General features: G+C 35.0%; 18 protein-coding genes, 7 long non-coding RNA genes and 1 other non-coding gene across 81 annotated transcripts; 15 read left to right on the top strand and 11 right to left on the bottom strand.

Annotated features, from left to right (window-relative positions):
- The first annotated feature begins 29459 nt into the window (after positions 1–29459).
- LOC100642537 (40S ribosomal protein S18) lies at positions 29460–30852 on the top strand. 2 transcript variants are annotated; one of them, XM_003400778.4, is made up of 4 exons: positions 29460–29597; positions 30000–30185; positions 30267–30368; positions 30644–30852. In XM_003400778.4, the coding sequence occupies exons 1-4, from the start codon at positions 29595–29597 to the stop codon at positions 30809–30811; spliced, it is 459 nt and encodes a 152-aa protein (XP_003400826.3). In that variant the 5' UTR covers positions 29460–29594; the 3' UTR covers positions 30812–30852. The 2 variants fall into 2 exon arrangements, with proteins under 2 accessions (XP_003400826.3, XP_048267609.1); XM_048411652.1 differs by lacking the exon at positions 29460–29597 and having other exon boundaries at positions 29976–30185.
- A 30-nt stretch (positions 30853–30882) lies between these two features.
- On the bottom strand, positions 30883–36185 carry LOC100642419 (endophilin-B1). Of its 7 annotated transcripts, none has more exons than XM_048411649.1 (9): positions 36028–36185; positions 35249–35390; positions 35044–35172; positions 34811–34973; positions 34681–34744; positions 34558–34593; positions 34004–34194; positions 32451–32586; positions 30883–31396 (listed from the first exon to the last, which is right to left on the bottom strand). In XM_048411649.1, exons 1-9 carry the CDS (start codon positions 36088–36090, stop codon positions 31268–31270), a joined length of 1053 nt encoding a protein of 350 aa, XP_048267606.1. In that variant the 5' UTR covers positions 36091–36185; the 3' UTR covers positions 30883–31267. The 7 variants fall into 7 exon arrangements, with proteins under 7 accessions (XP_048267606.1, XP_020722134.2, XP_020722137.1 ...); XM_048411650.1 differs by lacking the exon at positions 30883–31396 and adding an exon at positions 33906–33929 and having other exon boundaries at positions 32384–32586; XM_048411651.1 differs by lacking the exons at positions 30883–31396; positions 32451–32586 and adding exons at positions 33405–33579; positions 33906–33929.
- Positions 36186–36831: 646 nt separating this feature from the next.
- On the top strand, positions 36832–39961 carry LOC100642301 (CDP-diacylglycerol--glycerol-3-phosphate 3-phosphatidyltransferase, mitochondrial). Its single transcript, XM_003400776.4, has 8 exons — positions 36832–36979; positions 37399–37594; positions 37663–37785; positions 37854–38131; positions 38201–38472; positions 38555–38791; positions 38865–39074; positions 39134–39961. Exons 1-8 carry the CDS (start codon positions 36948–36950, stop codon positions 39334–39336), a joined length of 1551 nt encoding a protein of 516 aa, XP_003400824.1. The 5' UTR covers positions 36832–36947; the 3' UTR covers positions 39337–39961.
- LOC100652255 (eukaryotic translation initiation factor 3 subunit B) lies at positions 39612–43000 on the bottom strand. Its single transcript, XM_003400774.4, has 11 exons — positions 42815–43000; positions 42410–42605; positions 42012–42324; positions 41586–41942; positions 41361–41503; positions 41145–41280; positions 40877–41072; positions 40621–40801; positions 40287–40527; positions 40107–40215; positions 39612–40032 (listed from the first exon to the last, which is right to left on the bottom strand). The coding sequence occupies exons 1-11, from the start codon at positions 42948–42950 to the stop codon at positions 39932–39934; spliced, it is 2109 nt and encodes a 702-aa protein (XP_003400822.1). The 5' UTR covers positions 42951–43000; the 3' UTR covers positions 39612–39931.
- An 817-nt stretch (positions 43001–43817) lies between these two features.
- LOC100652017 (glutamyl-tRNA(Gln) amidotransferase subunit A, mitochondrial) lies at positions 43818–45974 on the top strand. 2 transcript variants are annotated; one of them, XM_048411637.1, is made up of 4 exons: positions 43818–44014; positions 44097–44631; positions 44684–45781; positions 45913–45974. In XM_048411637.1, exons 2-3 carry the CDS (start codon positions 44103–44105, stop codon positions 45712–45714), a joined length of 1560 nt encoding a protein of 519 aa, XP_048267594.1. In that variant the 5' UTR covers positions 43818–44014; positions 44097–44102; the 3' UTR covers positions 45715–45781; positions 45913–45974. The 2 variants fall into 2 exon arrangements, with proteins under 2 accessions (XP_048267594.1, XP_020722161.1); XM_020866502.2 differs by having other exon boundaries at positions 43819–43924.
- Positions 45975–48767: 2793 nt separating this feature from the next.
- Positions 48768–187424, top strand: LOC100651897 (kazrin). Of its 18 annotated transcripts, none has more exons than XM_012316477.3 (20): positions 48768–49176; positions 55732–55873; positions 126748–126896; positions 132934–133046; positions 153366–153786; positions 155263–155631; positions 156479–156867; positions 162047–162253; positions 163898–164258; positions 167380–167469; positions 169205–169421; positions 170103–170370; positions 170905–171252; positions 171747–171870; positions 172103–172247; positions 175824–176013; positions 178226–178252; positions 180493–180513; positions 182819–183034; positions 183134–187424. In XM_012316477.3, the coding sequence occupies exons 3-20, from the start codon at positions 126803–126805 to the stop codon at positions 183359–183361; spliced, it is 3828 nt and encodes a 1275-aa protein (XP_012171867.1). In that variant the 5' UTR covers positions 48768–49176; positions 55732–55873; positions 126748–126802; the 3' UTR covers positions 183362–187424. The 18 variants fall into 18 exon arrangements, with proteins under 18 accessions (XP_012171867.1, XP_048267886.1, XP_020722275.1 ...); XM_048411929.1 differs by lacking the exon at positions 126748–126896 and adding an exon at positions 99171–99259; XM_020866616.2 differs by lacking the exon at positions 126748–126896.
- On the bottom strand, positions 75146–77659 carry LOC125386299. 2 transcript variants are annotated; one of them, XR_007226319.1, is made up of 3 exons: positions 76497–77566; positions 76285–76375; positions 75146–76002 (listed from the first exon to the last, which is right to left on the bottom strand). It is a non-coding gene; the product is annotated as an uncharacterized LOC125386299 (long non-coding RNA). The 2 variants fall into 2 exon arrangements; XR_007226318.1 differs by having other exon boundaries at positions 76285–77659.
- LOC100651776 lies at positions 187422–191444 on the bottom strand. Of its 2 annotated transcripts, XM_048411934.1 has the most exons (4): positions 190569–191444; positions 189830–190018; positions 188997–189747; positions 187422–188898 (listed from the first exon to the last, which is right to left on the bottom strand). In XM_048411934.1, exons 2-4 carry the CDS (start codon positions 189851–189853, stop codon positions 187694–187696), a joined length of 1980 nt encoding a protein of 659 aa, XP_048267891.1. In that variant the 5' UTR covers positions 189854–190018; positions 190569–191444; the 3' UTR covers positions 187422–187693. The 2 variants fall into 2 exon arrangements, with proteins under 2 accessions (XP_048267891.1, XP_020722278.1); XM_020866619.2 differs by lacking the exon at positions 189830–190018.
- On the top strand, positions 191437–198365 carry LOC125386300. The gene is made up of 2 exons (XR_007226320.1): positions 191437–191599; positions 197971–198365. It is a non-coding gene; the product is annotated as an uncharacterized LOC125386300 (long non-coding RNA).
- On the bottom strand, positions 192130–306093 carry LOC100651344 (thyrotroph embryonic factor). 9 transcript variants are annotated; one of them, XM_048411941.1, is made up of 8 exons: positions 305904–306093; positions 305224–305301; positions 279385–279414; positions 201280–201425; positions 200110–200347; positions 198753–198901; positions 197989–198126; positions 192130–197297 (listed from the first exon to the last, which is right to left on the bottom strand). In XM_048411941.1, the coding sequence occupies exons 1-8, from the start codon at positions 306076–306078 to the stop codon at positions 197211–197213; spliced, it is 1041 nt and encodes a 346-aa protein (XP_048267898.1). In that variant the 5' UTR covers positions 306079–306093; the 3' UTR covers positions 192130–197210. The 9 variants fall into 9 exon arrangements, with proteins under 9 accessions (XP_048267898.1, XP_048267893.1, XP_048267892.1 ...); XM_048411936.1 differs by lacking the exons at positions 305224–305301; positions 305904–306093 and adding an exon at positions 291551–292186 and having other exon boundaries at positions 201292–201425; XM_048411935.1 differs by lacking the exons at positions 305224–305301; positions 305904–306093 and adding an exon at positions 291551–292181.
- Positions 306094–307537: 1444 nt separating this feature from the next.
- On the top strand, positions 307538–311284 carry LOC100649032. The gene is made up of 4 exons (XM_048411985.1): positions 307538–307578; positions 307825–308067; positions 308650–309094; positions 310348–311284. The coding sequence occupies exons 1-3, from the start codon at positions 307538–307540 to the stop codon at positions 309017–309019; spliced, it is 654 nt and encodes a 217-aa protein (XP_048267942.1). The 3' UTR covers positions 309020–309094; positions 310348–311284.
- A 9121-nt stretch (positions 311285–320405) lies between these two features.
- LOC125386298 lies at positions 320406–323935 on the bottom strand. 3 transcript variants are annotated; one of them, XR_007226317.1, is made up of 4 exons: positions 323625–323935; positions 323398–323537; positions 321842–322819; positions 320406–321680 (listed from the first exon to the last, which is right to left on the bottom strand). It is a non-coding gene; the product is annotated as an uncharacterized LOC125386298 (long non-coding RNA). The 3 variants fall into 3 exon arrangements; XR_007226316.1 differs by having other exon boundaries at positions 320406–322819; XR_007226315.1 differs by lacking the exons at positions 320406–321680; positions 321842–322819 and having other exon boundaries at positions 323362–323537.
- Positions 323936–325510: 1575 nt separating this feature from the next.
- LOC105666490 lies at positions 325511–330461 on the top strand. 2 transcript variants are annotated; one of them, XR_007226313.1, is made up of 4 exons: positions 325511–326566; positions 327993–329282; positions 329789–329906; positions 329987–330461. It is a non-coding gene; the product is annotated as an uncharacterized LOC105666490 (long non-coding RNA). The 2 variants fall into 2 exon arrangements; XR_007226314.1 differs by having other exon boundaries at positions 327990–329282.
- LOC100651463 lies at positions 327119–359651 on the bottom strand. Of its 2 annotated transcripts, XM_012316476.3 has the most exons (6): positions 358909–359651; positions 358519–358566; positions 329945–330079; positions 328979–329306; positions 328831–328897; positions 327119–328690 (listed from the first exon to the last, which is right to left on the bottom strand). In XM_012316476.3, exons 1-6 carry the CDS (start codon positions 359185–359187, stop codon positions 327904–327906), a joined length of 1644 nt encoding a protein of 547 aa, XP_012171866.1. In that variant the 5' UTR covers positions 359188–359651; the 3' UTR covers positions 327119–327903. The 2 variants fall into 2 exon arrangements, with proteins under 2 accessions (XP_012171866.1, XP_003400817.2); XM_003400769.4 differs by having other exon boundaries at positions 328831–329306; positions 358909–359650.
- A 498-nt stretch (positions 359652–360149) lies between these two features.
- Positions 360150–361479, top strand: LOC100651222 (probable 28S ribosomal protein S16, mitochondrial). Of its 3 annotated transcripts, none has more exons than XM_048411654.1 (3): positions 360150–360327; positions 360396–360642; positions 361005–361479. In XM_048411654.1, the coding sequence occupies exons 2-3, from the start codon at positions 360517–360519 to the stop codon at positions 361299–361301; spliced, it is 423 nt and encodes a 140-aa protein (XP_048267611.1). In that variant the 5' UTR covers positions 360150–360327; positions 360396–360516; the 3' UTR covers positions 361302–361479. The 3 variants fall into 3 exon arrangements, with proteins under 3 accessions (XP_048267611.1, XP_003400815.1, XP_048267612.1); XM_003400767.4 differs by having other exon boundaries at positions 360150–360337; XM_048411655.1 differs by lacking the exon at positions 360150–360327 and having other exon boundaries at positions 360359–360642.
- Positions 361480–361602: 123 nt separating this feature from the next.
- TRNAI-UAU lies at positions 361603–361696 on the bottom strand. Its single transcript has 2 exons — positions 361659–361696; positions 361603–361638 (listed from the first exon to the last, which is right to left on the bottom strand). It is a non-coding gene; the product is annotated as a tRNA-Ile (tRNA).
- A 196-nt stretch (positions 361697–361892) lies between these two features.
- Positions 361893–364120, bottom strand: LOC100651100. 2 transcript variants are annotated; one of them, XM_012316464.3, is made up of 5 exons: positions 363987–364120; positions 362989–363111; positions 362693–362903; positions 362487–362616; positions 361893–362412 (listed from the first exon to the last, which is right to left on the bottom strand). In XM_012316464.3, exons 2-5 carry the CDS (start codon positions 363108–363110, stop codon positions 361991–361993), a joined length of 885 nt encoding a protein of 294 aa, XP_012171854.1. In that variant the 5' UTR covers position 363111; positions 363987–364120; the 3' UTR covers positions 361893–361990. The 2 variants fall into 2 exon arrangements, with proteins under 2 accessions (XP_012171854.1, XP_003400814.1); XM_003400766.4 differs by lacking the exon at positions 363987–364120 and adding an exon at positions 363360–363501.
- LOC100650980 (protein POLR1D) lies at positions 363664–364656 on the top strand. Its single transcript, XM_003400765.4, has 2 exons — positions 363664–363805; positions 364047–364656. Exons 1-2 carry the CDS (start codon positions 363783–363785, stop codon positions 364252–364254), a joined length of 231 nt encoding a protein of 76 aa, XP_003400813.1. The 5' UTR covers positions 363664–363782; the 3' UTR covers positions 364255–364656.
- A 610-nt stretch (positions 364657–365266) lies between these two features.
- Positions 365267–367221, top strand: LOC100650861 (pentatricopeptide repeat-containing protein 2, mitochondrial). Its single transcript, XM_003400764.4, has 5 exons — positions 365267–365477; positions 365663–366186; positions 366262–366558; positions 366722–366826; positions 366888–367221. Exons 1-5 carry the CDS (start codon positions 365396–365398, stop codon positions 367005–367007), a joined length of 1128 nt encoding a protein of 375 aa, XP_003400812.1. The 5' UTR covers positions 365267–365395; the 3' UTR covers positions 367008–367221.
- Positions 367222–368011: 790 nt separating this feature from the next.
- LOC100650743 (glutamate-gated chloride channel) lies at positions 368012–409598 on the top strand. 14 transcript variants are annotated; one of them, XM_012316456.3, is made up of 12 exons: positions 368012–368210; positions 371453–371520; positions 372809–372930; positions 388930–388997; positions 399308–399377; positions 399458–399611; positions 399691–399773; positions 400323–400457; positions 400568–400720; positions 401516–401796; positions 402693–402728; positions 403965–409598. In XM_012316456.3, the coding sequence occupies exons 2-12, from the start codon at positions 371462–371464 to the stop codon at positions 404196–404198; spliced, it is 1395 nt and encodes a 464-aa protein (XP_012171846.1). In that variant the 5' UTR covers positions 368012–368210; positions 371453–371461; the 3' UTR covers positions 404199–409598. The 14 variants fall into 14 exon arrangements, with proteins under 14 accessions (XP_012171846.1, XP_012171845.1, XP_012171844.1 ...); XM_012316455.3 differs by lacking the exon at positions 388930–388997 and adding an exon at positions 383483–383550; XM_012316454.3 differs by lacking the exon at positions 388930–388997 and adding an exon at positions 378853–378920 and having other exon boundaries at positions 368013–368210.
- A 2177-nt stretch (positions 409599–411775) lies between these two features.
- On the top strand, positions 411776–414660 carry LOC100650619 (DNA-directed RNA polymerases I, II, and III subunit RPABC1). Its single transcript, XM_003400762.4, has 2 exons — positions 411776–412225; positions 412346–414660. Exons 1-2 carry the CDS (start codon positions 411924–411926, stop codon positions 412674–412676), a joined length of 633 nt encoding a protein of 210 aa, XP_003400810.1. The 5' UTR covers positions 411776–411923; the 3' UTR covers positions 412677–414660.
- On the bottom strand, positions 413088–418294 carry LOC100650501 (growth factor receptor-bound protein 2). Its single transcript, XM_012316453.3, has 6 exons — positions 417570–418294; positions 416487–416584; positions 416277–416396; positions 416029–416194; positions 415772–415945; positions 413088–415691 (listed from the first exon to the last, which is right to left on the bottom strand). The coding sequence occupies exons 1-5, from the start codon at positions 417645–417647 to the stop codon at positions 415772–415774; spliced, it is 636 nt and encodes a 211-aa protein (XP_012171843.1). The 5' UTR covers positions 417648–418294; the 3' UTR covers positions 413088–415691.
- Positions 418295–418355: 61 nt separating this feature from the next.
- Positions 418356–435629, top strand: LOC105666489. The gene is made up of 15 exons (XR_001099328.3): positions 418356–418484; positions 418555–418629; positions 418732–418790; positions 419353–423047; positions 423171–423287; positions 423355–424429; positions 424906–425125; positions 425533–425923; positions 426428–426633; positions 427753–427951; positions 428136–428412; positions 428478–431269; positions 431346–434304; positions 434745–435115; positions 435287–435629. It is a non-coding gene; the product is annotated as an uncharacterized LOC105666489 (long non-coding RNA).
- A 4318-nt stretch (positions 435630–439947) lies between these two features.
- Positions 439948–468848, top strand: LOC100648913. The gene is made up of 4 exons (XM_012316452.3): positions 439948–442073; positions 457194–457290; positions 458946–459261; positions 461088–468848. Exons 1-4 carry the CDS (start codon positions 441925–441927, stop codon positions 461525–461527), a joined length of 1002 nt encoding a protein of 333 aa, XP_012171842.1. The 5' UTR covers positions 439948–441924; the 3' UTR covers positions 461528–468848.
- On the top strand, positions 442093–449924 carry LOC125386285. Its single transcript, XR_007226296.1, has 4 exons — positions 442093–443887; positions 445588–445981; positions 447009–447098; positions 447186–449924. It is a non-coding gene; the product is annotated as an uncharacterized LOC125386285 (long non-coding RNA).
- A 4276-nt stretch (positions 468849–473124) lies between the features above and the next one.
- On the bottom strand, positions 473125–474510 carry LOC125386286. Its single transcript, XR_007226297.1, has 2 exons — positions 473350–474510; positions 473125–473256 (listed from the first exon to the last, which is right to left on the bottom strand). It is a non-coding gene; the product is annotated as an uncharacterized LOC125386286 (long non-coding RNA).
- Between the last annotated feature and the right edge of the window lie 2978 nt (positions 474511–477488).

Below are 477488 nucleotides of genomic sequence, written 5' to 3'. Positions count from 1 at the left end.
AGCACTATCGACTGATTTAACTCGCACACGATGGTCGTGAGCTCTAGCACTGTTATATCCAGCACTGATCCCACTTCTGATTCGGGTTTTCGGTAGAAATTTTAGGTTATAATTAATAAGTATAACAAAAGTTAATGACAATGTTCCTGGGCTCAATAACGAATCCACGGTTAACGGAAAAACTCTTTGTAGGTTAGAATATATTTGGTAGCACGCGGACACGTTAACTCAGACGCAGATTTACTTTCAGACTGACTGCCAAGACGATGACAGTAAACTCTCCAAGGTGATTGCAAAATAAAAGACAGATACAGTCACATTTGTCAATTACATATTGATCGGGAATATCAACAAATTTCCAAGCGCCGTAACTAGGCAGTCCCGCTTAAACCAACATTGCTCCTGATCGAGACTTGATTGTTTATACAGCGTGTCCCTCAACTTCGGTACTTCCTCTGTAAGACATTTCGTTCATCACGTGACCGTGGCTACGTTCAGCGACCAGTTATGTCACCTCGAGCCCAAGTTTTGGGGATCTTCCTAAAGAAAGGCCTGATATCCCTACATCTCCGATACGGCCATCCTGACTGTTACCCGTCCGCGGGTGCATCTAAAATATTCGGTTTTCTTAACATTAGACTCAATTTTGACATCTTTTACAATTTAACAAAGCATTCTAATAAACCAAGGGTCCACCACAACAACAAAGATTCTTATTAAATGTTCGTTAACAAAACCCAAACAACAACCTGTCATATTACGATGTTTTTCCAAAACGTTAGTTGCATCCTCTGATCCTCCAATCATTGGACTACTCAGCCTCTCACCAGAACATATCATAGTACTACACTTATATGTGGATACACCAAATTACAACACAACACCACCCTAGGCGTATGTGGAAACACTGAATCTCATCACATTACCACTCTGGGCGAATGTGGAAACACTATGCTAGATGTTATAGTCATAATACATTATTTATCTGAAATACTATGCTAGATGTTATAGTCATAGTACATTGCACCTGAGGAACCACTATTCTAGATGTTATGGTCATAGTGTTAACGTTCCTCCACAATCGCTGTACCTCAACCGTCACTGTCGTTGCCATTATCATCACTACACACATCCAACTCAGCAGGAATGCAACCATCTGGCATTTTCCTCAACTTGTCATGGCTATAATTGTACGACCGTTTACCTTCCATTGTTTTTAAAATATATCTGTCTCCTTCCAAAATCTCTGCCATTACAGATGGACCCCTGTACTTAGGATCTAATTTTGTTTGATTTCTCTCCTCACTTTTGCGTAATACAAAATCTCCAAGATTAAATCCAACTACTTTAGCCTTAGTTCTGTCAAACCTTTATCATATTTAGCGTTTGACTCTATGTTTTGAATAGCCTGCTGTGTTATATTGGAGATATCTACTTCCCTTTCTACAAAGTCGTCGGGAAGCAACAAACCATAGGGCCTTGCTGTTTTCCCGATTAATAATTCCAAAGGACTTGCTCGTACGGTGATGTTAGAATCAATTAATCGTATTTCTAATTGGCATGTATTTATGCGATTACATAGGAAACCCCTAATGAATGAATCTTTGAATTTGTCAAGAAGAGAGATTCATCGACTTTTATCATTACTATATTCATCAGTGTCAATTTCATTAACATCAATCTCGTTTTCAGCGGTTTTATTACAGTTATTAATTATTTTTGTTTTACACATAGCGAGGCTATTTTATATAATGTTACATCAAACCCCTTAATTAAAATTTCACGACTAATCGCGATATCATATTTTAAATAACTATCTGCATAGACATGAAAAATTATCTTTTATGTAAAATCATTAAAAACACAATGGACAAAATGGGAGGTGTACGTTTATTAGAGGTATTTCCTATTTCTCGCATTACTACTATGTCAGTCGTTCTTTGCCAGAAAATCTCGAGGCTACGTTTTCTTTAATTAGTCTATACTCTGCTCCAGAATCGGAGTAAAATGGAAACGATTTATCCAGATATCTTGATCTACCCGTTGACGCTTCCACTAGGTAGAAGTCGACTCGCTGCTCGTTATTGAAATTATAGTTTCTTTTCAGGGCACTGCTTTGTAAAGGATTTCCCTTCATAATCTGATTAACAGCTGCGCACCATGCAGCGAGATCAGAGCACGCCACTTTAGGGGTTGAAACGTGGCAACGAAAAATTGCTAGATTCCACACTCGATTTTAGCACTATCGACTGATTTAACTCGCACACGATGGTCGTGAGCTCTAGCATTGTTATATCCGGCACTGATGCCACTTCTGATGTCGGGTTTTCGTTAGAAATTTTAAGCTCGTAATAATTAATAAGTATAACAAAAGCTATTAACGATGTTCCTGGGCTCAATAACGAATCCACGGTCAACGGGTAAACTCTTTGTACAATGGAATACATTTTGTAGCACGCAGACACGTTAACTCAGACGCTGGGATTACTTTCAGACTGACTGACTGACAAGACGATAATAGTTAACTCTCCAAGGTAATTGCAAAATAAAAGACAGATACAGTCACATTTGTCAATTACATATTGATCGGGAATATCAACAAATTCCCAAGCGCCGTAACTAGGCAGTCCCGCTTAAACCAACATTGCTCCTGATCGAGACTTGATTGTTTAATACAGCGTGTTCCTCAACATCCGTACTTTCTCTGTTGGACATATCATTCTTCCCGTGACCGTGGCTACGTTCGGCGACCAGTTATGTCACCTCGAGCGCAAGTATTGGGGATCTTTCTAAAGAATGGCCCGATGTCCCTACATCTCCGACATATATGTATATAAATATATAATATATGTATATAAATATATAAATATAAATATATAAATATATATATTTATACATATATATTTATACATATATTTGTTCAAATAATGCTTAGAAAAAAATTGAGTTTGAAGAAGTGTTTGCAAGTTATAATCTGTTGAGGTTATTCGGTATATAAAGAGAGAAAAACGCGTGGATAAAGTGTAAGGTACAAAATATATTTGATTTAATAGTGAAATACAGAAATACAATTTGAGCTGGCCAGATCCGCACGCTAGCAGAGTTAGCTTATAATTGAAAACATCGAGGGCAACGTCGGCTGTCTACTGTTTATGGTCTGCCTCCCTGTTATTCTTTTGTCTATATGCTGTGGATAGCTTCAGTGCTTGAGAAAGCTAAAAAGACCAGATGTGGAATTTTCTTAGAAGTGGTGACCACTTCAACATAATCGATAGGAATTATCCTACACATGTCAGAATTTATATAATTAATTGTATATTAGAAGAAAGTCTAGATAGAAATTTTTTATAGGGCTGTTCACCCTCACATGGTCAAAGGTCTCTTATATAATGCTTACGAATTTTGAATTTGAAGATTCGTAAGTTTTAGTCGGCAGAAGATTATTCTACACGCGTTAGAAACAATATATAATATAATTATATAATTCACTGTATGATTTAGAAAATGTAGATAATTTTTTCATAGGTAGTTTCTTTTACAGAAACATAAGTTGAGCTAATTTTTAATTCACTTAAATGGAATAATTATCTGAATTTTTCACTCAATTTAGCGTGTAAAATAACAACCTCTTGCTGATTGTTTATTTCTATCTAGTCGGTATCGAATCATTCATACCAATAACGATTTCGTAACAACTTAGCAATTAAATGAATAAAATTTATTCAATATTTTCAAATTACTTTTACATATAAAATACTCTTTTATATTATTGATGTTGTGAAAGAAGAAATGAGTAAATATTGTGAATGTGTCAATGCTAAAATAACTCAATAACTCTGGCTTCAACTTTCACCAATACACGAATAGTAATTTAATGATTTTTCTTTTATTTAATATATATTTCTAATTTCTAATGATATCAAAGATATATATATATATATATATATTTGTATGTTTCCAAAAATTGTTACTAAACTAATTTACACAAGTTAATAGTAGGTTAAATGATAACCGACGAGTAGTCTATTATTTTATTATTATACATATAGCGTACTTTATTTATTAAGGAACAAAACTATCTGAAAATATAACCTATAGAACCTCGACAAATTTATATAATAACGTTAATTTCTATAACATTACATTTATCAATTAGATAAAGTAATCATTCTATTTATTTGTATCTTCTTATCAACTTGTTCGACTACAATCTCTATTTACCAAAGAATTTTACGAAGAATATGTTCTACACATATATGATATATATGTCGGAGATGTAGACAATTCGACATATAACATAAGAATATGTTCTACACATATGAATTCTAATCTAATATATTCCTATTTTACAGAATTCCATATTTGAGAATGTTCTATAGACAATATCTATGGATAAACTATATTATTACTTCATTTAAATGTATCATAACTATTGTAAGTCATTGTAAAAAGAAGTGATCTAAAATGATACATGAGTGATAATTGAATAATATGTGAATTTCCTCGACAAGTGAACATATATATTGTTTCAATGAATCGTACTATAGATTAATTACTTAAGTGATTAATGTAATAGTTGATATTCATAAGAAACAGATCTTAATGACTAGATAAGTTAGATATTGCCAAATTTCGGAAAAATTAAAGTTCTTATATATGATTATCATATTCTACATTGCCTAATAAAATAAACGCAAAGATAAGTATTTTAGATTAATTCCTTTGAAATTAAAGATTCGTATGGAAAGTTCTCTTTTTCCTTTTCACTCCTTAGGATCATTTCATTGCTTTTCTGCTTGTATCATCGCTTACATGAAACCTTGTAGTAATATGCGTATTAAATAAATTTAAATAAACTAAATTACAAATTAAACCAAGGTATCGTGTCCTTAAGAACGAATTGTCGGCGTAATTTATTACTTTTACTCTCTATAAGACCGTTATAAAGCCTGTCTAGAATTACAAAATCCAACTATGGGGAACAGCGAGTAATTCCAACATTGAAATACTCCAACGCTTTCAGTAAAAAACGCTAAGATCCCTAATAAATGCGGCCTGGTATGTTACCAACGAAACAATCCATTAGTCACCCAACTACTTAACACGACGGACCAGATCCGCAGACTAAAAAGAAAATACCCTTTAGATTAAATCTTTAGATCCAACTAGAATCAACAATGTAAACTATTATAAACCATGTCATTGTATCACGCCAAATGATGTTACTGAAAATTCTCAACGAGAATTGATTGTAAATATTCTAATAAATAAAACGAAAAATGTATTACTTTTATGATTTAAGAAAAAACTATTATAATACAAAAATTACATTAATTATATACACATACCATATAGATCCTATAGTACTTTATTTTTAAAAAAGTAGCGGTTACAAGGTACATTTTAAAAAATAATGTTTTAACGACGTTCCTCTACATTTTTTCAGCTTCGTATATCTTATTCTGTAAACCTCATTATGTATATTTACTGTTTTTTAAAAATATATAATTAGTAAGTGTCTTACAAAAGACTATAATTTTATCGATTTTAAAAATGTCCAATTCCGATTCAATAGCTAGTAATAAAAAAAATATTTCTCGGTTTAGTATTGCAGCTCAGTGGATTAAATTAAATTAACTGTGCAATTATGAAATTTATTAGGATTAGAACGGTTATAAGAATGTTTGTAGGAAGTATAATAAAAATGCTTTTAAAAATCTTTTTAACAGGCAATGTTCCGAGTTCGTAATTGCAAGGATGCAAGATCGAATACTGCATTGCCAGCTGCAACGAGAAGACGAGATACCTGTACTCGTAAAATCATAAAATTCTATATACCGTGGAGGATGGAGGGTAAAAAAATTCGCCACGCTGATCTAGCGTCATAAATATAAAACAAGCCGTTTTGTTGGTAGCCCATAAAAAGATCATTGAAAAAATTCGAGAAAAAAGCTATCAGTCGAGCCGAAATATAGAGGTTCGTTCAGAAAATATAAAATATTTCAGCGTTATATTATCTATCCGCCCCAAAAAACTTATGGTCCTAAAGCGTTTAACCATTTTCGACGGTCAAATAATGAGAGGTATAACTATTAACGCGTTAAATTTTCTCACCTAACTTCTCCCTTCGTAAGAACGATAATTTTTTTACTTTCAAAATATTTGTTTTGTTTTTTGCTCGAGAATCATTTTATAAATTATGACATCATACGGTACATATAATATGAAGCAAATTCATTAAAATAATACAATATAACAAGTACGTCACATTGAATATTTCATAGATTTTTGTGTCACTATGTACGTTTTGGATCAATGCAAAAAAAATAGATTTATGTCACCTAATATTAATTCATATTCTATATCTTACATAGTAAAATGCATCATTTATTACGCAAAATATCGAATAAAAATGAAAATCAAATAATTTATATCAAATATTATTTTGTTCAAATAAAATTCAATTTAAATTCCCCATAAGTGTATAAATAAATATTCGCAGTCTATATATCATTCAATCTCATAATTTTCAGAAACGATATCTAAAAAAAAAGGAAGATTGATAAGTAGAAATCAACCCCTAGCGTAGGATCGATTATTTTCTGCCTCTCTCAGGATCCAAGCGAGGAAGAGAGAGGGAAAGAGAGTTCATCAAATATTAATATCCAATTTATACCTTCGATACAAGGATCATCCCCTAATGTACAAGCTCGTCCCTTCGAAATTACGTCGGGAACCCTCGATTCAGTAGGTCGTCACTCCCTAACTTAGATAGTGGCCATCTCTTCAAGGAATCACGGTCAATGGCGAAATTGTATTATCTTATCTGACGACCCATTAGGTGACATTTAGACGACTGTTTCTTAACAATCTATTTGCAGTATTGTCGAGGGAAAGATTGCGAATAGTATTCTTGCGTCAAGATAATGAACATACGATTGCTGTGAGATTCACATAGCGATAATAACACGTTATTTATGAGGATGTACGTTTATTTAGCTTCTGGATATTTAATATAATTTATACAAAAGTATTTTATATATATATACATATAAAGGATATTAAAAACATTAATCGTAACACCTCGTTGGAACTGTTGGATTATAGATGATTTGCAAGAGTTTGGGTTAAATCGTTTTATTTTAGTTGGGACTTTGTATTTTACGTGAAAAAATTTATTGATAAAATAGGTTTCTATAAATTTTATAATTTTTAGAGTTCTTCCCAATTTAATTGGTAGTAAGTGAATTACAAATTTTCCTACTTTTCCCCATTTTCTAATTATTTTCATCTTTTTTCTCATTTTCCAAGCCTATATCTTGTCAATTTTTTCAATTTTTTCAATCTTATTAAAGAACGGTCATACTTTCAGAGAATAAATCTTCCCGAGTTATAGTTTCCTACAGATTTAAAAGATCATCAAACGTAAATGTTGAAGAAAAAATCTACACTTTTTCCGTATTGTAAGTGGGTTGGATGGGTCTTGTTTCGACCGCAGAATGCGCGTCACAGACCAGATCTTTTCTGTTCCGTGGAAAGAAAAGAAAAAGGCGAGATTTCTGAAGCGATTTTAAACCGTGATCGAGTTTATCTTGTCGGCGTAAAGAAATGTTGACAGCTTCTGGTCACGTCTCCATAGACCACCCATGGATCCGATCTACGAAGTTACATGTCGGCACGAACTATAACCGAAACATGGAAACCCCTCAGCTAAACGTATCCCTTGCAAATCGAATCTCGAATTTTACACCACCTAGACACAGTCGAACATACCAAAAAATGTCGAACAAAGTTTGGATGAAATGTTGTACTGAGATCTGCTTAACAAGCAGAGCGTGTTGGCAAAATATGTCCATGAGAAATCGAATTTTTCTGGGAACAAGATCAGAGATGCTTTTGTTAACAAGCCAAGGAAACTAAATATTGCTTTATTTCTGGGTTCATTTAAAGATTAATAAAAGTTTATAAATATAAGATGAAATAACGAATATGAAATAAGATAATAAATAACGAACAATGACTGACCTAAATAAATCTAACCGCAACCTAACCTCAACCTAACCTTCGGCTGAATATTTATGACATTCTTTCTTTTGTAGATTCCATGAAATTCGCAACATCTCTTACGCTTTTACTGTTACGAACGAGCGTTATGGATTCCAAACTTTAAAACTCGTTCGACTTGGGCGGAGAGTTTTCAGAAATTCATGGGGAGGTGCCGTGACGAAGGGACATTAGGCACAATATTTAGGTGAAGGCGAACCTGTGGCTAATTGAAAAGTCAAAACTGCTGGAAGAAGTTCCCGGTTAATCGTGAAAGCGTGGAGACATAACGTTCTACAGGACGTCCCGTGGAGTTTTGAACAAAAAGGGGAAGCGTTTGCGCTTCCTACTGTGATCGAACCATGACTAGTAGCTTAGCTTTTCCAGATCTATTTGTAAGATTTAGCACCAAAATTTATGAAATACTTCGTCTCCTAAATAAATACAAATTGGCATTTGTCACTTTAATTTATGAGGAGTTCGAATTTTAATATTTCGCTGTAAACATTTTCTCAATTTTATAAAATAAAAGCTATATATAAAAATACAAAATCCATGCTATGTACCAAAGAAAAAGCATAAAAATTGGCAGAGTGGTCTAAATGAAGATTCAATACCCATATAGAAGTCTGTTAGGCAACAGGAGCCATTTATAGCTGGTTATAGCCATAAATGGTACAAACCGAGCGATTTAGCTGCACCGTCGGCTTTTTCTGCAACGAACGAAGAAAAAATGGGCCGCTTTTACGAGGACCATGGAGCATCCAGTTAGCGTTCATTCGAAGAAGTTAACCCTTTCCGTCGTGAATTTTTTTTCACGTAGCCCAGTCACGGAAGCTTCAACTCTGTAAGGCTCAGTTTTTGCTCTGGTTTTTGTACCGTTTTTTGTCTAACAGTATCTTGACCTAGAAAAAATAGGTAGCATTGCTGCTGGTCGCGAGAATTTTGAAGAACGAAGCAACTTATTCTACCGTTCACACCGTTTTCGCAAGATTAGAAAAATACTCGCTCATTTTCACGATGTGTTTCGTTCGGGTTAAGCTTTCTCCTTGCAAAAAATTCGCTTCTTGTGAAAATGGTCTAGTTTTTGCGACTGTCGTTTCCAGTAAATATTGTAGCAAACAATTATAGAGAGGGAGAAACATGAGTTACTATGGTTTAGCGGAAAAATTCGTAAAAATGTGAAATATTTTACAAAAACGGAGGACTCTTTAGAAACGTTTCTATATAATCCATGTTAAGAAAAGGATTGTATTTTAGTATGTTCAAATATTCTGAATAATTCGTATAAGAATCGAATTCGGAGAAACTGATGAATAATGACAATTAAAAGGACTTTAGCAATTTTTGCAACTAATTTCGTAGAAAATTTCGCCGATTCTTATTGTTCGATTTTACGTTTACAAAATCTACAACGAATGGGAAAACCTTTCAATTATTTTATTATCGATGAATTGCAGGTAATAATTAGTAATGTACATTTAATTAGTATATTTTACTGACGGGAAATTTGCGAAAAATTCACGAAGAATTCAAATATTTTGTATTAGATATTACGTGTGATGTAAAACACATGTTTCTCCGATATCAGAAAATGGATCAAGCTGTTTCCAAAATTCAACGAGTTCTCGATCGTATCATCGCTATGAAAATTACGGAATCTGTATCGAATTGGTAGAAAGCGACAAATAATGATAGGACCCGATTCCCCCAATCAATTTCACGCGGAAGATCTGGATTCTAATCGGCAGTTCGATATCTCACAGCATAATATTTCCCTCATAAACGGCAAGCATATCGAATCCTAATGTTTGGCGGGTGCCAATAAATAACTACGCCATATTAGTTTCGAGCTGATCTTCGATACGAACCGTGACCAATCTTTTCAAGTTCCTCTCTGCCGATTCGGTTACGACTTTTCGATCAACTTTTGTCGATCGATTATCGACGCTGGTACACACGACTGTGGGAATTAATTCGAGAAACTAATTCATGTACACTTGGTGTACTGTGGGAAACTGAAGTTATCTCTTGAATTTATTCATGATTGCTAGAAAAGGGGGATAGTTCAAAATAAGAAAATACTGTGCCCAAATTCAATTATCCTATTGTAAATATTTACAATAAGTGGAGACAATAATGGGAAATGTCTACGATAACTGAAACTTTTGCACACTATCTTTGGAAAACGGATTGTTTATGAAATCAGCTAAGCCGTCAATTTGCTGGGTCTCGTAGAGATAGATATAGTACAAACAGATTTCAAAAATTAGAAAGCCTAGGAAAAGATAATTTTGTTAATAAATTCTTTAGATGAAATGATTAATTTACGATGCAAAACGGTTAAAATTAATGCTATGGTTTTTGAGATATTTCATTTCGAAGTTCAAAATCCGTCAAATTCGCGGGTCCCGTAAACCTAGTGTTAATATAACTGTTAAAAAATTTTACAAAATGTCCAAATTGGACAAATTGTGAATTCAAATAATAAACAAAAAAAAAAAATAATAAGTGATGTAAAACCGAATGTTCGTCCAAAGCCGAAAGGCACGGACTAAGAAATAATAAATAAAAAATAAATAATATATTTTCATCTCCTTTTCAAATTATATTAGACTGCGAATAAATTTTTCTGATACAAGTTTTCAACCAAGTTAAAACAGGCAAATGTTATAATTTAGAGAATTCACTGAAAAAACGATTCAAGCATTTCTTATAAATATCATCAGTATTTTTACACAAGGATTATTTCTCTTTTAAGTAAATTTGAACTTCTGTATTAATTAATTAAGTATGTTTTATATATAATATTTAATATAAATTAAATCTTCTTAAATATAATAAATTTACTTGTACAATAAATTTCTGAGTCTTTATTGCTACATATTTATAATAACAATATCTACATGCTACATGTACCGCTTTTTTTTCAGATTTTCAATTACTTCGTATTCGAAATGCAACACTTTCAAGAAGAAATCTTGAAGGACAAATCTTACTTTCAAGAAAATTTATGAAAAAGAATCATACAAAGGGGGTCATTAAATCATACATCACAAAACAATGAAATTGTACTAAAATATTGAAAATGGCTGCTGAATGAGAAGAGATGAGGTACCAATATAAACACATAAAGGGGAAGGATGGAGTTAAGGGTACAACTGTGATTTTTCCTCCCTTGTTTTCACTTATCTCTTATGAGCGAATATTACGGTGTTACTATTCTCAGGGAATCAGGGAAGTTATAATATAAGAAGAAGAGAATGAAAAAAGCGGAAAAGGTACTATAGATAATAAACAAAAATAAAATTATCGAAAGCTTTACTACGGCAAAGACTTTTCGTTATTCTACCATCATCGGCATCCATCATCCATCCTTAGTCAACTGCAAAGGTAGTTCTACCAAAATCTGCCCTTCCGAAGTCCATTGTCGTACACAGGGATTTTTTCGAATTCTTCGACGAAAATATTTATTTCCAAAAGTAATGTTTTACGCCGATTCACTCTAAACAAGTGAAAAAAATTAATTCGAAAGATTAAAAAAAGAATTAAGTATGATAATGATAATTTTCAGATTGATTTTGCATTGAGAACGAAGACGATGAAAGATAAGAATTCATCAATAGCCTGCTAAAAACTTTGTTGGAAATGCAGTAAAAATGAAAGAGCAAAAATGGTTGAAAGTCTTAGAAAATTTTGGAAAATCGAAAAAAGAAAAAATAAGTGAATACGCTAATGAAGACCGATTAGGTGATATAAAATTAAGAAGAACTGATTACAGTTATGTCTGTATACAACAACAAAGATAAGTTCATAAAGGCATAAACTCCTCATACAGATAACATTCTTTCAAAACATTTACGACCTCGATTGTACCTTTAGCTTGCAACTTCTGTGACCTCACGTGGAGGAACTACATTTTCTCTTAATTTCTGGTCAGAATCCGCAAAAACGTAAGGTCAAACAGGGTCTACCATCCTGGTCAGTGTGGTAGACCAAGCCGTCGAATTTTGTTTACTTTCCACCCATTTGAATCAATTTCTATCACATAATATGTCCACTCCATATTTTTTCAAGTAATAAAAATTCAAAGTAATATTTCTAAATTTTACGAATAAGAAATTCATTGACAGAAGAAATTGATGAAAAATAGAATTTCTTCTAAAGAATTGCAGGCGTTAATTAGAGAATAAGATTATAACTTCACTATAAAATTGGAACAACAATACTTGTAAGAATTGAAATAATTGATTAAATACAAATTCTCAAAATCTTGCCATATACATAGCTACCCCTGTGATTTTCAATATTACACTCATTAATTATTTTAATAATTCATTATTCATTATTTAATTAATTAGTTTAGTTAATTCGTTATTTTCTTGTACCCCTGCAAGTAACAGTTATAAACGTTTTCTAACTATTTTCAATCGTTACCTGACGTAAATAGAAAATATTCACCGATTAATCGTATCATTGATAATCTATGTCAATTATCACGTAACAAATAAGACTGGTAAGCGTCCTAATACTTTATGAACGAATGTGTACGTCGTTCCAGAGGTGTATAAAGAGGTAAAGTTACATAAAGCCGCAGATCTCATCAGGACATACATAGGTCGATCGTAAAAGGAGGCGAAGGGCTTGTCGCACGTTCATCCCGTGGTAACTAATAAAGGTTAGAAGAGAGAGAGAGCAACACCCAGGGCTATAGGTGAGTTAATTCCATCAAGGGAGACCTGATTCATTATCCAATATCGGACTTCGTAAATCCTGGCTAGGCCAAATAAATTATCGCCCTGAAACCGTCGTGCTGACCTCCCTCACTTTCCTGGATTTCCACGATGGACATCTGTGGATATACTTTCAAAGCCCTGTCTCCGTTGGATCTCCATAATTAACAGAAAAGAAAGATATATGTACATATGTCTTTAACGATTATCGAAGGTCTTAAGCCTTTCCTAGCATGAATTATAAATTTGACCCTAATACCGTTCAACAATCTTTTGTCATCTATTGAATAGTATCATTATACTAGCCAAATCAATTTATTAGATGAAATAATAATTCCATAAATTGTTAATATCTTTCATCAACTGTTATATCATTCATGGCTAGTTAATGACTATTAGCACACCTACTGATCATGCACAGAACGTAATTAAGTCAGTTCAAAAGGGGACAGATTGAGATAGATAATGATATAAAATACAGGCACAAAATTTAAAGGGACTATTTGAAGATTTCATGGCAAGAATGTTATTATTTTATATTTGAGAGGTAGGATCGTGTTAGTTATTATTATATTATCTGGATAATAAATCCACACTTCTCGGAGCAGAAAAACCTTTATTGCACACACTTGGAAGGAACACGAACGAATTTTTTTTTTTTATTTATTAGAATATTTACAATCAATTCTCGTTGAGAATTTTCAGTAACTTAATTTGGCGTGATAGAATGACATGGATTATAATAGTTTTATATTGTTGGTTCTAGTAGAAACTAAGGATTTAATCTAGAGGGTTTTCTTTTTAGTCTGCGGATCTAGTCCGTCGTGTCCAGTAGTTAGGCCGACTAATGGGTTGTGGTGGTTTTTTTTTTTTTTTTTTATTTTATTTAAATTACAATCAATTCTCGCGTTGAGAATTTTCAGCAATTTTTCTGGCGTGGCTCAGTAACATGGCTAGTATTTATAATAGTTGATACATATTATAGATAAGTATGATTTGTGAGTAAGTATTATAAATAAGTAAATATTAAATAACTAATTGAATCTGTCGTTTAGGTCTAGCGGGTAGGGTCTCTTCAGCCTGCGAATGTGGTCCGTCGTTTCAAGTAGTCCAGTGATTAGGGGGTTTCGGTGTTTGTTGACTCTTTTGCTATATCTATTGCTATATTTTGCTATTTCCTCTTTGACTGTGGGTATCTTGAGGTCGCGGTGTATTGTTTCGTTGGTAACGTACCAAGGTGCATCAATTAGAGATCTTAGGGTTTTCGATTGGAAGCGTTGGAGTATTTCAATGTTGGAATTACTTGCTGTTCCCCATAGTTGAATTCCGTAAGTCCAGATTGGTTTTATTACGGCCTTATAGAGCGTAATTTTGTTCTGCGTGCTTAGGTTGGAGCGACGGCCAATGAGCCAACAAAATTTTTTGAGTTTGTCCCTGAGTTTTTTAGATTTGTCTAGGATATGTTGCTTCCAAGTTAATCTCCTGTCCAGAGTCATGCCCAGGTATCTGACTGTATCCTTGTTAGGAACTGTTATATTGTTAATGGAGACCTGTGGGCAGGTTTGTTTTCGCAGCGTGAAGGTTACATGTGTGGATTTTTTTTCATTAATTTTGAAGCCCCATTTGTGGAACCACTTTTCCATTGAGTCGAGACCTCGCTGGAGAGTGGATGAGGCTGTTGTCGGGTTGACGTGGGACGCTAATAGTGCTGTGTCGTCGGCAAATGTTGCTCTGGTTATTCCTATTGATACTGGTAGGTCGGCGATGTAGATGGAGAACAGAAGGGGTCCGAGGACACTGCCTTGGGGTATGCCCGCTTCTATTGGGAAAGTTGTGGTAATGGCGTCTGCGTATTTAACCATGAATTGCCTATTGGTTAAGTAGGACTTTAGGATGGAGTAGTAAGTGTGTGGTAGGACTTTTTTAAGTTTGTAAAGAAGCCCTTCGTGCCATACTTTGTCGAATGCCTGTTGAATATCAAGGAATACCGCTGAGCAGTATTTTTTCTTTTCGAGGGTTTGGCTGATATTGTGTGTTATTCGGTGGATTTGCTCTATTGTGGAATGCTGCTTCCGAAAGCCGAATTGATGATCTGGCAGAGTTTTCAGATACTCTATTAGTGGAAGGAGTCGATTCGTTAGCAACTTTTCGAATAGTTTTGACAAAGTGGGTAGAAGACTAATTGGGCGATAGGAGCTAGTTTCGTGTATTGGTTTTCCGGGTTTAGGGATGAGCGTAATTTGTGACGTTTTCCAGGTTTTGGGATAGTATTCAAGGCGAAGAATTGCGTTGAAGATTAAAGAAATGAGTGCAATCCTTTTTATAGGTAGTTCCTTAATTGCTTTATTACTTATTTGATCATATCCCGGTGCTTTCCTGGGGTTCAGACGATGGATTAATTCAGTATCCTCTAGAGAAGTGAAAGGTTTAATGGGGAGAGACATTTGGAAGGGAGAATGCAGGTATTTTGTTATTTCCGGAGCGGTATTGGAGGAATGTGGTTTGAAAATGTTGGATAGGTAGTTGGCGAAGAGGTTGGCTTTTTCTATAGGGCTTCGTGCCCATCCGCCTTGCGGACAGCGAATTGGTGGGATTATTTGGGGGGGCGCGTGAGTTTCCTGGAAGCCTTCCATAGTGAGTAGTTGGAGTCGGCAGAGGGGGACAAATTGACGAGGTACTTTTGGAAACAGTCGTTTTTGAATTTTTTAATGATTTTGGTTAACTTCCTGGTTGCGTTGTTTAGCTTGCGTTTGTCGTCCGGTGTTCTATGGGTTTGCCATACTCTTCTTAGTCTTCGTTTTTCTGTAATTTTCTTTAACCCTTTGAGTGCTGTGGGCGCATATAGCCTTTTAAAGCCTTTTAAAAATAGACGAATAAATTCATGATATCTTGTAAAAAAAAACAAAGGAATAATATGACAAAACACATATTTATCCCGAGAATCAAACAGGAGTATAGTTTAGAGGTGGAATTAGTTAACAACATATCAAATTTTCAAATCGCTCTTCTATATAAAAGACAACAAATGTGATTCATCGTATAGCTCATCTGTCGTCTATATTTTAAAGAGTTCAGAGAAAATAATATAGTTGATAATTAAAGATAAAATACTATTTAATATATATGTCGGAGATGTAGGGACATCAGGCCTTTCTTTAGGAAGTTCCCCAATACTTGGGCTCGAGGTGACATAACTGGTCGCCGAACGTAGCCACGGTCACGGGATGAACGAAATGTCTTACAGAGGAGGTACCGATGTTGAGGGACACGCTGTATAAACAATCGAGTCTCGATCAGGAGCAATGTTGGTTTACGCGGGACTGCCTAGTTACGGCGCTTGGGAATTTGTTGATATTCCCGATCGATATGTATTTGACATATGTGACTGTATCTGTCTTTTATTTTGCAATCTCTTTGGAGAGTTTTCTGTCATCGACCTGGAGTCAGTCTGAAAGTAACCCAGCGTCTGAGTTAACGTGTCTGCGTGCTACAAAATGTATTCCATTGTACAAAGAGTTTACCCGTTGACCGTGGATTCGTAATTGAGCCCAGGAACATTGTCTATAGCTTTTGTTATACTTATTAATAATTTCACGCCCGAAATCCTAACGATAATCCGACATATATTTTAATTCAAATTTCGTAAAAGCAAAATTTCACATACACCAACCTAGTATGTACATTGTAGATAGACATAAAATTTTATTCGAATTTCATAGATAACAATAGATTTTAAAACAAACATATATCATCTACCCTCATTTACCATGAACCAATCATAAATCAACATTGAGATAGTGATTGAATATTATCAATGTAGATATTAATGACCATAAGTAGAAACAAATTGGGACATTAAGTTAATGATAGGAGAGGGTTTGTCGATTAGAATGCAAGATATTATATATTATAGAAAAATGGAAGGTTCGGTAATAACCACGAAGCTTTCGACTTGTCAAGGAATTAGTTCCAACCGTTATAAATAAAAAGAAGTCGTGAAGCTGTCATATTGGTCTTATCCAAGCTGAATGTACGATGCACATAACCGTAAGAGTATACTGCTTTTAATTGTTTCCGAAAGGCAACCGGCCTAATAGATGGTTTATTATTTTATGAAACTACCTTCTGCTTGGTGTCAAAGCTTCCGTAAATCATCGAAAAGTTAGACGCACGGTAGCTCTCGCAAACCAAGTCTTTGGGATACCGTCCTTCCTTAGCTTTTACCTTTCATCCTGCGCCTTGTCCGATTCTTTCAGTATTCTGCAAGTCAACCTTGAAGAAATTTCCGAAAGTTAACACGAAAAGATACGGGCACTCGGGGTCGATCGGAAGTGCAATATTATGCAACAAAATAAGCTACAGCTTAGGTGGACTCTTCCACTATTCATTTATCTGAAAGTCAGAAGAAACTTTGAGAAATATTCTGTGTAGTTTGAGGGTTTTGGCTAGTAAGAAATATCTGAGATTGAAAATTTGTAATATCACCTATATTTTTTTTTTATCTTTGTTTATTAATTCCAGGTTTTTTACATATTTTTTTTACATGATTTTTTTTTCCAAAATAAACGCTGAATTCTAATTGCAGGGTGGTACAGGCAAAAGTACCGATACGCGACGGTACGACGTAGCCATGCTTTATTACATTTTTTTTTTTTTTTTTTAAGATTATTGTTGTACCTTAAATTTAAGCCGCTGTTGCGCTGTGCTTATGTACGATATTTTAATTTATGTCCTAAAAGCCTGAATGTAAAAACAGGACAGTTCGCTAGCATTTTAGGGATGGACTGGGAGGAGAGGGAAGGGGAGGGGAGAGGGGAGAGGGGAGGGTGGGAAGGGTGGGAGGGGTGTGGTGAGGGGGTGGGGGAGATAATATCACCTATATTAGTATTCGTATTGTGATTACTAATTTAAACGACCGAGGGTTAGTATGACGTTTATTGTTTGGAAAATTAGGAAAGATCTTCGAGAAATTTTCAGTATAATTTAGTAGCACCGACAAGATCTTTCAAAGTTTTTGGTTTGTGAGAAATATTTGAGGATTGTTGATGTTTATCACAATGATATTTATTGATTTAAAAAACTAACCCGATTTGATATCTATTAATTTGTTAATCCGATAGTTTAAAAAGTTAATTTGAGACGTGTTGCCATTTGTAAATTTTAAAATAACCTTAGCCTTCTACTATGTGGTCTTACTACTGTGTGGTCTTGAATGATGGTCGCCGTTATTTTGCTTTCAAGTAACATAGGAGCTGTGTCTCACTAATCTTTAATTAAATTGAACCTTATAATTAGAACCTATAAGTTCAAATTGAGGTACTAAACATACACCTTAGGGTACCATTAAGAAGTTAACGTATTTCTATTTTAACATAACAGTTAAAGTTTAAATGATCGCAGCAGATAATTGCTATCTACCAAGAACAATTTATTTTTTGGGTAATTAATACAGAAAACAAATTTGGTGAACTGATTAGTAAGAACAGAAACGATATAGGAAAGTATTTATATGTCGACAATATTGAGGCATTTTACAAGCTATATGGTAAAATTGTATGATTTGGAATCCGAATGACCTATTGCCAACATTTTCAATAAGGATATACTAATTTTTGAAGAAAATTCAGTGGACAGCTCAAGAAAAGAGCTGCCCTTAATTAGCAATTACTATTATGAATTATGAAAATATGTAGTTTTATTTCTTGACAAAATTTCTAACAGTAATTTTTTATTAATAAAGAGAATAAAATAGAATAACGAAAATTCAATATCAGCATAGAAACTTCTTTTTATATTGAAAATATTTCATGAAAATGTGAAAGCCCTAATCTTCCATAAAAGAAACATATAATATAATTCGTATTATAACGTCAATATCTGTTTCCAAAAATTTATCGACATTGGTCAACAGTGAAAAATGAAAGTAGTAGAAATAGTAAGTAAATGAACTAGCAAAAGTGCAATTGGAAGATTTACGAGCTGATACTCCCGAAATCTGAACATGCTTTATAGCATCCGTCCTGTGAAAGTTATCCCTTACTTTTGCGAATTAATCTCCGAAATTCCAATTTTTTAAAACTCGCTGCCTTTCTCGTTACAGTCGAATTGATAATTCTATCCAGAATTAAGTCGATCCCTCTTTCTCGTTTGATTAAACTTTCTTACTGAAATAAAATGTCAATGTATGAGAAAAATGCAGATTTACTAAAACTTCACAGTACGAAATAGTACAATGAATCATAAAAATATCCAAATAAATTTCGTGTTTGAATCTGTCTGAGAAAAATGTCTATATTGAAGAAAATTTTTAACATTCGATAAGCGAATGATTATGATATAGTAGAGACCTTGATGAGTATTCCAGAACTTTCTTTGATAACTTAGAATAGCAAAAATCTTAGGACAGCAAGGAATGATTTTTTTGACAGAAAAAGTAAAGGAGAATTTTTTATTTTAAATGCGCTAGTTATCATCAAGAATGCCATTTAATACCATACAAATAAATTTAAGCTATTTGTTATGTAATTACTTACGAGGAAAAATTCGAAACTTTACCTACATTTAATCGCCTCAAGGTGATTCACCTTCTTAATTTTTAAGACATGAATCAATGCAATTTTAGTTAGTTAATTAACTATGCTATAATATATATAATATATATATAATTAACGTTGCTATAATTGACGATTATCAATCACTATAAAAAAAATGTACATTCTATAAAATCTAAATATTAATAAGAAAAGTCGTAAAAATTATGACTAACAACCAGAAGCTGTAAGACTATTAAAGATTCGGGAGCACGTTAAATAGGAAGCAGTTGCAAGATAAAAGAACGACATAAAGGTCATAAATGCTTTTTGGACTGGTCAATTTATACCCTAATAAAACTTTCTTCTTTCGTCAAGGATTTCACGATCTTTAGGTTAAGGACCAGTATTCGCTGTCGTCGCAAAAGAAACCTTTTAAGTCAAAAAATGTTCTCTGGAACATTGGAAAACGAGAAAAGAAAAAGAAGGGTACATGCTGAATCGAAAAGTAGCGCGTGCCAACACCACAGGAAGGCCGTTAAATATTTTGAAAATATTGACCGAGTCTTCTAGATCGGAAAGAAGATTTATGCTCTTGACACACCAACCCAGTTTCTTTCTCTATTTGACTTTTTCAGCATTCGAAAACTCAGATCATTCCAAGGACAACACTCTTTCTCTTTTTGCAATGACCATCCCGGTTCGAAAGTTAGCTTTGAATTCAAAATTCGTTGAAAGATTCTCTGAAAATTTTAGAAGAGATATGCAATCAAGATCGAAAATATGTTGATTATTCTATTTCACAGCTTTGTTTCAGGAAGCAATTTCGCTAAAGAAGCGTGAAAATAGAAAATGAGGAAGAGGATAAAAGTCAACAAGTTCGGAAGATTTAATCTAAAGTAAATTAAAGTGCTACTAGGCAAGCGGAGTTTAAATACTAACTAACTATAATAGAATAACATTACCCACCCTCTTCGAACATTTGAAATTTTGTCAGCTGTATCCCCTTTTTTTTAAAGCTCCTTGTACGTTCATTATTGTATATTATAATTATAGTTAAATTATTATATTATATTGTATATTATGATTATAGTTGCGATGAAAATAAATATTCCATCAAAATGCTCATTTAATAATTTTGTTAATCCCACTCAGCGATTAATAAATGGACGAAATAATGTTAACAATACGAGTTTTAAACACCAACAACTCCAAATATCGACGAGGTAAAAGGGTATGATACAATACCATAGTCCTATAATTATTCGTTTGTTAATTATTTGCTTAATGGGAATAATTTCTATGAAATTAGTGAAAAGTTTCTCCAACAGATTATTCTAAACGTGGGTGGATATTCGTTGACAAAACAGTGTCTCAAAGAGTCACAACAACCTCCCCAGGAGACGCGGAATAATCTGCAACATCGGAAAGAAGTCGAAGATGAATTCCTAGGAGAGTTTTCACAGATCCGATTGTCACGCAGTTTCTCCTTTCGAGAATTATCTATGGACCCACCTTCGGGCCGGGGGTACTCGTTATCCTTGTAAGGACGAAGCGTCAAAATATTGTGTCAAGGTTACATGCACCATTGTCCACTGAACGTTTTATACTCATACTGTGTTTTAACTCAAACACATTATGCACGAACATTATCCTCTGACAAAGAATTTCGATTACAAGCTTTCACAGTGCTGGAATTATTTTTATCTGACGATCTTCTATGAAGAATTTATTTATATTTATATTACTACCTTTTGTTAGATATTTATTAATATTTTCATAACAGGAATGTATTTTGTTATTGAATTCTTTTTTGTTGAAAATTATTCTGGACACTTGAAAGAATATATATATATATATATATATATCTTTTATTTGTTAAAATTTTGTTACTAACGATGCTCTACAATAATTTCAATTGAATAAATTCCGCAGAAAACAAACACGTAAAAAATATTTCGCGCACGAAATAGAAAAACAAAATGAAGCACAAATTGAATAAGAGCAAGATCCGAAGGAACTTGTCTTAAAACATCGTGCTTAATCGTAGTCGTCCAAACCGCTGAATGACAAGATTATTTTTCGCGTTGAAAGGAACGACAGAGGACAGAGCAATTGCCAGATATCAAGTGTTTGGTCCGGGGAAGAAAAGAAAACGTAGAAAACGATAAATTTACCGTCTACCGTCCACCCTGCTCCTCGTGATTCACGATTCCACTAGGATCGGCTTTATCGAGCCGCAATTGCTATGTGTCTTCGTTTATCTGGACCTTCCACATTTCACCGTGACGTAGAATTGCTCGGACCTTTAAAGTGTTTCAAAATTGAAAGAAACTTTCTTCGAAAATTCATGCGTTAACGAGATGAATCGATTCGACGATTCAAATTTTACAGTTTCTTAGACACATAGAAGCGAATAGTTATAGAGATGAAAAATAAATTCATTAATCAAGCATTCATTGACAGATTTAATTCCAAGGTATCCGAGATTTACAAAAATATCAGCAGCTAAGAATTTCCATTGAAAATAACTATCAGAGAGGAAATAATTGACTAAACCGAACGAAGATTTTGAACGTGTGAAGCGATTCGTAGGAGAAGGTCTGGGCTACAGGGGCAGTCGATTACGGCACTGCAGCTTCCTTATCTATCTGGTGAACCCCTCGTAGAGGGTGAAACGAAGGTTTGTATGTTGGGGCACATAATAGCCAACATGGCGGCACGCACTGTTATCACTCGTTCAGAGGGAGTATGCCAACCCAATTGGATTGGGTGGCAGCCAATACGGCGGCTCTCGTCAGCGATATCATCGCCCTTCGGCCTTTTCATTTTCTAAAAGAGCACCCCCGGAAAAGAATCTCGCAATCGATCTACTACAGCGATGGCTGAATCGTCTACCAGGCGCGTGAACATCGCTCGAACTTTATTTACTTCGTTTCATCAGGCATTTGGTCACAATTTCTAATCACCGACTATCTTAGATAGGGACCATGAAGAAACTGTATTCGTTTAACACGCGTGTTATCTTGGGAATATATCGTTCTTTTTATTTAAATACGACACGCTTAATGGAAGATGGGAAAATTGGATTGAAGAAAAATATATGTAAAAGTTTCCTATATCAGGTCATTGATATCAAAAGTCTTTGTTGACATCTCACAAACATTTTCGATTCAGAACAATACAAGTTTCATACAACAGCATAGTTTGTAATAGCGTTGAACATGTCGAATGTTGTGCCTGGAAACTACGATTTGCGGACAGCATTGATTTTCTGTTATCATTTGAAGAAAACTGCTGCAGAATCGCATCGAATAATTGTCAAAGCTTACGGCGAGCATGCTCTTGGTAAATCACAGTGCTTTGAGTGGTTTAAGAAATTTAGAAGTGGCAATTTTGACGTGAGGAACGAAGAACGTGGAACATGGAACGTGATCTATTATGAGCTGTCAAAACCTGGCGAAACCGTTAATAATGAGCGCTACCGACAACAAATGATCGATTTGAATCAAGCTTTGCGTGAAAAACGACCAGAATATCACAAAAGGCAACACAAAGTAATTTTGCTTCATGATAATGCACCATCACATACAAAACACACAGCATCACAACAAAACCGGTCAAGGAAACGATTAAAGCGTTCAGTTGGGAAATACTTCCGCACGCGGCTTACTCACAGGCTTGACTCCGTCCGACTACTATTTATTTACATCAATGGGACACACACTTTCTGATCAGCACTTCTTACTAAAATGTACGAAAATGGCTCGATGATTGGTTTGCCTCAAAAGAGCGACAGTTTCTTTGGCATGGCATCCACCAATTGCCAGATAGGTGGAAAAAATATATAGCTAGCGATAGGCAATACTTCGAATAAAATATTTTTTTAATTTTTATCTCTAAAATATAATTTTAGAGATATAAGTAAAATAGACTAGACTTTAAAGAACAAATAGAAAACAAAAGATGAAAGAGCGAAGGGTATCTTAAAGGATTAAAGGATGACCATCCCTGTTTGTTCTTCACAGGTAATATTTACAAATAATATAATCTTCAACTGATCCTTTTCTGTGCCAATTGAGGCTCATAATATATACCTCTATAAAGGGGTAAATGTTTACTTAGGTCTGAGGGAAATTAGTTTAATGAATATTTAAATTCTAGTGTCGCAAAATCGCCTGTACTTTGCCAAGTAACTTTAATTGCGACATTTGAGAAATCCTTTCAATTTTATCTAACGAAATGTTCTTCTATTTCCTATAATTTCGGATTTATGACATATACATACATAGGACATTTTCCACAGAATCAAACGCATAATAACTTTCCCTTAATTTATACAAATTTGCTGGAGTTTTGAATCGAGGGCATAATTCATTCTCTGGTGATCACGGTGAAACAATTCTTCGCTGGTTAGAGATGAAAGAGAAGTCTTCGTAGCGAGATGAGAGAGTAGCTTGTTCTTATTTATAGCAAAGCATGATAATGGCACGAATGATGGGATCCCCTTTCCTGAGTCAACTACACCCGATGTAACCATGACAACAGTGTTGTGGCCATATTGGTCCTTCGCCAACTATCGATAATAGGAAAGATAAGAGTCAACCCCGGGAAATTTTATGGCTCTAGAAATGGCGACCGTGAGTCTCTGGCCATCCCCAGTTCGCCCAAGATTTCATCTCGTTCCTATTTTTTTTCCTTTTTTTTTGGCATTCTAATGGTACCATATTCACAATCGAATTCTACTTCTCATTCATTGATAATTTCGTTTCTGCAATTTATCTTTGTAACATGATATGCAAGCAGTTTGATAGAATCATGTATGAAACACGTTTCCTGAATTGGTAGACATTTCGTTTGGAATAGAGAGAACAAATGGTTCGTAATCTGGAACTATAGGACAGGTTACAAAGAGATTCTTTTTTCGACTTTATAGTGTTACCATTATGCTCATAATATATTGATAATGGAAAAGTCAACGTTAATCTTACTAAAAGTACCTGTATGTTTTTTTATTATAACTGTAAAATTATCTGTAGCATTTAATAGCTCTAGTTTTAAAAGACGCTGGACAATGAAAGACTGAGAAATCAATCAGAAAGAAACGGACAATTTAAAAAATTCTATTCTAAACTGTGCAATCTATTACAACTACAAGAAACCGAATGGATCAAGAATATTTTATTGTACACAAAAATTATATCTACGAAAATTATAATAAAATTCCTTCTTAAAGACCAAAACAAGAAATCAACCTTATCCTACTAGAAAATCCTATTCTATATTAAACTCGATTCACTTTTCTCAAAGTTTCTTTGAAAAAATTTTAAACATAAGATATTACAGATATCGACTGATCCGTAAAAGATGTAAAATCTCGAAACGCGTTTCCATGGGCGTAGACTTCTTTCACGAAGCACTTCCGTTGAAAAGTTCGTGTTCGGCTGGCAAGCGGTCGCCATTACGTGAAATAAATGCGAGTTAATTAAAGGGCGGAAGCAATTACTTGCGAATAAATCGCGGCCGTTAATCCGTTATAGCGTAGACAAGTTAAACTTCTCTCCCACTCTCCCTGTCGCTCCCAGCTTTGGAGCTCTCCTCCCGCGGGTTTAAACGCGAGGATAGGGATTTGCGAGAACGACGCCGACGTCGGGGCGCGTTCGCATAATTGGCTTTGAACGCCGCCACCTGCGTCCCGACGCCACAGCCTTACGTGCTTCTATGTTCAGGGTATACGCATCAGTGTTATCACTGTGTGTGCGGAAACGTATCTATCCGAGAAGAAAGGATGAAGGAACCGAATGAAATCACGTGTAGACAGACGTGGTTCTCTCAGACAGTCGCTTTAAAAACTAAATAAAGAAAGCGAAAATATTTGCTATATAAAACTCTATGATTTTATACTTTGATTTAGATTAAACAGCATCTGTGTTTTAGAGCTCGAAGATTGAAAGAAGAAATTGCTAGAATTATATGATTTTGGATTTTAGTTTCAACCAAACAAGAGCTGCGTTTTACAATTTAAAAACTGAAAGGAGAAATAGCTGGAGTGATTTTGGATTCTGGCTTTGATCAAAAAAGATCTTGTTTATCCCGTGTTTGGAACTTGAAGATTGAAAAGAGAAGTTTCTAGAATTGTATGATTTTGGATTTTGATATAAATCAAACAAGATCTGTGTTTTAGAATTTGAAGGTTGAAATTATCGGAAATATAAAAGTATTTCCAGTTAAATAAGTGAATCGTTGATTTTAATTCTTGAATTGAAATTTGAACATTATAATATTCTAATATTTTTTATGAAGATTCGATAAGGGAAAGTAGCTCTTATGTTGGTCTCCCTATTCTTTCAGTCTGAAAGAACTGTTTAAACTAACTGAAATTCAGGGTGCGTGCCTAACACGTCGGTATCTCGTAGACAATGCGAAACGAGGGTCCTGCTAACATTGAGACGTTCCTATAGTTATTTACGAGTGCCTGTTTGCCGACAAAGATTGCGGGTGGCTCTTGCAAACCAGGTAAGGCTGAAAATGGTACCGTACCAGGTAATTGACTTTCGTCACGGTCACCATTTACACACGATAATCTACTGTACGAATGCATTATTGTCGATTATACCCCCCCAATTATACCCCATGAAGAGTAGAAAGTTGCTCCATGTGCGGAGCATCGTAAATTTACAGTTGCTTTCTCTCAACCTATTTATTTGGTAATTTATCATTGCCCCTAGAAAATAAAAGTACCTTTACGAAAACACGTTAATAAGATGTATAATTAATTTTTATTATAAAAATATTATTATTATATTATAATTAATTATTATATAATATTTTATATATATTATATATTATAATATATTATATAATAATTAATTATAATAATAATATATTTTATTATAAAAATAGATATTATAAAATCAAGAATGTTAATTACAAGACGCTTTGTCGAAGGAAAATAATTTTTTAAGAACCAAAAGAAAAAAAACATTTCATGAAATAAAGTAATTTTTGAAAATTCGGAAGAACATAAATTTCATACAATAAATTTTCGAAAATTCTATATAATTATTAATGTGAAGAAATTCTAAAAATCATATTTCATATGACTGCAAATTATATTCATTTTTGCATAGAAAATAAATAGGATACTAGAATGCACAAAAATAGTAAAATTTTTAAGTAGGAAGAGACAAATATGTTCCTATGATAAATCCTATGATAAATAATCGTCAAGACGAGCATGATTTATAGAATAACGTTGGGTAAAGGAGCGTTCAGTAGTCCATCGGAAAGAGGATTTTTAGGAAAAGGAAGTAACCTTGGTCACAGAATGTAGATAAACCATCAGAATAAAGATGATATATACACCTAACCCTCATCAGGAAAAATGACTTATTCCATTCGCCGTCATAAGACAGCGTTACAACGCATTTGACAAAATTTCGTAGATTTCCCTTTTTCTTACCGCGGAAGCAATCCTATTTTTACGGTCCTTACCGATAAAAATATAACTTCGGTTTCACTTTGTGTAATTGCGAACCGTGTTCATAAAATGATAATAGTTAACTCAAATCTCTAGTAATCATTTTCAGATATTAATCAAGTGGCTACTTCGGATTGTAATGAAATAAAATAATAATTATACCGATTTAGGATACTAGATGTTTCATCCCCTAGATATGAGACAAAGTAAAAATATAGCAATTTAGTATATTAGATATTTCACTCCTTAAATTTTAATAATTATATTAAATTATAATTCTTCTAATAGAATTATAATTCTAACTTTGGTGTAAAGATAAAAGACAGATGGAGTATTAATGGACATATTAATGAATATAATGAATTAATAAAATAATAAAATTAATAAAATAATGGACAGATTAGTCGAGAAGATACAATACGGATGATGGTGTGACATATAATATCGTATTTTCGAGTGACAATAGAAATCAATAGATTCTAGGAAATTGTAAACGTTACAATTTGAAACTCCATTGAACGAGATCGGTTCATGGAGTGCTAGTAGTCCAGGTGGCTCGAAAAGGCAATTAAACGTATAAACGGTGGAAATTAGCCGCAAGAATTGGTTTTGAGTCTTAGTAAAGATACGCCCTTGAATGGATTCGTGGGCATCAGGGCCATTTAACACGATGACATACCATTTACCACCCCCGCAAAGAGACCACTGGATACCGACAAAGCCCTAAAGCCCATATGTCAGCACGTGGCGATAACTATAGCTGGTCTGTATCATTCAATGTTCATCCTATTGGAATAGTGAACGGTTAGTTTCCCGTTTATTCGTCACAAACGTCACGATCTCACGTTTCACGGGAAAATTAACGCTTAACACTTTCGGACCTTTGTGGTCTTGACTTTCATTCTCGTGCTAGGATTAAAATTATGTTGTTTCTTGGATCAAAAAGAAATCAGTTCGGAGATATTCGAAAATATTACAGCCAATTAAGTGTTTAATATGAAATAATCTTTTCTAAATAACATTTCTATACATACATATACACATTCTGCACGTATGTATAGTAAAAGAAAGCATAATCTACCTTATGCTCTGACTCATATAATAGTCATATCATTTAAAATGAATTGTTCTCACCAGTTAACCATAAAATTACAGATAATTCTGTTTTAACAATTGCGCATTATTAAATTGTTCACATGAATTACTAACGTGTATTTATCATCTTACAGATAAAAAAGTTATAGATAGATGTTTATAATTATTACATAATCTGAAAATAAAAGAATAACAAAGAAGAATAAATTACTAGGGAGCAAATATACCTTATAAATAAAAAATTACATAACCTTAATTTAATTTGGTATCATCCATTTGTATTTTGATAACAAACAGTATACCAACTTCTCTTGTAAAATCTCTCTTCCGTTTCAGCAAATAGTCGTGCATTTACATACATGAACTTTTGCATATTTATATGATGTACGTGTATATCCGAAAGAACAGGATAAAAGAGGGGTTGGTCGAAATCAGCGGATTCACGAATTCTTTCTTATTCCGTCCTAATTCGAGGAAACGACCGTCGTAAAACGAATCAGAGGAGTATCATACCTCGGAATTTCTTCTCCCTATTACCCTCTGGACGCTCGTTTTTGTTCCACCCTCCTGGATCCGGGGATGAAAGGAGGCAAACGTTGGAAAACCAAGCAGGAAATCGTATCCCGTGGAAAACGACAATCCTCCTACATACACGATTACTTTTCAGTCCTTCGTTTTTTATTGAGTTATCGAAATTATACCCGCGAGGTCGATTTTATTGCACTATGCTCGAAAACTTTCCTAACAATATTCATTTTCAGTATATTCATTTAAATCCAATCAAAGTTCGCGCAGACGCAATGTGGATAGTATTCTAAGTAAGTATGTACTATATTTCTGATGGATTTTAATAACTTTTTGTGACTCAAAAACTCACTGCATAGTCTAATGTTTTGTATAACTTTTACTCCCCACTTTATTACTTATCCTCTCATTAGTACGTTTTATAATCTAGTATAACAGAAACTAAAGTGTTATAAAATTGGAGAATACATGCACTTATTTGCAATAATGACTCCATCTTATATTACATGTATTAGGCCATCCCATAAGTTCGTTCCGTTTTTCGAGCGGTTATATATGTTAAGATTGTTTACATATCTTTCAGTTTCATGAAAAAATGTAATCCCCCTCTCGTTGTACAACTTCTTCCCATTTTTCAAGTACATTGGTCCCTTATCGCCGTATGTTTATAAATCGACACATAAATTGATACACAAAAGTTGGCACGAACTTATGGGATGACCTAATATATATCCTTTACAAATATAGTGCTAAGAACGCCATCTGTTGCCACATAATGTCAACGTATAGTCTAATCGTATTAAATTAACAAGTACATAATTTTAATTTAAAAGAATTTGTTAATATTATGTATAACTATGTATTAAATAACAAAAATTATAAATTTTGAAAATTATAAATTTTTAACAATATTAATGCAGAACTGTCAATTTTATAAAATAACATTCTAATAAAAGTACAATATAGTACAAATAAAGTACAATATACAAGTCTATACTCGTTACATAAAAAGTCCTTATTTAATTTAATTATTTAAAATACTAAGTATATTAATTTACAATATTTTAAAATATATTTTCATTTTAATTATATTTTTCAATGCTAATAATGGATAAGCAATGCCCTCTTTAGGAAGGATTTGAATGCGATTCCGCTTTTAGTTCTTTCTGTGACAGACACTGCAGCAAGATGGTGAGTTTCGTGCATGAGAAGTTTAAATCTTTAATTGTAGAGAGAATCCTATACAAAATACACAAATTTTTAATAAAAAATTACAAAACGATTATTCGTGTAACCGGTTAAGAAAATATTTTTTATCCTTTCAAAGATAGTTAAATAATATTCTGTTATCTGTTGAATGTTTTGGTTATGACTTCTGTTTCCAAGAATTATAATATAAGATTCTTTAATTAATTGTTTTTTCTTTTATTATATTTTTCATGTTCTCATATTATTTTCTATCATATATCAAAATAAATTTCGGAACAATTAATTGATGACAGTATACGTTTATAGGTTATCTCGCATTGTAATCTTAATGCGTGCGACTTACATATGAAATTTTATTCTAATTACTTCAAATTTATGTTTCAGTCGCTTGTAATTCCAGAGAAGTTCCAACATATTCTTCGTGTCATGGGCACGAACATTGATGGTAATAGAAAAGTTATGTTTGCTATGACAGCAATTAAAGGTGTTGGTCGTCGTTACGCCAACATCGTTTTAAAAAAGGCTGATATTGATCTAGATAAGCGTGCTGGAGAATGTTCAGAGGAAGAAGTAAGAATTAATTTAACAGTAATGTCATACAAACAAGATTTATCGTATTTTTATAATATTTATTTGATTTTTTGTTATTAGGTTGAAAAAATTGTAACAATTATGGCTAATCCTAGGCAGTACAAAATCCCAGATTGGTTCTTGAATAGACAAAAAGATATCGTTGATGGCAAATATTCACAGGTGTGTATAACAAAAGAAAAAGAGATCCCTAACTATATAATGCACAGTTTCACGACTAACCATATGAACTTTATGTATGGATTAGATGGTAGCTTGTGCCAGAGAAACTGCATGATAGGTTGCTATTTAACATTGAAGTTAAATGGTCTGTCGAATAATTAATTAACGTGCAACATATAAAGTTCAATATTGTTACATTCCTTACATTGCTCTTTTCATTTCAATTTTTAAGGAAGTTACAAAATAGAAGTTACAAATTGTATTATATTTTATAGCTTACCAGTTCATATTTGGATTCAAAACTTCGTGAGGACTTGGAACGAATGAAGAAGATTCGTGCCCACCGAGGTTTACGTCATTACTGGGGCTTGCGTGTACGTGGTCAGCACACAAAGACTACGGGTCGTCGCGGTCGTACAGTGGGTGTATCAAAAAAGAAGTAATTTTGTATTTTCTTGATTATTAATAAATTAATAAAACAATATTAAGGGTTTCATTTTAAGAATAAGTGGCGCCTATTTTAAAGAATATATTTATTAAAGACAATATTAACGTTTATTAGTATATATCACGATTTTAATATTAATAGAATACAGTTTTCACTTTGAACAACAACTGATTTACAATTATGAAAACATTTTCTAACTAATCGTATTATATAATCGTGTTCTCGTATTTTAAAAATTGACTGCTCTTGTTTGATATGTATTATTTATGTAGATTTTAGGAGCAAGAAATATATAATCCGAGAAATGTAGTTTCTCAATTGATCACACTTTGATAATTTTTTTTTACATTAATTGCACGAAGTGGAAGAAATATTTTATAGTGCATAATGCAATTGCAGTTAAAATTGAAAGTAGAATGAAGCATTTAAATGCAAGGAATGTGCATTAAAGTTATTGACTGAATTTTCGTTGACCAACATCAATTAATTCTAGATATGCTGTGGGTATTTTTCCTCGTCTTATTCCACTTATACCAATTACGTACTCCTCATTGCCGGGTATCTCGATAACCGTAATTACCTACAAGATAGTTGAATTTTATAAAATTTTATAACATATTAATAAACTCTACAATTCTCTTTAAAATAATCTACCAAACTTCTAAAAAGCTAGACTTGAAAGGTCAAAATCTGCTGATGCATGTTTAAGGTTATGAAAAATAAAATACATTTAACAGAATAAATGAATTTATTTTTTATACATGCAGAATTTGAATAAATGTACATGTGTGTTCTTTTATATGTGCTTTACTATATGCGTACACGTAACAATACTTTATACGTAAACAAATATACAAATGAAATCAGAACAAACAGACATATTAAACACCAAAAACAAATTTAACAAAAGTAAGAAAATTATACATTTATGAAACTTATAACTAAAAAATATAGATATATATATCATGCATAATTTTTCTTAGAGATTTAATGTCAGGTATATAAAAGTGCTAATTTTTAAACAGAGAGACTTAAGATAACTGAGTATCATATGCAATCCCAATGTATATAAGTATATATCTTCTTATTTTGTAACACCTTGTATCATTTTTACGATACATAAAACTATAAAAATTTATTTACACTACTTCAAACGTTCTACTTTTATTTTATACATTATAGAAACAAAAAGATCTAAACTATAAAAACTATATAAAATAATTTTAAACTATATGACAATATATCATGGAAAATTCTTATATAAGTAACATTATGTGTTATCTACTATATCTTTCCTATTATATAGTATAATAAACAAAAAACGCATTTATATTGCACTAAATTTGACGATTTTAAAATGCACAATTTTTTATCTGTATTCATATACATACAATATAATTCTAAGAAATGCGCTAACTTTTATCATATGTTATTATACGTTTGAGTTTAAGGGAATAAAAAGTTCGTACAATTAATATAAGTAAATTATAAAATATTTCCAATTGATATCACGAAATTTTTATAAATATAATTGAACTAATATAAATGCAACTCACTTTTAATAACGTTTCATGCCATTTGTACGGCTATGCTGCAAACATGCTTCTTCTTAATTAAATCACAAATTTTGTTACCTCATTTTGCACGACGCTTAATTCTTCAGAATTTGTCGCAGAAAAATCACATAATACCCTTGCTAGTTGCTCATCGTCATTTCCTGATACATTGGATGTTGATTGGGTAGTCGGATGATAAGGACCCCCAGATAAGCTGGGTAGGATAAATTACAACTTGGTTGAGTTTGGTGAACATGCATTTTATAGTGAATCAGCTATTTGTGCAAACATGAGAAACTTTTTTTTTTAACATTTAAAATTTGGACTGTATTTGTAGACTATATAATTCAACATAAAAAACTTGATAATACTACAAATACTAAAATTTTCTTTATTTTGTAAGAAATATGCAGGAATTTTGATTACCATTAGGATTTTATATAATCTACATGCTACATACATATGAATAAAAATAATTAAAATTATTGATAAATTATATTGATACACATATGGAAGCATAAGCGGTTTGACAAATAGGAAAACATAGATAATAGTAAACGAAAGATAACGAAATTTTGAGAAAGAATATCCCAATACCTTTTAACAGATACATTGTTAATACTAAAGAAAATTTAGCAACATGCATTAGGAACAAACATTAATCAGCTGTACAGTGCATATTTGGATATTGACTCAAGTATGAAAATATTTAAAAAAAGAAAAAAATGTACATAATAAAATTCTTCTCCTGATTCCATTATTTTCATAGCTAAATTGCTATTGTTTCACTATACAAAATTCATTAGCGGTAAATAAACATTTCATAGAGATAATTTATTCACTCATTTCTGATAGTTACAAGTTTTAAAGTAGCATAATAGACTAACAATTATTTAACATACTTCTAAAATTGTATTTGTTAACATGTATATATATACTTATATATATATCAAAGAAAAAATGCAGTAAGCTACTGTTTATTATTTTAGATCACAATTATTACGAAGTAGTTATTGCCCTTTTTTTAAACGCGATTATAAATTTGTAAAGCTAAACATTCGAAGTATCCGTCTCAAAGGTAGCAGTAACGTAAGTAGAATCAGAAAGGGGTGGATTTATAGAGGAATTTTGGGATTGTGAAGGTGAGGGTGTTAGCTCGATCACATCTTCGCTGTTGACTCGCAGCAAAGGACTCGGCTGACGCGTCCTGCAATCCCAATCATGCAGGCAAAGATAAAGAATAGAAAGAATGCATCAGAGGAATGAATAAGTATAAGAAGCATAGGACTAGAGCAAAAACAAAGATACCATTTTTATTGTGAAGCATATAAATAAAATAAATTACAATTACTATTTAGAACAAACAAAAAAAACATTACATATATCGCGCTTATAAAAATGAGCAGAATTTTAAGCAATAGAATATTCTACATGATGATCTTTGCGAATGAGTAATGATTCTATAAGCTTATCCTAAATACTTTTACGTGTCATATATGACACAGCATCCAATAAGTATTAGACATTACTCACTCGGATCACCAAAGAGTGGGATAGCTGTACAAGGTCAGTGCAGGATAATTAAACAATGTTTGAAGAAAAAACTTTTAAAGAAAAATTCGTCATCTTACCCAGCAAGTTCACGTTGCAGATCTTGCATTGTTGCATGACATTGAGCATAATAACGTGCTTGTGCCTCGACAAATTCATGCAAACAACGTAAGTGCCCAGCCTGAGAACTTTGAACACCTTCCAGCAATAATTTCACTATCTCTGCTTGACGATCGAACTCCGATTGTGCTATTCTCAACTCCCTCTCTGCCTGAGTAGAGTAATAAAGAGTTTTATTCCTTGCATCTGATTAGCATAAAAAATTGTTTGTGCAACATAAAGTGACAGATAATGGAAATAACTTACAGCATAACTTTACAATAAAAGTTATGTATGGTTAGCATAAATATCATAATAACAAAAATGGTAAAATTTGCAATTACAAATGAAAGTTTCATAAAATGTTTTTTTATGAAACTTTTAAATTTATCCATTTGTAATTACAAATTTTACCACTTTTTACAAAAACTTTAAATAAAAAATATAAAATTATAAAAAAATTAAACGTGTATTTAGAAAAGTACACAGCTAGTCGCAAATTTTGAATCATTGAAGGTGTCAACTCCATTAATACCTGATCAAGTAATACTTCGGGTGATACCCCAGTCTCCTATGAGATGCAGCAATGTATAGGACAAAACACGTAGTAAATATGTACCGTATATAATTAAATAAAATGATAAATAGTAAAACTTACACTCTGCTGACCCAGCATACTTCTTGCTTTCCTTACTCGGTTTTTACATGAATCTAAGTCCAATCTGAAAATAAAAATTAGTAATATTAACAATATACATTTAAATGTACAGAAAAAATGAAATACATACCGTTTATTTTCCAATATTGACATTTCTTTGGTAACAGTTTTCATTTCACCTTCTAAAAACTTTCTTAAAGGTTGTATATAACAATTAGCAGAATCTTTAATGAAATTTCTCTGAATTTGTCCTAACTTTTGCTGGCATTGTCCAACCTTGTTTAATGCACTGCCTAAAGCAGAAGTTTTAAAACTTATATAAAATTATAGAGCAATGGTAATAAATAAATTAATTTTGTATACCATAAGCAATTCCTGGACCAAAATCATTTCCTGCCTCTATCATATCCATGCCTACATATTCTAAATTGCTCAATCTGTTAGGTTTCTTTTTATCAATCTTCTCATAAAAAAAATCTTCAATTCTATTGCCTGTAAAAAAAATACATTGCATAAATATGTGTAAAGCTTTATAATTTAAATGTATCATATAATATTCTTATAATACCTGGATTTGGAGTAAGTACTGCCTCCATATTCCTAAGGATCTTTTCAGTCCATGTTTTAGTTGCATTTGCTCTATCTGCAAGGTGCTCTAAATGAGCATCTAATTCAGTTTTCTCTGATGTTCCCAATGTTTCTTCTGTCAACTACAGCCAAATTTTAAACATTATAGTAAATTAAGGCAACTAAATTTTTAATTCTTTATCATTTTTTCTATTTTTCTTAACAATAAAATATATCTTTTTTCTAAATTTTTATGACATTAGCATAAATATTAAAAATGACAAGTGTTAGTCATCTCAATTTACTTGATATATTCTGAGTCATCAAATGATTAATTACTTAAACTCTTTAAAAACTCTTAAACAATTCTGGAGTTTTATACATTAAGGAATTTTATAAAGATAAGCAATATCACTCTAGAATGATATTGTTACAAACAAGAAAATTAACAAATAGCACAGTATTGAAACAATCATTCAAATGTGCTATATATTTACTAACCTTACATTTCAATAATAATTAAATGTAATCTCTAGAAAAAAAATTACAAATAAAAGCATACACATAACGTACCACATATAAAAATTATTACAAAATATATAATTTCATAGAGATTAAGTGAAATAGTAATTGCCAAGTAATGATTATTTCATCGAAATGTTTCTTCACTAAAAAAAGGTACAAAATGTCAGAAGTGACAGCGTTCAGCCACAAGTATCTTAACTGTACATTTTCTTATTAACATAAATTTGTTGAATTATTATATTAAACACTTCTTACCTGTACGACTCTACTAAGCGCAGCACCAGCGTCTTTCACTAATTTCTTAACGTTTAAATCCATTTTTGCGCCTGTTCTGATATGAATCCTCTACCTACATCAATCCTTTGATACTCTTTACATGTATTTTCCATCGACCATTGATTCCAAGTGACCCCGCGAAGAGGCGCTTCGTTTGCAATTTATATAAGTATTAGATTTTTATGCCTATTCTCCGTACATATATTCTACATTTTATGAGATTTAAACAAAATTATTATGAACTTTTCCAGAACACTGTTCAAATAAATGTTGTTTTCATTTGGAGATCAAATATATTAATTAAAGCGAAAAATTTAATACTAGTCAATAGAAAAAATATCACCTTTAACGAAAAATTTTCCTTATTCTTCGATTATTATTTATTCTGATTATTACAAAATGTTTCTTCTAATAAAAAACCGAATATTTCAAAGGTCTGAGAAAACTACAAAAGATTCATTGACAAAAAAAGCAATGTTTTCGAGGAAATGATCATAAATCCAATAAATTTCAACAAGTTATCTAAAGAAATGGTACATATGTATATTATTTAATAGAATGTTAGTTTAGTTTTACAAATACATTGCTTTAAAATCTTTCGTATATTTCTCTAAGAATTTATTAACCCAAACGTGATGACATCTTTTTATAAATATTTAATATATTAATAAAACTAGAGTAAAAGATAAACTGAGTATTTTTATTTTAATCTATCTTAAAATTGTTTGTATTTGAATACAACATAGATATATATGTAGTATATATATATGTAAATATGTTTATATAATGTATAAAGAGGCCAAAAGATTGCGTGCGCTGCAATTTGTACCCTGGAGGGAAGAGTTATTTATAATTTGAAGTCTGTTATTGTTAATGCCTTGTTATTTAAGAATTTACCTATGCATAACGTAATTTTGAAAGCTGTAAAGCGGTGAGTAGAATATAAAAAATCCAACCAATATCGATGTCCTATCAAATTTCATTCTTTTCAAAGCAAATAAAGGTAGATTAACCTATGTTTGCTGATTTGACACAAGGATATTCGTCACATGTAATTTGACATACGATGAATTTGATATTTACATATTTACAAAAAATAAAAATTCGAAATAAAAGTTGCATTGGGAAATTAATTTAATGATATTCATTTTTCGATACGTAAATCGTGTTATATGTACGTATAATGAAGAAATATCATGTGGGTTATTTGACTTTGGACTTGAATTTTAATGAATGAAACTAATGCAGTTTTCATAATTTTCCTACCAATATTTTATTGTTATATTTATTTCTACATTTATGATTATTAACATGTATTTATACATGATATTTTTTAATATAAAATTTCAGGTTTCATACAAGGAAACTATTTATTTCTGGTCAATCAGAATTAAAATTTTCTTCCTCACCTGTAGTAAATGATATTACATCAATTACTATGACTGCTGAAGAGAAAGATATAGAATTTGAAACAATTCAATCTGAATTTTATACATTAACATGGTTATATAAAAATGCTCCTTGCTTTGCCATAAATGGATCTAAGGTAGATGTAAAAAATATTTAGTTCAGAAAGAATTCAGAATGCACTTAACCATAGTTTTGTATTTTCAGATTAAAATAATTCATGAACCAAGTGTATTTTATTCCACTCTTGTACAAAAGTGTAAAAATGCAAGGAAGAGGATAACATTTGCATCATTATATTTAGGCACAGGAAAATTAGAATCTAATTTAGTAAGCATATTCTAAGATCTAAGCATTTAAAGCTTTAACATGATAAATAATAATATTTTTATTATTAGGTAAATGCTGTAAATGAAGCTTTAATTACAAGTAATGGTAATGTTGAAGTTAAAATTTTGATAGATTTTATGAGGGGATCTAGAGGTAAATTAAATTCTCGTAAAATGTTGGAACCATTACTTAATGGAAAACATGGTCATTGTTGTCAGATTTTCTTGTATCATACTCCAAAACTTCGTGGGTTCTTAAAAATGATTACACCAGATCGTTTTAATGAATTGATAGGATTACAACATATGAAATTGTACATGATAGACAATGACATAATAATTAGTGGGTAAATAGTTAAATATCTAATTTTATGTGGTTATTTAAGCAAATAGTTATAAATAAATATATTTTTTAGTGCTAACCTTAGCAATGACTATTTTACAAATAGACAAGATCGTTATTTTGTGATTGAAGATTGTGAAGAGCTTTGTGATTTTTATGATGAGCTAGTCCAAAGAGTGGGAGAATTTAGTTTTGTACTTAAACCTGATGGAAATACAGTATTAAATCCTGCTATGAAAGTCAATCCTCTTAAGGATCCTATTACATTCATTGAAAAAGCTGCACATAGTGTGAAAGCTTTGTTCCAGAGAGAATTAGAAGAATATTCTAATCCTGAAAAAATAGGTACATATGTACTCTTTATCAATATATATTTATAAAAACATAACTCAACAAGATTGAAGCATAAGTACGGTTGTTTTTATAGCGAAAGATTTAGATGTAGATACTTGGATTTTTCCTTCGGTACAGATGGGTCAATTAAACATTTATCATGATAGCCAGATAACATTGAAACTTTTACAGACAGCTCCGCCAGGTACAACACTCAAATTAGCAACTGGTTACTTTAACTTAACTTCAGAGTACAGTGAAGCATTGCTTAAACACTGTCAAGGAACATGTCATTTGTTGACAGCACATCCGACTGCTAATGGTTTCTTTAGTAAGTTTATGTTGTAAACACAACTGAGTGAAAATTATTTACTTTTTAAACTAATGTCACACATCATATTTAGCTGCAAAAGGCATTGCTGGTTGCATTCCGGCAGCATACACAAAAATAGAGGAAGCATTTGTTAAATACTGTAACAAGTTAGGACAACAGAATAGAGTAATTTTGTGGGAATTTATTAGGCCAGGATGGACGTATCATGCTAAAGGACTTTGGTATTCTTTACCAGAACAAGAAAAGCCTTGTCTCACGCTTATTGGATCCCCTAATTTTGGTAAGATCTAAAATTTAAAAAGAAATTAATTTTAAAATAATAGAAAAAATTAATCCTAGGTTACAGATCTGTCAACAAAGACTTGGAAACTCAAATTACTATTGTAACCAAGAATAGAAACTTACAAAATGAATTACAAAGAGAGCATGAACGTTTGTTTTCATGTGCAAAACGTGTAACAAATAAAACATTTTTTGAACGGGATAGAATTCCTCCGAGTTGGGTATGTGCTGTCGTTGTTCTGTTTCGATATTATTTTTAGTATTATGTCTGTTTAATGTTTACTATTTATAATCTAAGTCATAATTCGTAGACCGGTGGCGATCGTTTTCTAATACAAATAATCATATGAATTAAAACTATAAAACAGAATATTAAAATTTATGTTATTAATTTACAAAATTTTCTTCATTTATCATTTACATCGTGTCTAAATTATGAAAAATATATAAATTAATAGATCTCTTTCTATTTATAAATATATGAAACTGAATAAATCGAGCTATATGGGTTTGATAAATAAAAAAGTACGTCATATATGTTTATATTGATAATAATTATTTGTTGAATGACATACTATCCTGTATGGAACATGATAAAACTTTATGGTACTACGTTTACGACGTTTCATACGTAACGTCGGGAAAGTGGAAGAAATTCCAATTAAGGTGCAGAAATAGTATAAGAAAAACTGTTCATAACCACTTAAAATAGTCATTTCAGTCTACTATTGTGAGCCACAATTTATGTGGCTCTGGAAGATAATTACTTCGATGACACTTTTCACAAATGACTGAATTGGTTTTGCACTAGAGATTTCCAAAAATGGCAGAGATGAAAACTTCTTCCACACAGTTTTATTTCTCGTCGATGATGAATGTTTCTTCTTTGACGAAAAATTCTATTACTTCTTCTTCTACATTCTTTGAATCAGAATCTAATTCGTCGGTGTCGATAGCTGAAAAAGAGTTTAGCATTGTATAAGATACCTCACTTTTAAATTCCAAAAAAGAAATTTATTACAATACAAACCATTACGTAATTCTAAACGTCGTTTCTTTTGGTTATTCCATTCTTGTATACGTTTTGAACGATATTCTTCAAATGCTTTCATCGCTGCGCAGCGTTTTTCGATTAATTCCTAAAAAATAATTTTGTTAGTAAATGCATAGTTTATATTAAACATATATCGATGCAATATGATATAAGTACCTTCGAGGCGCGCGTCAGTCGCATACGATCTTTGCTTTCAAATTGTGCAGAATATTTCTTTAAATTTTTCTTAATTTCCTTAATTTGTTCTGGTGTTAATAACGTTGGTGGCCTCGGTCTCCATAATAATTGATTGAACTGATTAAGATTAACTCTTTTTAAGATACGTCCTTGGAATGTCCATATCCAGTATCCATTATCTACGCTAGTTTTCCAACTCGAAACTGCTGTTACTACATACCTATAATGAAATATATATTTATATAATTGTTATATTAAAAAATATATATTTATGAAATATTTTATATATAAATATATAAGAATAAATTCTTACCGTCCAGTAGGATCCCATTCGACATCTGAAGTTTGATAATGGTCAGTTGAATTCATGATAGTAAAATCGTTAGTATCAATGAATTCCAAAGCCCCTGCCATGGTTGTCAATCCAGCAAGAACAATAAATTGTCCAGATGGCGACCAAAATAGATGATTACAAGCCTTCTTCTCTAATTTTTCTGAGTACAATGAATATTTATGTACATAATACCATGGTAATATTGAAATTTATGGGGTAATTGTTACAAACTTACTAAGAAGGGCTGGTTGATGACCGTATCGTACTTCATAAAAGCTAACGTTTACGCTTGGAATCTCTCCGTGAATAATAGCAAATTTGCTTCCAACAGGTTCCCAAGCAAAAGCATGGATTGGTTCTTTTATTTCTACACTATCGACTGGAATTTGCTTTTCCCTCATATGAAAGATTTCAAAGTTATAAGACATACCCTGTTAATAAACATAAAGTTATATGCATGCTACATACATTTTAATGGATTCAATAACTAATTTAACAAATACCGTATATTTCTGTTCTGTTTTCTCTTTGCGTTTGGCAAAACGGTCGACTTTTACACAGAGATAATCTCCTGACTTTTGCCAAAAAATTTTACAATCAGCTACATTAAACAAGTTCTTGTTACGAATTTCATTTCGGCTAAAAATATGTATTACAACTTATAATTTAAATAATTTATGAAATATGAAATATAGTAAAAAATATTAAAAATGTATTACTTTGGAATTTCGAGAAGAGTGACTCTAGCTGGAACATCTTTATCTTCTGGTACCCAGTAAGCAAGAACGTTATCTGTGGGAGACCAACTAAAATCTCTGATACCGGGAATTTTTATACTTTTCTTATCCAATAATCCAAATGACTGCAACATTTATAATGAGGTTACTAAAACCCAAACATGCTGAAACATAATGCTATTTATAACATTAAAGAAAGGAACATACTGGTGTTTCATATACACTCAAAACATCTTCCCCCATACGAGCAAGATATTTATCATCATGCGACCAGCGGAAAATAGGCCATACTGAAGAACCATCTGCGAAAAACGCACGTTTTTCTTGTCCAGTAAGAATGTCCCAAATTACTAGTCGTTTCTGATCTGAACCAAGATCAGTTCGCGGAGTGTATGTTACTAAGTAACGTTCGCAAGGAGAGAAGTCAATACATTCAACACCCTTCTGACTGAATCTGGCTTGTTGTAAAAATTGAGGACCACCCCATAATGCAACACCCAATTTGTGAAATGTTGCTAAATATGTGCCCAATGGAGACCATTTAACATACGTCTCAGTCCAACGCTACAGAAAATATAAAAATTTAGTACTCAATAAGTGATCAATTAAAATGAATAAAATATAATAACTTACAGAACGTTCTTCAAGCAATGTTGGTTCAGGAGCAGAATTCTGCCAGACTTGAACAGTAACAGAAGGACCATTACCACAAAGTACACAAAATTGGTCATAAGCATCTGGTTCTAAAAGATAATAATGTAAATCTGCTGCAGCTTTAAATTCTTGTGGTTTTGGAGGTTCCCATTCATCTGCAATTTCTTCAAATTTCTTAAAATCGGTAAACAAATTTACTTTGAACGTATGTTGCTTGTCAATTTTGTAATTATTTACAGATTGGGCAGCTGCTAAAGCATTAAGAGGATTATTATATTCTAGAAATATGTACCTGAAATGAAAAATATATAGTTAATACAATAACATTTAAATAATTTCTTAAGCATAAGGATAATATATAGGTCATTAGTACACACCCTTTTGTATATCCATTTTCATTTTTGGGATAATATTGATTCACTATTGTGCCAAATTTTCCTAAGACTTTGCTAATGACGGATTGAAGTTTTTCTAATCTTTCTGGTTCAACCTGGGGAACTCCATCAACGACGATTACGGATTCCACTCCATCTGTCTCTGATGGTTTTTGCTTCAAGATATCACCAAGGAGTTCTGCAAATAAAAATATTAAACAGAAAAAAAGTTGAACAAAATTATATTCAATATAAGTTATGAAGTAATATTTAATACAAAGTATGAAACACTCGTGGCGTTTTAGGTTAGGTATGCATGCCACATTTGCGATTATACGTAGCCATGCTTTCAAACGTCCTGGCATAGCTTCTATTGATGAAAATTCATTGAGGATAAGTTTTGTTTACCTTCGTCGGTAATATCGTCCACAAATCCTTCAGGATCGCTGAAATTTGGCTCTTCATCGTCGTTAAATATATCATCATTATTTTTAACATTATCTTCGTTTTGAAGTGTTTTATCTGCTAACGTTTTCTTCGCCATCTTGGAAACCTCTGAACGTACAGAGAATCAAGTGGAAATGGCAGCGAGTTCAACGCAACATTTGAATGATGGAAGTGGTCAAACATGTGCACCCATTTCTTAGTGGATAAAATTGACCAATCCTTTTTTATTTTTATATCTATTTCATTTATTCGAAGTATTAATTTTATTTACACAAATTGCTCTACATACGTATTAGCAGAAATATGTTGATTAGACAATTGGATAAATCATTGAATAATGCAAAAAATTTATAATAAAAGGAAATAAGATATTTTAATTTAATTTAAAAAATAAAATATTTAGAGATACGTATATAGATATTTTGAAAGTGGAAGTTAGGAATATCATAAGGTTTCATAACTACAAGTTTTGATGCTATATGTTGTCCATTCTGACATGATTATGATTATAACTATCTTCATAAGCCATAATCATATACATAAAGGGATTTAGTATATCAAATCAATAAATAAATTTATCAATAAAAAAGTCATATTCTTTTACTTTTTGAAGATATTTAAAAACGTCCTATAATTTCTGTATTTTCGAATGTAGTAAATACAATTCATAAAATAATACCAGAATATAAATGAATCTATTTCACTTGATTTCACAATTTGATTTACATATTTGAATTATGTGCAGTATTTTCAAATGAGAAAATAGTGTAATAATAGTGTAATAATAAACCATCTTGTTTTAGTTGTTGACTTTTTTTCTCATTATTGCAAGAAAATTGTAATTATTATTGCGCAATTATTAAAAAAACCACTAAGAATTAATATAAACATAACAATAAATTTAAATTCAAAGTTATGTTATAAATTATTTATTGTATTGAATATATATATATATATATATATATATATATACATGTCACGTAACACACGTTCTAAACAGTTCATATGTTTACCATGTGACTTTTAATTAATATTATTGCATTACTAGCCTAATTCCGATGAATTTTTGAGGTAGTTCAAAATTTGATACTATTTTAACTAATTTCTTAAGCATCAATATCGTCTTTTCTATAGCAATTTATTTAAAATTATTTCTTACCGGTAAATGAATTGAGGTTATGTCATATGTATATATATATATATATATGTATATATATATATCATTGTTTGGTTACATTATTAGGAAAATATGAATAAATTACTGACTACATCAATAAGTGAAGTAAGTCAAAAGATAAATGCTGGTGATGTGGGACCTTCTGATGTTATAAAAGCAGCTATTAAAGTTGCATCGGCTATTAAACCTTTAAATGCTTATATTACTATTACCGATAAAATAGCAAAGAAACATGCCGAAAACTCAGATTTACGGCAAAAAGATCGTAGCTTATTGGGAAAACTCGATGGAATTCCCATTGCGATTAAAGATAATTATTGTACAAAAGGTCATCTAACAACTTGCGCATCAAAGATGCTGTCAAATTTTATTCCCACCTACGATGCCACTGTGTATCAACGTTTAAAAGATGCTGGAGCAGTGTTAATTGGTAAAACTAATCTCGATGAATTTGCTATGGGTTCTGGAACTATTGACTCATATTATGGAGCAACAAAAAACTTATGGAACTCAGATTTACTTCCAAAATTTTATTCTTGCAATAATCAAATGAAGGAACATACAGAACAGAATAAAAATGCAGATTCCTGGCATATAGCAGGTATATATGGTTAAAGTCTTTCATCAAATATTTTATAAGAATTTTATTTTAGGTGGTAGCAGTGGTGGTTCTGCAGTGGCTGTTATAACTGGAACTTGTTATGCTGCTATTGGTTCAGATACTGGAGGTTCAACTCGAAACCCAGCATCTTATTGTGGTTTAATTGGATTAAAACCTACTTATGGCTTGGTGTCACGCTATGGACTTATTCCTCTTGTAAATTCAATGGATGTACCTGGTATTCTTACAAGAAATGTTGATGATGCTGTGTTAGTTTTAAATACTATAGCTGGTCCAGATGAGTTTGATTCTACTTGTTTACGAAAAGAATATGTACCATTTGACATACCAGACACAATAAATATTAATAATATTAGAATTGGAATACCAAAAGAATATAAAGAGAAAAACCTAAGCCCAGAGGTACAAGAATGTTGGGATGAAATCTCTCAATACTTAAGTGAAGGTGGAGCATCGCTTTCCACAGTATCATTGCCACATACTAACTATTCTATAATGTGTTACACAATTTTAAATCGTTGTGATGTTGCTAGTAATCTTGCTTGTTATGATGGTATGGAGTATGGTTACAGATCAGATGAATGGAGTTCTGTGCATAATATGTATAAAAAGACAAGATCTGAAGGGTTTGGTAAAATAGTTAAAGAACGTATTTTAGTCGGGAATTATTTTTTATTAAATGAAAACTACGAAGAATATTATGTGAAAGCAATGAAAATAAGAAGATTAATCTCAGAAGATTTTGATGCAGTATGGAATAACAATATTGATCTCTTACTCACTCCTACCACTTTAACAGAAGCTCCCATCTATAATGATTTTATTTCAATGGATAACCAGGCACAGTGTTTAATTCAAGATTATTGTACTCAACCTGCTAATATGGCAGGTATACCAGCACTTAATGTGCCAATTAAACTATCTAAGAGTGGTTTACCATTATCTCTACAACTTATGGGACCTCCTTTGAAAGAGAAAGAACTTCTTACTGTAGCAAAATGGATTGAACAGAGAGTGCAGTTTCCTAAACTTGAATTGAAGGATCTATCTCTGTTACAATAAAGTGTTTCTGTACGGATCTTGTTTCATTTCCTACATCTCTTCTCTTTCTTACTACTTCTAATTGACTGTAAGTTATTAACAGCATTAAAATCAAGCATATCAAAATTTAAAATGCACTAATGCATTAATATTTCATATATTTCATATCTAAATGAAGGTATTTATATTTTATATAATATTTTTAATTATGGTTGACAGGTCTTTTAAACAAATATATGTCGGAGATGGAGAGACACCGGAGCCTTCCCTCGAAACCGGGGAAAAACCCCTAATATTGTAGTTTGGATTCCACCATAGCCGTAGTTAAACAATCATCGTCCTTCAGCCCGATTGTAATTGCCTGCAATCTATGAGAATGAGTTTGGGTTCGAGGTGAACGTCGCCGCGGTCAAGGGACGAACATTTTTTCAACAAAGTCATGAAAATGTCTATAGCCTTCCATAAAAAGAAATAGTTGTAACGGTACTCGACAGTAAGCATACTAACGGTTTCTGTCTCGTTGCTCGTCATAAGCAAACCCTATTCTATGGGTAGGTCGATTGCCGGTTGTCGAGACATATTCGCAAAACATCTGCAGCCAGCCTAATGACCCGTCATAAACCTTAAACCTTAATTAACGAAAATAGGCAAACTGTCTTTTCGGCGAATGACACTTCCGAAGACTGACCAATTAACAATAACGGCAATTTCCCTCACTCTCCAAACGAAGACTTGTCTCCACGAATATAAAAGACCTGGTGCCGCTAGAGAGTGGAGCAGTTTTCCTAAACAGCGTCACCGTGAGAGCTTCGAGTACGATTTCATCGACTAAGGTATCATTTCGGTAGAGTGCTTACTTCGCGTGCTAACTGAGAGTACCACCTAGGCTTTGCCGACGAGTAAAGAGTAAAAGAGTCCCGTTGACCGCAGATTCGTTATCGGACCTAAGACTATTGTCATTCGCATCGCGAGTACCTAACCGCCGCAGTTTATTTGTCAAACCTCACATCTCCATACTTGTGTCAATAAACTCTGGATCATACCTTGACAATGGCTACTACTGGTGAAGATTCGTTGCCTGCCCACACCTCCAATCCTACTGGCACTCCGACATATAATATATTCTCGAAAAATTATTGTGGCATAAGATACAATTTATTATACTCTTAAAGGTATACTTAAAAGGTATTGACCATATTTGAAATTTCATTCTTGGGTAATCATGTCGTATTTAATTCCTACGTCGGAGGACCTTTCTGTTATTGCATTGCAATGTACCGTGCTTTAGAAACGAATGCTAGGCATTATACGTTAAAGTTAAACTGCGGTAAGGTCGACCGTCGGTACGGCAGAGTATCGTGTCGACATAGGTATATGCGGCGGTTGGAAAAATATTTATACAAACTGTATTTGAATTATGAATTAAATTTTATCATTGACTATGTATATCCTTGTTTGTGATTTTAATATATGTTATATTATGAACAACAGTAATTCTTTCTCTTTTTTATTACTTTATTAATGATTTATTAGTAAACTGCGGATATTTGCGCATTTATGACAGATGTGAGTATGAAAAAATATACAGAAATGTTCACAAATACAAAATTATATAAAATATACAAAATAAGGAATATGTATTACTTTATATATATATATATTTTATATATATGTATTACCATTAGAAAATTTTCATTCAAGTTAAAATTTTATATCTGTACTTCTAAAAATATGGATTTGCATGTAGACTCGCAATCTATATTAGAATTAATTTCTAAAAGTGCTTAGAAATATAGATGATTTAATTCGATTCTTTAATCTTCATGTTATGTAGTTTAAATTATTACTTAACAATATTTCCTATGAATATTTCATTCCTAAAAGTTATCAAGAAAATTTTATACCATCGCAATATTATTTATAATCATTACAAATAATAACTTCTTTACTTTTCATCTAACATTATAACAATAAAATATTTAATTGCATTTGGTTGATTTTATTAATGGTTAATGTAAAATGATTTCCTTTCACGATAGTTTTCAAGAATTAGATGGATTTTAAAACGTTTCAGGGACATATAGAATAATTTGAATGCATAAATTATTTAATTAGGTTTACGGAATCTCGAAATAAAGAATCGAGTTCTCATTACTCGATATTGCTTCTCATGAATTAAATCGATCGTGACGCTATCCACGGACGATATGTGTCTTCGAGCGAAGCAACAACGTCACTAGAAATAAAACTATCGGAGAAATTATTTTTCTGTTACATAATATTCCACGATACTATAACAAACAATGGGAATTATTTTTTCTATTAATTAAAATCACCAATTACACAAAAGCAAATATTCTCATTTGCAGACAATATTACCGTATACATACATACACACGTGAGTACGAAACAAAAGATTAAATATTATTTAATGTTAATTTAATAAAATATGCTCAACATGGGTAATGGGAATGGCTATGGTCGATGCGAATAGTTGTAAAATATAATTAAAATGTCAAATAAGTCCATTTTGCTAAAATAAATATGCATCCTATTTAATATAATGTGTATCGAAATTTTGCATTTGTATAATAATTGTAGTCTTTAGGGAAGGACTAAGGCAGTGAGAAAAAAGGAAGGCCGGTATTCGAAAGAAGAGTTGTGGAGTAAGGGTCGTCATTGCAGTGTATACATGTATATGGAATACACATTTCATTTTATGTTGAAATATATTTTATATAATTAACAAAGATTTCTGTTGCGTACACGGGAGGATTAAAGGGATGAAAACATAGGGTGGTGAGTATGCGAAAGAAAATTCGTATCATGAGGATTGTCATTGGAATATAATATAGAATATACATTCCATTTTATATTGAAATATATTTTATATGAGGTTTAATATAAATCTTATTCTTGAATCCGGAAGGATTAAAGGAATGAAAAAATAGGAAAGCAGGTATTCGAAAGGAGATTCGTAGCGTAAGGGTGGTCCTTATAAAAACAGGGTTGGGCACAGGGTGTAAAGGGCGCATGCGTTGACCCGGCCGAGGGCTGTCGTGTCGCTCTCTGTCGACAATTCCGCCAGTCGTCGTGACGACCTCGAACCGACAGTGTCGTGAGTCGTGGTTTTTCGTGGGAAATCGGTTCATCTCGTTCATTTTCGTTTTCTTTCGTTTACTACTACTACTATCCCTTTTATTCTTGTTCCCTTTCAGCTGATTATTCGACTGGTGTTGAACGATGTCGAAGTGGCGCGATTTAAATCGCGGTCGAATTCGCGCCGCGATCGGCAGTGTCGTAGTTTGAAGATAAAAGCGGTATCGCTGTGTCGTTAGTGTCGAAGATCGAGATCTCGAAATTATTGCAATTCTCGCGAAGTAGTGTAGGCGCGTTTCTGTTACGCAGAACACGGACGATTGGGAATTTAAACAGGTGTGTGCCAGGGCAAGGCTACTTGAATCAAACGTGTAAAACACAAAGGTAGATATTTTGTGAATAAACAAAGTAATTTAGTTGTTTTGATTCGGTCCGAATAATGAAATAATTCGTAAAAGCTCTAACGCAATATCATTGAAAGTAAGTAAATAAAGTGACTTACATATCGTTTGATTGAGATTTCCGAAAGTCGTAGTAGAATAGTAGATATCTTATAGAAGCCTATTAAGAAAGGTTTCCATGGTTTAAAAAGAAAATGATTCATTGTAGTGCTATAAATCTGAGAAAAATTATGAATGAAATGTTACGTTGATGCAACGTAGGTCCTTAATGGATTAATATACATATATGTAACTATTGTTGGATGGCGTTGCTTTGAATAGTTTGGATTGCGATAACTGAAAAAAGTGAAAATAGCCATTTTAATACGTAATTTGCAAATTTGTAAAAAAAGGTGGTAATTCTCAGATGAATGTTACATATATAGTAATTTTCACAAGTTATGGATAATAAAATAACGTATGGAAAATCAAAAGTTTTGAATTTTATGATAATTCAATCCATAAATTTCTGGTATTAAGGTTTTCATATAATGTATTAAAGATTAATGGTGGACAAACTAAATAACATTGTTCATTTATATTCAATAATTATTTACTTATATTTATATGGAAATTTGTATCTATATTTCTATCTATATTTATATTTCGTTGTATTTGTTTATAATACTTATTAATACTAAAAATACCAGAATGCTTGAAATAAACGCTTTCATATATATATTATAAATTCGCAATGTATATTCATTTATCAATTATACATCAATTTTATCATCATTTATCAATCATTATACAATATGTGTTGTGTATAAATTTACATGCATCTTTTTGGAGATATAAATAATTTTTTGTAGAATATCTCGAAAAAGATTCGATTCTATATCTTTTCACGTAGTTGTTATTTTGATTTCTTTGATATAAATTCAATTTAATTATCAATTCATCTAGCGCTGAAAAATAAAATTGATACATAAAAGCAACACCAAACAATGGTGAAATGGAACAATAATTATTTCATTTGATTAATTTAATACAACGATTGAATAATCGGGATTTTGATAAACAATGATTTATTCTAGCATTATATAAATTTCATTTCGATTTTGTTTCTGTCTTTTATCTTTATTTAATTCAAATGTACCGAATGATGCATGAATAATAGATAATTCTGAAATACAAGTTTCGCGTTACAATTTTCCGAATTTATTCCACGGAATAATTAGTTTTACTGCGATATTTCTGATACAGAGGCGCCGAGTATTAGGATAAGCAGATAAGGTTGTTAATGCTAATGAACGAAATGAATAGTATGTGGGATATTAATGACCGTATAAACGATATATTTAGCGAAATTAATTAAAATACAATTCACATAGGTGGGCACGGATAAGTTTCTTATCAAAGTTATTTGTTTTTTAATTTATATGTATTGCTTTCTTAAATAAGATCATACCTTTTCTATTCATTTTGATAACAACTACATATTTGAATTTTATTAATATTTGTTATTAGTATACCAATGACTACATTAGTATACTTATATTATACATATATGTAGTACATGAAATGTCTTATCGCATTTATCATTCAAGAAAAATGTATTGGAATACAGTGTATAAATTAATTAATAAATTAATTAATAAATTAAATTATTATTATTATATTTTATTATATATATTATTATTATTATATGTTATTATTATAATTATTTAATAAATTAAATAATACACAAAGGTTAAATATATGAAATTTTTGAGCTCATATGAGAGTTACAGTACAAAATGATACAAATGAAATTTATCTTCACAAATGAATTAAATGTATCAGGTTGTCCCAAGGGTTTCTTTCGTTTTATAGGGAAGTAATAGATAGAGTAAATAGAATAAAATGGAATCATCAAAGGATGTATCATTGCTTCCTGAAAAAGGTTGGCACATTTCACTGTAAGTTAGAACATCTTCGAGCGATGTGTCGATAATTTCCCATGCGCCCCTTGTTTCCATTCATATATTCGTGACTGTCGTTGTTCATAATGGGACTCCGTCAATATTAGGGTGAACAGAGGTTCGGAAAATTTTGCTTTTCCCACTCCTTTTCTCATTCTCTCTCTCTCTCTCTTTCCGTTTGTGCGACATGAAGCGTGTACTCATTCGTTCTATTTTGAGGATATTGATCGGCTTTCATGCCATATGAGAATATAAGGTTTCGAGGGAAAGTTACATCGTTGCCTTACGCTCGACCTTAATATCTTTAACCATGATCACTATAAACTTTCCCAAGAATCTGCGTCCTCATCTCGCCTGCTCGTGCATCGCCGTGTCTACGATCATAGTCCTCTGTTCTATACCGATCGTTTGAGAAGTTTCCTTTGATGTATGAGAAAAATCATGTGTTACTTTTCCAGAGATGCTGGTTTCTTGATACTTCATAAAAATTTAAGTCTATTTTCCTTTAATTTCTTTTCTGGGCCATTCTTTGAAATATTATTCTATATTTCGTGTATTTTACGTATCTTACTTATATTTTATATTCTGTAGAACAGGAAATGTTGTATTATAAATTAAAACAAAAAGAGTTTAATTAGAGAAAAGGAGAGGATCAAATTCCTAATCATTTGAGCACGTTTGCAATATTAATGAATCGGTAGGTCACAAGTTGTAAGTTATACAATAGAATTTTGTTGTACAATGTTTTTATAATATTCTATGTTAGAACTGTTAGAATTGAAGTCATCGATATATTCATCAATTTTCAATTTTTAATATTCGTAGGTAAATTAGTAAATTATTGTGTAAGGGGGTCTAAATAATAAAAATTCTTGTTTTCCTAATTCCAAATAAATTTTAAATAAATTTCAAATTTTCTTTTTACTCTAAAGTCGCAATACAACACAATCAATTTTGTAGAACACGAAATATAGAATACAGAACATACAACATGCATACGTCATAGACCACAGAATGTAGAAAACAAAATATAAAACGTAGAATAGTGAAAATAGAAAGAAGATATACAATAGAAAATATGTAGAATCCTTGAAATTTTATTCTGAAACATCCAATACGCAGAATATTTGATGAAATCATTCCGTCATTATGTTCCGACCACGACTTTTGTTCATGCATGGACCTTGTTTCGAGCAAAGACAGAGGCTAAATCTAATCTCCGTCTATGTGCCGTGACAAAAAACATGCATTACGACTGTAAGGCTCGCGTTACGTGAGTCTATGCCATACCCTTGTACACGGCGAAGAAATAAAGGTAAAGAGTTAACGATAACAGGCCTCCAAACGGCTGGTAATTGACTAATTTCGTTATCACGGACCGATGGGTTCGATAGATTTTTATTTTCTGCAACATTGTAGCCTCCAACGACTAGGCTTCCAATTTTTTGTCCATTTTCTCAATCCTCTGTCTAATTTTCCTTTATACAGTTACATTTTTATTACAAAGTTATAGGACTATATATAGTTTTAATACTCACTGAAAACTGAACTCAATGAGATAAAAAAGGGATAGTTTATTTATATCTTGTATCTTCTTTGATTAAGCTGTTTCGAAAACTCTTCTGATTTTTCAGTTTATTTTCCATCTCGTTTCATTTCGATTTGTTATTTGAGAAAATATCATCGACACTTTCGGTTGATATCTTATGATTGGATTGGTTCGTGATACTTTGGAAGGTTCATGCATTTTTTGATATTCTCTTGAGAATCGCGAAGTGCTTCTGTATTTTATTCGACTCCAAGCTTTATACGGTTGGATTATATTATTGGTCGGGATTAATTTCGACCGACTTGAAATTCAGTTTTATCGATGAGAATTATATTTAGAGAGGTCAGAACGTGCGGCCTGAAAACGCACGATTTCGTATCATGTGTATTTTTATACGTTCTACCAGAGTAGACTCGTGTCTACTACGGCTGAGCATTAAGTTCCACTCAGGATTATAACTTTCATCGATACAGCTATCCTCTCATCTTTTTGAGAAATCAGAAATTGAGAGCAATTTTTTTCCAAACCACTTGGCCAGCAGATTCCTTTACGCTTTCGTTGCGTTGAGCATAAAGTCGAAATAAATGTGTCAGTAATATTAACATTTAATGTATCTTCTCTAATGTATTTTTCACATAATGTTATATCAATATGAGAAAAGTTTTTAATTTTTCAATAGCTGAAAGATGTCAATCATTCGTCCTATATTATTTATATGAGAGCAACAAAAAGAATGTTATTCAAATATTCTAAAAATTTGGATTCGAAATCTCAAATTTCAAGATTTAATCTGCTACAAAGAATATTTTCAACCGTGTTGCAATTTCGACAGCGTCATTTATTCATTCATCATTATTGGAAGATAGAAAGCAGAAAAAATTGTCCTATCATGTAGCATATTAAAACAGCTATGAAGAATATTTCTTATATTTCCAGTAATTTGTAAAATATCACTGACTCGTTTCATCTTTGAAATAAAAGAAACAAGAGTAACGTGCTTTCAAGTTGCATATTAAAGCGAAGAAAATCATAACAAACGGAATATTTTCAATTTTTCTACAATTCATCCCACGCTATTCGAAACGGAGGTTTGCATATTTAACCGAAGGAAGTGGAAAAAAGAGGAAAAGAGAAATTTAAGAACAAAGGCCAGCATCGTTGTTCTTTATCTGTATGTCTACAACGTGGTAGAAAGAGGACGGGGCAAAGGCATAACGTAAAAGTTGAGAATTTGCTTCCATTGGCGTATCCTCGGTTCTTCCTATTTGTCCTTATCGTCGTAAACAAAAGGAAGGCCCGGAATGCGTCGTACCTTTCCCGTGACGCAGATGATCCATTCGTGCTTCAATTGGAATACAAAAGGCACGTTTACGAACAATACGCATCGCTGTGGCACGGGATAGCTTCGCCCTTTTGATATCAACCTCGCGACTAAGTACCTAAACTCACTGTCACTGATATCTTTCTCCACTGACAATAGGTACCCTCCGCTCTTCAGCCTGAATTACGATGTTGCGAATGGATAGACCGAATAAATGCCACCCGATCTTTCGACCCCCTTTTCTCGCGTGCCTTACTGAAAAAGGTCGCGAATGCGGGAAAATGTGTAAGGTGATACCCATCTTCAGGTGCATTAGACCGTTATGTGTATCATCGCGTGTTGGATGGAACATATTTTCTGATAAATTCTGTGGAGTACGTGAAGCATTAAAGCGAAAAAAAAATGTTGATGAAAGTTACTCGGTAACTATGAACCGAGAGCCGAGTGGAATCTATACTGTGGATGCTGCGTGTAATGATCGTGGAAGGAAGAGGAAACAACGATTAAACTTAGGAAAATAAGAATAATATATATTGATAAATGTGCGGATTTAGTTTTGCATCACAATAGAAGAAAAAGAGCTCTAGCAATAAAATGAAACAATACAGAGACTAACTAAAAAAGGCTAAACTGAGCTAGAAAAAATTCTATTAATAGGAAAATATAAGGAAAGGGAACCAGAAAAGGAATTCTAATAATAAAACATACATACAAAAATACAAACTATTCTCAGAAGGAGAAAAGAATATACTAACGAATGAAACAATATATAGCAATTTACAGAAGATTCAAAACCTGAATCAGACTCCAATGGCTAACAAGAAACATACTTAAACCATCTCATACGACCCCTACGTAGGTATCAGTAAATCAATCATTGCTGTTAATTGACATTTGAATCCAAGACCTGGCTATATTTCTTCCACAAACCATAAACAGATGACTGTATAATTACCTCAAGGCGTATAAGTTGCACGATAATTTTCAATCTTTGGAAGCATCCGTATAGAGAATAAGTCATAGAGGATCCAGTAATAAGCCAAACGGTCAGGTTCCCAACCCCGAGGGTATTTTTGCTAGTTCTCTGGCAGCGCGGTAACGCTTATTATTTACATTAAGTTGGGGCCAACACTGATATCTCTGTTCGTTAACAATGGCAACCCTCGAAGCGGTTTGAATTACAGCATCGCCAACCGGTTCGAGTGGATAAATGGTACCTGATCCCACACGTCGTAGCACGTGATGCAAAGTAGGGTCAAGGAGCCGAGTATCTAGACAAAACTAAGACGTACTGAGTTAATAGTGCAACGACCCTACCCGGTCTGACCGGCAATTGTGCGACTAAAATCGTTTTACCTGGAAAAAAACACTCGACTGTTTTTCCGGCGGTCTTCCTGTTTTCTCGGTCTCTTTAATGGATTCACTGCGTGATGGATTCTTTTTAAATATGATCACTATGTGGTCATTAGTAGACCGCAGACAATGTCAAATCATTATTATTTTTGCTACCGGTAATAACTATTATTTCTATACGCTGGATCTTGTGACAAGTAGTTGTATAGAACGAAAAAGAAAAAATTGCAAAGTGACTGTTATTAGATATTGTTATATTTATTTGTAAAGGCAAAACATTTCCATTAGTTGGGTGGTCTAACATTTCTCTGTAGAATAGCTATTGAAGATGAATTCTGATATACTTTATACTAACGATGCATCTGTTTCCAGGAAGGAAGAAACCACTTCTGAAGTCGATGGGTCGTGTAGTTGTGTATCGCAGTGTCTTGTTTCGCGGTCGTGAACTCATCGCAACGTGCAGAAATCATCCGAAGTAATCACCTCGTTTTATACTCTGCAAAACCGTAACTAGGTAAGCATCTTAACGATACTATATCTCCGACATCATTTTAACGATGTCCGAATATCTTGATATTTCACTGTGATATTATGATAGCAACTGGAACCGGAAAGATGTCATAATAATGCCCGGTATTTTCAAATAATTTCAAAATGTTTGTTATGAAAATCAGAATCACAAAAGTATCAATTTTACAATTAAACTTTTATTATTGGAAAGTGTAAATAATAACTTACGTATCGTTTTGTTAGTATACAAAAAATTTATCAGAAGGAAATTTCACTAATATTAATTTGTCGGAAAATTCCTTTTTATAGAAAAACAGAGCGAGATAATTTCTAGAAATGGAATAAAAATTAGATGTAGGAAATATCTCATTTCATTGATAATATTAATTTAATTGTACAAGAGAGATTAATTATAGGAAGCTTTTATTAAAAGAGGAAATATGTTTTAATGAAAAGGATCGTTAAAGGAGCTGTTTGAATTTTTCGCTTGACGATAGGCGGCTCTAGATTGGTGAAAACCAAAGGATTAATTAATCTTTGGCTTAGAATTTTTCCAAAGATTCGCGGTGAGACCACAAGGCTAGTGTTACCTGTTCGATCTGGCATAAAATTCCTTCCGGCAATATCGCGTTTCAAACACCCATTGCCATCTAGTTATAATCTGTTAGTGTCCGCAATAACATTGAAACTATTATTAAAAAACAGTCTCGGTATTGATTTTCTCATGCAAGTTCAAGTGAAATTTACTAGACGTCGTTTCAACTAAATATCCCTTTCAAATAGCGGGTGAAAAATATCGTAAGTCAGATTTCCTGTCTCTCATGGTAAACATAATAATTGATAATCTCTTAAGAGTTTACTAAATGACAATTTAAATTTCTTTTAATTATAAAATTGTATCAAATATGATTCGTGGAAGAAATCTTTTTCTATTTTTATAGACGATATTTGTAATTTTATACACACCATAACATTTATTTTTGCAAGAAATCCTCAATAACAGTTTGAAAATTTTGAAACCCTTTCGGAAAAGTTTTGGAAAGCTTTAGAAATTTATCCGCTATTTAATATGCAATTTTTTTTTTAACCTAACAGGTTATTCCCCTTTTGAACGACATCCTATGGTACGTTCCCCTTTTTAACAATAACTTATTATACTTTTCCCCTACGGTTCGAATGGTGCACTTTCAATTATCGTAAACAGGCACGCGCACCATCAACCGTGAAGATAAAAATGACGATTCTTGTTATTGTATAATAAACATTTTTTCTCCGAACAATGTTAATCCCGAAGGAAATAAGGAGAGCGACCCATAAAGCTGAGAATATTTCTACAGCATGAGGATCTTTGTCTATCTGGAGCAAATAAAAACGATCGTAAGCGGGATAGGGTTGCTTTTTGTTTCTTCGAACGAATTTTTGCTGGTTCTGCTGAACGTGGAGGGGATTCTCGATGAGTCTATGAGCATTTTTTGCAAGACAGCTCTGTGGAGGTATTAAAACGATAATAGGTACGCTCTATAAAGTGCGTGCATCTAGAGCGAAATGGTAACTGCGACATGAACTTACAATGACAAGTCACGCGATGTTTGCTCTCTGTTCTCCTCGTTTTTTCCATTCGCGTGTTTCTTATGCCACTTCCTGTCGGCGTGGAACTTTTTACCTGCGCTACTAGTTTAACGTCAAAACTTGCCCGTTATAATTTTTGGAAAATTTGAGACGAAAGAAAATTCGTAGAGTCTGTTCGTAACATTTTCATTCGCTTCACGTACTTTTCCCATCGAAATCGTTTTACATAGATTTATTATTCTTTGCAATTAAGTAACGTTTCAAATCTGGTTGTCACTTTGTAACAATTTCACTCTATGACAATGTTATTATTCCTTTGTACAATTAATTGACCATCTAGTGAATTAATTTATAGTTTGGTTTAGTTTCACACGTAACATAATGTTAATTAACAAGGTGCGGAGAAGAATTTATCTGGAAATATGAAACCGTTAGACAGACAATTCGCGTATTTGAAATGATTGAATCACTTAATATAGTGTCGATCGATTCTCTTCACACAATAGTTCAAATATACTAATCACAATATAGATGTAATCAGCAGTAATTGACCAAAACAACAGTAGACAATTAATTTTGCACGGTAATAATCACAATAGTCAAAATATATTGCTTGGTAATGTATTAAATGGACACATCTATTTATACACTTGTAATATAAGATCATTAAAACGAACATTTCCTTCTCTTATCTTAAACTTCATTTTGTTTGTATCTTAAATTTCGACATCGCCTTCCCGTAAAAGACAAAAAATACGACTTATCATAGTCTTCCCCTATTGCAAGTATGAAAAACTGTCCCACTCTTTTACGCGAAATATCATCCTCCTCTTCCCTGTGCATAAGAATAACCCAAAAGACGTTAAGCATTCCAGTATTTCCCTAAGTCACGACAAACACTTGAGATTCGACACATCCGGATCTTGGTCGCAATTTAACGAATGGCGTCATTCATTCGTCCGCAAGTAGGGGAATCATACGGGCTCGTTCTTTCGATCTTCCATCCCTGTTCCTCCATTCCGATCATTACACACTCTTCCTCTTTTTCTCTTTGCCGCTCTCTCCCAGTGGTTCACATTATGCAGCGGTCAGGCCGATATGCCGCTGTTTAATATGTGGGCCATTTCAGTGCGTGGTTCCTCTATGCATGGATCACACGTCGATTCTTTAAGGTGGAGCCCGAGTTGTCGAATACAAAAGTTCCGCGTGCGCGAAATGGTGGCGATGTTGGTCGCGTTGAAACGCGCACGGCCAAGGGTTTTTCTCTGGTGTCGATGGCTATTGTATTACCTTTGCTACAATCTGCTCGGCTTCGGTGAGTGAACATTCGTTTGTTCCGTCTTTTACGACCATCCCGAGTACTTGCTACTTTATGGGTTATTTCCGCGTGTACTCAGGTTTTTGTTTGATGGAGAATGGAGGTCGAAAATCGTTAAGGCGAATGACGGCTAGTAATTGAAAAGCTTCAATGCCTGACGTTTCAATTACATTTAACATCGTTGTAATATTGAAATTATATTTATTCAAGGAGAAAGAAAAGTATAGCGCTCGTATATTCGAAAGCGCAAAGGTGAATATTACAATTATGAGTATTAGTGACTATGAATTCATAGCACGTTTCAGAAAGTGATTTGATTCTGATTGATCTTGAGTCGTTTAATCTTTGAGTCAAATGATTTGAGAAGTGGCACGGTCTCTTTATTGCAGCTGTTCTGTTGCACACACAAGAGGAATCTTGATGCTGATGATACGTGTTTAGACGTATATCATATTTGTTGTAACTTTGTTAATTTTAGAAAAGTGTTAAAGAGACAGGACAAATTTCTTGAAAGACTCGGTGACTCAAATTCATAGTTTTTGATTTCACCCCTTCATTTGACGCATTTAAAATATTCTGGAAGTAATCTTGTAAGATTCTTGAAATTGCAACGCAATTGCATTGCGGCATAATTTATTTAAAATGTAGGTTACAGTATGTTATAGCGAAGTTTCGTTGTAGAGCGGTACAGTAGATCGCGTAGCGTAAATTTTTGGGTCATCTAAATCGGAAGGCGAGCGTTATGTGACGCATGATAATATGAAAATTCAATTACGTCACCAAAGTGTAGATACGTTAACACCAGGAATTACAGGCGCTCGCTGCAAATCCGACCTGTCAGCGACGAATTGTCTGAATTGTCAGCAATGAAAGGTTTCCGGCACTGGCCACTGGCCACTCAGACGAATTTTTCACGGTTTTACGTTACACGTCTTGAAATCCACCATCTAACACCGCTTTCACTCTTCCGCGTAATTCCACCGGCAAGAATGGTAGTATTCTGTAATTCTAAACGTAAAATTTTCTGCTATAAAATTTTATAGATCCGTGTAGCTTGTTCCGAGTACTTTCTGTTACAATGTTTCAATGAAAATATTAAATCATTCACTGCTGTAAACTGTGGTCTCTTTCCTATGGAGTTCTGTAATATATTAGTTAATATTCTCCTGTAACCAAGCCGAGTCGTACGATGTCAATTCGAGACAAATATAAAATTTCTAATAAAGTATTACGAGCGAGACATTATTGAATTACAAAAGTTACTTATAGCTCGAAGAGCGGACCTATATTGAAAATCGATATATCGTATCAAAATTAGATCGCTGTCATGAATTATTATATTGCAATACGTGTTTATATGAAGGGAATACATTGGTTTTCAAGAATATATAATAAATAGATTTTATTTTAAATTTCTGTGAATAGATTATCTGTTTAAGATACGAAATTCATGTCCTTTCGTTTGCTACGATACAAAGCGCTGGTAAGTGATTTCGTTATCGTGCAGAGTTTAATGGGTTACCACAAAACGAGCGGTCATCTATTACCACGAAGCATGTGGTAACGAGCGTTAAGGTAGTTTCAGCGAAAACATCGTGCATGTTCATGTAACTAGATCAGAAAATAGGGCATTGGTCTTATACCATAAGAGAGATAACATTTTTAGTAAAATTCTCTGAATATTCCAATAAAATTTTGTCATGAAAACTTTACATACGACAACTTGTTCGATGAATTCTTTATTTAACATGAGTCACTCGGATTATAATAACTCCACTAATACTACAACAATTGTACGATAAAACCATAATGAAGGTTCCATAATGATTCTAATTCCATAATTACAGTAAAAATAAATGATCACATTTCGAATCTATGGAGAAAACGAGCGGAATTGGAAACAGGTGAATCAGGAATCCGTACGTAGCGCGAAGACTCGAAGATTGAATCCCCACAAATCCCATGATAGCAACGAACTGTAATCGAATGAGCTGCTCGTACACCTGAACCGAATTCTTGTTGCAAAACGAATTAGGCATTCCCTTGAACGAGGGGTTATCGAGCGATTTTATCGCGATACCGTCACACACGCAGAGATTCGCGAGCTACAAAGAGGTACACGGCCCCTGAAAACCAACGGACATGCCCACGCACGTGCACCCCGTCGTGTTCAAGTCGAAAATCACGGGTGTCATTGTGGTTTGTAGTTATACGATGGACCATGTAATCGACCAACCCCCCGAACTCTCGTCGAAGGCCGGCCAGGCCAATCAACCTCCATTGATTCACTTTCGTCCCGTAGTCTCTCTCAACTGTGCCAACAATCCTCCGAAAGTTACCCTCAAACTAGAAAGGGGTATAATCTTGGTCGGTACGAAGCGCCGTGTTTACAGACCGGCCAGAGAAAATATTTTCTCGTCACAGGGGTTTCAGTCGGAGGCTCGGGGGTGCTCTCCGTTTCACGGGTTCAGAAAGTTGGAATTTTTCCCTTCTTCAACCCCTTAATGAGGAACAGGATTGCGTAATAAGAGATTGAGGAGGAAAGTAGAAAAATAAAATGATAACGAGGGCTGGAATTTTTTAGTCTCGCGGAAGGGGGGGTGCAAATGGTTAATGACTCGAACGTTGAAAAAGATAGGAAATTAATTTTGCATCGTAGAAAAATAAAATGATAACGAGGTCTGGAATTTTTTAGTTTCGTGGAGAGGGGGATGCAAATGGTTAATGACGCGAACGTTAAAAAGGATGGGAAATTAGTTTCGCATCGTAGAAAAATAAGACGATAACGAGGGTTGGAATTTTTTAGTTTCGGGGAAAGGAGAGTTTAATCAACGTAAATATTAGAAAAGATAGGAAATTAGTATTGTATCATAGTATCTAAAGTAATATAGTGAAAGATATGTAAATTCTCTGTTGGACATATTAACGAACACTGTAGAATAGAACTAACTCGTACCAGACGAAGGATAAAAATTAACAAACACATGAATTTTTTCTTCTATTTGAAAATCTTCGCTTCTGGCACTTGTTATAAATCTATTCATCATTTTTCAATTAATATCTGATTCAGAATCTTACCATATTGACTTTCAGTATAAAAATTCCATAATTTCGACTATTATTCTTATCGATTTTGCTAATTGCAAATAAAAATCTATAGTTTTTTTTCACAATTCTTTAGAAATTTTCCGAGAGAAAGTGAATTGATCGATCCTATTTTATCGCGTTAGATATTTATCGTAGACAAATGTTTGATAATGTTCTTTGGACAGTCTTCGGCCTTGTTCCTTGCTCGATATCGGATCGTAAAGCCAGGCTGCTTTTTCCTGTCGAACGACCTCTCGAAAGTCGGATTGAGAGTCCTCTCGAGCCATTCCGGTCTATCCAATTAACGATTCGCGGACCGATCATTCCGGGAAACGCAGCTTTTCTCATTGAGCGTCGCGCCAGTGGCGCAGAATCCCTTTTAAACCTGGCCAGAGGTAAATTTACGAGATTGTTACTGAATTGGCTCGATGTCGTGGAAAAGTGAGCTGGTTTCTTGGCCATCGATTGGGAGATTCATTAGCGTGCTTGTATTCAGAAGCTAATTCTAAGTTTGTTTCCTGCATCTGAGTTAATTCTTGTGATTGTATATCTTCAGAAGAGTTGTAGTGGTATTTTTATTTGTTTCTATCGTTAGATTTTATTGTTTCGTTAATTTTAGGTCCTCTTTGTGATTTCCCAGATTTTTCGTTCACGGTAAAAGTCCAAAGTCATCACGATCCGAAACACTGTGAATTAAAATACAAATAAAAAAGAATTAGTTTGCTGTAATTTTTGTACATGGAAATACAACGATGTGCTTTTAATAAAAATGTAATAATGTATGAAAAATATAGCAACGAATAAGAAAAATGTAGGATGGCAAAATATATAGATCTTCAACTCTAATATATTGATAATTCAGATGATAAGTTAACAAATTATCGACGAACTATACATTGTCATGACATTTTCACTACGAAAGGAAAAAGTATAGAGAGCAAAATGGTATAAAGGTTGGTGACACGTGAGAGTAAAGTAAAGCTATAGGCTGCTATGAACCTAAGCCGAATGTGTGTCGAAGAGAAATTGAACAGAGTAATCAAACGTAGTCGATGCAATTGCAAGCAAACTCGCAATCAGTTCAAGTCACGAGGAGAAAGTCTTTTATATCAAATGTATAAAAAGTCTGTTACACAGTCTCGACGTGTGCACTGTATAAGAAAAGAATTTGCACACATATTTCCAGTAAATTTGCGATCACTAGTGTCCTTCTCTGTAAAGTAGGAATCTTTTCATCAACAGTCGCAACCAAGCAAAAATTAATTAGTTTCTTACAAAAATAGAACGCTGTCTTATAATGCCACGAAACAAATTTTTACTGCATAAAGAAAGATATTTATAATTAATTTTAATAACTTCCTACGACTAAGTATTTCAAATTCTTTTCTTTTAAACTTTCATCGATATTCTCAATCATCTCACGCCATGATACGTATTGATTAAAATTCACAGAAAAATTTGCTCCTCGACTTTAATATCAGCTTTTTTGCTCCTGCTATTGCAGTATATCGATACTATCTCACCCTTAAACGCAACAGAGAGAACCCTTAGACGGTTAGACGTTGCGATAATTACAGGGTTGCCGACAGATTGAACAGTTTCCTCGCCCCTTAAGCCGCGTTTACACGGATCGCGTTCATTTCGCCAATGAACCCCTGAAATCGAGTCTACACCACTGTGCGTCCAAAATAACCACCCTACGCTGTCGGTGACCTCGGTCGATCGGGCAACACGCTGTTGAACCCCCGATGCTCTTGACTAAGGGATTTTCGCGGCTTCTATTGACGAATGATCTCGATTCCACCCGCTCGAGTAGTCTTCGAATTGTGCCCAATTGTTTTCCTATCATTGTTAACGAGTATTCTCTCGGTGTTTCATGCTAGCCGCTAATCGTGCGTTAAGCGCCACTGTAAATCAGAAGCGCATCGGACCGTGCTGGTCCCATTTGTTCCTCGAATATCCTGCTCATTTGTAATGCCGAGTTTCGGGAGTGGGGTAATTGCGGTGTCGAGTGATTTGTTACAAATTAGGACACGGTGTGTTCGATAGTCTTATTATTGCGGTTGCTTCGTGAATTTTTCTTTAGGCAGTTGTCGCGATACTAAACTTATACAGAAAAAGAAAAATACTTATGTCAAGCGTTAGTTGATGCGATGAATTTTTACAAACTTAAACTCTGTGTTCGTCGTTTCTGGATTTTCTACTTGAACTTCTTTTACTTTGTATCAATTACAATGTCGAATATTTTATTGTAAATTTGGATATCGTTTGGAGTATGCAGCAGAAGAAAATTTAAGAGAAAGTTTAAAATTGTTCGATTGAATGACTCCTGTATTCCTAAGTACAATATGTTGGGTATTAATTGCAATGGATGTGATTTTATAAATTTAGATCAGTGGAATATTATTTTGGATTTCTTTCAGATAGAATATCCTACTTGTTTTATGAATTTTTCTTTACACAATACGCGTGTTTTCTTAATCACAATAAACAAGTTCGAACACGATGTTCGTTGGAACGAACGTGTTAGTTATCTTTTATTTGTGAAATTGTTCGTGAAATGGCGAACGGTATATAAAGTATTTTATTAAGATAAAGCATCGAAAAATTGGAAAATACTTTGAAGAAGGTAAGGTAAAAGGGATGACTGTGATATATGGAGTTGCAGATGTTTAAGAAGATTCGTTAAGGAGGTGTCAAGGCTTGAATTATCGATAGGAGTTGTCAGGGAGTTAACAGTTTACAAAATAATTGACAGTGACGGAGGAGCATTATCTTCTTATCAAGTTTTAGTTGGTTGATAAATCTGACGAAAGAAAAATCGATCTTCGGACGAAATCGAGACGAAACAGCTTGGCGGACCATTTTAAGGCAAACGGTCATAATAGTAAATTTTAAAGTCACTCGGAGTAAGACTAAGCAGGGATTCAATGATAAATCCAGCGAATTGCTAAAGTTTTCCGATAGAATTGCTCTGATAACGGAGTGGAAGAAAGTTTCGAGGGAATCTGAACGATGCTCGGTTGCTTTTAACATATTGCATCACTGATACATAGTTCTGAACTGGGTATCTACGTAAAACATAATTCATGAAGGAAATTCAAAGATATATTTTAATACCAAATTTGAAGAATATCGTGCCTTAATTTGCAGAAAAATTACGTTTAGTATTTTCAAATGTTTTTTTTTTTTTTTTTTTTATATACTACATTAAATTTTATTAAGTAATTATTGATTTTAGATTCTATAGCCATTAAACATCCTTCTACTCTTTTTATGAAATGTTGGAAAGTCTAAAAGCGTTTTTACATCCTTTGTTTATCGGCTGGCACATTTGGTGATTAAATATTTTTTTACCACTCTACATGATTACCAACGTCATGTTACAAATATAATATGAATTTACTCTTATTTAAAATGTACCGACGTACCTCAAAAGTGAACAAGTACTTCCAAATAAAATATTCCAAAGTAAACTGTAAAGTGATTAAAGAACGCAAAGAAATAAAAGAAGTAGGAAAGAGAAGGATTGTTGCACAGCACGATTTCAATAAAGTACGTGTTTCTTTTAAAATTTCCGATATCGTCGCTGTCTGGCAGATATCGTGAAAATTTATTTTGGCGGCATGCAGCTGCGTCAGCCAGCGTTAGACCGGAAGATTCCTCCACGTTAACCCCGCATTTCGTACCCAGCATCCCCCTGGTGATGCGAGGGTGAAACCGATATCCCGGCAATTTTCTCAATTGCATCCACTCTGGTCCTGTCGGTGACAGGAGCATTCCTGCCTGCTTTGCAATTTGTATATTAATCCTTGTATTATATCATCGTCTCCATTATAGGGGTTTACAATGGGAAATGAGATATAAATACGGCGAAAAACTCCTTCGTAGAAGAACGTTTCAAGATATTGTCGATATTTCATGGAACATCTTCAGGATGGATATTATGATAAGTAAATTGACTGAGATGATGAATAAACCACGTTTATGAAGATTTAAAAAAGTATTGAAATACAGTGGAATTTAAATAATCCGGCATACTCCAGACTCTCCTAATTTATTAGTATTAGAGTTATCAAACTGCTTTTTCTGATTTGTTTACCATAGTACATTTCGTACAAAGTTTAATTCAGAAGAAAAGGACAAAAGTTGAAAGATTTATGTGTTCCTTCGACGCTTCGTTGTATCTTTCAATTTCGCTTTATTTCACACATTCAACTTCAATTTAAGTATCGAAACCGTAAAATAATTATAGAATCGTGTGAATATGATTTAGGACTTTAGGCTATAATATTTCCCCTTTTTTTTCGAAGGAAGAATAAAAAGGCTACCTTGAACCGGCTTTCGTGAAGGGTGTAATTAAAGGGATGGTGAATCTAGATAGCGCTTTAGACTTGCTGCAGCATCATGCTTGTTCACCCGTTGAAGGTACTTGCACTCCTCTTGAGAAGGGAGTGTTTTACACCCTTGGGACATACGATCTATCAGCGTTGTTCCTGCCAGGCGTAATCACCGCCCTTAACCCTTCCGTTCTTAAAAGATAACGATTACGTCATACGCGAGACAATGGCATTTTGTATCTAAATTATGAGATACGGTAGCGTGAATCGGCAATTAGCCTCGATGCAGCTGATAAATTAATATCTAAATGACAGCCTTTGATCAAAGGGCATTGCTTGATGACAGCTATATTCAAATTGGTAGCTTTTTATATTCGACGTTTCCTTATTTCGATTCGTATGGAAATTTTTTAACAGTTTTCGTGTTTTAAGAATACTTCTTATTAAGTAAATTTCAAATTTTTCAAATTATATTTGTATATATCACGTTTAGTACATGCCATATCTTTTGTACTGCCTTTGATCCATTTTCTTCGTCTAAAATTTCTTTCAATGACCCAGATCTAGTCAACGATCTGAAACCCCTTAATTGTAAAGCTTTCAGAAATACTTTTAATGTATCCCACGAATAAAATTTCTACCACAATCTCCTAAAAAATAACAAAACTTTTTTTAATAGACAGAAAGCCAACAATCCAAAATACAAGTCTTCCAATTACAAATCAAAAACATTTCCAATGTACCTCATAAATAAAATTTCTATAAAAATTCCTCAGAAGTGACCAAAACAGAGCAAATTTTCCTTAATCGATAAGAACTGAACAATCTAAAAATTATTTCGTAAATCTCCCAATTACAAAATTTCCAAGAATATTTTTAACAGTATTACCGTCATTTAAATTACAAAATTCTCCCGCATTCTAGCAATTAGCCGAAATCGCCGTTAACGAAGTGCTAAGTTATTTCTAAGGTGGGAAACCTAGGTAAAAGTCGATGTTCAGTAGCAAACGGCTTAGTGTTCGCGTGACTGGTGGAATTTAGGTATTCATTTAAGTTTCGTTTACGTTCCGTGCGGGACGCAGTCATCCTGCACCCTCTTGGCTCCGTTATTCGCTTTCCCTATGTATATGTGCACCATGAACCGGTGATGCACGCGAGCCAAGATGATCACCGACCTTAGAGTTGGATAAATTGGTTCGCAGGATACTACCGGGCATCACGGCAGCTGTTTTTACCTAAGAAACGTTTTACTTTTACGTAAATCTTTCACCAAGCAGAGGTAATTTTGTACGAAACGAACAATTATTGCTTTTTCATGAAAAACTGCCTTTCCGGCTTTCTTTTGTTACGAAATGGAAACGTAATTAGTAGACTAGGAGAATGATTTGAATTCGAGTCGCTATCGGATATGTCCAATTAATGGAGGTTGGACTATCGCGATTTTACTATTGTAAATTTTGTACAAATTTTAATCCAAGAATTTAATATTATACCTTCGTCATACTTTAAGTTAATTTTCGTAGAGTAAGTTTGTATTTCACGTCTAAATCAATGCCATTCTAAATTCCAAATTAAAGGAACTTTAATTACAGCGTCGCAGAAAAGAATTTTACAAAACGAAATTACGATCGACAAGAGCAATAAATAAATAAAATACATATACCGAAAGAGATAATTGTTCGTTTTTTACTAACGCGGTAAAAAATTTTTATTACGGAAGTTACTAATATTGGTGTGTGTTCACGAATATAATTTTAAACTTCCTTTTATCCATGATTGTATATTTTATATGTAATTGACGTGACGCTAATACCCACGTATAAAAAAAGAGAAAAGTGTTTTACACAAAGCCAATAGAAAATTGACGTAAAACGTTGACACAAAATCGATTCTAGAAAATTACACGGATCGACCGTATTGATTAATCCTGGCAAAAGTTTCGGAATATTGTCCCGAGAAAAATCGTAAAATGGCTGTAAAACGGGCAGTGTATTGACGGGGGATAAAGTTTATTGGCAGTGTGTTCGACCGTCAAAATACATCAACCTAGAGGCTGACTTAATCGCGGTAAAAGATAGATACGTTGAATTTTTGTGCATGGATAGAATGGTACAGTGTAATTTCGAGCGTCCAAAGAGACGGACGTTATACGTGTTTTCTTTCGCTGGTTTTTGATCGTCGACTGTAAAATGACACGCGAGCGGATCTATGCTCGCCAGCAAAAAGTAATTAATTTCTTGCCCGTTCATCCGTTCTCGGACGGTGCATGCAAGATGTGTGGGTGCACATTTGCGTATGGATAATTTCTCGTCGAAACGCAACGAAATTTCAGCATTTGCTTTATTTATTCATGGTATTTGGTACACGAATAACTGGCGAAAGGGAATTCTGATTATTCGAAAAAGTGGGAAACTGAGAGAAATATTTTCTGCAGGAACGAGAATTTTAGTAATATCTTTCTGAAAATAAAAATTTAAAAAGCAGTATTGAAATACACGTATGAGAAATATATGGTTATAGTAAAATAATCATGGTGTGTCTAACACTTTGATTTTCCTTTATGTGTGTACATTGTTTAGAGTTGTCTAGTTATGAGAGGGAGAGGTATATGATCTGAAAAATAGAAGCTAATAATTAGAATAATTATCAACGCATATGATAATTACATAGTTGAGGTCAAATGGTCATACAGAGATGTGTTTCACTTTCTAAGTTTCTTTTGCGCGGTGAGAAAAAGTTTATAATCCAAGATTTATTTTCTGAGAACTGAAAGCTAATAATTGAAAAGTAGTACAAGTACTTTTCCAAAAATTGGGTCGATATAGACAAAGGTACATAAGACTTATATTTATGATGAATTTGTGTTACGACCGTTCGCGGAGAGACGCGTTCGCGAGGAAAACGCGTCAGCGAGAGGCGTAAATTCTCGCTACGATTCGTATAATCGACGCCGCGAATTAGTCGTTCCCCTGTTTCGGTTAAGATAACAGAGGTAAATTCAATGAATTTAACACTGTATTAACAGGTTAATATAACTTGTATATTTAATAACAATGAATATAATAACAAAGCGTCACAAATTATTTAGTGATAAATACAGTTAATATGTTACAGAAGTTCGACTCGATTTTGTGATATCTCCCGATATGTTCATTACACTTAGCGACTTTATTCATCAGACCTCTCGACGTATGCTGTTAGAATCTTCAAATGAGACTGATCGCCCTTCGATCATTTCTTTGTCTTCTCGGGGAGACGACCCCCACTACGCTCGGGTCACGCCACCGTTCGCGCCTACGATCACGTATGCCACCTTCTTTGTGTGGATGAAATAACGGACCGAAATCGACGTTTCTGGAACTCGCTGCTTGGTGACAACTATGCGCTTGTCGATACATCGTATATTTTCCGTCGGGCAGATAAGGCGATCTGCATGCGACACTGTAGGACCGCCAGCGACCGTTAGAAATACCACCTATACTAAGCCTCGTGGCGTAACAATTTGTATGAATAGTATGTTTTAATTTGTTCTTCTTATTAATAGTTTCTCTGGTCATTCGTGACCTGCAACGATATCGAGTTTATGAAACAATTGCAAACAAACGGTTTTGCATATCAGAGCATCGATTAATGATTAAGTACGAGCAAGATTTTACGCAGAAAATACTCAAAGGTTGCCAGTTATTTCCAGCCGACAACGATTGCGAATGTTGCTCGTTGCTCTCTCTCTGTCTTTCTTCCTCTCTCTATATATCTCTGTCTCTGTCTCTCTCTCGAGTGCACAGTTGCTGAAGCGTTAATGTTTCGGTGAAGTTGTAACGAAATTAAATGTAATTGGATCAACGAGGCGACCCAGTTCCGATCAGCCGTGGTTTAAGTTATTAATTACAAGTTTCAAACTAATTATTCGATATTAATTTATTGAAGGTTTCTGTCTTTGTCGTAATGGCTCCTTAACCTAATTTTATAATAGCTGCTCTTTTTGAAATTTGCTATGGATTTATATTCTTTCTCCAATACCTTCGATATTTATATTTCTTAGCGTCGAGATGTTTTCTTACAGTTTGAAATTGACATGGCACTTTATAGATTTTAATATTCGATTATTAGAGACTATACCAATAGCCTTCTTTGAGAAGAAAGATATTGGCTGTACGTAATAGACGTAGGGAAGATGATCTTCGTAAAAATGTAGGAATTAAATATTTATATAATAAATAGAAAAATTCTTCTCATAGAATGGTACATAAAAATAGACTAGAGAATGGTTTTAAAGAATTGATTAAAAATTTAATATAAGATACATCTTTGAAAAATATATAAAAATAACAACGTTCCTATAATTCTACATAAAAGGAACCTACCTAGTCTTTTCCGTAACGTAAAAAAGTCGCAGCAAACGAAATAGATACAAGAACAAGAATATTTTTGAGCGACCGAGGAACGAAAGGAGCTCTCGAAACGTTCATATTCGAAGGTGTGCAAATATTTAAGATCGTGGATAACTTGCGGAAATCTTGATCGGGAAAACGTGTCTCTAGCTGCGGGCGTTGGTTCATTCGGGGCGAGGAACCGAAAGATGTACTCAACAGCGCATTCACTCGCGATCTCTCTCTCTCTCTCTCTCTCTCTCTCTTTCTTTCTCCATGCACATATGCATATCCGTGATGTTATTCGAAGGCTTTCCGCAAGCATAAGCTTCGACTCACAGTGCTATGCATTGATGCTGGCTCTCAAAGGATATTATAAATTGCACGATAATTGACCCTGTCGGTTCTAAGATATCGAATACAGATATTTTATATTATGATCGTAATCAGAAAACTTCGAATTTCTATAGGGCACAGGTTGAATTAATAGACGTCAGTCATTACGGAATTTATGTGAAAAATAATTCTTAAAAGGATACACATGTATTTCCATTTAAATACAGATAGGCAACTAAATTAAAAACGAGGATTGTTACGTGTAGAAAATTGAGCACGAAAAATACAGTTCGTGGATTGAAACGTGACAAAAGAAGCAATACTGATGTATATATTTTCTGTAATAACAAATGAAAACTTTTACTGCTATCTCTATGTTGTCTGCATTCAAAAATTGGAAATGGCAAGTTCAGTTTTCGCGTCGCGATGTGTATGTACGCGAAATAGTGGTAATATTGACAAGTGAATTTTTTATTGCAGAGAAACAACAATTTTTTTTGGTTTAAATGCCTAGAAATCACAGACGAGAAGTCAAATTTTTGTGTACAGCGAGAAAACGTGAGAAATATCATTGGTCATACAATATGATGTTGTATTTTTTATTCTAAAGGATTAACATTTTTGCGTGTAAATGTCAAAGAATCGGAGATGGGAAATTCAATTCCGGAAGAGAGAAAATAGTAATACTGATGCAATTGTTTTTTGCTATACGTATGTCGAAGAATTCGGGGTGATAAATTTGGTTTTCGTATCGTGAAATGAAAAGACGTAAAAAAGCTGGAAATATTGGTAAATGTATCCTCTATCACAAAAGATGAAAATTTCTTACATGTCTATAAATTATAAATAAACAGTTAAATTCTCATGTAATTTTTGCGCAATGTGCAAATGCATAGAAATCCAACGATATTAAAAAACATGCTCCTTATCATGAAAGTTGAAGTAATTGATATCCTGCTATAATTTGATTTTTCATCTCTCATAACATAATAATAAAATCATGCTATCAATATTACAAACTACATGCAACGTGTTTCTTCCCATGTCGTAAAATATTTCGTCTTATTGTCGGTCTAATATTAAGTCTTCGATCGAACTTGTCCATAGCGAGATGTCGGATTTGCATGAAGAATGCAACTATGACATCGTTAAAACTTCATAAGTCGGGGAAGAAGAATAACGAACACATAACGCGGTGAAACTTCTTTCGTTCTTGTTACAGAAATTTATTAATATTAATAATTCGACCATGTTGGGAATTTTCGTTTTCTCCGTTGCTCTAAGATTCTTAATAAAAAAACATATTAATGACTTGGCTTCCCATTAACTTCGACTATCTTGTTATATATCGTAGTTGTTTTTCTACGTGAAAGTTTCCTATGGAGACGTTGAAACATACAAAGTGTAAAGAAATTTTATGAAATTGCCATTTCGTTTTTAAAGTTTACTTTCAGAGTATTTTTAAACGAACAAAAGGTAGATAAATATAATAATTTATATGATAAACTTACTTTCGAAAAAGCATAGATTTTTATTTTCTATAAACCGAAGGTATAAAATAAATAAATTAATAAATAAAATAAATTAATTAAGATGTAATAAAATAATAAAATTAATGAATTTTAATTTTATTTTATTTTCTCTTTTTGTGTTGTTATATTTTACAGTTAATGGTGAATTTGATTTAACGAACGAAATTGTAATATTGTAATAACATCTAATTTATTTATTATATTTTTAGCAGTACATTTAACAACAAAATTTCAATTTTGTTGTGGAGTAGTAGAAGCTTAAATAATTTTTCCTCCACGGATATTTGATAAAACAATCGTTAATTATAATGCTTCGTTCCTCGACGAAACACGATCTTAATGAAATTTTTATACAACTTTTCGTAACGATTCCCTCATGAAGAATCGCCAGATTGGCAAAAAACAGAATCTAGCCTGATTAAAACTTGGACATTCGACGTAAGACGACCTGATTGGAAACTGCCTCCATTTATGGCGATATCGGGGTCGTCGTTGCACTCGATACGCTTTTGTTCTTCTGAAATATTGAGTTCGATTTCGCTCCTATTGCTTCTCTATCTACGAAACTCATCTTTCATACTTTTCTTCCGTATCATTATTTTAAAACTAATCAAATCTACTCTTCTTTTATTTCACAAAATAAATTATACGCTAGAGAAAGTAGGAATTTGTAAAAATTCCGTCTGAAATATTTTAAGTTTCCAATAGCTGGTCCATATTAAAGCTGTCCTTGATTAAAACATCCATTCCATCAGTTTTATCAAGCTTTATCAGTTTTTTCGTGCTATCTTTGTTTCCGTTCATTCAATTTAAAGTATCCAATCATCATTTTGTAATAGCTCGTATAATATAACTTCAGTTCAAAGATAAAAAATCACAGGAAATTCGTAATATTCATATTTTGGAGAACGACGAGAATATTGAGATAATCAAGAGAAAATGATGAAATATCTTCTTTTTCTCTTTGATTAAAATTCTGAAAATTCCAAACACGAAAAACCAGGTACATCGAAGTCGATCTGTTAATGGAAATTGAAGTACATATTTGCGAAACGCGACTGGAATTTCGTGGTCGCGCCAGAAATTCGATCACTGTCCATTTTATCGCTCGTTAAGTGCGATTGACCAACTACTAGCCTTTGATTGCGTTACAAAACGGTGTTTTGCAAGCGATGCTTTGAGAAGCCTTCCTTTTGAAACGGTCAATACCAAGAAAAAAAATTAGGTTCCATTACAAAAAAGAACGCAGCTCTATTTTTGTGTTATTCGTAGGTGAATGTACGAATCACGCGGGCTTTGTACAAATTCTATAGCGTACACTGTCTATTATGTCGACCCTTCACAAGGAAGTAATGACTTCCTATTAGATACTTAAATCTTATATTAATTTCATATACAGTGGGTTACAAAAGTACTCGAACGCTTGCAGTCGTCTTAAATATAATATACCTGTTATATGAAATATTTTGAAATTTAAGTAAGAACTTAAAAGCAAGAAAATTTCCTGCACAATTTGTACAATTTTTAATCTCTTTAATAATTTATTCAAAAAAGAAACCAGGAAAAGTATTTTTATATTGTCTTAGAAAGTGAGGGTGAAAAATGCAGCAGAATGTTCATTCTATTAGCTAATTCAAGATGTTTTTAACAGCGTCGAAATTCGTAAGAAAAAAGCAAATTTCTGCATACTGATTCATCTTTTTGTCATATTGATATTTCGAGATACTCTGTGTCTTCGTCAAAAAAACTTCTCACTCCACCTACTCCAGGAAAAAGAATGAAATCACGCACAGTCAAAAGACCCCAAAAAGCTGTCACAAAAGAATTTGGACGCGTGTATGCGTAGTACACCGACGAAAACTCGTTATCAGTAGCCGAATCTGTGGTCGATATTCGCGATAATGCTCGCGTTGACTGGTATGACGCGGTGGAAAAGGTAAAAAGAATGCTGCGATAGAAAGGGTGAAATAGGAGAAAGCAAAAAAGAGAGAGAAAGGAAAAAGGGCGGACAAAGGGGAGAGAAGAAAAAAAGGCATCGTTGCGATAGTCGCGTGGAGCCACAGGTATCCGAGGACCGCGCGATCCCCATTCTGCCATCACCCTACAGGTCGTTTCAGAGCTCACCCTCCGCTTCTTTCTGTTCTCTTCTGTTCGTCGTGTTCCCCTTTTTTGCTTCCGCCGTTAGTGTCGAAACGTGCTCGTTCCTTGTTCCACGCACGCTGACTCCTTCCGTTCCTGTTCTTTCTTCGCCGTGCGGCCCGTAAAGCGGCTTAGGGCTAATACCCCGTGGATCAGCCGACGAGGTAGAAAGAAGCTGCAGCCGTAATCGTATGGCTACGATTTTATGGTCACCTGAACTGTGCTCGTGGTCTGCCTGACCGGACGCCCGCTTTAATATCTCCGCCTTCGTATTTGATTCTAAGGATGTGTAATATTTATTAAAAATATATTTATATTTTATCCTTATACTATTGTCTTCTCTGCTCTCGTTTATTCAACCGTTGTTTGCCTTTTAGGCGACGAATTGTCGATTAGTCGAGGGGTGATCTGTTATTTCAAGTCTTGCATAAAAATTTTAGGAAACGTGGAAAAAATGAAAGTTTAGGAAGAACTCTACTTGATTTTGGAAGATCGACAATTTTGAAAAATGTATTTATATTTTGTCTCCGCCATTTTTTCCTTCACTTATTTCGTTTGTTTAACGGGGGCTTTTTCGTGATCGAATTATCGATTGATTAAAAGATGGTCTGTTACTTAGTCAATAATGCTTAGTTTGCTTCTAATGATAATAATATATGATAGTTGGTAAGCAATTTCTATCGACATTGATTTCTAAAACAGCGAGGTGTATCCTTGTTAGGCTATATATTCAAAAGAACGTTCGTGTGTAATGAGACATGTGCCCTTTAGCCGTGCAGTGTATAGAAGTGCAGCACACCCCGTCAGTATCAATATACACGTTTTCCCTTTAACAGAGACACAGTGTTCCTCCTTTTACCTCAGTTTTCCTCTGCTCACTATATTGCCCTTTATAGAATTTTTATACAAACTTGAAAGGTCATAAACTTAAAAATTCTATTTTTCTATTATCCATTCTTCAAACAGAGTTTATAACGAAGTCTCTTACACGACATTCGTTGCTTGATAAGGAATAGTATAATAATGTTAAGGTTATAAACTTTAAATTTTATTTTCTTATTAGCACCTCTCCAGACAAAGTTCGGAATAAAATTTCGCAGACGCAATTCGTTGGTTAGCAAGGAATAACATATTATATACATAGAATATAGTGTAGTATCTCCCCGTTATTAGATTTAAATCTAGCGTGAATGAACTTGTTACAAGTGCAACTCTACGTAGTACAATGTCCCGAGGACAATAGGCATAGCGATGCAGACGTAATAACAAACCTGTGTATAGTCTAGCTTAACTTCATTTCAACTCCGAAGTACATTAAACAAATCGTAATAACAACTATTCGCCTGATGCTTATCGAGTCGTAATTGTACGTAATACGTAATACGTAATTGTACTGCAGCTCGTTCTGGAAATAGTCACTAATCTCAAAATCGATTCTGATTCTGAAACAGGCAGAAATTTCCATGGACTTAAGGAAATTGCCTCACAATAATTGTATATAGGAAGTTCGAAAATAATTTTAATAATTCTCCAGCATTCTCAGTCGATAAAAATACATAAATAAATGCTTATAATACATGTAGCGATTAATAAAAATATTTGCACATATCCTTAGTTCTATACGAAGCATTTTTCTATCAGATTCTATATTTTATTTTCGTAATATAAAATTTTTGTAGTAATAGGAAAATGCTACTAAAGGGTACAGAATTTAATATACTTACCTAATTAATTAGTATATAAATTCTATAATAAATACAATGGCGTGCAATCCCTCGCCATAGCCAAAGCGTCGTGAAAGCGTGCCTCAGATTTCTGCAAATAAAGATAGATATATTTCCAAACGAGGAATACAATGCATTCGAGAACCAAGATCCTTCTTCTAAAAAAATGGAAGAAATCCAGCACAGACAAAGTGTCACGAAAACGAGCATACGTCAGCACGATCGGAGCAAAGCCCTTCTAATCTGCTCTCGATAGCATTATGGCAGTGCCAGGCACTGGCGATTTTCGAAGTTGCTTCGACACGCGAGGATATCATCCCTCGGTGGGTTTGTTCGATCCTTAATAAACTAGCGAAATCGCTTTAAAACCGAACAGTATTTCAAACGCGAATCAACAGTTCCACTCTGGTTCGTATCTTCCATCCTCTTCTCTACTCTTCAGTCATATCTTCTCGTCTCTTTCTATAGAACGTGGCAACGGGGTTGATCGGTGTCCTTCTTCCTCCGGGGGGATAGCAGCGTATGCGCGTGCCACACCACGTAGCAACCCCCTGTATGCCCTGCAACCCGCCATGGTATTGATCCACGAGCGGAGGCAGCCCCCATCCCCTTAGGTCTATCGAGTTCCGCCCCTGCGGGAGTAGGATTGTGGCGATGGTAGGAACGGTGGTGTGCCGGTTGATACGGTGGTGGTGCAGCTGGAGGGACTCGAACCCAAACGCGGAGAGAGCCTCCCCAAACTAAACCGAACTACCCCTACCCAGGTTTCTCGTGAACCGGCCTACCAGTCCCCTTCGTCTCTGTATTCAACCACCACCGTTTCGCCTCATTCCTCCCGCCGCTGTTCTCCTCCACCGTTCATCCGTGCACACCCACGCGTACAGACGTAGAAAAACGTTTACGTGGGAGCCGCTTTATGGACACGCGTTTCTGCTCGATGTGAACGATGCGTGGCCGTTCCGTGTTTGCTTGTATGTAATATGCAGAAGTAGGTACGCGGAGGTAGTACGTGGTTGTAGTGGTTCTGGTCACTGGGTAGATGTGAATAGTTCTGTATGTGCTTTCTGCGTGTGTCCACGCGCTATCTGAAAGTATTAGAGTCCTCTTTGCTACACTGTCCCTAACTTTCGACTGTATGTAGTTCGTTGAAGGGTGAAATTGTGTTTGGAATGATAAACGGGGAATTGGATGTTTCGAGGAGCTTGGTAATTGATACGCAGTACGTGTTTGAGGAGGATTGTTTGTGAGTTTGATAAAGTATGGCGTTGTTTCGGGTGGTTGGTTCTTTTAGATAGGACAGGGAGGTTTTAATCGGTTTTTGGATAGATCCCTTACTCACTTTGAATTTAAATCCTTCCAGCTTTGGTTGGCGGCGTAATGTATTATGTATTTGATGATTTGATGTGATCACACAACATGTGATCTAGGAAGGTTTTGATAATATTTCAAGTACTTCCAACTACTTATGGTTGCTCTGATAATTTTGGGTGGTGATTTGATATACCATGTGCTTGAGCTAAGTCTATTTGCGAGTTTGATATAGTATGATATTGTTTGGAATGCTTGGTTCCTTTGAATAGAGTAGTTTTGATAGTTTTCCAAGTACACTTGGATGCTTATGGTTGCTTTGAATTTGCCTCTGCCTTTGGTTAGTAGTTTAACGTGTTACGTATTTGACGCAGCTAGTTTGCAGATTTGATAAAACACGATGCAGAGGTGTGTCGATAGTTCACTACATAGATTATTATAGTTTGGGTCAGGCTTGCCTCTATTACGTATTTCACGAAACTAGTTTGTAAATTTCGTTAGCAAACGATGTTGTTTAGGATGTTGGGTTCTTTCGGTCAGGAATGCTAGGGAGGTTTCGATAGTTCGCCAGACAGGTCCTTATGGTTGCTTCAACTCCGCTTTTAACTTTGCTTGGTGGTTTAACTCGAGCATTTGGCTTGGTCGCTTGTAGCTGTACCTGTAGCTTCTGATCATCGATGGATTGCAAATTCGTAACGTAAGGTGACGTAGAATTGGCATTTTCGATTTGATGCGCTGTCTGACTGCGTAATTTTCGATTTGTGTCTCCCAGGGGGAAAATTCTTGGACTGGAAATTTTTACATTTTATGTATATTGCCATTTATATTATTTTCATAGTATTCTATTATTCGTTGTGGCTAGGAGTATATTTTGAAATATCGTTGATATCTCGGAAAATATCTCTGTTCTTTTTATGACTTATCGTCAAAATGAAACTTAAATAACAAATTTGAAAAATTACGAGATTGTTCTACATTTATTTGAGTTTGCGTAATTATATGAACCCAAAGAAAGACAATTGAAGATTTTTTCGTGTTCAGGAAACAAAGTTACCATAAAAAATAGATTGAACTGTTTGGATCCAACACTTTTACGTTACCAATTTACAAAGAGCGAAAGAGGATACTGCATCGATAGATCGAATAGCAATCGATCTTCCGCTTAGATTCTGACCGTGTCGCCTACGGGTGAAACGGCTAAGAAACGCGAGAAACAGTCCAATACCGATTCTATCAACTTCTCTCATTTTCATTCGTTTATACGCCTTTCATTCGCGGAATGGAACGAGATGGGGGTAGAAGTCAGTCGGTGGCACTCGAGCAGGGCTTCCTTGTCATCCCTTTATCGTACGGTCGAATTCTCCGCGACTCTCCTTCTCTGTTCCTCTCTTCGGCACCACCCCACGTCAGAGTAAACAATACTCAAGCCTTTTGTACGTCCCTTTCCTCCCTTTTTCCTCGAGCGGAGTGCCGCGCGTTCCTCTAAAAGTGGATTCACGATGAATTTCTTCTTTTTTTTCGGAGGTTAAACGCATACCAAAGGATACTCGAGCCCTTTCCATCCTCTTTTCCAACGTTTTCTTCCTCTCGATTTTTCTCATCGTCCCTCATTTTTTCGCTCTTCTCGATGAACAACGATGTGACATAGTACTCATGTAGGATACATCGTAGTAACGTAGGGTTATTTGAGTCGCCTAAGCTTCAGCATCGAATAAGATGAGTAATCAAACTTGTTTTACGTATATGTAGGGGAACAACACGATAAATATATTTTTGTTGAATGTTTGATCTTAATGTCATTTTATGATCAAACATGAGTATTTTGATATGACGTACATAATCGAGAATGAAGATAACCTATTAGGTCTACATCATGACACGCTATTGAGAATATTAACAATATTTGAACTTTCGTTTTTTATTATATTCTCGTAGAGAATCGTAACGATTGAGCTGCCAATGTACACGATATATTTCGCTGTTTATCACATGACCAATAACGAATTAAATAATCTGTTTCCAAATTTAGATAGCTTAAAAATTGCCTGTAACCAAATTTGGCGAATTGGCGAGGAACAAGTTGCTTAGCTTGACTTGAATATCTAATAAATAGTGTTCCGATTTAAATAACTTTACCTTACCCTAGGAGACGCCATTGGACCGATAATGACAACGTGTGCTACCTACGTGTTGGAATTATGTGAGTAGGTTGCAACGAACGCGTTGCTGTAGCTGTGAAACCAATTATCTTCTCGATGTTCTGATACAGAGCTTGGAGACGTGGTTTACTGAAAAGTGGTCTCGAGAAATGGAACACGTTTGTTGTTCGTTGTTCGTTCCCAAGGTATCGCGGTTATTTCTTTCGCGTGACAGCTTAGGTGGTAATTTTTATCAGGCACTAAGGGCAACCGTTTAGCCATCCTAGAAAGCACCAGCTAGAGCTTCTAGACGTCCTGGTGGCTAGAGTTTGTACGTAAGAACAGTTGAAAACTTGTCAACCTCTTCTTCTTCTTTATCTTCTTTATCATTTTCTGTTCTTTATCTTTTTACTCTTCTTCATTTTATTTCTTTTCCTTTATTATCCGCTTTTTGTCACTTTATCTGTTCTTTATCGTTTCTCCTTTATTTTATTACTGTCTTTTCATCTCTTTATTACGTCACGCAAAATCGCTCTTATTGTTTATTACCAGTTAATAGGTCTCATTAACAGTAAAATATTTTGAGCAACACATTCTCCTGTAATATTTTCACCATTTATAATTGTTTAATATTATACAATTACTTGGAGTTCTTCCGTTTAACTTGGTGAATGATATTTTAAAAACCCCCAAATATTTTGAATTCCAAAAATAAAAGATTTCCAAGCACTTGGTTATACATATCTACATACATATCTACGTATCCCGTTCAATATTCGATACTCGCTACCAACCAATGAAAAACCAATTCTGTAATTCCATCAATTTGATAAAACTAAAATAGGAGGGATATCCAACTTCCAATTACATTCAACGCTCATTATCAATTTCATGAAAAACCAATTGGGAAATTCTAAAAAGTCACATCTTACCTAAAAGTAAAAAAACAGAAAATATACACGTGGAGATACTTTTTTTTTCCTTTTCGTAGTCGGTATAAGAAGATATCCAGCTTTTAATATTCATTACCAATGACCACGTATTATTCTGAATTTACACCATCGTGATTTTTAATCTGTTATATGTGTACGCAAGACTCTTTAAATTATTCTAACAGTCTTAGCTACGGCACGTGTACGAAAATATTTCCAGGTCGCGCGTGACAGTAGAACACGAAAATACTCGCGACAGGAAAGAGATCCTCTTGCATTTTTTAGCGAAAGAATACGGCAGGGTAATATTAGTTTAACACCTAGATTACCAAAGTGACCATTGGCGATGCACATTGTTAAATCTTTTAGAATGATTAAAATAAGATAAGAAAAACGCTAGAAAGTTTTGAACAATATGATCTCCATTGTCAATAACTTTTAAACAAAATAAGAGACCACAGTTTTTAGACCCCTCGATTGTATTTTTCATTACATTTTCACACGTTTCGAGAAGTATATTTGTTATCGCTGCTTTTAGCTGTCTAATTGTTTTTGATTTATTGACATACATTTTACCTTTGCAAAAACCCCATAACAAGAGATTCGGTGCAGACAGATCAAACGATCTAGATGGCCAGATGATATCGGCAACGTAACGTATTTACTTCTGGACTGTATAACGCTTCATGATTATCTCGTTATGTGTTCATAAAACAATTGCTGCAGCGGAACAAAAGACGATGCATCGTCCCAGAATGGCGGGACTTTGAAATACAGTCAGCTTAATATTGGCCACCTATATTTTGCAAAAATTCCATGTTACGATGCACTATGCTCTGAGCGTAAAATATATGAAATTGAGACGCATCATTTTTGCTGAAACATTGCGGAACCGACTTGGAGAATTTTCCTTTATACGCGTCGTTCACAGACCAAAGTGATCAACTATACTTTTTGAAATTTTAGTGTTATTTGATTGATGCTTATCGTATAATAATATCGCCGATGTTCCCTCCTTTTTCTTTTGTGGACTCGATCGATTTGACAAATAAACGGCTCGTATGTACATGGAGGGGTAGTTGGCAACGTGAGAAGCGTCGAAGACGAGAAAACGATTTATTAGCGACAGTACACCCGTTATTCCCTGTCTGCGGTGAAATCAGGCCGAACGTCCGTTATCCGTCGTTCCGATTTTACTCTCAGAAGCTATCGATCGAAACCGGACTACAGTTCGATCACCACGGCGGATTCGTTTTATCTCCGGCTAAACACTTAGCTTTTCCTTCGATCCACCGACATACTGGCGGAACTGGTTCAACTAGACGACGCGACGTCGATTACCTTCGTGACGAGCAATCGTGAACGCGATTAGTTTCGAATAATAAAGCTCGCTGACTTAACCTATAACGCGATGCATTGATGTATTTGCTCGTATATCGATTGATGGGTGTATTAGAAGTTTCATGTCTCTGTATATGTTTATTGTGGACTCTATGGTCTCCCTTACGATATAGATGTCAATCATAAGCAGAATGTCTTCCTTATTTTCAAGAATTTTTTCTGCTTTCGAAGTTTTGGTATTTCTGAATTAGTTTCTTGTAGATATCGATGAGCGTAGGTGTGTAGAGAATTATGTATGAGTTTCATGTTTATACACGTATTTATTGAAAAGACTGATATGAGGCCATTGATAACGAATATTGGAAATTGGATTCCATTTTTATTCTCGTGGGATTCGTGAATTTTTGCGATTTCAAAATCAGTTTCTCACAAGCAGGATTTCCTACTCGATAAGTGTTTATAATAACTGTCCAAATACTATCCATACAAAATTTTTTGACCGTATCGATTGATATTATGTCTTCGTAATTCGATATTAGTTCGGTATGAATGGAATTTTAAATAATCGTAAGATAATTACGTACAGACTTACTGAATATTCATTCCTTAAATTTTTATAATACTTTAATCATAAGAAAGAATATTGAATATTTTAGGTGGTTGCTATAATTTTTTTGGATGAGATATCTTAGCAAGAAACTATATTGCTAGCATCTATTGCTGTCGCAGGATCTCTTATTGGATTTCCACTTGGTTGAAGCCTCGCCTGTTTTCTCACCGTGAGCGATTAAAAGAGGGTTCCTTAAATGCGCCCTGACGAGTATCTAATCTGATACTGAAAGTACATTGGGCACGTGATAAACGTAGAATCGCATAATTTGGGGAGACAAGTAATCCGAAGAGATAAAACAGGCGAAGTCGAAGATAGTGAACGAAGATAAAAGCGTAATTCTTTGGATTTTCTTGTCTTATAAAATATGCACAGTGTTTGCCTGCATGTATTTTGAAAACGAGAACAATTATCGAAATGAAACGTAAAGAAAATAAAAGTGTAATTCATTAGGTGAAGAATATCGTATTTAATATAAGTATTTTTTAATATAATCGCCGTTAACAGAAAGTTAAATACAGTTTCGCCGACGCGTATCGAGTTTTTTTATTCTGCAAATGAAGAATTCTCCCCATTTACTTTCGATGGAGGATTTCATTGTTGTCTTCACTTCATCGTCTGACTTGAAATGAATAGCCTTCAAGGTTCTCCTCAATCCTGGCAAGAAATAGGATGGAGTCAGATCTGGACTATTTAAGGCGGTCTCGAAACAATTTCAAATTTCAAACTTGCAACATCATGTGCCGTGCATGCGGTGCGTGGCCGAGTGTTATCATGCTGTAACATTATCGTCTCGGTTGAATTCTAAACCCGACATTCACGTCTCCGCAAATGCTTCTTAATGTCATGGCATACATTACCAGTAAATGGCGATGAATTTCCATAGGCATAATGTTTTCCAGGGTTAAAAACCCGATCACTGTTGTTTGAACCTCGTTGACGTCGCATTCATATTCAAACTCGCTTTAAACGACACTGTTCGCGATTGCGTCAACCAAATGTATTAAAACTTGGTATGCTTATAAAGAAGGGATGTAGCTATAAAACGACTTCTCACGCAGAAATGTTTAACTCTTCTCATTCTCGAGATATGCGCATTACTTATCAGCTGGCCCTCGTAATCTTACATTAGAGAATTTTATAATAATAATTAAGAACTATATTCAAAGTTTTATAAAGTACGAATATGTACTCTGTACATAATTTTATTATATACATTTATTATATACACGATATAGAATATATATATTACATTATTGAGAATCATATTCTATATATTTCATGTATTTATGAATAAATGAGTTCAATGTAAATACGTGGATTCTAAGCACGAAGTCGAGGTTTTCTTCGAATTTTAATCCAATTGCGTCGTCTTTCATCCGAATCGATAGTTTAATTCTCAATTTCCTACGATTACCAAATCACGAGAGAATATTACCATTTAAACATTAGAATTAAACTTCAGATAGTAAGATTGAAATTTGCAGAAAGGGGAAAGGGAATAAAAATTTGGAACGTCTGGAGAATCGATTAATTAAATGCACTTTGGAAAATATTTAAAGAAACATAAACGATCGAAGCAGACTGTCATTAAAACGTTATGGAAAGTTGAATGAAGGATTCGCACCGGAGAGGTGGTAATCCGTCGATTAGGATTATCCAAGGATTACCTTCCTTTCCCCATCTGTTCCTGTTCTTTCTTCTCAAAGAATAAACGCGATTGCTATTCGAATCGTTTCGTCTTCTTCCACTTCACGACTGTAAATTCCGTTGTTCCACAGAGCTCGTAAATTCACGAGGATTTTCATCCTTATGCGAATCCGTTACGTATTTTCTTCTCTTTCTCCTATTTTCTTCGTCCTTTTCCTTTTCTTCCTCATTCTTCTTTGCGTGAGGTTGCAGCAAGGAAATTGACTTGCCTGTGCAACACCATCTCTTCCTTTACATCTAAATTAGTTCCATATGACGCTTCTGTGAAAATGTACTTTCTGTATTTCGGGAAATACGATAGAAAAGCGGAGAAATAAATCTGGATATTTGTTTGTACCTTGTTTCTGGATTTTATTGTCTAATGACGTTTTAAATCCTGTCACTGTGATTTGTTTAACATATTAACAACCTTTGGATACAAATTTAGATTTCTTCGGATTTGTTTGAAATTATTATATGGTAGCTATGGGAATTGAATTAGTAGGGGCTTTCAAAATTGTTAACTAGCTTTGAACGAAGACAGTAACTGATACTAATTTTAAAATAGCTTCTAAATATATAAACTTCAATTTTTTATGTCTTTTTTCTTGGAATAGTTCGTACTGCGAAAATCAGATATTTCGAATATAACTCTTCTTTCGTGTTGAACAAACAGTCCAATTACTTTCCCTGATAAAATGTGCACGAAAACAAATACATATTTTATTTGATTTTATTCAATATTTATAATGTCAGGATCCCAAAATTTTCTATATTAGTATTAATACTATGAAATGTTAATATCTTTTTAGACACATATAAATTCAGATTTTTTTCATACTCATCTCTTAAATTAACTACGGAAAGCTTTTAATGGCAACGAAAATTAAATTGGTACGAGCTCTTAAAATTATTAGCAGCTCTAAATGGTCCAAAAACAACGCCTGCGATTAATTTCATACCAGCTTTCACATCTAAATATTAAATCTCCTTGTTCTCAAAACAATGCGCTTTGCAGCCATGAGAATTTTAAATTTCAAAAATTCAGATTTACCGAATGTCAAACACTATACATATAGCTATATATCTGAAAATAATTTAATTGCTTTTCCTGATAGAAAATAAAAATGAAAAACTACATTTACGAAGTCATAGATCTATATTTTTTTTCTAGTCGATGAGAATCATCGGATACGAGGCAAAGATCGCCCAGGGAAATAACAGTGTTGAGTAAACAGTGGTATGATGAAATTCGCGGACACTATTACTAGCTGAAATGAAAATGCGTCCGTGCGCGGAAATCCATGTCGTAAAGCTCTCCGCGTTGAAAAAACCAAACAGAAAACGAGATATTTTTGCGATAAACCAGCAAAATACGGCCTCGAATACAAATTGGGTTTCTGAAATAGCATCTCGCCGTGACAGAACGTCGTTCCGACGTTCCACTTCAGTGTCCTGGTCCAATATCGCGATTAAAATTTTAAGTGATTTCGTGATAGAAAATAAGTAACATCGCGTAACCGTTTAATGATCAAATTTTTACAGATATCAATGAAAATTCACGAAGACGAATAATTCCGGGCTTTTAATATTCAATTATTAATTATCTTTGTGACCATCGAAAATATTGATAATTTTGTTGATTTTTTGACTTTGATGTCATTTAGTGGCTAAAGGGCTTTTTATTATATCTTTTTTAATATATTATTTTAATACAACTATTATAATATATGCATTATTACAATATATATAATTATTTTAAATAGTCTTTCAACTATAGATAACAAATTCATGAAGTTTCGTGAAAAAGCCGACGGCATAATATATTTAAATACGCGATTTACAATATTTTAATATTCGTTCTATTTAAGGTAGTAAGAAAAAATTCAGTTGGAAAGAAATTATTAAAATTGTTGCACTTTCGTACAATACTTTTTTATTCAATGTTTTAACCAGGTACACTTAGCCTAAAAAAAGAACAAAAAAAAAAAAGAATTAAAAATGTCAGAAGAAAGTTAGTTGCAGAGAAAATTGTTCTGCCACTGATTCGGATACAAGGATAAGTTTGACTCTCCTCTCCTTTCCCTCGACATACATTTTCTCTGGAGTAAGGGTAATCGTTCCGCTTCGTCAGGTGAAACCGTGCATCCCGAAGAGGATTGAAAATCCTCAAATTCCCCGTGTCCTGCACACACGGAATGTAACCGAGAAAAAACGGAGAGAATCTTTCCAATTTCGCATGCCTTTCTGCTACGTGGATTATCCTGATATTCCACGACCGATTCAGAAAAAGACGAAACGTTGTTCTTTCACGACAAACATCCCTGCATTTAGTCCGAGGTATGCAGACGAGAAAATAAAATCGATTCTTGTCTTTTTTTTAAATATCTACTATTCTTTCAATATTCGGTTTTCTTTTGTTCCGCAACCCTCACAACGGAGATTAACGGAATTGTTGAAATAATTAATTTATAATTTTTCTTTAAAAGGGTGAATTTTTAGGAATTTCAATGTTGTAAAAGTTTTTTCCCCTTCTTGCGTTACGTACATTTTCATATACTCCTTATTTTGGTTTCTTTGGCACAAATTGTATGTTTTTAGCAGTAAATTAGTGTTAAAGTAACAATGAAAACAGGGAAGCAGTGTTTTGAGCCAAATAGTAAATTATAAAGAACGTAGGTTAAATAAAAAAATGCGGAAAATCTTCGAGCAAGCAACAGCTGTTTTTTGGAGGCTCTAATTAATGGCAGTATAATTAGCTCTTTCATTTGGTTAATTAGGAAATTAAAAGGTCTCTTCACTTTCTGATTTTTCTTTCTACCTATTAATGTGACAGATATTTGAGAAAGTAAATGCGTTACATTATAAAGAACAGAGAATATCATTAAAATCTTAAGCGTAATTGAATAAAAAATTGATCTTGATGGTTCTTTGATAAATTGAATCTGCAGCATGATTGGGAAAGTTATCTTTTCCACGGTTTCCGCCGTGAACTCTCTTCTTGGTTTGCTTTTCGTTGCTTCGTGGTAAAAGTCCATCGTTTGAAAAAGGTGGAATCCGTTCACGATATGGTGCGAGCTGTCGTTTTCGTGACCGAACAGATACGTGACCATTGCCAGCAAGCTTCGCGTTGGCCGCACATTGTCGATTATTTTTATCGTTATTGCCACGTTCTTCCTTTGGATTACACGTATAACCCTGATTCTGCTGTGTAGCCGAATAGAAATTGAATTAAATTTTACGGTGCATTGAGGATCTCTTCCTCCAAGAGACTATAGTGTTATCGTAGTTCTATGGTAGACGAGGATGTGGTGCTAGTCAATTTTTTGCAATTTATCTAGTAATCGAGGGATATGCTTATTGAAACTTTATTGTGATTCTGCTAGATTGCACTAAAATTTATTCCATTTGGCAAAGCTCACGGTTTTATACTAGAATCGAATTAAATTTGCAGTATATTGAGAGCCTCCAGTTGTGTGTGTGGCTGTAAAATACAGAGAGAATTTAATTTTAGATAAATAAATAACAAAATATTGTCTATGAAATTTTTTAAACAATAGCAATGAACTAATAAATTGGTAATAAAATTGCCCAATTTTTACAATATAGCCTAGCATTATAGACGCCACAATTTTATTCGAGGACTTTTGTAAACAAAATTTATTTCAATTTTCGCCAAAGAGATGGCAATCACAGATTTTACAAAAATTACTTACAATTATTTACAAAAATTTTATAAAAGTCTAATTACACATTTCGGTATTTGAAAAATCCACTTTTTGATATGGTAACAGTTCTCATAAAAATTCCACTAAGGTAAAAAATAGTAAATCCATTCCCTTAACAATCGAGAGTTAAAATAAATATTTCATTAAAAATTGTTCGTGTATGCAACGACGTGGTAATATTTCTAAGGGTTTGAAACTTTTTAGGGAGACTAAACAGAAATCGTTCGAAACGTTACCATTAGAGATTCTAGAGGAATATTAAGCGAAGATGGAGGTAAAGTGAAAACCGGGGACAAAGTAAACGCAGACAAATCGTATGCACGGTGGATAGAGAAGGTGAAAGAGATAAAGAGAGTAGAGTAGAGGAAAGTGGTTACCCGGAAGTAAGCCTACAAACACGTGGCATTGTGATCGGTTCACGTTCTGTCGAATTCGTTTTCGAAAAAGCAGAGAACGCGCACGGTTGAATGGGAGAAACGGAACCGACAGAATGGCTCTGTTGTACACTGGAGGACTCTCTTTCTCTCTCTCGTAATACTAAATCAATATCTGGCGGTGGGGTAGCTTCGTCTATAGGGTGTTTCGAAAGCAAGCGACGTGTCACGTATCGAACAATTGACAACGTTCTATTACGAACAAAAAATCGAAGAGCAAAAATACTTGGTGTAATAACATAAACATATGTACATAACTAAAAATCGGAAGAGATATTATTAAAGGGCTAGATGTATTAAATATTGAGCGCATCGATGTATTATTTCTTTTGTTTATTGTGCAAAAAGTTCTTTATGGATAATCGTAACGCGAAAAATAAAGGGCTACGTAGTGTAAAAATGCTTTATAAATAATAAATGAAATAATAAAACAATAGGGAAGTAAAATAAAATTAAACGGAAATAAACCTAAAAATATGTAACTTGTCTGCTAAATGCCGGCATATGGTGTCAAAGTGCATGATTAATATTTAATCAAAAATCAAACAATCAACTTACATAAATTATATATATTAGGAAAATTGTAAGGCAAGATATTAATGAATCCTTGGAAATATTTTCGATATACAATACATGCATATGATACATGTAGAGGATTAATAATAAAATGAGCCGGTATACCTATAGTATGATTTGGAATATGAATTCAAATTTTAATTCGTTACCGTGTGTATACATTTGTATTGGTACATCTAATAACTTTGACACTGCCAGTGTTTTCGAAAGTCACATTTCTATGGGAAAAAGGGGGAGGATAGGGTGAGTCACGAAATTGTCCCTCGCGTCTCATTGTTAACGACACGTGGACTAGTTTCTGCAAAGTAATGCGAAGAATGAATTTCGTTCATCAGTTCTATCTAATAAATCAATTTTGCTCGTTTATATTACGCGTTTATTCACAAAGAACGAATGCAAATGACGCGTGGCAGATGATGAATCTTCCTGGATATTAATTGATAGCCAACATCTCTAAATACCTTTATTACTTTTTAATGAGAGAGGAACACATTAACACGTTAATCGAATGTATTCCATAATGTGGAATTATGAATTATTCGTTGTGTTGATTGGTAATTTCTCTTCCTTTCGTTGATATTAAATTTACTCGGAAATTGAAAATTATCGAATCTTTTACTAAATTGAAAAACATAATATTACAAATATTATGATATTTAACGTTCCGATTATCAAACCTTCGGCTATTTAAATATCATGCCATAATCGTGACATAAATTGTATTTATTCGATTCAACAAAAATAGATTGCGACTTGACAAAGAATATTATTGTCGATTCGACCTTCAGCTTCAATTCTTCCGATTGAAAATCGATCGATCTTTCAATAAAGCAATAGTTTCTCGAATGAAGATATTATGTTTCACCGTTTTTCATTAGCTGTGTAAAACGAAATGTTAACAAAAGGAATTTTGAGAGATAGTCTCGACACGCAGCTTATGACGTGTCACATACTTTCATTAGCGTTATTAAAGCATCGCATCGTCCATGTTAACGCAAACATAGCTTTATAACGCTAATAGAATAACAGAAAGATCCCCGGAACTTGAGAGGAAACTGATAAGTTCCTAAGCAAAGGGACGAACGAGTAGAGAATCATCGATAGAGGGAAAGAATGGTGGTGTAAGGGTCGTGTGTTCGTCACGTGTTGAGTGTTGCATGGCTCCATTCAACGCCTCTGATACATACGTCCCTGACGGATCGTGTCTGACAACCATATTGTCGGATCTAGATTCTTAAACAAGAAATAAATGTATTGTTGCCTTTTTAACATTTCAACGTTACTACTGTCTCTATGATTAACTATTTATAAGAGAATTTTATTTCCTTGTGAGAAGTAATTTTCTTACAATTGGAAAGTATTCGAAAGTTGAATAACATTAACTAATACAAAAATTAATATATATTAATCTTCCATAACCTGATTTTTCTCTGTTCATAAGATCGGAAATTATGATTGATTACAGTTTATTAATCTGATATTAGAAACAGATTCTAATGACTATTATTAATGAGTTGCCCGATGAGAAAGTAATGTTAAAATAACATGAAAAATACAGACTACTCAGTAATTATCAAGTCATTTGCTATTACAGAGGCTCGACTAAATGAAAAAAGGAGATCACAGTTTATCCCTCATTGCAATAAAGCAATGTTATGTCTAGAAATTAGGCTCTATAAATTTGAAGACGAATTTCCAGAAATGTCGACTGTGTCAAGTATAATTTATATGACAGTTCATTTCATCGAGGTTGTAAGGAAAGCCGAAACACAGGCTCATTAAAAACATAAGCGAAAAGGGGAAGGTTTGGCCAATAGTGGAGCTGTATGCCGCAAATATTTCGTGGGGACACCCTGTATTAGAGATACTTGGTATTCGCAGCAAGTACTCTTAGCCACCCTCCTCATGCTCGTGCAGTTAGTCACCCTGTTCCACCCTCGATTTTCCAACCACCCTCGCCATCGAATATAGGGTGACTCGAAAACACGAACGAAACGAATATCAAGTCGGAAAAGTAAACTGGCTCCGCCGGAAATTCGATGGTGATTGCAGCACGATTGGAAATGAGACGAAAAAAATCGCGAAAAACGATTCTGCCTGCTCGTAATTCACAAATCAATCGTCAACGCTCTTTTAACGCACGATAAATTCAGGGCGATCGTTTTGATAAAAGCTGATATCTCCGTTGGATTGCTTGAAACGTATCGAAATTCAGAAAAGATTTCAGGATATGGTGTCTGTATAGAATTAGCATATCATGTTTCCCAAAATAAGACGTAAAATCCTCTTCACCGAATGCTCGAGCGAAGTTTTTATTTTTCCCCCAAAAGAAATTCTAGAAACCTGATACACCCCTAGAATCGTCACTCTTTCTTTCTGGGGCAAATTTCTGTCTTTCCTTTTTTTATTCAGAAAACTCGTCGTTCGGAGACCGCCTTAGAAGGAGGTTAAACGAGTCTTAGGGAAATTTCAGGAAAGCACTGATCTCACCCCTCGCATGACCCACCCTCGGCGCACTTAGTCATTCTCCCCTAACCTCGTTTCTACTCCAAAGGTATAGGACCAAACGAAAGGGCGGCTATCCTGGTGAAACAGAGAGGGACCAGCGAGAAAGGAGAGAAAGTAGAGGAGAGTCGGTGTCTGGTGTAATGCATTGCGAGAAAATACGATATCCGGTGGATTCCCCGGTGTTTTCTCTCTTTCTCTTCCATTTTCCTTTCTTCCTGGGGCTGCTTTTCCTTCGTTTCATTTTGTTCAAGAGTTACGTCAGGCTTTCGCCAGCGTCTCGCTGGAGTTACGCAAAGTGATAGAACAGAGGATATTGCGTCTGACGAGAAAAGTAATAAACGTGACGAACGTACGAACTCAAATGCTTTTGTTGTTGTACAAATGTCGTACGTTTATTGCTTTCACTTCGAATTAATCGGTGATCGATGGACGATCTAATTGGCATCGACTGTTGAGTAGTTTTAATTATTCCACGATTGATGGGGTTTTGTAAATGAGCTTGGAATTTCTTCCTTTGGAAACGAATCGGTTACTACTGCCCCTTTACAGTTCGAGGAGCATTTGACATTTTCACGTAATTGATTTATGTTCGATATAAACTCGTTTCAAAATTTGAAAATGCATTATTTGAACGAATTTTTAGATTTTTCTGATTGTTAACTCAATCTACAGTGGTTTCAAAAAGCTATCGTTACATCGCTTTATAGTATTTGTCGTAACATTTACGTACTAATTAATTGAAATTATTCAGATATATTAAATCTCGTATGACTACAAACATTTCATGCCATACAAACGAAATGTAGAACCTGAATAAAGAAAACTAAAGTAATTTTTATAACCACTGTATGTTGCTATGTTTCTAAAAACTTAAAATATGGTTTATAGACTAGAACTGAGAAAAATTGAACAAAACAATGTGTAGGATGTAGTATGATATAACACCGTTGCAATCATGCAATATCTAAAATGTTATCTCTATAATATCTAGTAACTTAAATTACAGTAGAACAATAGTCTTCTCAGAGTGGAAATCAAGGATATGATCTGAAAGGTGTTTACTGCATCGATATTTTCGCAGGAACAGAAGCTCGTAATTGCAGGAATAAATCGCGCATAGACAATTAAAGCGCAGGGATTCGAATTGACGATAAGAGAGAAAAGACGATCACCGAACGATCGATATCTTCATTACGATCGAGCTTAGCTCGCTGCAAGGGCTTTATTTTGCTTCTGTCTCGCGATAAATTAATTCACTATCGAACGATTAAATTTGTCGTTAAGCCGTCGAAGCATTCGAAGCTGTTCAGTCTCGGCAATCTGAGCTTTTGCACAATTAAAAAGTTTTATTTCGTTTTATTGTATCTTTCTTTTTTTATTATTTTTTCTCGAGTAATTATTTACGATTCTTATAGAAATCGAGAACAATCGCAGATCCACTTGATTCTGCCTTATGTCCTTTATCCTATCTTCTTCCTGCGGAACGCATTATCTTCACAGAATATGAGAAAAGTACAAAATGCAAATAAAATACTTCTCTATAGAAAGTATGCTCTTATAAAGACTGTAATCCTTATTGAAAAAATTCCGAATCGGTAATGCCATTACAACTTCTTCGAAGTTGAACGTTTTAATTGAAAATAATTTCCATAATGTTCGCTATAACACGTTAATTTTACAGAAAATTTAAATTTTAAATAGAGATACCCAGAAGAAAAATGTTTTAGATATCACTTAGGCGTAGAAAGGAGAAATCGCATGTATCAATTTCTTATACATATATGATATATAACATGCGATATATATTTTATATATCGGTTGATATTACACCTTAAATATATAAAAATCTATATAGCACTAAAGTCGACTAAAAAATTATAACAATCAACAACAAAAATCCTGAAAACTTTCTGAAGAACTTGACATTTCCGCTAATTCAATATAATCAGCGATCATACAATCCACGGTAGAATCGTTTAGGTACCGAACCATAAAATGATTGATCGCATATTTCCTTATAAAAGATAAAATTCTTATAGAAGGTATCCCTCACAAGGAACGAAACGTTCCCTTTCGAGGACAGTTGCGATATTTGCCAAGTAATTTTCGACGTGCAGGTGTTCGACGCCCGAAACGAGGGTTCAGGGCAGTTTTTCACGAATCTTGGACAAGAGAGACCCACGTGGCTTACGTATCGGGATCATGGTGGCCCTGAAGGCAGCAGGTGGTGCCTCGTAGGTTCACCTGGACCTTTCAGATTTTAGGCGTTTCCGAGTTCATAAATAACCAATCTCTCCTCTCCCCTCCCCTCAATGGCTCACTTCTATACGAACAACCATTTCCACGAGATTCCCCATGTGAAACGTATCGGTATTAATCCATTTGCCATAGCTCCGTCCTGGAATTTATCGAACTAGTTAATCCCCGAAATGAGCGCAATGTGAATTAACGACACGCGAAGTTACTTTCGACCGTGCTAGGATATTTTTACTTTTCCGTTTGTTTCCCACGGGAAACCAGCACCGCTTTTTTTCCCTCGTTTCAAATTGAATCTCATGGTTCTTCGTTTAATCCGTTCTAGGAGGATTTAACGAAATAGGAATCGAACGTTTCTTATTTCTCGGTGTTTTGTTCGCAATATGGGACAATCTTCTGGACAAATAGCCAATTACCGGGAAAGAGAAATTTCTTTTTTTTTTACTTCTCTAACGATTTCCATTTACGTGTAGGATCCGCGGAGACTTTCGTTTACTTGTCTTTCGCTTTCCAAAGTGTCTTAATCATGGTGAAAATGTTGCTTTTTAGATTATGCGTAGGTATGCACTTTCTTCACGAAACTTTCTTTCGATCGTCAACGAGGATTTCTTTTCCGTTTGATGTGTTGCTTGGTTTCAATTTAGAATTATTGCACATTACCGCGTGCGGAGGAGAAACCATTTATTTAACTTCCACTTAATATGCAGAGTGTTTCTAAACTGATACTAAAACAAAAGAAACTTACGCGAAGAAATAACTCGAATGTATACGTACAATGACATGATAGTTGGCCTAACAGATATCAGTACAAAGTTTACGTATATTGCTATTCAGATTTGTTACATCGGACTTTTATCAGTACATTATGTCTGTAGTAAAAAATGAACAGTATAACATATAATTTTTGTACATTTGAGTACAAATTTGAACGGTAGTATTAATATTACTAATAGATTTTTGTTATAGTATATTCAAATATTAATTGCTGCAGCTCGTCAAATTTATTGATCAAATTTCGATTTTAGCAGGTTAAATATCATCAATATAAAATATCACCTTTGTTCGCTGTTAGAACAAAGTATCACGAGTAATGCAGCAAAATGTTGTCCCCATATTTCATTCCATCTTACTGTACATACATATAGCACCGATTTGGAAACTCTCCATAATACATTTCCTCGTACTTAGGCACGATTCACGAGCAACCAACCAGTATTTCTAAGACGTTCCATGCATACAGACTACAGACTGTTATCTCTGATGGTGACGAGGAAATCGAGCGTGGGTGGTTCGCAAGTGCGTGAAACGTGGCAGGCCTCGTAGTACACCTTGATGTTATTCATAGGTGGCAAAGTTGCTTTCATATACCTACCATCATGGCAATACGACGCGTGCATATCGTCCTCCGGATACAAGCTGTATCTCGGGACTATGCAGATGCTCGCGAGCACACGGACTTTCTCGTCTTGGCTGCCTCCTGGTTTTTACTGTGAAACGACAGCTGCTCCTCGAAGCCTTGTACCATTTGCTACGGGAGGCGAAGGGTCCTGGGCTTGTTTTCTGTGGGCAACGCTTAACAAGCCCATCTGGAGATCGTAGTCTCCTCCTAGTTTAAAGAGAAACAGAGAGGGAGGCAGCCACGTTCCACGGTACTGATAGCCTTTAAGGATACGCATCGATTCCTAGTTTCCTTCATTTTGGAGAAAAAGAGGCATGCCAGGATCTTGGAAGCTTCTGTTTTAGTGTCAATAAATTATAATTAATAATATAATTCTGAAATTTTAAAATATCATTTTAAAATATCGATGGCTTTTTAGGATATACATTCCTATGTACGGTATATCGGTTTATCGATTCCTGGTCTTTTCCTTTTTGGAGTAGAGTCTTAAAAGCTTCTATTTTACAGCTGATAAATGAAAATTCATCGCTGTGTTCGGTTGAGGTTACTTAGTTTCTAAATTCAGAAGTACCGTTTTAGTGTCTCATATCGATTCCTGATTTCTCCTTTTTGGAGAAAAGAATCTTGGAAGTTCCTGTTTCGGTTTCGGTAAGCTAGTTTTTTCAGCCTTGGATTTACTTTTCAAATTTAGTTTTTCTCTGGATGTCACGTTCTAAACTACTTATAATCCATAAGCAGACGCGTCTGTCCTCCCAGTTTTTTTTTTCGGAAAATAATCAATGTATTCGTTTTGATCTTATACCAAAGATTTCCCTCAAAATATTCAAAGCCCTTTTTGTTTATTGAAACGAGAGCAAGATTAGGAAAATAGGATTTATGATTAGGTATGGTTAGGAAAAGACCTTTAGTAGCAATTTTTTTTATTTAAGCAATATACATCCTCCGAATATCCTAGAAAACTGAATTTCAGTGAAATTAATGTTCTATTAGCATAATGAGATGGGTTAACTATGATTCTAGTGGTAAGATCAGTCGATAATGTATTTTGAATTTACAGCTTCTCTCGGGAGAACGAGCATATCGATTTATGTATGGGTGGTTTCGAACATTTCACAGTGTTCTGTATAATTTGTAGGTACATAAATACGAAAGCACTTAAATTTACAAAGCCATCGATACCGTGTTCTCTTCTCCTATGCCGATATTTACTGTCCCACTAAATGTTTCTCATAAACTTTATTGCCTTTTGTCTCGTGTCGGCCCACTATTACTGGTTAAAGATGCACGAAAATTCCTCGATAAATGTCAGAACAGACATTCCTATATTATTATCCTTTTAATTTGTTAACTTTATCATTTCTGAATCATTTATTCCGATTAATGCGAGATGAAGCATTCAGAAGGACTACTTGGTGTTAAATTGTTCTTAAAGTTATGAAGTTTCAAAATGACATTATATGAATTTTAGCAACTTTTGTACCAGATATATTTTACCATATTGGTAGCATTCATCTAGTTTACATATGGCATGTATCATGTTTATTTATTAATTTCATTAATTATGAAGACAATTTTTTAAATCATAGTGTATTTTTATACTTCTTATACTGTACATTGTCTTTTGTCCATCTATACAATCAGTATAAAAAATATTCGTACAGTACTTTAACAAAATTACTGTGGAATAACGTTCAGTAACAAAGTTTTAACAGATGAAAGATATATACACATTCTAACAAATCTCCAGAATAATTTTCAAGCAAAGTGCGATATCTATGCGATACCTGTTTTTGTTGTGAAAATATTAATGAATATCTAGCACGTGGTAAAATTATAGATGTAATAATATATTGCATAAAATATATTCTACAGCTATCGCTTCATGAAATAAAATGTACATAAATATTTTAAAAATAATCTGTATCAAAGAGCAGAAAAAAATGGTTTGAAAGACAATTTCATGCTGATGTAAGATAACGATCGAAAGCATTATGCTATTAATACGCGACCGTGGATCCTGTAAAATGTTCGGAAACACTTAAGAACACTTCCACAGTCTCCAGATATAAACATTATTGAAAATATATGGGAGCACCAATCCGAAACAAAATAAACGGAGTCATCATATTTCATCAAACAATGATTTAAAGAGCGCTCTTTTAAAAGAATGGACAAATATCGCAAGTAGAATATTCATCAAGTTGATAAATTCCATGCCACAACGGCTTCAAGCGATAATAAAATCAAAATAAAATTAAAATAAGATATTAGATAGGTCTTATTAGCTTTCTTTATTAAATTGTAATTGTGTGAATACGTATTACGTATATATGTTTGTCATTTTTTAGATATTTGTTAATACTTTCGCAAAGGATACATGTAGCTCATCTTTCTTTTTTATGAAAATTATTCTGCATCTTTTTTGCATACAATGCATTTTTATTTGTTAAAATGTTGTTAACAAAATGGAAATTAATTACTATACGAATATTTTTTACGCTGACTGCATATTTATATTCATGAAACTACATTGTGCACAAAAATTCGCAGTCTGATTCCAACACATTTATAGCGTTACACCGAAGCTAAACAAAAAGTAGAAATACATTTATACAGTATGTACGCAAATAATAAAAAGAAATGCAGGTACAACACGCAAGAAATTTCATTAAAGACCATGGCGGATCGATCGTCTGACAGCAGTCGACAGCCACGGGAGTTAGACCAGACACAAAGGGGATAAGAAATTCGCGAAAGCTGATTCCCGCTGTTGTCGAAAGTCCAAAGACACGAACAGTCGGATATACGCGCAGTGCATTATTCAAGTCCGAGCCACCCTTTTCTTTCTCTTCTATTTTTTTTTCTCCTACCACCCGTTAAAGTCTTGGTCCGATCCTTCTCTTGGCGAATTCTCCGTTTTTGAAGCTCTCTTTCGTACAGAATTTCAGCAGCTTATTGGAAAAGCATTGGCTCCGAGCTGGCATCGCGCCTCCTTGCTACTTTGCACTCGAGATAAGGGTTGGAGAGAAGGCCATGGAGGTCGAGAGGGCTCGAGCAGCTTGAGAATTAGCGGAGGGTCTTGCGGTACTGATAACGCAAATCGTATTGACGAAGGAATTAGTTGCACCATGGAACGTTTGATGCCTACCAATCTGTTTGCTACGAATTGTTATATTTTCAAGTGACCTTACGTTTTTCTTCAAATATTTTTTAACCTTACATTAATATCAGAGGGCCTTTTTTTATTCCTATATTAGTATTATATTAACATTATTGGATTTACGAGTCGTAATGAGTTGTTTTTAGGAGCTATAAATTAAGCTCAACTATATAAATTAAAGGATGCAGGAAAGTGATGATGTTAGAAATGCCGTTTTTTAAATTTACTTCAAAATTTATTATCATTTATGTCATCCTCTTAAGATAAATGAATTTATGAAAGTAACTCATTTGTGTCTCGAGAGGTGAATGTTAATTGCGTGGTACTCGCTAATAACCTCATAGTTGATGCGACTATAAATAACAAGAAAGAAGAAGAAGATTAATTGTGTAATTGTATAATGAAATTAAGTTTGGCTCCAGAGAAACTCATATACGAGTTATCGAGTTTGTAAGCAAATCTTTGAAATTCTCTTCACAAGCGTTGCAAAAAAAGTCTCTTCTCAAAACAGAGATTAATGGGAAAAATTGACAAATTGGGAGGGAAGTATGCCACAGAGAAACAACAGCATCAATTTTTGATAACGGTGAAACATGAGCGGATGCTATTTTTTATTCATCTTATCATGTCTCATATTTTACGTTTTTCTCGAGTTCCGACTCTTATTTCGATGAAAATATTTGTTCTCTGATAAAAAAAAGTGTCGCGTTGAAATGGTATGTGTCAAGCAATTTAGGATAAACAGATTACTAAACGTTTGAAAATAAAGTAACACAAAGCTAACTTCATTCTTTCTTTCTGTTTCAGGTACGTATTTGCAGTATCTCTTTAAAGAAAGCTATATGTACAGAGTTCAAGTTCCAAGAAGCTGACAGCACGCTCTAAATACGCACACGGTGAGTGTGATCTATTCACGAAGTTTCATTTCAATGAAAAAAAAAAAAAAATTCAGTTTTTCCTCCCATCCTTCAACATACGAGATCCAAAAGTATAATATACGTAGAACGAATCACAGCAAACTCTCTTCTAGAAGAAAAAATAGTCTAGTTAGGCAGATTAACCTATTTAGTAATTAAAAAAACAAGGTAACTCATAAAAGCACGTAACATCTATATTTTCGATAAAATAATTTATTTTCTCCAAAATCGTTCGCCTTCGTTAAAAACACGCCACATGATATCAGCATTTATTAAAATTAAAACCAGCATATCCGAAATGAATACGTTTTTATAAAATGTTAAGCTTATACGCTCGCTAAAATTAGAATTGACCTACGCGACGTGAATACGTTTTTACAAATTTTTTATCTGAATACATCTTTCATGACTCCAATGTTTAAAAGTGTTCTCGGCCAAGGAATGACCCAGTTAGCAGATTGAAGGAAGCAAAGGAAAATGAAATAAAAGAATCGTATGTATACATATGTACCTACATACTTGTACGTGAATTCTCGCGATGGCATAACACGCAAGTTGCAACGCGTAGAAACATAATGCATGTCGTATGAAGAGAATGATCAGGGGAAACAATGGCCGCCATTCGATCCGCGGTATCGTCGTTACATTAACACTAGAGAGAGAGAAAAAAAAAAAAAAAATGTATACCAGAGGCGCGAATGAAATGTTCCGTATGTACATTCGTGAATGCAAGCTGACACGGGTGTGCACCCACAATAATGTATTGTTTGGCGTCAGGTAGTGGATATCGTGAACCGGTCTCGGCTCAGGTGTTTGGTGTTCTGCAATGTTATTCCGCTCCTCTTCTCTTTTCTATCAATTTCTTTCTCTTTCGCTCACACCTATGTGTGCGTATCTATATACGCACATACTTTACTTTTCCCTTCTCCTTTTCCTCTACTTTTCTGTTTTGTTACGAGATATTCACCTTCGGTCGGTTTTTAAAACCGGAACATCTGCGCCTCAAAGAGGGAAACGAGTACGACTCAGTTTAATTAAAATCCGCGAGGATTCATCGTGGCTTTTATATTAAAGATACTTTCTAGCTTCCCTAATTGCACGCCAACGTCGTTAATCAAATACTGTGCTCGCTGGTACGGTCGTTAACGCGGCAGCTACTGTGTTCTATGTGAATAGTTTCTTGTTGTGTATTTTTTTAGTTACGATGGAAAAGTTACTTGGAGCTGCGAAAATATGTGCTTCCCAGAGTCATTATATGTAGAGCGACGATTTTGGATAATTGGTACGTTCTTGGGAAAATAGCGGGTTAATAGAGACGTTTTCTGTATTTACCAAGTCTTTTGTTCGTACTTCTTAGTGGAAAATGAAAATGCAATACCATATGAGTGACAGTCGCAGTGAAGTTACATTCTCAACTTGCATATTAAGTAATCTGTGTATCATCCTTTCACTTTTACTTTGATGCTGATCCCCAATATTTTATTGTCATCCTAACATTAATCCCACGATGCAATTAATCCCAACTTCTACCACCTCATCATCCCCAGGCTTTCATTTCTGCTGCAACAATAATTCCCAATTACCATAAATCCTAACTTCAATTCCCTAATAATTCCCCAATTACCATAAATGCTACCCTCAACAAATATTCATTGAAATCTTTCTAAAACCAAATGCATTCATTAATGTCTCCATCAGGCCGCTAAAACCCTTTGACAACCCGTTCATCCATTGACATGGTATTGATTATTTATGTGTATTGTAGTCATATTATACTTAGTTCTATCATTTTTTATATTTGAATATATTTGAATTAATATTTCATTAAAAGCAGAAGACAAGCGTATTCACATTTTAGCTTCACTTGGAAATCTGTCGTCAAGTGCAGTCGATTATTGTGTTTGAAAGCGTATAAAAGTTTCTGAGGAGCGAGTTAAATAATAAAAATTTCCAGTGGACAAGTTAAAAAATATTACTCTTATATGATTCATCATCAAACATGTTCGTGTTTGAATATCCAAAAGAAAATTTATCGTTACATTTATTTCTTCTTAGTATAATCATTATTTTTCTGACAAAATACCTATGTACCGAATACGTAACATGTTGAGTAACATAATATGGGACATGTCGGTGATACTGTTACTGATGTTGATGATACGGAACTACGCTTATTTTATGGCGGCAATTACGAAAGAGACAATAATTGTGAGAAATGAGTGCAATGTATTTGCTGTTTTCATTGGGATCACGAAGAATGTGTGTCAGGTGCGTTATTCGCGCGTTCAGCATGCAAAAGACAGAAACTTAACATAATATAATATCAGTTAGAAAAATGGAAGATATTTCCCTATCTGTCATTTTTATTTAAATAAATATTCCTATATACGTATTCCTAGGTGTTTCTGTCCATCGCTTTATTTAATTCTTTTTTATATTTGTCTACCATGACTTTAAGACATTTAAAACTTCTGTATAGCTAACTACTAACACACAAATATCTATTATTTTTGTCGTGTTTTAAGGTCAGTTTCACTGGAAAAAAGGCTGTTTCTCTATTTGGCAAGCTTTTAAAATCAAGTGTTGCGTATTAGTCGTAGTTACTCTATAGTAATCTTCTGATAATATATGCACTCGTATCATTCACCGAAATACATTCATTGAAATCCCTATACCCTTCTCTCGTACACGACTGGAATAAAAACCGGGGCGAATAATAACGATAATAACGGCTGTAATAATAGCTCGGTGCGGCGAAGTCGTTGCTTACTATCTGACAGCAGGCGGTGGTAACCCCGGCACGATCGAGTCGTAGCTCGGGGGCTCGTGAAACGAGGGGACTTCCCCCCACCACGTGAAGGCCCGACGCAGGGCCCAGCCAGGTCGACCGACACCGTTCGAGTCTCGCCTCCGCTATCCTCAGTTCTCGACGAACCGGTGTTCGAACCGCGTTATCGTGTGTTCCACACGTCGAAACGTTTCACACGCGTGCGAATGTGTATCTGTTGTTTCGATATATTTCGTTATCTTCTCGAAGATTTTTTTTCTTTTATCAGTGAGTTGGACGATTTATTGGTGTGTCTGCACGCTGTTTGCTAGTGGAATCGATTTACTTTTCCCGATTCGATCGTTTTTCGTATGAAAAAGGTATGTATGTACGCGCTGCGAAAATAGAAATAATACATATACGTATAGGAAGCGATGAAGGTTCGAGAGCTTTGAAAAAGGTCTCCGTGGCGTGATGTAAAGCGCGTATTTTAACAGAGAGAAAGAGAAGGGCATATAGAGGGGATTCCAATTAATCTTCCTAACGGAATTTGGCTCGGAGCAACGGCGTTGTATCGTTGCCCGGACAGGATTTTTCCATGGTTCGTTTGCTCGAATTCTTCGCCTGAAATTACCGTCCTACGCGTACGCTGCGCGCGTTACCGGATAATAAAATATTGCTCAAACCCAAGCGAGTGAATCTCTCACGATGCGTGAGAGCTTTCATAGAGTTTACATTTTCGTTCTCTGATTTTATTTCCTTTCTTCGCTCTTTTCTTCTTTTTTTCGGCTATCTTCAATTGGTGTCATTGGATTATGGGTGATCATAGCACGCGTACGTTGAGTGGATCGGCGTGTAATAAAATATTGCTCGAATTGAAGTGATTGAGTGAGAGTTTTGATAAAGTTTTGATTTGTGTCCTCTCTGTTTTTGTTCTCTCTCTCTCTCTCTCTCTCTCTCTCTCTGTTAATCGGTAACTGGTATCGAACTGGATTATAGGTGATCATAACATTGCGCGTAAGATTTATGTGACGTGTTTAATTTTAGTAGATTTATTGACACGATTTCATATTTCATTGATATCGTATTCGATTTTTCCTAGGAATTTTCATATAAACATCAGATACTCCTTCCTGAGATGTAATCTCTCCCTATTTGAAGCTCCATATAAAAAGCTGTCGTATTAGAATTACGAGCAGTGTCATCATTTTTCTCTCTTTTGTTAGAAGTAAATAATAGATGGTAGTAGAAAATACACAATTTTTGAAGCGAGTTTTTGAGAACCGAACTTTCAACGTTATTCACGCGCAAAACGCATTATTGGCAATATTGATAAACGTGGTTTATGCTTGATTGAGCTCAGTCAATATTGCAGAAAGCTTTTTATGTGTTTTCTATTAGCAAACAGTAGCAATTAAAGTTAATTTCATTGGAATATTCGTGTCATCAGTAAATTTAATAGGGTAAGGTGACGAGTGTTTGTATGTGAAGGAATTTTTGGAATCATTTTTTGTGAGAGGGATTTATCTTAAAGAATGTTTCGGGGAAAGTAAATCTATTTGCGAGGATAAAAGTCTTTTTTCTCTTCTCAAGTTAAGTGAAATATTTGACGTAGAAATGTTCTGCTTATCTTTGTTTTTACAAATGGCACAGTGGTATTTCAGGAAGGTGAAAATTTCGTGAATAAGCTGTGTCGTTGAGTTTCCCTTCTCTGTGTATACGTGTAATCCAAGTGCAAACGTAGGCGTTCTACTCGTATGTCTTAAACTCGTTTCGAATTGTATATCGTGAACGAGAATCTTCGGCGAAATGGTTCTTTAAAGTCAGCCTCTGGAATAACCTTAATCGAGAGCCTTTAAAGATAATGATGTGTAATCATTCTGTGTTTGTAAAATATGGGATGTTTTATTAGTAATTTGTTGCAAGTGAAGTAATTTTGTGAGTTTCGAAGTATAAATAATTGATGGATTCGGTGAAAAAGTGACGAAATCTTTAACTTGTCCAGGGACGAATTTTTTAAGAAAGAAAGACAGAACAAAATTTACAAATATTAACAAAATACCAAAAAATATTTTGCAACGCATTGGGAATTGCATCTTTTGGTGTAATGTTTGAATTAAACGGAATCTAAATATTCATATACTGTGTCTGTTAAATGACACAGATATTAATAAATATTTTGAAATACCTAGCGACAATAGTGTGCACATATGTAATCATTGGTATCTCTGTATCATTTGGAATCATATTTCAACTAAACAAAATTTAAATGTACACACATCGTCCCAGTATTATTCAAGAGTTTAATTTGAGAAATCGCTGTATAAAATTAAACCTATTTTAATTACTTATAGTTAACTCTTTCAATAATAATATTCATAAAAGTTTTAAAATATCCATCAATATCTAACATGTATTCAGTTACATACTATCGTTTTTAGAAAAAAATATACTCGTACGATTTTTTCTCTGAATTCTTAAATCAAATTTCTAACTATCGATTCAAATTTTCTAACTATGAGTTTATAGCACAAGATACATTTTTCGATCGTTTTGCTGTTGTACAATAAATCGATGCACCAAATACACAACCTTGCTTATCCACTCTAGTTACACAGAAGACGTATCGGAAATGCTGAGTTTTATATTTGCCCCGGGCAAATATTAGTCGAATATGAGAATGTTTGCAGTCTCATGCATTGGGACAAACTCAGACGGATTTGTTTGAGAGTTGGACGCGTTTTACGAGATGTCATGTAATTCCTGTTTAATTTCATAATATTTATCGTGATACGTCGAAACAAATCTCAGCTCGAATATTTGCGATCGTTCCATCCGATGCTAGTTTGAGGAAATTTACTGCACGGAAACAAGTACAAATTGATGTAGAAATTGCGGAATCTCGAAGCTATAGTAAGCTCATTCCGTAAACAATTTCGTCTCTTATATTGCATTTTGAATCTCTGAGATAAAATCAAATGATAACGAGGCTCACAGGTAGCAAATTTAAAGAAATAACGAATAGCATTGATAGAGAAATGATCGATACCAATAAATTGCTAAATTAGAATGAAAGAATAAATTGATAATTGAACAAATTTGCATTTACTTCGATCGTTACGCTAAAATTCTATAAAAAGAGAAACAAACAGAAAATTTCCAAGCAGTGACCAAATATTTTGCGCCATAATTTTATGAATTTTTCAAGAGGGAAATCAAACAACTTCAAATAATAAACTATTCATCGATGAATATAATATAATAATATAATATTTATCAATTTTTCAAAATTTCTACCTTTTAAACTTAAATATATAAATATTTATGGAATTACTTAATAAGTGAATTTATTTACCGATAAATACATATTGATATTTTCTTCTTTTCGAGCAGATGCACGGGATAGAGTTACTCGAGTGTTTACTTTATTTCGATCGATTTCAATCTTGTTACCAGGATTAACAATGAGATTTTTTTTAATCAATGAAAACCGAACGGTACCACTGCAATCTCGTCGAAACTGGCTCTCGAGGATTTGGTTACGCCCCGATACGTTTTAACACCATGACATGAATCGTGCTCGCTTGTGAAACGTTATTATTTACGGTCCACTTCAACCTAGAAATCTTCTTTTCGGAACAGCTGAGTCCCTGCGATGACAAAGGAAGAGATACCGGAATTTTTAGGTTAACTGGCGGTATTGTGCAATAGTAAGGAAACTCTCAGTCGGCATATTCCAATTATCGCGGATAATGGAAACATTAAGATGACAGAATCGTTTGAAATGATATAAAGGGATCTTCAGGTTAAAATGTTTTTATTATTCCACATAATAAAAGAAAGAAATTTATTCTGAAATATTGCACAATATTGAGAAATCTTTTCTAGTGAAGATATTCTTATTGTACTGGATGAGAGATATGAAGATGGCAAAATTGAAATTAATCTAGAATATTAGATATACAACAACATACAATTTTTATATTAAGATATTCTAATTAATTTAATAATTATTTAGTAAAAAAAAGAAGAGTAATGGAAGTGTTATTTTTCCAGTAGCGTAATATTAAGAAGTATACGCGATTATAAACAGAAGTTTGGTAATTCGAAACTTCCAGTTAATGCACATGTGAACGAAAAAATGTCATTCCTTCTTTCTGACTTATTTTTGCATGTAGAATCATCACCCGATCTATCATGTACCCCTTATATTTATGGAAAGATCAACTATGTTAATTCTGTTTGCGTGATAATCAAAGAATTTTATTCGTAATGTTCCATTTTGTAGATTATAGTTGTAAAAATATAAATTTGCATAAATATTCGTAGTCTAGTTGTCATTTACGGCTATCGCTTCGTGACAGGATTCGCGTCTCCCTCGATTCGTTTGACGAGAAATTCGCTGCAACACCGTAACCTACTCGATCCTCTCTCTCTCTTTCTGCGATGTATGTAATTCGCTCCAATGGGGGCACACAAGTGGATTCACGAAACGGAAGCGAGTTAATGGTAGTGGGACATTTTTTTCATTTAATATTCCCTGTGCGCAACGATATATCCGTAGCGAAATCCCTTCATTTTCCATGCAGATCTTCTTCGTAATTTTTAACTAGTTGAAAATTACACGCCGCGAGATTATTGGATTATATTCCTCGTATGACTGCGACAAAGTAAACTTCGTTTTATTTTAGCTGTATTTTTACTTCCTGAGAGGGAGGTGGGATTACCAGTGACTGTAGGTTAGGTCAGATAATCCTCGGAGGATTAGCGATGTTTCTTCTAGCGCGAGTTTTAGAGGAAATATTCATCGTTGGATTAAGTATACACATACGTCATACGTTATCAATGTTGTGCTCTATTAACTCTGTTTTAATAGTAGTAAAATTTATATAGGTACGTCGAATTCTAAAACCAAAAAGACGGAAAAACAGTAACAGCAGCAGAAAGGCAAAGAGAAAGTGAAAAAGAAACTTGGAATTTAAAAAATGTTATGTCTGTTTAAATTTTTCTGTCTTCATTCTCTTAATAATATTACAGCTTCCTTTATCAGATGGTACACCTTGTTCCAACAATATCGACGTTCGATCGGGGGCGAACAGAATTTTAATACACGTATTTCCCTGTGTGTTATTTGTCTCGATGCTATCGTTTTCTACTCGCAATCGATACCATGTACCTATCTATGCGGCATATCCGTAGGGAAAGATTTGGTTTAACTTGTGTCACTACATGCTACTCCGCTCTATCGGCGTTGTATCGTGGTTGTTTCAATGGGTTACAAGTGGGTTCGGGGAACGGAAGCGAACAAACAATATTACAGCGTCGAATCGAATTGAGGGAGTCAAGGAAAAAAAGAGAATGAAATTAAAGCAAAAGGGTTCGGAGAATATTCTGCGCAAAAATAAAAGCAGAATTAATGTAAAAGAGAAGAGAACTGAGAAAAGTATTTATGACATTGTACAACGTGTGAATTGCTCAAGAATGTAATTCGTAAAGGAAGAAGCTGATATAGAAGTTGAATACAGGAAATTGATTGGAGAGATGAAATAGAAGAAGGATAGAAATGGAAGTGAATAACGAAAGTAAATTAACGGAGCGATAAAAGTATTTAAAAACCTCGAAGAGAGAAAGTGAAGAAATGGGAAATCCTACTGATCCTATAGATCAAGGAAAGATCTAAATGATCATAGATAAAGAATCTACTGGAAGAATAAGATGAAATTAAAGGGGAATGGAAGATGGTGTAAAAGAATTAGAAACAACGAGAAAATGAAAGTTCAAAGGAAGCAAATTATATGCTGATTCAATAGTGAAGAAAATCTGTAGACACCAATTATCGAGGAAGGAAAGAATAACAAGAAGGGAGAAAAAATTAAATAACAATATTAGGATAGGAATCTATTTGTAGCGAAAAGATGAAAAGTAAAGAGGAAACACGAGAAAATAGCAAGACAAAGCCGACTAAGAAACAAGATTATAAGAGAGACAAATCTCTTGAAGAGATATTGCAAGAAATTATGAAATATACAGACATAAGAAATTACAAAACGGGACGATGAGAAGAAACAGACGAAGATACGAGAGATCTCGTTTTCGTAGAGGAGAAGCTTAAGGAAAACGACATAAATACAAAGTTTGTAGAAAGATTACGTCGAATATAGAAAGAACTAGAAAACTAAAAATGGAAGAATATGAAGGAAGCTAAAAGAAAGTATTAAAAATGTACAAAAAGTGAGCTGAGAATGGAATGGAATGAAATTGTGAGAGGATCAATAAAAAGGAAAAGGTGAAGACAGGAGAAAACGCGTGTAGGGGGAAACGAAACGTGTGAAAAGAGAAAAGGACAGATATAAGAATCGGCTGCACTTTATTTCTCGTCGATCGAGTATCAGCCACAGACTCTTGGGCATCGTAAATGCGACTCGACTGATAAATGTATTACGATTCGTTCGCCTACTTTTTTCACTTTCTATTTGTCCGGCATAGTGCATCTTTGTCCGTGGATTACGAGAAAGTGTGCCCTTAAATTGCATTCTCCTCGATGGAACTCGTAACTGCAATCGAAAACAATGGGATTATCGATAACACTTTGCCATTGCAATATAATGGTGTTGAATATAAAAACTGTATAAAAATTATTCGAAGAGTAACGATGTATTGTAATATTCCACTATTCAGGTTGTCTCATTTTAATCGGCAAATAACTTCTAAACTATACATTAATCGAAAAAGTGTTTCGAATAAAACTTCTTTTGTTTCGAAGAAGGCGTCTTGTGATAGCTACAAACCTTATCTAGATACACGTGTCTTCGAAATATTAAGGTGACCATTGTTTTTTAAATGGAATTATACGTTTCTTATGCACCATCAGATTCATTTTTCAATTATCTATAAAAGGGTGTATAGTCAATTGAGTCGAAAAATAACTAGTTTAGAAAATATGTTAACTTTATTCTTGTAAAACCCGCCGTATGAAAGATTCGGAAAGATAACGTGCTTCTATGTTCATGTTTTCCTGGTCTTTCATACACTCAGTTTGATGAAATTAACATTGAAATATCTTTGAATCTAAGCATTTTCAGATACAAATACCTTAATACTTTTTTGTAAAGAATTAAAAACTCTATCAAATGGTCTATAAAAAAATGTATAGTTCTATCGAAAAAGAAGTCATCTTGAGATCTCGAAGACGCCTGCACCTGAACAAATTTGATAGTCATCATAAGACGCTTATCCTGAAACAGAAGAAATTTTACTTAAAACATCTTTTACAACAATGGGTACTTTGGGAAATAATTGCGTGGGAAGATTAAAAGTGGAATGTATACACAGTATATTCTGATTTCATTATACTCTAATATTCTATTCCATTTGTGGAAATGGAAATGGATGGGAATGGAATGGAAATACGAAGATAATTAAAAATGTGAAATCTAATAGATTTTCAGATTAAAGGTCGCTTCACGTAGGAATTATTAATTTTTGCTACATCATACGAGAATCTACAATATGGAACGTGTAATTCAGATCTCTGGCCATATCAAGCACATATTCGCGAAACAAACGCGATTCGTGTTCGCCTAATTGAGATACTAGGCAGAACAACTTTATATCCCGATTGTTTCACTTATAATCATAATTTATTCTGTGTTGGTTCATTTCACCGAAGAAAAAGTAGTGTAATTTGTAGAGAGACGCATTCTCTGATGAAGATGAGTGAATAATGGTAAAAGCTTAACTACAGATTAATGGAACTTGTTGATACAAGATTTAGTTCTATCATCGGATACTGTGAGATCATCTTCACTGCAGTTCATTTTTATGGACTAAACATTTTTTCTTTTTTCTTCTTCTTTCTTTTTTTTTTGTAGAAAATGTTATTAAGTTGTGAGATAATCTTAGGTGCCATTAGCGAGATTTTCATTATGCAACGGAACGTACGAATTTTCATTATTTGAGTAAACTGAATTAGAAATGTGGGATCAGTTATGACAGATGATTTTCTATAAATGGATATGCTGATTCTCTGATTTTCTATTCTTGTATTCTCCGGAAGTAACCTGCCACGAAGACATTTTATTATACATTTCCGACCTAGATTTTCTAGATTTTATTTACTCGATTTATAGTATACAGTTGCCTTATTTTACTTAACTTTTAAATGCTGTACTTCCTATTCTTATTTCTTCCAAAATTAACTCCTATACTGAAGTTTTATTCTCGCCTTTTCATCTTAATTCATCTGGTTAATTACATCATCATTCGCAATAATTAAAATTTGCAATCGTAAGAATGTATAGAATGTATATAAATAAAAATATATATAAAATATAGCACAAATCACAATATATACTATGCCATTTAATACGTAAAACAAACTTCTATACGTAGATTGTCTATATGTGCTTATGAAACTATACTACAAAGCATGAACACCTTTGCATAAACATTTTACTGATCAATAGATTGCAGATTTGTATGCATTTATAGGGGAGATGCAAAATTGCACAGAATACACACAGTGTGAAAACATATTTTAAAATACATAAAACATCCAAAGTATAAAGCTTTCTGTAATACTTGGTAGGTAAAACAATTACTTCTTTCAGTCATGCTGTCGAAAATATGAATTTGCACATATATATATGTATAATTTGCAATAGAAATCTCAGCCGTCTGCCAATTATGCTTCACAAAATAATCCACGAAAGAATACGTCAATCACGGCTAATCCCGTAGTTACCATTAACAGAAATAGTGACACGTGAATTAATAAACAGCAATCACGTAGCAGACACAGTGTCTCCATTCATCGACTAAACGATTTACAACCTAATCCATTCTCCCTTGGTACCGAATCCCAGGGAGGAAAGTGTCGCGCTTTTAAATTGTGTTTCCGCATCGGCAGTCCTGTTTCAATGAATAATTACTAAGGAACGAACGAACGGAAGTGGAAACGCGATTGGAGGAGCGGCGCGATAGCTCGGTGTGTTTCAAGCGGATTCGCGCAGCGTGGGAACGATTCCGCTCTGGATGAGCCGAGCCTTCGTTGACTCCGGGAGCCGTGGAATGTTCACCGGCAACTTCTTCCTTCTTCACCCTCTCTTCCTCTCTCTCTCTCTCTCTCTGTCGCTCCTCCTTCTTTCGTACCAATGGGCCTCCTGGTTTTATCTCGTCGTCAAGTTTCAACTGATAAACGTCGCGAAACGTCCTCTTGTCGTACGTTTGTCTCGTTCAATGTTCTCTTGACATCTTTCTTGCTCTGTAGCGCAACACTTTGCGTCAATTTTCATGTCACTTTTTACTTGTTATCTTCCAGGTACGTTCTTATCTGTGGTTTCGATCTTCTCGATGTTCCTTCTATTTTAGTTTAGATATTTTAGTTTAAATTTAGTTAGCGAAATATCGTTGGTGTTGGTATCAGGTTTTTTCGCGATTTTGTGGGATCGGAGGTTAAGTGCTTTGAACATTCTGGTCGATTTGTGGTGGGATACGTCAGTATTAATGAAATAACGGCGGTTAATAGCGTTTATCGATAATCTGGTACGTCAATTTTGCATTAAATCAATGTTAAAAGCGATATTACTAGTAGTGAATGATGGAGTAATGACATCATATTAGAGTAACGCTTAGTACCCTCTTATAAAATCAGTAAATTTTAAATTTGTGTCATTTATCAAGAAAGCTACCGATGGTACATTAAGCTCAAATTTAATATCAGTAGTTTTTGATTAAGTTAATCTCAACATCTTCGTCATTTCAAGATAATCTTTTCTTGATTTCAAATATATCAGAACAAAAACTACAGTTCACCATCTTTTCTTTTTATCCTTTCTGTTGTTTGTATGCATGAATTGTACTCGTGTGTATTACCTGAAAGAGATTTGCATTTTGGTTATTTATGATTTCAATCCGATTTATTCCAAACAAATAACTTTATTTAACTTATTAATCATCACTTAATACATACCTTAATAAACACTTCATCTTCCTGGAACACGACCTAATCGAAACGAGAAAAGCGTTGGCAGGTCCAGCGAGACACGTTGTCGAATGTTCAGATAACCGGAAGTTAACACGCATTTCGATAATCGAGATTCCACCGCGTGTCCACGTATTTGCATGTCGCTTTACAGGGGCAATAAATATTTATTAGAATTTACGCTGCCTGGAATACGTATTCCCTGGAACGTGTCACGGAAAAATCGATATGTTCCAAAGTGGAATCTCAGTCGACATTTCCTGCGCAGTAAGATTCACTCATTGCTCGATTTTTCTTCTTCTTTTTTCACTTCCTTTTCGTCCCATTTATTCGTATCTCGATATTACTGGAAGAGGGACTATAACAATAACGGTAATAATAATAAAGAAATGACCGAAGCTACGCGGCTGTTGCAGAAGCTATCGCGACTGATTAATATTTATGAGAATCGGCTATCTGCATATCGATCCCTCGGGACATTCGGTTGCTACCCGTAGGGATTTCCCAATGTATATTTACATCCATTACTTATTCGACGATGTGTCTCGCGATCTTTCGAGAAATAGAGCTGTCTGAATTTTGTCATCGGTATAAATTAGAGCTGAGACGCCCCGCGACTCTTGCCAGGAAGTCAGCAACTTTGGATGATACGGCTAAGGTAACGGTTGTATATGGCAGCATAGATAAAGTGTAATTTTGATATGCCGTTGATTCGAAATACTATATTTTATGCGAAGAACACGATAAGTCGTATTATCCACTTTTTACAGGACAATTGGTTTTAAAATTCCATACGTTGCCAATTAGTCCTATGTTATCAAAATTTTCCCTTTATCTGATTTTCATATTGAACGTGTATTTCTCTATTCACTTTGTAATTTAAAAAATGTTGCTCAGTTCCAACATGGTCATAAGGCTCACAGTAAATGTATAACAATCCATAATCTAAAAATTATTTTATAATTTGGAAGAAATATAAATTCTAAAAATTTGAATCCTTAATATTATTAAATTCAGCCATTAACGAAATAACGATTATCTATGCACATCAGTTTTCTAAGTGAATCATTGTTCCACCGTTTTTAAAATCGCACAAATATTTAACGAAAATCGAGTGTTTTAGATGGAAAATATGCAAATGCAGAGAAGTAAGGCACATTGGTGAGAGCAGTGTAAAAGCCACATGGTGTTACAAGCTCCGTGGAAATTGAAGGATGCCAGGGGAATGGATAATACGGCCGGTTGCGTCACATTCTCGTCGCGGCATTGAAAACGAGCAAAAGTACCGCGGGCCATTTAAGGTACTTGTCTCGTCGCGTTCCCGTTTTACCGTAAAGGTTGCTCTCTCGCAACATTCCGGCTAGAAGGTTCTTCAGGTGAACAAACGCACGCGACATGATTGAACATGTTAAATTTTAAGATCTCCCAGGGAACTCGGCGAAATGCGGATTCTCTCTTTTTTCTTCCATATTTTCTTCATAAAAAAGCAAGACCACGAAGACAAGGCAGAAATTGCCTGCTTCCACTTAAATGTACGGAACAAGAAGACGAAACAGATAGTTGCTTAATTATATCGATATAGTTACCAACGTAGGAATAAATATGAAACATCTAAGGAGTGAAAGGAAAGGTTACCTTAAAGTTGGAAAATTTCAGTAAAATAATAATTATCTAACTAGATTCTTTTTCTTTAACTAGTATATATGGATAAAACTATGAATTTGTATAAATATCTACAGTCTAGTAATCATTTTCTATAGCACCATCGTTAGGCTCAAAATTTATTTTCTCTTAGGAAAAATGGTGACCATCATCGACGTAATTTAAATTTCTGAGAGTCAAACATGAATCTATTTAATTTCAATTGTTTAAAGAATATTGCTATACCGTATTAGCGAATACTTACAAGAAACGCTTATAACAATATTACTTAAAATAACACTTGACCTCAAACTCCGACCTCAAACGCTAACTTTATTTCTATATAAAAGACACGAAGCATAGGTTCTACAGTTTCCGAACAAGTCGAAGCTTCATGAACAAAGTATTAGGTCGTATATCTAAAACATCAAGAACTTTATAAGAGGGAGTCAAGAAGTTCTTTTTGACGCGGACAGGACACCACCGAGTCGCAAAAACAGATCGAAACGCGGAACGTTATAACAAAATTATGAACTCCCTACAACAGATTCATGCCATATTCACATTCAGCGAAGGTAGCGGCGTACAACGTGAACTATATCGCATAGTGCGTCACGTGCGTTGCTTCCTGCAATCATGCCGCACGTTTCTGCTGTTTAACATCCCCAGATGGACACTAATCTTCCGTTTTGGGTTTACGGGGACCGGAAATCGTTCGTGTCACATTGTACATTCACCGAACTACTGCCAACATTTAATGTCGTGTATAGATATCATATTTCGCGATATGACCATATTATAATATTGTAATCTGGGATGAAACCGGAAGGGGATAGTTCTGTGGTACAAAAGGAAGGATTTGTCGGTTGGATATGGCACATATCATTTTTCTCTATTTTTATGGAATTTGGAAATGGCTCCTTTGGGATAGGAATTAGGGATTTTATAAATGGACTGGAAGATTAATCGGGGTATAGAGATCCTTTTTTCTTTCACTAGTATAGAAATCGATCGATTATTAAAATGGAAGGAATTGAATGTTCGTTTAAATTTAAATGTACGTAGAAATTTTAAATTATTATATTATGATTGATGATCATATATGATGATATTATATATCATTATATTAGATAATATTCAAATCCTACAATGGTCAAAATGTTTTATACGTACGTGGCTCATCTTTAAGATAGAAGCACAGTGTAGGTACATTACCATTTTTGTTATAAAAATAATTTCAAGTATATAATATTGCGTACATATAACAATTAAGACAACCTTTTATCAGTGATAATTAAATCTGACGGAGTCAAACTTTTACATCGAGAATCGCTCCGATTGTCTCTACCCTATCGCTCTACTCTAATCAAGAACCATCGATTCTCAAAAATGTTTGATATCTAACACATGTTTGCACCGGAAGCGTCATAAACATTATCATCCTCTCTCCTATAAGGATAGTTTTAATACCAACATAGTTGGGCTTCCGGGTACACGGATGAGGCTTTATCGTGGTACACGATGTGTTGCGAAAGCTCGTTCACGAGGAGGTGCACTAAATTGCTTCTTAATTGCGCGCCACGAACTTGCTTTAACGTGTATACACGTGTTTGTTCCTCCTATGTGCATAGGCCACGTATGTGCGCGTCTATACTTACATAAGTGAATAAACGAGCAAGAGGGACACCGAGAAAGAAACAAAAGAAAAAAATAAGAGACAGAAAAAAGGAGAATCCGAGACAAGGACTGAATAGAAGGTTAGAAAGAGAAAGAAGAAACGCGTATGCAAATCTGCTGCATCCTTTGGCGCACAACGTGCGAGCATCGGCGTATACGAAGTTTGATTGTGCTTATGTGATCGTGATTGGTCGCTTCAAAGGCGTGGGAGACAAAGCAATTACGACGTCAGGGCTGGATCCAATCTGATACGCTGTTCTGATTATATTGTTCATTTCCCTGATGAAACTGGCGTTATCCTAGAAACCCGGTCTATGGACTAGATTTCGCTTAGTTAATACGGAGATTGATCGTTTGAGAATCAGGTTTCAGGAACAATCTTGCTTTCACAGTGTTTGATATTATTTATTCTGTGACATGTTAATTGACGTTTCAGTATTCGAAGCACGCGAATGGGCGTTTTGTGCGAGTTAATTACGTTGCAACGGATACGTATGGCACTTGAGTAACCTCAGGAGATTCGAATAGTATTAAATAAATGACGTAGAAATAACAATCAAAGCCATTTCAGTATATTTCTAGATTTCTTATATCTGTGGATTTATCGTGAATATATAGATTGCAGTCGTTAATTTGTGTTCCGTATAATTAGACTCATATGTTTATTAATGAAGCCACGAGCCGTACTTCCGCTGCGTATTATCGCGTATTAATGACTTTCTGACTTCCAGGATGCGATTTATCGTTATTCTTTACAAATTATATTACGATCGAATTGTCTACTGCCTATATATATAATTCGAATTTTCGATGAATATAATTATAACAAAGTAGCTGGCATAATCTCTTGAACTAAAAACTTATATTTCTTTTATATCAGTTCCTGTTATCCTATATGAAATAGTATTGCATTAGAGTAAAACGGTCGAAAAATAATCTGTAGGTATATACGTAGACTTCATCGTCACGTTGATCATTCACTTAGAAAAAAATTTCCGTCGTTAACATGACAACGACCTATTAATGGCGTGATTATAATCAGGTACTAATTCAATCGCAGCAACGGATTAACAAGCGCCAAAGCAACGATAACAAGTTCCAATAACTATCCTTAGTAACACACTACGTTAACGAGAGATAATAATCGGTACAATTACAGAGAGAGGTGATCGTACGATTCGCCTAATATATCCAGATGATAAATTAAGTTATATCGATTCAACTGCAATATTGCCTCTTTCCATCTTCATAAGCAAAATGGTACACGATTGCGTTACGTCTTCTTCTATTTCATTCGCGGTACGTAGTAGTTTCTGCGTTTGCGCTTCGTTCAATTCGTTCACGGCGCCGGCGTTCTCCCTTTTTCTCTTTTTTTTCAGCGCATGTTACTTCTACGATATAACCACGGTATAAATATTCATGAATTTCGTGGCTCTGCTCCCCCTCAGTCATCTCTGTTTCACGTCCATGTCATTTTCCTCTCACCCGTTAAACGCGAACCCGTTTCCCTCCGCCTTTCCATTTCTTTCTTTTTCTCCCTTTTTCCCGTCTTTCTACTCATCTCGTGTCACGCCAGCACCCTTTATACACAGCTGCCAAGGGTTCCCCGAGGAATGGTTTGTGGTAATTGGCTCACGGAATCAGTCATCGTACTCGTGTATTTTATTTCGGCTTTGCTGTATATTGTAATAGCTTCTTTTTTTTGGGGTAACTCTGCAGGACTAGATAAGGGGAATTCGGTCGAAAGCAACAAACGTTCTTTGCTTCTGGATATTTGGAATTCGTACATTTCAAATTTGCGAGGCTAATAACTGCAAGCAGAGAAACTTTGAATTCCCAGAAATTGCAGGAATTTTCTAATATCAACTATTATTAGTCGTAATATTAGAACGACAGTTCTTCCTTCTTAGGAATGATAGCGTTACATTGAGAGAAGATGGTCGTGAATTTTCTGTAAGGAAAAGGTTTAGATACCGTTTGCATTGTCGTGTCGGTGGTCACGGATCGTCGATCCTTCCGGTCCGGCTTTCACCGTTAAGGCTCATCCTGAATGCTCTTTCGAGCGAGACAGATTGTTCCAACGCTTATTGTTCTCGTGCGACATAAATCAAGCAGGTTGATCGAGAACACTACTTCTGATCGTGAATTCCTTCTTCGAACTTAAGTGCACTGGCTTCTTTGGACAGACATCGTTGTTTTTCTCTTGTTGTTTTATACCAATCTTAATTTCCTCACCAATTATTTCTTCCCTTGCAGCCAAAGATATCATCGCTTCGATAAAGTTACATTGTATTGGTATTATTAAACACTAAATCGAACAACATTTATCAAGCTTTAATTTACCTGTAGTTCAAAATGCCAAACAAGTGACGAATAGAGTGTGAAATGGAATTATTCCATAGGAAATTGGCATTCGTTGCAGTAGCAATACGTTCAATCTCGCAAAAGGAATTCGCGATCAAACGCTTGTTCCGTGCGCGGTTAAAGAGATTGATCTTTCATAAATCATTTATACAAACGTTTGAACATTTTCAATGTTTGATTTTTAACTATAAAGGATGTTAGAAAATTATTTGTATTCTGTGTTGAACGACCATAATCCGAAAAATCTCAAACCGAAAAGTCAGACGATCTAAACATCCTAATTTTGGAGATGTCGACATAAAAAATACCACAAATCTGATATTCTTATATTTGCAAATTTGTAAATCTAGAAATCACAAAGTCGAAGATCTAAAATTGTCCTTCCTGGTTTTACTATATGCGAATAAACTAAATAATCAATAAAATTGTATGAGTATTCTTCTATTGTAATAAAAAATCTGTATTCCTACTGTCGTCTTAACAACGTTTCGTCGGTATTTCTCGAAGCAAATATTTTTTCTTTTGCATACCAATTATGATGATTCAATAGCGTCGAGTTGTCAAAGAAACAGGTGTCGGATGCATCCGAATAGGCGTGGAAAGGACAAACGTAGGAAAAGTTGAGAAAATAAGCGAGAACGAAAGCGCCGTTTTAACCATCGCCGGTAAAACGAGAAGCTCTTTTATTTCTTCTGCTTTCTCCTTAATTAGCGAGCTACCCAGCCGCTAATTATTACGTTACGTTTGCATTAGGCGGCATCCACGACCTGACTCTCTTACACGTTTCACGTTTCATCCAAATTCGCCCTTTACTTCCTCTTCTTTCTTTTACCAAATTTTCTTCTCTTTTTCGTCGTGCTTCCGCTTTGACAGAAATAAAAGCGGAGGCACAAAGACGAAAAGTTGTTCAAAACGCAAAGAAAACCCTTTGAAAGGATCGCTGTAGTTTTTGTTTTTTACGACACATCGTCGGTATAAAGGGTTAGACAATATAAATTTGAAGTATAAAATTGAAGAAGTCGTAAAATATTTATTAGCTAAAAACGATTTGAGGACTTATTTAACATAATCGGTAAAGACAGAAAAATATTGGTCGAGAGTGGTGGAATATTGCAATTGCAATAAAAATTAATAATAGTTGTATTAAAATAATAATTACGTTCTCTGCAGAAAATGATTTACGGTGAATCTTTTATCAAGATTTATTGTTGAAAGATTATCAAAGTTCAAATAGAGAAAAAATTCAATTTTATCTCCATGGATTTATTAAAATTTCACAATGTATTAGTAGCGATGATGAAGAACCATTCAAAAACTCCGCGTTACCATTTATTATTAGATTTACGTATTCATACAATAAATATAAAAAATATTCTTCATTTTCCATTTTTATTAACAGTTCATTAATCTTGCGATTTATTGCGGAAGGAAAGTATCGCGTTGTCATGATTTTTAATTAAAACAGCTACTGCGTTTCGCTTTGTTCATCAAAGATATTTCATTTTTGTAATCAAATCGTCAAAAAGTACTACCGAAACCACATTTTTTTTTTATGTAATTCCTTTTTTATATAATAAGGGAATTTCAGAATACAATTTCTTTCTCTGCAAGACCTGCGATACTTAAATGCCTAATAAAATTACCATGATTCCTAGTATGGCGTTTAACTATTAAAGTAAGCAACTACACGTGAAACCGCGAAGAACGAGAAATGCGTTACGGGAGTAAGAAGCTTCTTTCTGTTTATTTAAATGAAACTTCACGCCCGCGAGATTACACGAACGGTCTACAGCTGTGATAATTAAGCAGAATCTCATGAATATTAAAGAGACAGCGTACGCATGTGCACTTACTATGTATGGAATAGGCGACGATATTCATTGAACAGAGACAAGGAGCAAAGTTTTCAATTAACCAACTTTTATCTCGAGTTATTGCTTACCAAACTTGCTGCTGTCTGTAAAACTCGTATTTTCCTTTGCATAAATTAACTGTGAAAATATTCCAAGAGTAACGATCACGCATCCCTCCATATTGTATATATTGCATTTCACCGCATTTTTTAAAACACGAGATATGAAAATTGTGTACCACATCGGAAGAGGGTCACGGAATCGAATGAATAAAATTTGCAAAACAAATAGTGAAACGTGCCATCACTTTTGTAGCAAAAAAATTCTCAGTTAAATTAGAAGTATCTTTTTTCTATAGTTTTTTAAAGTTTACTATTTTTAATTGGAAAATTTAACAGGAACTTTTATTTCATTACTAGTTCGTCTGTAGATTTATCGTTATTTATTACAAAGCCTGATATTGGAAGTCTTTTAAATTGAAGGATTTACTTTGATATTTGATATAATGTCGATGCAATTGAATTTTCAATAACCCTTTACGAGTATACGGACTTGTAATTCAGGCCAAACTCAAACCCATGTGTTGCGACAGGAATAAGTTGAATAATAGAAAGGGCTTCTCCGGAAAGCGTAGTAAAAAGATTGTACGGAGAGCTTTATTTGTAGAAGCACGACCTATTTCCAAGAACTTAGAAGAGAATATATAGGTCGTTAATTAATTGTTAATGGTGTGCTAGGATTAAATTTGAGAATTCGGGCATTTCCTAAGATCCGAAGAGTTTTATTTCTTTGCATTGAGTTTCTCTGTGGAACATTTTACAATTCTACAACAATTCTACAACATGAAAATAATTAACCTAGATGTTCAAAAGAGTTGAAAAATTTCATTCTTAGACCTCTAAATCAATGATCCTTCATTAATAATATTTCTATCTGCGAAGATACCACGAATGATGCAGTTTTTATAAGGGAAGAGGAAAATTTGCGCGATAAAATAGTTTGCAAGTCCTTAATTGCGTGTATTAATACCAATGAACAATTTATCTGAAGTATCAGAATTGGTAGAAGCGAGAACACGTGAAAATTTACACGATGCACGAGAGAAACACGATAGTCTGCAAGTTTTGAATCGTATCTATTAATTTCAATTTTTAATTCAACTCTGCTCGAGTGCTGTAAAAAACTAATTTGAAAAATGGAAAATCTGGATACTTCTGTACGCATAAAAGATCAGCTTTTCCGAGGCGTCATGAATAATAATTTTTAGCTTCCATATCTATCAATTACAATTTAACTTTCTCAAGTAGAGTAATTATTTTCGAAGAGAATAAAATTTACATGGCTTATAAAGAAACGTTGACAACTCCTTGATCGTATTAATTCTAATTTAACTTTCCTCAAGGTTTCACCGACCTAGATATCACCTTCGTCGCGAAACCTTAGTGTAAATTATGCTCTAGTCGATCTCTATTAGGAAAAAAGAACCTATTTCCATTAATGAGATTCGCGCGAATAAAAAACCCGAACGTATCGATAGGTTCAGTTAGAGAAGATATTTTTCTAGCTAGAAATCTTTCGTGTCACTAGAAATTCTGGAACGCTCTTTCCTTTAGCTTTATTCGCCGATCGATGCTTCTTTTCTAAGAGGATGTGTGCTCCATTGAGCAATGCCGTGCAATGGCTCTGCGGAGGCTCGTAAATACAAATTACATCGGCATTATCCACCCTATTCTAAGATAGCAGGAATCTGCACTGAGATATTGCCGCATAGATTTCGGAATTAATGTGCCAGTAACATCTGCAATCTGTCCTTATCCTAATACTTCAGAACCTTCGGGAAAATATTCGCGTTCCCTTAAGTACAGTGATAAATCTGCGTATGCAGAAATGATAATATAGTGAAGCTACGTTTTGCAGGAATTTTGGATGTAAAGCTGGATTTGGTTAGTTCAGAGTGTCGTTTGTGGAGCGTAGAATGTTATCTGAGAAAATTAGGAATGTGGCCAAAAAATTTCATTCTATATTTTTTATCTATATTTTTGTAAGAAAAGATACGCGTATAAAATATTGGGTACATAAAATATGTAAAAATATAGAATATGCAAATATGTGTACAATATGCAAAGTATAGGTACATGTAAAATATATCAAAGATAACATTTCTTGGCCAACTTTATCATAGATAGTGAAGAGATACTGAAAGAGAAATAAAATTCGATACTTGTCCGCGATTCGTAGCTTTTTATAGATATTAATTTAACTTTATTTATTTAATTTATTGATTTCTTTTAATTCTTTCCTTCAACGTTGATTTACTATTGATCGTTTGAAACTTACTTTCTTAAGCAACACTAATTTATAATTTACAAAGAATAATTAATCGTCAATTTTTCATCTTTACTGGCAACCAAATGTGAGATCAGAAACCTCGTTAATTTTCCTTGGATAATCTACTCTCCGCACGAATATCCCTGTAAATTGACAGTGTAGCAAGTTTACACTTGAAATCCCTTGGCAACGAGGTACACTCGGACTGGTGAAGCCAAACCACGAAATTTACGTTTCGCGAGGACGCGCCTCTGTTTCAAGAATTATCATCCATTCTGAAACTTCTGACAGAAGAAGGATCCACTATAGCAACTTGCATTCCAACGGTGAAAAAGGAAATGGTGGAAGAACAAGCTTGCCAGAATATACGCGTCAGCTTTCCGCTGTTCGCGCAAAAATGGAATTTCCTAATGAGATTTTTCTTCCTCCAGTTCTCAGCATCATTTATATCGTCCTCGCGAATCGAATCTACATTTACCTCCAACTTTGAATTAAACGAGTGCAGAAAATTTCGTCCGTTAATTTCTATTAGTCGAAACAGTCGTGGAAAATCCAGTTTAACAGTGAAATATGGAATGAATCATTAGGAGAAGCTTCTACAAATTTGAAAAACAGAGTGATTTTATGATTAATTTGTGAAAATGGTTTTAATTCGATTTCAACGGATTTCATTTTGTGGATCTAATTGGGAACTTACGAACTCCGGAAATTTATATAAACTAAATTAGTTGCGTTATTTAGAACTTTGTGTACTTTTAAAAAAAAGGAAAAAAAAAAAAGGAAACGGAGTTAAAAGAAAAAGAATTTAACTTGAAAACTTTCAATCTATACAGTAGCATTTCAAATTCATAACATTTATAGACTAATGTAGTTTCGTTTAAGGAATTTTGGATCTTCAAAATGTATTTAACAATGAAAATTTTAATTAGGAAGTTTTCGGCTTTTGAGATATATAAACTGGTGTCTCTTAAATTTTCGCTGATTTTTCAATGAAATTTTTTGAGCGCATTTTCTAAAACACAATTACTCTTTTATAAAATGAAATTGTTTGTTTTCTTTTATTGGCGAAAGTAAATGTTTATTTTATTTTATTGCTTGTATGCAATTTGGAAAGGAAAGAAAATCGCTATTTTGCCGCGGCTTCAGTTGCGATCCTGTAAATGAAACTGTCATCTGCCGAACGCTCCCTCCATTTGACAAAAGGGATCGGCAAACCAGTATATGTCCATTTCGGAATTGAACTCCAGGGGGTCGTGCATTAGAAATTGCCACGGCTCGGAATAAACGTGACAACTCCAGCTGTTTCTCTATAATAAACGAAATTACTCGCTCATTTTGCATCCAGTCTGTTTAATCTAATGTTTGTTCCTTAATTTATTCTAACTCTGGCTTATCTCTAGCTTCGCAGAATTGTTCTTAAACTCTTCTCATTTACGTCTTTTAATTTGTTTAATTGATTCATTTCGATCTTCCAACCTGTGCGTGTAATTATTCTCTTTTAATCACAATGTGATTGCAGCAGTTTCGTAGTACTAGAACTTCTTTCTGTACCATTATCTCATTCAATTGTTTTAACGTGTATCTAACAATAAGGAATTATTATGTTCGTAGTAATAAACAGTTATTTTCCAAATTTGATACTTTATAACTTGTGTGTAAATTTGAAATAATTTCAATTAAAAATTAATACTCACTTTTTTTATATTCTATTTGCAGTAAAATGTAAATTCACGGCTCTATTAGCATTGTAATAATGTCAGCCAAATCCACCGTAGTTAAAGAATTAATTGGCAAAGCCAAATTAACTTGTGTCACCTGGATTATAAATATTTTAAGCGATTAAATTATTGATATGTTTATTTCCAAACAAAAAATCAAACGGAATAGATTATTTCGAAGATTACAAAAATATATTCGTATCACTTGGATTATCAATATTTTGAACGACCAAATCATTAATTTATTTCTCTTCGAATAGAAAATCGAAGACGATCTATTGTTTCTATTGTTATGAAATTATAGATATCTTAATAATACACTTGACCATTGGCTCATGATTTCTTCCTCGATTTTCCACTTCATTTATTTTGTTTATTTATTATTTATTTATTTTCCATACTCCTTTGTATCACAGGCCCATAGTTACCGTGCCTCTCTTATGATCAAAAGCATTCATTTATTTATTTATTTTCCATTTTGCTTTGTATTGACAAGAAGCCACCATAGACCCATAGATACCGTGCCTCCCTTATGACTAAAGTCGCTAACAGTAAGGCGCGTAAATCAACGAGCAAACTTGGTTGAACGCAACGAGGATTTATCGAACGCGTCCTTTTCCCTGTGTAATGATAAATTATGACGATCGAATATCGAGTTCCATCGAGGGGGAACAATGTGTATGTACATACACAGTACCCTTAATAATACGAGGGACCGTAAGCCTCGAATTTTTAGGGGATGTTTATTCTGCCATCGCTATAGATATTCGTTGTCAAAGCTTGCGCTCTAAGGGTTGCGTCTGAACGATAAACTAGAGTTGTGAAGCTTAAAGCAAGAGTTTATCAACCTTTCAACGTAACTCTAAATATTAATAAGTCTTACGTGTTATTAATTCACATGGTTTCTGCATGATTCAAAATATATAATAGTAGAGAAGTTTATATGAATAATTACATATCAATAGAATAATAATTACAATATTAATGCAATACCAAAAGAGTGATATAATGTTTGCAAATTAGAGTGTACCATTTATAAAGTATTTTAAATGAAATCTATATATAATTTAACTCGTGTAGTCTTTGCGAAAGTAATTGCAGAAGTTTTTGCTTTCTAGGATCATTTCACGAATATATACCACTTGCAGACATTCTATAAATCTTTGTTCTCTCCGCGAGAAATATAACTACAGTTTTCACTTGTTTATTTTCCCATAGAAATGTTTTATATCACAGAGATTCACGCTCCATAAATCGTCTTTCATTTTCTTGAATCAGATTCACCTCGAAAGAGAAAATCAACTATTCTCAATAACAGGAGTGAGAATCATAGTGGTATAAGTCCACTCCTATTCTTCGTGAAATAGTGGTCTGTGTTTATCAAAAAATCCATTATATTTTTCAAATCATTTATCGAGGAAGCAAAGAAGAGGATAGAGTTTAATAGAGTGTAAATAAGAACAAAGGTTAAAGTTACACTGATGTATATTTAAGGAAATTTGCTAGTATAATATGGTTTAGGATTAGAGTAGAATTAAGGAAAAAGTATTGAAAGTGTAAAATAAATTTTAGGTAAATAACTATCGACATAGATCCCTAAGTTTAAACATAAACGTACAATAGACATTTAGTCTAACGTATGATAAATTTAACTTACAACTTAATTAATTATGAAACTAAAGGAGTAATACGTTGAAGATTAAAATGGGTAATTATAAATCCAGAACTTCAAAATCTCAACCTACATCACTACGATTTTCAGCCTGCCATTTTCTGCAACCTCCACTCATATTTTTATCGTAAAAAGAATTTAGTATCAAGATTTTTAGCACCGTTCTACCTTTTTCCTTTTTAAAATCGGTGCTCGCAATTTGATCATGTTTAAACAATCGTTAAAACAATTGTTAACGTCATCGTTAGATCTCGCAGAACAGCCTTCCATTGGATACAGCATTAAAATGCTCGTGAAGATTATAAAGATTTAGTAATTAAACAGAGTAGACTTAATGCTATGTTATCCAGGCCTCGTAAAGAGAGAACCTTGAATGCAATGTTGTACGGGATTTCACCCTTTGTTGCTTTTAATCTTTGACGTACCACCGGCAATTCTTCGTTGTAATCTCTACTCCGTAATCAGATAATCTACATTTAATTAAAGGGAAACTCTTGATTGAAGAATAGCAATTAACTAGGGACATTGTGCGAATATCTATAGTGATGTAATATGACGCATTGTTACGTAGCCAAGGTGATATATTCCGGGGCAATAGGAAAATTGCAAAACATTACTGCAGCGGAAATAATAGTGTACGTTGGAGAAAATGTGTGAAAACCAGATATGTAGATCGTCCAGAGTTTCCTTTTTTATTATCTGTTGGAATCTTGGTGATAAGTGTAAATGTTGAAATCGTAGGGAACATTGTATTCTCTTCGTTATGAAACGAATCAAGATGGTGAAATGGAGTACATGATGTAATATTTTTTGTAATAATAAGCAGTGACATAAATTCCGTTAATTTTCTGTAACACCATGTTACGGGACTTGCAGGTTTTACGTGCTTCTGTATCTATAGATACATTAAATTTTGTTTACCATTGTGGTACAATATTTCAATAGCGTAACATTAGACACATCAGTACCAATTGAATTGATGATTTATTCGTATCTATTATTATTTTTATATATGCATATTCTATTAAGTATAAATTTATAGCAACTATATAGCAAAATATATATGATAAATATATAAAAAGATAAAAATAAAATGAAACAAAGATAAGAAATATATAGCAAATATTCGATATAACAAATATTACAGTATAATAAATTTTTAATTACTAAACGTATAGCAAATTCTATTTTAAGCATAAGAAGTATTTCTAATATCTCAAAATCCAAGTTCATGAAGTATCTTCTATTTCCTTAAATCCAAATTTAATAACAGAAAAGAAGATCGTCTATACAATTGAAACCTAGTAATAAGGGAGAATTATTTTACGGTAGAAAATCGTTTCAATCGTTTAATTAGGGGGTGAGAAGTGATTGCAGAAACGTCAAACGGAGATTCGTATCAAAGCTCTCGCACCATGACCGCGGATTCTTTAAACAAAGATGTTGAGTGTCACGTGAATTTCAGATGGTCCCTTTATTCATCCTGGGAACACAAGCTCCGTGAAGGACCACTCAGAAAAATGAGCGCAGCCGTAGAAAACGGCGTGGAGACCTCGAAACCGCGCGGCGTTTTCTCGAGGGCATTCGCTAAACGGGCGCAGCCCTTCGAGGAAGGTGAGTCTTGCAGGAAAAAAAAAGTGGTATATGGATTACCATGGTGCACATGGGGCTTTCTTGGTGATTGGTCGTTGCTATTTCATAAAGCACAATATCGTAGAGGATGCAGCTGAAACTGACTTTGAAAGAAGTGTCTAATCTTCTAATAAATTGCTTTTAGAAAAGGAGTAGCTGGAGCGGGTGAAAGGTTTAAGGAAAATCGTAGAAAATAGCATTTTTAACAGAAAGATACTTTAATATACGATAATACTTTACAACTTGATCGGTATCTCCGATCTTTTTCAAACTTCAATATATTGAAAAGTGCTTCTTAAAGAGGTAAAATATCATTTTAAGAAGTATCGCAGAAAATGAGAAACACTTTTTAATTTGTATTAAAACTAAACCTTAACCTTATCTAAAACTAACTAATTTTGGTTAAAATGTTTAACAAAAATTCCTCTTGCTTATTCTTAGTCGGGCATAAAAATTTGAGTACTACAGCAAGGTTAATGGTAGATCTCACAGCTATAAATCGTAATTGAAGGTATTACAGCGAAGTTTCAGAGATCTTGAAACTCTGAAAATAAATTAAAGTTGTATAGGTATTTCCATGTAATCTATATTTAGTGCTTTTTTATCTATGTTTTTTACGGATAGTGCCACTTTTTATTCCTTAAACCTTGGCAAAAAGTTTTCGATGAGATGTAACAACGCTGATCTAGTCGGTAGTAATTATATATTGCCAATAAAAGTGCTATTTATAAAATTACCTTTAACTTTTTATCATATTCTTTCAGTGAAGTTTATTTTCGTTATACTAGCTCAGACAAGTTTATTTTTATTACAATAGACTAACTTTATTATTTTTTTTTTTTAATACGCGCTATGGTATTTTATATTTCGAAACATTCTTGATTTCTATACAAATAGAAGTATAAAATTATTACTAATTAAAAGCTACTCAATTATTACCAATTGAAGATTAGTGAAAATCTCAGCGAAATTATAACAATATTTATGATACCATTTATATTAGGTCGTCCGAAAAGTCTCTTTCGTTTTATAAGGAAATAATGGATGCACAACATTTTCCGTTTTATATTATTTTATCGAATTATGTATGATCCATTTTGTTCTATCAAAATAAAGATCACAACGTTCGACAGATTAGGTTTCATGTTTGTATAAAGATGAGTCGTTATAAAAGACGTGTCTGTAAAAGTTAGACACTTTCCGGACAACCTAATAGCAATAAAAGGGTTAATCTTCTGTCTGCAAAAATAGTACGAATATGCACGCGAATAAAAGCTGGCTATTTTGTCGAGTATATCTCGACGTATCGAATAGGTTTCATTTTCGAGGAAAGATCGTAAAGAATATTCCTCCGGTCTGTGCGGAGGCGCATAATATCAAGCTATCCCATATATCAGGCTAACCCCTTCGCGGTTCCCTGCTGGTCTCATAGCGACCTCGTGCTGGAAGCGCACTTAACGTGCTTGCGTGTTTGCACGTAGACCTATATACCAGCTGGGAGGGTCGCCTACGTCTACGTAAGCCCTTTATGTGCCTTAATGCACATACCTGACCGTAACCCGATGCGTGTACTTGCCTGTCTTAACTCTCTGCAAACGTAAAACCATCTCCTCCAAAGGAATACGAAAAGATATTAAGGCGGACAATCAAACGGATACCACGATTTTTAAACATCTTTCACTCTCTAACGAACGAAAGCGCAGGATTTAATGTGAATATCCGACGGAATCGAAGGGAAATGAGCGATTTATTACTAAAACAAATCGGAACGATTAATTGGTACTTTTCCAGAAATGTTTTAAATTTACAATTTTTCTTTCATACAGGTTTTATACCTTAATCATTGATAAATCCTGTGTTAACTATTCTATGATTATATGTAGTATTTTTGATCACGGTAATATTCGTTTTCATAGTATTCTTCAACGTATCTGTTTGATCACTCCCAATGAAAGTTCTTACTTATTAAAAAGTCTACTAAAATCTTATTTAAACTGGCCAATTAAACGTTCAAGATATTTTAGACATTTTTCTATCTGTCATTTTTACCTCAACTCTCAGAAACTTCACTTTTCTTCGATAGAACAATGCTTAAAAATACTGGAACTTTTGAACTGACCGCTTTTTTATTTTCAATAATATAACGTCGATCATATGTTAGCTTTATCTACAAAACTTCACTTCCGTAACGAACCGTCTACGTACTTCAAATTTTATCTCGATACTTTCTAATAAATGAGAATTTGATGGGATATAAATCGAGTATCGAATTGAACGAAGGATTGGAAAACAGAGAGAGAGAGAGAGAGAGGAGTTTCGAGAGCTCGCTACATTGACGTTTATGAGAGTTCGATAGGTGTACTAATGCATCGATATCCACCAAAACAGTACAGTGCTCCGAATTGTGGAAAATGTCATCGAATTTCGATGTTTTCCGTCAATTACACATTACCTCAATCGTTCCTGATAATCTCCCACTGTACTACGTAGTATAACGCGCAATGAACATTGTTGATAATAGTTGAATAATGTGAAGAAAATTTCATACAATATGACATTTTATTTCCCAATATCAGATCCATCGGATGATGATATTTTTAAAACGCAAACTAAAAAATTTCGTTGGATTTTAAACAATTTTCTATAAGAAATTTTATTCTTAAAAGTTTCTAACATAATAAATTTTATGTACAACTTATTGCACATTTTGAATTCCCTGTACGAAATTTGTTCCTATATATCCTTAAATCCGGATGACGTGACGACAATATTAATGTTTGAAATGTAGAATTTTCTACGAACATCTTGCTGCAAATTCTGAATTTTTCACGCGAGGTTTTCATCCCTAGCGCTTTTCCCTTAATATGTTCACGTTCAGGCGACGATAATATTTACAACATGAAATTTTCTAGAAATCTTTCTGCGAATCCTAGAATAATTCTCTGCGGTTCTTTATACGGGGAAATTCTCTATAGAATTCTCTACAAATCCTATTACAACGCTCAGTCCACTGTAACATTTGTCATCAAGTCAATGATCGAATAAATTACGATTAAATACTGAAATAAAAGATTCACGAGGAATTAATAAACGGTTGATTTTCATCTGTTAACTAGCCGGAGCAACTTATTTACACGGCAAAGATTGTTGGTAACTTCGTTAGTCGGGTAATTGCCGGTGTTCGCTTTCGGCCATGGTGTAATTGCTCGAATTTGAAAACTAATTAAGCGAGAATGTTTAAAGGTTCGTTACGTGGGGCGCAACGAAACGGATTTCTTATCTCGTCGCTTAATTACTCGCTGCGTACAACTTCTTGATGAAAGGATGTAACACTTGGTCGAAGGTGTGAGCAGAATAAACTTAACGCAATTACGCCATGAATTATTTGTATCGCCCGGATGAGGAATAAAATGAAATTACTGAGAATGTTCATCGACTCGGAATCCTCTCTAGAAGATAAAACTTTCAGAAATATTCGTAATATCGAGGTAATCGATAGGAAACTTTTTTATTATGAAACTTTTGGGCATGTTCATTAATATTTGCTGAAAATGTCTCATCATGTATCAATGATATTACGTTTGCTCGTGTTATTCATTTTAATAATATTATATTTGTAATATTATATTGGCTGTGAATATAATTGAAAGTCGCAAGAAAAAGACATGACATAATATTAATGGGTTTTTACGACTAAAAGGATATATTTTAATATACAGTAGTTAAGAGAACTTAATAAATTTAAAAATATAATCGATGAAGTTTAGTAGAACTCAAAGATAGAAACGTTAAGTGTATGTAAAGTTTAGAAAAAAAGTAATTTGGATGTTATTCGATATCATTGGAATTTTTAAATTTTAAAGTTCGACAATTTGAATTTAGTTCAATTTTTGAAGAACGATATTTTCAACCTTGTTCAAGTTTGCCAATCTACCATTGTTCCCAATTTTCAGAATTCTAACTTCCAATTAGTCTCGTTTTTCGACAGATCTACTTGGGTCAGTTTTCACAGTTCCAGTTTCACTATCAACCAATTTTCAAACGAATTTCCAAATCTGTAAATTCTTACTTGATCCCAATTTTCAAAGTTCAATGATTAATTGCAGTTTCAATTATCGATTGTCGGTCGATTTCTGCTTTCAAAATTCTCAACCTTCAGCTTATCTCAATGTCTAAGTTTCGAATACATTTAAATTACGTGTAAATACATCTAAAAAATTCGAAGATTCTAATTTTTCAACTCATTTCAGTGTGACCATATTTTCAAATTTCTTACCTTATTTTCTAAAATTCTAAATTTTCAACCTCTTCGTGACTCCCGAAATTCTATTCCGAAATCCTAAAACCACGTCTCTATAATGGCGGCTGTATGAATGGGAGCATTGTCTTCTTGAAAAATAGTCTTTTGATCTCCTATTTCAGTTATGAAAGGCAATAATTCGTCATGTAACATCTCCTGATATTCTCCAGCGTTCAACTTACCCTTTACAAAAACGAATTCACTTGACACATCCAGACACGAATAATGCTTTCTTGGAAATATTCTAGAAATAATGCAACAACCGCGTTTGAATCTATAATTATTCCAAACACCGTATACCCTGGCACTCTGAAGATCTTAAAATCATGTAAATCGAGAAAAAATCAAATTTATTTCGCTTACCATTCCATACATCGATCGTTTCAAAACTTTCGACCACGAACGTGTTGTGAATCGACAGAAAGCATCGATAGAAAATCGAAAACAGTCGATTGGTAACCCATCGAACATCGATTCGAATTCAGCGAATTGATGTCGAAACAATTCAAACGAAAGTTTCTCGTGCGAGTTGTACATCAAAGCGCACTCGAGAAAGTCGAACGCGATGTATCAGGAGGAGGAAGAAAAGGACGAGACATAGGGATGGCGTGGCTCATCGTCTCTGACCTATGATCGAAACGAGCTTGTCGATAACAGTTTGGCACCCCTCGGGCCTTTCCACCTTCGCGCCACGAGCACCAAGCTCTGAGAATTCAATTATCCCGTCGCAGCAACGACTTCGACGAAGGTAATGCGAGATGAACGAGTCAGGAAACGACGGCCATCTTGTCAGCACAAATTCCATGGTTCCTGGTCTTTTGTATTTAACCCTGCCTTTGAATTTTCACGTTATAATCTTGGCCTTTTTTTTTCGAGTCGAAGAAGTTCGTTTCAGGGAATTAAAATTCTACGTTAACGTTTTGTCGGTCGCATTGTGTCTGTTATAATTATGATATATCTTTTGAATAAATTACATAGAATCCATCATCATTATCAAATCTTTATCATATTATCTTCACTTATTTTCTACACGCATAAGTGTTATATGAATTTCGTTTATTTATTTTCTGATTGTCCCATACAGTTACAGAAATTGGGATTATAATCTTTTTCTGATCGTCCACTTTCGCTGGATCATTAGACTCACAAATTGCCGATCTTTTCAGCGCATTCGTAAATCGCTTTACTTTAGTAGAACACTTTCAAACACGGGAATCGTTTGTCTCGCGCTCAAGTGGCGAATAAATTAAAAGAAAGGCTGAAGTCACGTAAACGCGACGGCAGTCGACAACAGATGGCAGAACGAAGTCACGTCTACGCGACACCAGTTGTCAAAGTGTTTTAACAAAGATTTTTTCGTATTTTCCTCGAATTTATGGAATTTTTTTATGATAAAATGATTTAAAGAGTTAATCTTGGGATTTCTATTTTACCAAAAAATATTTCGAATGAAAGTTACTGTTCGACCATCGTAAGATTTAATGACACAGTTTTTATTTATTATTGTAATTATTACGATAAAATTAATTGAATTCATGATTTATAAAATTCTGGGTAACCCAACTAATTAAACTAAAAATGGTACAATCTGCAAACGAACTTTGGCTTGCTTGCTTTTTCTTCCTACTTTATTCTCATTTCTTCTATCTCCTTATTATTTCGCTGGTTTAGTTGATGTTACAAGATTCATATTACAAGGTTATTTATATTGTGTTGCAGCCCTCAATACCTTAAACCGCTTAAACAAAGAAGGTGAAGCACTTGCCCTCGAAGATGACCTCACAACGCACCCCACCTTGGCTTTGATGCGGCGCATCCTCGCAGATGCACAGGTGAGTCCGCCGATTACATTTCGTATTCCATAAAATTACACGCAGCGAGTGAGGCTTGCTCGATAGTAAAATTTTTATAATTACATTTATGAATATCTTTCCGCCTGGCAGAGGAGCAAACACACCTTTACGTCTAATTAAACGGTGCATATTAATTCGAATCTTTCCAATTCTCCAATAAATTACAAATATTAATAAATCGAGCCTCGAGTATGAACTGTGATTAACAAACATTAATGTACGGAGGCTCGTGCAAATGGTCGATATTTTTACCACGCTCTTAATAAACACCCGGGCAATCATCGAATCAACAATTCCGAAGCTGAAAGTTATATCATCAAAAATTTATATCGGGTTCACTGCAACGCCGTTTCCGTATAAATATCATCGACTCGTGTAACGAGTTTCATCGAACGAAAATCACGGGATGAAAACTCATCCATACGGAATCGCACAGTTTATTTATCCCTTTATTATTGATTTAATTAAACGGCTGCTACCACTCACCCTACCCGTCGATATATCCAATAAATTTTCCACGGAAATGAAACGAAGCAACGTCTCACGCACACCCTCGTGAATTTTCATTTTACTGTTTCTTTTTTTACTCCTCCTCCCTCTCTCGTCCTCTTTCTCTCTCTTACCCCTTCTTTCTCTATTTCCATATCTTCTTTTGTTGTTCTTTTGCCACTCTTTTCTTCATTCGTTTTTTCCCCTCACGTATCTCGCTACTCATAGGCATTCGCCGGGAATTGCAGCTATCTTTCTGGGAAAAAAATGATAAAATTTAAAGGAAATATAGGAAACAGGAGCGTGCAATTATCGAACATAGGGAATCACATACCGCGTAAACACGTTTGTCGAACGAGTCTCATGCCGATGATCATTGCGGTGTTCCTGAAATTAACGTAATTAAACGGCCAGAACGTAATTAATTGCACGACGATTGTGGATAGTGACTGTTGCTGCTAGATCGGGAAGGATAATCCACTGTGTTGCGTTCTTTGTTTGAGAATCGGCTTTCGCCTCTTCGTTCGGTCGTCGAGTGAGTTAATGGCATTGAATATTCCTGTTGAGTCGAGGAAACGGTTAATCCTGCTACACTCGGGTCTGTATAACTCGAAATGGATGCTATATGTTTTCAATAGACATTATCAAAATATACACTGGCTCGCGAGAATATTTGAACATTTATCATGGGAAGCTTTTATGCCCATAAAACACTTCGGAGTTTTCCCAAAAGGATAAATTAAACTCTACGTAAACGTACAGCAGCGAAATCAAGAAATAATTTCTTATATTAGTTGAAATTTTCCTGGAACGAAGATTTATTGTCTGATTTCCTATTATAACAAGCGAGAAGTAGTATTAGTCAGTAAGTAGTCAGACACGCCCAGCCACGCGCGGTCTTTAATCCAACGAAGACCAAACAGTAAAATAATGTAAAAATGTTGTATAAACACAACGAGTGTAAACAAAATGGATTATCTGCATCTTGCCATGAAGGTTTTTCTCATTTTCTAGTCACGATTCCTAGCAGAACTGACAGTCCTTTCGAAAATTAACAGAAAGAGGTCCTCCAGCCGAAAACGAGGACGCAGCGGAAATTGTCCGCGGCGCCGCGCCGGTACGAACAGACACGTTTTCAATCTCACACCTTGTCGACGAGAATGATCAATAGCACCGGTGAAAAATACCTGGCGAGGAAAGGGATGAGGGTGCACGCGAGAGAATTCTGTACGAGACATATCTCGAAGTTGAAATCGAGCGTGAAGCCAGTAATGTTCAGATTTCGATCGTTCCTTCGACGTATTTCTAACGAAATTATCGCTGAAAGTATCGAGGAAGCTAGAGAAATTGGTTCCTCTCCGTTTCAAGTAATTCCCGCCTCAGAGAACTGTACAACTTCTGTGATATCTAGAAGGTTCACGCTTCACCGACGTCGACGTACTTAGTTTTATTTTCATCCTTCCGGAACACGTTCAGAAAATAAGAAAAAATTCATCAATTTTTCTTCAAATTGTTGCATTTTGGCTTGAGATATTAGTATGAAAATTTACATCTATATTAAAGAGGCTTCTATTAGTATTCCTATATAATTTCTTCAATGTTTTTCAAGTAACGTATTATTTCAAATATTTATATTTTAGGTTTAAAAATTATCTGCCATGGTTAATGAAATTTTTAAGTAGACCGATAACTGGTATATTCTTTCGTTAAAGTGTTAATCGACCATCAGCTCCATTCGTCCATTTGGGAATTTAAACACAAATGAATACTTTGCTTTATTTTACTTTTTACAAGCAATAATACGCTTAAAGAAGATTCCAAAAGAATTTTATATTCCATCATATAAACGAACACAATTTCCATGGTCTATTCTAACATAAGTATTAATTCGAATATAAATTCCATAAGAAGAGGGCAACGAATTAAAATTCTCCTACTTACACTACGATGTTGAGAGACCTTGTAAAAGGCAAAGAAAGTGATTGATTGATCTGAAAATTTGCTGATTTGAAAATCAGCGTTTTTGAAGTCCTAGCAAGATGCAAAGCGGGCTCGATATGCAAATGGTGTATACAAAATTAAATATACGATGATGTCACGAACGAACAACCACACCAATGCTGTTTGCACTGTTATTCCGAATTGCTACTCGTCCATGGTAACCAGTGGTCCGTATGGGGTGCAGTATGATTCACGTGAGCACTCGCTAATGCATTTTATCCGAAGGGAACAGGGACTAAATGAAAAATGCAGATCAGGAGACGCTCTTCCGCATTTTTTCCACTCCTGTTCCACTCTTTTCCAGCCCTTTCCTCCGTGCGGTGTGTTTATCAAGCTACTGAATAGTACCCTGCTATGCTTTCCGGTGAATCGTCCCTTTTCTTTCTTTTCCTCGCGGCTTCCCCCTTTTCGTTCACATATATTCTCGATTTTTATGAAGTTCGTGGTATAAAGGTTGCTCTTCCGCATCGGGAAGTTCTTGGAAAATCCAGAGCATTGACTTTTACGGTTCATATCAGCGAGAATTTTATTAGCAATAATTTAAGGGGAAGGAGAAATCTACAGAAAACAGAAGATTTGATCTCTGATTGGGAAAATAATCTTGAAATATGAATATAAATAGAAGCTTTGGAATAAGGTTTCAAAGAATAAGAGAACTTAGCAATGGACCGCTATTTAAATTTTATATTTTGCGCCATTATTCATTCTCAGTAATTAATACATTCCTGTTACCGTAATATTGGCAAAAATTGTGGAATAAAATTTTAGAGGATCAAAGAAATTAACAATGGACCCGATTCTGTACTCGAATTTCAATTTTTTGACCATTATTCACCCACCGCGATTAATATTGCTGTAGCCAGAATATGAGCAAGAACTTTGGAATAAAATTTCAAAAGACGAAGAGATCTTTAGCAATGGACTACATTTACCATTTACATTTTATTCTTTGAGTTATTAGACTGAATTAATCCGAATTATTCATTTCCTAGAAGCTGAACATTATTTCGGTATCTATACAATGAAATTGAGATTTACAAAAAGTAGAGGCTAATTGATTTCCAACAGCTTGACTTCAATTCAAATGCCCACAATATAAAAAGAACCCTTTGGAATAAAATTTCAAGATACTAAAAGATTTATCAGTATTATAAGCTAACATAGAACTCACCGTAATTCAAATCTTATTTTTAAAACCCACGATTCTTCGTCCAACGTTAATACGATAAAATATTTCATTAAAATTAGCCGCTACTGAAGTTATTTGCACGTGTATAACAGACGTGCGCAGTGTGTTTCGTGCATGTTCTTAGTAGAATCGACTTGTCCGTTCAGTGACTGTCTAATACTACTTATCCCTAGCTTCGAACGGAGTACGTGTAAATTCTACGCTATACCAACTCACCTTTATTCCTTGCAACTGTAGATAGGTATATACATATACCTCAAAACGGATACAGACTCACCTTTTCCCTATCAAATCGGCTTATGTTGAACACATATCCGTCTGTTCGTCTGTCAAGCCTTTTTTCGAGCACACAGTTTCGAGACAGCCCGAGTGATGGATGACATTTCCTTCGGTGTGACAGTGAATCGCGCTGGGAATACGATTCTGTATGGAAGGCACAGTAAAAAGGGGATTAATCCATTACGGTTGGTGTTAAGGCACGCATAATGCTCGCGTGATGCGTGAGTTCACGCGCGTGAAAGCTCGCAACCCATTTGACTGATTTTTCTTTTTCATCCATTCGTGCGATTATTCGAACGTGAATAATAGCGATTTATGGCGATAAAAGATAGGATTTATCTTAATCACACATTGTTATTTTATATTGTGCAGTGTGCTTTAATCAGTCGATATGCATCGAAATATGGTTTAGTAATATCGTTCAGGTGATACTGTATCAAAGATATGAAAATCGGTGCTTAGTTCTATTAAATGGTACATTTGATGTCAGTACAATTTTAATTCTAGTTTGCTCTTTATGAAAAATATTTTCTATGATATATGACATACAGAATAAATATATATTCTCCATATATTATATTATTATATATTATAAATATATATGTATATAAAATAGAGAATACATAGATATTATCTATATGTATAAAGCATAGATTCTTTAAAAATACTTTTTACTACAATTTTATTCGAAAAAAATGGATTTTATGCGAAAAATTGAATAAAACGAATTCCATTTGAAAAATGAACGATTCAGAATGACAGTTTAATGGAGGCAGTGATGGACACCGTATCGACAGCACATGCCATGAGTCATTATATGCCGTACTACAAAATTTATCGCACAGAGGAATTATTAAAACATTATCTAATATTTTATACATTAATGAATACCGAAACATAGCTAAATAATGTAAAAAATTAGTCAAACATTATCGCACAATTTCTTGCTACTTTATTTAACAACGACATAATTCATTCAATTACGCATTACATATTAGCATTAGCTTTTGAATGGATGAATAATTAAATCGTTGTTCAGAGGGGCAGAAAAAAAAACTGCATAGTACTAAATGGAGATTATTTATCCACTTATGGTAGGGATCTGTCGTGTCAATTAACGCGAATGACATTGTCATTTTTGTTCGATTGTTATATCGCATGTAATAACGTTACACACGGGCCAACCGTTAGATATTTTGCAGAAGAAGAGAGAACGCGGGGAAATATGGTGACAAGATTAATTGGAACTAAAATTTTTGCGAAATGTCATGGGTCTGTGCTTGCGAAATGTATGTAGCTCCCCGCGGTTCGTCGACGTGCCGAGTACTCCGGTAATTAAATTTGCATTCCTTTATTTCTACCACCGCGAAGCGAGCTGAATCAGGCCACAGAGGAAAAAGACCACTCAAAACTCTTCTCTCTTCATATATATTTCTTCCTCTCTCTGGCTTTCTCCGTGACTCACGCGGATCGCTACGGGGAATCTGAAGCGAAGCAGCCCTGCGCTGTATATCCTCCAACTCGCTAATTGTATCTCGATTAGTCGGCTACGAGTCGTTCCTAATAAATCTGCAATTTTATAGAGCTGGGATCATTCGATATTAACGATAGAAAATTACCTCATGCATGAAATCATAAAAATAATGAAATTTCAACATGAGAAGTACCTTTTAAAAATGAATCCTTTAGCATAAGAAGATGTCATCATTCCATAACAATCGTGTTAATAAATTAGCAATTTAAGAATCAAGATTATCGAATAATAATTATGGAATTACTTTATGAATTAAATCATAAAAATGACGTAACAAAAATAGAATTTCAATATTAAAAGTATCTTTTAAAAGCTAATCTTTTAACATAACATGATGTTACTATTCCATGACGATCTTGTTAATAAATTAACAATTTAAGAATGAAGATTACCCAATAATAATTATAAAACACCACTTTACGAATTAAATTATAAGGATCACATAAAAATAGTAGAATTGCGATAGTTAAACTTGGATTAATATGTCAAAGATATAGTTAGAAACTGCAACTGCATCGATTGCGATTCTTGCGAACAGCATAGCAGAAGCTAGTCACGATTAAACGAATCGCCGAGAGGAGCAATATGAGTGGAGATATCATCTCAGGAGAGCGAACGAAAAAGAAATCGAGGAAAAAACATCGCCGGTAAACAACGTTCCGCACGAACAGGTTGGAAACTTCAATTTTCTCGCGGATCATGCACACCATTAAATGAGCAATTCTCTGGTTCGCTCTGGTCGAAGAACGAGAGGAACCCAGAAAAGAGGGCCCACGTTTCAAATGCAAATAGAAACACGCCTTGCTCGTGAGAGCAGTTTTCAGAGGTTCAGAGAGAAGTTTCGCGTTCGATAAAGAGTGGAAAAGCAATTTGGCGAGTCGCAACGGCGTTTCGCAAACAGAAAGGAATATAATGCGGACCTGGTTCTCGAAAGACAAGCTACAAATTATACGTGAAACCGAATTTCATACTTTACAAGTTCGCGGGAAATTGCGGTCGAACTTGTAAGCTTCGAATTAGCCTCGAGTCTCGTAAGCTTCGGTTAAGCCTGAATTTTCTAATTGTCTTGGGTAATTGCATTGATGAAAATTCTCCGTGCTTCCTTATTTTTTGTTTCTACTTTATTTCCTTTATTTTTCTTTTGGCAGTTTCAATGGGATCATTAAAGTGTCACAGATGGGCATACATTACATTCGAGTACTTGTAGAAACTTTTTACGAATATATTACGCGTGTTATACTTCCACGTTAAAATTTCATTAGCACTCTAATGAAACTCAACTATGATGATTCCGTTGGAAAAGTTCGAAACTAATGTAAAAACGTATTATACATGTGTATATACATAAGAATTTTCTATGATAAGTGTTGGAACGTTTCCATGAGCCTGTATGGATAGATAATACAATGGTGATAACAAAATTGCTAATGTACTATTAAAATTAATATATATACATAACATTTATCTTCTAACCTTAATATTCCTTCAAATTGCAAAGCTCTTAAAATTATTTCCAATGAAATATTCCCACATCAAGACTAACCACGACAAGAATAATCTCCAAAAATCTCCTTCTCCGAACGCAACTTTTCACTCCACCAAAAATTTATGCTCTATTTCCTCTTTATCTTATCTTGCCTCGTAGAACCCGAGGTAGAAATGGAGAAAATTTCTCGATTTGCCGGCTTATAAAATTCTTTCTTACATCTTTCGCGCGTTTGAATTCGAGGAGGCCACTTCCCAGGAGGATTTCTGGTAGCGAGAAGATCGTCGCTACTAATACATTAGAACGTACTCGCTTCGCCTTCTGAAATTACGATGGGAATAATATACTTGCAGCCCGATTAAAAAGGTAGTAGACATCGTGACCCAGTAGTCTTTTCCCCGATATGTTTACCGAGCACGGCACTTTGTGCGCGCGTTAACAATGCACCTTTAGCTTTCTCCTGTTCCCTCTCGAGCTTCGTTGAATATGCAACGGAATCGATCGTTCGGGTATAATGCATTTCATATGGCCCATATACACATCGTTCTAGATGTATGTTAGTACGTGCATCTTTCACCGAACCCGACAATTTTTTCTCTTTCTCTCCTTTTCACGCTGCCGCATTACCGATGCCTCATTGAAAGGAGAATCGAATGCAGGAGGAACTTGCGCAGCATGCACTCGGTGAAGCCGCCGGGCACTCGCATCGTTGGTCGTTGTGTGAGAGTGTGGAGGGAAGACGAGAAATCATTGTCTCTAGGTTTAGAGCGGCGATTGTCTTACTAAATGATAACGTTTTCCTCGACGTTTTCATGATATCTGTCTGTGTTTTTTTCCTGGTGTTCCTTGATGGTATAGTGGTGAAAGTTGCGTGATTAGGCAGTTATTTCTGTTGATGTTGGTGCTGTAAACGTGTTACACGATTATGTGAATTCATACTGTTGTAAACACGATCGCAAAATTGGAATAAATTATACTGTTATTGGAATAAAATATACTGTTTTATATTCTTTTGTATGTTATGATCGTTCTACGCATTTCAATTACTGTCGCTTTACTTATTACAGATGTAACTATATATCAGTCGTAGTTATTGTTGTTGCTACTGAATCAAATGTTTTTCGTGCAATTATATTAGTAAGTATCTAATATTTTATAATTATAGTATTTGAAGAAGATTTAAAGAAAGGAGTGCATTCGTAAATCGAAAAATTTAAAGTTTCTATAAAATTTCTTAAATTCTTATTACAATCTCCCAATGAGGACTATCTACATATTCGATTAAATTTCACATTCCAATTGGAAACACTACTACTGAAATATTAGATATAAATCTAAACGTATAAAATCATCCGTACATTATCAGTTATTAAATTTCGTTTGTAAAATGCATTTCCTGATCTTGTACACGATTAAATAATAGGGAAAATTTCAGCTATCCACGTTATTGTCGCAATAACTTGCCTGGCTAAAGGGTTAAGCGAGGAAGAGGAGATCAAAGCGAACGGGTGCCGGTTTCCGGGCAAAGGCGTAGTGGTAGCATAATTCTCTGGAAGCGAGGTTACAACGGGTGAAACATTTAATTTCGAATTCGCGAAGCGCGTCGTATCAGCCGGTGCCGCGGTGTAACCGGGTGCAGTGAACCTTTTCAGAGCGTGACAGATGAATATAAACTTAACGCGGCCAAAATTACGCGCTCCTATCTATAATTAACTCCTGGCTAACGACGACCGTCCGTTTCTCCTTCGAACATTTCGTTTCGGATCCGTTGCATTCCTTTAAAAGTAGCGCGTCCCTATTTACACAACTTCCAAGAACCGCTTGTGGGCCCTTCGAATTAGTACAGTTGCTAGATAAGCGGAGGATTGTTCGGAGAACGAGGTCAGCAAGGGTGTGAGATTTTATTTGTATAGTGTCCATCTTAGTTGGAATGTGTCATCTAATATTTATTCATTTTTTAAAATGTGTTGAAATATATGAAATTGCGTGTTATTTAACTTTTAAGTAAAATTGCATTACACAGATCATTAGGAAGTAATGACTAAAAATTGTTAACAACTCTAAACTGGTCATCTACGGCGATTTACGTTAATATATTTTTTAGAATGATGGAAGTAAGATAAATTTCATAGAGTAAAACATTCTTAACGATGTAAATGATTCAAAAAATATTATGAAGAATTAAATATTATGATTCACTATATTTCAACGTATTGCTTCCAGGACAAAATGTACGAAATTTGCAGTCAACGCGCTAATGATTTAATTTTCTCAAATTGTCTAGTATTTTCTCAATCCATTTAAAGCCAATTTACAATGAACCTCAATATTATTATAACAGAGTATCCAACAGCAAATATACCAACCTTCTTCTTTCACTTACTCTTTCTCAAACAAAACTGTAGGAGATTTAAAAAGTCCCGAAAATACAAAAAATTCAAGGTAGCTATTCAAGGTAGTCAAAGGATCGGAAGTACAGAGACGGAAAGTAACCGTCGTGATCAATCCAATTAATTCGTGCCGACTCAATCCTTCGCTTAGACCTTCGTCAAAGGTTTTTTCGACGTTCAGCGTTTCTTGTAATTCTAGAAATTACTTCTCCTTTGGTCTCCAGGTTGGATTTACGTTTTCCATGTAGGCTGACTAGCATCGTCGCGATTCGCCACCGGTGCAATTAGAAGACGGTCGCCAAATTAACGTGTATAACTGGCGCGCCTAGTGCTGAACGTGTTTAAGGTTGAATCGAGAGAAAAGCTCGACACGGCGAGAGTACGATGACATTCACGCTTCTCGAAAACAATTAAATCACTGGCTGCTGCTAATTGGAGTTTTAAGGGAAGCTTGGTTCTGCTGCATTTATTACCGGAACGTCGTAATCATTACGAAACGACGTTCTGTGTACACCCTCGTTCATAAGTAGGGTGAGGTTTCGTTATTTGGGTTAGCTAAGATTCAACACCTTAGAATTAAGCCTCAAGCGTTGCGCAGAATAATTACACTCGTAGACATATTACGAGACGCTATTAGTCTTTGATATACTAACGAAAGAATGAGAAAATTTCGTGTATTTTAGATGCGATGAGAAAAAATATCAAGAACCAGAAAATAAACTATCTATGACAGATTGGTTCGTCTCTATGGTTCAATCAGAATTTTGTATTTGTGGGATATTGCAATTTAGTGTAGCAAGAATTTGTTGAAACTAATTGCAAGTGTTGCAATAATATAATAAGTTATAGTATATGTTTGCTTATATAAATCCTGTTGAGAAAATCAGTGAATCAGATTAAAAAACTTCAAAAAGTCTGCGTAAAATCTAAATCTAAAATAGTTCGTGGCATGTATGGAACTAAATACCAATAAATGCAACGATAACCTGAATATTAAATTATGAGATTATAATATTGTACATGAATTTTTTATAACTGAACGCTTCAGATGAGATAATGATTCTTAAAAGTTCTAATTATTATTATCTTAAAAGTTCTAACTTGTGAACGAGGGTGTACTTTTGCTTTGGTTGTTTTCAGCTTTGGTTACTTCTCAACCCCTATTCACGCGTGCCTCTTTCCCGCTGCTTTCATCCTACTTCTGCCTTCTCTGTGTTAAATTATTCGCTTCTCTTCTGTGGTTTCAATGTGGTCTTTTTTGCGAAAGGTTGCATTAGGTTGAGAAATTGGGGGAGTAATGTGCGGTGCAAGTTCTTTATACGAAGGTCGATAAAACGTATTTAGGCTATTCGTGCCCTGCCAAGTATAAAAATCTAGACAAATAAATGGAGTGGTATAATATATTGACATAAATTAATTTTAAAAAATGTAAGGAAGTATTATAAAAATGTGTTTAGAAATATTATTTAGAAACAAAAGAATGTGAATGTCTGGAGAACTCTAAGATCACGCAACAAGTATAAAATTTAATAGAAAAATATAATTAATAGAATAATATAATTTTAATCTATCATAAAAATAAAATTTAATAAGTTTCAAACTTCTACCTTAAATAAATATGAATCTCACTAATCTATCCTGATTTAGATTAAACAGATTTGATATCGTTCTCCATATATACACATCTCATTTCTGGCAAGAATACCCTTGTACTACGTTTTCACTGAGCGCCTCTATAAAATCTTCACGCGTGTCTCTGAAGAATTCTCACCAACGACGTCGGGTTTTCTTGGAAATTGTGAAATTTTCTGACAGTATACCGAGATGCTGCGTAATGTTTGTAGAAAACATATCACGGAATACTTTGTCGTGAGTAATTTGAGTTTGACCTACATTAGAGGCTCGACAAGGGACGTATGATTTAAATAGCATGGCGGTCCACGTTTCCTGTTGTTTCGTGTCACGCAGCCTCGTTGCTGTTAATTCTGTAAGCTCTCGCGGTTATGAATGGCCATAATTCTTCCGTACTTTATACGTACACAGTGTTCCTCGTGTATTCTGCTCCGGAATTAAATGTGCCCCAAACCCCCCAGACCGGTGAAATGAATACTTATTACATAACCGGTGCGTGGAACACTGTTGGTTTGGCCATTGCGAACAACCGTAAGTGAAACTGAAATCATTTCCTAAATGGCATTTAGGTCGATCTCATCCCTATATTTCGTTAATTTCTTAATTTCGTAATTTCTTGCAGAAACTCTAAATTCAATATGCTAACATTTATTGAATAATCATCTGAAAATTATTATTAAAACTTTTCCTATTTCATATATCTCTTCCCGTGGAAGATTCAATTCATGAATTAAAAATAACAAGATTAGGGTAAAATTTAAAAATAGTAGATTATTATAAAATTTCCATATCTTCGCCCTTTCCCCAGCGTTAAATTTCTTCTTGTAGATATCCAGATTGTTTAATATATATTTTACATTATATATATATGAATGAATAAAAAAAATAAAAATATTTATATATATATCCATCTATACTTTCTTCTTCATTCCTTTTTTTTTCTTTGAGATACATTTACTAATTAAATTTCGTAGAGGACCCTTAAGATTGTCGGTGGAAAGGAAATCCGAGGGAATAAGGAAAAGGATTAGGTAGTTTCCTTGCTCTGGTAGCGAGATAAATTGCTCCGAGTGCGATGAAAGCCGTGGCTGAAATTGCAATTTCATAAATTCGAGTGGCTCCAGTAATGTTCATTCTCTGCGTTCTCCCTTCTCTTTCTTCGTTAACCTCTAGTTCCTCTTCGTTTTTGCTCGTTCGACCCTTATTTTCGTCGTGGCTGGTGTATGCAATGACAAACATGATAATTACTGCATCTTTTACTACGATGTATTATTATTATTATACTGTTGTTATACTATTGCTTTTTAAATATGAATTTTCCCTTTGCCAACAGCTGGCGTTAGCTAATTTCTCGATGCAAAAATTGATTTACGAAGGAAGGTCCTCTTAAAAAGCTTTGAAATAGGAAGTAATCGAGTTCATCAATTTTAAACGTTCCTTTTGACACCAAACATTTTTCTGTATTTCTTAATGTAGAAGCAAAATCTCTGGATGTTTTAAGAATACTGAGTGAGCAGAATTAAAAAATTTTTTTAAAAATACACATAAGAATACATTTAAATGCTTTATATAATTCATGAAAGAAAATAAAACTATACAATTTTCCATAAATCTCTCTCCCGCGCTTTTCCACAGTGACCTGTGATTTTTTGTGATTGTTTCTGATTAGTGGAGAACATAACTGTTCTTCGCGTGCATCGCATAACCTGTATATTTAATATTAACGATATCAAATGGATATCACGATTTTGAAATAGGAAGGAAGAATCAATATTTTGTTCTTTAAAATACCGATATAAAAGAAAGCAAGGAAAATTGAATTATTTTGTCTTTAATACCAAATGAAGTAAATCTTATACAAAGAAAATTTTATATCTTAAATTTTAATTTTACATTGCATGCAAATACTTTTATGTAAGCTATATCGGAGTATCTTATAAGAAGTAATTCAGTCAAAATCGAGAATTACGATCATAGTGAGCAAATTCACTCAAGATAGAAAAGTCACGGTCACGCGCGTGAATGAAGTTAGATCACGACCGTGATCGTGATTCTGTGATCACCGTAACAAACCACTGTTAAACGCCATCTCTAATCCTCATATACGACAAGCTTGATTATTGCGTGCAAAATTGAAGATCGAATTTGAAGCTATTGATTTTGAAGCTTAGTTAACTCAAGCAATTCTAGCTTTTTACAATACCAAAATTTTTCTGTGGACGTTAAAATCCTGTTTGTTGATTAGAACAAGAGTAACATGGCGAACATAAAAATTGGGAAAATCGAACGAAATTAATCAACTCATCTCACGGTTCGCTGCATTCGAGTCACAACGACAATCGTACCAGAAACGATAATTACGTCCGCGTATCTGGCGGATGGTTTATCGATAATCAACAGAAGGAAAGAACAGCGGAACGATATCCGTGGTTCGGCTCTGCGAAGCTCGATAACGTCGATACCATCGACCGCATATCGGTTTCCTTGCAGCAGTCCAACCAAGGTTTTATTCCTCATGAAAGATGTAATCTCTGAAACGTTGACCTATATATCGAAGCAGACTACTGATAATATAGCTGGCAACTCTATTGCACTTTACTCCGACATGCTACAACCTATACACAAGTTCTTTCAACACGTAAACTATCCTGAGGCATTGTGATGGAGCTGCGGTATAGCCGCGTTTACCTTGCCGTTTTCATCGTGTATCTATACGACATTGCTTGATACCCAAGGCTTATTTAGTTGGTGTTATTAGTAGACAGCGAATTTCTATGCAAATTCGTATTTTTGAGAATATAATTGGAAAAGTACAGACTTGGTGGAAAATTGTTTTACCTGCCAAGTATTATACTTGACGCGAAGCACTATATTTTTAATATTTTATGTATCTTTTCATATTATGTGCTTTCTATGCAATTTTACACTTTCGACTTTCTCGTGAATCGTGGTCTCACTTATTAAACGCTCCTTCAGCGTCTTTTCTAGTTGGTTTATTTCTTTTTTTTTTTTTTTTAGAGGACGCATCCTTTTGTTTTGAAGATTGATGTAAGATTTTTAAAAATTTATGTTTTATTCCTCCATTCGCTTTTTAGGTATTGTTCAAATTGTTGTTGTTGTTGCAAATTGTTCAATTGGTATGTAAGAAACTTTAGCAATTTGTCAACTTTGTAAACTTTGCCAGAGATCTCGGCCAAGAGTGTTTCCCAATCAGTGTACCTTTTTGACGCGTTTGTTTCCTTTTCCTTATACAGTGCGAATTGAAAAGTGTCAAATCGATGTATAAGGAACTTCGGTAATTGGAAAACTTCAATCGTTTTTAAACTTTGTTAGCTTGTTAGGAACCTTGATAGAAGTATCAAGCAATTTCTTTTTTCTTTTGTTACTTTGTGGTTCTTTAGGGTAAAGGTATCCCTTAATGGTTAATGCGTGCTTTCATTGTATCTTAAAAACTAGTTTACTAGGTACTAAAAAATTATTAAACGAAGAAGGAGAAGGAGAGAAGATATGGGTTACGCTAAAGGGATCCCGGAACGCTAAAAAGTCTAATGGAGGACTATACACGAAGATGCGATAAAATTAGAATATAGTAGTGAAGTGGGTTATAAACTACTTATGTGCACCTTTCCTACTGAGTTAATAACGATACTATCAAATCATATATTGTAAAGGAATAGCATAAACAATTGTGCAGTAAACAATATTAAAAATAAAATTAGTCGAAGGAAAATGGAATTAAAGTTCATAAATAGGCTTGATAAAAAGTTAGTCATCTACTTGAACGCTCGATACGTACGTCGTATAAATACGTGTTCGCATACATGATAAGGATATGCAGCAAAGTCAACACCAACGTAATTCAATACGAGCGAAAAATCGCTGATGCCTCCGATGTAATGCATATTTCATGCCGCGTTGCACCACAAGATGAGAATCTCTCGTAGAAGCCAGATTGAACTCTGTTGTCGTCCCAGACGTAACTCAGACCCTTCGATCATAATTATTACCCTAAGGGTGCATTGGACCTTCCATATTTTTACATAAAAATTGTACTTCATATTAAAGGGAAAATAGATAATCTAGACGAATGCTTGAAATTTCAAGAACAAAGTGGGAAACAATGGGTACTTCATTTAAACGTGAAATGAATTAATTTCCTCTATTTTTATTCTAATTATAAAAGCACATAATCAATCTCTGTAATGATACATTCTAATACAGTAGAGCTTCGATTATTCGAACTAATTGCGTTCAGGATGATGGGATATTCGAATTTTTCAGATAATCGGACGACTCGTATTTAACTAAATCCTACGGGGAAAATTACAATTGTTTTCGTATTACATGTATTACATATATGTACATGTAGTATCGTGAGGAAAAACCTGATTAGAAACTAACCAAAACAATGTCGTCTATCCTTCGGTTATTAGTTTACATACAAAAAAAAGCCTATATGACTAAAGTCACCTAGTTTTTGCGGAGCGTTAACAGGATGGAATTAGAGAGAGGAAAAAATAGCGTTAATGGAGGGGGACGATTTGAATTCAAAGAGTTGTTGATCGAGAAGCATTGAGCGGTTGATCGGGAGCGTTGAGCAGTTAGTTGAGAAGTGAGAGTGAGTCGAGAGGTCAGAGTTAATCGAGGAGTCGAAGAGTAGAGTGGTTAGCGTTGTCGAGTTGCGAGAGGTGTTAGCGTTGTTGAGAGTAGAGTTGTTAGCGTTGTGGAGTTGCGTGAGTTACTAGCGTAGCTGAGAGATTGGGTTGTTAGCGTTGTCCAGTTGCGCGAGTGGTCAAACTAGAGTAAGATTGTTACAATTAGTTCCATATTAAACAATCATCGTTTTCTATCTCATTAATATCTGTATAACTAATTTATTGTAAATAAATTACAAATAATAAATAGTATCAAAGAAATTGTATATCTAATATTTTCTCGATACTACAATATATATATGTTATAACTATCTTTGTTCTTCCAATCCTTCTGAACTGTTAACTTGTATATTTTCTGTAAAGTTACGTACTTTCCTTATTCGTTACGAGTACTTTCTTGCTGTGTTTCGTATCATCTGATGACTATCTCTGATACTGTGAATACTTCAGAATGCGTGGGATTATCATTAGTGGAGATATCATCTTCTTCAAAATATCATTCTTGCGTCGTTTAATGTCACAAATCGTTGATTTACCAATCCCGCAAGATACTGTGATTTCGATTATGATTTTACCATTGCCTAATCAAATCAATGGACAGTATGCACAAAGGCAAAAGCTTTTACAAAGGTAAAAGCTTTTACTAGTGATTTTTCAAGTAAATACTCGGTTCCACATGCATACAAATTTTACTAGAAATAGATTTCTTTGATTTCCCACCATTTACTTACCACCTAGTACTAGAAGATTATGCACAAGAGATTTAGTATTTGCTTTTAGTTGTACTCAACACTTGCAAGTATTTGCTTATTTTTATGTATATGGCGCAGGATTTCACGTCTCGCCTAAACTGATGAACCGATACGATTATATTTTAACATATTGGCATGCTACAGCATAAAAATCAGCTGAAAGTGGTAAAATGAATGTATTGATAATACAGGCAATATACTGTAATGTCTAACAGACGAATACATATCCACAATATTTATCGGAATAATCCATGTTCGGGTAATCGAGATTCTGCTGTAATACGTAAGTCTTGAACATGTTAAATTACTAAATTACAAAAAGAGTAATGGTGAGAACCTGTCGCAGATACACAATACGTTTTCTCCACAAGGCCAGGGCTATTGAACAGAAATTTATCGGCGATCCTACGATTCATGGGTGTGAAAAGGGCGTGAATACGGTAGCCGGGGTGACTTCGGTGCGACGAAAGGAAAACGGAAGGCGCCTCTGGGAACGCAACAAGTTCGCGATGCCTTTATCCTCCCTGGCTATCCTTTTGTGTCCCTGGAACTTGGCCAACGGTGCTGGTTCACCGCTGCCCATCAAATATCTCCTTCTCTTTCTCTCTTCTTCTCTTCTCTTTATCCCCTATCTTCCCTTCAGGTTCTTATCTGACTGAAAATGCAATCAAACATCTCGTTAACTGATCAGCCTGTTACGATGACTATGATCAAACGTCGTTGACCGTGTAACAAGATTGGATCTGTTATTTCTTCCCTTCTTTGGGGTTAATTATTTCTTCGTCAAGGATTGATGTGATTTTTTCCTGAATTTTCCTACATCTCGTAATCTTATTTGTTTTTTGATGTTAGTTAATGTCTTTAGTATTCATAAATATATTAACTGCATCTATTGTGGTAATTAATTTTAATTATCTTTTTCATTCTGATCCTTTTTGACATCGAAAATTTCTTTCTTTCTTTGTTTTTTTTTTATGTAAATGGAATCTGTTATAAAAATAATAAGTTTTTATCAATATTCTTAAGAACTTTAGATTTTTCGAATCATGTAATGATGTACTGTAATTCTTTTAGTAATTAAAATTTAAATTGAAAATTTTGTACCTTTTTCAATCTACTGATTAATATTTCCAATTTATTAGCTGCGTTTCGAAGTTCTAGATTTATCAGCAAGGTTAAATATTTGATAAAATGGTACAAGAATGTAAATGGTTGCACAGAAGAAAATAATCGATATTCGAAGGTCAAACGGTAACCTAGGCCTATTGATCTCGGTTAGCATGCCTTTTAGACAGGCCTGTTACAGACGTTTCGATATTCCCATCTAACCACAACAGCTACATTCCGTAGTCATTGACCTATCTCAATGGACTGGTTGCTGAGTTAGCCAGAACAAGAGAAACCCTATCTATTATTCCATTCGAGGGTTTCCACGATCATTCCTGAGAATTGGCTTCATCTAGAGAGGGCCACCATCTTCGTTCTACTATCCTTGATTATAATCGAATCTTCGTTCTTACCAATTATTTTAGTAATCAACGACCGCGCACCCTTTGGTTGGTTTGATTAATAAATCTTCAGTTAATCTAAAATTGGATTTTCAAATCTAGAAAATGGAAGATTGTAGAAAACAGTAGTGGAACAGAGCCAATTTTTGAGTTTATTACAAACGTAAAATGTTTGCTAATTGAAAATCTACAAAAATCCGAGAATTTCAAAAAGTGTGGGTGGTTTTGAAAAGCAACTGATAATTCTTAGAACTTTTGTTCCGATCGAAATCGACTCCGTATATCATTCTATTTATATGAGGTTAACGATTAACGATCACGTACGAGAACAGATAAATAATTATAAGTACCGCTTTCAAGATATAATAAAAATTTTTAGTTCTTAAATTTTTTAGACTAAAATCGACAGTTTGTCACACACTAAATCACTAAACACATTTACTGATTTACGTATATAAATCTTCCTCGTTCGCTTCATCAAAATAGCGTGGCAAACTACCGCTACTAAAGAATTAATCTTCGCAACTACCATGAGTCTACTTTAATCTTAACAACAATTTTAGTCGCCATAATCTCCGCAAAAAGAGATATATTATAGAAAATACAAAATCAATATTTCGACATTTTGTTTTTCTCTATCTTCCATTACACTTATCGACCATGTTTCATTGAATACGTTTGCTGTGTGCAACGCGCATTCGAGTCAATATATACTTTTAAATTATGTATGGCATCGATTTGAATGTGTCACGTGAACTACGTACGCAAAATTTCACGATATAGAGACAGGTAGTTAGTGGCTGTATGAAAATTATTTGGTAGCATACGGTAATATAGCGACTGAAAATCGGAAGCTCCGCAAATGTGTTACAGATGAGTACTGGTACTGCGAGCTGTAACCAATGTGCTAATAACAATGTTGTTTACCACTCCCCCAAAATCTCTACAAAATCTTCACATAACAAGATACAGTTTAGAAAATACAAAACCAATGTTTCAACATCCTGTTTCCCTCTATCTTCTATCTGCGTCTATTAACCTTGGTTTACAGACAGCACATGTTAAATATCCGAGCGTTCCTTTGTTCCGTGACTTGCTCGCTCGTGTCGAGGGAAACCAGGCACGAACTTCTGCCGAGCCATAGTCAATATAACCAAGCGTAAAGAGCTTTTGGAACGACCGGTACAATGAAGGGGCTTACAATGAGATTCGTGTTCCGCGGCCACCGCGGTAGGCTTATTAATATTGCACGGCTCGCACCGAAGCAAACTTTTATCTCCGGTCTCGGTGTTTGTTCGTTTTACTTTGGACCCGTATTAACGTTCGTAACTTGGCGAAACGTCGGTGCATAACGTAGTTCCTACCGAGGATCAAGACGCGTTATAGACCTCGTTGGAACTTCATGGAACTTTCAATACTTTCTCCTCTCTCGAATTCTCTCGCTTTCTTCTCCGTTTCTTCTCCTGTCTTCGCCGTTTCCTCCTACTCTTTCTCGCGACAAAACGGTAGGTAAGCAAATAAGAAATTTCGTCCATTATATCATTTCATCGGGATAAAAATTCGCGGGGAACTTTCGATTAACGAGCTGCGAAATTTACGCAGTAGTTTCGCTGATCGGTCTCCGAACCGATTCTTCGCGCTGCTCGACTGGAAGATGCTTATCGAGGGCTCGATCGATGAATATTCTCGGAACCTGGTGAGAATTTGTTTCTGAGGAGTGAAGAGTTCTCTCCTTGTCATCGATTTATAATCTGAACAGTATATTTTTAATGTTACGTATAATCGGTAAATGCCATCTTTATTTTGTAATATAATATTTTGTAATATAATCCAATATTTTGTAATACTTCATAATATAAAACTGTCCATATCTTAATTTGGATAAGTGTCCAGCGACTTATAGATAAACAATAAAAATAATTCAGAAAATCTTATCTACATTCCAATTATTTTTACTAAAATAGGCAAGCTTACAATAATAACGTACGCAAGCAACACATGTAATGACAGTATAGATGATACATTCAATATACTATCTACAGTATAACTTCCTTCACTCAATCACGCTAATTGCAAACAAAATTCATTCGGCAAACTCGAAAGCAAGCTAAGCAGATTCGCCGGGATTCACAACACTCTTCCACTCGTCTGTACAATAGAACTAAATTTCACGAATGTGGATAATCTTTCGCGGGGTAACAAGATCCTCTCGCATGTTGCTCATTACCGCAGGATTAACATTCTCCCTTTTCAGCAACCATTCACCTTCCCCTCCACCCTCTTTCTCTCCCTCCTGATCTTTCTCTCTCTCTCTCTCTCTCTCTCTCTCTCTCTCTCTCTTGAAATCTCTAACGTCCATATATCCATTGTCTCTGGTTTGCAGGCAAAATTTCGCGTGATGGTGGAGGAGAACGCAGCGACTGGCGCCCGGCTTGACGGGGAGCTGGAACGAGCCAGGGGCGAGTGTGCCACGCTTCGCGGAGAGCTGAGGGACGTTCGTGGCGCTTTGCCGGTGGTGTTGAACAATAACAACGGCGCTGGGAACAACAACGGGGTAGCTGGGAACACTGGCAACAACAACGGAACAACCAGTGCGGGGAATAATGGCGGTAGCCCTGGACAAGAGGGCGGCGAACCGCAGCAACAGCCGCAAGAGGACGGGAAAAGGCTCAGCGCCGCGAGTAGCCCTGTCGAGAAGAGGAGCTCCGCCAGCGACAAGTCAGCTAGTCCTATCGATAAGAGAACCAGTCCTGTAGACAGAAAGGAGAGAACCAGTCCTATCGATCGACGAACCAGTCCTATAGGTGCGTCTTGGAATTTCTATGGATTTCTATAGATTTTGGTTTGAGGCTTTGAAGGTTTGGAATGCGTTTGTGCGATTGTGGTTTGTTTAATCATTCTGGAAAGAGTTTGATAGAATGACTTATATTGTAGTTTATTAAGAACAACGTTAATAAGGTGATAGTTAAGTATAGTTAAGTGTATTCGTTATAATATTTACCACTACATAGGTAAGTTTCTACCTGGGTTCTATTTCTTTAGTTATCGTAAACGTACCAATTTATATAATTGGAAATTGAATTATATTTTGAAATCACTTAATTTTAATCTATGGTGGCTGGGAAGGTGGAAGGTTTGAAATATTTATGAATGGATACTTTGGAATTGTTTTCCCTTCCTGGAAGTGTAAATATCTAGGACAATTCGTGATAAATATTTTGAAATCATTATGATTCTTTAGATATTGATTTTGGAATATTTAATGATAAATATTTTGGAACCGTTAGTAAATTAATTCTTCATAAGTTGTGTCAACATTCTTGATTTTATTATAAATGTTTTCAGAGCCTTATCCCCTCTAAAAAATTTGTAGACTTCACCTAATGATAAATACGCTATATAATTTGTTCTGTAGAAAGTTTAAGGGGAAAATTATGTGCGTTGTGAGAAAGTTTGATTTTCCGTTAGTCACAAATGACAAGTGGTCCAGATAGGCTCTCCGAGTCTTTTATAAGCTGTAGGGAAAATGGTGACTCATGGACAGTCGTAAAAGTGACATCAAGTAACTATAAGATATACTACAAAGCACAACATGTTCCGGAAATCGAGATAAAGTTTTTAACTATAGACTGTGCATGGACGCTACTTTTGTTTTATACGTTCCAACTTTCAACGAAGAATTACCTACGTTACCAACATTTATAAAAGAACTTCGATATCGCATATGAATACCTTTTCGTTATATCACATTTTTCAGTAATGGAACGTAAAATTTTAAAAAATATATGAAAAGTATATTTTAGATACTATCGAAACTTTCATTATAATATAATCAAAAAGAATAATGTTCAGAATTTTGTATTTTTAATTAAATAATATATTTCAATAAGCTTCTGGAGAATATCATCTTTTGATAAATTGATAAGACAACTGGTTGAAGACACGAAATGACAATATCAATCGTTCCATATATCAGTTACTAGAAAATTCAAATAATAATTCTAAAAACTTAGAAACGTCCAGTTCCAAATAAGTTGAGTAAGTTCAAAACATCTTCTAAAAAATACCTATTTCCAACAACAAATAAATATCTTCAAAATTCTAAGCACTTTCAAAAAATTTCAAATACTCATTTATGCACTTCAGGTACTCAATACCAAAAAAAAAAAACAAATATTTCCAATAAAACCACTACCAATCGCCCGGAAAATCCACGTTCGACCAAACCACTCAATTCCAAGCCACAAATCACTAACGAAACCACAACCACAAATTTCCAGAAAAACGAAATGGCTCGCCAAGTCGCAGTCCAAGCGAAAAAGCACGTCGACCGTACGCTCCAGCGTTGGAGAAGACGCGACTTGGTGGTTCTGGCGGAAGCGTGGACTCTCGTTCCGGAAGCGCCAGTCCGGACCGAGGATCCAGCAATAGAACTTTCTTCCATCGTGGCGCTAGCGATCGATCGAGCGCCGAGAGACTTCGAATATCGGCCAGCAACCGCGACTCCTTGCGATCATCGAAGGAGATGAACGACCAGGAGAAAGATATAGACAAGGATCTGGTGGACGGTGATGTGAGGGCCGAAGAGGACAATGAACCACCTGGACCAGCCCCAGGCAGCAGACCCTCGTCGCCAGCTAATTCCCTGGGTGGGTAACCCAGCATTTAATTATGGAGGCCCTTCCCTTTCAGCCTTCGTCCCGTACATTCACTGTTCGTGATTGTTCCACCAACGGCTGCGCTACGTTTCCGACGATTCCCCGGAATTAAACGGAGCTGAACTTGAGATAAATGCTCAACCCTGAGTTTTCTTCAATGCGGAAGCGAGTGACGGCTGACCGAGAACAGAGAGAGAGAGAGGATGCTTTTCAGTCGTTGGATTCTTGCTGCATTGTTGACAATAATACGCTGTGGTTGGTTGATTGAGAAGCTTGATCGAGGAGTTCTTTGAACGTTCAAGGATGCTTGATAAAATTCTTGGTTTGTTTGGAATTTTTAACCTGTTTGAAATAATTGTGATAAGGTGTTTTTAATGGAAAGGGTTGGTTCTGTTTGAAGATAAATAGACTTCTGCTTCTTTTATTGGAAGCATGTGTTGGCTTTATCTTGGGTGTGTTGCAGATTCTTCTTCTTGGAAGTTTTTGGGAGTTTTAACATTCTTGCAGGTTAAGCAGCTTCCGTGCTTTCTGAGTATTTGCTTGCTTTCGTCCTCGCTCACTTCGCAAACACTTCTTCCCAGTTGGAAGTTCTGTTTTGAAATGTTGTCTTGGAGGAAGTGTTTGAATTATAAAATGATTTATGGCGGATGTTTATTATTTGTTATTATGCTCCATCTTCCCATTTAGTTTTCACATTTTTGAGTCAATTACTCGCCGCAAGAATTCATGTTAAATTTCTATTCCCAAGAGAGCTATCTCAAAAGTTCGCGAGTAGAGAAATTCGGATTTTTCACGAGTAGGAAAGTGTGTTTTTACATATAAATTGATGTTCCTGCAGGAATCGGTGATCCATTGGTAGCATCGAGGTTATCAAACATTCATGGCGGTGGTGGTAGCACCGGTTCGGTGGAACTAGCCAGCACGAGGCGACTTCGACTGGAGAATGAACGTCTGGTGGCTGAGGTAGCAAGATTGAGAAGATTGCTATTCAGTGGAGCGGCACGCGGCGAAGTTGGCTCCGAGGATGCGGCACTCGAGGAGGAAGCACGATTTGTTGCTCTTGAAATGGAACTGCAACACGCCAAAGAAGCTCTTCAGGCACTTAAGGCTGATCGCAAGAGGCTCAAGGCCGAAAAGTTCGATCTTCTTAATCAAATGAAGGCACTTTATGGCACCCTCGAGGACAAGGAACGAGAATTACGGGACTTCATCAGGAACTACGAACAGGTAATACTCTTCTTTATTAAATACCAATGCTGTTGCACGTATGATAGAAATTTTTGTTCCTTCGTGCTTAGAAAAATAATCGAGAATTTCAATGAAATAATAGAGAATTCTTCTTATTTCTTCTTGTGACGTGAGTGATTTCTAATGATATTTGCGTACCATATTATTTCACATTTTATTTATGAATAATTTTACAAATATTTATTCATACTGAAATATCAATACCAAACATTCGTAATCTAAAATATCTATTAGTAACAGGATACTTTTAAAAATGTTTGTAATAACAATATCATATATCAGTTTTATAGTTCAACAAAATCGATCGAATCACGCAAGCTAAAAAATATGTATTTTCTACAGTACCCATTCACTTACACTTTGAATGAAATGGCGTCTCTCCAAATTAAGAACGGGACCAAGCGGCCACCGTGCCTTAATTATGCCGAAAGAGTATAATTAAATGTATAACTAATAAGATATTTAACGGTCGAAGTAATTGTCGAAATGCCCTAACGTCAAGCTGTAACGTTATTAGTCGAGAAGGAAAAATATAACTGTAAAGACTGTAAAAAATGTATTTAACGAATACTCCGCAGAAAACGCATTTCAATTTTCTCGTGGCTCACGTCGGTTCTGGTTCGCAGGCCGGAAACACGATGTACGCGGGGCAGCAATTTTGCTTGTTAAATACTTTCATTAAACTTGCTGGAATTTCTCATTTTCCCCGACACCGTTATCGCTGCAACGGCGACGGTGCGACGACCCAACGCAACATCGGTCATTCCAATTCCGGCAAATGAACAACCCACGTCGATTTCCCGTCGTAAATAAACACGGATCGCCTGGAACGGAGCCATCGTTTCCGGTATTCATGTTTTTATCAATATTTGAAGAACGTGCTAGGTTATCATCGCCACGATTAAAGTTTGGGGCCATTGCGAGTTTTGCAAGATTTAGAGTGGAATATTTCTGTAACCTCTTACAAAATATTTGGCGCCGATGTCTATTCTCTAAAAAATATTTAGTGTCAATGAAACTCATTAATATCCGAGTTTAGATATTTTCATAGTTCTTTCTTTTTTTTAAGATTTGAGGTCGTTTACAAATTTTATGGAATCTGAAATAGAATATTTCATTTCTATATATAATCTCCTTCACAAATAACGTCACTGTTTTCGTGATGTTTTGAAGTGGAATATTTCTGCAATCCTCCTTTGACAAAGAAACAGCCAACGTTTTTTGGAATTTTTGTAACGTTCGGAATTAAATATTTCTATATCTCTGTTTCATAAAAATTCGGAATCGCTAAAAATTCAATGACATTCAATGAAAAATGTTTTTACAACGACCCTATCTGTAATTTCATATTATTTCACATACACACACATAGTTACAATCTTCTAGTTAAAAATTTGTTACTTAAAGACAGAAGCACAAAAAGCACAGACACATACTTCAAAACAGCCGTTAACTCTACCGATGTTTTCAAAGCCAAGATTCTACAGTCGGAAATTTAAGAAGTTGCCTAACTTTCATACTATATTATATCATACGACGTGCCTGAGTTAGGGAATGAACGATGAGGCAGCGAAAGAAAAAAATGAAAAACGCTACAGAAGACCGCTTAAAGTATTTGGTAGGAAAATTGAAAGCCTCGGGTCTTGCATCTTCTTCATTTTTTCTTCTGAACAAGCTCTTATGTACAAAAAGGAAGAGAGAAGATTAATAACAGCACGTTTCGCGAGGTCGACCTTTAATGTTTCCCGGAAAAAGCTCCAGAAAGCGTATCAATGCGCTCGAGCGAAAAACGACGCGTCTGCCCTGGATAGATGGAGAGAAAAAGGATTTTCATAAGGACATGACGATGCATCATTGCAGGATCCTTTGCAAGGAGAAAGGCAAACTTTAATATCCAGTAACAGCACGTTCTATATTAACGATCGTAAATATCCTTTAAGCTGAAAGAACATAGCAGCGCTGTTTCTGAAACAAACTGCGAAAGCCAACGATACACCGGTGAATTTGATAAATCTCCTCGGAGGAATTTCTTACGAAGATCGGAACTTTTCACAGTGTAAAGCTCTTAATCTTCTTATTTGTGTGAAGCTCTATGATTAATTTCTTGAATCGTAACTTTATTTTTTGTATTATGCGAGTTCAGTTTAGAGAAAAATGCATCGAAGTTTTGAAGTAAACTTCCACGTAATGCTACAGTAGACGATTTTTATACTAGGCTATAAAACGTTTAAAAGAATCATTTTCTTATAGAAAGATATTTCAATATTTTTATGAAGGAGTAAATAAAATGTGAAGTAAATTTCTATGAAAATTAAAAGACGGAGTACTTATATTATAAAAATATAACATTATTTCTGCTTCTTCTATTAAATATGTACAATCATATGTACAATCTATCATTTAGTGATAATGAATATTAATTATGGCGGTTTAGGTTGACCTGAATATGAGTACCTACAACCAACGGTGTACCACAGTGACATATCATTTAGCTGGTATTGCTAAATCTGAATGGTAGTTACAGAAAATGATATTTCTTCGATCCTTCACGTTCTTCTGAGGTGTCTAGTAGACTTGTGGTCTAACACTCTTTAACGCTCTTTAATTATTATTTGTTTGTTGCGGATGCACTTAGCTGCATTCATTATAGCGCTTAGTTTTTTATTTTGCTATCTCACAACATTTCTAACAATATTTTTACGACAAAATTAAACTACGTATCTCACTTTGAAAATGAAATCGAATCTATTTTTTTTTTTTTTTTTTTTTTTTTTAAGAAATTCAACTATATTAAAACACCGTATGCTATTATATTATCGCGTTCATTATTAAAATAAACAAAATTTTTTAAGGTTCGCAATTTTATATTCCATCCAAAAATTAATTCACGCCTCGTAAATATATTCTAATATATTCTAATATGAAAGTACAAGGGTTCGACGTTAATCACCATAGCTCGTAGCACTTTAAAATACGTATCTTGTTTACTATGCAAATTCCTGGATACTTATCACCGTTGCGAGCCCGCAATATCAATCTGTGTGTTTCACCTTTCTGGTTAAACAAGGGAGAGAACAAGCGGACGTTAAATCACTGCCGGATAAAAGAACAGAGAGACGCGAGGATTTCTCATGGAGAACCGTGTTACGTCGACACTCGTTGCTGATGAAGTGGATTATGCGCGATGTGACAAGACACGGAAGAGGGTAAAACAAGAGAAAATTGAAGAACCCGAAGGTGGGAATTTGTCCTAAGACCCTGGGGCAACGAACATTTTCTTTCATCTGTCATTATGCAGGAGCACGGACACACATTGGAAAACGTCTTACGGCTCTCGTCGATGATATTTAACCCGATTGCGAGGAAATACGATTAAGCTAGATGAAATCTCGTGTTCCCAAATAAAAAGTTTAAAACGTTAAATCTTTTTTCAATTACGCTTGGTTTCTTCAAAGATAATAATTTTTCCATGATTCAGTGCGAGTGCCTGTGAGCAGAACGATTGCTCTTTGTTCTTCAATGTTCTTTGAACATTCAAATGTGATAAGAATAGAAAATTCTTTAGGTGTAGGATGATGGTTTGATTTAAGTTAGGAATTCTTCTCGGTTTCTTCAGCGAACATAATACTCACATGATTCAGTGTGATTATTGGCTGAATTATTTTTCTTTGTTTTATGAATTCTCAAATGTAATAAAGTTAGAAAATTCTTTTTATGTAGAATGCTTTGATATAAATTGATGATTTCTTTTTGGAAATTTTGCGAATTATAGATTGATAAAGTAAAGTATAAAGTTTTCTCAAATGTTTTAAAATACTTCGAAAAGTAGCCATAAGAAAGAATTCGCATCTATTTATAACTCTCTTATTTAAAATATAGACTTCCCCTTGGAATTTTATTTTATTTTTGAGAGATACAGAATATATTTATTAAATATTTACATTATTAATTATCGAGAATAACAGGTATTCCATTTATCGTATAATCAGTATAACGTGGCAAAATACGAGATTTTGGACAGAAACGAAACACGATGAAACGCTCCATATCTTCACACATGCACGCGTCCGATTTTCCGCGTGACAGCCGGCAAAGCCGTATGGCCAGCGATATAACGATAGTTTTTAACTTTAAAATGTTGACCTGCCAACGGGCAACACCTGACCGACCCGTTGGAGTGTCAGTAATCGCGTTGTCCCAAAGTTTAGCCGATAAACCAGCCTGCAACACCTGTTATACGTACGTTGAAGTTCCTTACGCCCGAGGGAGAGATAAGTGGATTAAGTTCTCCGTAGCTGGTATCCTAGCGGCTAATAGGTGAAGGTACATGACACCTGTAAATAAGCGATAAGTTGCACCTGTATCGAGTTACGACATTGTCGATCGAATGACCACGGGATTCTTCAACAGAAGAGTAAAAAATAAGAGCTAATGGAAACGCCTGGGAAAAATCTCTGGTTGCAACCTATACCACATCCTTTATTAACCCCTTAACGAATTTTTCTCAAGTTTCTTCGTGAACGTGATTAAATTCTTTTTTAATAAAACTTGACCATCGATAAAAACAGCTGTGACATATCTTTTATAAATTTTTGTCAACTTGAAACGTTGTAACTTTAGAGTTATATTATATTATATTATACAGTTCTAGTAACCAATGTAAGTAACATTAGAGTTACAGTTTTGAGATCAAATAATAAAAAATCCAACAAAACTTTTCAGCTTCAAAAATCCCCAGCAAATTTTCTCCAATTAATCGCAACAACGCGAGCAATTTTAGAGTTATACATAGGATTAATTTTGACATTAAATAACTAAAAGACCAATCAATCACAACAATGCAAACAACTTTGTACAAAGGGTAAACTCCAAAATTAAATAATCGAACTCCTATCGTATCGGAAGCTCCACTCGAAATTTCGCCAATTAATTGAGACGCATTGCAGAACGATTCTCCTCATCGTAGGAGGCCTCGGTATAATTACGGTCGGTGGCTCAACTTTTAATCATACATCGCGTACCCACTGTTGTTTCATGGCCGGGGTGTTCAAAGGGGCTCTTTGACACTTTGTGCTTGTGCTGCATGCATTGTTAAACGGTGGTGGTTCTCGGGTGGAATTACTGCCCGGATATGGGTCTCTTTGACCGTTGATTACAGCGGATGCGAGAGAACGAAGCGACTTTAGGACGCCTTCAACAGCAAGGAGTCGGCATGCCTTCGGAGGAACGCGAACGCGAAAGGGAAAGGGAACGTTGGAGCCTGCTAAGGGCTGCAAGGGACGAGGCCGATCGAAGTCTCAGCCTTGCGGCTAGTTTGGCCGACAAAGAAGCCGCCCTTTCGCACGCACACGCGACTATAAAAGAGGTAAGCCCTTTTTTCTTCTCTCTCGTTTCTCTCCATTCTTTTTTTTCTTTCCTCTTCTTTTTTCACTACGTTCTTTCTTTCTTTCTCTGACCTGTTGTCCTCAACGCGTGCATTATTACGCACGACGGGGAGTCAGCTTGATGAATTTAATCTCTCTGCCAGGCTGTGGTTGAAGTGTTTTGCAAAGAGAGTACGCTCCGAAAAAATGCTGGTTACCTCGAGTCAGCAGCAACATTTTTCTCCTGTTTACGCTATGACTGTTGCTTAACTTTCTGGATTATTTGCTGGAAACGTTGACTCAGCTTTTGGGAGAACTCTCTGTAGTCTTTTAAGTTTGATTCCTGGGTTGCTTTCAGAATAATATGGTGTGGTGTGTCTGTGTGATTTTTTGGAAGTCGATATTTGTTTCCTTAATTATGGGAAAGTTAACATTTAAAGGTAATGAAATATCGGTGGTGTAGAAAAAATATATTTTTTAGATAATAATTCTCGATTCCTCAGAATCTTTACATTTCATAGATTTAAACAACGATGATTTCTTTCCAGACAAAGATATTCTTCTTATATATTCGTCTCTTTTATTGTGTCGTTATTTTATAACTTTAATAATTGTATCTTGTAAGACAATTTCACTGTACATATAAATGTTTATAATAATTTATTCTTTCCTACTTGTAGAATTTTCGCTCTTAATTAGAATTTTCTTTGTCTAAAATTCTAGTTAACGATTCTACTTTTACCGAAAATGCGCGAGAAACACGGATTTTTAGGGTCAACTCTGAGCTCTGCAAAAAATTGATCTATCGATCGACGTAATATTATTACGAGCAGTTAGGTAAGAAGCGGCACTTTGCGCGCACATGCAATTACGCGGAGGGTGATTCCGCTTTGAGCCCTAAAATTGTCCTCCACGCTGTGCATAAACGGGCCGGCGGCTAACGAGTTTAAAACTGATGGCTCGAGGGCTTCCTCGGTATACGTATGTCAGCCGAGAATCACGCACGTCCCAAAATTTTCGTTTCTAGTCTCTGTTTAACGATCTCCGAAAATTCAACCAGTGTTCCACAGAAGCCAAACCGATCGATTTTATCGAGATAAATCGTTCGTAAGATGCTTTATTTATCACTTTCTCATTTCTCAAGATATGTCGCAGTATATGAAGTTTCTCAGGGTTTTTATCCTTTAAATATTAAATGTTATAAAGTTTTATTAAAGTACGGGCTGTTACAAAATAATAACTAGACACTTTAAACTGAGAGAAGAAATTAGAAGTTTCCTTACATAAAAAATTGTCCAATAGTCTAATATCAAGTACTATCCCAACACTAAAACGTAAAGTTTCTAAGAGTTTATAATTTTCTTTGGCTTCTATGTGCCTTAATTGCCATTTTCTATAACAAAATAATTCTATCTTCATTCCGTTTAACAATTACACTAAAAGAATCAATAAATCTTGTATCATACGTAACACAATGTTTCTATAGAAATTCCTATTTGCTCGAGATTCTTCAAAATTTCCATCTCCTCAAAATTTTCCAAACTTTTCATAGATTTCATGCAAATTCCCAGTATACCCATAATATTTGCAGAACCCATTTCAAATTGAAATTCCTCGAATACAATGAGAAACGTTGGTATGTACAGCTACAGCGTCAATTGGCGGAAAGAGGTGGCAGCGGTGGTATCTGCTTGAGCGACCAGGAATCCTTGGTCTCGTTCCCGAGAGGCAGCGTGAATGGAGCCGCGACACCGGGCGCCGGAAGTAGCAGCGGTGGCGGTGGTTGTGGTATCATCCCTCATATGAATTCTCAACCGCCATTAGGCAGCACAGAGCTAGGAGTGACCGTTGGGAACGTCGGCAATGCGGCAGGTGCTGGCTCTTCCGGTGGACAGGCGGGCGATCGCGGAAGTTGCAGCGCGGACAGTGGTGTTCGAGGATCTAGCGACAGGGAAAGCGGTGGCGCAACCAGCGTGGGCGGAAATCTTTCAGATTCTACTACAGATGGTAAGAGATACGCGTATTTTAGATCTCTTATTATTATTGTTGTGTTATTTTATTATTACTATATTATCATTATTTTGTTATTATTGTTGCTTGTTGGCGTATGCACTTTGTCCGATTTTAATGTATAAATGCGAGTTACGGATAAACTATGTGTCGTGCGAAAAAGATGTTCAGATAGGGATTGAATGGTTTCGAGGGGGACATAACTAGGTGTAATTAGATTTTCTACAGATGGATGCGTAGAGGTCACATGGAGGTAGCATACGTTTTCTTAAATAAAATCATATAAGTTTCAATCCATTAACGATTGTCAATTCGTCTTGACATGCTATATAAAAAATTATTATCCTTATTCACGTTGAAAAATTATTACTTTGGTAGATATTTCAATCTTTACTTTGTAAAACTTATCATATAAAAGGACAAGAGAAACATATACAAAAGTTGTGACTTGCGTCTTCCTTGTGTTTCATATGATAGATTATACGAAATAAAAGTTAAATAGATATTTTTATCTGCTAAACTAATGACTTTTCAACGCGAATAGGTTAATAATTTTTTATAAAGAATGTCAAGACTAATCGGTTTTGTATTAAAAGTTATATGATCCCATTTGAAAAAACGTACGTTTCCTTTATATATTATAACATTTATCCGTCCACTGGAAAACTAATTGTACCATATTATGTCAGTCTTAAAACCATTAAATTCCTATCTGAAGATATCTTTTGTACAGCAGGTAGTCTATTTCGCATTTATAGATCAGAATTGAATACACCGTATACTGCTCATTTACTGCAACCATGACATAACTCAAAAATCACGATTCTAGTGGAAACGAGTTCGAATATTCTGAATAGTTTGATGATGATGCAGTAGCGACACAACTGTTTCCACGTGATGAACTTTTTAAATTCACTTATAGAACTCTACCAGTAGAAAGTACAAGAAACAACTATTTTTTCCTACCCCAATAACTCAAAAGCATAGAAACTTTTAGTTATATTGTTGTTGCAGCAAATAAGCGATATTTAGATGATTGCTTTCTTGGAAGTTAGAGAAGAAGGTTACTGGAAGAGTTATAGTATCTTTTAAATTGCGTGGATTCATTCGGAATTGAATCTTAATTGTGATGTAGAAATTCAGGAAATTGGAGGTTTTATGGTTGTGTTAAGGCATGGAAAGAGATCCTTTGTGAATTTATTAAGAAGCTTCAAAACATTGGAACATTCTCATTTATTACTTCTTGTTTTGTTCTTGTTAAAAGCTTATGAGTGAGGAATAGGTCTAGAAATACTTCCTAGTTTTATATGTCAACCTCACCATAATTTTATACGTCAACATATATGAAGGAGATAAATGATTACGCAAGAAATCTTACATAGCTTTGGAAAGTTACAATTTTAGTATTATGCAGCATTTCCTTTCTATTTAAACTTTGATTAAGAAATTGATTTAAGAACATCATCTGAAGTTTCATGGTAATTTAGCACCAAGACATGGAGAAGATAATTTAGAAAATCACTCTTTGTATAAAAATATGTTTCAATTTAGAAACGTTTCTCAAAATTTTGCAGAATTTGTTCATTAAATTCCAAAGTATAACAAGTCCATCGAAAAACAAAAATGCTCGTAAATTAATCATCAAAATCTGTGTCTCTTAATTCGCATATTTCGTTAAAATCATAAGTATGTAACATACTCGACAATACCAGAAATATAATTTTTGTACCAAAAGTAACTTTTGGTACTTTCTGCATTATTCATTGCGATTGTGGAAGACTCTCTGCATTGTGATCTACCTCCTCGGTAATGAAGTAGCTTTCCAGTCGCGAAGCTATCTCGCGTATAATACAATCGCCATTATTATTCATCAGAGTGTCGAGTGGTTGGAACGCGATGATTCTTACGCTTAGGTACAACGAGCGGCGAGATTAATCGTCTAGTTAAGGTGCATTACGGTGCATCCGTCGGATCGTCGGTGAGAAAAGAAAAAGAAAAGGAAAATAAAGAAAAATGAAAGGAAGAATAAACGTACGATAAGCTTCATCAACCGCGAATGCTAATCGAAGGTGGCAGGCTAATCGAGCGAATTTCCTTCGTATATTATTCAGCCAATCCTCGTGGCTGCGCATTAAAGCCGATTGATCGATTTGGTTTAGAACAAACACCACGTACGTGCTGTGATCACGATGCATGTGCACGAATTCTGAATTAAACGTTACACGAAATATCCAAGCGCGTTCAATCCTTAGCAAATCTTTGTTCATAGGTAAATTAGAGTAAAATAGTATTTTCTAATTCGTCGGAATAAAATGATTCTATTATACGAAGAGTAAAGTCCACTTAGGATGACTAAGAATTTTTAATTTTTAATTTTGTACTATAAAATGTCGTCAACCAATCTCCTATCATATATTAAATTATAATTAAATATATAATTATATACAACTATATAATTATGTCTTCGGTCTTTTTATGAAATTGAATTGAATTGAACGTGCTAGGGTGAACAATCAATTTTCATGTAATATAATACGTTTACCAAAATCTTTAACTTCAGGTCTGCTAAAACAACACCCTGGCCAATGTAAGTATGAAATGCAGTTGACATGTGCAACATAAAGAACAAACAGACAGCGAAGAGACTGCTATGATTCCTAAAATCCTATAGTAAACTTACATAACTCTAAACGTGTACGAATATTCGTAACCTGTTTCCCGAATCAATAGACTGAACATAGAATTGGTAAATCGAATTTACCAGTGTCAAAAACGAGCAGACTTCCCTGTTTATCCAAACTATTTCCAGCCATACAAATTCTGACTCCCGCTGTCAGTACAATGAGCCTTAACGAAACTCATTATAGAAGGAATTTCAATTTCGGTTGACAAATCGATCTCCATCCTGACTCCAAAAAAAAAGAAAGAAAAAGAGAGAGAAGAACGAAGGAAACTATGAAAATAAATTGAAAGTCTAAATCCAATCGTACAACGTCCCTGTCTATTTTTCTCGTTGATTTTATTCCGGGAGAATAAATACATACGGAGAAGTGACGTCGATTTCGGTGTATCAAACGCAACGAAGAATTTTTTTTTTACTTTATATATTTCCGCGCAGGCACACCGACAATTACGGTCGAGGGAAGCGGTCTCGACATGGACAGCATCTCCGTGGTTTCCTCCATTGCACCATCCCACATGTACCAGTGTAAGTGTCCAAACATAAATCGTTGATCGTCGTCTCCCGTATCTTCAACGTCATCCTTCGTTTTATTTTTTTTCTTCTCTCTTTTTATTTATTTATTTTTTTTATTTATTTTATTTTCGACTGGAGGATTCCTGTGCTTCTCTTCTTCTGTGTGTTTCTTTGACTTTCTCTCTTTCTCTGTCTACTATTTCTACTATTACTACTCTGCCAACTGTGTTTCTTTCTATTTTCGATTATTTATTCGGCTCTGTTTTACGATTGAATGCCTGCTTCTCGTTGGTCCTTCGAAATCGATCGTTGCTTGTCGTTTGCGAAGTTTTCTTGAGTGTGAGAGATAGGCGAAGTTCGTGTTAGGGGATGGAACTACGTAATTTAGGTGGAAATAGAAATTAATGGAAATTAGTGAATTTGTTTACTAAAATTGGTAATATCATAGTAAGGAAATTTAAAGTAAATAAAACTTGTGACGAGGTATAGAATGAGATAATATAACGATGAGTATTGTTATTAAGGGAAATGGTTTAATTTCTTTATTAATATTAGTAATATTGCAGTAAATGATTCTGGATATATATAATAGGGACAAAATTAAATTGTTTACAGGATGAATGAAGACGTCACGAGAATCTAATTAATTCGTAATTTAAAGTTTGTAATATCATAATAAAAAACTTCCCTTTTGAAAAGTTCTGACAATAAATAAACTTTGTATCAAAGGACGGAATGGAATAATTTCTACAACAAGTAAAAATGTTAAAAATGTTTCACTCACAAAGACTACAGAATCAAATCGTTTATAATTAAAAGCAATTATTCAATTTCTTTTTATAGACCTTGTACTACCAAACTTCTACAAAAGTAACCCCATGTACAACAATATTCTTTTATCCAATTATTCATAATAATTTCGCAGTACGTGGTATGTATATTTGTGTGCATAATCCCTTATTCAGGTGGCTGCTTTTGAGAATAATCGGTCGTCATTGATCGTAGAAATTGCATCTCTGTCGCGGTTTATTCGTTTATTTATCCATTCATCCGAGCACAAACGGTAATTAATATTAAAGGTCCATTATGTCGTGGTTTTGCCCTAACAATCGGCTATTTGTATGTTGTATGGCCGATGCATGCGCATGCACATGTTGGAGCAGTCAGAATCTATTTCATAGTATCCAGATTAGAGTACCCTACGTACACGAATAAGAATTTTTAATTATTACATTACCAAATATACTATCAACAGTATACGTGTTCTTTATTTATGTACAATATTACTTTTCATTAATTCGATTATAGTTTAGTCTCATTTCTCAACTTCGTTCTATAAACTTCATTCTATAAATTTCTCGTGACACGAAGTTCGTTGTAATCTTGTCAGACCTTCGTCCTGCTTCGACGAATATCTAAGCTCTGAAACACTCTGCATCTCTACCTCGACGATATAAATCGAAACCAAGCAAGTGCCTACGAAACTTTGACTCTGTTTACGTGCAGAAAATTGTAAGCTGTGTGTTCTTTATGTTGCATCGATTGTTGTGAAGCACATGCTTCTATCGAAAGAGATCTGTCGAAGGGAAACGATAAATTTGCTTATCAAAGCGAAAGATACGATATGTTCTATATTTATCTAAGTATGTCAGAAAAATTTAAGAAAGGAAAATTGATGGATAAAAAGTTTGTATGAATCATAGCTTTTAAGTTTGTCTTATGTTCTCATTGATATTATGCTTTTCAGCAGCGACCACACCGAAAGATTGCAGCCCGACATTGTCGCCTCTGAACGCGTTCTCCAGGTCCATGGACAATTCCTCGTTATCGCGATCAGTCGAACAGTTGTCGAGTCCGTTAGAATCAGAACCAAGAAGAAACAAGCAAAGCACACCTGTCGCGGCACCTGCCGCGCATTCACGCTCCTCTGCGACTCGTGGAGGCACTTGGGGTTCTATTTCTAGGTGAGAACTGAATTTATTATACGTAATCCATTCGACAGGATTAACATTACGACGGCTACGTTAACCTTATTTGGGTCACTCCTGCATTTCCATAAAATAATAATAACTTGCAGAAGATGGCAATTTCTGTTGATTAATGCTACCATTATATTTAATATGTAAATTATTCTGTCAAATATAATACAATCAGGTGTGTTAGAACAAACGAATATTACAAAGATTCCTATTGTAAAATAAGATATAATAAGATATAGTAAGACACATATAACGATATAACGACTGTAAAGAAATATTACTAATCAATGCAATTAGGGAAAAATTGCTTACCATTCACAGATATACGTGCCAGATCGTCTATGCTTTTAATCATTATACGATAAAGGAAGATTTTCCGTAATTCTCGAATTTAGGAGTACACAGAATAATTGTTTTGATAATTGGAAAATACACAAAATAATTATTTTGATAATTTACAAATACATTTACAAATTTTTATAGTTAAATAAATTAATGTTGCTCTTATGTTTTTCATTGCTTTATGTTCTTCCTTTCTTTAATTGTGTGCCATTTTCGATTCGCCAAGAAATGAACGATAAAGTGTTAATTTGGAATCTTAGTACCTCCACAGAAGTGTATAGCATCTTCTTAGCTCAAAAACAGTTTCTTCGTCTCGATTTTCAGAGTGTTTGCCCGTACACGACATCGAAAGGCAGCGAACAACTCGAGCGGTGGAAGCGGAAGTAACGAGGGTTCCGACAGTTTCGATCCTTATAGATCATGGTCGCCTCTCACGGAGGAAGGCTATGCTGAAAAGCTTCGTTTACTCAGAGAAGCCGCATCCGTACCTATGGAAAGATGGAGGGCACCTACAGTCTTAGCGTGGTTAGAAGTTGCTCTTGGTATGCCACAATATGGTCCACGATGCGCTGAAAACGTTAAATCAGGAAAGGTACATCATTTCAAACTACTTAATGATGGTATATTAGCTGATAATTTATATCAAAATTCATAAAATCGTAATATTATAAATATTAATATTTGCTGTTATTAAATCGTCGTATGATTTCATACAGATTTTTATTGAATCATCTGAAATAGGATATTTTATACAGCACTTTATAAAATTCAGAAAATAGTTTTGCATAATTTTGTATTAATCGTTCAATACGGAGGAACTAACTCTAAATCATTGGATTATTTCCTTGGATATCATTGTACATCTTTTAAATTAGTGACTATAGTTCATACAATTTCTTTTTAATCTTTCTGTAAAAAAATATGCAAAATAATATATTAATGGTATTTTGTATTCGGTACTAAAAATGATACTTAATCCAGCTATGAAACATTCTTTGTTGAAACTGAAAATTAATATAATGACACTTAGAAATTAATTATATGTTGACCGCCTCTTAATTATTTATATTTGTCTCCCAAAGTATAACAAATGATGAGATCTTATTTGATCGTAATACTTGTCCAGGTTTTACTGGAACTAAGTGACGCAGAATTGGAAGCAGGGTTAGGAGTGACCCATCCTCTTCATAGAAAGAAGCTCCGTTTAGCTATCGAAGAGCATCGACACCCGAGTCTCGTTCGATATCCATGTATTGCTCAATTAGGTCACACGTGGGTCAGTTCAGAATGGTTGCCTGACCTTGGACTCGCTCAGTATTCTGAAAGTTTCGCAACCAACATGGTGGACGCACGGATGCTCGATCATCTGAGCAAAAAGGAACTCGAGAAGCTGCTTGGAGTAACCAGGAAGTTTCATCAGGCCAGCATCGTGCACGGAATTCATCTACTCCGCATGTTGAACTACGATCGTCAGGTAATGACATAAAAAGAATATATGATATTTTATGAAATGTTCTATACTTGGTGGCTTATGAAAAATTGTATACTTTATAAAATACTTCAGGTACTCGTTTTTTCCTTTTTAAATTTTATGAAAAATTGGTGTATTCTTGGTTTAATAATAAATAGAGTTTAATAATAAAGAGTTTAATAATAAATTTGGACCTTTGAAAATATCATTTATTTAATTTCATAGTTAATTATATTATAATTTGACATTAAAAAATATATAGAATGCAATTTTCTGTAATAATTTATAATAATAAGCAAAATCTTATGAAAAATAGTAGTAGGCTGGTCCAAACCACTGTGATTCTCAGCAAACCATTTCATTAATTTTAGAAATAAAATCGAGTTAGAAATAGTATTAAGTTAGGATTATTGATTTGTTATTGTTAATTTAAAAGTGTTCACTTAAATAAACACTATAAGGAGGACACTGTACCCTTAATTGTATCCTTACAATAGGCACTCGCAGTTAGAAGACATCAATGCGAACAAATGGACACAGATCCTCTAGTTTGGACAAACCAGAGGTTCATTCGGTGGGCGAGGAATATCGATCTGACTGAATATGCTGAGAATTTAAAGGGTAACTGGAAAATTTAGTTCTCTAAGCAAACATTGAAAAGAATCATCAATTTCCAATATTTTTCTCGAATTTGTATTTTTGTCCCAAACCATACAAACTCTCCATTTAAAACTAAAAAATCCTTCTTAAAAACACAGTAATATTCAATTTGTGATGTAAATTTAAGTACTTGTAATAATCATTCATCTCAATCAAACGATAGTGAGATACAATGTTATCATTTGTAATGCAGATTCAGGTGTGCATGGCGCTCTGGTCGTGCTAGAACCATCCTTCACCGGCGACACCATGGCTACAGCTTTGGGTATACCACCAGCTAAACAGATGATCAGACGACACCTCACCGCCGAGCTCGAAGCCCTCGTCGTTCCAGCAAGGTACTCAGTCTACTATCATCCAGAGGCCACATTGGACAACGCTCACTAATCGACATAAACGTCGTTCCTCGTTCGACAAACGAGATCGACGTTGCTAACACGATTCATTCTCGTTCTTCGAGCTTTCATTTTTACTAACTCTTTCCTCGACGGGGGTATTCTAGAATTAGTATCACGCTAACAATAAAAAAAGATTACACCACGTCGTCACCCACACCATTCAAATAATCTAACGATTTTGCCAGTGAATGAATATTAATCAAGTAATTTCAAAAAGCAAGAAAAATAAGATGTAAGATTTTAGAAATTCTTGAGATGCTGCTGCGGTGCTCTTTTATACTCTCTTTCGAAATCGAGCTAACGTTTCGAGCAGACAGCTTCGACAATTTAATATCAAAGCTTGTCGGTATATTTTAGGAGAAAAGTCGCTTCGTAGCGATAATTACAACGCATCAATTAAACAAAATTTCGCTTGTGGTAAAAATGAACGATAGAGTAGAGAATTTTGTGGATCGTTTTCTACCCTGACCTAATTAAAAAAAAAAAAAAAAGAACAAAAAAAATATCGTACTTTAGGAATTATCGCTGAAATATTGTCAATTATCTACACGAAATCGTACACATTTATATGCATAGAGACGATCAAAACGCGAGTATGTTATTTCTCTAGTCTTGACAAATTTTACAATGGTTGAGAGAACACGTTCGTTGATCATTGAAATTCGCGCGATAGATGTGTTTTGCAAAGTAACGTTAGCTTTAAAGAAACGTTGTTATTATATACGAAAGTCGAACTCGATAGGCCTCACATTTTTCAGGGTTTCTACCAATTTAGTCTATTTGTTGATCACGTTCGGACGGATATTGTAGTTTAGCCAATACGATATTCCCGATCTCGAGGATTGTACATAATAATGGCCGAGCTTAATGGAGTAACTTGCATTGATATTATTAAAATCGGTATCAAGGTTTCCGCTTCCATCGAAGCATTTTTTAATAGAACGGAATACTATTATGGGGATATTGTAAATAGTCGAGTGTTTGTGCAAAGAATTATTTACAAATCAATAGTAGTAACGCAGCGGTGTGCACAAGAAAATTAGGATTAAGATAAGACTTTATTAATTTGGACTTTATTAATTTGGAATATTTATAGAGCAAAATTCAATTTCTTAAAAAAAATATACAGAGATATTCTAAAAATTAGGTCAAGTTACAAATCTTATATAGCTTTCACAACTCAATGATGATAATAATTATTACTATTTCAATTTAAAAAGAAGTTAAAAATTCAGCATTATATCTTATATTCTTAGAAATAAATCACGGCTTGTTCCAATTTTTAGAATCACCCTGTACAACCTAGAATAAGATAATTGTTCATTCCGACAGACTTGACATATTTGGACGCCATACATATCATAAATACCTTAGGAAATTCAAATAGGAGACGATGCACTGACATTACGATGCTAAGAACACACGATAAGATAAAAGAGAGAGAGAGAGAGAGAGAGAGGGAGAGAGAGAGAGAGAGAGAAAGAAAAGAGCTATATAAAGAGGTAAATGTGCATGCTAGTCTGGGCAATCTCGACCCATCGGCAGAATGGTCCCATTGAAATGGACAGAGTCGAGATCGCTTACGACTAGTGCCTAGTATGTAAGTACTCATCCGTAATACACACGCCATACTTGGATATATCGGGAATACACACACGTATATACAGTACAATACAATCTCGACATAATGTACATATACAAACATATGCAGTATACTCGATGGAATTTCTTCTTATTGATATAACATTGTACTCGGCACCGCAGCGATTCGCTGGGTCTGCAGTCCACTCGATCGCGGATCCATCGGTAATGTCTCTCATAGCTGAGCCGTAGCCCACAGCTGCTGCCTGCACTGCACTGCGCTATGTACAGCACACGTTAATATTAGTAATTCTGGTGTAATCCCTGGCCAAAGGATTCTATCACAAAATTAGAAAACTCCTTCTAAAGGCATCGAGTTTTCCTCGAGCTTTTTTTAATCTTCTATCAATATATACATTTTCTCTATTTAATTGTCACATTTAATTGAATATTAATTTTACAAATTCTTGAAGTATATTCGATAAATATATTTTCATGAAAGAACCAATTTAGTTTGTAACTTTTTTAGGAAGGGATTTAAAAGGATGAAAAGATCGAAATTGTCACGGATTACATCAGTATGCATTATGGTTCCTTTCATCTTTTTCTAATTTGCCAACTTTCATATTTACATTTTTGACTGTTCGGTGTTTAATCCAATTGACTGACCAGCAACGCTCGATGCGCCTCGGTCGATCCTACGTGAACGACCCTGCGTATTCTGGCGTCCATTTAAACATATATACATTCTTCTATATCGATGGTGCACAAAATGCTTGTGTATGTATATTTATGTTGTAACTAGATATTCATTATGATACATATCTCGTTCTCTATTGTCGAGCACTTGCAGCGAGCCACTGTTCAATTGCCAAGTATCTACCACGTTGATCACGATATATTTTGTGTGCCAAGACCAGTTTTTCAGTAACTTCATCTGTACCCTGAATAAAACTCCTTTCTCGTATTCCATCGCACCGTTCACACACAGTAAAATTCTCACTTTGAAAGGAACCACCTTGGACCTGGTAAACTTTAACTCGATCGCAACTTTCTTCAATACCAAGTTCCCCTTTCACAATCAGATGTATTTTCACAGACGTAAACATTTTCTACGAATTTTTCACACGTATCAAAACTTGTTATTTTTCCTTCATTGAATCTTCAAAACGATGCTCCACGTTGTTTAAAATACTCACATTGATTAATATCTACTATTAGATTTTAGATGATGGTAATACCTTTATAACTAGATTAGCACTATTAACACGTTCCACGTGGCGAAAAACTTAGGATTTGAATTGCAAAAATTGCGTCTGAATCCCTTAAAAAATCAAATTCTATTATCAAATTTTTCAAAAACGTGATGTTCCTATTTTTTAAATATTATAATGCTTTCTCACTACTAACGCGTTTTACATCTCGAAGATGACCTCAAAGCAGAACTTTGAAATTGAATGAATAATCGTATCTCAATCCGTCATTACTAGATATCTAATATTAAATTCCACAAAAATAAAATAAGATTGTTTGGAATTACCATAGATTTCTATTATCTACAAAGACGATTTTCTAATAAAAAAATATTTCTACCCTTTACTAACAAAACTCTGTATCTTTTTACATTTACAACATCAAAGATCACAAACAATCCACGTCGCGGAACGTGTTAAACCACCACATAAACACATCCGTTCCCATAGAAAACCTAAAATTTGCTTCACACCCTTTTCTCGCATGATCAAACTAAAAGAAAAAAAGAATAAGAAAGAGATACAGATATAAAGATAAAGTTAAAAAATAAGGAGAGAGGTTCGCTGCAAAACGTGCTGAACGTGTGTGTGTCCGCGGTGTCGCCAAAGGTGTGTGCATATAAGCGATCAGGATGCGTGTACGCAGAAAGGCGTGCATGTAGCGTGGTGTGCGTGTGTGTAGAAGTCAGCTGGAGGTGGTCCCGAGGAACAGCACCAGCGGGGGTCGTCCGATGAGCACAGTGAGCGCGGGCGGTAGCCTCGGTCGTGGAAGCAGGGCGCTACATCTTCAGCATCATCAGAGCTCCCTGTCCGCCCTGCACATGACGACCAATCACTCGGGCACGGTCGATAGACGCAGATCCAGCCTCAGGGTAACGTACCGTATAGATTCAAAAAGACACACCTGGTCCATTCACTACTGCACCGGGAACTCGGTGGTATTTCTAATTTCTTTACCCTTATATTCTTCCTCGAGCTGGTGCAGAACACGATTCGTTCTTTGCAGATCGCTTGTCGCGATATTTTATTACATATCACTCTTGACTATTGAAAGTTAGTGAATTCCTTCGGGTTTATGTCCTTGGATGAGCAAAGGAGAAATATTTAACGCATCGTGGCAGAAAAAGTTGTCTTATAAATTTTCATACGATATGGAACTATGATAGAGTTCATTTTGTTCATTTCACTCATCAGTTTCATAGTTTATACTAATGTAATTAAATAACTTCTCTTCTGTTTATCATTGATAATCCACTTTTCTCTTTCGTAATTTTAACTCTTCATAAATAATCATAGGAGAGCTTCAGGGTAAATTCGAAAGATAGAATTTGTATTTTGAAAGAATTTCTAATCTTAGAAGAGAGCCGATATTTCAGATAATTTTGAGATATGATTTATGATTTTCGTATTTTCAGAAATATATTTTCATGATAGATTATGTTATAAATAAAGAAGAGTTTTCTAAAGTGTAATTTGTACTAAATATAAGTTTTATGAATCTATTGGAACTATTAAATCAATTAGAACACAGGTAGAAATGTACTCTTTGTAGCAAATATTGTTTCCAGTCAATAATTCAACATATTCTCAAGGTAAATAATTTTAAAAGACAGATTGAAAACATAAAAACTGACGAATGGCACAGTGACCTATACTTTCTCCTAGAAATACTTACGTCTAGTAGTAATAGTAGAAACCGCTGACTCGGCGTTGTCTATCACTGACCATCACGTTCTATTGAAACTTGGGATATTCAATGTCATATGTAAGAGAGAAATCCGATTGCGTGATTGAGATAGCGATAGCGAACCAACAAAAAATGCAGTTCTCTTCGCACAACGTTATCTCAGAAATAGAAAGCCTAAGCAGAATGAAACAGAAAGTACTCATATTTTAAAAGCGAAAATTTTTAGTTCCTTACTCTATTGATTTTATTTAACAAGCGCAAAGTAATTTTAGTATTTAACGTCCAAATTCTTTGGAATTTCAATACGCGTTGGTGTTTTTAAAGATGTTTTTAGATAAATGCTAAATGTTTTTGGTTATGTTTTAGAGTAATATTATTATTGACGATGTTGTTAACTGTTATGAATGTTTGACAGAGATAATAGATACTACTAATTGCAAAAATCTTTATCTCGAAGCTCCAAAGAACCGCGATCAATGACAAAATTTAATTAACAGCGATCTGCTTTGAAAGATTTCGTAATCACAAACATTAGTCATGGATGACTTTCCTCTACATTCAATCCTATTAACAAGAAGACTACAATACCTAAATAATAAATTATTTTAAAACGGTATATATATAGAAAGCCATCACTGACTAACATCGTATTACATAGTTACGCATTTAATGATCATTTGCAGCGGTTGTTCGAATTAACTTTATCAACCACATCTATCATTTAAAACAAAAGTTTACTCTTCATTTATTATCGAATATAATTCGAGCCACTGCTGGTTAAAAATTTTCACTCAAATTTCTAAAATCACGTTAATTTCTCATCGTTTCATTTGTATATACATATATATATCGAGTTCTTTATTCATTTAATTTCTCATTGGCACGATTGCATGGCATCGCTTAGGTAAGGACGCTCGCGCAGTATTTCCACCAGATAATAAGCCCCTTATACCTTAAGTCTTGATATACCCTCTTTAATAAGTTTAATCCTTATCGAAAGTAGTGTACACTTTGTAGATATAGACACAAAGAAATATCTCAAATTAATTACATCAAAGAAGCTACGCAACAACGTTTGAACATCATCGTTAACGGCTAAACATCACGCAAACATCAAGCTTTAGTCATTTTATCGGCTATTGTCGAAACATCACGAAACTCGTAACATCAGTAAATTTCAAGGAAAAGAAACATCGTTGTATAATGTTAAATTTCTAGTCGTTCTTCCACGTGAACCAAGGATTAACGATTTCGAAATGAAGGAAGCAGAAAGTAGAGACTTCTATTCTATAGCTACAAGTGTGACTGAACTTTTCACGCGATAAGGGTTAAAAGCTGTGAGCTATGTGCTTAACCTAACGTTAATCATTCTCCCTGCATCCTGTGGATCGTCGCAGACCTGCAGTCTTCTTTACTTGAAAAAGGTTCGGTATATATGTATATATTTATTATATACGTATATGTATCTAGATCTGTATTAAATTCATCGTTTCTTTCGCTACGTCTGTATACATCGATCTATCGTCATAGGGATCTCCAATGATGAGCTTTCAAATCTGATCGAGAGGTTGTGTTTATTACAGAGTAAACTCCTTCCAAGTTTCCTCTATAGATCGCTTATGAGTTATGATAAATTGGGAAGATAGGAATTCTAGAAAACTCTGGACAAATTCTTTTTTAATTCTAATTCTAACTTTTTTCGTCTCCTTTTTTTTTGAAGGAGATATCAAGTTCGCGACTCTAAAGTATTCTCGAGGAAACTTCGAAAGAATAGATCTATGAAGGAATGCGTAAAGGAAACGATGATTGCTCTGTTAGTTTAATTTAAAAGATCAACTCCAATTTTCCATACAAAACCAAATAGTTCGTTCGTTTTTAATATCTCGTTGCATTTACACATCGAACGACCTTCTGTGATAAGAATTAGAAACTATTTCCATCTAAGATTTGTCACGGAAACGGTAACGAACCAACGCAATCAATCGCAACCTTGCACGGTTCCAAATTTTCTAGAAAACGTAGTAGATATTTCATTATTATCTTAGAGCATCCTCCAGAACGACGAGGCATCCTTCGCGGTACTCAGACTTTCCCCGAGATGTCTCTTCGTGAATTATTTATTTCAAATGTCTAGATTTTAGCGAAGTGCCTCACAAACGTTTTTTATAATTTGCCAAGTTAAAGAATCTATTTCACTAGTAACTATCGAATACTCCGCTAAAATGTAGACGATTCTCATGGATCTCGACCTCGACCGCACGGACTTCGAAAATACGGGTAAATGAGTACGAACAGATCATTGATACGATAATCAGAGAATCATTGGTACAATAATTTTCTCATACGATAAATTAATTTTAAATGAAATTCATGGAAAATTTTCGTCGTCGGTCCGACGAGCCCGAGAAACAGAAATTCGTTTCTTCTTTCCGATTCAATACGATATTATTATTCGTCTGGAATTTATCATTGTCTTAGGGGAAAAAAAACCTGAAAAAAGAAAGAAAAAGACTGAGATTCAGGGTACGAACGCAAATCGTATCGCCTGTAACTGTAGGAATTACGCAAACAGTCCTCTCCCTGTACTTAGTTATTTACTTGTAAAACTTGTAAACCCTCGTTGACGATTCTCTCCGTATGATCGCAGCGAATTATTTATTATCACGTTTCATGAGGATCGTGAAAATTCGCGACCTTCGCAAACGATGAGCTTAACATAATCAAATTTAGCTGATTGCCCAATCAAATATATTTTACCATCGTAATTCATCGAACTGTGAGTATATTGCGTGTTTTTACTGTTTTATTAGTGGAACGTTTTTTTCCAATTCTCTTTGACTTCTCGTTTCTCTATGTTAGATCACTTATTTCTTAGAAAATTAGTAGTACAATTTTAGTGATTTATCATAAGTTTCGATTAGTATTATTGGACCGCAGGTTACTTATATGGTTATTGAATTCTATTTTATATTCTATGTTTCGTCGAAGGGATTTATCACATGTAACTTGAAATTGCAAGTAATTTAACTTAAAAACCTACATTTTTTATCACTTAAGATCCAACGATATCATGATTATGATTATGATTTAAAATTCTAAAATATACTTTAGAAAATATCCCATAGAAATCTTCAATTTCTATTAATCTAAGTATTGAAAATATCAAAGTGTTAATTAAAACAATGTTTTTCTGAATTTTAATCTCTAATCTCTTTTTTCGTTTCGAGGTAATAACTTTTGTTCCTCTTTTTTTTTATAAAGAGCTCGATGACTTACGATATAAAACATCGTGATTCCTAATTATTCTCAAATACTAGAAAATTTCCTTTAAAAGGCTGATTGTATCGCCGTCACCCTGTAAACACTGTACATAAAGAAGCAACGATCGATTATCACGTTCTCCTTTTTCATGTATGTTAACCAGAGTGTCCTGTTTTTAAGAATACGATAATTGTAGTGAATAATCGCATAAAAAAGAGAGAAAAGAATAAAAAAAAAAAAAAAAAAACAGGATACGAAAGGCAGAAAGTGCGGACGTTCGATTTTTAGCTATCTAAAACACTGATTATAACAATGACGAGCCATTGTGTAAATATAAACTGATGATTTCAATGTGGAATTCACAATGTGGGTTCTTAATCCGCCTTGTTTCGTCCTTTACTAGTTGTCGTGGAAGAGCTCACAGGTATGCGGCCATAACTTACTTGCGTATATCATGATAGATAATCATTTTTCTTTTGATATTCATTTTTCTTACAATACCTTATGAACTATCTCGTAGTTATCATTACTAATTTTATGTTGGGCCCCTTTCATAGATTAGATGAAGAATGTAATTACGTCGAAATTGGCTAATCAGGATTTGACAAATACGATACAAGTCATCAAAATCCTATTGACCCTTTCGCTATTATGGATAACTGTAATTATATATGTTAAATTTTTTTACTGTGTGCTATGGATATAGCAATTTAAATGCGAATTTTTGTAATATAAGTTACATACAGTTGTTTTTACACGGTGGATGAATTTTACCATGTAAAAAGACCCTTTAAAAAAATCGTGATATAATTGATCTACAATAAGGTACGAAACTTGTGTTAGCGAAAATCAAAATAATATTTCCTTCAAAAATTGACATTTTATTCATCGTTATTCTTTGTTACATAACGAAACATTTTCTTATTATTGTGAATAAATCATTTTCGTCGCTGGAAATATCCTTTGTCTGACCGTTCTGTATCAGTTGAGATGACGTATGTTTTGTTTTTTCTTTTAACAATTCTTTACAAGCCATACAAGATCTCAAATCCCTTTTAAATCGTGTAAAGCTTTCGAGATTGGTATCATTTACAGTGGAATAATGAAACGTATTAAAAAATCGCTTAACTGTAACCAATGCGCGTTAAAAAAAAGTACCGTGTAAAACGAGTATCAGATGTACTTAATTGTAACGAAGGAAGTTAAATCCTCGTTTCATTCAGTTTTTTTCAGTATGCATATATATGTGTAAAAATCTCAGATTATTTACCATAGAAAAATGTTTTATTTGCATGAATAAATAAAAGGATACTTATGTCTTAGGAGATATTATTTAATAAATTTAATAAATGTTTATAAATATAAATTTCCAAATAATTACATTTCCTTATTAGCCAATCTTCGATTGATTCTCAACTTGACCGTAAAACATTTTAATTTCTATAGCTTCAAACATTCTCTTCTTTTCTTTTCCCCTGTTTCTTAGAAGATAAACCATTTCTTCAGTTCTCTTGACTGTGCCAATGACTAACCAATCGTCGAGGTGCATCTCTAGTGCGATGAATTATTAGTCTTCCAATCCTGCAAGATCATATCTCATATTATTCAGAAACGACTTGGGTAATTTCATGAAATCTAGATCGTAGAAATCTTTTTTCCCTTATGTCGCTGCACGTGCATCCCCAGCTTGTAGTATCCAATTATCCCTCACCTTCTTCCTTTTATGTTGTTTCAACGAAACTGTTTCGAAATTCGTTTAACAAGTATTCGAATGCCTTCTCAAAGGAAGAGAAACGTTATCAAAGAAGTCTCGGTTTCGAAACATTTCGATACTGCAGACTCAACCAATTCAGCCACAGAGAACCATTTCTCTTCGAACATTTTGAAACGCAATTTTACAAGACCCGTCATCTTAGACACCCCGATAGCTCGTTTGCTCGTAGCATCGTCCCCTCGAGGAAGTCGAGATCCACAGATCCTTCGAAATATTGTAGGTCTCCGTATTGACGTTTTTAACAAATTTTATTAATATCCAATTAATAGAACGACAGGGCAGATATATCTTTTAATACAAGGAAATGAAAACGAATTTTTTTGCGGTTGGTATACGTTCTATATTGTGTGAACCATTGGTAGTGCATTGTAATTGCGAAACAGAAATATTTTTTGCTACATTTTCTATGTTTTAATTAAATATTCTAATTTAACTTTTGCTACTTTGCAAATTGCTACTTTTTCAGCTCTGAGATCATTGTAGCGTTATATTAATAATAGTATAGTAACAATAAAAAATAAATTTTTTTATTTACAATAATTAAAACCTCGTACTTCTCAAACGAAATTAAAAAATAGTAAATGAATAAGCATACAGAATTCGTTTATACGATACCAACCGTAGAAAAATTTGCGCGCAAATAGAACCTCCCTTCTCTTTAAAATACTTGTTACCGCCGTTACACCATAACTGCAGTCAATTTCGCGATATTTCAAAGGAAAATATTCCAATATCCCTGCAATATTGAGCTAGAAAAGGTATTCCAATATTTTTTCAGTAATATCGGGAGAAACGAATATTTTCTCCGCGATGTTACACCATGGAAAATATTTCAATATTTGGCACACGCGAAACGTTAAAAACGAGACCTACCGTATTTCTCATATTACAAATGGGTCTCAAAACTATCTCAACCAAATTTCCAATTAATTCAATATTACACCTTTTTCAACAGGGATCGTTAAGCAGAGCCTTTGGACTCCGACCCAGAAGCGAGAAGGCCTCTCCATCTTCTTCGTCGGATACCGGAAGCCTGGCTAGCCAATATATGAGCAGCGCTCGCAGCAATTCTCCTCCACCTCCGCAACTGCCACCTAGACCCATCACAGGCAACAAGAGACATCGCCGAGTGAAGAGTATAGGTGACATCGATTATATAACAAGCGCAGCAGTAAGCACGCCCGTTTGACAGGAGGGTAGGCCCCAACATCCGGGGCCTTATCGAAGCTTGAGCGAGCGAGGATACTCTTCATCGTACTCTTCTTCGCAGTATGGCTCGTATTCCGGCTACAGCAACGTTCTGCACGGCGATCAGTACCAGTACCAACAGACTAGTAATTATTATCAACTGAAGGGCGGTTATTACTCACCACAGAGCACCGGGCCGCCATTTCCAGGGGTTCAGAGATACGGAAGCTTAGCGGAGGAGGCCTGGTCGTGCACCACGAAAGACGACTCTGGCAATCCCAAAACGAACCCCAGGACTTACCTAGCTTAGCTGGTCTCGAAAATATCAACGGTGATATCACGGTGACGATTCGTGACGAATCGAATCACCTCGTTTGGTTATGGCTATTTTAATTAGGCTTAGTAACCAAAGTGACGCCAAAGGGGACAGAGCTGTGATTTAACGTGGAAGAGCTGGGCTTGCCGGAGTTGGATTAATGATTATTAACCCTTTCACTGATGAATTGGCGCTTTGCAGTAGAGATAAGGAATTATGGTTTGGGTCGGATTTGAAGTATCCTCTGGGAGGAATGCTTGAAATGGTGTATCTCGGAGAGTTTTTTGGAACGCAGGATTATTATGAAGTTACAGAATTGTTTATTTATGGAATTTGATATTGGTAGGGTATGTTAATTTATTTACTTTATGAACTATTTCATGGGTATATGATATACATTATTGTCCGTAAATTCCCTCTATCATTTAATTACTGTTACTGCACGCAACTTAATAACATATTAAAACCTTACCAAGCATTCCGTTTATCTAAAATATTTATCCAGATCATCTATACTCAGCTATACTGCACGACTATTTAATAAGGTAATATCTGTTGAATAGCCAGTTTCTAACAAACTGACATAAACTTTTAAAACTCGCTACGTTTATTACATTTTGTCTGAAGACATTAAATTTATTATTTATCTTTCTAGTACACTATTATACTTTAGTACGATCTTCCACTAAATGAAGATATAGAATGATCACTATTATTGAAAGATATCAGAATAGGAAGATACGAAGAAGCTTGTTTTTATACTTCTTTCCATAATTGGGCAGTACTTATGAAATGATATGCAGCTGCTATAACCCGTTAGTATAATCAAAATTAAGAAAAATAAGAGTGAAAGGGTTAAAAAATTTCAGTGGTATCGAAGATTATATGGTCGAAATAATACCGTAGCGATCGACAAACTTGGATGAGAGAACCTGATGTGCCTATATGGGGACATAAGAATGAAAAACACCTATTTCAGCGTTCGCAAGTGTGATATAATCGGAAAGAAGCTTGATCTATCGTACGAAAGAGACTCTAGCAACAAGTCCTGGACTTAGTCTGGTCGTATTAGTATTGAAACCCTCGAGGGATTTGAAAGATTACTACAACGATTGATCAGTTTTAATTCCACGAAGACGAGCCATTCTGTACAGTAATCGAATGCATCTCCGAAGTGCAACAATGCCGCAGTCAGATACATCCAGGACCAGTTTTATAGCGCGTAACCTGTTAACCGGGAAAGACGAGTTAACTCGTCCTTCAATTTGCAAATATCATAAATTTAGTAATTTATTTATTCGAAGATTCCTATTTCTAATATAATATTGCATTTTTATATCAAAATTAAAATTAATACGAGATCTTCAATTTTTAATTCTGTGCCAAAAAAGCTTCTGGTTAAGGAACTGCCCAGTTAACAGGTTAATGGACATTATGGATATAATAATAATAAGACATCGGTGCAATTTACATCAGTAGTATGAGCAGCAGAAGGAAATGATAATGAAATTTATCAAAATAATTTACGAATCACTGTGCAATTTTAATTTTTTACAGATCGAGCCCAGGCATATTTATAGATATTTTAATAAAAAAGAAAATAGTACTTGCTCCGAATACTTAGTACATTAATTTTGAATACCATTTTTCTTCGCATAATGAATATTTTATTTTCGTCAACCGTGTAATTATGTGTGGGCATGGGATGTGTTAAATTGTATTATCCGTAAATTAAATTACGACTAATACTAACGCGATTGACTTTGCTGAGCATACTACTGAATTGAAGCAAATCGGCCCAAGTTAACGAAAGAAAACGACGAACAGTATTTAAATATGGGCGTTTAAAGTTACCTAGATGGAAACTTGTAGCGATTATCCGTGCAGTGGATAATTAATCGTTCGAATGTACAGACTAGAAATTGGATCCTGTTACCAATTTATATAAATCGTCATAATTAGACTGCGAATGTTTATGCAAATTAATATTTTTTTTTTGGAAACAACTAAATAGGAACTTGTTTGTTTTGGATATTTGTCTATCTTTACATATAACATATATTTTACACATTTAAATATCACATAAGTGCATAAATATCAGCAGTCTAGCAATAATTAGCCGCAGTACGCTGCCAAACACGAGGTTTCGAAACGACTCATCTTCGCTCTATCGTATCCAGGAATCGCAACGAAAGAATACGACCAATTAGGAAAAGGAATACGTATTTTGGACATCGATCGTGCGATTTTTCGAGTCCGAGTTATTCGTCGTTGCCCGAAATTTTCATTTGTACGTATAATCAGCAGCCGCGTTCATGCACACAATATCGGTCATCGTTTCACGTAATTTTAAGAATTTACTTAGCCGACGTTTAAATCTGGAATTAATTATAAGACTGTTCGAATTTGGAAGCTCAAGATCTTCTGGGAAAAAAGGAAGGAATCTTATCCTTCAAACTTGCGTGGAGAGAAGAGAATATTATGAAGAGTTCTTTAAGTAATGGATACTAAGTGTATCGTAGTTAATAATTTTATTATCGATATTATCAATGTTATTGATATTACTAATATAAATAATTATAGAATATATTTACATTAATATAAAATTAATATAAAATATTTATATTGATATTATTTAATATTGATAATATTGATAATAATAATTTGAGAATAATTACAAGCAGAATGTATTATCTTCTGCCTGTATCTACTTAAAGATACCGAATCGAAGAAGCAGAAGCAGAAGCGTACAGGGGCTTCCATCGAATTCTACATAAATATTCGAACACATTCAATAAACGTTCAGTAAAACTATACACACATATACACATTCCAGTGGCTGTTTCTCAACAAAAATCACAAAACAGGATAGGTAAAAACCTATTTTATTTATCGAAGAACGGATGTAGAATAGTTAGCTGAAAAAGAAGAAATCGACGACCAAACTACAGTCAGTTTTAAAATTAAAGAAAAGAGAAAGGGAGAAAGATAAAAAGAAAGATGGAAATGGACAGAACGATATTATATATTCTGCATTTTTGCATATCGTGCGTAATCTTGCTCGATATTCAGGAAACCTATTTTTTCTGCACTTTCGTTATCGTTTTCTACGTTAGTGATAATTGTATATAAATACATACATAAAACGATACGAAGTCGAAAAGTGGTGCAGATATGTGAGAAATAAAATATCCTTTTTCCTTTTTTTGTTTCTTCCAACGCACATAAGGTAAACGATGTTTGCAAATGATTAAATAAGCGAATTAAATAATATCATTTAGGGAAATGTTTAAAACACCAGAGTTCGAATGGTGGTCATCGTTTAAAAAGTACGTGTTATGATGTAATTAATTGTATAACTGTTAAACAAAAAAAAAAAAAAAAATGAAAACGCGTGCATGTACCGAATATAGTCCACGATGTATTTATACAGTCGTCTGTATACGATATTAATTATTATAACACGCTTTATAATAATTAATATTAAAGAAGAAAACGTCGGATATTCTGGATCATGTTCCAAAGAACCGCCAGAATCGAATCGAATCGCACGTTAAAATCCATTATTCTTAATTACGCTTGCGTAACAAGACGATATATTTTGTAGATAAAGAAATTTCAATAATTAATATTTATTCGTAGCATTTCTCATTGTATTTATGCTCGGTGTTAAGTTATACGATTAAATTGGAAAATTTTATATCCGTAAATTCGTTTAATACGTGGACGAGTATTAACATCGTTTAGTGATCGATAAACGATGGGTCAATACTAATCCACGAGTGATCTATTCACTCGTCTGTCCTATACCTAAGTAATTTATTCGAATAAATTATAGCTTAGGTTTTTAATTTATTATGCGCGCACCCATACGATAATCACGATCGATCGAGATCGACGACAATTGTAACATTTGCTTTATAAATGTCTCTTAAACGATAACGCGACCAATGATCAGTTGAAACAATTGTAAATGTGCTCAGTATCGTCTGTATATATTTGTGTGAGTTGTATCTAAATATTTGGGAGAAACGAAATAAACGAATGCCTTCACTTCTGTGCAAGAAGTAAGATTTCCTTACGATCCTTCTCGTTTATTTATCCACTTTCAAGTTGTTACATCGAGTTCTTATAAATGTATAAATATTAACAATATAATAAATAACACTTAAATTCCTTCACAATAAATAACAATTAAACTCTATCAATCAGATTCTTCCCTCTAACATAAAATAATACCATCAATAAAGCAATATAAAGTAATAATTGAATATTCCGTTATTCTAAATAATGAAACAGAAATAAGATATTTTACTAAAGGCAGCACTACAGCGATGAGCAATACTGATTGTCAACAGCTAGTTTTGTATTCATCATGTACGCGTAAAAAGCTGAGAATAATTCATTCCCTATTGCCTCGATGCATTCGTATAAAAATGTAACAATCTTCGCTAATGCATGGAATATGCTATTTTTCGGAGCGGAGCTAAGATTTGTAACATATTCTTTTAAATTTGCTTTACAATACGTCCAGGAGAAATAAATAGCTTCGCATAAAAACTGTTTGGGATCATTGCAATGTTCTACTATAACCATAGTAATTTTAAAACACTTAGTCAGTACATCCATCGCGTTATCCAAGTATTTCATTTCTTGCAAAATATTATTAAAGTAATTAATATCAGGCATCTGTTCATCGTTCGATTCTACGTAAAAATCTTTTAATAATTGTCTAAGTAAAAGTTTTAGCTTAATTATCACATCGTTTTTTTCTTTGGACGCTATTGGCGAATCTGAATTTATTAAATTAAATGCGACTGTGCCAATTGTCAGTAAATGTCCTGTGAACTGAACAGGATCTATGAATATTCTATTATTTATCACAATGTTATTATTTTGATATTTTATTGGAAATTTCTCTCTCCAGCTTAATTTATTCAAACCATATAAGAAATCTTCTTTGTTGGTAAATTGCTTTATTTTGTATACAATGCCTTCAGATTTACTTTGTGTATCTTTACCAGTGTATGCATTCATTTTATCAAACTCTTCCTTTAGACGACTGATTCTCAAAGCAGCCTTAAATTTTTCAAAAATGGTACCTTTAGATGATTCTATGAGTTCACCAGCCAGTCTGGTGTTTAATAGGGCATTACTAAAGAACAGAACATGCGAAGTGAATATAACTATATCCAAAAAATCAACGTCCCTTTCTGTTTTGTATTTGTCAATTAAACAATATCCTTGATAAACTATACCAATGCCATTCATTGATAAATTACTTAATATCAGAGAATTGTAAGCTGCTTTAGCTGCAACACCTACGGAGCTGCTTTTTTCAAAAGCTTTAGAGAGGAGCATAGTTCCTCCATTTGCTCCTAACGATAAGGCTGTACTACCTATTCCAAGCCAGGCAGGAAATGCTTTCTTATTTGTAGGAATAATGGATTGTTTGTGCTTGGCAAAATCTACTAATTTATGAGAATTTCTTGCAATAATCCATGTTCCACATATGCCACTTTGAATAAGACCTAATGATAATAATTTTGCTCAATTAATTGAGATAAAAGGGAAATAGAAATTGAATCACTTTTGTATCCCTACAAATAAAACAATTATACAATCATACCTGCAGCAAAAACAGTTGGTGCAATAGGTGTTAACATGCTAGCAACTCCAAATCCTATAGTAGTAGCTACAGACAATGTATTTGCAGTTATATCAATACCCTTAAGAACTTTAGTTTTAACAGTACAAGCAGGTGAGTCTAATATATGAATCCATGCAGTTGAAATATATTCTGTAACTTTATAATTTGGATCATACTGATACAAACCATTTTTTGGTAAAATCATAGTACACTGAGGCAATGTATTATTTGTTACATAATCATTCCAAGTTTTATACATTCTAGCTTCATGGTCAATATAAGATATACCATATGTTTTTGTTTTTAGCTTAAATATTGGTACGCTACTTATGTTATTGGATTCATTGTTTGATTTATCATTTTTTTTATTGGATTGCTTTATATCTGCTTGTAAAAGTATTACGTTAAATATAATTCCAATATAAATAGTACTATCCACTTTATCTCTTCCAAACTTCATTATCTGTTGATATATTGTATCTATAACTTCACACATTCTCTTATCGTACACTATTTTACTAAATATATCATTCTCCTGATTATTGCCCAATGTTTCACTTTCGCAGGTGGCTGATATTTCTATGCCTTTATCAACTTTAGGAAGACCAAACAAAGCATATCCGATCTTATATCTTATAAGTTCATAATTTTCAGAATCATATAAAAACCAATCAGGAAGCAGTTCATAATAATGTTGCTGATATTCTTTGGCAAGTTTTATTGCTTCTGCCTAAAATACATCAAATTATAATATTAAATAAATAACTGAAAATTCATGATATATAAATATGATAAATGACATATAAATTTACTTTTTCATCGTTCAAACAAGCCATATTGGTTTTTAAATATAATAAGAATTTTTTAAATACTTTTTGAGCTTTCTTAAAATACAGCAATTCGAATAATTACATCAAAAAGAGTATTTATAACTGAATATAAGATAATATGATTAACACATATGGTTTCCCACTATTACCAACAATCGTAATTGTGTTTAACTGCAAACAAATCTAATTTTAGTTATTGCTCGTATAAGCGATGGTTAAATATCACTTTGAAACAGCTTATTGTAGAAGTATGACACAATATATAACATAATAGATCTTAAGCGTGTATGCAAATTTCTATTCGTATAAACGTTAATATTCAAACAGATATTCTCAGGACATTGTGTACACCAAGGAATCCCCTTTCTAGTAACATATGTTTCACCTCCCTACATAACACTACATTTTACGATTATTTCGTTATATAGCAAAATATTACAAATATTCTTTTTGGATTGAAAATAAAATGTAATTATTAAAGATGAATAATGGAACATAACCGCAGAAATAGTTAAAACCAGATGACCAACATATATTTGTATGTAAGTATATCAGGGTGAATAGGGAGATCATCGATGTAATATTAATAAAGTCAGCAAAATGATGTGCGATATGAACAAGGGCTTCTAACGGCTAACGGCAGAACTATGCGCACGTTTCTTCCTTTGAAGTAATTAGTGGAAGGAACATGCGCATCCACGGCGATTTTTTTAATATTTACCAATTTTCTCGAACCGTTTTGTCACTTTTTATAATTTATTCCTTTAACTAATAGGAATTAGATATATTTCGCCTATATTACGTATATGTATAATAAATAATTTTGGCGCCTCAGTAATAATTTTAATTATTTTTTTCCACTTAACAATATTAATATTTTATGTTATTCTTCTTGGGAAGTAAATAAAAAAACTAATTTGAAAATATACATTTAAAAATAGCCGCTTTGCACACTGACACTTATCCCCTAACATTCTTCATATCATTTACTTTTCTCGCATATTATCGCTCTCTTCGTCTAGCACAAAATATATATATCTGTCCTTATTACGATTGTATCGCTTTCTTTGTTTGACACCGTCCGTGTCGTTTGTCCTCGTCGCATAGTAACGCCATCTCTTTCTACCACTTCTCGTATCATCTATCTTTGTCGCACAGTATCGCCGTCTCTTTCTATTGGCACGCGATTGTCTGTCCTTGTCGCACAATATTGCGGTTCTACTCTATGGACGAATCATGTTCTGCCATCTGTCCTTAAGTATTCTAACCTGCTGTTCCTTCCATGTTTGACAGATGGCAGGACATGACTTATCCGAGTAATAAAATTTCCGTCTATGGATAAGTCATGTACTGCCCTCTGTTCATAAATGCCTTAACCTGCTGTTCTTTCCATGTTCGACAGATGGCAGCACATGACTTATCCAAATATTAAGGATAAATATTGTTCATAAAGGAGCGACATGAGCAATGGTAGAAAGAGATGGCGACACTGTGCGACAAGGATAGAGTATACGAATGCCAGTGGAAAGAGAGGGCGATAGTGTGTGACAAGGATATAGAGTGTACGAATGCCAGTAGGAGAAAGCGATATTGTGCGACACACAAGGACAGACGATTCGATAGTGAATTCAGGGTATTTAACGGAGACAGAGATGCACATACAAAACTGTGCACATTTGTTAGTGAACTGTTCCTTACGCTGAACTGATATTGTTAAAAGAATCGCAAGAGAAATAAATCAACATTCTTTCGGTGCGTTTGTGCGCACTCTTCTTACAATTATTTTGTTCACTCAAACATTATTTTGAATGTAAAGAAACGTTCGTATCGTTTTCATTCAAGAATCATCGTACAACTGGTACTAGCCAGTCCACCTCGTGGTTATGAAATCCATTATATCAGCGTGATTAATTTTCAGAAACCCACCATGAAATACACTTTATATTTGTGCTATATCTTCTATAGCCATTATAGTTTCGCAAGCAAGTAATGAATCATTGTTCGTTTCTTTTGTCAGCTATTTTAAAATTAATATCGCTATATATTCTTTCAATTAAATATAGATACAGCACACATGAAATAATATACTAATGTCCTTTAAATAACCACGGATTATTCCTACTACTTTTTGCAACTGATCATCGTTATGTACAATCTGATCATATCAATAGTAACAGAATTATTAAATATTCCAGGCTATTTAAAGCATTTTAGCGTATATTACCAGCGTAGTAATATGTTTAAACGAACAAATGAATGCGGGATTAGGTATAACAATATAATTCAATGAAAACAATAACAAATACATATATTTCTCGAAATGTGATACACTTTGACGTTGGTGGTCGTATTTTAATTCTCGCGTGTACTGTTTTCTCATCTTTTTTCGTTTCAAATGGATCGGATGGCGTGTCATTAAAATGGACGCGGCGACGTCACCTAAAACTCTTCCCATTGTGTTGCATTTATTTCTGCTCTTTTCTTTTCTGCTTTTTTTTTGCTTTTTCACTTTTTCTTCCGTTCTGTCATCGTCATTAAATTCTAATTGGAGCAAAGCTGTCAGTTGCATCTACCGTGTTTTTCTCTAATTATTTCTTTTCTACGATTTCTCCTTTACGACATTTTTTCTCTTTATAGATTTTTTTTCTTTTTGCTTCGCTATCCTCAGACTGCAGTATTCAGCGCGCGCGCATACGCCATGTGCGTACGCACGTGGTCACATTGTTTACCTTTTCTATTTCCTTTGTTTTCATTTTACATAACCAACAAACACTATTGCGCTTCATCGTTTTGTCATTGTTTGAAAACTGTGCCGAGATCCAAGACCGGTCACTTAGAAAGCTACGAAGTAGTTTAATTAATTAGCAACTTGTACTAGAAGGTACTTATACAAATATCGATCTTCGAGAAACGTGAACGAGCGTCTCTTTTTCATTCTTGACTTTCTTTGCTTTCTTTTTTTTCCTTTTTTTTTTTTACATCTTCAGGGCGACTGTCGACGCAGGGATTATTTATAATTAGACCGCGGATATACATGGAAATTCATATTTTTATGAATATAATTTACAGAGTCCACAGTCTATTTATAACAATCGGAAAAGAAACAAAAAATGCCTGGCATTGTTGTAATTTGTCGCTAGACGCTACTAATCGCAGTTACAAGATACAAAAAGTACGTTTTGTTAGGCATTGTGTGACAATTTTTCTCCATTATTCATATTTAAATAGCTTTCGATGCATCGGATGTTACAATCTAATGAGTTCTGTTTATCTTTCAGGTAATCAGGCTGCATGCCAAAAAAGCGACGTGTTTTATGTGTGATCTGATTGAACAATGAGTGCGGAGATGCTCCTTGCATTGTATGTTCTTAATCTAATCTGTATCTGTATTACCTCATTCTATCACGTTCCTTACGCATGGACTTCGCAATGCATTTATAAATGTTAAATGTCACATTCGTAAATCGCTTTTTTGTTGTCTAACTTTTGCCTTTCATTTTTTCTTCGCAATCAAGTAAGGGGATACGTCTAAACGAATTTCTTCAATCGTATTTTACTAGGAGCTGAAACACGAGTCTAAACTGAAAAAGCAATTCGCGTGTAATTTCGTTTTTGCAGTTACTAGATTTACCCGCGTATATACTATAAACTACACAAAAATTTCATACTATACAACGTGCATAAAATCTCGGCGAAAAAAAGAAAATATATATATATATATATATATATGATAACAAGACGTAAAACAATTTTCCATATCGTCGACACGATTAATTATACATGGACTCTGTATGCAACTAAAATTTACAATTATAAAATAGAGTCGATTCTATGAAGTTTTAATGCGTGATCGCAAAAGTAAAGAAATAAATGTACAGAGTACGTATACTTTAATTAACTAGAAAATGTAATTGCCGTATAAAAGACTGGCGGTTTCGAAGCGAATCTGTCATTGGCAAAGCCTTCTATAAAATTAATTCATCTTGTATATGTCTACAAATATACACATATATATGATAGTATCTATGATGTATCATATATATATATCATTATACGTTATAAGCTCTTTGAGAATTCGTGTAGTGTAGGGTCAAAAGGAACAAATAAAAAATGATAAAATAACAAATCAATAATGTAACAAATGAATAACAGGCGCAATATAAAAAAAGTTCCACCGGGAACATGCTCTTAATGCCGATTTCACGTCGCAGAAGGTGCTAAAAAACATGTGTATATAATAATTATACTCGATTATTGTCACTGAGCGTTGCAACGAGCAGAATCCCTTATCATTTAGCGCATCAACAGTACATAAAATATTAGTCACATGTGTATTATTTGTGAAAGGCGCATGAGTGGGCTTAGCTCATGATTACTCTTCTTTTTCGCATTTGAATTTCTTTGCTTTTCTTTGTCAGACAAGAGGAAGCAACTACGAACAGAGATATACGTTATTTATTCTTGTCCGAAGGGTAGCCCTTTTAATACACGATTTATTCCTATGATCATGTGTATAACTCTTGCCGTGGCGTCATTAACAATGGAACATGCAATTGCTTTTTCTTTCAATAAAAAAGTACTCTTCATCTCCTTTTTAAGAATGATCATTATACGATTCTCTAGAATTTTGATTTATGCAATTATATCTTGCCATAAGAAAGAACTAATAGTACGGTGGTACTTAGTAAAAAATATTTACACATAACAATAAACATTTAAAAAAGATCCAAGTCGTATGGTGCTTGTGTGGGAACATATTGAAACAATGAGCAAATGAAATATAAAGAAGATGGATATCAAGAGATAAATAGATAGATAACAGTAATATATTATTAGCAACAGACAGATAAGTATAGAAAGAAAAGAATAACAATAAAATAGTGCGATGTCAATGAGAAACTGAGAGGAGAAGAAATAGGAATGAAGAAATGAAGAGCTAGATTTAATAGAAGAAATAACAGAACAGATCAAACGAATAAAAGAGTAGTAGAATTGATAAAAAAAAGACTAGAAGGAAGAAATTATTTGCCAATAATATATCCATTGCATAAGAAAGGAAAGATGGAAGGAGTTCCAAATTCCTAGACCACTGCTTCCTTAAACTGCGTATATTGCGTATATAGAAATATATACTGAATATAAATTGAAGGATGAAGTAGAAAAGCAAAAGATAAAAAGGAGGAGCACCATAGACAATATCTAATGAGAATCCATTGTCGGACAGCCATCGACTACGTCGAAGCATGATAAAACGATAATAAAAGATGCGTCGCGACGCTTTCCCCGCACTCGAGAGAGTGTATGTTGCTCTTCGAGCGACTCATCCAACTGGCATACAACCGAGCGCCGAAAAAACGAAACGCTACAGAGAGAAGAGAGATTAAAACGTTATGTATGAAAAAAAGAAGCACTTGATCTCTATCTTACGATAAAAACAACTAGAATCACTTGTGTGTGTACCATCACCACTTGTGGGATACGCTACTGTAATTAACGTTTCTTAGAGAACTAGGACCTAGTCCGTGCGCAGAAAAGCGTCGTTCTCCCAAGTATCCTTCGTTCGTAATTAACTCTTTTTCCTTTCTTTGTTTCTCATTTTTTCCTTTTTCTTAACAAATCACCAATTACGGATATTCTTTCGCTTCTCGTTCTTCTCTAATATTAAAAGTTCCATTAGAAAATGTTACAACCAATATAAAATTCACTGGATAGTGTTTTAAAATATAATGCAGATAGGTTACAAAAACACGTCGAAATACAATAATGTTAGTTATTGTATTTGGTCAATTTAGACGTCATTCAAGAACCTTAAAATCGCTGCTTCATGGCTCGTTTGAAATTAGACTACCGAGAAAAACGTTAGATCAAGAATGTATCCGCAATAATCAGATTTGAGGGCTGCATTGTATAAGAACCAAACAGAAGCTCGAGAGTCAGCGCGTGATTAAATAGACGCTTAAGGACCGCATGCGGCCGTATTTTCCAACTATCGATCATTTCTACGCGCGCCTATCTGTGTTTAACACATTCGTACATCTTTCACTTATTACTCTAATCAGCTCCAGCCCTGTTTATGTGGCGATTACCGTGTGCGTGTCAGATGTTTAGTAAATACAGTTAAGATAATTCTTCCAATAGATCGCTTTTCCTTTAATTTTACTCCAGTAAATTCAAATTTTCCAACTATATCATTAATAGGAACTTTCTAATCAAGTAATTAATGAAAAAGTATCTTAGATCAGAATTAATTTCAGATGGATCAGTTTCTTTAGTTTTTATAAACGTAAATCTTATTTAAAAACAATTGTAAAATTATTTTGATTAAAATTAAAATATTACTGTGCATTGAAATGGAAGAGATATCCAAGTATACAAATTATTATGTTTAAAAAATTAAGGATTCTTCAAAAAATACTACGAGCCTTCTACTTAACGAATTAATTAAGATTAAATTCTATTGAATCTTCCTACAACACATTCAATAGAAAGCGTTTAATTGATTGATCAACGTGCCCGACGTAAAAGGAAAAGTTTCAAAGTGTCCTGCCGTTTATGCATCATTCGCATCTGGCACGCACACTAACGATTCCGCGGTCTGCGGTTCCGCGTGTATACGTGTATGCGTATGTTTCTTTATGTATATAGATATATACGTACGCGTTCTTTGTATATATGTGTATACATATAATGCTCGATAATGCGCTGCAGCGAATTGATATACCCGACTGGTTAATACACCTGCATGGTATATACATGTACGCGTATAAATACATACACGTGTGCATGCGGTTGCGCGTGTACACGCGCGCACAGAGTCACGCTTACAGACAAACATACACACGGCCGTGTATGTATGCATGTATACATATATAATCTAACTATACATATAACTATGTACACTTTTTTTTGAGAGGGTGGCTTTCAGGGGCTGGGTAAGGGAGAAAGGAGTTCAGGAAATCCCAAAGGGGAATGGGTTAAAAGAAATTACATGTGTATGTGTGTATGTGTACACATTTTGTGTATGTATATGAGCATGTGAAGAGCGAAGGAAAGAGGAGAAGAAAGATGAATTAGCAGAAATTCTCATCGAAGGATATCTTCGGGATCCTCTAGGGACTATGGGTGGGCTGGTTCGAATTTATCGAAGATGGTCTTGCGATTCGGCGCGCTTCTTCCTTTTCCTTCTTCATCTTCTTCTTTTTTTTCGTTTTTTTTTTCTTTTTTTCTATTATTCTTCTTTCATCCGAACTGGCGAAAAACCTAAGTGCTGCGACTATAGTGTGTGGGAGGAGCTGGCACAACAAACGCTCGTGTCTGTATCTTTTTTAATACCACGACGAGCTGTTGCTTGCCCGGCGTACTGTTAGACGTCCGTGTATTTGCTCAGCTTGTCACGCAGCAGCATGTTCTCATTCTTTAACCGGTCCAGTTCCTGCCGCAGGCCCATGTTCTGAAATTTTGCATTTTTGTTTCATGAAATTATTCTTCCAATTAAAAATAGAACGTAAGTTATCGACTATGATAATACAAATATTATTCCAAGGGACAAAACATTTCATATAAATGATGTTTTAACTCAGAACAGGATGATTCTTCCATTGGAGACTGATACAGTATAGTAGGTTTTATTTGTACAGAAAAATTCATCTTGGTTTTTAAGATAAGCGAATGTTAATCTATATTTATCATTGAAAAATGTACTTATACTTCAAGATTTTTTTGATAGGGATTTTTTTTTATAGAAGCAAAGATTTTTTGTAGAATATGTAAGTGACTGCGCATTGTACACATTCCTTTTCGTTGAGATAGAATCATACTGTTCCATGCTTGATATTAGAAAAGATTTTGTTTGACATAAAACATGATTTTAGTGTATTTGTACAGCAAAGTAAAGGGCTCTCTTTTACAGAAACAAAGATAAATTTGTAAAACAATTAAATGACTTTCATTCTATGATACATATTTCTGCATGTTTGAAAAGGAATGATGCTGTTCCCATATGTGTCCCATAACAAAAACGATTCTGTTTTACATAGGACATGACTTCCACTACATTGGCGCAATTCCATCAATACGACGCAAAGATTTAGAGCCTGGTTTAAATGTGTATTCTTTAATTTTAGAGGCGTGGGAAGATTTACTTCTTTCTCGAGGAAGCCGGCCCTGAGAGCGATCTGGTTCTCCTTCATGCGACGTGCATCCCGCGATCGTTTCGCTGCCATATTATTCTTCCTACGACGCGCCCAGTATTTGTCATCCTTCAGGTCATCCGGAACGAACTGTAGCCGGTAGCGGAGCATGGAAAAGAGCAGGAAATTAGAACGAACGTAGAAATTGACGTATTTTAAAACTATAATGAGGAATTGTAAAGAAAAACCAAAACCCACTCTGATTTCTTAATGGATATTGAAAATCCTATTAAAGATCATAGAGTGGTTGTTAAATCTTACAAATTGAATTTCAATAAATTATTTATATAGCTCTAAGAGATAAAAATAAAAGAATTAGTTGTACAGTAGAATCTCTGTTTATTTTATATTTTAGGAATATTATAATAACCATACTTAATCAAATACTTTCTTTCTCTGTTTTCTAAGTTCCATTACTTTGACTTTAAAGTAAGAAATATTTCAAATAATAATTATATGTCCCAAATAATAATTCAATTAAATATGAGAAGTTCAGCATCGAATAAGGACATATTTGATAGGAAAAAAAAATAATAATTAAAGGACAGAAAACGAGATAGAAAATACAATGAAAAAACAAAGAGTAGTGGTAAAAAAAAATAAAACAAAAAAATGTTATAAAGGATCACTATTCCTATTGATTCAATGCTTCGAACAAGGAGATTTATTGAATGATGAATGAAAAATATTCAATTCGAATATGACAAACAACTGACCTGCTTCCGTGATTTCTTGATCATCGGCTGCGGTTTGAGCTCCTCGTCGGAGAAGGCCCGGGTACGTGGATCGAAGTCTCGCCCCGATGAGGCCATCGAGAGCGCTACAAGAGACAAGCCATATTGTATTCGTGATGAGTCCTCGGAATCTGTCGCGCGGAGAAGGAATAATCGACAATGTCGACGTTAGTCTAGTTTCATACGCTGTCCGGAAACTCGGATATATCGTCGCTGTTGCAAGAGTCGATCCTGAGACTTCGTCAAAATATTATCCTGTAGTAATTTTATCGTTGCCTTACTTTCCATAAATCGTACAAGAACAATTACGTGTCAGCTTTTACAAACTTCCCTGAATCCTCAAATTCTATTGATCTTGGATATTGCTGTATTAATTCAAATAGGCGTATCTGGCCAAAAGGTGGTTCTGAGGCAAAAATGACTTTTAGAACTTAAGGTGCCACCTGACAGCAAAGATTTGATTCAAACGAAAACTAGAAATGAGTCTTAATATCTTGACTTAATTCGACAGAATATTAGGGACAGGACAGAGAGTTTTATTACTCATGAACATGTTTCATTCTATCTTGTGATTTCATTGATTTCCAATTCTGCAAGTATCTATACGGTTCGAACAATTGTACAGTATTATCAAACATATAAGAGTATAATTATAAGACGTTTGATAGGATCAGATTTTGTAAAAGCAGCACTCGAATAAAAAGAGACGGACAATATTATGTATAGCAAACGCTATGTTGTATGATATTAATAATTTAAAGCATCGAGCAATTAATTCTGGGAAAGGAATATAGAAACTTTAGGACGAGTAACGAGTGATTTGATATCACACTGTGTTAAAAATCACGTTACAGTGACCTGCAATACATATCCCCCCCCCCCAAAGTCGCTAGTTTTCTGTATTGAAAGGTATAAAATTCCAACAAATATTGAAACTCATGAACTAAATTAAGTTTCCAACATTGTATACAAAAGGCAGATACAAATAATTCTATGTTAACAAAATATAATTGAGAATACAATTCTATACCATAAAAGACATTTCTAGAAATAATGAAGCTAAAAAAACTGAATTAAATGTTAAGGACCAAGTTCCTGGCATTCTACGTTGACAAAATTCTATATTAATGCTTTCTACGAAAAAGTAAGAAATTTCTAAAAATAATGAAATCAGAAACTAAAATAATGGATCGTTATACTTCATCCGCTTCTATCAAACGACAGCTCTCCGTAAGTCACATAAAATCTATAAAACCCTAATATTGCTCAGGATCGACACCGAGATCGACGTGTGAAGTGTGTCGCAAAAGATAGGAATTAGGGGATGAAATTCACTCACTGGAGTCCGCGGGTGAGGGTGGGTTCATGGTGTCAGGGGAGCAACACTCGCTCGGCGAGGGTGATCTCTCGCGTTTGGTGACCGGTTCTAAGTGAAGACCGGCCGGTCCTTGGTGTCCTGGCGTTTCGGTGTTGTTGATCTTATGCAGTTGCCCGCTCTGCATCGTGCCCTGTCCGCCGCCGGCCACGCCGTCCACAGGAATGCCGTTCTCGGAGAGAAACTCGTCAAGATCGACGTACTGTAACACGAAGTAAAGACCATCATCTTTTTGGTTCCGTTTCGGTTACAAAAATAGTGCCCGTACATCGGTTGTCGGGACGAGCAATCGTTCTTACTTAATACGAGCATTCCATGGGTATCAAGATGAATCGCGAAAAAGAAAGAAAGAAAAAACAAATAAACGAGCTATTGCAAACCTTTTTTATTGAATTGTTAAGAAGCAAGATTTTAGTGAACAGTTCTTTAACTCGGTGGATTTTTTGACTTTGGCCTTACATTCTTTGGAAGATCCTTGGTTAACACGTCGATTATTACGTGAAATAAAATTAATCCATTAAGGACCAACGTTGCATTTCTTGTTCTTCGATTAATTCATATTACTGGGATCTGTTAAATTGTCGTTAGAATATGAACATGTTTAATTGAACAATAATCCTTAATGGGTTAATTAAGATATTTTTAGTTAATTGGCTTTTGTGTTAAAGAAAGAATAAGACAAGATTGATTTTGTATCGTGGTGTACCTCTATATCGATGTGTTATTTATCATAAATGGTAGCCTATAAAACACAAGGCGAATTTATAATGTTCTTAATTATCAGTAAGGGGAAATAGGAATTAAGTCGTATACGTTTTTTAAGGAACCATGCATTATGGAATTTCATCCAAACTCCTACCACTAATCTATCGCTATTGTAATGCTACATATATTAGCAACAATTGTGTAGAACTCCATAAAACGATACTACAAAGGATAATTTTTCCTACTGCTGGGAAAGAATGAGATCCAATTAATTGCCATTCACAATTAGTACGAAGAAGGAAGATGTAATAAAAAAGGAAAAAGAAGAAATGCAAAAATCCAGATTGTTTAAAATAATTCCAGATCCAAGCATTGAGGACCCGTATTCAGCCGAGTTGTGAGCTTACCGTATCGCGTTTTTGTACATACATGGTTCAATACCTTCAGGTCGGCATCATAGGGCAGAGTTTTGTCCCAGAGGTTTGGGCCGAGGAAGGCGGCCTGCGCTTCCACGTTGCCCCATAGTTCTCCATCGGCGTCCTTCTTCTCTTCCGGTCCATCTTTGCCTTGTTTTCCTACAGGACACCAATTTCATTTCGTTATTCACTACAAACTCTGTCACTTCATCAAAGACAATTAAATTTTACTTATACGTATTTTCCATAATATCTCGTATCTTGTATCATCTGAACTTAGTTTCTTTTGCTTTCTCCAATAAAAGATTGAAAAGTAAGAAATAAGCTTTTCTTCCATTCCTTTCCATTTGTTCACATAGATGGCATAGACAGAAACCAAGAAACAATTAACTAATGTTTATTCGCAGTTATTTTTTTTCTCTATAAAGGCAACGTTATGACGCCAGATTCTTGCATTATTGATAACTATTTAGAAAGGGAAATTACACCGAAATTCTATCTATTCTTATTGATATATGGAATATTTTCCAATAATGAAATACAAATTTTTTAATTTTGGCACTTAATAGTGTTTTTTACAAGAACTCTTGAATTATCATACAGAGGAGAGATGCTATGAAAAGGACAGGTTTTGAATGATTTAGGAAATAATTAGCATTTAATAAAATTTCTTGCATTACTAGCGGCAGATACAAAAAAATACATACATTTAACTTTTCGTAAGAAATAGGCATTAATAATTGTATTATATACGATGACATCTAAGATGTGAATGTTATGGCTGAGACTACATCGTAGAATGGATGAAAAAGACGATGGAATAAAAGTCCACGTGAAGAAAGGAAGAGTTTATGACAAAGGATTTCCTCAATGATCGGATAAAGATAGATCATTCTATTCCTCTATCAAACACGACATCCACAAAGTGTCCAACTCTCAAGCTATTAAGAAGTTCCATTATTCAGTTGATATTTCTTAAAAAAGAATTCTCGTTTCCGTCCATTCAGGTAGCTCTTTCACCTTCGTTTTTTCGAGTATGATAGAGAAGCTAGGCCTTTTAGAATAAGCGATGGCATACATCCTCCCCGTTCCACCGGTCCTCTTTGCACCTTTTTTTCCCGGCAACAGCACGGTGTCGGAAGCCGCGGCCATCAGAAATTATTTCGTGGAAGAAAAGAAAAAGAGGAGCATGCGAATCAGTCGGCGGCCTTGGAGATGCTCCTCCAAAAATAGTGAGCCGGCCTAACAGCTTCTCTCGTCTGTTTCTTCTTCTCGGTTCGCCGTGTTTCTTCCGCGTTTCTTCTTATCCCCTTCGAAGATTGTGTTAATTGTTTCTCATATGCCACGTTCTTCACGTTTCTTTTCGTCTTTGTCATATTTTTATATCTTTTATCAAAGACGTAAATCGTCGAATTCGAAAATTTGAATTTCCAGTTGTTTTCCAATTATTCGCTGAGTTTAATTTTCAGATTAATTTTAAATTATCCACGATGCAAATTAAACTTAAAATTGATCTTTAAGGAATTTTTGTCATATGCATGGTTGAAAATTTAATTTATATGATATTAGTTTCGCAGAAGCTTGTACAAAATAAATCGAAATATGCGAGTTCCATGTGTAAGTGTGTCGATGAAATACGATAAACACACAGTGATAAACAAATGAATTAAAGTTTAAGAGGAGATTTCCAAATTCCACGGCTTTATAAAGGGTTAAAAGATTATTTTTACGCAATTATGAATGTAGCCTTGGATCGGCGAGGTTGGAGTAACAATGGTCGATCAGTGGCATGCCAGAAATTCCACAAGAAGTCAACGTTTCTTTCAGAAGAGAACAACCTGGCATAAAATAAAGAATTTTATCTCGATTCTACATTTCTGATCTAAATTTGTAGATCAAATACTGCACTTCTTCCTTCGATATTCCAAATATGAAAACATAAAAAATATAAAATAATCAAATTCTTAATTTTTCTAGTAGAAACAATTTTCATATTTTTTTCCAAAAGCGAAATATACATGGTAACGATAAAAATGAATGCCAGATTCGTCGTAGATCGTTAATATTTGTATCGACATGGTTAGAGGTCCCATGCAGGCAAAACCAACGAACAGAACGGTTTTTCTATTTTTCTTCTCTTTTTTCCAATGGCTGAGCGTGCGGTTCAAACGCGACAAAACCGCATTCAATGATTATTATCATGATACACCGACTGTCGACGAGGTCGTGCCTCCACCACAGTCTGATAGATTTCAACGAACGAAGATTTTAATATTCATATTCAGCTGTCGTTCCCTCCCGCCAGTATCAACGATCGTTGAATTATGCCCGTGATTGTCGCAGATTGTAATTCCAATGACTGTGAATTATCCGGCGATTATCTATAAAGTATAATCGCAGCGTTCCAACGAATTCGCGAAGTGGAAAAATATCGAAGGATTTTTGAAAACACAGAAAGATTGCTTCGTCAGTGTCGCTTTAAGATTTTTAAGATTTAAAATGATCCTTTTAGATGCAATAATATTCGAATGAGAAATCATCCACTGACACTATGATCTGATTATAGAATTTTGGAAAATTGTACAAGATAGAGTAGATCAAAGTTTTCTAAGTTTAAGTCAAAGTTGGTTAAAGCTTCTAGTGGATCAATTGTTAGGAGGAAATTCGAACTTCTATATTGTTTATCATTTGCGTAAGATAGATTAAGGTTACAAGTGTAGAATCATTGTATATCCCTAAGGAAGCTTAGAATAGAGACAGATAAGCAACCTTATATAATGCCTCGTTTTTCCCAATTCTTTTTTGCATTGACGATCTCCTACAACTTTAAACTCAACTTATACCAGACAATGCATGAGCATAAGTTTCGGTCTTGGAAAATAAGCTCATATGTACGAACGACAGAAGATTATTGCTACCTGTAATAAAAATTTGCATCGGTGACATTGACCATAGTTATTTTCAATATTTAACATAAAAATATCTTTATTTAAATTAAGCCTATGCTTATGTTTTCTTTAAAATCTACTTTATATTTTCCATTTTACGATATTCTTTGCACTGTCGCTATAGTCAGTGGATTATAGTGAGAGTGAACTATAATCGTTATAGTTTACCAAAAGTCTACCAAATTTTCAAAATTTGTAGCATTACACATCTATAAAGTTACTATGAAAAATGATCGGCTGGTCATTTCGATGATTCTAATGCTCCAGCATTAAACGCCTAATAACAGTACGAAGTGCACCGAGTTTCTCCGTGCACGCGTGCTAAACAACTAAACAACGACAGCTCGCAATTTGGTTCAAGGCTGTCGGTCGTCGCCAGTTCTGCGGAACTAATCTCGCGTTGCGTGGCGGCTAGAACACGAGCAACAGCCGGCTAAACGGGAAGAAGAGAGGGAGAATCGTGACGAACGAAGGTGAAGAAGAGCAACGAGACGGTGAAACACGAGAAGAAACCAAATGGAAGAATGGCAGAGAGCGATGGCTACGAGGAAAGCTGAGAGATCCAAGAGAATCTAATCATCCTGATGAAAACGAGGTTAAAAACATTTAAAGAAGATAGAAGAACAAGTTGTATTGGATTTGGCTATTAATTATTCATTTAGGAAACATCAAAAAAGAAATTTTGTATGGAATATCGAATGCTTCAAACAGAAACAGCAATTAAATATTACCATAATATTTCCACTAATACGAATGTAAATATCGCGCATACTTATGATCAAACAATAGCTTGATAGCCTAATATTGTATAAGCTAATGAGATATTATAATCGTATACAACTGTAGTCGACAATAATCCTAGGAGAAGGATGCGATTCGAAATAAATGAAGTAGTAAATTAATAAAATAAATATTGCTATAAATCTTTCGACGATAAAATACTACATAATAATTCCTGCTGACCTACGATACGTAAAAGTTTTCGAATTTAGAATTAAGAATAAGAAATTTACAATTAAAATGTTTACTTTTGAAAAAGTACAAGGTATCGAGATTCTTTTTCGAACACAATTTAAAAATCAATAATCGATTATAGCTATAAATTCTTCAACAACAAAGTACCATAATTCGTATAGATCTATAAGAAATAAATTCCAATGGTCTTCGAATCTCGAGTCAAAAATAAGAAATTTCGAATTTCAAATTCACAGATTGTAGAGAAGTCCGAGATATCAAAAAACCCTCTCCGAAGGCAGTTCGAAGATCAATAACCAGATAGCAAAATATTCAACGATTAATTAACGATAGCGTTAGAGCTTGATCAGTCAGAGCTGAATCCAGATTTAGAATGAACTAAACATTGATGTAGAAACTGGGGACGTTTACGCTGATCCTGAAAGGGAATTCGCGAACGGGAATGCAAAATGAACGCGTTTGTCGAATCGAGTTGACCGAGTTCCTGTTCGGGGCGGCTACGTAACAAAAGCGGAAATACCGTAAAGGCCAATTGTCGCGGAGACAGAGAAAGAAGCTGGCTCTGAATCTAACCAGAAACGATTTCTGTTAACGGTAGAACCAGTTCTCTGCTCTACTCCTTCGTTATACCGAGAGCGTGCCTCTAATTACTATGTTCCCTGTCTTCTCTCCTCTCGTCTCCTCTCCTCCACGGTTCTCCGTCATCCCGATTCCCCTGCAAGATACTCCTTTACGTAATCGACAACACGCGAGCGTTTTACCTGACTCAAGTACGGAATGAGTCATGTGTATACGCCCCAGGAGGCGGTAAAAAAATGAAGAAGAAAAAAAGGAGAGGAGATTGAAACGATTCGTCGTTGTCTTCGAAGTAATAAAGATCGGTAGAAACGTGGTGACGCGTAGAATGAAGTCAGGCCATGTTAAAAAAAGAATGCTTTCTTTATTAATTCGTTGGTTAGTAGTAATAATAAATGACTGACACTTTTGTTATCGGATTTAAAGGTCTCGGGAGGTGGCAAAAAATAAAAAAAAAGAAGAAGAAGAGATTGAAACGATTCTCCGTTGTCTTTGAGGTAATAAAGATCGGTAGAAACGTGGTGACACGTAGAATAAAGTCAGACCATGTTAAAAAAAAGAATGCTTTCTTTATTAATTCGTTGGTTAGTAGTAATAATAAATAACTGACAATTTTGTTATTGGATTTAAAGGTCTTGGAAGGCGGTAAAAAATAAAAAAAAAAAAAGAAGAAGAGGAAATTGAAACGATTCTTCGTTATCTTTGAGATAATAAAGATCGGTAGGAACGTCGTGACACGTAGAATGAAGTCTGACCATGTTAAAAGAAAGGTTTCTTTATGAATTAATCGATTAATAGTAATAATAAACGATCGAAAATTTATTAATGGATTTAGAGGTTGGTTACTTTATTTTAGGATATTTAATTTCATTTTTTAAATCTATTTTTTATATAATAAAGATTATTAATAGAATATTAATACAGAAGACAGAACATACAAGAAAACTAAATGTGTTAAGCGTAGAAGAATTTTTGTATGTATATTAATTTTTGTATATAAAACTTACCGTTACATGGATGTAAAATTTACGTGAATTGTTATGAATATTCTTTTTCAGAATTTCGCGACATTTACTCTTATTTAATAAAAATACAATACAAACGTCAAATTCGAAACGTAAATACTCAACGGGTTGTGCACCAAGATTAATGATTCCTTCTCGCGCACAAAAAGAAAAAATTAGTCTTGTAACCGAAAATTCTAAAAATTTTCCCTCTACATTAATCAGTGTCATTTTAATCTTGAAACTGCAAAAACAACTCGCGTCATTTCTTTCTATTTTCGCAATAACATTTTACAGAAATTTGCGTGAAATCGCGAGCACCGTTTCTAATTGAACGCGGTAGCAGGCGGTGAAATTAACTTGATAGGCAATAACTCGCGAAACCGAATAAAATATCCATTAAGTCTCACGCAGTTGCGTTCGCGTATAGCCAACTATTGTCCGTCCATGGAAAATCCAGCGAGATTCCAGATAAACGCCGGTGAAAGGGAATTGAAAACACTTTTATTAACGAACAACGATGATTTCCGCTCTTTTAGCGGCTTATCTTTGTTACATATCAATTAACCGCCACGGTTTCTTGTTATAACTTAATTGCATTCACGGCATAGACGGCCCAACAACGTTACACTTTCATAATCTTGATACTTTGATTCAATTTGCCGTGTCACTCGCGTGTTTCAATGAAAATTACACTTTTCAGCCACGAGACCATAGAACATAATTTACGTACATATAGTTAAGTTAAGATCTTACATTTTATATAAAATATAAATTAAGATACTAGAAATTATAGAATAAATAACATTGGAATAAATAGAAGGATAATAATTACAATTTACAGTATTTTATATAGTTTTTATATCTTTATAGCGTACAAAATAATTGTAACTTGTTGTCTATATATATTATACATGTATGACGTGCATATAATAGAGAACCAGAATGGAGAGGATAAGGGAAAATGGACAGTATGTTGTCAGACATATTCCGAAGTATTCTAACATAATCCTATTACTAAGTTCCTTTGTTCGGGTCGTCTAAGGAATTTTTCTAATAAAAGTAATTTAATTTGTATATCTATTAATATCGTAAAATTATTCAAATATGTATGCATATAATAGTAATCGTATTTCTGCTAATCTAATTGTAATATTACTTTTTATAAAAATATGTTGAAAAAAATATGGAATAGGAATAATTGACAACAATGATGGCGTGCCACTGTTGGCAAGTGAATAAACAACCGTATTTGTTTGGAAATGATTTCCTGTGGCCTTGGTACACCGATACTCGGCTATTTCGGACGATAGATCGAATACGAAGTGAAACTAAAATCCGTGATCAAGGCCTAGCTCGTGATCAAGTTTATAAATTCAACCCCGAGCCGCTTGTAGAACAACTGAATCCTAGTTCGATTCTAGATGGCTATGATATGCTATGTATATTAAATTCTATCAACTTAGTATAAGATCTAAAGCAACTAGAGCAACAGAAATGATTGATTTTATATCGGCTTAGAAGATCTAAACTATACTAGACCTAAACGATTTAAAATATGGTACGAAGAAACAAATATGATTGTTTAATGTATGTATAATAATGTAGAATAATTTCGATATAAAGAATATTCACAGACTAAATTTATAGCAAAATTCTATACATTTTATAGGATAATACCTTATAACTTGATCGGTATCTACCATTTTTTGTTAATTTCAATATATCGAAAAGGGCTTTTTGAAAAAGTAACATATCATTCTAAAAAGTGTCACAAAAAATTCAAAGTATTTTTAATTTTATATCAAAACTAAAGTTAAACCTAACGTAAAACTAACTATATAAATGCAAATTACGTGGCAGAAAGTAAATAGTTAGAAGAGAACCATCATTTAATGTTCATTAATAAAATGGTGAGATATCATAAAGAAATAAAACACGTATAACAAATAACAATAAAAAGATTCAATATGTGGTTTGGTTTAGGGTTAGATTTAGTTTTAATGGACGAATTGCAAGAATTTAAACGCGCTTTGTGTCAAATTGAAGTTAGTTTTAGATAGTTTTAAAGTAGAATTATTAAATATATAATTATTTTCCACACTTTTTTTGATGATATCATATTTATTTAAATAGCCCTTTTCATATTGAAGTTTGAAAAAGTCTGGAAATATTGACCAAATTGTAATGTATTCATTTTTACAGTAACATTCTGTGCAAATTTTCCACTATAAGAAAGTTTCTAATTCTCACAGACCAGAATTTTCATACAATTATTTTTTCTAAATCATCCTGTGATGAATTTATGTTTTTTCCAAAATGTTATCGTATGTTGTTGATAATGGAAATATTCTCAGGTACCAATATCAATACAAAATCTACAGTCAGATGACTACTACCTTTTTTGTTCGACTGTATGTAAAATTGAAGACCAAGAAGGAAATCGACTGAATTTGAGCGAAGAAAGAATCTCTGACTTATGATCTGTAAATCTCGCGCAGTTGTCCGTGTGCCGATAATTTATGTTTGCGGTAAGCCGCTGTCTTCTTCCTTGACAAACTATCTGCAAACCACGTTATCTTAAAAATCTATTAACCTCGCCGCTCGATAATTGCATTTGCACTGACTGCTCGGCGAGTGGATACAGTTTTACAATCGAAATTCTACAAATACCTATTTCCATTAAATATATTAGACACTTGCGGTCAGCCGTTCAACGTTTACGTAATACATTACCATAAATACGGGACTTCCATTCAATTTAAACATTTGTGGGATAAATTTATTTTCTACAACGTTTTGTTGTATCCTGTATCGTTGTTTATCTCTGAGATTTCCTTATTTAAAATTTTTCTTTATTTAAATTGTGACTACTAAACCTCAAAATTCAAGGATTCAAAAACATGACAGATTCAAACTTCGGAAATTCAAAGGTTCAAAGGTGCGGAGACTCGAAGAATCAGAGATACAAAGGTTTAAAAATTTGATGTTTCAAAGATTCAATGCTTCACAGATTCAGTGCTTCAAATCAATGGTTCAAAACCTCAGAGCTTTAAAGATTCTGCGCTTCAAAGATTCAGTTCTTCAAAGCTTCGAAGATTCAAAAATTCAGATATTTGAAATTCAGAAAATTCGGAAAAGTCAGAAAAATTTTTATATTCCGCTAGCACTCAAATTCTGCCTCAAACCTTCAACAACTCACTAAAACGCAGCGCGGTATTTCACGCTAACTTTATTACTTACGCTCTTAATTAAGAGTTTAATTTAATCTTAATTAAAAGGATTTAAGATTAGCATACGTTACTGAACATAAATTTGTGGAAAGTAGGAAAGCAACTAAAACAGAAAAACCACAGCTATAATCAAGAAAAGAAAAAAATAAGAAAAGATGAAAATGAAAAAACCTTTGATTGGTTGTGCGCTTAATGGTCGAAAAATAGAAAAATCGTCGTAAAAAAATTTTACTATTCGGAAATTCGCGGGATATAGTATACGACAATGACTTACGTAATATCGATGAAAAAGCTCGCGAAGACGAGGAGGGAAAAATAAGGATCTTTCATGATCCTCGAAGTGCCGGAAGTAGGCGCACGACTGCGTGTGTGTTCTTTAAAATGCTTTCTCTTTTCGAGTACGCTCTAATTAGTGCAGTCTTCTCTAATTACTGACACTGCTTACTGCTCGAAGTGATTGCACACGGGAAAGAGGAAACCGATTACCAAGTCGAGACCGTCTGTTTGGAGTTATATTTACGCGTCGATGTTACGTGTGTTAAGAGGAAACCACGTGGAAATTCGATGAAAGCTACAAGAAACGAAAAGTAGAATTGTATATAGAAATGAATGAGAACTTTCGAAATAATAAATGTTAAATTAATACTGAAACACGATTGCACGTGAAATTATCGAATTATTAACGAGATTTTCGATGTTCAAGATTTTATCGAAAATGATATCTATTAAGAGGAAATGATTTATTAAGTGAAAATTCAACGAAAAATTTAATGGAGACATAAAATAAGAAATTTCGAAAATAAATGATGGAATTATTTTATCGAGAATAATAGTTATTAATCTATATTTTTAATGTTGGTTCAGTTTGACGATTTAAATGGATATTTGAGATATTACCGGATCATAGAATTTCTTAATCTTTCTTGTATTACTGGAAGTTAAATTAGAATGTCTCTCAATAACGAAGAATCTGATAAGCTTCGACTTATTCAATACTTGAATAACTGAAATGAGGAAGATAGTTTACAAATATTTTTTGTGCTAAATTAAAAAATTGCACAAGGAGAATTAGTCAAAGTTTTATTGGTAATAATGTCGCCTCGCATATTTTCAGCAAGATACACGTACATATTTATCGTGAAACTATGTCAGCGAGAAACAAGAAACAATTCTAGCATGTTATATATTTCAACGAGTTTTCGACGCGAATGCTATCTCTGCTTTTTAGTGACCTTATTGCTAATATCGTTTAGATTAGGCTAGGTTTGAGTTCAGTTTAGTTTAGGTATATCGCGAACGTGTATTAGTTAATACAATAATGTTGGGTGACTAGAAAAGATAAAAACTTTTTTCTTTCCTAATTTCTGCTTATTGCTACTATTTTTATTTCTATTTAGATTTAAAACATCTCTAAATCTACGATATATAACAGCAGACAAATAGAAATCGAAAATGAAATACTAGATTTTACGTTCTATTTAACCATTAATTTTAATTGGAATATACACTATAATTTATAATTTAAAAATAATAGAAGAAAAAGACAAGTCGACTTCTCTTGGATTCATTTCAATTACGCTAAATGTAACTAGGATGTAATTTACTTTTGATAGAAGGGAGCATTAAAAAGCAGAATATTCTTAGACAAGTAATAACGAATAACATAGAACAGAACATAATTAATAATCGGGAATAAGATAGTGTTTAACAACGGGACCACAAATGCTCTATTATACAAACCGTACAATTCTTTGATATGCATCTATCCATGGTGAAACCTCGCGAAAGACTATTTTTCTTGATCAATCAATGTTTCCGGTTTAGAAGAATCGCTACCTTTTTTGTCTTCCAATGAAAACTGCTCAGCGAAATCTACTCCCTATTTACAACGAAAATAAATAAATACTTCACGTTACAAAACTATAACATTACTTTCTTATAAATCTTTTAATAATAGTTTTTCTTTTACTTTCTACGCTAATGAACGACAATCGTTAATTTTACGATAAACTAATGTTAGTAAGCGAAACCGTGAGGGTCGACATTAAAAGAAATAGGGTAAAGCGAGAACAATAAACATAGGGAAATCCGTGTCTGCCTTGTCTGGAATACAGCGATTGTAAGTTACGAGCTCGTGCATAACGGGTTGAAACGCAACGAGCCACGAAGACGTCCTTGGCCGCTCCTCTGATAGCCTCCAGACCTCCTGGGAATCGTTTCCTATCGCCTCGATGCACACGACTATGCAGCGAACCACATAGAAACGTTTCCGAGACCCTATCCCGCGGGAACCATAGAGTCACTTTGAAACTTCAGGGATAGAAAGTGAAGAGCATCGGTTTCTCTTTTTAACATCTTATAATTGGAATTTTGTTCAAGACTGTGATTAATTGTCGTTTCCTCTAGTGCAATTCGAAAGCTAGAAACTGACAACTGTTATAGATTGATTGATATCAGAATCCTATTGCGCAGGAACTATAGTTACATTGAAAATTTAGGGATAGGAAGTAAAAAACAGCGTTTTTTTTTTCCTTTAAAGTTCTATAATCGGAATTTTTTCGAAGACCATGATTGATCGTACCTTCTTTTAATGTAATTTGGAAACTAAGATTGATAAATGCTATAGATTGGTTGATCCTGAGACTCTATTCGATGGAAGCATAGAGTTACTTTGGAAAATTACGAATTGAAAGGCATAACTACGACCGTTTCCTTTTCCGTGTTTAACAATTGCAGTTTCGTTTAACATTATGATTGATTGAAGTCCCTATTAGTGCAATTTGAAAGCTAGAATGATTGTTGATAAATGTTGATTGCTTGATGTCGAAATTTTGGTTCGTTCAGGTTAAGAATAAATGTAATGTTAGGATTTCAAACGTAGTTTTATTTCATTACTTTTGTACTTTGATACCACCTCTAAGAATAAATAATCAGTATTTAGATCACTGACAGCAGTGCAACTTTGTATCATTTTTACGATCTTTCTCATACAAACGTAATTGCAAACGCTATCAAAAAATATAACAAGAAGTACGGTAAGTACATATAGACGTTATATACCAAAGGAAATGGATATTTTTTAAAAAGAAAGACCGCCAGAAAGGTGTCAATATAAAATGGTGATCTTTGCAAATGAAAAATGCCAGAAGAAATACTTCTATGCTTTTTAGAAATTAATCCCATGCAAAATTTACTACAAGTCGTTCACTAGGAAATACGCCAGAAGAAACAAATATTCTTCATCCGGAAACCATTAAAAGTTCAAACAAGATTACCAGTTTTGAACACAGCAAGAACCGCCGTCTTTTTCCTTTAACATCTTACTTGATTAGAAGGAAACGTAGAAAGTATTTGGAATTACTGATAAATACTAAATAATTTGTGATTAGTGGAACACGAGTGCTTTCTAAACCACAAATAAAATCGGTTCAAGATCGTCAAAGGTACTAACAGGTTGAATGCAGAAAAGTGACTCGGTAGCTCGTCAATCACTTGCGGAAGGAGACTGTCAAGGAGAAGCGGCCTGTTCCTCGAGGATGGTTTTTTTTTAGCTGAGTCTCTCGCACCGTAAACCTGTCTACGTGAAATAATTCACGCCTGGTCGCGCCTGTCCACGGTTATCTTTCCCTTTCGTTATCTTGTACAGCGCTCGCTCGCGGTCGACTAGAAATTATTCGCGAAGAAACGACCGCAGCCAATGCACTCTCATATAGTATACACATAGTATACATCGTATACTCGACATTTCATAAAAGATGATAAAAAAGAAATAAGATTCGAAATTGTTAATTAGATAGGATTCTCATCGTGGTTTTGTAATTTGTGAACATTTTTTCGATACTTGGCATCTCGTCACGTTGCATTAGTGATCTTTCGAGGAATATTCGTGTGACAAGTGATAATGTTCGTAGAACGTTTTGGTTATTTATGGTGATTATTTATTCAAATATATAAAACATCTATTTTCTATAATATTACGTATTCCATACTTAAATATTTAAGTATTCAGAGATTGAAAAATCTGAAAGTTCTAAGAACAGAACATTCAAAGATTGAAAGATCCAAAGACTCGCAAATTTAAAAATGTTAAAGACTACGAGATTACAAAATTCAGAAAGTTCCAAGGATCTAAAGATCAAAATTTATCTGAAAATCGTATCTAGCAACTGGATGTACAATACGTGAGCTACACACATGCGAAACTGATCAACTCGACTTTTAACACAAACTCAACAGTAATCGTCCATCGTAGTACTAAAATTGCGAATTCTTTAAAAAGTGGAATAGGTCAGTTTGAGCATTCAATATCTCGGATCAAAATAACTCTCTCTCTCTCTAAAATCTTTTCAATTTTCTATAGAATGATCATACTCGATTCGCTGAATTATCGTCTCCGGTTCTTCGGAATTTTAATTTCCGTTTCTTTTCGAAAACCACCCGGTTAGACAGAAATAATAAACGCGCTATAAAACCGGGCGATTCGAGTTTCTCTCAGTGTCTCGAATATGGGAAGGGATAAAAACAAGAAGGGGAACAGGACAGAGGAGGAGAAAGAATTTGGTAAGAACGAAAACTTTCCCTTGCGAGCACGGAGAAGGGGACACGCATTTCCTGATACACCGAAAGAGTACACGTTCACGATCCACGCGGAAACGAGAACAAATAGCGGTACGAATGAAACAGAACCGAGTTGTTCAAGTACGATCGAGAATACGTGTATTATTCGTGACTGAGAACGAGCAAAATGCTCGTGACTTTCCCATAATCGATCGGTTACTTATTACTGGTATCAATACTGGGAAACTACAAATTATGAATGATATTAATATCACATTATTGATATTTTATTATTAGTGTAATCAGAATTGCTAACATTTTATTTTTCATAGAAATTTTAATTTAGAAAGATGTTTTTACTGCGGTGTATATTTTATTATGTAATTGTTTGTGAATGTTATATTGATAAAGGCCTGTTTATCCTGTATTACATACTTTCTCATATAGTGTTCATTTTCATCTTTTTTCATTCCTTCTTCATTTAAATCTACAATGTGCACGGTATTTTGAATATTCAAATGTAATTTAGATGTAATCTATTACTAATGGTAACTTAATAGTTTAATAAAGATATGTTTTTTTACTAGATCTGCGTAGGAGATACATATCTTTTCATTATATATTTATTTACATTTTAATTTGATTCCATATTAGAGACATTTTTTTCTTTTCAATTTACGTCAAAATACCAGGCAGCAGTATAAACAATTAACAGATAAAAGCGAGTAGTGGATGTCAACATGGAGTTAATTTAGCGAAGGAATCAACCGGTCCGACCAAAGCATACGAAGGCAAGATTTTTTATTTTTGCACGAAGTTTCTTAACCACTGTACGAAACGAAATTTCCTCAATAAATTTTGAAACGACAGGAGGAGAAGAAAGCGTGTTTTGCTGAATATTTAAATAGAAAGCGATAAAACTCGATTGCCGGCAAGCCAAAAGTTGGGATAACGAAAGCGAGAACGAAACGATATTTCCAGAATTTCTAACGCCGATGAAAAATCGACTTTCTTGAAATAAAAACACGATTAATTTCCTCGATAATTAGTCTGCAATATACTCGCTTTCCCCGTCTGCTCCCTTATCGATAACAATTTCTCTTTGATAAAGATAATCGAAAGAAACAAGATACGTTTCTCTTTGGACACACAGCGAGTTTTAAGAAACGGTTCAGAAGATACTTTTATATTTGTTTCTACGATAAATACCAGATCGTTGCTTTCTGAAACAACACTATTAGTTATACTGTTTACTACCTTCCAATCTCTCTTCATTTTCTTTGCTCTCATTTCATAAATGCTATGTGTAAGTTACACTAGGTTTTAGTAAATTAAATTGGTTTCTTCATTTTGTTCTAACTTCGGATTCTTTTAAAATAGAAAGCAGAATAGGCAAAATAAAATAATTTAGAACAGGATAGAATGGGAAGTATATTTAGTAGTACAGTACAATATTTTCTGTAGCTATGATTCGACGAAAAATTATGTTTCACTTTTGTCTTACTGTTTCACAGAGATTCTTCTAAAAATACAGCAAGTAAGATAAGTAGTAAAAGTTAGTATGGAATGATGTAGAGTTGAAAAAAATACATAATAAAGTGCCGACATTTCTTCACAAGTCGAGATACGTGTAGAAGAGATCAATCAATTTTTACTTTCCTCTTCGAATAAGTATGAAGTAAATCTGTTGCAAATATATCATAGTACTTTTACAATCAGAATTTAGTATTCACCATTCTAAAGTCTAGATATATGTAGAACGATAAACCGCGTCTTTTTTTAATCCCTCGTACGCAAACGCTTGATCACATTTCAACGCTTATAACAACTTCTATGGAAATGAGTTGGTGACAAAACTGGTGGTATTGACAAAATGAAATTACCAAAGGTATTTCAAATTTCGAAATTTAAATGGAATTAAACTGGTAACATTAACAACATGAAATTAACAAATGGATTCCAAGTTCCGAAATTTTAATGAAATTAAATTGGTGATATTAACGAAATGGAAATAACGTAAGTACTTATCAAAATTGATTCAACGAAATTACTTCAAATATTGGAATTTAAATGGAATTAAACTGCCGACAAAACTGCTGGCATTAACAAAATGGAATTTGTAGCACACCCTGTATACACATATACCGGCAGAGAAATTTCATTCTTTTGGGCTTTTTATTGGGTGTCGACTGGTCGGCGGTCGCTTTCCACGCTTCCTGATAAGCTGGAACAAGCATTTTACGCGTTACGCGCATAGGTTCCAGGCACGCAATAACGAAGTCATTTCCGTGAGAAGAGGAAGGAGGGAAAGGGGTTGCACGGAGTGGGGATGGAAGAAACGAAGGCGGAGGAAAGTGGAAAAAGAGGAAAGAAGAAAGGTCGCCGCCGCGTTTCTTCTCTTCCTGCCACGGACCTCCGCTTCCTTCTTTCTTTCTTTTTCTCCCCCTTCCCCCGCTTTTACCCCCTGTTTCGATTATAACGGAGCATGTGCACGAGTCCCCACCACGTTCCAGACACGGATTTCTCTTTCATTCGCAATCTGATTTCTTGGCGAACTGCGTCGAGTTAATTTGCACTCTCGGTTGATCGACCGAGTCGCGGTTCTTCCTGTATTTGAATTGCGCTCGTTTGTTACTTCGACACGATGACGAGGATGATGAGAATGTTGGATTACGTTGGAGGATATTGGTAGCGATGTTTGGTGTAAGTAGAATTTAGATTTAGTTTGGACGGACGGAGTTGGAACACGTAGACTGGTTAAAGGATGATTTGATTAATCGATTAGGCTGCGGATATTTATGTCATATACAGGATGGTTTAAAGATCAGTCCTAATGATTTTTCAGGCACCTCCGGTAGTCGGACAATAGAAAGTTTCAATCAGTTTTAACCCATTGAAGAACAATGATTCGTCATAATATTATAAATAATGATAGTTTCTATAAATTTCATAGTATTAAGCGAATTCTTGGGATTCCCTCCCACGATGTTAAATAACAGAATTCGATGATGTGAATTAATCGAAACATGCAAATGGAGTATTACGTTAGCGCAACGTTGTTGCTTAATGAGTTAACGGGGCTTTAATGAGTTAACTAGACTTCTAATCGCTTACAAATTGCGATAAATATTAAGAACTTGAGAAAAGATTTTATCTTGATGAAAAGTCAAGGCCACTGTTACTTTTCAAATGGAAGAGTGCATTTTTTTGTGCACCATTCGATGCGTTTCTTTTTCAAGGTATTTAGATCGAAGAGCGATTCGTTCGAAAGACATTTAAAACATTTATTTTATTATATAATTTATAAAATTTGATATTGTAAAATTTATCGTACGAAGGGCAAGGAAATATAGCGTAATAATTCCGTGTTTTCGCATTTTCTTTGACTCCCATACTAATTCTGTGCATCTCTGCACATTTAAATTTTTAGTAACTATAAAATCGATTATTTATCGAATAAAATTGCTAACGTTAAGTTTCTTGTAGGATATTTAAAGCTGTAAAAATACATAAAACGCGCGTAGCAGGTGAAATAACTCATGTAAATACTTGATCTCTTTCTACCACTGTAGAATTATTTTTTCATCATAAAAAATGATTTAATCGCTTGAACATTTGAAAGTTTCTATAAATATGATAATATAAATTCTCTCTGCTATAAATCTGGTATCATATCTAATTTTCAAAGACAACTTCATAGAGGATGAAAAAAAGGAGTGGATAATAATTATAATTAATATTAATATATTATCCAGATACTTCTAGACGAATAAATTAAGCAGAGATCGACACGGATTAGGCAATACAGAGGATTTACGTTGAATATCGAGATAATCCGAATAGTTTATCGATTTTTTAAGTTAATTTTACCTTTCGACGATAGATTAATGACAATGATAGCATAATGTTTAACGACACTGTGTATTAAATCAGAAAGATGACTATTAAATAAATATAGTAAAGCTAGAAAGTCATAAAATAGTCGTTTAAAATAAGTGATTACCAACAGCGATTAGAAAGCGACTGATTAATACACGGGATGATTAACGAATCAATCTAATTACTGGCGAACAAGAAATCCTGCTAGGTCAATTATTATTCGAATTGCTTGTCCAACTCAATGTAACATTTGCAATCTCACGTACGAAAAATACAAATAATGAATAACTCCTTTCTTGTAATACTTATTGCAAAACGCGAAGAAAGTGATACTAACACAATAAATTAATGTGCAGCTATCAATTTCCACGTAAAAGCAAAGATGTCGAGTTTCTTTTACGCTATTCCAATACTAATGTTGCTAAAATAATTTCTTCTTCGAAAATGATCGAAAATTAATAAACCATTGTAAAATCCAGAACTTTCTTATAACCTCCTAGAACGTTTCTAAAAATAATACATTTTCTTCGAGAAAAGTAAAGGAAGAAATTTGTAAATCGTGAGAGCACAACTTCGAGCAATTCTCTTCTTATAACATTCAAGATATAAAATAATATATTTTTAAGATGCAAGATAATACGTTTTTCTTGGTAAACAAAGAAGTAACGATTATCAAACCATGGTAAAATTGCGAAGTTTATGTGCAAAAAAGAATAATCCTTTCTTCTAAGATTGTTCACGTGTCAAATAAGAAATTAAGAGGATATAATAACGATAACGGTGTTTCCTCGAAGAAACAAGGCACAATACACCATCGAGGCCTCGAGTAGGACTCGAGGAGAAGAGGACGTGGCTTGGCCTGGCAGCAAGTGAAAGTTGCTCAAACCACTTTCCCCTCGGGCGAACGAGCGAACGCTCCGCCGACTTCCGGGCTCCGATCCAGCTACAAATGCCAGAGATCCACCGCCCCGAATCAATCGATCTACTCGAAAAATCTTCGTTCCGCGAAACCTTGCCCCCGTACCAATAAATTCTACGCGCATGTTCGCTCGACAGATCGCACTTTCTCGAGCCATTACACATATATCGCGTGTCCCAATATACGTGTATTTTCTTCTTCCTTTTCCAAATTCCTTTTTAATGGAAAAATGTTTAGAAATTTTCGGGCTACCGGATCTTTCACTTTCGAAAATTACTGAACATTTATTTCCGACCAACTCTTTCCATTATCGATCGGACACAGGAAATTCCAGATTTTACTGTAGATAGTCAGCTACGTATTTTTAATTAGGATAGGAGGTTTTTTTAATTTTATATGGTGAAATTAAATTATGAATGATAAAATTTATGAAGTTCTAGATAAGTAAATCTGTTTGGTAAGTAAATTATTAAATTACGGAGAAATGAAACTTAATTAAAAGACAGTGGAATTGTTAGCATTGTATTAGATTATGGATCAAATTATTTTACTATCGCTAATCTAATTACTACCAGATTATAAAGTAAAATTGACAAGTTTGTAACCTCGTAGGAAACTTTCATGAAAAATAAGAAAAACAATGATCTCGGAAATATAAGTGATCTCAGACACCCGGGGACTCGATAGTTTAATACTTCCTGGAAAGTAGAACTTAATTGCTAAAACTACGAGTAATTATCATAGCTATGAATTAGCAAGGAATCGAATTAAGTCTGACCGAATGTATAGTTCGTAATTACGATGTGCATTCGCGAAATTTGCACACGGAAATCAAAACTAGAAATCTCTGACGAGGAATTCGAGCGTGATCTTAGAGGAGGCCCGCTGAACCGGAAGGGATTTCAACGTCTGTACACGCGATGCGCCACCGGAAAAGTTCGACGCGACCAAGACTTTGTAATCATCAGGGAAATTGCGCGTGCGTATATGAAACGACCTATGTAAATCGTGAACATTGTTGCTCTTTCCATGGGTCGCCCTTTTAACTTATTAAAAATTAATGATGTATCCTAATGCATCTTATACCGTGCATATTTCTAATGTAACCAACATCACACGCTTTTATATTATTTATTTAATGTATCTGAAGTGATATACCTTTTTGTATTAGTTATTTAGTGTAACTGATGTGGTGTAGCCTTTTGTGTGATTTATTTAATGTAACTGACGTACTGCACTTTTTCGTATGATTTATCTAATGTAATTTCTATAATATATTCTTTTATATTATTTATTTAATGTAACTGATTTGGTGTACTTGGTGTATTGTAGATAAAAATATGTGTGTGTAGATTGAATATTATTTATCTAATGCAACAAATACTGTTGCACTCTCACATATTATTTATTCATTATAACTATGGAAGTATTTTTTTAATTTCCTTCTAGACGTATAACACAATTAATTATGCATTCGCGTCCTTTATATTATTCATATATCAAATATAACAATACATATATTCCATCTTATCTGCATATATTAGATGTAGAAATGACTTTTTTCCGATATATTTCGTACTGATTATAAAGTCATGTATTCTATGTCTAATATAATACAAATAATTCTACGACACGAAGGATTATTTACCCTTTCAACTCTTTACACACCTAAACACCATTTGTAATTTGCTCTTATATTTTTCAAACTTTAGAATTTAGAATCGAAAATTGTAATTAATTACAATCTTTTTCCGAGATTAATGATCTTATAACAATATCCTAGGTACGAAAGAGTTAACCGAGCCGCGTGTGGTGGTCGCGATTAGATTCCTTTTTGATTGACTTACGCGACTTCCTGTGCACTTTCTCTTTCGCGTATCGATTTGCGTAATTGCTTCGACAAACACGATAAACTGCGAATTATCGTTGGCGGAACAACTGTTCCGTGGGTAACTTCCGTTGTTGCTAACGTGTTATTACGAAGCTCGTAGACGAATTATTTTAGCAGGAAATACTTTTAAAATATTCTCATACTAATTTTCATATTTCTTTACACTCTACTAACCTTCGCAAAAATTTGATAAAAATTGTTGGACTGTTTTATGTGAAATATTTATGAAATACCTTTACTTCACTTTGTTATACTTCCTTGCATCCTAGTTATTTTGTAGATATATTTTAAAAAATTTCCTGTTGTTCCAGGTAAAATATTTCTTCCTGTTTCAATTTTCGAGAGATACAAAACAACTCAAAAGAACGTTTGATTGTTGTACTACTGAAATTCACGAATTAAGTTTGTTTTCAGAAAAATTGTAAAATTGTTCCTAAATGGTACGTTTCAAAAGCTAATTTTAATAATCGTAAAGAAGAAATGCCAATCATAGCTTGAATGGCTAAAAATTCGCGATAGAATAGCCCGCGAGGTAAAATAATAACCGAAAAATTTAAGAAGTCAATAATATCTAGTTGCTAAGAAATACCAAGAATAGTTATAAATAGCATTCGCCGGATTATTAATATTTATCGAAAGTAGTACGACTTCGAGAGTTAAAAATTAATTCGTAAATATTACCCACAAGAAGTTATACAAGTACTGGTGTAGCTTCTACTGTCGTTCATGGTCACTTACCTGAAACAGAAAGGAAATTGCTATTACCTTAACTTGCTGTGCGGTCGATGTACGAACACTTTCATACTAAACATACAAGTTAAAAATAGTGTACGTTAAAATAGAATCTAAAGTGGCTCCGCTGTTTTCACATATGCGATTGGCCACAAGTCTTTATCATATTTCACAATGATCTTTTCCTTAATTTCGATAGTTTCAATGAAGTATTCATCGAGAATCTGGTATTTTTATGTCAATTCTGCAATTTCCTAATCTTTTGTACCACTCTGAACATCTTACAAAGCATCTGCAAACAACATTTCATTCCCGAATCTCTTTAAACGGAATTCTTCTTTTTATCGGAAAGAAGTTTCCAATTCAAACTTCGATTTAATGAACAATCGCACACTAAAGAAATTTTAACAACTGTTTCGGAATCTTGCCAAGTTTAAAGCAGTAAAATCTAGAGCATTAAAAAAGTTAAGTCTCAAACCTAAACGACGCAGTTTGCCTAAAAGCAGTGAGAAAGAAATCTTCTCCTACGAAGAATTGATAGTTAAAAAAAAAAAGTCAGGAACGTTGCGTCATCATCCAGAAAATTGTATACTGAACTGAATACTGTAAACTGAAATTTCGCAACCGAGATCAAAATCCTGCGACCATGCAAGAGTTGACTGAGACTCAAGAAAAGCCTGTTCTAACCACAATAAATACTCCGTTTTGCAACAAGGAAGCGTCTAGTTCGTGAGCAATTTGGCCAATTTGATCGGTATGCCATTGGATCTAGGATTTCAAGGACGAAGACGGAGCAACGAAGAAGATGGGTTACCATGCAAATGTTGCACGGTGTTGTTACGTAAAGGGCTGAATGTCGGGAAATAATTGCGCGAATGATCGAAGTCGCATAGAATGTAACGATTAAGGATTTAAAACTAAAAGGACTGCCGTGATTACGTAGATCCGACGTAGCTCGTCTACGTTCCATTGCCAAGGACGAGACGGGAATATCGAAGGACACACGTGCCTTTCGAAACCTGTTACTACCGACCAATCGCGATGTTATAGCAAACTCTATCCGTGCTTTTGTTGTTTCCAGTGGAATGTGATGTTTACAGCGTGCCTAAGTAACTGAACCAATGATCACATGTTTCGTATAAACCACTTTCTATTACAACCGATGGATGTCTATGGAAAACACTGTAAATGCCAAGAGGCAAGTTTTTCAGGAGGAAAGCAAACTTTGTGCATTTATATAGTCCAAATTCATAAAAAAGAGGAATGTATCTGTAGGAAACTCTGCGTGTGGCAGCTCTTGGTTGTAGATAAAACTCAACGTTCTATTCATTTAGATATATGGCATAGACAAAAGCCAAGAAACAATTAACTATTATTTATTCGTGTTTATATTTTTCTCTATAGAGGCGACGCTGTGATGTCATCTTTTAGCATTATTAATAACTGTTTAGAAAGGGAAATTCTACTTCAATTCTGTGCTATGATATTCTCATTGGTACGTAGAATATTTTCTAATAAAAAGCCAACATTTTTTAATTTTCGCGCTTACAGTATTTTCTACAAGTGATCTTTGGTTAGTACTTTTCGAAAACAAAGAAAAAGGAATGAAAAGGGAAGAGAGAAAGGAAGAAATATGACACGAAGGTAAAGTTTGCGAAAAACCCACTTGCAATTTGAAAACGAAATCGGGATGGCGGCGATGTCAAAGGAAACGATGCGAAAGCAGTCAGGGAACTTTCTCGGCGAAACCGATCGACGGCGACGCAAAAGTGAACCAATGACGTAAGACGCGATACGGGAAGAACGAGTTGGTTGGCCACACGAGTGGAAAAGATCGGTCACGCGAATGGGAAACGCCTAAGATCGCCATAGATCGCGGAAGTGTCGACGACGATTCCAAGCCTTTTCCCCGGGCCTTTTCTCCTCGCCTTTCTCTCTATCTCTCTCATGCTTTTTATCGTCTTCCTATACTCTTCTCTCTCCCGCTTTTCACTATGTACAATCGTCACCGTTATCGTGGCGGCGACAACCTGTGGCTTCTTTACTGCTAGTTCCTATTCAGTAACCTGCACGCGAAGTCCGTGTAAAAATGCAGTAAAATACTTTTGGATTGTTTAGTAGGAAATGTCTGAGAAATATCTTTGACATTCCTTCGAATCTTAATTATCTTTTAAAAATATACTGACTGCCTCTTTGACAGTTTTCTGAGAAATATTCGCGAAATATGTTTGCCTTATACTTGATATTTCTGGGCGTTTTCATTGGATAAAGTATATATGAAATCCTAGTAAAAATATAGTACGTACATACAATTTTTGAATTATTATATAGAAAATATTTGAGAAATATTTGCAAATATTTCTTCGTGTTCTAGGATAGTGAAATTATTTGCATCGTTCTATAGGAGATACCCGTATATATTTTTGTTTTATCATTGGTATTTCTTTACGTTTTAATCGTCGTGTAAAAATACAGTGAAAACATTGGTTTGTTCTGCAGGAAATATTTGTGAAATATATTTGTCCTATTTTTAACATTTTCATGTTTCTATTGAGTAACGTGGATGCAAGATATACTCTCTATGCCTTCTGTTCTGTCGTTATTATTAACATGGAACTCAGCTTCTTATTCTGGTATTTTTTAAAGAATGGCCAGTTTATAATTGCTCATTGCTATTTGCTCAATTGCTAATTGACAGTTTATTATAAAAAGATATTATACTAGCATTCTTAGCGAATACTAAATCGAACTTTATTTCATGTCCAATTATCTTAGAAAAAGATCTGGTATTTCTGTAATGTTGCTTGCAACTTTGCAATCAACAAGTCATTCATTGTGTTGTTTATTGTGTAATTCGGTGGAGTGCCGTAAACAGGCGTGGTATTGGTAGCAGAGTATTACATTATGTTAACGTTGAATGGTACACTAATCTGCTCCCGAGAAAACTGCACGCGTCATTGAGCTGTTACATCATCAAGAGCGCAACCGATAAGTAATAACAATAATAACGTCAACATTAAAGAAGATACTACACATAAATTACTTTTATCAGAAAACTAATAATTTATATTAATTCATTATATATTAATTCATTGGGTACGGATACATCGAGGAACAGCGTTAAGTAGAACGAGTAGTTCATTATCAGACACGCTGTGAAGGCGATACCATAGAAGTACTTTCATATTCCAAAATTTTCGTAGAGTGACTAGAAAAAGTACCATTATTTTTTTAATAAAGCTTCTGTTTATCAGCTTCTACGTTCCATTTTCATGGTATCACATTTTTATAGTTATATGAAAGTACTACTATAAATTACTTAATATACTTGAAGCTATTTAATTAATATGTAAAACGCTACAATAAATACAATGGTGTGTAAATACCTTATGGCGTCAGTGTATCCAAAGAGATCTCACTTTTAATCTCTAAATTTCTATGTACACGTATCGCAAATCTTCAATTGTGCTAAATAAAAAAAATTGTGTTAAATCAAAAAAATTCCACACTTTAATGTCTACACAACTCTTTAAGTTCTCTTCGAGCAGAAAAAATCTTCAATGTGTTCCGACAATAGAAAGAATAGCAAAAGACCTATAGACTTAAATTTTTCCACGCCTACATCCCAGTTTGTAAGTGTAACTTTAGTATAAACTTACATATTTGCGAATTTCGCATAATTACCTCACTTCAATTTCTTTTAGTGATTTATTATGTTCTCCCCGATCTTGATGTTACTTTTGAATAATATCAATTAACAATAACATTATTAATTAATATTTATAATACAATACTATAATACATAGATAAATAATTCAATATTAGTTACCAATATTTATTAACAAATAATGTTGATAAAGTTATATAAATAGATTACATAAAGATAGGTAAGTGAAAACGTGCGTAGACAGAAAATCATCAAAAATCATTTGAACACCTGCATTGCTCTTCTCTCGTGTTTATCAATCTGAAATGGTTGGTGCCTAAACTTTACAAGAAATAAACATACAAAATAGATTGCACAATTAAAAAAAAGAGGCCTTTATAACAATTTTATCAATATCATTTGTTAATAAATATCGCCTAATATTGTCCAAAAATAATATCCAGATTATATAATAAATTCATAAAACAAACTGAAGGAAGATAATTATCGAAACAATGATCGAATAAACGAAATCTGTAAATATCTACTGTCCGGATATCAATAGATGGGAGTGTAAGTAAATTTCCATGTACGTATTGCTATCTCAAAGTTTCCACATAGTACATAAATCCAAAAACTTTCTATACTACTTTTCGAAATCCTTCGGAGAAGAAACATTTGCGATCGATCTAAGAACTCTGCGGTAAAATATAAAAAAAAATCTATGTAAAAAAGACTACCACGCTATCGTCGATAACTAACATAATCACGGCGTCGATAGCATCGATTAACACCTGGTCCAAGACTGGCTTCCTCCTTTCGCTTACTTTCGCGATCCTTTCGAGACACATCGTCTCTCCCACAAGCCGCATCACGACAATACGATTCCTCTGAAAGTTCAAATGAAACTGGAATGCGGCCTTGACACGACATAAGAATAATAAAAGACAGGGAGAAGAAGAAGCGTGTGGACGAAGCGGCGGCGAGCGTGTCGCCTAACGGGCTGCAGCTGTTAGGAATTAATTTTAGATTAAACAACCAGTGGGTGCCTCACTAGGTCAACTTCATTCGAGTCAATGAGCGCCGCGATGGCCGCCGTCATTTTCTGCCAGTTCCGACGATTAGGGACCGGTTCGTTTTTCTTCTCGCCCTTTCATCCATCTTAGACGTACACTAGCGTTTATAAATATTTGGATATTTGCAAATTATGGCAAATGTGTGAAATATACTTGAAACAAAGTCCTTGAATCTAATTTTCGCCACTGATATTATTTCAGGCAATCATATACAGGGTCCAAACGAGTAAGACATATAAAAGAGAGATGTGATTGATTGCTCAAAAATAAGAAAAAGGTATGCAAAGAAATTGTTTCGTTTTCGGCTGAGTTTTCGAGAAAATCGAGTTTGAAAATTTATTAAGTATATTTGAACGTAGCTAATTCCGGACTGGACTAATAATCGATTGAAGATTGCTCTACGCGTGAAAATAAATCGCAAGTATAGAATTAAATGTTTCCACTAGAACTACCCTTTGACCATGTAATTGGACAAAAAGTTGGAAAATTTTAAATTTCAGCGATTCGTAATACTGATCTAACAGATAAACTTGTAGATTAAATTTTATTTGTTTTGGATTCTTATTTCTTGGATTCTTTTTAAATTCTACTTCTCTTATCAACTACCAAAGGTCCTTCAAATTTTTTAGCAATCGTGTAAATTAGGAGAAGTTTATACGTGTAATTTGTTGAATAATGTTTATGCACTCGTAGGAAAGTGGAATATATAGAAGCGCACATAATGCAAATAATATGCTAAATTATACATTATATACATTATACATGAATAGATAATGTATATAATATTATACATTATAATTAAAATACGGTTCAAAGTATAATATTCACTGTATATAGTTAGACCGTGGTTCAAAGTATAGTATTCATTATATATAGTTAGACTGCGTTTCAAAGTATGGTATTCGTGATAATTAGACTGGGATTGTTTATGAAAGATTGAAATATAGAAAAATTAATGAAACGCATCGTAATAGACGAAAATACATAAAACATCAAAAATAGATACTATACATAGTATTTGTTGTAATATTTAACAACTGAAATAAATCTTTACCGAGATTTTACTCTTTTTAATTATTTACAAGAAGATATGAATTTGTATAAATATATATATCTTAATTATAAATTTGTGAAAAAATGAGTGAAACTATATTACAGTGGTGTAACTAATTACAGATTCAAGCATATTTTTTGCATTATTTGCTGAATATTTTCATGAAATCACTGGTCATGTCTAGAGATTATGGAACATTAGGTGAAATTGTTTTCGTAAAGATTAAATTGAACGCTACAGGATATCAGAAGATGTTACATGGCAAATTATTGCCTTTCACAACTGAAAGAGGAGACGAGAAAACAATTTTTCAACAAGACAATGCTCCTATTCATGCAGCCGACATTACAAAGGTTCCAAGATTTCGGAATAGAATTATTGCCATGGATTATTACGCTACCATGTATTACCATTATTAGCATTCATTCCTGATTTGAACTTGATCGAGAATCTACGGGGAATTGTAGCAAAAAAGGTTTACGATCAGGAGAAATCAGAGGAAAATATTATTAAATTACAAAAAAAAAAAGAAAAAAGAAAGAAGCAACAAAATCTGCGTGGGCGAATATTCCAAACGAAACTTTAAATAAATTAGTGGGTAGTGTGGCTAACGGATTAACAAAAGTAATCAAAAATAAATGAAAATCTACTAAATATTGAATGGAAAGATAACAATTTTTTCCCAGTCAAAAACACAATTTTAAGATAAAATTTAACTTCTTCACGCTTCAGAAGAAGAAAACCTCTGTTTGTTGTGTCTCCCATTTTGTTCTATATTACTTTAATTATATAAAGGATTTTGTCAATTTCAGCTTTTTAACATTCACATGAAAAATAAGAAAACGGAGTTGAATTTACAATTACTCACGTCACTGTATATCTATTTACTTTGGTTCTATTTCTCTATGAAGATATGAAATTGCGAAACATTCTAACCCAAGGCATCGGTATTAAAAAGGAAAAGCAGAGTTCAGAAGGAGGTCTACGACAGATCTAACATCGCTTCCCGCTTTTCCTTTTTATCTCAATTTCAAAACAAATTTCAAAGCAAGACGACGACGACGCTTGAGTGGGAGAAACCCGTTTCACTTAACTTAAATAAAGTCTGGCCAGCGTTTAAATGGTGCAAGCGGTTTCGCTGCTTCAGGATCACCCTGTATATCTAACAACTTTCTCGTTGCACGCCGAAAAGTCTGTGCCCACGTGCCACGCGGAGAAAGGAGGCCATCCAAATGTCAGTTCTGCATGGCGATGTTCTGACACATCTCGCCTAACCACATGTACGCTCCAGCTACAGGAGTAGAACTCCATTTATATGAACTTGTAAGAGGACAAATCATTTGTATAATTAAAATTCATATAATAAAAGCCTTCGATCATGTCCAATAAATCTTCGCGTTCAGATACACGTGTAGATTCAAAGTTCATTTAATTCACCACTAATTACAATGTTGTCAAAATAAGCGAAATTGATATACGTAAACAGAGACCGTACTGTATAATGCGCAGAATTCGCTGTTTATCGGTACATTAAATACCAGGCAGTTTCGAGGATATTAAAACGATTAATAGCCACGATAAGCTTGATATTTTATGGACTTGAAAAACAAGTATTGGAGTAATATGAGTCAAAGTAATAAGTTAGGATAATGAGAGTCAACAATCACAAGAATCTGCCCAGCTTCTGTGTAGTTTATGTAAGACGATAGAAAGTAAATTTTGTAGCCAATTTTTAGAGTTATTAGAGTTTTCTAGTGGTTATTTACGGTTCTGTAATTTCCCTAGTGATGAACTCTCTGAGTGGTTCTCGAAAATTTCGGATCGCAATAAATTTAAGATTGCCAAAGGACTTTCTGAAATCACAGATTTTTAAGTTTATTTATTTTGCATTTCTGACTCCCAAAAGACGTATACCGAATTTCTAATTTTTGACCAACAGAGTGAGTATTAATTTTTAATTAATAAGTAATTTTTAATTAACAGGAGCGTTCTAATTCTAACTTATAAATTCACCTGTTTAATTTTTTGTTAAGAATCTTCACGAAAAAATGATTAACAATCGAAACGCGGCCAAGTGGATAAAAGAAATTATTGCACTTGTAATTTGATCTAAAAAAAAAAAAAAAAAAAAAAAAAATTGGAAAACATCGAGCTGAAGAAAAAAATATTGTTGAAGGAAAAGAAAAGAGAGGCAAGTCGAATGACGTGACTACACTGAGAAATAATAGGCATATCTTCGTTATCGTTCCTAAGACGTGTCCAATTAAAAGTGTCCCGTGAAGAGTGAAGCGTATCAATTAAAATCGCTTGCTGTTCGGAAGCTGGTCCGGCGAACGTAGAAAGGAAGCGTCGGTAATTGTCAATTATCGTCCAAGTAAATTATATACCCGATTGAACTCGAGGCCAGATAAGAGTCGAATCGTCGCTGAAAGATAATTATCGGTAGCAGCTTCTCGCACGATACGCCGTCGGCCATTCACGAAAATACTTCGATATCGTTCAGTAACGTTTACATTCTGCATACTTTATCAATTATTTAAGAGAAAAGAGGGCGAAAATTTACGCTAAATAGAGCGTATAAACTTTAAGAGGAAAAAGGGAATCTTTTCAGGAAAAATCTCTTTACATTAGGTTAACAAGGTTTTATGAATAAAAACTGAGAAAGAAGTATTGTAAATAGTATATTTGAAAATTAATTAAAAATAACGGGAGTAGAAGAGTATTCTGAAACAAAGAGAGCAATTTTTTAGTTCTTGATGAATTCGTAGCTCTATGAATTTATCCTGGAAAAATAATACTCGTTTATTGAATAATTCATACAAGAGCTATAAGTTTACAAAAGCTATAAGTGTTAAATATTCTTTCACGAGATTTATTTTTATAGAATTAAGAAGATTTTACAAATAGAAATTGAGAACGAAAGTTTAAAAACTGACAGTTCCAAAAATAATCGGATATACTCTTTCATAGAAAGATATAGCATATTTTATATTTTATAATTAAACATCGTAAGAAAAATTCCGAAGCAATTCACACTCGAAACTCGAAACGAGATGATCAGAAATGAAATAAAACAGAATTAAATACCTCGAAAACTGTTTATAGCTACATATGTATATAAATCGACGTCAAGAAAGTATCGAGAGACAGCAAGTGTGCGAAAACCAAAAGAAAAAGAAAAAGAAATGAAAAAGAATCGTAATAAAAAAATAGAAACTCGATCTTGATATTATGCAGGAAGTCCAATTGCGTTAAGGAAGTCGGTGTTCGTTTTATTCCGCCGCTGCCAGGTAATAAATCAAACCTGGTTTTGTTTCGCGGAACGCGAGACCGGGTTTTCGTTTCTTCTCTTTTCGTCACCTTTATTCGAGGACTCTGCTTTCCTGTGCCCTGTTGATCGACTTTTTACGAGCTATCATGTCCGGTGATTGAGTGCATTTAATCGAGATAGCACGAGCGTTAAATCCTCGTTAAATATAGCGCTCGACAAATGACTACAATGAATCGTTTTCTGGTCGAAACGTAGAATTTAGCTACGTAAGACGAGCGTTCTTCTATCCGCAGAATAGATAAAACCTTGGCTACTTTTTAGACAAACAAATTTTTAAGCTTCGATAAACATTTCTATTGTTTCCTTTAAGAATTTTGTTCTTTCTAAATATTTGGATAAAACAGTTTCGAAGAATTTTTTCTGAAACGACTCCTTTTTATTTTTAACATACACACTGCCACACGAATTTTGTGCATTTCGCCGTGAATAGCGAAATAAATTAAAATATACTACGCTAGAATATTTAATTTTTCCAAAATATTATATCGTATTTATGGAGCTTTTTATTTCATTCTAATCGTTCCAAGGAGATTACGTGAGTCACCGATGACCACTGTGTCAGTAAACGCTTTAATTATCTACTTTATTAAATGTTATGAAATATTTGATTTGTTATTTATCTACTTGGACAGTAGACTACATAAAATACTGTTCTTTTTAAATTTTTGGACAAACGAAATCAAAGGTTCATTTCCTAAATAGACTTTTAAGCTCATCATCGACTTGTTCACGTTATTTTTTATTATTTCAAATATTATTTTAAATATTATGAAACTTTCTTACAATACGATAATAAAAATATCTAAGAAAAAATTTGACATTGTAATGGAATCGCTGCGTATCATTTTGTTCGTAACAATTTGCAATATAAACAATGTCCGAACGATCCATTTTCACTTACGTTAATTGCGAGATTCGATCGTAATTATTACTGTGTGTTATCATATTTATAGCAATAAAAATAATAAAATTGAAAAAATTGTGAATTCATCTGGAGGGCCGGAAAATAAATTCGAAGAAGCTTTTAACGGAATTATTCGTGGACTTTGTACATGTGTACGTTTCCCTTTCGACAAAGATACACGATCATACTGGGAAGTTGCACGCCACGCAACTTTCACTTTCACCGAAATAACGAGGACGCACATACGACGATTCCTTAGGTACGTGTTCGTTTATACGCCTTTACACGGGGATAAATATAAAAATGATCCTTCCCAAGCTTGTATATGTTCGTCGGTGTGCGCGAACACGTTTCCCTTGGACCCCCTTTCTTTTTTCGGGGCCCTTTTTCTTTCTTCTCCTCTCACCATTCTTCCTTTTCTTTTTTCTTACTTTTTTTCGGCGAGAGAAATTCGTCTGCGACCCGAATTATTCGAGCAGCTCACGAAACCTTAAAACACTCTGGATGTACATAAGAATGGCGTGATATTCATTCATTAATAAATTCTTTATGGGTACGCAGATAAAATACAAGGTTTGAAAATTAGCCGAATTTACAGCGCTACGCTCTCTAAAATTTGTCTGTGACTTTTGCAGAATGTTAATATAAAATAGCATATAATATACAGTAAAATATACGACAGCCGATATAATGAAAAAATAACAGAGTTTATGCTTATTTTGAAATTTTTGCATAATTGTATAATATAATATTTGTAATTTTGTATAATATAATTTTTTATATTTTTATATAACATTCTGTATTTCGTTCGATTATAGGAATTTAGTATGAAACCAATGACGTTCCAACTGTCGAGAGAAAATATGATATGTTGAAAAAATTCGGAATTGACGTACGTGCAACAGAATTAGCAAAAGTAAGTGTTGGAAAAGCCGGGAACTGCAGACATTAGAAGATAAAAACATGATATCGAAATAATTTTCAATGAATTTAGATAATCTAAAGCACGTAGATTGCTAGGATGCTGGCAACGGCAGGCGAGCCTTAAATATACTGATGCAACGAAGTGTGATAATGTTTCATTGCGATGAAGACGATAGTACAAGTACAAGTGACGATTTTGTACAAATGAAAACAACAAAAGGAAGTGGTGATGAGGTGGCTTCTCATGCCAAAGTATTCGTAGCATTCGAAAAAGGGCTTCGATGGCTCGAAGCACGAAAAGAATGTAACTCTATGCGGTCACTTACGTCGAAAAAATTCTGTTACTTGCCAGCCAGAAATGTATAGCACCCTTAAATATTTGACGAAACTACTAATCTTAATCTGTATTTGAACAAATGAAATTTCATATGAGAAAAGTGATTTCATTATCCGAACGCGCATGTATTTTATTGCAATGAAACCATTTCCCTATTTGTTGGGATAAGGGAGACCCTGCCGCACTCGTATTTCATGAATATTAAACAAATACGTATACGTACATACATATTATTATACTTATATATTTATATATTATATACATATAACATATAAATACATATATATGAATTTTTTAGCATCATGATAATCATTAGACATTTTTCACCATTTTCATGAGTTTTCCTTCTTAGTCGTCTTTTACGACACGCGGGGATTACGTTGAGCCTATTCTACCTCCGAGACCACAGGAGATTATTGTTATTTATTACTATGATTATTATCAGCATCGTATCCTTCGTAATAAAAATGTAATTTAAAGCATACACAATATCTACCATGAATGAAGTAGTACAATATAGTACAACGAGATAATACAATCACAAAAAAGATATCTAACGTATGAACATAGTACAATCACGTTAAGTTTTCGAAAAGTCGATCAATCTGATGTAGAAAAGAAAAAACTCAAGGAGTCGATAAAAACGATCTGACGCTTTACAGACAATATGAGTCGTTGAGATCCAGACGAAATTTTTCAATGTTTCATTTCTTCGAAACTAAGGTATCAGACCGTGATTCTCGCATCTAAAAGAACTTAGAAATCTTAGAAACCTACAAAACTTTGACTCTGCAAATACTATTTACTTCGTTGAATTAAGTTCCGAATACCACGAGGGTGAAACGAGCACTGTGCTTTCAACGACTCATATTGCCGTCTACGTTTGTCTTTTGCTAAGTAAATGAGTTTTTTTACATAATTATATTTATGTTACATACATAATTATTTTCATTTGAAAAAAATAAATAAAAAATGTAAAATAAAATCTTTCCGCGTAAGGCCGCATTTTCAGACAAGTAACGCTTCAGCGTGTTTAATTAGAAACGGGTTGCTTACGGATGTGCGCACGATACATTTTTAAATTTATTTTTCTCGAAAATGAAGTATCTTAGGAAAAATATTTATTCTACATTTTCGACTTGTTTTCAAATGTAGTTTATATCACTGTTGATTAATTCGTCTTGTTCAGTCAGGGATTCGCCAAATTTAACTGTACTTGTCAAATCTTCAAAGTCGATTTTCTCGAAAACGATGAAAAAAATGTCCTGCTACAATTTTTTCTTATTTTGTCACATAGGATCATCCCCTGCCCGATTGTACTACGATTACCACTCCACCTTGTATTTTTTCGAAAAATCATAGTCTTATGGATCAAACCCCATAATAATTCTTTTGAATATTTGTTTCATACAAAAGTGTGTACCTTCAAACAAATCTTTTCGTAACTTTCCGTCAAATTTCTATTTTTATTGCAAAGAGGTTTAAACATTCGGCTAAAGTATCGCTTGTGTAATAAATTAGGGACTCTAATTAGTAGCTCGGAATTTTTCAGACATTTTTTAAGCCCAAAACAATAACAAAATCAGGTCAAGGACTGAAATACTCGTACCGCTGACCACGTTAATGTAAAACCATATCGTCGGCGGAAGACTAATGATTTGCAATAAGAATCAACATGAATAACACCGAATAATTTTCATTCTCTTCTTGTCCCAGAAAATTTTTTTGTTTCCTATATCACGGATAAAATATTAAGTTCCGAATGTAAATGCACAAGATGGCAGTTTTCGACGACAATGACAATGAAAATTGTTGGTTTCGATGATGAACGACGTATGTGCGTCTCATTAAACCTGGCGTGCGAATATTACTAGCTGCGTCGAGAATATGTATCGTTGATTTATGGCCCGACTCGTGGAAACTAGTTTCTGATTAGGCGACTCGAATACCTGGATTTTTATTTACGATAGCGATACCGATCGAGATGAGACATGGCTCTTGCATGATTAAATGTCATGATACAGGTTCGTCATTGCCATTAAAAGTAACGTTATTGCTTTAATAACTAACGAGTTTTCCTGACAAAAAGTCTCGTAATAATCTGGATGAATCTTTCTTCCAGCCAGGAAATTAATATTTTAATCCAAAAATTAACAAAGTTATTATTCCCTCTAGGAAGTATAATTACTCGCAAGTTTTCTTCTTAACTTTTGAAGGGCGAAATAACGAGCTGGGTGTATTGTCTAAAATAATAGCAGATTTTTGTTAGAGTATAATAAAAGCATTGTTAAAGGAATACGCAATATGAAAGCGTTATTTTTAAACGATTTTTAGAATAGCAAGTTTATAAACATTTATAGACTGCAGGTCTAAGAATTATCGTACATATCGCAAGAAAATATAGCGTAATTTCTACAATTTTCTAAAACAGTTTTTGTCATTTCTTTTCTTCGCATGAATATTTCCAAGCGTTTAATATGTAGGTATATACGTATAATTATGAAATCTCGAATGTAGACATATCATAAGATAGTTCGCATTACATTTAAATATGAATAATTCAATAAATAAGTTCTATCAAATCGACCGACCATCATAAATGAATATTTTTAAGCATTTAAAATATATAATCATAAAGTCTCGAATCTGGAAAATTCATAAGCTGCTTCACTTTACATTTAAATATGAATGATTCAATCAATAATTTCTATTAAAACAATCGATCATCATAAAATGAATATCTAAACATTTCTAACATTTGAAACATGTAATCGTGAAATCTCGAATCTGGACAATTCATAAGATTCTTTGCTTTACATTTACCATGAGATTATTCGACGAATAATTCTTAATAAAACGATCGGCCATCATAAATGAATATTTCTAAACACTTAAAGCATATAATAATAAAATATGTAATCTGGCCAATTGGTCAGATATTTCCCATGCAACATTAAATTATCCAATGAATAATCTCTATCGAGAGAACTACTTTTTTATCGCCATACGAACCGTGTAACGTTACAAATTACGATGTTCGATGGCTTGTGCATCGCTTATGTAAGAGAGTGTCGCGAGAAAGTTCGGATTGACGGGCATTTTTGCCGCACGATCGTGCGCTTCGCTTTCCAGAAAACGACGCAGATCCTGGCGGAACGAATAACGGCAAAGCGCGGGGCGAAATAGATCGGGCAAAAAAGAAATCGGACAAAAAAGAAAGAATGAAGGAAGAAGTGGAGGGAGGCAGCGAGAGAGGGAGAAAAAAAGGAGAAGAAACAGGGCATCGGAAAAATTGCGCCAGGCAAAACTTCCTGTAACGTAAGAAACAGTAACCGGTTTTACCGTGGCAGACACGTTGAGGCGTGTGTGTATACGTAAGTGATTATAACGACGACGAAGAGGAGAAAAAAGATTGTACAGAAGCTGAAGCCTCCTGGAATCGGAGATCGCGATCGAACTGGTACACGTTGCAATCGAGAAGAAACTCAGAAAGCATCGATTGCTTCTCAGTTTGATATTGTTCGAGTTAAAGCTTGAAATTTCATCAGTTTGCATTTTTTAATTAATCACATCTGAACCTGAGATTTATTAAGTTTGAACGTGTGTGTTTGCCTTTGATTGTAAGACTGAGATTACTGATTTTGAGTTTGGAATCGACTGATTCTGAATTCAAAATCTACTATAGTTTTGAATGGTGTGAACGAGTTTGATTCTAAGTCTAAAATTTATGATTTTAGTTTGGAATTTGAAATCGATTGATTTCAAGTTTGAACCAGTTGCTCTAACGTTTAAAATAAATAGAAATTGGGTCAGTGGAGGACGGTCTTCCAAGCGATGGCCTTGTTGACCCAACTAGCGTGCAATATGCAACCTTGATACAGCAATAATTACCGTTATTTACGTTAATTACATCCTATCCATATTTTAATCCAAATACGATATTAATATAGACAACGCAGTTTGTGTACTTATTACTCTAATACGCGTCTTAATCCTTTCATTAGATTTCAACAGACTAAGTATATTTATTATTAATACCTAAGGTTAATATTAACACTACGATTAACATTATTATCAATCATTACATTCATTCAAACATAGGTTTAGAATTACTCTTCAAAAATCCACGTCTTAACAAAAGAAACTTTACATTCAGAAACCTAACAAAAAGAAATTCTTCTCACTTGTAGATTCTTCATTCTGATTAATAATCCGTGTTGGAGAAAATTAATTCAAATTATAAAAATGTCTAAATGATATGATTATAAAAATGTCTAAAATGATAAAAAAATGTCTATGAAGGAAGAAATTTCATTATTCTTCTGACCTGACGCTGAAAAATATGTATTCGTTGAAAAATATGAACGCGAAATTTCGATAGTCACCGTGAGATAAAACAAAAGCAGCCGATGTAGGCTAATTGTCCAGAAGTAAAAATGCACGCGACGGATACACGCAATTATCGCAAAAGGAATCTTTAATTATCGAACAATCTGCTGCTAACGATCATAATAATGCTAGGATTTAGATCATGAAACGTGAATGCGTGGCATTGCGATGAGAGAACTTCTACTTATTGTCGCGATCGGCAACGTGAATTCTTTATACAGGGTGTTAGAAGAAAAAGAATCCGATGCAAGAAAAATTCCAAGATATTACACTAAGATTCTCGTAAACGGTCGCACACTTACAAAGCTCGAGGAAAACATAAGCTAACGTGACACGCAATCTTACTTTAGGTTCAGGATGGAAAAAAATGTCTTATCCGTTATTTTTCATTGAATTTTTAGCAACTTGGTTGATCATTAATTGGCAAAAACAAGACATTCTTTGCTCTTCTTAACGCTGGAACGTTTAACGTATTTCTAAAAGAAGAGACAGATATCTGACTGCTTTCGTAAAAAATTTGATTTCGAGGTCTTTGATAATTATTAATCGAGAAACGTTTGCCACCTCTCAACACTCTTAAAAAGACAGTGTAATAAGTAACACGTATGTAACACCCTGTATACGTATACAAAAAGGATGAAAACGTCATGTAATGTCGCGGTCGAACCGGTAATTAGATATTCCTCGAAAACGATCGTATTTTTCCTTACGTCGATGCCACGTTAATGAGGTATCTTTGTTCCTTAATAACAACGTTCGTAATATCCTCCTGCGTATCGAAACGCCATCGAGAGACGCGTGTGGTTTTATATGAAAGTCGCGTAGCGCGCAGCTTTTATACCGATGAATCATGAAACGATTTCCCGATCTCTTTCGCGTACCTATGATAATCGAACGTTACGATTATAGATTCAATTCAAGTGAACCGAAGTTAGCTCTTGAACTACTCATATTACGATACGATCCGAGGTATTTCGCTAATTTCCAGTTTTCATAGAACATTGAAATACGAAGGAAATATCATGGAATGTCGTGCGAATATGTTAGAAATTGCATAACATTATAAGTTCAGGACATGATTTATATTCGCGTCTTTCACGGCATTATAACGATAAATCTAAACAAGCAAAAAACAAGATAGCTTTCTCCCCCTCCCCCAAAAGGAGTCGTTGAAAATAATTAAAAGTGAACAGAAGCCGAGTTTCTGCGTTAATAGATGAGAAATTTATATATACTAAAACAGCCACTTAACTTGTCGTTAGAATGTATTAGCACTTATAAGCAATCAATTTGCTTATATTATAGATAAAAGGTGGTTGTAGGTGTATACGAGCGGTTAAACATAAGGGAATCGATAAGTGAATCGAGCATCAATTATTGTATAATAACAAAGATAAGGAAACGTTACTGGACAGCTCTGGAAATTACGTTGCCAGAGATGAGTAATTGTCGAGAGAAAGTTTCTGAAGGTATGCCAAGGAAATTGACCAATAGGGGAATTTTCCTACATGAAGAAATTTTCCGCAAAGTAAACTAATTAAAGTAAACGAGGTCAGATAAAAAGTGACAAAAAATATACAAATCGTGATAACCATATTCGCTATGATCTTGCTATAAAATATTATTAATGAAGGAAGAACCTGACCTAAACCTAATCTAATTCAAACTTAATTTATGCTTTGTTTACTGCGATCTCTCCGTAGAAATATTACTAGCAAAGAAGAAAGAAAGGAAGCAGAAATTATGAAAAAATTGAGGATCATTCTTTTTAACAAGAAAAGATATGATCGAGCTTCCACTTTATGAAATATGTTCATTCGAAATGAACAGTTTCCTGAACTAAATATGAAGCAATATTTTCATTGAAGCAATGTTTACGATAGTTAAAACAATCCAAAATGAACTTCACACAATCTTCCTATAATCGCTTCGTGAAATATCTCAAATAAGAAACAGGAAAGAGGCAAATATATTGTGAAAAAATTGAGAATCATTCTTCAGCGAGAAGAAGATAAGATCGAACTTTCTTCCAGTGGATAAAAATTTCCTTACACGTACGTGGTTGGTCGTAATGCCGATGAAATATCGTCGGGTAACGTATGTAAATCACGGTGCAACGTTAAAAATGCAAAATAATAGCGTCTATTGCGAATGCAGAACGGCGCACGCATTAGTTGCGCTCAGGTTTTTTACGATCAGCCAACTGGGACTGCGGTTCGTGCGAGAGAGCGCATGAGAAGTACAGTTTCTTTCCTTTCGTCCCGTGGAAAGTGAAATTGTCCGAGGACATTGCACTCGGAATTTACTTTTACACGTAACTCGCGTTACGGTATCCCCGGGAAAACCGCTATCGAAAGCTAGCCTCGTTCGTGAACATTTCTGCCATTCATTCATTTGCCCATTCTTTATGAATTATTTCTAAAAAAAACGTCCTAATAATTTTTTTATAATGATTATTATTGGATATTATCGCAGATGTTTGTATCTCTGCAAATTTCTATTTTTATGAACTCCGCTAAAGAAATTGAAATAAGTATCATGTTTATTAATGAAATAATGAAATAATGAAATAAATATCATATTGGTTTTAATTTCTTTACACGTGTTCGCAAAAATAGCAACTTACGCAAATATTAACATTTGCAATAATATCTAATAACGATCACTGAAGAGATATTTTTAGAACGTTTTTAAGAAACAATTGCAAAGAATAAGGGATAAGTATATTACAGCATTATATTTCGAAAATCTCATATTCTTTTATTTATTGCATTTAAAGAATTTTTAAAACCTCGATGAAGGTTTGTTTGATCACATACGGGTGTATGTGAGTATGTTTGGTTGTATAGAAACGTATGAAAATTACGTTTAGCGAACAAACAAAACGTCACGAGTATGTTTTTTTAATTTATAACATGTATGTTTCAAGATTTTATATGTTTTCGCTATTACATGCGTTGTGTGCATTTTTACATGTTTAAAATTCACATGTACATAAACATCTGTAGTCTAATTATTCTTATAAAGATGATATTATATGCATAATATGGGAATTTGTCAGATGAACATTTTGACATTCGGCGTTTCAATATTTTTTATGATAATTCCAGGGCATTTGACCTTCGTTCTATTCATCATATTATAGAAGAAAAAGAACGTCGTGTAACATACATACGTAACAAGTTTTTCAAAATATAAAATATTTCAATCTCTTACGTAAATGTAAACTCGGGAAAAGTGTGACAAAAAGTTGCTGAAAATTGCAATTTAGCGTCGTGAAGCAGCTTACGTAAACGTGTATTATCGGTTTGTGAAATACATTGGTCGGTTCTGGTAATTTTACATTAGAAAAGAAATCAAAAGAAAGACCTGGAAATGCCATCGATAATAATGTTTTAAGAAATATTACTGAAGCCAATCCATGACAAACAGCTGGAGAAACAGCGTTTCGAATGAAAGTAAGTTATTCTATTTGCTAACAGGAAAAGTAAAGAAAATGAGCAAATGAGTTCCGTGTGTGTTAAACGATTTATACAATCCTCTTAACGAACATGGAAAATAACGAGTACCGAGAAATAGGAAAACTATACAAATATCGTTCGAAGAAATTCTCTAATTCTAAGATCCATGATTTTCATAAATTTGAGACAATGAAGTAAGTAAATAATAATCGTTAAGATCGTCTATCGAGAAATAGAAAGACTGTAAAAATATCGTTCGAAGAATTCTCTAATTCTAAGGTCCATGATTTTCATAAATTTGAGACAATGAAATAAGTAAATAACAATCATTAAGATCGAGCACAACTATTTTTCAAACGAATAAATTGTCGCAAAACAAGACAACTTAGAAGAGTGGATTTTCGATCGTAGAGTTTCTGTGGATAATTTTTCTAAATTATTTATCTCGTAATCCAATTTATTTTAAACTATCTAAGCATCTAACTATCGAAGTTTAATCTAGCATCAATCTACTAGTTTTTACACCACTTGTACTGGTGTCACATTTCTTACAAGTCACTGCAGTGTTAGTGAAACTCTATAATTTAAAATATTCTGTGTAATACATTTAATATATTTGTAAAAAGTTTTCTCAGCAAATGTTGAAATATTTTCGTGACGTATATGATGTTTCGTTCATGGTCAGTCAGGCTATTTTTTTAATAATGTTATTGAAATGGGTTCGTTGTTGAAGTGAGCCAATTGTCTTCGATAAACTTTCCTTTTTGCTTTGATAAGCTTAAACGTTGCAAAAACGCTTGCGCTACGCTGCTTCTTTCCTCGAATTTTGTCCAAACGTTCGATCAACTGACAAATTTTGTTTCCAATTCTAATAGATATAAAAAAATGAAATATTTATATATTAGCTTTAATGATCGACTTAATCATTTGAAGAAATATGAGATTAGAAGTTATTAGAGATAATCCCGGAAAAAGAACGCCCTTATCATCGACGTTACAGGGTTCAAGGGGTTACACGATTATGTAATAAGCGGGACCTTGACATTAATTTAATCTAAACTTTCGTGACAAGGTCACGACATAGAGTAATCACCGTTAGACCAACCTCAAAGAAATGATTATTCCCAATTTTATTAATAAATAGAGAAGATTTTTGAATAATCCAAAGAACTTTCCCATGACGAGAAGTATATAGTAGATTAAACCAAAAATATCTGGACGTATTAATATAAATATATTACTTGTTATATAAAAATAACATACATATAAATATATAATTATAAAGAAATTATATTATAATAAATTTTCATTGAAATCTCTATTGATAAAATTTTTGAAATTCTTCAGATAAATATTTTTACAAAATTTCTCCACTAAATACAGTCTATCAAAGGAAGACATAACGAGTTAATATTAATTAACCGGCTCCTTCTCCATACCGATTTAACTCAAACAAGATTTAACAGATTCTCCATCAGTATTTTACTTTTTTTTGGTAGATAATTAACCTCTATCAGATGAATTTTATCATGAACAATAGATAAAAACCAAAGATATTTAAGAGAGTCTTTTCCTTGATATCCCTCCCTGGAGAAAAATAACAAAGAACGCAAAAACCATCCTCAATAATGAAAGCCATAATCTCGTTCGACGATCGATAAGTCAATGAAACGAAACGAGATGGTTTCTCGGATCAGAAAATTCACCTCGACACGATCCCCAACACGAATCCTCGACTCGAAAATCTTTTCTGATTTGACGATAGTGATGTACGTTTTCATTCATCGAATTTCATTGAAAGAACGAACGAGGAACGTAGGAATAATAAAAGTTGGACACGACCACGAAACCGTCTGTTTCCAACGTGTAACTTTAATTAGCTTCGAGTAAAAGTGATCGCATCCATCATTGGTGAACGAAAGAAAAGTTTATCGTCGAGGTTCACGAGAAGGCCGACGTTATCGTGCAAGCCGGGTCTCGTTCGATAACACTGACTGCCTATTTATGTGGTCGCGGTATGTCTATCAGCACTAACCCTCCAACACGTTCAATTCCACGTGCATCGTCGCCCATTTTCTTTGCAATGCCAAATATGTGTATGTGTGCGTGTGTCAAACAATTTTAAGTATCGTAGGTTGCGAATACGAAGGAATCGAAATTTTTGGTTTACTTAAGTAATTTTGCCTCAGTAAGTAAATTTAACTAGTTACTTTACTAAGCTTGCTTAATTAACTTCGCTTTAGTAAGTAAGTTTAGTAAGTTAGTTACTTTAGTAAGTCTGCCTAAGTAACTTCACTTTAGTAAGTAAGTTTGGTAAGTTAGTTACTTTACTAAGTCTACTTAAGTAACTTTATTTTAGTAAGTAAGTTTAGTAAGTTAGTTACTTTACAAAGCTTGCTTTAGAAAATTTAAAAAGTTTGCTTAGGTTTACGATATCGGGAGGATATTTGTTTTATATTGTACGAGATAGTTGACACGATAAATTCTGCCGGATAAATTCGCAATACTTTTATGAGTTCTTAATAGACTTTATATCGCTCGAATCGCTAAGGTATACTCTCCCTCTAGCTCTTTTATTTGAGGATATAGCGATCATATCTTTTCATCGTTACACATTTCATTAATGCTGATGATCAAATTATTAGCATTGAAGGTGTCTCGCGTCAAGTTGAATCGAACAATTACGCAAAGGCTATTACTATAAATTCCTTGACTTTTATATGAATAACATGATTAAAAATGTTCGAAAATTCGAGTGAGATTATTTCGATTAAATTCGATTATTGTTTCACATCTAGATTATGTGGATCTACCTATCTATCCATAGTTCTTCTAAAATAAATAAAATAATTAATCTTAAGAAACGAATATTGGCGGTGTGGAGAGACATGGACCCAAATTTCCACAAGAGTAAAGTATCAATTAACAAAGGTTACAGACTTCTCATAGGAAATGCAAAAACACCGAGTAAGATTCAAAATGAAGTTTTGCCATTCTTAGACTCTAAAATTTGCACAACTATTTTCGGCTCTCTTAAGGCAGAATTATAAACATCACAGGACAACAACAAATGTCGAAGCGAATAAAAAAGGTAAATTCGAAGAAAGTCTGGATAAAAATTCAACGCGAAATAGAGAATAAGATATGGAAGAGAATAGAATGTTGGAAAATCCGCGACCGAAAAGAATGCAAAGATCTACTTACATACGCACACCAGAAGGATTCTACATGTAAGTAAGACTGGGGTTATTTCATTATGTGTGCAGCTTACCTGAAAAAGAAACAGATAAAAAAATAGCACGTGAATAATTCATGGAGAGGAAAGGTGTACGAAGAAGAAAAAGATTTATTAGTGGAAGAAATACGTTCCTATAATGGGGTTATTGAAAATGCATAGCTGAGAATTCACAAGTGAAATGAATTTTTTTTATCGATTAATTAACATATGCGACACAGTGTAAGTCAATAAGAAATACTATCTAAAATAACACGTTACCTATTGGTTCTATCAAAACACGCCTTAGAATGAATAAAATTGCACTTCAAGCTACTCATCAAGCGCAATTTTATTTCCTAATATCTTGCTTTTTCTGAGATATCAAGGTAACCCTGAGATTTTTAAATGGCACCGTATATTTTTTATAACATTAATCGATCCAACTGAATATTCTGAATATTCTATTTGTACCGAGAAACCAATAGTTTGGCAGATATTTTAACATTATTTTTGTCAAAGAAAGACGCCAGGCGGAGTTCTTATGATTACGTTGTTTTTATCTTTTGTACGTTAAATTTAACAAATATAAGTTAAAATATCCGCCAGACGAATGATTCTTCGGTAAAAATAAGATAATACTTTCTTGTAGAGAATGCCCAACTGGATCGACTAATGTTATAATGAATATACAATGCCATTTAAGAAATTCAAGATCACCTCGATATATAGGAAAATATAAAATATCAGAAAATAAAATTGCATCCAGTTGTCGAATGCCTTGAAATGCAACGTAAATAATTTAAGACGTTTTTCGGTAAAACCAATATGTAGCTAGTTATTTTAAATAGTACCGCCTATTGGCTCATCCTGTGTATGCATCAGAACGATTGTTTAACTTTTATTTATCCGTCTATCTTCGCGAAACGTTATTTTCCGTTGTTTTTACATTCGATCAATACGCATTCTCTTTTTTCTTATTTTCCTCCTGCTCAAGCAGTTAATAACAGCTTGTTAACAGTAATTCCATCGTATGATGTTAACCGACAGAAGCTTTTCTTCTACGTCGATCGTGCTCGTGTACAGTTTATTTTATTCTTTCTAAGGTACCTTATCGAATTAAAAATCGTACGTTGCTTCATTAATATCGCAGAAAACCGACTGGTTGTAAGACAGAAATGGACAATGATAATTACGGTTTGATATTAGAATCACTTTTACGTAGAAGATTTGTTAATTACAATACCACGCAGATGATTGATAAAATTTTGACCTAAATAACTCTGCCATTTGATGTTTCCTGTATCCTTTGATCATTCATATTCATCTATCTATTGTATATTGCAGATATTTAAACAAGCTATACGAGATTATTAACACGTCCACTGCTGACCTAATTTCTACTGTACGTATTACCGCAGAATCTATCCGTATGTTGTAGAACTTTATGTACGTAAAGTTCATTGCTGTGTAAACATTATAAAGTATTATTATAAAAACTAATATCGCGCGCGTATCGTGATGTCTTGAGAGCATGAACTATGCTCTGATTACTAGAAAAATCTACCAAGTAAAAATATAATATCTCAGGGAAAATATAAATTTAACTAAATCGCTGTTAAGCAAATCAAAATACAGCGAACGATATTAAGTAGCAAAAAATATCCATGAAAAAGGAAAGAGATATAACGTCCAGAGAGATAAAATCTCGAAAGGAAAATCATTTCATTAATTTCTAAATAAATCGAAATATTCCGACGAATAAATTTCCGTATCGAAAAGCATAATAATTTTAAGAAGATAATATCGAGAATTTCCTAAAAATAAGATCTAACGCTAAATCGTTTAACAACATTTTATTCGTATAACGCTCAATTCCGTTTTAATTTCGATAGAATGTAATTATCCACTAGTTTGAAAACGATCGAATGGCGGGATTAGGACAGCGTCCATGAAAGAAGCGAGAAGCGCGAAAAAAAGCGCAAAATCTCCTGAGTAATCATTTTCTAGCGATCGATGCTCTCAAGCAAAATCCAATTTCGCGGATCAGATTCCGTGGACGGGCGAGCACGTGGATGCACGCGTGCTGCACGTTGTTTATGTGTATATACAGAGTTCTCTCCTGTCTCTTTCTTCGCCTCTCTCTCTATCTCTCTTTCTTCGAACGTCAACTCGAGGAATAACACATTGTTAATCAAAAGTTCTGCTAATACCGTGTCTAACGACTTTTCTATGAATAGATATGAAAGGAAGATTCGTGATTCTTCGTAATCCTAGCCATAAGCCATTTCTGAGTTTTGCAAGTAATCCTGTAATTCCTTCTTTGCTTGAGAAAATCCGAATTTTTCAGAGGATTTTAGAAATTTTCTCGTAGTTATACATTCTTTTCTTCCTGCTCTTATTTTTTTTTATAAACTAAGAGCGCAATTGGTTTGAGAAGTTTGCCATTTATACGTTTGGAAATTTAGAATTTTTAATTTTATAAACGTAGCAGTGCAAGATCTTTCACTTTTCTTCGTTTGGAGACGTTAAAGGCAATAAAGTTCCAAAAAACGTTTTGTATTTTCTCCTAGAACCGTTCGAGCTTTGGAAAAATTAAAAATTGCACTGAAAGAAGACAAATTTCTAATAATATCCAACAATTCTGTTTCCTGTTATATTCTCCATGAAAATTCCGTTTCTCCTACTCAAATGCAAATAAGAAAGAAGAACCATAGCAATTTTAACAATTCCGTTACCAACCACCTAAACTAAACGAAAATAATCAACTTGCATAAGATCTTAAAATATTGCAACATAGAAAAGGAAACTATATGAAATCCCTCTCGTTCGCTAATAACCTTGCAGTTGATGCGATGTTGAATCTATATATATATTTTTTTAAAAAAAGTAACGAATATATTAGACTGCAAATAGCAGGTCGTTAATGAAGTTCATCGCATCCGAGCTTCTAAAAAACCGCATACGGATGTTTATATGAAACCGGGAGAATAAATCGCTGTGTGTTTGTTTCCTGATCTCTCTCCTTCCCCTGCCTTTCTACAATAATTGTTGGTTTATGTTACACGTGTCCAGACACATACGCACAGCTATATGATTGTCATTGGCTCTACTCGTACGTTCATGACTTTGTTATGCAGCAAAACTCGATAATCCGACGTAATGAACGTAAGAGGAAACACAGATAATAATCGAAATGCACGGACTGCGAACAGTTCTCGTTCCACCGCCTTTTATGGATCTAATCGTGTTAATATGTATGTAGCATTGTTAATCGTAGATCAAACGATTCGTACTTAATACTCAGTAATTCGTACTTAACGAGACATTTCAACGATAATGATTTCACGAAAATTAATATTTATTAAGACGTATGGGAATTTCAATTGCACTTTAAAGGAATGCCATTCTTTATAATGATTTCCTTTTATAAGAATTTTCAGTATCTACATGTATATAATATAATTTTACGTATATATACAATAATATATATTTATATATGGTATATACAGATACTAGAAATTATTATAAAGGAAAATCATTATAAAGAACATTTCATTAGAAAATGCAATTTATAAATATATATATATATATTTTTTTTTTTTCTTTCAATATAATACTCTTATTTTGTATCGAAATGTCTCAATAATAATTTTAATTAAATGATTTATTAGACAATGGACTTGAATTAAATTTCATCGTTGATTGAAGTAAAATTCCATACACTTCGACTATAAAATAAAATTATCTACACTTTTATTTAGAAGAAAAAGACACTGTGCGAAGTTACATACGAGAAAGCTTTTTCAAAGCAATTTTTGCTACGATTTCGATTTATAAACTTTTCCAAACATATGCTAGCGTCATAATCTCCTACTCTTATCATCACGAGTTGCATGCTATGCATAAAATGGATCTTGAGTCCGTATCACAAGACGCGTCCAAATCTCTAGTCGTCATAGCTTCTGTTATCTTTCGTAAACTTTGAAGTAATATATATGTAGTATTATAGTACTATCAGACTCAATTAAGATCTTTGCTTGATTATTATTATCAATATGTTCTCACAATCTCCAAATTTGTCTCGAAGAACATTCATTGGTATTAGGCGGAAAATTGAACAGCTTTTCAAAATGTTTGCTGGTTTCAGAAATTTAATAGACTATTCAATAAACAGCAGAGTCAGCGCGACGACGTAAATTCTAATCGCACTTCTCGGGTGTCTCCTTAAACGTTGCATTTTTCTGAAGTAACTAGATATTTCAAAGCCAATTTTATCGAAAAGAAGGAATTTAATAATCTCAAATTCAATATGTTGTATCGATCGTTATCCTAAAGGATGGCTTTTTGAATATTGTATCACTAAATTATCGAACACCAATACTTATTAATTTAACAATTATCAAAATTATACCAATTTACCAAACAATATTTTCCAGCAAATTATCAAATACCGAAAGCAATATCAAATACAATCAATTATTAACATCAAAATTTATCAATACATAGAGCGCCAAATAATAAATTTTACCAATTCAACAATTACCAAAACTATACCAATTTATCAAAAAATAGCATTTTCAAATCCTTCCTTCTTTCCACATCAAATTAGTAAGTTATAGTAAAAAAATTCATACATAAAGAATAAAAATTGTATAAAATATGCTAATTTTAATTAAAAATTGTGAAGATCCTAAAACATGAAATTGAGACACTCAGTGTGTAAAGTTTAAAGCAACGCGTGCACACGAGTAACACGTGCATGAAAATGAACGCACGTAACGCGAGTGGACGTGCTCGAGAGAGATACGAAGCGATTTCTTACGGCTTCGTTTAGGCCGAGGATTAAAGCGCGGCCTTCGGGAAGGTCAGGTGACGGCCAATGTGCCACGGTCTTCAGGAAAAAGCTAACTCGTTGTGACATACTCGTTGCGGGACACACTTGCTCTAGAAAAGCAGGCCCTTCGCCGATCGATCGCGCTCGTTTAATGCTATACACCTACGATAATAGTCAAAATCACCATTTCGTCATTTCTCACAAACACACTTTTCGTATTTGAATAATTTTTCATATGGAAGCATTTTTGATATTTGAACGATTTTTTTTTTTAGAATGTATGGAATATCCTCTATTACATTCAGAAGCTACTTTTGACATTTCTATTTTATGCTTCGAGTCATAGAGTAGTTGTAGTGTCTGGCGCGAACGACCGAATCTACTGTCGGAAAGTAGTAAGGAATAAAACGTAATTAATAAGCACACATATCTGTTTTTTCTTCGTATTCTTCAATCAGTGACATATTATTTATTTTCTTCACAAGGGATAATTCATTTTATAAATAAATATATAATTATTTTTGCTTTTAAGTTTACAGAACATGAAATATGTTCGAACGAATAATATGAAAAATCAAATGGAGATTTAATTAAATACTTTTATGCGACTTGTACCGAGTTTTCATATTTAAAACCAATCACCAATATTTTTCATATACATTATGCACCTTTTACGCGGTTTCTTAGGAATCGTATCAATCATACGAGAACAGAATTGAACTTTAGAACGTCTGTAAAGCATAATTTTCGTTTCGCAAAGACTCGTCAACGGGGCTTTAATTTAAGACACGATTTTAGGAAAACTCGTCGTCGAATCAGCGACGTAAACGGCTACATAAATCGAGGTCGCAGGTCGGCCTACACTTTACGTCAGAGAAACTGCCTACGTTCCCGATATTAATTTCTATCGACTTGCACTATCGATTATATTAGAGTCTTGTCTCGTGTGTTTACTGGCCGTTTCATTTGCCGGCAGAATTTTATAGTCGTTTTAATTAGTCAAGGATTATGACGCGGAGACACTTATATTACGTTGTACTCTTATACTTAGATCGTTTTTTCCCAAGCAAGCCGATAATATCGTAAACGAAGCGAAGTTTTGTTATTCTGAATTCTACGATGATCACAGCAGAAACTAAAGAGAAATATGAAATTCTAATTTATTATAAATAAAATAGAGTTCGTGATCCTGAATTTCAAAAAACACGTTGGAAAAAAATTGAAACGCAGTACAGAATTCCACTTTACTACGGAAAGAAAAGATGGTTCAATGCCAGCATATGAGCAGACAAGGAAATCTAAGTAAACAAGTGAGACTGCTATACTATTCCATCGGTAAAGAAGCCAGAGCGAACGTTTCCTTAAAAACTCATCGCTGCGAGACTTATTGTTAGTATGCTATGCTTCTTGAGCGTTACTTTACTTGCAATATGATGCAATCGAATTTGTAATAGTCACACCAGACTGGAATACCAAGTCTCTCTATTTAATATCAATTGGTTCTTCGTAGAGATAGTGCTAATGTTTAAAAAAAGGAACGTATTTCTCAGAAATGAAATCTCCTTTTTCTTAAATTGCCCCTCAGCCTGGAAAATTTGTATATAAGTAATTCTATGGATTTTGATGTTGATGAAGTTCTCGCACGTTGATAATAGAAAGACTGGGACATGGGTAAAAAATTATTTTACCTACTATATATTGTAACAGATACTATAGTTTGCATATTTTATATATTGTTGTATAATTAATCCGCATCTTCAAATTTTTCACAAATAAGTGACAATTACTTCAATTAATTTTTAGCATTAGTTTAAATCTATACTTTCGGGTTGCTTCTAATCAGTTTTTCAATGGATTAAACAAAAGAAAAAAGACGAACAGAAATTCGTATTTAGAAATCCTAGTTTATGCTATGGAGTTCATCTAAATTCCTCGTTAATCTGCCGAAAAAGTATCGTTCAAAATAAATCGTGGAAGCTGAAAACATAAAAAATCCAAAGACACAAAATATACAAAGATGATACACAACGATAACTCGCTGCTAACTGGCAAATTTTCACATAAACCAATATATTCCCTTACTTTCTCTTATGGACGTTTCTCATCTATTGGTCGTTAGACCACAAAACCATTTCTAATTAAACGTAACGTAGAACAAGCATTACGTAAGGACAGTTTAATGTTGTAATAGATTAAAAAGTGCGTATTTCGAGGAATGACACGATCCCCGGATTCGTCATTGTCATGTTGGAACGAACGTCAAAGTGCAGGACGGGCTGGTCCGCCCATCCCTAGGCATTGTGCCCCTGAAAGCAGTCCCATTCGGGATCCATTGTGTCCGGCGACAATTCGACGCGCACACACCCGACAACAACGCCGGCACACTGCCGTTGCAATGAGCTCACGAGGTCGTTTAATGTTTAGAAGAGCGTGTTGCACACACGCCATGGACGCAACTATGTACTGTCTAAATGAGCGGTTAAACGACGTCGAATGACGATCGATCAACGCGTCCGTCTACCAAAGTTTCCTTTTTCTGCCGCTTCACATTCAAATCCAGATTGCTTTCCTTTTTCTTTCCTTTACTTTCGATCGATTTACCAACAAGTTATTAGATATAGATCATGTCCAGATTGGTTCTGTCTCAGAGATTTAAAATTTTAAATCAGACAGGGTAACGGGGGTGATTTTTGATTTTTAAGAGGATCGCAGGTCTAATTGTAATCTTTCTTTGTTTTTATACTTTATCTCGGACGATGGATCAAGATTGAAGATTATTAAGATCGATGAAGTCAAATGCCACAGATCGTGTGTTTGATCATAGCTCTGAGAGCCTTTTTAATTTGAAGTTTAACAGGGTAACGCGGTGATTCGTAATCTTTAACAAGGAATTTGAGATTTTTATTTGCCAAGAGTATCGCGGTTACGATTGTTATCTCTTGTTGCTTTTGGATGTTAATTTATTGATTATTAAGACTAGCGAATCAACGAGTTATTGGTTAGAGATCGTGCGTTTGATTTTCATCGTGAGAGTTTCAGAATTTTTTATCGGATAAGGTAATGCAATGATTTGTGATCTTTAAGAACTAGAGGTGAAAAGAATTGCAGTTTGTAATCTTTATCTGCTTTTAGATGGAGATAAGGATATTTACCATTCCAGCGATGGAGATTAATATTAATTAGGGAAATTAGTGGGAAATATATTAATTTAGAAATTATCGAGATTGGTAAATTAACAGGTTATTAATTATGGATTATGCCGTTAATTCTCCCCGAAATTTTTAGAATTTTAAGTCAAGCAAGCTAATAAAGCGATTTGAAGTTATTTCGAAGAGGTGGTGCTTGCGAAGAGAATTGCAATTACAATTATAATTTCTGTCTGTTTTTAGATGGAGGCATGAATATTTTGCTACTCAAACGATGTATTCCCTATGATTAGGTATGTCTGATAAAAGATATCAAAATTATTATCATTTACAACACCACATATGATTTCCAAGTAACATCCATATTTTATTTTACATTTTACTTATAATGTCAGCAAATAGTTTCTTTATGACTTTGTATTCGGTAATTCGGAATTTTCGATCTACGAGAAGCTGTTTCATATAAATTACAATATTTTCTTAAGTCATAATAATATGATTAGAAAATTTCAATGTATTTTGAAAATTGTAATACAAAGTTCAAAAAGATGTATCACATTATAATATAAATTCGTTCTGTTCTTACGTTGATTATTAAACGAAGTATATAAACATATGTTGCATCGTAATAATAAGTTATTACGAGCAAAAAGAAAAATTGTGATCATTTGTGTAATATTTTTCGATAGAGGAAAATAGCAAAAGGAAGATCGTATTGAACTTGCCAGCATGCGATAATACGACATATTTCGAGGCCTATTAAACGCGGCCAAGCGAGATGCGCACGTTAGCTTCTTGAAGCAGTTAACGTGTTAAAAATAACAGAGGTCTAAAAGTTCTTCCAGCCTGTTGCTGCCAATTGCACGATTGCCATTTCACAGCGTCCATCGCCTTTCACGCGGTTGGATTTTCCGACTCATTTCCCGGATTCTCGCGAAGCTTCCAACCTTAGTCGCTGAATCTACTTCGAATCCAAGAAAAACAGCCAGTTGCTCGTCATAATTGCAATTTTCTTTATAGACGATCGGATAAAATTTCAAAGTTGTCACGGTGGTATTCGGGAAATAAGAAAAAATTGTGAAAAGAAACACACGTCGTTCAACGAAATGCTAATTCCTGCAGATTTTTCTGTGTCCTATAATCTATAATTCTTCCCGAATAATCCAATATGGTCATAAGATTATTTATAAAATTATTCATAAAACTTATCTGATATTTAAAACGTAAATTTAAATAAATCCTTTTTAGCGAATAGTTTTGATTTTGAGAATAATTCTCTAATTTTTACGAAGGAACAGTTTTTAATATTCCGATATATTCGATATTTTTACCGCTTTTAAAAGCAAGCTTCAGAAGCTTTTAAGTTTCCAAGGTACATGAAAGGATCTTTAATTCCCAGCGTGTTTCTACATGCTTGTACGAGCAAGCGAACGCCAAGAGGAAACAGACGAGCGCAGAAAACAGAGAGGCTCAAGTGGGAAACGTGGGAGGATGCAAATGTTAATAGCCTTGAGTCGATTCCGTCGCAAGTAGGATAGGTGCATAGGTGAATTCACACGTTCGCATGTGGACACGTATGATTCATTCACGCTCCATCTTCGAACCCGTTAACTCGGACCTCCGCTTGGTTAATAACTAACTTTCGCAGTACTAATAGATTCATCGCAAACTCAAAGTGCAAACTACAAATACGAGAATACCATGTATGAGAAAAAAATAAAAGGCCGAGATCAAACTCCTACCTGCAACATGACAAATCATTATTATTGTCGCGAGAATTTCATGAAGCAAAAAGTTTTGAAAGAGAATGCTACGAGTGCATCTTCTCTTTTTAAAATGAATCCAACAAAGATTCATTTATGCAATATTACGTATGAAGATCACGGACAAACACACAGCAAGCAATTAAAATTCCAATAGTCAATATCGAGATTGTTCTTTTAATCCTTTGTACAAATAAATATATATTCTTCTTCTATATTTCTAGATCCTTCAATTCTAGATTCAACAAGTTGTCCGAAATTACGCTCTTTATCGCCTTCTCGAGTTCTTTACGTACGTGACTTGACTTTGTGTTTTTAATCTCGAATACAGAAATAGCTCTCACCCGGAAATACATTTTGATATAATTTTATAAATATCTGTGTGATAAAATAAAGAATCTTCTGATTTCCTCAATTTTTATGGAATTATGAAAATGAGCCTTGTGATCGCGTTTCCTTCCAGCCTTTCAACGCTAAAAAAACGTTCGTGACACAATTTAAAAAAAACGTCAGTTTTATAGGAGAGGCTTTTTAAAATGTACGAAGAAATCTTCGTGAGTCATTTGAACGACATAATAAGGCTGAGTTGACACGAGATACGCCACTTGCAGCGTCACAAAACAACTGAAAACGAGCCAGTGTTGTTGCAAAGCTAAGGCCAGGCTGATTGCGGCACAAGTAATAATTTTGCCTTCTGACGCAAAACTGATGGAATTATGAATATACCGTTTCACATGATAAATATAGAAACATAATGTAAGACCCTCTATTCGATAAAAGCAAATTTGAAGTTTTATGAGTTGCGCCGCTATCAATGCCAAACGCCGATATAACTCAACCGAATTTCGAAACTCAAAATGAAATAAATTCCAAGATTTTAAACATCGCATATCACGCTATCAATCTCGATCGGTACGAAACGCAGTTTTTCGGACGAGAAGTCGATAAAAATATCAGCCGAGGAGAAAACATCGGAATTATCTATATTACGAGATCGTGATTCGCGATATGAAGAAGTTGAGGAAAAAGAGTAAAGGAGAAAGTTTCTGCAGGAATGATCTAAGCTAAATAAGCTGATAGATCACGTCGTGATAATTGTGGATAAAATGTAGGCAACCTGGTGTAAGCAACAGGTGGGCGTTTCTATTCCGCGATTACTCTCTCCTTTTATCACGGACTCGCGTTATCCTTCTCCGACTTTCTAATCAACTTCATGTTTTCGAATTAACCAAATGGTCCACTCTGCCTCCTCTAGGCGAATCTATCGTTGTGTATCGATCTTTCCTTCCAACTTTTATTACGATATCGAAACCAGTTGTAAAACAAGCTGAACAATTTTAACACGTGTACGAATCGATTATACGTTTACGCGTACTCCTGGTGAATCAACGAATGGAGTATGAATATGGATTTGTTTTGTCTACTAAAATAAGAAGGTAGGCAGGTAGTCTTTTAATGATAATGTTTTAGGGATATTAACAAAATTAAACTTTATTTTGGACTTTATTATTCACCATTATCTTTGATCACATTAAATGATCAATGGCTTGTGAATTGAAGATACTCTGAAAATACTCTATGATCTTTCACGTTCTAATTTAACGAAAGATTCTAAAAAAAAGCAGGAAGAAACTGTGATGTGAATAAAAGGTTGAGAAATCAAGTCCTTTCTAGTTTCAAAAAACCTTGCCTTTTTTTCCTTTTTTTTATAGAACGTCGTCAATCCTTGTCTGTGATTTATAGCAGTTTTTCTTTTTTCTTCTTTTTTTTTTTTTTTAGACAAGTTGCCAACTGTTGTACGTGAACAAGGCGACCGTGACTTTTTAATATTCATACCTTATTAAGTTACATGTTTACTGGCGAGATAACGCGAATACAGACACACGATGCAGTAATTTTTTCTACAAAAGGTAAATCGACAGGCTCGACTCTTCCTGCAACAGAGTTGGCCGAGAAAAACGACGAAAACCTGTTCCACGTTTGTCACGTGTCGAAACCTACGTGACCCTCTCTATTTCTACATCTTTAAGTCTGTTTTTTTTTTTCTTTTCTTTTTTATTGCTTTTCTTTAGGCTGGTGTTCAGAGCATCGCCATTTTCAGCGCACACGTACAGCGACAATGCGATCTGCAGCCGCACATGTCAGTGCCAGACAGTCTACATCTAATCAACTTGCTATTATCGATATAAATAAAGTTATTTCCATCGTAAACGTGCACCAGAATGAAAAACAAAGGAATGTGCCTTTAATCGAGAATAAGAATCGATATCGTGGGTTTGTTAAAAATGCGATGCATCACGGAAATTGCCTAAAATCGTGCTATCGTTTCGTGGAATAATTTCACGGTTTAAAAAGGACTATTTTAACCCCGTTTTTAATATTAAACGTATGAACGATATTTTACGAGAGGATCCAAAAACTATCAGTTAAAACGTAAGAACAGAAAGATTGTTCTCGTTGCCGGATAATTTCGTATTTCGAAGTTTCTTCTGAATTGGAAATCAGACTGATTCGATATATCGATGATGTGATACTCTTAACGATAGAAAATACGACTGGTTGGAAAGCAGTAGAATCAGCACGTTGCAGCGGAGTATTTTTTAAGATATGGATTTACGACTTGTTACAGGAGTTTATAGAGAGATTTATGAAGATTCCTGATCTTATATACTGCTTAACGGGATTTTAACTAGGAACTACTGCGCGAGAAGATAGATAAATGCACGAGGTGGAAAATTGAGATTTTGCGACTCTAAGAACCGCTACACTGGCGATTCTATAAATGAAAATATCGCGAATCTATGATTCTGCTAAGATTAATTAACCAAGATTACTAAAATACCGAGAATTGAAAGACCTACAACCCTATAAGTCAAAATTTAAGATCCTGGAACATTAAAAACATTTAAAAGATCGACGGTTTTACAATTACAACAACTAACAAACTAAGATTGCACGATATTAAAAATAGAACGCTAAAAATATTTACAATTTGAAAGCTTAAATACACAAATTTCGAAATTGTATCACCCTGTTAACAATCTTGTAATTCCGATGTAGTAAGAGAAGCTAACCAGAAGGAATTAGCAGGAACTACTCTCGAATGTGTTGGCTGCAGATGTATTCGATGGTTTAGATTAATGGCAAAACAGCCCTAAAATGATTTAAGTGCATGACTTTGAGAAACTAATAAAATTTTCTTGTATCTTCTTATACACTTTGTTATCTTGTTACTATATATTTTTTGAAATTTTTGTAATTTATTTTGAAAAATTCTCGATTATTTTTATTTATTATATATATTTATATTTCGTATATTTTTCAATTTTGTGTCTGGCAATCGCAATAAGAGCATTTAAAATATACGAAATTGCCGTACCGGAGACACAATTCGTCGATTAATTTCTGGAGAACAAAAGTCACGCGCTCAAATTCATTTCAGGTTGTTCTATCAACTTCAATATAGAGCATCGAATGTGCAGAAACGGCTGACTCGTTCGATGTTACGCAGTTCTCGTTGTCTCCTCGTAAGACTCAACGATCTTAAAGATCAACTTTCGAGGATATCTAATCTGAAAGCTAACGATACTAACATCATGTAATCTAGAAACCTGTATCCTAAGATTTTACAATCCTGGAAATCAAAATTTACAAATCCGGAAAGTCCATAAACCAAGAAATTCGCGTCATGTAACCATAAAAGTGCCATTCAAATGCTGAAACTGGAAACCTCGTAATCCTAACAATTGTAGCAAACGTCCTTCTACCAAACCTGAAACCTGACAAAACCTGTTCAAATCCCTCGAAACACAGAATCCTCGTACCATTTACGTATACATGATGCTGCCTCCATAAATGCTGGTACTGGCTCCAACGCGAGCTGGTGCTGTCCTCGTGGATGGGCGGAAGTGGCGCGTGCACCTGATGGCCGTGCGAAGTGGGCGGTAACGGTGGCGGTGGTGGTTGTTGGGGTTGCTGTTGGTGCGCAGGCGCGACCACGATGTGAGGATGGGGCGGTTGCACCGGTTGTTGCTGATGCTGCTGATGATGCGCTTGGTGCAGCACGCCTGGTACCGGCGGTGGCGGCAATTGCTGGTACTCCATAACGCAGCTCATTCGGTTGCTTTCACGCGAGCATTTAAATCACCCCTTACTTTGTCTCCCTTGTCACTCAGTTAGTCTTTTCCTCTTACTATACGACAACCGAATTCACTCACGGAGTTTGATTCCCTCGGTCGATCTGACGATCGAAGCAGAAAGTTTGACAATTTGATTTTCTCGCCTCTATCGACTAGCTATATTCGATTTAGAGTGATATTCGTTTAAAATAAGCAGAGAGCACTTATCAGATCTGACAAGGATCGTCTTAGGGATACACTACCGAGGCTTCGCGGTTGCCACTGTCTCTGTTTGTCTCAGCATCTGCGCGTAATTTTATCCGCTCGCTGCCATCCGCGCAGTCTTTTTGCGCTGCCACTGGACGGACACTTGTCACCAGGCCGAGAATCGTCTACAAGAGAGGGAGAGAATTGGAGAGAGGACGAACCGAGGAGAACTACGAGGAAAATCGCAACTCCGATGATGTCAAAGGGCCAGAACGGTCTTTCGCTATCAAAAATCTTGCAACTTCCCAGGGATCTTCGTATCTCAACTTCGGCCACGTGATCTCTATTCGACCACACTTTTCCTTCTTCCTATCTCTCCCCTCTTGCAACGGTGTCCTCGACCGTTCACCGAATTCATATGCGGAAGATCATCGTCCAAAATCAACATCAACAGTTCGTTGGTTCAAAATCAACACACCGATGGAAGGATTTCTGTCGCTCGCCGATGAACCGGTATTCGAGACGCAGAGCGCGCGAGTCCCGAGGTACGCGCCTCGAACACACTGAACCTCGTCGGAAAACTGAAACGTACCGCTGATCCGTTGGGCCGCGGAAGGACCTCCCGGAGGAAGAGCAGATTCGGTTCTCGGCCGGGAAGGAGAGAAGGCAGCGGCCAGCCACGGGCACGGTGTACTACTATCGTCGTCGTGTGTCGACTGTCAAAATCAGCGATCGTCAGCGTCTATCCGTGGCCGGTGTTCGCCCATTGGGCCGTCACCGTAGCCGGAAGCGTAGCTCCGATTGGCTCGCTGGCCGCGTTCCTAACGGTGGGGGAGAGACGATCACGCGCCTCGACGTCGTCCTGAGAAGCGAAGTTCCGACCGGGAGAGACAGCACGAGGAAGGGCAGAGTGGAGCCGCCAAGGGAAATCAGAGAGAGCAAGACAGACTAACTGAGACCGTGAAGAGGGATGGACAGAGTTTCTTAGGAAGAAGGGAGAGGGTAACGTTAACCAAGAGGGAGAAAGAGGATACGCGCATGTATGTATACAAAAGGGGATGGAGAGGGGGTAAAATGTTGAACGGGGCAGGGAGGGACAGATAGGTGGATAGATAGACGGACAGGTAGACAGGAACGAATAAAAAAAAGAGAGAGAGAGAGAAAAAGAGAAAAAGAGAGGGAGAAAGAGAGGGAGAAACCGTGCGTGCGTGACTCGAAGCTGCGGCGTCCGGAAAGACACTGCCACTCGCCAACGTTCCTATGTTCCACCGCGCTATCTGTATTCCTTTCTCTCTCTATCTCTCTCTTTCTCTCCCTTCTCTCCGTGTCACTCCCTCTCTCGATACATCCAAGCTTCCCTACCAAGAGACCACGCGACGTTTCTCTCTCGCGAGCACACACGCGCGTACGTCTGTACCCTCCTCCACAACCCGTCCGTACCCGTCGTCTTCTTCGCGTTCACCAAACATCCGCTTTTACCCGCCCTCACCTCCCACCACACACCCTCTCCACGCTCTCTCTCTCTCTCTCTCTCTCTCCCTACTCGAGTGTTACGCGCAAGATTCTGCCACTTCCTACTCTATCCATCTTTGTCCCTCTTTGTTGTTGTTCTTTCTTATACGTGCAAAGTTTGCTAGGTTATAGGAGAATTGTTTTGTGAAGCGAATAAGAAAGTCGGCAAGGGTAGTTTCTCGCACAGTGTAGGTTAGGTCGCGGTCTTTCGAGGGAGGTTCCACGACTGGTTGTTTCTTTGCGCGTTCTCCGCCAGTGGTTTTCTCAGTTTTCCTCGCAGAATAACGACAGCCAATGGGCTTCCAAGCAAACGGGGCTTCCGTGTTCCGAGGCGAAACCCCGGGCCGCGGTGGTCTCTCTGGGTGTTTTAGAATGGCAAGCACAGCGACGTTGAGTTGGTTCGGAGTTTCTAAGTCTTCCAGCAGAGTTCCGTTATGACGTTGATGAAGTCTTTTGTGTTTCCTACTTTTCAGTTTCTGACGTTGCGGGAATGGTAGGTTAAAGATGGGTTTGTTTATTTTTCGAGGTCCCATTATTTTCGGATATTTCTTCGCGAAAATTATTCGATTAAATCGTGTACATTTCATTATATTATCAAGCAATGTCGCTGGGCAGTCGTGGATATTACTAAACCTAGAAATCTTCAACGTTGAAATCAAAGTATATAAATAATTGTAAAAGTGGATAAAGTTAAATTTATGAAACAAAAATAGCAACAATGAGAAATCTCAGACTCGTCGTTCTGCTAATTCTAGCGCAAAAACCATTACAATCGAAGAAAAATGGCAGATTGATTCCTCTAGCTTCTTACCGAAGGTGTCTGACCACAGTTCGGAACTTTCTACTGGTAAGAACTGGCGGCGGTACGATCAAACAAGATCCGTGCTCGAAAATCAGGATTACAACACGTAATAAGTCAAGAAAGTATTCGAGCACCTGTACAAACCTTTCATGAACCTACTATACGCGTATTATAGCTCCAGATTTTGAAATTCATTTGCCATCGTTACATTGGTGAAGTTTGAAACAAATCTAAAAATGTACATAGAAGCTGCAATTAATAAGCCTCGATATTTAGGCCAAATATCGTATTTAGCGCTGATTATATGTTTAATAATTCTTAAGTCTTTAATTCTTTACCAAATACACTTTTGTGTATACATTTTTTTACATTTTTAAGACGCTTTCAAATTTCACCAATATAATCATGACACGGCGCTAATGAAATTTCAAAATATTTTAAATATAATACATACACGATATATACATCAAAGAATTTTTTGATAAACGTTCAAATACTTTCTTCAGCTATTGTAAATACTTTTTTCAAAATTCGTGGCTCATAGAATTATCGAAAGGCCACTACAGATGACTTTCCGTTTCGATGGCGTGACGAGTTAGAAAAAAGGGAAAACTAGAACAAACGACGTTTCGGACGAAGAGGATAGTTGATGCTGTCCCCGTTTTCTATGTCGGGCCCGACCCACTTCCTGGTGCGTGGTTTCGATCGTGACCGATCCATGAAATTAACAGTAACGGAGCGGCCGTACTTGCCGTGTAAAATCGAAAGTGGCGAAATACCGCGACGCCGTGGCGTTCGAGAGGGGACAGGCCCGTTTCATGGTGGTTCCAAGGTGGGGAACAGAGAGAGTTTCCTCGCCGAAGAAAGATTCTAATGGCCACGCACCACACTGTCGCCTCCTTCTATTCGCTTGTTCCTTAGATCGTCTCAAGTATCGGCGACTATTTTCGATTTCTAATTTCAATTTTTAATTTCAATTTCTAGTCTCAATTTCTAATTCCGATATTTAGTTTCGATTCCTAATTTCGATTTCCAATTTCAATTCTTAATTTATGATCGATAAAAAAGATTTATATCCGATTCGGAAACTTTCAAAATTGCGTTTTCCTGTCTATGAATTTTCCAACTGAACATTATAATAATATATATATATTATAATTCAATGCAATTAACGTATTTAATGTGGAACTAATTCTGTAATTTATCACGTCACTTGGGAATTTCCCCTTATCTTAGCAAATCGCATCTTTTCATTCATCCTCGTAATGTAGAATTCCCTCACATTGATTAGAAGAATTTACATGTATCTACAAATGCATCTTCCACGAACATGTGAGAATTCTTTAAAATATCACTTCCGTCCAAGTGATACGATCACGAATCAGAATCACGAATTAGAATCACGAATCAGGTATATTTAAAAGTCCTCGTAATTCCGATGGTGCTCAGTGTTTTAATATTACTAAGTATTACTACCCCTTCTTACCTTTTGTACGTGCAATTATGCTGCACTGATTATACAAAATATTTATGCGCAACACACGTTTTACTCCTGTGTTTTGTCATTCCTAATGAATACACCATTTACCACCTCAACGGCGGGTGTTCTCGAAGTATTTAAGTATTAAGTAATCTTCAAGTATTTAAAACAAATATAGAGCATGAATGACTAAAAGATCTTTCAATTATTCAACACCTGCAATACTTTACAATTTAGTCAGTATCTTCGATTTTTTTCAAACAATGATAAATACTTTCATTTCAATTTAGAAATTAACCGAACCTCAATCTGGCATTAACCGTATTAAATTTCGTCACTTTTATTTCCTGATTCGTCTACTACAGTTTAATATAACGCAAACCCAAATCACAAGTTGAACTTTTTTAACTTTACCAATTTCCTTATTTGAATATCTTATTAATAGACATTGAATTAAACTTCTTTTTCAACTGTTTACCATTTACTTTCTGTCGCTTCATTAGCTGTGGATTAGCCTCAAGTTTAGTTTTACCGTAGATATTAAAAATACTTCGAATTTTTCGCAATACTTTTTAAAACGATATTTTACCTACCTAAATAACCCTTTTCGGTATATCCAAGTTTGAAAAAAGAACGTAGATACCGACTAAATCGTAAACTATTCCTAAAGCAAGCTGTTACCACACCTACACTCCATTAAACGATTCATCATCGCGATAGAAAAACGAGAAAATCGAAGAAAACGAGCAATATCTTGGTGTTGTCGAATACGGCTGGAAGAAAACGATGGCTCTTACTTCACCGGACAACTTGGAAGAGTTCCCATTTCGTTTTCGTTCGCATCGACGACCTTTCTCTTCGTCGCTCCCTCGCTGGAGAAAGGGAAAAAAAGCAACGGTGGAGGGAAGATGCCGACGTTAATTCTGCTGGAACCGGCATAAAGCTCTGAATCACCGGTGAACCGGTCCCGTACCCGTAAAACGCGATGCCTGTTGTGCGAACGCGGAAACCACGAGGAGCCAGCAGTCCTCGCGCGGGTCACGGAAGGATTCCTTTCTCCTCCTCCGTTTCGTTGTCGTCTTTTCCTCCTTATATTCGCCCATTCTTCCTTCTTTCATCCTCTCTACTCATCCTTCTCCTTCCCCCTTTTTTATTTTCATCGCCGTCGCCTTCGTGTTCTCCGACTAACAAAAGTACATCCTCCCTTTTGTCAGCCAACAGATGATATACCTTTTTTGGTTGGATTGCTTGTTTTGCCACGATGAATCAACTTCTGCTGTGTCATCGACCTAATTGGATTACGATAATGGGAGAACGTGTCGAGGTGAGGTAACGTGTTTCACAATGAATGGATCCCGAAAATATTAGTCTTCTTTCCTTGTTTACTCGTGGAGGTCGAAGATAAGTAGGGAAATTTGCGAAGATATTCGCAAATATTTTTCAATATTGTTTGTGGAAATTTTTAGTGGAAATTATCAAGTTTAAAGTACTAGCCCCAGGCCGAAATCTGTCTACCAGATCTAACTACTTACATTTTGCCTATTATATACATACATTATATGTACATGTGTATGTATGTATACTACAATAGCTATATACTATGATAATAGTCTAGTCTAATAGACATCTAAGTTGCCTTTGCGTCGCTAATTAACGTTAACAAGCCTACTTAGAATTCTCAATAGAGAATTGATAGCGAAGAGCTTTAAAAGAGAGAGAAAGAAAAATGCAGTGTAGGTCAAGTCTAAATATTATTTGTGTAAACTGTAGATTTTTATGCATTCGTCAGAAATTTAAAGTTGCAAAAAATGCAAGTAACATGCAAAAATATATAAAATACCGAAAGCATAGTATTTTCTATAATATTTAGTAGGTAAAACAATTTTCTACTTAGATTCCAGTATGTTGATTATATTTATAAAAATATAAATTTGCATAAGAATCTGCAATCTAATCATTAATTTAGGATTGACGAACTGTATACCACAGTTTTGGTATTTTGTTTAGGCTATATTATAAAATATTAAATTATAAAATTGCATCGCATAAATTAATATCACTGCCATACTTTATTTTAAAATTCTATCCCTATCAAAGTACATATATCGAATCTCAGTACTTTACCATTACTATAATGAATCTTAATATTTCACTATTACTATATCAAATTTATATCAAGCACATTGAATCTTAACACTTTAGCCAGAAATCTCCCTACATTTTTTTTATTAATTATAAAAATCAACTATGATCTCTATCTCTATCTGATACTAAGTATATTGAATTTATGTCAAATATATTGAATCTTAATACATTTTTACTATTACTATGTTAAATCTGTATCAAGTTATATTGGCTCACAACAGTTTACTCAAAACATCTCTCTATATTTCTCCCGTCAATCATGAACTCAATTATGATTCTATTCTTATCAAAAGAAATATATAAACGTATCTACATGAATGTTTTAAGTATTATTGTATCAATTCGTACTCTACTTTGTGCCAATACTACGACGTCCGAAACGATGAAAACTAGTATAACAAGATGTCTGGTTTTTTCGAACGGGGCCGGAGATCTCGATGCGGGCAAAGACGCTTTCGTTTCCCGGCTAAAGGTTAAACTGTTGCTACAGTCTAACGATGCTACACGAAATGGGAATCGAGACAACCTGTTGATCCTGCCGCTTCCTTTCACTCCTGGTGTATCACGAACGAAGGAGAAAAGAGGCGAGACGTTCCGACTGATTTACCGCAACACGTTCTTCATATTTCGTAAGCAACCCGGGAATCAGGGATGCTTCGTGAATTAGGCCAGCTTTTTTTCAATTCCACGATAATAGAACGATTTATACCGATGGTTCAAACACTTGTTGCGATTGTAAATCATGGATAGAGAAATCGTGTTGTTAGAATTTTTGGTTACGCTCTGTGATTTTAGAGATATTTCTCGGTTTCCGATGGAATTTCGTTGTTATGATCTTTACTTACTATAATTCTTTGAAACTACGTATTAAACACTTTGCTCGATCTTTGTTGGAGAGTTCAGAGTATATTTAAAGCAAATGGAGATGTTTTATGTTAGTATGTATTAGATATTATATTTAATTTGTAGATTATGTAATTTAAATCTTTTGTAGCAAAGTGTCGAAATTAATATAATAAGCTGCATAAAAATCAGATTAATCGGAGTAAATATTTTACAATCGATTTCTAAAAATTATCTTTTAATAATAAACCAAGCAATTTCTAAAAATTTTTCAGCTAATCACCTTGATCATCGATAAATTTCTAAAAAAAATTCTAAAACAAAATTTTTTAAAACTATGTTACTGCATCCTACGAAAAATCCTTTATTAATTAAAAGCTCCCAACGTCTTGTCCAATCCTCTACAATTCCAAAATTCGAAATCTGATCGACACATGTTTTTCAAACAAGCACGGCCTTAAAAGTTTCTTACAGAAATCAAAGAGGAGAAAGAATCCGAAAAAGAGGATTAAAATAATAGGGAAGAAAGTATGCGAGCAGATTTATTCAATCGAGATTTGCTCACCGGGAGTGGCTAACGTGAGCGCGAAAAAAAAAAAAAAGATAAGGATGTGGAACTCGTCTAACGGGTGTTCGGAAGAAAGCGGTCCCATTTTGGCCAAGCGTGCTGCTTTTCGTGGCCGAGTTACTGACAAAATTTTGGGAACGGCCCTTCCCAAGCGAGAAAAACAAGAAAGAGGGCGAATGGAGGTGGCGAACCGATTCCGGAGCCGCGGTAGGAGAAACGACCAAGGCACATTTCACTAGGAGGAGAAAGTCCATTGCCGAAAGTTCTCGTTTTCACATGTCTGGCCCCTGGATCTTCCAAGGCTAACTCTACTCTGACAAATGTGAAATTCTACTCCCGTGAAATCGTGGACAATTATGGTAAAGATCTTTGATTCTGATTCCTTTTTTTGTTTCTTCTCCTTTTTTCTTTTTTTCTTTTTTTTGTTTTGTTTTAGTGAAATATGTTGAATATAATCGAATCAATGGTAAAAATAACTGAATAGCTTTAGGTTTCATACGAATCACTGTTTATTGCTGTTAATATTAAAAAATGATTCATATAGCTGAAATTGATCTATATAATTTTTGTTGAAAGTTGTTCATGCATTCTCTATTCGTTTGTAACAGTCTATGGATTTAATTTTGGCGTTTATTAAATGTGTTATTAAATAATGTTTATTACTATTGATATTAAAAAATGATTCATACAACTGAAGTTAATTTAACTAACTTTTCAAAGTTGTGAATGTCTTTTTTTTATTCGTTTGTAACATTTGGATTAATTATGGATCTAACGTTGCTATTAATATTGAATAACATTTGTCGCTATTAATATTAAAAAATTATTTATATAATGAAAGTTGATCTAACTAATATTTCAAAGATACGAATGTTTCTTTTGTTCATTTGTTATATACCACGGATTTAAGAATTAAAAGTGGAAACTTTGGTAGCTTACAAATATGGGACTGCGTATAGAGAATTAAAATACTCGAAATTGTACGTTAGAAGCAGAGAATTATAATACGAGTCATGTAGAAACAAGAACGTTAAATATTCGTGTCTTAGATACGGACAATTGCTATTACAATAATTATATTAACGTAACGTAATGATAAATAGTAAAGTCCTGATAAAGTAGAAATATAAAATCCAAACGCTGATGACTTAATAAGAAGAGAAATTATCAACTCGTAAAATCCTTATCATCTGCAATCTTTATACGAACAATGATCGATCATAAATAATTTTTATAATCGAGCCATACACAGGAAGTAAGGGAAAGAACGAAGAATAGAATCGAGCAATTATATTTCGTTTTGAAAAGTGACGTTTCGCGACTTATTTAATCGACAAAACCCACGATTACATTGACGATATCCAAAAATATCGTGGCGGACAAAAGAGAAAGCAATTTATTATGTGCTCGTCCGAAAGTGGAACATTCGATATACGCTTAAAAATAGTATCACAATGCTCATGACCAAACGATATTCGTAACGTCCAACGATATTTCCCCTTGTTTGTTTCTATTCTTCTTCTAAAATACATTAACGCCACTTTACTGACCTTGTCTAAACTTGCTGATCAACGAAATCTATTAAGAACGACGCTTCGTATATGAAGATCGCATAATAAGAACATGACGAGCACATTCTTATCGATTTTTTTATTCTAATACCACTCTGTGATCGAATAGAAATAACTGAAAATGAAAACGAGCTGTTGGGTTCGGAGACGTAGATTTTCTAAGAACGCGTGATGCTGATAAATTGAACAAGTTTTGTAGAAACCAAAAATATAATTATTAAGCAATATTTTAAAGCAATGAGAAAATATTATCAGTTTTATGGAAATTATGTGTATAGCTATTAATACAGAGCAATAGAAAGCTATTTTACATAATTATCAGTATTAAATTAAAATTCAAATTAAATAAAACGTATAAATTGTTAGGATATGCTGACAATTTAGAATGGAATAGAAAAATACATACAGTGTAAAAATACGTATACTGCTGTAAAAGTCAAATGTATAATTTAAGGCAAGCAACGTAAAAACTAAACAGCAAAATTGTGAACACATTGAAAGTTTAAAAAATACATACATATTTATGTCTAAAATTAAAGAACAATTTTGGTAACATTTTTATTACCGACTGACAGCAAACTGAATGTCAAAGGTGTTTCTGCGGAAAAAAGACAGCAAATGTGACTTATCGTGTTCCTTCCTTATAGTCGTTATATCCTATGGACAAAGGGGTTACGACTTTTCTTCACCATAGAGACTCGAGAATTGATAACTTCACAGCTGACGAGCAGATGTTGCTACCGTCATAAAGCGTTTATGTTATAAATTGCGCGGAGGAGCCTGTATGTTTTACCGACACCTGACAATTAAAGAAACGACGTGTACAGAGCATATGTTGTGATCACGGAATGCACGTTAACGAGGCAGCGAGCTGAGATCGCGTCCAAGGATCGAACCAGGATGAAAATGTATTTCACTGTGCGTGAAGCCTCGGTTTTCGAGGATTGAGAAAATAAATTTCGAAGAAAATTACGAAATTTCAATATTATTATATACATCTCAAGGCGAGAAACTTGAAATGATTTCAATTTGCGTCATTGCTTTATATATTAATTATCTATGTTAATCAATTACGTAACATTAGAAATACCAGAGTTCCTTTTCTTTATTATCTCTATTAAGGATGGTCTATTTAAATCTAGCCTTAAAAACGGTCGGTAAAGACACAAATTATGCTACTGTTTTAAATATAACATGGAAGAAGAACAGATGATCTCCCCTTGTTTAGCCTCTTACTAGTCAGAAGCTTGGCGATAATTACAAGTTAATATTGAAAGATATCGCAAGTTTTCTCAGAAAGCAGCAAACTTCTTTCCTCGGTCCAATTAGTTTCTAAAAGTGACACGTTTTTCTTTTTGTTGGCAAAGTTCGTGCCTCTTATTTCGCCAACGCAAAGTCAACCAATTAAATGCGAACGTTGAGCGTAATTACTCTTTCCTCGTCTCCGATAATTACACACGTTTCTGATGTAAAAAGCGGTAGAAATCGCGGAGCTTCGGAATTACTTTGTATCCTTGAAAACGAATCATCTACTTGTACGCACGATCTTTCAAATAAATTTTTCTTCCATTTAAATGATCAGCCAGAGCAAGCTTTTTCCATTTGCTACGAGTTTTGTTGAAATCTATAGAATTTCTGATATAAATTATACAGGCTGTTTCAGACTATGCGGATCGAAGGTACGGGGTAAGCGAAGAAGAAAAACTTGCATAAGCGTACAGCAAATACGACTTGGTTTTCGAGTTGCAGCTTCTTTCGCGTTGTTTCTTCGAAACATTTCCCTCTCGGGCAAATGGCATTTCAGAAACCGTTCACTGTATATTATACAAATACCTAGTTCTTACGGCAATACGCTCAGCAAATCCATACGTAAGACGCGTGTCAGTCGTTTCGCAATTTCTGTGAATAACTCATTTTCACGACGCCACTACCATAAATTCGGAATAATCTTGCTGCACCGGACGTGCGAGTCTTTTACGCGGGAACTCGACAGGCGATGTTTTACCGTGCGATATTGCTGTGATATGTATGTCTGTTTTTGTTTCTTCTTGATAGGAAAAGAAAGAAAGAAAGACGGTCGCCTGTGTGCACGCAGCCTTACACTGACTGCTCCATTCATAACGCGGCGCTTGCACGACACTCAAACCACGTAGCAAAAGCAGTATACATCAACATTCCAATTCTTGGTCTTATCTACACGAAAGATTGCTGCAACACAAAATAAGCTATAACTCGAAAATAAGGTCATATTGCCTATACAGGGTGTCCCACGTAACGCGACTCGCTAGTTCTCTGCCGTTTGCGGTCATGTGACAAAGAACGTTTCGAATAACCGTATTTTAATCGTGTGAAATTTACAAAAAATGTGCTAGAGGTAGGAAAAGGAGTTCGAAAATACACTGTCTTTATAGGGAAATCACTTTGAATAATATGTAATAAATGGGACCATACGTTGTCTCGGGCATTTTTCTCTCGAAGACTATGGTCTAGCGGATAACAAAGTTTAATATCTTGCATTTGAGATGGAGGAATGAAGGTAGTATATGAAACATGTGCTTAGTATGGAACGTGATCGTATGTTTGCAAAGAAGTGCCGTAATGCTGCGGTGAAGTTTAAAACTATTAATTACAACGTCGTCCGCGAGCAATTATCATTTACGTGAATACGATCGTTTCAGTAATGTGCCGTTAAGCATGTTCTTTTCTCGCCGTGACTTTTTATATTCATTTACAAAGAAGGTTTGCGTGACATTAAAAGTAAATTATTCGGTCAGTTTCTTTATTAGTTTGGAGTCTTAGCATTATCGACTAATTCTATTATCGTCCATTATCATCAATAAATTGTTCTTCGATTAATTCAACTTCGATCAATTCAACGATACTTGATCAAAGACAGAGACAGCTTACGAATATTCGCAAGAGAAGCGAACTGACAAGGAAGGCAGTTGTGAGTCGAAATTGGATGACAACGCAGAATGTTTATTTGGTCCGCGTGTGTAGGTATTTTAATTCTCAGTCACTCATTTTCGCAACTGTGTCTCTCGCGCATCGAATTGACACAATGAGAAGATCGATATGAAAAATGAAGAGATAAATAATTCATTTTCCTCTTCGTCGTTCACACGCATTCGCGTTAGTTCTCCTTCACGGATTTCATTCACACGTTTTCGACCTCGCATTGCTTCCATCTTGATGATCTCAGCTTTGTCTTGCAGCGAGAAGAAGCACGAAGAGAAGGCACAAACGTCTCTTCCTCCCTTCTTCATATTCACACCAAATGTTGATACTCGAAGCTATACACGTCTAGCTGCATTCTCAAGAAGTTGTACAATGAATGTATAATTATCGTGCAGGCGTAATTACAAAGCGATATACTAGCTATCAATAGACTCGATAAGAATAATGTTAAATTGATAAACAGGGTCCTTTATGTAACAAACATTGTCACACCTTTCTGTCGCATGTTTTGCCATTAAACTATACTAAATGTATATGTTCCATATCAGAAAAGATAAAAGTCACAAAGTCCCGGATCGATCTTTCTACAAATGACAGAATGACATCATCTCTTGCAGTTACACTTTTTTTTTTTAATGGAAACCTTCCTTTGCTTTCCCATGCATCGAATCCTCTCGTCATTCTACGAAAAAGGATACCAGAGTATTAAAGTAACATGGTCGAAAAGTGATTAGTTTAACATTAATTTATTATTTTGCAAAATTCAAGTAACAATATCTTTGAAATTAGTAATCAGTTTTCGACCCTGTTATCCTAATACGTTTTTTCTCGTAGAACAACGAGAGAATTCGATGTATGCAAAAAAGAAAGGAAGGTTTCCATTAAAAAAAAATCACTCTGAATCATTTGTCTTCTTCCTCTTTAATTTTCTCCTTATAATTATAGTTTACGGGAAGAACGCTATAATAATAAGTAATAGCGTGAACACCCTCAGGTGTTACATCAAATTGACGAGGCTCGTGCGAGTAATTAGCGAAAAAAGATCCTCGTGCAGCGCGTTAATAATCTCCATGAGTTTTCTTCTATGCTATTATCCCATATAGATTCTACAACTACGGAAAATCTTAACTATACCGTGATTAAAAATCTATTCCTATGAAAATAAATTATAGTTAGTAATACCTCGCCTGACTTAAATCTTCCAAGCAATCAATTTGAAAAATCGAAACTATGTCACACACCAGGACCCGATTAATTCCATCTTCTTGTCAATCCTCGATCAGATCTTCGTCGTCCAGCATCCCTCGTCCCTTATCCATTCTTAAAATTTCCATCTATCCATCCGTCCATCGAATTCTCTCCGATTCATCTGCATAACGAAGAGCCACAAGGAAGAATCGTCCATTAGTGGTATAATTGGCATACTTGTCGTCCTATATATTTAACCTAATCAGAGCTAACGAACGGAAAGACAGAAGAAGGAGAGCCGTTGAAGGCGAGAAACGTGATTTTTCTGTTCTGGTCAAAGGTCGAGAAAACGAGAACGGTTCGTTAGACGAAACACACACGTTCGGGATAATCGATGAATTTTTCCGAGTAAATCGCGATAATGGCGATGGGACTGGCTCGTTATGCACTCCCGAGGTAAGCTCGTTAGCTCGTTCGAGTACATAGACAGAGGCTTATAATTATAATCAATCACCGTTCAACGAATGGGGGAAAAAAAGAAAAGGAGAAACAAATGCAAAGAATGGAAAAATCGTGTGAACGACAAAGATGAATAGTAATTTTATTATATAAGCGTTTCAACCCCGGTTGTCGTGAAAATAGTTTTGTTCTCCTCGATCGATTATATAATCGGTTAGAGTAGCGAGAAATGGTAATTGCTAGAGATATCGAGAAAAGTGGGGGAGGGATTTGTTAGAAGGGAACGCGATTCGAGCAGATGATAACGCGGTTTTCCTTTGTACGATCGTGATTATTCAGATGGATCGAGGGGATCAATTATCGAAAGTCGGTCGTGTCCATTGCGACGCGTCGTAATCTCCGATGTTACGTAAAGTTGTGCGTTCCAACCCTTTCTGCTCGTTTCGCTTTTTTCATTTTTTTTTTTTTTTTTTTTTTTTTTTTTTTTTTTTTTTTTTTTTTTTTTTTTTTAATTGGAATGCATACTTATTGGAAGCGAAAAGCTTGGAAAACTTAGATTTCGGTAATTGGCGTTGTTTCTCGTTGATCACTTTGATGAAGTTTGCTGAGAAATCTTTGAAATTCCACGGTTTGTCGTGCTAAGAAATTTGTTAGGTCATCCCATAAGTTCGTGCCGACCTTTGTGTATACATTTCATATTTTAAAGAAAAACAAGAGAACTTTTATCGAGACGGAATAATGAAACATGGGAAGAAGTTGTACAACGAGAGGGGGATTACATTTTTTCGTGAAACTGAAAGGTATGTGAACAATCTTAACATATATAACCGCTCGAAAAACGGCACGAACTTATGGGATGACCTAATAGATGCTTCGGGTTGGAATGTTGTAAGGGGAAAGTTCGGGAAAGTTAAGAATAAAAATTGGGGCGCTTGTGAGATAATTTGAAAATCCAACCCTTCGAATTTTGTAACGTGGCGATATCTATGTCGAGGTTAACAGATGTTTCCCATTAATTTTATTAATGGATTTTCAAAAGTCGCGGATCCTGAAAAATTGTTATTATAAAACGAATGCTTGAGAATTGACCTAAAAATTGATCATCAAGGTTTGTAATAGCGGTTCGTAGTTTGTACAAACCTTAAACTTTCCAAATCTAATAGAGTTCATGAAAGGATCTTCAATAGTCGGAAAGAAATTTTGTCCTTAACATGCCTCTTCGCTTTACCAAACTATTCAAGATCAAGATTAATTTCGATATCTTGTCCAAACACTGCCAAGAGTAAATCACATTATCCGAATTGGCTGTTAGAAAGAGAAATAAATTCATTTCTCAGGGACGAACACTTGGCAACCGATGTGACGTCTTTCGTTTAATGAATGAAATTAAGATAGTACCAGTCGCCCGTTTGAATTAAAGCCAAACCAAATGTTTCGTTAATCCTACTATTCTATTCACATTCGCACCTCCTACAAAAGTATGATGTTTTAGGTGCGTTGTAAGATTTATACGACGAGCTTTCCAATAAGAACTTTGCACTAAATCGAACATTAACGTGACGATATAAAAGAAATCACGAACTCATGTGAAAATATTAAGGTCACAATGTAATTGCATCCTTCAGAAAAATCAAAATTTATGCTGAACTACAGAAGCGAGATAGAAGAAAAGTGTTCGAACGATCTTCAAAAGAGAATAACTTTTTTGAAACTTATGACTTTCAGTGTGTGACTGTATATATGTATGTATTATATTATATTTATTTATTATGTGTAATTTCATTATAAGTACCACGCAAAATCAGACAGGTAAACAAATTTTCCAATCTGCATGTACTACAACGAAGATAAATATAATTGTGCCAAGTCGTCCATGACTTTAATAGTCAACACGACCATAAATCTGAATTTAAAATAGAAGGATATTAATATAGAAAATTCAACAAATATGCCATAAAATTCGATTCGTTATTCTTATCTAATATACCCAGAAGTCAAACTAATTAATGTTAACTTTAATCATCCTCACAGTCTAGTTTTTCGTAAACTATGCACAATACGCTTGTCGTATCCTTAAGCCGAATAATCATATTTCTAGTACGTGAAACGGTTTCAAGCTCGTAGATGTCGTACGATACAAAAGCTGAAGAACCATGAAAGACTATGTTGCTGAACTTTTTCCTATATATTCTGTACGTCGATAAATTTCTATTATCTTGGAATACCGAGGGTCGGTGTAAATTCGAAGTCAGCTCTTTCTTGAATTTCTCCGGAGATCAACCTTTGACTTCTGGCTGACAAAGGAGATTTAAACTCGTGTATATAGCTGTATAAAGGATTCTGTCAGTTCTTGTGCCTCTCGCTTTCCGAAGCACTCTGCTTTTCCCTTTTTGTCTGATTCCTCTATCTTCGAAATCATATTTCCAACATCGATACGCCACGTCTTTACTCTCGAGGAATTCTTCTAGTTCTCGTTTATTAGACTCTTATTAAATACGAAACTTACTCTTACGAAACAAACTCTTATCGAAGATAATAGAAGAGGAAAATTGGAAAATTTTCTATCGACGTTAACGAATATTTAAAAATCTCTAAGCGATACGATGGAAATAATTTTCCTCGAAATTAGAAAATTCTTAAACCGTTTTATATCTTGCGATACTCTGATAAGTCACGATATGGATGAGAAGAAAAATTTTCTCTCAACAAACCGAGAAAAAAGTAGATCAAAGTTGCGATTTTCTCGTTATCTTCCTGTAACCACATGCATCGAGTCATCCCACAATGCGCTTTTTTTAAGGGACCAATTTAAAACAACAAGAGTTGTTACTATCGGAGTGACAGAAAATTGGAGGAACTTCCAAAACTTAATAGGAAAAGTAATGAATTACAAAAATCGATTGTCGACGAATAACTTTTTATTTCCATCTGTATATGAAAGTATATGAAAATCAACGACTGCGTCACTCATAGGATGACCTAATATTTTACCACAGACTTTCTGACTCTCTTTTAATGTCAATCATAATTCTACCTTGACGATATCGAGTCCTGATTTATTTAGTCCTGATTTTCGATTCTAATTTTAACCTAACCATATGGAACCTAACGAAGGAACCTAAATTGTCTACGTTTAAAAAACACGAACGCGATGGAAGATCGAAGAAAGACAAATTTTTAATGGAAACTTCACGCAACTATTATCAAAGATTTTCCATCGAAATGTCTAGAAGTCAATGCGTCGATCACGCGGGGAAAGAAGATTTAACAGTATAATAAATAATGGGAAAAACCAACCAGCTTGACACGCTTGTATCCTTGGGCGCGTATTAACGTAACGATAAACAGGATTGATGAAACGATCAGGCGCAATACGAAACGAGAATACGCACGACGTATCAATACGCTGTTATTATTACCGAGTGTAATTATACATGTCCATAACGAGCCGCCCTATGGTAATGATGGAAAACTATTTGAATAACAGGGTGAAGCGAGATGAATAAAGCGATGTCAGCGTGAAGAGACGTGTTTTCAGCGACTAAACTGCTCGTTAAATTCCAATAAACGCATCGTATCGTCTATTTCTTACATATGTATGTAGAATACATATGCGTCTTCGTTTAAAAGCTGCTGTTCTTCCAAAGTGAAAATTATGTCCAATGGCTACAAAAAAGCATTTGCCGTTTTTATCAGCTTCTGCGTTTCATTCGCACATCATTAAATTTTTGTAGTCATGTGAAACGTGATTACTAAATCACTAAAATTAAACGAGCCTATGAAGTTTCATACAGTGTCCGGCCGAATAAAACGTGTAAGAGCAGTCGCGGTGTGATTCCTTGTGGAAAAGTAAGAAAACAAATATAGAATAACACGTTTTCATTCGCGTCTTGGAGACTGGATAGGGCTAGATAATCGGCAGCAGGTCTACGCGTGAAAATGAGTCAAAGTTGCGGAATAAAATTTCTTCGCAAGACGCTTTGCTTCCGAGGGAAATAAATTTGAACATTTACCACACGCGTACACTAGCGGCTAAACTCTAGGAAAATGAAGCCCTAGACGGAAAAATTTGATTCTACACTCTCCTTTGGTTTTTACACGTAGGATAACCTTCTGTTTATTATTCAGTCCTATCTAGTCCGGAATTATCCATGTTCAAGCGTACTTGATAAATTTTCAACCTCGATAATTCTCGAAAACTAGGCTGAGAATGACAAAAATGGTATTACATTTTCATATTTTATTAGAAGAAATCTAGTCGTGCTCGCTTTTACGCGTCCTATTCGGCCAGATTCCGTATCTAATTAATTAGTATAAATGCCATAATAAATACAATAACGTGCAAGTATATGCCGTAAGTTCTCTGATTTATTGCTGCGATTCGTTTTCTTTTCCTTTACTCGCTCCTCTTTATTATTAGAACTCTCCGTGTTACTCTTCTTGCACTATCTCCGCACTATCGCCATAATAAATCTCCTTCGAAAGATTGATTCTCTGTCTCACTTCGCACTACAATTCCCTCTTCGAACCCTTTTATAGCGAGATCTACCTAGCAGAATACGTAGGTTCTCGCTGGCCGCGATTTCATCATTGTAGGTAGATCGAAGGGCAAATCTTACGAGAACACGGCGGGTTATTTTGCGCGCCGTATTTTACTCGATACAGTAACAATGACCAACCTATTAACCACGTTAAACCTAATCTACGGCTAAGCCAAAGCAAAACGAGGAACATCTCTCGCTATAATAAGATACGTTAACGCGGGGTCGGCTTAATTTCTGACGTGTTATACGATTTTTTTTGTGGAAGCAACCGAGTTTACACGGGGTGAGCCGGTTGGCGTCCAGGTTTCCTCCCGTTTCCCCTGCACACCAGATTATGGTCTCAGCGCGAAATCTGAGACCCAAGCGTCGACCGCATGGGATTATCCTTCCATAACGTCAGCCGTGGCTAGGCCATAACACGGCATTGCCACATCTTGCGAGATAAAATGTAAGAGTACGGCGATGTTGTGCTGTCGGTGAAACAAGAATATCTGTTCGTCGAATGTCGACAGACATGCTGCATAGATCGACAGCCGAGAAACACGTAAAACGATCGTTCCACGTGACGATCTGCGAGGACGTTTTTAACGCGTAATCCACGCTATTCGAGCCGAGCTAACTCCGACGAGCATTAGTTGCCTCATTCTCATAATATGTTTATGCTACTTAATTTCAGCATATAATTTTCGGATGCTCTTCAAATCCTTCGCTACGTACGATATATCGGATTTGCTTTTCGATAGATTAACACGGCGATTTGTTTGATCTTTTTCGTCTTATGGCATGCGTAAGTTAGTTACTAAAATTAAAATTGAAAATTATACAAAATTATTAAACGACAGGATATTCATAGGCGGATGGATAATATTATTTTCATTTGACAAACTAAAACCAGTGAAAAAGACTCAATATTCCTGAATAGATAGTCGGGTATTGCACAATTTAAAAATTCCTGCGGCACGCCGATTGAAAATCGCCGGATCAACACGTCGACTGCCGCGTAAATTTTACAAATTTTCCCCGCGATAAATTCGAACACACTGCAACGTGATATTCTTGCAAAATATTATATTAGCCCGCTCTTAACCAATGTTTATCCAAGCCTTTCGTGTCGTCGAAAATATTTCAGTCTCTAATATCGTCTTAATCATTCTGAAAAATGGGATAAATGTGGGTCACTGACGACCACCGCGGCGATCAATGTATTAATAATGCGTTAATAAGATAAACAACGACAAGTATAGTTATCGTGATTTACATAATGAAAATAATTGAAAATCGCCGATAGCTAATATGTATGAAGAAAAGAGAAAAGAGGTCCATGCAGATCCCTGCTGCTATAATGGCACGCAACCAATCGCCACGGCTTCTCCGCATACTTGTGCGTACGTTTGAGATGCGTAATTAATAGCTTCGCGACTTATAAATTATTGACGATGATACACGTTGAATTAATGTACATATTAAACAGCTTTTGTCCACGAGCCAATCCCATTTATATCCGACTGTACAACTTGAAACTTTAGTCTTATTCAAACTGAAAATTATTTTCTTACTAATTTAGTTATTATATTTTCTTATTAATTTTCCTCTTGCTTTTTCCTTATTTATTTATTTCCTTTTTTAGTTCATGGCTGTATCGTTTCTCAAGTTCTAGATTTTTTCGTGATTTGTCACACCTCTTACAACACGCAGGTTAATTCATTCAAACAGCTGTTACTTTTTATAATTATAGTTTTTCTATGAATTAATCGTCAAGAGATCATTTTTTCAATTTTTGATTGGAGAAATCCTTATAGCAAAAAATTTTTAGTAAAAAGGTGTTAAGTAAAATGAAATGATTTCTTGTCTTGTCATTTTCTGAATTTGTAGTAGAGTAGAATGTTTCGTGTTTCGTGTTTAGAGAAATTACTCGTCGTGTTCACTACACTACATTTGTCTCTTCTCTACAGCTAATCGGTTCACTATCGTAAAATAAACGGATGCTTAAGCTGCTTCTACCTACATTTCCTAATCGCTTGCAAGTGCATCGATATCGTTCTGAGAACCGTATTTCAGAAATTAAAAGTTTGGACTCGAAGGACAACTATCATTACACTTGAAAACTTTCAAATTTTGTGATATTCAGAGCTCCAAATTTTCAAATATTCGCGGTATCAAAGCTCAAAATCTTTCAAATATTTAAATAGCAGATCTTTCAATGTGACGAATATTTCAATTAGAAATTCTGAAACATTCCATGCCTCCAATGTTTTGTCCCGAATTACATGTTTCTCAATATTCCGTCACAGATTCTTCAATATCTCAAATCATATAAATAAAATTATAAATAGATAAATTGCAAATTTTTAACGTTTCAAATTTTTCACTTAGAAACTTTTAACACTCCACGTTTTTGAATATCCAATGTTCCGAAGCTCCGAATTTCCAAACTTTTAAATTCTTCTAGCATCAGATTAAATATGAAAAATTTCGTAGTTGCAGATTTTCAAACTTGGAGATTTTCAAATATCAGAATTTCGAAACAGCGTCCAAGCAACGAAAGATCCTGGACATCTCATTATTACGTCACGTGAAAAAAATCTGCACGCGGATCATTGCGCGTTCTTACGAACGTCGCGTCAAGTTCTCGATACCCTTCGATGCACGTTTCTAATGCCTACGTGTGTGAAAGAGAGTAAAAGCGTGAATGGAAAACTGAGGAAAGAAAGAAAACTCATGCAAATGAGAGAACACGTCCCACTATTGTCCTCGTTCCAGAAAAGTTAGGAGAGAAGATTTATGGTGGTAAACGACGATCATTGCGTGGATCGTTCGTCCGGGGTTGTGGATGCAAAAACGCGTAAGAAAATAAAAAGAATATAAAGAAAAGAAAGAAAGAAAGAGAAAAAAAAGAAGAAGTGTATGAGCTGTCGTTTGTCACTTACCCTTCAGAGAGGATGTTATCATGGGGTCACCTGAAAATGATACAAGTACAGTATTTGCGTGAACGTCAATGTATGATAATGAGAAAGATAAATAGACAGATTATAAAAAGAGCGACAGGATGAAAAAAAGAGGAGAAAAGAGATCTTTGATATAAATTTCGATACGAGTTATATCGAGAACAGAGACAATGAAAGATCAAAGAAATAGAGAAGATGAAGACGTGTTTTTTGGCTAATCTGTTTCTTGTTTAGCTTACTATATACATCTAATCGTTAACAGAACGTTGAAATTTCTCGCGTCTACGGTGATCGCGATTGCGGCGAGATCCATGTTTTTATTATGGTTTGCTGAAAAAGATAATTTTGTAAAATACACGTGTCGCACCTTCTACCAATGTATCTAACGATCGGTGCCACATATATAGAATATAAAAACCGTGAACAAATGTATCGTATAGAGACTACAAAATAGTATATGCACACTATAGTATTTAGATATTGCATTTATTTACATACAAAGTTGGCTATGTAGAACCAAAGTATATTAAATTTCGTATCGTTCAATAGTATTCAATATATAGTAATATAATAATGTCATAACATATTGGTAACGTGGTAATATATATATACAGTAATAGACTTTCATTATTCGATCTTCATACGACCAGAAATATCTGATAGTCTAAGGGTGAAATGTGTGCAACGCTTGGACCAAAAGCTTCGTTAGAGAATACAGTTGCATGCAAATACTCTCCAGTAGCACCACTGTACGCGCGCTAAATGAAATGTCTCGGCTGTATATACCTGAAACTAAAGAAGCAGCGAAGATGATCTTTCCGTATCTGTTGGACATCTCCGTATCTTGCATTTACGTCTATCGTTCGTGACGGAATATCATTTCAGCTGGCGAAAAGATGAAAGAGAGCGAGAGTAGTCGCACAGGATCGTGTCGTGAGACGCGTGGGCCCAGCACAACGAAGCAGGGAGGGTCTCTGGGCCGAGATCTCGGAGGACTCGGGGTCAGAGATCAGCGTTCGCCGCAGAAAAGAACGGGAAAATGTTCCTTTCGCGAGAGATACCCTATCTCTGTTCTCGCATAATACGCAAGTGGGAGTATTCGTATACGGACGCGCTTAGCAAACTGTCTTCGCGACGGCAACCTTCGCAAAGCAGACCCCTCTTCTTCTTCTCTCTCTTTGTTCAGCCTCATTCTTCGCGTTTCACTCTCTACGTACGTCCTCATTCCCTTTATTAGGCTTTGTCTCGTCTCGTCCCCTTTCGCCGGAAAAAAAATATCGTCATCCGTTGCGACGTATCGTGACACGAGAAGGAAATGACGATGTGTCCCTTTCGCTGCTGCAGTTGATGGTTTTTTCATTCGGAGTATCGTAGCAGTTGCACACAGATTTCTTTTAGCTTAGTTTTGGAATTCCCGAGGTTAAGAGAAAGTTGGCCAAAGTTAGGGGAAATTTCGGAGAGAAAGGAATTTTGATAATTTGCAAATTCGAAGATAACGTAGTGTGTGGAAGGCTAGGTGAGATCGATCAGGATTGCGACAAGGGTATTGGTAAAGTAAATTGTTAGGAGGAGCGTTTGGACTCGAAGATTCAAACGTTTGGAGAAATTGAAAAGTTTGAAAGATTCGCAAATTAAAAATACAATTCGCTCTATGAATAAGAGCTCGCACGGTCCGTAAGTAATGATTCATAATGGAAAATAATCTGCAGCGATCCTGACGCCTGTTATAAACCGAGTTAAATAAACCTCCAAAAACGTGCGCTTGTCATCACTCTCGCCAACCGATCATTACCAGGTGCAAATTATACCTTCCTCTCGTTCCAACCGAAAGCCTCAATTTGCCTGAAAATAATGTTAAATATTCAGCGCGTTAAAAACCTCTCATCTTCTAACTACGAAAATTATTATTTATCGGGAAAGTCGGCGTATTAGCCATGATAAGAATAATAAACGAGAAGAAAACAGCTACCGGTGAGCAGACATCAGCCACCATGAATGAATAACGTATGCAAACGCTTGATTAGAGAGAATGATATTGGCAGAAGCTGGAAGCCGCGAGTAGAAGTGTAAATCTATTCACTGTCAGGATGCAATTACACCGGTGCCTAGCAACGCTAACTAGCCGAGGTTTCGCTTTAATCGCGAATATGAGTTATCGTATGTTTTCCCCCTTGGAACCCAGGTTCCAATAAACGACCGTGCTTGTTCCTTTCAATGCTTGGATACGCGAGAAATATACAGTAAATGTAGTCAACGCACGAGATTTCACAATTACCTTAACAATTATCTACTTCTTGTTCCTTCGTTTTCGAGAATAATCGGCGCGTTTCCATTGGAAATAAAATAACGAATTGTGAAATAAAATCTTTCGCGCTGTCTACTCGCCGTTGTAATTTGGTAAATGAAACACATTTCAGGATGCACGATGCCACGTGCGAGCTTGGCCGCACGTGGCAAAAACGTGTGCTACGCGCATGATATCTTTGAGAAGGTGATATAATTGAGTAAATTATCCGACCAACTAAATTTACTCCGTACGATGAGTAAATATATCACTCTCAACGTAACAAAACACAAAACATAAATAAACAAGAGATTCCTGAGCGAAGAGTCGAGAAAGAGTCGCAGTTTGGAGAATAGGATCGTATCCGATGAAATCCAGTTTAAAGTTCAATTACTATACATTTGTGGATAATTAACGCTTTATATTAATGAGTGGAAACCTGAACTCAACCGAAAGTTCCTACAATATGATTGAAATTCCTGAGTGAATCCTTGAAGATTCGGGAAAGGATCAAAGTTCAAGGAATAAAATCATATCCGATAAGATTCGTTTCAAAATTAAATTATTATCCTTTTGTAAATAGTTAATATTTTATATTAATGAGTGAGAACGTGAAATCAATTGAATTGTTGCTACAATGTGATTGAGGTTCCTGCGTGATTCCTCAAGGACACGAAAATCAGCTCGTATTCAATCAAATTCACTTTACGCTCAAGTTAAAAATTCTTTTATTTCTATTTTGTTGTTAAATATATTACTAATATGCGAAAATTTGGAATCGACCCAACATCCCTACGATATGACATAATTTGTGATTTACGATTGTGATCGATCGAAGGTTCCCTTTGACTTTCTCGATATTTCATAGAGTGTCGCACGATTCAAGGAACGAGTCGCGGGCTGAGTCATCGCGCGAAATCCACCGGAAGATCAGATCGGCCCACACGCGCTGCTCATGGCTCGCATGTGCAAGCAGATGCACGCACTGATGCAGCTTCATGGGCCACAGCCTGGCCAGGGGATCACAGCCACGATTTTCCATGAACGACGACCCATGATTCGAATCTAGTGTCCTAAAAATCTATCTTCTCTAGTTGCGATCATTCCTCCAGAACTTGTATTTTTCTAGATACCGACGAAATACTTGTTAACTATGACTTCTAGTGTGGCTAACTAAGTCAGTTCCATTATATCCAAGTTTGTATTAATATTATTCACATCATTTTACTTTTTATATTTGTTATTGATAATACTTCAAGAAATTACCTACATAGAAAGATCCCAATTGATCCTGACACACGGTGAACAACTGGAACAGGAGGAAGTTTGTAAAATAAGAGGTTGAAGAAGGCAGCATAATTTCAAAGAGTGCATTTATATTTAATAGGAGCAACGAATGAATATAATATGTACCACAGGATAAACGACTGTTGCCGGTATAGTAAGAAATGTTTGCTATAAAACATCTGCCATCCTGTGAGGTTCTATGAAGCCAAATTGATCAACTCCACTTCTTGTCGACTTCTCAATTTCTCAATTTCACTATACAAGTACAGTGGAACTTGGTTTATATGAGTGAAATTTTAGCAGTGGCTAATTAACTGAACTTTAGCGGAGCTTCTATTACTTCAACTATCACCGAGCGTCGATCCATTCATATATGAACATCTAACAATGTACGCAGTAGACATTATGTGACACATTCTTGTGCTTCGCGGCCGATACAAATTTGCAACATTATTATATATATATAATTTAATAGCAAATGTTTCGTGGAATCCTCTCATCGGAACACGAACTTCTATTAATTGAACCAAGAATCACAAATGGCGGGGAGAAACAGATGGACTTCTATTATATGAACGACCTGGTTACATGAATCAGCTTATCCCCCAACAAGTTCGTATAAACCGAGTTCTACTGTACAATTAATGTGCCTGTTACATAAGCGCGATTAACGTTCAATCGTGTTCGATGCGAAGAGACAAAAGTCTGAAACCCAAAGAAGAAGACAGAAGAGCCGTGCGTCGCGTAAGTATCGAAGCCTTGAGCAACCCGAAGGAAGGGAAAAAACATGGAAAATCCCCATGAACAGCGGAAGTCATTTGCTCCTCGGGGACTTTGCAAGCAACAGGACAAATCCGCACGTGTAGGTATGTAGAAATTACCGAATGTCAACACGATTACAGAGAACGTCGCGACAATTAGTTCCACCTTGGTTATTCAATGGACAAGAAGATCCAGTGAACAATCTTTCGTAGATCTTTCGTAGATCCTTTGCAGATCTTTTACTTCGGTGTGCATCGTGTGTAATCGAATGGATCCTGGTCTGTGTTCGCAACGTATCTCAAGGACGCGCGCGTTCCGTCTCGTTGCCGAGGATAATGCAACGTTCCAGGATAACTCCGCGGTCTCGATGATGTTGATTTCTAAGCGGGAAATCGCAGGATACGCGAATAATCGATTTCCACCTCCTGTTTCTCCCACTTTGTCAATCGTGAATCTCTCCCGCCGTCGGATTAACACGAGGTAAACCGAGTGAGTATCTTTCTGTCCCGATTCGATTCGTTCCGCGATTCGTTTCCACCTCTTTTCTAAGCTACGACGCGATTTTTTTCCCCCTCATGTAACGCCTACTTGGCGATCAAGGATTCGCTGGAAAGCGAGCTTCGTATTCACTTTCGAACAGTTGCAAGCAGGGACGGTATCCAGTTTGATATTTACACTCGGATATCTTGATTGATCTTAGCCCTGTCTAACCCTTCCAGCCAGAAATACTTTTGTGCAAATGCACGTATCTATCGATACGTATATCGCGAATTGGAAACTTGATTAATTCTTCTGTGAGGTATTAGGTTGTCCCAAAGTTCCTTTCGTTTTATAAGGAAATAATAGATGTACGATATTTTCTGTTTTATATTATTTTATTGAATTATGTATAGTCCATTCTGTTCTATTGGAACGAATAATATTAATAATGTAATAATGTGTAATTATATTATAATAATGTAAGTAAATAATATAAAACAAAAAATATTGTGCATCTATTGTTTCCTTATGAAGTGACAGAAACTTTTGGGACAACCTAATATAATAAGAGTAGAGTCTTGTTTTTCTCTTTGATTTTTGTAATTTTGATCCTTTCACTATTTTATTCTCCTTCGAGTATTATGCTTTAGTCATTGCTGGCTTTAGTGATAATAACCATATATCGGTATATACATATTGATATATAAACATATATCGGTCATAAATGTTAGGATATTTAGACACTCTTGCGCAATTGAATTAATGTTATTGATAACAATTTTACGAGTAACGAAACCAAATTACCAGTGATAATAAATGTTGTTCCACGGCATTAAATAATACAAATTACAAATTGTCTTATTATTCTATTCAGTCTTCGACAATTATTAAAATGTATTCTGTAACCTACAATCTGTAACTCGTTAATTCTTTAATATCATTAGTTGATGAATTATTATGCAACAGAGCTCTGCTGATATTTATCGCAGTACAAAATGAATAAATTAACAATCAAGTGAATAGCAACTTATAATCTGTAACTCGTCAATTCTTATGAGATTTATATTGATATTTATTCCAGCGCAAAGTGAATAATTAAATAACGATTAAGTAAATGGTAATTTTACGACACGCAGGAATTGTGGACCTATTCCACCCCCGAACCCACAGGAGATTAATTATTGTTGATTACTGTATTATTACTGTTACTTATTATAATCGCTACAATTATTATTATCATTATCACATCTTTCAGATTTCATATTTTCATTATAACTTTTTAATTATGAATCGTATTAATTATTCTATACTAATTGAGAATTATATTTCTGATATTTAGCGAAACAAATTGTTTTCGTTTACTACTTATTTTGCATTTTCTATTGTATTATATAAGAAATATAGTATATATCATCACGAAAACTAAAAAAGGATATACAGTGAAGTCTTTGATTATTCGAGTTCGGTTTAACCAAAATTCCGTATTATTCGAAGCACTTTGAACTTTACCATGATACATTTCACTTCTTTCGCAAATTTAAAACGAATACGATAAAAGAATACGAATATGTAAACAGTCAATGTAGCCTTAAAACACTTGATCAAATTTCCAATCAATTAAATATAACCAATTCGACCAATGAGTAATATATATAATATGAATAATAAATAATGGAATCTAAATACATGTACAATATCGTTCTTTTTATAACCTTATTGCACGATTTAGTAACAACCATGCACCCTTCCGTATTATTCCTAGGTTCGTGTTCACATTACGATCGAATAATTGAGATTCTACCGTGTTTATTATCGAACACAAGAAAATAGATATCAGATCCAAGATGCTATTATATAATTAAGAAACGAGAAAAGTTCAAGAAAAGTTCCAAGAAAAATTCCTGGATCGTGGAAAGAGGTAAAAGAAAAAGATCGATGGACTTTCGCGCACACTTAGCGGATACTGGCCACACGATTTGAATAAAAGAATAGCATAAAAGTACAGGACAGGCCAGTAGAAGACAGTACAGCTGATGGAAATGGCGAACGATTAGATACGGTTTTCATGTACCGCCACTCCGGATGATGGACGTTGCTGTTTATTTCACCGACGGGATTATCGTGAATTTCCATGGGAGAAAAATAACCGCGTGCATGCATTGCCACGTTATTCGTAACGGTCTCCTACTATGAAAACACTCGTTCTTTCGGTTTATTTCGACGACGCTGTCGAAAAATGTACACAGATCTGAATAATTCCAGAATGTGGAACGAGAAGATGCAGAAAAATAGGGATAGCTTTATGTGTGGACTGGCAGACGAGTCTATCCGGCTTTACAACGACCCATTTCTTGGAAACTTGATTAACTTTTTGTAAACTACATATGAAGGCAGGACCTCCTCTCTCTCTCTCTCTCTCTCTCTCTCTTTGCGTTATATAATTTTGTATGTACATTTCTTTTTTTTCCAAGTTTCATTTTTCTTCAAGATTCATGCTTTAACCATAGATAGTATTAGTATAATGAAATTTTTACATCACATTAATTATCTTGATACTTAGTTGGACCTTCGGTATATTTTTATATGTCGCTTATGTAAGCATAAATATGTTTACAATGAGTATTCGTATTTTTATACTAACATTTTATAAAGCACCTAACGTTTAAGCGTCTTGTCACTTCTATATGCATTTTTTAATTGGTTTCGAATTTTACCAATATAACCGTGATAGAGGTGTCTCGTTACACTTATTACGCATATGGTTGTTCATTTAAATGTCAAAAAGTTCGTACGATGATAGTGGAAGAACGAGCAAAAGGTAAGATTTGGAAGTTACCAGGTTGCTGAAATTATTAATTAAAAACGTTAAAACGTAGCTAGTGGTTGTTCATTTAATTTCATCCTTTGTGTCTCGCGAAGCGAAAGCATCGCCATACAACCTTCTCAATGTCTTCATTTCTTATTACACCAACATCTGAACCTTCGTTCCTCTTTGTGTTTCAATTTCACACTATTTTTCGATAAAAGATTATATTAATCGGCCTTTTGTAGAACAATTTCTCTGCAACTTGTCGAGTTTGACGTGCCAAGCAGATTCGATACTTCTGAAGAAGAATTAACGTGAATGCACAGGAACGACAAAGAGCAAAATTAATTGTTTATCTTCACATTTCATTAATATTTTATCATGGCTTCAATTTGACACACGAGGGTTAAATAAATTTATTAAACAAACAAACGAAAAATTCGACAGTATTATAGTAAATAATAATAAATAAATCACCTTTGATATTTGCAATATCCAATGGAAACAATAAAATCTAGCAAAGAATCGACAACGAATTAGCAGCTCTATTGCATTAAATCGATATAAGATCAAAGAATCGAGCCCACCGGCGGCCACGCGATAATCATTATGATCGAAGGCAATCTTGCAGAAAATGACCATCGTAACCTGTAATGAGCCACTTCCTTCGGTCGTAGTAGCCAAGTTAAGCAAGCGGGTTACACAGCTTAACCCTACCACGATCCTCGAATTTTTATAGTTCAACCTTGTTCTTCTTATTTTAGCAAATAGAAAAGATTTCTAACATTTTAGAAAGATGTTTAATTTTGAAGGATTAAAATGCGAAATTATGCATATCGATAAGGCTTTTTTCACCTTTTGTCCAACCTGAAAATACTCTTTAACCCTTCGGTCGCGTATGTTTTGTGACGTTTAATGACGATTACCTGGCGATTACGATCAACTGCAATTTTTCCAACATTATTTTACACATCATCTAGTAAATTAATTCTTCTAACTTGTCGAAAGAATTCACATTGATTGGCCCAATATTAAAGAAGTCATTCTGCTTTAAAAAGCGCGCCAATACTTACGTTCCTAACTGTGTATATGTACTTATTAACAGAATAAATGCGATTTAGAGCGATAAGCGTGATTATTTCGATCTTTGTATTTCCTACACTTTTTAGAATATCCTCAAATTATCAATATATCGTATATTGTCGATATTTCAAAGTTCTAAACTAGAAGGATCAATGTGTATTATCAATACAATATTGTCAATAAATACTTATAATAAATATTTATACCAAATTTTATCAATATCGTTAACAAGTATTTGCAATAAATATTTATAACAGATTCTATCGATAATATTGCATCTATAATATACATCGATCCTTTTAGTTAATAAGCTTGAAACATTGACGATATACATATATCGATAATCTATGAATACCCTTAGAGCAGTACCCAATAACACATGTGCGTTATTTAACCTAAAGTAGTCGGTAATAATCTTGCAGTTGATGCCACTCTAAATAACAATTTATTCTAAAGAACACCGACATTTAAAACCAAGAAAAAAAGAGAGAAGAGAAAAGAAAAGAAAGAAAGAAAAGGAAGCGAAGGAACAATTTTGACAGAGCTAGACACTTGGGGGCGTCAGCATGACGGAGATGCGACACGAAAGACGCGGGTTTTCTGAGAGGAACGTTTGCGTAACCGAGAGCCACCGACGCACATACACATAATCTATGGAAGTTACAGGCTCTTACGTATCCAACGGGCCGAGAAACAAAAATGTCGACGAAAACGACTCGATCGACTCGAGTAAATCCACCCTGTCTGGTAGACTGTCACGAAGGGATGAACACGAGGAACGAAGAAGAAGAAGAAGAAGTTTCGACGCAACCGTCGCTGAAAACGAACGCTGAATTATTCATGGGGAATCTGTTGCTTTTATTCGACACCCCTGCGTTGTCGTTTGTACTTTGAATTTATTTAGGAAAAACCGATAGAAACGGTTTGCATCGATGAAAATCGTGCGTGTAACGTTGATTAGAGGGTTGGCGATGGAATTTTATTACACATACGTAGACACTATTATGCAGAGTCGACTGGAAAATTTGATAAGTTTCACTGGAGTTATTAGGGGGAAATTCTGAAAGATTCGTGCGGTAGACTTTGAACTTTGCAGAACTCGAGGGACTATCGTTGTTGTTAAAAATAAATAATAGTATATTTTGATAAGCAGCTTTTAGGAAAATATTCTGTTGAGAATTTCTTTGGCGCGAACTTTAAACTTCGACCTATTAATATTACAAGTAAATGATAAGTAATAAAATTTGATAAACGATTGGAATGTTTTAAAGGGAAGCTTTGTCGACAGCTTCTTGGGGGACTTTGGAGAACTCGAAAAATTACTTTTAATATACCAATAGACAAAATATAATATTTATTATATGTAAGAATAACTGATGTTAGTATTTAATGATATTATTCTTTATTTGTACATTTTATCCTGAAATATGCGTCGCTAAAAGTAGCTAAATCCGACGTAACGTTAACAAGAAAAATTACATTATGAGCAAAGAAGAGTTCAATAATGAGAACTCAAAAAGACATTTCGTTATAAATTTACCAATGTAGATATAACGTTTAAATTTAATGTGGTAGTAACGTTTCGACCTTTGGAAGAATGAAAATAGAAAAAAGAAAGAAAATTCGATTTAATCTGTATAACAAGACGACTCGCCAATTATGCGATATAATTCACTCCATGTTTATTAGGAACATATTAGATATCGATTATTGTAATCGATGATCTGTTCGGTTTTTTGACCGCATTCATTCGACGCTACCAAGAGATTTAGCCTGCAAGAAACGCAATCCTCCAGGGTATAACCAGGCCAAAATGTACAAGAACAGAGAATGGGATTTTAATCAGGACGATATACACGAAAGAGAAGGTAAACTGCCCGACGTTATTAATTCCTTGAGAAAGATCGAGCCATTTGGTGATTGACGTCGCGTGACGTTCGACCACGCCGTCGCTTATGTAATTTTGCGGCGAATCCTCCAGGGTTGCGAGCAGGATAATAACTATACGGAAGCCAAGGACAAGATTCGGTAGAATCCGAACAATCGCGAAAAGAATTCGCCGAATTTTTCTTTCGAATATTTCTTGATAATTTTCAGGATAAAATAAATCTTTCAGTAATAATTCTTAACAATCGGTAGGTTTTCATGGAAAATATCAGTTGCAGAGACTCATTTACCGTTTGAATCAAGAATATCGATCAGGAAACGTAAAGAAAATTTGCGATAAAACCACACGATTAGAAGATTTCGATGTTCAAATCTTTCGGCTAGAAATAAAAATGTAAATTAATATAAGAAACTGAAAAGGTATTAGCATTAAGATTACACAAAAAACAATTCTACATGCAAGTTTCTGCAAGCGTATAGTTTACATCGATACACCGTATATTTCTCACATACTTATTCCTGGCTTCCCATTATTATTTAAAACAATCACACGTTTGGCAAATCAACGACGTGAAATTTTTGCGAAAAATAGAATCTTTGTGGAAAAATAACGTTATGGAAATTATTTGCACGTATGCACCTCTATTTAAATAATTAGATGCTTCCCGGGTAAAAATCAGCGCATTACGCAGCCATTTCACGGACCACGTCGTGTGTCCGCTACTCTGCGTACAACCTTACGACCGTGCATTGAGAATCGCCTGTTCGTACACACCCTTATTTCCAAATACACACGTCTATTACCTTCGTTGAAACAATTATTCGAAAATTACTCAAATCTACCTACCGTGCGTTGCTGGAAAGCAGACTTTCTTTCGGTATCGTTTCTTTGCGCGTTTCGTTCGACCAATACGCCTCCTTACGTTTACGACTGTGTCGAGTCTATACGAAATAACCAATCATATAAAATATACACTTGTCGCTCAAATTTGCGCGCCACTATTTTTACGCGAGTCTCTCTTTTACGTGCTAAATTACAACACAATTTACGCGGTGGTCTTTACGCGCGGTTTTTAGTTCACGCGGCCAGAAAATACATTTTGCTAGAAGTTTTCAAAGTAACAAGTGCATACAATAGCTATTCGGCGATGTTAGAACGCGTCGGTGCTGTATGAGATAAAGATAAGAGCACATTACGTTGCGGCAGTCATCGTATGTGTACATATTTTTCTCTTTCCTACTGACAGCCTTTATTCTCGAGGTTTTTATTCAAATTTTCATTCAAAACGAGTCCACGTGGAACGGTTAGTCCGCGTAAATTGAGGAACGGGTACACGTTGAAACTACGCGTAGTTTTCTTTCCAACAACTCACACCTTCACACTCATACCTGTACTCACCGGCTCACGAAAATACTTCAGGCGACGTAACAGGTGTTGAAATACTTTCATGAGTACCTGTACCTCTAGAAATATCCCTTGTCATACGCAAGTAACTACGCAAATACCTAACAATGCACGGTCCGTAACGAGAAGCCATAAAGAAATTAGTATTGGATACCTGTTCGGTCGTAAGGAGCGGCTCTCCTCGGCGCGGTTTGTCCCTTAACAGGGTGGAACTGGTGCTGTTGGTGTAAGGGTGGCGTCTGGGCGGGTTGTAACTGCATATGATACTGCTGAGAAGTGGAATAGTGGGCGGATGCGTTCGCCGTGGATGCCGCCAACGATTGTTGTTGATACTGGCCTGGCGTCTGATACTGATTAAGATGATTCGGATGATGATAGTGGGGATGGGAATGAGTGTGTGGCTGACCCGTAGCTGGACTGTGAGGGTGTGAATGAGAATGCGGGTGAGAGTACGGGCCACACCAGGTATAATATTGCTGCCAGGAAGCGGCGGCATCCACGCTCGCCATCCCATCGCCTTCTTCGCTTCCCATTCGGACCACGGCCAACGATCTCTCCTCGATGCCAGTTTAAAACACTCCGATCATCTATCTCTCTTTCCACTCGCACGATTCACTAAATACACGCGTTCCCCCTTTCCTCTGTTGCTTTTTTGTTTACGCGTTTCAACAAACTCTCAATTCCTCGTTGGATTCTTCAGAACTGTCTATCGATAGTTCGTAGACTGTTCGTCCTCGAGGGAATGTCTTCTCTGATTTATGTTCACACTTGCAGACACACTATGAAATTTTTATGCGTTCGGTATTTGCAACTTGAGCAGGACACTGAAATTTGTTGAGGATACCGAGGCGATGGTATTCCTGTGTTTTATGCGAGAATTATTAACCGTGTAACGGAGCACAAGGGTTCAATGTATGGGGAAAGGTGCACAGTATCAAAAGCTAGTTCTCGTTCCTACCAGTACGCGAGTGATTAATACCAACGAATAACACGGTTCTGCGTAACATATTTAGAAATCATGTTGTTTGCTTAATTTTCGCCGACGTTCTGAGACATTAATGCTCGTCGACGTTCAGTGCGCAGACAGTTATTTTTCAGAGCTGACTTGTTGTTTCTCAGTTTCTCTAATTCAAATAATATACTATCTCTTCTTACTGATGTATCGGGCAACGATATTCCTTGCGCTACGAATCACAATATTTTTATTCTTGCGAATTATCAGCCAGTGTTACTATACTACTATAGAAAAGACTTCCCTATTCATCATCGTTGCATTGATTCTATTTACACTGTAAATCTCTTCCTGTTCATTTGAATTTAATCAAATTTCGTTTAAAATTCAATAAAAAATATAAAACAAACTTATTGCCGGAGCGGTACCGCACAGTCCTTCTATTTTCCCTACTAGAAATGTTTGTTAAATCCGCGAAGGAGACGCCGAATCTAACGACGAATTTTCACGAAAATTACACAGCTCGACCGCAGGATATTACGTCGATTTTAATCGAAGGAACGACGCACGAGACGCAATGTCGAGAAACGAGCACGGCATGCGAGTCGCCAAGGACCCGCACATAAACCTTCGGCAAAGGATCGAGAAACAATACCTCTTAGCCAATGTTAATACATCGTGATATCCCCTGCCCACGCCAGTTTCACCAGACTATAAATTTTTCATGCCGACCGGGCGTCCTGATCTCATCAAAATTCAACGCAAATCTCGTTAAACCTTCCACGATCAAACGAAACAAAAAAAAAAAAGGAAATTAATCTCGAATTAAACTGGAATTACTCTATTTATTCAACGACAAACTAAATGTCACTGAAAAAAGAATGATTGTCCGAAGTCGACACACTTTTCTATTTAAGAAATTCCATTCTTTGTCCGCATAAATTTCATGATTAGAATTCACGATCCAGAACGACGATTATCTCGTTAAATTTTTGGGGAAAAAGAAACGGACCTCGAACACCGATCTCGGATCACAGTATCTCGCGAAAACGTCTAAAGCAAGATAGTCGCACGAGGAATCAGAGGTAAATCGCGCAAGTCCAAGGTAACAACGAAACCAGCTCGATTTAAGAAACCAAATTGGCTCTTGTCTCACACCACGCGTCCGCACATATATCTGCGAGGTACACATATGCGTATAGTATACGAACGTATCGAGTACATAACCTCGCGTATATAACGTAGATTTATACGGCTATAAGTATACGAACGCGTACACTGCTCATAATTATTCAAACATCAATAGAACTATTTCTTGAACGATTTGAGATTCGAAGTACGTACAGTTTCTAGAACGGTCAATACAATCGAAACTAAAATTTATATTTAATAACAAATTGTAGTGTTAAATACAGAAAATAAAGAATAAAGAATCGTATAATTACGATTATTACAACTGTACAATGACAAATGTTACAGTAATAACGGCGTTATTAATCAAGAAAGATCCTTACTATACTCTTATAGCAGAAACGAATTAAAAATAGCATAAAAGTTATATAGCGTAGTTCGAATAATTATAACCAACAGTAATACACTCGAATGTAACGTATATATAACCATGTAATACACACGGACAATAGTGTGTATATATATATGTATATATATATATGTATACATTCACGTGTATATATATATGTGTGTATATATATGTATATATATATGTATACATATATACACATATATATATATATATATTATATTCAACGTCCCCTTTCTTACGTTCCTTATAGCAACGAACGTACGAAAACGAAAACGAGAAGAAAGAACTAAAAGAAAGAACGGCAATGTAGGACTAGCTTTCGTGTTGATAGAAGTTTCACCAAAAATTGACGCGAATAATAATCGACGAGGAAGGATGGACGCGCGCGTAGAGCCCGAAGAGGCTCGAGGATGACTGAGAGGAACAGGTTCCTCTCCTCCGCCTCGAGCAAAAGAGGGTTGAAAGCACGAGGCACGGCGAGTGAGCGGAGCTCGACGCCAGGGGGATGTACTCCGGTCCACGTGCACCAGGAGGCACGTTCCACGGTCACGTGTATGCTTTACGCACCACCCCACTTCGTCCCTCCTAGCCGGAGTTACCAGTGTCTCTGTGTTCCACTTATTTATTATTTCTGCCACCGTATGAAATTCGAACGTACGGAACGATGATACTCGAAGATTAAACGGACAACGAGTTTGTTAACGTAAGACCAGATGACAGTGTACGATAATTAGACTGGGGATTTTTCAACTGTGGCTAGATCGTGTCGGAATATTCAAGTTCTACGTAGGGAACACGTCATATTATGTAAGATGTACGTGTCAAATAATGTAAAATATACAGTATGCGATATAAATATGATGTATATGTATAAATATAAATATAAAACTAACGTAAGATATAAAATACACAATTATATTTATGTTTGCGAAATATGAATCACGTTTCCACGTACCTACATTTAGTTATTGCAATTTCAGTTGTAATAAATAACAATAGCTTTTTCAAGGTTTTCCATAGTAAATTCGAATCGTTTCTCTGGGAAAAGTAATTTATACGTTGGAAACGATCACTTTACGTTAGAAAATTGGAATGTACATTAAATTAAAACACAAATCAGAGAATCTGGCAAGAAACGGCGACCAAAAAAATATTAAACGAATTCTTGAAATTCTTGAGATTATTTCGCAGATATTTTTACTCGTCATAGTGACGTTCTCTTTTTGTGTACAAAGAAATACTGTAGATTGTGCGCTAATAATTAACACTTACGTGGCGTTAAGCTAGCGTCACCGTTCACCACAGTGTTAACGTGTCCGCAACTATCGTTTCGTACGCAAACTCATTTCGTAGTTGCGACACTAAAAATCGGATTCGCATTCTCAAAGAAACACGCGTACGAAACGAATTTCCTCAGCTTCTTCCCTCTATTCTATTTCCATACAAAGACGCAATAACGACACACGAGCCATGCAAAAGTCATATCGATCAACTCCGACAAAAACACATACATGGGAAAGCACAGGAAAGGCGATCGCGTCACAAACATTGTTTTTCAAAAGGCAAGTCGAACGGTTTAGCTTCCGAAAGGTTACGTAACGAACGAAATAGAATTTCTATAGAATGGAGAACACGTAGGAATTTCGAGGAAACAAACCGCACAGTTTGGTTGATCAATGTGTCGAATCACCGCGTTATTCGACTATTCCTCGCGGAGGCAAACGCGAAACTGTAGAGCGATTAAAAGGAAGATCGGATGGAAAGCTCGTTTTCTATTACGGTGGCTGTATCAACGAGGGGAAAAGGAAATTTGGAAGTCAATATTTTTGGTTGCTTGTTAAGGATACATGAGTTGATTCAGGTTTCTGGGGATTTAATTAGCGGGTCACGCGGAGAACTCTCGGCGGATGAATAATGCGATTCGGGATAGTAATCATCGACTAATTGATACTACAGGTGGAGGAGGTAACGACGATACGTTCGTAATGGGGTTCGATCCGATTGTTGTAGAGCAGATGGCGGATACTTGTGACTTGCACGATCAAACCCAATTTGGGAGAAAATGGAAGAAGACGAAAGGAAATAGACGATTGGTTGTCCGAGGAGTTGATGGAGAGTGGTGTTTAAAGAGATGGAGAAGGATCGTAGATTTGGGATAGGATTGGGTCAAGTGAGGTTGAGCACTGAGAATGTTAATTACGTTACTTGTGATGGCATGTTGTCTTCCGAATGTCACGTCTGTCCACGTTAATGCAAACAGAGAATTATCAATAATTAGCAAAAGTAGTGTAAAATAATCTGCGCTGTAACTCCGAATATAAACCAAAGATTCGTAGTGTCAGATTATAATTACTTTAATTTCTCACCCCTCGAGTTGTCTCTTTTCAAAACAATCGATAGTTATAATTTTGTAGGAAGGAAACGACGCTTCGTAATGATCTCGCGTTAAATTTTATATATTTCAATATTAACAAATAAATTAGCAAACGTGTCAGTCTGCTTTCTAAATCTAGCTCGATCATGCTGGGCCAATTAATATAAAACGTTGAAATGTTTCCCGCGTTTTTGGAGTCTAGAAAATTTCTAAAACAGTCGAAACGAGACTCGTCCGAAGGTTTCTCACGCAGCTTCGCACGGCTGATGCAAATTATTGTGCCACGTATCAATTTAGTGCGTCATAGCGGCAATTACGCGTAGGTCGCAAGTCAGTGGTGCTGATCGTAATCTCTTTTCGCTATACATTGTACGTATGCCGGATTGTTTATTCTTCGTAAATATCACTGAAACGAGCGGCGTTTTGTTATTTACTTTCCAGTCGCTTACATGGAAACGGCATACCAAGGCGTGCATCCACCGTCCATCTCCTTTCTCTTTTTGTAAAACCATAAATCACATACATATGTGAAAAAAAAATGTTTCAGCAACCTACCATTACGTAAACAACGTTGTCTATCTTTTCTAGCAAAGAATGAATTTCTACAACTTTTACATTTCCTACAAAATTGTGGTTAGTGGTGATATAAAATGATATAGAACGGATTTCTTCAACTTTTACATTTCCTGTAATATCGTGATTAAATGCGATACGAAATGATAAAAAATGAGAACTGAATCTTTTCAATTTCCAAATTTCCTATACAAACGTGACTATGTATGATTTAAATGGTGTAGAATGAAATAAAATGAAGAATGAATTTTTTTCAACTTTTAAATTTCATATAAGATTCTGATACAAGAACGATACAAACATTTGTTCTTTATCATTCTTCTTCCTGTAATTACTCTACAAATCTGTAACTAAGAATTTCCGCAGTATCCAAAGACAAGAACAAGTCCAAATTCCTCAATATGCAAATCAGCAAATGTTCCTAATTTCCCAGCACAGAACCCAGTTCTTTAAAGCCAGTTCGCAGTAAAACCTCCAGCACTTGTGTCAAATCTATCAAAGTCGATTACATTAATTAATACAAAGTATGCTATTCATTTACAATAAATCGAAAGGTATAACCGATTCTAACCATCGAAAACAATATATACCATAAACTTACAGACCTTATAAATTTCCTATCTCAAAAGGTGAGAATCTACAAGTGACAAAGTATAGTACGTACGATGAAAGAAAAAAAAATCAAGGGAACTTGAGAAACAAAAACAGTAGAGAGAAGCAAGAAAAATGAGGAGAAAAGTGGGAAGAGGAAAGTTTCGAAGACGGGAAGTGAGGACGTACGCAGACAGGATAAGGAGTACGTTGACCTGAATTGACCTGACCTGCGACAACCCAACGTGTTCGACGGCTAAACTGTCGTATATCAAAGTAATCTCATGCGCGGATCATTGAGGAGAGACTCGGTCCCCGATGTGTATGTATGCGGCCACAAAAGAACACTCTGACGGGACACGTTACGAGGCGATCGCTGCCTTTTTCTACACTAATGCCCACACTTAATGTACCACCTCGTTTGCCCTTATTAATCTTACATGGAGCATTAATAAAACATCGTTGCCTCGCAGCACAGTTATTTCGCCATAAATCATTGCTCTATGCGCTACAGATGCTTCTTCGAGTTATCTTCTTCTTATTATGTTTTGATATATTTGCCGACTTTTGGGACAAATTGCGTTTAAGATGCTGCGGGATTTGAATGAAACGTTACGTAAATAAAAGTTATTAATATTTTTTTACTTGGGCCGTAAATCACGTAAGCAGGTGAAGAAAGAAACGTTTCAGCAACCTGTCATTGTGTAACAACATTGTCTATCTTTTCTAGCGAATAATGGATTATTCCTTGATCTTCTAATTTCCTATAAAATTCTACTTGAGCTTTTTCACACAGTATTATATCGTTAATACGAAATTTAGGAAATATTGTGTAAATATAAATTTGTTCTAAATATTCTTGTAATATTTCCAAAATAGAGAGAGTTTAGAAAATATGATTTAAAACATATACTTTTATGCTTCTTGTCTGAGAGAAGTTTATTTCAGTTGGAAAATGAATTATATCTGTGTGGCTTGGTGCAACAAGTGCCGATTTCATATTCTTGCGAAGATGAGTTAAGCACGGTATTGACTTCGTAAACAACTGTATATTCTATATTTAAAAAATGACTTTCTCAAGTTCTATACAGAAACGACTGTAATGTCATTTTATTGTTATATAATACAAATAAATAAATAAATTTTCCGCAAGAAATACCAAAGTCAACGTGAAAGACACAAATAGCATAAGCTTTAACTCTGCCTCTTTATATCAGAAAAGAAATTCGAAACGGCAGACACTTCTGTAACAGAAATTACTTCTTGCATCAAGTCACAGATATGTATTTCTCCATTGGAGGTTCAAAAAATATTCCAATAAAGTCGTACATCTGATTACTGATCGGTGATAAATGTCGATTCGTCCAAACAGATCTTAACAGGCCTAATAAAATACGAGGAAGAGAAGAAAAGAAAATCCGCGAATCCCGATAAACGGCATATTTCCTTAAAAAAAAAGAATTCTTGCGGCCGATTTAGGCGAAAGTAGCGGTCTATCGGTGAAAGGTTGCAGCAGCTAACGCAATTTATATTTCAATCGACCTATAGAGAAGCTTTTATCTGTCCAACGCCAGACTAGGAATACGCTTCAGCCATCTACCCCATCTACTCGCATCTCGACTTGGAAAGGAAACGACAGACAGAGACGGAGATCGAAAGAGAGACAGAAAGAGAGAGACAAACAAACAAGGGTCGAAACAAAAAAGAAATATAGAGAAAGAAAGAAACAAAACGAAAGCCAGCTCTCTTCGTACGTGGATGAACGTGGCCCACAGAGAAACGATCTCACTGAACCGGGCTAGACATTGCTTTCGGTTTAAATATGGTGGCTGGTCGAGCGGAAAATACACGGGGGATGCACGGGACGTTCATCAGTGTCTCTGACTTGCCTGCGATTGACTGGCCAAATCGTACGAGGATGTTCAACGATAATAATCCTTCGGCTGATCGTGCTACGCAGTTTATGCACGGGACGATGATCAACTTCGACAACCTTTCTCCGCCTTGTCGGAACAATTACGTCCATGACCGGTGTGATTTAAGAGGAGAGGGCCGATTAATTAGCCAGACGCCCTTTCATTTTCTTCACAATGCGAAACAGGAGAGTCAGTCGGTATTGAGTGTGGGCAGACACGGGCTGGATTGTGGCAATTTATATGTTTTGCCATTTTTATCGCGTATGTTGGACTCTTGTTTAAATACGTTGTTTTGTGGCGCGGTTTTGTTAAGGAATACGATAATCCTGCAGACCCGAAAGGATAGCGCGAATTTAACATTTTTTCTCGTCTATAAGTATTTGGTAAAGGACATAGATTTTTATAGCGATCCCTTAACTCTATGCGCATGTTTCTTTTATTTATATTCTACTTTAGAAGTGTCGCAAAGAATTGCTTTAGAATTACTAATAATTAGAAGAATTGTATTTATTATTTTCTCAGAAACATGACATACAACATATATTTCTATCATTTTGCCCAATCACTGCATCAGCTTCGTTCTTACTGTACCTTCTATCGAATAGCGAACAATCCTATTCGTCCAATGAATCACAACTGTTATATACAGAAACATCATGTTTCAAATTTCCAGTAGAATTAAAATGTAAGATGTAGATGTACACGGTCGCTAAATTTTCATGTATCATGTATCTTGAATGTTTTTGAAGGAAAATGTAGATTTTAAATCTCGAGTAGCTATAGCAGATAACATATCATAAAACCGGAAGCTCGTCGAAACGCAAAAGGAAAGAACGAGACGTAACGATAAATAAATAAAATACATAGCAAAGAATATTGTGAAGATACGATAATTTAACCGGACAACTAGCCTGTGTACATCGTTTTGTATTTAATAGGAACGGTTCTTTTTCTCACCGGTGAAAGACACGGTAACTCAACATAGAGTCTCGACCTTATTCGCCACCCTGGCGCTGGTTACGTAACACAGCACTCACTTCGAAGTCGACTAATAAGCAAGGTAGGCTCCGTTTGTACACGCTTTGCATTTAATACTTCCTCCACCCCGTGAAGCCACCACCCTTCGACACGATTTCCATCGAGCGAAGCCGTTCACGTGGCGAGACACGTGAGTCCGACACGTGGGAGTCCCCAGTCAACGATATCGAACCATCCTCTACTCGAGATATTTCCGAGTAGCTGGAGTATAAAGGGCCAGCTTTATTTTACACGCGTAACTACTACATCTTTCATATTTTCACCCGATTAATGGAGATACACCATCCATTCTTCTTCGGCTTTATCTATTTCTGTTTATCTTATTTATATCTATTGTATTTTATTTCTCGTCCGCCTTTTCGATTGACGAGCATTCACAAATCTACGTAATTTTATTAAAACTAGCGATTATGTGTATGTTTTTGAATTAAGGTTTTTTTTCGTTTCAGTTATATCGTAACCCTTTCATTGTGGAGCGAAGCGTACCTCAATCGTTGAGATTCATAATCGTTACGACGATACGCGAATCATTATGTATCTTCTATTTTTAAGTTTACCACGAGGGGAGTACGCATTAGCCTGCTAAATAATCGTATTGTACCATACAGATTTAGCGACATAAGTTAAATAATGTCACAGCGATACACTATCGCACGTACTCACATTCGTGTCAATTTAAATCATCACACTCTGTGTAATCATCGTCCTATCTATACATGTATCGCATGTAGATCGCACATACGCAGATTACAATAATAAAAAAAGTATTATATACCAAAATGAAACAAGAAGTTTTATTTTTTTTAATTTTCCAACGTAGTTATCGTAGCATACTATCGTTTTAATCTACAGCGAAAGGATTAATAGCGTCCTTTTTAAGGAAAATTTAATCGCGTTGTATTTAATCAAGCAAGGAAATTTAGACTGCGGAAACTACGGATTTTATGCGCATTTTTCTCTTCACGAATATACTACGTTCTATTTTATTTGGTGAATACGTTGCACCATATTCCCACGTTACCTATACGTCGATAAAACGGTACCAAAGATCAAAAGCCAAAGAACGTACTAAAAGTTCACTGGGCACCCAGTTGCCTCGTAATTTTCTCATTTTTCTGAATCTACGTAGAAAGACTCGGTGTGCCGGACGTGCCGGCAACGAAGGTCGGTCTCCGGACGTGACATCACTGGCAATCAGTTTTTCAGACACGTGAGAAAACAATTGTTCCTTACAATGCCGTAATAAAATGGTACACTACCGAGATCAATTTAATTGAGCTTCTTCGTGCGTGCCAGACTCGCGATTACTCTGATACCGCACACAACGCTCTATATTAGAAAAAATATTACCATCCAATCCCTTACACACTTTCGTCGTCAAACGACAAGATTCGTGCTTCTTCTTCTTCTTCTTCTCGTTCTTACATTTATAATTGACTTCTCTGGCTTAGTTCGCTCGTTTCATTAACTGGCATAGATTCTATAAATGCTGCGCGTTCATCCCGTGCACCATGGTATTTAACAGGAATGGAAAAATGCCTTGTGAATGCCGCAAGGACGTCGGATGCGTGTTACAATGCTACCTAATGCACGTGATACTTTCCCACGTGATTAGTCACGGTCCTACCGTGAACAAAAAAAAAAGAAAAAACGACAGGATAAGGTAAAAATATGTTGCGAAATTTTGCGAAATCTTTGTGACTACGAAGTTTAGGGCAACGTCGAAGTTCAGGGTAATGGATACCACGTGATTTGCTTCGAGAAATGATTTTTCACTAACGTCTCTCTATCATTTTTTATCGGTAAGGGCGACCCAAGTTTCTTATAATAAATATTATGACATGATTAAGATGATTGCCTATCGAATGTTGCCTATATAAATGTTGGATATTAGAAAGAAAATATCTTCAAAATATTAGATATACAGATTAGATATGTGAGATACTAATCATTAGTATATTGTAATTTGAATTCGTGAAGCTCAGTAGCTAAGCTAAAAGCCACATAGTGGTAGTATCTGTGTGTAAATATGTCACAAACTCTTGCAAGCTTGTTTAAAGTTTGCAAGTTCATCTTGCAATTAGCGATAAAGGAACTTTAGGCCTCTTAGACTCCCTTGAACATTCAGACCTAACACGGAAACCTTCAAAGTTAACATTACTACATAGGAATTTTGAAATTCAAGCCTGAAGAAAGAACTGAAAAATGAAACGAAATAAAGGATCAAGCGAAGTGGAAAACAGATACATCGACAATTTCCTGCTTCCCTTTTCAGTAACCACTATGTTCAGTGATATTGTCGGTGATATAACATTTGATAAGACCGTGAAGATGCCACAACTCTTACGCAATCTGTGTGTATTCCATTCAATTCTACTTCATAAACACGGAACTCCACAACCTCTATGGAATCGTTACAAAACTTGGCAAAGATAAAAGTCCTTTAAAAAGTTCCACGTTCTAGAAAAAGCTTCGATCTATGATGTAATTTTATATTTATAGTTTCCATCGTAAGGATTGAAATGTACAATAAAAATTGCAACATTAACAAACAAAGGCGAACGATCCTTAAAATTTAAACAATCTCTGATGATTCGATCTGTGAATTTTATCCTTGATTATATTTATCTTTGATTCAGTCGCATCACAATTAAGATATAAAGTACAGATTTCTGAACGTTGAAAGTTAAGATGCAAATCAAAGATTAGAAAACGAGTCTAATATGCCTAAAAACTCATGTAGTATCGTTAACACCTGAGAAACATATTCGCACAGAAACGTTTCGCTGTTTATCTGTTGTATATATCTGACAGTGGATGATTCAACGTGTTTAGAGAACCTTTTATCAAGGAGTGAATACCGTAACGAAAAATTCTGGAGACCACGGCCTTGCGAATCACAAACGTGGCCGCTGCAACGCGTTATGGCGACGCCGTTAATATTGCGTAAACGTTAGGCATCTCATTCAATCGAGTTTTCTAAGTGTTATATCTGAGTCAGCCTTTCGCGGTGATTTATTGCCGACAAGCTTTTGCAAATATCACAGAATACTCGGCTTATCAGCTTGCTCTTATGACGTATAATAAAACACGACTTAAAATCTATTTTTCTCTATCCAGCTATCTTCTTCAAACATAGCAGCAATTGGTAAATTTGCAGTTCAGTATCTTTAGAAAAGTTCCTACATTACTTCAGGTACTCCATAAGAACTAACGAGCGAACAACTCTTGGAACATGTTTTTTTCAGTACAGATTCTTGAACTCATTGTAGAATTAGATACTGTACTATACTATAAAAGCTAATATTTATCTGGAACTTTGATTCGGATAAAAACAAAGATATGAAGAAATATTAAATAGATTTGGAAGGATTCATATTCGAAAAGAACAGTCATCAATGATATTGATGTAACAATATGAAGAAATAATTTTAAAAAACAATCAACGAGCACAAGCGATGAATTAGTCCCATCTGGGATTGGAACAGCCTGTGTTAGATAATTAAATACAAGATAAAACTTCTTAAGAAATAAATAGAAATATCCAGACCAGACGTGTTTTTCTATTGAAAGACGATAGCTAATATCGCTAATATAATACGTACTTTTGCTGCCACACGAACATGAAACTTCCGCATCAATCACCTTTTAAGATGATAATTGATATTCCTAGTCTAATACCTTTAAGCTACTTTATGTTTTAACAATTTCAAACTGTTTAATCAAAGGAAAGTAAAATCGTGCAAAACAAAGAAAGAGTATTAAGGAGATTTCTCGTTTCGTGATGCTTAAAGGCCAGCAGGCGGACGATCTTACGCGTATACCTCCAACCAAACGAATCGTGAAGCTGCGCGCCTTTCGCTTCCGGTTCACCGATCTCTCCACATTCGTTAGGCCGCGTTCTCTGTTCTCGACATTTATGTGACCACTTTCGCTCGGTCCGGTGTGTGTTTCGACTCGCTACGCGCTGCCGTGTTGCACCGTTTCGAATTCATCTCTACGATTAATAACAACCGTACTCTACATATTCCTTTTACTCCTGATCCCGTAACTGATAAAAAGATTATATGATTCTAGAACGAAAGAAGAAGGTCACATATCAATTACTTCAGCTTCGTTTGAAGAAACGTTCATCTTCATGTAATAATTTCTTCATTTTTATCGTATTATTTTATTAGAAAGGCAGAGTAGGAAATGGAAAGAAAAAAGAATGGAGAATTGATTGAAAGAAGATTACACTCGTTATACTACTTTGTGAAGTATCATCGTATTAGATTTTGCTTTACCTGTTTGTTTCTAATGTCTGAAGTCTAATGTCAAAAAATTCCATAAACAATTTGAAGAAGTATATTCTAAGTATTTGCTATTAGATATTTTATTATTGGTTGTTTCGTGACGTCATTCAATATGGCAACCATATTACGAAAATCCTACGAATTGGTCCCAGTACTGAAGATATCTTAAATATATATAATATTCATTAAAGCTAATGCAGCAATTCCTGTAATCAAGTCTGGACAATTTAGAATCATTTGGACAATCAGTTTATGCAGGAACTCGCGTTAGCCAGCTAACAATAAACAACTCGTATGCGGATCTCGCACGGATGAATGCATCGTGTCCGGTATATGTCCTTGTACATTCACGAAGCTCTTCGTTTCGCGATATTTCACGAAAATGTCCATATACGAGAGAGAAATCATTCGTTTGTCAATCGACTTCGTATTTTGTGGCATATACGCTCGACTACTATTTATGATATCGCAAATTCGCTTTGAATGACTATTTTAGTAGACGCCATTAAAATGTAAAGAAGATAAAATTTGAAGATTTCACTTACAGAAGATGTTTCCGGAGAAAGTTTCGCGTCCCGTCATCCCTGATGTCATCTCGGCTTCATATTCAGCTTCTAAACTCACTTTTCATAATAATAACCACATATTACATTATAAAATTACGCAACTGTAACGCGGTCACTGACCAATTTGAAAATTCCAGTCCAACATGGCTGCTCGATTGTTCGACTTTTTAGTATATATATAGAGCGCGCTACGTATGATCGATAGATATGATTCGTATCGATAATTCAGTTTTCGAGATATGAATAGAAATAGACTGTAAATATTCGTACGTCTAAAATATGAAAACAAGATGTGTAAAATATAAAAATATTATATATATAAACATATGTAAACATATGCAAACATATACTATCAGACAATACTGAACTATGCATAAGTATATTGATTTCATTGGTGTATATATAATATATATTTACTATAATGGCGTCGTTTAACAGATTTGCTTCTTAAAATTTCATCAATTTGTGATGTAATCTTGAAATTGCATTATCGGACGAAACAAAACTCTCTCCAAATCTCATTTCGTTACCAATTATATATATAAACAAACAAAGTCAGATTTATGTACAAATCTACAATTTCTAATCGAAGAAAGGTTTAGAAGAAAACAGAAAAACACCGAAGATTAAAAAAAATATAAGATTTCCTTTTTAATTACCTATGAACGTCGTTCTAAAGGTTGATGGAAGGCAATAAATATTTATACACGCCTGTCCTTTGAACAGAGAGCGAATTACAGAATAATTTACTAACAAAGTAAGTCTTGATTTTTTTTCTTGATTGCCGTGTGTACCGATGCATGGCAGGTTCCGGATGGCGCCACTAAATTCCATAAACCCGAGCCAGATGCCAGTAGAGTCTAACTCTGTGCGTGCTGCTCTCTACAGGAGATCCGACCAACGTTGTAAGAAGATTCTTCTTATCACTATTTATTACATTTCATGCACGGCACTTCTTTTTAAATGTTGCGTATTAGATTTAACAGATAATTCTAATGTCAACCGATATATCGCAGTCGAGAAGACAAAATACACCAAAGGTCTTTACAACTTAAAATATACATTCATCTATCCATTACCAATGATTTAATAGCGAATAGATATTGAATTATTTATCTAAACACTATATTATTTTTTAAAAAAAGGAATGTAGCAACACTATACTCCTAAATTACTAGGAAGTGTTGAATAAAGATAAAGTTAATTTAAATTCTACTTCCAGGATTCGAATAAAAATCATTTAAGCAAATTCCAGACGATTCCACATGTTTCATAGGATACAACAGGTGTGTATACCGCAGAGGATGGCGTAACTAAGAATTTCCAACTACATATACGTCAATCACAGTGATCTATGAAAATCAGACCAGTTTGCACATCTATAAAGGACTTGTTCCTCTGAAATCGAAATTTCTATCATTTTCTAACAAAGCTGCCATTCAAGTTTCGCAGAATTATACAAAATCCCGGATCTACTAACAAAATAATTAAACAATTCTAGTAAAATTGCAATTTCTTATTACAGACGAATTCTATTTATTTAACGCGACGGGTAGCGTCGAAGGATAGGACTTTTGTCATTTTTTTAGTAAAAGTATCATTCCAGTCCCGCATAAATACACAAAATCCCGAATCTACTAACAAAATAATTAAACAATTCTAGCAGAAGGAAAAATTGCAATTTTCTATTACAGACGAATTTTATTTATTTAACGCGACGGGTAGCATTGAAAAATGGGATTTTTTTGCCTTTTTCCTTTTTTAGTAAAGTTGCCATCTTAAAAATGGAATTTCACGTGGATACTACTAGATACTATTTCGTTCGGTTCTTCGCCAAGTCTCGGCGATAATTCGAACGGCAATTTTTTTAAGCACTCCTCTAATTGTACTCTCAATTTGCAAGTCAAACAGCCGGAAGAGTACTATATTTACGAAGGCATGAGAAAACAGCTTCGATGACGTCACTGTTTAAAGGTCTATCGTACTCTTCTGGCGCTATTCGGTACTGTTTTATTTCTGCTTAGGTAGATCAGGAGAGAAAGAAAGAAAAAGAGACGGAGGACCACCGGTCCGAGAGGAGAGCCGGCAAATATGCAAACATCGAAAAGAAATAGATCGAGATCGCATCATTTTTCTCGCTGGATCGCCGCCAATTATAAAAGCACGCGTATACGCATGTTCGATTCGTTGGATATCGAGTGGAAAATATGGAGAAGGCGCGATTGTCTCTTGGAAACGCGGTTGTTTAATATTCAACCGAGTGAAATTTGTGATCAATGGATTGTCAAACAAAATGTCAGCGCTGAAAAATTATGTACAATCGTATCTTTTATCGTAAATTATGCTTTTTCGAGAGTATCGTAAATGTTGCTTGGTAGCCTGATTAGAACCATTCTCGTCCAATGTTGAAGAGAAAAAGACATTCAATGAGAAATTATTAGTTATAATCTATCGATTATTAATAGTCAAGGGAAATAATTATAGGTATTAGTTGCAGGAAATTTGTCAGTAAATATTAATACAAAGGTAGCTTTTATTTTCTGTGAATATCTAAATTGAATGTCAAAGTATTTTGTCCAGATTAAATCGTCTTCGCCGATCCATAGCAGCAAATGCTAGAATGGCAGCGCAAAAATCTCCAAAAATCGAGGCCCAGGTCGTAGAAGCAATTCGTAGGCTGCAGGCCATTCAAGGATCAACTTCACAGGAAATCAGTAATTACATTGCTCAAGAATATAATATTCCTGGCTCTGAGATTAGGCGTCACGTTCAACTTGCCCTCAGGCGTGGCGTGACTTATGGTATTCTTCAGCGTTTGAAGGGGTAAATGCAAGAAAATAGGATTAATTTCTACAAGCTGCCTTCCTGCATCAATTAACGATTCACAAACTAGAATCTATTATCTTAATCTAGAATTTTACAAAAAATTCAATTGTAGTAAATGATAGCAGTTTGAAAAGGAACGCAATCATTTTACCAAAAAGATCAGTTCTAAAAGCAGCCCGGATGTAACTATATAATATAATAAAAAAAAAAAAAAAAGAAAAGAATTCAAATAGCGTTACAAAATTAAAAAAAAAACTCAAGGCTACATTACATTAATATTACTATGAATTACTATAGAATATTACTTCAAAGTTCGAAGGAAATCGAATTGCAAAGAACCAGGTCAGAAAACGTACGTATCAAAGTTTTCAGATAAAATCTGCTCGAGCTTCGATTCAATAAACCACACGAACAAAATATTCTAAAACTCGAAACCTTAAGAATGTTACAAATTAGAAATGGAAAATTCTATTTCCTGAAACTTCCAGAATAACGTACCCCGTTAGAAATAAATTTCTCGTGTGACAGATCAGATGCTACGTGTATCTAAATACATTACAACAGTCTCCTTGTTTTCAGCGGATGCTACACGTACAATCAAGACTACATGTACAATCAATGCATGAACAGCGGCGACGCCACTGCTGTCGACATTCGTTGCTGGCGAAAAAGACGACCTAGCCGGAGAAGAAGCTCGAGAAGACGCGGTAGAAGGAGGTACAAGAGCCGTGGATCTCGACGTAGATCCCGTAGAAGGAGATCGCGAGGAAGACGAAGAAAATCGTCGAGGAGACGAAGGCGGAGGGAAGAATTTCCAAAGGAAATCGACGCGCTAAAGATGACCACCGTGACCAAACAATCGTCGAAAAGCAGCAACCTCTTACCGAAGGATGGTCCACGAAGCAATCATTCTACCATCTCTGCAAACTCCGAAGAGAAGCAAGAGTAACCATCCAAACGGATATCCTTCGCTTTTACGATCGACTCGAGAAGCAAAGATTGATTCAGGAGCAAGAATACAGATGCAAGTGAAATATACACGATATTTGCCTGAATCCATTCGAATGCATTTCCCTTTTTAAACACTTTTTTTATTCGAGTATTTTTCTTGCTTTATGGATAGATAGATACATACGCGTAGGATATGCCGCGATAAACAAAAGTATCGGCACAGATCAGCCTTTCTTGGAAAATCTTGTGTAAATTTGTAAAGAGCACGATTTTTCGCCTGGCCTGTTTCGTAAAATGTAAGTTGCAAGAATCGGAAACAATCGAACAAAACTTGCCTATAGATGACGCTGTAAATGCCAAAGTTGAAAAAAATTTTGTTTTTTTTTTTGATTGGAAAATGTTCTACATAGCAGAGTACCATAGTAGTAGAATTGCAGTGTGATTTCCCTCTCTAAATAGTTATTAATAATGCTAGAAAATGATGTCACAATGTCACTTCTACAGAAAAAAATATAGGTGCGAATAAACATTAGTTAGTTGTCTCTTGGCTTTTGTCTATGCCATCAATCTAAGTAAATGGAACATTGAATTTTCTTTATGACTAGCAGCTGGCACAAACAGGCTTTCCTATAGATACATTTTCCTTCTTTGTGAATTTAAACTAGATCTGCGTAATGCTTCTTTCCCTCTTGAAAAACTTGTTTCTGTTTTTCTTTTTTTGGCACTTACAGTGTTTTCTACAAGCACTCTTCAAATATGAGACACCGATTTTAGTTCTCAGCAAATGATTTATGCCAGTCCGAGTGATTGAATCCGACGAATATCGTGTATTATTCATAAAATCAACGAACCGAATTTAATTTAAACAAGATATATAGAAGTAATATTCTATTTAAGTACCCAGATTTAATAAAAGCTTCCTTTGAATTGGTATTTACCGAGAAATCTCTTGTAAGTAATAACTTATCTTCTTATGAGAAATCGAAACATCTGCCCGTATCCATTCCAAAACGATTCTACCAATGATCGATTTTACAATAATAGAAATCTTATGTTTTACTACAGACAGTCCCAAATATATCTTTTATTATCCATTTTTTTATTATACATCTGCTTAATGGCAATAAATGATGATATATTTAAATTTCACATTTGAAAACAACGATTTACAAGGAATCGTGCGTTTTACAGTCTGGTATAGCATTTTGTACGAATCTCGTTTATCATCATTATAATCACGTTTATAATTCTCTTAGAAAATTTCCATAATGCTCATAATGTAACCTTTGAATGTAACCGTTGCTAACGTCAGATTTTCTTTTGCAGTTTCCTCGACGCACTCGGAATTTACATATTAAGGAAAAACAAAGAGGACGAGATTGAAAGAAATTCTAAGAAGACCGACCATCAGTCATGGATATACATACGTTTTGATAAATGTTTTATTTTATCGTTATTCTACCTTTCCTCTTTTCTAATCTGTTGTATTTGTATCTGTGCTTTTACTGTTTTAGAATAATTCTTTTTCTAAAAATCTATTTCTGCCGCGAGTAACATGTAACACATTCTGAACATTTTGGAAATCACAATACATTGAAAATATTTGAAAGATCGTGCACTGTTGCGGAAATACCGAATCACAGGCGAATATTCAATTTCCAAAAATCACTTTATGTCACCTAAATACACGATATGCCGGCTAAAAATAAATGTTCGAAATACTCACACGAGAAGAACGTTATAAGAACGTCATTGGAAAGAATAAAACATTATCAGGGCCTTCTCGCACAATAATTTTCCAACCAGTAACATCGATATTAATCTTAATGAATGGACAATTTTTTACGTCGATTTCTATGTCAAATAGAACAATTACGTAAATAAATTGTCATCCTTAAAATTTACTTCCAAAACTTTCTGTTAACAAAGTAACGCAAGATACTGATCATTTATTTATACTAATTATTTGTGACTCCAATTTCCCTGATATTATCAATTCGATCGTACAAGAGGGTCCAGGTAATAATTTCATTCTTTTCTTCGTAAGTTCTCGTTATTGAAATGTATGAATTTTAGTATTGAAAATGCCGGAAAAACGAGCTACGTTAAAAGCAGTGGCCGTTTCTCAGCAATGACGGCCCTGTCGACGGCCTTGTTGGCTAATGATAGTCTTGCTAATGATGCGTTCGCACACGCGTAGTCGTGACGCGTGACTATTTCACCCAGCAGCTCTATGGCTAGGCATAGTTCAGCCCAGAAACACTTTGACAATAAATCTATACACAATATCCTGTATGACGATTAAATAATGCCGGCCAAACTGCAAACATCAGGCACAACCTTATTTACGTTGGAGAGAGTTCAAACGCGCGAGTCGTTCGCTTCAACGTTAAACGTTTTCTGCTATTTAACATTATATTTATTACAATGTTTTATGCTAATGGTATTAACAGCGAAAAGTTATTTGAATTGCAGATCCTTGTATCCTGTGCGAACAGTTAAAGGTAGAAAGTGAAAATTGCAGTGTTCTATAACACGCGAATTTCCTACGTTCGAACGGAACGAACACGAGAAACGTTGCTCATTCATTCGTTGGGAAATTAAATCGAGCGCGTGGATCCGCTGGCCAAGAAGTTAAGTACCTTTTGTTCTATGCAGGATCTCGTGAAGCGTTCACGGTATGAAATTTAATTGCCAGTAAATCACGAACCAGTTGATAGTCATTTCTACCGAGTAACAGTTTTAAACTTTCGGTTACGTTATACCCACGAGCAAGAATGTATGTGTCTGGTTCGAAACGAACGACGGTGTTCTTTAACTCCTTTGTTTATTTAGAAACTATTTAGAACATGCTATTGCACTGAGTAATTTGCAAAGATCATAAAAAATTCTACTGAAACTGATCGCACGACGGATAAACAAAGGAAGGCCAATTAAGCCTTAATTAATTTCTACAGCCAAGAAATAGGGCATCTTTCGTTCGACGTAAGGTCACTTACAGAGTTACCAGAGTCTTGTGAGATATTTAGACGGCTTATTATTTCCTAATCTTCCTCCAACTATCTCTTAATTATCCGAAACTGGCTACCACTCTGCCAAATGAAAAAGTTACTTCAGTCTCCATAAAATTCCAATTATGTTGTACTTACTGATTGCGAAATATTTGTTATCTCAAACGAACGAGAATATTCCGCGGATTCTTATGTGATCGCTACGAGCAACTTTCAAGTAACCGTGAGAATGAAAAAAAGAAGCAGGCAGAGATAGATTTACTTGGATTTTTTGCCAAGTGATCGAACGACGGATGAACATAAATTTTACTATCTGCTAGAGGTCTGTCGCGAGCAACAAAAAACGAATAATCATACATACACCGATAACAATATCTCGAATGAAATCGTCAGTCGCATAATTACTCGAGAAGGCAGCCGAGATAAGGCAGCTTGTTAAGAAACGTAACGAGCAGGTAACGCTAGACCAGCACACGCTATTGTGAGACGAACCGTGATTTACGATCGTGTTAGAGCATTTGGATAACTCGCAGGGAAACACGATGCTATCTCCTTCGTAGTCGATCCCTTTGTTTCGATATACAACGATATGCAACGATATACAGAATGGTTCCGTACGTGGATCGGTATTTTATTTAACCCCTTCAATTCTAAATATCTTCATATGTACAGCACTGCGGATAATTAGAACTGGATTTATACCGCAGGTCATAAAAATTAGGCGTTCGTTACGTTTACTGAAAAACTCTAATAAAATCATCTTTGTTGGGTATTTTATATTGCAAGGTAACGCGATACAAGCGAAATAAAAACTTTACGAGAAAATAATTGGGAAATGAAAGCAGCGAGAAGCAATCAAGCTTCGTTAAACATCATCGGTAGCCAGCGAGTGTTTACGTATTTATGAGAAATTTAAAAACACTGCAATCCATAAAATGCATATAACATACGGAAATATAGAAAATATCCAGTATATCCAGTACACGTCGTAATTTTTAATAGACCAAACGAATTACTACGTACGTTTCGTTGCTTTAGCTTTCGTTATAAAAATATGAAATTGCGTAAGAATCCATAGTCTAATTATCAGGTGTCTCTAATACAATTAGTATCTATTCGTGACGGGCAATATATCTGAACTCAGTCGGAGCGTAAATATTTTACGTGATTATAACAAGCTCGTATAGCAATAACAATTCATCGAGTTTCACCATTACTTATGGTTTTTCATTCATATAACAGATGTATCAATTTCATTCACATCGAGACAAGTAGAATGAATGGGCAACGGTTCATTGAATGGACGCTAAACAAAATTTCGTTTCTAATTCCTAAATAAACAGAGTTCGAGTAAATGGTGCTCTATCGCGCTTCGTTTCTACAGTAACAGGTAAGTAAGAGGGACAAATAGACCATGCAACTACATAGAATTCGTATAGTAATAGGAACCCATTGATTTCCCTCATTACCTACAGTTTTTCATTCATATAACAGGCGTTCAGGTAGAGATAAACAGAGTGAATGTGCAGGTAACGATTTTCATCCGTATAATAGGCGTTCACATTGAGATAACCGGTGTGAATAGGTAACAGGTAACGATTTTCACCCATATAATAGGTGTTCGCATTGAGATAGAGTGAATGGACAGCGGTTCATTTAGTAGACACCGAACGATATTTCGTTCTAATAAACAGAGTTTAGGTAAATGGTTTTCCACTTGTTGAAGTAATTACTTCAAGAAAAGCTCTACACTTTTTCTTTTGTACATCCGTGACCTGCAGGCCGCTGTTACGAAGAGAATAGAATTTAGTGACACAACAAAATTCAAAATAAGGAGAGATCCATATTATTGTGCCCTTTAATATAAATTACGTTTTGGATTACAAAGTCTAGAAACAAAAGAGCTATAAGTAGATTTCTATTGCTGTTTCTTGTAGCCTTCAGTTAGAGCTACACACCAAGGTTAACTTTTTGGTAATGCTCTTTGCTATAAATATATGAACGTGCTACCTATCATAGCTTTTCTTCTATTGTATTGTAACACTGTAAGAGTGAGGATCTGGATCAACATATACTATACCTGTACTTATACTTATACCTATATTTATTTCAATATATTTTTCTATTAAAAATTCATCCACTCGTTCCTCTATCAGTCAACCTCAACACTACCGCTCTTCGCTTCTGCTATAAAAGATAAGTGAAAAGGTAAGTAAAACATGTATCAGATAAGGTTACATTGGCAACGTTAACGTGTGAGATTTTTCAGTGAAACATTATTATATATAGAAGTTGTAAGGGTAGAAATTCCAGGTGTGTTAAATTTAAATTATTCAAGAAATAGTCTGCAGACTACTGGTGTTTGAATAATTATAAGTAAATAATGATTGATGAAAGTGATTAAATAATAATTATAAATATCGCAGATGAAATAATTTCTGTGTTAGAATACAAGAAATATCACAAATGAAATAATTTCTGTGTTAGAATACAAGAAATTTTCTTTCAACAATAAACATGATTATTCTCGTGTGATAATGACAATATATACTATGTATATCATACGTCACGCGACAATGACGATAGTCATGTTTATTGTTAAATTAGTACAGATTTTTCTAAATTAGTAATTACATGAAATAGTGTAAATTACGATACACTCAAGTTTGAAGAAGTTACAATTTCTAAAATGGAATGTCTTCCTTTACGATAAGATCCTATGTATCGGTTGATAGTGTTAAAAGGATCGTAACGATTCAATCGAGGATGCCAGAAAAATCGTAACAACGTAATCAAAGTAACATACGTATAATGCATGCAGTATGAGAACAAGAAAATAAATATCAGCAATGAGAACAGCAGTTAAAAAATTGCAGCCGAGATATATAGCCTGCATTGAAACTTCAGATCTTTATCTCTTCAGCTTCCTATCAATTCCTCCAACACGTTAACTTTTATGCTTGACCGATTTTACGACCTCTCTACATAGAAGCCGCTATACCGTCTCATTCAAGAACCGCCTGTAACCTTTCACACCTCTCAAGTGATTACTGACATAATAGCTGCTGCGATTGACTAAGTACAGGCCCGGCACATTGGTTTATTTTCACCCGAAATCTTGTTATCAGATTACAAGAAGAAAAATAGACTTCCAAAGAAGTACAAAATCAAAAGAGAAATTCACCAGCTAAACGGAAATAGACGCGATTTATTTAATCTGAAACCGATGGAGAATCGCTGAAACGTTCAAGCAAGAAGCTATTAATACCGATTTGTTCAATTTCACTAATAATATTACCTCGGTTATATACGGAGAGAGCCAAATCTACAAAAATATAAAGTAAAAAAAGAAAGAAAAAAGGGGAGCTAGGTTTGCTTGGTTAGAAAAAAAAAAAAAAAATGAAAAAAGAAATATAGAAAAATGTTGAAAAACCGTGCAAACGTTGCAGATGGTTTATTCGCGATTGTTCCCGCGAAAAATGTGGAGTACGATGACTTCGAATAGAAAACAAACCGAGTCGCAGCTTTTGGTCCTCGGTTGTGTGCAACTTGGCGGGAATAATATTCTATTTGGAGGCGGGCCAACGTCAAAATGCAGATTTCTGGTATGTGCATCGGCACCTACTATTTCACCTGCATATTCGCCTTACCACACGAAATACGCGAGAGAGAAGGCACGTGGTGTGCTTCTGTTTGCCTGTCACGTGTCTATGCGTAGCTCAACGTACATTTCTATTTCGCACGTTATCTTAAGGCGCAGAGAAATCGGCGAATACATAGATCCGCGAATCCTCGTTTGTCTATCTATAGTTTCGAACGTATTCTGTCGCGTGATGCAACTTTGTAAGCACGAGGTCCTTCGAAATAGTTCGAATAGCAACTTCGTCAAACAGCTTTGATCTTCTCATTTCCGTCGCTCATACTGCGACGAAATATGGAGAATTTCGCGAATCTATTTCACTGTTGATATAAAACGAGAAATTATGAGTTTGCCTTGAACTACAGGTGAAATATTATCTTTTATTATTTTCATTACAAACCACAAATTTTTCCCTCGTGTTTCGTTGTTTTATCGAAGAGCAAGCAAGCTTTACTTCATGCTAGCAGAACGAACGAAATAATAGAAAATTGCGACACATACGTACACGTGTAATTAGAGTATATGAAAATTCAATGAAAAAATTAAAGATTAAAATACAGCAATAGCGATATAAATTGGCTAACATAAGGCGAATATAGACTTGGAGCAATTTTAGAAAAATCTAACGGTAGGAAGAGACGATTGCGTTGAAAATATAGGTATAAAGAAGAACAATTTGCTAGGGAAAAAGAAAAAATAAGATTCTGAATTAATAGATTATTGTATAAGGCACTTTCTGAGAAAATCCGGCTAAAATTTTGACGAATATACTTAAACTTGGCTAATTTCGAACTGGGAAAAAGTAAATGATCGAAAGAAGTTAAACTACATGAGAAAATAATCCAAAAATATAGAGTGACACTTTTTCACAAAATGCTTTGTTTTCGAGAACAATAAATTTGAAAATGTATCCTGCGTATCAAAACAGTTCTTAAGCAAACATATTCAAACGTATTATTTATTTGCTTCAAAATCGGAACTTAAACGGAAAAATGTTATTTTACATTTCTTACTTATTTTCGCGTGTATAACAACCTCCTACTGATTGTTTACCCATATCTAATCGGAACTCGGCCAAGTTTAAGTATACTTGATATTTAAAATTTTCAAACTCGATTTTCTCAGAAACAAATCGTCCAACGAACAAACCTTATTGAATATTTTCGACATATTTTTTCACGTAGAATCAGCCTGTACCCAATAGTACCACCAGTTACGAACGTGTATATATAAAATATCACGAGTCACTGGTCTATCACTGTTTACAATAAGAGCGAGACGCTGAGTCGGCTGAGAAAGAGGCTTAATCGGAACAAATCGATAACAACTTGAATTAGTACGGTTACGTACGCTCCTTGAACTTGGTGCAATCTCAATCCATCTTGCAGCTGACAAATCGATGAGCGCGAGGATGCAAGTAACAAGTAGGGAAACAGAATCGCAGGTTCAAAAAATTCTGTACGACTTTGTGCCGCATTCGCAACAACCTTGTCGCGGAAGCCGTATTTTACATCGAGACACATAACATAAAGGCTTCGTGTCACCGTACACTTGTACGATTCGTTCAATTACATTAACTCTCTGTGTTTAAACTGTGACACAGAAAAAGGAGAGGACACGAAAATGGGAAATTGAGGCTGGGAAACAGGGGAAAGTGATCGAATGGAAAATTTTCTATGAATAGAGACGGTTGCTCAACCACTTTTTTCTTCTCGCTGTATTGCTATTATTAGTTTTCTAAGAATAAGAGAAGGACCTATCGAAAACCTATTATCTTCTTCAAGAATCAGAATATCGCTGAAAAGTAACTTATCCGAGAGAGAAAAATGTGAAAAACAAAAATCTATCAAATTCAACCGAAGCAAAATATTCAATGAGATTTATTTCGTTGCGTTCGAATCTATAGTTTCCTGGTCTTCGCTATCCTATTCCTAGCTTTCTGAGAATCTATCTAAAATTTTCCTATTTAAAATTCCTAATTTTTCGAAAAATTGTCCCACAATGTTTTAAAGCTAAAATCTCGCTAAACTAACGTGTTTGAAAAAGAGAGGAAGAGAGAGATCGTCCGATCTATAGATCTTCGAATGGCCTCGCTTTTACTTGCGATCATCCGAACGACTCTAAATTACCATCACCACTATCTTATCGTGCAGTCTCTTCTACAGGATCATAAATACGAGAGATGTACAAAGCTCGGGAGAAACGGCCACGTGCCTGCTCTTGTCGTTGCTGTAAATTACTCAAAACCAACATAATAATGAGTAGGCAAGTTGGAAGCAGATAAGCTTTGTCTTGCAACATATTACCATAACTTGAGGATGTTAACAAGTAGCAAGAAAATCTTCCTTCGACTAACATCGTTTTTCGCCTTCTTCTGTAACACCGCTATTTTACACCTACCATACTTTAATTCCCTTGGTTCCAGGTGTCTAAATTTTATTTGTACGTATTTTACATTCGAACACCATGACTGGATTTTCTCTTTTAAAACTGCGTTGCAACAGTGATTAAATTTCATTTTTATATCTGCAGCATGGTTTAAGATACATCAAACGTCATATGTTTACTAAAAAGGACTAAACCCGGTATTAAGTTTAAGCAAACAACCATATGTTCAATATGAAAAGAAGGCAATTTCAAATTTTATCTGGAAACGATTATAACGGCATTTATATATGACAATGTCGAAATTTTGGATAAAATAAACTTTTTGCAAAATATACCAAAGCCAACATGAAAAACACGAACAACATAAACTTTAAAGTGGAGGATTTCTTGTAATAACAACGAAAAGAGCAGGTCATTTTTATGGATTCATTTTTAGATCAGTTATATTGCGATACTAGAACTTTTTGGGATGTAAATAGATAATCTTGAAGTATATATAATTTTGTGTATTTCAGTTCTTTTTATTGTTTATCGTATATTATACGAGTCTCGTGATTAAATTTGGCAATGGAACCATTGTTTATGCACGCGATAATAGTATTTGTCACGGTCGTCACAATGCAAAAGTAAAGGAATGTTCTTAAAGTTAGATACTTTGCGCTGAAATTGAACCTATGCTTGAAAGAAAAACATGAAAATTTGGAGAGTCGTAGCGTTTAGAAGAAAAATGTACTTCCTTCACAGGGTAAATTGAGTTTGTATCGTTTCAAAAGATATTATAAAGAAACAATGGAATAAAAATTTCAGGTCCATTCCCTGGAGAAATTTGTAAAAAGTGAGTAAACCTTGTTCGAAATTGATAAATCAACTAGTCTTTCGTGCACGACAGTTGGAGAAGCATTGAAAGTGGCAGTTTAAAAAACTAATAAACAACAAGGAGAATTGAAATAAAAAATTACATTTGTACTTCAAGGCTGCATTTACATCCTAAAAGGGTTTAGATACAATGTAATTAGTATCTAGCCTAAAAAAATTTATAAAAATCACTTGCTTTTATTGTTTTTACACGAGAATCCTTCTGTACTAGAAAATTCTCTCCTTTTGTATCAGAAAAAAATTTCCAAACAGCAGAAACTTCTGTATCAGAGATTATTTGAACGTGAATTCTTTAACGTATCCTTAAGTCCTAACATCTCAACTTTATAAATGCTGACATTGGTACTTCTTGCATCAAGCCGCAGATACATTTTACGCAGATACACATATTTAAGTGTATATCATATTCAGTTTCTTTAAATTCCAAGCAGATTACTGTCCAACAAAATTTTCATTGTTACATATGTACGCAATTTAAATACACTATTCTCTATCGTCTTTCTTTTTCACTTCGCGTGAAATAATGTCTGAATTTTACTTTTATACGTATATCGTGCGTATTTTACAGAACAATTTTCTCAAACTTTTAAAGAAACAGTTAGCTCCTGAATTTCGTTTCTGTATATCTGACCAAGCACTGTCTCCTCAAATTCTTTATAATGTGTTCTTCCCCAAACTGAAATGACGATGTCTAGCCTACCATATCATAAAATTCCCCATAAATGCAGAAATATCCGCAATACAGCCACTAAGAACCAACCAATTCCCCTTACCAAAGATAATCCAATAAACTTGCCAATAAATTACCAATATATTTCGCTTTCGAGCCATCTCCTATACAACGACAATGATCTCATACTCTAACCATCATCGCATGACCAAACCAGCCCTGAAAAACATTCTATCTTGAAGCCTATTAAAAAATCGGCTGATTACGGTTCATAGGCGAAATATATAAAATTTGGTGCAGCAATTAACGCGTTAATGGATCAGAAAAGTTCCGCGTGATTCAACGCACAAGGGGGCAGACCTTGGCGTTCGGCTGGCACGCTCTGATCGATAAAACGGAAGCAGGCATCGTTCATGGGACGGTTCGACGTTGATATCTGGCGAAAGGGGTGCAGGGGCTGGAGTCAATCGGAAGATCAGGATGGGGACGAGACATCAGGGATGGTGTTTCACGACGCGACGAGGTCATCGAAGCAAAGAAAGAGAAGGCAGAGCTTGTCGTTTCACCGCAAACCCGAAAATATCCATGTCGACCGGTATGTTGAAACCTGGCATAAGCTCTGGCCGGTTGCCAAAAGAGCGGTACTCGTTTGGAGGCCACGCCAGGCCAGAGGCGAGCGGCCTCGTCGATCCCAACGTCCGTTAGGCCTCACGGAAAAAAAAAGAAAAAAACAGACAAGTAAAAAGAAACCAGCCAGGAGACCATAGACCATGTCCGTCAATAACGTGCAAGAAGACTGCGAAGCACATAATTATTTATTTGCAAAAGAATATCGAAACGGATATAGAGGATATAACGTTCCAAACGTCTTGTAAAAAGTTAGCTGTTGCGATCTCTTTGCAAAGTGTGTACCTAAAATGTGTGGCAAAAGGTAAGCGATGACGAGTATACTCGTCAAACACGGAGTATGAGTAGCTGTCATAATAGAGAATTAAGTTGTAACGAGATGATTGTTTTATTTTTTAATTTTGTTACTGAAAAGGCTCGTGATAACGCAAAATACTGTTGTTTCTTCCTAACGAATATACTCGTCAGAGACAGGTAACTGGTTAAATCGAGCGTAAATGAGAAGGAAGTTAATTTGCGGATTTCGATTAACTTTAAACTTTAACGATAATTGGCGATAAAGATGTTTCGCTACTTCTGTTTTGTCACGGATTTTGAATTTTCAGGAGACAACCGTGTGGTAAGCTGCACTTTCACGCCAACGTTCGCAAAACATTCAGGTCTGTCGTCGAGAAGTAAACTGCAATGTTCATCGGACGTTGACGCAAAAGTGCAGCTCATCACACGGTTGTCTCCCGAAAAAGCAGCAGCATGACAAGATGAGAGCGGTGAAACATCTCTAGAAATTCCTAAGCGACGTAATCCTTGTCCAACTAACGTAGCTGCAGTGAAACAACAACAGCATACACCGTAATTGACATCTGTTATACATAATATGCCCATCATACAATGTAAATATTGTATAATGGACATAACATTTGTTATAACATGCAATGTTGGTAATTACTTAATAACAGACTGATCTAATATAGTATTGTACAAGCCTATGTAATATATCTGTATACTATAATACTCGCCCAAAGGTGAATGCGAGTTTAGATAAATAAAATAATAAGAACGTAAGAGTGACGTTGCTCGAGGAAGAAATCGAATCACCACTGGGTGATATCAGTCTCTTAAGATTATCACTGAATTACCCTTCGGGAATTTTAATCATCCGTTGACCTTTCAACCGGCTAACACCAGTTAACTCATTTTCTTCTTCGTCGTCCTGATAACTTTGTATGCGAAGACACTGTTATATTATACCAACATTATGCAGCATTCTCCTCCTGGATTTTTTATTTTTTTCACAGAAGACAGGAAAAATAAAAACGTCCTGGAAATTTTTTTGTGATTGCAGAGGAATCGTTTAATAATGTCCGGCGTTAGTATTCCATCGATGTCTTCATAATATGAACGTTTTTAGGACAGAAACGTGCCTGTTATAATGTGAGAGTCTCTTTTCCTATAGAAAAAAACTTCATAAACTTTTTTTAAAAGATTCTGGGACACTTACCGATGCTTTTACAATGCGTTATAAGATCTATCGTTAAGTCGAGCTTCTTAAAACTTGTTCGATAAAACTACAGATTCGAAAAACAAATTTCGCTTGAAAGATTAACTTACTTAAAATATATCGAACACATATATCGCAGGAGTACTTCAAGATTTATCCTCGACAATGCCATCGACTGTTGAAGTATTTAATATTCTACATGCGAAGATTGTGCATCTAACAGATAATTATAATAAGTACTGATTAATCGGCGTAACGGATAATCTAGGCAAATATCGAAAACTTATCGTAAACACTTCAAATAAAAATTAGAATATCGAATTGTACCACGATTAATAAAGTTCCATTATTTAATATTTACAGACATCAAAATATTAAAATCTGGCTATTTTAAATACATTGCCAATTAGTTGCTGAAACGAGTGGGATGGATTGTTAGAGCAAAACACGTGGTGTGTTCGTTTCCACCCACGGCTACTTTTTTCAGATACCCGTAAATTCGCAATTTACTTCTATTTCTGCAATGACAAACGTCGGTCCTTGAGCGAAGTCATGACGTAACGTGTTATCTCAGTGTCAATCTTGAAATTAATGTCCAACTACATCGCGTGAAAGTGTCGTACACGATAATTACGAACAGTAAACTGCCTGGTCATTGAATATGCACCAAAAAATGCCTCTTTGTGCTATTTAATCGCCACCATAAATCTGCCTCGCTTACACATCTAACACTAAGTAAGAGAATTTAAATATAAATTCTCTTACCAAGTCCACGTGTTATTTTAATATTCGATAAAACGACTGTTATCCCTGTCGTCTCTTAATTTGTGAAAATACCATTGGTTTTGCTGAATCCTCATTTCCGAGATATTTGCAAAAATAAACATGAATTTAAATAAAAAAATAATCATCATCTACTAAGATGGGAATTAATTAACTGATAACTATCCATAACATTATGATACAGAAATAATAGCAGTAATAACAACAATATTACCTTTGTTTTTATTAGAAATTTAACTTATGCCTTTTTTAGTAGTAAAGAAAAAAATACTTCCGTTGCGAAATAGTAGTGAACTTACTGTTTCCTGAAAAATTTACTTTTCTTATTACTATTACTTTTTTAAGAAACTAATGATATATATATATATATATATATATATATATATATATATACATATAATGAAATGTAATTGAATAAAGAACGCCATCTTATCAAAGCTATAAACCGTGGATCAAAGATAAGTTAGACACGATAACTATACCAAGATCGTCGGGACAATAGTCTAATGATATTTAATCAAAATCGATTTAAAAATTAAACGTCTGTAGCGTAAAAACTCAAGTGTGAAAATATAGATAACGATAGTAGATGTTGATTTTCTGTATGGTTAACTTAAAAATTTGTCCGACTCACACGGCGCAATATCGACAACCAAAATAATACCACTAAAAAAATAGATACAGATTAATCGTCTCAAATGCGTAGAAAGGTATATAAATATGTAAAATATTGATTTTTGTAAAAATGATAAGCATTTTTTTTATTAAAAAAAAATTATTTTTCTGCAGATATGTACGCTTATGCCAAACAGATTTTCAATTTACTTCATAATTTTTCCTTTAAAAGCTACCCATGATTCCCACGTGCTCAGGGTAAACTAACCTCTTAAAAGTAAATAAAAATTTTTCAGAAGAACTCGTGAACCTTCTTTGGTTGAAAACCTTATTCGTCAAATACCAACCTAACCAGCGAACTTTTATCCACATTATAACTACTTAAAACCTGAAACAAATAGCTAGTACCTAAAACAAATACAGATCGGCTATATTACTAAATAGCAACAACATAATGATTTTCAAATATTTCTAATGATTTTTATGATTACTCACTCTAATCGCCACATGTCACCTTACAATGAAACCTATTTCATCGCGAATAGCATATGAAACTGGTTGCAAAGCCGAATGGGAAGTAAGCCATTACGTTGAATCAGGGAACTGTCCTTAATTTACTGGCTCTATGTTTCGAATTATTGGTACAACGCCGTTAAGATAATTAACTTCCACTGGATTACGACGGTTTCACTCTTTTTTTTCTCTATGTAACGTACAACGCATTTTACTTTTTGCTTCACTTTCTTTATTTCTTTGTTGTTACCGATAGACAAAAGTTGAACGAATGCCGCGATTGCGCAAAACACAATTACCTGAGGTGGACTCGAACCTTGTTCCATAGATAATGCAGCTCTCATGAAAGTCGGATTATTGCCTCTCGATATACATATGTAACTTGAGAGACGCACTTTGGATCGTTACTTACATTTTACGCGTCACACCATGTAAAGTGCTATGTAAATTAAACTAGCGAGAAAGCATGTCTTCAGAGAAAAAGCAATGACACGTTTGAAATGGAGCCTCAGTCGATTATTACACCAGAGCTCTTTTACACAATAATTTATTAACTGCTATTAGTGTACATTAACAAGTGACAAATCATAAATCATACATATAGACTTGTATTGTACAAATGATTCTTATAATCTCACAGTCTTATATCGAACAGGACAATCCTTAATTTGTAAAATTCACTTATAGAATTGTATAAGAAGAGATATTGGTAACTTGTAATTTCTAACTTATACAATTTTGCTAATAATATTAGAACAAACGTGTTAAAAAGCCTAGCATATAAAAGCTAAATAATTTCTAAACTCTATACAAATATAATTCCATTTGTGAAGCTGATGTAGAACTATGAACGTCAGTTAAGATAGATATGGTCGAATAGCAAGCTAAGTAAACACATACGCAACCAACATTTTATTTCATTCTCCCTTCTTTATTACTCCCCCACTCTGTTTCTTTTAACACATTCCATGTACACCAATTTTATACGATTTGTACAAACCGCGTGGAACATCGATGATCCATGTGCCCACGTGTGTTCATTATACTTGTTAAATAAATTATATTTCGTAATTACACAATTATTATCGAAAATGACCTAATTTATAAAATATTGATATACTCAAGTGTTCAGGAATTATTTCATGATTTTGTATGTCTAATACGGAATGTGTCAATAAACTTGAAAGAACACGCATTTTTTAAATTCAAAGCAATCAAAAATTGAATACCAAAGAATAACAAAGCATTGTTGTAAATAGTGATCCAGAAAAAAATATGATTCTATAGACAATTGACATTCAATAAATATGAGTCGATAGTTTTACCATGAAATTGTCACTTTGCATTGAAATCTATCACATGGCATTAAAAGCATTCCTCCCATGATCAAATCGGGAAGGTTAGTTAAAATCGCTTAATAAAACAGTCGTATTGAGCCGAACTGAATCGAGCATATAGGTTGAGCAAGTGAAAGTGAGGTTAGGTTGGTAACATCACGTGGTGCACCACGGGGTCCAAACGAGGTTAATCGAGAGACCAAGAAGCGAGCGCCGGCGCAACCAATGAACATAAAATGCGTGCTTACTATTCTCTATTCCTTTTTTCCTATCTTACTTCAACGAAATCTCTCAAATAACCTCGTCTTTTTTTCATTTCCTTCATACGTTACTGCTCGATACCAATGAACAAGAGGAAGGAAAAGCAAACGATTAGCATAAAAATTTAAACGTCACAGAACCCCTCCATGTTCAAAGAAAAATATCGACGACGCGACACAGCGATTCGTCAATGAAAACACGAGAGAAAAACGTGTTTGGTATTCGTCGAATCGCCGCCAGTCCGCGCTGAAGTAGTATTGTGCGCGAATTTCGAAGAAAAGGAAAAATGCGCGTTCTAACAAGGCAGAGAACGAGCTAGCGATAGGAGGGGAGATTATCGAGCTCGTACAGAAAAGATACGCTAAAAAGATATATCGTTATATTTATCTGAAATTAAATAGTATTACAGCGGATACTTACCAATCAATGGAAAAATACTAGGTTGATCGAGCAGCGACTTAAGACTGTTTTCAACAAGAGTGGGAGAGGAACGATCCTTGTCACTCATTTCACGCACTGCGCCACGAAGCCGCACGTTCTGAGGGTTACACACGCACACCACAATCCGTTCAGTACACGGAACACCGCACGAAAGAACGAACGGCAGATATAGATAGACTTTCTATGTGTGTACACACGGGACTATACAAACTGCAAGTGTGTACGTGTAGGAGAAACAGCACACACAGACACACGAACGTAACGGTGTGTAGTAATAACAACGAGCACGCAGGCCAACGAGAAACGAATGTGCCTCCCGTGGGACACGATTAAACGACGTTCTTCCAGACCGGCAGAGAGAAAAGGCGCCCGCACCCGAACCTCTCACCTCGTCACGATGTTTCTACTATCACCCGAGACGGTCGCGGCCCGTTCGAACACTCTGGCCACGTTAAAATAAACGCGGAGCGCTATACCCAGTGCACGGTGCTCTTGAAAATCAATCTAAAAGTGGATCGGCTGGTGGCGCAATCTCCTGGCTAACCTCTGGACCGACTCGCGAACAAGTGAACGACGCCTGCCGTACTGATAACGAATAGTGTCTCTACTTTTGCCTTATCGCGATGCGCGCGCATCCGTCCCCCGACCTCCCACACCGCCCATCTACGAACGTTTCTTAGCCATGATCAGCAGTTTTCGTTTCGTTAAATCTTTGCTCACGATATCTCTTTCCTTTTTCTTTATTTCACGTTATTTTTCCTCATTTAATGATCAAGTGTTTTCCTCGCTTAAATCTTTTTAAATTTCTAGCCTGCGTTCGTTAAGTTCGGTGCTCTGTGTGCGTTTCGAAGTTAAAAGCGCTGACGTTCGCTACTTTCTACAAATGTATAGACATTTTTGTTATTTATAATGTTATGTATAATATTTTCGGTATTTCCTATATGCTATAGTTATTTATAATGGATGTTATAATGTTAATTTTCAATAGTTTATAACCAGATTGCAAATGCTTATTATATAAATCCAAGTGTACAAAAATGTACAAAATATCTATATTTATAATATTTAAGAGATCCTATTTTTGTTAGTTATATTTCATAAAAATGTAGATTTGTATAAACATGTTCAGTCTACTTACAACTGCACAATCTAAAACAGTGAATCAATGAAAAAAAATACGTAAAAGCTAAAAGTATAAAGAAGTAAAGTTATTAGACTAATAAAAGTATCGTATATCACATAATCAATCATTGGTCTAATGATTACATGCATAAAAATTAATTAAGATGCATATATTCATATAAGTCTAAAAAGGACAAAATGTTATAATATAAACAAATGTTATCAAAGTATTTTATATGTTAGTATATAGGAAATCTTATAATTAATTATATTGTTAGAAGTAATTATATTTAAGGTGAAGAAACTTCTACTATATTAAATACTCAAATACTTTATATATAATTATTTATGTACAAATTCATGAAAGATAAAGCTGAGTACAGCCTTAATGACTTATGCTGCATAGTAATACTTCTAAGTACAAATTGAACACTGTTTCAAAGTGGAAGTTGAGACTGTTTAAAATATTTTAAAGTACCAGTAAAAAGGCAAAATGCTCAATTACAATATCGGTACACATCTAAGAGATGTATATGATTGCTGATTGCTTTTGTCAATACAAATGCTGGAGACAACTTTTACAAAATCTTTTGCATATAACCATCAAGAATTATGTTTTCTTAATACATGTAAAAGTACTAACTATGCTTGTATACATATTAACCTTCTAATAAAACTCTGGACAAATTTATATTCTATAGTAATGCATCAAGTCATTCATAAAACTAAAATCAAATGAGTGAGAAACAAAAAGAAATTTTAAATTAACTAATTAATTAATTTTTTGTATTTTTTTAATTTTAACTAATTAATTAATTTTTTTTAATTAACTGGTTAATTAATTAATCAGCATTATTATTAGCATTATGTTTGTCTCTAAACTGTTTTAAACGTTTCTTAAAGAATAAAACTTTCCTGAACAAGAACACATAAAATGTAAAACTGATCTGGAAATATTCAGACAGGAGCAAAAATTACTGTATCAATAATCGACTGTGCCTTCTATGTTCAGTCATTTGTTTACATTTGAATATATCAAGTGCATTCATCAGAGTCATTTCGTTTAGAAAGTAGTTTATGTATATTGCTAGCAAAATCATTCAAACCCAGACACTTAAAGATTCAGTGGTAGTTTGAGAGGCGGTGAAGTTACTACGATGTTTATTAAAGAAAGCTCGAATTTCAGCAGGAGTGGAAGACCACCTACGATGCCTAGCTTTTTCCAATGGTACCGCCGGTAAACCCACCTCTTGATGACAACCTCTTATAGGAGAAATTGACAGAACGTTAGGTAAACCAATTTCTTGAAAAGAACTCATAGAAGAAAATCCACTTTCGTCCTCGACGCTGCTCACACTGGCAGTTGGCTTTGATTTCGAAGATTTATCCTTTTTCTCCACTTTTCTAACACGTCTATTTGGCGTAGATGTCGGCGTACATACGTAAATATGTTTGTGATTCGATATGGATACGTTGAAACAGTTATTATTTGGAAGTAGATCCTCTTCTTCGGTAGTTTTGCTGCTTCCTGAGTTGAGTGAGGTGGTGTCAACGGATCTTCTTATATCAGGAAGAAGATCGTGGAAACCTTGACTGATCTCAACAATGTTTGACGATGATTTTACGAAACACCTACTGTCGTTATCGGTACTACTTGATTCGTTCCCATGGTCATAACTAGAACATCTATTGTACCCGATAGCTTCCTGCAAGCACGTTGCATTTACGTAACTACCATCCTGCAAGGTCACTGATACCTCGTTGTGATGATTATTGTAACGATGACGCTCTGTGGGCGATGGGGAGGATTCGTTATTTTCTATCGACGAGATTCTGACCAGATCCGGTTCTCTCATTGAGAGCAACGACTGAACTGTTCTCATTAATCTGAAACAATTAATTTACAATTAGTTAAAAATAGTTTACTATCTTCAAATATTTTAAATAAAGAGATATTTAAAGTTACTTATTAATAACTAAACACTACAAAATAATTATTTTAATCACTTACGTATCTGGTTACGTACCTAAATGCTTCTTGGGATAGTTTCTGGGGCGGTACATCATTCGGGTCCAACTTGGGTTGCGTAGGGGCTTTATAAACAACAGCGTCATGAGTTTTATTGAGACTCTGAGATTTATTACGTGAAGAATTGAGACCCTGAGATTTATTACGTGGAGAAGTAGAATGCGCTGGATCGTTTCTACGAAGCATCGACCAAGTGAATTCGCGGTAGTTGGTAGTGCACGGTGACATCTGTGTGACCGATTTCGACTTCGTGAAACGAGAGGAAGTCGAAGACGATGGCGCTGAGGAAACATGATTCGACGAGGAATCTGCGTGCTCAGTGTGAACGCTATGGCTACGTGGAAACCGTCCCGTTGACTTCTTATCCTTAGGATTACTCTTCTCGTGAAGAATATCCAAGCTTTTGCGGGCTCGGTCCAGGAAGCGCAGCACTTGCTCCATCAGGGCACGGTACATCTGTCTATTTGCTTCTATCTGTAAAATTTTTTATAAATAAATATTCGTGCAATTTACACTGTTTTATTTCTATAATAGATTTATATTATGTTTCAATCATATTGTATTATTAACATATTATATTTTCATATAAAAATTTGTGCACAGATTTGGAGTATTAAAAGCTTCAAACGTACACACACACACACTTACTGGATGTTCACAGCATTTATGTTGCATACAGAATAGTTATTTATACATGACATCGTATGTAACTGTTGCGTGGGCAATAATAATGCTGTGGTTATTCATTAAGTGCACAAGTACAATAAATTTGAAACTTTAATATTTAAGGAGTGGGGATTCAAAGCGATTTTGTGGTATTTTTATTAAACTATAAAAAACTTTGTTAAAAGAGATGTAGAAATAGTTGCCTCTGTCTAAAGTTGAAGCTGTACTGTTTTAAAATTGCCAAAATGTTTCACTTCTTTGCATATTTTTAATTCTTGATATTTGTACAGGTACTAAAGTATTAAAAATGGCAGTGGAATATTTTTCGGGGACAGACGGTGAAGTATTCAAGGAATGGGGATAAGGTAATCTGGTCGAGGACATCAACAATTTCCTCTTGTAAATCAGGTATGTTAAACGATCGTGGTTTATGGTTAAATAGAGACCTGTTTCAATTGCCATTGCAATGTTTCAACTTGTGTTTGCAGGAAAACATTGTCGACTACTTGTACGTGAGGTGTTTCATTGGTCGCTAAAATTTCTTGAAGTCTTCGGTTCTCTTCTATCAATGATCGGTATTGCTGAAACAAAAAACAGAAATGACAAAATCAGTTAACGATAATTATTGGTGTTTTCTTCCTAAATTCAATTTCTTACTTTTATCACACTTTAAGTTTAACGAGGAAAGTGTCCAGCTCTCGAACGACTTTCCTGAACGTAATAATCGTTTCAAAAGAAGAAAGAAGCGACATGGTACGGCGTATATACACGCGTTAATACAAGGTTTCACCTTGCGTAGGAGATTTTCACACGGTGGAGTGAACACGATTCGACGTTAGCAGAGCGTACGCCTGTTTATTGTACAGACATTGCTTTACCAATAGCGGTATATTTTATTTAAAATAATATATTGCTCTAATCACCGTTAAAAGTAAAAGAAACTTTAAATATTTGCGTCATTAATTACCTTAAACTTTTTGTCGATTTTCTAATTAATATTCTAACGCCTTCATTTTATAAAATAATATTCCAGGTATAATATTGCACAAGTCTATGAAATACAAATGTATACAACCGTATAATAAAATAATAAGATTTAAAGTTGGACTCTAGATAAATAAATTAATGAAGAACTATTCCGGAATTTGTATTAAATTTATTATATGCTTATTGATATTACTACCAGGTTTCTAATTGATATTCTAGAGCTATTATTTTATAAAATAATATTCTACAGAATTTCCAGCAAATTCATTATCACGATATTCCAAAATTTCCTTTAGACTTAATCAACCTTCTAAAATATCTGCCAGATTTCTCACTATTATCCTAAAGAACTTATTTACATCCTGAAACAACATTTTAGGAATTTCGCTAGAATTACAGCCAATATCAACAAATATTTAACATATCCGTGATAAATATTTAAAAAATCTCCTGCTAAACTCGTATCATCAAGAAACATCCAATAACGGATCAATAACAAATTTCCCCCCAAGAATAGAAATCTTTACCACACTGAAAATAATTAAACGACCCAACATTACTGATCCTATTCGGCCAACATCCTCGGAAGTATTTTAAAACGCCATCTAATACGCCGCAACAGAATTCTAATACAAGTCGAATAGAAAACGCACAAAGGGGAGTGGAGTTTTCCGCGAGTCCAGTCACGAAGTCCTCATTGAGCAAACAATTAGACACCAGCGAACAGTTACTTCGGACAACTTGAAAAGGTTCGAGCATCGATGATGCACCGCCATTCGAACGGATAGGCCCTTTAACATTTGCATATTTCTTTCTTTTCGGTGGCCGAGTCGCGGACACCGGGAATAAAAGAAGTTCGAAGAAACACGAGGTTTCTGACATTTCCATACAATGACGGGAAAAATACGGTACGAGTTGCGAGATATCCGGCGATGGGCCATGCCTGATAACGAAGCCAGGACGCGCGAGATGTTGAAAGAATCATGCGTTCATCGTTCGGTCGCCACGCGTTCAACTATCACTGTTATTAGAATCATCAGCGAAGATTTGCTCTCAGCCAGTCGCAGAAAAATACACGATATTTCGAAAACCTTGAATCTTTGCTCTTTTCAACGCCCCGACTCTCTTGGTCCGCCTCATGCAATTCAAATGATACATAAATGACGATTTATGACAATCCTTTTACGTAAATCCTCTGCTATAATAGTAACAAGTTTCTATAATAATATTAAGTAATATTTCATATAATAGATTCTTAATAATTAAATTAATAAATCTGTGCAAAGTCAAATTGTAAGAACTGTTTGTACGATAGAAGTCTGTATTTTTCTTCGTTCGTTCGAAAGGATGGAAAGACAATTTTTTGAGGAATATTTCCAAACTGTAACTTGTATTATTTAAGCATAAACTTGGTAATTATCGATTATTATATTATTGACTAAGAAAGAACCACGTTGACTCGGTCGGCTGGCACTTGGGACCTTGATTATCGAAACTCAATATTTCCTATATCCTAATAGTCGAATTTTCAGCCAGCACCTCTGAAACTTGGATTTATTCCTAGTTGCATGTGTTTATTTCATCGTGGTCTCTAGTTGTCACAGTGGAAGCCATATAAAGCTGTAGGTCCACCAAGGATGGATAGAATGAGAAATGAGAAAAGCAATGAAAAGATAAAAGGAATAGAAGAAGCAATGAGAAGATGACAACAAGAGTTGTTCCTTTTCTATCTAAAGTGTTTTCATCTGCTGTTGCGTGTATTATTGATTAAGAAATCATTGAAGAATACAACAAGGGTCAAGAATCGCTACTACCTCTACCTCTTCCTCTTCCTGCTGATCTTTCCTTGGAAGTATCCTTTTCGTGTATTTAAATGATATATCTGTTTAAATTTAAAGTGGAAAACCACTTACTTCAGTAAAATGTGGATTCTCTCTGGACGATCTTACATATTAAATAAACCTTCTTAATTGGTTTTATGTAATATACATTTTATTTATCGTATTTAAATATGAAGTTTAGCCAACAGAAAACGAGACGTGTTATCAAACCAAGCGGCTCGAAACGTCGTAAAATAGAAAACCAGACGAAACTGCAACTGGGATAATTAATTGCACTCGAATAAATAAAAAATTAGCAATTACAAATTCTTGACACTCGCTTTCACAGCCACGAACTCCGATGATATTCCTTATTTCTCTAATAAAACATCCATCTCTCATCACCAATAAATGTAGAACAAATGTATCATAAATTACATGTATGTTACATATCATAAATTATTAAAAAGTTCGTAACACACGGTGAAAGAATACAAAGTCCCAGGTTGGTTTCACCGATGGTTTCACCGTATCACAAGGAGCGCGAAGAAAAGTCGGTATCGCTTTTACGCGCGTAAAACGGCACTATGATGGAAGGATAAGACGACGTGTTTTGCCTATGGTTTCTTTGACGATGAGCCGGCAAGGGTTTCTTTCAGTGTCCCGTTCACATAAGGGAATTTGTACGGAAAGCTGAAATTTTTCAGCGGGGACCTAAGCGGATGGGGTTCCGCATGGTCGCTCAGCTTGAACCGTCCACCGGCGGAATACTATCATGACGTCACTCGCTACGGTCACTGCCTGAATTATTCAGTATTTCTTCGTTTCTACTTGTACACACTGACTATACCTCTTTATATCTAATAGTCGTCACGACTCAAACAAGATAACGTGCATAGTGTCACGTAACTGATAATGCAAATTCTATATTTTAAATTTGTACGACATTTATTCGATTATTCGATGACATATATTCATATTTATATTGGTATATCTCGCCTTCGATACCGTCTCTTATAGCAATTAATAGTTACACTTTGTTCCTACGTTTCCTCAACATTCCAGTTCACTTTTTAAGGGCACGTCTGAAACCGAACGAGTGCAATCAACAAAGAGGCTGATTTCTTTTTTGATTTTGGTAGATATAAAGATGCACTTATCAAGGTAGAAACAACCGTAGGACATTTTTACCATGTCATGTTGTTATTTCAAAAATTCTATGTTTATTTTCCTCGATGAGCAAGGGGGATGATTTTTTAAAATTCTGACAGGTATAAAGATAAATTTATCAAAGTAGGAAGAATCATAGGAAACTTTTACCAAATCATGTTGTCATTTAAAGAATTCCATGTTTATTTTCCTCGATAAAATTGATCTTATTAGCAAGGGGGGTGATTTTTTAAAATTCTGACAGGTATAAAGATAAATTTATCAAAGTAGGAAGAATCATAGGAAACTTTTACCAAATCATGTTGTCATTTAAAGAATTCCATGTTTATTTTCCTAGATAAAATTGATCTTATTAGCAAAGGGGTGGTTTTTTAAAATTCTGTCTGATATAAAGATGAATTTATCAAAGTAGGAAGAATCATAGGAAACTTTTACCAAATCATGTTGTAATTTAAAGAATTCCATGTTTATTTTCCTCGATAAAATTGATCTTATTAGCAAGGGGGTGGTTTTTTAAAATTCTGACAGATATAAAGGATCTATCAGGGTAGAAAGAAACATAGGAAATTTTTACCAAATCGTGTTGCTATTTAAAAAATTCTACGTTCGCTTCGCTCAATAAAATTGTCGATCTTATTAATAGTATTATATACAAGGTGTCACGTAATCGACAATGCAAACAGCAAAGGGTATGATTTCTCAAAATTCTAATTAAGAGTCAATCTGTCCGTAGAAAAAACTTTAGGAAATTAAAAAGATAGCGCTAAACAATTCTATGTAAATTTTCTTTAATTTTATTATTATTGTATATAGGTTGCCTGCATATTCGAATATACAGGATTATGAAAAAATCATTCGAAATAACAGAGTTGTCTCGTCCGAGATTGCCCATCCTAAATATATCCATTACTTCAAGCAACAAGCGAAAATATTGCGTAGAAAATTCGTACGATCGTTAGAAGACATAACACGGTGACGATAATCTCTTCAAATGGGAGAATCAACTTTTTGCGACCTAATTCAGTTGAACAGCGAGTAATTACCAAAAGACTCGCGTTATTCGAAGAATATTTCTTACAGTATAAATCATAAAAGTTTTTCGTTTCGAACCAGTATTAGTGTGACTAATGGATTTGTGCAGAGAGTACGGGTACCATTCGAACGTGCATGACACAGCACAGAAACGATCAACATAATAAAACACGGAAATATGATAGAAAATAAAATTCTAGGACGCGAATCAAGTCTGAATATCTCAGATTTAATACCGTAAGATTTTTGTGCGATAGCCTACTTTACACTCTGAAGCAGAAACGCGTGTATTCATCGGATATTTAAAGAAACGATTTAAATAAAAAATGACGAAAGAAGTGCTTTAACCATTTAAAAGAATTTCGAACTTTTTCGTGCCCATAGGAAATAGCTGTGATATTAAAATATACGGAATGCTACGAAAAGAAAAAGCTAATTATACTTTCTAAGGAGTCGTTCATTCAAAATTCATAATAACAAAAATCAGCACGCATCGAGCGTATCTGGGTAAACTTTTATTCGATACGATTTATGAACGCGTCAAAGGAAACATACACAGGCGTGCGAAAGTAGACGTCTTCTATGAACATATATCATCTGCGTAGTATGAAACATTTTGAAATTTCAATAGCATTGCGAGACTCGATTATCATGATTACTACATCGGTAAAATTTGAAACAGATATGAAAATGTATATAGAAATTGCAAGCTATTTAGTATAAGTACTTTCTTTTTATTTATAAAAATATCTCAAGATACATAGAATGCACATAACGCGCAAAGACACTTCAAATATTCAGAATAACTGAAACAGATTTTCTTATTTACATTTCGTCTTTTTACAAAACTATATATTTGTATAAATATCCGCAATACTTTCGTGAGTCAGCGTATTATCCTTTGAAGCAGCTGATAACTCCGAAAAAAACTGACTAACTGTACATACATCGGGACAAAGGAATCCCTGTCCTTCGAGTAATTGCAAAATCTGGCTTTACAGACTATTGAGCATCGCCTTAATCGAAACTATCATCCTTCTAATCAGCCTTGAATGCGTCCGCTCGATTTCACGTTTAACACTAAACCTACCGACACTTCGTATTTACCTATTCCTACCGTGTGCGGTCAAAATGACCGGTGATTAAAGAAGTAAGAATTTTTACGATTTAACTTAGATAATGGTTAACTTATAACTAAATGTATATAAAATGATGAACTTTCATAAAATTTCGTCCAAATTTAATTTTTTTTAATTTCAATTATAGACTTAAATAGAATTACACTTTTATTTATATAGAAATATATCCTATTCAACTTTGCTGCATTTTTTACAAATTATCTTATTATCGAGTATACATTTGCCGCATAAATATTTTCCGCGTCTTAAACAAATTTTCCTAATTTTGTAGCCTTTACAACTTTTTACTTGACAAGTTTTTGTAGTAACGAAACTGAACTTGTTGATAGTTTTATTGCATGGCTTTTTTCCCGCGATTCTTTATATAAAAGTAATGTATGCACCAAGCTTATAACAATTTTGTGAATTCTCTGTAAATTGGCCCCATACTGTAGATACCATTGCAAATTTATTGGTTCGTAAACGTTAGCTTCTTTCGCTCTTCTTATCAAATCCTATAAACCTCATAATTTCAGCAAAGTCATTCTTGCTCATTGTTTTCGAAAAAAATGCAGGTCTCCAAATTTTATTCCACAAATATGAGACATCTAAATTTTTTATATAACATATAGCATATGGCAGAGCAATAAATGCATCTAGTTTTGTTGCATCTAGCTCCCTCTTAGTCCCCAATACTCTAAATTCTTCTTCTTCTGTACGTTTTATTATATGATCCCTTGTACAGTGATCAATGATAAGATAAAATGCCGTCTTTACTTGTCCTTTCATAATATGCCGTTTAGCATATCCCTAAAAATATTATGAACTGATGTCCTGCCAGGTTTGGGACTTGCATCTATTTCTCTCCAAACTGTCCCATCAGGTCCAGCTTCGATACGTTGGTTCTCTACATCAGTCTTTGTTGTCAACGATAATTTCTTTCCTTCTTGTCCTGGACTTATTTATAATATTCAACTCTGATTCGGTTGTAAATAGCTTTTCATGTGTTTCCACGCCGTTTTCTGAATAGCCTTCTTCTATGTCCGTAATTTTTTTTTTTTATAACTTTTTTTTTAAAGTCTTGACAGTTCTAGGGTAAATATTTATCATAGAATAATACCATGTATGGAATACAAAATTATTATCAAATTTGATATACTTTATCTTCCCTTTTATAATAACTTTACGCAAAACGCTATGAGATGCTTTCTGCCTGAGTTTTAGAGATAACAAGTTAGATGTCAACTAATTGACTGACAAACTGAGATGTATTCTAGTCGAAAGGACAATAGCAAATAAGAATATGGCCTGTGACGGCGATATTTATAGAAAAAAAAATTTTTTTTTTTATTTATTAGAATATTTACAATCAATTCTCGTTGAGAATTTTCAGTAACTTAATTTGGCGTGATACAATGACATGGATTATAATAGTTTTATATTGTTGGTTCTAGTAGAAACTAAGGATTTAATCTAGAGGGTATTTTCTTTTTAGTCTGCGGATCTGGTCCGTCGTGTCCAGTAGTTGGGTGACTAGTGGGTTATGGTGGTTGTTGACTCTTGTGTTATATCTGCTTCTGGACTTGTGTATTTCATCTTTGACTGTAGGTATCTTGAGGTCACGGTGGATTGTTTCGTTGGTAACATACCAGGGTGCATTTAATAGGGATCTTAGTGTTTTCGATTGGAAGCGTTGGAGTATTTCAATGTTGGAATTACTTGCTGTTCCCCATAGTTGGATTCCGTAGTTCCAGACAGGTTTTATTACGACCTTGTAGAGGGTTATTTTGTTCTGTATGTTTAGTTTGGAGCGTCGGTCCGTGAGCCAATAGAATTTTCTTAGTTTATAAAAAAATATTGATGAATATTGCCGTTCTCCACCAACGGTTACTCGAGGGTGGAGTTGGGAAAGCTTTTCCCGTGTTTTATCGCAATGAGCAATAACCCGAAGAAACTTCTCGACTTTTAAAATATTTGTAACAATGGACTGTAAAAGATGCTAAATTTTATGGCGGTTCCTTAGGTTTATTATGGGCCTGAGTTGATATGTTTTAACAACTGGTGTCCATCTTGATCGAGGGATAAATTATGTTTTTATGACAAGATTACAGGTGTAACAGCTATTATTATTTGTTATTACTGATTTTGTTTGTCATTTGACCTTGAGATAGCCTTTTATTTGTACTGACTGTATTTATTTTAAGAATAACGTTAATATTTTTTCGGACGGTCAAAATGACCGCTCACGGTAGTCAAAGCAGAGTAGAAATTTTTCTCAGAAAATAAAAAAGCAAACTAAAAGTAAATACCGAAAAATATATTTTATGCGTGTTTTAGGAAAAGTCAGAATTTATGAAGCGATATGATAAAGTTTAAATATGGTTAAACTTGTGTAGAAGAAATTTGACCGCCGCTGGTAGATTTAGTGTTAAAAATTTGTCCTTCTGCGGCCACCAGATACGAAGTAAGTAATACATTAGCCGCGTCGATAACAAAGGACTTTTCAGGCTTAACCTTGCCAATGATCATGGTTTTACTGTCTTAGATAAGCTGTAATCTCTTAGGTACTGTTGAATTTTGTGAGGGGCTGTTTCGCTGTACGGCAGAGTTTGACGCGAATTACGCGTAAACGATACAACACTGCAACGTGTGACGGATAATGATGTTCTCTAGGCAAGCACATTGGAATGAAGTTTTTGATAATTAAATTATAATTTTTCTTAAAGATATGATGCATATACTTGAACTTAAATAATTTACTTTAATAACTGATAGTACAATTGAGTATGATATATTTTAAAACACGGTACGACACATAAAACCACGTCACAATTTTCACATTCATAACGTGATAGTGTTTTCCAATTGCTGTTCGTTTTCTATTTTCGAGCGACATTTTCAGCTCGAAGATTCTAAAAAATTATAAGGATACAGGATAAGATAAGGATAAGGATACAATGGGATCGCGCTGCTTGGGACTCAAACGATTAACAATGTACAATAACATAACGATAGAACGGTTTACCAGCGGAAAAATATCTATTCCTTGGAATCACGTGAGCCACGATTGGACGATATTTAACGCGATTAGGATAATCGACATGTAGTTGAAATTTGTTATTACGAAACAAACATAAATACTTTACGTGTTGGAATTAACATGAAAGAAAAGGAACGTTACAGCAAATTCTTCCCTTGCTATGGTTCTCTTGCACGCAAGAATATTCAGTGATATTTTTTGTCTTCGATCGTACAATTCCTTTTACGCGATAATTCCTTTTATGATCCACCATCCATGAAATAAGAAGCATCGTGAAACGAAACACAGAAAAGAAACGTTTGTTCTTCTGCAAGAAGACTATACCTACACTTATATTAGTCGAAATTTCCAAATTTCCCTTCCTGTTAAATATCAGGTACAGTGCTGTGAATAATCATAGAGCCAAACGCAGTTTCTGCATTATTTCTTCAACATTTCTAAGAAACCATCGACCGCGCCTGGATATGTTAAGCGAAGTTGTGTTTCTAGAGGATAAATTGTACGATAGAATATCAGGAGATTTTGCACGGTGAATTATTTCCTTTCGCGACTGAAATAAAAGACAGAAAGACAATTTTTTCAACGAGTCGACGCTCCTCTTTGTACAGTTGCCATTACAGAAACGTGGTTCCAAGATTTCGGAATAAAATTATTAGCATAGCCAGCATTGGGTCCTCGTTTGAAACTGATCGAGAACCTGTGGCGAGTTTTAACAAGAAAAGTTTACGATCGGAAGACTACTTCTAAAGATTATATTCCTGTGCATTACAGTAGCGATCAAAATATAGCCAGGTAATAAATTGGATGAAGAGCATTTAACGAGGACTGAATTATTCTCGCTTAGGGTTACACGTAAGATCCTATTCGAGGATTGCTGGCAATAAAATACGTCAAATAAGAAATGCTACGTTCATTTACAACTAACTAACTAACTAACTAACTAACGGTATTTCATTTACGAGTCAAACATCGATGAATATTAATTACAAATTAGAAAAGATAATGATAAGAATAAATTAAAAAAGATGAAATACGCGATGAAGAAGTGTGATAATTTTTAACTATAATAATTTTAACGATTGGTTATAATTATATGAATTTTTAACTATACGTATGTCCATGTTTCTACCATTATCATAAACGTACAATCTTTAACGTCGCACGATTAATTCTCTTTATCGAATCACCGCGTTTTACGCTAATTAATATAATAATTATATATAGTATATATAGTAAAAATTAATATAGTAAAAGTAGACTGCGGATTTCTATGCATTTACAGGAACTTTGAAAGTGCAACATTGCACAAAATGTGCATCATACGAAAATATATACAAGACATCCAAAGCATGTGTATGCCGTGCTTTCTATTGTACTTAGCGGGCAAAACAATATTCTACCGAGGTTCTACATTTTTAATTACATTCTCGAAAATGTGTAGAAATTCGTAATCTAAATAGATATCTAATTAAGTATCGTTTAATAGTATACAGGCTGTTTTATTCTTATCCTGTCAAACGGTGTGAGTATATTCTATGATTGAAAATAGTTAAGAAATGTTACAGAAACAACAATTCAAATGCTCAGAAATCGTCATTTACGCTGGTCGATCGTATCAATAAAAATGATTGGTCGGTAAACGTAGAATGAAACATCAATTGTCCTATATTCGCACATCTTTCTCCTATTTTCAATCACAGAATATACCGCCACCGTTTGGCGGAGTGAAAATGAAACACCCTGTATACCCCTGATTATTTCTCGAATTTAACCAAAAATCAAAATTTCCTGTCGAAATCTATCGAAAGCCGGAAATATTCGATGTTTCTCAAAGCTCGCCACAGCAAAGTTCACGCTGGCCAAGAGACTGTAACTAAGAATCAAACAAAATGAAACACTCTGTATACCCCTGATTATTTGTCGCATTTAACCAGAAATCACAATTTCCTGTCGAAATCTATCGAAAGCCGGAAATATTCGATGTTTCTCAAAGCTCGCCAGAGTAAAGTTCACGCTGGCCAAGATACTGTAACTAAGAATCAAACAAAATGAAACACTCTGTATACCCCTGATTATTTGTCGCATTTAACCAGAAATCAAAATTTCCTGTCGAAATCTATCGAAAGCCGGAAATATTCGATGTTTCTCAAAGCTCGCCACAGCAAAGTTCACGCTGGCCAAGAGACTGTAACTAAGAATCAAAGTCGATGCAACAGGCGCAAACGCGCGATTAGGGGGATCAGAAACGCGATACGATCTAGAAAATATGTGACAGAACGAGTTCGGAGATGCGAGAATAAGAAAAGAGCGAGAAGGGGGAAAGACAAATGCATTAAGGGGTGTGATCTCGAAAATGGCGGTGGTCTCCGTCGGCTGAATTTATTTTTGGTGCATTCCAGTCAAACGAACCGGGAGAGAAAGAGAAAAAGAGAAAGAGAGAAAGAAAGAAAGAGAGAGAGAGAACGAGTACCCCGCGCCAACACGCAGACGATGTTTCGCTAGGAAGATCCGCTCTGTTCCTCTTGTTGGAATACTCGAATTATTTTTTTCTCCTCTCTCTTTTTCTCGTCCCTCGCCATGCTCTCTTTCCATTTCCGCTGCAGCGGTTACCGCTGCATACTCCAACGCCGCGAATCCATCGCTCGAACGTTCCTTTTTTCCGTCGACGTGGCTGCAACGGAACGACGGCCAGCCGTGTGTCCGTTTTCTCGGCTTTTATCGTCGCTTAATTATTAAAACAAATAACACCGGCTGGTAACGTTCGTTCCTTCCGACGCGAACATTTTTCACGATAAAACAACACAACCACCGATGGAAACAACGGGTACGACGATTAATTTTACCGTTACGCGGAAAAATTTGTATTTCAATGAGAACGACGGTTAATTAGATGGTAATCTTACGTCGTGGATATGTGTTAGCGTGTTTGTAGGAAGTTCGAGAGTCTTCACGGGGTTGTTAACATAGGCTTCTTGGTAAATCGAAGGGAGTTTCGGTTCGGCAACGTTATATCAATATCGGTTCTCGATGATTTTGTAATTTTAGAGGACATTCAGCTGCGTACTGCAGTGCTCCAGGATTTTCAAGTCGATTCTACGATTGTTCATTTTATGAGATTTCTGAGAAATTTGTACAAATTCTGTACGAGGAGATTAAAATCTTTACGTTTACGACACCGTAGCCACAACAGGATTGAAAAGGAAAAAGAAACATTTCGTACGGAAGGTTGTAACATAAATTCGTACAGTCTTCGTACATACCTATAGCTATATCGTAATAAATAGTTTTATGTAACATATGATGTAATAAATTACAAATATTTCGCCTTGGATATTTGCCTGTTGGAACAAACCCGGGATTTTCCATCAAGGAACAAGCTACGATGTTCGAATTGAAACGTGTAATTGTAACATTAGTTGTAACTAAAATCGTATACAAATGAAATTATAACAAAGTTATAAATGTAAATGTAGCAAAATTGTAACGTAAATTCGTCTTGTCTTTTTATATATCCATAGGTACATCGTAACAAATAGTTTTCTATTATATATGACGTAATAAATTACATGTATTTTATCTTGAATTATCCCGTTAGAATAATCTTTGGATTTCCTATGCAAGGACAAAGTACGATGTTGGAATTAAAACGTCGGATTCTACGTAAGAAGATCATAAGGCAAGTTCGTCCTGTTTTTAATGCATATCTATAATTATATCGTAACAAGTAGTTTCGTATAATATATGACGTAATAAGTTACAAGTATTTTATCTTGGATATCCTGTTAGAATAATTCTTGGATTTCCGATGAAGGAACAAAGTACGATGTTCGAATTAAAGCGTGTAATTACGGGTTTTGCATACGGAACGAGCTCGTATTCATCGAGCATCAAATCGTCGAATTTGCACATCGGTATGATACTCGCGTAAAATGTAATTTCCGCGGACAATAAGATGTAGCGACAACGCGAACGTTGAATACAAATTAAGAGGACGATGAATCAGAAAATCGCTGCTTTCCTCTGGCCACGATCGATGAATTCTACACCTTGACACTTGCCATTGAAATTTTCTTTTCTTTCTCTTTCTTTTTTCTTCTCTTTAAAGAGCGAAACGAGAGTGAAACAAGACGAAAATAGTTGTCTCGGCATATTCATTATGGTCGTAGACTTGGAAGATCGGAAGTTGGAAAATTAGAAGATTTGCGAAATTGGAAATATAGAATTTTGGAACTTTGAAAACTTGGAAATTTGACGTTTCGAAGGACTTGAATTTTGAAAATCCGAACGGTCGGCAAATTTATAAATTCGCCAGTTTAATAACCGAAACATTTTTTAAATCGCTTAATCGTTTAATAGTTGCGAGCTCTAAAATTTGTATTCTAAATTATTCTAAAATATTTAGAAATTTTGCGGCTGTGAAATTTGGGAATTTAGAAATTACGGGATCTTGGAATTTGTAAGTTAAATGACTGAAAGATTTACAAATTTGGAAGCTCTCGGATTTAAGACTTAGAAATTTCAAGGCTTTTCGAGACGTGAAAATTCACAAATTTGAAAGCTTTAAAATTTAGCAGTCTAAATGTTTGAAAATTTAAGAATATGCAAGTTTGCAAATTCGAATATCTTGAAGATCTAAGATCTAAGACTAAAGTGTTCCACAATTTCTAAGATTAAAATATTCAATGTGAGGAGTACTACTGTCACAAATTCCACTGCCAGGTGAAAGTTATCGTAGGAATATGATAAGAGAGTAAAAATGTATATCAAATCGAAAGATAAAACCGTGAAAACGAGAGAAAAAAATGGACGGAAGTAATAGTGCGAAAATCGAGCAACAGAAAATTATTAAAAGTATACTAGCTAAGAAGATCGCGGAATGTAAACCGTGAGAATGATTTTCAGTGACACTGTAGTATCTTATCTGGCTGGCGCGTAAATAGAATCCCGTCACTTGCGGGTAATTAAGGTGCAATTTATTCGTTACTCGCTGATTAGTTAATTAGCGGTGAAGAAATCGATCGGAACAGCTTCTGAATTGTTAAAAGAAAGCGGATAGGAACTGTTTCGAAAAAGTGAATAAAGCATGGATGAATATATTCGCAATAAATGTACACAATTTTTTAGCAATAATTTCAGGTAAATTGGAGGCATACACAGGTGAAAAGTATTCGATTAATTAACAAGTTGCCTCAGGCATGAGTTTTATGCAATCAAAATTGATTAGATTAAAAATTTCAGGCGAGCTCAGCGGAGTGTAGCAACGCGATCTATTTACTGGGTATATGCGAGGATTAAAAAAATTGAAAACTTGAAGAGCCGAAAAGTTGCATATTTGAAGATTCGAATATTTGGATATTCCAACCTTTCGATACTAGCAGATTTGAAAGTTTAAAATGTTGAGAATTCGAAAGTTTCGATATTAAAAAAATCTGAAAGTTTCAAGTAAAACTTTCGACCTACAAACATTTGAATATTTGAACATTCCAAATATCCAAAAATTCTTCGATCCGAGAAAAAAACTCGAGCAAATTCGAAGCTTCGTAGATTTCAAATTTGGCTAACGAAAAGAGACGAGATTTTCCATACTTCGACCACAAAGTATCCGCACTCTGTTAAAACTTGTCGAAAGTTTAATTCTGAAACCGAGTAGATTAAAGACGAATAGCTGAGGATCTCCGGTGACTTTGAATGAACCTGTTCCCTTGAATGGCGCGTTCCGTCTTTGGAACGCGATCAGACGACTCGACTCTGCCGTCTCGCACTTTTCGCTCCATAGAAATTCGATACGGATAGCCTTTTTTCCTGGCGGACGCTGAAAACGCGGCTTTACAGGCTACCAAACGTTTTCTTCTATCGCGAACGGAAGGATCGTGAAACGTGGAATTGGCCGCGGAACGAGAGAACGAGGAATTCAGTGGTGCGGAAAATACGTTCGTCTGCCAAGGAAATTGCAGTCGGTGAACTTTCCTCCATGCATCGACCACCGCTTCTAACGTAAAAAAAGAAAACCTTCTTTCAGCTGAGTCTTATATGTACTATGCACGATTTCCATCGATGCACTCTTCCCGATAAAACCCTCAACGATCGTATCAGTTTTGTCTTTTCCATGGCAGTGAAACGTCCTTTCGAACATGATCCATGAATCCTCGAAAAGAAACATTCGAATGGTTCAATGTTGCGAGTTGTCGCATCTGCATGAGTTAGCGAGTTGTTGGAAGCGAAAAATTGAACAAAATTTATAGGGAGAAATAGCCAAATAGCGTGTCGTATAGTGTACCTAATATGAAATAATATTTTGAAAATTCTGATGGATTGTCTCGTAAACGATTATAGATTATGTTACTCGTTCACTTTGGTATTGTACATGTTGTACGTGATTAATCGAGTTTTGCTTGCTGTTTGTTTTTTGTTGTAAATAATAGATATGCTATTCATATAGTAAATCTAATTCTAAAGAGGATTGAGAAGGATTAATCGTTGGAATTATAAATAGTTCCAAACTTTTGCTTTTTCATCGTCGAATTTTTAAAGCTGTTTCTCTCAAAAACGCTAAGAATGAACGTACGATATTAGAACAGTAAGCCACTGATTTATTAAAATCAAACAGAATCGAAAGAAACGAAATGTCAAATCCAGTTTTACATCGGATTGAAAAGATTAAATCGCTGAAACTATAAATAGCTGCGAACTTTTACTTTTTCACCACCGTATTATTAAAGCTGCTCTTTTTTCCTCTTTTTTTCAAAAACGCTAAAAGCGAACGTACGATATTAGAGCAATAAAGCCATTGATTTATTAAAACTAAAAAGAATCCAAACAAACAAAATGTCAAATCCAGTTCTAAACTCGATTGAAAAGATTAGATCGTTGAAACTATAAATAGCTGCAAACGTTTACCTTTTCACCACCGAATTTTTCAAGCTGTTTTTCTCGACAACGCTAAAAAATGGACAATATCGATGCAGTACCTAAGTCACCGATTAATTAGAATCAAAAGTAGAATGGAAGCAATGTGTGGAATTCAATTCCAAATAGAACACTGAGTAGGATAAATCGTAAATAAGCTATAAACAGTTGCAAACTTTTGCTTCTACAACACTGAAAACTCCTAAAGCTGTTTTTCGTGAAAAACGCCGAAAGATGGACAATATAGATGCAGTACCTAAATCACTAATTTATTATACTAATTTCATGATTTTGTACTATAAACAGTTGCAAACTTCTGCTTTTACAACACCGAACTTTTCAAGCTGTTTCTCCTCGACGAACTTCTCTAAATAGGACTTTGAAAAGGACAAATCGTTAAAACTATACCACAGCACCAAAGTTTTCCACGCTGGTGTACTCATTTGCGAAATTTACTCGAGATTCACGAGCGTTCAGTTGACTATCGAACGTTCTCTCTGTGTCTGTTAACAGCAAGGATCTGACCGATCCTTGTGCCCGATTCCACGAGATATTCTTGCCAGTCGAACACGTACTTTACTATCTGATATTTAATATTAATATCATTGGACCGTGGAGGTTCTTGCAGTGTGATATTACATACAGTTGTGCTCGTATATCTGCGTGACTTCGAGTATGTGCTAACTGCTGAGCGATCTCATCCTCGTGAGATCGGAAAACATCGAACGACTTCGAACTTTACAGTTATGCCGTATCATTCAACACCCGTTCGCACGTTCTACAATTTCCTCGATGACTTTACCGATTCCGTTTATGCCCTCGTGCAACGTTTCCTGTTATCACGGGCCATTAACTATACCGCATCGGGGAAAAAGTGCCCGAGCCAGGCTCTTTATTCCGGATCCAAGTTTTTCTGCAAATTTTCGTCGACAATTCGATAATACAGCGAATTGGAAAACGATGTGCCTGAGAATCACATTCGTAGAATTCGTAAAACGTTACGTTCGAAACTAAGTTAATATCTGTTTTTACAAACGCGATTATACGATCTTGTTGTTGGCGTACCAATTGTCGACACACTGACCGTCGATTACGAGAATTCGGGAAAACTATGGAATATAAATTTGAGAAATGGAAGCAGACTGGAAGCGATTTTCATGTAGAAATTTGTCAGGTCGATCACAATCGAGTACGAGCATTTGGTATATTCGTATGTACGTCTTTCGTTTTTGAATTCGAAGATTTGCTTGCTTCCTAAATTAAATCATTATTATCATTATTACATTATTATCTATGAGATCGATCGTACCTGTTTTCAGATGATCAATATCCTACAAAGAAAATTCAGGCCAACGTTCGAACGTTCACGTTCAATCGTCAATTATAATCTGAGAGAATTGCTGTCGATATTCATTCCCAAGCCCGATGTGTTTTTACGTAAAATTCCCTTTAAAGAACAAATAACATGGAAATCACGCTACTCCCCGTGTACTCTTTTCAATCGCTCCAGAAATGACGTTAGATTCCTTCTAAACTCGGTGATGTACCGTCTAAACTTAGACATCAACGACTTCACGAAGTTCGAATTAGAATGGTCGACAACGAGTCTAAGCTGCACTCGAAGTGTTCCAACATCAAAGAAGACTTTTTTTTCAGAAATCTTTCAAACACCGAATGGATCATCTTATTGGCCGATTTCGGTTGATAGGTTTGGCCAGGGACGAATCAACAAACTGACAAAGAAGATAGAGAGAAACACGGCTGTGGAATCTAATTCTGTCTCTAGCTGCTCGGCCTTGAGCATCTTCCTCTCCATCCCTAACATTCCACGTTCCTTTGCTTCGAAAGCCTTAAACGCGCCACTCCTCTCCGCTTTTATACTTCCTTCACCCAGAGCTAGAATCGCTATTTTCTGTCTTTCAATTTCATTCCGTCATTCTGCACAGCCCGATTAACCAGTTTCTTTCCATTTCGACGAATATCCCGTCGAACAAAATTCCGCGAGTGCAACAACTTTTCTATCGACTCAAGTGCAACAACGTTTTTTCTCTTTTATCTCTTTTCTTGCTTTCCTCTTCTCGTTTGCGCTCTCTCTCTCTCTCTCTCTCTTGTACCTTCGCGATTTAACAGGCAATTTGGTGTCACGCTGATTTCGCATGGCATTCCGCTCGCAGCACGTGGGTCGCCTCGCGATGACCCACGCGCGTTAAACCGTTCAGAAGAAGATTAGAACGCAACACGCTTCCAACAGTTTCTTCTTCCGTCTCTTCTAAACAGCTTGCGTAATTTTTAGATTAATTTTGGGTCGCCAGGGATCGAAACACGACAGCTGTTGTCTCAAAGAATAGAGGAACGACCGGATCGATAGTCCAGACACTTGGATTTACCCTCCGTAAGCAAACTGGGTCATCGATGATCCGACTGAACGAGAATTCATCCTTGAATTTCTTTCCCGGCATTTTTTTATTTTTATAGAAAATGTCAAACGTTCCTTGTTGTCTCTTTTATCGCGTTTCTTCGGGTCGATTATAACGTTTACTTGAACTCTTTCTCTGTAATTCGAACGTTTTTCCAAACCACAATAGCGAGAAAAATAAAAATAAAAGCTAGTATTGCTATAAAGCAGTTGTTAAATTTATTGTACGCTTATTATTTGTTAACGTGTCCTCTCTGCATTTCTTTTATTTCTAACGCAATTGAAAATTTAATTCGATAGAAATATGTATATGAAAGATTTGTGATGGTTTGAAGTGCAAACGTAATTTTCTTACTTCAATAACCACTTATCGTTTATTAACTTTTCAAGCTACCACGTTTAATAACGTTTTAAATAACTAATTAAATAACTAAGTAGTTCGAAAGAAAATAGAGAATAGTGTATTTAAATTGCGTACACATGTAACGATGAAAATTCTGCTGGACAATACTCTGCTTGGAATTTAAAGAAACTAAATATGGTATACACTTAAATATGTGTATCTGCGTAAAATGTATCTGTGGCTTGATGCAAGAAGATCCAATGTCAGCATTTATAAAGTTGAGTTAGGACTTAAGGATACGTTAAAGAATTCACGTTCAAATAATCTCTGATACAGAAGTTTCTGCTGTTTGGAAATTTTTTTTTAATATGAAAGGAGAGAATTTTCTAGTACAGAAGGATTCTCGTGTAAAAACAATAAAAGCAAGTGATTTTTATAAATCTTTTTAAGCTAGATACTAATTACACTGTATCTAAACCTTTTTAGGATGTAAATGCAGCCTTGAAGTGCAAATGTAATTTTTTATTTCAATTCTCCTTGTTGTTTATTAGCTTATTAAACTGCCACTTTCGATGCTTTTCGAATTGTGGTGCACGAAAGACTAGTTGATTTATCAATTTCGAACAAGGTTTACTCACTTTTTACAAATTTCTCCAGGGAATGGACCTGAAATTTTTATTCCATTGTTTCTTCATAATATCTTTTGAAACGATACAAACTCAATTTACCCTGTGAAGGAAGTACATTTTTCTTCTAAACGCTACGACTCTCCAAATTTTCATGTTTTTCTTTCAAGCATAGATTCAATTTCAGCGCAAAGTATCTAACTTTAAGAACATTCCTTTACTTTTGCATTGTGACGACCGTGACAAATACTATTATCGCGTGCATAAACAATGGTTCCATTGCCAAATTTAATCACGAGACTCGTATAATACACGATAAACAATAAAAAGAACTGAAATAAACAGAATTTAATTAAATAATTAAATTAATTAATTAACAAACGTGTCTAGTTCCATATAACCAATATTTAGTCTACAAAATATTCATAGAAATGACTTGCTTTTATTGCTATATTACACAAGAATCCCTGCTAAGAGATTGGTTTACGAAACAGCTTGAAGGAATACGAAAATACGAGGAACTGTGGCCCAAAGCTCTGAGCCGAAAGCCAAGCTTTCTGAACTATACCAACGATAAAAATAATAATATTAGTAATAACAACAACAATAATAACAACTACAAAGTAGTTGTTGTTCAACCATGACCATGAACAGTCTTCGAACGTAATCTACTGACGACTATGAAGCGAATAACGATAGAACGTTAAATATAGGTTGGAGCGTTAAATTTCGAAAATCTCGCTGCAAATTTTCCTAACATAATATGACAGAAAGAGCCACCGTGTATAAAGAACGTGAAAGGAGTACGCGTGGGCCGTGTTGGAAGCCGGGGTATCATAATGGCGCGATGGCGAAAGGTATATAGACGGGCGAAGAATTAGAATCACGGGCGGCGCGAAATTCCAGTCACCTTTTTACAGCCGACAGATGGAAATGGAGAGAGAAAGAAAGAGAGAGAAATTGCGGGAGGAAAAGGGACAGAAGCTAAGCAGATCGGCAGCCAAGCTTCGACGAAGAGCGTGAGAAAACGACCTCCGCGAGTTCACCTCGCTCCACAGCCGTATAAGTAGTCTGAAAAAGCCAGCCAAGCTCAACAACTTCGTTCAACCCTTTCGTTAACACGGTTGAATATACTCGCCAGCAACGTTAAACTCATATTTCTACAAATATCTCTACAAATGCGCGCACTTTTTTTTACCACTTTTAACGACGCTCGACTTTTTCGTATTATTTTTAGCCAGCTACGAGCGATACGAAATTGGACATAAAATCTTAGGAAAGAAATTGCAGGTTTGTTTAGGAAATGTGCTCTTTAAAGCGCACAGCATTTCTGAGCGATAATTTGCCGGTTATCATTCTACCATAAGCTTTATTCCAGTAGGATAAAATCGAGAAATTATTAGAAACGAGGAAGATAATTTGCGATTCGAACAATGAAAATAATAATAAGCGAAACACCTGCGAAACTAGGATTACGAAATGATAAGGACGCTTCTTTTGAGAACACCAGCCTGTTTGAACAGGGTCTAATCCCTCACCGTGCCGAGAGGCGATTATCACCGCTCTCCTTAATTAAAGTAACACGTTTGACATTTTTTTCATTTTTCGAGATACTTATCCTATGTCGAAACGTTCGAAGTGCTCCGCGCGTTTCACATTTTAAGTAATGTTATATTATACAAGCCGTTACGAAATAATGACTGTTGCGAAACAATGTTTTAAATTGAGTGAAGAAAAACAAAGATGGCACAGATGATAAGACTTCAATTTTCTTCGTTTTTGAAATGATAGTTAGGAGTTTTACGTTTTCGTTTTAATTGCGGAACACGGCCACCCAACCGTTCAGTGTTCGCCGATAATTCATCGTTCCTAATGCTCGTCTCTGGCTTTTCTTATTTCTCCGCGAATATTAATGCTCCTTCAGCTTCCTGAAATACAGGAAAATGGAAAATGGACGCACGGGAGGGTGTTTCGAAATTCCGAAAGTGCAATTCTAAAAGATGATTTCCGCGTTATGAAGTGATCGCGTTTCAGGCTTCTCTGTATGATACGGTTCTCCTTATTCGCCACAGCATTGCAGGCTGAGTGATTAGAGAACAATTTGCTGACTACGATTGTCAGCCGAACAATTCTATTCAGCGCGATCCATCGAGAACGCAGAGGCGGTTTCAGGAGCTTGAACTCGAATACTTGTACTGGAAGAACAACTTCCTCTCTCAGCGAATCGAACAAATCAAAGTCTATACTTGCGTTAAATTATTTGGTAAAATACATCGTCCTTTAGTAACGATTTATAAGTGTCAAAGATTTGAAAAATGAAAGGTAAGAAACTAATTTGCTAACCAGATCTCTTAATAGGAATTTCTGTAATCACAGAAGCAATTAATTAAACATCAACTTCGGTTCGATTGATCTGAATCCATGCAAATGTAAATATAATATATTTTTAATAGCAATGAAAAGCAACAGGTTAAAAATAGAAGATGTTTAAATAGAGCAGTTAATGTAACTTGAAGACATTATTGCATTACGTTATTCTAATTTCAAGACATTACCGTAATTTCATATTCGAACATTGTAAACTGATTAGAAGCGTAGTGCTCGTTTTTTAAAAGCTTCACTCTGTTTTCATATGGAGGAAGTTGCCTAGTCTACGTATAATAATACGATGTCTAATAATCGTTTCGAATAAAATACGAGCAACAAGATCGTAACTGGATCGAGAAGATTATATAGAATTATACATAAAACATAAAAGCCTTTTTTCACTTGGCCTATCCTACGCCAAGCAAATAAACGATAGGTCGAAAGAGAAGCAAGATGTTCGCCAATTATTTCAAAGACAGTTTTGCTAATTTTGATACTGTTTCCATTACCTTACGATATTGGCTGTTCTAAACTTTCATCATATCCCTTTCACTTTGGTTACTCTGTTAGCAGGTAGAATATACGTCTTATCTTCTAAAAAATATGCCGAATACCAGGCGTACGAGGCGGCATGCTCGGAAGTAAATTCTAATTACTGGAGCATAGTAATTAAATCTGCGCTAAAGAGATTGATCATAGATTAGAACCACCTCCTGTTAGGAATTCTAATCGCTTCCTTCGCATCCTCAGAGCATCGTACACATTTGTAAAGATGAAATAAAAATGAGAAATAAGAAATAAAAATACGAAACATGAAACAGCTAATTAACAGGCCCGAGGAAGCTAACGTTAAGACTATCAAACTCCTCCAATGTGTGTACCTAAACATGTATATCAAAACAGGTACCAAAATACCTGTTCAAATACCTGTACTATCAAAAATACCTGCACATTTTTAACCGATCGCAAAAACAACGAAATACGAAACTTAATGTTTCAACAAGTTTAACACGGTTCTAACATAGAAGACGACATATTTACATTTCCACGATAAATCACAGTACCTGGTAACTGTTCAACGTAACGTTCAAGCATAAATACTTAAGTAAACATAAATATTAAGTAATAAACGAAATAGCCTAAACCCTGTAAAACTGCTTCCGGAATTTCAGGATCATCGTAACTTATACTTAATTATCATAGTCCCCCAGTAACTTCCTTTGACATTACCAGTCAATCCTGGAAGAGGCGATTAACCGAACCCTATCCTTAAACTTTTGCACAAAGCTGTACCGTTTGAACGAAGAATCGTCTATTGGCAAACGCTTGGACACGACCTAATCCCCACTCAATCCATAGAAAGGATCAAAGAACAACGGTCGAAGCCTCTGCAATTCATCGACCGTGCAAATGGTTCGTAAACGAGACTCTACGTTATTTCAGACCAGCTTCATTCGGGTGCAGCTATCTCAATGTGACAGTGACAGGACAATAAGTGTGTACAGGTATAATATAGTTGGGATATTCAAACGTTTCGAGTATTGCAATAAAGATAAGCCGAGGATTATCGAAATTGAGATAGTGGATATTCAACTCTCCGACAAAGAGATGAAATTGAATGGATTTTTCAATTTGGACGAAATACATTACTCATCGGTGTGACTGATAGCTGAATAATATGATTCCTAATAACTTCTGATACTAACAATAAATATACTAAGAAATCATTCTAATGGATTCAATTCCAATTAAATTTACACAATGAACTTAATTGTCTTAATTCCATTCGAACGTCAAAATTAGGAAGCTAAAAAGCTACCTCTCTACTACCTTCTACTAGAACCAAAACAAACTATGACAAACCACGTACTATTCAAACTTCGACAAACCAAAAACTTTCTATCCTTCCGATCATCACGATACTCTAAAGCCACTCGCTCGACAAATATGTAGCCATCGAAATATCTCTACTACCGTCTGCTCAGGCCAAAACAAATTTCGTGAAACCATGCGTTATCCAATCCACAAACTTCCACTTTCTTAACCTTCCCGTGCATCCATAGTACCCGAATCTCGAACCACTAATCAATAAATCCAAACTGTTCTGCCTAGAAGCGTAACAAAATGCAGTAACAGAGAACGAACGGCAAAGATTGTAAATTGCAGGCAAAAAGAGAGAAAAATCAGTGGCAAATAGATGTCGCTTGGAATCATCAGCCGGCAACGACCGGAAGAGTTTGATTAATGGTTTGTTCATTAACGAGCGGCGCAGATAGAAGAGGTAGCGGGAAAGGCTACCTAGTTGTCCACGGCTCTGGAATAATGATCATCCTGGAAAGACGGCGAGTCGGGACAAATTATCGTGTACGCGACAACGATACCTAACTCGTGCCCTGTGCACGGCTACTTCATTAGAAAATGCGTGCATACGGACTATCCATTATAGAACGATACTACTCCCCGTTCCTTTCTCGTCGACCAACTCTATCAGCCAACCAACAGAGCCACGCTTTCGCTTCGTCTACAATCCACAGTGTTCCTGCTGAGAAAATTCCCGTAATCCGCTTGGCTCCAGGTCTGCCTTCCTATCTTGCGTTACGTACCAATGCTCCAATATTAAACTGATACGCAAGAAATCTTGTTTTCCAAAGGTCCAGTTTGCCAGCTGCGTGTAATCTTGGAAATTTTCGTTCACTGTTATATCATTATACCTAGCAGCATACCGTGTTCATACGGATTTTTTAATAGCGAGACCGTTGGATGCGGAATGAAATTCAAGTTTTTGAAGCATCGTTCGGTGCTTTCGAGGCAAACGTATCATTTTACATTCCGTAAGTTCAGCTGTTTATGCGCAGAACTCACTTTTTACAGTCCTAGACTTCTAGCCTCGGATAGGTAGATTATACAACAGATTTGTTGAAGCAAATTATTACGTATTTATACGGATCTTCTTAATAGTATAGAGTGCAAAATGAAGTGGACATTTTTTAGATGTTACCAGATATTCTCCAAGGGAACGTATTTCTCCGCTTTTAGTAAGTTGAATCGCTTATGCACGAAATTAATTCTTCTACAGTCCTGGGCTTTTAGTCTCTCATAGATTATACAACAAAGATAGATAGCTGTACGATAGAGTCGTTGAATCAAACGTTTAATTCATCTTCCGATAAAATAGAACGTTTCTCGGTGTTATATCGTGACGTGCAAAATCACACCGATTTTTTGCACATTTATTCAAGCTCTTTGACATTGGCGAATACAAAATGACAAACGCGAAGAACACGCGTCAAGGAGATATCTGTGTCGGAAAGAAAAATTACACGCGTTGCACTTTGAACCGTCGGGAATATCGCTTGGGAAATGTGAACTTTCTACGAGTGCTCTGACATCGAATAACGAGATCCTTGGAACTTTCACAGTCCAGATCTTTGTGCTTAAAGTTCCCATTAGAAAATCGTCGAACATTTCCGCCAGCTTCTTGCCACGAACGTTACCGACTTACATCGTCAAAGATTTCATTACTCCTGAAATCTTAATAGCCTACCCTTAGCAATCGCAGTCACATTCGACGTTACATCTTGCTCGTCTTAATCATGGACTCATGGCCCATATTAGGCAAATATTTGGTACCGTTTTCTGCAAAATTTCGTCTGTCATTTGCATATTACTTAATCAGCCGTAGAACACGATAGAACAATTCACGAGGTTGTTCTTTCTCGAAGCGAAGATACGTTTACGTTTTTAAAAAGATACGAGAAAGAGAGAGAGAAAGGAAAAAGAAACAAACGAACCGGCTTTGTACAGCTGTTAAAAAAGAGGATTTCACGGGAAAGGAAATGAACGGGTAATTTTGGTAGACGTGTGTACGTACGTGCACCTACATCCTGGTGGTCACGGCATCGAAAAAGAGCAGGATGGTGACGTCACAGAAAAGGAAGCAACGCGTGTACGGGTCATCGTTGTCTGAATACGTATATACACGTGCAACGAAAACCACGATTTCACGGGCGTACACTTGTGGACAAACGTACAAAGCTACCAATGAGTGGTGTATATCTCGACTGATAATTACGGAAGGGGCTCGAGCGAACTTCCGCTCAATAAAAGCTACCCGATCTCGACAACGCAAACGCCTCGACCGATGTACTTGCGTATAAGAGCTTCTACCTGAACAAAAGCATAAAGTTTTCCTCAAACCCGGTACGGATTATCATGTACCGAGCATTAAAATCATCGATCATCCATGTAGCTATACAACCACAACTGTCAAGTTGTACATACAGAATACACATTACGGTGTTATTTCTGCAGGTTACTACTGTAACTATAGCTGCTTACTGCTGATGCTTCCTACTTTATAGCTACAATGAATATAACTTTTAATATTATACCGACAATATACGAGAAACGAGATATTTACTATTACGACCCTGCAGATGTTTCTACGACTGCAACAGGTATAATTTCCTAAACCTGTGCATATCCTCGAGAATATAACAGCCTGAGTATAACAATATAAGAGCCTGTGTATAACAATATAACAACCATATTTCTACTAGGAAAAGTAGGACCTCTTAGGTTCTTGTGACAATCATGCTCGAGGATTATACGACGATTCTGTAACTATAAACCGTACACGACTGGGACAGCTTTCTAGTAAATCTGATAACCATATCTCTGATAAAAACATTCGTATACCATCAATGAACAATACAACCCGTTGTTACCTGAAAACGTTTCTTACGACAATAGAAATTACTACTCAAGCAATTTTCTATGTTGTGAGAGATGACTCGTTGCGACTAATTAAATCTACCTGAGTGGTTAATACTTCAGAGAAGATGAAAAAATACGGCGTGTCGTTCTGAAAGAACGAGCATGACCTTGAAATCTCCTGCACCTTCGCTGTATGTATATTCGTAAGTTACGTTCTCCGGAACGATAGCCTACTTTTTCAGACTAAATCCAACAAAGATTGGCCAAAAATCCGCATGCCCGCGACAAATAGAATTCCTATCTCCTACGAGCCGTAGGAAAGTGGAAGACGCGAAATAGAATTACTACAATTAAAATTCGAGCAATAAATAATAATAGCATAATGTGTTGCGCCGATACTGAAAGTTATATCTTCGAAGATGAAACTTGCGCTAGAAAAGGCAGGATTCGTGATTCCTTACTTTTTCCGATAATAAATCTACTTTTTTAATTACGTTAGAAATGTTATTAATTACATTAGATATAGTAGAAAATGATTGGAACACGGAATCGACGGGCCGCGTTACGATGAACATGAATGGCGCATGAATCACCGGAAGTCCATGATATTTAACAGTAGTAGAACTTTCATTAACCGGGAAAACATGCATCGCGATTTTATACTTAAAGCGCAGGCAAAATGAGATAATTAATCCGATCGTTCTTTTCCTATAATTGAATTGTACCGGAAGTTTTACATTCTGCGCGACATTGACCGTGTGAAACTAGCTCAGACCATTTTCATCGATCAAACTGGTCTAACTAGGTTTGCTACTTGCATTATTCAAGCGTTTAATTAAATCTTGCAACGAGACCAAATATTATAATCGTTGGCAAAATTACAATCAAAAGGGCAGCACTACAAGGATATTATAAAAATATAATAAATATTCTAACTGTTTCTTTTTTCATAATTCCTAGCCAATTTCTATAGTCTTAGGTTTTAATCACTCCCTATAAACAATTTGCAAGCGGATTAAGAATTTGAAATTGTAGCATGAGACGGAAAATGGCAAAAATTTCACTGGGAAAAATGAAGATTATCGGGTGAAAAACGCGAAAACAATTTAAAAATTCAACGGGTTATTTAATAAGCCAATGCTGGCTTACTAATGTAACGAATAACTAACTGGTGGAATATTTTGATGATTTTTGCGAAGTCTATGCGATGAATATCTTGTAATTTCTACATTTTCAGATTGATTTCAAATTTTGCCAATATAATCATGATAGTCGTATCCCAATACAGTGCTAACGAGATTCCAAAATTTTTCCTATTACGCACATAACATATATTCACCAAAAATGTCTATCAATGTTCAAATACTTTCGTGAGTCACTAGATCTGTGGATACCTTCCAATCGGAAAATAAACACGAAATGAAACATAAATAAATTAGAACGGTGAAAAGACGCGAGAACAAGAATGGATGATATGTATTATACATATTTCCATTAACTGGATAAAAATATAAAAGATATAGTATACTCTCCTATAAATGTACTATAAATCTAAATGTCGGTCTTTAATCTTCTAACAATAATTTTCTATAACTGCTCGCATCTTTTCGTGAGTCACTATATCTACTTCCGAATCGACTTCGAACAGTCAATGGCTGTTAGGACAAAATCTAAAATATTATAAGCTCTTATATAAGCTGAAAAGACGATAATAACCGGGAACGCGAAAGCGACAATTCTCGGAAGATGCGGACAACGGTACAAAACAGAAATGTCAAAATAACTGAACTGACCTGACTACCGGTTAGTCGCGAAACATTCAGGCAGCGAGCCGGTTTATTTTCAGTATTGCCACGGTATCGTTTTCAGTTGGGCAACCCTCTATTTTCGAGCCGGCAAAACGATTCACGCTTTTCGAATTGTTTCGCAGAAACAATCGAAACGGAACGACATCGGTCGAACCGGGCAAAAAGTTGCTCTTTCAGGTTAGAAAAACCCGGTCACAGTGCTGCCAAATTGCAAAGCTAATACCAAAGTAATTTGATGCGCATGCGCAATACGAGACTCTCTGTTTCTTAAGTATTTCTATGCAATTTTTATGCTAATATATTACAAATGAATAGATGTTTCAGGCCTAATATGTACTTATTGGCGTATAAATTTGTATAGAGATAATCGTAAAACACCAATTATTATAATCTGCTTATTATCATCATGATAAAGTATATGTATTTAGTAGAAGATAGAGAACCGACGCGCGAAACAATCTTTATTGCTAAGTTACTTTCGTAAAGTATTGATATTATTGGTAGTCACAATCTATGAAGAGTATTATTTTTTAAATAAGATGCGATAAAGTGAAAATCATAACTTTAGAAGAAATACAGTAGTATCGAAACTTTTTCTCTGTAAAACATATTTTTTATAACACAACGCATAAAGTTATGCTATAAAAATAGAAGTAATGAAATAAACTTACAGCTTTCAGCGTCTCCAGTTCACTGATATCCGCCGAGGATTGAACAGGCTATAAAACAGGAAACGTAACGTTAAACCCAAACATAGATAAAAAAACACAATTACTAAATTAATTCATAAGTAATTTTAGTGAATTTATCTCTGGTGTAATATGCACAACGGGCTTCCAATAATCGATACTAGGGAAGATTTATGTAACTAATAAAAGACAATAACTCTATACTACAACTCGATAACCCCTTATTGTACATAACAAGTAATCTATATTTAACGCAATCCATACTCCATTTCCGTTCAAGAAAATATACCTACTTATGGCGAAAATACATGATACAAACGATTTGGTTGATGAGAGGTTTAATAAAAATGAAAAAAAAAAAAGAATATTTACCTCATTCGTTTTCCAAAGGTTTGGAGAGCCCTTCTTAAAGGCGTTATTATCCACGACGGTCGTTATGTCACTTCCGAAATTGACGAGGGATAGGAAATTATTGTTGTTGCCATTGGTTTGTGTATCATCTTCCTCGGTCGTGTTGTTAGGGAGTTCGTAATCCAGCGATTTAGATTCACGGCAATTGGTCACGAAAGAACGCGCAAAGTTACTTTTGAAGTGGTTCAACGACACTTCACTTCCAAGTGCGAACTCCACTTTCGGCGTATTGGAATTCATGATTCCGGATTTTAATAAATCTCGCGATCGTTAACAATAAAAAAGATCAACCTGCTCTCCCTGAAATCGAGGTTATTCCCTTTCGAGATATAACCTGGATGCAGAATGACTACAAGAAAAGACGGTCTCGTAGCGCATCCCGCGAATATTCACGAACACCATTAACCGTTGATTATAATTAATAATTCTAGACTCCTAATTATCTTGCCGGTTTTCACTTGTTTTCCACGGCCACGTCGTTTTATATATAAACATCAATAATTTGATACTTTGTTACATGAAAATTGAAAATTATATTGACAGGAATACTAAATGTGAATTCATTGATTAATTCAAGATTATTGTACGTAAGGAAGGATATATGATTATAGAGAAACTTGCAACACCTCACACTACCGATGCACACAGAACGCCTGTGCATGTCAAACTGACAACGAAACCATTCGGTTGAACGGATTCAAGTTCTAACCTCACCCCTCTATACCAAACATTGGAAGCATCTGTAGGGATTCACGTGTTGCACATGCGCTGACCCAAAAACTATACACTATTCGATTCATCGTATAAATTATCCTTCTACCTAAATTTCATACGGAAATTTTATAAACAAAGTCTCCTCAATATATAATTAAATACAAGTTGTAAATATGAATAACAGCATTATGATTTTTATAATGATTAAGATTCATTCGTAAATTCGTTTATAGTAAATTCTATTTATGAAATATGTTGAAATCTCTTTTGAATTATTTTAATAATAGCTAGAAATTCATGCAAATTTTTTGAAATATGAAATATAATATAATATTTACTATATCAATTGTTTTAGTTAATACAAATACCTTAGCGCCAGGTAGCGCTAAGACACTAATCTTCGTTAAGACTCCCCGCTCTACATTGAATATTTTTTATGATTATTAATTAATTTAATTGTAAAAAAATATTAATATTTTTTTATTTCTGTATAGGGATACTAATCATTAAAATATTGTACTTAAAATAAATACTTATTTATTAATTTCCATTAAATACTTTTGTAAATAGATGAATATTTATTAAAATTAACTTAAATAACTCTCGTTTTGAATATGAATTTCTTTTACTTGAATTAATATTGACTATCGTAATGATTAATTAAATGTAATATCAGGTAATATTCTAATATATATAGATTCCAAATTGTTGATGCCAAATTCATATCTCAATAGGTTGTCCAACTAATCGCACCTAACATAACCTCCAATGATGAGCTGAAAATTGAAGTCTTCTACGTGACAGAGTTGTAATTTTGTGTTGTAATATAAATCAAACTGATAAATATTTAACAAAATGCCACGTTTACCATTGCATCCCTCATCTGGGATTGGTATTTCGAATGCTTTCTATCCTAGATCAATACGATTTGTTCGTTATGGATGTGCTAACAGACCTTTTTATCACATTGTTGTTATGCCTGTAAGTTTTCACAAATGATTTTTAATTAAAACTACAACCATACTACTTTTTAATAAAAAAAAAACATTATTTTATGTCCGTTTACTCACCTATATAAACATATAACTTTTCAATATGTTTTAATTTTTCTATTTGTTAGTTGCATTTTTTTTTTGCTATAATTGATTTTATTATGATTTCTTTTTTAATGCATACAAGTAAATAACATAGTTATTTATATTGTATATAATGTTGTTTCTAATATAATAAATTACACAGACTTGGTTGTTTACATTTCTATAAATAAAATTCTTATAATGAAACTTCCTGATAAATTCACTAATATAAATCTATAAGTATGGTGTGAACTAATTTCATTTCAGACTAAAAGTGGACAACACAAACCCCCGATAGAACAACTAGGTACCTATGACCCTATGCCAAACAAATATGATGAAAAATTAATTGCTTTAAATTTCGAACGGATACAATATTGGTTGGGACAAAACGTAACAGTATCAAAACCAGTAGCAATATTGTTAGGACTTTGTGGTTTCTTTCCAATACATCCAAGAACATATATGAAAGCATGGAGAAATCGAAAAAAAGCTGCAGAAGAAATTGAAAGAAATAACAGTGGAGAATCAGAATCGAAAACAGAAACAGAGGCTATAGGCTAACATATTTTAGTTATTTTATTTATATTATATATTTAGTATGTAAACAATGTATGCATTTGAATAAAATTGTTACTAAAAATAAAATGTTAAATTGATTTAATAGTACATTAATAAGAGCTTAATAAAGAACAAAGTATGCAATAAAATATGAACAGTACAAATAAATATACTTATTAGATTTCTGTCTTAACACATGTTTAATATGATAATTAGTGGTATGTAATAATCAAACATAAAAGATGTAAGATGTGCTTTACATGTTTTAAATTCAAATATTATAAACTTAAACATAAAAAAAAACTTCCCCAGGTGAGGCTCGAACTCACAACCCCGGCATTGCTCACAAATTTACTGTCATATAAGTACCGTGCGCTAACCGATTGCGCCACTGGGGAGTTGTAGTTTGCAATTTCTTATTCATATATAGAAAGACATTAATCAAAAATATTGATCAAAATAGACAATAATTGTTAAATACATCTTAATACGAGTATTAAAAAGATATTATGTTACGAAAAAGAACAATTTCACTAATTACATACTTCTTAACATAACCTGTATATGAATATATGAAAATTATAATGCACCAAATATATTTGAAATAAATATTTATTGATTCTTTATTATCATACATTATATGACGATAGTTTATTCAGTAACGTTTATAATAGCTTAAGTTTAAAAAAATATTACTCCATATCATCATTAATTTCCGATTGATTACTATCTTCGTACATGTCAATAACAGAACATAGATCATCCCATAAGTCAATGACATTTTCTTTTGTAAGGTTTGGTTTGCAAAAATTTTGCAGCAAAGATTGATTTTCTTGGGCAAACTTTGCAGTAAGAGGAAAGTGCTGATTACATATATTATCAGTTTTTTCAGGATTTATGACAAAATGATGCTCCATTTTCCAATACTGCTCCGAAAACAATACTGACCATTGAAGTATTAAATACACCTGCTTTACGTTTTCAGTTAAATGTATATATACTAAAATTCCACCATTTTCTTCTTTACATTGTTTACAACTTACATACTTCCCATCATTCAACTTATCAAGTATCCTTTTTCTTACCACGTTTTCCTCACTGTATTGTGAAATTGCTAGAAGAACAAATTTTAATGTTTAAGTACTGCTTTCTCGTGTTACACAAAAAATTATATAACTTGTGAATTACCAGATGTAAGAAGTGAAAAGTTTTTCATTCTAGTCATATTTTGTACCCAAGATTCAATCTCCAACATATAACATTTATCGATATTTATAAAATGACATGTTATATCACAAATTTCAAATTCTTTTTCATCCTAAAATAAAGCAGAAAAATAATACATCAAAACAATGTATTTTATTATAGAAGTAGTATTATTTTGTGTTATATACCTCCAATTTTACTGTTAACTCTACATATAAATTTAAAGCTTTCGTTTTTAAACAAGTTGTATATTTATAGACATTATCATGTAACCATTTCTTATCTATATCTTTAAATGTTATACCAGAGACTCCACAAGAAACATTACATAATATATGTGTATATTGTCCTTGTAATTTTTCTTTTGTGTTATTACCAGATTCTGTAGTCCTTGGCAAACTGATTTAGAAATAATAAAAATTAATATCAAGGATATAATAGATTTGATACAAAAGGATAAATTTAAGGATAAATATAATACAACTTTAACATAACAACTTCTTGCTGATTTTCCTGTTCTTTTAATTTTTCAATTAAGTTCTTTGCTTTTGCAACAAGGTCATTTTTTAATTTATTTAATGCAATCAATTCAGGATCTTCCATCATCCTAAAATAGAATTAGATTTAAATTATTAAATAACTGAATATTTGAATTTGTATGATAAATAGATAATTTTATTTGATAAATTTTTAAAATAATGTGCATTTAAAACAATTACATGCAATATTCTCTGATACAAATACATACTTATAATTTATCAAATTCATGTATTTTTATTTTCAACTATTAAAATTACTTAGATGTAAAATTTAAGAAATGCATTAAAAATATGCTAGAATATAATTTATGATTACCAAATGATATCTTGCAGATTGTAGATAGTATCAATCTAATATTTTTGTATTCAGGTTATTAAAATATTATAAATTAAATATCACGAATGAAAGTATAATATAGGAGGTATTCGTAAGCGCACATAACTTAATTTGTAACGTAAACATAACCTTAATTTATACGAACATCTGTTGTTTATGTCAATACGGGAATAATGTACATAAACGTAGTATAATTTTATTTTTATTATAAATTTACGTGATAACTATTTGTTTATGTAGTATGTAACAAGAATATTGAAAATTTTTCTACTGTCTGTAACGAACAATAAAATTCATTGTTTGTTAAGGAACAATTTCGTTCGTCTGTGAAAGATATAAATTAACGAGAAAATTCTCATGTTTTGCGTGCAAGGGTTAAGAAAATTATAAAATATTGAGAAAATGGATGATGAAACATTAAACAGGTGAGTTTAGGCTTCGCTTTGTTCATGCCTGAATACAAAGGTTAACTTGTATTATTTGCATATGTATTTCATTAGAGATAATACGACGCTTTCAAGGTTATAAAATAATGACAATAATGTAAAACCTGACATAACCAGTTTGTTAAGAATTAATAAAATTATTATACTTTAAAATACTTGCTATAGTCTGTTTGTTGAACTAATTTAGGATATAATATAAAATATATAATTTGATTCTTAGACTTGCAGTTGAGGCATTATTAGAAGAAGCTAAGATTGGAGCAAAAAGAGCAGAAATAATGGGACCCAGTGGATGGATAAAACCAAAGGAATCTATTAATAAAAGATTTCTTCATTCAACATTACGTAATGTTGTTCTTTCAAACAAATATCAATTAAAAAGAAGAAGTGAGAAACAGTTGCATATATCTGAGAATACGTTAAAGTAATTTTTATTTTTTGCTCTTAGTATAAGTATTAGTTCCTTGCAACATTCTTTACTGTCCTTCTATTAATTTAGGATTAAATCATTCAATATCATGAAAATCTATGTCATTTAGTACCTATTAAGTAATTGTAAGTTTCATTTTAAGCTAAATAAATGTAATATAAAAGGCATTCACTTAAATATAATGAAAAAAAAATTAGTCACCAATGATAGTTAAAATGATGGAATAAATTGATATGGATTTAAAGATGCTGAAAATTGTAATTAATATAAAATTTGATAAATACAAGTAATCGAAAGAGAATTTTAAGCATGAAAATATTACATAATATAGCAAAATGTGATGTAATGTAATGTACAATGTAAAGTAGTGATAAGGGTTGAATAAATATATTACAATATATTCCTTGCATTAACTTTATAAAAACATACGTAGATTAATAAGATAGAATGAATGTTAAGAAAGAAGAATGAAATAAAAAACAATGCTAGAAAATGTAATTTCTTATTTCAGAAAATTATAAAGTTTTAACTATTGATTAATTAATTAATTTAACTGTCTCGTTTAAAAATGTTTAAAAATGCTAAGTTAGTGGGCAAAAGTTATTTTTATGAAAATTAAGGTAATTTTCATGTGTTATATGTATCGCATTGCATAAAAAGTATTGATTCGAATTGAATATAACATGAAGTAAATGATCGACTAATTAAGACCAATTTATTTTAGAAATAGAGAATTATTTTATATTTTACGAAAATATAACATATTTTAAGACAAATTATAATCCAAGCAAGATATAAGTTCATCCGGTAAAAATATTTTATTTATTTATGAATTTGACTTTACTTTTCAGAAACTACTTAAAACAGCTAAAATAATCGTTTTATTACATTAAAAAGTGATATAATTGTGATAACAGAACATCAATTATACCTCAATTATACTATTGATCATAGTAGTCCATAAAATCGGAAACCACGTGATTTTCTCTACTATCATTTCCGTTATAATAAGAGAATATAGGTCTTTTACGTGTTTGAAGCGTGAGGAATAGCCGGTAGTTTATTCGTCTGGTCTTATTGCTATACTAATATAACTTATATAAAATATAAATTATAAAATATTATTTGTTCGTTAAACCATGGCGACCAGTCTCCGAGGACTTCGTAGATTAAATATTTCTCTGGCAAATAGTGCATTTTTTAAATATAATTTTATAAATGGTACGTAATATTCTTAACCTAAACCTGTACTACATGGACTTAAATTAGAATAACGAGTTCAAAAAAGGCCATGACGCAAATAATATAAGAGGAGAATGGTTTCAAATATTAATATTAATATTAATTCTAAAATAAATGGAAGATTTCCGAAGTTGATTTTTAACAATACTTTTTATTGTTTGTAGTTGGGGTTCGGTCTATGTATACGGAACGAGACTTAGGCGTATCACTGTATGAGAATACGAGATACGTATTTCGCAATCAGTTTATGACGATAGAAAATGTATTTCGTGAAAAAATGCAGGAAATATGTCAGCATGAGGATGGAGTGATATATACAGAAGATTTAAAAGCAATGATACATTTAGCACAACCTAATGAAAATGATATGCAACTGTTAAATGTTATGTTAGAGAAGTATATTCAGAATCAAGAAGAAAAGAAGTTTGGTAAATACATATTTGGACCAGTCGTAATGAGAATGTATTATCATTTGAATCAACCAGAATATGCCTTAGGGGCATTTAATAATGATGCAATAAAAGATAGCTTTAATTACCGCACATCTTTCCGCATTTTAATGTGTTTGTTATATAAAAATAATATGTATAAAGAAATGAGAGAGATATACCAGAAAGTTTTGGATGCGGAAGGTATGGAATACATTGGGAGCTCTGTCGTCTTAATATATGCAGCATGTCTGAAGGAGGTACTTTTTAATTAGTAATTCTATATTATTTTAATTAATATTTTAGGTTTTTAATTAATCACATTTTTTATTTAGAATACTCCAGAGGCAGTAGAATTTGCATTAGATCATTGGAAACATCAGCAAAATACAATGAAGCCTTCCATAAGAAGTTCTGCATTATTATCATATTTACTGATTAAAAATAATAAACCTGAACTGGCTATGGAAATATTAAGCGCAATACCATTAGAGAGAGTTATATCTATTAAGAATCTTAAAATGTTGGCATATATTCATTTGGGAAAATATATACAAATAATTCCTATCTTGAAATATGGAACAGATCGAGATACTAATCGCAATAAACAGTACTATTTTTTCTCTGAAGTGGTATGTAAAACTAAAGTTTATTACTGTAAAGTTAATTCAATATCCATATTTACGTGCATTGTTTAATTTGTCCTGTTAATTATTAGTTTCGATTAAAGCAGATCTTACATAATAATTATAGTATTCTACATTCTTCCTTAATTGTTTTATAATCGCCTTATAGATAGATAAACTGGAAGAAAAATTGAAGACAGAAGAAGTAGAAGAAAGCAAGCAACTATCTTCTTTAATAGAAATAGCGAGACAGCATGATTATATTCAAAGCAATGTAAGTTACAGTAATTTGTAATTATACTTTGTAATTAATGTATAATTTTTATTTTTTTAAGTGTACTTTAGAAGAATTTATACTAAAGCCAATGACGTTTTCAAGAAGATACAAAGAAAGCTCAGGCGAACAGAGAAGATACTACCCAGATAAGAGAAGTGAATCTAAAAGTTATATGTAATGCACTTTTTTAATTCCTTCATCAATAATTAATTACATATGATTTTATCAATTTTGTTAATGAGGAATATTTTCCATCAACGGACTGTGCAGTCAAGTTGTATCGTTGCCTGATAAGTAAAATGTTTTATCTATACTTTTTAGATATAGTTACTGTATAGAATGTAATTTTATGAAGTAAATAAAATAAGTTCAGAAAAATGTAAAAGATTGAAGTACGTGTTGTTTCTTTATGCATGTGTTCATGAAATTGCTAGCAAACTTTTTTGTAGGTCATAATAAAGTATATTTTGCTTTTAAAATTGCATTTTATGATGTTTATGACGCTGATGTTCTACGTGATAATACGTTTACATAAGATGAATTTATATACACATACGTAGTTTCTATGATCTACTATTCAATTTGTCCTACTAGAATCTGCGATAATCGAAAAATTATTTTTAACGATTCAAGATGCATTTCCCCCGAAAAATCATTAGAATAATCGATAATTAATCAATGCGTTCTATATAAGATACATCGGTGCGATCAATCGATATAAACGATCGAATTCGACTTAGCTTTCGAAAATTTCGATATGGTTCCGATATTGATCGAACGAAAGTATTCTTTTCATGAAATTCTGCCGAATGGGTCTGATTGTCAATAACGTGCACTTTGGAAATGATCAGAAAACATTCGGGAAAAGAATATGGAAACCCTTGTTTGCGGTAATATATATGATTCTACCGGTACGTGTGAACATGTCAATTGATGCGGTCATGTTGAAAATCATGATATTTGAAGGTAGAAGAGGTACGAGTGTCAGACGGACGATAGGTGGGACATGTTAGGCGAGAATTAGTAGCGCTCGTGATGGTAACCGTACGAAATGAAGGAAGAAAAGGACGATGCATCATACTAGCTCCGATGCGGTACGGGGTTTGGGAAGTGGAATGACGTCATGTTGCTAAAGCGACGCGGCAACGCTAAGCGTCTGCGTGGGTCGACGGGTGTCTGGGCCAGGATCAATAGCGTGCCAGCAACCAGGTAGTAGGTGTGAGTGTATGTAGGTTTCTGAACGGTGGCAGTCCAGGAGACGAACCTTCCGAGGTAGGACACTTCACGAGTCGAGTACAGTTCCAGTGTCGTACCAGAAAGCGCCATGCCAGTATCACTACGTCACGGAGCCCTCATTGCCTAGGATTATCAGCTTCTCCAGGTAACTACGACTTTTTTCTTTTCTCATATCGTATCGCTTCGTTTAGACCCTAAATTAATACCGGGTAATGACAACTTGCAAACGTATCCAGAGTGTTGTGTGCAGCAACGATTCGGGGCCACCACCCACGGCCAAACATTCCAAACGTCTCCCTCAAATGCATTTCAACCGATTATCCTCGTTAATCACCATGTACTACCGTATTAATTTATTTTACGATTGGTCGTAGCTGGACCGATGTGAACGTTGAAACCTTTTTTGTGAAAGCGATCGAATCGAAGCCAGAACAAACGAAATTGATAGAAAAATCGGCGAGCAGAGTTCAATCTGGTCTGGTGGTCAATCGAGGTCGTAGTATAGGTCAACAGAAAGATTGACAAGGAAGACGGGGGAATATAGACAGTCTTAGATAGAATAGCGAAAGGCTTAGATAGAGCTCGTGGTGGGGATTGTGCGTAACACAGATATGGATCCCTCGACTTCTGCATGAATGTTGGTTGTCCAGTCGCTAGGAAAAACATAGGCTTGCTTTGTTATCGTGAACTAATGACTAGCTCGTTACCGTACACCCTCTCTCGGTGGCGTCACTGGGGATGCCTCGTTACACGTTTCATCTCTGGCTATTACGCGCAACTTGAAAAGACGCATAACCGAGAAACAAGAAAAAGAAGAAATAGGAGATCAACTACTTTCTATATGAAATATTTCACGTATGAAATGGGATAACATTTTTTTCACTACTCTTTTACACGACGGTTTCGTAAAGCTCGTAAAGCGAGATGAAATGTGTCGAGCGGAACAAGTCGAGCGTATTTTACTTGATTAAAATTAACGCCAGATGGAGGTGTTTAGCAACGGGGGGAAAGCAATTACTTAAAAACACGTCCATGTATCCAGGATTTGTTTGATAAAGAAATTTATTCACGCTCTTGCTTAAGCGCTCTCGAGAAGCAGCAATACAAACACGTTCCGCGCATACGTGTACACACATGCACATAAGTATATATGTATGTACATACACGCGCGCGCGTATGTGTGTGTGTGTATATATATATATATACACACAAACGCTTACGTATATGTTATGTATATATACACAACTCACATATACTATATACACATCCGATGCTGACCTAATTCGTATGGAGTACCGTTCGCAGCAATCATTTGCCTTTCGTGTATCCTGTTGTCGCTTTCAACTTTCAGCTTCTCGCGCGATTTGCGTAATTAAATGGAACGCGCGATGCATCGCATTATTCAATCGACCCGTTCCATTTACTCTTTTCCCAAGAACAAGAGAGCTCGACGATATATAATAAATTACATGGAGTTCACGAATTCATCCAATTTCCAAGATAACATTAATTACAAGCCGGATAATTCATAGTTTCGTCGATTCTCTTAATGAAAATCCATTTTTCGTGCTCGGTCGAACTCACCTTTGTCACTTTCTCTCTTCCGACGTTTACTGCAAAGACTAATTACTAATTAACCGATTTTCAGTTAATAAAATCCCCTGCTCTCCCTCTCACTTTATTTACCGTCGGAGGTAATTATTAATTAAGCGATTTTTATGGAATGGAATTTCAAAGCGAATTCGACGATCGAGAAGGAGGCTTTTCACTTCATGAAAAATCCATAGGCATATACGTTTTTTTTTTTTTTTTTTTTTTTTAGGCTGTTTACTGATTAACGATACGTGCCTATTTTCGAAAGTTCGTCGTTGTTTTCTTCTCGAGTTATCGAACCGTTTACATTTGACGGTGATCAACACCGTTGCGATTTTATGCGTGTTTGAGCGGCGAGGAAAACATCGATCAAGGAAAACAGCGTATACGCAGGCAGGGTGGCATGGTTGAAAAACAAAGCTGCCTTAACTGTATGGTCACTTACGGTGTCCGGTATATGGTCACTGCAGTGTAGTAGGTCAGTGTGCGGCCAGACGCTCGCCCAGTAGAATCGGTGCGCGCAAAGTCAGGCAATGTCCAGTTCTTCAAATATATACGAGTTTCTGTTCTCTTCCCCGATTTTCAAATAATCTCCACTCTTTTTGGAGAAAACATCCCTATAAATTGCTAATCCTATTAAATTGCTGTGAAATACAGTCTCAGGATTTTTAAGTGTTTAAACAAAGTTAGAGCGTCTTATGTGTATTGTGTGATTTCAAGACAATGCCTGATTTGTTCGGTCAATCGTTTTATGGTGTTCTAAAAAAATACTCAAAGTCCTGATTAATTGAACATTGAAACTTCAATAGTGTGATAATTTCGGGAAATAAAAATTGATTCTCAAGCGTTGAGCAACAGTCAGACGTTGGATAGTTAATCGGTTGCAATACACATTTTCTGAGATTTTCTGATCCAATCTCTGTTAAAACATAGTATCTTCATAACTAAAACATAGTATCTATAACTTCCAACATAGTATCGTAATTCCTGTTCGACGGTCGTTTATACTCGTTTACAGCTACACGTACATATGTCTCTATAACTTGGCTTCGCTTCAAATAGGCAAAATTCATCGCGTCTATTTTCTGGAAATTATTCGATTTTTACTTGCTCCACCGGGATATAATACATTTTAGCTTGCTCATAGAGCTAAATTACGGATATTTATAAATATAATAATATATTCATGACTCTGCGTATTTGTGGGATAAAACTGATAACCCGTTGATGTATACTTTTATTGCGCGTGAACCGTGTTCGAACCGATGCATATATTAAATTTTGTTGAATATTCTAAGATGAAGTTAATTTAAAATTCTCGTTAAAACCGAGCTAAAAACATTCGCGATTAAGTTTATACGAGGTAATTAGAAACCAAACTAGACAGTCGCATTTACAGAAAATTTCCTATTTCCGGTATTAGAATAGACATAGGTATGTTTAATTTTCCAGAAAGTAAATGATTAACTTCGATAGAGTCAGTCGGTTTGACTTCTACGTGGCTCGTATAAATTCCTAATAAAAGTTAGAAATCGAAATATTTATATTTTCCGATCGAATTGAAGATAATATAAAACTTTCTCTTCGTTTTAATAAGTTTTTTCTAAGGGAATCCAAAAGTAGAGAACATGCATAGGAATTATTTTATCGATTCAAATATTTCTTTTGACAGAATTATTGCTATTTAACCTATTAGATCATACTTTAATCACGAATAAAAACGTAAATATCGACTTTCATTAACGAATTAAATTCTCTTGTAGCATTAAACAATGATTTATTTCTGCATTACAGGCTACCGCAATGTGGCCTGGAGTATTGAAGTTATTGGTGTTACTAACATTCTTGCTACATCTATCAAGGTACGTTTCTCATCCATTCTTCATCATTCAAGCTTCTAATCGCAGGAATCAATATCTTACACTTAATAAATAAACTAAATACTTTGGAAAAATAACTGTAATCCGTTAATTTAATAATATTATTGGTTAATAAATTATCGTGCAGGAAGCTCCAACGTTTAAGCTATTCGCGATCAGAATTAAATTTTCAACTTTTAATGACAAATTCCAGCTGCTCGAATTTAAATTTTATTATCAATTCGAGGTCCAGAAAAACAACAGAAGTCTGAACGAAGATAAGATTATGCAATCAATTAAATCTATTACTTCCAAGGGTTGAAATATAAATTTTGCATCAATTTGGTGTCTAGAGAAATGAACAAAATTCTGAATAGATCAATACTATAATTTATAATTATGAATTTCAAGTTTTTATATATAAATAGATTGTAGAGTTTTAAGCACTTGTGGGAAATTTGAAGGTATAAGAATGCACACAATGCATATAATATGCAAAAATATATAAGATAAATATGTAGTGGCACATGAGCCAATGAAAAATTCGAATCTGGAGAGACTCATATTATTCTATCAAAGTTGTACCAAGGTCTAAAGGCAAACGAGCTCCGGACAGATTGTTATTAAAATTACGGGTAATCTTCAATTGGAGTTACATGACAAATATAACTTTGAACTTCTTGTAATAAGTCCGTCAATACATGTATATGAACGTGTTCCCTAGAACATAGTTGAATTGTTATCCTTTCTGCGATCTCTACTTGTACTTTGTACTTGTACTTCCACTGATTTTAATATAACCAACTATTACAATTTCATCCACTCGTTGCATTATTAAATACACCTACACGTTTAATCCACCTCAGATATATTATATTATATAAAATATACAAGATAATCAAAGTAGAGTATTTATTATAGTATTTAATACACGAAGAAAATTTCTATTTACATTCCGCTTCTTTAATTATGTTCATAGAAGTATAAAAGACGCATCAAAACGCGCATTCTACGTACAAGTTATAAATTAACTCCTTAACCTGTAACTACGGGCATAGCCCGTAGTACGATGATCGGACCAAACGTAAATATTATGGGTATAGCCCTTAGTACGATGATCGGGCTAAACATAAATATTACGGGTATAGCCCGTAGTAGATGATCGGATCAGTAGGTAAATTCTCGAACGTAAATCGTACGTTAAGGGGTTAATTTGATGTCTAGAAGAACAAAAGAATTCAAAACAAGTGCAGAAAGGATGTTATTTATATATTTCTTGTTATGATTGCAGATGTGCGCAGCTGCAGAAAAAGGTGGTGAATTTCCGGGAAAAGGAGAAGGAGGTATTAGACGACATTCTAGGACCAGGACGGTACGACGCGCGTATCCGACCCAGTGGAGAAAATGGAACAGGTGAATATATGAATGTTCTTTTTTTACGTCCATTATTCCTTCCAGTCTTCCTTATCAAAAGAAAAAAAGAAAAAAATCGACCAATTATACCAACATTGTCATAAAGAAGTCGGATACGATTAAGAAGACAATGAGGCCTAAAAATTTAGCTTGAATAAGCCTCGGATAAAAGGGTAATTCGTTTTGTCAGCTGTACCGCTTACAACAGCTCTAAATGAAATTTTATGATACTCTAATCTGATCAAGAGTCCTGCAACTGGTTATCTAGCTGATATTTTTTCAACGAAATCACGGATTAATTAATGCGCTATTCTAGTCGTCATTAAATAGTCCACGTTTTTGTAGTGCAACTTGCAAATGATTTGAAAAGTTAGAACAAGTGTTTGAAACATTCTTACGTATATTCCAACGCGTATATTACTTTAATAGATACTGTGTTACTTTAATAGGACTAGCTAACAGAGAGTTTCGAATTATAATGTATATGAATCTTATTATTTTTGTGAAACATTTTTTTTTTATCGAGACGCCTATCAAAATTCTGCATATTCTAAATTTGTGCAATCTGAATGTTAATTTTTTTCCTCAAGCTAGAGTTTCATTTATTTCTCGTTTCCTATGTATATATATATGTTGCTATGTGTATATATATATATACACACATATATAGAGAGAGAGAATTTTTCAAACTAATCAATACTTGAGTTGCACTGTGAGGTAGTTGTTAGCAATTCTGAATAATCTAAAATCATGTTGTCGGTTTGCTAGTAGAGCGACGCATTTGAGATTCCTATCCGTGAGAATTAATTGTGAAATTGAACTATTTACTAGAATGGGAGTGCCACAATTATCCGATCAATATACCATTTAACAAGGATATCATATTTCATAAAATAAGCTTTTAATCCTTTTTTCAGCGAGCGATATAGATAGATAATACTTTACCGGAGGCTGATAAATGTTTTCATTGCAAAGTAATTGGCCTTTCTTGTAAATTAATCATTTTCTACTTAAAACTTTTCATTTCAACCGTTTAAAAATTTATTTTTCTCCCAATTAGCTGTGTCACTTGTCTAGCAAACCAACGATGTGCCTCGGACAGAGCTCGATTCCGCAAAATTTCGTCTTTAACTACAACTTGCCGTTGATTTGCACAATTCTTACTAACAGGCATAGTTGTCACTACTCAAAGAAAAAAAAATAGAAAATATATATATATATACAACGATATGAAAAAGAGGGAAAGATCGAATGAAAGATCGAATGAAAACGTATCCGCAGTCGAGGACACGTATTCATGGGGGTCGTTATAGGCTTTACACCCGGCGAAGCACGTAAAACGTTTTAAGAAGTAAACGTGTCAAAGAGGAACAAGCTACTGTATTCGAGGTAACATCCCTGTTGGCAGTGTGCCGACAAATTGCAGGCGTGACGAGTTTTGCAGCGGATCGGGGAAACAAAATGCGTCCACGAACACGACTTTTGTTGGAATCGATACCGGTAGCAATGGTCAACGACGAGCTGGCACACGATCCGCTGTCATTCCGTGACAGCGAGTACCAGATCACGTAAACGAATCGTGTTCATACACATACGGACACTGGCTTCTATGTAGTAGAGAATGTACATGTGGAAATTCTATCAAGCTTCTAGGAACGTCTTCTTGTAATAGAGCGATGAAATTCCTCGAATAATTGGCATAAGTGATCTATTTTATTCTTGATAAGTTAACAAGCTCGTTAATTTAATATCTAAATTACTTCAAATAATAGGGGAACATGCCACGTTTCAAAGTTATATGATCAAACAAAATACATGATATCAGTGGCAATTGGCCTTTCCTTTTTTATAAATTCGAAGGTCAATTTTCTTTCTTAAAATAAATTTTATGTGACTTCTGGGACGAATGTTGCGTAGGATGAATGCTTTCAGAATTTTCAAATAATGAGACGAACGAAAATACTGGAGTTGTTAGCAATCTTCTTTTGAGAGTTTGCTTTTTAAAATCTGTCGCATTCTCTATGGGAACACACACACGTGATACTGTTACTATTGTATTTAAAAAATCAAGATTGTTCTCCGGATCCGCTTTACGTCATCTGTAAAGAAACGATTGCCGTCAGCATGTTTCTTCTTCAATCTTATAACTCTCACAAGTAATATGTTCACGTATTATTTGAAATAAGGAAAATGTTTTAGGTAAACATAGCTGGTAGGACACCCACGTATGTCAGAAAATAAGAAGGAAAATTTAGATTTCTGTTGGTAACATTCGAGATACTTTCATGTAACTTTATCCCTTTGGAAGATCGTTTTGATAATCGTTGTAAGTAATTTCATGAAGAGTATATTTTCAGACACTGATACTCGTATTCTCAATACAGAGTGTTTGAAAATCACAGATTAGAAAAGTACAGAAGAATAGAAGATACATTTTTGATCTAATGGATTTACATTCGTTTCTATTTCACTTTTTATGTAACAACGTCTAATAATTACTATTACATGTTTGTTACAATTTCTTACTGGAAAATTCCTGAAATCTGAAACCGGAGGACTCAGGCTTTGTTCCTTAAAAGTAAAAGGGAAACGACGATACGTTTATTAGACTAAAATGTATACTTTCCTAACTAATAATATTAAAACGCTATGTTTATGGCGCTGACATTGTCTCAGTATATTTCTGAAAAATAAGAATACTTGCAACTCGTCAAAATTTCAACACAATATTTCAAAAGCGGTAATTTAAAATGCTGAAACTTTTGATAACGATAAAATAAAATATCTATCGTGCTGCACCAGGATTTATTGAAAATGTACAAGTCACGTTAAAGAAACAACGTGAGGAGAACACAGGGATCAATTTTGCTTCTGTGTAAGATGGCAGTCGCAGCATGACGTATTTCACGTAGCCTTTCGCTTATCTGACAGAACAAGACAGGAAATCAATATGTTTATATATTCATTTGTTTTTTTTCCAAAGAAATTTGAATGCAAAGTAGTGTACGGTGGTAACCTGCCAAATTTCCATATCGTGAAGATATTAAAAATGGAGATGATGATGGAGTGGAGGAGGAGAGGAGAGATAGGCAGGGGGATGATTCTGCCTTGCTAGGAAAAAAGGGATGATGACACTTGAGCAAGCGAAGGTTTATTATTTACATATTTTTTTCTGTTTATATTTTGTCTTTCTTATACGAATGAAGTGGATGAAAATGTAGACAAGATACCTCTATTCATACGTATACACGACATGCATACATGATAGTATCTGAAAAAGGGTCGCTTGTTGTATCTTTATCATTAGTTTCCATTTTAGTTTCCTTTATATCTTTTTAATACCTCTACAATTTCTACTATGAGTTTCCTGCTAAAGAAATTTGTCTTTTCAGTTGCAGTGAAGCTTTTAACCATTTTAATACTGGCACAAACGTTGACTACGCCAAACTAATGAAAGTTGTCCTACTCTCTTTGAACATAATTTTTTTTTTTAAGATTAGTTGAAATTTTTGACCGATTCGTTAAAATCTACGTTTATTGAATAGCATCCTGCGTGATTCTTTTGTTTTATTTGTAGCAAATCTTTGCAAATTTATTTAATTTAATTGAAGCAGATACTTGTCAACCCTTTCATTTCCAAATTACGTAACAGCCTAAGAACGTATCTCTGCAATATTTCTATCCAGAGAAACAAGCGATTTGCACAAATATTTGGCATAAAGCTTATTTGGAATTCTATCATTACAGTCCGACGAGAACAACACTCTATTTCATACGATTACTTTGTAAGGATGAAATTATGATCCTACGAAGACATACGAATTTTTGTCTCTCGTCTCAGCAAAATAAAAGAATACAAATTTTAAACGTTTCGAAACCGAAACGAGAAGCACAACGACGATTCTTTCATATTTTCCTTCAAATTAAATAGTCGTTCGACGATAGAAAATTACAATTGGACAAAAATTGATGTAATAGGGTTAACAGGTATCGGTATCCAGGTTGTGGGAAATTTTTCGATTACTCTTCACAGTCTCTCTATTAGCCGCAATTCTCTTCCTCGCTGGAATTTCCAACGTTCTAAATTCCTATCAGCGAATCACGTTGCGAGCTAAGTTCGATTAGTCCTAATTATGCGCCCGGAACATATTCCATCTCGCGTAACTGTCTGCTCTGTACAAAACACCGTGTAGAATTTCAGACAATGGCATTGAACGCCTCGGAAAATTGGACCGCGAATTCCTATTGTTCGATAGGTCAGAGAAAGTATAGTATATCGTCGATAATTACAGTCGACTTCGTACCGCCTCGAGGTTCATGTTGTGTCACGAGGGTTTCTTTTTTTTTCTTCTTTCTCTACCATTTCCAGATATACTCGTTGCCCTTTCTTTTCTCTTTACCATCAGACAGCATATTTAGAGAGCAGCGGTTTTCCCTTTTTTTCCTGTTTCTCTTTCTTTTTTCTCTTTTCTTTTTTTTCTTTTTGCGGCCATACCAATTTACAGCCACAGACGAGTCTCTAATTAGAAACAGGGAAAGATTTCGTTTCAGCTGGTAGCTATGACTGAGAAACACAACCGTCTGCTTGTTAATCATTGTTACACGATTGCTTCTTGTACCGTACTCGAGCAAAGGAAAACAGAACGAAATGGGAACAGTTTATCGGGTTTACTCAAATGGCAAGCAAAGGTAAGAGCAATTCTATCTATATTCTTACGATGGATCGAATAACTTACGACGAAACAATTAACGTAATGCAAAAGAATAAGCGAAATGTTTTAACAGCGGAGTTCGTTCCGTCTATATGCTGATACAGTTATGTAATTAAACACGAGGGATAGATAAAACAGTTAATGCGTCTAAGTAGATAAAAGGTTCGAAGTAAATTGGGGCAGATAATTACACGTTTATAATTTATCGTAGTTACATGTACCGGCAGGGTGTTTCATGTAGCGCGAATAAAAATTTAATTAAAAAAAAAAATAATAAAAACATATAATAAAATACCTTCAAACGTATGGAATTTTTAAGGAAAATTCATAATTTTTCTCAATTATAAATCATCGAGAATACACAGTGGACGTTAAACAAGCGTACTTTTATTACACTCAATGTAAGAGCGATGGACTTTTATTTTGACAATCAGCCTTCGTTATGTTAATAATGTAGTAGTTTTACGATATTGCCATTGATATTGCAAGAACTTTAGATAATATTTCTCTAAGTAAATACCATTGAAATTTCTTTGGAAATCTCATGAAACAGCCTGTATATATGAAGATCTATTCTTAATGTGAGAGTCCGATTACCAAATCTGTTTCGGTGTCTGTGTCACAGCACTTTGCCCGTAGCTTCCGAACGTTCTAGACATTTAATCCCCTAATCCGTAGTAGAGACCTACACACCGTGTACTTTTTCTACTTGTTACACGAGCACATCCGAATTCTCGATAAAAATGAAACAAGCCTACTTTGGTACAAACGTTCCCGTATATGTGTGTATCTAGCCACAATGTATGGCACATACGAAATGACTACAATCCCAGGATTAAAGAAATCTTTAATCTGTCCGATATCTAGACGATTATCGACAGCGATTAGGACAACTTACACGAAGACCACACGAGGAGATGGTTCGAAAAAACGATTGAGGATTTTCGTCTAATTTTCCCCTTACTCTGTCCCCTTTACCTCGACAACCCTTACGAAAGAAAGTAACACGGCCATTCGTAGGAAATTTGGAAAAAAAGAGAAACGAAAAGAACACTCAAGGAAATGAACAAATTTTTGGTAAACGAAAGTAAATCACAAAAAAAAAAAAAAACGAAACAAATAAAAAGACAAAACTATTCCAGTAGAGTATTGTAAGACACGAAAAAAAAATTGACTGACTAAAAGGGGGCTCTATTGTTTTTGCCCTTAGATGGGCCGGCCATTGTCCGGGTAAACCTGTTTGTGCGAAGCATTGCGACAATTAGTGACATCAAGATGGTAAGTATACATTAAACCAATCCAAAAATCTTTACAACGCGGTGCAATGCCATTTCTCTCTTGGCGGGTACTGTTTCCTTATTTTTCTGTTGCTTGCAATGATTAAAAGTAGGCGCAATGTAGGTCTTAGAGTCTCGATAATCAATTTCAGAAGCAAAACGAGAACCAAAAAAAAAAAGAAGAAAAGAAAAGAAAAGAAAAAAGTAAAGAACGTATAAAAGAAAAGAAGAAAAGATTGTTGAACAAGGCCTCAGCATTTACGCGAACGGCGACCATAACAATGGCAGCAAGCCAGCATCTTGTCCCTTCTCCGTTACCATTCATTATTGTGTCAACACTATCCGTTCCTTGCCAGTGATGCCAGATTTTATAAGAATTTTTCTGGGAATTGCGTGTTAATTCGACAGAGAAAATCCGATAAGGAGTTCTAATTGTTGATCTTGCGTGCGATTTCTTACGACTCCAATAGAATATCTTAATTCGAATAGAAGGTTTTTCTTTTTTTAATTCGAACAGAATCTTTTAATTTCACAGAGAATTATGCGAAAATTGCGTTTAATACGTTTCGATCGAAACAAATGAATTTCGAAACGGAGAATCATCATCCGATAAGTTTTTCATGCGACTCATTACAATTCGAATAGAGGAAATCTTTTTAATTTCACAGAGAATGATGTGAAAATTCTATCATACGACCTATTCGAATTGAAATGGTAAATTCGCTCGATAAAATTTCGATTGGAATCGAATTCTACGGTCGTGTGGAAATCTTCCATTTATATACGTCAATGAATAAGATTGCAGTACGATATACGAATTGCTAATGGTACGAAGGAACAGTCGTTAGAAATTCGCACGAGACCTCTGTCGAGTTTACCCTCCTGCTAGAATCGCATTACGTCTAATCGATCGCAAAAGGAAGTTTGCATTAATCGGAACATTAGGAAAGATTTTTCTTTCTCTTTCTGTAATAATTGGGAAAGCAATCTTTCCTGATGCTCTGTGGTTACAGTCATACGTACGAACATCGTCCGAAAATTCATTTTAAATATTTGAAGAATCGTCTGGCCTTGATGTAATTTATCTTACCGTGTGTACACGAATAGGCATTCCCGCCACAGAATTATTCGATCTTTAACGAAACGTTGTTGGCCGAGCTTACGTCTTGTATCGCCGTACGTAAATGTTGATAATTGTTGGCGACCAGGTTTTGGCTAGACTTTTCAATAAACGAAATTAAGCGAGCGAAGCCAAAACCAATAAAATATCTCTTACCAGTACCAGCGCGACGGTACAAGACATTATCTCCATCAACGATATTTCATTTTCGATCGAATAATTCTATTCAAAAATAGTTTTTCACAAGTATTCGGCAAATGGCCACGAAGGAATTTTCACGATTATCAATCATACAAATATACGATTCTAGGCACGGAGGGTGTCCTTCCCGAAATAAATCCTTCGATCTGGGAACACTGTCGCGCGACGCTCGCCATAGATCCCTTCGTAGATTCTGATTAAAAGTTCTGTCTGCTCCCATCGATCTCGTCTATCACTTTGTTGATTACTACCTGTCGCCTCCCCCTCACACCCGTTCTCTCACACAGCCAGATATACATATTAATCAATATCTGTTGCCTTTATTTTTCATCTGTGTACAATATTGATTCTCCCCTTTAATTTAGAATGACTAATCACACACAAAACCAATTAGCATCTCTAGCATAGATACAGGCATGTGGCATTCTAGCTTCGATGTTCACGTATGTACATACACAGTTTATACGCTATACATAGGAGCACAGGCGTTGTTACAGAGGGAGAGACGAAGAGAGAAAAATGAAAGATGAAGGGAGAAAAAGAGACGAAACTGAAAGATAAAGGAGGAGAGGGATAGGAAAGCGAGAAAAGAGAAACGAGAGGAGAGAAAGAGAGAGAGAGAGAGAGAGAGAGAGACAGAGAGAGATGGAGAGAGAGAGGGAAAGATAAGAGAAAAGAAATGGAAAGGGATTATATTGGCAGAGTGTTTGGTCTCATAGGTTCCCTCCAAGTTTTTCATCCCCGTTTTTCGTAGTTCCTCATAGTGCTTGATGACTTAGTAATTACGTTTTGCTACGTTTAATTGCGTTCACGAACGATCAGATACGTCCGGTTTTACTTGTTCTACCTTTTCAACGTGTCACACGATGTGAGTACACACAGAGGATCGATACAATTGTGCGTGGTTCGTAAATTATTTTCCGATCAGAGGCGGTCCTGACAAGTAGTTCTACGATAGGCGAAATCACACGTTTCACGTAGCTTCGTGACGAATCGTAGACGCGTCCGGATATACTTGAGACGAGGTTGCGACGTTCTGCGAATTTTCTGCATGCATTTCGCGCGATTTGCAACCTGCGTCAGGATATTGAGAAATCGGAAAAGGATTGGAATTTGAAATTTATCATAGTCTGTCTGGACTATGATCGAGATTCAACGATAGAAAAATTAATTAATAGAATGTACACGTGTAAAGACACAGGACAATAACGCGTCCAACCAAAGTATTGAAATTTAATGAAAGTAAACAGTACGTGGAAAGTGAGTCAAAAAGATTTATTCGAAGAGCGTCGAGCAACGAGGATGTTTTTGATTCACTGTGTCGACGATCTCTGTTTTACAAAATGCATTCGATAGAGACAACGATTCAGAAGAGAAAGCTATCCAGAAGTAATGTACAGAGTTTGTTTCAAATTTTCGATACCGGAACACGAGAGTCTTTTATGCTCACGTAAACCTCCTATCGAATTTCCATATTGCTAAATACAAGGCTAAGCCGCTTCTTACACGCGCGCTATAGAATGATTTTCAAAATTCGAAAGTAACATTCGAAGATTTGAAGAATCATTTTAGTAGCTCTGCGTTTCGCTTTAAAATGCAAGATCGAGTAAGATGCATTTATTTGTTTCATCCTTTCTTTTTCTTAATGCTTTCTTAATCTGAGAATAGTAGCATTGACGCAAATTATGTAAATTAAGGATTAGTGAATGCTCGACACTGACTACAGAAACAACGTGTCCGACGTCTTGTCCTGGTTCATGTAGGGCGGAATGTTACGCAAACACTCTGTATGGCTCAGGACGATACGCCTGGCTCGTCCAACCAACAAATTAACTCTTAAACAACTTGTTGAGATTGCCCATGATATAACAACGCAGAGAACAGTTATATCAGAAGCATCCAACGTAATTCAGTTTTTCAAATTGTCTTACAAAAATATCCACGTATTACACGAAACAATACAAATAAGAATTTATGGAAATTTCTATGAATTACATGACACACAAGACGATTCGATTTTTACTTGTATCTATACTCGCTTGAATATTTCAAAAGTCCTAATATTTCCTAGATATTTATTGAGAATGTTCGTCAATTACGCGAAATAATTGAGATTTTCTGTGAATTCAGATTTCATTTACAAGCTGTAGTCGTTCAAATATTTGTCAAAGAATATTTGTCAAGAATATTTGCGAATAGAAGCGAAAAACTAGTCGGTCTCTTCTTCATTTAACGCTTGTACGCGCGAGAAGTTACTTTATCTTGTTACCAAGAATTATGTACACGAAATTAATAAGACGGCAATATTACACGTATATTTGTTCAATATATACGAAGATCAAAACCAGGAGGAAACTATAATTTCCTGCAGCTATTCTCGATCCACTGAACTCGAAAATTAAGTACAGTAATTCTGCTACTGCTTCGTTTTTTAAATGGTAAAACCACGTTCTTAAGGATCCGTAAAATAATATACAAGATGTTCACGTTATTAATTGCCAGCATTTCTTTGTGAGAAACACATACAATGACAAGTCTTCTTTTATTTATTTATAAGTCAATGATTGTCTTCTTTTATTTTTCTCACAAAAAAAAAAAAAATAACGCTCGGAGCTAATAACTTGAACACTGTGTATACACGAATGAAAAGTTCTTATAAACGCTTGTAAAATTCTTAGACTCTCGATATACTTATATGTTATATTCATCAAATAAATTGTTCCTTAACTCATTCTTTCCACTTCTTTTTTTTTTTAGTGTCTATCTTCTTTTCTTCTCTTTGATGCTTTTCGTTAAGAATCTGTATTTTCACTAGTTTGCTTTACGATTGATTAGTTCGATCTGTTACTCCCCCTAAAGTTATCGTTCATTTTTTACTACGATATGTATACGTATAACGACCCATAAGAAACTCAAAGATAGTTTGATGATTTTCAAAAATCAAATGATACGAATCACTCGAATCAACGATTCACCACTACTTTTTCGAAGAAATCAATTCTCTTAAAGCGAAGAAAAAGAAATATTCGTAATAATATTAAATAAAGTACAGAGAAATACAAATAATAAATTAACGACGAAAAGAATATAGAATTTCGAAAAGTTTGCCCGTTTGATTGCAGGAAGCGCAGAAAGCGTAGAAAGCTCGAGAAGCGTTTCTTTCTATTTTCATTACATCCCTTCGATGCGACTGATATTACTCAACGATTGATTAATTTTATTTATTCTGTTTGCTATGTTAGATGGGCCCGCGGTTGTCCGCGTCAACATATTTGTTCGAAGTATCTCAAAAATAGATGACGTTACGATGGTAAGTTAAATAAAAAAGAAAAAAAAAAAATATCAAATGCCCTAAAAAATCACAAACACACGCCTACACGTACCTCTATTATATTATATATACATACTACTAAGTGTTGTACTACTAAATGTTGACTGTACAATCTGTATGTATTATAAATACAGAGATCGATATATATATTATGCTATTATACACATAGAAGTCGTTCTCTGATTAGTTAGATTATCCCAGCAACTATGGAGTTGTTATATAATTGTTCGTCGTTCTTTTTTTCCAAATATTCGCACGATTTCCGATTAGTAAACTCACTTTTCTTCCAATTGTAAGAACGAACTTGACGTACATCGGTTCCTTTTTCCGAAGAAGCACTCGTACGAAGAAACAGAGAAAACTTTGTCTCGTGCCCCGCGTGTTTATCAAAGTCGATGGCAAATCTACGAGATTCCTAGTATACTTAGTCGATCGACCATAACAAAAAAAAAGTTCTTTCTACGATCGAAGCGTAACTTATGATAGACAAAATTTTTTGATCCTTCTAGTATACCATAGCACGGTCTGGCACTGATGTTTCCGCAGTCTTATAGTTGAAAACCCCTTGAAAGTCGTTCTCTCGAGGAATGTGAATAGACATTTGAACGTTTAGAACGTCTAGAAGACGAGAAGATTTCGATTATAGTTGGCCAGAGAATAGTGGCTAGACGTGCAATGAATATCATTTACTATGTGTTTGTATGATAATACATACATATTAACCAACGTATTATACATACGCACACGTATTTCACTGCTAATTCTCTACGTAGTATTCTTATAATATATAAAGCTGCTCTTTGTCTCGCAATATATATATATATATAAAAATCTAGAAAGAGAAAGAAAAACGAAGAAGAAGAAACACACGTACACGTTACACGTTTCCTCTTTACCTCTTTGTGTTGTCTTTCCCTTTTATACCAGGCTCTCTCGTGCGTATTTAAGGCCCACTATCATAAACTTTTTTAATTCCACTATTATATTATCTCGTATGTTATATTAAGCAAGCATATGTTTTGTATGCATAAGAGAAACTCGAACTGTTACGAATAGCACGACCGGAAATTTTTCTCCACTCGCGAGGCAAAAGTACGAATTCTAAAAATACGGTATCTCTCGTCTTTCTAATATTTTTAATATTTTTAGATAACGATAAAAAATATTAAAGATATTAACAATTTTCGGCGAAGTATCAGAATCTCATTCCAGATAATTCGTTAAAATAGCGTCGTGCTGCGCGTAATTAAAAAAAAAAAAAAAAGAATACACCATATATACTGTCGCTCACACGCTATTGTGTCGTAGATGATTTAATGGAGTTTGTTGTTTTTTTAACATACGCATTCTCTGTTTTGGTTTTTCTATTCTTTCTTTTTTTTTTTTTTTTGTTCTTCCTATCAAGTATTGTATCACGTGTGAATCGTTGAGATGCTGACAAAATTGCCGTTCGCCTAATGGCGCGATATACACGCAGTATCAAGAATATATACACTCTGTTCGAATTTCTTGTTCGTTTCTTTACCCGTTTTATTATATTATTATCCTCCTTTGTTGTTTTATATCGCACATACGATTATATTTCAAGTAACATCCGCTAACGATTTTTCTATTTAATCCCTTATTGCATAATGTCAACTAGACTCGTGTGTTTCGTGCTGCTATAGTTTTTTTTTATTCATAGTACCGCTAAAAAGAAAACTTCGTTTTCCCGCACACTAACGCGGCTTTGTATTTGTTGCAAACTGCAAAAGTAAAAAAAAAAAAAAAAGAGAAGAAAGTGGGTGCTATCTATAATATGGGGTATTTTCTTTCAACAAAAACGTTAATGGTGGCGTTCACATTAACGCCACCCTATTTCCAAAAAATATCCTTTAATATCGTTTCTATCTCTTCTGTCTTAGATCTGCCTTAAAAGAAAGTTCAAAGAATATTCCCAATATTTAGATATTTTTAAACGTTTCGCTTCTGTTTGGTGATTCGTTAACTCTTTTAGGGGCAGAAAGAAAATTGTCGTATCTTTAGGATTGTTTGAAAAAATCAGCCCTTAAAGGTGTTAATCGATAAACTGGCGAAATTAGCGTGCACAGAATGGGACTTTGAGGAATTTTCGTAGAATTTTGTAAGACATTTCGCTCCTCGCCAGGTGTTTGTCGAATGTTAAACGAAATACTTTTCAGCTGGCTTACGATTAGATCGGACAATTTTTAGCTACATTTTACTTTTTTTAAAATAATCGTAATTGTTTCGACAGATATTTTGTAGTATTTGCTCTGAATTTCGTCTTCTACGTGCTATAGCAGTAGAGCTGAATACTTTTCCTTCAAACTGCGAGATCCGTTCAACTGGTGAGTCATTCCCTTTTTTTATTTCTCGCATGTGTTCTTTCTCTCGATTTGTCTGCGTAGAAAGACTAGCTCTTTTTATTTATTCTCTTTCTTTCGTATTTTATTCTACCTATTTAACGAACGCAGTAATTCTTTGTCCTTCTTTTTTTTATCCGTAAAATAGCACAGGTAAACAATTTTTCCATCCGTCTTACGAATTTTGTAGCATTTACGAAGCTTCGTTTGTTATTTTCAGTCGATTAATATATCTGTGTCTCGTTCAACGCACGTGGAAGAAATTATTTAATCGCCAATCGATACTGTAAATATGTTTAATACCGAAGTCGTAATTATCAAATGTTTCATATTCCGTGGCTTCGCGTATTTCTCATCAACTTTCAACGCAATTTTCTCGTAATTCCACTTTTGTTTAATATTACAGAGATAGAAGATAATAATTATTAAACCTCGATTCACTCGAGACATATTCGATTTCCTCGTTCGAGGTAGTAGCGACGTAGCAGCAAGGAACGTGTGTGTTCATCGGCCGATCTGTCCTTCAATCAATGTAAATTAGAGTTTAACGAAAATATTTAAAATATTTTGCAAAAAGAAAGAAAATACGAAAAGAATAAAGACAGATAAAAGAGAAGAAGAAAGTAGAGTGCAGTAAGGGATTAAACGATGGCGGGGCATGCACAGCATGTTGTACAGATGTGTGCAATTTTCAATCATTTGGAAAACGAGAAATCGTCGAAAATCACCGGTCCGCTCGGTAATATTCTAATTAAAACTATCGATTTCTGCGTGATGGCGTCTATAAAGTTTCAAAGTTGTTCGATGCAAAAACGACGACGACTACGAGAAATTATATGAAATTGTAGTTAATAAAACGAGATCGTAACAGAGATCTCGTTTTGTCAATAACGAGTTCATCATCGTGAACAAGCAGATCTTTGGAAGTTTGATGTAACTTCAACGTTAGCCTATCGAATAATTTTCGAATATTTTTCAAGATACTTTGTCTTATTATATTTTCCTATCTCTTTTTCTGTATGTTTTCCGTGTTTCCTTTGTTCTTCAATTTGTACGACGCTTAACAAACATTCTATGTATATATACACATGTATGCGAGCTTTTCTATTTATCCTTCTTCGTAGATCATTTTCCTCAAAGGATGCATTCGATCGAGATTTTTCTAAGGGAAAAAGGAATAACAGGTTTCGAGAAACGCGGTATCTCCGACGATTCCAATGGTTCTCCTTCGTTTCTCTGTGTAACATGCAAACAGAAACGAGGCAAGAATCGTTCGCTATCACCGTCTGGAAGCTGCTTAAAAAATGAAACGATATCATCGTTCATCTCATTCCTCACGAGTTACACGTTCGAATACCTTCACGAGACGTTCAGTCCATCATCCATTGTCAAGAGATCTTTTCCCCCTTTTGTTTCGACTTCGACTCTCGTTTAATCCTCTTTCGAACAAGTTGCGTATCGTCGCTGAGAGAAGTTGAGACGCTTACAAGCTCCAACGTAATTTTTGTTTCTTCGCTGTCATAGAAAATAGTGTAGCTTCAACGATATTATTTTTATAGAGGTTGTCTTGTCAAATTTTGGGACGCCTCACTCGCTACCTATTTGATTATCGTTGCATCTAATCAAGCATCTCCCCGTCTTAAAATATGTGACTGTAATCTTACCATAATTTTCATCCTTCATCGTGATTCAGCTTTAAACTGAACACGTTTTTTACGAAATGTTCAAAGTGCTCCTTTCAATCGCTACGTAAATAGTAAAAATAAATTGTACAACACTTGATCTAATTAAATATCGTAGATCAAGAAAACCGTTCTAACTCGTAGCGTAAGACTCGATAGCTGTAAAAGAAAAAAGAAATCGTCATTTTAATCGTTGCTATTTCTATTACAGGATAAAGAAATATGTTCGAAAGATTTAAACGATATACTAACTCGACCAATTCACATATTGTAGTCTAAAGTGGGACCACCTTTTCAAGAAGGATCCACATCATTGACGTGACTACGTTAAACGAGTCAACTTTCTTTCGCACAGAAGCGTGAACGATTTAAAAAAAGGGATCGAACTAAAACAAAGTGCACTCGATCATACCATTGAAACCATTAGCATTCATATAGAGTGGACACTAGTGGCTTGCGAATTTTTTATCATTTTTCCAAACTCTTCAGCCTCTCTTTATCTATTAATAAGTTTCTTGAGATTCGAGCGTCGAACGACTATTATATGAAACAAATAGAAAAATTGCCGAAAGGAAAAAAGGAAAAAGAAGAAGAAGCTTGGGAAGATGTTAAAAATTCGCAACATTCGTCGAGCTGTGATATCTCGAGGATCGAACACACGGAAGCCACCATAATTCGTAGCAAGTGGCGCGAAACGGCGCCGAATCGTTGCATAAACTAATCCGACCGCTCGTTTACTTTGCAATTCAATTGCCGAGGCTCGCATCGTGAAACATTTCATCGTGCAACATTAGCTAGCTTGGATGTTCTCATGCGTACAAATCATACCTCCATGACATCTCATAGTCATCCGCTTGTCCTATATTACCGGAGGAACGACGATTTACAGGCAAGCAAGTATCGCGTTGAAAAGTACCTGAGAAAAAAAAAGAAAAAATAAAGAAAGAAATGCTCTATCTTTTTTTTTTAGCGAGATCGATCAAAATTTCGAGAACCGCGAACCATTTCAGAATTTCCTTTGAAAACGAAAGAAAACGACGTGAAACGAAAAGTTCCTCCTATTCATGATCCAAAAGACAACCATTTCCTTCTTCATTCATATATACAGCTGTTTCGAAGGTGAAACAAAAAGGAAGGAAAATTATGCCGGATAGAAGCGGCCGAGTAACGAGCGAAAAGAGCTAAAGCCAAAGAATTAAAGAAAAGAATAACAAATAAATAAATAAATAAAAAATCCATGTAAATCTCGGTGCCACGGCAACTGATTTTTTAATTAATCGATTTGTTTTGTTCTGTTCCGGTCGACGTATTAGATGGGCCGACAAATGTGAAGGTCAACATCTTTCTCCGCTCTATCAGCAAAATAGATGATTATAACATGGTGAGTGCAATCTAAGTCAATCATCTCAAACAAAAGGCCTATATATACCAATCTGTATATCCACACATTGTGTATAACTATTAATATTTAAACGTCACGTGTATATGATGCCGTAAGACTTGCACTTGTCTGTACTTGTATTTGTATTACATGTGGTGTGTATATATTTATACGTATGTGAGGGGCAGCTTCGCAAACGAGAATACATACATATATAAATATATACATGGTGGATAAGCCGCGCTAACAGTTGGATGTGTGCTATCAGTCGCACCTCGTTGATTTTTCTCGATGTCGTTGACTGTCATGTTGATATACATATCTATAGATATATATATATGAATATATATATATTTACTATTTCATACATATGTATACATGTATGAATATACGTGTATATCCGTATAACGAACGTTATATGGTTCAGTTATCTACACGATATATACGTACATTCATATATATATATATGTGTGTATATATACATATATATTTGATTGTCGGAACGTTCGATTTTTTGATTGTGCTGGTCGTTGCAACCAAGTCTGTGCCTTGTTGGAATCTTTTTGCTAGAGAACTCAAGAAAAAAGAGGCGCGACGGATAATGAGAAATATACGAGACGATGCATAAAACATATAGACTCGACCCGTGGATTGCTTTCTTGTTCCACGTTTTTTCTTTATTATTCCTTTCGATCATGCGTGCGAGCGATCGTGTCAATCCTGACCCATCCCCTATTCTCCTATCATATTTTTCTATATGAGTTCTTTCTTTCCTTTCCTCCCTCTCTCTTTTTCTCTTTTTTCTTTTCGCTTAACTCCCTCCTTCCGTGAGAATTTTAGTTTTATTCTTTATATAAGTTGGTCAATTAAATTTTCCTATCCAAAATGCAATTCGGTCGAGATAATATTGGCCCAGAAAGGACGATATATTTGGTCTTGCAGATGAATGTCTGTTGAGGATTGTCTGGTGTCTTCGAATCGGTGATTGACGTGAGTCCCCTTGCTAAACGTGTCCTGAGTGAATTTGTTTCAGTAACAGGAGTGTTATCATTCGGCTCGACTAATATGCAAGTTAAGCGTGCGTATGCGGAGTTTCATTTCAAGGTTCACCAGCATTGCGTCAACCCAGCCACTTCCATGTAAAACACACCCTTATCGATTACGTGGAAAACCACGTTTTCTTTCGAAACGTTACCACAGAAATATATCACGTAAAAGACACTTTTATCACAATACGTTGGAAAAATCGACTTGCACTTGAAGCTACGTATTGTTCAATGGGCTGTATTATCTTAAAGACGAATTCTATCAATCAAAGATCCATCTTCCTAAACCTTTCATTCTATTCTTTTCATCCTTCATCTCTAAAAACATCGACTCTATGAAATCTCGAAAGTTACATTTACGAAAATGGTTGGTCCACTTCTCACCGAAAAAAAAAAAGAAAAGAAAAATACGATCCTTCGTACGCAGGCAGTCGAAGTCGAAAGTCAAAAGTCGAGGCTCCTTTAATCACTCCTCTTTTACGCGCCATATTCTCTTCTTTTTCTTTTTCTCTTCTCAGTCTTAATTTCTTCTTTTGCTGCGTGACTACTAGAGCCTGGACGGAGCAATCGTTGCGGAACACTTGGAATCGTCATGATCTGCACCTGTCATTTTATCCATCCGATTTCTCAACCCTAGCGTCGATCTTGTATCTCGTCGGTAACAAGTTCGAAATATCGAAAAGCGTATTTGCATTTGGCTATCGCGCTCAATTAGACGACGAAGACGACAGTGGCGATGGTTTCGAACGATCGTCTTTATTCCAGCTCTAGTGATGTTCGCGATGTACATGTTACCGTAAATATGTCCGAACACCGGCGAGTGTTAGGTTTCCCGGGTAAATCCTAATATCTTCCCGTATTCCGACTTTTACGATAACATATACGTATTGTACACTGTTCTGCCGTGTGTTGCTTCTGCATTTGCGGGTTACATCGACGTTTTACGGCCGACGGAATTAAGATAAGCAACGTAAGAGATTTTAAGGGATTTTAAGAAATAGTTTAACCTTGCTGCAATCCTTGGATTCTTGTTTTTATCCTATTTTTATTTCATTCTGGTTCTTATTTGAACGAGCAAAAACAGATTTGTCATGTTCCAAGAGAAACTCCACGACGGATAAAGCCGAAGAGAAATTTATTAAGAATAAAGAGCACGATCGGGTGTAAAATGATCCGAAGAACGCAGCACGGTTAAGAGGGAAAGAAAGAAAAATTAAGAAAACTTAAATTGATAACCAATGGTCACGCGATAACTTTGTCTATCGTTAGCATATTCGTTATTGCGTCTCTAACTATTATCTTATCTCTATACTTGCATCGTTGCTAGAAGAAAATATATGAAAGCATATTGCGGGTTGAAATTGGACGATGCAGAGAAAGGTCGGATGACTTTTGATTTTCAACATACCGCGCTTTACAAATATTTGGGAGTTTTACTTACGCTCGTATTTTGTAAGTATCTCTTTCAAACGAAATTTGCATATTTCATCACGAGTCGCTTGTTCGCCAATATTATTCTCACGAATATCGTTCACGAATATTAAACTCGCGAATATTATACATATCATTCTCATAAATACTCTTCGCGAATATTATTCTCACGAACGCTTGCAGATTCGCTTCGCCGACACTTCTCAAGGACATATGCAAATGTTGTCCGTTCCACGAATTGATTGCACGCAAATTTCGTTTACCTCGCCGATATTCTTCTCGAAATTTTTATTCCACCCATTCGCTCGACGATCATTCGCAAATGCCCTGCGCATATTTCATCGTCGATACTCGTACTATCTACGTTCGTCAGATTTGTACAACGTCGGATTCTTCCATTTTGCTCCGACGTCGATCGCAGACAAATAACACAGTCGTGTTATTTAATCCGTTTTAACGCCTTGTAAATACGAAAAACGACCGTTCCGTACGTAGGGCCGGGCGTGAGGCGTGCAAAGATTTAATGACTTTCGACTCCGAAGAGGAAGCTTTCGATAACATCTGTCAGCCTGCAAACTGCTCCTTAAACATCGCAAACACGCGCGGTTGAGTCTAAGGGTGACGATGAAACGAAACGATAAAAATCGACTTCATCATGCAAGTCCTAGAGTGGTCTTTTTTCTTTTTTTTTTTCAAAAGCTGATTCAATCTTCCGGCCTCCAGCTTCTCTAATCGTCGCTGAGCATGATAGAACGGTGATATTTCAGTGGCCACGGCCGTCATTGTCGGTACATATTTATTGAAATGGGAACGAGTTATTGTGATTGGTTACGTCACGAATCGTGCATACTTGTCTCTATCATTTCTTTTTTTTCCCCTCTTTTTTTAATTCTAAGATTGCATGTTCTATTGTACACTGTCGATACAAAGTTTGGAAGTATCGTCGTATGAGATTTTTTAAATATAACGTGTTTTCTTTTTGTTTAAGACAAATAACGTTTTCTATAGATGTTAGAAACCCTCGACATTTCTTCGACGTGATTTTCTAAATAATCGAATGACGGCGAGCTCGAAGTAATTCGTACATGACTGCATAACTTTTCTTTGCTTCTGTAAGTAAGTCGTTCTCGTGCGAATAAATCTGACGTTTTATTAGAAATTGAATTGAATTCAAGGAATTTGTACAGCTTTGAGAACGATTCTCTGCTTCCAAACTTTCTGTCGGTGATGTATGTATATGTACATCCCAGCTCATAAATATTAGAACACCTGCTGGTCTCGTTCCAAACCTCATGATCGATTCAAATTAGCACGACGATTATTATGCAGTCAGACTCAGGCACAAGTACATGCGGTAACTTCTTCGAAATTATCATTGAATGTTTGAACAAATTTGCTCTTCTAGGTACTGACGACGAATAGGTTAAGAATTTTTGAATATTTAAATTGCTTGGCGTTAGAAATTTGCCTTCCAAAATAAAGATTTACGTATGTACTTCTCTAGTCTCGAAGATTGACCTAGATAGTCTAACCTACTTCTTGAAAATTTCAATAATATCGCCCTATCTTTATTTTTGGAATCCAAATTAGATATAGGGTGTACTACTTCAATCTTCTTATTCCATACGTTTAACTAGTTTTTAAAGGAGCGGTCAACCCACCAGCCAAAATAGGCATTAAAAGAAGATTTCTTAAATTCAGAATCAACAGGCATTTTTATTACAATACGATATTATACATATATTACGTTATTTATACGAAGTGTCTCCGAAATCATAATGCAAGCAGTACACGAGCAAAAAGAAACGTCGAATACCTCGAAACTTGCAATTAACGCACGCCTACCCAACGAATCTTCAAACTCATTTTTCTCGAAAATGAAGCATTAAACGAAAAAATGTTATTCCTCTTCTTCGACTTATTTTTTCACGTAGAATCATCACTCGACTTATTGTACTATGATTTCGAAGACGTCATAGTACACGTATGTACACACGTAATTTTCTTATAACTGTGACTGTATTAATTATTTATAACGCAAGATTTTAAATTACTAGAAGTTTTCATGACTCCCTGATAATTTTATAAATTTATGCCTCATTTTCCATGAGTGTCCTAATATTAATGAACAGGGTTGCGTACTCCAAGAGTCTAGCCCATCCTTATCCTAGTCCATTCGTCTCTCTTCACGTCCGACTCATCTATCTTTTCTTAGCTATCTTTTTTCTCTGTCTGTCTGTATCGTTGTCGTCCATTCATCACTGGAACATAAGATATTTCGCGAAAAACGTCGCTGGAAAAAACCCGGCCGAGTCGAACTTCATCGAGCCATCGATCAGTTCAACAGCCATCCATATGTCAACCTTCATATCCGTTCGAAAATCACGAGCTTGTCGCTTGAGAATCGTCGAAGTGGCGCATCTGCGCGATAATCGACGCGAAATATTGTGGGATCTCGAGGAAAGATAACGTTGAACAAAGGAGGAAAGACTCGATGCAAAGGCCACCGTGAAGAAGATTAACACGTTCACTGCTGATCAATCTTCTATCGCTTATGACATGCACTATGCTTCAACGAGTCATTCTTATCAGACATCGTAACACATTTTATGGCACAATACATCTTTTACAACATCCGAGAAACATAATTTGGATCATTCGATCGATAACGAATAATGTTGAAAGTGGAAAGTCTATTCTTATTTTCCCATTTTCTCAAAATGTTCGCTTGGAGAAGTACACGGTGAATGTGAAAATGTTAAAGAATCGATGTTTTGAAATTCAGTTACGCCCATTTTGCAGAATATTCTCCTTTTCTAATACACTTTGATATATTTGTTACGTTCTATCTTTATGTGGAACATGTATTTCAAAGGTTTTTCGCGCAGCTGTTATGTCCCGTGAAGGGTTCCCGAAGGAGAATTAACATCGTCCAGAGAATAATCTGCGAAATACGTTTCCTGGGGAATAATAATATTCTCAAGATTAGTTTGGCGCGATGTCGATAATCCTCGAGAAATATTCTTCGCACGTATATCCCGCAATATCATCAACGGTATAGTAATGGAAGCTGCGAATATAATTTCACTGACTTCGTACTTAACCGAAAACATAATCGGCAAAAATAAGAATCGATCGTCGATAATAATTGATATCGTTCATCGGAACCATTTTCTATAAAGAAAAAACTGGAACTAGGAACAGACCTCGAAGATATTCGGTCTACATTAAATTCCTATCCCGAATCAAAGAACACGATGTGATGAAGCATACGATGATAAAATCTTTTAATCGACGCGCTTAAGCGAATTTTCTCCACCAAGCTATATCGTTGTTTCTCTTAAAGAAAGAAGGGTTAAAAAGGGCATTCGAAGGAAAATCGTGGAAATATGCTTTTAGCTCGTCGCTCTAGAAGGCTTGACTGTGATTATGTATAGAAAAAAAAATCACTTTTTCCATGCAGCAACATCTCCTATGGTTTTCCTTAAAGGGAAACGTTTAAAAGGACGACATGGTATGTACCGTTCGTTTCAATGGAACGATCTTCTCTCTTCTATTCTTTCACCTTCGTTTCATCTATTTTTTTCGTATTATTTTTTGTCTTCTTTTATTCGTTCTTTCCTTTCCCTTTCTTTAATCTTTCTCTGAGTTTAATATTTTCTCTGTCACGCATACGATCATTTAATTCAGCTACAAAAAAAAAAAACGTCTTCCAGCCTATGATAGCGAAATCACGATATAGAAAGGTATTGGGTTCGAAGATAGCACGTTGTGTATTGGGTTAAATTGGCGTTTGCGAGTTGCATTCGCTACTTGCTTGAACCGAGCATTGAAAAATGCGATTTTCTACCTGCGAACTTTCTTCTTTTGTATTTCGCTGATATTTGTTAACAAATATTAATTTCTCGCGTCTGTTGTCGTACAATACGCTTGTCGAACGAACTTTAATTTCGATTCAAAGATACGGTTCGTTCGTAATAAAAGTTTCATTTCAACTCCGATGTCGATATCAGTTTTTCGAACTGAGGATTAACGAGTATAGGGTTTATATAATGTCGCAAAATTTTTCGTCCGATACATTGTTACGACAGTGATGCGATAGAAAAGCTTCTGAAATGCAGTTACGTTAAGAGATCGATATCGAGTGAATGGCAGTTTCGCGGCGTCAGGTATTCGTCTTTATTAAAGTGAATATAATTTGCTATAAAGTAACGATTAATTATGGTTAAAATCATGGTCTAATATCAAAAAGAAATTGAGAAGCAGGACGTCTTTAGGAGAATTAGGAATCTTTAGAAGAATAAGAAATTATTGGCTGATAATTGAATTTTATATAATTTTTAATCGGTTCGGAAAGAACGAGCTGTTCTTAGATTTTCATACCGAAAGGTAAGAGGATAATAAAATACCGACGAAAGTGCTACTTTTGACACGCTGAAATTTGCCATCCGTACGACAGAGTCGAATTATTAGCTGACTCGTACTACTTGCGTGTAATATATTCATGAGAGTGAAAGTGAATGGGCTGAATGAACCGTTGAGATGTATCGCTTTTGCAACGTCAGACCGATAGAAAGTATGTTGAATAATTAAATATCGCCTGTGAAGAAAGAATTGTATCGTTTACCTTTCACACGAATATATGCTACAATGATATACTTATCGTTTACTAACGATAAAAAAGAAAAAACATAACGAGCCATATCTGAATTAAAATTTTGTTAAATACACAAATTCTTCGCTTGACTATTGGTTATCAATATTCCTCTTTAATCATCGTCTATTCAATGAGCTAAGGAAATTTGATTTTTGTGGGCAAGTTCAGGTGGATTATTTTAATAGCGTATACGATATAGTATGAATATTTAAACAACAGGAGTTCCATAAGTAAAATCGCGGCTTTTTTTCATTTTTCGACGATTACTTCCTTATGCAGCGCTCTGTGTAAACGGATTTTTCCACCGAAATAAAACGATTCTAAACTGTCTTTAAAAGTAACTTACAAAGGAGATTATTTTTCAACCGCGCACAGCGCTCAATACTTTTTGTCGCGGAGTTTCAGCGAGCTCGCGCGTGTTTTACGCTCAATTTTGAACGGTTTTTCCCAACACACCGACACGTATATAAAAAAAAAAAAAAAAGAAATAAGAGAACCATGCGACTCCCTATAACGAGGTTCGAGCAAACGCGCTGAAGTAATCACGCCACGAGCGATCAAATAAGAGAGAAATACGAGGCGAAAATACAAACGTCGGGAGGCTGTATAGATCCTCCTTTGCGACATGTTGCTCAATTTTCAGAAACTAGCGGAATAATGGTAAGTGTTCGCAACCAGGAATTAACCAGCGAGAAAGGTAAAAGAAATTGCCAGATACTAAACGAACGAGCAAAACGAACAAGCGAAACCAACACGAAAACAAAGAAAAAGAGAAAAAGAAACAAATGAAAAGAGATAGAAAGGAATTAAGAGAAAGATCGAACGAAACAGGATCGTAAACGAGAAAGGATCACGTCTAGGTTTTAATTTGTATTCGACTTGCCAACAATCGAGGGAAACAAAGTAAAAGCCAAAGAAAAGAAGAATGACCAAAATAATTGCACAGAATATTTTGGACGTTTTCTGTAACTCCCTTTCCAAACAAAAAAAAAAGTCAAAATTAAGAAAAAAAAAAAAAAATAGAAAAGAGAGACAGGACGCCGTCGACGTGGACAGGTCCAGCCGGGAAAAAGTTAAACTGTGAGCCAAGATGCATGCGTTGTTCACTTGCAATGTACATATAATACAAACACGTACATATACGTCTATATATATACATACATATATATTCCTCTATTCTATCAATAATTTCAAGACAGAGACATATATATATACACATATATATACGTATATGTATTACATAGCATATGTAGTTATTCTGTTTCTAGCTGGAACCACTGGTAGTTACGTAGTTAGTTTCGATGTTGCTTCGTTGCATGCCTCTTACATTTGCTTCAACGCGATGTATACAACTATACTTGAACATCATTGTTTGTTCGTCCACCACCGCCTTTCGCCCAACCCCCTCTTTACCCCATTTTTCTCGGCGACGAGATTTTTCATTCCAGCAAGATATCCACACAGCCTTGATTCTTTAACGCTCCGTGGCCAAAAAAAGAAGAAGAAGTGTAGCAGAGAGGAAGAGAGGGCGGAGAAAGAGGAAAATTTACCACGACCTTTCGTCGTCGGAGCAGAAGTGCTCTTTGCCGTTGAAACGACCTCTAAAACCGTACAGGGTTAATCTTTTTTCTTATTCCGCCCCTTTTTTCGCTTCCTCTTCTTCTTCGCCCTGTTCTTTCTCCACGAGAGAACGCCTTTCGTGGGCCCTTACGCTTCCGGCCTGGAAAAAAAAGACGAACAGTTTTAAAGTTGGACGTGTCGTTGAAAAGACACGCGAGGAGACATAGTGACACAGTGGTAACGAAAAATCGAATTTCCATTTGACTGTTTTGTTCTTCTTTTTCACGGAGCGTTAGGAGAGTCGAACGAAATATTTTAGAACACGATACTTTCGTTCGATTGGGCTGATATACGAGATACAAAGTAGGCAGGATGTTCGAAACGTCGTTGATGAAATTATTCGAGATACAAGGGTGTCTCTAGTTCCTTTGTTCTATATATATATAGTGACATTTTATCACCATTTTTTTCGTATCTTGTTCCTTTCTCCCTTATGAGTTTGTAATTTGTATATTTATTCGTTGCCGCAGTCGATCGGATTTGTCGCTGATCGAATCTGCAAGGATATTTGAACCTTTTAGTATCCAGCAGATTATTAGTATCATTTGTACGTGTTTCGTTAAGTTTCAACGATGGCTACTTTGAAAATGTCATTTTTAGAAGATCTGTCGGTGACTTTAAGGTGCTGATGTTACGCAATTACTGACCTCGTTCACGTTTATTGATGCAGCTTACTGTCCTCTCGTTTCTTCTTTGAAGTCTCAGACCGTTCCTATCCGTCTTCAATGTAACAATGCCATATGTGTTAACATTATTCACACGTCAGACAAATTTCATATTTAGAAAGATTTAGCTTATTTCTTTTCTCTTAAATGATCTGCCCAAAAAAAATTAGAAATAATCCACCAGTTACAAGTACTTTGTCTAAAAACGGATCGAAGACGACTTCGAATAGATGTGATACGATAATTGTGGAATTAAAAATGGAAAGTATCTCAGTTTGGCTCGCCACTGTATTACCATAGTATTTCACTTGTTTTTTTCACAACGTCAACCAGGTCAGTAAAACAATTGTCAACCATTCGAAGCAATTGCTAATGGATTCGGCGATATTGCACGACGAAAAGATAAAAATTATTTTCCTGTCGAATTATGACAATTCTACGTTACATATGTGTTTGTTCTTCCAATTAATTAATTGTGTACAAAAATTTGTTTCTTTATCGCTGTATCGATTTCATTGATTTCTCCCTGTTTGTTTTCCGTAGATTGATTTCACGATTAGGGAGGAGCGTAGAAGTTTCGAAGCTGACGTCCCAAGGAATAATTCGAAATATATAACAAAGTACTAATCGAATAAAATTAATTCACAATATTAGTCCAACATTTTCAATTAACTTTTAACATACAAAGCATCTTCCTTCTGACGACTGCTTTGAAATTTCTGCAGCTGCTCCGTTTGTCACTTCGATTTACAAACGAACTTTTCATATGTCCGTTTCGTCATTATAGAAATTCCAAACGATCATTTCGAGCATAAATTACATATTTGCTATTGATTTTGGTGCGAGCAGGAGTTCACTCGATTAAATCATTCCCATTTCTTTTCTCTGCAGGAGTACTCTGTACAGTTAACATTCCGGGAACAATGGCTGGATGAACGATTAAGATTTAGTGATTTTAAAGGTATGAAGAATCATTGACTTTATTGTCCGGTATATTTTATAGTTGAATCTCATCATATGTGTTGCGTCGTCAAATTGCAGGTCGTCTAAAATATTTGACATTGACGGATGCAAGTCGCGTTTGGATGCCAGATCTGTTCTTTTCGAACGAGAAAGAAGGACATTTTCACAACATTATTATGCCGAATGTGTACATTCGTATTTTTCCCAATGGTTTCGTTCTATACAGTATACGGTAAATTAGAATTAATATATTTAAAGAATGAATTTCTCTTTGCTGTTTCCTATAATCTGAGAATATTCTTATGTTTCAGGATATCCCTAACATTATCATGCCCGATGAATTTAAAATTATACCCCTTGGATCGACAAGTTTGCTCGTTGCGTATGGCAAGTTGTGAGTACCAGACTTTGAGCAATTAAAATTAATATTACCAGTTACAGTGACATGCAAAAATTTCCAGCCAGAATGAAGCTTTAACATTATTACAACGCTAGCAAAACACCATCAGATATCTACTTTGCTACTGCACCAGATTTTAAAGATAAAAAACGCAGCTTAAAAATATCTAACACTATGCAATCACTCCAATATTGAATATTGAATATTGAATATTGAATATAAGTATATAAGTATAAGTAAAAGAAGATAGTACGATATACACAAACACTGTTATATGCTTGAGTAATATATACATATATATTATTTAAAATTCTATAAAATACAAAAATAATAACATTTTATAAGTATCAATTTATAATATTATTATAGATAATATTCCATAAAATTTTGAAATATAAAGTGAAAAATCTTCCTGCCCAGAAACGTTTACATGCTACTGTAAATCACTGAATTTCTCTTTCTTCCCTTTTACAAATTTGTTTAAAAATTTATAGTTAGTTATCAATTTCATTGAAAGTTGACTAATCGATATTTGTTTTCCAGATGGTTGGACAACCGATGATTTGGTTTTCCTGTGGAAAGAAGGAGATCCTGTCCAAGTTGTTAAAAACTTACACCTGCCTCGGTTCACGTTGGAGAAATTTTATACCGATTATTGTAATAGCAAGACGAATACTGGTCAGTAAATTACCTTCCTTCTTCCCATTCTTATTTCATCTCCGTTATTCAAGAAATGGCTTGCTAAAATATACGTATAAAGTCTAATTAGATATTCGATCGACTTGCAGGAGAATACAGTTGCCTGAAAGTTGACTTGCTGTTCAAGAGAGAATTCAGTTACTATCTTATTCAAATCTACATCCCCTGCTGTATGCTTGTAATTGTATCCTGGGTATCGTTCTGGCTCGATCAAAGTGCTGTACCAGCTCGAGTTTCACTTGGTAACGTTTCAATTGAAATCAGCAATTCATTTTATCCATCCACCACTACATTCATCTACTTTATTTATGCCATATCAATAGATTTCAAGATATCCTTACATTTTTTTTCATTCTACTATTCTTCCATATTTTATTCGTGCTAGTGAATGCTATAAGCTCACAAACTTTTAGACTTTTCTTTTATGATACTCTGTATAGTGGAGAACTCATAAATAAAAGTAGTTCATGTACGGTGAAATATAGTGACTTGTACTTAGCAAAAAGTATTGGCAATATCCTTATTTCATCAACTTCTATACTTTACTTCCATAGTATCGATATGAAACTTGATACACTTGGACCTAATTAATTACCATGTAAGTGTTATAATAAATACAACGGTGTACCAATACTTTTTGTATCCGCTGTACTTCACTTGCAATAAAAATAGTATAGTATAAATGGCATCAGAGTAAGAGAAATGTATCTTTGGAAAAAAGTATGAATGAAACTTTCCAAGGTGCAATTAATTCCATTTAGCAGTGAAAATATTCCTTGTTTATAGCTCGTAACTATACAGAGTCGTTAATTAATTCATTAAGGACCAACCAATGATTTGTCATAATGTTACAATTACATTTAATTTCTTCATATTTCACAAAATCGGAAAGTCCAAATGAAAGAGATGATCAGAAATCGCAAATGATGTGTTGCGTTGACACGATGTTGGCCCTTAATGGCTTAAATTAGAGTCGTTGATTTAATATCAATTCGCTTTATTATAAATAAACCTTCGTTAATTATCGTTAAAACCAGGTGTTACTACCTTGTTGACGATGGCTACGCAGACGTCAGGAATAAATGCCTCACTGCCACCGGTTTCTTATACAAAGGCTATCGATATTTGGACAGGCGTATGCTTGACTTTCGTATTCGGCGCTCTCCTTGAATTTGCCCTAGTAAATTACGCATCGCGGAGCGATATGCACAGCGATAACATAGAGAAAAAGTATCCACCGTCTGAAACCGAACAATCTACGTCGATGGACTTACCCTCTGATCAAGTCGAACCAGATAATTCGTCAAATTTCGCTATGGTCAGTATGCAACGATATTAAAAGCTGTTTAATGTTCGATTAAATCTTAAGCGCTTCTCTGTGCCATATCTTTCTTTACCTTCCTTTTCCTTTCTCGTTTATTCAATCGAGGCATAATGTTGTTTATTGTATCTTCAGTGTTTTGTGTCTTCCTTTTTCCTTCTTTATGATATGTAGATGTATGATATGTAGAATCCTACATTACTGACACACCTTGATTCGTTCGTAATATAATTGTAATTTCGATCTTAAACCAGATGAGAATAATTGGTAATTTATAATTGAGTCCTACATTGTGTCATTGTCTTTGCCATAGCTTCTTTTTTTTTTATTGTTTAAAGACGAGCTTCTCAACTAGAGTATTTTTTCCTCTGTCTTTGTATAATTGTACGTGCTGTTGTGGATTGGAATTTCGTTGGGTCTCCTTTCTTTTTACTCTTTCTTATTTCCATCCAGTTCGCTGTAACACCACCTCTAACCCTAATTATGATTTTCTATAGCATAGCGCGATCATAAAATAAGAGAAAATAAAGATCTCCTGACAACATTCATCTTTGGTCAGTGATAAAAAAAAAACTGAGTTTTCGGTTATTTCGATGATATGAAAATCATCGAGAAACGTTAGACGAACCGAGAAACTCTTCAGTTTCAAGCTTCTTTTCGTTCCTTTAGTAATTATTCTAGACTTTATTAGCTATTCGCAAGATATTTTATAAAGCATAGAGCGTTAATCGTAAGATATCGATATCTTTCTTTTTGTCTTTTCTTTTTTTTTTTCTTTTTAACAATATAGTTGCCTGAAGCGTATAACATTGAAAAAAAAAAAAAATTCTGAATCTAGCTATCATAACGTACATTCATTCTATTATTTTACTTTTATTATTATAAACCGCTAGACCGGATATGATGGACCACTTCAACATTCTCTACAGGTAAATAATCCCTTTAAAGTCTAGTACTTTATATTGTAACTTGACTTTTACATTCAGTAATACGACTTTCGACATTTGGTAAATAATTGATCATTCTAGAGATAATAACAATGTGTTATAGTTTACTGGTAATGAACTGGTTATATTTTTATAACGAATGCCTGCCTATTATAGATAGTAAAAATATCCTACATACATAGTAAATTTCTTATCCATTCTACAAGACAGATACTTTTCTACACTCGTAAAAATGAAAGAGGATGTAAACCTGACGTTTGTCCTATGGTAGTTTATTTAACAAACGAGAATGAATATGCATAAAGTTATTACGATTTTACACGTATCCAACATTTCTATACAAATGAACTTTTTCAATTATCGTTGATCAAAGCTGGATGTGTGTGTAGACCATTTTTGGCACCACCAGAATTATCATACTGCATGATACTTATACAATCTTAGATCGTTCGATGAGAAAACGAATCCATAAAGGAAATATTTTCTGCTCGTTAAGTTACGTCGTTCTCCTGATCTCTTTTACCGATGTTTCGTCGCGAGATATTCCATGAAATTCGAAAATTTCATTTGCATGTACGTGTAAGTTGAGAGGAAAGTACAGAAGAAAATCACCAACACTTTTACCAAAAACTCGCATTGCAGTTAGCTTTTCGTGTTAAATGTTCCATCCATTACCGTGTTTGCGAACGAATCTCCTCGATAATCAAATACGATGTTCTGCTATTCTTACACAAATACAGCGACTCGTTAGCACGATGAAAAATATCATACAATATTAATATATCATAATTGATATAACAAATAATTCTAATTAATATATTTTGTTATATAATATAAAATATTATATAATAGATACTATCCGTGCAGAAGAACATTTACATATGTAAATCTTAAAAAGGAGAAATCAAATTTTCAGATATAATGATACATTTACAAACATAAAAGATTCTATGGAAAATGAAAGATTTTTAAAATAGATGGAAGAAAATTGTATGTTACCTAATGTAATATCTATTAAGAATTGCCGACTTAATGTATCAACGAATCGCTGTAAACCGCACGAACAACTAGTAGATTGTCTCTGTCTATTTACAGTACATATACATACACTGAAAATGATCGCTTACCATAAGCAAGATAGAAAAAGAAAAGAAATGAAATTAGATATGAAAGAAGTAACGCACGACTAATGCCTGGACGTGGTGGTAATTTTTCCAGAAACCTCTGGTCCGACAACCGGAGGACACTATGTCGATGGATAGGATGCAGCACTGCGAATTACATATGCAACCACGAAAAAAAAACTGCTGCAGGTCGTGGCTGTCCAAGTTCCCGACGAGGTCCAAGCGCATCGACGTCATCTCACGGATCTTCTTCCCAATCGTATTCGCTTTCTTCAATCTCACGTACTGGTCCACGTACCTGTTTCGGGAGGAAGAGCAAGACGAGTAAATGTCGACGAGGAAGCGCTCGGATCAAGGGACGTGGCTCGCGGCCATTCCCAGTATACTTGCACCAAAGCCACCACCACCGGTAAACCTTATCATCGTTCGCGTTCTCGTCGACTACATTCAGACCATCAGCAACCTCGTCAACCGCCCCATGACTGTCGCCTGCATCGGCATTATCCCCAACGCAGTAACATCCAGCAACAACAGCCGCAACAACATCTGCAGCAGCATCATTATCGTCATCAGCAGCAGCCGCCACCTCCGGCTCCACCGACACAATATCAAACGTTACCCTCGAACCATAGACACAAACACCATCCACGTTATTATCTTTATCAATCGCATCAGCCGAGATCCGCGTCGTTCTCGTCGTTACACAACGTGGTCGAAGGTAGCAGTAGATGTTCGTCGTTACCGAGGGGTTCGCGGTATTCGTTGAAAAGCCCTGCGAGATCCTCGCCTTCGCCCTCGCCCTCCCCCTCGCCCACGCCCACGCCCTCTCCGTCGCCCACTACGTCTCGCAGAGTGACACCGTCACCGCCCGCGGCGACTGTTCGAACAATCCCACCCCAAGACATCCGCCGTTTCCAACGACATCCGCTTCCCCGTACCGAGCGGTGCTGTTGGGGTCTTCTACCGCGACGTTGGTTCACCTGTCGAGCGAAAGGTACTGCAGGGATTGACTTTGTCTCGCGTATCGCTTTCCCTCTCATGTTCATTCTGTTTAATCTTGGCTACTGGTCCACCTATCTGTTCCAAGGTGACGAAGGCGATTACATGCATAAGTAAATTCGATTCTGACATCTATTTCACGCCTGTCGTCAACGGATCGGACGAACGAGAGGAAAGGGTGAATGTGCGAGCGACGTCAAGATCACGTCGTATGCTGTGCTTCAAAGTCTGTCTGTAACTGCTGCCTCCAAGAATCCTGTTCCCTGTATCGCGGCGAATTTTCCTACGATGTGCGTCATCCAATGTGTCAATGTTCTTATCGAGAGCGAGAGGGTGTGAAAGAGCGTGTAACGTTACATCAGACGTTCTAGTAATATTATCTTCGATACACTAAGACGATGCAGGGAACGAAGATTCGCTCGATGCTCGTTTCAACGAGGAAAGGATAACCGTAGAGAGAGAGAGCGGAAAAATCGGGAGGCAGAGCGTATTTCAACAGAAGACTTTTTAATAATCCGTGCCTGAAGTTCGATGACCATACTTTAAAGACCAAGGTAAGCGCAACGAAATACGCAACGTTTGGTACGGTAGGGAGTAGTCGATGAGATATTATATTATATATAAATGATAATATATATATATATAATTATATATATTATATGTTATATAATACGTAATATATATGTATATTATATATGTATATATTACATAACAAGACGCGAAAACGGGAAACGAACATGGTGTAAGAATTATAAGCTCTTATGAGACCGTATACATGTTAATTATACACATATAAACACTCCTCTGTAACATATTTGGAAGACCGCGTGCCACAGGATGATTAATCAATGTAGTGGGCCCTGTATAGCCACGGCCTGTTAACGAACTACGTGCGAATAAATTTATAAATAATATAACGTAATTATAATTGACAAGCAAAAAAGAAAAAAAGTCATTAAATGCAACAATGATTCCTGTGTATAAAAAGAAAATCCTCAGTCTAAACGGAATTAACGAGTCAATGTTAAGCATATTATTTAAATAACCCGATGATTAACATTGATTCGAAAGTGAACCAAAAGAGAAGACAAAGACGTGAAAGGGAAAACGATTAAAGAAGGGAAAAAGATAAAAGAAAAAAAAAAGTGAAAAAAAAAAGTAAAAGAGAAAAGTAACGTTCTCGAGAGGACAATTAGCTGATATTGCGAGAAAAAAATCGCATTATCAGGAAGGATTATATTATACATTTAGATATTAATTATCGATCGAGGCGGTAGTATTACACACGGACACGCGACAGACGACTCTTCTCTCTCTCTCTCTCTCTCTCTCTCTCTCTCTTTCTCTCTCTCTCCCTTCCTCTTCTTTTCTCTCTCTTTTTCACACCCACATACACGTCACGCACACAGACACACACAAAACAAAACGTTGCTCTCCTTTGGACTTTTTCGAGATCTCGGGATCTCTAAAGTATTGCTCATTGACCAGTCGAGACTGAGGATATTGTTCAATGTGAAAAATATATAGGTGGAAAGAAAAAACCGTAAAAAAAAAAAAAATTAAAAAAAAAATCGAAAAAAAGGTATATATAAGTATATATATATATACATATATGAAAAAATGGACTGAAATCGAATGAATCGAGCGAGACACGATTCATCGTCGGATAAGGAGCGTAGAGAACTTTATTTCCGAGCAAACGTACTGCAAAGAACGTTTGTCGATATCCGTAGAGGGGAAAGAATTTAAAAAAAAAAAAAAAAAAAAAAAAAGAAAAAGAGAAAAAGCCAAGCAAAAAAAAAGAAGACGAAAAAAGATCTAGATAAGATTGTGTTGCAAAGTAATACGGAAGGAAAGGAGAATAAGAAGGGGTGGAAAAAAGCGGGGATGAGATTAAAGCGAATTTAATTTACTCTGCGCGTGCTTCGTTTTAATTGTCGATTCGAATGGACCGCCGTTTCGAGACACGTCGAACAAATTTCCTGCATCGAAGCGGGTCCCTATAGTAATATACGCGTATATTTTATAGTAGATCTAACAAGTGTTCTGTCCGTTCGTATTCCTTTCGATCATTGCATGCGACGAAAATTCGTTTCTCGCCAACTAATCTCTAAGGCACATTAGATTTCCTTTCGACAGGAGACTCATAGAGGAAAGTTTTTCGAACGAATCCTTTGGCGTCTCAGTTTTCCTTATCGTTGTTCGTTTGTCTGGCCGTCGCCATATCGATTCGTCGTTGAAATAGTTCGATGCTTCGATCGTAAAGGGAAGCTTTTAGATCAGAGGAATGACATAGACGAGGGTAAATAACACCGATATTTAAAATGAAAAAAAAAAAAAAAAAAATGAAGAAAATAACAAAGCTTAAGGAAGAACAGTAAACAGAAGAAAGAAGAGAGCGAAAGAAACGACCGAAAGGATGAGTATAATATCGTGCGCAAGCGAGGAGGAAGAAGAAGAAGAAGAAGAAGAAGAGCGTTGTGCTGATTTTATCGTCGTTTCACGCTGTCCTTCCGTTTTGCTCATTCTCGTTGATTTGTCCGTTTATCATAGCACAATGTCGGATCAGTATAACGTCCTGCTCAATAACGACTGACATAAAAACCAATTATGATGATTAATTGTATATACGTATTCTTATCGTGACTAACGAGGTGTAACGCTAATGGATGAATTCCCGAATTTTAAACTGAAATTTCGATTTTATCGAACGCGCCGTGCGACTCGTGGCCGCAAATTAACGAATAATTGAGCGAGAGATGGCGAGAGAAAGAAACTGGAAGCGAAAATAAGGATAAGAACAGCGTATGGTAAATCGTTTAATCGTCGAAAGTTCTCTCCGAACAGTATTATAATTATTATAAGAGAGAAAAAAGAAGAAAGAAAAGAGATTGAAAGAAGACGTAAGAAGAAGAAAAGGAATAAAGAGAAAAGCGGAAAGAAGAAATGACGAGCGTAGAGAAACTGACTCCGAAATCATCGTTGGTCACTGTCTACATTCTACATGATTACGCTGGATGGGTGAACGAATCGCCGGATATAAAATAAATATGGTAAATCGCAATTGCGCGACTAACGCGTATCACATTCATTCTTCGTAATTCAAAACCCGGCAATCACGTTCATGTTTTATATTATCGGTACGATACGAGTATGCCATTTTGTCAGACTGCATCGTTCCAGGCGTGTTTCAAAATCATAAAAGAACAAAAGAAAAACGTTAAAAAAGAAAAGAAAAAAAAAGAAGACAACTCGTGCGAACGATCGAGAAAGCGACAGCCACGCGAGATTACGAAGAAGAGCGAAAGATACGATAGGATACGATCTTTCTTTTCTTCGTGAGGTCGCGTCGAGTCGCGTTTCTCGTTCGTTTATTTCGTAAAAAATAAAGAAACAAATAGATAAAAAAAAAAAAAGAAGAATCACACGCTGAGAAACGGCTGGTACGGTGTTAATCTTATCGTTGTCGCCTTTCAAAATTAGTAGCCAAACGAGAAAAATGAAAAAAAAAAAAAAAATAGAAAGAAGAAAATATACGAGAGAAATCGATAAATCGAAGATGAGGTTTTTTCATTTCGATTCGGGATTTTGTTTGGAAAAGCGAAAAAGAAAAAAAGAAAGACGAAGAAGAGAGAAAAGCGAGCGATCATCTTGCGGAACGCGACGTATTTATTTTTCACGATATTATCGAGAAAAAAGAGAAGAACAAATCGAACGGCGATTTTGAAGTGTAAGATATAACAAATGAATGGGCAGAAGGGAATGTTTCGTTCTTCAGCTAGTCTTTAAGTTTCTGTGTTGTTTGCCAGTGGCCAATAGTTGAAGGCAGGAGAAAAAGTACAATGAAAATGAAGATAATTTAGATTTAGTTGATACGAGATCATAAGAGGATAATTTAAAGAGTATAAATACTTCGATATGAATATTCAAATTAGCCCAACAGCTATTGGCGGTAATTTTACACAGCGTAACTCGCCCCCATATACATCAAATTTCATCAGGGTAATTAATCGAGCTAACAAAATCTACATCTATAATTGCTGTTACTAATACAGATGCGATTAAGTTTGTTCCAATTATAATCTTAATCGAGAAACTTTGATTTGTTACGACGCGATTGAAAGAGAATCTCTATTTTATCGATTTGTTTTTCTACTCCTGAACAGCAGATTTATCGTATAAGTATCGTAGGAGTCTTTAATAAGTATCTAACGTTAAGTGAAAATGTCTTAAAATGTAAATGGGATTGTTAATTTTTATCTCTTTCAGAATTCCAAGTCGTTAATGATAAATACCGTTTTATATTTACAAGCAAGTTTCATCAACTTTCTGTTTATTCCGTGTGTTTGACTATACTTATCTATAGAAAAATCGTATATAGCGAATCGTACAAACTACGTATGCGAACACTATGGGGGAATTTTGATAAGGTAAGTTAAATTAAACTCGAAACGATTTTATTTGAGGAATAAAATAAAATATGTATACGTATATATGAGAATAATATAGATAAGAAAAGTCTGCCCTGTAACTTCAAAATCGCAACATTGTCAGGAGAAAAAGATAAGGTACCTATTTTAAATTTCAAAATACACACCTAAGGATCTAATTTTTATTGTTTTAGTGCGTTTACTATGTAATATTATTATAAGTACAAAAAAACGTTTCTCTATGTAGTTTAAGATATGTAATAAGTTGAAACAAGAAAGGAATATATCTATCAGAGAATCACGAGTGTTGATTATTTTAAAAACAAAAAAGAAAAAAAAGAGCAAGTGCAGTATAAAGCGAAATCGAATGAATAGTTGATTTATGTTATTACTCAGCGACTCCCTAATGCATAATGCACCATTTGATGTATATTTGATGAATAAGAAATTCTTGAATCAAAAAAGAAAATGATAATTTTCCAAGTTTTCTATTTCATCCCCTGTATATATGTTTTGGCCCAATTGTTTATCGATACATCGTCCCATCAGTAATTTAATTAACTACAAATTTGACTTTACGCAGACATAACTGTCATCTTGATATTCTTGCACAGTTGAATTATTACTGTACATGAAATTATACACGTATTATAATTTATAAAATCAACGATATTAAGATTGGTAGTAAATCAAACCAAGTTTTGTAATCACATTTTACAAAATTACAAGTCATCCCATTCGATGCAAAATTATAAAATTGTAAAAGAGAAATTTATAATTTATAGTACGTAAATAGTCAGTTTAGAAATATTATTAATTAGTCAATTATTGTGCAGAAAGGTGCAGATGTGCCATTACGTCCTAGTTTATCTATTGCGTTCCAAACTACTCTAAATAAAATTTTAGTAACTTATTCTTACGTTCAATTTAATCTTTCAATTACTATATAAAAACGTATTCGCGATCGCAGCTAATTAGCTCATATTATTCGTTATATAATTAATAACTATGTCACGCATACGTGACTCTAATGATAGCTCTGATGAATGATGTAATTAGTAATTATATATCGAAAAATACAATGTCAGGTCTTACCACATGAAGGTGCTGTGAGAGGGAACCTCACTATCCACGTTCCCATCCATCCTCCTTTTACGCAAAAATATACTAATTTTATACTTAAAAGACTGAACAAATTCTGCTTCTGATATAAGTTTACAAAACCTTCCGCTCATTTCGTAAAACAAGCAACAAAAACAGATTTTAGGAGATCCGACGTAAGAAACTAAGTATAAAGGTAAAAGTTAGATTAAATCCTAAATTATATGCAAAACTATATTATAGCTCTATATGAAACGATATTTCGTACTTACATCAATATTTTACGCTATCATTAGTAGGAAAAAGTAGAATAATTAATAGTTAAAGGATATATAAAGAACATATCTAAACATGTGAAACGCGTTTCACTAAGAATTATATTATTTATCCACATTACGCTACTATCCACTAAATATCATCCATAATAATGCATGCACTTAATTACTACTTCTTATATTTGGATACTAAAGCATAGATTAACACTCCTGAAAAGCATACATACATTATACATTACACATATATATGTTTAGCAGTATTAACTAACGTTCTCCTATAAAGATAGTTAACCTAATTATAAATCTAAGTTAGATGCGTCCTACTTATTAATTTTTAGAGAAGATCTAATTCGAAATTTATAATTTAACCTATTTTGTAAAACTCTGAAGGTTCTCATGAGTCCTATTTATATACAAATATCTGCAATGATTTTTTCAAAACCTTGAATATCTTCTATGTACTTACGTATCTTGAAATACTTTGTATATCCCTTTTCATCAATATTGTTGAGATGTCTGAAACAAACTTAAATTTAAATTAATTCAAACGAGATTAAAAATATTTTCATTGGGCCCACCTACCAGAAGTTTATTATCCAACATCTTATAATCCTATCTATCATAAATCTAAATGTTTCTTTTAAACCTTCCCATAGATACCTCTCCCTATGTGTTTCCTAGAAAGAGTATAATAGATATATGTAAATTGTATTAATTGATATATGTATATTATCTCAAACATATATATTTTATTACGTTTCATTATTATACATATAAATTGTAATTGTATGCATATGCATATGTTTTAATAGATATTTAGATATTAATTAATGAATCAAATACAATATATTTCGTGTATTAAAGGTGAGATTAGGAATTTAGAAAGTAATGAATTTGTAGGAAATTTGTGATTGAGTTAGAATTTATTTAATTTAAATCATTTAAGAAAAATAGAAAGATGCAGAATAAATATAATTTCAAAAATATCAGCATAAAGAAAATATAAAATAATATGTACTTACATAAACTGCGTTTTGAAATGTAAAGCTTGCATTTTATTAATACGCATGCGTACTATTAATACGCATGCGTACGTTGTTCACGTGGTATCAATAAGTGAGGTTATTTGTATCAACAGAAATACAATCGTCTGCAAAGATTTTCGATTGTTAAATAGCAACGAACGAAAGAAAAGTTTGGAGTATTTAAACAATTTTTGTTTAAAGTTAGTTCTAATTTTTTCGAAAAATGGATGACGAAGCTGAAACATACAAATTATGGCGTATAAGAAAAACAGTAATGCAATTGTGTCACGATCGAGGTTATCTAGTCACTCAAGATGAATTGGATCAAACTTTGGAACAATTTAAAGAACAATTCGGAGACAAACCAAGTGAAAAAAGACCAGCACGCAGCGATCTTATAGTTTTGGTTGCTCATAATGATGATCCGACAGATCAACTTTTTGTATTTTTCCCAGATGAACCAAAAATTGGTATCAAAACTATTAAAACTTACTGTCAACGTATGCAGGAAGAGAAAATTCACAGGTAACTTGATAATTGTGTAATAATTTATAGAATTGGGATATAATAATTTTATATAGATATAGATATATTATATAGATATAATAGATATAATAATTTTGAGTTTGTCTTGCTTTTCCACAGGGCTATTATTGTTGTGCAACAAGGAATGACACCATCGGCAAAACAATCGTTGGTGGATATGGCACCAAAATATATATTAGAACAATTTTTAGAATCTGAATTGCTTATTAATATCACAGAACATGAATTGGTACCTGAACATATTGTACTTACACCAGATGAAAAAGAAGAATTACTTACCAGGTACAAACTAAAAGAAAATCAATTAATGCGTATACAAGCTGGTGACCCAGTGGCACGTTACTTTGGTTTAAAACGTGGTCAAGTAGTGAAAATTATTAGGCCTTCGGAAACTGCTGGGAGATATATTTCTTACAGACTTGTATGTTGATTCAATATTTCTATATCAATTTTTTCTGTATTTTCTGAAAATTGTATATTGTATATTATTTTAAGAATAAACTAGACTATATAATTTTTATAATTACTATGTAAGATAAAGAAAAAATAAGATCCTGTTAAAGTATACTTCATTAAATTTTAAAAGAAGATAAAAGTCCATATCTGTCACATGATACTTTATTATACTTTAATTGCATTTCATAATTACATAATTGGTAGTTATCTACTAACTATACATCAGGCAGTTAATAATGCTTGGCATTAATTTTGCAACAATACGTTTTCTTCATAATATAAATTTATCTTAATTGGCTTATTAGCTGTAAAAAAAAAGGTATAAGCAGTGTAATTTTATACATCTTTAACAGTAACGAATAAAATCAAGATCAACAAAATAAACTTTGTTCAAACATATCTTTTATTACATTTCATTATTATACATTTCTTGGTCCAAATGTGTCATGGTATACCGTTGTCATAAGACAACTTAATTCCAAATTCATTTAAGCAATTGTACACATATAGTTTCAAAGCAATATTTATAACAACTATATTTGTATATTGCTTTATTTGTTGCTGTCTTAAAGACTTTGTTTTAACATTTAATATATGGTAATTAAAAGAACAAATATAGATCACACATGTCAATAAAGTAATTGCAATAAAAAACTGAAACAGTAAGAATAATAAATTGTGCACAACGAATATTTGTAACAATAAATTCCTCTTAAGTACAGAAGGCAAGTGAATCTAATGTTATATGCTTATAATCTAAGCTACTAATTTTAAGAAGCCCTTGACAAGATTCAACTATACTATATTTATACTCTCAGTAACATTAACCATAAAGTTAGAATAAAGTACATAAATTTGCGTTTTAAACATTTCAAACTTAAATAATATAATTAATCGCTATGTTTCTCCAAATTTAAACTTTATAAAAAGTGAACATTAGTATATTATTTGTATCCTGTTACAAATTTCCAATTTCATTAATATAAGAGTCACTTTTTTCCAGGAACTATATAAAATATAGTAACTAATTTAAAAAACTATTAATAATAAAAAAATGTCTCGATATATTAGTGGAACACAATTTAACAACAAACAGGTTTTTTCTTTTCATTTTCCATAGTAAGAAAAGAAAACTTATTCCTTTTAATATTTGCTTTCTTTTTTCACTTATTTTGAATATAGTGCATGCATAAGCATATAAGATTACTTATTTATATGATATTTTGCAAAGCAGTTAGATGAGCTAAAATATCACTTTAGTCATATAAAGTTGTAATTTTAAAAAATAATTATGGTAGATGGGCATAAGTAAATAATGCATGCAAGAGTAATTAATATAATATATTGTTATCAATAAAATGTAAACATAACGAATAATAATAATTACACAATAAGACTACAGATCTTTATTGTTTACACGGAAATAAGAAAGCAAGATTGTCGAAATAATTAGATAAAAAGAAGTATTTAAAAAATATACACGAACTTTCACTCTTTTAAAATTGATAGATTTTGAAACAAAAACGTTATACATACCATTCGCTCAAAAGTCAAGTCTATCTCGCACGGCCGATTTTATATTAATCGTATATACGTATATCGCTTTTTGGCATGTCAGTGAAATGCATTACGGAACATAATTTTTCGTTGCGAAGACAGTAAATAATGTGAAATCAAATGAATTTCTCATGCAAAAATTTATACATTTATTCTAATTTTCTACGTTCTTTCCATTACTAATATTTCTTAAATTACAAAGGATAAATCAGTCGTTGTGTTTGAGTCTCAATATGAATACGTATGTATGACGTTTGTGTAAAAAAACTTGTGTTCTCGTTCCCTTTTCTTCATCATAAAATCTCCAAAAGAGAAAACACTATGAAGAAACTATGACCCAAGAAACTATGTTTCATAGCATAGTTGACAATGGTAAAAATCAAATTTTCCAATCATTTGCATTCGATTGGAAAAAATTAAAAAGCAAAACAGCTACTTTTAGCTGCTGCTATTCTTTTGCTAATACTTCAGAAAATTTACTTCGAGAGATGCAAGAATGATTATTCCACATACAGTCTGAATAATACAAGTCTATATATGATACACAGCAAGTATATCTGATGTCATAATATCAGATGTATCTTAACCGCTGGAAGAATACTCTCTTCCCCAAACATTTGTAAAAATATTCACAACATAGAGGCAAAATGGTGTGCATTTTATGCCAAATGGCGACGCGTTTTAATGCTATATCTATATAAAGTTCTCGTATCTCGTATATGGATAGCTTACTTAGGCTCTTTATCACCAAGGTCCCCGTTTCTCGAACAACAAATTCGTATTAAAAAATACAATGTTTATACCAGCCCGCTTATAAACCTGTCTTTCGAAACAATAGGCATTTTCCTCTTTAATACGACCGATATTTGTCATCACTGATGTATATAGTTAATGTTATATATTTTCATACACATACTCCATCAATGGACTACCAAGATATACGAAACACCATTTAAAATTTCATTTGTCATATATAAATACTGTAAATTTACTTCCACATCTATTTTCTACCAGAGTATTCACAAAAATGAAATTTAAGGTAACCAAACTAGGTGCCTATTGTATAACACAATTGTCTATCGGAAACGTTGGCTAGTAGTATCAGTCCCAATGAAAAATTTTCTTTATAGACCCAATAACAAAAAAGACATGCTACCCTGTTATATGCTATATCAGGAACTCTACGTTTGTTTATATAAATTACTAAACACTGAGAATGTTTTTCAGTGAGACCAATAAAAAGTATTAGCGATAATATCGAGTCCATTTAAACAACTCTACGTCTAGACCACCAATACATCCTGGTAGCCCATTCGATAGGCGGAGTTTGCAAAATGTTGTTGATTAGTTCTGCAGTAAGTCTGATCCTGTACGTGATAGTGGTGGGATAATGCGGCCGATGCCTTTGGCCTCTGTGTGCACAACATGAGGCCTAGAATAAATTATTCCTTTTTAACAAAATTTACAAAAGAACAATAAAAATAAATAATCAGAAATCCAAATAATATTTACCTAGGAGTGATATGGAGTAACATATGTAGAAGGAAACAGGCCTCGTCTGTTACCAATTTCTCCATGCCACCAGTGTTGGTCTGTACGATCAGTAACAGTTATTACATCACCTCGTTTGAATTCAAGTTCACCAGGTTCTTGAGGTTGAAAGTCATATAATGCTTGGACTAAACACTGAAACAATGTGCATTCTTATATTGCAAAATCAACATCTCTATGTTACTTAATAGTTTAATTGTTATATAAGAGATAATTACTTCTTCTGGCACCATATCCCTTAATTTAACATCTTGTGAACGAGATACAGATGCTGTACGATGATATTCTACTAATTCATTAAGACTGTTAAACTTGACCACCCAGAGGAAGAATTTACCTTGAGCATCTCTTAATACTTTGAAATGTTGAACACCATCTGAACATCTACAAAAAATTATTAAGTAGTTATTCAAGTAATTAATTTACATCACCATATCAACATTTTTCTTAAGAACATTTTACTAACTTTACAGACAAGGAGAAATCACCAGGAGAACTTTCACTGATTCTAATAAGAAAGGCGCCTTCATGTTTGTTCATTAGTAATCTCTCTGCATCTGCTCTGGTTATCCTTCCATAGTACCAGCTGAATAAAGCAAATAAGATATAAGATACAGTTAGATTTCTCCAAAGAATGCATGAATATTTAATAAAAGAAATTTGTAAGGACACTCACTCATGATTTTTCATCTCTATATAATTACTTGGAATGAGTCCTTCTCTGGAGTCTAATTCAGCTCTGTACCAATTCATGTCATCCTCCATGTTTAAGATCTGTAAAAAGATCATTACAGGTATACCCGATTTGTTACAAATACCATTTCTTAATAAAATATGTCCACATGCAAGAAATATTAAAAGATCTAATTATGACATACATTTATTTTTTTACTTCAATTATAATCTCTAATTTCAATAAAAAGTATAAGAATCAAAATTATTACAATTAATTTCATGAAATCTTGGACATAAATTAATGAATACTTAATAATCTAAAAATCATTCTATCTATACAGCAAATATATTCTAACAATTAAATTGTAGATAACATGAACAAATAATTTATACATGTAATGTTCAAATGACAGCTTTTGGTGTGAATCATCAGATAAATAAGAAGAAAGGAATTTATTATCAGAGGAATATAAACTTGTAAATTGTCTGTCACATATTTTGAAATAAGCATATAAAAGAAGACTTTATATTAAATATCTCATCAAACATGCTAAGTAGTTAATAACAAAGGTAAAATAGTTTTTTTAAAACTAATAATAAAAGAAAGTGAGACACCAGACTACCAAAGTAGTTTTAAAACAGTGCATTTTTTATAAAAGGTTGAGTACATGGGCAAAAGTTTCTTTTTTTCTTTATATTATATTTTCATTTTAATTTCTTTGATACAAGCTCTTATATTTTAATCGTCGGTAATCCTAGTATTAGCATATAAAATACATGCATTATCGTAAATATCCTTATGGAGATAAAACATCCTATAATCAAGATAAAATATAAACAGATTTCTTTTTAGAGCCAATAAAAAATGAAAGTAAGGCAATAGCAGTTATTAATATATAAAATGCATGGATTATCGCAAATATCCTTAAGCGGTGCACTATATCCAATCGGAACGAAAGCAGTTCGGAAAGTTCGGGATCGGTAAGCTCTCTCTAATAAAAACCAGCAATACAAAGTTATCTCCCAGAATTTTCATCGTTTCCATATATGTAATTGTTAGATAATCTGATTAACGGATACGAACCTTTAGGATTTGGCTTCTACGAAAACTAAGCTCATCCTCAGCCGTCGCCGTGAAATCGTGCTTTGCTATCGCCTCCATTCTTCTTCCTCGTCCCTCGAGAATAAGATTGAAAGAGAGGGAAAAAGAGAGGCAGTGCTATATCTAGTCCTCAAAGGCAATACCAAAATCAGCCTTTGTCTGTTAATGGGGAAAAACAGAACTGAAGATAGATATTTAGCGTTTTGTGTGAATTTTATTCTTTTCTTTTCAATGAAAGACAAACTCGTTCGTTATGGTTGGGTGTCTATCCGTCGAAAGACACGTAATGCCCACGATACAACGCGCACACACACCGACCACTTGTGCTTTTTTTCTGTCCGTGCGATTTTTTGAATTAGTCCTTCGTTAGACCACCCCGATTAATGCCACGTTGAACCATACATATTACACGCGATTACGATGGTTTTCATGTATACCGGTTTATTTTCAGTCACTTGTACGTAGAACTGTCAAAACTGAAAATACGATCATCCACTCTCACGGCTGTCCATCGCTCGTCTTATCAGACATTACACTCGACTCTCCCACTGATCCGCTCACTGTGTTTCGGTTCAACAATGCGCACTGACCACTGCGCACCCTGACGTCTGAATTCTCTCGTCCAAATATACAAATGTCAGGTCAATCTATCCGGATACCGATCGAATAATTACGAGTTGGAGATTCGAGTTAAACGACCCGTCCACGATCGTCGCGAGATTTTGTATGCCATAGAAAGACGTGTACGATTCTTCGAAACGAAAAGCCTAGCGTACTACTTTTCTGTGGCGCAGGCGCGCGCATGCGCGCTTCCATAATGCTGCGTCGACTGCTCCACCACCATTTTATACTTTATGAGATCGTCAGAATACATACCCATGTTATGACTTTGCAAAGGTGTTTTACATTTTACGTACCATTTTTGTCCTTTTACCAATATATTCTTATCCTTTCATTTTTCAATTAGAACTAGGTTAGATGTTGTTCGTATAATCTTGTCCCACGATAGGAATACGAATGAATAGTTACAATCTGAAAAAGGGTAATATGCGATATATCAACATGACGTGTTTTTAAATAATGATATATGTGTATGTACGTTTGAAAATAATTTCCGTTTTTAATATTGTTGGAGATTTTTCAGGAACAATATGACTTTTCACGGATATTATCATAGGAACAGAGACGACGACGAGTATTGAGGTATTGCGCATTTTCCATTTTCCGTCATTTCCTGCTCTATACAGCAAATTGCGATTGAATAATGGACATCGAGCATCTAATAATTGCTGAATAAAACCTGTATTTTTCGCACAATTACTGTACCTATTATACCGGTGCTCGTATCACGTATGCAGTTTCAAAGATAGAAAAGAGAAGTAAAAATCGATTCTACTATTCAAATGACTGTCAGTAATCGAATACTAAAAACGTGCAGTAAAATTCTTTTAATAAGGATTCATTCGTATGTCCAAAGTGAAGTCCACAATAGATTAAATGTTCATAACATATATATATAATATATATATACTAAGAAAAAAAGAAGAGGAGTAAAAATGTCGTAATTGTAATGCCTTTGTTAACACAGTTCAAACGTTTGCATACAAACTGATATTTGTTAGAAACAGAGCATCGGCCGTGCAATGAATAAACATTTCGCGGCGTGATCGTTATTGTCGAACGATCACGTGAATTATAAACAATCGTACAGTGAAAGCAGGCTAGATCAGTTTGGCCAATGTTAAAAATTTCTTTACTGTTGTAGATGAAGCGTATTGGTAGAGAAATGATAACCCAGTGATCGGATTACGTTGTACGGGAGAGTAATTTGGTATTTTTGACGGAGAATCAACACATCGAAAGTTAGCATTTGGCTTATAGAGCATATATGTACCTCTAGCTACATTTTCACTCTATCTACAATCAATCGTTTCAAGCAACGGATCAATGCATCCAACTATTGTTAGCTTCGCAGACTCGTTCGTTTTGAAAGTATGTAAACACCATATTCTCCAAGACTACTCGATCAGTTCGATTGCTTATTAGAGTAGAAGTGATTAATGTGAGGAACAATTTGTTTAAATTAACTATATTGATCAATAATTTCTTACTATATATAGATGTTATTAAGTGGTTTAATAAAGCGTACGTTATTAACGTTATAAAAGAACTGTTATGAAGGTCTCTATCGCAAAGCGTTCTCGTTGCCTTGGTTTCTTTTTTAGCAAGACCACAAAAGAAATTATTTAAAAAAGAATAATAAATCATGTCAAAGATTATGAACATTTAAAATTATGAAATCATCAGAAAAATTTCACAACGGTTTATAAAATCTTTGAACGACGTTTGTAAATAAAAGGTAAGCAAGTAATAAAGCTTTTATTGTCGAAATGAAGCTGGTCAGTGTAACCGGGTTAAAAATTCCTGTGAATCCTTGTCATCGTGTTTAAGAGCGGCTCGTCACGCGAACGATGTCGGCTCGCCACTGTATACCAAACTCTTATGTAAGGCTCGTCATGCGAATACATTTGTTTATTTGGGTTATTGCTTAGTTGTTTGTAGGGGCCGATGTTTTTAGGAAAGCAACACGAGATCCATGCGCAACGATACACACGATTGTGCGCGTTAGCGCGGAAATTGAATTACCTTTGTGCGACTGCAGCGATGAAAGCGAGGCCGGATTGTACCATCTTGCAAACGGTCTTCCAATTAAACGTAGCTACGAAGTACAATTTACACGTCAAAGGATCTCGATGATAACGCTCCCATTGGTTTTGTTCCAAATGGGATGCCTCATTGATCATATATTGTTCATTAAAAAAATTGGAAGCATCTGATGATTGTCAATAATTAATCAGGGATTAACGGCTGATACATATTATCAATGAGATATTAATAATTTAAGAAGTAATTGAGAAGCACGATGTAACTCGTGTACCGAAGGGGTTAATCTTTATTTCTTCCTTTTTTCTTCATTTTAGTACAGTAAAGAGAGAATATTCGCTTTCAATTACAAATACATTGATCAAGATTAATTTGGAGGGATTAGTTCGTTAACTAACGGAGCGACGAGATGATGGGAGTTTAAGAGTCCCATTAGGATGTTCTCTGAAAACTTGTTTGCAATTTAAAGTAAGTCAGCGTTTGGTCGGACGAAAGAATCGTGGGTGGAAAGAAAAACTTTGTGCCCAGGGGATGAAAAGACGGCTGGCATAAAATTATATTTGTTCAGTCGAATCTTGGACGAAACGGGCTGTAGGACCGTGATCAGAATTTTTATGGAAAGGCAGTGCCGAATTCATGAATACGCGCGCGTTCGCTTCCTGTTCAAGATTTACGGGCATCACAAATGCACGCTTCCGCCCACATTCAATGAAAGTTTCCAAGACATTCGCACGCCATTTAATGAAGCTCTAACCCTAGCCTTCATTTCCAATAACAAACGTGATTCCGTGTTGCTCGTTTCTTTGATAATGCGCTCTCCTGCAAAGTAAAGTAAGAAAGTTCAAAAGATCAAATGTCGAACGGCGTATTAAAGAGAATTTATGTAAATTCAAAGTAAGAAACATAATGTAGTTAACTACATTATATTATCGGCATAGTAATTATTTGGATTTAAAGTAGCGATTTTTGTGATATAAAATGTCACGTCGAATTAAAATCCCGCACAGGAAAGGTTTCGATTGCGGGAAATATAAACTGCAGACGCGTTAAAATCCAGTTAATCGAATTTAAATGATATTCAGCCTTTATTAAGGTTTCCCGTGACTTCGCACATACCTTTAACACTGCCGTTTTCATTATCATAAGCGTTACGTTATTGCAATCTTACCAATACCGACACTGTTACACAGGTGAGACAGTCATTAACAGGGAGCAATTAAGTTAACTGTGTGCAAAATGTTGTCATTGAATTTTAATGATCTCATTACCTGTTATTGGCTGTTATGATCTCAATACGTACAGGAAAAGCCTTGTAAAACATTAATTAAGAAATATAGGACTTTGAAGGATTGGCAAACAAATTTTCGCTTTTTCGGAAATTTTATTTCAGTCATACTGTTTAATATTTCACCAAGAGCAGTGGTTCTTAAAATTACCGGATTAACCTTGAACCCAAAATCGTCCGCACTATCCCGGCTGATCCTCGAAGAATACAAGCCGCAAACAAGAGAACGAAAGGTATTAGGAGAAGAAAAGGAGTGTTCGAAAACAAGGTTAAAGACAAGCACGGTAAAAAAGGGGGATAGAGAAACGGAATGAAAGAAGAAACGTAAGAAGAGATGAAAAATAAGTGAAAAAAATGAGGAGTAAGAAGAGGGCTCTGCTCGTGTCTGAGGGCGACCCTCGGTGAAAATGCAATTTCGGTTCTTGTCTGGAGACGACGTAGCTACCATGGCTCATCTTCCTGGCGTCCGTACCTCCTTCAACATTGTTGAAGGCACAGCCTCTCGTGCACACAGAAGTTCTTCTCTCTGGCATGTTCCAGGAGATGAAAGGCTCCCGTGGCTATCAAAGGGAAAGGGAAGAGAGGTAAAGGCCCCACCCGACAATGGCCCTGAGCTCCAAGGTTTTCAAGCTCGACGTCCAGGCCTCGGAGGACCAGTCGTGTGATTTCAACCGGCCTGTCAACTTATTCCCATTTCAACCGATTTGGATAAATATCACGATTGTTTCGATTTTCCAATCATCCAGAATTTTCTGAAATAAATTTGAGAATATCGGAAAATTCAAGTTTCCGTATATTATAAAGCCTATCGTTTAGAGTCTAGCAGATTTTACGGGGAATTCTCTATGTGTCTAGGAAATGGAGGAAAAACGCCAGCATATTATTCACAGAGAGAAACGTTTCCTCTTTTAACCGATTACGAAACGAAGAAAGAAGGCGGTTCTAAATTTACATTGGTTCATTTTGCATCCTCGTCGACGAGGTGAACGCGCTCTTCGACCAGCGACATCTCGCCAGAGAGCCATCTTCGGCGACGAGAGAACTGGAACAAGGTGTACGATGAATTTTCTGCGAGATGTTTGAGAGCACTGCCAATGATTCAGCGTTTCTGACCGATTGCCACGAGAGTGAGAGGAAGAGTATCGATAATGCACGTGCCTCATTTTACATTGTTGCATATCTTGATGGAGAACATTCAAAGTTTCGTACTGCTTTCTTGGGAATCAATAAGATTAGGGAGTACTTTGAGGTCTCCTTAAATAACTTAAACTCATTTCATCTATTTAATGCTATTAGATATATGACATCTCATTAATTCCAGGTGGTTATATTCTTAAAAATAAAGTAAAGGATTAGGAAGAAGTTTATGAAACTCAGTCACATATTCGATAGCATAGCTGTAGGCGCGAACCAGACATAATAAGGCATTTGTATGTTCATCGTGATTTTGATATTCGAGGTCCCGTCTTTTTAGCCATGCTTTTAAATCAAGGATCGAGAATAGCAAGAAGGTCGTTAACAAGTGTGAAGTTTTACTTTTTCAAGAATATTTAATATATTTTATTATTTATATTTATCGAAAGTATATGGCAACAAGTTAATTTTTATTTTTTTATTTTTTTATTTTTTTTTAGAAGGAAGCTTTAAACGGACAACGTAAAAACATTACGCTCGAATCAGCGAGACATCGTAATTCAATTAAAAATGAAACAGAAAACATTCGATAACGGAATGCGTTAACAGATTAAAAGGTATAGAGAAATGTAGTCTTTTTTTTGAAAATGCATGCGCTTAAATGAATCCATCAATTCTCTCTAGAAATACGATGAAAGCACGTGTACAGTATACAGTATACTACGTATACGTCACGGGAGTAGAAAGAGATGGAAAAAGAAAGAAAAAGAGAGACAGAGAGATACAAATCCAGTCGATGGAAATGTTACTGTAAATCTGCGTCAAGATCAGAGCTGACGTCATCCTCTGACGCACCATCATCTGACATACTCTGCATTGTTCAGCGGACGTTCGAAAATGTATATTTTCTATTGCCAATACTGTTATCGCTTTTCAAACGTCAATATTCGTTAGTTTCTAATTATCACATCGCCAATTACTCAGTTTACAGCCTACAAATAAAAAAATCGATTATCGAGTCAAAGGAAATGTTAAAGGTCAACGAAAAATCTAAAGTCAGATGAAACATTTGTTTTACAATTTCTCAACTCTTTCACATTTTTTAATTACATGTAATTCTAATGTTATGAAATACTTGACATATAAAAAAAATGTATATAAAAAAAAAATTGATATAATTTTAAAAAAAGAAGTTCAATATGGCTAATTACACTTTATCGCAGTAACTTTCTTTAATATAAAATTAATTTCGGTAATATAAAATTTCAAATTATCAAAATATCAAATTATGATTCATAAAATATATAGGAAAGGTGAAAGGTGATTATAAGTTACTGTATTTAAATTGTGTTTGACGTTCAAAGAGATTAATTTATTTAATAATTATTAACTATAATTAAAATTGCAACCATATATTAATTGATGCTGAAAGATAATAAAATCCAATTAAAATGAATAAGAGTGTACAGGAATTTGATTATTAATCATGCAATAGATGTTACAGGAAAATGGTAGTTTCGATACGTGCTGCCATCTTCGCAATTGGTTGATGCTTCTGGTAAGGCAGAGAACTGTACGTCATAGTGAACAATAACTTAGATTCTACATGAGAATGAATAGAACATCTCGTGTTTGCGGACTCTGTAACAGGTGTTCTTGTTTCTGGAGGGGAGTTCGGACTGCTGGTTGCACATCAGTGATTTCTATCTTCGACATCAGATAATGTCTTTTCGCTGCCAAAATCGTACCCAGGAAACTGGTAAATTTCTACTGAGTTGTTACTACTTTTATCAAGGAATAAACACGTTTTGTCAATGCAATTATAGTACAAAATAAAGAAACATTGGGTCACAAAAAAGATTATCACATAACATAGAAACAAGTGTAAAGAAATTATGATTAAAATATGTTTTAATATATTTAATCCATAAGAATAGAATCAAATCTAAATAAAATTATTCTTGATTCTATTCTCGTAGCATTGAGACTTGTATTAGAGAATAGAAAAAGCTTCAAACTGATCGTTGATTTGAAGTTTTGAAGAAAATCAGCTAAACCACAATTTCCGCTTCGTTCTTATGAATAGATTATCTTTTAGAATCAAACGAAACTAAGGCTCGAAATTTTTGTTGATCTGATAATTTGCTTCAGGATGATCATTGTGTAAAAATATGTTGACATAGAATCTCCGAAGAGACAAAAATTTAGAGAGGGTGTAAAATTACTGGTTTTCAGAAATATCGAGGTAAAGTAGGCAGGTGTGCTTCCTGCAGACGTACAAGTACATACATAATAAGAAGATAATATTCAAGCATAGAGAAGGAGCAGCGAGCGTAAGAGTGTGAGTGATCACGTCCTGTACTTTCCTAAGCACCTGCGGAGCCAGAACAGATCCGGCAGGTGCAAAAAGGATACGGGAAACCCCGAAGAACTTTATGCAATCCTCGTTGAACGGGTAAGTCCGTAGGTTGTCGGTTTTGCTATAAAATTGAATTAGAATTTAACAAAATTTTGATAAAAGTGGAATATTTGGAATCTGATAATTTATTGTTCTTTCAACTTAATTTTGTAAATAATCATTATTATTCTTTTACTATACCTTCTCAAATATTTATACTTGTTAATAAAAAAGAATAATTTTCTGTTTGTGATAGTTGAATGATATATTTTATTAATCTTTCGAGTTAATTTAGGATATATCAAATAACCAATATTAATTTTTTCTATATTTTTTTAAATATTTGACTTTCATGGCACATTCATATATGCTTTAGTTTTAAGAATTTAGTAATAAAACATGAATAATTCTCTTTCTGTGATAGTTGATTGGTATACTTTATAAATAGATATTATATTTTATAGGTATACTTTGTAAGTAGGTATTATATTTCTAAGAAAAGCATTAAAAAAAGAAAGCGGTATGGCTCAAAGCGCGGAGGTTTAAATGTTTAAAGCGAGTCTTCTGGTATAGAGCGCGGCGATTTTCCTGCCGTTTCCCGGGTAACTTTTGCGTCAGCCTTTATCGCCGGAAAAAAACTCGTTAGCTTGGCGCGGCCTAGCTGGCCTGCTTCCAGAACAAACCGCCAGAGGTCCGGCGTTACGTGCGAACCGAGGCCGTGCCGATGAATTTGGTGACGTAAGAGAATAAAACCACCATAAAGGCTTGCTGGTTCATTAGCGCAAACCGCGGAGCATGGCATCCTTGTAGAGAGAGCGAGGTTATAATCCATAGTCTGATCTCGGTGTATCCACAGTACGTACCTTTAAAACGTGCGCTGCGTTGGCACAGAACTCCGACATTCCACTAGACTTACTAACTAAAGGATAGTAAAACGATAAAACATTTACGATCACGGAAAGTTTTCAGATCTATTTCGCCTGATACTTTTATGTATTTTAAGCATAATTTTACATTAATTACAGACAGACAAAAGAACACGAGAGTGAAAAAAGATTAGATACAATGTTTTATATAGGTTAATGCAAGTAGAATTCATTTCAAAAATTGTTCGTTGCATTGTGTTACGCATGCGCAGTAATGCAGAGTCACTGCTATTACACGGTACAAAGATTCAGTTGATTATCGGAATTAAATATATTTATTATTATTATTGAATATTTCACAGTAAATGTTTCAATCAATAATCACTATGTATTAATTTATACCATCAGTAGAATATGTTAATATGCGTCGTTGACGTTCCTATATTTTCTTTTATTTTTAAATATTTAATACATGCTACTGTAATTGTTACAGGAGTAAATTACTTTTCGAAACGCGTTTGGTTTTTGAATTATCGACATGTAGTCATCCGGTTGTTCAGTGCTGCAGCGAAACGCAGCAATAAGGAGAGATAATATACATACTTGACTTCCACTCGAAGAGGTCGGGTAGATAAGAGAAGAGTGAACCTGCGAAATTGACTTTCGTAATTACCGACCGAGAATGCGCCAGTATCCAAGGTAGTATTCGGCCGATCTACAGCCGTAGATCATTCGGATACGATAAAGTTTGCAATTTGTAAGCAAAGAGAAATGACCTAGGCTTATTCATTCGGCCATTTACCAATTACTGTGTCGATCTTCTCTTTGAAACTCCATTTAATCTGTATCGCAGTAATTGCTACATAACACCTTATTTTTACATCTTGTGCATGACCTCTTCTATTTTAAAATACGTCGATCGATATGTTAATACTGCAGTTCATCTTCTTTCAATTTTGGTAATGCTAACATTATTTTATGAATTGCGTTATGGTGCGATACAGAGATATTCTTTATGATTTCCTTCTTATTTTCCTCTTCATAGCTCTTTGTAAATTGAATTCAGTTTCTTAAAATTGTATCAAATATCAGAAAGAAACTACCTCACAGGAAAAGCTCTATATATCAATTATATGTATTGTATATATTGTTTTTACTGTAAACTTTCAATTACTTTAGGTAATATAGTTGAATAATTTCTGGAAATTAGAAAAACATCTATATCAAGGAATTTGTGAACAAAGTATAATTTGGAACGACACACAGCATGTGTGTCTCTTGTATATGAATCGATAGTGGTTCGCATCCAGCGTTGCGTAAAATGACGTCAATTGGCGTGTAAGGATTATGTGAAAAAACTGACCGTAATCGTTATTGACTACTTAAAACGCATACAATTAAGGCTTTCTTTCGAAAAGAGGTTATTTAATCATTGATAACTTGAGACTGTCTTCCTTATTGATAAACCATGGAATTTTTATCTTAAGAGTTCTCTTCCTTTTTTATCCATTTGAATTTTAATCCAAAAAGTTGTAATTCTAAAAAATATATAATTCGCATATTTTACTATTTAACGCGTTAAAATTATTATATCTCTAATTCAAATACATTATGTTATATCTATTTATTTTCTACGAGGAATAAAATTGATTTATAGTATTTAATTTTTAATTCGATGGCTAAAGGTGTTTCTAACTAAGAAGTGACCCAGTTAACAGGTCAATATCGTAACTGTTTCGGACGATAACGTCATTCAGACTTTCCGTTATTTCTTAGTGAGATACTATATTGGATCAGAAAATAACATGCTACTTTCAGAAGTCATCTCGAAAATCCAATTAGTGGAGAACTGCTTAACGGAGCACCAGTCACTTAAATCGCACTTTACCAATTTCCCTTCTTATTAGAGGATCAAATGGCAAATGAATGAAATAAGCGTGGTACGTGCAGTATAAACACAAAATTCAGCAATTATATACATCTTGCCTTGTGCATGCTGCAATTTGCAAAGAATGAGGTATGTGTGTCGATGAAACGAAAGTTCTTTTATCGAACAATTTAATAAATCGATTTTATTCTAACTTTGTTATATTTCTTGAAGACTTCATTTACTATGGAATATTTTACATTTACTTTATGCAATATGATAATTAATATAAAGCTTAAATACGTTTATAAAATTTATCACGTTCACTTTTTAGGCAATGCTTCTGCTTGCAGTTATATTTCTGGTAAAGAAACTACGAGTTTGAAGGATCTTAAATATTTCTATATTGTACCACAAGAATTAAGACAAATTAACTTCTGAAAAAGTCTTGAACATCAAGTCTCAATTTCCAATCTCAACTGAATAGAAATTACCACCAAAAAGTATTCGATAAGCTGTGGCAAGCAGTACAATTTTCGGTCTCGAAAGAAAATGCGCCACTGTTATGCAATTAAGATTTTAATAGAACTCTCATGTCCGTGAATCTCCGTGTGCGTTTCCTTTGTTGCGCTTAACTCTGTTTGCTCAACCCCCTTTTCACGGTGAACTCTTTCAGTGGCCGCACCGAACACCGCATCCCTCAAGGGGTTAATTTCATTTCGACTGTCTGGGCAACATGCGAGCCGAAGGTGTGCATCACGAAAGAACCTGCTACTGCACCAGCATGTATTGTTGTCGTCGACGTCGAAAGAGTTCAGTGTCAAACGTCAGCGATTTGTTTTCATGATGCACAAACGCTATGGTTGCACAACAACGATTTATCGCTGACGAATGTTATTGGCGACTCGTGATCAGCGTGTACGCAATATCTTCACGGACGAGCCATCGTAATGCCGAGAGAGCCGATTTTAAAAATCAATTCATCTCCACGCGCCTGCGGGTAACGGTCGATGTCCAGCTTTTAATACGTCGTTAAGATTGAGTGCTCGGATTGCAATTGAACTGTCGCATTTTAAACGCCGACAAACTAGAAAAGTATCGAGAAAAATCTATACATAGAATGTTTAGTAATTCTTTGCGCTAATTATTTGAATTCTTTTTAATAATTAATGACGTATTGCTTGAAATAAGTAGAAAGTTAGTGAATAATAAAGTATTCATTGGAATGTGCATTTTTTGGCCGTTAAGCAATGTTTAATGACCAAAATTCTGTTCGATTGTGGAGAAACAAGCTTAGTGATTGCTTAAAAATTTAATAGTTTAATAATAACTAGTCTAATAATAGTTTAATAACACACCTCAAAGTTAAGGTCCTCTGAAGAGTTAAATTAATACCGTATACAATATTCACGCACAAACAATTTATTTTACTTTTAAAGTGACAATCTAAATACCGAGAGATATAATAATTTAAAATACAAAGCTTAAATTATGGAGTATTAAAAATAGTCTACAATGATAGCGAACTTGTCGATAAGACAATTATTTTTTTTGAAAGAGCTCAAAAATATACGTACTCACGAATATTAATTATCGCTAAAATTGTTTAAAGTCATCCACTAGCGGCGGTAAATTATTTCTAAAACGGATATTGTTAAAGATTTTTGGAATATACGCTGCGGAATAGTAACTGGCCAATCGAGAACGCGTTATCTTATCATCAGCCAACAGCCCAACTTCTCCATCCAAATGCGTGCTCTAGTATACAAGAGATAACATTTCGCCTCGTGGCCAATGAGATTCTATTTGAGATCCTGCTCGCTCGGTTGTGGAGAAATCAGAATCTGGAATACGAGACATGCAACTCGATCTTGTGCTCATCTCGATTTCAGTCTCCCTTCCGATCAAACACCGCTTCTTGGCAATCTTGTAATCTCGCCGAACAAGTCCTCTAGACTCGTTGATCTAGACATCGTATACGCCGCGTTTAGCTCTATATTTTTACATTACGTATGATTAATTATTAATCGATAACTTGTAATTCTAGTTAAGACTCTCTTCAGACTTGGTATCACGTTACGTTTATCTATAAATTGCATTACGTTCGCAGTATGTATTTGAATTTAAGGACGTTGGTATTTACCGTTATCACTGTTTTTGATTATAAAAACATTTTCAAGTAGATTAAACTGTGGAAATCATACTCTTTGTGATATTATGTATGTGTAGCTTTTATTTTGCATATTTATGAGTAGTAGAATTAATAGAAAATATTGTAATCAATGGCAACTTTTGCTCTGACAAGCGAACAAAAATTAGAGTATAGAGAATTTATGCTTTCGATTTGAAATGACGAACAAACGTTTTCAAATGAAACAAAGAGAAGCGTTTGTATTCGTCGCTGTCTTACAGAAGATTTGTAAAATCTCACATTGTAACTATGCGAACGAAGAAAAAGCTTGCTTTAAAGATTTTCAAAAATCTTTGCAAATATTGAACTTCGTTCAAAACTATCGCGAGGAAATCAAATTTTTGATGAAAGAAAATACATACCGAGGTCTCGATGCCGCTATCGTGGCACACTGTTTGCCATGAATTATGCTGAGATTTCATAAGTGGTTCTGACCTTTACTGCGAAGAATTTTCTTAGAACGATGACGACGATGATATCGCAAGCGAGAGTTAATAATCGATGTTCTACGTTCGAAAAATGTTCGACAGAATTAAGTAACGATTACGTGGACATTCAAGCGAAGGATAAATCCCACGATTAGATAATAATTGTAATTGTTGCGGTTTAAACAGTCACGATTACGGTGCTGTACTATACTTTAAACGCTGTTTTATTCTTTGTATTATTTTCTTTCTTCGTATAACTTTTTAATTCAAATTCTACTTGTTAAATTATTTCTATTAACAACTAAAAGCTATTTAATTTTTAATTCCTGGGATTTAGAGGGAGAATGCCATTTTTTGCTATTTTTAAAAAAATGTTACGAGTACTTTTAAGTTGTTTTATCTTTTTCTTTGCTTTTTTAGCGCGCTATTGAATTCTTGCCTATTCATGAAGGGATTCCCGGAGTTTCATCTCGTGAAAATGCATGGAGTCCGACAATTAACATCGCATCCATTCACGTAAGCTCGGTGGCATTACGGAAAGGAAAAAAAATAAGCGTTCATTCATGAAAACTCTTATCTGCGTATACATAGCCATAGATTACCAACCCCGTTTCATTCACACGTTCGTGGAACAGGTTGAATTTATCGCTGACATCTTTCCGTTGAAAAAAGGACCATATCAATTTTATAAACCCCACTATTTTATATTTTATCTTCGTCCAATTTTTGTCCAAGATACCAAGGATTCCAATTTTATTACCACGAATTACCGTAAATTAACAAAACTCAACGCATTCGCTTCAATCTCTCTAAAATAACAAGAAGAAAACCATAGGAACTAAACTGAAGGTATAACAACATATTCAATTTTTAACAAATTCCTGTTAATCTATAATCAGTCCTCTAATCCAGATTTTCTTCATAGAAAACTACCATGTTACAACACCTTTAATTGACTAAAAAATGACGGCAGTAAGGAAACTATAGAAATCAAATAAAAGGTATAACATCGTCATTTCTTCAACATCATAACAAATCCATTCGAATTCATTTCACCAGTTAATCCACAAACATTTCTTTTATCCACAAATCTCATGGAAGAAACGGTATCGAAAGAAACTAAGCAGGAGCATCGTCGAATCGACTCACGTGCACTGGAACACAGGCGAGCCTCGAGTCACAGTACAGGATATATGACGCAAATCGAATGCACGTGGTTCTGTTTACGTACGAGATAAGAGTTTGTCCTGGGTCAAGGCTGCACGCAGTTTGATAATCCAATTCAGATAACGGGAACGTGCATAGAGTTTGCTGGACCTTGAGTACATACATACATATATATACACATATAACGATGGTCTACGCGAGAAAGAGAAACGTCCGAAGAGAATACACACGAGGCAGCGCAAGGCAAGGCGAGTCTCGATGACTCATTTCGCGAGCAATTTGTCAAATCATCTGCCCCTTCTCTCCCCCGAAAGACCCGGCCTCGTTCCCTCTCCTTCAAACGGAAAGACTCACGTTTATCGTGAATAGTACGCCTAACGTGCGCACGTGACATTTCGAGTATCTCGAATTAAACTGTAAACATCGTAGTACAACCGACGGTTGAAGACCAGCCACGCGGACAGTGTCAATGATCCTACTATTTATTGGATCGTTGCTTACGCACGGCGCCACATGTCTGTGGATATGTATGTGTACACGTCCGGCTGTATATGTGCGGGCATCTCTCCTTCCTCGTCTCGCTTTTGTCAGTCGTGACCTCGAAGGTTATTTCCTCTGTCTACCTCTTTATCTTCTGAATCTCCTTGCGAGACCCGATTTTCGAAATCTTTCATTCAGATGCTCTGCGGTGAATGACACGACATGAACAGGAATTTGGCTTTGATTCTCGATTGATATGATACTTATGTATGATAGGAGCCTGAAAATTTGTACCAGCTGCCTGTGGATTATGATGTATGATTGTTATATCGTATCGTTATTACAGATTGGTACAGATTCAAATAGATTGCTTTTGGAATGTACGTGTATTCAAGTGTTTTCACACTTAAATACTCTTCTCCTCTTCTTCAATAGCATACCATGAAGTATACGTTTCTCAAATCTCTTCAGCCTCTATCTTTCAAAAAGTCGAAGAACACTTAGGAACAATGAAATGTGAACAAGGTCATCTCTTCTCCTCGTAAATCCTCCAGATATCTTCTCTGAGACTGAAAGTCTCGATAATCATGATATAAATTGCGCGAACAGCCTCTGGTGACTTTGCAACTGCCGTTAGATTCCATGCAGCGACTGTACGCGTTTCGTTCCCTGTGACTACTCTCCACGTCTCCATCTCGACCGATTCTCCGTCACGATTCATAGGGGTATAGGTAAACGACATCCGCGTCCGAGTGGGCACGTGCGTGTGCCTCTGCGTTCGCGTGTCCCGTAGTTTGTGTCGTTGACTGAGGGTGGTGGTGGTCGTGTGATGGTAGTGGCGAAAAGGGGGAAGAGGGTGACGGAGGAGGGAGAGCAAGCACGTGTGAGGACGTAGTACGATTTACTCGCAGATCGGTGGAACGTCTTCCTCGTTCCCTCCCTCGCCCTCTTTCTCGTCGATGAGCTGTCTTTCTTTCTCTTCCACCCCTTCCCCCTATCGCGTACTTCTCTTCCTCATTCTCCTCCTCTTCGTCGTTCCTCCTCCTCCACCTCTTCCTCCTCCTCCGCCTTCTCCTCCTTCACCACCTCTTCCTCCTACCACTGACATTATACTACTACTACGGGGTACTCCACTTTCATTCAGTCGCTTCTAAAAATAAAGTCCCTGATTCACAATGCATGAATGACAATCACACTGAAAGGAATACCGCACAGACTTGTAGCCTTTCTCACTCTCTTTCCCCCCTATCTCACTCCCTCTAACCGCCCCATGTCTTCTTTGTCTCTCTTGTCGATCTCCTGCTCTTGCGATTTTCCCTCTCACTCCGTCTTTCTGTTGTATGTGTCCTGTCTCGTTCTACCATTCCCGAAGCACTCCCTCTCGCTCTCTTTTCGCTCCTATCACTCTCGCCTCTCCTGTCTCGCTTCTTTTTCCAACCTGTTCTCTCGTTCCCTGGCGCCCACCACCCTTTCTCCCTCCTCTCTCTCTCTCACTCTCTCTCTTTCTCTCTGTGTCTATGTATGTATATATATGCCTGCCTCTGTGTATATGTGTCGTACTCTCTTGTAAGAGAGTGAAATCTCGGTTCGCCTGTTGCATCGAACTATTGGTTGGTTCCGTGTAAATAGATCCCGTGGAAATTCGAAGTAGCATTGCCGCGTTGCGCCGGCCTGATCGATCGGAGGGATCGATCTTGCACCGGAGAACTTGTTGCACATCGTGCCAGATTTTACAAATGTCACGGTCCGATGTTTGAATTGGCATCAGAGAGTATGTACGTCCGTTTGAATAAACGTTATCGCTTGCTCGTACTATCCGATGATGATCGAGTAAGTCGAGGAATAGGAAGCAGTTGGAGAATAGTTACTGAAACGTTTCTCTGCTCGTAGGTGTTTGGATGAAGCGGTGGCTGCTTCTTTCGAGGATAAACGAGAGGTTTGATATTGCTGAGGATGAAAAATTCTTAGTAGACTTCGCAAGACTGATACGATAACGAAGCGAGCTATCTAAAGCAAGATCGTATCGCTGGCTGATAAACGAATTCTGCGAGAAAAACAAGTGTAGATTCAACAAGATATCGTTGGTACTGCGTTATGACAGTTTAAGGCGATGTGCGTGTTCGTTTTAAAGTACAAGTATAATTAAAGTATAGCGATGAAAGCATATAACAGGATCTCATGCAATTTATTATCCATATAATTACAGAATTCTTAATGTATTAAGTCAAGAAAACGAGGTAATTCGTCATGCAACTTCGTAACATTTTGAACTTAATAACTTATTTATTAAAAGGTTCTTTCTTATTGCCAGACTAGTCCATAATAAGTCACAATGGTAGCTTTTTAATTTCGTCTTCATAAAATGATTTTACGGACTGATTTGACACATATACTCATTAAGTTATATTCACATTTACTAAAATTAATTCGTCTTTAGTAATTTTAAATTCCGCGCCAGATGTTTCTGACTCTGGAACATCTCATTCAACTGATTAATCTATTCTACTATGATAGTCTTTTTCTCTCTATCTCCCTCTAATATAAATTACAATTTAAAACATATGTACGTATATTGTAATAGTAATAATGTTTCATAGTTTCATTGTAACGAATAGCCTGCCACAGACCATTTATTTTATGAGGTTCTTTTTCACATAGAATGATTTCCGAATTACAGAAGGGTTCGTTTTATGAAGATCAACAACGAAGATAGCAACCGGAAATACCAGCTATAATTTGGGAATGCACAATTGTCCCGTAACGCTCTGAAGGTTCACGGAAATAGGGGCGAGTAACCCTGAATATCTCGTGAAGTTCTCGGCTCGAAGCACCCAAGGAGAACTGGTTTCAACTCATCATAGTCACCTAGCTGTTCACGATACGGCATTCCAAAATAAAAAGCAGAATAATCAAATGTCCCTGAAAACAGCAAAACACTGCCGAATTCAATAATATTGCTTGAAGCTGTTTTAAAGTCTACAGGTTTTTCGAAAATTCTTCAGTGAAGAATTAACCACGAGAAGAGTTATATTAACTCGTACATATAAAGTAAGAGAAAGAAAACGTTTTAAATATTATAAATATCGTCATTATATTAGCTAAGCTATAGCTTATAGCATTATATTATAGCATTATATTAGTTTAGCTATAATCATTATATTAGCTAAGAAATGAATGATGTCTTAAAATAATATTTAAAAACGATGAATATTGTTACAGAGACCTACTTTCATCACCCTTCTTGAAGTTACTCACGCGAAACATCCTTGTTAATAGATAATCCTATAATAAATGCAGCCTACGGAAACTTCAAGACACTTCAAATTCTTCTTGCGAAAGAAATTGCAGCAACGTTCAACGGTGCTATAAAAATATGGCAAACGTTTGCGAGCGTTTATCCACTTGCGATATTCCAAACGACTACAGGAGAAGTTAAATATTTCTTTAAAATGAAAATGCTTCCTGGCATCAGAAGTTAAAGAAAAAGTGACTCCAGTACTTGAAGAAAAAAAGAAAATAATTCAAAGTCGGATAATTCCAAGATTAAAATATCCCTCTAGTTGAACCATGACTACGACAATCCTGGACTCTAATCTGACTGCAAGATTTCAGTGAAGGGACAACTTTGTGTCCAAGAGTTTCCCTTGACGAGACTCCCTCGTTATTATTCGCCGCTGCGAGCCTCTACTCTAACTAAAGAGAGACTTCAGAGTGCAAGACAGAGCTATAGGTAGAGAGAGCAGCAGTACCAGCAGCTCGAACCGCTCACAGCTAAATATATCTCTCTCTCTAGAGTTACTCAAGGTCACAGCGCTTGGATTGGCCCACGATAAAGCGCAGCTCCGTACCCGTCCCTCGACTGCCCGGCCTTATGCTTCGTTCGCACACATTCTGCCGCGCCGTGGCCCACATGTCACTTCGCGACAATGTCGTATACCAGCCGCATCGGGTACACGTGTTCGATCGAACGCAGCAATAGTCACTCCGCATGCGAGCCGTATTTTCAGCCACGATACGTTCCTATATAGTCACGTCTACACCTTTCGATCTTTTCCCCATTGTTCTGTTTCATTAGTCACAATCGCAATTTCGTATTAGTCGCGATCAAAATTCTGTATTTTCGTTTCACTCACGCTCTGTCGTTTCTTGGAACGTTTTTCTCTTTAAATCTCACGGAACACTTTCGATATCTTTCAATCATCGATTTTTTAAATCTTTACTACTTTTGCATTTTGGTTTTAAAGTAGAGTATTTTATGGAAGTTGATTCTTTTTATGAATAAAGTTGCCTATTTTCTTTAAGTTACATATTAAAATTAGGTATTTCTGAGAAATATAAATTACAGTAAAAATAATGTGTGTAATAAAAAGAAAGATATTTCGGAGGTAGTATCATTTTAGCCCGTTCAGGGAATATACGATATATTGCATACGTGATGTTATTATTATTCTATGAAGCACGTATACTGACTTCCGGGTAAACCATAGACACGGAAAGAGAGTGTGACCTGTTGCTGACGACAAATAATTGGCGAGTTACAGGTCGCTCTTTAGAAACACCAACAGAAAGGCGTAGAATCTATGGGGCGTATGTTCCGTAATAATGTATACGCAATGTAGAATCTTACAAACAATGGCGTAGACTTCAATGCAGCTTAAGTCTATTATAAAATTATTTACATTCTACTAACATCATTCGTTTGCGAGATTTCTATTAATCCTGCTACGTTCTTTAAGTTTTATAAAAAAATCATAGATTAATATTTATGATTTTTTACTTTAACGTTATGTTACAGTTTTTCTTAAAACATCAAATATCTTTTCATTCATTTAAACGATAACGAAATTACTATGTAAAGATTTAAAAAACGTAACAAAGTTAACAAATAATACCAAAAGATTTCAATGACACAAACGACGAATACTCGAGTATGAAAACACAAAGAGAAAACGTATCGTGAGATAGACAATTCGTAATGCTTTCAAAAACTATTCATTCGATTTGGACAGGGATGTTCCGAGGTTCGACGGTGCTGATAACAGAACCAAGCTACACTCGTCCTATAGCTGAATTTGAGGTTAGGTGATTGTCCGGGTGTGCGGTAAGCATCGATAACGACGATAACGGCGCGCTGCAACCTCGCGGCTGTAGCAACACGATCTGGCAACCCTGGAGCGGCCAGCAGTGCCGGGGTTGAATTTCAAGCGCCCGAGGGACAGAGGGGGTCGGGTCTCTCTCTTTTGTATAGGGGGCACGAGGGCTTCACCGATGCTCGGCACATAACGGTGAGTCGACGGCCATGATGCGGGGCTTATGGCCGGCTGCCTGGTTCTGTTGTCTGTTAAAACGCGCTCCAAAAGAAAACCAACCTTTCTCTTCGTCTTCCTCCTCGGCCCCGCCCCCTCTTTCCCCGTAAAATTACGTACAACTTACTCTAGGCCTACGGGGTTGAGTCCTAGTAATCGCTCGTTTCTCACCACCCGAATATTCCCCCGCGTATTAATTATCAGATTCCGTTTTCCCCATGGCCATTTAAAATACGTAAACGGCAAATTCACGCACACGCGATCAAAGATTGAAATCGCAAAACGATTGAGTTTTAATTTAGGGAGACATTTTCCGCTTTTTAAATTTTAAATACCTTTTGAGTAGTGGAAGCATTGAGGAATGAGTGTCTTAATATTTTCAGTTTGATCTTTTAAATTAGATGATCTTTTTCATTAAAGGAAATTGTTCTTAGATTTGAATTTGATAATTTTTGTATGAAATATTAGTTTTTAATTTTTAATTTTTACTGATGGGTAATTTATGGCAAATATATTTCGAGATATATACTTGGTAAACTGAGGGTCCAGTAATTTGTGAAAATGGAGTTACCTGTTATTGAAGATGAGTTAATCTTTCGTACAACCCCCGACAGTAAATATCGGAGTATCTGTACTATTGTTCATGCGAGCATAGCTAGGTAAATTTTAAAATCTTCACCTGCCCCAAGCTTTGGAGATTTTAAAATGATTGACCTTATTGCTTTTGTGATGTAACCCGAAAATAGTATAAAGCAACTCAGAAAATTTATGGACCTATTCTCATTGAAATTCCTAATATGTTATACGAAACAAAAGAATTATGTGTACAGTACTGTCATAAATTTAGTTTACAGAAAACGAACCTATATAATCTTAAGTATTACAACGGCTTTCTTGCCCCTTGCTAATACCGTTGTTTAAAGCCTGAAAATGAGAAGAATATAGCCGAAAAAGATTTAACTGTTCAAATTTTATAATTTTCAGATGCTTTGAGTTTAGGATAGCAATTTGTGATTGTAAAGTTTCGAAAGATTCTCGGTAAGTTTCTTCGTTCCTGCTGTGCAGAAGCACCGACAATGGAAAGTTACCGAAGCGCAAGCGCTCGCTCGGCACTTTCCACCAGTACACTCAACCGACCGTAGCAGCCATACAATGCATTGGTGGTAGTGCTGCTGACATTGGTAGTGAGCCGTTCGCTATGGTACTCATGGGCATGGGCTGGCGGTGAAGCGAGATCTCACAACGAACACATCGGTATCGTCGACCAACACCAGTTTGCCGAATGATTATACGGCAGCACACTATCGCACGGCGTAGCATGTGGTATATGACGGTATAAGGGGTATGCTAGATACAATGAACGTTCGTTCACTTACGTATATACGTATATTCAACATAGCAGAGACAAACCCTTACGCGAGATATACATATATAAGAAAAGTTTTGAAGAAACGGCCATAAGTTTCCCTGTTGCTTGCAATTTTGCACGACGGTCATGGACAATAGCAACAAAGATGTAGTGGAATGCAAAATTAACGGTTTGCGAGAACAAAGGAAAGAATAACTAAAATTAGACAAACCCGATTTTTCAAATTATTTTAATTACTAAAATATTTGATGAATTTTATTTTGGCGAAGCAAAATACGAGAAATGTTAGAAAATATTTTAGAATGAAATTTACAAAAAAGAAGCTGCAATTTTATAGCACGTTTTCTTAATTGAGTTTCAACTCGTCGATTCGCAGAACGAACGTCATTAAGCTCGTAAGCACGGAAGTACAGCGCGCGTGTCATCGCGTTTACAAAATTGTGAAATCGCTCGTTTCCCAACGGCTCCGGCATCCGTCTCGTGATCTTCCTCCGCAAGCATAAAAAAACACGTTTACCTCCTCTACATTTTGCAAGCGACCAATCGTCGAGCATTTGGGAGCGTTCAAAGCACACGGAGACTTTTTGAAAATGTTCGTATCCCACAAGGGTTGCAAGAGTCTCCTTTCCTGCATATGCCCTTTTGTGCGTGTTCGAGCCACTTCTGGCGTACATGTATATCCGTAGACCGTGACGCGTTGCACACAAGCCCCGTCCCGTGTATGCGAGACCCCGTCTACCTACACGATTTAATCTCGCTTGGTATAGAGCGTGACGGTGTGTACGCACGTAAAAGGACACACACAACGTTATCGAGCGTTGTGTTGAAGCACACGGTGTGTGCCAGCCGTGCTACGGCACCACTGGCGCGCCTCTACCCCGGCTTTAGCATCGATTTCCAGTCGGACGACCCAGCGCGATCGAGCGAACGGTACGCGCCTTCACGAGGAGGTACATATCGAGCGCATCCGCCGCTCGTGGGAGTCCGCGAAGAGGGGTCGCAAGAGAAATAATACAGTTTATCGTCGAAGCGACCGACGAATTTCTGCGTAAAGCATTATATATGATAAAACGCAATCCATTGCTTCTATTCCTTCGCTTTACGTATTAGGAAGGATAGGAAAGAGAGAGGGGCAGAGCGAGTGGGAGCGAATCTACGTAGAGGGGAGATAGGGTCGGGCGATTTAGTAGTAGTATAGAGTCCCGAGAGGCAAGAGGAAAAGGGGACGAGCAGAAGACAGCGAAGGCGCTGCCCTCAGTCGGTCGTCCGCTTTACTACAGTCAGCATACACAGAGTAGAGCAAGCGATTGCCTATACGTAGTCTTTGCCTAAGCGCGCACTACACTCTGTGTGTTCCCGTTTTTCGAGTGAAGGCTTCGAGCTTCGTTCTGCCCGCTCTTTCGCTCGGTCGGTCGGTCGGTCGGTCGGTCGGTGTGATTGTGAGTGTATGTGCGCGCGCGCACTCACACGCGCTCATCCAAATAGAGACGGACAAAGAGGATAGAGAGAGAAAGACAGATACAGAGTGTTGAGGAGTCGTGCAGAGACAGGCGCGCGTACACAGCCATCGAACGTGGTGATTCGTACGGAGGCGGACGTGCGATAGAGCTAAAAACCGAGGCCGTTTCTTGCGAAGAAAAAAGACACAACGTTGTCCTTTTTATCTTCTGGTCATCAACGTCACACTGTTGCCGTCGATGAGATCGTCAACGGGTTTTCGTCATCAACGCTTCAGCGTAAACTTTTCCTGCTCGACACGAAGATACACGAACAGTTACATGGGAACAGTCCGTACAACAACCAGTTCTGACAAACGGGAGGATCAAAGACGATCGTGAGTAAATAGAGCGAGAAAGAAGGGGGTGGTACGTACCCTTGCGGAACGCGCGTGTATAGTATCATCCGCGCGACGGACGATTGAAGTACGGGAGAACCGTCGTGTGTATTCCGAGAGTTCCTCCGTATATCGGTGCATACGTGCGTGTACGAGGACTACTGAGAGAGGTGGGGGCAGGTAGACTCTATACTTCGCGGACATCCGGCGGGGAAACCGCATGTATTCGTACGAAGCTCTCTGAGAGAGCGAGGGAAAAAAAGAGGAAGGATCTGCTGGCGCCGAGGGAAACACACGGGTGTTCTCTCGGGTGCTCGACGAAGAGACTTCAGAGAGGAGAAAGGAGGTTCTTTGCGTTCCGATTGCTCACGTATCTTACACGTTCTCCTTTTTGTCCAGCTTAGACCGAGCCAGATATATATATCATCGCTTTTCATAGACGTGGTATAGAATATTAGAGAATTCTGTTATTTATCGTAATCCTCGTATCGTTGATCCTCGTGTGTGCGTGCCCGCACGCAACGGTTGAAATTTTCGGTACAAATAATAAGGGTGGTGGAAAAGAGGTGGAAGGACGTGACGGCGAGAGAGAGAGAGGCGGAGCGAGGGATCAAGGGGGAAAGAGAGAAGTGAGAAACACGCCGAGCAGTGCTGCTCCCTATTGGCGACGTCGAGTCGCGCTCCCCACCCGGGACAGTCGAACGAGGTCCGAAGGCGAGTTCTCGGCGTGTAACTACGGTGATTTTCCCTTACGAGAGTGTACGCACGAGACCTCGTAGCTCTGCAGCACATCACGCGTTCCGCGTAAACATCTCTCGACTTCACGATATATATCGGTGTTTTAGTATTAAACTAGAAACGTCAATCCTGGGAAATACAGTGAAGAAATATCTTTCGGAGGAAATCGAAAAACAGCTAGAAGGAGAAAGAGACAGACGGAGAGAGAGAGACACTGGTAGTGAAGTCCGCTTTACACGCGTGCTATCGTCGATAATTCTCTCTTTCGGAACGCGATCAACTCTGTGTGTGCGCCGATCGTGAACGCGTCCCACGCGTGTGTCGCGTATCACCGCCGCCGGTGAAACCAAGAGAATTCGAACGAGTCAGAGGGTAAAATAGGATTTCTCGCGTGGTCGGTCCTCTCCCGTGGCACGCGCGGAGAGGGGTGCACGAAGAAGTGAGAGAGGGAGAAGGAAAGAAAGCGAGACACCGCTCGACGAGGATAGAAAAGGAAGAAGAGAAAGAAGGAGGGACAGAAAGTGTTGAGGTGAGCGACGAAGACGTGTATAGTGCACAGAGGCGCCGGTGCTGCGCCCCAACGGCCGTTCGTCGAAACTCAGTTATCACAATGGCTTCCGTGAAAGACACAGCAACTTTCTTCGCGGAGGGTACAGCGAGTCAGTTCGAACACGTCTTGAAGCTTTATCCGCAGGCCCTCAGACTCAAGGCCGATCGGAAGACAAAAAAGCCCGAAGAACTAATCAAGTTGGACAACTGGTAAGTTCGATATAACGTTTGATATTTCGTCGACATATTACGCCCGATACACACGGGCCCTCCTTTTCAACGAGGGGCTTCCACCACGGGCACACACGGGACAATGAACCCGTGGCGCGCCAGTTGCCACCACATACCGCATGTTGTGTGTGTTACCCGTATGGCCCCCTCGTCGGACCTAGCTGCAATTTCAGATAGTATATTTACTCTCTCCTATTCCCATGATCGACGACGATCGCCAGAGCGGCGGCTTCGAAACACGGTGGCCGCTAGATCGCCTTTTAACTAGTCGTAGAAAGGATACATACTCGTGTTGTCACGTGGTGATTCTATTAACTCACTTTTTTCCTCTTTACTTCCTTTTTCTTTGACAATAATACAGTATGATATCTTGGTTAGTTTAGTAGTAGTAATTGGATATTTAATATGGATTTTCGCCACGATAATATCGACCTAGGAATTTTCGTGGGAATTTTGTGCCACCTCATCGAGGAAGTTTCGACGTTGCCATTACGATCTCATGTTCTGCTATTGTATTTGGTGTTGTTTCGTGTGACAGCGTGTTTAAAAATTTTAGAAAGAATGTTACGATGCACGAAAAAATAAGATACAATTTCTTCTAAATATTTTTCTGTATTTACATGAATGTTAAATGGATTTTCGAGCAAGCGTCGCGCTGGCAACGATGCCAGTGAAAGAGGCGACTCGCCGGCGTCGCTTTCACGGCGTCACACAACTACCTTGACTCGTTCGGACACGATTAACGAACCTTTCTCCACTCTTGTTTTCGCAATTCTTTTTTTTCAATGGTTGGTTCATCTAGCCTATATCCTCATTTCTTTTCCAAATCAAATGATTAACTCTTTGAAGTTTTACGATACGCAACTTTGACCCTACCCTATAGACTATTTTTTTTAGCACCAATGATACACTCTTGCATCTTTTATATTCAGTACGATTTTCGCATGTTTACACTATGTGAAATATCCTAAGATGTTCATTTAAATATTTTCAAATATCTAACTCAGGATCATAATATTAGACATTCAAACAAAAAATTTCAGAAATTCTATACTTGCAACTGTTTCGCAAAATTGTATTTACTCAGCCAGGTTTTTGTAGCAAATTTTGGGTGGTAGCATTCTTTACAAATGTATTTTCGATAATACACATAAATTGACTTACTGCAATGTATAAAATTTGTACGTTTATTTTCTCTACGTGAATAGAATTCGCATGTTCTTTATCAATAATTTATTGCTTTTCAGATTCTTGAATATTTAAAATCTATTGTATAATATCTATTGATATTCCTAAAGTTGTACAAGATAATTGATTACCCTTTTTGGAACTACAAACGCTATCACTAAACATTTTCAGAATTTTCTTTTAATTATTTATTCCTTGCCAAATTTTAAATTATACATAATATTCGAATCAAATGTGACATTGCTAAATCCAAAATCAATGTATATTCTTCCTGCGGAAATCGTTTTCTCACGTCTTTTGTCATGTCAAATAGACTTTTTGTTCCACAAACTGGAGTCTTTTGTGTATCCTGCTCTGACCTATACTTCTTTCTATTTAAAATTCAACTTATATTTTCTTACCATGCTTTCGTAAGTTATATACGTTAGTGTAATATTTTTCGCACAAGGGCAATTTTACAAAAGCTTATAAAAGGAATCTCTATTTATTTATGTATTTACATGGAAAATTTTATTATGTGCCATTGTATGATCATGATTGCGAATTCAACTAGGTTAACTCGTAAACTGGTATCATTGAGTCATTGGGGACTATAACAATTTAAGGTTAGATTACTTAATTTTTTGACTTTTTAACTTAATCTAATTCTATTATACCGATCTTTATCATGGAGAATGTAAAGTACAAAATAAGATAAAATACCCCAAATTTTAGTAATGTAACATAAATTATCATAGTTTTCCATGAATCAACACAGCTATTTGAGGTTAAAATATGTGTGTGTATTTCTAGATCTGTAATTAAAAACTAAACAGTGTCCATTGTTGACAGCCGTCAATTGGTTTTATGTCATAATGTTCTTTTTATGTTAAACAGTGTCGATAATATTTTTGACAATAATTAATTGGCAATCGTTTGATGTAGATTCTTATTATTAGATATGCTTGCTGCATAAAATGTAAATTTTAACTGAAAGAATAGTCCTCCACTATCAAATATAACAGAGCACTGTAAATTGTGAAGTAAGGTTATGTCAATATTGTCCAACTTTGTTTTATTTTATTCATTCACGGTTTAATTTCACGCACGGAGATCTAAAGGTTTGTTACACGTGACAAACGTACTTTAATTCGTTATTACGTTCAACGAAACTTGTTTAATTTGATAAAATATTTTTAGGTTAGAGTTGCGGGATTCCATAGAAAATCAATGCAAGACTATTTTTCTTTTTTCAGAAATACTGCTTGATATAGGAAATTTATATTTAGCGAGAATTTGGATACGAATTTATTCGTTTACAAATTGATAAATTACTTATCGCGTATAGAAATATGTAAGTTCTGTAATTACCAAGTAAACAGTAAAATTAACGTCTATTAGCTTTTACTATATCGAAAAGAATTTCGATGAACATTGTGTTTAAAGTTAACAAGAGCAATAATTTATGGTCACGTGATATGATGTCGAAAAATACGTAGTAAACACGTTATCAAAGGACATAAATAATGTAACATGTAGTATTTTGTCAAGTTACAAATATAAATAGTTAATTGTCAGAAGATAGGATATGTAATAAATATTTCTAAAATTGAAGAAAGAGGTTTATCGTAATGCTTCACAACTACTTCAATTTCTTCATATTTCGTAAAATTCTGGAATCTGAATGGAAAGAGAAAATCCTTGGAATTCGTTTTATAATCACATTGTTGGCAAGCAAAATTTAATAATGGGAATAGACCGGAAAAAGTAGCAAATGAAACGTTATGTTAACACAATGTTTGCTCTTAATGAGATAATACACACATATATATTTCTCTATTAACACATTGCTGGTTATTGGTGGTCATCCGTGACTATTATTAGAGAATGATTTTTGAAATTGGTCGAAACATTTGCATTAAATAAACAGTTATTAAAAAGTTGAAATTGTTCGAATGCTTTTTGACTTCTTTAATATTTCACATTGTTAGTATTCAAATTATTGACAATTTTACAAACGTAACTGTTTATTTAGTTTGAATATCTCAATTAACGTTTAGTATGGGTTATTCAACATTTAACTCAAAAACATTTGTCATATATGGTTATAATTATTATAACGAAGATTAATAGCTTGGAAATTGTGAACCTTATTATTAAGTATTAATATTTCTACTAATTAAATACCAATTACGTATCGTGCTGAAAAATAATATCACTACGTCGCTATTGATGAGACACAATCTTCACGTAGCATTCAACGTGTGCATATATCAAAGTTGAACGATTTTCATAAAATTAAAAATTGTATCATTTTTCATTTAAGAGCTTCGTCCGTATACCGAATATTTTACCTCCGAAGAAAATTACCGACTTGGCTTACAAAGCGTCAGCAGCAGCCCCTTAAGAATCAATCCTCTCTCGTTACACAAATTACCAAAGACAAGGCGTTGGATAAAGCTCGTTTATCAAGACCGACGCGCGGAATTTGGAGCGTGGAGACGATAAAAACGAGGATTTATCAAGGGGAATCCGATTTGTCTGGTTCTACTGCGAAATTATAGAACGCAGCTCGATGTAAACTCGACTGAAATTCGGAGCGAAATGCCTGGAACCGGGACAGTTGCCGTTGACGAGGCGTCCGCGAGCGACAACGAGGTTTCCACGGCGCGTGCTTCAATTCCACTGGCGTCACGTCTGGCTTAATTAATTAAAGGCAGGTTCGAGACTCGTTAAATTCCACGTTACGACTTTTTAGTCTTTCCTACGACGACCGGGAATCGGGCAATAATAATGGAATCTTTACCATCCACGATCGTCTCGCGTTCCGCCGTTTAATTATTCATTCTCTGTTCGATAGTGCCCTCTCTTTCCACCCTTCCCCACCAATTTCCCTTTGTTTTTGTTAATTCCGCATAGATCAAACTAGCGTCAATCTGTCTTCGTTTCTCTGCACGTCCCCTTTGACCAATCGTTCGCTCGTTTTCCTTTTCATTTTTTCTTCTTTTTTTTAACAACCTATACACACCTTGGAAAACTTATCCGTGCCAGTTAAACGAGCGATTACGATAAATTGAATTGTTGGCTTCGGGGAAACGCGTCTTCTTTGTGCCTGAAAGGGGATGAAAAGTCCAAGAACGGTATTTCTCGGTACTTCGCTATTTATCATAGCTAAATAAATCTGTGATTTTCTCTTTATAATGTTTTCATAAAGAAATATTTTTAATACGGTGAAAAAAATCTAAGGGGACGTTAACCCTCTGTAAACAAATTGGATCGTTGATGATCCAAGAAATTTTATCCTTGGATCTTTTGTTCCGGGTTTTCAAATTTATTTACTGTAGCACAGACATTTATAAGCATCCCAGAATTTTATCAGACTTCTGGAGAGTCTGGAGTAATAGGAAAATTAGGTTTGCACCCAGTTTGTCTATGAAGTATGGAAAATTATGTTTGCCTGCGAAGAGTATATATGAACAAAGAGGTCTTCAGTATCTCTAAACATGTTATAGATTTCAGTCACTTGTTTTTATTTAGCAAAAACCTATAGAAATCTTTCAAAACAACCACCATATAATTAATAAGCGTTGAGAATTTCTCGTGACAAAATTTCCTATAAAAATAATTTCATCTAGAAGAAACGTCTCACTTGGGGATTGCGATTCTTAAATTTACAAGTCGAGTTCTATGCCTTTATTCCACGCTAAGGAAACGAATGATTACGATAAATTTAATTGTTGACTTCAGAGAAATACATCTGATCGTATCTAGAAGAGCTGAAACAAGGAATCCATTGAGCATACATATTCCAACGGAAGTCAATGGATGGATACAGTGGTAGATGAATTTACTGGACCATTTATTGTTACTATTATTTAATACATGTAAGAGAATAATTTTCAGTGTGGTTTTTCTTATTGATAGTTAACTGGAAATTTGCAACTTCGCGATCGATGTGGAAGTGGAGAGGCTTTGCTTGCAGTCCTCTTCTAGCTGAAAGGCGGAGGGGAATGGTACCGTTGTTTTCATTGCTGGCAAAGCTTGTTTACGTCAAGGCTACTTTTCTACGGCGTCCACCGATGCCTTGTCATCGTTACGCGATGTATCTGACTTCCTCGAATCATGTTCAGTGAGCGAAACATGGTAAACGAATTGTGCATCAGTGGGAATTGCTCTGGGAGATGGGATATTTTGGAAGAAGTGCAACTTATAGTGTCTCGTTAATTGGCTTATTAATTGGCTTACTTCAGGGTTACTTATAGTGGCTCACGAAAGTATGTGAACACTCACCATAGTGAACTCGAATACTTAACATAGAGACTCGTTCGATATTTTTGAAATACTAAATTTGAAAGAATTTGAAGTATTACATAGTTGATATACGTAATTGATATATTATATCTAAAACTTGCTGTATATCTAGCGATCGAATTTTCAAGTTTCTTAAATACTTCTCCTTTATTGAATTACTTAACATATTTGTAGACACATGCCCAAAATTTGGAGACTTTTACTCATTCAATAGTTCTAACTAGTCTAATATGTTAGTCCTAGTTAATGTGAAGTCATAGTTTCAGTTTAGTATTTCATTATTCTAAATTACTTGATATATCTAAAATGTAAATCGTCGATAATAATTGAATATTTCTAGGTTCTAACTTTCTTTAACATCTCACCGTTGTAAATATCCTACAATACGTTTAGTGTACCTGAAATTAGAGCCTTAATAATCAAATACATATTTTCATTATGCAATCTTCAGTGCTTGTTGTATCAAATTGCTTCATCTTTATTCAAACTCGCTTCATATTGTTTATTATACTTTTAGACTCAATAATGCCGCATGTAAACCTAACACCGGGTCCACAAGTTTTTCAAACGTTCCCTCCTATGTGTCCTAGCGATTATTTCTCTTTTCATCGTTTGTTTTTCTAACGCTGTAAGGAACAGTTGCGTAATACCACGTGTGCTTCATGGCAAAGAGCCCCAACGATGCAGGTCACAGACGGTTGTATTTTCAAAGTCGGCTTTCTCTTCATTGATACTCTTTTCTTTTGTATCAGCCGAGAATCGCATAGAAGTATACCGCCAAGTAGCTTCTTAAGAAGATAAACTTACAAGGATTGCGGACACGACTCGCCCGTGTCACTCGCGAACTGAATACCAACTCGAGGTGCTTGAATTTTCCTAGCTCTTTTACATTCGGTTAAAGATTACCGAGAACAGTTTTTAAAGTTATTCTATGCGCCGCTGGATGATCAGGTGGATGAAGTGAAAGTTTAGGGAAATACGTTTTCCTTGAGCTGTACGACAGTATTACAGGTGTTACGACAGTAATAGTTTGGTTTAGATTATTTTTAAGTGATACGACAATATTACGAGTATTACTATAATAATAGTCTGGTTTACGTTAGTCTATCTCTTTCGCTATTACAGGTGACTATTCTCGTTAAACGTCAAAATTATCGTATACTAAAAAAGATAACTACATGTATCGTTCTAATTTATACCTACTATCGTTGAGTCATAGGTGATTGCAACTGTTCGAATTGAGTTATTATTGAATTAGATCCTAACCTAATTAGGTTTAACCCTTTCGGCACTAAAGGTGACTATTATCGTGAAACGTGAGTCTCATCGTACATTAAAGGTAACTATATATCTTTTTCATTTACAGTTAGCATCGTTGCTTTGTAAGTGACTATTACACTTTGACTAAGGTTATGTTATATTTAATCCTTTCTACTTGCTATTAAAGGTGACTATGTATAGTTAGAGAATAGCGAGCTCGTGGTAAACTAAAGATAACTACAACTATTCAACGAGTGTTCACTATATATTAAAGATGACTATAATCGACTAACATTGAACGCTCGTTATAACCACGTATGAATATAGTTACACAAAGTTGAACTCTTTCCATAGTAAAATATAACAGAATGATTATAAACGAAGACACTTACACGACATCTTGAAAGATAAGTTAACAACTCTGGTTGAACACAGCATAGCATGCTATTTTCTGATTTGCTTTCCTTTGTTCAATTTGCATTGTTATGCAATATGTTTACACTAACATAAAATATAGTCTCATGACTCAGTTGTCTCGTGGACGTAGCTAAAGGATTAAAGTATTTCATTTCACTTTGTATCTTATATTTTACGTGGTAAAAATTGTTAATGACCTTCGTCGTGTAAAATAAAGAATACAGGGTAAAGTAAAATCTAAATCGAACTGCGATAGTCATCTATAAATCAAAGAGTTAAAGGGAGATACTCTAGCTTTGAATCCCATAGGATCACTGACAAATGATGTGAGTGCCAAAACGAAGATCTTATGTGTAAACAAATGCCATGTGCTTGTTCATTTTGGCACTCTGGTTAGCTCTATTTTGAAATTGTTCTGAAAGCTAAAACAACTTACTCCTAGCACTTACAGTGTTTACTGCTATATACCTATAAAATTTTATGGACGTAGCTGTTCCACTTATGCTTATGTATTTAATTAGATAATCCAATGCGAACAGATGATTATTATCGATATACGACTGTGTACACTATATGTCTTGCACTGGATATGCGATGGAAGAAAGAATCTTCGGAGTGAATTTTGTAGAATAAAAATAACAAGCCTCTTTGTCTCTTCAGTGGCCCTGGGAAAAATTGTTTTATGTCAAATGATTAATTCTTTTGTCCCGTTTAATTTAAAGAATAAGTCATAGAAGAAGAATTTAATTTTAAAACCAGTTCAGTCAATTTAAAACGTTAACCGAATTACTAACTTCCTGTGTTATTTCATAAAAAAGAAATTTATCGAACAATTAATTTACCTTAAAAACCTATGGCAATTTAGGAGAAAAGTAACCTTTAGTTTTTTTACTTAACTCATCTAGTGTCGAAGTTACTAAAGGAAGAGACTTGGGGAAATATCTCGCTAATCGGGATAGAAAAAATTCTATTCACGGAGATTAAATTACGCATTGTAGTTACAAAAGCAGGTAAAATAATCACTATAAGTATATCGACTCTTGCACCTCTGGTAATTAGAATTCTTTCTTGAAGAAGGGACAGGTGAAAAGCAACGTTCGCGAGGTTGAGAGACCGCAACTTTTTGCTACGGTCAAATTACGCTTTTCCGGTTTGCAGTTTGAAGAAACCCGAGGGCAACAGGATACTCAGGTGAAGAAGCAGGGAGAACCTTTCACGACGTGACGAGGGAAACACGCGCAGAATGATCATCGCGATCTATTCGCCTACATTTTCCTATATCATCGGGTTTTCCGTTAGGTGATACACAAGTTCGCTTCGTAGAAATATTTTCGCTGATTCATTCGTTCGTCAAAGCGATGAAAACATTGGGGTCAAACGGTTAGCGATCGAACATCGAGCTGTAGTCGATGTGGTCATTGCTGCTCGATTCCTTTTGTGCTTGTAATTCTAATAAATATCTGTTTCATCGTCTTCACGGAGTTTCTATGGTCCCGTCGATTTCGTCAATCGTGAACTATGGGAATGGGCGAGTTTCGACAGTTTGGTCACCGATTTTTGTTGTGAAGTTACGGTTGCAGTGGTTCTCAACTTTGTTTTCTCGTAAGATTCCTTACTTTATCGTGGTTTTTATTTCATCGTGTTTACGGAAATAATTTTAATCTTGTTAGAATTTTAACTGGTAGAAAATTTGGATATAAAATTTTGACAACGATAGACGTGTCGGTTATTCATTCGGAAGAACAATCGCAAGATAATCTTTGTAAAATTAAGGTGCTGCAGGTGCTCAGACCGGTTCTCCTGACATTTCTAGTCTTATCGTGATTTTTGGGAATATTTTTAAATATTTTATTGGAATCTTAGTTGGCAGATTCAAATGTACGTTTATGATATAATTCTAATTGCGAATATTTTTAATTGAGTCAATTGTACCTATGTATCTACTTGGAAGGATGATCAGTTTTCTTCCTATTTGGTGACTTTCTACAGCACCGCTAAAGTTTTCGCGTTACTCTTCTAGCGATAGTTGGGATAATAAGCGAATGATAAACGGTAATACAAGGATATACAAAAGAAATTAGATGATTTTCAGTAACGTTGCATTTGAGTTCAGTGCTTAATGGGCTAATGATAGAAGGATTCCGAAGAAGGAGCAACAAGAGAAGAGTAAGGATACACCTGATCGCGTTAAAGTTGCTTTTTAAGATCTTGTCGTGATTCATGAGTCTCCTGTCCGATTCATAGGTTTCTTTGCACGGATATTGGTTGGGATATCAAGCGAATGACTAAGATATCTTCGCATCTTAAATATCTTACCTCTTCAGCCGTACAGTTAGTAGAGTCTTTGAGAAATTCAATTTGCCAAAAATACTCAGTTATAAAAATCTAGTGGATTCCAAAATGCGAAGTATCAAAGATGTTTAGAATTCACTTCTTCCACTACTAGATACTTTGCACAAACACCTTGAGCAATCAAAACAAACATCCGGAGCACAAGACACGGCCACGATTTTAGAAGTATCATAAATACTTGAACCTCTTGTAACTTTGCAAATTTATATAAACCTTCATCTTCGAAAATTGTCATTTAAAAAATATATCAACTAACCGTTTGCAGTTCTCATTTACAAATTACAATATCAGGAACACGAAAGACCATCTAAAGTACTTATTTAAAAATTCACTTGATCACTTGTATTATAGGTAATATCACAATATCGTAGTTTTACGTAAAATTGTATTCGGGACGATTTGACGCTAATAATATATTAATGGACACGTTTACAGCGATGAGAAACGGTCGTGAAAACGATTGGTGTCGGGACTATTGGGCAACGAGGTGTTTCAAAACGCAGTGAAAATGATCCGCCGTGAAAGAGGAACAGTCCCGTGGATGCGCGTGCTTTCCAGGCTTGTTCTACGTTGGAATTCGCGAAATATTCCCGCGGATTACGGGTAGGTGTGCGCGCGAGGGGGGCGGAAATAAAAGAGGCGAAGGATCGTCGTAAAAGCGAGCTGGAAAAATAAGGCTTGTAGAGTTCTCGCGAGGCACAATCCTCCTCCTCGGCGTTTTAAAGCACGGCGATTGTGTCAAGGTTGTTTTAGCGTTGCGTGGCGTTCTGTGGCGTGGCGCGCGAGAGCCTCTCAAAATGGTTGCGCGGCCGACGTCCTGAAAAGGTTTCGAGCTATGTCTCAAAAGAACCGTCTACACCAAAGAAATGCTCCGTTACGACACTTTACCCGATTGTTTTCTTTCTTCGACTTTCTAGACCTGGACGATCGACAATGAATAACCATGCGAATAATCGCAATCACTTGCATGGTAATTGTAATTTCTTGCTACTTTGATATTTAGATCGTTTGATCTTTTTTATTGGTTTTCTTTTGTTTATGATTCCTTATTGGTAGATCGAAGATTTTTTCTGCTTTTATGGGAAATTTAAAGATTCACGTATGTGTAGAGTACATATCTGTAACTTGGTACAAGTAGTGGCAATGTCAGTATTTATAAGTTGAGATATTAGCGCTTAAAGGTACCTTAAAAAATTCTGCGTTTTTTCCGATACAAAAAAGCAGAGTCGAAGCTTATACTATTTGTGTTTTTTATGTCGACTTTGAACTTTTTACAGAAAGTTTATTGGCATTGACATGTACGAATATAAATAGCCATTTCTGGATAGAATTTGAAGTTGTCTGTGTATATAATTGTTTAGGAACTCAATACCGGGTTTGATTCAATTTTGCAAACAAAAAAAAAAAAAAAAGATATGGCATTAATTATTCTTACCATTTTGAAACTGAAGTTTTGCCATTTTCTTTCTGCTGTTTACCCGTGGTCTTCTCTATTCTATTAAAAATTATTTAATCATTATTTCGTAACAATTTTTATGACGAAGTTTTACTCCAAAGATAAAAAAACGCTGGGAACTCCAAGCATTTTAATACATCTTGAAAAATGAATAAATTCTGAATGGAATATTTTAATGAAGTAAGGTAGAGTTCTCGTCATAATTCTTACTTTGTGAGACAAATCTTTGCCTTACCTAGATCCTACATTTTAATTACGCTCATAAGAGTACTACATGTTTATCAGTTTCACTGTTGAAACAGATTCAAGTTTTTCGACATCTAATAAAATTTTGCGAAACATCTAATATAAACACGTGATATCTATGACTTTTTCTGGAAATAATCGAAATACTATAATTGAAAGTGTATGCTGCATGAATACGTTTAAGAAAATTAGACTATATCTATAGGAACCCATGTAATATACAGTAATAGTTCGTAGTAATTCATATACGTTACGAGTTTGTAAGGTTTTGGAATGTACTTGGTTTATCAGCAAATTGGTTGAAGCTAATTAATAATTAAACGAATACTCGGCGTGCGTTCCTTTTAACGAAGTATTTTCATCCATGTAAAGACATGTGAAATTTCACTTTGAAATCTCGCGGAGGAACGCTCACGTTTGGTATTAATTCAACGATCGACGAGAATCAAGCGAATGGAACTCATTTTTGGGGCTTCTTTTTTCTTATACCTTCCCGCTGTCGAAGCCAGTGGAAAAGAACCAATCCAATATCTCGTTACTTTTTTCTAAGAAAATCATAGACACTTTCTATCTTTATCAACTAGTCGATAATAAATATTTATTTATTCAAGACAAGCAACCCAATACATAATATAATAAAAATAATAGGAAATTCGATTCAAGAAAAAAGGAAGCGGATAAAATAAATTTAATTTAAAAGATTTAATAAATACCAACCAACAATAAGAATAAATAATATGGCATAATCATATATACATATCAAGGTTTATCCAATTCTTAACAGATTTCTATTATTCCTTTCATAGTCTTTAATATCACTCAAATGCTTTTTGTTTGTAAATTTAATTTAAAGCGACCTGAAAAATACTAACCAACGTTAATAATAAATCATATTACATAATTTCACATTTAATTATGTATACATCAAGATTTATCTAATTCTTAACAGATTTCAGTTTATTCTTTTTTATTTTTTTTTCTATTCTGAAATATCATTCAAATACCTTTCGTATGATTTTCAACATTTATTTCAATAAAAACTAAAATTCATCTGCTTCTTACAAGTTCTGGTCGCCGTGAATTTTGGCGAATTATCGTCAGGATATCGTGCAAGGTTTATTTTGCTCGCAAAAGAACTCATTGTATTCTTATCTTCGCTTTATTGCGAAAAGAAGGCAACAAAAGTACCAAAAAAAAAAGGGGGAAGAGAAAGAAAAAAGAACCGTAGAGCAACGACAGTTGAACTCTCGTTTGAGAAATTACTTTTGGCTGCGAGACAAACTAACCGCTCTACGGTTTCCTCGGTGGTCTTTCGCCTTCTTCCACGATAATACTGTTCATTATCGTCCAAGTTTCACCGCAAACCAAAAATCCTAATCTTCAAACCGTTCTATCGCTCTTATACAGCGCGTAATTGGAAACATTCTGGGATCCTTTCTGCAACGTTCTATGAAAATAACAGCGGTCTTTTAAATTTTACTTTCGAAAAAAAGCAAGAATGTTACCTTGATGGAGAATTATTAGTTTTCTTTCATTTCATTCAGGATTCTAGCTGACAGAGGGGAAAAGAAATTAAAGTTGTGTTATTAAAAACTTGAGAAGAGATGCGTTTCTCTTATCGATCGATAAAAACACGCGCAGAATTTAAAAAAAGGATTCGATTCTGAAAGTGTTGGCTATTGGAATACTAAAGTGTTTGATTTTATTCGAAAATTCCGAGCAACGAATCTCCCAGATTTCCGGAACATCATTCACGAATAAAAACTTTCATCTTCAATCCTGAATTATTAAAAATTTTAATTCCACGATAATAACTCGAACTCCCTATATTCTTATTAGTCATTGGAAAGCAACCTCAGCAGCGCAAATAAGCTAATTATCAAGAATACTACTCGTGCATAACTATACGGTTACGTACTATGAATCACATACTGTGATTTATATATCGCAAATTTATACTCGCGAATAAGTAAACAACTACGTGCGAGTAAACAAATGAGAAAATCGAGCTAAGTACATCGAACGTGATTGGGAATCAATCGAACGTATCCGTTCTACTATCGGTCACTGCAATCAACGTAATACGTTAATTACCACCTCCACGATGCTTCACGTGCTCTCTTTCAGACAGTGAACCGCCTAGCAGCCGTAATTCAAGGAAACACGCGTCCAAGTGTCACATTATATGAATGAAATACAAACTATCCGTAACTAAGTTTAGCCGTTCAGCCAAACAGCTGATCTCAGCCGACCTCCGAAAGTACCTACAATAAAACCACGCGAGAGAGTGCTCTCCGTATCTGTCTCTGTCTTTCCCGTTGCATGGCCGTGTTCACGGATGCAGCCTCCGAAGAACAGAGAACTTGTCTCTCGGTGTCGATGACCCGAATAATGGGGACGAAGAAAGAGTTCGCTGGGAAAAAGAGGAAACGTTACCTGAACCGGGACGTTCGCCGCTAAATGAAACCAGATTCTTCAGAAAACGGCATAAAATAATATGAACAGAAAAAGTACTGCTCGGTATATTAGAATACGAATGGTGATAGGCAATGGCTGAGTCAAATACTGAGACCTTAGCATTAAACATTTGGATTACTATGTATGTATAATGAGGATAGCTGGAATGAACGTAATTGGTTTTCAAATGTTTGTTACGGTATCTGTCGAATTTATAATTTATTATGAAATATGCATGGAATATAGTGGGTAGCGTTTAAATGGGAAAATTCCTTATATATTAAATTGAATTTAATTTAATTTAGTTCGTAACCGTTACTCGAAATAAAAATTTTGTAATTTCGCTTTTATCGAAATTAGGAATGTAAAAAAATATATAGATGATAGAAATAGGCGTAGAGTCAATTAGGGATTAATTTTTCCCTAAATTTTGTTGTATTGTTGTATACGCTTTGAATCGGGGGAACACGCGTTTTCTAGTGGAAATCGTCCAACTTAAAAGCGATTTCTTGTTACGATGTTGGTATTTAAATGCATTCAAATTTATGTAATTAAACTGTTGGTCAGCGAAAATTACGTAAGTATTAAATTAAGAAACGCGAAGAGTGAAGATGGAGGTCGATGGTGGATGTGATCAGTTGCAGACGCTTGTATTCGAAACGTTTGAAGCATAGAAGTGCTTAAATTTTAATTCCAATTTTCTGGCTGAACTTTGAGTAATATATTTATTTTTCACATACACTGATACAGACACTAATATAAGTTAGCAGTACGAATATAAAAAGGGAGACAAAATTTTTGAATAATATAACGATGCCTCGATAATTTGTAAAACAAATGAGTCAAAACTTCTATGATTTGTACTTGAGACTCATAAAAAGAATCACCTAACTTTCATAATGAGAAATCTTTCTCCTCAAATTAAAAAATAATTTATTTAATATTTCAAGAATATATGAAGTTCACTAAAGGACATTATTAAGAAATGGAAATCAAAATTATTAAAGTCTGTAAAATTCCATAGTGATTCTGAAAAAAAAAGGAAACAAAAATTATCAGTTGAATTAAAGAGGGATTAAATGGATTAAAAGAGAATGATAGGTTGGAATAAAATTGGAAGGTTTTAGAGAATAGAGAAAATATAGAAATAAAGTAGAAAGATGTTTGATGGAATATCGGAAAATCCGACGTGGAGAACGTGTCCTCGATTTGGCTCGTATTCCATCGCCGATGTCTGCCAGACCACGTGAGCGTCAGTAGGTGGAAAACCGCTTCTTGCGGCTGCATTTTTAATCAGTATTCCACGATTTCTATGTTCCATGATACTGCTGGTTACGTAATCGTTCCCCTGTAACCGTGATCTTGCATACCCTGACGTTCCATTCACGACTGTCTTCGCTTACTGACCATCCGGTGACGTTTTCTGTTTGCAGGTATCAGAATGAGCTTCCAAAGAAGATCAAGTCACGCGGTAAGGACGCGCATCTCAATCACGAAGAGCTCGTGCAAACGATGAAATGGAAGCAAATAGTGAGTCGATATTTTTGTTGGATACTATCCTTTGTTATATTTTGGTTTTCTAACTCTCTATAACTCAATTCTTTTGTTCAAAGTTAATACCAGAACTCAGTCTTTCGTTAATCACTTAGTTCGATTTCTTTAATGAAAGAAGCGTTAGTGTGGTGCTATAGAGAAAAATTCGTAATATTCAGGAAAATTTATATTCTTTGCTTTTTTAACTTATCTTCTCTTATAGAATCATTGCCTTGAAACACACTGTATAAAGTATTAAAGAATCGAATTATTCAAGAACTTTCTACTGCTTTACAGTAGTTTAACATTGGATGTTAACCCTCTTATTATACTAGCGAGTATATGCTTTGAAAAATGTATAGAATTTAAGATTTGAAATTTTTTTTAATTATAGCTCTAACAGTCTAAGCAAGTCTAAAGTTAATTGCTCGCGATGAAATATTTAAAGTTACAAGATATTCAATCTGCGATAAAACGGATTAGATTTGAATGTAATTGATTTTGTCTGACAATGGACTAAAAGATTCATCATTCAGGTCACGTGGAGTTATACAGGGTTGAATGTAATTACAAGAAGAGGAATTAGCTCTTCTAAATGATTAAATTAAAATTGACACTCTGAAATAGTCAAACCTCAATGTAAATATGCTTTTCCAACTGTAAATAAGTTGTTCGATTACGCAACTTGTTAAAGATAGTGGTATACACCAAGTTCATGATTCTTCGCTAAAATGCGAATTAGACTCGTGGATAGCTTGTAGACTCAATCGAAGTTTTACAAGTTTCAAAGTTCATTTGAACAGTATATATGTCGCGCACAACACGAAGATTCCAAATGGGTTTTAATCGCGGTACACGTTTCACTTTGATTATAAATTTTAGTATTCCGACGAAAATAATTTACTGAAAATACAAAAAAAAGAAAAAGGAGATTGGTAATACAAAAACATATATACGAAGGATTAAATTTCTTCTTTTTTTTCGATGTCTCTTCGAAATTTAATCCAACTGTGAACAGCTTAATTCCGATAACAAGATTCGACTTGTATTTCCATACTGTCATTTTAACTTTCTTTCAGGAAATATATTTTTCGTACATACATATCAACTTGTTAACTCTTAATCGAAAATTTTTTAATCAGAAACTTCTACAGCCGTGGAATTAAAAATGAATAAAGACAGATAAATTTTCATTAGATCGATTTTAGTCCTTGTAAATGTACGTACGAATGTAATCTAATCTTTAATAGAAACGAAGCGATATGTAGAAGAATAGAAGATTTTCAAATGTCGACACTATCACGCGCAAAAGATTGGCAATTAAAACATTTCCTATAATTAGCAAGTTAAAAGCTACTAATTAAAATTCAAAAACTAATTCTATAATTTATCGAACGCAACTTGGAAATTTCGACATATGGTGTACTTATGGTGTACGTGTACTTACTACCTTGAAAAAGTATTTCTAAAACCTGTGTATCACCACCATATGCGATAGTAGTATACGTCACAATTTATTTCATACGCGCTGAAAGAGTCGACGAAACAGGAAACGAATACAAGAAGTAACGTTCACGTGGCTTTCGAGTCATTAGTCTAGCAAATCGTGATGTTTCCTTTAAACGTTGGATCTTTTTTTTTATTATTTGCAGCGTGGGAAGTTCTATCCTCAACTATCATATTTAGTAAAAGTGAACACACCTCGTGCTGTGATGGCGGAAACGAAGAAGGCGTTCAAAAAGCTTCCAAACCTTGAACAGGCGATTACTGCCCTCTCGAATTTGAAAGGAGTAGGCACCACGATGGCGTCGGCCCTATTGGCAGCAGCATCACCAGAGAATGCACCCTTTATGGCGGACGAATGTCTGATGGCAATACCGGAAATCGAGGGCATCGATTATACCACTAAGGAGTACCTCAACTTTGTTCAGCACATTCAAAATACCGTCGAGAGGCTGAACAAACAAAGTGAGTGTCTCTGTTAATATACGTTTAACTCACTTATCGTCGATTAATTATCGAACGCAGTATGCTTAGTTAAATTTAAAAAGAGGGAAAAAGAGAAGAGCGATACGTGGAGCAAATATCGAATTGTTCAACAAGTTTTCTCGCGATCTTTCGTATCGGAATTAACAGAAATATAAATGTAATCGAAACGTCCAATTCATAATTCTTTACACGAACTTTATGCATGCACTCGAGATTTTCTCGAGATTTAAATGATTTTTGATAAAGGTTTATTTTTTCATGCATCCCTCGTTTTGATTTTTTTGAAAGAAGCTTTATATCTTAGTCGTCGATAATTCTAGATTCAGGACAATTTGAAAACAAGTTTCACAAATATTTGTAAAACTATTTTATCACTTTAGTATGTAGCTATATGTACATATTGATTATTCATTTCTAAACATATTTCTTTTTCTTCTAAGAACTTTGTGTTTGTCATGATGAAATTACTATATTGGAAGAAAAATAAACAATTTTTACTATTAAAATGTATATATTGGTTTATGTGTGTAGTTGAGATTAGTTAAGTTATTTGATTTCAATTAAATCGTGATGACTAGCAACAGAATCCAACTAAAAGTACTAAAAGTACTCTTTAGAATTTCTAATTTTCTGTTCATTATCCCGCTGACTGGCAGTTGCTTTAATTCGAAATACATAATTCGAAGCTAGTTTATCTTTGATTTGTACGAACAAAAATGAATAATTTATTTTGTATGAACAGAAACTTGTACTAATCACATGGAACTTCGTTTATCCGAACTCCTTATTGAACCGATTAAGTCCACTTATCTTAACACGAATTCCCATTATTTAGACAATAAAACATAAGTAACGAGGAATCGATGAAGTATTATATGAATTGTTTGATCCCCAGTGGATTCATATAGATATAGTTCTCCACTCGAAACGACTTGAATTCGCATAATTCGACTAATCTGAATTTACTTGATCCCCTATCATGATTATATCAAAATCTCACTATCACTCTTGTTTCCCAATTAAATCAAATTGTATAACATCACTGTATCGATTAAATATGTAACTCGAAACGAAACATTAAGATAATATTTCGACGATCAGACTGCGGATATTTATGAAAATTTATATTTTTATAAACAGAATCTAAGAAACAGAATCCAAATCGGTATTGATTTCACCTTTTGTATATTATAACAAGTACAGTAGTATCTCGTTTGTTTGAACGATACTTTCGTTAATATCCGACTAAATAAACTCCTGCCGATTCAATCCGTTTATCTGAATGTCAACTCTTACTATGTGAAGGAAAAATCATAGGTGGTGAAGAAAATAAATAGATATTAATTACATAAACTATCTGTCTTCCGACAAGTTTGTGTAAACGGATTTCTATTGTACTTTATTTTGGATATTTTATGTTTCCGTATATTATCGTGGCTACAAAAAGTACTAGCATAGTAATTTATCTTTAATAGCGTTTGTAGACTATTTAATTAGGCCTAAACATACTAAATTTTATTTAATAATACCTTCAATAATATACCCTATAATATAACTTATTATCAAGTATTATTACCTTCATACAACTACAGAGGTTCCATCCTACGAAAATGGAATGCAAAATTTGATAGAAAGAAATACTTCATTGGAAAATATGGTCATGCGCCAGTACTTTTCCTAGTCACTGCATGCACGTTTCTTCATTGAAAATTCCCATAAATGCATAAAGGTCCGCAGTCTCGACGATTCTTATCGCCTAACGATTAAATATTTAACAGACGTTTGGTTCTTTTTTTTCATTGCAGCGTCGAACGGCAAAACCTGGAGTCCCCACAGGGTGGAACTCGCCCTGTGGACCCACTACGTGGCGTCCGAGTTGAAGCCAGAGCTGTTGGACGGCATTCCAGGCTCCACAGAGAACGGGAACTCTCATCCGCCCAGCAACGGCGAGGCGACAGAACCGTCGGACGACAGCAATCAGGAAGTGGCAGTGAACGGTAAGGAACTAGGCAGTATTGATCCGGCGGCCATCGACGAGAACAGCATGACCACGTCCTTCACCGAAGACTCGATGGATAAACCCGCTACGCCGATTACAGCGGCCGTCGCCAGCGAAGACACGAATGATTCACTCGCCACGAACGACAACGACGACAGCAACAACACGCCTCGACCGACAGACAGCGAGGACACCGAAGACTCGCAGGACGTACAGGAGCCGCCCACCAAGAAAAGTAAGAAGTGACCCACCGCCAGCCAGGGAGCCACGAATACGAGCAACAACGTCAGCACCCTCGTGTCGGCCGCCAATCTAACGCTGATCGCAGCGAGGCGCTTCTAAAAACCGTCAGGGTCACCGATCAGGGTCGCGGATAGTAGACCTGTAGCCTACCATCGCACCATCACGATCGTTTTGATGATTCTCCTTCGCTCCTGCTCTCTCTTTCTCTCTCTCTCTCTCTCTCTCTCTCTCTCTCTCATTCCTCTTTATCCATTTTCTTCCTCTTTAACTCTCTAACTATGTACCTTGCCCATTTCTTTTTTTATTTTTCTTTACCTTCTTTCCATTCCTTTTTCCTCGCCGTGAATTATTTATCCTAGATTCATTAAATTCGTAAGGTTCCCCTTTTTATCTCCTCGTTCCTTCTCTTCACTACATCCAGTATCTTTGGTCTTGTTTCGCCTTCTTTTTGCTATTGTTTGTAGAAATATATCACGAGACCTCGTTGTAAAATAGTGTTACTGCATATATGATGGAAAGTGGAAGTTGTGTATAAGCATCTTGCTGGTCTTTAGATATCAATCGCGCTAGATCGGAGGCAGAAAGAAGAGGTAAAAAGCTCGATATTTCGAAGATTTCCTTCTTCATTATCATCGTTTTTCTTTATATTTTAGTGACTTCCTCTCTGTTCTTTTTCGCGTCCGTTTTATCATATCGACCGATTCTGAACAGGTTCTTTGGGATGATCGTACGATTAGCGTTATTCGCGGCATTTCACGTAACTTTTATACCATGTGATAATAGTGATAGCTACTTTCTTTCGACTCTACGCGAAGGAAACCTCGAGATGACGGAGCTTTCTTCCTTCTTCTGCTGCGCGTCGTAGTTTTTAGGGACTCTGAATATTTCTCTTTTTTCTTTCTTTTTTCATGGAGATCGAAACGAAGTAATTCCACGCGGTTACTGCCTTTTGAACAAATACACGCTCCCCCTCCCCCCGTTTCCGCTTGTTGCGCGATAGCAAAACGACGTAGCGTTTAATTCAAGAGCCAAGACATCATTCCTTTTTACCATGATTTGTATCGGCGTTTTTGAAGGCCACCGAATTACAAAGGGCGATACGAAACGGCGTTGACGCATGTTTTTATCTTCTCCTTTGTTCTTTTTGTCAAAAAAATGAGAAAATGTAAAAAAAAGGAAAAAATCGAAAAAAATACCGTGAATGAGGTGTGCATAGCGAATGGAAAATACAGAAGCGAAGGGAAAGAGAGAGTGGGAGAGAAAGGATGAACGAGAACGTATAAAACCGGGTGTGAGAGAGATATCGAGTAACTGATTCCGTGACCAGCAAAAAAGAAAGAAACAAAATAATAATAATAATAATGATAAATGAGAAAAATGGCGGTACTACACACACCGATCACAATGATAATATTACTATTAATAATAATAATTATTATTATTATAATTATAATACCGAATCATTACCATAATTTATATATCTAAACAAGAAAAAAAACTGCATGTCAGAATGATGCATGGATCAAACCAAATACCTTGTAAGTAAAAAGATACTTTAGAAACAAATAAAAATAACGCTTTTTTGAGTCCACCAAGAAAAACAAATACGAGAACGAGTGGGCGGTCGGACCTGCACATACATACACATAACTACACACTGATTCGCGCGCGCAAAACCGTACACGAATACCTGTATAGAATGCGGCCATGATAGTAAGTTCGAAGACTAATAGAATGAAGGGACAAAGACACCACACGTATACCACATCAAGGTTTTCATGTACAGGGATTTAACTAGTATTTTTGCATTATTAAGGATTATTAATTGTCCGAGGGAAGACGGAGCCGCGATGACGAATGCGAACCGAGGAAGAAGGGGTGAATGACGACGATGACGGTTATTGGACGGTTGACAGACGAACAATATATATCAATAACAAACCTAAGACAGGAAAAAGAAACGATTAGGCAAGATAATAAAAGTATAATGACGAACTTAGGAGGAACTGAGGAGAGAGTGAAAGTGTTTAAGAGCGAGTGCAAGATTGTGAGAGTGATAGCGAGAGAGGAACAGAAAAATAAAGTAAACCACTATAGCTTGATCAAGAACGTTCATTCAAATTTTATACATATATATATATATATAATATGCATATATTGTATAATGTATATATATATATTGTATATATATTATATAATATATATTTGTAATTTAGAACAGCGTGGTCAGGCTACTTTAGATACTGACCCTATTATTAAACGATACACACGCCATTGTGGCAGCTATGCACTTGTTTGGCTGCACTAGAATAAAGAAAAAAAAAGGAGAAATGGAGGAAGAGAAGCAACTGACGCAAGGGACACACCGACAGTGAGAAATCCACCCCTTCGCGCGAACAGTTCGAATTTCTGCTGTATTATCGATGATTATTATTATTATTATTCCTGGTGAATTTTTATCTTAGTACGAAGCGCGTTAAGACGGGTGTTCCATACGAAGCAAATCGGTATGACAAATCGTTGCGGCAAATCCGGCTTGATGCGACGCGGAGTAAAAAATGTCACTCTCGACGTGTCAGCATCGTTAGTAGTGGCACGGGGACGATTTTTACATCGTGAGGCGATCTTACGAACTAATTCGTCGGCTGACATGCAGTGAATTTCTGCGAATGAACGCGACGGTAAATGAGAAACAAAGAGGGACATGGATGAATAGGAAGCAAAGAAAGAAAGAATGCAGCAAGTATGAATCTACTTTAACGAAGAGAGAAAAACCATAGTGATCCGTTCTATTTATTTAGCGCCTAATTTATTTCGTATCGATCGTTTCGTTGGCAAGGAAAGAAGATATATAAAAATAATATGATGATATATTTATATGTATATGAATACATAGACACGTATGCGTGAGAGAAGCCCCCCCCCTCCCCCCGCTCCCCTCCTAAGTATTTCGGAATTAGAAGAAAAGGAAAAGCTGGGGGAATACAGAAAAAATGTATGAACGTATATTTTTTTGTCCTTTTTTTCTCTTGCGATAATTAGAAAGTAACTCTTAAGTAGTGATTAAATTGACGGTGATGACTATAAGATTGCTATACATATTTGTGAAGTACGAAATGGCGATTGATTATAATACTATGATGATGATGATGCTGATGATGCTGTTGATGCTGATGATGATGATGATGATGATGATGGTGATGATGACGATGAAGAAGACAGTTATGGTTATGATTATAATTACGATCATTATTATATTATTGCTGCTATTATTGCTATTACGAATGACTGCGAGCACAGTTTTTATTATCTTATAAACGTAAACGGATTAATGTAGCGGAGTTGTTTGCTTTTTTTTTCTTTCTTTTTTTTTTCTAAACGCCTGATAAATTATTATTCTCGCACGTAATTATACGAGACATTCCACACTGATTTCTTCTTGTTCTGTGTTGTTTCTCTCTTTTTATCATCGCTATTTTTTCTATTTCTCTCATTCTTTCTTCTTCTCTCTTCTCGTTTGTTCTCTTTTACGTCGGGAACGAAAGAACATGGAATAACCGAGAGAGAATCGCGGAAGTAAAAACACTTATGAACCGATACACTGTGAAGAAACGATGATCTCGCGACAAAGTTCCGCGTCCCACGCAACACTACCAACGACATCGTCATTCCGTCAAAGCACTATTTCTGCTTCTCACGTGTACCACGCGTGCTATAAAAACTTTCTCTCTCTTTCTCTTTCTCTCTCTTTCTCTCTCTCTCTCTCTCTCTCTCTCTCTCTCACTTTCCTCCCGATTTATCGATTTTATAGACTCGAATCTAGAAAGACCCACAATATCTTATCTTTGTCTCTGCTTTAATCCTTAACAGAGCGTAGATCTTTTTAAAGAAGATCGATTTCTTCACGATTGCGTGCGGTACCGCGAATTTCGATAGACGAATGAACGATGGAAGCTGGCCTGACCCAGGGATAAGTCGCGTGATCGATGAGGGGACTCGCCGAGAAGGGTCAGATCCTTCCAAGAGGGAATTAAGTACATCGTCCTCTTGTGTCGCTTTCCTCTTGGATCTTCCTGGAGCCACGAGAAAAATTATTCACGAGTGAAACAAAGAAGATATTCGCTGAAATTTATCGTTCATTTCTCGAGGGGCTGAAAAGGGACAGTAAGGATTGAAGATTTGCAGGATCGTTTTCACGAGACCAAGGTTCATGACTTGGAATAACCCGATCGATTTTTATGCTTTGTGATTGTTGGATGGAGTTAAATCGAATTTGGTAGTCAATGGTAACTCAAATCATATTTGTCATGTGTTATCGTGTTTGTATTGATAATATTGACTTTGGAATATTATAACGATTCAACGATCCTTCGGTCTCCGCAAATTAAGATTCGTTTATATAGAAGAGCTGAGCTTGGAACGATTACTATACTACTTGAGATACTATCGTACTTAAATGATTGTCATCGATGGTTCAGCAAATGCTTGCCAAACATTCGTTAACAATTTTTAATGGCTTTTATTTAGCTTGCTTTCCTGTCTATTTGACTGTCTTGGTGGAATTTTGTAAGCAACATTTCATCCACTTGCTGAATTTTTAAAGAAAAATAAAAAAGAATATACATAAATTTTAAAAATTAAGAAAATCATTTTTATTTAAAAATGTACTAAAAAGAAGGAGATAATTTTCTGAACCAAGTACCGTTAAGTAATTGAATGTAATAATAGTATACAGGGAAATCTGTATATGTCGAGCACACGTGGTAATCATATGATAGGATATTACTCAATTGTTGAACTCATATTACTAAAAATAAGTACCTGGCGGACTCATTATGCATTTACGATACATCCTCCATTTGGCTAACACCTCTTTTGTTCTCTTGAATGAATTTTTTCGATAAAGAAATTCCTAATGAAGACAAGGAAGGAAATTCTCTATCGATTACAAGTTATAAGTGAAAGAACATTTTAATTTAATCAATTTAATTTCAAATCATGAATCCAAGATTTATCTCATCAATTACAGAGTCTTTGAAAGTGTTAAAATTGTGAAAACTTTGAAACTGAATTAATATGATCCTACCATGTTTCTATTTTTAGTAATATGAGTTCAACAATTGAGCGATACAGATAATATATACAGGTTTTCCCGTATAGTATTATTATATTCAACGATACCTGGTTAAGAAAATTATTTTTTTCTTTTTAGTGGATTTTAAGATAAAAATCATTTCCCTTTCAATTTTTCAAATTTATGTATCTTTTTTACGATAAACTGCCTTTCAACTAATTCCGTCTTCGTTCAAGGGTTCTCACTATTTAAGGCGGGTAAAGTATTTTTTATTTCTATATTTTCGGACTCGTTAGTTTAGAAAGGGTTTTGGCTTACAATTCCTTTCATTTGTCCTTCAATATTTGTCGTATTTGCTTTAATATCTCTCCTTAGTTAACTAATCACTCATGTACTTAATCTAATCTACTCTATTTCTACTTTATTATTACTGAACTCTATCTTTGGTTCTGTTTGTCTGGCGAGCGAAGTATCGATACTTATTTTTACCACTGGCTCAAGTTTATTTAATAAGATATCAAGTGGATATCTTGGCAGTTCGAGGCATTTGGAAAATTTTGCATTGTGATTTTTAACAATTGTTCTTAAAGAAGAGAGTCTTCTCTTTCCTTGTTACACTTCTATAATGCAATTGCCACTGCACCTAAATTTTTAACCAAAGATGTAGAGGATTATATCGACACTCGCACACTCAGGATTTTCGCCGTAAATGACTGATGTAACGAAACACTTGTCTCAAGATTCGACAGCGTGATCCTTTCAAGCTCAACAGATATATAAATCAACGTTCGATCGTTAAGCAAGATCATTCAAGGAATTTGAAAAAGACCTTCCTTGCCAGTGCACCTCGAGCAATGAAAAAGAAGACGATACAGCGACACGTTGTACTGTTCTCAATAATTTAAACGCGACTTTTCGCAAATCGATTAACATCTTTTGACGAGAACAAAACTAGCGGCGACGAAAACGAACCACGATCTTTGCTGATCGATCGACGTCGAGGTTCGCGTATCTCAGGTTTCACAAGAGGTTCAAAATCCGGTGATCAATTCGATCACCTTAACAAACTGCCATTTAACGTTACTAATTAAGCGATCGTAATAAATCGACGGACACGCCATGTGCTATTATTCTCTGTATCGTGTCTAAAATCGCGTATATTCAGACTTGCAGACGTTGTCTGTAGATGTGTGTCTTCCCACAAGATTACTGAATGTCTGATCTCACGTATTTTTCGGAGTTCTGAACAAAAGACGTGGACACGCAAAGTATTGTAATATACGACACACGACATAACAAATCGCGAAAAGTGTACACATATTGACTTCTATAGGAAGATCACAGGGGAAAATTATGATAAGTCATGTTTCTATCTTTTTTTCTCCTTTTCTTTGCAAAGGAGTAATTTTCACTTGCTTTATCTTGCGTCTTTTCAGGCTAGATTATTTATTTAAAATATATATTTACGAACATCTCAAACGAGAAAAATAATGTATACATATGTGACGATTGTATCTTTGTATCTTTTGCAATCATACTTGAATTAAAGAGAAACTAAACGTACACATATGTACCAGCATTCCTCGAGAGGGTAACATTCAATACACGCCAATCCCGAAACTGTCTTTTTATTTAGCTTTCAAAATTGAATAGGAATTTTCATCATTCTTTTGAAATATTCTTCCATTGTCACGACATCAGTTACTCTCTTAGGTCGTTGTATACAAAATGTCCTGTATTTATTACACATTTTTACAAGTTCTATATATTTTATAGAAATTTGTATGCGGACACACGTCTGCAGACAATGTCTGTAACTCTATAAACGCCGTAACATTCTTTTTCGCGAGTCAAAAAATCGCCAACAGACGAAAAAGGAGAGAAATAAGAAAAAAAGAAGAAAATCACATTTTGCCTTGCCTTCGACAAGCACCAGTTGATCTTTAGCGATCGTTCGTGATGTCCATTTACCAATTTTTCTCGCGTCTCTTTTGAGAGAACAAGAAATGAAAAAAAAAAAAGAAAAAACGAAGGCCGCGCGACACTTTTCGAATTTCAACCCCTTCACTACCATCGCTCCAAACTCCGGTGCCCGATGAGTTTCGACTACATTTGTATAGTGCGCTTCTGCGACCGATCACGATTTTTGTTTCCTTTTAAAGTTAGAGTAACGTGTAATTCTTGGATTAATTGTAAAGTAACGTGATGTCATTACGAAGTACGAGGTTAAATAAATTATTTGAAAACGTTTCTTGTTGGTGTTTCTGCTTAACCAGAAACTGGACGCACTGTGTGAGTGAAAACATCGTACACTTTTTCTCAGACGTTTTAAAGTATCTTATAAAGTTGATGGAAAATTTATCAAGTCTTTTAAGAATTTCAAGAAATGAAACAAAGACGAAAGACGGCAACTATGTACTTATAATGGTAACATAGTGTGAAGCTTTAATTCTGGATATTTATTAAAAAAATAGTAAGATTATGTCATTGAAAGAATTCTTTAAGATTATTACATGACAGTTATTATCTCTTCTTTTTCCTGAATTTTCCAAGATATATATCATTTCTTTAATACATATCTTTTTACGAGGATAAAATTAAAAATCTTTTTAAAATTACTTAATCGAGTGTACCTCGATAAATATTGGCTCATCCCATAAGTAATACTTTGGCTTTCGTATTACTAGATCAAAATAAACAATTACCTTTTGATCAGTGATAAATTTTCTCGTATATTTTATAATTCACTGTCTTCTTCTATGAAGTTTTCCATTTCAATGTTTTAGAACTCTGATAGTAACAACTCCCGTTGTTTCGAACTTAACTTTTCGAAAAACCGCATTATTTACGAGACGATCCAATATATTTGTAATATATTTATGTATCAAGTGCTACAAATATTGGTATATTTATTTAACGAAGTGATTATTAATTTGTTCTTGAAATCATTGAACCGTGTTTCGCATTACTTCCAACGTCAAACAACGTAATTGAGAAATTTGCCAGTCAACTGAAACGACGTATTGGGCTGTCTGATGCATCAATAGATTCACAAGAGTCATACAGGTCCCATTACGCAAAAAGACACGTTGCAACGTTCGTTAATATGTACGAAGCAATGAACTCGTCTCTCGAGGCATCTAGTCAACGCTAGAGGAATTGATCTGTGAATTAAAACGACTCGACTTCGCAAATAATAAGTTCTTTTGGTAATAATCAGAAATAATATGCAAAAATATAGGAAATTACCAAGGTAAATTGCTGGTTATGGTACTCAAATTTAAGGAATGATACGGATATTTATTTAGGTTTTACTTAAAAATCTTGAAATCTTTAATAAACATCTATAGTCCAGTACGAATGATTCTTGAAAATAATTTTCAAAATACTTGCCAACAATTTTTTTATGGCGACTTTTAATATGTTTTTGTGACTTCTTTATTATAAATGTACCTATTTTATGGAAACGTGATAATGAAAGAAATAGTTGCGGATTATCACATTCAAAAAAGGTCATTTTGAACAAAACTCCTTTACATTTGTAATAAAAAATAAGTGGAACTAATCAATATAGGGAATAAAAAAAAACCCGTTTCACACAATTTTTATTTAAAAATACGTCATGATATACACGGTATGTCATCAGTCATCTGTAATAATTCTGATATCGAATAACCATGTGACATACCATGCACGTCATCCCAATAAAATAATGCTTTGGTTAAAATTTCAAAAGGGTGTACACGCAATAACTTCTTATTCGAATAAATTCTTATCCAAATAAATACTCAGTCCATTGGATATTTACTCATCAGTGACGAATAATATTTGATTTTTTATTTTTATTCGTTATCTTTTATTCGAATAAAATTTTCCTCGACGCTGATAAAAACAAATAAGGGTTCCAAAATAATTTGCAAGCATAGGGCATTTAATTTCCTATTAAAAACAAAGAACGAAGTCAAATGTTCGAAAGTATAAAACAGCGTCCGTAAACTTGTACAAAAGTCTATACCGGCAACTTCGCGTAAAATTTATCGCGAAGAAGCGACTAATTAACTCGGTAAACTTTCATGCACGCAAAAACGAGCAAAAGCTCTCGACGCAAAAGGGGGATCGATCATTTCCATTTTCCGGTTCGATTACGAACAAGGAAAAAAACATCGACTTTTCCCCTTTTCCTCTTTCTATAAAAAAAAAACTCCATCGTCCACGTTTTCTCCCGTTACTATGTTTATGTCGCTATAAAGGTGAACATGAGGTAAAAAATAAAAAATACCAACATTTTGTGCTTTTTTTTATATTACCATCAGTATAATGTGCATAAACAGAGAGTAGGCGTGGCTGATTCTTTTCGTTCCCTTTTTTCCCCACGGTTCACTTTCCAAACAAGGTTATTAATTTTATACTGACCTCTCTGAAGAATAAACACAGTAACTGTAAGAAAAATTACTTCTTACAGACTAACTAGAGAGAACGACAGAACTATATAGGAAAGAATTAAGAACCTAAAATAACAAATTATTAGAATAATTCGGATGGTGAGGGCTCGGTCAATTCTGACATACTTTATGGGCATTTCTTTCGAAAATAGAATCACGTAATATTATTTTATCAAACTATATGGACAATTTTATTTTCTATGTGGATTTTTCTATCGCATAGAGTTGTCATAAAAAAAATCTCTCTACGTAATCGGATATTCGTTTTATCAATATATACAATATCTGAAAGAGACTACTCGCGATAGAATCGCTTTTTAAATCAATCTAAAGAGAAGAAACAATGTTTCGCATAAAGCAAATGAAGCAGATAATCTTGATGAAGAAAGAAGGAATTTGATGGCATTCGTAGATGTAGGGTTAATGGCAACGTAATACACGATACACCGGTTGTAATTACACGTCCATTAACCGTACGCCGTAGCGAATGGTGCGCAAACAAACGGGTAATTGATTCGAAATTAATCGTACCTAAAAGGAGCAATTAAGTTTCTTGCCTCGGTGAGAACCGTCGATGATCACGAGGGAGATTGGAAGCCAATGGTTCAATTGGGACAAGCCGAATTTACGAGATAATTGTGCTGTCGCTGATTAGAAAAGAAACACAGCCATTACTTCGTCCGTTGATACGTATATGGGGATCGTTAACCGATCCCCATGACGATATTCCCGATGTCGATGACGATCGTTATCCGACGAGGGTGATAATGATCGCGATGACGACGACGATGATACTTGGCTTCTCGAGTATTGACATAGACGAGACGCACTAAATAACCGTTGATTCTGGCTTGAAAATTCATTATGCTGATTGTTAATTCGGATATCTGGATCGTTAGAGGATAAAATAGAATGTCGAAATAGGGGAATTTTGAAAATTATTACGTAAGAGATACAGTTTTAAAATAATAGTTGCATTTTAAGTAAAGATACCGTCTTCAGTCGCTAATGATTATGTGTTAAACAGTTGACAATTATTGTTTCTTCAACAAGCTGTCTGTTGAAAATTCTCATTAGACATAGTTATAGAATTGGTATATCAAATTATCAATGCAATGTATCTATCTCTGTTAGGAATAATAAACGTGTTTGAATATAATATCACCTATTATAATACCTACAATATGATAACCGTACATGAATATGGCTATCGGTAAAATAAATAAGCAAATGATATTACTAAATGATAGATTAATTGAATTATAACAATCAATAATGTAATTTAATTACACAGACCAAATAATTAGACCTAACGAATGAATAGATTAAATAAATGAATTTCATAATAAAAGCTAAATGATTAAATAAAACTGAATGTGATGACATCGCAATAAATCATGTCCCTTTTTATCAAATTATACATTATGAGTATGCAGTCCCATTTAATAAAAGCAGCAATCTTTTTCTTTATCCGTGTCTCATTATCGCAATAAAAATTGCGTTAGCATGAACGGAAGGAATAATAAGACGAATAAACCAACTCAATAAATGATCTTTATTTTAAATTCTTATCATATTATATCGATTCCGAAGATTCTTTGAATTTTAAACATAATTTCTGGGGAGCTGATCATGGATGGCCGTAATAACTATCGTTTATACGCAGAGTATAAAATGGTCAGAGAAAGAAACACTTGATTTACAAGTCTGGAGGAGCCTGAATCCATGTTAGTCACGGGTCGGACAAAGTGAAAGTGAAACGCTCTCCAATCTCTACACAACTTTCTCCCAGTGCTCGTTCCATGATTCCACGATGAAACTCGACCAGCAGTTACCATAAATCTTTGCATTTCTTTTCGTTTCTTTCTTTTTGTTCGCTTTTTATTACCTTCGAAAAGTATAAGAGAGGATCTCTCGATGCATAAAATGATTCGTAATAGAATTTTTAGAGTAAAAAATAGATATCCTCGCTTAGTTTAACGAATCGTCCTGATTAATTTAAACGAGAATTCGAAGGATAGAACTGAAATAAAATCCCAGTGCGCGGTAAGGAAGTTTTTATTTTCGCCTGGTATGCGTTATTATTTTCGTCGCGACGACCATCTCCAAGCGTTCCTTTCCGGCGCTTCTAAAATTAAGGACAGAGGCAACCTTGCGGCGTGGTTCGTTGCCAGGAACGTCTGCTTGTAGCTACCAACGTAAATTTCCTCCGAATCCTGATGGGAAATCAAACGAACACGAGAAATTCATCAAGGAAAAGTCGCCCATACTACGAATGATATAGTTAATCCTTTTATACAACAATTTACCATCAAATCGACGCTTCGTTTTCTGCGAAAGACTTGTGTTTTTTAAAATTTTACAATTCGGACGATCAACTGATTTGTATAATTTCGCTAATAATATTACTTGGATCGTGCAAAATGACGTTGCTCTAGTAATTTTGATGTTATAACAGATTTGTAAAAGATCACCGCGTTGAATAGAATGGCAACTCCATTGAAAATCATCCAAGCAATTATGCTCCAAGTGCAATGCACAAAGACTTCTCCCAGATTACAGAGGAACTTCCATGACGTGAAGTCATTGGGGTCTTAAATTAAAGCATCAAGTAATGGCACCAATTGATGCTATGTGATATACATTTTACTTGACAATACACACGCATCATAACACTCCACTTTTGTCAATAAGGTTCGAATCAGAGCTAGCAACAGGATATAGCTATTTATTTTTACGATCCTGATTGAGGTTTCTAGCTCTTATCTCCTGTAACTTCTGTCAATTCTTTCATCCACGGACATTCACCATATAAACTGTAACGTCTGCTCGATTTTACGATTTATTTCTTAATCTCTTACGTGACCAGCTCACGAGTCACAGGCTGATGTGTCTCACTCAGGTCACGTTCATGTCCCCACCAAAAAAAAAATTGGAACAGAATTTATGACGCTTAGTACTCACACTAAGACGTATCATTATATCATAGCAAACTTGATCAAATTTTCTTTGAAATAACAAATTATTTCATTTACTTTGTTATTTTCATAAAATGAAACAGCATAGAAAGGATAACTTTATTTTAAGGTCAATCAATTTTCTGTATCAGTACCCAAGTTTCCAAAGGCTTCAGAAGAAGTAACAAATACAAGATACTTAAACCAGGGATTATCACACATCCATATCTTCGAACAATGCCTCCACCAATCTTCACCTTTCCTCCAATTTCTATCATATCACCCATTCAAACTTCATAACGTACATAACTTCACAATACGTAAATTACCACAGCCAATTCTACACTGTCTCATAAAAATTGCAGAGGCCTAACCATATCAGAAACACAACATACATGCACTGTCAACACTATTCACATTCTTCCGATAAAACGACGCTTCGATGCTCGATCCGTCGAACTAGAAGGAAGCCGGAGGAAAAGGAGCGCGGGGTCATCACCATCGTTCCAGTGACCCAGTAAGGTCTGGCACGACCTTCGAGGCGATGTGTTCACCCATTTAAAGCATCCTCTCTCGTCCTCTCTCCCGATATTCTCTCTCACTTTCACTCTCTCAGATCGCAAGCTTGTACACATAAACCCGCATCGCCTCACTTCGCACAGATGCACATGGCCAAATATACACAGAACCGGCATACATATGGACGGTGAGAGAGAGAAAGAGAGAGAGAGAGAGAGAGCACGGAGAATTAACCGCGGTATGGAGGGCATCGCGACGAAGGAGACGAGGGAAAGGGCAAAAGACGAACCGTATACATATATACCATTGGGTGGACGAAGTACGTGTGAACGTGGAAAGAGAGAAGACAGAAGGAGAAAGAAAGAGCGCGTCTGGTGGTAGGTCGGCTGCGAGCGAAAGAGGTGGCTGCCGCGAAGGGTGGAGCAGGATAGGATGCAACAAAGCACCGACAGGTCGTGTGATACCCCGTTACGTCACAGACGGAACAACTGGTTGCCTCATGGGGAGTTTGAGGAGCTCTCTCGTGTACCAAAGCCACGCGGCGGAAGGTCGAAAGGGAGAGGAGAGGAGAGACGATACCGGATGGGGGTATTCCCAGGTCCGCGGGACCGCGAGGGGAATCCCGCGGCCGTCAGGAGGGAGGATGATATATACAAAACACAAGGTCACGAGTACGGCTATAGGTATCTCTCTGTAAACACGGCCGGTGACGTAGCAAGCACGTGCTACGACGACGTTACCATGGCGGGGGCGATTTGAGGGACACCCTCTCCGCCACCCTCTCTTCACGACCGTTCTTCGTAACCGCTCTCTCTTCATACTCTCTTCCTTCTACTTTCGATTCCTCCTACCATCGCATCAGGACTTTTCTTCTCCTCTCTCCTGCCACGCATTGTTTCTCTTTCCCTCGTTCAAGATCTATCGCCTGGATCTTCTTTCGTTCTAACTTCGACTCTCTAGAGAGCAGAGATCTTCGAACTTTACGTATCAGCCGTGACTCGGTTCTGTCAGCTTCTTCGTAGTTCATTATGGATGGTTTTGACCGATACGATGAAGGTACCGATTGGAGAAAGTGTGTCTTCTCTGCTAAAAAAGTGTCGCAAAAATGAGAGAACTCGAATAGGGTTCATTAATCCGATTCACTAAGGTGTGTTAGCTTTAGCGTAAGATGGTTCAAGGGCTGTCTTAAGACGCTTACTGCGTTATGTAACTCAAAATGTTGAGTTTTAACTAAGGCTGCAGCTCGAGGAATCGAAACTCGAGGTTGGACGACTAATAAAGAAGAAACTTTCTGTGGAACAATAAAAAGTACATCAAAGTGGTGGATTTTAGAAAATTTTGTCAAATAACTGGTAGTTCGGGAAGTATATTGGAAAGAAACGAAATTTTCTATAATTCGTTTATATATACCAAATATAAAGTATACAGCACAAAATATCTGAAATGATTTGATCTTATCGTTAATGGTTCACCTTCTGTTAACATAATTGCAATTATTTCACTAATGTAATATTTGTCACGTCCTGTCATTAGGCAATGTTAATCCACAGACGCGTTGTTCGATGAAAGTCGCGGTGTTTTGTACGTTCAACTCAGATCGAAGATCCTTCGCTTGGCGGACGGTGGAAGCAACTCTAGAGTCCGGCGTAATAACCCTTTGAATAATACAATACGAGTCCAATAGCAAAGTGCCGACGATATCATGACACGCTTTATAAACGCAATTACACTTCAGCATTCTGTTTGTTACTTGTGCCTGTACGTCCTAGGGAAACACGACACGCTCGAGGCTTTTGACCCCGAGCAGCTGTTCTTCCGGGATATACACCTCCGTTCGTAAAGATTCGCGAGTAAAGGAGCTAAACCTGGAAATTAGGAATTCATTAGGGATTTATTGAAACACTTAATCTCCTTGCGTAAAATCACGTCCTGGTGTCTCATATCAAAGACTACAACGCGTGAGAAACATAATTTTGCTAAGAGGGTGGAAAAATAAACTCGTGATTTAAGAAATATCTGTTTTTCTTTTTTTCGTGATTACTATTACATGAAGGTGCAAGTTCATTCTCCTTTGTTTTAAGATATCGAAGTTATTCGTCCATATTTGTCCAGCAAATGTTACAATCTTTACCCGAATTAATTAAAAGACACCTAGTATATGTACATGGTCTATAGATGATAACATAAATTAGTTTCCCACCCAGGAGAAAGAACAGTTGGAGATCATCCGACAAAATGATACGAAACAGTAGTCTGAATTCTTTAAAAGCGCGAAACAGATAAAAAGAGAAACCTTTTCTTCCGGTACGAAGAGATTCGGCTCTCTGAATTTTTCAAGCTATATCGTAACGTATTCCATTGAGGCAGACGAAAGCGTGCAGGACTCGTTTTCCCGCTACACTCCCCGAGGGTCAGTGCGTCCCTTTGTCGCCCCCTTTTCAATGCTGCCGGCTTGCCTGGCTCCAGCTCAGTAGCAGCAGCTGCCTCTCTCACGAAGAGACGTTTTTCAAAGTCCCCTTCCGTGCTAACGATCACCGGGTCTCTTCCTATCCCCGATACGAACACGCGACGAGGGTCGAAAATCCCGCTGGGAGATTATTTTTCCCTCGTCACCCTCCTACCTTCTCTCACTCTTCTCTCTCGTTCTTTCTTTCCGACCTGGCATTTCCGCCAACGAGAACTCGAAGGAATATTACGAGCCTGGAATACGTTTCCTAGACGCGTAGAAACTTCTACCCTAACCCATAGTCGACTTTATCCCGACGATTTCGTCCTCCTTCGACGATCTTTACCTCTGTTCTTGATATGTATGATCGAGTTCGGTTTCTTGGGATTATGATAAGCGGGTTTTGAATTTGGCGTCTCCTCGACGTCGTTGTTGGTATTGCGATAAGATTGAAGGTTTCGGTGATCGATATTTGTCGCTATAAATTTTTGTCTGCGAATTCCTGTGGCTGTGGCAAGGAAATGGA

The sequence above is a fragment of the Bombus terrestris genome, chromosome 14 (genome assembly GCF_910591885.1).
Source record: "Bombus terrestris chromosome 14, iyBomTerr1.2, whole genome shotgun sequence".
NCBI lineage: Eukaryota > Metazoa > Arthropoda > Insecta > Hymenoptera > Apidae > Bombus > Bombus terrestris.
The sequence above is the reverse complement of the archived record's forward strand: the minus strand, read 5'-3'. Positions and strand labels throughout refer to the sequence as shown.

Excerpts from the sequence above, each read along its gene's own strand:
- LOC100642537 (XM_048411652.1), top strand. The coding sequence starts at position 29,991 with ATGTTTCAGTCGCTTGTAATTCCAGAGAAGTTCCAACATATTCTTCGT. Across the intron at positions 30,186-30,266 it reads GAGAATGTTCAGAGGAAGAA|GTTGAAAAAATTGTAACAAT; the intron begins GTAAGAATTAAT and ends TTTTGTTATTAG. Across the intron at positions 30,369-30,643 it reads TTGATGGCAAATATTCACAG|CTTACCAGTTCATATTTGGA; the intron begins GTGTGTATAACA and ends TATATTTTATAG.
- LOC100642419 (XM_048411649.1), bottom strand. The coding sequence starts at position 36,090 with ATGGATTTAAACGTTAAGAAATTAGTGAAAGACGCTGGTGCTGCGCTT. Across the intron at positions 35,391-36,027 it reads CGCTTAGTAGAGTCGTACAG|TTGACAGAAGAAACATTGGG; the intron begins GTAAGAAGTGTT and ends ATTTGGCTGTAG. Across the intron at positions 34,594-34,680 it reads GTATGCTGGGTCAGCAGAGT|GAGACTGGGGTATCACCCGA; the intron begins GTAAGTTTTACT and ends TGCATCTCATAG.
- LOC100642301 (XM_003400776.4), top strand. The coding sequence starts at position 36,948 with ATGCATAACGTAATTTTGAAAGCTGTAAAGCG. Across the intron at positions 38,473-38,554 it reads TTCTAATCCTGAAAAAATAG|CGAAAGATTTAGATGTAGAT; the intron begins GTACATATGTAC and ends TTGTTTTTATAG. Across the intron at positions 39,075-39,133 it reads TATTGGATCCCCTAATTTTG|GTTACAGATCTGTCAACAAA; the intron begins GTAAGATCTAAA and ends AATTAATCCTAG.
- LOC100652255 (XM_003400774.4), bottom strand. The coding sequence starts at position 42,950 with ATGGCGAAGAAAACGTTAGCAGATAAAACACTTCAAAACGAAGATAAT. Across the intron at positions 42,325-42,409 it reads GAAAATGGATATACAAAAGG|GTACATATTTCTAGAATATA; the intron begins GTGTGTACTAAT and ends TTTTCATTTCAG. Across the intron at positions 40,033-40,106 it reads ACGTTTAGAATTACGTAATG|CTATCGACACCGACGAATTA; the intron begins GTTTGTATTGTA and ends ACTCTTTTTCAG.
- LOC100652017 (XM_048411637.1), top strand. The coding sequence starts at position 44,103 with ATGAATAAATTACTGACTACATCAATAAGTGAAGTAAGTCAAAAGATA. Across the intron at positions 44,632-44,683 it reads AGATTCCTGGCATATAGCAG|GTGGTAGCAGTGGTGGTTCT; the intron begins GTATATATGGTT and ends ATTTTATTTTAG.
- LOC100651897 (XM_048411919.1), top strand. The coding sequence starts at position 58,537 with ATGCCGCTGTTTAATATGTGGGCCATTTCAGTGCGTGGTTCCTCTATG. Across the intron at positions 171,253-171,746 it reads TGTTGAACTACGATCGTCAG|GCACTCGCAGTTAGAAGACA; the intron begins GTAATGACATAA and ends TCCTTACAATAG. Across the intron at positions 171,871-172,102 it reads ATATGCTGAGAATTTAAAGG|ATTCAGGTGTGCATGGCGCT; the intron begins GTAACTGGAAAA and ends TTTGTAATGCAG.
- LOC100651776 (XM_048411934.1), bottom strand. The coding sequence starts at position 189,853 with ATGGCTTGTTTGAACGATGAAAAA. Across the intron at positions 189,748-189,829 it reads CTTGTTTGAACGATGAAAAA|GCAGAAGCAATAAAACTTGC; the intron begins GTAAATTTATAT and ends GATGTATTTTAG. Across the intron at positions 188,899-188,996 it reads ACCAACTGTTTTTGCTGCAG|GTCTTATTCAAAGTGGCATA; the intron begins GTATGATTGTAT and ends TATTATCATTAG.
- LOC100651344 (XM_048411935.1), bottom strand. The coding sequence starts at position 291,929 with ATGGGAAGCGAAGAAGGCGATGGGATGGCGAGCGTGGATGCCGCCGCT. Across the intron at positions 198,127-198,752 it reads TCAAGAAATCACGGAAGCAG|TTCGTTCCGGATGACCTGAA; the intron begins GTCAGTTGTTTG and ends TACCGGCTACAG. Across the intron at positions 197,298-197,988 it reads CCGGCTTCCTCGAGAAAGAA|AACATGGGCCTGCGGCAGGA; the intron begins GTAAATCTTCCC and ends GCAAAATTTCAG.
- LOC100649032 (XM_048411985.1), top strand. The coding sequence starts at position 307,538 with ATGTCAGCGCTGAAAAATTATGTACAATCGTATCTTTTATC. Across the intron at positions 307,579-307,824 it reads GTACAATCGTATCTTTTATC|ATTAAATCGTCTTCGCCGAT; the intron begins GTAAATTATGCT and ends TATTTTGTCCAG. Across the intron at positions 308,068-308,649 it reads ATTCTTCAGCGTTTGAAGGG|CGGATGCTACACGTACAATC; the intron begins GTAAATGCAAGA and ends CCTTGTTTTCAG.
- LOC100651463 (XM_003400769.4), bottom strand. The coding sequence starts at position 359,187 with ATGAATTCCAATACGCCGAAAGTGGAGTTCGCACTTGGAAGTGAAGTG. Across the intron at positions 330,080-358,518 it reads AACTGGAGACGCTGAAAGCT|CAATACCGATCATTGATAGA; the intron begins GTAAGTTTATTT and ends TTTTTGTTTCAG. Across the intron at positions 328,691-328,830 it reads CTATCCCAAGAAGCATTTAG|ATTAATGAGAACAGTTCAGT; the intron begins GTACGTAACCAG and ends TAATTGTTTCAG.
- LOC100651222 (XM_048411654.1), top strand. The coding sequence starts at position 360,517 with ATGCCACGTTTACCATTGCATCCCTCATCTGGGATTGGTATTTCGAAT. Across the intron at positions 360,643-361,004 it reads ATCACATTGTTGTTATGCCT|ACTAAAAGTGGACAACACAA; the intron begins GTAAGTTTTCAC and ends ATTTCATTTCAG.
- LOC100651100 (XM_012316464.3), bottom strand. The coding sequence starts at position 363,110 with ATGATGGAAGATCCTGAATTGATTGCATTAAATAAATTAAAAAATGAC. Across the intron at positions 362,904-362,988 it reads CAAGAAGTTGTTATGTTAAA|TTTGCCAAGGACTACAGAAT; the intron begins GTTGTATTATAT and ends TTTCTAAATCAG. Across the intron at positions 362,413-362,486 it reads CTTTTCACTTCTTACATCTG|CAATTTCACAATACAGTGAG; the intron begins GTAATTCACAAG and ends TTGTTCTTCTAG.
- LOC100650980 (XM_003400765.4), top strand. The coding sequence starts at position 363,783 with ATGGATGATGAAACATTAAACAG. Across the intron at positions 363,806-364,046 it reads GATGATGAAACATTAAACAG|ACTTGCAGTTGAGGCATTAT; the intron begins GTGAGTTTAGGC and ends TTTGATTCTTAG.
- LOC100650861 (XM_003400764.4), top strand. The coding sequence starts at position 365,396 with ATGGCGACCAGTCTCCGAGGACTTCGTAGATTAAATATTTCTCTGGCA. Across the intron at positions 366,187-366,261 it reads ATGCAGCATGTCTGAAGGAG|AATACTCCAGAGGCAGTAGA; the intron begins GTACTTTTTAAT and ends TTTTTTATTTAG. Across the intron at positions 366,827-366,887 it reads ATGATTATATTCAAAGCAAT|TGTACTTTAGAAGAATTTAT; the intron begins GTAAGTTACAGT and ends TATTTTTTTAAG.
- LOC100650743 (XM_012316456.3), top strand. The coding sequence starts at position 371,462 with ATGTGGCCTGGAGTATTGAAGTTATTGGTGTTACTAACATTCTTGCTA. Across the intron at positions 372,931-388,929 it reads CAGTGGAGAAAATGGAACAG|ATGGGCCGACAAATGTGAAG; the intron begins GTGAATATATGA and ends TCGACGTATTAG. Across the intron at positions 388,998-399,307 it reads AAATAGATGATTATAACATG|GAGTACTCTGTACAGTTAAC; the intron begins GTGAGTGCAATC and ends TTTTCTCTGCAG.
- LOC100650619 (XM_003400762.4), top strand. The coding sequence starts at position 411,924 with ATGGATGACGAAGCTGAAACATACAAATTATGGCGTATAAGAAAAACA. Across the intron at positions 412,226-412,345 it reads CAGGAAGAGAAAATTCACAG|GGCTATTATTGTTGTGCAAC; the intron begins GTAACTTGATAA and ends GCTTTTCCACAG.
- LOC100650501 (XM_012316453.3), bottom strand. The coding sequence starts at position 417,647 with ATGGAGGCGATAGCAAAGCACGATTTCACGGCGACGGCTGAGGATGAG. Across the intron at positions 416,585-417,569 it reads GTAGAAGCCAAATCCTAAAG|ATCTTAAACATGGAGGATGA; the intron begins GTTCGTATCCGT and ends ATCTTTTTACAG. Across the intron at positions 415,946-416,028 it reads GGGATATGGTGCCAGAAGAA|TGTTTAGTCCAAGCATTATA; the intron begins GTAATTATCTCT and ends ACATTGTTTCAG.
- LOC100648913 (XM_012316452.3), top strand. The coding sequence starts at position 441,925 with ATGGCTTCCGTGAAAGACACAGCAACTTTCTTCGCGGAGGGTACAGCG. Across the intron at positions 457,291-458,945 it reads CGATGAAATGGAAGCAAATA|CGTGGGAAGTTCTATCCTCA; the intron begins GTGAGTCGATAT and ends TATTATTTGCAG. Across the intron at positions 459,262-461,087 it reads CGAGAGGCTGAACAAACAAA|CGTCGAACGGCAAAACCTGG; the intron begins GTGAGTGTCTCT and ends TTTTCATTGCAG.